General features: G+C 46.1%; 2 protein-coding genes across 2 annotated transcripts; both read left to right on the top strand.

Moving 5' to 3' along the window:
• The first annotated feature begins 317,494 nt into the window (after positions 1–317,494).
• On the top strand, positions 317,495–467,057 carry LOC138283558 (uncharacterized). Its single transcript, XM_069221499.1, has 7 exons — positions 317,495–317,726; positions 317,967–318,093; positions 321,359–321,570; positions 354,677–354,839; positions 387,575–387,657; positions 455,278–455,438; positions 466,722–467,057. Exons 1-7 carry the CDS (start codon positions 317,516–317,518, stop codon positions 467,055–467,057), a joined length of 1,293 nt encoding a protein of 430 aa, XP_069077600.1. The 5' UTR covers positions 317,495–317,515.
• On the top strand, positions 467,031–573,286 carry LOC138283324 (uncharacterized). The gene is made up of 6 exons (XM_069221329.1): positions 467,031–467,242; positions 486,014–486,077; positions 486,459–486,596; positions 490,029–490,421; positions 569,864–569,997; positions 572,815–573,286. Exons 1-6 carry the CDS (start codon positions 467,057–467,059, stop codon positions 572,860–572,862), a joined length of 963 nt encoding a protein of 320 aa, XP_069077430.1. The 5' UTR covers positions 467,031–467,056; the 3' UTR covers positions 572,863–573,286.
• The last annotated feature ends 3,430 nt before the right edge of the window (positions 573,287–576,716 follow it).

Below are 576,716 nucleotides of genomic sequence, written 5' to 3'. Positions count from 1 at the left end.
AAGAGGTCTTGGGAGGGAGGGATGAATGAGGTGTCCGTCCCAGAGTTTATGACCTCTTTGACAATGGTGAAGAGCTCTTTGCTGTTGTGAGTGCTGGTGCTGAGGTGTTCTTGAGTGGCAGCATTTTTGGTGGCTCTGATGTTCTGGTGGTGCGTGGTGACTGCATTCTTGTATGCTGTGTGTTCTTTGGTTGATTTGCTGTTTCTCTATTTCCGTTGCAGTCATCTGCAGGAGCGTTTGGATTCTTGTGGGTGTGCTGTAAACCATTTAGGTGTTTTGCTATGTTGGTTTCCTGCAGGTTTCCTTAGGGGGGCTAAGTTGTTGGCGCATTCTGATAGCCAGCAGTGTAGATTGCGTGAGGCTTCATTAGCGTCTGCTGCATCTGGTGGGGGGAGTGGTTGAGAGCGTTGGTGAGCTGTGCTTTTGTAACTTTGCCCCAGCATCTGCCGAGAGGGCAGGGGACATGGTAGCATGTAGAGTTGTTTGTGAAGGTAAAGTGAATGGATTCATGGTTGGTCCAATGGTATTCAGAGGTGTGAGAGATGGTGATGTTGTTCCCTGCTGAGAAAACAGGGTAGAGAATGTGTCCAGCTCTGTGGGTGGGAACGTTGACGAACACGTTACTTACCTTCGATAACACATTATCTGCTAGAGACTCTATCTAGCTGCAGATTCCTTACCTTAGAATTTCCTGGCTTCAGTTTGGAATCCAGAATTTTTGCTGAGCAGTACCCTGCGTGCACCATTGGTTGGCGTAGTTCAGGTCTGCGTGGCATTGTTGGAGCCGTCTGCGACGTCACGGTCGCCTATAAAGGCACCACCCTGGCACAGGTACGTCAGTTCTTTTACCCACTAACTACCACTCCAGAAGCGCAGAGCCATGGATAGAAGTTTATCTGTGCAAAAAACTAGGGCCCTGAAAGGGACAATCCCGGACCCTAATAGACATACCACAGAGCGTGGAGGCATGGGTGAGTGTAAAGAATCTGCAGCTAAATAGAGTCTCTACCAGATATTGCGTTACCAAAGGTAAGTAACTTGTTCATCTAATAGAGACTTCTAGCTGCAGATTCGTTACCTTAGAATAGATATCAAAGCCATAAGCTCCTGGCAGTGTGCTACAGATAAATCTTCTCACATTATAAAGTCCTGTAGGACCGAACGGTCAAAGTGTGCGTATCTCCGGACCTGATTGTCCGGACAGTAGTTTTTTGCAACTGTGTGCAAGGATGCCCACATTGCTTCCTGACAGATATCCAGGACTGGAACACCTCCTGCTAGCACAGTGGTAGCATCCTTGCACCTGGTTGAATGAACTCTCAGGAGGCTGCTTCTTGGCCAGTGAGTAGAAGATCTTAATGCAGGACCAGCATCAAATGGTTCATTTCTGCACTGCCCGACCAATCTTTGCTCCAACATACCCCACAAAGAGTTGGTCATCCACCCTGAATTCTTTTGTGCGGTCAAGGTAGAACGACAACACTCTTTTTGGGTCCAGTCGTGGAGTCGCTTCTCTTCCTTAGAGGGATGCAGTGGAGCGAAGAAGGTTGTCAGGGTGATATTCTGACCCAGATGAAATGGGGTCACCTCTTGGGTAGGAAAGAGGCACGTGTTCTGAGAACCACCTTGTCTGGAAACAAAGGCCTACATTACGACATTGGTGGTAAGTAACACCTACCGCCGCGGCGACGGCTGCCAAAAGACTGTTGGCGTGATTAAAAGCCGTCCGCCGAATAATGACCACAATTGGATTTCTGCCAAAAGAAGGGCGGAAATCCGGCTGTGGCCATGCTGGCAGATGGCATTAAGGTGGCACTGCTATCACCTGCAGCATCACGCCAGTAGACCCCCGCCAACAGTATTATGAAAAATAATACAAACACCATGAAAACCTTGGTGGTAGGCAGGGTCAAAGAGCCTGAGGTGGTACAATAGCAGCCGCCGGGCTGGAGATTCTTATCTCCATCCCGGTGGCTGCTACCGCCATGGCGGTCAGAGTGGTACATTGGCAGGTTTACTTCAGCCAACCCGCCAATGTCATAATGTGGCGGTATGTCCTGTTGGCGGTACCACTGCCACATTACCACCGACCGCCGGGGTAATAATGACCCCATAGTGAGGACAAGATTTAAGTCCCATTGAGGCATAACAAAGGGCGTAGGTGGAAACATATGTAGAAGCCCATTAAGAAATCTATGTACAATAGGATACTTGAAAAGTGAAGGCTGATCAGGCAGCCAAAGGACCGCCGATAAGGCGGAAAGATAGCCTTTGAGAGTACCCAAGGCAGAACCCTGAGAGGCAAGGGATAGTATGAAGGGAAGGATATCAGAAAGAGAAGCAGAAAGAGGATCAATAGATCTTTCTGCACAATAATATACAAAGCAGGCATATAACGTCTTAGTGGAAGGATGCCTCGCTGCAAAAATTACTTTCCAGACTTCGGAAGGAAGGTCAAAAGTCATCAACTGCTGCCACATAATCTCCATGCATGAATGTGCATAGTTGACTAGTTTGGGTGGAAAACCTTCCCCTGCTGCTGCGACAGAAGATCCTCCCGAAGGGGCAGCCTGATGAGAAGATCAATGCTTATTTTCAGAAGCTCGGGATACCAAACTCTCTGTGCCCAGTCTGGAGCTACTAGGATTACTTGGGCCTGATCATTCTTGATCTTCTTGAGAACTATGGGCAGCAGTTGTATGGGTGGAAAAGCATACAGGAGGCCTGAACTCCACCTGTGATGAAAAGCGTTGCTGAGCGATTGCCGCCTTTGGAAACTTCAATGTACAATACTGCTGACATTGCACGTTCTCTGCGGAGATGAACAGATCTAACCAAGGCTCTCCCCACTGCTGAAAGAGTCCTTGCGCCACCTCCGGTGGAGACACCATGCGTGAACCTCTAGGCATCGATGGCTGAGTTTGTCTGCCCTAGCATTCAGAGACCCTGCTAGGTGTTGAACCACCAGGGTTATGCCCTGCTGTTCCGGCCATGTCCAGAGACGCAGAGCCTCTTGACAAAGGGTCCATGACCCCTCACTGCCCTGCTTGTTGCAGTACCACATTGCAGTAGTGTTGTCCGTGAACACCTGCACTAACAGCAGGTCACAGCAGCAGGCAGTCATCTAAGACTCTTTCTCCAGGTCCAGTAGTAAACTGAAGGGTGGGTCTGAAAGCCCTATTTTTAAACCCTGGTACCCTGCTCCTAGAAGCTTGGAGAATTTTCCAGAGGGGTTCCCTGAAGTTCCAGGTGTTTCCTGCCTCCCTGCTCTGGCTCCTAGCTGCTGCACTGAAAATACAGGGCTTTAAACCTAGTATATGGTAACAGAGCCCAGCCTTTTCAATTGCAAATGGGGTTGTTAGTTCTGCATCCCATCAAGTCAGGTAATGGCCCATTCAGGCTCTGCTAATACCACTATTGTATGCCTGTCTGGGGTGAATTCACAAAGTCTCAACTGTCAGTTACACCCAGTCATGTGACCTAAGGCTGACTGCAGGCACAGAGGGCTAGGGAAGGAAAATGACACCTTTCTAAAAGTGGCATTTTCAAACTTGTAATTATAAATCTGACTTTACCATCAGGGGGGTTTATCATTATAAGTTCGTAGATACCAAAAACGACTTGTCTACCACCTCTGATTTAGGAATTACAACCTATTAATTTTAATAAGAAATCCCTGATGTTATCCTATGGAAGGGGTAGGACTCACTGTGGTAAAAAAGAAATTTGGGAGTTTTTTCACTGCTAGAACATGTAAAACTAAAAGGTACATGTCCTACCTTTTAATTTACACCGCACCCTGCTGTACGGGCTACCTAGAGCCTACCTTAAGGATGATTTATATGAAATAAAAGGGAAGTTTAAATGCCAACGAAGCATGGCATTAGGATACTGCCTTCAGGCTGCAATTGCAGCATATGGGATACATTTTAAAGTGCTACTTAAGTAGGTGGCACAATAAGTGCTGCAGGCCCACTGGTAGCATTTATTTTACGGTTCCTGGGCATATGGTATACCACTCTACAAGGGAATTATGTGTAAATTAAATATTCCAATCAGGCATATGCCAATCAAACCATATTTAGCAGAGTGAGGACATGCACTTTAGCAGTGGTTAGCAGTAGTAGAGTACACTGAGCCCTAAGCTCAACAAGCAAAAATCCAGCAAAAAGTAGTAGGAAGAAGGCAAAACGTTTGAGGAAGACCCTGTAGAGAGGGCCATTCCCAACAACTGCCATGGAGAACCATTAGTGTAGAGTTTACGAGGGGGTTTAGATTTTCAATCTTGATCACAGCCACCTTTATATTAACTTTTTTGGGATTGTCTTGTTTTATAGCACAAACTATCTGGCATTGTTAGAAAAGAATGTGCGCCTTTTACAAAGTTGTTGTCAGTTAATTTGTTTTTGTTGTTTTATGATATACTTTGGATCCTGTTCAAAATTAATGTCCCTGCCACTAAAGACTACTTTGGACAACAGCATGTAGCTACAGGTTTAAGGCCCAATTGACAAAGAGCCTCGCAGTCATGGCAGAGTCTATTCACTTGTGGCATAATCTCCAGAATGACAATTACAGTGTGGTGGTTCTGCCATGAGGGCGGGGCCTCTGCCACGGCTGCATAGGGTTGTGTGACTCTGGCCCTATGACTTTTCGCCCGTATACTGTGCACAGAAACCGTTTTCAGATACACTTTGTATGGCTTTGGCTGTCTGCAATGGGTTACAGGTGTAGGACTGATACTGCCCCAGCGCCCATTTTGCATGGCCTATGTCCATAAGCAGTGAACTCTTTGCACATGCTTTATCCTTCCCTTAAGCACAGTGCCCCTATGCTCAGTGATATTGCTTAGTATAACCTATAACTGCACTGAGAGAGCTCTGTGCACATTATGAGCTGGTTCCCACAGTCCCCAAAGCCCATATGACATGATCCAAGCTATACACAGCAGGTATTTTTACAGACGAGGTCACTGCCAGACCCCTTACCCCTTGGATGTCAGAGCTCCCATCTGGATAGTTTGTGGTCATGACCACTGTAATCTTACAACAGGTTGTGGTCTTTGTCATACCACGTTTTTAGTTCACAAGCTCACAGAACCAAGTGGGTAAGGGCTTTAACCATGCCGAGAGGACTGTGGGCAGAGGGCATGACCTTCAGCCATAGCCTATTTACCTTCCATTAGTATGTGCCGAGCATGGCTTTCACCCTCACCCTGTGCTTGGTGGGCTGCCCTAAATCCTGTTGAAATTACATGTACCTTTCTCACCAGGTTCTGGGGACAGGTTTTGGTCCTTGGCCACAATCCTCTCCCTTTGCCCTACCTGCATAACAACCCTGGTCACAGGGATTTGGTCACACCTTTCAAGCACTTTTCCTTCACGATTAATTGTTGGGCACTTGGCATCTTTAGTGTGGGTTTTCCCTAACTTTTTGCCTTCAGATGTTCTGCTGACTTTGTTTTTGCTGGCCTTAGGACTCTGCACACTGGGCCACTGCTAACCAGTGCTAAAGTGCTAATGCTCTTTCCCTACAACATGATAAAAGAGGCTTATATCCAATTGGCATCTTTAGTTTACTTGCAAGTTCCAAGTAAAGTGACACTACATGGCCTGGGGCCTGTAGCTTAAATGCTGCCAGTGGGCCTGTAGCACAGGTTGTGCCATCCAATTGAGTAGCACTTTAAATGTGCCTCCAGCCTGCCACAAAAGAGCCAATGTGTGCGGTTTAAACTGCCTTTTCAACTTGGCAAAGTAAACCTTTTGCCAGGCCCAAACTTTGCTTTTTAATACATATTTCACCCCTAGGGTTGGTCCTGGACATCCCAGAGGGCAGCGTTCAATATATTTAAAAAGTAGGACACTTACACTTACGATTTACATGCCCTGGTAGTAAATAACACTCTTAAATTCATTTTTCACTATTGCAAGAACTATTTCTTCCAATGGATAACATTGGACATGCCTTATTATATTTTATCATTGTAATTCCAAATGGAAATAGCCTTGCAGTTCATGTTTTGTGCCTCTGGGATTGGAATTTAAACCCCTAATTTATGGTGCAATCAGATTATTTTAAATTACAGCTTTGGAAATGCCACTTTTAGAAAGTTGGCATTTTCTTGTTTAGCTATTTGGTACCTGCAGCATGTCTCTGGCTCACATGACTGGGGGTAGCTGACAGTTTGGCTTTGTGTATTTCTCCCAGACAGCCACACAAAAGGTGGAGCTTAGGTGTGACTGGAGGAGCCATCACTGACAGAATGAGTAGGAGGAGCTGGACCCATCCCAATTTACATTGAACAGGTTGTCTCCTGTCTCCACACAAAGGGCTGCACCCACCCAGTAGTGATCCTGAAGCCAGAGCCAGGAAGGGAGAGCATCAGTGCACTTTAAAGGCATGCCTCTAGAGCTTTCTCACCACTTTAAAGGCATAAATGTATATAAATTCTGGACCTCATGCACCAACTCTTCAGTATACTTCTGCACCTGTGGATATTCTGCCAGGAAGAAGGACTACTGTGCTTCTACAAAGACTGCCACTCTGCTGGACCACTGCTCTTCCAGAATTGTTGCCCTGCTGTTCTGACCTGCTGGCTGTTGCCCTCCTGCCTGGGGAAGAACTGGACCTGCAACTTCATCTTGAACCCAGCTACCCAGAGTGACTCCAAGGGCTAGTCTGCTGACCTCCTGATCTGAGCCTCATGGGAAATAAAACTTCCCTACATCTTGCAGCAGCCCCTGGACCCAGCTGCAGTGAATTGCTGACTCCCAGGTGTCCCCTCTCAGGCCTGGACCCTTGGTGTGGCTCAAGGGAGCAGAAATCAGCCTTCTGGGCTCTTTACACCACGAACATGCCTGTTCACAGTGAGAACTCTTTACTTGCAACGCAAATGAGCGCAAATCTCCATCATCCCAACTCTTCTCACTGCAGCATTGACCACTTGCGGGGACCGCCAACACAAAGGTCCAGCAACTCCCATCTGTGATGTCAGCTAGCGCTCTGCACTTCACCAGCAGCCTCCTGTGGCCCTCTCCCTGCACCTTGCAGCCCTCTGCAATGAGAATGGGATGCTTGGCACGAACTTGAGAAGTTAAAGCTTCAGCTGGCCTAACCTGGTGACTGTACCCGAGCTGCGCTCCCTTGCGGTAGGCCTGAAAGTGTGACTGACTCAGTCGAGGGCAACCAGATGTCCCAAGTTGGCGCTTTGTGCTTTTTGGCACTACATACACTAAATTATTTACAAATTCAGATCTACAGTTGTACTAATTTAATTTTTATCATTTTGTTCTAATTTTATTTATTAAATCTTTCTCTATTTTTCTAAGTTGGTGTGGGATCTATTTTGTGTGTTATTTTTCAATGTTTTACTGTTTGATGCGTTGCACAAATACTATACACATTGCCTCTAAGTTTAGCCTGACTTCTATGTGCCAAACTAGCAGGGGATTAAGCACAGGTTAAAATTTGGGGTTTGTTTTTGCCTTACCCTGACAAGGTTTACAGTTGCTGCTTGACCAGGGATCACACTCCAGTCAACCAGCAACCTAATTTCTCACACACACTCTTTGGCCAGTCCCAGTTTGTAATGGACCATGGCGACCTTCAGAGATGACCTTCAGTCATACCTGTAATTCACCCTATTGGGTATTAAGCACATTGTATGTCCTCTGGCCATAACTGTTATTTTTGTCACAGAGTTGGGCCTTTGGAGGCACCAGCTATCCTTATCACAATGCTCACTGGAGAGCTTCTTCAACTGTGTACTGGAGTGTAGCTTTTAATCATTCACTGTGCCCAGTCTCCACAACTCTCACTGCCAAGAGCACTGGTCATTTGGTGTAGCTTTGAATAGCATCCTGCAGTTACTCCCCTCCTTAAATTACTGAGAAGGCATAGGCCATGGCGAACACTTTTTGAGTTCTTGCTTGTCAATAAATCAACGAAGAAATGTCAATGGAAGATGCCACTTAAGGGAGCCCCGAACCCCTTCTGAAATCTGCATACAACTTTACAATATCAAACTTGTGGATGTGTTTTGTTTGTTGGAATATTTTCAGTAGATTTGTTATACAACGCCCCTTGCAATAATGGTGTTGGACTTTTTTTGCTTATGCAGGGTCATCCCCAGTCTTTTTGCCTCCTATTTTTTGTGACCTGTTGCTGTTGGCTTTTGAACTCTGAGCACTTTACCACTGCTAACCAGTGCTAAAGTGCATATGCTCTCTGTGTAAATTGTATGCAATTGGTTTATCCATAATTGGCATATTTGATTTACTAGTAAGTCCCTAGTAAAGCGCACTAGAGGTGCCAGGGCCTGTAAATCAAATGCTACTAGTGAGCCTGCAGCACTGGTTGTGCCACCCACATAAGTAGCTCTGTAATCATGTCTCAGACCTGCCATTGCAGTGTCTGTGTGTGCAGTTTTAACTGTGAATTCGACTTGGAAAGTGTACCCACTTGCCAGGCCTAAACCTTCCCTTTTCTTACATGTAAGGCACCCCAAAGGTAGGCCCTAGGTAGCCCCAAGGGCAGGGTGCAGTGTATGGTTAAGGTAGGACATATAGTAATGTGTTTTATATGTCTTTACAGTGAAGTATTGCTAAATTCGTTTTTCACTGTTGCAAGGCCTGTCCTTCTCATAGGTTAACATGGGGGCTACCTTTAAATCTGATTAAAGTGTAGATTCCCTTTGGGAGCGGATGGACATGTGGAGTTTGGGGTCTCTGAGCTCACAATTTAAAAATACATCTTTAAGAGTAGGTGTGCTACATTAGTTATGAAGTAGCGAAGAAGAGCTAATAGCTATGTCCTGATGAAACACAGCTAGTTCCAGAGCTTTGTAGCCACGGCAGTAGACATCTTTCCTAACACATTTTAAAGTAAAAATGATGAACAAGAAGACACCATTGTGTAGGTAGGAGGAGGTGGTAGAACGTGCAGGCATTTGTGAATTAGTCAGAATCATTTTAATTTCACTGGTGAGTCCCCCATTTTGCGTAGCTGTAAACCACTAATTTCTGCAAACTGGAGGGCCTGTAATGACCTCTAAGACTCCATCCATTAGCTCTTCTGAAGGATGTAGCCTCATTTCAAACCAGTGGTGTAAAATCAGTGCACACTTCTTGGTATACCAACGTGTGATCACCACTGCTGTTGCCACCTCACTGCCACCACCTCCACATCACCTTTACCTCTTTCATTGAAACCACTCTAAGGAGGATTTGGATGCCCCCGTGGTGCCTTTTGTTGCTAGTGAGGACTAACCAGCAGGTCGATATTAGAAGGGCCTTTTCTTAAAGTCTACACTTGTGGCCATTGTCAACTCTCCTGTTATTCAACCAATCGGGAATACAGCTGGAGCCTGTGATCAGACGGCATGTCTGACGTGCAGTTGGTATGCCAGTGATACAAAATGATGTGGTTCACACTAACCCCCCGACAGTACTCATTATAACACTGTTTGACCTACTTTGCCACTTAGGTGGAAGCAACCCAGATTAAACTGAATTCGGACAAGGAGGAGTTGGTGATGGTAGGTGCAGTACCTAATCTTAAGTCTGGGCAGGGTTCTCCCATTAATGAATGGCTTTTGCCAACTCACTGTGAAAGCAGCCTTAGTATGAGACACAGATTACTAGGAAGGCAGCCTTTTATTATCCGTGATTACTCAAAGACTTAAGGCTACGTTTTTGGGTGGAGACCTGAAATTGTACATCCCACTTTCACAAGAAACTCTAAGAGAGGGCCCTGAAACTAGTGTGTGTCGCATCCCCAGAGGAAGTGCAAAGTTATTTAAAAGATATTCTTAGTACTGCTTGATCTTGGCCTTTTTTTTACCAAGAAACCTTTAAATCAACCAATTGTATTAGCACCAAAAATCAGAGTCAGCTTTTCTCAGGACCACAAGAGGTCCAGTTGGTCCTAAAGATATTGTTCTACCTTCTTAAGAGGATGTAAACAAATAAAACTTTTTTAACCTTGTTTGAGCAATTACCAGTTTTGGCAAAGGGATGGTGTGTGACGTGTTTTTTCGTTTCCCCACTTGGTTAAGCACTTGCCTCTCTAAACTATTTCGGTTCATTGAACATACTCCCTTGAAATGCCTTGATCTGAGTAATCTTTAGTCTTACTTTGCCGTGCCCAATTTTTGGGGACTTCCGACGTGCGGCTATAGTTATAGAGAGGTCAATAAAGAAAGTGCGCTGTGCATCCTGCGGGCTCCCGATTTTTTTTTGACACAACTGCTTATGTGATTGTTATCCTTTTTATTGGCAAAACTAAATTTACTGAGTAAGAGTTATTGATTGGGATTGATGCATTTGTATTAATATATTAATGTGAATTTTGTTGGAGGGATTTTAATTTCATTGTTAGATGTAATATGATCAATTGTACACATCGTATTTTAAATATGTCTTTAACAAATATGGTTTGGTATTATTTTAGTGTAAAGCTAAATAAACCGTGAACTGGACAGGGTAGAGTATTTATCTAAAGTGATTCCACTAGAAAACTGCTGAATATAAGCGTGTGAAAGAGGGTTGTTCAAATCACAGTCTATCCGCTCTTTCTTACTACCTGAAGTAAGCATAGTAAGATGAATTCACTACACATATTTTGTTAAATTAAAAAAATCACCCAAACAAGAAAGTTTAGCGTACCCCCATTTTAGGGTACTGCATACACTGGCATTCATGTATAGGTAAACCGACTTTAAATAGTAACTCATTATACCATTTGGTAACCATACATTGCTGCTTGTGGCCACTGTGGGTTGCTCTGCGCCCCTGCCTTTTAAGTCACCTGGCAAGTGTTCTCAAAGTAGGTGTGCTTAAAGTGATGCAAGTTTTAGTTTCTGGTTTTCATGCAAGTATAAATCACTTTTAATTACCATGTGACGAACTCGAATTCTCAGTCAAGATTCGAATGAAACATTGTGTGGTACAACTTCCTGGAATTTTACTGTGTCTTTATAAATAGGGTGAGATGTCACCATTGACCTTTATCAATATTTGGCTTTGTTTGTGCCACTCTATAACCAACGGGTAACCTCAGGATAGCCTAGTGGTTTTGATTACAAACGTAGTTCATTTGTGGCCCTATAAGTGAAAAGTGTTAGTGAACACCAGTATTCAAATGCTTTATAAAACCTAAAAAAAACATAATGCGTGACTTAATTGTTTACCTGATTTTATGAATTTGTTGTCGAAAAAATACATCCTCTTACTATATAATAAATAAAAATATCACGTAGTGCAAATACTACGATGTCTACAACCCAAATTTCACAGATATTATCATGTGATCGCATTTTCCGACGTATTGAGAGTCCCCTTCATCATTTCCTAACAAACTGACCAATTTAATGTGTCACTTCCTTTCGTAGGTTCAGCAGAAACGTGTTCGGCGAGTTTGCGGATATAGAATCTAAACTTCCATAATAAACTACTATAAATATTGCTGATTCGCATTTACAATCACCGCAGCACTTGGAGTAAACCTGCATGTTGCAGCAAATTCGCCTATGCGTTTCTCACTCTCGAGACCGACGTCATCATAGTGGGTGATTTCATTAGAACCAGATGGGGTACTGCTGCGTCGCTTGCGTTCTCTTGTCATTATGTCATCACAGCTGCCTTGGAAACTGCGATTGTGCAATTGCACAGTCAGTTCCTCTTCGGCACCCGCCTACGGAGGTCTTCCTGCCTGCTGACCCACTTTAGAATAAAGAATAATATTGTTCTGCGCCCTGCCCGCCTTCCGTCAGCCGCACAGTGTGGCAGTGGGGACAGGTGGGTTTTTGGACCCAAACACACCCTCGCTGTTCGATGTACTTAGAGTAATTGAATACCATTCACCCTTTTGAATTATACCGTCGCTGAGTCTAAGGGTCTCGAGGGCATTGTATGGGGCCGCTGTTGTACCTGTCTCTTTTTGTTGTCTGAAGCCAGTGCTTTGAGACAACCAGGACATTAGATAGCACTATTTTGATGCTCTACTCTGTGTGAGAGTCTTTCCAGATTTCTGTCCCGCTGGAGATAGAAGGTGCTGGAAACTTTGTTCTCTAGTCTGTTTTTAACTGTAGATCGGAGTACATACTCTTGTCTGTTGAAAGATAGAATTATTGAGTTCTGCACATCATCGTAATACCATACTAATCGAATCATTAATGCACCTTGAGTGCCAGGGTACCATATCGAAGGTTACTTCATGAGGGTAGACAGTTGCTCCCTGAGCAAATTATTTTCAGAGGTGGGGGTTCATTATAAGTAAGGGTCTTTTTTGTTTCTTTGCAGTAGGTATTAGGAAACTAGCCTGCATATATGCTGTTCGTGCCCACGATGCACCTGTGCATTCAATCAAAATAGTCGAATGTGCTTAATGGTTGAATGTGCTACACCATCTGAGGCCCTTAAGTAGTTTGCAAACGTAACCAGGTGTATCATATATTTATAAGTCCTCCCAAGAACTGATTTATTGTTCTACTGTTGTACCCACACCCATTGAAATATCTCCGCTGAAAAATCTGATTTTCTAATTTATTGAGGAAGGAAATTGAGACGATGTAAGAGTATTCTTACTTTGCTGAAAGGACGTACACACGTACCTCTGGTATGCAACAAACGTATAAACACACCTAATCTGTATTATTTCAGGGATGCACACAACACACATTGCAAATGTTTTGTACCAAGAGAAGATGTCTGCTGTCTTCGGGTCTTTCAGTGTCTGGTTCCTTCATAGTTGTGACATAGTTACGTAGAGTTGTACTTCTGCTCTTTTTAGGTGACCCTGTCCCTCATCCCTGTCCTCCTGGGCATTACTGCAGTGGATTAAATCACACTGAGCGCAACAGAGCAAGCGGGCCTCAATTGTGCCCTGTCCACACTTATCGAACCCTTCCCAGTGCAGAAGGACCTGGAGACTGTCAGCCGTGCCCTGCTGGCTACCACTGCCCAAAGCCAGGTGGGAAGATGTTCTTCTTCTCCCATCCTTTGCCTCCTCCTTATCCTGTCTTTCCATTTTACGTTTTTCGTTCTTGACTTTTTCTTGCTCCCTTTTTACTTCCCATTTCCTCATTCCATCCCTTGCATAGATTATTTTTTTAGTTTTGCTCCTTCAGCATATTTCCCCAACTCTTTCTTCTCAAACAGATATTGTAAACAGCAAAATAAGGTTTACACATCAGGTGTAGTAATCAATCTTACTATTTTTCTCTCTCCTCCTCTATCTCTCTTTCTGTCTCTCTCACACACACATGCACACACACCCAGGCGCACATTTGCAACAATAGTCCCAGTAGGTTAAACTGTTTGTTACAGAGGATTTAATCCTTACATGACTGACTCAGCCATTCATTTTTCCAAGGTCCATAAAGCACTTTTAGGTTTAGTTATATATGCAATGTCACATACACAGGCACCACTGCATCTTTTGTTCTTGTTGTCCATATTGTACACTCATTCATACTCTTCCCATCTCACTTTCATTCACACACACACCCTTCTCATTCATGCTTATTGCTACCGTCTCATACTGTTTCACATGACTCTTTCTCTTGGATGCCTCGACATAGCTTCAATTCTAATGCCAGAACTGCAAGTTTAAAGCCAGCTGTATATACCAGTTCCTTGGTTGACGTGTGACTCTTTCCTCCATTTCAGGTCTTGTTGCTCTTGAGGGCTATGCATGCCCTCCAGGTTACTGGTGTCCCGGAAGTGGTGCCCCTCTTTTGTGCCCAACAGGGACCTTCCGTGCTCAGCCTGGTGGTGCATCATGCAGTGATTGTGAACTTTGCCCACCAGGGTACTACTGTCCAGATCCATTGGTTACAGGAGAAGCCAATATCAACAATGTCCCTTGCAGACCAGGCTATGAGTGCCCACGTGGTGAGTTGACTCTTTGAGGATCAATAGGCTTCCTTATGATCTATATTAACAATATCTCCAACCTTGTTACTCACATTGTCTTTGAGTACTATGAGGTCCAGAACTTGGCCAGCACCCTGTGACCTATAATTAAGCATTTATATTTAATAATGGGACTTCTAGAGCTTCCAAAGCGCAACACTTATTTTATGGATCCTCAATGTGTGGCCAGCTTTCTCGTCTGTTTTCAGAATTAAAGCAGTGTGGTATCTCCCAGACACAGGGGCATATTTATACTCCGTTTGCGCCGAATTTGCGTCGTTTTTTTCAACGCAAATTAGATGCAAAACTAACTCCATATTTATACTTTGGCGTTAGACGCGTCTAGCGCCAAAGTTCATGGAGTTAGCGTCATTTTTTTGCGTGAACACCTTCCTTGCGTTAATGATATGCAAGGTAGGCGTTCCCTTCTTAAAAAATGACTGCGATGCATATGCGTCAAATTTATACTCCCGGGCAAAAATGACGCCCGGGAGTGGGCGGGACTAAAAAACCCGCATTTGCGGCGGATTTTAGCGCCTGGGTCAGGGCAGGCGTTAAGGGACCTGTGGGCTCAGAATGAGCCCAGAGGTGCCCTCCCAAGCCCCCAGGGACACCCCCTGCCACCCTTGCCCACCCCAGGAGGACACCCAAGGCTGGAGGGACCCATCCCAGGGAAGAAAAGGTAAGTTGTGGTAAGTTTTTTTTAAATTTTTTTTTGTGGCATAGGGGGGCCTGATTTGTGCCCCCCTACATGCCACTATGCCCAATGACCATGCCCAGGAGACAGAAGTCCCCTGGGCATGGCCATTGGGTAAGGGGGCATGACTCCTGTCTTTGCTAAGACAGGAGTCATGTTAATGGCGTCTGGGCGCCCAAAAAAAATGGCGCAAATCGGGTTAAGACGATTTTTTAGCCTCAGCCTGACTTGCCCCATATTTGGGCGCCCAAACGCCATTTTTCCCTACGCCGGCGCTGCCTGGTGTACGTGGTTTTTTTTCACGCACACCAGGCAGCGCCGGTCGGCTAACGCCGGCTAACGCCATTCAATAAATACGGCACCCGCATGGCGCTTCAGAATGGCGTTAGCCGGCGCTAATTTTTTGGGCGCAAAACTGCGTTAGCGCAGTTTTGCGTCAAAAAGTATAAATATGGCCCACAGTTCTCTCCAGTCAAGGCCTTTTGTGCTGTCAGTCTGTAAGGAGGTACCACTGTGGCTATAGACCAGCTAAATTCATGTCAGTATTGTAATGATGAAACACTGTGCACATTCTGGAAATATCACAGGAGCTCTTTACTGTATGACAAAACAAAATGAATTCTACTAGTGTAGTTCACCTTGAATCCCAAACATTTCATCAGCTGCAAATCAGTCACTTCTTTTTTACATAGCTTCTTCACCGAAATGTCCCATGGGATACTTTGCTAAAACAACAAGGTGATGGATAGAATGCTTGTTTTTCCCAAACTGAGGTGGCATGATAAGCAAAAGACCAATGGTTTGGCATGTTACCCCGAGTGATTGCCAGTGGTTAGACAAATTGAAAGCAGACGTCCATCACTTCCTGTATGTTTCATGGGATACACAGGAGGAAGGGAAGATAACTCCTGCCATGACTAAATTCTGCAGTGCCCTGAGCAGTGAGTTACACCTGGCCCATGGGTGAAACAGAGAGTGTGTAAATACACAGACTAGGACATGCTAGATTAGGAGTTATATTGTGAGAAAAGCCAATCCTTGCCAATCTTGTCTGGAATGCTACTGATGTTATCAAATATGCCACAATGGTTCCTTCCCTCATTACCATGCTTTCATCCCCCACCAGGTTCCATGAAGGAGACGGTTTGCAGGGCTGGATCTTACTGCCCACCACACACTGGGATACCACCACAGTGTCCTGGAGGGTATTTCTGTTCTGAAGGGTCATCTACGTACAACATCAGTGGGCAGCGGTGAGTGGGCCCTCCATGTTATATGTCTTCTAGGCAACCGTTAATATGGTTTCTGCATAAGGCTTCAGGGCAACTGTTAGATTGTTCTATTTTTTTATTATGTAGGCTTTAATTAATTATGTTTGTAATATTCTGTGTCCAGCCTGTGGCTCTACTTTATCTGAACAAAATCATGGCCATTGGTGCTCAAACATCAAATACTTTGCTTGTGCAGTGTCTAGTGAGTATGCATGATACAAGCAAGACTATAGGTAATGCTACAAGTAAAGGCAACACCTTGAGAAGACCACAAGCGATTTGAACTTTACGTTATCTTTTATGTATCATTAAACCGTTCTGTCCTTTGAAGCATTTTGTGGAAAATATTCCGGTTCCGACATTTGTAGGGGGCTATAGATTGATACGTTCCAACCCAAAACTGGCAGATTTATGTTCATTCTCTTTCTAAGCACAAGCGTAGAAGTATACTTTCTCAGATCACTGAAGGTACCACTGTGTGTGGTGCATGGGAACATACGTAAAGAGACAAGAGTCTATGAAGACAGCTGTGCCACTGTAGAAACATAAACGCTATTAAAAAACACCTGCGTGACCTTAAGCGGGTATTGTTTGGTGTTACACCAAAAGACCATTCCGAGTGTCTCGTATGTTTTCTGTGACTTCTGCGTGGCTCTCAGTGTGTTCTTTTGATGCTTCACAGCTGAACCCCTCGTATGCACTTTCTGTCTAATTATGGCAGCTCTTTGACTTTCATTCTACTAGTGGTGCAACACAAAATGATGGGGACCCCCTGCAGAATGTGTTGAAGGGCTCCCACGTTTCCCATATCTCACAGATATTCATTGACCTTGTCCTGAAGGGGGCCCCTTGAAGTGTCGGGGGTGCAGAGGCCTGCCTTAGTTACACCCTTGCATTTCACCCATTATTGTGCCTTACACAGATGAACCCATGTATGTTCCTGTGGCCTGCTCCATGGCGTTCCTGTGGTTCTCAGTGTGCCTCTATGGCAGAGGTCTCCAAACTTTTTAATGCCGCGCCCCCCCAGTTGAACAATAAAAGTCACTGGGCCCCCCTCAGAATTTTTCACAATTATTTTATAAACATGGCAATGTTTAAATAGGTCTAAACCTATTTAAACATTGCAGTTAAGTACTGTTACCTTTTTTAAACTGCAATAACATGCTTCTGCTTAAAACAAAGGCCTGTTATCTGTATAATATTTATTTTGGCCAGAGTCGGGGCCCCCCCTGGGATCACTTGAGGCCCCCCTACGGGGGCCCGCCCCCAGTTTGAAGACCTCTGCTCTATGGTGATGAGGCAGTGTAAATATAGGTGTGTACACCAAAACGGCGAGTTTATTTCCGAATAAAGGAGCCCACGTCCTGCACACATCCAGTAAAACTAACTCTCCAAACTCATCCAGTAAAGCTGCATCTTCAACCGCCACTGGCAATTGTTAGACCCTGACATTCCTGGGCGACCCAGAACATAGAATCCCACAAGAACCAAAACAGATTTAAGACACAGCTCCAAGGCACAACACAAAAAAATTGAAATACATCTTTTAAACACTTACAATACAGGCATCTGTACCCCCTGTAATTGTCTTTGATCTGCTCCACGGCTTCTCTGTGGGAATGTAGTGAGGATAATTCAAAGTTCTCTCTCAGTGTCATGAGAGCTGAACCTCCTTAGTGACTAAGGACGGCATTACAACTTCGGCGGTCTTGACCAAAGACCGCCAAAGCTGCGGGCGCCAGTATACCACCGAAGTGCTGGCGGTATATCTGGCTCCCTATTTAGACGTTTCCGCTGGGCCAGTGGATGGTAACAGTGTTACCGTCCGTGGCCCAGCGGAAAAGTCACATCAACATTGCAGCCGGCTCGTAATAGAGCCGGCGGCAATGCTGATGTGCAGAGAGTGCAGTAGCACCCGTCACACATTTCACTGCCTGGAAATGCGCGATGGGGCTTTGCCTGTGGGCCCCCTAAGTCCCCCTTACCACTAGCCATTCCATGGCGGTGTTTACTGCCGTGGACAGGCTGGCAGTTGGGGACTCATAATCCCTAGGTTAGCCTTGCTTGCATAGCTGCCCTGGGGATTATGACAGCCAGGCAGAAGCCTGGCGGTATAGTGGAGGGGCCGGCGGTATGGCCGTGGCTAATGCGCCACAGTCATAATAGCTGGCGGAACACCGAAAGCCTGTTGGCGGTGTTACGGCCAGTTTACCGCCGTCCACCAGGGTCGTAATGAGCCACTAAGTCTTCTTATGGCTTATCTGTAGCTTTAAGTAGCAGAGCCCCGTGAGCCTCAAATTTGTCACTGGGCCTCTCTGTGACATTCAGTACGTGCCCTGTGATGTATGTGACTATTAGTGCGCTCCCTCCTTTGCACCATAAGCCAGACTACTTTGAACAGATGTTGAAAAGTACCGCTACTGAAGCACTAGAGTGACTTCCTGACATGGTTTTAGTGCCTTTGAAATGTCATCACCGGGACAGTCAGTCACGTGTCAGATGGGTCCTTGTAGGTGACTTACTTTACCCAGCGCTGCTAGCCTATTAAAGGCTCCCTCAGGAAATCTCCTAACTCCTCTAAAAAGCCAGCCCACGTCGACTCTTTTGTTAGACTTCATACCAGTTATGGTATTGCTCTACTTTGTTATGTTATGCTCTAGAGGTGTGAGTGCTTCTTTCATCTGTTAACTTCTGCAAATACCCTTTTGAGTGCAGCATGTCTTCTCACTATTTGGTAATGAACAGTTTTTTCTTCTCTGTGCTCAGGTGCCTCTACCCGTATTACTGCCCTCCGGGTACTGCCCAGTGGTTGCCCTGTGATGGCGGCCACATGGCCGTGCACGTAGTTGGGTTACGGGACTCTTTTGAGAAGACGTGCCAGAGATGCGAAGCGGGCACCTACCGCCCTGGCGCCAGGGCAGATCTTCCATGTCAGCCCTGCCCTGCTGGGTACAGTTGTCCTGAGGGTAAGTGAACAGGGAAACAGGTGGGCCAAGCTGCTAAAAAATCAAATAATTTGCAGTGGCTAAGTGGAAATCCTGCAAAGAAGAGAACAGCCGAGGGTTGATTATTCACTTTTCATAATCTAGACACTCGCAGGGGAGAGGGGAAGAATGTGGTATGCGAGGGTCCTGTGGTCGGGGAAAAGGAAAATGAAACAACTGAACTATTCAGTGATTGAGACAAAAGAAGGCAACAGGGAAACTGGCGTCCGGGTGACCGGTCATTATATAAGAACAAGGCGGATACCAATGGCGGCAACTTTAAGGGGGCACCAAGTTCGAGTTAAAAAAATAAAATGAAAGGGAAAGAGTATTAATTGGCACATTAGTAAGTTGAATATAGGAATGTTGCGAGCAGTGCTTGAAATGGAAAAAAATAAAGTGCAGGTACTCTGTGCCAGAGTACCTGCTTGTTTCTGAGAAGTGCCGGTACTCTCCAATTAAAAGTATTACGTTTTTCTTGAGATGTGCCGGTAATCTCCCTCTCAAAATAAAAAAGTGCCGGTACTCAGTACCGGACAGTACCGGCCCATTTAAAGCACTGCGGGGATAAGAGTAAAACTTTTAAAGTATCCAGAGAGAACGGTTTGATGTGGTTATGTAAACAGAAATATATGGGTGTAAACGCGGTTTAAAAATATTTTGAAGGGAACTGTTGCTTTTCATTACTTAAGCCTCTCTTTCCGTCTCTTGTCTGTTTAATCGAATGCCTTTCTTGCTCCTATTACTGGCATATTGAACTTCGTGATTCACATATTCGGAACACGCAGATTAAAAAAGTATCACATTTCTAACCCCAACAGGTACAGACAGTTATTTTCAGTTTCCCTGCCCTGCTGGCTACTACTGTCCGCCCATGAGTGCAGCACCTTTGCCCTGTCCACTGGGCACCTACGGCAACAGAAGCCAGGCGCATCGTCCCGGGGAATGCGTCCCGTGCCCTGCTGGCACCTTCAACCACCTGGTTGCACAGATAGCCTGTTTTCCCTGTGGCGCTTCCTCCTCTTCCAAAACAGGTGAGTCAGAGCGTCGCGCACGGTGCCAGGGAACTGGCAGTCCCGTCTCAAGCTAGGCATAAAGCGTCGCCATGGACACAAGGAGAACATGCTCCGCGCCTGGGCTACAGGCCTGCTCCCATCTGTAGCATTTTGTCACCCATGAACTACTCTGTATTTAATGCAAGGATTACGTGCCCACACGTCATTCACTAGTGCACGCTTTAGATGCTACTGTGCGCGCTATTCATAGCCTCGCTGGTGTTTTTACTCTCAGGTGTCAGCTTATAAAGGAGCTCGTTTTTGTATTTTTCTCTAATTAGAGGTTGAAATTAGATCCACACTGGGATCTATAGACACATAATTTGAGCCAGTGATTGCCTGTGCTTATTTTTGGGGCACAGCACACAAAGGTGAAAGAACGCAGAATAGAAAGACGGAAAAACTGTCGTGAAGGGAGAAAGCAGGCACCTGCGAGAGTGAGACAAAGGAACACTGTTTGTCTGGTAGTGTAACAGAGAGGTACTGAATACGCAGCCTTCATGTTTGGCGCTCCAGCATTTAATAGCACCAGCCACAGGCTTCTGAGAAGAGCTTTGGGCACCAGCACTCATTGTTTTTACAATTTAAGTACTGGGAGCAATGTAAGGGCTCACAATGAGGATATATATATATATATATATATATATATATATATATATATATATATATTTCCAGAGAGTGAGAGTACACAATTTTACAATCCTGGTGTGCCATGACCCCTGTGTGCAGAATTTCTTCCATTCCCCTTCTTATACCAATGTTCTTACACTTTTAAGTCTGTTCCGCAGTAACATTTATGCCCCACCAGCTGACTTTGAGTTACATTTACACTGAGAAGATAACTATGGCTCACCAAAGTACCTGGCCTCCTCTCGTTCTGTTTCCCTCACTACTCATTCTTTTTCAGATCATCTGCAGGTCCTTACAGACCACAGGTTCCTTCATGTTGGGATAGGAATGTCCCCTGCATGGTGCAGTCGTGTACCCTATACTGTGTGCCTGAACTGCAAGTATCTCATCAGTTTTTTTTATTTTGACCCCAGCCTCACACTAGTCAAGTGTGTGCTTTGCTTAACTCTTTACTTATGAGAGGTTCTGAACTTGTCCTGGACCTGGGGGGATCAACCATGTGAACCCCTAATAGTGATATCTGGACTGCTTCCCCGTCACATGTTTTGCACATGTAGCACGGTTGTGACAGCATACCATGTTTTATAGTGGTTATAGTTTAGCCAGGCCTTTTTGCCATGGTTGTGTGAGTGGGAGCCTACTGGCCCACTTACCTAAAGTTCCACTGCTCATGGGGAACCAGGAATACCAGCATGAAGATCCTGTCCACTGAAGCATGTGCATGTATGCTAGTGAATTGGTGTACGTAAGAAATGGGGTCTATAGATGGCAGTGGTTTCCACCCTGTCCAAGTAGGGACCCTCACTCTAGTAAGGGTAAGCAATTTACACAGCTAAGATAACCCCTGCTCACCCCTTTGGTAGTTTGGCACGATCAGTCAGGCTTATCTCAGAGGCAATGTGTAAAGTATTTGTGCATCCACACAGTAACACAGTGAAAACGCCACAAAAGTACTCCACACCAGTTTAGAAAAATCACCAATATTTATCTGAGTCAAACAAGACAGAAACAACAAAAATCCAACATACACAAGTAAAGATACATTTAAAAAAAAGATTAAATGTGGTGTAATGCTTAGAGACACAATAGCTCCAACTGGTAATATCACAACGCCTTGACGGAATCACTTCCAATAATCCTGCACCATCTGTGAGGGAAACGCAGTTGGCCATGGAGTTGTTTAGACTCCGGTTACGGTACCTTGGAAAACAATGAGGAAACAAAGATGCTGCACGGAGTCGGGAAGGTGAAGCGTCGCTGGAGTTGGCGCGGTGTTGGTTCCTTACTGCCCCCTGGGAGGTGAGGTACTGGTTCCTTACTGCTATGCAGGGGGAGTGAGGTGTTGGTTCCTTACAAATGCAGAGGAGGTGTTGAAGTGTTGGCGACAAGGTGGCGTCTCCTTATGACAATGCGGGGTCGATGAATCAAGCAGGTCAAGATGCGAGGCGTCGACTTTGCGATGTCGTGATCACACTGCGGAGTCACAGATGCTGCAGCAAAGTCAGAGTTGGGTGTCACAGATGGTGGTGACATGCCACTCTGAACTCACGATGTGGAGGGACTTTGCAGGCACTGCAGCAGCATCGTGCCTGCATTGCAGGTCGCAATCGTTGCACTCATCGGGAACCACAGCTCCAATGCAGGCAGCGGCATGGGGTGAGATAGCAGTGCTGGTTCCACAGTCGTTCTGGAAATCAATGCACTAGTTTCTTTCTTATTGAACCAGAACTTACTCCCAAGGACCCAAGAACTGGATTTGGCACCACTTGGCAAGTCAGGATTCTCAGCAAGAGAGTGCAGGCACTGGCAGGGGAAATCTTTGATGCCCTTGACACTTTTTAACAGGAGGCAAGCTCAAACCAAACCCTTGGAGAACCTTTGGGAGCAGGATGTAGAAAGCCAAGTCCAGTCCATTCACTACCAGGACAGGAGCAGCAAGCAGAAGGCCAGCACAATAAAGCAACAGACAGGGTGGCAGTCCCTCTTACAGCATCAAGCACTTCTTCCTGGCAGATTCTCCTCAGTCCAGAAGGATTCTGACTATGTGGTGTCAGAGGGTCAGTACTTATACCCATTTCTGTCTTTGAATTAGGCACACTTCAAAGAGAAGTCTTTTTGGTACACAAGGCCCTGCTTTTCCATGCCCTGGCCCCAGACACACTCCAGGGGGTTGGAGACTGCTTTGTGTAAGGACAGGCACAGCCCTATCCAGGTACAAGTGTCTGCTCCTCCCACCACTCAAGCTCAGATGGACCAATCAGCCTGGTGATGGGCCATCAGGATATGCAGGGCACACCTCAGCTCCATTTGTGTGACCATCTAGAGTGAAAGCATAAACAGCCCAACTGTCATCCTGACCCAGACCTGTATTCAGCAGACAGGCAGAGGCACATAATGGTTAAGTAAGAAAATGCCCACTTTCTAAAAGTGACATTTTCAAACTTACAGTTCAAAAACCAACTTCACCAAAATATGTATTTTTAAATTGTGAGTTCAGAGGCCCCAAACTCCGTATCTCCATCTGCTCCCAATAGTAAGCTACACTTAAAAGATATTTCAAGGTAATTCCCATGTTACCCTATGGGAGAGATAGAACTTGCAATAGTGAAAAACGAAATTTGCAGTATTTCACTATGAGGACATGTAAAACACACCAGTACATGTCCTACCTTTTAAAGAGACTGCACCCAGCACACAGGCTACCATGGGCCTACCTTAGGGGTGACTTACATGTAATCAAAGGGAAGGTTTGGGTCAAGGCAAGTAGGTGCACTTGCCAGATCAACTTGGAAGTTTAAAACTGCACACACAAACACTGCAGTGGTAGGCCTGAGACATGTTTGCAGGGCTACTGCTGTGGGTGGCACAATCAGTGCTGCAGGCCCACTAGTAGCATTTGATTTACAGGCCCTGGGCACACCTGTTGCACTATACTAGGGACTTACTAGTAAACAAATTATGCCAATCATGGAGAAACCAATCACCAATACATTTTAGACAGAGAGCATATGCACTTTAGCATTGGTTAGCAGTAGTAAAGTGCACAGAGTCCTAACGCCAGCAAAAACAAGTCAGAAAAAATAGGAGGAAGAAGGCAAAAAGTATGCGGTTAACCCTTAAAAAAGGCCTAGGTCCAACACGTGTTCACTGACTTCACACTACAAACGGGTGAAGACTCGTTCAGTGTAACAATGATCATGGCTAAATTCACAGCAGACCTCCTCTGGCATACTGGGTTTACTGACTCTCTCCGCACACGGGTAACACCTCGCTAAGGGAATCCACTCATCAGGATTCCACACGGGATCTTGCTCCCTCCAATGCTCTCCTCTTCCTCGCAGAGCACACTGGTCTTAGTAAGCAGGCAGATGCTGGTGCTCCAAGCTCCAGGGCAAGTGGTCTTGGATTCCCTGAGTGATGTTGTCTCACCCAGCAGGAAAAGGAGCAGGCCATCACACCCAATCCTTGTCACAGGCAGAAGTCCTGCAAAGCATTGCATCTTTGCATTTTCTGAATGGCTGCTTGATAGTTTACAATTTTTGGGGTCTAAGGCTCTTCCTATAGACCATTTGCAGACACTAAATGTGATTTAGAGTCTGAGTTTTTAAAGTTTATATTGGGGGTTGGCATCCTTTTTTTAGAGACTACTCCTCTGTTCTCTCTTCCTCCAGAAGGTATTCCATTACAGGAGCAACTGCAAATCTGAAAGCCCCATAACATAGGCCATGGGAGTAACTAGAGGTTCAGCCACAGTGAAATGTGTATCACAAGGTTACCCAAGGATCTCTGCCCTAGTTTCTAGGCTTTTCTTGTCAGCCCCATCTCTTTCCTCATATGTGACCGGTCCCCTTCCTTGTGACTTCTCTCTGAATAAAAGAGTACCCTTTGAAGTGTACTGCAGAGCCTGGCTCTGCCTTACCTCATGAATGTCCGACCGAGCTGACGGAAATGCAAAAATATACAAATCTGTCTGGGGAGGTTCCTCTACTTCCTCTCCACATGTTTCTCCATCTAGCACTGGGTTTCCCAAAATGGCAAACATTCACTCAGCACATGCATATAGCATACACACACTGCACAGCACTGCATCCTTTATTTACTGTACTATTCACAGGCACACATGCACCCTACACATGCATAGAGTACACATGCACTGCAAAGCACTCCACAGTACATCTTTTATGTATTATACCACACATACACCCAGCACAAGCATGTTGGATACACACACTGCTCAGCACTGCATCCTTTATGTATTGCACCATTTACAGGCACACATACACCCAGCACATGCAGAAATTATACACACACTTCACAGTACTGCATTAACCCTGTATTCACCTTTCGCAGTCACACATACAGCCAGCAGATGGATACCACACATGCACTGTGCAGGGTCAGTGAGGCACACATCAGTGGAAGTTTAAACGAGTTCTCCAGTGACACAGGTAAAAAGGACCTAATTACTTCTTGCTTACCACTACATGACATTCTGCCACCACCACCCGCATACTGCTTAACTAATCTTGGCACCCACTCCTAGTCCAACAAGACTGCAGTCCATGAGACAGGTCTATGTCGTTTCACACACACATGATCCGTGTTTGCTCTGGCAAGAAAAATCTGTATTAGGGATCCAGACATCATTACATTTGGGCCACTCAGGCCAGGGCTGCATGACTATCACCATGCAAGTGACATTTCTATCCTAAAAGATCCCTCTCCCAGATCAGAGCACCCACAAGCCAACCCCAAACCTGGAGAGGTTGGATGGTCATATTGGTTAAACTGGCAGGAAAGTCTATCAGCATTCCAGAGGCTCAATCCTGCTCTGTGCTCCACTACAAAGTCTAACCCTTACAAAGAAATAGACTATCTCCACTACTTGAGATTCTCTCCTTTCATAGCCAGTACCCATTTCAGTGGATTATGATACATTAGCACTACAAGATATGAGCAGAACATGTGCACGGCTCACACTATGGCAAAGCACTCCTACTCAATAGCCACTCAGTTCTGTTCTCTGGGTAGTAACCTCTCACTCTTGAAGGCTATTGGATGCTCTCTTCCTTTGTCATCCATTTGAGCTAACAACGCTTCAACTCCCTTGTCAGAGGCATCCATCTGTACAATGAACGGCTGAGAGTAGTCAGGTGCTTTCAGTACCAATGCAGTGCAGACAGCCGTTTTCAGTTCCTCAAATGCTTTCTAACACTTCTCAGTCCATATCACTTTCCTGGGCTGCTTTTTAGTGGTCAAAGCAGTAAATCTGGCAACTATACTACAATAGTTTGCCATAAAGTTCCTGCAATACGAGGTGACTCCTAAAAAGGCCCTTAGTTCAGTCGGGCTAGTAGGCACTTCCTACTCTATCACAGACTGAAACTTGGTATCCAGAGGGCTAATCTTCCTGTTCCGTTCTTCATTCCCAAGGTAGACTACAAATGACTGTCCCATCTGACACTTGGTTGCCCTAATGGTCAGTTTCACCTCCTGCATCCTAGAAAAAACCTATCCTAGGTGTCTCATGTGGCCTTGCCATGAATTGCTGAATACTGCAATGTCATCCAGGTAGGCCACACAGAACTTTTCCAACTCTGTGAGAACATGATTCACCAGGTGCTAAAGTGTGATACTAGCATTCTTCAGCCCAAGGAGCATCACCTTAAATTGATATAACCCCTCTGACATATAAAATGCAATCCTTTCCTTGTCATTTGGTGCAAGACAATCTGCTACTATCCACTGATGAGATCCAAGGTGTTCAAGTACTTTGCAGCATCTAACTGATCTAAAAGCTCATCCACTCTTGGGATCCGCTGGGCATTTGTTTTAGTTACCTCACTGAGGGCTCAGTAGTCCACATAGAACAGCAAGTCTCTAGGCTTTTGCTTTGGTGCTAGCACCACAGGACTAGAAACCAAACTATGAAATGTCTCAGTGACCCCCCAGGTCCAACATTTTGGCAATCTCTGCCTTATAGCATCCATGAACATGGTCAGACTATCTGTATACCCTGCCCTTCACTGGCAGACTGTCTCCTGTGTCTATGTCATGCACACAGACAGGTATCAACCCTAGAGTCAGGGAGAAGATGTTGGCGAACCGCCCCAACACCTCTCTACATTTCCTCTGCTGCCCAGGCATTAACTTGGGTTTGCTGAACCTCTTACACAGATCCATCCTTCATGTCACTATGCATCAAGTCTACTTCTTGTACCATAGCCATGGCATTCACTGTGTTATCTCTCAGGAGATAAGGCTTCAGCTGTTCACATGGAACTACCTCTTGGGTTCCCTTGTGCCACCTGTGTCCACCAAGTAGATATCTGCAGCAAATTTCTGAACTGCCTTGTATAGCCCACACCATTTGCCCTCTCAAGCCCTAGGACAAATAGGTTTAGCACCAACACCTCCTGACCTTCTCCATACCCAGCCAGCGTTTGGCTGGTCCGAAGGTTTTCCTTTGCCTGACTCATGCATTGTGACATCAACATCCGGAGGCCAGTCATATAGACCATCACATCCTTTTGTGAAGTCTCTAAGGTCCCTTCCCACCGTTAAGTGACTAAGTTGAGTGGACCCCACACCGGGTGTCCATACAGAAGTTCAAAGGGACTGAACCCTTCCCTCTCCTGTGGAATCTCTTGGTAGGCAAACAAGAGACATGGGAAGAGAAGATCCTGCATCCTCCTAAGGTTATGTGGCAGTTCTACTCAAGTTGTTAAGTGTCTTTTTAAACTGCTCCACCAAACCATTGGTTTTAGGGTGTTAAGCCGTGGAGAAGTGGTATGTCACAGAAGTTTGCTCCCACATCCATCTCGTATAAATGGAATGGTCAGAAACTACCATCCTTGGAAATTTGACCTTAGAAAAGATCCTCAGAAGAGCTCTTGCCATCAGCCGTACAGTCATGTTTCTCAGATGTAGATTTGTATCTTTGTGGCATGAGTATCTGGTCCCTATCTCTGATAGCCATAGCTACTTGTCTGAGTGCAACCAGGTCCTCTTGGGTCCATTCACCCACATTTAAAATGCTTGCTATCATGGGTGTTATTGGGTAAATGTATTTCACCTGACAATCTCTGTCAAAATGTCCCACGTTGTGGCATTTGAAGCAAGAGGCCCCATGAAATTTAAAGTGCCTCCCTGCCTCCCTTCTCATGATGTTTTTTCACTCACACCAAATTACCATTCTTCCTGGGCCCAAGCTCATTCAGGCACACCCCATTACCATTCTTCCTGGGTTCTCCACAAGTCCAATGGGACGTACCCTATCTCTTGCCCTCCAGTTTAGACACAGTCTGTGGACAGTTCCTCTTTCCTTTTGGCTTAGAACTATGCTGTTCTAGCCTTTTGTGAACTATGTTAGCTAACCACTTGTCAGCCAACACTTCAGGTTTTTATGAATTCCTCACTGTGAGATCAGACAGGTATTACCTACGTGGGGTAGAACACTCCTCATTGAGTTGTTCTGTCACAATCAACTGGTTAATGGACTGACACTCTTTGGCCATCTTCCGTCTCACTCACTCATTCCAATCCTGCAGTACACCATTCCAATTCTGCAATACACCATGAGTCCAAGTCTCAAACAGAACACCATCTGCTCTCTTGCAGTTCAGGAATCTCTGAAGGTACTGATCTGGCTTCAGCCCAAACCGTATAATCAGAGCCTCCATCATTCAACCATAGACCATCTGGTTTGTTGCAGGCTTTCTCTCAGTGGTAGCTGTTTCAGTGGCATGCACATTATTTAAAGCCTGTGTCTTACAAACAACCTCCCAGCTCACGAACTATTCCAAGATGTCCTGACCTTTTACTTACATATGCACAAGATCTCCTCAAACCTTGGCCTCAACCAGGCCTGAAATAGATGTAGAGTACTTCTTCCAGAAGGAGTTGTCATAGTTTCCATTCTAAGTTTCTGACACTCAAGGGCTTTCCCTCCCCAGCTCTCTTTCCTTCTCCTTCTGTTTCTTGTCCCATTCTTTCTGTTTCTCCTTCCTTTCTCTGTATATCTCCTCTCTCTTTCGCACATTCTTTTCCTGTGCCTATTCCACTTGTCTCTCCCACCTCCCCTCCTCTTGTTCCCAGGGAGCTAGTCTTGGCTTCCCCCTCTAGAACACTCTGGCCTTTTCTTCTTCTTCAGCCTTAGCTTTCTGAATCCTAGACTGCAACATTAGGGTCTCTGCATGAACCCACCAATTAAAGGCATTTACTTCTGGAATTGGTGACAGTGGTACCCTAGAAAGTGTAGGTGTTGTACACACCTGGGGCATTCTAGAAACTAAATGTGGTAAGTGGCTTTGTGCAGCTCTGGAAAATGCATTAGGGGACACACTCTGTGTGTTTCTGGGATGGGTCTGTGCTAAAGAGATCTTAGAGCCTTACTCCACAGCACTCTCTTCCTGGGTCCCCATCATGGTTCCATCCCCAGAGTCGACTACAGTCTCACCCCTTTAGCCCAGTGCCTCAAACTGTCCCCTAATGAAATTAGCAAGAACCTTTCTGTCCCTGGTCACAGGTAGAAGTCTTTCATAGCTCTTCCTTGTCACACATCCTGACTGGCTGCTTGCTAGCTGAAAATCTGTGGGGTCTCATGCTCCCTTGTTATAGTCCATTCCCAGACACCAAATGTAATTTAGAGTCTGAGTGTTTGAAGTTTACGTTGGGTGTCTGCTTCCTTTTTCAGTGCCCTGTCCTCAGTCACTCTTCCACCAGGAAGCACAAAAGGGGCAACTCAAAATCTGATAGCTCCACACTACAGGCCACTGGAGTGGCTAGAGATTCACACTTGAATGCCAGACACAATGTTATGTCTAACAAATTCTTATTCCAGAGACTCCTCCCTACTCTCTATGATTTTCCTATCAGCCCATTTCCTCCCCTTCCTTGTGACCTCTCTCTGAAACAAAGAGCACCTTTTGAAGTGTGCTGGAGAGCCAAGTACTCCCTTCCTCAAGTGTGTCCCACCCAGCTTACAAGAATGCAGCAATGCGCACATTTGGCTAGGCAGATTCCTGTACCTCTTCTCCTCATGTTTCCCCATCCAGGCCTGGGTCTGCCAAAACTGAACCAAGAGTCTACCATATATTGTATCCTTCACAGGCATACACACACTCAGCACATGCATATAGCATACACACACTGCACAGCACTGCACCCTTCATGTACTGTGCCATTGGCGCACATATACACCCAGCACATCTATATAGTGTGCATGCATTGCACAGCACTAGATCCTTTATGTATTGTACCACTCACAGGCACAGATACACCCAGCACATGCATGTATATACCCACACTGCACAGCACTACATCCTTTATGTACTGTACCACTCACAGACACACATACCCCCAGCACATCAATACAGTATACACACACTGCACAGAGCTACATCCTTTATGTATTATACCATTCATTGGAACAGGTACACCCAGCACATCGATACCACACATGGACTGGGCAGCATAGCACACCAAACCGATACAGGGACATTGTGAGCTAAGCACACAGCAGTAGAGCTTTATATGAGTGAGCCTCTAGGCACAGGTGAAAAGGAGCTGTTCTCTCCTACCCATACACTACAAGTTATGCTGCCACCACCAGGCTCATGCTGCTTAGGTCCTGGTAAAGGCAGCACACCACTATGATAGCAGCGCTTTGGGCGCCCCTCCTGATCCATCAAGGCCAAAGTCCATGAGGCAGGCTTATGTCATACCTCAAAATCATGATCTGTTTGCTTATGACCAAAAAATCGGTATTAGGGATCCAGACTTCAGTACAGTTGGGGCACTCAGGGAAGGGATGGACGTCCATCACGGGGGAATTCTCTGTTCCAACACCATATTGTAATCCTTCAGATTGTCTGTGCAAATCTAAGGGGCAAATTTATAATCCATTTGCGCTGAATGTGCATCAAAAATTATGACTCACATTCGGTGCAGACCGTACACCATATTTATACTATGACGCCCGACCCAGTGGACGTCAAAATTCCTCAGTGTGCGTCAGTTTTTGGATGCGGGAAACCGCCTTGCGTTTATGACATGCAAGGTAGGCGTTCCCGCCCAAAAAATGACTTCAAGGCCTGTGCGCCTTATTTATACTCCAGCGTCATTTTGACGCACAGGAGGGGGTGGGCCTTAAAAAACGGCACACAGCTTGATGTGCGCTGTTTTTTAACGCCTGGGTCAGGGCAGGCGTTAAGGGACCTGTGGGCTCACATCCATGGTCTCTGACCATGGAAGCAGTCCAGAGGTGCCCTTCCCTGCCCCTAGGGACACCCCCTGACACCCTCGCCCACCCCTGGAGGACACCCATGGACGGAGGGACCCTTCCCAGGTAAGTACAGGTAAGTTGAGGTAAGTATTAAAGGTGGCATAGGAGGGCCTAATTTGCCCCCCCCACTTTCCATGCCCAGGGGACAGAGGTCCTCTGGGCATGGCCATTGGGCAAGGGGACATGACTCCTGTCTTTGCTAAGACAGAAGTAATTTCAATGGGGGTTGTGCGTCAAAAAATGGCGCAAGACCGGTTTGAGCCATGATTTTTGACTCAAACCTGACTTGCCCCATTTTTTGAAGCACAACCCCCATTTTCCCCTACTCCTGCGCTGCCGGGTTTGAGTCTTTTTTTTTTACTCTGACCAGCCCGCAGCGCCAGCTAACGTCAATCCTTAAATAAGGCGTCCGCATGGCGCATTGGAATGGCTTTAGCCGACGGTAAATGTTTTGACGCAAGCCAGCGCTGGTTTGCGTCAAAAAGTATAAATATGGGCCTAAGTGTTTTGTTTGGGTGCTAATATTTACTGCTTCCATTGCAATATTAACTCATAGGGCAAGTACAAGTATGAGTATTTAAACTATTGGCTACTTGAAGAAGGAGAAGCAATAAAACAAATAACATTTTTTGGAGGGGATCGATCTGTCTATCGTATTCTACCAAACAGAGGAGACATACAAACAAACCAATGTTCCAGCAACTCGCACTTGATAATTGGGGTGGCTAATGACGTTCATAAACGCATTTTTTCAGGCGGACTCTTTAGAGAACTTCATGGTCGGATTTGGAATGAAGGTAGCGCCTTGAAATAGCTGAGTAAAGACAAGCACTACGGTCTTGTAGAAAGGGCATTAATAAACAATGCACCACTAAGTACTTATGCTGATCCAGCATGTGGTGATTCTTTTTATGCGCTATTGGAGGAATGTTGCACATCCTTCTCCTAAACCATTCATGGAACTGACCTAAGTCCATTAGAGAATGGTGGGATTTTCAGAAAATCGTGTAAATATTCTGCACCTTGTTTTTGGGGAATGTGACCCATGCCTATTAACATTTTCTAAAACACGTAATTGTAAAGCCCCCTATGTTCTTTAGTCTGCTCCTTTCAGTACACCATGAAGATTGTTCGCTTTTCCACTGCTAGAGCAGGAATCAAATGTGTACTGTTCCTTAAAGGAAGCTTTAAACATTCATGCAGACTTATAGCATAACTCAGGCCTGTTTTAATTCACATCTGATTTCACACATAAGGAGTTTGCATTTGAATGAATAGATATTTGTGCCTATGTGAGAGAATCGCGCTACTTTTATAGCAAAAATACCTTTACAATGCTTGTATCTGTTTATATGAGTCAAATGGCTTGTTATCATCACTTCCTCAGCACCTGTATGCTCTTTGACTCCTGATCTTGAAAGGCTTTACTTAGGGACTAGATTCTGCCAAAGTATCCTGCACCTCCTCAGAATAGCTGCCAGAATAAAACCGTTGTTGGTTCGTACGTACAACGACCAAATCACAGAATAATCTATAAATGTCATTAAAGGCAGTTGCCCCTCAAAACTGCTGTCACTTATGTAGAAAAGAAGCCACAAATATTTTTAATTTCATGTTAAACTGATTACTGTAGCACATGTCCTGCGATTAATAGGACCTTGCTGTGCTAAAAGCGCTTTTACACATTCTAACCTTGGTTCTGGGGACTTCATGTTAGGTCGGCATCTAATTAGGCTTGTGAAACAGAATTACCAGTGCCACCTATAGGAGTCATTTACTGTTTACAGTAAACGTGTCTTTCTCATGGTCATGGCTGTCAGTTGCACCATGGTGCAAACATGGCTGCGTTGAGGGGTTTTATTGTTTATGTGTGGGATGGTGTCCTTTCCTACACACAAACAATCACCAATGGCGATTTGGCACTTCTGTGTGTGCTGCAGAATGCCACACCGTCATTTTGAAATTATTGTTTATGTGCAGGAAGGGGCCCCTTCCTGCACATAAACAATACTTTCTGGCATTTTGCTCTTTCTATGCGTTCTCCAGAATGCAGCACACATAGAAAAAGCAAAAAACGTCAGCAAGGTGCAAAGAGGAGAAATACTTTTGTTCCTCCTCTTTGCACCTTGCTGAAGCCACTCCTGGGCTGGTGTTAGATTTTGGTGCTGCCTTAGGTTTACGAAAATTCGTAAATCTGAAGCAGCGTCAAAATGCAATGGGTGTTGCTGTGGCACGCACACAGCAACACCCATTGCACGCCCCTTCCCTGCAAAGGGCTGCGTGTGAAGGGGTTGTGTTTACAAGATGGCATTAAGCCACAAAAAGTGGCTTAATGCCACCCTGTAAATACAGTGCAGGGCATAGCGCCACTGGGGCGTCATGAAAAGTGATGCTCCGGTGGCGCTAGGGCCTCTTAAATAAACCCTTAAGAATTACAGCCACTGTCACAGCCTGACTCTTTCTTCACAGTATGTCAGCAGCTCTAAGCTTCAGCATTGGCATCACAGAAAGTAAAGCAGTGTGAGTTTTTAATATTGTTAATAAGGGGAAAGAGAGTGTTGCACCTAACATCCAGTGTTGGGTTCCCCCAATGTTTTGCTTTCAATCCTCTTGTTTTTGCTGAATTTCTTTTTGCAGGTAGCAATCTTGAACCTTTACCACTGCTAATCAGTGCCAAAGTGCTTGTGCTTTGTTCTAAAACATGTTAACATTGGCTTACACCCAATTGGTACATTTCATTTATTTCTAAGACCCTAGTAGCGTGCCAACACGTGTTGAGCACCTGTAAATTTAATGCTACTCGTGGGCCTGCAGCTCTAATTGTGCCACCCACCTAAGTAGCTCTTTAAACATGCCTGAGGCCTGCCATTGCAACCTGTGTGTGCAGTTTTAAAATGCCATTTTGGCCTTGCTGAATACATCGTTTATCAGGCCTAAATCGTATTTTTTTTAACATAAAAGTCACACCTAGGATAGGCCCTAAACAGTCCATAGGGCAGGGTGCAATGTATTGAAAAAGTTGGCCATGTACGTTGTAGGAAACTAGCCTGGTGTGTGGTGGATACCTAAGGTACTTACGCCTTATACCCGGTCCAGGTATCCCCTATTAGTGTAGTGTAGGCAGTGTGTAGAAGCCAGGCTCTCTAGAGATAGCTGGGGATGAGCAGCCAAGGCTTATCCAAGAGACATGCAAAGTTCATGCAATACCACTGTAGTCACACAGCACTTACACACAGGAAAGAAAACACTCAGACCCTCATTACAACCCTGGCGGTAAACCGCCGTGCTGACGGCTGCCAACATACCATTAACCGCGGCGGTAATCCACCACTGGTATCATGACCCACACATAGAATACCACCACAATACAGACACCCACACAAGTCTGCCAGATCAAAGGTCAGTGATAAACTGGCGATAGTAAAACCCACACTGTTATGCCAACAGGAATACGCCCACAGTATCACAACCCACGAATCAACGCGGCGATCTTTCAACTGCGGTAAACCATTGGCGGTACACACCGCCGCGCTCAAAATACACACACACTTACAAAACTACACCACATTGGACAATTCAAACTACACACACCTGACACACATACACAAACCACACCCACACACTCGCACCACTATAAAACACACACTCACATTACCCACAACCCTTCCAACTAAAAAAAAGATTGCCAAAAGAGAGAGACATAAGCCAGGAGCATCCACTCAATCAGAGGCACAGAACACCATCACCCATACACCATCCACGCACTTCACAGCAAACACCCCAACACATCACCCCACACATCCTCACACATATGACTCACACCACTTCCATGGTACCCCAAAGACACCCCAGGTTTTCAGAGGAGAAACTAAGGTTCATGGTGGAGGAAATCATCCGGGTAGAGCCACAGCTATTCGGATCACAGGTGCAGCAGACATCCATTGCAAGGAAGATGGAGCCATGGCGTAGAATCGTGGACAGGGTCAACGCCGTGGGACAGCATCCAAGAACAAGGGATGACATCAGGAAGAGGTGGAACGACCTATGGGGGAAGGTGCGTTTCGTGGTCTCAAGATACCAGATTGCTGTACAGAGGACTGGTGGTGGACCCCCACCTCCTCCCCCACAACTAACAACATGGGAGTAGCAAGTCTTGGTAATCATGCATCCCGAGAGCCTCGCAGGAGTAGCAGGAGGACTGGATTCTGGTAAGGCAAATCTTCACTACTTCACCCCCCACCCTACCTGCATGCCATCACAAACTCCTTCCCAACCCCCATCACTCCACCAACTCACATATACCCCAGTAGCACAACCCACCCATCCCAATACCATGCCCTGCATGCACCCCCAATGCATGGACACCCATCACAGACCTGCATGGGCACCCATCACCCCAGCATGCCCAATAGAGAGACTCACCCAGCACACAAAATCACCACTCACACAAGGCCAAGCTGACAGGGAAATCACAATCATAGAGGGAAACACAGCCATGTACAAGATGGCACACGCAGATACATTGACAATGCATTTGCATCCAAACAGGACCCCTATCCAACGTCACCGGAGAGGAGGTGCCTGCTACATCCAGCCACCCCCTAGAAGAGGCCCACAGTGATGACAGCAGCTCTGCACGCCTGGATCTACAAGACCAACCTGGTCCATCAGGGACCTCTGGACAGTCGCTTCCCCTGCCACAGTCCCAACCCACCACAGAGCCTTCCCCCTCAAGAAACACCAGCATAGCACACACCCAGCGGGCCCACGCCACTGTCCCAGGACAGGTCAATCAGCAGTGTAACCACCACTACAGGGATCCCAGGCCACCCCACAAACACAGGACGATCAGAGACCTGCGTCAGTGGCAGTGGGCACAACGTTAAGGGGACAGAGGCACAGGACACCAGGGAAGCTGGGAGGACTGCTGTGCGACAGGGGGAGGACAGGCCAAGGGAAACGACCCTCCACAAGGCACTCTCAAACATCATGGGAGCATACCACCATTCCCAGGAGACCATGGGCCAGGTACTGGCCAAGTTACAGGAGACCCAGCGGCTGCAGGAGGGACAGTACCTGGGGATCAGGGAGGACCGAACAAAAATATACACCAACCTGGTCACCATTCCAGGGGTGCTAGAAGACATGGGCAAGACCATGAAGGAGGCAGTGGCACAACAAAGGGCGCCTAACACTAGCCAAACCAAGGAACAGCCTTCCACCTCTGCCGGCGCTAATGGACAGCAGGCCCCGCCACAGGACCAACAGGCCCCCAGCACCCCACCCCCTGCAGAAGGAGAACAACCCCACAAATGGTCCCTGCGATCCAGGCAGAAGACAGAGAACATTCCCAAGACCCACACCAGGAAATAAGACTCTCCTGATTGTCACCCTTCTGTCCCACTCTGTGTCACCCTGTCTACCTTCAACTGCCATTGCTCCACTTCCTATGTCCCCTTGGACAATGCACCTGTGATACCAATAGACTGGACTATAACTGGACATTCTTCCACCATCACCCCAGCCCCTTGAACATACCCCCATACTTGTTGGCACAAAAATAGACACCTTGAAACAAATACCATACTGGAGCCAGTGTAATGAATCGAAAAATTTATTAGTACAATGTTATCAAAGCATTGCAATGTATATGTTCAGTGAAATATACTACAGGATGACCTTTAGTGGGTAGTAGTACATATAGCAGGAGCCAGAATGGGGCACACAGATCTGAAAATAGAGAATCCAAAGGGTACAGTCAGTGTCCATAAACAGAGGGTAAGAGGCTGCCATGTACAATGTCCAAAAGATTACTGAAAAGTAAAGTTGAGTTGCAGTCTCTTACCTTTGTGTCACTGGAAGTACTGCTGTATAATGTTTGTTCTGTTGTCCACATCTTCTTCATCTGCCTCCTCTTCCTCACTGTCCACAGGCTCTACCGCTGCCACAAGACCATCTCCAGGCTCATCCTGCTGCAGAAAAAGCACCTGACGTCTCAAGGCCAGGTTGTGCAACATACAGCATGCCAAGATGATCTGGCACACCTTCTTGGGTGAGTAGTACAGGGATCCACCTGTCAGGTGGAGGCACCGGAACCTGGAGGCCGAAGTTTCTCTCAATAATCATCCTAGTAAGCCCATGTGCCTCATTGTAACATTCGTCTGCCCTTGTCCTGGCATTCCTCACTGCGGTCAGTAGCCATGAGAGGTTGGGGTAACCAGAGTCACCTGTAAATATTGAGGGACAACTGTTAGCCACACACTAACCCTTAGGGACAACCCCATACCTAAACACCTACTTATACTGTGTGGGGACCTTGGCCTCACCTATTAGCCACACCTGGTGCCTCTGGAGTTGGCCCATCACATAAGGATGCTGCTATTCCTCAAGATATAGGCGTCATGCACAGAGCCAGGATATTTGGCATTCACATGGGAGATGTACTGGTCCGCCAAACACACCATCTGCACATTCATCGAGTGATAGCTTTTTCTATTCCTGTAAATGTCCCAGGGCATAAAAGCAAAACAAAACAAGACCAAAACGACAAAAATCCACAATACACAAGTCAAGTTATCAATTAGAAAGTAAAAAGAGTCTCCGTGTAGTTTTAAACACACACTAACATTGTTAGCGTGAAAATGTACATCGGGTGCGTCAAAAATAACCCCGCACCGGCGACTGTGCATTAAAAAGGGCTTGCCATGCATCGATTTTACTTAGAAGCGAGACCTTGTGTCATTTCTCCTTTCGTCGGGTCAGATGCGTCATTTCTTCTCTCTGCAGGAGAGCAATGCGTCGATCCGGTCAGCACTCTCGGGTCCAGGCAGGTCTTGCGTTGTTTTTACATGCCCAGTGGTGTTTGCGTCAGAAATCCAGCCGCACGATGATCTGAAAACCACGCAGCACGGGTTGCGATCTCACCAGCCTCCGTCAGCGATGCTGCGTGTTGTTTCTCCAGCTCCATGCGTCGATTCTTCGGTCGCGTTGCAGGCATGTGCTGATTTTCAGCTGCGAAGCCTACGGCGCATCGATTTTTCAGCCGCAGATCGGAGTTGCATTGATCTTTTTCCCGCGCAGCATTCTGTGCATGGATTTCTTCCTCTTAGGCTGACAGCTTCTCCTTCCAGGGTCGCAGGAACTGGATGGGCACCACAGGGCAGAGTAGGAGTCTTTCCAGAGACTGCAGGTGCTGGCAGAGAGAAGTTGTTGCTTTCCCTGAGACTTCAAACAACAGGAGGCAAGCTCTAAATCAAGCCTTGGAGATCTTCACAAGATGGAAGGTACACAAAGTCCAGTCTTTGCCCTCTTACTCTGGCAGAAGCAGCAACTGTAGGATAGCTCCAAAAAGCACAGTCACAGGTGGGGCAGCTCTTCTTCCTCAGCTCTTCTCCAGGAAGAGGTTCCTCTTGGTTTCCAGAAGTGTTCTAAAGTATGTGGTTTTGGGTGCCCTTCTTGTACCCAATTTCTCCTTAGAAGTAAGCCTACTTCAAAGCAAAGTCTCTCCTGAATGTGAAATCCTGTCTTGCCCAGGCCAGGCCCCAGACACTCACCAGGGGGTTGGAGACTGCATTGGGTGAGGGCAGGCACAGCCCTTTCAGGTGTGTGACCACTCCTCCCCTCCCTCCTAGCACAGATGGCTCATCAGGAAATGCAGACTACACACCAGCTCCCTTTGTGTCACTGTCTAGTGTGAGGTGCAACCAGCCCAACTGTCAAACTGACCCAGACAGGGAATCCACAAACATAGCAGAGTCACAGAAATGGTATAAGCAAAAAAATGCTCACTTTCTAAAAGTGGCATTTTCAAACACACAATCTTAAAATCAACTTTACTAAAAGATGTATTTATTAATTGTGAGCTCAGATACCCCAAACTCCACATGTCCTTCAGCTCCCAAAGGGAATCTACACTTTAATCATATTTAAAGGTAGCCCCCATGTTAACCTATGAGAGGGATTAGGCCTTGCAACAGTGAAAAACGAATTTAGCAATATTTCACTGTTAGGACATACAAAAGACATTACTATGGCCCTCATTACAAACCTGGCGGTCGGTGTTAAAGTGGCTGTAATACCGCCAACAGGCCAGCGGTAAAAAAAATGGGATCACAACCATGGCGGAAACCGCCAACATAGACAGCCACTTTAACACTCTGACTGTCACGGCGGTAGAAACAAACACCGCGGCGGTAACCGACAATAGGCAGGCGGAAGACAAAGTACTGCCCACAGTATTTCAACATGCCTATCCGCCACCTTTTCCGGGGCAAAACCAATTATATCAAAAGCACGGCGGAAACAGAACACAGAAGGGAAACACTCACCTCTCGACACCCAAGGAAGAACCAGGATGCCATGGAGCCCGAACTACAGGTGTTACCTATGCTGCTCTTCCTCCTGCTCTATCTGGAGCAGGACAGACGCCGTCAACGACCACAGTGAGTACTGCACCTACAACACAGGGGAGGGGGGGAGGGAAAAGAGAGTGACACACACACGCAACACGCAATAGCCCCACCCCCACCCTTACCCACAACACCATACACACAAATACATACAGCAACATTACATATACACCCCTCACCCCCTGGAAGAACACAAGGACAAAAGGAAATTATTGTAACCAGTGTAATCATGAAAAATCTGATCAAAAATCAAAATTCAGTATATACAAATATGTACACCAACTACACAAGTACAGATAGTGTACCAAAATCAAAATTCAGTATATACAAATATGTACACCAACTACACAAGTACAGATAGTGTACCAATCATTGTCCGTGGACCACTGGTCCCAAAATGCATGGGCGAAGCCCACACTAGATACCTGACTGTAAACGGAGAGAACACTGCTGGGGCATCAGACCGAAAATATACAGGCACCTCAGGGGGAGGGGGAGGAGGGCACCTCAGACAGATGAACGCACGATGCCACTGCTGCACGAGGGGGCTCCATGCCCATTGCTGTATCCTGGGGAGCGCAAAGCCACAGTCTCTCAAGTCTCTTCAGTGGGTGGTTTGCCCACTGCATGATCCTGGGGAGTGCAAACCCACAGTCTCACAAGTCTCTCCAACTGTGTGGTTTGCCCACTGCTTTATCCTGGGGAGTGCAAAGCCACAGTCTCTCAAGTCTCTCGAGTGGGTGGTATGCCCACTGCTTCATCCTGGGGAGTGCAAAGCCACAGTCTCTCAAGTGGACTGAGGGAACCTGGTGCCCAGAGTGCTTCATACTGCCAAGGACTGAGGTAGTGGATGTATCTCTCCAATAGTTCTGGTGGGGGCCAGGTACCCAGAGTGCTTCATCCTGCCAAGGACTGAGGTAGTGGATGTATCTCTCCACTGGTTCTGGAGGAGGCATGGTGCCTAGAGTGCTTCATCCTGCCAAGGACTGAGGTAGTGGATGTATCTCTCCACTGGTTCTGGAGGGGGCATGGTGCCCAGAGTGCTCCACGTGCAGTGTGGCCGGTACAATTCCCTCACCTGGGTGAGTGTGCCACGAGATTGGCGAGGTACAGGTAGCATGATACGCCATTGAGGCAGAAACATACCCCACACAGCTGCGGCTTCGCCTTCCACCTGCAGGTGCAAACAGTGATGGAAGTCATGCCTCATGGAAGCTGCCCAGGGTCCAGGAACTCTCCTCCAGCCTCAGACGACTAACCACTGGGGATGGTAGCCACGTCAGCGGTGGTGCCACTGTCCGAGTATGTCGCAGGGCCGGTGCCGGTGTCTGTGGCGGTGGTGCTGGCGGCGGTGCATGGGTCAGCACCTGCTGAGGGACACAGCAGGATGTCTCCTGCAGCCTTGGATGGCTGCCCACTGGGGAAGAGGCTGGGGACTGTCGCTGAGGCAGTAGACGTGCCAGTGGCGGTGCAGGTGGCGGTTGTGGTTGCGGGGCAGCTAGCGGTGTTCCCCACTGTACAGGTTGGTGTGGTCGTGGACAGAAGGTGTGACACTGGTCCCTCAGTCGGTGCCACCATGCCCTCTCCTGACCTGCTCTTCTACTTTTGGCCCTTCCCCACCTTTGATGGTGCCGCAGTTGGCTTGCCACGGTCCCCTTTTGTTTTTGCTAAGCCGTTGGTGGCTGGTAGCTTCGGCTTCTCCCTCCGGGATGTGGGCACCTTTTTCACCTTGGCAGATGGCGGAATGTCCTTGCACTCGCTATGTGGCACACTGGCAGCCCTGATGGGTGGCGCACTCATTGAGCCTGTACTTGCTGGCACCACTGTGTCTGGGGATTTGGTGGCTGAGGTGCTGGGCTGGGACCGGGAAAGCCTGGCCCTAGGGGAAGGACTGGGGGGAGGTGATGGGAAGAGGTCAATGTTAGCCAGGAAAGGTTTTCTAGACACACTGGGACTGGAAGATGGAGGGGGTTTGGGAGTGATGGAAGAGGTAGTGGTTGTAGGAGGTGAATGTCTGCTGAATTTGGGTGAAGGTGCATGGGCCGGAGGTGGATGGCTGTTGGGTGGGTGTGTGCCTGCATTTGTGTACTTTGGGAGGAGGGCTCACAGACACACTGGGAGAGGACACAGGGGATGTGTGAATGGTAGTGGGGGTGGTGATTGCACATGACCGGTGTGTGGTGATGGGCGTGCTGGTGATGGAGGTAGTGGTTGAGGATGCAGTGCATGAAGGTGTGAGTGGAGAAGAGACAGGGAGGGAGGAGGAGGACGTAGAGGAGGGGGACACAGTGGAGGCAGTGGATGTTGCTGTGTCTGCATGGGTATGGTGCTTGTGTGAGTGCCTGTGGGATGTGTGGTGCTTATGTTTGCCATGTCCACTGTTGTGTGTTGATGTGTGTGCATGCTGGTCTGATGGTGTGCTTGGGATAGGCTGAGGTACAGGGGATTGGGTCTGGGTGGAGGAAGTTGGAGGGGGGACCCTGGACACAGGTACAATGGCTGCCATCAGTGCTGAGGCCAGAGCCTGAAATGCTCTCTGTTGGGCCGCCTGCCCAGAATGAATGCCCTCCAGGTATGCATTTGTTTGTTGCAAATGCCTCTCAACACCCTGTATGGCATTCAAAATGGTAGATTGCCCAACAGTGAGGGATGTCAGGAGGTTAATAGATTCCTCACTGAGGGCAGCTGGGCTGACTTGGGCAGGGCCTGAGGTGCCTGGGGTGAAGGAGATGCCCACCCTTCTGGGTGAGGGGGCACTGGACACACGCTGAGGGGCTGCTGGGAGGGCGGTGCTGGTAGGGGGGTGGCAGCTGTACCTGTTGATGCGGTGGGCACAGAGGTGCCCGCCACCGCAAGGGAGCTTCCATCAGAGGAGGAGTTGCTGTCACTGGTGTCACCCTCCGTCCCACAGGTGGCTTCAGACTCTGTTGCTTCACCCTCCAGGGCCAAGTGGGTTGCATCTCCCTCCTGCTCCAGTGCCAATGCTCCTCTGCCTGATGATGCTATTGCACACAAGAACAGGGAGACCATAAAAAGGGGGGGGGGAGACAGAAGAAAAACATGTTCAGTGTATGCAACACCGCTACCGCTGCCGTTGCCGGACACAACACACAGGGAGCAGCCGTCTGTACTACGTCATGCACTAACAGTTCCTAGAAAATTCACCTGACAATGGGGTACGAGGCCTAAGCCCAATTGCTGCACACCTGGAGGTCACAGGAGCCTGACTAGGTGTAGATGGCTCTTACCACTAGTGGGGTTGGGGTGCCACATAGCCTGCCTCACAAGGGACCTTGCCTACCAAGTTTGCCCTGGCCTAGGGGAACCCATTGCCCACCTCCCCCACCCAGACGCCTCGTATTGCATGCAGAGTCAGCTGAATGAGAGTGTACTCACACCCTTGTGGCTGCTGTGATGCCCTCAAGTGCCCATCCAACTCCGGATACGCCAGAGCCAGGTTCCAGGACATCAGGGGTGTCATGGTGCGACGGGCACCCCTTCCATATTGGGAGGCCATCTCCAGCTGGGCCTGCGCCAACTTCTTGCTCCAGCGGCGCAGGTCCTCCCATCTTTTACGGCAGTGGGTGCTCCGTCTGTGGTAGACCCGTAGGTCCGGACGTCCTTGGCGATGGCACACCAAATACCCTTCTTCTGGTGGGTGCTGACCTAGAGGAATGATGCAGGGGGAAAGGAAATTACTCACCCGTCCGGACCGTCATACTCTTTGCCCACCAGTTCCATGTATCTTCCATCCACACCACTCAAAGCAGGCATTACCCATGCAGCATGCTCACAGTGTACTCACCTGTTTGTCTGGAGGACCGTACAGTTGCGTGTACTGGGGGAGGACCCCATCCACTAGTTTTTCCATCTCCTCCGAAGTGAAGGCAGGGGCCCTTTCCCCAGACACTGTAGCCATCATCGCTTCCAGACACAGGTCACAGCAGCACTTGCAGTATAGGTCCTCTCCTGTTGAAGGTCAGGTATCAAGTGAGTGAACAGACAGAAAATGTCGGTCACGTCCACAGCAATGCGTACCGACACCGCCGGCGTACATAGTCATTGGTTCCTCGGACCCATAGGGCCCAATGTTAACCAATGCAGAATTGCGCCGTGATCTTCGACCGGCCACCGCAACGGTGTACAACGCCAGAACAGTTACCTCATATCCCCTTGTCCCACCTTACTGGTCAGGCAGCCGCCATTTCAGGGGGGCACATGGGATGGATAAAAACGGCGTCACACCTATCTAGGCCGGGAATACAGACAGATACCGGCACATTGCGGATTAATAACGTTTTAGCAAATAACACATTGTGATACCTCAATGTTGGATGACTCTCTGCTCGCTGTTCTACTTCATAGGGCACGTCTGCTGGGGCAGGTGATGAGATGGTGGTATCCTCCGGTGTACAGACCCCTGGTGGACCTGTCGACAATGGAAGAGAGACACATCGTAATCACATACAGACTTGATCGTGCAACAATCCTGGAACTGTGTGCCCAGTTGGAGCCTGACCTGATGTCAGCTATCCGCCAGCCCACAGGGATACCCCCTCTAGTGCAGGTCCTGTCTGTACTCCATTTCCTGGCCAGTGGGTCTTTTCAAACGACAGGGGCCATGGCATCAGGGATGCCCCAGCCAATTTCTCTAACGTGTTGGTCAGAGTGTTATCTGCCCTGATGAAACACATGCCCAGCTGCATCGTTTTCCCTCAGGTGGAGGATTTGCCCACAGTGAAAGGTGACTTCTATGCCCTGGGACATATCCCCAACATCATTGGTGCCATTGATGGTGCACATGCGGCATTTGTCCCCCCCGCAGGAATGAACAGGTGTACAGAAACCGGAAAAGCTACCATTCGATGAATGTGCAAATGGTGTGTTTGGCAGACCAGTACATCTCCCATGATAATGCCAAGTATCCTGGCTCTGTGCATGATGCTTACATTTTGAGCAGTAGCAGCATCCCTTATGTGATGGGGCAACTCCTGAGGCACCGTGTGTGGCTAATAGGTGACGCCAAGGTCCCAATACAGTTGAAATAGGTGTCTGGGTATGGGGTTGCCCCAAGGGTTAGTGTGTGTCTAACAGTTGTTGCTCGACATTTGCAGGTGACTCTGGTTACCCCAACCTGCCATGACTACTGACCCCAGTGAGGAATCCCAGGACAAGGGCAGAGGAACGCAACAATGAGGCACATGGGCGAACTAGGAGGATAATCGAGCGCACCTTCGGCCTCCTGAAGGCCAGATTCCGGTGCCTCCATCTGACTGGTGGTTCCCAATACTACTCACCGAAGAATGTGTGCCATATAATCGTGGCCTGCTGTATGCTGCACAACCTGGCTTTGCGATGCCAGGTGCCTTTTCTGCAGAAGGATGGGCCAGATGGTGGCCTTTTGGCAGCTGTGGAGCCTGTGGACAGTGAAGAAGAGGAGGCAGAAGAAGAAGATATCGACAACCAAAACAACATCATCATGCAGTACTTCCAGTGAGACACAGGTAAGAAGATGTCACTGCTTCCCACATCTCATACTATTGTTGGAGCTAGCATAAGTCTGTCATTTTCACTCAGTGTGTGGACCCTGACTTGTCACTTTTACTTTCCATTTCACAGATCTGGGTCCCACTTTGTGCCCTCTGCTTTGTTTACTCCTGGCCTACAGCTGTATTACAATGGTATGTGAACAAGTGAATTGACTTTGGTATATTCCATAGATATTGCAATTACACATTTGTGAAAGCACAGACTGACCCCAGATTGTTTTGTGATTGAAGTGTGTTTATTTCTGTGCAAATAAGTGGAGGGGGTTGTAAAATGTGCTGGGGTGATGGTGGAGGTATGTCCATGCAGAGTTCAGTCTATTTGATTTACAGGTGCATTGACCAAAGGGGCATAGGAAGTGGAGCAATGGCAGTTTAAGGATGGACAGGGTGACATAGTGGGACAGAAGGGTGACATTCAGGGGTTTTTTATTTCCTGGCAGGGGTCTTGGCTATGTTCTCTGTCTTGTTCCTGGATCTAAGGGACCGTTTGCGGGGTGGTTCTCCATCTGCAGGGGGTGGTGTGCTGGTGGCCTGTTGTTCCTATGGAGGTGCCTCCTGTCCACTAGCGCCGGCGGAGGTGGAGGGCTGTTCATCGTCCAGGCTAGTGTCAGGGGCCCGTTGGTGTGCCACTGTGTCCCTCATGGTGTTGAGAAGGTCTGCCAGCACCCCTGCAATGGTGACCAGGGTGGTGTTGATGAACTTCAAGTCCTCCCTGATCCCCAGGTAGTGTTCCTCCTGCAGCCACTGGGTCTCCTGAAACTTGGCCAGTACCGTGCCATGGTCTCCTGGGAATGGTGGTAAGCTCCCATGATGTTGGAAATGCCTCGTGGAGAGTGGGTTCCCTGGGCCTGTCCTCCCCCTGTCGCACAGCAGTCCTCCCAGCTTCCCTGTTATCCTGTGCCTCTGTCCCCTGAACCATGTGCCCACTGCCACTGCCCCCAGGTCCCTGATCGTCCTGTGTTAGTGGGTTTGCCTGAGTTCCCTGTAGTGGTGGACACACTGCTGATTGACGTGTCCTGGGGACAGAGGGATGGGCCAGCTGGGTGAGTGCTGTGGTGGTGTTTCCTGAGGGGGGAAGCTCTGTGGTGGGTTGGGACTGTGTCAGGGGAACCGACTGTCCCGAGGTCCCTGATGGGCCGGCCTGGCCATCTTGATCCAGGCATGCAGAGCTGCTGTCATCACTGTGGGTCTCTTCTGTGGGGGGACTGGATATGTCTGGCATCTCCTGTCCGGTGACGTTGGGTATGGGTCCTGTTGGGGTGTAAATGCATAGTTATTGTATGTATGTGTGCCATCTTGTGCAATGGGTGAGTGACCCTCTACTCCTGTGCTTGCATTATTGGCTTGGTCCTTGTGTGATTGGTGATTTTGGGGCATGAGTGCGTCTCTCTACTGGACATGCTTTGGTGATGGGTGTCCATGCTTTGTTGTTACATGCAGGGCTTGGTTTTGGGATGTGTGGGTTGTGTTAGTGGGGTATCTGTGGGTTGTTGGGGTGATGGGTGTGAGGGTAAGGGTGGCAGTATGTTTTGGCATGCAGGTGGGGTGTGGGGGATAAAGTAGTAAAGATTTGCCTTACCAGAGTCCAGTCCTCCTGCTACTCCTGCGAGGCCCTCAGGATGCAGTACTTGCCCCTCCCATGTTGTTAGTTGTGGGGGTCCACCACCAGTCCTCTGTACAGCAATCTAGTGTCTGCATACCACAGAACGTACCTTACCCCGTAGGTCGTTCCACCTCTTCCTGATGTCATCCCGTGTTCTTGGATGCTGTCCCTCTGCATTGAACCTGCCGAAAATTCTGCGCCATAGCTCCATCTTCCTTGCAATGGATGTCTGCTGAACCTGTGGTCCGAATAGCTGTGGCTCTACCCGGACGATTTCCTCCACCATGACCCTGAGCTCCTCCTCAGAGAACCTGGGGTGTCTTTGAGGTGCCATGATGTGGTGTGGGTGATGTGTGAGGTGGTGTCTGTTGTGATGTATGAGGGGATGTGTTGGTGTGTGTTTGAGGTGCGTGTAGGTGATAGTGTTGTGTGTCTGTGGTGCTGGTGTTGTTTTAGGTAGTCTCTCTCTCTGGCCTTCTTTCAAAATTTTGGTAGTAAGGGTTTGTGAGTGATGTGGGTGTGTGCTTTATATTGGATTGGGTGTGTGGGTGTGGTGTGTGTATGTGTATCAGGTATGTGTATTTCGATTTGTCCAATGTGGTTGTGTTTTGTAAGTGTGTGTGTATTTTGAGAGCAGCGGTGTATAACCGCCAATGGATTACCGCGGTTCAATGACCGCCGCGTTGATTCGTGGGTCATGATAGTGTGGGCATATTCCTGTTGGCGTGATGGTGTCGGTTTTGGTATCGTTAGTTTATCACTGACTTTTGGTGTGGCGGACTTGTGTGGGTGTCTGTATTGTGGTGGATTCTGAGCTGTGGGTCATAATAATTCCATGGCTGCAGCGGTATGTTGGCGGTCTTCTGCACGGCAGAAAGCGGGATTTACCGCCAGGGTTGTAATGAGGGCCTATATGTCCTACCTTAACCATACACTGCTCCCTGCCCTTGGGGCTACACATGTAAGAAAAGGGAAGGTTTAGGCCTGGCAAGTGGGTACACTTGCCAAGTCGAATTTACAGTTAAAACTGCACACACAGACACTGCAGTGGCAGGTCTGAGACATGATTATAGAGCTACCTATGTGGGTGGCACAACCAGTGCTGAAGGTCCACTAGTAGCATTTGATTTACAGGCCCTGGGCACCTCTAGTGAACTGTACTAGCGGCTTACTAATAAATCAAATATGCAAATCATGGATAACCCAATTACATGCACATTTTGTAAAGGACACTTGCACTTTAGCACTGGTTAGCAGCAAAATCAGAGCCCAGCACACATCAACAACATAGGAAACAGAGGCAAAAAGTTAAGGGAGACCACACCAAGGATCAAAAGTCCAACACCGCCAATCCCAATCTCCGTGTTACAGCTAGGACAGTCTGCGATGCTCTCCCTGCTCATCGCCCCCTCCACTTCAAATGTAACTCTTCGCACTGAACTTTATTAGATAACTCTTTCAATGGGACTAACCAGGTCCCTGTAACAGGCCCATGCTCCATCGTGGTCGGTCTGAACTTGTGACTTTCACCCAGTCTTGCACAATTAGATAACCATGAGTGGCACTTTGTGATTTTAGGTGCTATATTTGCCTTAAATCTTTGATATTGCATATCTCCTATTCTATCGATTGGATTTTTGTCATTTTGGTGTCAAATTATCTATTGAATGTTAATATAATTTTTGAAACGAGTGTAGTACTTTTCTTGTTTTTTGTGATCACTTTACTACTGTTTAAAGTGCTACATAAATGCTTCACACATTGCCTTTAAGTTAAGCCTGACTGGTTTTGAGCCACGCTAGGGTTGAGCATAGGTTAATTTTAGGGTTTGCTTGTGTCTTTCCCTCATGAAGATTGTGTTCACTGCTTGAATAGGGGTTCACCTCTCTCAATTAGTAACCCAGTTTCCTACAGAGAAATTCTGATTTTTTTGGGACAAAAAAAGTGAGGTTAACCCAGATACAATTTAGCAGCAACACAGAGGGATCCACGTTTCAAACCTAAAGTTGGTGCAAGGAACATGAATATTCACTTATGAGGTGTATTCAAAAACAATTTTTCAGGAATTCAATTCCTCAGTTCCTTAGAAAAGTATTTTTGAGGCTGTGCATGAAATTATGTACAGGGAACATAGTGAATTACTCAAATCTTCGGAATTTCTTTTGCGTGATCCACCTAGAACTGGTTCTCAAAGAAGCTGGTAAGTTACATGGTTCCAACAAGGGTTTTTGTAAGGTCCACCCAGAAGCAATTTATCAGAAACGTAGAACATTGCTCAGTTACTAGAGAGTAATTATTGAAAGGATGTAGACTTGACTACCTTGTAACTTGTTTAGAAGTTGAAATTAGTTACTCGTCCCTTCATGTGAGCTGGAGTCAATATCTTGAATATGGATAATCCAATGACTTCTTGCAGTGATGGGTGTGCTAAGACATTGAAGGAGCAGAGGTTGTGGCACTAGGTCTGTCCTGGTCCAAACAGTGAAATGCCTAAAGGACTTCCCTTTAATTTGTTTGCTCTTATTCTTAGAGCACTAATCAAAAGAATGCCCTGTGTGATTAGAAATAAAAGACTGCCCTGGTCATGGATATAAAGATGAAAGTCCCCGGACAACCTGGGCAGATAAACCAGCACTTCATTTTTTACTTTTCTGTGAAAGTTTCCCTGTCTTTTTCTTTTAGTCTTAAGTTTGGCAACAAGCTATTGGGCTCATTGCAAATTTATGTTCCTTGTACTCATCCCTTTGAAGTGCACTATATGGTAATTGGTCCATAAACCATGTAGTCTTAAGGGAGTAACACCTCTTGATGTCTGCACAGTTTCTTGCCGGGGACAGCAGGATTATTGTGTTTGGAATGTTCTTCCTACATCCCAGGATCATAGACCTTGTCATGCAAGTTAAACCCACAAACCTGTGGCAGATGAGCACTTGTGTTTATTTTTGTGTGTTTGTGACATTTTCAAGGAATGTGACTGTAGTGTTGAAAGAATCTTGGGGATGCACCAACTAGATCTTTGCTGCCTGGAAGAAGCCCTTTCTGCTTGAGGGATTGCAACATTCTCAAGGGTCAAACATTCATATACCCCTTCTTCATTAGTGAGGAGCTGCTGTTCCAGCAAATTTGGGCTTCTAGATAGCAAGATATTCCCACTTTTGGTGAAGACTAGCTCTAACCCCCGGAGGTGTGTCTGTCTCCTTGGGCACAAGAAAACATACTTTCCAAAGTGCAAGACAATGTAAAGTCAGGTTGATGGTTACCGAGTAAACTCTTCAATGTTTGCCATTCCTTAAGCATTGTTTGCATTGTTTCGCTGTTTCAGCCCTTATCCCCATTCAATGACACTCTCACAGATCACTTGAAGGTGGCTGTGTGGTTGAAACTATTTGCTTGTCAGCCTGTTAGTTGGCAAGCAGCCACAGGCCTCTGCCCAGTGATTTCCACCAAGCGCCCTACTGCTGAAAGTCTTTGACCAGTAAAGTTAATCCTAATTCATTTCTGACCATTCCCCCAGATACAGAATCCAAGGGGATGGATTAATTTGGCAGGTAAATGTTTTCTTCTGCCAGTTTCACACTGTGGTACACAATGCAGTTTATCTATTAGGCTGCTATACGCATGCCTTATGAGACATTGCCAGTGAAATCCAACTGGGAGTGTCAGAAGACCTTAGTGCCTCCTTGGGTGGGATGAACCATGATTGGAAAGATGCAGTGAAACATGTGATCCGCGCAGGTGTGAACACCACGGATTGCATTGCCAGAGCAGTTGGTACCATTGTCGCCCTACACCAACACACTTCGATGAGGTGGACCAGATTTTCTGGCAATGTGCAGGCATCATGGGTGAATATGCCTTTGAAAGGTCTCAACTCTTTGGGTGGAAGGAGGACTCTGCGCTGAAGCTGTTTAAAGATATTGGGGCCACAGAACATTCCTTGAGTCTTTTGACTCCTGCAAAACAATTCCTTCATCAGTTTCACAAATTTAGGAGCTACTCCATGGGTTTAGTCTAAGGCAATGACGACAGTCCTAGCCAGTAATGCAGCAAGTAGTTCAGTAATAGCAGGGCCACAATGCAGGCATTCCATAGATCAGCAGGTGCACCAGTCGCCAGCTCCTATTCCCTTGCTACAGCAGTTACCAAGCTACTTTAGTTTATCCTCAGCAGCTCATGCATGACCAGTGGGAGACAGACTTCAGTATTTCTTCCCAGATTGGGGATCCATCACGTCTGACAGACAGGTCTCACAGATTGTCCAAAGGGTCTATGTCCTTCCTTTCATTTCCTACATTCCTCCTGCACTAGGATGAACATCAGATGAGAATGTGTTTATACTGCTGCAGGAGGTACACCTACTCAATCAATCGATCAATCAATCAAAATCTTTTTATTGAGAGCGCTACTCACTCGTGATGGTCTGAAGGCGTTGGGGGGGAAGGAGGGTTACTGTTCGAACAGCCCTCCTCCCCCCCCTACTCTCCCATGCTGCCAATGAACTAGTACTGAAATTTGAAAGAGTTCACACTACTTCCTCATACCGTAAAAGGATGGGAGCCTCAGGCTTATTCTGGACCTTTGACCTCTGAATGTCTTGCTTTGCAAGGACAAATTCAAAATAAAACTTAAACTTAAACTTTACACTTGTATAGCGCACTACTCACCCGTTAGGGTCTAGGGTCTAAAATACACACATTGGCTTAGATCCTCTCTGCTCTGGACTGGGAGTCTGGAGAGTGTCTTGGACTTGCAGGATGTTCATTTTCATTTACCCATCTTCACCCATTTTGCAGTCTCACAAGCATTCTATGTGGTTCAAGGTCAGATAGGAACTCTTCCAACTTGCAGTGCTGCTCTTCGGCCTCATCTCGGCTGTTCGGGAGTTCACAAAACTTATGATGGTGGTCACTGGCCAACATTGGAGGTTCCATATTCTTGTACCTCAATGAATGACTGCTGAATTTTTGCTCACCATGGTTACTTGTGTGTGTCCCCTACTGGGTACCCTCTGGACTATGGAAGAACACCTAACATTGATGGTTTCATAATAAATGAGCCCAAGTCTCATCCAGCTCCCACATAGAGGTTTCCATTTATTGGGACAATACGGTGAGGTTCAGGGCTTTTCCACCCTTTCCTACCATAGGAGAGAATCTGAAACATTTGTGCTATAATCACGGTATTCCAGGTTTCATCCTGGTTCAGTAAGAATGTCTCAGAGGCTTCTTGAACTCTTACCCTCTTGCATTTTCCTTGTCAGCTTCACCAGGTGATACATGTCAGCCCTGCAATGCAATCCGTAACTCTAGTGATCCTATTATCAAGGCCTTCTTTTCAACCCCATCAAGGTCTTGAAGAAGGTGACCCTAGACCCCTTGTGCTGGATGACTGATCAAAATTCTTCCTCCAACATATTGCTCTCCCTACTCACAGCTGACAGTAGTGATTAATGCATTGCTACTGGGTTGGGTGGAGTCTTTTGTGGGGCGTGGAGATGAAAAGCCTCTGGTATTCATTGGAGAGACAGCTCCACATCACCCATGGGGGGTACTGGATATTGGTTTGAATCTGAAGTCTTTTTTGTTGCCCATCAAGGGGAAGCTGGTGCAGGTTCTCACATACAGCACCATCACCATGTGATAATGCAGCTAACAGGGTAGAGTGGGCCTAGGAGACTGTGTCAAGATGCTTTGTGTATCTGAAGATGGCTGGGGCACCAGAACATCTTTCTAGTTGCTTTCACATGGCAGGGGCCCTGAACGCCAAATCGGACAAATTAAGTAGACCATTCCTGGGCAGACCACAAGTGGCATCTGCATCCCAAGGTGGTACAGGGCCTAATAATTTCATTTTCAAATCTTTATGTTGGCCACAAGCCATAAAAGTACAAAACAAAGTATAAAAATGTTAAGCATTAAAATCAACTATCATAATAGATGGATCAACAAACTCTGTTAAATCAAACAAACCAATTAAAAATTGATAAAATCAATTACAGCCAAGACATTCCATGAACTCAATAAAATGGGTCACAACCAATGAACAAGTATAGTCTTCATCCACTAATTCTCAGAGTGCTAGTGCATGAGGGGAACAGGGGTCTCTAGAAAAACCCTATGCTTTAGTAATGTGCAGAGACAGCCTTGAATCACACGTCTCAAAGTGCTAGTGCACGATGGGGAACAGAGTGAACAGGTGCACCCTGTGCTTTTCTGGTATCTGAACCCACATTGGATTTAGACAATATGCGCTTAGTCCTCTCCATTATTGCCTATCATTTGACCAGAGCAGCGAGTCAAATAGTCCAACCGCACCTCCCCCTTGTCCCATGATATTTCATTGAGTCGTGCCCCAACCAAAGCACCTCCTACTCCTAAGGTGCAAACCAAAAAGGGTCCAAAGTTTATATGTTACAGTTGGCCAGGCACAGACAGAAAGTTTTTTTCATTAAGTTTAAGTCATCCAAACAAATCCTTCCAATAACACCTTTTTTGTCTTCAACACAGAAGGAGACAGCCAAACTGTTTCATTCACCATCTGTGAACTTCTTCAGGGCCGTAAAGAACAAGCATATATTTAATGTCCATAGTTTCTTTTTACAACATCATACACCATCAAAGGTTGACCCTCAACAGTAGAAAAAGACGAAACATACAATTGTAGACAAGGCACATTAATACACCTGAGGATAGTGTCAACATTAATCTATACAGGGTTACAGAAAGACATTAGGTCTATACCATTCCTTTTAGACATGTAAATCACTTGTAGAAATATGTCTCCACCTAAGACATAAGCCTAAGACTCTTTTCAACCTTGGATCCTTCTACACCACTTTTTTAGCAAACTTATTATATCAATTCTGCTAAATAACTAGAAGTTAGCTAAAATATATTTTAATATGGACTTAAATAATTAAACATATATCCCCCACATGTTACGCCTAATCTCTGTCGAACAGCATTTACCTAAAAGGGGCCCAAGGTCATAGAGAATTTCTTATTAAACATGTCAAGCATTCCTATAAGATCAGGCAGGGAAAAGGAGTGCGACCACATATTTATTTTTCTTTAAAGTTATCACAATAAGTTTTGCTCAGAAAGAGCCAGTCCTAAATAATCAAATGCATGCACACGCTCCAGCAGGGAGCATTTCAGCCTTGGATTGGGTCTGGTGCAACGGCAGGGATTAAAGACCATGTATGTTGTCTTTAAGACATTGATTTCCAAACTCCTTGTACTACAAAAAGTATCTAAGTTGTCTATAATCCTCTGCCACTCCATGGGTGATTTGAGTATTAATAGAGTATCGTCCACAAACATCAGGGCAGGAACCCTGATGCTTACAAGACTTAGAGAATCTCCTCACATCCATTCAAATGGTCAATCAGATCATTAACATAAAATGTAAAAATGGTAGGGGCTGAGAAACAGCCCTGTCTAACCCCTCTTGTGACGGAAAAACTGTCTGTCAGCTCGCATAGTTGACCACACTTCACTTGGGCCTAATTGTGCTCAGGAAGTCTTATGATGTTAGCCAATATATATTTAGGGACACCATCACCTGCCAGAGAGTTAGCCTTGGGACCAGGTCAAATGCAGAGCAGAGATCTACAAACAGTATATACAACCTTCTTCCTCCCAAAACCACTGTTTTCCAAAAAAGCACATGGTGGATGAAGACCTGCTGCAATGTGCTGGTGCTATTCCTATAGCCGGCCTGTAGGGGGGTGTGCACTTCCTCGGCTGCTAGCCATTCTTGTAACCTTCCTATCAGGATTCTGCTGGATAATTTCTGAGAGCAGCTGATAAGGCTTATTGGCCTGTAATTAGACAGAAGAGACGGACAGCCTTTTTTGTATGAGGAAACAATGTAAGCCCTGAGCCAAGTAGGCAGAATGGGAGCTCCCGTCAATATAGCATTAAAAAGAACTATAAAGTAAGGACCCCAGACATCCATCTCACTACGATAGAGGTCACCTGGGACTTTATCAGGGCCTGGAGCCTTGTTAGGGATGATATTAAAGATCTCAGATTTGACTTCTTGTAATGTAATGCTGGGAGGCTCCTCTCTATCGAACACGTATCTTAGGTCCACTAAGGTATCCCAACTGGTAGCTACTGAGGAGAGGCTAGCCTTTCTAATTACAGAGTATGGGCTCGAAAAGTGTGTGACCCATTCGGCAGCAAGGACATTGGTCTTCACAATGTAGAATCCCTCAGCATAACCTGTAGACACCAAGTTCCAAAAGGACTGCTGGTCTCCCTTTCGCACAGCATCCAAACTCCCTTTTGGCATGATGTTTGGCCCTCTTATAGTCAACCCTCCTAGTTTTGATCTCATTACTATCATGTTGCTTAATAGCTTGCATCAAAGAAGCCCTAACCCGCCTGCAGGAAAGATTGAACCACATTGGGGGGACTGTCTTCCTACAGCCTTTTGGTTTCAACAAAAAAAATCTACAAAGCTGTTAAAACATTCTGGTGTGTCCTTCGCAAATCTCCTGTTTATCACTAGAGTCTACCGACCCTGACAGGCATAGTAGGCCTTCTATGTATTCCGTTACAATTTTGTAGTCTATCCCCAACAACTCCTCTGAGTGAGCCATATGGCACCCTTTAACTCTACGCATATTGTTAGTTGGCCTCAGTCTTCTGTCAAAAGGATCAGGGAAGGTGGTTGCCATGTCACAAAGTGGGAGAGCTATGACGGTATAGAGAGTGCATTATGATCACTATCCTATCTTGAGAGGACAGCCATGTCGATATGATAAGGCCAAACTCATACGTCCACCAGAATCTAGTCAATGAGGCTGGTGCTAAGGGGACGGCTAAAAGTATGTTTACCATCCCTATCAGATATAATTCTGCCATGACAGGCTTGTAAGCCTGGATTCAATGTTAGGGCAGTGATTTGAAGGGCGAGTGAGGACCATTTATTAATTGGAGGGGTCACTAACTTGGGGATGGGCCATACCCTATCTTCCTCCTGAGTTGGGATCACTAGGTTGCCCTCTAGGAGTTCAAATTGACAGTTGAAATCTCCTCCTACCAGTTTTTAAACTCCAGCTGGGGCAGATGTCAGGTGTGTGCTTAGCAACTCTAAGGTCGAAAAAACACTTTTTTGAACTTCGGGTCTAAGGTACACATTATAACTGTACAAGACAAATTGCAGAAAGATCAGGGAGATGCACAAGATGAACAAGGAAGAAGTTATAAGTTCCTCCACCTTACAGGTGACTACTGACCGCACCCACGTAGTTAATCCCCTGTTAGACCTGACAACCTTAGGGTGGTCACCCCTAACTTTTTGCCTGCCTCCCTCCACTTTTCAGATACTGTTTTTGCTGGTTTTAAGACTCTGCGCACGTTACCACTGCTAATCAGTGCTTAAATGCATATGCTTTCTCCCTTTAAACATGGTAGTATTGAATCATACCCAATTGGACTATTTAATGTACTTATAAAACCGTAGTAGAGTGCACTATATGTGCCCAGGGCCTGTAGATTAAATGCTACCAGTGGGCCCGCAGCACTGATTGTGCCACCCATTTAAGTAGCCCCTTAACCTTGTCTCAGGCCTGCCATTGCAAGGCCTGTATGTGCAGTTTCACTGCCAATTCGACTTGACATTTAAAAGTACTTGCCAAGTCTAAAACTCCCCTTTTTTATATGTATAAGTCACCCCCAAGGTATGCCTTAGGTAACCAATAGGGCAGGGTGCTGTGTAAGCAAAAGGCAGGGCATGTACCTGTGTAGTTTACATGTCCTGGTAGTGTAAAACTCCTAAATTCATTTTTACACTGCTGTCAGCCCTGCTCCCTTCATAGGCTAACATTGGGGCTGCCCTCATACATTGTTTGAGTGGTAGCTGCTGACCTGAAAGGAGTAGGAAGGTCATATTTAGTATGGCCAGAATGGTGATACAAAATCCTGCTGACTGGTGAAGTTGGAATTAATATTACTTTTTTAGAAATGCCACTTTTAGAAAGTGAGCATTTCTCTGCACTTAAATGTTTCTGTGCCTTACAATCTACGTCTGGCTGGGTTTAGTTGACAGCTCCCTTGTGCATTTAGTCAGACACACTTCAAACACAGGATACTCAGCCTCACTTGCATACATCTGCATTTTGAATGGGTCTTCCCTGGCTGGGAGGGTGGAGGGCCTGACACTTACATTTCAAAGGACAGTAGCCTGCCCTCACACAGAGGACTGCCACTCCCACTACTGGGACCCTGGCAGACAGGATTGAACTGAAAGGGGACCTTGTGCACTTCTAAGCCACTCTTTGCAGTCTCCCCCACTTGAAAGGCACATATGGGTATTTAAACAGAGCCTCTGCCCCTACCAATTCAGACACTTCCTGGAGAAGAAACTTAAACCAGAATCTGCAGCCTGCCAAGAAGAACTGCCTGGCTGCCTAAAGGACTCATCTGTCTGCTTTCTGTGAAGGACTGCTGCCTTGCTGTTGCCCAGCTGCCTTGCTGCTCTCTGTCTGTGGTGAAGAAGTGCTCTCCAACGGCTTGGATGGAGCTTGCCTCCTGTTCCCTGAAGTCTAAGGACCAAAAAGACTTCACCTCTTCAAGAAGGACTCCTTGTGTGGTGAAATTTGACGCACAGCCTGCCAGAAACAATGCACAGCCTGCACTGCAGTGAAAATTTCACCGCATGCCGAACCGGAATGGCGCAGCCCGACTTCACACAGAGAAGATCAACGCAGCAGCAGCATAGCGACCGTAAATTCGATGCACGGCCCACCGGATCAACGCACAGCCGAGCCAGAACGACGCAGCCCGACTTCCAGAGAGGAATCGATGCAGTGCCTGCCATGTGGTCGAAAATGCGACGCAACGCCCACCGAATCACAGCACCTCATGTGACTTCGTCCTGCCAGCGCAGGAAAACCACGCAACGTCCCAGGGGCATCCGAAAACTCCACATCCCAATAGGATCCCTGACCGAGCGCCGTAAATTGATGCACATCCGTCCATGCGTGAAAAATAAATGACACATTTCCTTGTGCTGCCCGAGAAATCAACGCACACCCCTTTGTTTCCACGCATCTCCTCCTCTGTCGTTCTTTGCAGCGATTATGCACGCAAACGAGATACTTTGTGCTTGAAAGAGACTTTGGGGGTTATTCTAACTTTGGAGGAGTGTTAATCCGTCCCAAAAGTGACGGTAAAGTGACGGATATACCACCAGCCGTATTACGAGTTCCATAGGATATAATGGACTCGTAATACGGCTGGTGGTAAATCCGTCACTTTTCCGTCACTTTTGGGACGGATTAACACCTCCTCCAAAGTTAGAATAACCCCCTTTGTTTGCTTTTAAAAGACTTAAGACACTTTATATCACTTATACAGTGATATCTGAACATATACTTATTGCCTTTTCATCGTTTGACCTGCATCTTATCAGATAAGTATTATATATTTTTCCAAACACTGTGTGGTGTATTTTTGTTGTGCTATATGGTGTTATTGCATGATTTATTGCACAAATACTTTACACATTGGGGCTCATTCTGAGCCCGGCGGGCGGCGGGAGCCGCCCGCCTGGAGGGAGCCGCCAAATGACCGCACCGCGGTCAAAAGACCGCGGCGGCCATTCAGACATTTCCTCTGGGCCGGCGGGCGCTCTCCAAAAGAGCGCCCGCCGGCCCAGAGGAAATGCCCCTGCAACGAGGACGCCGGCTCAGAATTGAGCCGGCGTAGTTGCAGGGGTGTGACGGGTGCAGTTTGCACCCGTCGCGTATTTCAGTGTATACATTACAGACACTGAAATACACAGTGGGGCCCTCTTACGGGGGCCCCTGCAGTGCCCATGCCGAACCGCCAGGAACAGGATGGCGGTAGGGGGTGTCAGAATCCCCCATGGCGGCGCAGCAAGCTGCGCCGCCATGGGGGATTCCAAGGGCAGCGGAAAACCGGCGGGAGACCGCCGGTTTTCCTTGTCTGACCGCGGCCGAACCGCCGCGGTCAGAATGCCCTGCGGGGCACCGCCGGTCTGTCGGCGGTGCTCCCGCCGACCCTAGCCCCGGCGGTCTGAGACCGCCGGGGTCAGAATGAGCCCCATTGTCTTTTAAGTTAAGCCTGACTGCTCAGTGCCAAGCTACGAGAGGGTGGGCACAGGATAATTTGAATTGCGTGTGACTTGCCCTGACTAGAGTGAGAGTCCTTGCTTGGACAGGGGGTAACCTGACTGCCAACCAAAGACCCCATTTTAACATCCCCCTGATGGTCTCCCCTTGACTGTGGATAGAGCTGCCTTACTGAAGTTGACATATCCCATCCGATGCACCTCCTTGTGCACCAGGCCTCCTGGAATAGCCAGAGGTCATATGAGTCAATGAACTCAGCCCAGTCTGGACAATTCAGCTTGGAAGCGAGCCCATCAATGTTCTAGGAGAACACCTTAAAAGGGAGAGCAGAGCTTGAAGAGGCTGGTATATCTGCAGTTCTGAGCCCTTCCCTCCCAACTCTGTCAAAAGGAGGACTAGGATAGAGAAATGCACTAATAGAAGAGGCCAGCTTGCTGCTAACAGGATTGTACCTGGACTGAGGCAATGGCATATTTGCTATGGAAAGGGAACTATTTGGGTCCCCTATGGGTGTGGGTGACTTACTAATTATCTCTGACTTGGACAAAGCCCTCTGCCTATGGTTTCTTGTTGCCACAGGAGGTCCCATGGCTAGATAACACCCCAGTGCCACCAACCTATATCGCCCAATCCTAGTGGCATTGAGTGACCTGATCCCTTTTGCAAAAGACAACAGAACCCCTCAGTGTGTTCTCAATCCCCCAACTCTTTAAGTGCAGATCCTCAGTTGGAACATGTCTATGGAAGCCCACTGTGGGAGTTTGTCAGCCGACATCAGCAAGGACGTAGATGTGATTAGAAGTGGAGAAACCTTGTACACCTTGAGCACAAACAGGGTCGTTGGGTGCATGGACTAGTGCAGGAACAATCTGTGTGCATTTAAGCTGTTGGGCTACTGACCTATGGAAGTGATGGGTGTAGGAGGCTGGCCTGGACTGTAGGGGGTACCAAAGGTACTTACACCTTATACCATGTCCAGTTATCCCTTATTAGTGAAATGTAGTCAGTGTGTAGAAGCCAGGCTGTCAGGAGGTAGCTGTAGGCAGAGGAGCCAAGGCTGAACTAGAAGACATGCACAGCTCTTGCAACACCACTGTAGTCACACACTGCTCCCACACATGAAAGACAATACTCAGTGTTACCAAAAATAAAGGTACTTTATTTTAGTGACACAAAGGCAAAAATATCTTAGAGGCTATACTCCCTTAGGAGGTAAGTAAAGCACATAAAATGTACACTAGCAACCAAAATCAGGTAAGTACACAGTCACAAAATAGTGCAATTAGTGAAAATCACAATAGGCTAGAATGGGCAAAGGGGCAACACAAACCAAATACTAAAATAGTGGAATGTGAAAGTTGGTTCCCCTCTCCCAGGCAAGAGTAGTGTGTGGAGGGGTGCAGGGAGTGTAAGAAAACACCAAAGGTAAGTAAAGTACCCCACCCCAGAGCCCAGGAAAACAGGAGTAAAGTACAGCAAGTGTCCTCAGAACACACTAGGAGTCGTGGTAAAGGATTATGCAAAAACCAAGCAAGACTGCAAGACACCAGTGATGGATTCCTGGACCTGAAGACCTGTGGAGAGAGGAGACCAAGACCAAATCCAAGAACAGATGAAGTGTCCAGGAAGAACAAGAGCCCCTTCTAACCCAGATGAAGGTGCAAAAGTGGATTCTCCTGTTGGAAGGAAAAGTCAGAAATGCACCAAAGAAGAAAGCTGCGGGTTCCTGCTTGGTGGAAGATATGTTTACAATTGAGTTGTTGGATGCAGACTGGTTTTCGGCGTTGGATTCTGCCAACAAGCCTAGGCTCACGCAAATGTAGCAGTTGGTGGGAAAAGGCACTACCTGGGCCCAGGAGAGACCTGAGGGTCTCAACTCAGACTGAGGAGACAGAGGGGGCTCTCAGCACTTTAGAGAGCCCTCAGAAGACAAGGCAGAACCCACAGGGGTCCCAGGACATGGGGACAAAAGAGTTGAAAATCGCGGTTGTTGCAGCACTACACAAAGGAATCCCATGCCGCCGGAGAACAACTCAGGGAGCTGAGCGTCACAGGATAGAGTGCTGGTGACCTGGGCTAAGCTGTGCATGAAGGAGTTCTTGGTGAAGCGCACAGAAGCCCTAAGAGCTGCAAAACACGCAGTGCACAGGGGTACTGTCTGGCTCAGGGAGGAAAGCCCTTTCCTCCACCAAATTTGGACAGCTGGACCTTTGGACAGGCAGGATCACTTCAGTCCACCACCTGTGTTCCAGGGATCACGCTCGTCACCAGGAGAGGAGTCCCAGAGTACTGGTTGTCACTGCAGAGAGGTGCCTGCTGAAGCAGGGAAGTGACTCCCTCACTCCACTGCAGATTCTTTTGGTCCTTCTAGTGCAGGACGAAGAAAGGCAGTCCTCATAGGGTGCACAACCTAGAAACTGTTGCAGTTGCTGGCAGGAGCTGGAGTTACAGAGATGCAATGCCCTTCTAGGATACTTTGTTGCAGTTGTAGAGTTCCTGGAGCAGCTTTGCGGTTGATCCGATGGTAGAAGGTGAAGCAGAGGTTGCAGAGGAGTCCTGCTGGAATTTTGCAAAACAGAATCTGAGGAAACACCCACAGGAAAGACCTTAACCCCTTAGCTGCTGGGCCTTTTCCCCCCCCAGTGCTGAGCCCTTTTTTGGCTATTTGGGGTAGTTCGCGCTTAGGGCTTCATAACTTTTTGTCCACATAAGCTAACCACGCCAAATTTGCGTCCTTTTTTTCCAACATCCTAGGGATTCTAATGGTACCCAGAGTTTGTGGTTTACCCTGGAGGAGACCAAGAAAATAGCCAAAATACAGTGAAAATTTAGTTTTTTCCAAAAAAATGGGGAAAAAGGGCCGCCGAAGAAGGCTTGTGGTTTTTTCCCTGAAAATGCCATCAACAAAAGGTTTCTGGTGCTGAAATCACTATCTCCCCACCTTTCAGGAACGGGCAGACTTGAATCAGAAAACCACATTTTCCAACACAAATTTGGCATTTTACTGGGACATACCCCATTTTTACTATTTTTGGTGCTTTCAACCTCCTTCCAGTTAGTGACAGGAATGGGTGTGAAACCAATGCTGGATCCCGGAAAGCTAAACATTTCTGAAAACTAGACAAGATTCTGAATTCAGCAAGGGGTCATTTGTGTAGATCCTACAAGGTTTTCCTACAGAAAATAACAGCTGAAATAAAAAAATATTGAAATTGAGCTGAAAACAACAGCCATTTTTCTTTATGTTTTACTCTGTAACTTTTTCCTGCGATGTCAGATTTCTGAAAGCAATATACCGTTTTGTCTGCTGGACTCTTCTGGTTGCGGGGATATAAAGGGCTTATAGGTTCATCAAAAACCCTAGGTACCCAGAGCCAATAAATGAGGTGCACCCTGCAGTTGGTTTTCATTCTATACTGGGTATACAGCAATTCATTTGCTGAAATATGAGGAGTGAAAAAGAGGTATCAAGAAAACCTTTGCATTTCCAAAATGGGATCAAGATAAGGTTTTGAGGAGCAGTGGTTATTTGCACATCTTTGAATTCCGAGGTGCCCATACTAGCATGTGAATTGCAGGGCATTTCTCAAATAGACGTCTTTTTTACACACTCTCTTATATTTGGAAGGAAAAAATGTAGAGAAAGATAAGGGGCAATAACACTTGTTTTGCTATTCTATGTTCCCCCAAGTCTCCCGAAAAAAATGATACCTCACTTGTGTGGGTAGGCCTAGCGCCCGCGACAGGAAATGCCCCAAAACACAACGTGGACACATCCCATTTTTTCACAAAATACAGAGCTGTTTTTTTGCAAAGTGCCTACCTGTGGATTATGGCCTCTAGCTCAGCCGGCACATAGGGAAACCTACCAAACCTGTACATTTTTGAAAACTAGAGACCTAGGGGAATCCAAGATGGGGTGACTCGCGGGGCTCTGACCAGGTTCTGTTACCCAGAATCCTTTGCAAACCTCAAAAAGTGGCTAAAAAAACAAGTTTTCCTCACATTTCGGTGACAGAAAGTTCTGGAATCTGAGAGGAGCCTCAAATTTCCTTCCACCCAGCGTCCCCCCAAGTCTCCCGATAAAAATGATACCTCACTTGTGTGGGTAGGCCTAGCGCCCGCGACAGGAAATGCCCCAAAACACAACGTGGACACATCACAGAAAACAGAGCTGTTTTTTGCAAAGTGCCTACCTGTAGATTTTGGCCTCTAGCTCAGCCGGCACCTAGGGAAACCTACCAAACCTGTACATTTTTGAAAACTAGAGACCTAGGGGAATCCAAGATGGGGTGACTCGCGGGGCTCTGACCAGGTTCTGTTACCCAGAATCCTTTGCAAACCTCAAAAAGTGGCTAAAAAAACAAGTTTTCCTCACATTTCGGTGACAGAAAGTTCTGGAATCTGAGAGGAGCCTCAAATTTCCTTCCACCCAGCGTCCCCCCAAGTCTCCCGATAAAAATGATACCTCACTTGTGTGGGTAGGCCTAGCGCCCGCGACAGGAAATGCCCCAAAACACAACGTGGACACATCACAGAAAACAGAGCTGTTTTTTGCAAAGTGCCTACCTGTAGATTTTGGCCTCTAGCTCAGCCGGCACCTAGGGAAACCTACCACACCTGTACATTTTTGAAAACTAGAGACCTAGGGGAATCCAAGATGGGGTGACTCGCGGGGCTCTGACCAGGTTCTGTTACCCAGAATCCTTTGCAAACCTCAAAAAGTGGCTAAAAAAACAAGTTTTCCTCACATTTCGGTGACAGAAAGTTCTGGAATCGGAGAGGAGCCTCAAATTTCCTTCCACCCAGCGTCCCCCCAAGTCTCCCGATAAAAATGATACCTCACTTGTGTGGGTAGGCCTAGCGCCCGCAACAGGAAATGCCCCAAAACACAACGTGGACACATCACAGAAAACAGAGCTGTTTTTTGCAAAGTGCCTACCTGTAGATTTTGGCCTCTAGCTCAGCCGGCACCTAGGGAAACCTACCAAACCTGTACATTTTTGAAAACTAGAGACCTAGGGGAATCCAAGATAGGGTGACTCGCGGGGCTCTGACCAGGTTCTGTTACCCAGAATCCTTTGCAAACCTCAAAAAGTGGCTAAAAAAACAAGTTTTCCTCACATTTCGGTGACAGAAAGTTCTGGAATCGGAGAGGAGCCTCAAATTTCCTTCCACCCAGCGTCCCCCCAAGTCTCCCGATAAAAATGATACCTCACTTGTGTGGGTAGGCCTAGCGCCCGCGACAGGAAATGCCCCAAAACACAACGTGGACACATCACAGAAAACAGAGCTGTTTTTTGCAAAGTGCCTACCTGTAGATTTTGGCCTCTAGCTCAGCCGGCACCTAGGGAAACCTACCAAACCTGTACATTTTTGAAAACTAGAGACCTAGGGGAATCCAAGATGGGGTGACTCGCGGGGCTCTGACCAGGTTCTGTTACCCAGAATCCTTTGCAAACCTCAAAAAGTGGCTAAAAAAACAAGTTTTCCTCACATTTCGGTGACAGAAAGTTCTGGAATCGGAGAGGAGCCTCAAATTTCCTTCCACCCAGCGTCCCCCCAAGTCTCCCGATAAAAATGATACCTCACTTGTGTGGGTAGGCCTAGCGCCCGCGACAGGAAATGCCCCAAAACACAACGTGGACACATCACAGAAAACAGAGCTGTTTTTTGCAAAGTGCCTACCTGTAGATTTTGGCCTCTAGCTCAGCCGGCACCTAGGGAAACCTACCAAACCTGTGCATTTCTGAAAACTAGAGACCTAGGGGAATCCAAGGAGGGGTGACTTGCGGGGCTCGGACCAGGTTCTGTTACCCAGAATCCTTTGCAAACCTCAAAAAGTGGCTAAAAAAACAAGTTTTCCTCACATATCGGTGACAGAAAGTTCTGGAATCTGAGAGGAGCCACAAATTTCCTTCCACCCAGCGTTCCCCCAAGCCTCCCGATAAAAATGATACCTCACTTGTGTGGTTAGGCCTGGTGCCTGCGACAGGAATAGATCACACAATGGTCAATGTTGGTCCTTACGTGAGGCAGCTGTTGACCCTGGGGTGATCCATTCCTGACACAGACACTAGGTGTAGGCACTCAAGTGGGGTAGTGTTTTTATCAGGACAGGTGAGGAGTCACTGGGTGGTAGGAATATTGTGGATCCCAGCATATTCCTGTAGTTTGTGTGACAGAAATGCGAGAAACATTTAGTTTTTTTTCAACATTTCAGCTTTGCAGGGTATTCTGGGTAAGAAAACTTTGGGGAAGCCACACAAGTCACACCTCTGTGGACTCCCCCGAATGTCTAGTTTCCAGAAATGTTTGGGTTTAGTGTGTTTCTCTATATGGCCGCCGAATCCAGGACCAAAAACACAGGTGCCTGCCTTACAAAACCAGTTTGTTTTGCCATGGATAATTTTGATGTCTCCACAATATGATTTGGGTGGTGGAATTTGGGGCTGAACTAAATTGGGGAGCTCCCAAGAGAGCACTCTCTCTCTGCTTGCCGCCACATTCACCTGCTCTCTGGGTTGACCTAACCCACTATTACCCAGTTGCACAAAAAGCTTGCGAAGGGACAGCAGGACTGTCCTCATCACCTCCCTCATAATGTACTGGAAGAGGAGTTATCGAATGGGACTCCTCTGACTGAAAAATCACTCCCAGAGTCTGCGCCATTGTCCTATCCCTCAGATGCTGTCTCAGTATCTGATGTCTCAGTCTCTGATCCTATGTCAGAGCGGTCCTCTATAACCCGAGTGTAGGCAGCAGTCATCCATCAAGATGCCATCTCTGCTATTGGCTAAACTGTTGCTCTAAAACACTAGCCTACGTAGACAGTCACAAAATCGATGGTGTGTGAGATACGTGCAACAGTAGAGGCCACCTTACCTGCGCTTCTTCCCTCAATCAGCACGTACTTTCAAGACACTCAAAAAACACCTTGTCACATACCATTCGTCACAGTCTTTAGCACCTCCTGCGCCCAGTCCAACAATCATTATTGGTGCTCCCACTCCCTCCTCCTCGGATTCCCTCATTACCACCCAGCAAAAGTGCCCTTCATCTCTCCATAGACTTTGCTAATGTACTCAGCTATTTACATAAAATACAGATTTGCTCTTTGCAGTAGGCATATAAACCTTCTGCGCTTCTTTATGGCACTAAAACTGCCACTAGATAAGTCGGACCCTTTTCCCCCCAGGGAAACCACACACATATTGACAAAAGTGATATATATATGACAGCCAATCACCCGAAACTCAACTCAAGCAAAACCGAAATAATCCTCTTTGGCCCACACAAAAACACCTGGGACCCCTCATGGTGGCCCACCACGCTAGGCCCTGCACCCACCCCCGCCAACCACGCACGCAACCTCAGCATCATCCTAGACTCCTCCCTCTCGATGACCCAACAAATCAACGCTCTCACCTCCTCATGCTTCAACACACTCCGTATACTGAAAAACATTCAAATGGATCCCCACAGAGACCAGAAAAACTGTCACTCACGCACACAGCAGCAGGCTTGATTACGGAAACGCCCTCTACGCCGGCACCACTCTAAAACTCAAGCGCAAACTACACGCATCTAGAACTCAGCAGCACGACTCATCCTCGACCTCCGCCGACACGAACACATCTCTCCACACCTCAAATCCCTCCACTGGCTCCCCATTGACAAAAGGATCACCTTCAAGATCCTCATCCTCGCACACAAATCACTCCACAACACAGGCCCTGCCTACCTCAACGAGAGTCACCTTCCACACCCCCACACAAAACGTCCGCTCAGCTGACCTCTCTCTCGCCTCTGTCCCCCGCATCAAACACACCACCACCGGGGGCAGATCCTTCTCCTACCTTGCACCCAAAACCTGGAACGCCCTCACAACCCACCTTCGCAAGACCCAAAACCTACTTCTTTTCAGGAAGGGCCTCAAAACCTGGCTTTTCGAACAGTGAACCTCCCAGCCCCTTTCCCTCCCCCCGCCCCCCCCCAAGCGCCTTGAGACCCTCACAGGTGAGTAGCACACTTTATAAATCTCTTTGGTATATATAGATCTACCTCTATATATATATATATATCTATGTACATAGATATATCTATAGATATATCCATGTACATAGATATATCTATCTACATAGATATATAAATATAGATCTATATATAGATCTATTTTTTTTAGTTGTTGTATAGTTTCCTTGGGGGCCAAAATGGCCCCCAGGGAAACCCTACAACATCTAAAAAAAAAATTGCCCCCACAGGGGGTCACCCTGCCGACGGGCGACCCCCTGTCATTTTTTTTTTTTTTTTCATTATTTAAAAAAAAAAAAAAAACAATCCCCTGGGGGGAGGGGGGCGCCATCGCGCCCCCCAGGGGGCACCTACCTTTTTTTATTTTTATTAATTATGCCCCCGGGGGGGGGGCGGCCCGTTTTCCGAGGGGGCCGCCCCCCCAAAGTGAAATCCCTGGCGTCTAGTGGTGTTTCCTGGCCCCCGATCGCAGCTGTGCTGCGATCGGGGGCCAGGAAACACTTTGAGAAGGCCTCGTAAGAAAGGGGAGACTCTCCCCCTTTCTTACGAGGCCTTCTCAAACTGTTTCTGGCCCCCGATCGCAGCACAGCTGAGAAGGCCTCGTAAGAAAGGGGAGAGTCTCCCCTTTCTTACGAGGCCTTTTCAAAGTGTTTCCTGGCCCCCCGATCGCAGCACAGCTGCGATCGGGGGGCCAGGAAACCTGAAAGTGTTTCCTGGCCCCCGATCGCAGCACAGCTGCGACCGGGGGGCCAGGAAACACTTTCAGGAAGGCCTCGTAAGAAAGGGGAGTGTCTCCCCTTTCTTACGAGGCCTTCCTGAAAGTGTTTCCTGGCCCCCGATCGCAGCTGTGCTGCGATCGGGGGCCAGGAAACACTTTCAGGAAGGCCTCGTAAGAAAGGGGAGACACTCCCCTTTCTTACGAGGCCTTCCCGAACGTGAGAAAGGCCGTTTTCCCCATCAAAGCAGGAAGCGGCCGCAAGGCTGCTTCCTGCTTTGATGGGGAAAACACCTTTGCAACGTCAGCGCGCCGCGAGGCGCGCTGACGTCACAAAGGGGCGGGTGGGGGGGCGGGGGGAGACACGGAAGCTTCTGTGTCTCCCGGGGGGGGTTTAAAAAAAATAATAAATCCTCGGGTGCGACGCACCCGAGGATTTATTGATACCCTTCCTGGTGTCGGCCACTGGTCGTGACCCGCACCAGGGAGGGTGTGTGGGCGTCGGCCAGTGGCCGACGCCCGCACCTATCAGGTTAAATAGCCCTCAGAGGAGGATTAGTCACCTAACCAGGTATGGACCTCAGGAGGGGTCTCTAACATTAGCTGCTGGCACTGGCCACTCAGATGCTCCCAGAGTTCCCTGATCATCCTGAAAACAAGATGGCTCTGACATCACTTCTGGCAGTGGCCACTCAGATGCACCCAGAGTGCCCCACCACCTTGGAATCTAAGATGGCAAAATCTAGGAACACTCTGGAGGAGCTCTGGGCACCACCCCTAGGGAGGAGATGGACAGGGGAGTGGTCACTCCCCTTTCCTTTGTCTAGTTTCACGCCAGAGCACGGACTGGGGGTCCCTGAACCAGTATAGACTGGATTATGTAAGGAAGGCACCATTTGTGCCCTTCAAAGTACTTCCAGTGGCTCTGGTAGGAAACCCCTCCCATACCTGCAACACCTATGTCCAAAGGGAGAGAGAGTAACACCCCTCTCCTAAAAGAAATGCATTGTTCTGCCTTCCTGGGAATAAGTTGCTCAAGCTCCAAAGGGGGCATGAGCCTGTCTGTGAGGTGGCAGCAAGTGGGGGTGCAGTGAAAACCTTAGAAGACTGGTATGGCAGTACTGGCGGTTCAAGGTGGAGCCCCCAGGGTGCATGGAATTGGTCCCCCAATACCAGAATCGGATTGGGGGGTCAATTTCTCAATCCTAGACAGCTCACATGGCCATATTCGGAGTTACCACTGTGAAGCTACATATATGTGTTGACTTATATGTAATGCACACTTATAATGGTGTTCTCGCACTCACAAAGTCCTTGAAAATGGGCCTGGACGATGTGGGGCACCTCTGCTGGTGTTGGGGTGCCCTCACACACAGGTACTATGCACCTAGCCTTCAGGGTCTGAAGGTTAGATATATAGGTGACTTATAAGTGACCTGGTGCAGTGAAAATGGCTGCGAAATAGTACTTACACTATTTCAAAGTGTTTGTATGAGCTCCTTATGGGTGGCAAAAGAATTGCTGTAACCAATAAGGATCTCCTGGAACCCCAATGCCCTGGGTACCTAGGTACCACATACTAGGTCCAGTATGCCAATTTGGAGTGGAATACTGGGTTACCAGTATGTAAGAACAAATTTAGAATCAGAGAGAGCATAAGCACTGGAGTTCTGGTTAGCAGGACTCCAGTGACGCAGTCAAGCATACTGACAAAACAGTAAAACATACTGACATGTAGGCCACAAACTATGAGCACTGGGGTCCTGACTAGCAGGATCCCAGTGAGACAGTAAAAACACACTGACAAGCAGGCCAATAGTGGGGGTAACCATGCTAGAAAGCGGCTACTTTCTCACAATGGGGTTTGTAAAAATAACCCAACAGAAGCAAGTCAGTGCCTGAAGAACCCACCTGTCTACTAAGCTGACCCAATAATAAAAATTCCACTTAATGGGAAGACCTACGATTCATGACCACACAGTCAGCAGGGCGATCAGCCTTGCCAGGGCCCAGCTACCCCACAATAGGAGTTAGCAAAATGCTGTTACCTTGAGAGAGGGGAGAGTTCTGTTTCTCACCAGCCAATCCAAAACTTTGTTGATAAGCTCACCTGGGGCCACCCTCTGGCCATTGCACACTTGTGGAACTCCTACAAAAACCACAACATTGATGGCCCAAATTACCACCTTTGCTAGAGGGTGGTTTTGAAGCTGCATGCTGTGTACCATGTGTGGAAGAAGGGGCAGGTAAGGGGCTATACCCATCACATCAACTGACATGGCAGGAACCATAGGGGCTAAGGATGTTGACAGGTCAGACACAGGCCACTGGCTATTCCTAGGGGCGATGTTTAGGGCCAGGGAAACATGTGTGTTCTGACATAAGACCCCTAAGCACTTGTCCAATTGTCTGCAGTTGATCAAGAATGGGGGAGGGGTCAACAGCAAGTAAAACTTTAAACTCTGAGATACAATCCTCCCTTAATTGAGCTACCCAAAAGGGAACAGTGGCTGACCCATCAACTGCCAAATGTTTTTTAAATGCTTAGGGGTGGCCTTGAAAGCTAAAGTAGAAGAGGGTCCCTCCTATCAATCAATCAATCATTCACATTTATAAAGCGCACTACTCACCCATAAAGGGTCTCAAGGCGCTTGGGGGGGGGGGGGTGGGATCAGTGCTCGAAGAGCCAGGTCTTGAGCTGCCTTCTGAAGGTGAGGTGATCAGGTACGGCGCGAAGGTGGCTGGCCAGAGAGTTCCAGGTCTTCGCTGCCAGGAAGGAGAAGGATCTTCCTCCGGCGGTGGCTTTGCGGATGTGGGGTACGCCTGCCAGGGCCTGTCCGGTAGAGCGTAGAGTGCGCGGAGGAGTGTAGAAGGAGACGCGGTTGTTGATGAGTTTGGGTCCGAGGTTGTGGAGGGCTTTGTGTGCGTGGGTGAGGAGTCGGAAGGTGATCCTCTTGCTGACTGGGAGCCAATGAAGTTTCTTCAGGTGTCCGGAGATGTGGTGGTGGAGGGGTATGTCCAGGATGAGACGTGCGGCAGCGTTCTGGATCCGTTGAAGTTTCCTCTGCAGCTTGGTGGTGATGCCAGCGTACAGAGTGTTCCCGTAGTCCAATCGGCTGGTGACGAGGGCGTGGGTGACGGTCTTCCTGGTGTCGGTGGGGATCCTGCGGAAGATCTTGCGGAGCATGCGGAGGGTGTTGAAGCATGCCGAGGTCACCGAGTTAACCTGTCTGGTCATGGAGAGGGATGAGTCCAGGATGAAGCCGAGGTTGCATGCGTGGTCGTGGGTTGGGGAGTGCTGCCTAGGGCGGGTGGCCACCAGGAGTCGTCCCATGCGGTGGGAGTAGGGCCGAGGATGAGGACCTCCGTCTTATCTGTGTTCAGTTTCAGCCGGCTGTCTGTCATCCAGTTTGTTACTTCCTTCATTCCTTCATGTAGTCTGGTCCTAGCTGAGGTGGGGTTGTTGGTGAGGGATAAGATGAGCTGGGTGTCGTCGGCGTAGGATATGAGGTCGAGTCCGTATTTGCGTGCAATGTTCGCTAGGGGGGTCATGTAGACGTTGAAAAGAGTGGGGCTGAGGGAGGATCCTTGGGGTACGCCGCAGATGATCTCCGTGGCTGTGGATCTGAAGGGGGGTAGGCGGACTCTCTGGGTCCTTCCGGAGAGGAAGGAGACGAGCCATTCCAGGGCCTTGCCTCTGATGCCGGCGTTGCTGAGGCGGCGTATCAGGGTGCGGTGGCAGACCGTGTCGAAGGCTGCAGAGAGGTCCAGGAGTATGAGGGCCACGGTTTCTCCCTTGTCGGTCAGGGCTCGGATGTCGTCCGTGGCTGCGATGAGGGCGGTTTCGGTGCTGTGGTTGGCCCTGAAACCGAACTGTGTGGGGTCGAGGGAGTCGTTGGTTTCCAGGGCGGTGGTGAGTTGAGCGTTGACGATTTTCTCAATCACTTTGGCGGGGAACGGTAGGAGAGAGATGGGTCGGAAGTTTTTGAGTTCGGTGGGGTCTGCTGTGGGTTTCTTTAAGAGGGCGTTGAGCTCTGCGTGTTTCCAGCTCTCCGGGAAGGTGGCGGTGGTGAGGGAGGCGTTGATGACGTCTCGGAGGTGCGGTGCGATGATGTTGTCGGCCTTGTTGTAGATGTGGTGCGGGCAGGGGTCCGATGGGGATCCGGAGTGGATCGAGTTCATGATGCGGGTGGTCTCCTCGGTGGTGGTTGGGCTCCAGGTGAGGATGGTGGTGATGTCGGTGGCGGGTTCCGGGGGGGGGCTTCACGTTGGCAGTCGTGAAGTTGTTGTATATATCGTGATCTTGTGGTGGAAGAAGGTTGCGAGGGAGTCGCAGAGGTCCTGTGAGGGAGGGATGGAGTTGTTTCCTGCGTCCGGGTTGGAGAGCTCTTTGATGATGCCAAATAGTTCCTTGCTGTTGTGGGCGTTGTTGCCAAGTCTGTTCCGGTAGGCTGTTTTTCGTGCGGCGTGGATGTGTTGGTGGTGTTGGCGGGTGGCGTCCTTGAGAGCTGACATGTTCTCTTCGGTCTGGTTGAGGCGCCACGTCTTCTCGCGGGTGTGGCATTCTTTCTTGGAGTCCTTGAGGTCGGGGGTGAACCAGGAGTTTTTCTTGTGGTTGTTGGTGATAGCTTGAGTCTTCAGGAGGGCCAGGAGGTTGGCGCAGTCGGAGATCCAGCTTGTGAGGTTGTTGGCGGCTTCGTTGGGGTCGGTGGTGCTGGTGGGTTGGTTCTGGGAGAGGGTAGATGCGAGCTGTTCTGTGGTGATTCGATTCCAGTGTCTTCTTGGTGGTTGCTGGGTGTGGTGATGCACGGTGGTCTTCTTGAAGCTGAAGTGGACACAGCTGTGGTCCGACCAGGTGAGTTCGGTGGCGTGGTTGAAGGTGATGTGTTTGCTGGAGGAGAAGATGGGGTCGAGCGTGTGTCCGGCGAAGTGGGTGGGGGTGTTGACTAGCTGTTTCAGTCCCAGGTTGGCGAGGTTGTCCAGTAAGGCGGTGGTGTTGTTGTCGGTGAGGTTCTTCAGGTGAAAGTTGAGGTCTCCTAGGAGGATGTAGTCGGTGGACGAGAGTGCTCGAGGGTTGACGAAGTCTGCGATGTCTTCGCTGAACTTGGAGCGAGGTCCTGGTGGTCTGTACATGAGGGTGCCTCTGAGGGTGGTCTTGGGGTCGCTGTGGATCGTGAAGTGGAGATGTTCGGCGTCGGGGAGTGAGTCGTCGGTGTGGGTCGAGATGCGGATGGAGTTCTTGTGTGCGATGGCGATGCCTCCTCCGATGCGGTTGGTGCGGTCTTTCCGGATGATTTTGTAGCCGTCGGGGATGGCTATGGCGGTGTCGGGTGCCGAGGAGGGGTTCATCCAGGTCTCGGTGAGGAAGGCGATGTCCGGGTTTGTTGAGGTGATGAGGTTCCACAGTTCGATGGCGTGCCTGTGGACGGATCGGGTGTTGACCAGGATGCAGTGGAGATTGCTTCCGGGGGAGTTGTTCTTGGCGGGAGCGGTGGGGGTCCGAAGGCAGGTGAGGCGGCAGTTGCTGCAGGTGAAGGGTCCGTGGGTTCGATTCGGGATGGCGCGGTAGCAGGCTGGTGTGCGGCCGGGGTTGAGGTTGGCGAGGGTGGCGGAGTCGTAGGTAAGGCGGGAGGCGCGGGTGCCAGGGGTTCGGGCGCTGGGCGCGGTCCAGGCGCGGACGGGCGCAGACGGGCTTGCCTTAGGCGTGCCTTCGGCGCGCCAGCGGCGCTCCCGCTGCGCGGCCTCGCAGCGCCGCCATTTAAGGGTAGCCGGGGACAGCTGGGAGGCGGGAGGAGGGCGGGTAGGGGGAAAAAGAGCGGGAAAAAGCGGCGAATGGCCTCGGGAAGGCGAGGAGGCCCAGAAAAACGAAGAGTACCTAGAAGGGTACAAAAAGGCCAGAAAAACGAGTAAAAACGACAAAAAGCGGCGGAAGGACGGAGGGGGACGGCGGGGGCAAGAGGGACAGCAGGCACTCGGGATACACGGGAGAGAGAAGGGGAGCGCGAATACACGGGAAGCAGGCGCTGAGGGGTACAGAATGCAAGGGGGAGCGCGATCACACAACACTCAGACAACGGGGAAGCAGGCACTCAGGGGTACAGAATGCAAGGGGGAGCGCGATCGCACGACAATCAGACAATCAGACAGCACTCAGGGGGACAAGCAGCACAATAGAGAGGCCGGCACAGAGGATCTGGTGGCGCTGTGGAGGCAGGGGAGCGACCTACCCTGGGGTCAAGGGTCGCTACCACTGCCTCGCAGCGGCCGCCATTTAAGGGTAGCTGGGGAGGCGGGGACAGCTGGGAGGCGGGAGGAGGGCGGGTAGGGGGAAAAAGAGCGGGAAAAAGCGGTGATTGGCTTCGGGAAGGCGAGGAGGACCAGAAAAACGAAGAGTACCTAGAAGGGTACAAAAAGGCCAGAAAAACGAGTAAAAACGACAAAAAGCGGCGGAAGGACGGAGGGGGACGGCGGGGGCAAGAGGGACAGCAGGCACTCGGGATACACGGGAGAGAGAAGGGGAGCGCGAATACACGGGAAGCAGGCGCTCAGGGGTACAGAATGCAAGGGGGAGCGCGATCACACGACAATCAGACAATCAGACAGCACTCAGGGGGACAAGCAGCACAATAGAGAGGCCGGCACAGAGGATCTGGTGGCGCTGTGGAGGCAGGGGAGCGACCTACCCTATGTTGTTAGATGATAACTGGGGATTCTGAGCCTGCTGTCCAGGCCACTTAGCAGCCATCGTTGCATGAAGACCGACCTTTGGGACTTCTCAATAACACAGAATGCTTGATGTAAATTAGAAATGGAAGCCCCTTGTGAACATGATCCAAAGGTGCAGCCAGATGATCAGCTATGGGCATATTGCAAGAGGAAGGAGAAGATGAACTCACATCTGGCGCAAAAACTTGTGTGGGTCCAGATTTCAAGGACAATCTCCTCACAGTGAGTACTATTTCTGTGGTGATAACCGCATTGCTCTCTGGAACATACTGTCAAATAGATGTAGTCTTAGGAGAAGGAAGTGTTAGAGGAGCACCCCCACACACCCTGTGGCTTTCTTTTTGCCCATCGAATATATATTGTCCAATTTCAAAAGCAGGAAGAATGATGTACGACTCAGTATAAACCCAAGAGTACGACGATCATTCAAAGTACAACATGGTTCCAGAGGGTGCAGAATAAAAGTGCGCAATCGCTTAGTGCTGAAGCGCTGAAGAGCCCAAGAAGCTTAAAATAACAAGGGGGAGTTCAAACATCTGTACCAATGTGCAAAGGGATAAAAGTGATAGAACAATGCAGCAAGAGGGCAGTGTCCCCAATAAGAATATCCCCATTAAGAATGTTAATGAAAATACCTGGGCATTGTAATAGCAATAGCACTAATGACTAATCATGGGCCCAACAAATGGAAATGCCTGGGCATTGCAATAGCACCAATGACTAATCATGGGCCCAACAGAACTATAACCTGCATCAGGACCTAGTAAATTCTGCAGTGCAGTGCAGCACGGTACAGCAACAGCAGCAATAAATGGCCACTGACCACAACCACCATCCTCCTATCTCCTCCTCCTGGTCTTGCTGCCACTGCCTCCACGCACACAAGCCAGAACTTCACAGAATGGTGGCAATGGCAAGAATGGCAGGCAAAGGCAAAAGAAGGCAAAGAAAGCAAGGAGATGGCAAGTAATGGCAGGTAATGGCAGATGCAAGCCAGGTGTATTGATAATCAAGGGAGGTAAGAGAATGCAGCAGCAGACCGAAAAGCAGCTTCACCACTGCCTCGCCCCCTCAGAACTACAAAACTCCATCAGCTTTCTGTCAGTCAGCTCGCTTGATACAGTGGCTTGATACAGTTCCAACAACTGCTCCCAGAAAACATGATGGGGATGATAGCGGCAGCTCTCTCCCTCTCAAACTCTCCCTCTCCATGTGGCATGTGACTTATAATGTGTGGACGGGCACGAACATGGCCTGTAGGGGAGGGATCAATTTCAGGTACACAATCAGTGGGGGAAGCCCTCGCTGGATCTCTTCACCACTGTCAATTACGGACAGTGTCAATGGTTTTATGTGCTGTAGTTTCTACTAGAGCACTCACCAGGAGACACATTCTGAATGGATAGGAAAAGGGGACTCCTGTACGAGCTATGAAGGAAATCAAGAATGAAATAACTTTTAGTTGGCCCAGACTGGGTTAGGAGAGTGTGGTACCTCGTTCTCCTGATCATGTGCATCTATCCTCTGAACAGGTCACCACTTCAGGAGGACCTGCTGTCTCAACATCAGGGCATGGCCATTCACCCAAACCTCAGCAACTTACACCTCCATACGCTGTTGCAATTGAATGCATCTTACTTGCCATCTGAGGTGGTGGATGTCATCCTTACTGCCAGATGCCATCCCTGAAATTCATCTTTGATGGGGGCTCACAAAAATGTGTTACTTGGAGTGATGCCCAGGACGCTGATCCATTAAAACCAAAGCTGTCTGGCGTTCTTTTGTTTTCTCTGTCTTTAATCCAGCAAGGCCTTGCAACTGGAACTCCAGAAGATTATTTGTCTGTCCTTTCGGCCTTTCTGTTTCCTCCGGACCAAAAGTCCTTATTCAAATCAAGAGCTGTGGTATAGTTTATTGAAGGTTTAACACATGTTCCTTCTCAAACCGTTTGTGCTCCTCATTGGACCTTAATTTGGTCTTGACATTTTCTATGCATACACTCTTTGGACCTGTGCATAGTTGCTTCCTGTGTCTTTGACTCTTAAAAACTGTCTTCCTCATTGCAATTCTTCAAAGTTTCATGTGCATGACCGCAGGCACCTTCAGTACAACCATCCTATACCACCTTCTTCCCTGATAAGTTGATACAGAGAACGGCGGTGGACTTTTTACCCAAGATTGTGACTCCCTTTCACATTGGACAGTGGTTCTCTGGTCATTCTCACCCCTTGCAGGAGGAGGTGAGACTCTATTGACTGGACCCAAAAATGACTTAAAATGTTTTATATTGATCGTACCAAGACCTGTTGAGTGGACGGTCAGCTCTTTGTGGGGTGTTGTAGGAAGCTGGCATGGTGTGTGGTGGGTACCTGTGGTACTTAAATGTTATACCAGGTCCAGGTATCCCCTATTAGTGTAATGTAGACAGTGTCTCAGAGCCAGGCTCTCTAGAGGTAGCTGTGGATGAGCAGCCAAGGGTTATCCAGGAGACAGGCGAAGCTCATGCAACACCACTGTAGTCATACAGCACTTACACACATGAGAGAAAAACACTCAGGCCCGTATTTATACTTTTTTAGCACCTCATTTGCGTCGTTTTTTGATGCAAAAGCGGCACAAACTTGCAAAATACAATTGTATTTAAAGGTACTTTATTTTAGTGACACAATACCAAAAAGTACTAGGGAGGAAACCCTCCAATAGGAGGTAAGCAACACACTAAATATATACACTAGTTATCAGCAATATGCATAGAAAGTAATAGAAAACAGTGCAAATGCAATTAGACAATAGTGACCCTAAGGGGAGCCCAACCATATACTAAAACAATGGAATACCAACACAGGACCCCCACCTAGGTAAGTGGAATGTGTACAGGGAAGCTTGGGGTACTAGGAAACCCCAAAGGTAAGTACCACAGTGCCGCTGGCGACCAGGAGAAAAGGAGTAAGTTACTGTATTTTCCCCAAACCATCCAAAAGGAAGGAAAAGAAGAAAATGCAACACCCAGGTAAGACTACAAAAACCAGCAGTGGATTCCTGAAGAGGAAGACATGTTGAAGAAGTGGACCAAGTACAGAAGTCACAGAAGAGGCCAGGAGGAGTAGGAGCTACTACCCACCAACTGCGGATGCAGGAGTTGGTCTATGGTGATGTGAAGAAGGTCAGCACTGCAGCCCTGGAGTCGGTGAAGAGTTTGTGAGAGATGTAGATGATTTTCCATGCTGGAAGAAGAATTGCTGTCAGGCGTGGGTGCAGGAATTCCACCAAAAAGCCTTGGCAAAGAAAAAGGTTGTGACTGGTGAAAAGTGGAGCTGGTGGGGACCAGCAAGGCCCAGGAGTACTCAACCCAGGAGGGGGAACCAGAGGGGACCCTCAGCAACACAGAGAGCCCACAGAAGTAAAGGCAGCACCCACCCGAGTCCCACAGGATGGCGACACAGTAGTCACAGAAGAGCTCATGCAGAACGACTGAAGAAGGGTCCCACGTGGCAGAAGAACCATGCAGAGGGCTGTGCTTCGCAGAAAGGAGTGCTGAGGGCTGGAGCTACTGGTAGCCTGAAGATCCCTTGGAGGAGATGCAAACAAGCCTTGGCAGCTGCAAGAGATGCAGTGCACAGGGGTACTGGGCTGCATGGGAAGGCAAGGGCTTCCCTCCGCCAAAGTTGGAAAGCTGGCAGAGAGGACTAAAAGGACTACTCTAGACTACCACCCATCATGCAGGATCCACTCAGCTCAGGATGAGAGGAGATCCATGCAGCCGGTCGTCGTTGCAGTAGGTGCCTGCGAATGCAGAGGAGTGACTCCTTCACTCCAAGGGAAATTCCGTCTTCCTTCTCATGCAGGCTGAATACTTGCCACCCTCAGAGGATGCACAACTGGGGAAATGTTGTAGAAGCTGGAAGGAGCTGTGGAAACAATGTTGCAAGAAGAGTCTTCTTCGTGGATGTAGATTGTCGGTTCCTGGAGGGTCCAGTCGCGGTTCCAGTGGCTAGAAGTCAAGGTAAGTTTGCAGAGGATTCCTGCTGCAATCTGAGGACCCACCCAAGAGAGAGACACTAAATAATCCTGAAACGGGGATTGGTCATCTATCAGGAGGGGGCTCTGATGTCTCCTGCCTGGCCTGGCCACTCAGATGCTCCCAGAGGTCACTGTCGACCTTGGATTCAAGATGGCAGAACCCAGGGTCCCTCTGGAGGAGCTCTGACCACCACCCCTGGGTTGGTGATGGACAGGGGAGTGGTCACTTCCCTTTCCATTGTCCAGTTTCGCGCCAGAGCAGGACAGAGTAGTGACCTATGTCCAGTATACGCATAAAGTGGCATCCACGCACTCACAAAATCCAGGAAAATGTCACTGAAGTTTGTTGGGGCACCTCTGCTAGTGCAGGGGTGCCCTCACACACAGGTACTTGCACCCTGCCCTCTAGGCTAGGAGGGCCTGCCATAGGGGTGACTTATAGTGACCTGGTGCAGTGACCTATGGTGAAAAAAGGGGGCATGCACCCTTTCACGCAGGCTTCAATACCAGGCCTGCAAATACACTTTCCATGGGCTCCCCATGGGTGGCATAATACATGCTGCAGCCCATGGGAATCCCCTGGCTCCCCAGTGCCCCGGGTACCTGGGTACAATATACTAGGGACTTATTTAGGGGCACCAGTATGCCAAATGTGGAGTGTAAAAGGTACAAGTAAACAAGTTTAAAGGGAGAGAGCATAATCGCTGTGGTCCTGGTTAGCAGGACCCAGTGAACACAGTCAAACACACTGACAAACAGGCAACAATTGGGGGTAACCATGCTAAAAAGAGGCTACTTTCCTACAGGGGTTCTGGAGTGAAGAACTGGAATGCTGTGCAGAATAAAACTGCCTCAAGGTGGATACTTTATCTAACTGTAGATTTCTCTTCACATAATTTACCCAAGTGCCTGACTAGATACAGAGATTCTTTTCAGTAATGCTCCTGTGCACACTTGGGTGGTATGATACATGCCTACATCAGTTTCTTGCCTTTTCCCTTTCCACATCTTCAGAAACAGAACATAGTTCATTTGCTGTTGACATTGTGCTGATCTCTAACTTAGGGCCTTTTAGATGTTAAATAGAGGGCACTCCACAGACCGGAGAGGTTGAGGAAAATGAAGAATTTGAGGCTTGATATAGTATCCACCTGAAAGAGCATTACCAAATGTAAGTAACAAGTTCACCTGTAGAGAGTAAAGCATATTAGCCCTGAATACTGTTGACATTTATTACATAGATTTTAACTGTGGTCCAGCTCCCTGAAGACATAGAGTTTCATCAAAATGTAAATAGTGACACAGAGCTGTACTAAAGATTTATCATATAATATGAGCAAGACTAACAAAACAAAAGATGCCTTCTTATTTTAAGATATCAACACTCCAGATGAATGCAGTGCCAAGCTGTATGACCAAGCAGAGTAGTGATATCCAATGTCTCTTATCATATTCCCTCTTCCTTGTGCTTGCTTCAAACCATCAAATCATGTATGGTTGGTGGTGAATTCAGAGAGGTGAGGAAGCATACATCGCTCCTGTAAAATGTGAACTACAAGGTTTTGTGGCTTTAAAAATATTTGGCAGGGTATAGGGATGTCTCCTCTGTAGTCAACAGTATTCATACAATGTCAATTGGACCTTAGCTAGATGTGAGTTACAGAGATGCATGATGTCTGCCTGTTGTGCTTCATATCAAAAATGGCTTCAAGGCCTTTGACAAATGTTCCCCTATGCACCCTAGAGCCACCAGGAAGGGAAAGCTAAGCTATAAGTCACTAAGCACAAGAAGCAAAGACAATCCTAACTGAGTTCCCTGCACTATTGTTGACGCCACACCAAGTTGCTTCCTTCAAGGAAGCCATGCTGTATATTTTCAAATTCATACCAGCAACCTGTCCCTATACGCAGAAAGTGCCTCTATGTCAGTGTCTTGACTTCTGAGTAGAGGCCCACGGAGCCCATTTATTTGGTGGAAATTATGGCCCAGATTTAAGAGGGCCTTGCGCCATTCTAACTCCACATTACCATCATTTCTTTTACGCTAATGTGGCGTTAGAAGGCCAAAAACACCCCACCATATATAAAAAGTGGCCCAATGCATGCATTGCACCACTTTGTAACCCTTTGCGCCACATTATGCCAGTGCCAGGCATAATGTATAAAAGGGAGCATTCCCCCATTAGGGGAGCGCAAAAAAAAACATGTTTCCTGTCACTTTGACGCCTGCTTTGAGCAGGCGCCAAAAGGAGGCTTTGATTGGTTTCAATGGACCTCTGGGTGTGTTGCAGGATTAGCGTCAACATTTTTTATGCTAATCCCGCAAAGCACTGGACTAGCGTAAAAAATTATGATGTTAGTATCCCTGACTACTGTCATGGTGCGCCATATTTTAAATACAGAACACACATGGATGCTTTAGGGGGTGCTAAGGGGCACAGGAAAAGTGGTGCTGCACTAAGTGCAGCGCCACTTTTCACAAATCTGACCCTTAGTGACCAGATCAAGAGGTTGGAGGAATCTATAGTCTCACACTGTGGACCTCAAATGCACCCCACTCCTCCTTTGATGCTGGGCTTTGCCTTTATTTCTCTGGCACAAAGCTGTGACTCTGCTACTGTGCCATCTGATGCAGACCTCAGTAGTTTCTTTTTTCTTGGGGATACAAGTTCTAGATCCACTTTAAGCTCAGTTCCCCTCAAGGAGCTAGAGTGTGCCACATGTTATGTTATACCATGAGCAAAGGGCAAGCATATGTAGAGAATGACTTCCGCCTGGTTCCTCTGCCCCTACAGCAGCAGTTGTAAAGGATGGAGGCATTTTTTTTAATCAAAACGTACCTTCAGCCAGTCCAGCATGATAAGTATGTAAAAGAAGCAGACAATTTACTCCCCCATCATTAGACTGATGCTGATTTGCACTTTGACTTACAAAATGACAGTGACTTAGACACGTCCCATGAATTTTTCCTGACTCGCCTTTGTTGCCACCAATGGAAGAAAGCAGGTCATTTGTGTTTGTGGTGGTCTGGAGAGAAACAGAAGTTTTGGTGCTGCCACCCCCAACGGAATTGACAAAGACTAATATTATGATAGAGATTTAGCAATGTGGCCCTTTCACATCAAAACTTTTATTGCCATTCAATGGGGCTTTGGTTAATCTAATCATGATAGCATGGTCAAACCATTTTCTGCTTCAGCAGAGAATCACCTCATTGCAAGGCACCACAGATTAGCACCTGGTCACCCTTACTCGCTGATGCAGCACCCTTCTACATAGACCCCCACATATAAGGCCAATAATAGAGACCTGATTTAGAGTTTGCTGGATAGGTTACTCTGTTACAAATGTGATGGATATCCCGTCCGGCCTATTACAAGTGTCATAGGATAGAATGCACTTGTGATATGACGGATGGGATATCCTTCAAGTTTGTGATGGTGTAACCCATCCTTCGAATCCTAAATCAGGCCCTAAGACTTGTCCTTCCACTCAATTAGACAAAGATTAATAATAATTGACGCTCGTGTCAATGCCGTTTTTCCTTCAGTCAATCTTTCATTATGATCTTTGAATACATATGCCTTTTTGGGATACTACTGTCATTTACTGTGGGACATTGCGCATAAAGTTTTGCACATATTGCCTTACGATATGTATGTTGCTTTCAAACAAACGGCACAAGCCATGACACAGCCAATCAAATTCTTCACTTGGGCCTAGAATCTACTGAGTCCGTAGCTTGTGCTGTGGGAAACAGTGTCAGTATTAGACTCTATGCTGGTATGAGCTCCCCCAGGTGTTCCAAGGTTATCCTGATGTTGGTGATTGATATGCCATTTGACAAGGCCAACCAATTTGGGGATAAAGTGATATGGAGAACTTTGGAGAATGTGATATGGCCCACCAATTCCATCAGCAGTACAGCGAGTTCAGAGATTACTTTAGAGACTTCGCCTTTCATCAGCACAGCAGCAACCTTCTTAGCAAACTAATGCTGACTTTTTGTGTCAATAGGGGAAAAGGTGACGCCAAAGGGCAAGGACAACATCTGCATCATCAAACCACTGTTTCATTTTCTATATGCATTTTTTGAAATGTGTTTTACCAAAATATTGAACCACAAATATTGTGGGTCACAAATATTGTGGGCAGAATATTGTGATGTAAAAAATATTGTGGAACTTAATAAAGGAGGTAAGAATATTGTTGAAGTATTTAGTTTTTTTAAACTTAGTTGTATATAATGTCATTTTATTTAATGTTGTTATGGAAAATATTGTTTTTTTAATTCATTTGACAAACAATAGCTCTTTTAGTATTAAAAGTTACGAGAATCATATTATGTGTGTTCAGTTTGTTTAATATAGTTCCTAAATTTGTATATGAAGTGTAATTATAAATAAGTAATTTTATCAGTGAGTTGTTGAGTTACTAGTGGATCAGGGTGGGAAGCTTTAAAAAATGTATTGTTTAAAATGTATAATGGTATTTTATGTAATTTAAATGATTAATTGATGAACTATGTAAATTGATTAATTGATTAATATTGTATGAATGGTATAATTAATTGTATGTTGATCAGTTTGAGTATTACTTTGTTAACTAATTTTATATTTATTAACTGGTTTAATTGTAATTGTTTTATGTAATAAATAATTTAATATGTTCAGATTTTCATTTTTTCATTTTCATCATTTTTGTTTTTTTTATTAATTTTAATTGTTTGCTGGTGTTCATTTTTTAAGGTAGTTTGTCATAAAAAGTGTATGTTTTTAAAATGCAATTTCATTTGTTAAATTGTTTATGTAGTATTATTGGTTACATATGTAATACATACATTTATTATTTTTTATAGGTTTTGTTATTTTGGTCATAATTTAAATGTTTTATTTAAAAACATTAAGAATGAGAATGTTAAATCTGACCTCTTCAAGTTCTATTTCCCTACTTTTGCTTAGATCAAAGTGGGATTAGTAAATTTTACCCCACCAAAGTCTGTACTATTGTTCAGTTAATATTGATATTATTTATTTTAATTTGTTCTTGTTGTGAATATTTTTCAATGAATTTATAAAAGTAAAGAATTTGTTATTTTTATTTTATATTTTATATTTTGGATTATTTATTTGTAATATATATTGCTATTTACTTTTGTTAAACATGTTTATTCTGTCATATTGTAAATGTTTTTATGAGCTTTATTTTTTATTAATTATTTAAATATTTACATTTTTAATAATATATTTGTATTTTTTAATTTTATTTTATAGTACTTTTAGAAATAAAATTTTTAGTGATTTTAATCAAAATCCTATTTTATACTTTAATATCTAATTGAATTAATTATTAAGCTATATATCGCAACTACAATACATTTACTTGTTTTTCAACAATACCCTAGTTTCATAGTTATGCTACTACCCCTCCTGTGGTATAGGCCATCAACCAGGACTCTTCAGCCGCTTCTGTCCTGGACTTTGCTTTCACTTTGGCCCCAGGTGTGACCCATCTCCTTGCAGTCAGCCTCACTGCCTCAGCGGCAGGTGTTTCTTGGCCTTCCTCTTTTCCCTTCAGGGTTCTATGCAGGGCTTGCCTGGTTGTGTTTAATGCATGCTTGGAGAGGGTAAGGCCTATCCAGACCCAGCGTCTTTTCTTATTTTCTTCATGAGCAGGGAGTTGGAAAGTCTGCTGTTTAATGGTGTTTGGCCAACAGATTTTGAGGGTTTCCCTCAAGCAGGTGTTGATGAAGGTTTAGACTTTCTTGGTGGTGGTCACTGTTATCCTCCAAGTTTCTGCCCCATACAGAACAACTGATTTTACGTGGGTATTAAAAAGCCTGATCTTGGATTGCAGCATTATGTTCTCGGATCTCCGGATCTATAGCTGCACGAAGGCAGCCTTTGGTTTGCTAAGTCTTGCCTTTATGTCGGCATCTGTGCTGCCTAGCTTGTCTATGACACTGCCTAATAGGTGATTGCCTCGACCTCTTCCAGTGTATCGCCTACAAGAGTGATTGACCTTGTGCTGGCCGTTTTAGCTTTCAGGATCTTGGTTTTTCCCCTGTGAATATTGAGGCCAATTGTGCTGGTGTGGCTGCACCTTGCCAGTCTTCTCTAGCATGTGCAGATGGGTATGGGAGAGTAGGGCCAGGTAATCTGCAACTCTAGGTCATGAGCTAGTCTATGGGCAGCAGAAAGAGACAAGTTGAGAGCAAACAATCCCAGTGGACGCCGGTACTCACTTTGAAGGCTTCCTTGAGTTGTCCTCCGTGGATAATCTTACAGGTCATTCCCTCACAAGAGTTTCTGATGGTTCTTATTAGTTTATCAGGCACACCATAGTGGTGGAGGAGTTTCCCAAGGTCTCCTTTTCTATGCTGTTGGAATGACTTCTCATAGTTATTGAAGTTGACATAGATGGGGATGTCAATTCCGTTGACTGCTCAATAATGAAGCACAGCATCGCAGTCTGGTCTGTAAAGGATCTACCTTTGCTGAAGCCAACTTGCTGATCTCGCAACTGAGCATCGCCTTGTTTCTTCATTCTGTTTAGGGTGACTCTGTTGAACACTTTGCCTGGAGATCATAGAAGAGTTAATTCTCAGCAGTTTGTGCAGATACTCAGGTTGCCTTTCTTGGGGATCTTGATGAGATATTCCTACTTCCAGTCTGATGGCACTTTTTCCTCTTCCCAGATCTTTCCAAACATGAGGTCGAGCATGTCTACTGATGTTTCAATTTCTGCCTTCATTGCCTCTGCAGGAATGTTTTTGGGTCCTCCTGCCTTCGGATTTCTCAGATGTTTGATGGATTGCCATATTTCTTCCTTGATGGGTCTTCTGCAGTCAATTGGCAGGTCCGTGTCAGCTGGCTGTATGTCTTGTGGAGACTGCAACGTGGGCTGATCCAGCAGTTCTTCAAAGTGCTCCACCCATCTCCATTGTTGGCCTTCATTACTCATGATTATCGTCCCAGCTTTCTCTTTAACAAGTCCTTCTGGCTTGCCGTGTCTGCTGGGGAGTTTCTTTGTAATGCTTTTGAGTTCTTTCAAGTTTCCAGGGCTTGCTGCTTCTTGGGTTTCAGTGTCAAGACCATTGATGAATCTTGGCTTGTCTGCTTTTAAGGTTCTCTTTGCTTCCTTGTTGGTTTTGGTGTATTCACCTTGAGCTTTTGCTTTTTCTGCTCTTATTCGGCTGGTCTTGACTGCAGCTTTCTTTTCCTTTCTCACTTGAATTTTGCAGAGAGTCTCATTGGAGATTCATTTTTAGCTGCAGTTTCTTGAGGCCCAGTACCTCTTGGCAGGATGATGTCATTGTTTCTTTGATGTTCTCTCACTGACTTTCTACTGAGTCTCTGTCGTCCTCTAGTTCTCGCAGGACTTGAAATTTGTTACTAAGGGTGACTGAATACTCACTCTGTTTCTGTGCAACCTTGAGGAGAGTGGTGTTATATTTCTGACGTAGATTTTTCGGTTCCATCCATTCTTTCTTCCGCTTTAGCGTGGCCATGACAACCAGATGGTCCGTTGATACATATGCTTCTCTCATCACTCTCACATCTTGCATTGTGATTTGTAGATGCATAACAATGGATAACATTCATGTTGATCCTCTTTTTCTGTGTGTGGAATGTCGCTGTGATGATTCTGGGACAGTGGGCTTCCCACCCAATCAGGCTCTGCTGGCTGCTGGTGTTAGCATCACTGCTACTCCCTGAGTACGTGGGTCATTCTCTTTCTCTTGTTCAGAATTTAGCAGCATTCCTCCCAGAGCCAGTCTTTTCTGTCTGAACCGTGTCCATCAGGTTTCGCTGATGAAAAGCAGGGCAAGTTTGAATTCTGTCATCTCTGCTGCCACTTTGGCTGTCTTGCCTATCTTGTTCATTGTCCTCACATTCCATGTCCCAATGGTGACGGTCTTGGTCAAAAGCGGGTGGATCTACAGCTTTCACTACAAGACATCATAGCTCTCTGTGACAGAAAGGACTCCCCACTGTAAGATGTCTTTTTGGTGACATTTTTGTAGCTAGGATTTTTTTATATGGTGGGGTAGCTAGCCCCCCACATAACCCTCCTCCTTTCATAGTTGGGCTTGAGATCAGCCATGATATTATAAATTCAATGCATTTACCTGTATTTCAACAGCATCCTGGCCCACAATATTTGTTAAATATTTTGGTTCACAATATTTGTTTTTGCATATATTAAAGTTTCACAGTATTTTAGTTCCCTATATTTTGTCATATAACCATTTTCAAACCCTTTTAGTTCACCCTTAAACGGACATGTGGTTTTCATAGCAGACTGAATCTAATTTTGCCTTCCTACTGGTGCTTGATCTCTTTGGATTAAAGGGTCCTCCAGATTGTCCAAATTTTTCATGCACTTACCTTTTTTGACATCCCTCCTCACATTCTCCCTATTTTCAATTAGACATCTGTGGATCATGCTTGGGAGAGCAGGTAATGGATTGTTACAGTATTTCCAAGTCCTTTGAGATTGACCATAAACCTCATGTTGTTGAACTTGCTCCTCTAGAAAGAAAGGTTCAAGATGATGACCCTTGTATAGGTTCTGCTGACCTTCAAACACAAGGATTGGATGGTGACTTGGACCTGAAGGTTGTGAACTTTAATGTGCCAATCTCGAAGTCCTAAAGGAATTATTTCTACTTTGATTTGTGGTCAAACCACTTCCAGTTCATAGTTCAGACTTTTGGTCTTATATCGACCACTTGGATATTTATTAAGGTCATAGTGAGGGTTGCAACCTATCTTCCCAGTTTTATCCTACATCTATGACTGGATTAAAGAGAACCATATTGATGGACTAATGAGAAGCGTATTGATGTTCAACAGTTGGTTGGCTTTGTCAGTGCGAACAAATAAAGGATGGTCCATACAGAAATCCTACGAAAATACTCCTGTCCTCCTTAGGGCTCATTTCAACAGCTTCCACCCCATGGCTGCTGTTCTTGTTTTGGACATTTGTCAGTTAGCCACACGGACACCTGTCCATACTTTTACCAGATACCACTACACTGATTTTCACCTATGTCAGGAGAGTCATTTTGCATTCTCAGTCCTGCAGCACTTCCTGGTATTTGTCCACTCCCAGACTCAGCTCCTTTGAAGGGGCATTGCTTTGGTATTGATTCACAAGGTGAGGATTATGCAGGTAAAAGTATTCATCAGAAGAATAAGGTACTTACCATTGATAAAGCTCTGTCTAGTGGTGTCAGAAAAAAGTGCTGTGCTTTAAACATGTGATGTTACGTGGCCAGGCAGTCTCCCATCAGGCAGCTAAAGAGTGATTTTTGGTGATCTTGTGGAGAACAAGTGAAAAACGACTTGCTCTACAGACGATTGGCAAAAACATCTGCACCTAAAGCTACTGTCAACTACTGGCCCCAACCTAAATATGCCAGAACAAGTGCCAGAGAAATAAAATAACCCTGTATTAAAGTATGTGGGAGGTGAGTTTCAATGTATTTAGGAATTTTTTGCAGAAAGATATTTATATATGGTCAAAGTTTGGTGAGACCATGTTTTGGAGAATATGGTCCTTATTTAACATTTGGTGGGTTCTAATTGCCATATTTAGATATCACCACCAGGCAAGCTGAAATCCCAGATCCTTCTGCAACCCAACTACTGTGATGGCTACTCTGAAGGCAATAAAGCTATGATGTGTAGGTGCCATGTTCAATGCCCCTTCACATAGTTTTTTTTTTTTTTTAACTCCCAAAGCAGAAGCATGGTCTTGAAAAAAACAAAAAAAACAATGGCTGACCCAGAATAGGAGTTTGCTCCATTGCTTAATTTGTGAAAGAATAAGTGCCAGGGTCTAAAGTTTTGCTCAGAATGCCCCTGCCAGCGCAATTCAATGTCAGCCTGCTGAATACCAAGGTTTTAAAGTTTTGATTAAAGTCTGATGAGGAACAATGAGCAAAAATAAGAGCTGGTCTCCAAAAAATGAGTGCCCACCTGCAACAACCACCTCAAAATAAGCACTGACTTGCTCCAAGTGTGCTGTAGTCATTTATTTGTTTTCCAGTAAAAAGAAATTATGGCTGAAAGGCTGCTCTAAGTAGTATTGACTGTCCGAAGTACTTTGTCGGCTGCTGAACTGTAAGTCTGACGGAAGACCAGGGGTTTCTGCTTGCAAATATTCTACCTTCAGGAACAGTGCAGTTACACTCACTCTTAAGTAGAATGGGGACAAACATGCATTTGGCAGACAGTGGACTACACCACGTTTGTGGCAAAGTACCCTGTCCACCAAACTCTTAATAAAGCCCTATTGTTAGAAATGGGGTCTCTATTTGGCAGTGGGTTACACCCTGTCCGAATAAGGGATCATCACTCTAGTCAGGATAAGGGAGCCACACACATAACTACTGCTCACACACTTTGTAGCTTGGCTTATGCAGTCAGGCTTATCTCAGAGGCAATGTGTAAAGTATTCGTACACACACACACACACACACACACACACACACAGAAACAAAGTGAAAACACTACAAAGTTTAGAAACATTAGTAAAATGACCAAAACAAGAGAAATCCAACATACACAAGTCAAAATATTTCTTTTTAAAAGTTTAAGTAATTCTTAATCCATAGGAATCAATGGATGTATCTCTTTAGTACAAAGTACCTGGGATACATCAAAAAACATATGGGCCACATGGGAAGTGAGGCACCAGAAAAGCAAATTGATGCGTGGGTTCCTTAATGCTCAGGAGAGCTGTTGAATCAACTCTTTCCTTGCATGTGAGATGTTACGTTTGTTTCGTACTGGTTGGGGAGGTGATGTGTTGATTATTTCCTAGCAGGAAAGGTGATGCATTGATTTCCTGTCACATAGCCTCGGTTCCTTACTGCGGTGTGGGAACCATGAGACAGACGCAGCATAAATTCTTATGGTACATTGCTTTGATGTGTGGATTTTCTTCTTCAGATCACCAGCTTGCACTTCCAAGGGCCCGGAGACTAGAGTTGACACCACTTGGCAAATTAGGACTCTCAGCAGAAGAGCTCAGGCCCTGGCAGATGAAGTCTTTGATGTCCCGAAGACTTCTTAACCAGAGGCAAGCTCAGTCCAAGCCCTTGGAGAACCTTTGAAAGCAGGATGTAGAAAGCCAAGTATAGTCCATTCACTCCCAAGACAGAAGCAGCAAGCAGCAGGCAGAGTGACAGTCTCTCCTATAGTATCAAGCTCTTCTACCTGGCAGAATTTCCTGAGTCCAGAAGTATTCTATGTGGTGTCAGAGGTCCAGTACTTATACCCATTTCTGTCTTTAAAGTAGGCAAACTTCAAAGGGAAATCTTCATAGTGCACAAGGCCCTGCTTTTCCCTGCCCTGGCCCAAGGCATACTACAGGGGGTTGGAGACTGCTTTGTGTAAGAACCAGCACAGCCTTATTCAGGTGCAAGTGTCAGCTCCTCCCACCACTCTAGCTCAGGAAGACCCATCAGCCTGGTGATGGGCCATCAGGATATGAAGGGAACCCCTGAACTCCCTTTGTCTGACTGTCTAGAGTGAATGCACAAACAGCCCAACTGCCATCCTGACTCAGACGTGAGTTCCAGCAGACAGGCAGAGGCACAGAATGTGGCATTTTCAAACTCACAGTTTAGATACCAACTTCACCAAAAGATGTATTTTTAAACTGTGAGTTCAGAGACCCCAAACTCCATATTTCCATCTGCTCCCAATGAGACACTATGCTTAAAAGATATTTCAAGGTAATTCCTATGATGCCCTATGGGAGAGATAGTCTTGCTATAGTGAAAAACAAATGTATCAGTATTTCACTATCAGGACATGTAAAACACACCAGTATATGTTGTACCTTTTTAAATACACTGCACCCTGCCAATGGGGATGCCTTGGGCTTACTTAAGGGGTGACTTCCATGTAATAAAAGGGAAGGTTCGGGCATAGCTAGTGGCCAGGTCGAAATGGCAATTGCAACTGCACATACAGACACTGCAGTGGCAGGTCTGAGACATATTTACAGGGCTACTCATTTAGGTGGCAGAATCAGTGCTTCAGGTCCACTAGTAGCATTTGATTTACAGGCCTTGGCCATCCATACTGCACTTTCCTAAGGACCTACTTGTAAATCAAATATGCCAGTCGTGGATAAACCATTCACCACTACATTTCACACAGGGAGCACTTGCACTTTAGCACGGGTCAGCATGGTAAAGTGCCCAGAGTCTTAAAGCCAGCATACACTAAATGCAGCACACAGTCAAAAACAGGATGTCAGAGGCTGAAGGATTTGGGATAACCCTGCAAACCAGGGCCATTTCCAACACCTATGTTATAGTAAAAGTTGTTTTTTGCAGTTTATGTGAGTATAAACCTCCCATTCCCAGATGCACTACACTCTGGAGTTTTAAAAAACAAAATTTGTGTTTTTTATCCCTTTCCAAAAGGCGCAGCTAGCTGTCAATGCCATGCTCTAAATCGGGTCTTCCAGGAATCGGATGGCTCCTGTATCTGCCAAGCAGGCTTCATTTACTACGATGAGAGAGGAAAGATACTATCGGATAGCAATGGTGATCTCGACTGCCAACCACAGGTATCCACTTCACCTAAATATTGACTTAATAATTTTCTTGTTTGCATCTAATACAAAAGGCAATTTCAGAATGCGATTTCCAACATTTCTTGGGCTTAAGCGCTAAGCTGGTTTTGCTACCCAACTAAATACTAATTTTTGTCAATAGAAAAGAGGTGATTGTTAGTTTCATACTTGAATATGTCTCAGGAGTTTGTTTTCTTTAGCTGATAAATTTCTTTGGTTTCCATGCTTTACTAACCTTACTTTGTTTTTTTCGGATGTGTATTCTCTCTCCAATGTACAAAATGCTTACACAATTCTTTGCTTCTAAAATAAGTAGTCTACCTGATTCACCTGCTTCCGATAAGTGTTCACTACACTTTCTTAGACTCCTTGCAGCTTTCATTCTCCCTGTCTCACTTATCTACTGTTTTCATCTGGGCTCACTCTAGTCTCACTCACCCTACTGCAACTACTACAGATTTACTTCCTGCTTCTTTAATCACTACAGTATATCCACTCCTCCTTTCTCAACTCATTATATTCTGTAATCATGAACACGGGTCCTTTCTGAACTACATTTCAGCAATAGCCCTTCCTTGAGGCCTCCTCTCTCTACAACACCCATCCCAACACTTGTTCATCTCTTCAACCTACAGAAATGTCTCCTCTATTAATACATTTTAAGAAAAAGAAAAAAGACTTACCTTTTATCGCTGCTGCCATCCCCTCCTGCCGCCTCACACGTCCTTTCCTGTTCTGGGACACCAGAACAGGCCCCCCCAGCAAACCTGGCACTGCTTTCATACGCAGTCTAGCATGAAAGCAGCATCAGGATTGGTCTGAGCGGCTCGGACTGCCACTCAGACACAACCCTGGGGCCTGTGCAGTTTCTCCAGACCGGCTGTGTAGACAGCCGGGCTGGAGAAACCTAAGTACATTGAACGGCCATCTTAGGCCGTCCAAACACACTTATTACACTCAATTCCTAATTCCCCCGTCACCTCCCTTGGCCCAGCCCCGCTCAACCCTGCACCTGCTGGCTGAGCCAGCAACAGACAAATAAAATGTTATTCAAGTATAGTTTTTATTTTTCTGCTGCTGGCGTTGCAGAAGAGCCGTCCCTAGTTTTACCCTGTTTTTCTCCTCACTTACATTGTTGCTCTAGTGGGTATTTTTTCATTCTTTCATCTAAGGGTGTGCAGTTGTTTCATTACACTGGCATATCTGGGTGAAATCGTACAAGTTCTCCCTTCAGTAAAAAGGAAGAGATAAGGTTTTGCACATCCTTGTTGTGTATGCCATACAGCCCTACACCAGACTGAAGAGAATCTTTTTCACATTATTGTCATTTAGAACTAGTAGCCTTGAGTGACAGGAGAAAAGCACAGCGACTGTCATGCCATAGGATTCGTCCTTCCCCACCCCTGGAATGTTAGCTTTTGGACTTCCTGTTTCAATAAATAGGAAAAACGTGGATCATAGGACAGGATAATCTTGCACATGCAGAGTGCATGATAGCAGCGCTGCAAGCAGTAGAAATGTTCTCCTGCCCCGGCAAATGTGCATTTCTACTGTTTCTTAACCAAACTATGCCAGCTTTGTGCTTATTAAATCTGGCACACGTTTTGAGGAACACGTTTAACCCCTTCTCTGCCTGAACTTTTCCCCCTCAGATGCCAAGCAATTTTTTGGCTGTTTGGGACAGTTCGCACTTAGGTCCTCCTAACGTTTTGTGCATGGAAGCTACCCATGCCAAATTTGCGTCCTTTTTTCCAACATCCTAGGGATTCTAGAGGTACCCAGACTTTGTGGGTTCCCCTGAAGGAGACCAAGAAATTAGCCAAAATACAGTAAAAAGTTCATTTAAAAAAAAGAAAATGGGAAAAATGGCCGCAGAAGAGAGCTTGCGGTTTTTCCTTGAAAATGGCATCAACAAAGAGTTTGGGGTGCTACAATCACCATCTTCCCAGCTTTCAGGAACAGGCAGACTTGAATCAGAAAACCACATTTTTCAACACAATTTTGGAATTTTACTGCAACATACCTCATTTTTACTATTTTTTGTGCTTTCAGCCTCCTTCCAGTCAGTGACAGAAATGGGTCTCAAAACAATGCTGGATTCCAGGAAGCTAAACATTTCTGAAAAGTAGATAACATTCTGAATTCAGCAAGGGGTAATTTGTGTAAATCTTACAAGGGATTCCTACGGAAAATATCAGCTAAAATACAAACATATTGAAATTAAGGTGAAAAAAACAACCATTTTTCTCCATGTTTTACTCTGTAACTTTTTCCTGCGATGTCAGATTTTTAAAAGCAATATACCATTACATTTGCTGGACTCTTCCGGTTGTGGGGATTTATAGGGCTTGTAGGTTCACCAAGAACCCTAGGTACCCAGAGGCAATAAATGAGCTGCACCATGCAATGGGTTTTCATTCTATACCGGGAATACAGCAATTCATTTGCTGAAATATAAAGAGTGAAGAATAGGTATCAAGAAAACCTTTGTATTTCCAAAATGGGCACAAGATAAGGTGTTGAGAAGCAGTGGTTATTTGCACATCTCTGAATTCCGGGGTGCCCATACTAGCATGTGAATTACAAGGCATTTCGCAAATAGAAGTCTTTTTTCCACACTGTCTTACATTTGGAAGGACTTGTGGTTCTCTCACCAGGTTCTGTTACCCAGAATCCTTTATAAACCTCACAATTTGGCCACAAAAACACTTTTTTCCTCACATTTCAGTGACAGAAAGTTTTGGAATTTGAGAGGAGCCACAAATTTCCTTCCACCCAGCGTTCCTCCAAGTCTCCCGATAAAAGTGGTACCTCACTTGTGTGGGTAGGCGTAGTGCCCGCAACAGGAAATACCCCAAAATACAACATAGACACATCACATTTTCCCAAAGAAAACAGAGCTGTTTTTTGCAAAGTGCCCAGCTGTAGATTTTGGCTTCTAGCTCAGTCGGCACCTAGGGAAACCTACCAAACCTGCACATTTTTTAAACTAGACATCTAGGGGAATCCAAGATGGGGTGACTTGTGGGGCTCTCACCAGGTTCTGTTACCCAGAATCCTTTGCAAACCTCAAAATTTGGCCAAAAAAACACTTTTTCCTCACATTTCAGTGACAGAAAGTTCTGAAATCTGAGAGGAGCCACAAATTTCCTTCCACCCAGCGTTCCTCCAAGTCTCCAGATAAAAGTGGTACCTCACTTGTGTGGGTAGGCCTAGTGCCCGCGGCAGGAAATGCCCCAAAACACAACATGGACACATCACATTTTCCCAAAGAAAACAGAGCTGTTTTTTGCAAAGTGCCCAGCTGTGGAATTTGGCCTCTAGGTCAGCCGGCACCTAGGGAAACCTACCAAACCTGCACATTTTTAAAACTAGACACGTAGGGGACTCCAAGATGGGATGAGTTTTGGGGCTCTCACCAGGTTCTGTTACCCAGAATCCTTTACAAACCTCAAAATGTGGCCAAAAAAAAACGTTTTACTCACATTTCAGTGACAGAAAGTTCTGAAATCTGAGATGAGACACAATTTTCCTTTCACCCATCGTTCCCCCAAGTCTCCCGATAAAAATGGTATCTCACTTGTGTGGATAGGCCTAGCACCCGTGACAGGAAATGCCCCAAAACACAACATGGACACATCACATTTTCCCAAAGAAAACAGAGCTGTTTTTTGCAAAGTGCCTAGCTGTGGATTTTTGGCCTCTAGCTCAGCCGGCACCTAGGGAAACCAACCAAACCTGCACATTTTTGAAAACTAGACACCTAGGGGAATCTGAGATGGGGTGACTTGTGGGGCTCTCACAAGGTTCTGTTACCCAGAATCCTTTCAAACCTCAAAATTTGGCCATAAAAACACTTTTTCCTCACATTTCGGTGACAGAAAGTTCTAGATTCTGAGAGGAGCCACACATTTCCTTCCACCCAGCGTTCCCCCAAGTCTCCAGATAAAAATGGTACCTCACTTGTGTGGGTAGGCTTAGCACCCGCGACAGGAAATGCCCCAAAACACAACGTGGACACATCACATTTTCCCATAGAAAACAGAGCTGTTTTTTGCAAAGTGCCTAGCTGTGGATTTTGGCCTCTAGCTCAGCCGGCACCTAAGGAAACCTACCAAATCTGCACATTTGTGAAAACTAGACACCTAGGGGAATCCAAGATGGGGTGACTTGTGGGGCTCTCACCAGGTTCTGTTACCCACAATCCTTTGCAAACCTCAAAATTCTGCCAAAAAACACTTTTTCCTCACATTTCGGTGACAGAAAGTTCTAGAATTTGAGAGGCGCCACAAATTTCCTTCCACCCAGCATTCCCCTAAGTCTGCCGATAAAAATGGTACCTCACTTGTGTGGGTAGGCCCAGTGCTCGCGACATGAAATGCCAGAAACCACTATCTGGACACATCAAAATTATCAAATAAAAAACCACCTAGTTCTGTGGGGGGCACCTGCGTTTTTGGTCCTGGGCTCAGCAGCCATCTAGGGAAACATACCAAATCCTGACATTTCTGAAAACTAGACACCCGAGAGTCCAGGGAGGAGTGACTTGCGTGGATCCCCCATTTATTTTCTTTCCCAGAATCTTCAACAAACCTCAAATTTAGCTAAAAAATCAATTTTTGTCCCACATATCTGTGTGGGATCACCACACCAGGACAAATTTCCTACCACCCAATGTTCCCCTCAGTCTCCCGATAAAAATTATCCCTCACTTGTGTAGGTGGGCCAAGTGCCTGTGACAGGGAAGAGCCAAAAACATGTTGAAATTGAGGGGGAACCAAAGTGGGTCCAAAAGGGCAGTCTGAAAATAAACATTTTTAGGCTGACAAGTGCAGCAGAATTGTTATCGGTATGGATGAGACAATGTTGGGCAGTAGGAATTTTGTGGATTCCTGCAGATTCCGGAACGTTCCATCACAAAAATGTGGGGAAAATGTGTGATTTTCAGCAAAGCTGGAGGTTTGCAGGGCATTGTGGGTAAGAAATGGTGTGGGGGTGCATGTGAAGCACACCACCCTGGAGTCAACCAGATGTTTAGTTTTCAGATGTGTGTAGGTCTTGTGGATTTTTCTACATGGCAGCGTCCCAAAATCAAAAAAGTGCAGCCCTCACCATTCCAAGTGGGACGATTTTGAGAGTTACCAAGCTCTCATGGCCCAAATGTAAAACCAAAACCCAAAATAATTAAATGTTGTCTTGCTTGCCATGGGATAAGATGTTTTAGTGTGCGGGGGGAGAGCTGAAAGACTGTTACCCACTTCAGTTGGGGTGGGGACATAACCAGGCCCATACTTGTTGGTAGCCCACACCCCACATTTTTTTTTTTTAATTCCCTGACATCTAGTAGACTTTCTGCCCCCTGGGGTGTGGATCTGGGGTAATTGCCCAATCTGCCCACTTGTGGGCAGAACAACGTTGGCCCCTTGTATTTGGCGTGGGAGTTTGGCAATACCCACACCCTGTTATTTTGAAAAAAAAACTCTTTCCAGGTCTCTGGTGGGCTTTCTGCCCCCCTTGTGGGCAAATGGGCCTTCCAAACATAGGCTGATCTGCTCCCAAGGAGGGCAGATATGGCCAACAGTAATGTGCCCCCATGGGGAGCGACCCTTGCCCAAGGGGCTGCCCCCCAAACAAAACACACACACACACCAATCCCTGGTGTCTAGTGGTTTCTGCCCCTCTTGAGGGCAGACTGGCTTAACAAAAATAGGCCGATCTGCCCCCAAGGTGGTTAGAAATGGCCTAAATACAATTGCCCTCCAGGGGAGAGACCCCTGCCTAAGGGGTCGCTCCCCATACATAAAAACATAAAGTATATACAAAAATATACATACCCCTGGTGTCTAGAGGTTTCTTTCCCCCAACTATAGGAAGGGGCAGATCGGCCCAATTATAGCAGGCCGATCTGCCTCCAGTGGGGACAGAAAAGTGAGAAAACTCACCTTAGCGTAAGTAAAAAAAAGAAATCATTCCCTGGTGTCTAGTGTTTTCTGTCCCCGGTGGGGGGGGTGGGAGGGCAGAAATGGGCTAAAAATAATTTGGCCCCTCAAGGATCGACCCTTGCCTTGCCTGGTGTCTAGGGGGTTTTCTGCCCTCCCTGGGGGCAGATCAGCCTAATTACATTAGGCCGATCTGCCCCCACCGGGGGGGCATAAATGGCCTAAGAATATTTTGCCCCCCCAGGGAGCAGCCCTTGCCCAAGGGGCCGCTCCCCTTATGCGTAAGCATTAAAAAAGAAAACTTCCCTGGTGTCTTGTGGCTTCTGCCCCCCAGGGGGCAAAAATGGCCTACAATAATTTGGCCCCCCTGGGAGCGACCCTTGCCTAAGGGGTCGCTCCACACATCTACTTTTTTTTTTTTAAGTAAACCAAAAAAAGTATCCTTGGTGTCTAGGGTTTTTCTGCCCCCTCCCCCCGCGACAGATCGGCCTAATTATATTAGGCCGATCTGCCCCAAGGGGGGCCAGAAATGGCCTAAAAGCATTTTGCCCCCCGGGGAGCGGCCCTTGGCCAAGGGGCCGTCCTCCTTATGCGTAAGTATAAAAAAAAACTTGGTGTCTAGTGGTTTAGACCCCCCCGGGGGGGGGGGGGTAGAAATGGCCTAAAAATAACTTGCCCCCCCCCGGGTCGCTTCCCACATATAAAGAAACAAAAAATAAACAAACAAAAAAAATTAGCCCTGGTGTCTAAGGGTTTGCCTAAAAATAATTTGGTCCCCTGGGGAGCGGCCCTTGCCCAAGGGGCCACTCCCCTTATGTGTATGTAGAATAAAAGAAATCCCTGGTCTCTATTGGTTTGTGCTTACCCCTGTGGACAGATCGGCCTAATTGTATTAGGCCGATCAGCCCCCAGGGGAGGCAGAAATGGCCTAAAAAACATTTGGCCCCCCAGTGAGCAACTCTTGCCTAAGGGGTTGCTCCTGACACATTACATTTTTAAAAAAAAACAAAACAAAATGTATTCCTGGTGTCTAGGGGTTTTCCACCTGCCTGGGGGCAGATCGGCCTAATTATGTTAGGCCAATCTGCCCCGTGGGGGCAGAAAGGGACTAAAAATTAATTGGGCCCCTGGGCCCACTCCCCTCTTGGCAATTCCCTAAAAAAATTCCCTGGTGCCTAGGGGACATTTCTGCTGCCCATCGCATTGCGATCGGGTAGCCGAAATGCTAGCAGTGACATGAAAGGAAAGGAAAGGCCTTTCCTTTCATGCCTCTGTCGCTCCCTCCTTCCGAATGGAAGAGAAATGCTAAGCATTTCTCTTCCGCATCGGAGGTGACCTCTGATGAGGTCAGCACGCGATCGCTTGCTGATGTCATCAGACATTACTTGGGGGGTCGGGGTGGATGGGGAAGCCATTCCCCTTCCAGCCCTGACCTGGGGGGTGGAGGGGCGGCCCTTGGGGGGAGCGCTAGCACTTCCCCCGAGGGCCAGTAGCTGGACGTAATGGTTACGTCCGTGGCACCTCAGAGGGGCAGCCACGGACGTAACCATTGCGTCCATGGTGCCTAAAGGGTTAAAGTTGGCAACCATCAAGCTTTGCAACTTCGCACAGTTTTCTATCACCCTTGGTGCCATTTCTATACTGACAATAATGGGTCTGGTGACTGAAGCCACTAAAACTAAGTAGGACTATCTCACAGAGACAGGTAAAAAAAATTCTGTTTTTTTCGGATCCTGTTTTGGGGGAACGCTGTTCAGCATAGGATGACATTGAGTCCTAAGCACTTTAGAAGCAGTTTTGGATTGAATGGCTTTTAATGGATTGGGTCCTTCTCAAATCTTTATCTCTTTCTTGTCTTTCACTCAACTATTTATAGCACGTTCACTATCTAGAATGACTTTTGATTTACTCCAAATTTGTTCTTTGAACACATGAAGCATATGCAAAGTATAAATATTTGATGAACTTCATGGGGATGTGAAGTGCCAAAAAGGTAGGTGCTGTGAGAGAAAAGCACTCAAAATCTACTTTGTTCCAGGGTTTTCTTATACAAAATAATGTTTTCGCAGAAAACAAACACCCACACAAACTTTATTACCCTCAGGAACATTATGAAAGGGGACACAATTTGCAAAATCATGAAGTCACAAAGCTTATCAACTTTTCATAATGTTTCGAGTGACATTAAAATGTTGCATCCCCGTAACTAAACCGTCACCCCTGAAGGCTTCAACTTCGCCACGAAGCCCGCTCCGCTTTGATATCTTTTTCTATTTCTCACTCTGCATTTCCCCTTTTTCTATCATCATCTATGTAGATAGTGCCCTGAGCAAACAGAAGCCACAGGCGGATGCGCCCACAACTCCAGTTATTATCAGCGAGAATAAGCCCTTGTTATTCTAGCTCACCACAGACTTCACTGTGCCATCTTTTCTCTGCTTTAAACCCCTCTCCATTTTGTTTCATTCCCAGGCTTGTCAGTGTGACTTCTTTGTCAAAGCTGCCAGTGACTTCTCCCTTACATTCCTATATCTCCCATCTCGGGTGATACTGCCATGTTGCTTATCTGCTCCCAGAAACAAACCACTGAATCTCAGTGACTGTGAACAGTGCATCATCCACCTGGTTGTCTAGGTCAGGAATGTACCTTGCCTTAAAAGCAATATTCCATTGCAAATACCGTGATTGCTGCCACCCTCGTATGTATGTCTGTTGGCACATTAGGCTGCTTTGCCATCTCAGTTTTTTCCACTTTCTTTGCAACTTCTTTCTCTGTGTAAGTGTTTGAAGATATTAGTGTTCACATTGGCTCATATGTTTTCCTTTGTACTCAGAAGAAGGTTCCCTAAAGCATCCGTTACTTTCATATAATGTAACCTATTTACCATCTCTTTCCCTTTCTTCTCGGCCTGCTCCAGCTTCCACTGTACTGATATCCCTGTTGCTTTAACTTTGCTACCTCCTAACTCAAATTCCACCCTTGTCAACCCTTTGTCTCATTCCATCTTTGTCCTTTGGCTGACGCTGTCCTCTGTCTTCCCATCTTTTGACATACCACCTTTGTCGGCCTGTCCTTTCCACAACGTTCTTCTTGACTAGATCCTACTTTTCCCAGGACTCAAAAAGTGCCTTCTGAAACGTATTGAAACTTGCCCTACCTTCCCTCCCCCCATACCTCTCACATTCATTCATTCGCTTTCACACTCAGCCATGTCCCATGTCCGAATCAGTGACAGAATATCAGAAACAAAATATCCTGTGGGCACAATATCATGTCAAAAATATTGAAGGCCACAATATCGAGAAGGTAGGTGCAAATATGTAAGTGTAGATTTACTATTCTTAAGTACACATCTACGTAACATGAATATATATATATATATATATATATATATATATATATATATATATATATATATATATACATATATATATATATATATATATATATATATATATAAAATCAAGGTACATATATGTCGAGTTATATATCGTAAAACTTTGTTACCTAGAGAAACTTAGCTTCACGATATTTTGTCCACACAATATTTTTCTATGATATTTTATTTGAACATCCCATGCCCTCCACCAATGCTCTTCATTCCCAAGCTCCAGCCTTTCCACTTCCCATCTGTCTCCTCCATAACCACATCCCTGTCCATTGCCCAGCTTCGGTTCTTCCACTCCTAGACTCAACCTCACTATGTTCAGAAGAACTCTGGTTGTCTTCTCCCTCCCCCTTATCTATCTAGCCTTTTTCACCACATGCTACACATCCTTGTCCTGTGGTCTGCAAACTGTTGATCCTTTTCCTTCCCTTGCATGCCCTCCTCTGTGCTTCTGCATCACTATTACCACTCACCTCACTGTACTTCCGTGGGTAGCCGGTCATGCACATCCTAGTGACTTTCTCCCCACATTTACTGTTAATCCTCTCGAGGGGTTCCTTGTCTGCCTCTGTCCTCTCTGCGAGCTGCCAACCAGCCGCCCTAGGCCAGCCACCTTGGTCCTGCTTACCGGAGATGCTTGCATCGGAACCCCTGCTGCAGTGGAACGAAATCTGTAACTTTCTCCATTCCATACAGACCTTCCTGAGCCGTTACGCCCCACGAGATGGTCTTCTCTGCTCTTTCTTCCAGTTCTTCTGGAGCTGAACGTCTGAGGCCCCTTCGACCTCCCCTCCTTCTGTCTGTCTGTTGACACTCTGTCTTGGGGAATTCCTTCATGCTCTTTCCTTCGCCTGTGTAGACAGGCAGGCTTCCGTGGACTCTGCCCCTGTGCTTTACCACTTGCCCAGTGGTTTGATGTACATGATATGTAAATTTACTAAAATTCAGATTAACCTGACTGTACCAAATACATGTGGGTGGTTTGTAAAATATTTGTATTTTCCCTGTGGGGTTTTTGGTCAAATATCTCCCATCCAGTCTTGCTCCAGTATACCACAATTTATGTACATCTGTCTATATTCAAGGCCTTTCTCTGATCTACTGTCTGTGAAAATGTTGACTGAAGAAATTGACTACCATTGTTTTTATGAATTTGTATTTGCACTTGACATAATTTTATTTCTATGAGAGTCAAGGCTGCTATTGCAAATTAAGTTTTAATTCTGTTTCTGTGTCTGCTTTTCTGCAGGTGGAAGAACGATGTGGTAGCGATGAGGTACGCCTGGCCTCTACTCGGAAGTGTACCTCACTAAAGGAGTATGATTGCAACTCCTTTTGTGGCCCATTTGGTGGAGAGCTCAGTCCTGATCTAGGAATGTAAGTTGCCCCTGAATAACCCTTTTTTCTGCCCCCACTTGTGATTTCAGAGCCCCTTATGTCTGCATCCCACATGCATGACTTAATCTCCCTGTGTAACACCAACTCTCTGTGTGGCTTCATTTCTAATCTCCCAGTGTGGCTCGATCCCACATATGGGTCTGCATCTCTGCAGTATTTCAGCTTCTTGTATGAACCCTCTCCCTCTGCGAGGCTGCATATTTCTTTGGATCTGTATCTCTCTGATTTACCCCATCTCTATGCGACATTTCTCCCTTATGTGGCTCCATCAGCCTATTTACCTCAACCTTGATGTACCAGTCCATAAATTCATCTTCCTCAATGTGGGATTCTATCATCCATTGTTATTCCACTCCCAATGTGACTCATTCCTTCATGTGACTGATCTCCCTACGTGGCTCCTTATACCTTTTTAAATCTACCTCTGTGTGTGACTCCGTCTCCTTATAAGGTTTCAAGCCAATCTGAAACTCTTCCCCTATGCCTTTCTGTACCCCCTCTGTGACTCCAGCGCCCTGCCAGAAATATGACACCCTGTGCGGCTGCATCAACATGAGTGACTCTTACTCTATGTGTAACTCAATTACACTGTTTAATGCTGGGTTCTCACAGAGGGAACTGGCTCCTCTTCAAAATATAAGGCCCAGGTTGTCTAGTACTCAACACCTAAGACACCAAGTCCACTGCAGAAAATGGGCTTCACCTTATCCTGTCTTATTCTCTGTTTAGATGAGCCTTACCTCAAAGGATGTCTGTAGAGCAACTCAGTGAAGGTTCAGTGCAAAATATTCATAGCAGGTACAACACATTATGGCTGTCCAGCCAGAGCAAAGTAAAAGAATGGCATTTTAATAATATCTAGTTAATATATTAACTGTATTTACTACATAAACAGAAATCATACTAGAAGAAAAACACAAAACATAACTCGTACAAGATATGAGGTGAAACTAGCACATTAAATCATTAACGTGCAGTAAGAATCGTGATCAGGAGTAGAAAGCAGTAACCACACAGTGAAGATGACAGTAACACGGTAAATAATGCACGAGGCATCATAAACAGGGGTGTCAGGGAACTATCCTGCCACCAATAAGCCACCAAACAATGCCCAGGCCTCCACAGACATCAACAGTTCATTGACTGAGCATTGTGCATGAACATCTGATGTTTCTGTTTTCATGAGAACTGTCATGATGCAGGCCTGCCCTGTTATGCTCTTTAGACTCTACATCTAATGACATGAGAAGGAAGGGCCCTAAAGGGTCTGAATCACAAATCATCTTAATAAACACTGCACCTGTAGGTTTATGTGTGGACTGTCCATGTGTTACAGCATACTTTAGCCACACCCTCATGCAGGTACTATCCATATTGTTGAGCAGGTAAGCTGTGCACGTCTATGGCAGTGCATCATATCAGCTACAATGGGACTTTTGGAGTGCCAATCAGTGCATCCCAGTACCCAGTGAGATTCCACCAGAGCGGCAGGGCCTGGATCCCAATCCTTCCTCAGCTTCCGATACGTCTGCCCTATCAGAAGCTGGAACAGGCTTGAGGTGGGACTTGTCTCTTGAATCCTGCCCGTGCGACCATGTGTAGCTCCTCACACGTAGATCACGAATTCTGCCTCACTGGTTGAATGGCAGTGTTATCAGCAGAGAAAACAATGTAAGTAAAAAAAACGAATTTCACAGTTGCACTGAGTGTGTGTGTGCGTGAGTGAGACTGAGAGTGTGTGCAAGTGTGAGTGAGTGAATGAGAGTAGGTGGCAGTGTGTGCAAGTTAGTAGTTAAGAGTCAGGAAAAGTGAGTGTACATGTGAGCGACTAAGACTAAATTAGATTGAATGAGTATGAGTGGCAGATTGTGAAAGCAATTGAGTGCGAGTGACTAAGAATGAGTGAAAAGTGCACATAAGTCAGTGACAATGAGTGAGAATGTGTCTGCTTTTTGGTCAGGAGATCGCTCCCCCACGTCCGCAGCACCACCAAGCTGTGCCCTTGACCTTGACCCCGCACACGCTGGCGCTCGCACGTTCGAGGCCCTCCTCCACCTGCAGGCATCCGCCTGCTCCTCATCCCTGGTGTCTAGTGGGCTCTAGTAAGCGTCACTAGAGTTGTGCTTGTGCCGTGTTAAGTTATTGTGACTTGTTCTCTGTGCCTTGAATTATTGTGCCGTTCATGTTATTGTGACTCGTTTTCTGTGCCTTGAATTATTGTGCTGTTCATTCCTCAGTTTTCCTTCTGTGCCTTTTTTCTGTTTTTTCTGCCGCTTTCGCTCCTTGTGCGCTCCCAATGCTGGCTCTCTCTGAGCCATTTTCCCCGCCGCTGCCTACCTGCGGCCCACCCCCCTCGCACCCCCATACGCCACTCCCTCCCACCTCCCAGCTGCTCCCCCCTCCCTTCTTAATGGCGGTCGCTGCGCGTCGAGGGTGAGCGACCTCTGACCTGCTTTCGAACAGATCGCTCCCCCACGTCCGCAGAACCACCAAGCAGTGCCCTTGTCCTTGACCCCGCACACGCTGCCGCTCGCATGTTTGAGGCCCTCCTCCACCCGCAGGCATCTGCCTGCGTCTCATCCCTGGTGTCTAGTGGCCTCTGGTAAGCGTCACTAGACTTGTACTTGTGGCGTTTTAAGTTATTGTGACTTGCTCTCTGTGCCTTGAATTATTGTGCCGTTCATGTTATTGTGACTCGTTTTCTGTGCCTTGAATTATTGTGCCGTTCATGTTATTGTGACTTGTTTTCTGTGCCTTGAATTAGTGTGCCGTTCATTCCTCAATTTTCCTTCTGTGCCTTTTTTCCGTTTTTTTCTGCTGCTTTTGCCCCTTGTGCGCTCCCCTTGCCGGCTCTCTCTGAGCTGTTTTCCCCGCCGCTGCCTCCCTGCGGCCCTGCCCCCCACGTGCCCCCATTCGCCGCTCTCTCCCCCCTCCCAGCTGCTCCTCCCTCCCCCCTCCCTTCTTAATGGCGGTCGCTGCGCGTCGAGGGTGAGCGACCACTGACCTGCTTTTGGTCAGGAGATTGCTTCCCCACGTCCGCAGCACCACCAAGCTGTGCCCTTGTCCTTGACCCCGCACACGATGCGGCTCGCGTGTTCGAGGCCCTCCTCTTTCTGCAAGCATCCGCCTGCGCCTCATCCCTGGTGTCTAGTGGGCTCTGGTAAGCATCACTAGACTTGTGCTTTGTGCCGTTTTAAGTTATTGCGACTTGTTCTCTGTGTCTTGAATGATTGTGCCGTTCATGTTATTGTGAGTCGTTTTCTGTGCCTTAAATTATTGTGCCGTTCATTTCTCAGTTTTCCTTCTGTGCCTTTTTTCCGGTTTTTCTGCCGCTTTTGCCCCTTGTGCGCTCCCCTTGCCGGCTCTCTCTGAGCTGTTTCCCCGCCGCTGCCTCCCTGCGGCCCGCCCCCCTCGCGCCCCCATTCGCCACTCTCTCCCGCCTCCCAGCTGCTCCTCCCTTCTTAATGGCGGTCGCTGCGCGTCAAGGGTGAGCGACCTCTGACCTGCTTTCGGTCAGGAGATCGCTCCCCCACGTCCGCAGCACCACCAAGCTGTGCCCTTGTCCTTGACCCCGCACACGCTGCCGCTCGCGTGTTCGAGGCCCTCCTCTACCCGCAGGCATCCGCCTGCGCCTCATCCCTGGTGTCTAGTGGGCTCTGGTAAGCGTCACTAGACTTGTGCCGTTTTAAGTTATTGCGACTTGTTCTCTGCGTCTTGAATGATTGTGCCGTTCATGTTATTGTGACTCATTTTCTGTGCCTTGAATTATTGTGCCGTTCATTCCTCAGTTTCCTTCTGTGCCTTTTTTCCGGTTTTTCTGCCGCTTTTGCCCCTTATGCGCTCCCCTTGCCGGATCTCTCTGAGCCGTTTTCCCCGCCGCTGCCTCCCTGCGGCCCGCCCCCCTCGCGCCCCCATTCGCCGCTCCCTCCCAACTCCCATCTGCTCCTCCCTCCCCCCTCCCTTCTTAATGGCGGTCGCTGCGCGTCGAGGGTGAGCGACCTCTGACCTGCTTTTGGTCAGGAGATCGCTCCCCCACGTCCGCAGCACCACCAAGCTGTGCCCTTGTCCTTGACCCCGCACAAGCTGCTGCTCGTGTGTTCGAGGCACTCCTCCACCCGCAGGCATCCGCCTGCGCCTCATCCCTGATGTCTAGTGGACTCTGGTAAGTGTCACTAGACTTGTGCTTGTGTCGTTTTAAGATATTGTGACTTGTTTTCTGTGCCTTGAATTATTGTGCCGTTCATGTTATTGTGACTCGTTTTCTGTGCCTTGAATTATTGTGCCGTTCATGTTGTTGTGACTTGTTTTCTGTTCCTTGAATTAGTGTGCCGTTCATTCCTCAGTTTTCCTTCTGTGCCTTTTTTCTGGTTTTCTGCCGCTTTTGCCCCTTGTGCGCTCCCCTTGCCAGCTCTCTCTGAGGCATTTTCCCCACCGCTTCCTCCCTGCTGCCCCGCCCCCCTTGCGCCCCCATTCGCTGCTCCCTCCCACCTCCCAGTTGCTCCTCCCTCCCCCTCCCCCCTCCTTTCTTAATGGCGGTCGCTGCGCGTCTGCGCCACTGGTGTGCCAGAGGCGTGCCAGAGGCATGCCTGTCTGCGCCTGTCCACGCCTGGACCGCGCCCAGCGCCACACCCCCTGGTCCGCGAGACCCCTGCACATCCAGATGCTGCTACACGGCCGACCAACTCAACGCCCTCAATCCCGGCCGCATCACAGCATGCTCCCAGTCCTCACCAAGGAACACCAACGGACCCTTCTCATGCCGCACCTGCAGATTCACCTGTGACAGAACAACGAAACCAACAAAGACCGAAACTAACCACCTCCACTGCATACTCCTCAACCCCCGCTCCGCACGCAAGCACGCCATCGAGCTCTGGGACATGCGCGACTCCACTGCCCCAGACGTGGCCTTCCTGACCGAAACCTGGTGGAACTACTCCTCGGCGTCCGACATCGCAATAGCCATCCCGGACGGCTACAAGATCATCCGTAGGGACCACACCAACGGAATCGGAGGAGGAATAGCCATCGCCCACAAATCCACCCTCAAGTCGACACCCACACTGACGACTCCCTCAAGACCGCCGAACACCTACACTTCCGCATCCCCACCGACCCCAACACCACTCTCAGAGGAACGCTCATCTACAGACCCCCCGGACCATGAGCACCATTCAGCGAATCCCTCGCCGACCTCACCAGCACCCACGCACTCACCCCAACGGATTACATCCTCCTCGGGGACCTAAATTTCCACCTGGAGAACAACAACGACACCAACTCCACCACTCTGATCGACAACCTCACCAACCACGGCCTCAGACAACTCTTCAACACACCAACCCACATCGCCGGCCACACGCTTGATCCCATCTTCTCCTCTAGCGCCCAAGTCACCTTCAACCATACCACTGTACTCCACTGGACCGACCACCACTGCATCCACTTCACTTACAAGAAACATAGCGAGCACCATTGCACCCAACAACCACCCCGCCGATTCTGGAGCAAAGTTACGGAAGACCAGCTTACCAACACCCTCGCCCACAACCCACCCCCTGACCCCACCGACCCAGACACCGCCACCCACAACCTCACTCTGTGGATCAACGATTGCGCCAACACCCTCGCGCCACTCAAGAATTCCACAGACAACCAAACCAGAAGAAAAGCCACCTAGTTCACCAACGTGCTCCTAAACTCCAAACGCGACTGCCAGAAGCTAAAAAAGGAATGGCTCCTCAAACGAACACCTGACAGCCTCACAGCCCACAAGGACGCCACCCGCAAGCACCACCAACTCATCAGACAAGCCAAACGATCCCACTTCAAAGACCGCCTGGACAACAACGCACACAACAGCAAAGAGCTCTTCAGCATCGTGAAAGAACTCTCCAACCCCAGCGACAACTTCAACGACATCCCTCCATCCCAAGAACTCTTCAACGCACTGTCCACCTTTTTCCAACGGAAGGTCACCGACATCCACGACAGCTTCAACGCTACTCCCACGCCAGACCCCACCCCGTACACTCCACCTGCACAAACCGCCTGACCTCCTGGACCAACATCAACGACACAGAGGCACGCAAGATCATGAACTCCATCCACTCAGGATCTCCGTTAGACCCCTGCCCCCACCACGTATAAAACAAAGCCGGCTCCACCATCGCCCCCAAACTACCGAAGGTCATCAACATCTCCTTCGAAACAGCAACATTCCCAGAAAGATGGAAACACGCTGAAATCCGTGCCCTCCTCAAGAAGCCCAAAGCAGACCCCAAAGACCTCAAGAACTTCCGACCCATCTCCCTACTCCCTTTCCCAGCGAAGGTGATTGAAAAAATCGTCAACACACAACTAACCAGCCACCTTGAAGACAATGACATCCTGGACCCCTCCCAGTCCGGCATCAGACGAAACCGCAGCACTGAGACCGCCCTTCCCACCGCCACAGACAACATCAGACGCCAAATGGACAACGGCGAAACATCAGCCCTCATCCTCCTGGACCTATCTGCCGCCTTCGACACAGTCTGCCACCGCACCCTGAAATCACGCCTCCACGAAATCGTAATTCTTGGAAAAGCCCTCGACTGGATCATCTCATTCCTCTCCGGCAGAACCCAGAGAGTCCGCCTCCCCCCCTTCCGCTCCGAAGCCACCGACATCTTCTGCGGCGTCCCCCAAGGCTCATCCCTCAGCCCGACGCTGTTCAACATCTACATGGCCCCCCTCGCACAAGTGGCCCGACAACACAACCTCAACATTCTCACCTACGCAGACGACACCCAGCTCATCCTCTCACTCACCAAAGACCCGCGCAGCGCCAAAACCAACCTCCACGAGGGAATGAAATACATCGCCGAATGGATGAGAAGCAGCCGTCTGAAACTGAACTCGGACAAGACGGATGTCCTCATCCTCGGACCCACCCCCTCCGCCTGAGACGACTCCTGGTGGCCTACAGCACTAGGAACCCCACCGACACTGACCGAACACGCTCGCACCCTGGGCTTCATGCTCGACTCCTCCCTCACCTTGTCTAAACAGGTCAACGCAGTTTCCTCCTCCTGCTACAACACGCTCCACATGATCCGTAGAATCTACAAGTGGATCCCAACAGAAACAAGAAGAACGGTGACACAGGCCCTCGTCAGCACAAGGCTGGACTACGGCAACACACTCTACACAGGCATCCCAGCAAAAGACCTACTACGCCTCCAACGCATCCAAAACACCTCCGCCCGGCTAATCCTCAACGTACCCCGCCACAGCCACATCTCCCACCACCTGAGAAACCATACTGGCCCCCCGTGAACAAGAGGATCACTTTCAAGCTTCTTACCCACACTCACAAAGCGCTCCACGACACCGGACCAGCCTATCTGAACAACAGACTCAGCTTCTACACCCCCACCCGTCAGCTCCGCTCCACTAACCTCGCCCTCGCCGTCGTTCCCTGCATCCGAAGAAAGACCTCCGGCCGCAGATCCTTCTCATACCTCGCTGCCAAAACCTGGAACACCCTCCCCACCAAACTGCGACAGACCCAAGAACTACTCACCTTCAGAAGACTCCTCAAGGCCTGGCTCTTCGATCACCCTCCCCCTCCCCCTCACCCACCCCAGCGCCTTGAAACCCTCACGGGTACATAGAGCGCTTTATAAATCCATTGATTGATTGAGAGTGAGTGCCTGAGTGTAAATGACTCAGTGTGACTGTGAGTTAGTAAGCAAGAGGTTCTGAGCAAGACTGAAGGAGTGTGAGGGAGAATGAGTATGGGTAATTGAGTGCGGGAGAATGAGGGAGTGAGGTTGAGTACGAGAGTGAGTGAGAGACGGGGAGTGAGTGGATTAAAGAGTTTGAGTATGTCTGTTTGTTTGCGCACGTACAAGTATGTGTTACATTTGGACGTCTCCCATTCTCCCTGACCCACGGAAGTTAAATCTTGGCTTATGGAGGCACCCATGTCTACAAAGTGGTGCTGCTATAAAGGAGGTAATTCTCGGCATATGAGAGTGCAACCTTGGTAGACAGAAGTGGGACTAGCTGCCATGAGAAAAGGCTGTTCTGTAACGCAGAAAGAAATTTTTCACATATGGGAGACACTCATTGCAAATTTGAAAAAGGTGAGGCCTATTCCTGCGGAGTGTCAGGCTTCATCGGAAGACCATAAAATTAGCTGAATATTTCAAGAGTGCTATTTCAGAGTGTTTAAGAAAACTGTGCTTTCATATGCCTAGTACATGCTGTCACACATTTAGAAAAAGTTGCACTGCGCGTATTGTACATTACACTGCAGTCCATTTTCCTCACTAAGACACCAGAATGTGAAATGCATCTCTCGTGCAGTGATGGACTAGGTGTCCTCACATGCCTCATGTCAGCACTCACTCAAATCAAACTTTTGTATTGGCCACCACTGTCACCAACCCCTAGGTACACATTCCAAAATGTGTCTGTGTCAAACCATACCAAAAGAGATTGTAGCAACATGACTACCCTGTGGAAGGCTGTAAAAACTTTGCATTGTTGTCCATTATAGAAAAGCCTGCAATTTTAGAGTGTTATGTCACAGAACGTTAATGTCCGGTGAGTAGACGTGATGAGCATCTATGTACTTGAGTCGCCCCTTTCTTCTCTATAACTACTGTTATATCAGATAAGGGATATGGCGCAAACGTGTTGTGACATAGGTATATGTCACAATGACCAATAAAACTGAACATATTATCCCACCACTAGTCAGGTAAGACAGTTCATGGTAAAATGGCCTGTGTCCATTGCAGCTCTGCTTTCTGTCAGCACCATTGCTGAATCACACATTCCAGTCTATGCTTGTTCACAATACCAGTGACTTAATGTCTCCAGATCGTGTGCGGAAGCCCAGTGAAAGCAAGACATTTTGCTACAGTCGTTCATCGGTTAAGTGGAGCCTTAGCCCAAGGGTTCTAAAAAGACTGTGTCATTTCATACAGCAGAAAGCTATCTAGAAGCAACATTTAACACATTTGGGTCACATATATTCACTGGATAGGGCTTGGATAATAACATCATCTATTTCTCAGGCCACATGTCCCTACAATTCATTATGAAATGTCTGAATGTCTATTTCTGGGCCTCCTGATGTCCGTTGTCACTTGCATTTCGCTAACAGCTGCATTTTCTAGGCCTGCACCCAATACCCTGTGCCAGGACTGTGGAAGAGCTTCACACATCGCAGGGATCTTCCACACATAGACTGCCTGTGGCACTGACTGATAAGTCATGATAGATGTTAGGGATCACTGACCCAATATCATGATGAACAATATCACTGACAAAAATATTGTGTCAAAAGTATAGTAGCCACAATATCGTGCTCCTATATTTATAATGGTAATGGAAAAATTCTGAAAATAGACAAAAATATTGATATTTAGTATAAATCGAGTTTAACGTAGTGATATTTTAATATATACAGTTAGTATAATGTAAATTAAATATATTCCACTAATATGTAATACAATATATAAATAGATATGTATATAAAAACACACATATACCTGTGTTTGTATATATATATATATATATATATACTCACATCCGTACCACCGAGTAAACCACTCCAGGGGCCGGATTCACAGCACCGCAGACACCATCATCTATTTTGAAGGATTTTTATTCTTATTTTATTGCCAGTGCTTTATAAAGTGCAGTGCAAAAGAAAGTGGAAATTTGGGTCAACGTTTTATATATATATATACACATGTATATATATATATATATATATATATATATATATATATATATATATATATATATATATATATATATAGTGTAACATAATCAAAAAATATGTATTTTACATTATATTATTTTTTAAATATTTTAAATGTAATAATATGAATACATATGTGTATATATTTATACTAATACATTTAAAATGTTAATAAATGATGTAAAATACATATTTTATTATGGTACATTATATAGATATCTATGAATATATATATATATATATATATATATATATATATATATATATATTATATAAAACACATACGCAATAAAACACTAAACAATTGAAGAACAAAATTATAATAATTCACGTAGACAATAAATAAAATATCAAAAATTGAAAACTCCAAAAAGACATTTACAAAAAATACTGTCAATTTTAAAATGAATGTAAACATAAAAAGAAATAATAAAAAATATAAAAAATAAAACAATTAATACTATGAAATGTATTTAACAATATTATAAAAATCATTGGAGTCTAAGAATATTAAATATACTGTTCCCACTCTAGTTTATGCAACAGTAGGGAAAGTGCTGGATTTCAGAGGGGTTAGATTTAGTATTTCTACCCCAGTCACCACAATAATGGGGAAAGTGTTGGACTTTCCGAAGAGTTAGATTTAATATTCCTGCTCCAGTTAGAGCAAAAGTATAGAAAGCAATGGACTCTCGAGGGGTGAAATTTACCATTCCCACTCCAGTTAAAGCAGCAGTAGGGAAAGCGTTAGACTTCAGAGGTATGACATTTACTATTCCCACTCCAGTCTACACAACAGTAGGGAAAGTGTTGGACATTGGAGGGGTTACATTTACTAATATCACTCCAGACAATGCAACAGTAGGGAAAATGTTGGATTTCAGAGGGGTAAAACGTATTATTCCCGTTCCAGTCTGTGCAACTGTAGGGAAAGTGTTGGTCTTTGAAGGGGTAAAATGTACTATACCCACTACAGTCTGTGCAAGAGTAGGGAAACCGTTGGATTTCGAAGGACTGACATTTAATATCTTCTCTCCAAACAGGGTAACTGTAGGGAAAGCATTGGATTTCAGTGCAGGGAAATGTGCTATTCTCTCTCCAAACAAAGCAACAGTAGGGAAAATGTTGGCAGCCTTTGGAGGGGTAAAATTTACTATTCCCGTTCCAATCTGTGCAGCAGTAGGGAAAGTGTTGAACTGCGAAGAAGTTAACTTTACTATTTCTCCTGCAGTCTAAGCAAGAGTAGGGAAAATACTTCATTTCAAACACATTACCTATATGAGTAATGCTGTGAACTTACAGTTTAACATAAAATATTAATGTACATATATATATATATATATATTTATATATATATATATACATACATGTTTGTATAACACTATATTGATGTATAATTGTTATTCATATATTCATATGACTACTATTCAATAAACAATTGTTTATTATCAATTGATATATAATTGTTATTCATATATTCATTAACTTCCCACCCTTTTGCCCTACAAACCTATCAGTCCGTATCTAAAATAAAACTAAAAAAATAAATACCTATTGCATAACATACATGTATTAGATCAATTAAATAATGAATTAACAATTAATAGGAATAAATCAATCATTACTCAATTAATATCCTGTCCTAGAACCCCACCACAAACCTAGCATCCCACAACTAAAATTAAATTAAAAGAATGAAGTAGTCCACAATTTACATATTTAAAATGCAATTAAATGTTTAATTTACAAATAATAATTAATAGTTAATTATTTACTTGATTAACCTCCAACCCTATACCCTACAAACCTAGCATTCTGTAACTAAAATATAAGTAAAATAAATAACTAATCCGTAATTTAAATGTTAAAAAAAAACTATTAACTAATAAACAATTAATAATAAATTATTAAATAATTATTATGTAACTAACTTCCCACCCTACACCGCTGCAAAAGTAGCAGCCTACAACTGAAACATAAGTGAAATTAATAAGTGCTCCATAAATGATATAATTAACACTTAATGAAATAAGTAATAATATATTGTTAATTAATTATTAATTAACTACCACCCAATGCCCCTGTAAACCCACAAATAGCATATGAAAAAAATAAATCTGTATTAGACAAATTGAATAATACATTTCAGTTATATAATTGTACTGTCTAAACTGGAACAAGGAACAGGACTGCTTTTCATCAGAAATAAAATCACCAATTACATTCTACAAAGGAACCTCTGCTCAAGATTGGCACCTCAGCTCAAAACCCCACCATACAAGGAAAAGACAATAGGTGGTACAACTTTCTTTGTTCAAGCAGCCGAACTATGCAATTTATTAACACCAAATATAAGATCCACTGATAATTATCATATCTTCAGACAACTACTCAAGAGTTGGCTCTTTCCTACATAACTACCATACTCAAACACTAATGTACAGCATGTCCTTATCTATGTGAACATTTATAATTTGATTATATGTATATATCTAGATAAGTGTATTTCTTTGTACAAATATGTATAATACCTTTGGTTTTTAAAATATATAGGTACTCTAGGTCTGCTTAGCAAATGTATATATAACAAAAAATATATATATATATTATTTCATGCTTAACATGTATATAGATCATTGCATGGCTATTTTTAAATACGTTATTTGATTAGATGCTTTTGGGTCTCTGTTTTATTTATCTTTCACAATAAGTAAATACTATCATAACTATTTTTCTACAAGCACTTCGTTATTGAAATATTGAGGAAAAGATAAAATGAAATAAAGAATGAAAACATAACAAAAACATTGAGTTATAAAAATTCCCAAATAAACTACCTTCAAGTACTGCAGCACCGTTTATACAATACAACTTTAAATCTCATTATATTATCTTCCTCATACATATAAACCCTTTCTATGTAGTCATCTATCTTTATATTTATTACTTTAATCCTACTGTAGAAGAAAAAAAAAACACTCTCCCAATGCACTACCTCTCTCAGACTGTCCTCTATCTCAACTCTCTGACTCACCCCATGCCTCATTCTACTACTGTGATGTCCAAAATAACCCTTTCTATACTCTTCCCTCCTCTATCCCTCAAAGCTCAACCCAAACCTCACTTTACAACTATGATCTCCCAAACAACCTGTCGTGTAGGCTCTCATTATTCTAATGAGACTACTGTTTTTTGAGCAGCAGAATCGCACACATTGTGGGAGACTAAGTCTAACCCATTGCGGTGACACCTGTCGCTCCAATCTGGGTTTTGCTCCGGCTAACTAGTAGTGCCTCATCCCTACCTAAGGATAGGGATGACTGGGCAGCCGAGCGCATTACATACTTGGCTTCTCAGGGAAGTCGTGGTCACTCAGGTCTCATCCGGTTCTCTCATTAACAGTTCAGACTCATATATAAATGACAAACAGAGGCAGTATACGTTTCAATAATGAGTTTAATAAAACAACAGCATCTTAGATAGCAAAGCGTGAGCTGCAATAACCAGGATGACACAACATGACAGTACTAAAATTGTGACGAGAAGGGTGAAGCATAAAAACAACGCTATCATATTGTCACTATAATCGATGGACTAATTCCTACCAAGCCTCTGATAGAGCACAGCATGTTAAGCTCTAATTCTGCCCTTCAGGGTCCCCTGGGAAGACATCAACCCACATACCTGAGCAAAGGCATGCGGTCCGCGCTAGCATCTGGAGTGAAGCATTCAGCAATTAGCATACAGTTGTGGTCACTGGCTGGAATCTCCCTCTAACGTGTAAGGGACAAGGAAGTGTTTTAATAATAACACAGCTGATGTTCTGAGAAAATGTCCTTACGTAGATGTGTGTTTTCTATGAATGTTGGAGAGTAAACTTCTACCACGTTCACCGGCAATGTACCGTGCTGTAGCCTTGGAAGAAGCACAGAGTGATCAAGAATGTCTTGTTCAAGAACACAGTGCTGGCCTAGGCAAAAACAGTTAGATAAATGGAAAATACAACAAGACCATAAAAATGGTTATTGTAACAATAATAAGACAAAGCTGAATAAAATATATCTAGGTTAAAGTGCATAGTGGCCTAGTGTGTTAAAATAACATGCATGGAGCTATAACTAAAATGGCTACACAACAAACCCTTCTAAAATCTTCCCTCAGGTATCCCTCATTTTACTCATCCCAAACCTCACTTTACTATTATGATCTCCCTAATCCCTTTCTACAGACTCTCCCATCCTCCCTCTCTCCTTTGAATCATCCCAAGCCTCATCTTACTACAGTGTTCTCCCAGTTTACCTTTTTTTCAAATTCTTCCCTCTTCTATCCCTCCATTATTCAATTCAGTCCAACTAACAGACTCATGTCTGCTGCTCAAATTAACTCATAGTTCTCTATAATAATCTAACCCTAAACCTTTTGGGTTCCGGACTAGAGTGCTACTCACCAAAAACACTTTGATGCCTCATCAGGGGTAGTATGCACTATATAAAATACAATTACAATTATATTTACAATTACTGTTTCAATACAATTAAGTAAACTGTATGAAATAATTCTTAATTATTAACTAATTAACTTCCCACAGTATCTCCCCACTATAACACTATAAATTACTATTAAAAATTGGTGAACAATTCTAAATCACTTAAAATTAACAGTCTATATTTTAAAACAAATACATTTATATAAACAGTAGTAACTCATAAAATTGTTATATCAACTAAACCATATTCAAACAATTGAAAAACAATGTTTCGATAACTATATTAGTGAAAACGATATTAAAACATCAATATTACTTCGGTCAAAAATGATATTTTTTTGTTATTGTGCATCACAATATTTGTATGTCACAATATTTAATTTGTAATATTTCTGCCTCCTGATATTTTTAAATCCATATTGGTCTATACACCATGTGTTAGTCTCGCTAAGTCACACGATGTCTCATAGACATGATTTAAAATGTTGACATCCTCACTCTATATGGCCATGTACCAACAAGAGTGTTTATTTTATTTACAGCACATGTGAAAGAGGGGCCTGACAACACTGTTGCTCCAATAGGTGGTGGTCAATGCTCTATCCTGGAAGAGAACCACCTGCTCTTGCAGGCCACCATCTCTGCTCTCAGCTTCAAAAATGCGGTTGATGAGCTGTAGCTCTGATACAGAATGCCTCACCTACCTATGAGTCTGCATCCAAGGTTATGGATCTCCTTCGTCTGAGACTATTCTGTGTTTCAAGTCCATAGGTGCGTGGACTAAGACCACAGGTCCTTGTCTAGCTTCTCCCAGCATGCTCACAGTAGGCACCTCAGATGGGTCCCCACAATACAGCTACATTATTCAGCCTTGGAATACATGCACAGGACTGCTATGGAAATACATTTCCAATACCCAGGCCATATTCACTATGGTCACCATTTCTCCTCCTGTCCAACCAGCAGTGAGGTAGAGACACCCAACATGTTTGGAGGGCTTGGAGTGCTGACTTGGTGCATGCTAGCATCCTTGGATAAGGATTCAGGCTCTGATTTATACTTTTTGGTGCAAAACTGCACTAACGCAGTTTTGCACCAAAACGTTTAGCACCAGCTTGCACCATTTCTGTGCACCAGCCAGGCACCATATTTATGGAACGGTGCAAGCCGGTTCAAGCCGGTGCAAGGGGTAGGCTAGAGTAAATTAAAAATTGACGTTAGTCGAGTGGGGCTGGTGCTGTGGAAGAAGGGGGTTTTGCACCAAAAAATTATGTTACGCAGGTTAGAGTAAAAAAAATGACTATAACCTGTCTAGAGTAATTTTTGCAAAGCCATCCAGACCACATGACTCCTGTCTTAGAAAAGACAGGAGTCATGCCCACCACCCCAATGACCAGCACAGGAGACGAGTATCCCCTGGGCATGGCCATTGCACCCGGTGCCATGTATGGGGGGCCCATTTCAGGGCCCCCACTGGCACTTTAAAAACAAAAATACTTACCTGTACTTACCTATACTTACCTGGGATGGGTCCCCCATCCTCCGCTGTCCCTCTGGTCTGGGTGGGGGTGTCTCTGGGGCCTGGGGAGGGCTCCTGTGGGCTTATTCTATGTTGTTCTCCTATGGAAATAGGCCCACAGATACCCTATAACCTGCCCTGACCGAGGTGTTAAAAAATGGTGCAAAGAAAGCTTTGCACCATTTTTTGACCCCTCCTCCCCATGCGTGATTTGTGCACAGGAGGATAAATAAGGTGCTAGGGCCTTAGAGTAATTTTTTTGCCCAGGACTGCCTACCTTGCATCTCATTGACACAAGGTAGTTTTCCGCAGGCAAAAAATGACTTTAACTTCAATATTTTGGCGCTAGACATGTCTAGTGCCAAAATACAAATATGGAGTTAAGTTTGTGCCGGATTTGCTTAAAAACAATTATGCTAATCTGGTGCAAACAGAATATAAATATGTCCCACAGTGCTCTGCAAGATGACCTTCAACATAGTTTCCCAACATGGAGCAGTCCATGGCTAACCACCTGAAGACCTTCAGCTACACTCAGGAGCACAGTCAGTTCATGCTAAACCAGAACAAGCTCCCTCGAGACACTGGAAATAAACAGGGAACATCTACAAATGGCCTTGTCCTATCAGGTTCCGGGCACTTCCGTTATGTCCTAGTACATCTATTGCAGAAAAACAATCTGTGAGAATTGCCCAACAAACCCACCAACCCTGGACTTCTGGCCATGAGACGGATTCCAATCTCAGTTTAGGACCTGTACTGCATAGCCATGGATGTGAGCTAGAGCCCTGCCCTCTTGATCACAAGTCACAGGTTAATGCCAAGCACTATCTTCACATACGTGCCCTCTGCTTCCTTTCTGAGTATGTCACCAAAAAAGTATAAATTGACAGTTATCCACCTTCAGTGATTCCAGTGAGGAGTGTAGCACTTGAAGGCGGAGAGCTGTAGTGATCCAAATAAAACTTGAAGGAAAAATACATTTTTATAATTCAGCAAAAAAAATTACTTTTGAAATATCATCAGTGATGTCAATGACCATGTCACAGGTGATTTAGTATGTGAGGTCACAAGCAGTGCATTGAAGGGGTGTATGATCAGGTAACTGTAAGTGTTAAATTCCTATGGTTTTGTGTGTGTAAAATCTGAACCTTACTATAACAACATCCCTGTAACTTTAGTTTTTTCAGTGAATATAAATATATATATATATATATATATAAGCAAGACTGTGATGCCGAAACGTGTCAGAGGGGCTGGACGTCTTTATATAATGAATAAATTTTTGTAACAACGAGAACACTTGCTTTGCTTTTTTGGGAGATTCTACAAATATATAAATATATATATATATATATATATATATATATATATATATATATATATAAAAAAAAAATCTATATATATCTATATATAAATATATATATATATATATAGATAGATAGATAGATAGATAGATAGATAGATATGTACATCTACATATGTATATTTGATAAAAACGTTTTTACTTGCCTGTATCTTTAATGTCGATTTACGAATCCTCACGGAATTTTCCCCCCAAAAATTCCGCTTATGTGAGCAGCTGCCTGGAAAGTTTTGGGGTGAACCATCAATTGGGAGGCTGAGAAAAAGGGGGGGTCCCAAAATGCTTTTCCCCATTGATTTTTCTAAATGGATTTTGAACAGAGATAGCGCCTAAACCACTGGATGGAATTACTCCAAATTTGGCAGAAAGTTAGCTCTTGTCCAGAAAGCAACCTTTTTGTTCTTTGGTGTAAATCTGTTAAGCAGTTTTTAAGTAATTAAAGAGAAAACAAATTTGTATATATAGGGATGTGCATGAAGGTGGCGTGAACCTTCCTGATCTTGTGCTGAGATCTGATTGGCTACCAACACTTCAACAAGGAAGTGTTGGCAGCCATGTTAGGACTTGGCTTCAGCCAAGTCACAGAGAAAAAGATGAAAAAACAAAAGCGGTAGGGACACCCTGACCCCTTAGCTCTGGTGCTGGGGTCCCAGAGGGACCCCCTCAAAGCAAAAAATCATTAAAAAAAAAAAAATGCCGATTTAGCAGCTTCCTCTCAGTGACAGCAATGCCAGCCCCCATAGGAAGTGGGGAGCTGGCTGGAACCGCAGGGGCCTTGAGGCTTCCCCTGCAACCCCAACATTGTCACTGGCTGCCATGGGAGGCACCAAGCTCAAATGGCCAGGCCCCGGGGGATTGGGTCCCTGCGGCAGAGATAGGCCATGGTGGGCCATGTGGCTACCCGCCTCAATAAAAATATTGTTAGGCAGGGTCCTGTGGGGGTGTCACATGGCCACCCTCACTTACAAAAAGTGAAATATTTAGGCTGGGCCGGAGGGCCGAAATTGGCCTGAGGAGAGGGCCTGGGTCCCCCCGACCAAACGATAAGGCCGGCCCCTTGGGATTGTGGTCCCCGGGGCCAAATCAGCCAGGAGAGGGGGGCATGCAGACCTGCAGCCAACTACTGGTGTACATTGCCTATGGCTGTGCACACCATGGACCCCTGCTGTGCATGGCTGGGTGGTTATAGGGGTTGGCGTAGGACCTCCAGCCAACACCCGCTGCGCGTGGCCAACAGCCATGTTCAGGGCGGGATTTGGTGGATATAGGGGTTGGCTGCAGGCCCTGCAACCAACTGCCACCGTGGACGGCCAAAGGCCATGCGCGGTGGTGGTTGGATAAATGTATAGTAATGAAAATCACTTTACGTAAAAAAAACATAGAAACTCAATGAAATTAAACAAGCACCTGCAAACATTTCTATTGCGCCTATGTGCAATGAACTCAAAGACAGAGGCCCTCATTCTGACCCTGGCGGTCGGTGATAAAGCGGCGGCCAAGCCGCCAACAGGCCGGCGGTCTAAAATATGCAATTCTGACCCTGGCGGGAACCGCCAACACAGCCCGCCAACTTAACACTCCGACCGCCACAGCGGTACAAACAAACAGCGCGGCGGTTCCCGCCAACAGCCCGGCGGCAGACAAAGTACCGCCCACCCTATTACGACCCACCAATCTGCCACCTTTTCCGGGGCGGGAGCACCGCCGATAAGAACACGGCGGAAACAGACTACGAACGGGAAAACGCTCACCTCTACGCACTCCACGCGAGATTCCGGCAGTATGGAGCCAGAGTTACAGGTCATCCCCGCACTCCTATTCCTCCTCATATACCAGGAGCACGCCCGGCGGCGCGGAAGACATCGGTGAGTACTGCACCTACGACACAGGGGAGGGAAAAGATTACCGGCACACACCCACCCACCCACACCCACTACAACACACACATCAATGCATTCCCACAGATCACTGTCACAACCCACAAACCACCCCCCTCCGAAATAATGCAAAGACCAAAAGAAGAGATCATAAACGGGCAGATATATTGAAATATGTACGCCATTAATCCCAAAAAATAAATAAACTATGTACAAAATATATACAGCTACTAAATGTAGTCCAACCACTGTCCGTGGATCACAGGGGTCCTGTGCAAAGGGGCAAGGCCCAGTCCCACGACAAGAACTCCACGGAGAGAACACTGCAGGGGCATCAGAAAGAAAATAGGACAGGCACCTCAGGGGGAAGGGAAGGGGGGGCACCTCAGCCACTTGAGTACACGACGCCAGATCCACGAGGGGACTCCATGACCACTGGGCCATCCTGGGGAGAGCAAAGCCACAGTCCATACAGTCCATACAGTGGGTGGCCTGCCCACTGGGCCATCCTGGGGAGAGCAAAGCCACAGTCCATACAGTCCATACAGTGGGTGGCCTGCCCACTGGGCCATCCTGGGGAGAGCAAAGCCACAGTCCATACAGTCCATACAGTGGGTGGCCTGCCCACTGGGCCATCCTGGGGAGAGCAAAGCCACAGTCCATACAGTGGGTGGCCTGCCCACTGGGCCATCCTGGGGAGAGCAAAGCCACAGTCCAAACAGTCCATACAGTGGGTGGCCTGCCCACTGGGCCATCCTGGGGAGAGCAAAGCCACAGTCCATACAGTCCATACAGTGGGTGGCCTGCCCACTGGGCCATCCTGGGGAGAGCAAAGCCACAGTCCATACAGTCCATACAGTGGGTGGCCTGCCCACTGGGCCATCCTGGGGAGAGCAAAGCCACAGTCCAAACAGTCCATACAGTGGGTGGCCTGCCCACTGGGCCATCCTGGGGAGAGCAAAGCCACAGTCCATACAGTCCATACAGTGGGTGGCCTGCCCACTGGGCCATCCTGGGGAGAGCAAAGCCACAGTCCATACAGTCCATACAGTGGGTGGCCTGCCCACTGGGCCATCCTGGGGAGAGCAAAGCCACAGTCCATACAGTCCATAACAGACCCCACTGCCACTGGAGGAGGCAAGTTGGCCAGAGGACATCCTGCAGCCCTGCCCGAGATAGATCCTGCCCTGCCACGTCTGCCAAAGGGCCAGCGGTTCTTGCCCTGAAGGGCCCAGTTCAGCGGTTCTTGAGACGGCGGGGCCCAGTTCAGCGGTTCTTGAGACGGCGGGGCCCAGTTCAGCGGTTCTTGCCTTGAAGGGCCCAGTTCAGCGGTTCTTGAGACGGCGGGGCCCAGTTCAGCGGTTCTTGAGACGGCGGGGCCCAGTTCAGCGGTTCTTGCCTTGAAGGGCCCAGTTCAGCGGTTCTTGCCTTGAAGGGCCCAGTTCAGCGGTTCTTGCCTTGAAGGGCCCAGTTCAGCGGTTCTTGCCTTGAAGGGCCCAGTTCAGCGGTTCTTGCCTTGAAGGGCCCAGTTCAGCGGTTCTTGCCTTGAAGGGCCCAGTTCAGCGGTTCTTGAGACGGCGGACGGTCTATGGCCAACTGCTAAATGCCTGGTGGTGCCCTCCTGGGCAGCGGGGATGGTGCTCCTTCACTGCCCACCTGGGCTGTGGGTGGTGGGGCCCTCCTGGCCAGCTGGGCTGGGTCCTCCCTGGGCAGCGGCTATGGGGCTGGTGGGCTCTCCCGGGGCAGCTGTGCCGGTTCCTCCCGGGGCAGCGGCTATGGGGGTTGTGGGCTCCTCCTGGGCAGCAGGCCTGCTGCCTGACCTCTCCAACTTGCTGCCCTTGCCCTCCTTAGTCGTCGGCCTGTGGCCCTTTCCTCCCTTTGGAGCTGTGGCTGGTGACTGTCTCTGGGTGGTGTCCGGGGGGGATGTAGAAGGCGGGCTCCTGCGGCGCCCCTTCCGCCTTCTGCTCCTCTTCCCAGGGGGTGGGCTGGCTGTCCCCTTGCTGCTGGGCGAAGATCCAGACATGCGGGCTGGCGGGCTCCAATACCCCTGCACCCTTGTCAAGGGGGCTGCAGGGCTGGTGGTGGCTGAGGTGCTCTTCTTACCCCGACGAGAAGGAGGGGGGGGCTCAGGGTCAGGAAAGAAGTTAGTAGTGGCGAGGAAGAGCTTCTTGGGACAATGGAGAGTGGTAGGTACAGTGGGAATGGGAGTGGAGGGAGAGGATGTGGTTGTAGGTGAGTCACGTTTGCTGTCTTTGGGTGCAGGTGCAGGAGGGATAGGCTGTCGTGAGGTGGATGGCTGTTGGGTGGGTGGGTGGCTGCGTTTGTGTGGTGTGGAAGAGGGGGTGACAGACACAGTGGGAGAGGACACAGGGGACGTGTAAATTGCAGTGGGGGTGGTGACTGCACGTGTGCGGACTGGAGTGGAGGGTGTGCTGGTGATGGAAACACTGGCTGATGGTGAGGTGAATGGAGGTGTGAGTGTAGACGTCACAGGGAGGGAGGAGGGAGACGAGGAGGTGGGGGTCACAGAGGTGGTAGTGAATGTTGGCATGTCTGCATCGGAATGTTGCGTGTGTGAATGTCTGCGTGATCTGTGGTGCTTATGTTTGGATGAGCTTCTCTTGGGTGTTGAGGTGTGTGCAGGCTGGTCTGATGGTGTGGGTGGGACAGGCAGAGGAACAGGAGACTGGGAGGAGGGAGTTAGTAGAGGGAGGCAGGAGACAGGGACAATGGCTGCCGTCAGTGCTGAGGCCAGAGCCTGGAACGATCGCTGATGGGCAGCCTGACCCGAATGAATGCCCTCCAGGTACGCATTGCTGCGATGAACCTCCCTCTCCACCCCCTGGATGGCATTCAAAAGGGTAGTCTGCCCAACAATGAGCGTTCGGAGGAGGTCAATGACCTCCTCACTGAGGGCAGCGGGGGTAACAGGGGCAGGGCCTGAGGTGCCTGGGGCGAAGGAGATGCCCGGCTTCCTGGCAGAGCGGGCACGGGGCGAACGCTGAGGGGCTGCTGGGAGGGCGGAGATGGTGCGCTGGGTGGCGGCTGTACCTGTAATGGCGGGGGGCACGGATGGTGCCACCCCCGCAAGGGAGCCCCCTTCCGAGGACGTGTCCGTGTCGCTGCAGGCTCCAGTCGTCCCCGTCGTGGAGCTCCCCTCGCCCTCCGTCTCACTGGTCCAGTCTGACTCTGTGGCATGGCCCTCCTGGGCCATGTGAGATGCAGCTCCCTCCTGCCCCGATGCCACTTCTCCTCCGCCTGATGATGCTGATGCACACAAGCACAGAAAGACAAACAAAAAGGGGGGGGGGAGAGAAATAAAGGGATATTGATTACATGGATCTCCGGTACAGTTAGCGGACATGACAGACACAGATGCCCCCTGCACTAAGTTGCGCACTTGGGGTCCGCTACGCATTCCGTGGAACATGCCCTACACGCCTAGAGTTGACAACTGCACCCATGGATGACACGGCCCAGGGATGGCTGTACTGACAAACTACTGAGGGTGGTGGCTGGGGACACAGGGGCTTACGGGGGTGCCCAGCCTACAGATATCGCCCTGGCCTAGGGGGACCCACAGCCCTCCTCCCCCACCCAGACACCTCCACTGCGCGACAACAGAGTAGATAATGCTTGGACTCACCCCCTTGTGTCTGCTGTGCTGCCCTCACGCGCCCATCCAAATCAGGGTAGGCCACCGCCAGGATCCGGAACATCAGGGGGCTCAGTTGACGGCAGGCACCCCGCCTACGTTGGGAGGCCATCCCCAGCAGAGACTCGGCGGTCTTCTTGGTCCCGCGGCGGATGTCCTCCCACCTCTTGCGGCAGTGGGTGCCCCGTCGATGGTGGACCCCCAGGGCCCGGACTTCCATGGCGATGGCACGCCAAATCCCGATCTTCTCATGGGCGCGGACCTATGTGACACGTACAGGGAGGGAGAAATACCACGTTCAAGTTACTCAGCATTTTCCTTTCCAGTGGCCCAACGCCCCCCATCCCCGCCAGGCCCCCCGCCAGGCCCCCCGCCATGCCCAACATGCCCCCCATCCCCGCCAGGACCCCCGCCAGGCCCAACATGCCCCCCATCCCCGCCAGGCCCCCCGCCAGGCCCCCCGCCATGCCCAACATGCCCCCCATCCCCGCCAGGCCCCCCGCCAGGCCCAACATGCCCCCCATCCCCGCCAGGCCCCCCGCCAGGCCCCCCGCCAGGCCCAACATGCCCCCCATCCCCGCCAGGCCCCCCGCCAGGCCCCCCGCCATGCCCAACATGCCCCCCATCCCCGCCAGGCCCCCCGCCAGGCCCCCCGCCATGCCCAACATGCCCCCCATCCCCGCCAGGCCCCCCGCCAGGCCCAACATGCCCCCCATCCCCGCCAGGCCCCCCGCCAGCCCCAACATGCCCCCCATCCCCGCCAGGCCCCCAAGCCAGCCAGTGGCCCAAAATCCAGATTGAATTAAACTCACTTGTTGGTCTGGAGGACCGTAGAGTAGCGCATACTGGGGGAGGACCCCATCCACAAGTTTCTCCAACTCCTCTCCAGTGAAGGCAGGGGCCCTTTCCCCAGTCGCAGCAGCCATTGTCCCTTCCAGACCGAGGTCACAGCAACACTTGCAGTATAGGTCCTCTCCTGTGAAAGTTCAAGTCGCAAGTGGATAAGTAGATAGAAAATGGCGGTCACGTCCGCGGCGGTGCGTACCGCGGCGGTGCGTCCCGCCACCGCCGGCGCCCTTCGCCATTGGCTCCTGAAACCCATAGGCTTCAATGTTAACCAATGCGGCTTCGCGCCGCGGTCTTCGCCCGCCGCCCGCCGCGGTGTGCCACGCCAGCGCATTGACCTCACATCCCATTGTCACACTTCACAGGTCAGGCAGCCGCCATTTCCAGGGCCCACATGGCTCAATTTCAACTGCGTCACACAGGCCTAGGCCTTGCATAGCCACTCAGACACGCCATTCACTGCATAGAGAATCGTATACTGTGCTAGCTGTGAGTACGTACCTGTGGGTTGCCTGACTGTGTGCTCCATGTTGTCCTTCCTAGGCACCGTCCGCTGGGTTGGGCGAGGAGACGGATGAATCCTCCCGTGTACCGACCGCTGGTGGAACTGTCGACAATGGAAGAACGCCACATTATCCTGACCTACCGTCTTAACCGTGCCACTATCCATGAACTCTGTGCCCAGCTGGAGCCCGACCTGATGTCCCCCATCCGCCAACCCACAAGGATTCCCCCTCTGGTGCAGGTCATGTCAGTACTACATTTCTTGGCAAGTGGGTCATTTCAGACAACCGTGGGAATTGCTTCCGGGATGTCTCAGCCCATGTTTTCAAAGGTGTTATCCAGAGTGTTGTCTGCCCTGATGAAATCCGTGAGGAACTACATCATTTTCCCTGAGGTGGGCGAATTGGCTACAGTGAAGGGTGATTTCTACGCCCTTGGACATATTCCCAACGTAATTGGTGCCATTGATGGGACCCATGTGGCTTTGGTTCCCCCAAGAGACAGGGAGCAGGTGCACAGGAACAGAAAAAGTTACCATTCAATGAACATCCAGGTGGTGTGTTTGGCTGACCAGTACATCTCGCATGTAAATGCCAAATTCCCAGGGTCAGTGCATGACGCCTACATCCTAAGGAATAGCAGCATCCCTTACGTGATGGAACAGCTACAGAGACACCGTGTATGGCTAGTGGGGGACTCTGGGTACCCCAACCTGTCGTGGCTACTGACCCCAGTAAGGAATCCCCGGACCAGGGCAGAGGAACGGTACAATGAGGCCCATGGGCGTACTAGGAGGGTGATCGAACGCACCTTTGGCCTCCTAAAGGCCAGGTTTCGCTGCCTGCATATGACCGGTGGATCCCTAATGTACTCACCTAAGAAGGTGTGTCACATCATCGTGGCCTGCTGCATGCTTCACAACCTGGCTTTGCGCCGCCAGGTGCCTTTCCTGCAGGAGGATGGTCGAGACGGTGGTGTTGTGGCAGCGGTGGAACCTGAGGAGAGTGACGAGGAGGAAGACGACGGGGCTGAAACAGACAACAGGGACAGAATCATTGAACAGTACTTCCAATAGGACACAGGTAACATTTCAAAGATAATTTAGTAAATGTTAACTACTCTGCAGCATCTCTGCTGCCTGTCTATTTGCCCCAGTGTATGATGACTGAGTTTTGGCTTTTCCCTCCCTATTTCAGATCTGGGGTCCCCACTACGAGTCCTGTGCTTCGTTTCCCCATGGACTACAGCTTTGTGGCAGCTGTTTGTTGACTTCACCATGTACAAGGACATATTTGCACTGTCATGTCAATTACAATCTATTGAAATCACAGCCAGACTCCTGATATTTTGGTGCAAAATAGGTGTTTATTGAAGTGCTCAAAATGGGATGGGTGGTTTCAAGTGGGTGGGGGCTATGGTGAAGGAATGTCCATGGCAGAGTCCAGAGTAACAGTCACACAGGTGCATTGTCCAGAGGCCTGTGGAGAGATGGAGCATGGGCAGTTCGAGGATGGACAGGGTGACAATGTGGGACAGTGGGATTACATCAGGTGGTATCCATTGCTGGCGGGGGTCTTGACATCCTACTCTGTCTTGCGAGATCTCAGGGCCCTCTTGCGGGGTGGTTCTTCTCCTGCAGGAGGTGGGGGTCTGGTGGGCTGCTGCTGTGCGGGGGCCTCCTGTCCACTAGCGCCGGCGGAGGTGGATGGCTGTTCTTGGTCCAGGCTAGTGGCAGGGGCCCTTGGGTGTTGTTCAGTGTCCGCCCTGCTGTTTACGAGGTCCTGCAGCAGCCCTACCATGGTAACCAGGGTGGTGTTGATGGCTCTGATGTCCTCCCTGTACCCCCGATAGTGTTCCTCCTGCAGCACCTGGATCTCCTGGAACCGGGCCAGTACCGTCGCCATCGTCTCCTGGGAGCGGTTGTATGCTCCCATGATGGTGGTGAGGACCTCGTGGAGAGTGGGTTCCCTGGGCCTCTCCTCCCCCCCCTGTCGCACAGCTGCCCGCCGAGTTGCCCTGTTTCCCTGGGCCTCTGCCCCCTGGCCGGTGTGCCCACTACCACTGCCCCCAGGTCCCTGTTGTTGTTGGGGTGGTGGGTTATCCTGGGTGCCCTGTAGTGGTAGACACACCGCAGATTGACGCGCCCTGGAGACAGAGGCATGGGCCCGCTGGGTGGGAGCTGTGCTGGTGTTCCCAGAGGGGTTAGGGTCTATAGTGGCCTGTGCCTGTGTGAGGGGAACCGACTGTCCAGAGGTCCCCGATGGTCCGGGCTGGTCATCGGTGTCCAGATCGACAGAGCTGCTGTCATCGCTGACGGCCTCTTGGGTGGGGGGTGTGGATAATTCTGGCCCCTCCGCCGCGGTGTGTTGACGGTCGGGTCCTGCAGGGGTATAGAGGTATGGTTATAGTTTCAATGTGTGGCATATGGGTGTATCTGTGGGTTCCCGTGTCCCCAAGTGCTGGCATTCGTGTGTGGGGGCTTTGGTGAGGGTGGCTTGTGGGGGGGATGTGTATATGCATTGGGCATGCTTTGGTGATGGGTGTCCATGCTTAGTGGACGCATGCAGGCCTAGGTTTTGGGATGTGTGGGTTGTGATGGTGAGACATTGGCGGGGAATAGGTGTGCTGGGGGTGGGGGTGAGGATGGTGGTGGGGGTGAGGATGGTGGTTGGGGTGAGGATGGTGGTGGGGGTGAGGGTGGGGGTGAGGATGGGGGTGGGGGTGAGGGTGGGGTTCGAGGATGGGGGTGAGGGTTGGGGTCTGATTTGGCATGCAGGTGGGGGGGAAGCAGTATTGAAGCTTCAACTTACCAGTATCCATTCCTCCGCCGACTCCTGCGAGGCCGTCAGGATGCAGGATGTTCAAGACTTCCTCCTCCCATGATGTGAATTGTGGGGGTTGAGGTGGGGGTCCTCCGCCAGTCTTCTGCACGGCGATGTTGTGCCTGGATACCATGGAACGCACCTTCCCCCGTAGGTCGTTCCATCGCTTCCTGATGTCTTCCCGATTTCTGGGGTGCTGTCCCACTGCGTTCACCCTGTCGACAATCCTCTGCCATAGCTCCGTCCTCCGGGCAATGCTGGTGTATTGTATCTGTGTCCCGAACAGCTGGGGCTCTACACGAACGATTTCCTCCACCATAACCCTGAGTTCTTCGTCTGTGAAGCGGGGTTGTCTTTGGGGTGCCATGGGGTGGTGTGTATGATGTGTGGGGTGGAGTATGTGTATTTAAGTGAGTTGAGTGTGGTGGTGTGTGTTGTTTTGTGTGTGGATAGTGTGTGGGTGATGGTGTTGAGTGGCTGTGGCTGTTATGTTTTGGATGCTGGTGTCTCGCTCTTGTCTTCTTTACGAATTTTTAAGCGTAGGGGTTTGTGGGTGATGTGGGTGTGTGTTTTATATTGTATTGTGTGTGTGGGAGTGGTGTGTGTATGTGTATCAGGTGTGTGGGATTCAAATCGTCCAATGTGGGTGAGTTTTGTTCGTTTGTGTGTATTCTGACCGCGCCGGTGTGTCCCGCCAATGGAATACCGCGTTTGAATGACCGCCGCGTGGATTCGTGGGTCGTAATGGCATGGGCGTATTTCTGTTGGCGTGGCGGTGGAGGTTTGGTCACCTCCACCTCTCCGCCGACCGCTGGTCTGGCGGTCTGTTGTGGCGGTCTGATTTTCGGAGGTTTGCCTTCTGCGGGTCAGAATGACCGTGGCGGGTTTCCGCGACCGCGGCGGGATTATGGAGGATTTCTGACCGGCGGTAGGCGCCTTTTACCGCCGAGGTCAGAATGACCACCATAGTTGTTAATTTTGACAAGTGCCTAGAACTTGTGATTAAAAAGAACGAAGATGCTATCACCATGTTGGAGAAGGTGAAGGGTCACCGATGTTGAGTTTTTTTTTCATTTTAGTGTTTCAAAACACTAGTTTTTACAATATGCAACTGTTTTGCATATAGTTTTATTGTTTGCAGTTTTTGCATTCTTAAGTTTATTCCCAAAAAAAGAAAAATGCAAAAACAATTTTTAAACTTTGTTTGTAATTTTGTTTAAAAAAAAGGCTCTTATTAGAAGTGCCATATTTTCTACAAAGAGCTGTGTCTGCGTTTTTATTGTTGACTGGATTTAGCACTGTATGTGTCATTGTACGTGTTAGTGTATGAGTGAGTATCAGTGCCTCTATCAGTGCATGCCTGGCTATGTTAGTGTATGCATCAGTAGGTGCCTAGGTGTGTCAGTGTATATATGAGTGTGTCCCTGGGTGTGTCACTATATGCATCATTGATGCCTGGGTGTGTTAATGTATGAATTAGTGGGTTCCTTAGGTTTATCAGTGTATACGTCAGTGTGTGCCTGGGTGTCCCAGTGTGTTTATCAGTGTGTGCCCAGGTGGTAGTCTATGCATCAGTGTGTACCTGGCTGTGTTATTGTATGGATTAGTGTGTCTGCATGTGTCAGTGTATGGATCAGTGTGTGCCTAGATGTGTAAGTGTATACATCAGTGTGAGTCTACGTGTATATGTGTATGCATAAGTGTGTGCCTGAATGTGTCACTGTGTCAGTGTGTGCCTGGGTGTGTCAGTGTATGCATCAGTGTGTGCCTAGTTGTATCAGTGTATGCATCATTGTGTGCCTAGATGTATTAGTGTATGCCTCAGTGTGTGCATCCGTGTGTCACTGTCTGCATCAGTATGTGCCTGGGTGTGTCCGTCTATGCATCAGTATGTGTTTGCGGGTGTCAGTTTATGGATAAGTGTGTGGCTAGGTGTGTCAGTGTATGCATTAGTGTGTGCCTAGATGTATCAGTGTATGCATCAGTGTGTGCATCAGTGTGTGTGTGGGTGTGTTATTGTGTGCAGCGATGTGTGCCTGAGGTTGTTAGTCTATATATCAGTATTTCCCTAGGTGTGTCAGTGTATTCATCAGGGTGTGCCTGGGTGTGTCAGTGTATGCATCAGTGTGTGCTAAGGTGTATTAGTGCACTCATCAGTGTGTGCGTGGGTGTGTCACTGTGTGCATCAGTGTGTGCCTGGGTATGTCAGTGTACATATCAGTGTGTCCCTAGGTATGAAAGTGTATGCATCAGTGTGTGCTTGGGTGTGTCAGTGCATGGATCAGTGTCTGCCTGGATGTCTCAGTGTATGCATCAGTGTCTGATTGTGTGTGTCACTGTGTACATCAGTGTGAGCATGAGTGTGTGCTCAGGTGTCTCTATGTGTGTATCACTGTGTGCCTGGGTGTGTCAGTGTATGCATCAGTAGATACCTGGGTATTTTAGCTTATGGATCAGTATGTCCCTAGGTGTGTGAGTGTATGTACCAGTGTGTGCCAGGGTTTGTCACTGTGTCATTAATGTGTGCCTGGGTGTGTCAGTGTATGCATCAGTATGTGTGTGGGTGTGTCACTGTGTGCATGAGTGTGTGCCTAGATGTCTCAGTGTATGCCCCAGTGTCTTCTTGGGTGTGTCACTGTGTGCATCAGTGTGTGCCTAGATGTCTCAGTGTATGCCCCAGTGTCTTCTTGGGTGTGTCACTGTGTGCATCAGTGTGTGCTTGAGTATCTCAGTGTGTGAAAAGGCATGTCAGTGTGTGCATCACTGTATGTCTGGGTTTGTCAGTGTATGCGTCAGTGTGTGCCTGGGTGTGTCAGTGTACACATCAATGTGTACCTAGGTGTGTCAGTGAATGCATCAGTGTGCCTGAGTGTGTCAGTGTATGGATCAGTATGTGCCTGGATGTCTCAGTGTATGCCTCAGTGTCTTCTTCGGTGTGTCACTGTGTGCATCAGTGTGTGCCTGGGGGTGTCAGTGTATGCATCTGTGTGCTTGGGTGTCTTAGTGTGTGTATCAGTGTGTGCCTAGTTGTGTCAGTGTATGCATCAGTGTGTGCCTGGGTGTGTCAATGTATAGATCTGTTTGGGCCTGGATGTCTCAGTGTATGCATCAGTGTCTTTTTGGGTGTGTCACTGTGTGCATCACTGTGTGCCTGGGTGTGTCAGTGTATGCATCAGTGTGTGCCTGGGTGTCACTGTGTACATCAGTGTGTGTCTGGTTGTGTCAGTGTATATATCAGTGTGCCCCTAGGTGTGTCAGTGTATGTATCAGTTTGTGCCTGGGTGTGTCAGTGTATGCATAACTGTGTGCATTGGTGTGTCAGTTTGTGGATCAGTGTGCACCTGGTTGTGTCAGTGTATGGATCAGTGTGTGCCTTGGTGTATCAGTGTATGCATCAGTGTGTACTTAGGTGTGTCACTGTGTCATTAGTGTGTGCCTGAGTGTGCCAGTGAATGGATCAGTGAGTGCCTGGGTGTGTCAGTGTATGGATCAGTGTGTGCCTAGGTGTGTCTGTGTATGCATCAGTGTTTGCCTAGGTGTATCAGTGTATGCGTCATTGTATGCCTGGGCGTGTCACTGCGTCATTAGCGTATGCCTGGGTATGTCAATGTATGGACCAGTGTGTCCCTACTTGTGTCAGTGCATGCATTAGTGTATGTCAGGGTGTGTCACTGTGTCAGTTTCACTTTCTTTGCACTGGTGTTCCTGAGGCTATCTCAGCTCCCCGAACACTGATCCAATGGTACCTTTGCCAAGTGGATCCCTGCATTGGGTCACCCTTCCCCATTATTTTTAGGGTCCAATTCAGTCTTTATGCATCCCCCCTGGGGTGGGGACAGAAAGCCCACTATGATATCAGGCATTTTTTTATTTATTCAGTGTAGGGGTGGGGGTGACCCATGATGTTGCTATCAGTGCCCCCACTTCAGAAAAAATGACAACAGTCTTACAGTCTTTCTGCTCCACCTCCCCCCGGGGGCTGATGGGAGCAGTTGCCCCAGATCTACTCCCCACAGGGAGCATAAAGCTGGCTAACACACCAGGGAATATTTTTAGTGTAGGGGTGGGGGCTAGCCATAATGGCCCTGTCAAAGCCAGCCCTTGAGAAAAATGGGCACTGGCTTTCTGCCCCCCCTTTGGAAGCAAATGGGGGCAGTAGTCCTGATCTGCCCCTCTGGGGGGGATCAAAAAGCACTAGGACACCAGGAATTTTTAATTAGTGTAGGGGTGGGTCGGGGAATGATGGACTTGTCAATGCCCACCCTCAAAAAACATGGGCACAGTCTTTCTGTCCCCTTTGGGGCACCCAGGACTGTTAAGGGTGGGGGCTGCCAAGAATGGTCATGACAGTGGCCCCACCCCCCAAAATGGGTACAATCTTTCTGCCCCCTGCTGACTAAAGCATCTCATCCCAATGGCGAGGAAAAGGAGATTTTATTCTTTTGGGTGTTGATTTCACACATAGATCAGCAGAGGTTGGCTAACTCCCAATATCGTCCCACTTGCAATGGTGCTTTTTGGGCTTGGGTAGGCTGCTACCTGGAAAAACCTACCAGACCCAGTCACTTCTGAAAAGTAGACATCTGGGGAAGTCTAGAGTGGTGTGCTTCAAATGCACCCCAGACCGTTTTGCCACCTACAATGCCCTGCATAACTCCAACTTTGGCTGAAGTCACATATTTTCCCTATATTTCTATGATACCACTTGGTGTCTGGTTTTCCAAAATGTACAGGTTGGCTATGTGTAACTAGGTGCCAACTGAGCTAGAGCCCAAAATCCACAGCTAGGCACTTCGGGAAATAAAAAGTCCAATTTCAGTGTAAAAATGTGATGTGTCTACATTACCTTTTGGTGCGTTTCCTGTCGCGTGCACCAGGCCTACCCACACAAGTTAGGAACCATTTTTATCGGGAGACTGGGGAAATGCAAATACTAGGTGGAAGGACATTTGTTGCCCCCCTCAGATTCCACAACTTTGCATCACCGAAATGTGAGGAAAACGTGGTTTTCAGATAAAGTTTGAGGTTTGCACAGGATTCCGGGTGACAGAACCTGGTGAGAGTCCCACAAGTCACCCCACTCTATGTTTCCATAGGTGTTTACTTGTGAAAAATGTACAGGTTTGCTAGGTTTACCTAGGTGTTGGCTGAGCTGGAGCCCAAAATCACCAGCTAGGCACTTAGCAAGAAAAAAGTCTGTTTTCAGCAGAAAAATTTGATGTGTCCACATTGGGTTTTGGGACTTTTCCTGTCAACAGCAATAGGTCTACTTACACAAGTGAGGTACCACTGTCATTGGAAGACCTGAGGTAATACAGAATAGCAGAACAAGTACCAATTGTGTTTCTCTGCGCTTGTGCCTTCCAAATGTTAGACAGTGTGTAAGAAAGAAGTAATTTTGAGCGATGCCCTCTAATTCACACGCTAGTTTAAGTACCCACAAATACAGAGATGTACAAATAACCACTGATTCTAAACTCCATATCTTATGCCCTTTTCAGAAATACATAGGTTTCCTTGATACCTATTTTTCACTCAAGCTGGGAAGATGATGATTTAGTACAGCAAACCCTTTGTTGATGTCATTAGCAGGGAAAACTAGATGCTTTCTTCTGCAGCATTTTTTCCCATTTGTCCCCCCAAAAACAAATTTTAGCTTTTTTTGACTAGTGTCTTGGTCACCACCAGGGAAATGTACAAACCCTGGGTACCTTTAGAATCCCCAGGATATTGGAAAAAAAAGACACAACTTTGGCATGGATAGCTTATGTGGACAAACCGTTATGGGGGCCTAAGCGCAAACTAGCCAAAAAACAAAGGCTTAACACAGGAGAGGAAAAAGGCTAAGCAGTGAATCGGTTAACCTGTGTAGAAAAAGAGAAAACATAAATAAAAGTTTAAGTTTCATAATATTATTTTATATACTAAGGAGCATATTTATACTCCGTCTGCGCCGATTGTGCGTCAAAATTGTTGACGCACTATCAGCGCAAACGTTGCCCCGTATTTAAACTTTGACGCCCGAGCCCGCGGACGACAAAATTCCGCCTTGTGCGTCATTTTTTGGATGCGGCAACCCACCTTGTGTTAATTATATGCAAGGTAGGCGTTCCCGTCCAAAAAATGGCTTAAACGGCCGTGCATCGTATTTATGCTTTCAGGCAAAAATGACGTACGGGCGGGAGGCGGAGCCAGAAAATGACGCACAGCCCGATTTGCGTAAAAAATTAACGCCTGGGTCAGGGCAGGCGTTAAAATGGGGCAAACACACCTGTATTTAATCAGAACACACAGAACAAACAGCAGAGCAGCAGAGCAGCAACAGGGAGCCATGGAGGTGATACTAATTCAGCGTGCACGCAGACGCAGAGCCAAGCAGCAACAACAGCAGCTACAACAACACCAGCAGGGACCCCAAAGGCAGCGCAGAAGGCAGGAGAGGATATTCCGCCCAAGAACAACCCTTCAGGGCCTCAGGGAACACGACATCATACAGAGGTACCGGTTGAACTGGGAGGCCATTCAGCAGCTGCTGCGAAACATTGAACAGCAGTTGGCCCCTACTTTGGTGACACCCCGCACCATCCCAACAGAAACAAAGCTGCTTGCCGTACTTCATATGCTGGCAAGTGGGTCTTTTCAAACAACTGGTGCTCTGGTTGGCGGAATATCACAACCATCATTCTCCGCCTTTTTGCCCAAAGTACTGGACGCCATCATTCGACTGACACCCCTCCACATCTGCTTCCCTAACACACTGCAGAAGCAGCGGGAAACTAAACAGGGGTTCTACGCAATCAGTGGCTTCTCACACATCCTTGGTGCAATCAACTGCAGACATGTACGCCTTGTGCCATCTGCTGCAACTGAACACCTCTACCGCAACAGGAAGCACACACATTCCATCAACGTGCAGGCCATTGTCGATCACCAGGGATTGATCACCAACATTGTGGCTAAATATCCTGGGAGTGTACATGACTCATACATCTTCCGTCACTGCACCCTCAATGAACACTTCCAGGATGGACGGTATAGCAATGGACTACTTGTTGGTAAGTACAAAAACCTACATATATATATACACTGCACAGCAACCCTCTAGGACACTCAACACATTCACCACAACAGCAACATGTCGACAGGAACACACTGAGGTCATGACATCGCTAGCCATGTTTCTTAAGTCACCATTGAACCTGTCACACATCGGAATTTACTGTACAGCCTAATGTGAAGACGTCAATGAGTGTGGTTGCCGAAATGTCACCTTGCAAATTGTAAGTGTACCAATGACCTTTACATTAATACATTGCATAAGTCTAAAGGTATGGGATGTCCAGGGTACTTTGATATGAACGTGTTAACAACACTTTCAATTTTAACTGTGCATGGAACTATCATCTCACCCCCAGTGAAGACACACAGACACCTGTATCACAAGTCACAATGCTAGGGATGGCACACTGTACTGCAAATCCCAAAACATACTGCTGACAAACGGTTAGCAGACAAACACTCGTTCAGCCAAGGAAACAACACAATGCAGATGGTATAGCCTACAAGCATAGAATGTCACATTAGTAAACAAAAGAGTCACAGACAACACAAGACAACTACTGCCATTAACGGTCTTTTCAATAGTTCCATCTACATCAACATGATCCCATTCATTTTCTCTTGCAGCCGATCAGGGGTATGTCATCCAGCCATGGATTATGACACCATTTGGCAACCCGAGTACAGCTGCAGAGCGAGCATACAACGAAGCCCATAGGAGGACACGCAGCATTGTCGAGCGGACCTTCGGCATCCTCAAGTCAAGGTTCCGCTGCCTCGACATCACTGGTGGTAGCCTCCTATATTCCCCCGAGATGGTCTGTAGGATCATCCTCACATGTGCAATATTGCACAACATTTGCATCAGAAGAAACATTCCCCTCCTGGAACCAGAGCCACACATGCCTGAAGAGGAGGAAGAGGAGGATGCTGGCCTGCAACAGGAGGGGGAACTACAGAACACATCTGCTGGTATACGCAGGCGGCAACAGATTGTAAAAAAATTCTTCTGAATATGTTCACCTTCACCACTTTAGTTAACTAATTTAAATAGACACCTATTATAAGATAATCACAATATCATGGTCTGGCTATTCCTTTTTACACACCTTCATCTCTACTTATCAGAATAAGAGTGTTGCCTCATGGAGCATTGCTGAGATACTGAGTAGGACACGGAACATCCCAGAGCTTATGTGATGCCTAACATACAATGGTCACATACACACACACACTCTTAATGACATATATCATATACATATCTCCTTTGAAGGCCAATAGCAGAGGACCACAACTATTTCACATATACATGTTGAAAGCAAGGTCCAACGCAGCATATGGCACACAACTATGACACCATCACTCAATAAGGGGAAAACAAGCCTCATACATGAGGCAGTCAATGTGCTTTGGCATTACTAACAGGAATGTCTGACAAGACCCTTGGCAGCAGTTAGTCCAACTGCATCCAATATTTGCAAGGAATATCTGTGACTAGAGTTCCATAGAAGCAGAACATAGACAGCACAAGTGCCACACATATGACATGCATTGCGCACATGACATTCCATGCACATGTCAGCCCATTTCCTAACTCCTGACACACCCATGCACCTGGTCACAACCCACCTGTCGGAAGAGGTCCCTGGAATACTAAGATGTGTACCCTGATAATACCTCCTCTACACACACAGACCAACATTAGCAAACCAGTGTGCTACACCCTTTCCTAAGGTATGCCATTGTCATAAAACATCTCACTGCATGGACGTCAGGTCAATTTATACACTGACTTCTAGTTTCAAAGCCCTGTTAGCACGTGTAGATTGCTTCCCCTTGTGAAAATGTCTGTTGGCCCTTAGAATGCAAGTCTCACCTACAGGACTGGTGAGAAACAGATGCAGTCCACACCTGTGATCACCTCCATGCACACCACCCATTTCAAAAAGCACTGCTCCTGATGATGCCTGGAACAGCATAGGAGTCGCCATTATGTCAAATACACTGTCAACCATTGATACTAATTAAGCCGTGTAACACAGCCACTGGGTTCATTTGTCACCTTCAAAAACACAGGACGTATACAGATTGACATGTCAACTGTCTAGTTTGTCCTCCAAACAGTCTCAGTCAGACCACTGATTATGTAACTTGTCCAGTAGCGGGCTCCTGAATCATCCTGCATTCTGTCAGCCTGACTGGCAACTGTCTGTGCATCACACTAAAGTATCCCTGTGTCTACATATATACCAAACTTGCGTTGGCAAACCTGCCATTCATCAGGGGGCATTGGGCATGGGCTTCTTCCATGCATACACAAATACATTGTATAGCATCATCTGCCTTTTAACTGTACCATTTGAGTTACATCCTCTTGGAAATGCAAAATCCATGGCCCATCCCTTGTCTGGGTTGCATATATGCATGAATGACAAAGTGTGACAGTGTCCCAGGGTCATAGGCAGGGATTGGGTACGGGGCTTTCAGCACAACCAGCAATCTCTGATAATGTACATGACTAATACACAAATGTCAGAACCATGACAGTTCACACACAGCATCACAGTGCGCACAACATAGTGATGGTCCGTGTGTGGTGAATAGCTGTGAGAATAACCAGCACAGAGGCTATGATGTTCCCAGATGCAGTGGGAAGTGCAGAGGCCAACCTGTGTACAAATGTTGTAATGACACCTGCCGGAACATGACAATTGAGACATTATCTCACTCAGCACACCAAGGTTGCCCTGTTGACTGTCTCATTACACGTCTTTACTGACAGGGTAGGACCATCCACATGTTGGTTCACATGTCCACATCTACTTTACTCACATTGATCAATAAAGGATACTCAGTAGTTACAGGAATAGCTGCCACTGACTCATGATGAGTCCTGGTCCGAACTGTGACAAATTACACCCCAAACAATCTACAGGATCATCATTGGACCACACACATGAACAAGACACCTATGTGCAAATGATCACTGGAAATATGTGGACACGTGCTGTCTTGTATGCTGGTCCACCACAGCCAATTGATAGTTGGGCCTTACTTCTATGGCCTCAACTGTGGTGTCATCATACATATGAGATTGACCCTTGTCTGTCTGTGCAAACAACATGGTACCCCCTTCCTCAATGTATGTGTATGACTCACTGTGGGATTCATCAACTAGTGCCTAGGAAGCTCTTACCAATACTCTAGGACATAGGATGTAGAAATTGTGGACCTTTGACATGAACCTGCGTCTGCCATCCATCTGGTGCATGCTATGTTACATGTGGTGTCTACGTGACCCTAAAACTTGGAAGTATACTTTGCGGGTGTTGGTACATGTATGACTAACACAGGCCCTTGCTCATTCTAATTTTTACTTGCATCTTAGGGATGGACACATTGACGTCACACTCATACAACCAAATGTACAATAATGCTTCATGTGATGTACACACACACTTGGTCAACCAACAAATTAGTTGTCAAAGCACACACTTTGAGCCAAAGGCAATTAGGTATTGTACATATGTGCGTCACATTGCTATCCTCTCCTTATGGCAAACATGTGCAATTTGTGCCACACACATATATGTAGGGCACACTTATGACCATCTATGACGTCAGCCAACTGTGAACATACTGTGAAGGGTGTAGTGGATGATGTTCCGCTGCAGTATGATGTCACACCTGTGAACATACACCATCAACACCATACTGTCTTCAATTAGCCAATCTCTGATGTGTTCCAAATGTAAAATAACCAAAAAAGAAGTAAAAATGCCCCAAACCAGTTAATGCACTGTAATTTTGACGTCCCTAGCGGTGTGCGTCATTTTTTGTTTACCAAAACTGTATTTGCGTCATTTTTTTTGACGCACAGGAGTGAAATTTAGCCCGCATCCAGATATTTGTACAGTCCATGTATCATTATGTGGATGCGGGTTAATATTCATGTCTGTGCGTGAAAAAAAATGACGCAAATACAGTTTTGTGCAACAAAAAATTATGCATAACGCGAAAAAGGTGGGACTTTTCATACAAGAAGTAATGTAATAGGATATCCTGTTTACAGATCATGTACAGTGGGTGTACTTTCACTTTCACTTTGCAGTCTATGATCCTTCTAGACTGTGTGGCTGTGTAGAGAGTGTTGTCCAGAGATTTTGTGCTGTATTTGTCCTGTGTGCTATCTGTAAAGTCCTTTTGTGAAATAAATATTGTTTGTGTATACTGTAGTACTGTGTTTTGTCTACATTTGTCCATTTATCTTGTGTATTTCTTGTTTGTGGGAGTCTGTTGTGGGTAGTGTTAGTTTGGGGATAGTTGGGCTCTTTTAGTGTTTAGGTTTACTTTTTTCTGTCTTTTTACCCCTACTTTCACCCATTTCCCCTTTCTATTTCTTTTACCCCTATTCCTTCTCTTCAATTATAAGTATTTCTGGTAGGCCAAGTCTTGGCAGGATGGGGGAAGAGGGGTTGGGGGGCTTCATCTGGCTGGTGACACATTTCTTGCCACTCATGATCCAGTCAAGGGGCAGGGTCATACAGGGGTACCCAACTGAGGCGTGCAGAATCCCATGGGGAAAGGTGCTGCATCACTTGCAGCGTTTGTATGCCAGCCAGAGGAGTGTCCACCAGCTGAAGCACCGGTGGGCTGACCTCATCACCAGGGAGCAGGATCTCTTGGACCACCTGGGAATCATGATTGGTGGCACTGTTGGTGAGTACGACTATTGTTATTGTGCACGATTAAATGCTCTGTAGTGACATCAGTGGATTAGTGCAATGTCTGCCAGCTAACTTGATGACTGTGTGTAATTTTGGGGAAATATAAGGGGATCATTGATGCACTATGGCAAGGATCACAATTGCTAGCTGTCAGGTAGCACGTGCTCAGCAAACTTACAGGTAACTTTACCATGAAGGAAATTGGTGCGGCCTTTTTGTCAGCACAGCTAACAAAATAGGAGCCAATCATGTCTATATAGGGTATTATTGACAGAGAAGTACAGATGTACCAACATTTAGGCCAACAATGTTGACGCAATTGCTAGACTGACTTTAGAATCACTACATGATGCTGAAAATGAGTGCTGCCTTCATGTCAATTGATAATAGCAAAGTGGCTCAAACATTTGTCTCATGTTAGTCTGGTGAGTGTGGAAGGAAAGCGTTCACAGAAGTACTATGAATGTGTGGGATTGTTGTGTTTCTTGATCTTTTTGGATACATGTCAGTTAATGATTTGAAAACATCGTGAAAAGGTGTCCTAAGCTAACATCTTAAGATGTTTGTTGGAATCGGTTGAGCCACAATCCAAATATGGATGGCAGTCTAAGTGTATGCACATGGCTTCACATCTCCATGGTTGGTGCAAATCACCATAGCTGGGCCCCATCAATTGACTATACTGTAACAATAGGATGGCTTACAGGAGTCCCTGCCCCTCCCTCTGTACATTGGGCCTATGTGCACTAAATGTGTCATGGCCACAAGGCATGTTTGACTGGTAATGCAGTCCTCAAGTAACCAGGTGTTGGATGTTTCTCTTGGATGCACACGATGAGACGATTACACTCCATATTTTTTAGTGCTCACCAATTATGGGGCAAGTTTGCAACCACATGATAGTTAGGGCCAATGTATGTGTGCAGATATGTGTGTAACTGTCACAGGAGACCCATGCTATGTACAAGTTGGCCGTGAAATATCAGATGCAGTACCATCATGTCTGAATGGCTGCCATGTCCTTATGCAGCCTACACATTGTAAATGATACTGAAAATGTTGCACTGTGCACAGATTTTGAGCACATTTCTTCCTTCCATACCTTACAGGTGGACCGGCGCCCTACACTGTGGGAGAGGTGGCGACATTTGAGGACTCCGACCACTACAGAAAGTGTTGATATGTCTGTTATGTGTTGTGTTTGCTGGATATGGACTTGTGTGAGTTGGACGCATAGCAAGGTGTGATGCATTGGGCACGTTTTTCACTTGTTCCATGAGTGGGAATGCAGTTCTCACATGTTTTGAGTTAGCCAATGCGTATCCAATGGTATCATGTAGGGATTGTAGGACATCCCTGTAGGCCCCACTGTGAGTACAGGGGAAAGTCATGTCTCTGACACTTGTATCACCAAGAGTCGCAATGGAAGTCAGCCCCTATTTAGTCAGCCTGTCAGACCCACATTCTCTAAGATTGGTGGAGCTAATAGCTTCCCAATAGACATCTGCTTCACTATTTACCTACGTAAGTTTGAAACAGTAGGTAGAACCTCCTAGCAGCATGTACTTCCACATGTAGTGCATCAAGTCTGTGGAACCTGAGTGTAATGGCCTAGGTGTGCATGCAATTCATGATCATGGGTGTTCTAGCAACTCTGTGTCTGATGTAAGTCAGGCCTCACTGGAAGTATATGTTGTGTACTAAGTTCTGATTTTCCTGACATGTCTGACCCTATGAGTGCTCTAGGGTTTGCTGACTCCAAATTGTAGATAGACCTTACCTGTGGTGTGTCTGTAGAGACAAACATGTGTGGATTAGCCTATACACTCCTCGGTGTAGATGTTGTTGGCAAATTATTGTTGTGTATCCACCGCCCCCCCTCAAACACGGCCATGGGTTTGTGAATGGGGTACCTAGTATTGATGCTACCAGTATGTTACACATACCTGTGAATAAGTGACGGTTTGGTTGCATAGTAGTATACACACTCAGGTTTGGCACTTGGTACCATACTGGACAGTCCAGTTACAACTTGCAGACCATGTGGCTTTAGTTTTGCTTTCCGTACACTGACATTTGTAGCCCAGCTCTTGGTGGAGGATATGCAGCATGATTCTTAGATGTTAACTGTCAGAACTCAGATTGCAAGTCAAGGCCAGTTGTTACCTATCTTGTGGGTTATGGATGTGCTTTGTGTGATGTGACCTTTGTTGTCTGGCCTGCCATGTACTTCCTCAGGGACATTTGATGCTCTGTATTGTGATATGAGCTGTTAGAAGTACAGTAGATGTAATGTCTGATTAACTTGCTGTGCTGTTTCACACAATGCAGTTACTAATGTGGCATATCTGCATTTGTCTTCACAGCAGCTAACATGACTCCAGACCACGTCCGTGAATTTCAGCTTCGGGCCATGCGATACCAGCACATCCTGCTGGTGGAGTCGGAGTTCCGGAGGATGGCCCGGCGATATCGCCATGAACGTGCCTCCGGGGCATGGCGAGCCTTCCCATAGGGTGGGCCTACTGTGGCCACCACAGCCACCACAGAAACAACCACCAATCAGAGCCAGGTGGCCCCACCCACAGCTGCCTCTGTTGATTCTACATCTGCTGGACTTCCTGGCCCCAGCATTGCCACCAGTGCAGGACAGCCCACACAGACCTCCTCCACCGGTACCCAGACTGCCACTGCTCCAGCTGTTGACCCTGCAGCCTTCAATAGACTTGAACACAAGATGGACAAAGTGCTGCGCAAGGTGAGCCACCTGAGCCGGGACGTGCGGCACATTAAACGGCGGGTCAAGGATATAAAGAGGACCCTCCGGAGGGCCAACCTCTAGACAGTTGAATAGATGGACATTATACCCTCCCCTCCCTCCTCTTTCCTTGTTCTTATAGTTAGTGAGCTTAGGGGGCTTAGTGTTAGGTTAGTATAGGCTGTTAGTTTAGTCAGTTTTAGTTGGTGGGGGGGTAGGGGGTCCTGCTTGTTTCTTTTTTGACTTATTACATGTGTGGGTGGATGGGTGGGGGGCTATGTTGGGGTTCTTGTGTGTACAAAAAAATATATATTTGTTTAGGATAGTATAGTATGTGTTTAGGTTAGTATGTGTTGTCCTCAATGTGTCCCGTTTCATAAGGGGGGTGGGGGTTAGATGTTTAGAATGTTTCGTTACATGTGATAAGTAAGTGTAGCTTAGGTTAGTTAGGGACAGTTGTGGGTAATGAGTAGTTAGGGTAGATTAGGGTAGGTAAGATTTTTCCTTCAGTTTCCTCATCTATGGTTAGCTTTTAATAAATATTTGGTTACCCCTTAATAGTATGTGTTGAATGGTACTTGATCGTGGGCTTGAATTCCGTGTACATCTCTTTTGTACTATAACATCTGTGTCCAATGCTACAAACAAATCCCAACTGAGCTGTACGATTGTCAGCTAACCCAGAGCTACCTTGTAAAGTGTCTACCCTTTGTTGCAACCACCAATCACAGTTAATATGGTTCCCAATGTGTTTCTGTTGATAATTGTGTTTTCAAAGTCACTAACAGTGCTTCCAGACTTGATATTGGGGAAACAGTTTTAGGTCTGACTGCAGTGTGATGATCATGCACACCCTTATAAGATGAGTTCTCATTGGCAATCTTGTATTCTTGTCTTATGTTTATTGTGTTATTTCTGCATGTTGACAACATTTAGCGGGCACTATTTGATGACTTAGTTATCCCCTGAGGAAGCATTCTTCTGTCCTACACAGCATGGTGGTGTATGGTTTCTCACTTCATCAGATTATTCCCTCAGGATGGGCAGAGTATGATGCAATCATGGTCACTGTGCAGATTTCTCTAACTACATAATATCTGGACAGTTGTATTGACAAGCTACGTTAGTTGACAGTAGGGACATTTCAATTATCTACTGCGCAGTTGATATGTCACATTACCCAGAGACAGATTTGTTGTGTAAGTGCTATTTATTGAAAAGTGCTGTAGTGCTATATGTACATTGTCCATGATTGTGAGTCCATTATAGTGATATCTTCCATTGTGATCCAACACAAGGGTTTACCAAAAGGCTTTGGTCATGCTGGGGTTGCTGTTTCAGACAGTGCAGAGGGACAGACTTAGCCAATGAGTAGGAGAGAAACAATCACTGGGCTGGGTGACAAGATATACAGTGGTTAGCAGAACAGTGCTTGAGTACAGTTGTTGTAAGACTGTCATGTTTCAAAACGCAGGACTTTGGTAATAGTTGGTCATGTGGCAGGGACTAGTGCTTCCGGGTCATTTTCCTTGTGAATGTGATCTGTTCCATGTCTTCTTCTTCTGATGTGTGTGTTGCCTGCTTTGTCCTTGTTGTTGTTGGTTGTGAAGGGGCAACCCACACCTCAGTGTTAGAAGACGTGGAGTCAGACATCCCGGTCGCTGCTCCCTGTGAAGGTCTTAAGGGCAGTACTGCTGCAAGGAGGGCCTGCTGGTTCTTGAGAATAGCAGCCACATCACAATGGTAGGCAGCCAGGTCGGCCATGAGGGATTCAATGTTGCATTTGTGCAAGCGTTGACAGGATTGCTGTTGTAGGTGTTGGGTCAACTGTATTACAGCTGTGCTGATTTCCTTCTGGGTTTTCTGCAGTTCCTGCAAGATAGATGTTAGTGCTTGCATAGCTGCTGCCTGATCTGCAAATGACATCATGCACGAACGCATCCCCTCAAGGCTGGCTGCCATATTTTGCATCCCCACCTGCACCTTCTTGGCCAGCTCCCACTGTGCTCCAACTACAGTTCTCTCAAAACCTGGTGCCAGTGTCGTCTGAGTCCTCAGCTGTATTGGAGCTGGCAGGTCTTACAATTGGGGTGGTGGGTGGTTTACTCTGCGATGGCTGCTTGTTCTGTGCTCCTCCTTGTGACTGAAGGTGGGGTCTGGAGGGTTTCAAGGACCTTTTGGATAGTCTCCTGGGGAATGTTTATCGGCTCGTCATCCATGTCATCAGGGAAATCTGGGACAGGCATATCGGCAGGAGATCCATCTTCCTCTGCAATGAAACAGGGTACAATTAGTGTGTCTGTGTTTTGACAATTTTGACGTGACGTGCCTGCCTTTTGATGAATTCACTTTGTGATCTTGTTTTGTATTAATATCTGCAGTCCTTCAGATGGGCATTGTTTCAGGCCTATGGCCCACCTGTGTGTCACATGTATGTTATTGAGTTATCAGACTTGTCAGCCTCATCGCCTCTAGGTGTTGGTTTATGCCAAATAGATAATTGCGACCTTCTTGTCCTACTCGACCCTCCGTGTATATCCATTCTCATGTTGAGACCTTTCACTGGCTGTGGGTGTTCTGATGGACCTGGCTGCACACTTAACAATCTGGACCTGCCCCAATCCCTGATCGTTCACATCAACTTAAATGTAATTGACATGTTGCATATCCTATGCATGGCAATGTTATGATCTGATATGGATGTTGACATTGTTAATATGTCCTGCTGATGTTGGGTAATGTGTGTTACATTGGATTGCCCTGATAGTCGTATCAGTGTCCTATTTCCTCCTCTGACTGTGCAGGTGTATTTCAGTGACCAGTTACATGTGTCCCCTCCTCAATGCTGTTGTCTGAGCAGTATGACATTTGGGATGTTGCCTTGTTACCCAGGCACAGGATGGACCCTGACATATGCAGCATGGGTGTGTCCTTAGTGCTGTGTCGCTCCTATTGTTGTTTACTTTGGCTGATGTTTGGGACAACTATGGGCATTGACATTTGAGTGTACTGGGGCCTTTGTCTTGTTTCAGGGGATTGTTGCAGATGTCATCCTCACCCCCTAATTTAGGTGTGTATGTTCCATGGGGAGGTTACTGCCATTGGCTACTTGAGCTGCACACAGATCAGAGGTGGTAGTGGCAACTGTTGTCACAGTTACATTGCAGTTGTCGGTTTGGCTAGAGGATTGCTAATAGGGCCCTAGTTAATGTAGGAATTATGTTGGCTGACGAGTGCCAGGATGTAAGTTTGATGTAGTGGCCTTCCCTCCTGTCGTGGCTTTCCCTTTGCTCCATCGTTGGCATGACAGCATGCCCCCATGGGACTGTTGTTGGTGTTGTGTAATGGTGTGCCCCAGGTCTTCTCAGAACGGGCCATACTCCCATGCCGAGCCCCTTTACCCATGCCACTCCATGTATTAGATGACTTCTATGCATTTAGTGGTCGGTATCCCCCCATGCTCACAGTTGACATTATTGCATTATAATTCCCCATGCGACTTACCCTACATGTGCGTTGTCTCCTGGTAGTCTGCGCTGTCCTGTCCTTGAATCCCTGTGACGATCTCCTCAGGGCGGCTGCCATCATCTCCTCCATGTGGTCCAGGGCCTCCTGGTGTGCTGGACTCCCCCCTCCAGTCTGCAGTGCTGCCTTCCTGTTCCTGGCCATCTTTTCCTTGGTCCTGCGTTTGCAGTCATGCCAGCGTTTCTTGCACTCGATGACTGTTCTGCGTACTTCAGCCACACTGTTAATCTTGTCGACAATTTGTTGCCATATAGCCTCTCTCCTACTGTTTGGCAACTTTGATGTGACAAACAGTTGGTGCTGGTGTTCCGTCACCTCTTTAACCAGGAATTCCTGCTCCTCTGCACTAAAGTGACACTTTCTTTTCTTCTTAAAAGTGTCCTGGTTCTTGTGTGGGTCCTCTTGGCTGGTTCCTGGTCTGCTGTCATCTTCCTGGGGTCTGTAGTGGCATCTGGGATCCATTTTGGCTCTCCTCTGGTGAAATGGCTGTGTTTGCTGTGTTTTTTTATGCTATTGCATCCAAAAAAACGGCGCATATCCTGTTTGCGGTGTGGTAAATCGACCCACAGTCATTTCCGCCGCATTAACGTCGTTTTCCTTTACGACTTGACGCCGCGGTGTGCGTCAAAAATAATGACTCCCACCTGTTGTTTGCGCTGCCGTGCGTCAAATTATAAATCTGACGCCCGCACGGCACACCAAAATGGCGTTAGCTGGCGGTAATATTTTTGACCCAAAACTGCGCCGGCGCAGTTTTGCGTCAAAAAGTATAAATATGGCCCTGAATCTTCACAATCTGTAATAAAAAAGTTATTGTTAATAACAAAACACAACAAATTTATATAATTATAAAGCAATTATATGTCCCTTTTCCACTGTTCTCTGCTTCTATACTTTTGCACTATAGAAGAAGTGTGCACAGAAACTCATCACTGAACAGTGGGAAGGAAACAGTCATATGGACTATAAAAAAAAAACATAAGTACATAGCAGGTTATTTCAAATCAACATTACTGTTTATCACACTCGCTACAAATATTAACCAAACGGTCTTATCTCTACTTGTTAAATAATATAATTTATATTGTTTAATATAATTAATGTGTATGAATCAAAGTGGTAGGTGAAAATGCATATGCAAATATCACCCTTGGTAGTGCAACATGTTGCCATAAAATATGGTAATCCTTTCAAAAGGAGTAGCCTAGATTACTGATGTTAATATTTTTATAGTTTTCCAGGTGTTCTTGAACCAGACGTTGAGCAGTATTCCATTTTCTATTCAGTAGACCCTTGTTCTGGTTTATAGTTTGTGATCTGTGTTTCCTATTTAGTGCTATGTATATTGTTTACTTGTAAGAGTAAGTAGATTTGAAGATTCCAAATCAAATATTATAAAGGCATCACCCCTGGTAGGACTTATGATGTTTTAAATTGTTGTATTAGAAGTCCTAGAAGTGTAGCATTCCATTTTGTAAGTAGTAATCCTTGTTAGAACATTGGTTCAAGAAACAGAAACTAAGAATCTGTTTTTAGAGTAATAGCTACCTGATTATAAGGTTGCTATCACTAGACTCTGTCCATCCAGTTTTACTTTTTAAGTAGATGGTGCAGTGTCCAGATGTAACATTCAGTCCTTCATTAAAAAATAATGGCTTCACACAAACAGATCTGTCCAGCTTTAAAATTAGTATCTTGAGTTTCTAATTTAGTTCCATCTGCATTGCATCGCTGTAGCATTAGGATGATATACTTGCCAGTTCTTCTTATGTTCAAAGGTTTCCTGTTGAAGGTGGGGAATGAAGAGTTCTGATGTCCTAGGAGTGATTCACAAAAATCATGTCCAACTAGGCCTCCAAGTACATCACACGCTGATATTATTGCACAATAATTCCATGCACCAAGTCCCAGATTTATACTTTTTGACGCAAAACTGCACAAATACAGTTTTGCATCAAAAGGTTTTGCGCCAGCTTGTGCCTTTCTATAGCACCAGCCGGGTGCCATATTTAAGGAATGGCGCAAGCCGGCACCAAGCTTAGGCTAGCGTAAAAACAAAAACACTAGCCGGATGGGGGTGGCGGTATGGGAAAAGGAGATTTTGCGACAGAAAATGATGGCAGGCTGGATAGCGGCAAAAATAATGCCAGTGACCAGCCTACCATATTTTCCTGATGCACAGCCACCCAACTATGACTTCTGTTGTTGTAAAGACAGGAGTCATGGCCACCACCCCAGTGGCCAGCACAGGGGACCAGTGTCCCCTGGGCATGGCCATTACACACAGTGCCAGGCAAGGAGCCCCATGTAAGGGCCCCAATGGTACTTTAGAAAAATATTTAAAAATACTTACCTAACTCACCTCTGATGTGGGTTGGGGTGTTCCTGGGGCTTGGGGTGGGCACCTGTGGTGTTTGGCCATGGAAATAGGTCCACAGGTACCTTAACGCCTGGTCTGACCCAGGTGTTAAATAATGACGTATAAGCAAACTTAGCATCATTATTTGGGTCTGCCTCCCAGCGTGTCTAATTTTTGCACTGGGGGGATAAATATGGTGCTAACGATTTAGCGTTATTTTTTGGGTGGGAGTGCCTACCTTGTATCTCATTGATGCAAGGTGGGTTCCCGAATCCCAAAATTTTGCTAACTCCAATATTTTGATGCTAAACAGGTCTAGCATCAAAATATACATATGAAGTTAACTTTAGAATGTTTGAGCATCAAACTAAATGATGCTAAAACAGCGCAAAGCAATTATAAATATGCCATTAAATCTCCAAGCTGCCACATTGATCCTGATGGACCATAGGAGTCCCATACTCATTTGGTCATCACAATTTGATACCAACAATAGAATGTGGAGCTCTACCCCTCCTCATCTGCAAGGGGCTCTGTGTGAGGGTCATACCCTTCTGCGAATTGTTCTAGCAACAGTCCCCAGAATAAAATCTCAGTAGTTGAAAGTCTGCAGGCACGCGCAAAGTGCGTCGCACCTCATGCCTAAGCCCCCATTGCAGCTCCAACAGGAAGGGAGCATCCGTACACACTAACCGCATCTGCTGTTCCTCTGCCACCCCCCCACTCCATCAAATCTTTCAGCCAGTGTTCCAATTGGGGGCTCCTGGTTCCCGTCCAACAAATGGCTACTGTTCTCTTAGCCAGCAACAGGACCAGCTGGGCCAGTTTGTAAGGGATCTTCCACCCCTTGGGCCTGGGTATCACTCCCAGCAAGCACACCACTGGTGTCAGTGTAACATTCAGCGCTGTGGCGCTATTATTTTGGGGATAACCTCTTTCCAATAAGCCTGAACTTCGGTTCATTCCCACACCAGATGGAAGAACATAGCCTCTTCTTTTCCATATTATTGGCACCTGGCCACCCTGGCAGGGTCTATAATATTCAGCATATACGGTGTAACATAAGTATGATGTAGGTAGTTGAAATGTAGGAATTTAAAACTATTATTGCATGATACAGGGTGGACCAGTTCCAGAGCCTGTCCCCAGACTGTGTCAGAATGTGGCTCCTCTAATTCTCTCTCCCATGCGCCACATGCCGCGCAGGGAGTGTTCTGCCTATCACTGCTGAGAACTTTATAAAACAGGGAAATCAGGTGGTGCCCTTCCTCCCATCGTACAAGTCCTCCCATGACCTCTGATGCTCATGGTCCAGTCGGAAAATCACTCCAGACTTCTCGTGCTACACTCTCCAATTTGGCAATTTAGCATATTGTAGGAACTGACCTGGCCCTACTGTGAAGGACTCCTGTGCCTCCTGGAAGTTTACAAACTGTTCTTCCAGTAATTATCGCCTGCCAAAAAGCAGCCTCCACTTCTCCACTATTCCATCGACATGCAGCCATCAATGACACGGAAAGGGACCAAATCCCACAAAGGCAATTCACTCTCGAAAGGGGCTCTTCGAATAATCTTACGGACCACCTGCTCCCATAATTCAGCTGTGACATTCACCAGGTAAGATATTTAGTGCATGGATCTACCCCCCTTCATCAGGAGCTATGACAATATATCCTCACCCAGTAGCCCCTCGAACACTCTTTAATCCCACCTATCTGTGTTAGTCATCCATCTAGCGGGTGTTGTAAGTGAACTGCATAGTTATAAAGCCGTACATCAGGGGCAGCAAGACCTCCCTCCTTTAAATTTCTTTACAACATGGAGCTGGAATCCCTACTTTCATGACTAGCTTATATTAATGACCTCAATAATTCATCAAGCCTACAAAAGATTCGGGAATCAAGCGGAAACAAAGAGCTGTGGACTAAATACAGACTGCAGGACAGGAAACCCATTTTGGCAACCGCCGCCCTGCCCATAACAGAAAGAGGGAATCTTTTCCAGAAGGCAACAGAGTTTGCCAATCCTCCCCCCACCCTCTCCATGTTGAGATGATTATGTACCTCCGTTGTGTGTGACCCATATACCCAAATAGCGGAATCCCTCTAGGTCTCAGTGTATTCCCACCTCTGGCAATCAGTCAGCAAGCTTCCAAATCAGATTCCCAGGGGGAACAATAATGATTTCTGTACATTCATCTTGAGTTCAGAGAATTTTTTTAAGTAACCAACTCTTCTTGGGCTCTAAGCTAGACCAGGGTGTCCTCTGCATACAAGGAGATGATGTGAGTTTGCGTGCCAACCTGAATCCATAGCCATATCCCGTCACAACAATAGAGCTAGGGGCTCAATCGCCAGTGGGAATAGGAGCAGCAACAGAGGGCATCCCTCCCTGGTTCCCCTGCACACCTCTCATGCTTCGGAAAGCTGTCTTCCACTCTTATCCGTATAAAGGGCTCATTATAAAGGAGACATACTCAAGCACAGAAATTAGTGCAGAAGCCCATACTCTTAAGTACCTTCAAAGGTATCCCTAGTAAATAGGGTCAAAGGCCTTCTCCAGGTCTAAATATACCAGGGTCAGATCCTGTGCCATCCCAGTTGTCTCATGCAGAATGTGGGTGATTTGTATCAGGTTGAATGTAGAGCTGCGCAATGGTATAAATCCGCACTGGTCAGCGTGAACCAAGTTGCGGATCACCCCTCTCCGTCTAGATGCTAGGACCTTACGGAGGATTTTAACATCTGAATTTAACATGGTGAGAGATCTATAAGAGGAGGTATCGGCCCGGTCCCTATCCGGTTTCATCATGAGGCATATAATTCCTTCACACATTGTAGCTGCTAACATGCCCTTTTCCCATGCTTCCTGAAACACCTCCAATAATTTGGGGAGAAGTGAGGCCCTACATGTTCGATACAGCTCCAAGGAAAATCCAACCCTCCTGGGATTCTAGACCCCTTAAGTGCCTTTACGGCTTCTTTCAGCTCGTCTAGTGTAATTTTCCTCCTATAGTTCCTGCTGCTGTGTCACACCCAGGTTAAGTAGAGTCACATCTGCCAAATATGCCTCCAGCTCCCAATCCTGGTTGAGGGGAACCACTGCTTAAACAGTATGAAGGTACTCAACAAACACAGCTAGAATCCCACTGCTACTGGAGACCCCCTCTCCTCCTTTGTTCCTGAGATACAGGATAGGTAGAGACAGAACTTTGCGCCAGAGTATCCAAGCCAATAAATGTCGGGGCTTATCCCCCTCCCTGTGGACCCTCTATTGATACGACCACAAAGTCACCCTGTCACGCCTATCCCAGGGCTCACTGAAGTCCCTGTGAACCTGCAGAAGTTCCCCATGTACGTGGCTGAACATGTTTCTTCTCCTTGTAGGTTCGCCAACCTCCCTTCTAATGCTTTGAGTTCTGTTTCCATTTGGCACCGTACTCCACAAACAGTTCCTAGACATGTCCCCTCAGGACTGCACTTAGTGCCTCCCATTCCATTGTTTTGCACTGCATGGTCCCCCAATCCAGTTCTAAGTATTCCTGGAGACTTGTAGCCAGAGCCGCACGGCCCTCAGGATCAGAAAGAAAGTCTGGAGGCACGCGCAAAGTGCGTCGCACCTCATGCCTAAGCCCCCATTGCAGCTCCAACAGGAAGGGAGCATGATCCGATAAGAATGTGGCCAGATGTTTGACCACTGTCATTTGGGAGAGAGTAAACCCTCCCAGCAAAAACAATCAAGTGACTGTATATCCCATGTGTTTTTGAATGGCAAGTGTTTTCTTGCCTATCAAGATGGATGTCCCTCCAGCTTTCTATAAGCACCAAACAGTCCATTACCCTCTTGAGTAGCCTCACCATAAGCAGCTTGGTCCCATGCTTTGGCAGGAAGCAGTCTCTGTTGCCACCCAACACGCAGTTAAAATAGCTGGCCCAGAAAATGGGGGTTCCCACCGCCACCTCCAGTAGGTCCAGGATACTGTCATAGAATGTATGATCATCAGTGTTAAGAATTGCTATAGATTTCCCTTCCAGTGTGCCTTGTAGGAGTAAATAGTGTCCCTCCACATCTGCCTCACTGTATGTGTGCCTAAATGGGAACCCTGGAACTATCCATATGGCCACCCCCGCGCATAGGAAGAGTGTGTGGAGGTGAACAGCTGTCCCTGCAACTTTTTAGCCAGCTTTTGAGTTTCATCCTTCATCAGATGTGTCTCCTGGAGGAACGCAATTTGTGTTCTCTGCAGACACAGAAATTAATGTATTCTATAGCGCATGATGCACCGGCTGGACCCACTGACATTCCACGTAATTACCTTTAGTCGATCAACCATGTACTGATATAACTCTTCACTTGTAGAGGGTCTAACCTCCCAACTGTTCTACCTCCCCAAAAGGATGAAGTCCCTAGGGTACCCCCACCACCTCAGACCACCATGCACACCGTATTGGTGAACAACAATATGAAAACAACTGTTACAAAACCAATGCAACAAACCCCCCAAACTCCACACCCCAGATAACCAGTTGAACAATCAAAGAATCTGCTGCAAATTCATTACTAAATACGCTAGCAGGACACCCAGCCAAATCCAGTGACCCCAACTATTGCCTACTACAAATGTGGAAAGGCTCTCCCCTTCCAAAGTGTCTTACCATGTCAGACTTGGATCACCCTGGTATTGAAAATCATGTATTTCAGGTAATGTACAAATGTGCGCATCATGGAGCCCAACATCACTTTTCCAATGGCGGGGGTCTGCTCCTCCCCAACCGGAGGACTCCACCCCTCCTCCCACACATATCACCCTCCAGGAGACCCCAGTCGAAGTGGACCATCTACTGCTCCCTCAAAATACAGAGCTCCGAGTGGTCCCTGTGTCATGCAGTATGTCAACCCTCATCTGTTGTTGAAGCTTGAGAGGAGGAAGCAATCACCATTGTGACATCGTCCTGGATCACCACTCTGCTCGACACTTCATCTGCTATCAGGGGGGCCATCTCCCATTGCAACCTCATCTTGTGTCTCCTGTTGGATCCACATGTCCATGACGATGCACTGGGACTCGAAGCTGGTCACTTTATCCCACACCTCCAGCCAGCTCCAGACATCCTCCAGGGAGCAAGAGAAATGGGATTTACTCCTGGCGAAGACCCGAAGCCTGGCAGGTATCCTGCAAGCTTGTATCTGGGACCCATGGATCTCAGCTTGGTCTTGGCCTTGAGGAAGTCGTTCCACAAATTTTGTATCTTGGTGTAATTGGGATAAATTGATATCTTGTGGTTCTCGAAACGAGTTGCGTCCATCTCCCTGGCTGCCCGTAAGATGGAGTTTCTGTCCTTCTAGTTCAATATACAGGCAATGATGGCTCGAGGGGAGCCCCCAGGTCTAGAGGGCATCACCAGTGCCCTGTGATCCCTCTTGATGGCAAACATGTGTGACGAACTAGCTTGTTTTAGGGCGGTGCGAATCTAGTTCTCTAGAAAAATTCTCAGTAGGTGCCCCCTCAGCTCTTTCCGGGAAAGCCAGGAGTCTCACATTGTTGGGGGGGACTGTTCCTTCACATCCTCCACCTGTGCCTCCAATTCACAGTTCTTTGATGTGACTGCTCGTACCTGCTTTCAGAGTGTGGCCGCCTCTGTCTGCAACTCTGCGATGGACCCCTCTGTCACAAGTACTTGCATAGATATGTACACAAAAGGTTGACTTCAATAACTAATGTCTCAATTTGGCAGTGAGAAGCTCTGCTCTAGTAGGTTCCTTATCGTGCTCCTGCGTGGTCTTGCCTTGGGGTGCTTAACCATGCGCTGTGCAGGGGTTGCACAATGGTCCAAGGTGGTACTCTGGTGAGGTGCATGCCTTCCTTTGTCTGCCCATGTTTGGTCCCTCAGGTGCAGAGCTGGCTGATCCTCCCCAGTGCATAAAACCAAGCATGGGACAACACCACCAGAACCTACTGACGCTGGGGGAGGGGGAACGGACCCCAACAGATAAGGAGTGAACAGTCCGTCCACTTGTAGCACCTGGCATACCCTTGGGTAAATCATTGATCAACACTCGCCTTCAAGTGACTCCCTTGTATAAGGAGGAAACAGCTATGAGGAGAGGCCCCCACTAAGCAAAGGCGGTATTGGAGCCTTCCATATGTACTGTCAGGATCCCCCTCACTGCAGGCAAGTAGAAACCGCTGCAGCCTTACCCCACCCCCGAGGACTCATCGCTGAAAATGACCGTACTTTCTCCCCCAGTGCCTCTGAAGCACCACCACTGTGCGCTCACCTGCAATGCGCACTGTATGAGAAGTGGCGGGTCTGAGTATGTCAGGCAAAAATCGTGGCCAACCACGCCACTGCCTGGGGGACCTGGTGGCCAGACAATGCCCTTCAAATTTACAGCGCACTTCTGGCACTCACAGTCCAGTCCTCACAGGCCGCTGACCCCATGATCTACTCTGTTGGCCTGGCGGCCCCCCACAAGTCCAGGTGCCCCCCAGGCACAGGGACAGCATGGCCGCAGCAGTCTCTCTGTGTCAATGCTCACTGTTGAGCTTGTCAGTGACGCATGGCCCAAGACTCAGCCAACACCAGGCCACCACACTCTCATGATGTTGCCAAGGGGAGAGGGTGGACAGGATGACTCCCTGGGCCTCCATCTGGGTGCCCTGAGGTCCTCTGAACCAGTCACGTACGAGGGGCAGCCCCAGATCCTCTGGCACCTCAGGCCACGTGGCTCTCCTCACCAGGGACCCCGCCCGGGTCCAAGCTCCTACACCGCCCTCCCCAGAGAGCCACGGGCGTCGGATCCTGTACGTATCAAGAGGCAGGAGACACATGAGCAGGAATGCTTAAATGAAGTCCAACATGCAAAGGATTCTGCAGGATTTAGCGGGGTCGTGCAGGAGCCTCTTAGGAGTGCGTCCCGTTGGCCATCTTGGTGTAGCCACACCCCCTTATGTTCAAAGTTGATAGCAAATCTGACTTGCATTTTGTGCATGCATTATTCTGTGATGCATTTTTAAACAATGTGTCAAAACTGATAGTTTACAGGCTGACAGAGTTAAGTAGATAAATCTTTCTGAATCTATTTCTGTTTCTGAAGAAAATGAACAATACATTTCACAATCACAATCATTCTGGAATGAGTAACTTAGTCCAAATAGCCCATCAATAGTTACTTTCTCTTCTTCTGAGATACCAAGTAGGGCCATCAAGAATTCTTGTGCATCGTCTTGGATGTTTTGAATGAAGTGTACATATCCAGTGCACAGATCTGCATGATCTCTAATCGAGGGTGCAGAATATGTTTTTGTTCTATCACTGCACAATTGTTCTAACAGGGTAAGGATGGGAGAGCACAATCTTTTATCCTTTTTCTGTTTAATTGCATGAACAAAGCAGGTAAAAAAAATAGTGCATTGAGAATTACATTGGCATAGCAGTTGACTCCAGAGAGATTTGATAACTGGTAACCAAAATTTCACCACTATTTTTTAATATTCTTTTTCTCCAGTACATCTTCCTTTTGTTTTTGACTCCTTTTCTAAGGAAAGTCAGTATGATCTTTCAGAAAAAAAAAAAAGCATTCTGTAAGATTCAAGGCTTTTCATAAACTGAATTAGAAGCAGAGAGGCTTCTCAAATGGTTATACTCTATCACACAACTTAAATCAGTATTTACCTTACTGTCATCAAACTCTATCAGATACAAACCGGACAAAGTTCTAACCTGTGACAGTGCTACATATGACGTACTCTCCTTGAATACAATGCTACCAATGTTAATAAATATAGCATCTACACTTAAACATTGAGATTTATGTACTGTTACAGTGTTAGCAAGAAAAATTGGAAACTGCTGTCTGTGAACATACAATTCTTTTACAAGCAAGAAACGCATAACAGACTTTGCTATCTGTAATACATCTTCATGCTCATCAAATTTAATTGCTAGTTATTCAACCTTGTTTGTGTTTGGATACAAAATAAATCAGTTATTTTACCCATGGCTTCATTAACTAATTCTTTTTCAACATTTATATGTAGACGTTGTAGCAATTCTTAATTGAAAGAGGTATATTCTTGAAGAGTAGGCATTAGACACGCAATAGATTTTTGTTGTTGAATAAATTCAAACATTAGCTGTGCTGCATATTTTTTGGAAGAAAATATGTTCTTTCTAAGTCGGGTTTCCAAACAACGTTTTCCCTTCTTTTGACATTATTTCTACTCTAATATCCTTCAGAACAATTCCATATTGCATATCAGACGCATGTTTCTAACTAGTTTTTTGTATTGGAAATGCAACCAAATGTTTACATTTCCAATGCTTCCTAAAGAATTACTTGTTTCTTCATGTAAGAGTGTTCTAAACACAGGCTGCTCTTTTACAGGGGTAAGTTGCAAAAAATCTGCAAAAACAACTACATGCTTTTCTCCAAAAAGTACATCATACTCTGTGTTCAATACCCGTTGCATTCTCAAATGCACAAAGGTGAGTACTAAGGTCCTGATTTATACTTTTTGGGGCAAAACCGCACAAACTCAGTTTTGCACCAAAAGTTTTAGCACCGGCTTCCACCATTTCTGTGCACCAGCCGGGCACCATATTTAAAAATGGTGGAAGCCGGTTCAAAGGGTAGGCTAGTGTAAAAAAAAAAAGACATTAGTCGGGTGGGGCTGGTGGTATGGAAGAAGGGGGTTTTGCACCAAAAAATGACGTTAGGCAGGTTAGAGTAAAAAAAAATGACACTAACCTGCCTAAAGTCATTTTCTGATGCAAAACCATCCATACCACATGACTCCTGTCTTACAAAAGACAGGAGTCATGCCCACCACCCCAGTGGCCAGCACAGGGGACCAGGGTCCCCGGGCATGGCCATTAAACACTGTGCCATGTATGAGGACCCATCTCAGCGCCTCCTATGGCACTTTAAAAAATAAAATAAAATACTTACCTTTACTTACCTGTACTTACCTGGGATGGGTTCCCCCATTCTCCGCTGTCCCTATGGTCTGGGTGGGGGTGTACCTGAGGCCTGGGGAGAGCACCAGGTCCCCTAAAGCCTGCCCTGGCCCAGGTGTTAAAGATTTGGCAAAGCAAGCTATAAGACAATCCTGACAAGTTACTCTCAAATAACAGATTTAATATGAAAGGAATACATTGTTAAAATCTCTGGTACTCTGAATATAGGCTCTCATTATGACTTTGGCGGTCTCAAAGCGAGACCGCCAAAGCCACAGGTGCCAGAAGACCGCCCGTGCTGCGGTCTTCTGCCCGCTATAATATGGTTACTGCCGGATTTCCACCACATTTAAGGTGGATATCCCGCAGTAGCCATGCTGGCAGTCGAGGCACCTGAGCGGTGCTACCACCTGCACCGCCCCGCCGGTAGGACGCTGCCAGCTGTTTTTTGACAATACAGATGGCTTGGCGGTGTTCTGCTTGCATGACGCTGCTGGCGGTAGCAGCACCCCTTCCTGTTCCCTGCTGGATGACCTCCTCGCCGGACAAGGTAAAACAGGCCTCCGACAGTGGAGGGTGGTGTTGTTTGTGAGTTTGTGGTGTCTGCATGTGTCTACGAATGTGTGCATGTGTGTATGCGTCTGTGAGTGTTGTGGTGTATGCATGGTTGTATGCATGTGAGTGAATGCGTGTATGAATGTTACAGAGAGTGCGTGTCTGCATGTCAGTGTGTATGTGTGTGTGAGCATGTTAGTGTGGATGCGTGTGAGTATGTGTGAGTGTGTGCGTGTATGGAAGTGGAGGTGAATGGGTGTATGCGTGGTGCATGTGTGTGTGTGCATGATTGTGGGTGGTGGGGGCACTGTGACTCTAGGGGGTGGGGGACACTGTGACTCTAGGGGCATGGGGGCATTGTGACTCTAGGGGGCGATGTGACTCTAGGGGTGTGGGGAGCGCTGTAACTCTAGGGGGAGAGGGGTCAGGTGATTGATGTGGGTGTGGGGAGCTGTCTACCTGTGACAGGAAAGGAATTCCCTGTCACCAGTAGCCCTACCGCCATGGTTTCCATGGCAGTGTAACCGCCGCAGAAACCGTGGCAGTAGGCTGGCTCATTATACTGACAACAGTCTTGTGTGGACTGTCGAGTCAGAGATGCACATCTCTGGCACGGCGGTTCATACCGCTATGGTGGTATAAGTGGAGATGTGATGAGTTGGCAGCGGCCAACCCGCCACACTCACAATGTGGTCAAAATGAGGGCCATAGTCTTGTTGACTTGTATTCAGCTGCTGATATTTGTACAGCTTGGTCATTGTAGTGGCCACTTACTCCTGTGGGAAATAGCTGTGGAAAACAATGAGCCCCTAAATGTTTTTCCCACACACTCCTCGCAGCGCCTCTAGTCTGTTTCATTTGAAACAGATCAATAGCAGACTGAACAACTTCTTTTGAATGAAGTGGATAAATACTATAGTGCTCATATATTTCTCCTGATTTCTGCTTATCCACTTTTTCTATTTGTCCACTTGATTGTACTACTTCATCATCAATACAGCTTACTTCTCCAATAACGTCAACATTTTTGTAAAAACAATATTTTCTTATAAAATAATAATGAGCCTTTTTTCACTTAATTCACATCAGCTAACTCTTGGCAGATTTTTTTAAACTTTTCATAGGTTCTCCATTTACTAGAATAATAAGTGGTTATTCTACATCTTTCTGTACATTTTTTTATAATCTTATGGTAAATACACAACACTTCCTGTAAGTCATTTCTGTTGTTCTGTTGCTGGCAGTTTCCATTTCTTTGGCTCCATTCAAATGATTGCTTGAAATGGATGAACAGTTTGTATTAGAATTGTTTCATACACATTTAATTGGTCGAGTTCCTCAGGCATTGGTACCAATTCTGATCTATTATGAATTGCTCTAGGTAGCATTTCATTATTGTCTAATTTGTTATAACAATACTTACATATTGTTTCCTTTCTGTCTAAATTAAAACATTCTTCTACAAATAGATATGCACAAAATTCCTTCCACTCATCATTATCTTGATCACTTTTAGAAAAACAACTCCATTATGAGTTTGATTTTTGTAGTTAGTGCGGCGACAACAAATACAAACATACTTCGGTTTGTCAGCACTAATCTCTGTATCCACCTCATCTCTATCTCTTGTCTCTACTTTCTTATTTTCTGTATTTTCTTCATCAGGATAAAAAAAACAGAACTGAATGTTTCGGAAACTTTCTCAACTTCTGTCACCCTACCATATAACAGGGCTCTTTTCAAATCTCCTAAAAATAAAGCTGGATTTGTTACATTATTACGTCTTCCAAGAAACCTGTGCATTTTTTAATGACGCGCACTCAACATTCTAAAGTGATGAAATGTGCTTTTGCACACTTTCTTTGAAAGACAGGCCAGTGGATGGCCTTGTAAGTTAGTGTATTTTTTAACTTTGCATTTATCTAATTCTTGAAGCATTTTTATTTTCTCTTTGAGGCTTCTCCATGAAAAGTCTCTTAGGAAACTTTTTAATTTGTTGTTTGATTCTTGACGAATAGTACAAATACTGCTACACTTCCACTTGTAAACATGAACTTGTTTAGGCCTTCATTGTACTTCTTCAACTATCACTTGTTCTGCATTCCTAGGAGTTATCACTTTTTTTCTATGGAAGTACCATCCTTTACTTCATAGCAACAACCATTTGTAGCAACTGCATGCACTAACATGCGCTCTCGCAAGTAGCTCTCTTTATTAAAAAATGGTACTGTGCTAGTTGTGTGCATCCATTTACCTTTAAATACTTTGCAAAATGTACTTTTGTTACTAAGCCTCTTCCTTAATGTTCTTTTCTACATGCATAGTACTGTTTTGTCTAGTGTATTCATTCTGTTCAATATTAGTATAAATAGTTTTTGTTTTGAAACAAATGTTTTGTCTACTATACATTTCAATAAGTTTTTTCTGCTTAATTATAGTGCTTCTCCTCCTATATTTTTAATCTTTAGCAAATTTTGTATTACTCTTGTTAAAAACATCTTCTCTCTTGTCCCCTTAAACTGTTTTTGTCTCCAAGTCTAATTCTGTCTTTCCTTATTACAACCATTTAGTCCCTCCTCTTTATCATTTGATTTAGAACTCCTCTTTTTACTGGAGAAGTTGTTTTCAGTTTGCAATGTTTACCTACTTTTTTCAGGAAGTGCTTAGTGCTCTTACCAGTTGTTCTTTTTTTCTTGTCCACATTCTCCACCTTATGTGGCTTTTTACAGTCAGTGTAAATTAGGTAGTATTGTTTCCTCTGTTCCCTTCTTGTTTCTCTCTTATGAGACATTCTGAATCCTTTTTTCCAGTACAACTGAATATCTACAATCAAATGAAAAATACATTTAACTCTACAGAAAACAGTTTAAAATTACATACTAGAACCAATTAGCTCTGCCATTATGTTCACTACTAAATGCCTGAGTCTTAGTGACTATCCAATAGACTACTACATTATTTCTACTAAAAGTTGACTTTAAAACTTTACAAATGTATTTTTAGGGTCAACTCAAGGTAGGAGTAAAATTGCATTCTCATCCTCTGCAGTATTAGGGTAAAGTCATGTTTAAAGGAGTCTGTATGACTCCATATCTGAAAGAATGTATGAGCCCCCGATTAGTGTGCCATCAGATGTTTAAGTAAATAATAGAGCATATCACTGGCTGTTTTACTAACTCTGCAGGTCTGTAAATGTATCTCTAAGTGACTCTATGAATAGCTTACTCACTGTGTTGATAAGTACAATAGTATGTAACTCTGTGTACAATTTACTCTGATACTGCTGACTACCTACCTACTACCTAGGTATGTGCATGAATGTATAAGTCACCATCTCACTATCTGTCTAAAATCACTGTAAAGCTTTGTGTGTCGCTGTAAGAATGGATGTGAGACTGTGTGTGTGGGTGTGAGAATGGATGTCAGAATGTATGGATGTCAGAGTGGCTGTGAGTAAAATTTGGAGCGAGACGTTGTGACAGTCTCTGACTAGGTGTGAAACTGGGTGTGGCAGTGTCTGTCTGGGTGTGACATTGTCTGGGTGTTGGCGTGGGTGTGTGAGTGTCTGTTTTGGTATGAGAGTGGGTGTGAGAATGTCTATCTGGGTGAAAGAGTGGCTGAAAAGTATATGGGCGTGGTAGTGGCTGTGCGCGTGTTTGTTTTGGTGTGAGACTGTGTCAGTGTGGCTATCTGGGTGTGAGAATGGGTGTAAGACTGTCTGAATGTGAGAGTGGATGTGAAACTGGGTGCGTCTGGGTGTGAGACGGTGTGATAGTCTTTCTCTAGGTGAAACAATGGGTGTTTGATTGAGTGGATGTGAGAGTGGGTGTGAAAGTGTTTCTTTGGGTGTGAGAGTGGCTATGAGGTGGTATCTGGGTGTGACAGTGGGCGTGTCAATTGGATCTGCTCTTTTGTTATTAGCTATATCATTGCTACAATAGCCTGCACACTGCATTTGTAAGTAAGCATAGAATTCTGCAAGTGCATCTGTAAGTCTGTGAGACTTAGAAGGAAATGTATAATTTTTTAAATGGAAACCACCCTGCTGCATCATTTACTTACACAGTAGCTGAGTGCTCAGTTTTGTGTAGTAAAAGGATACTTTGAGGCTGAATTGCTGCAGACATAACTACTGCCTAACAATCTGCATGAATGTACGAGTGCCTCTCTGAGTCTGTGACTGCATGTCAGTGACTCTATTCTTTTGTAAATGTAAAGTTACTTACCTTCAGTAACAATATATCTGGTAGAGACATATTCTAGTTGAAGATTCCTTAGTTTAGAATTTTCCCCAGGCGTCACACTGGATCCGGAGATTTTTCTTCAAGCAGTACCCCTGCCTGCCATTATGTGGCGTCGGTTGACTCCACGGGCGTCATTGGCAACGTAATGACGTCGCGTCATATGTAGGCGCCACCCCAGCATGCTGAAGTCAGTTACTTTTCACGATTTTCCACTGCAGTACCACAGAGCCATGAAGAACACTGAGAATTGTGCGTCAAAACAAGGCCCCCTAAAGGTAAGTTACTGTCCCTTGCAATCTGCTTGCAGTGCGGTAAGGATAACGGGTTGGTAAGGAATCTGCAACTAGAATATGTCTCTACCAGATATCTTGTTACCGATGGTAAGTAACTTTTACATCTGATAGATACTTCTAGTTGTAGATTCCTTACCTTAGAATAGGTACCCTAGCAATACCAACCCCGATGGTGGCTGAAAACTAAGATCACACCAAAAAGTCCTGAAGGACAAAACAGCCGAAGTAGCTGTCTCTGCAGACCTGACTGTCCAAGCAGTAATGCTTGGTAAACATATGCAAAGATGCCCACATTGCCGCCTGACAGATATCCAGGACTGGAACTCCACATGCTAACGCTGTGGTAGCAGCAGTTGCTCTGGTAGAATGAGAGTGGAAACCCTCAAGGGGTTTCTTTTTTGCCAAAGCATAGCAAATTTCGATGCAGAGGACTACCCATCGAGAGATGGTCCTGTTCTGCACCACCCTTCCTTTCTTTGCACCCACATAACCCACAAAAAGTTGATCTTCCACCGGGAAATCTTTGGTATGCTTTAGGTAGAACGCCAACGCTCTTTTTGGATCCAGATGGTGGTGTCTCTCTTCCGCATGAGAGGGATGTGACGGTGCGTGAAAAGTAGGCAAGGTGATTGATTGGCCTATGTGAAAAGGTGTCACCACTTTGGGAAGGAAGCTCTAATACAAAGCACCACTTTGTCAGGAGGTACTGCTAGGAATGGTGGCTTCAAAGAGAGAGCCTGGAGATCACTCACTCTGCAAGCATAGGTGATGGCAATCAAGAAGGCAGTTTTAAGGGTCAAGAGCCGTAGAAGACAATTGTGGAGTGGCTCGAAAGGAACACACATGAGTTATGTGAGGACCAAGTTCAAATACCACTGGGGCATTCTGAAAGGGATAGGAGGAAACATATGTGACCTTCTTGAGAAACCTCCCAACAATGGGAGATTTGAAAATAGAAAATTGGTCTTGTAGCTTTAAAAGGGAGAGATGGCAGACAAATAGCCCTTGAGGGTACCCAGAGCAGAGCCCTGCTGGGCAAGAGAGAGAATAAAGAGGAGAACCTCTGAGAGAGGTGCAGAGAGGGGATCAACAGACTTGATACACCATGCCACAAATTTCTTCCAATGATAGGCGTATACCGTTTTGGTGGAGAGACACATGACTGCCAAGATAACATCACAGACTTTGGGCGGAAGGTCGAAGGTTGTCAACTTCCTCCGCTCAATCTCCACGCAAGGAGGTGGAGACTGGAGAGGTTCAGGGGAATGACCGGCCCCTGCTCCTGCGACAGAAGATCCTCCCGAAGGGGCAGTCTAATTGGAGGACCGATGGCCATGCTCAATAGCTTGGGATACCAGACTCTTCGTGCCCAGTACGAAGCCACCAGGATTACTTGGGGCCAGTCGTGGCTGATCTTCTTCAGAACTCTGGGCAGAAGTGGTATTGGCAGGACGGCATAGAGGAGGCGTGAGCCCCACTCGTGATGAAAAGCGTAGCTGAGCGAGTGCCGCCTTGGGAACTCCAACACACAAAACAGCTGACATTGCACTTTCTCTGTGGAGGTGAACAGATTTAACCAAGGCTCTCCCCACTGCTGAAAGAGAGCTTGCACCACCTCCAGATGGAGACGCCATTCGTGATCGACTATGCATCGACGGCTGAGTTTGTCTGCTCTGACATTCAGAGAGCCCACCAGTTGTTGAACCACCAGTGAAATGCCCTGGCTTTCCAGCCATGTCCAGAGGCAAAGAGCCTCTTGACAAAAGTTCCACGACCCCACTTCGCCCTGCTTGTTGCAGTACCACATGGCGGTGGTGTTGTCGGTGAATACCTGCACTTTCCCTTTGAAAGAGGGAAGGAATGCTTTCAATGCAAGTCGGAACGTCCGGAGCTCAAAAAGATTGATGTGGAGCCCGGGCTCTGATGGAGACCAGAGGCCTCTGATCTCCCCCTCTCCTATCTGTCTACCTCTTCCCAAGAGTGACGCATCTGTCACTACTGTGAGATCTGGATGGGGAAGGGAGAGTGATCTGCCGTTGACTCAATCTTGATTCGACAACCACCACTCCAGTTCTTTAACAGTTCCCTCTGTGATCTGGAGCATGTCGGAGAGATTCCTGTGATGCTGCGCACACTGGAACTTCAGGTCCCAGTGCAGATCCTGCATATGCCATCTGGCATGTTGGACCAGCAGGATGCAGGAGCCCATGAGGCCCAGCAGCCTCAGAGTCATTCTCACCAAAATCCAGGATAGAGGCTGAAACATCAGGATCATAGCCCGAATATCACGGACTCGCTTTGCGGGAAGATAAGCCCAAAATGTCACTGTGTCCAGTACAGCTCCCATGAAAGAAAGCATCTGAGACGGAGTCAGGTGCGACTTCGGCATGTTTATATTGAACCCCAGCAAACTCAGGAGGTTTGCCGTGGTCTGGAGGTGTGCGACAAATATCTGGCACGTGTCCACCTTCAACAGCCAGTCGTCGAGGTAGGGGAAGACTGAAACCACTACCATCACTTTTGTGAACACCGTAGGGGCGCTGATAAGGCCAAAGGGGAGAACAGTGAACTGACAGTGTTCGTGACCTACCACGAATCTCAAGTAAAGTCTGTGGGTCAGCAGGACGGCAATGTGAAAATAGACATCCTGCAAGTCTAATGCTACCATCCAGTCTCCAGTGTCCAGGACATAAAGGACCTGGGCTAGGGTTAGCATTTTGATCTTCTCCTTCTTGAGGAAGTGATTGAGGGACTGGAGGTCTAGGATAGGGCGAAAGCCCTTGTTCTTTATTGGCACCAGAAAGTAGTGGGAATAACTACCACGAACTACATCTGGTGCAGGGACCCTCTCTATGGCTCCCTTGGCCAAGAGAGCCATGATCTCCTTGCGGAGAAGTGCCAAATGATCCTCTAATAGATGATCGTATGATGGTGGCATGGCCGGAGGAGAAGTCTTGAAAGGGGAGGGTGTAGCCCCATCGGGCAATTTGTAGCACCCACCTGTCCTTGGTAATGGATTCCCAGTGGGGCAGGTGATGACGGATCCTGCAGCCAGCTGGTCTGGATGTTCTGATGGACTAGGAAGGCTTGGAGGCAGAGAAGGGGGTGGGAGTGGACTGGGTGGAACGCTGGCTCCCTGATCTACAAGCTCATGGGATACCGCGTCCATGGCCATACAGAGGCTGTACAGCATGCACTGGTCGGTTACAAAGGAACGAGGTTGGGTGCCCCTTCCGTAGCCACGAAAGGAGCAAAAAGCAGACTGTGGGGTGTCACGATTAGTCAAAATATGACTAGGGGTAGCTCTTCTCTAGATCTGTGTGTAGGCTGGCGTGGAAAGAAAAGAACTGACATCAGCGTGCCAGGGTGGTGCCTATATACGACCCCAACATCATCAAGGTGACCACAATGCCAACAACAACCATGGAGTGCACCAATGTCACCTAATGGCACACAGGGGTACTGCTTGAAGAAAAATCTAAAGATCCAGTCTGAATCCTGGGGGAAATTCTATGGCAAGGAACCTGCAACTAGAAGTCTCTATCAGATAGCTACATCAGTTGCAATATGGCCTGTATACTGCATGTAGGTGAATGTAAAAGTCTGCAAGTGCACATATAACTCAGTAAAACTGAGAAGACCATTTTAACCTTTTAATTCAAAGCAACTTGGTCTAGAGTCTACTTATAGCCTAGCTGAGTATTAAAATTTCATTAGTAAAACAACACTTAAAGGATTAGCAAGCAGCCTTTCTAATGGCATGTCAAGGTGACACTGAAACTGCACAACCCGTTTCTATAGTAGTAGCCCTGACCCATATTTAAACGAGTACTTGTCTGCATGTGAGAGTAGGTTAAGTCAGTAATTGCCTGAATATGTGAGTGAGTGCATTAGTACCTCTATGGGTTTCCCACCAAATGTCTAAGGGCCTGATTACGGAGGGGATTACTCTGTCACAAACGTGATGGATATCCTGTCCGCTGTATTACAAGTTCGATAGGACATAATGGAATTTGTAATATGGCGGGTGGGATATCTGTCATGTTTGTGATAGAATAATCCCCTCCGCCAAGGTCGTAATCAGGCCCTTAGGAAATATGGTGAGGACAGGGATATCTATCTATCTGTGCAACTGACTGCAATACCATGTGAAATATAACTGCTGTTTTAGTGTGTTTACGTATGCATAATAGACTTTCATTCTTTGACTGGATGTGTCAGCTCCTTTATAATTTTATCAATAGGTATCACTTGCAGTGTGGCCTGGAAACTCAATATATATTTGAGCATAACAGTCTGTAACTGCACGTCTAAGTCAGTGAAACTTAGATGGACATGTTTTTTACCTACAAATCCTGCTTTATGGTCTACTCACATCTTAGTTTAGCGTAGAGTGGCAATAATTTCTTTCACCTCATAATAACAAACCACTCTCCTCTACAGCTTACCTATAAGCTAGCTACGGGTTTATTCTTATGTGCCAGAAAGGAACTGTAATCTTTCTTTACTAATTGTTCTACATTTCATTATTGTTTTAACATAGCTCTTTTAGTTGGTATGGACATTCTATTCATACCCATTCATACTGACACATGAAAAATTAAAAGACATTCTACAACACATACCTGTTAAGGGACCTTTGGTGTTGTGTATATTTGTCTCTCAGTCTCAGTTAGAATTTCTTCTCATTGAAAGTATGCAAAAACCAAGCAAAAGAATGGTATACCAATTTTATGCCAAGGAAACCATCAATGACAACCTTTTCAACTTTGTTTACAAGGTTAGACAATGTTTGCTATACATCTTCTGATTGGATCTTACCCTTAATCCTTTCCAAAACATGACCAAATTCAATACCAGTTTTCTCCAGATGCATGGATTGTCTGCAGCACTCAATGCGGACCCCTGTATAAATCCGCAGGTGGATCCGTGGATTCGCACAGGAGTACTAACGTCATTGTCCCAATATATTGCAAAATACTACCTTATGCATTCCCCTTTTAAGAAAATAGTTTATTCACAATGATAGACTTTTTGTACCATTTTTTTCAATGCAACTGCAGCTACAAAGTCACAGTCTAGTCTTTTTTACCCCATCCCCATAGGTTCCTCTAGCTTTGCTACCATGGTTCCAACGTTCTGTTGCAGAAGTAGGTCACAATTTTGAAGCACCATAATCCCTTGACAAAAACAAGTCTACTTGAATTTATTTCTTCAAATTATTCACATAACTCAAACACCAACAGTTTTTCAACTTTCTCAAAACCCAATCTAATATCAATGTTCTTTTCTTAATCAAATACTACCTATCTTCATACAGAAATATATTTTTAAGAACCAGTCTCTGATGGGTGTGAGAGTGTGTGTGATAGTCTCTCTTGGTATGAGAGTGTCTGTGTGAGTGTCTGATTGTGAGGGTGGGTGTGACAGGGTGGGTCTGGGTGTGAGAGTGTCTGGGTGTGAGAGTGGATGTCAGAGTGTCTCTCTGGATACCAAAATGGATGCGATAGTGTGTCCGGGTGTGAGAATGGATGTGTCTGCCTGGGTGCGAGAGTGGGTGTAAGAGTGTCTAATTGTGAGAGTGGGTGCGAGAATATCCATCTGGATGTGAAAGTGGGTATGAGAGTGTCTCTCTGGGAGTGAAAATGCTTGTGAGAGTATGGCATTATGAGACTGAGTGTGAGAGTGTCTCTCTGTGTGTGAGAATGCTTGTGATAGTGTTTCAGTGTGAGAGTGTGTGAGAGTGTCTGGATGTGATGGTGGGTGTTAGAGTGTCTGTCTGGATGCCAGAGTGACTGTTAGAGTGTCTCTCTGGGTGTGAGAGTGGATGTGAGAGTGTCTGTCTGGATCGGATTTACACCAAATCACAAAAAGCATGCTTTCTGGACCAAGACTTAGCTTTCTGCCAAATTTGGTGTAATTCTGTCTAGCAGTTCGAGCTGTAGTCGTGTTCAAAAATTTGAAAAATCCGATTGACATAGAATGTGGAAAAAGTGTTTTAGGCCTCCCCTTTTTACTCAGCCCCTGTTGACAGATGACCCTAGAACTTTCAACACGCCAGCTGAACTGACTAAAGTACAGGTTTTGAACATTTCGCGAAGATTCATTAAGAGGCTCCAAAGTTGTTAGCAAAACAATTTTTTCCCAGATGCATGGATCCGGTGAAATAAAAAAATAAAAACGAAGTGTGGGCTCCCGGGCTTTGGTTTTTTTTAAGCTCCAGAGGCGGCCAAGTCCTGGGGGCATTTTTTTGGAGCACATTGGGCTCCTTCCACATCGCCGGGGACCATCACAACTATACTTTAATACGGTGTTGGGGGGCAGTGTACCCCCCCGCAGGCCCCAGGGGATCACCACCTCTCCAGGACTATATTAGAAATAATTTTAGGAGGTCTATTTTTGACACCTTAGCCCCTGGAATCACCTCCTCCCTGGGGCTTCTTCAAAGTTCGAGGGGGCCACAAGGACCCCCTCGAGGAGACACCCATAAGGGCCAGCTCCTGCTATGGCCCAGGGTGGCCACCCCTTGGACATAGCTGTTTGCTCTTGCTGGACTGCAGCTTTGACAGCTTCAGCCAAGTCACAGCAAAAACTCTGGTTTTTGACAGTGGGACCTGTAAATCTCTGTTTCCTGCATGTAGATATTTATCCTCGTTATGCCTCCCCTGGGGAGGCATGCAGTTCTGACTCATTCAAGGTTTACAGATCCTTGTAAATCCAGAAATGTGTCAAGCCCGTGGGTGTAGGGTGGAAAACCCACCACAATCCCCATGGAATGCCCTCGATGCAGTGTAAGGCAGCGCAATGAATTGTGCTGTGTTGAGTTATACTTTATCCATGAGGCCATGAAAAGCCATGCAAAGTAGCTTTCCGTGGCCTTGTAGATATGGGCCTGCCCTCTGCACTGCCGATCGATCATAAAAAGTGATGCACCGGTGGCACAAGGGGCTCGTAAATATGCCCCCATATCCATGAGGCCATGAAAAGCCATGTAAAGTGGCTTTATGGGCCTTGTTGATATGGATCTTCACTATGCGCTGCCGGTGGCTCACAAAAAGTGATGCACTGGCAGAGTATGGGGCTTGTAAACATGGCCCTCAGTGCAAGCAAGGTCTGCTCAAGGAACAGTGGTGATGCAGGAGGTTGTTTCCTTAGTACCTGGGAGGACCTCCTGAGTATACCCAAAGCCTTGAGCCTAGACCAGCATCAGAGGTTCTCTCAGTATTTGCTTACCTCTCAAGCTCTACTAGTGGCAACTCCCACTATGGGGCACTTCTTAGTAATGTCCTGCTGTATCACTACATGTCTCATTGCACAGCTGCAAGTGTGGCTCCCAATGATGCTGAAATAATTATGAAAGATAAAATTGGGGTATTTGTTCTTTCCTCCTAGCCATTTCAGGGAACCCATAACACGAAACCTGATCATGATGGATACGAATGCTATTTCTGGTTTATTGATGGTTCAGGATTGTACGATTGAACACTTCCACTTAATTCAAATCCAAGTAGATGTACAGAGGTGACAGAAAGGCAAAGTTAGACAACAGTCATAAATTGGTTCACAACTCACTAGGTGTAACCGAGCAACTTGCTATCCACACACTGTCTGTAACATCCAAGGAGAAACATGATTTGGGATATTACTTCTAGTAGATTTGGTCATATTTACAGTAGGTGTATTATTCTGCAAAACAACAATTTGTCAAGAATTATATATCACACTTTCCTTGGAGTGATTTCATAGAAATGTATTTTTATGCAGCCCTGAACATATTTCATCAGACTACATGTGATTGCCTTAGCTATGTCTGTTGTCACATCATGGTGAGGCTGCAGTGGTATTTCAGAATGGTGTATGTGAATGGAAGTGTGTTCCAAATTTCATCAGTGATTGAACATTGACTTAACACTTGCTAAAGTGAAATGTGAGGCTTTAGAATGCTTGCATGCAAGAAGACTTTGACCTCTGGCTAGGGCAGCTGGACAAGGGTGGAGTGCTAAATGTTGGTCAGTGAGAAGGGTCCCATGTAAGGTCATATTGTGTCAATACGCAACTGGAGTGAATGATTTGGCATACCACTACAAGGGAGTGCAGTTGCATCATCCCAATGAGATCTAGGCATCAGAAGTGTGGCTTGAGAATGCCAAATATGCACACTACAATGACTGGGTCTTTGTGTGTGCTCTGTTACCAGGGCTGGACAGGCCTTTTATTCCACCATCCTTTTCCCGATGACACAGGGGCCTTGGTGGCCAATTTTGAAAGCTTAGGACTGCTACTGGTGCCTCTGTCACTTCCACACCTCTCTGAGGTTAACTGCAGCAGGTGAGGTGAGGCTTCAAGAAAGAGAGGGGTAGGAAGAGAGAAGGAAGAGAGAAAGCAATTAGAGAGGGAGAGTGGAGAGATGAGAGGAGAGAGAGAGGGGGTGGTTAAAAAGAGAGAGAGGAGCAGGACTGGTTTGAGCATTTTTGCCAGGGCTGTTTATATTTCCTCAGTCCGACAATGTGTTTCATCTTTGTTGGGCCAAAGTGGTTGAGGTGAGAAGATGGTGTCAGAGAGTTGTTAGCACGTCAGGCCTTATTAAGTAAACTTACAAGGGAGAAGCGTATATGCTGATGGACTTTTTGACTGCTCCTCAAGTTGGTCCCACCATATAACACCGTACCAATACAAATCAAAAACAAATAGAAATCAATGACATCAATAATTAATGAGTCAGTAATTTCCAAACACCATAACCTTGCAGTCATGAATAACCACACCTCTATGTAAAAGATAAAATATTTCCCTATATTACCAATGCTAATGTCACGTAACTAAATCTGAAAATCAAATGATAAACATACAGAAACAAGACTGGTGACCAAAATGGCAAAAGAATTGCAATCTAATCAAAGCTTGAGGTACCACACATTCTAAGGTTACAGTACAAATTGAAAATAGGATTAGCTGTGCAAACAAAAAAACATACATTTAGATTCAACAAAGAAAAGACATCAACTATTAGTACATGTAGTGACCTTCATCAGTGAGAACCATAACTAACATCAAATTAGAATTGCATGTTTGGACTTCATGCAAAACAACTTAGGCACACAAATTTGGAAAAACATTTAACTATGGCTCAAAATAGTGGTTGGTACCTAGAGACAAAAGCAAATAGATATAACAATCAGTAACATCATCTTATACCTGTCCTCGATACGGTTCAGCAAGCTGTGATAGTCTTCGTCAATAGGACATCAGTTTGGTCAGGAAGACATCAGGATTCGGCATCAAAGTTCAGAAAAAGGGGAGAATGGCACGGAATTGCTTCTCGCCTCTTGGTGCAGTTCGGCTAAGTCAGAGTCCTTAAAACTATTTCCTACGTCCTTATTGGGCAAATATTCACATGTTTACTTTTAGTCCAATGAAAATAAAAGCCTAACTCTAAAGTCTTACTACTACTACACGGTTCACATGTCGATGATTGGCTCCTCTTCTCCTGTTCTCATCCTTCGGCTTGTCAGGTATCAACATTGTTGCAACTTATACTCCAGTCAGTGCATCCCTTGTCTTCTCCTGGGAAGGTCACTTTTACACATACTACAATATGCAATGTTTCCCTAGCTAGTACAGCATCTTCTAGCAAGTAGTTTCTCATGAGAACAAACTTCAGCTACGAGCACATGGTCAGAACAGTAGAAAATCAGAATGTAATTCTCTAAACAGCCATTTTATAGGTTGCCTAAGAAAATGCAGCTTGACATGAGGCTGAGCACTATGCAAGACCTTTGCTAAGTTAAGGCTTATGATTAATAAAACAAATACATAATGCATAACCCTTAATATGACATATTACTACATTAATTTAACATAGGCTCAACATTTTATTTTAATAAGCCAATATTAAATACACTTTGTGGACATTGGCGGCCACTCAAGTTGGCGCACCTTTAAATGCATGCATTCTTTTTCTCTAAGTTGATACATTTTCTGTTCAAATTCAACACTCAGAATACACAAATATTCATTAGTAAAATTCAGCGTTAACAATCCCTCCTCTGATGACTATGGCCCTCATTACAACCCTGGTGGTCAGTGATAAAGCGGCGGTAACACCGCCAACTGGACGTCGGTAAAAAAAATGGAATCATGACCACGGCGGAAACTGCCAACACAAACAGCCACTTTAACACACTGACCGTCACGGCAGTAGCAACAAACACCGTGGCGGCAACTGCCAACAGCCAGGCGGAAGACAATGTACCACACAGCATTACAACACGCCTATCCGCCAGCTTTTCTGGGGTGGTACCAACGCCATCAAAAGTACGGCGGAAACAGAACACTGAAGGGAAACGACTCACCTCTCAACACTCAAGGAAAAACCACTACGCCATGGAGCCCGAGCTGCCTTTTTTCCAATGCTCGTGTACCTTCTCATACACCAGGAACACGAACGCCAGTGAAGACGACCACAGTGAGTACTGCACCTAGCACACAAGGGAGGAGGGGAGGAAAAGAGAGTGACACATGCACTCAACACCCCCACCCCCATCCCCAACACCATACACAAATACAGATGCAACAACATTACATATACACCCCGTAACCCTCAGGAATAACACAAGGACAAAAGGAATTGATTAAATTGAGTGTAATATTATAAATTTAGAAAAATACATTCTTAAAGCAATAAACCGTATATACAATATGTACAAAAGGAGGGACAATGCCCACTCCAAAATGCCCATGGCCCACTGGGCCATAACACATAGGCCAAGGCCACACTTGACGCCTGCCTCAATATGGAGAGAACACTGCAGGGGCATCAGGTCGAAAATACACAGGCACCTCAGGGGGATGGGGAATGGGGGGGCACCTCAGCCAGAAGATGGTACAACGCCACTGCTCCTGGAGGGGGCTCCATGCCCACTGCTTGGTCCTGGGGAGTGCAAAGCCACAGACTCTCTAATTGGTAGGTTGCCCACTGCTTGGTCCTGTGGAGTGCAAAGCCACAGTCGCTCTAGTGGGTGGGTTGCCCACTGCTTGGTCCTGGGCAGTGCAAAGCCACAGTCTCTCTAGTGGGTGGGTTGCTCACTGCTTGGTCTGGTGAGAGCAAAGCCACAGCCTCTCAAGTGGATGCCTTCTTCCACCGGTTCTGGAGGGGGCTTTGTGCCCAGTGTGTTTCATCCTGGCAAGGAGGGGCTGAGTAGATGCCTTCTTCCACTGGTTCTGGAGGGGGCCTTGTGCCCAATGTGCTTCATCCTGGCAAGGAGGGGATGAGTGGATGCCTTCTTCCACTGGTTCTGGAGGGGGCCTTGTGCCCAGTGTGCTTCATCCTAGCAAGAAGTGGCTGAGTGGATGCCTTCTTCCACTGGTTCTGGAGGGGGGCTTGTGCCCAGTGTGCTTCATCCTAGATGGGGCAAGGTCACAGTCTCTCACCTGTGTGTCACACCGACAGGTGTTGCATGGGCCAATGCACTGCAGCCCATTTAGTCACCACTACACACTGCTCGCCGGCGGTAACGGCTGCTCAGTAGATGCCAGTTGCGCTGCAGGTGGCGGTGCTGGCAGTGGTGGTGGTAGCCTCCAGGCCTCCACCTGCAGCCTCAGATGGCTGCCAACTGGGGCTGCTGGCAGCGGTGCTGCTGGCGGCAGTGCATGTGGCGGTTCTGGAGGTGGAGCATGTGGCAGTGCTGGCCGCGGTGCAGGTGGAAGTGGTGCCATTGGTGGTGGTAGAATGCAGGCCTTCACCTGCAGCCTCGGACGGCTGAAGTGCCATGGCTGGTGTTGTGTGCCCCTTCCTGCCCTTGGAAGATGGTGGTGCCTCCTTGCTTCTGCCAGCTGGTGTCTTTTTCTTGCCCTTTCTGGCTGGTGGTGCCTTCTTCCCCTTGCTGGCTGGTGTCCCCTTCTTTCCGTTGCTAGGTGACGGACCCTTCTTGGCCTTGGCAGGTGGTGCTGGCACACTGGCTGGGCTGACGGGTGCCTCCTTGGAGTCTCTCATACCTGCAGTTGCTGCAGAAACCACAGTGGCCGTGGACTGGGTGGCTGAGGTGCTGGGCTGGGTTCTGGCCACCCTGACACGAGGTGAAGGACGGGGGGGAGTGGTAGGGAATAGGTCAATGTCGGGGAGGAAAAGCTTCTTAGGGACACTGGGGCGGGAAGAGGGTGAAGGTTTGGGTGTGGAGGAAGAGGGAGTGGTTGTGGGAGGTGTCAGTTTGTTGTGTTTGGGTGCAGGTGCATGGGCTGGATGCTGTTGTGAGGTGGATGGCTGTTGGGTGTCTGAGTGCTTGAGTTTGTGTAGTTTGGGAGTCGGGGTCACAGACACAGTGGGAGAGGACACAGGGGACGTGTGCATGGATGTGGGGGTGGTGACTGCCAGTAAGGGGCGTGTAGTGATAGGCGTGCTGGTGATGGAGGTAGTGGATGAGGATGCAGTGCATGCAGGTGTGAATGGAGATGCTACTGGGAGGGAGGTGGACAAGGAGGAGGAGGGGGACACAGTTGAGGCAGTGGATGTTGGTGTGTCTGCATGTGGATGGTGCTTGTTTGCGTGCCTGTGAGATGAAGTGTGGTGCTTGTGTTTGCCTGAGCCACTTCTGTGTGTTGATTTGGGTGATTGCTGGTCTAAAGGTGGGATTGGGATAGTCTGGGGTTTTCGGGGATTGGGACTGGGTAAAGGAAGTTGGAGGGGAGGCTGGACACATGGACAATGACTGCCATCAGTGCGTTGGCCAGAGCCTGTAATGCTCTCTGTTGGGTTGCCACGCCAGAGTGAATCCCTTCCAGGTATGAATTTGTTTGTTGCAAATGCCCTGCGACACCCTGGATGGCATTCAGTATGGTTGACTGCCCAACAGAGAGGGATCTCAGAAGGTCAATAGCCTCCTCACTAAGGCCAGCAGGGTTGACTGGGGCAGGGTGTGAGGTGCCTGGGGCGAAGGAGGTGCCCTCCCTCCTGAGTGAGCGGGCACGGGAAACACTCTGAGGGGCTGCTGGGAGGGCGGTGCTGGTAGGGACAGAGATGGCTGTACCTGTTGTTAGGGTGGGCACAGAGGTGTCCACCACCGTCATGAAACTTCCATCTGAGGAAGAGTCGCTGTCTGTGGTCTCCCCTCCTGTCCCTGTCGTGATGCTCCCCTCACCCTCCGTCCCACTGGTGCCCTCACCCTCGGTGTATTCGGCCTCCAGGCTCATGTGGGATGCAGCTCCCTCCGTCGCAGATGCCTCTGCTCCTCTGCCAGATGATGCTAATGCACACAAGGACAGGGTGACAAAACAAAAAGGGGGGGAGACAAAGGATATACTTGGTCAATGCCAGCAACAACACTACCGTTGGCATACAACACTCACTGGGAACAGCCTTATGTACTAGGCCATGCACTACCAGTTAAAATGCTAGCCACCAGCCCATGGGGCCCAATGCCTAACACCATTAGCTGCACACCTGAAACTCACAGGACCCTGCCCAGTTGTAGATGGCAACTAACATTATTGGGGTTGGAGTGCATCTGAGCTTGCCCATCATTGAACATACCCTGCCATGTTCGCCCTGGCCTAGGGGCCCCACAGCCCACCCCACCCACCCAGGTAATACCTTCACGTGCGCAAAGTCATTATTCTGAATCTGTACTCACCCCCTTGTGGCTGCTGTGATGCCTTCAAGCACCCATCCAACTCTGGATAGGCCACAGCCAGGATGCGGAACATCGGGGGGGTCAGGCTACGACAGCACCCCCTTCCTCATTGGGAGGCCAGCCCCAACAGGGCCTCCGCTGTCTTCCTTGCCCAGCAGCGCGGGTCCTCCCACCGTTTGCGGCAGTGGGTGCTCCGCCTGTCAAAGACCCTCAGGGTCTGCACCTCCTTGGCAATGGCACACCAAATACCCTTTTTCTGATGGGCGCTGACCTGCAGAAAAAATACAGCAGAAAAGGTATTAGTCATACCGTCCGGACTGTTATACCCATGGCCCAACATATCCCCCCATCCCCTTACGCACATACATGGACCACCATACATTCAGCACTCTGCCCAGGACCCCTCAGACCCCCCCACACGAGGCTTACACACACAGCAATCCATACATTCATGCCCCACACATCATGCTCACAGTGTACTCACCTGTTTGTCTGGAGGACCATGGAGTAAAGGGTACTGGGGTAGGACCCCATCCACCAGTCTCTCCATCTCCACCAAAGTGAAGGCAGGGGCCCTTTCCCCAGACACTCGAGCCATTGTCACTTCCAGACACAGGTCACAGCAGCATTTGCAGTGTAGTTCCTCTCCTGTTGAAGGTCAGGTAGCAAGTGAGTGAACAGATAGAAAATGACGGTCACGTCAGCGGAGGTGCGTACCGTCACCGCCGGCGTACTTCACTATTGGCTCCTGGAACCCATAGGCCCCACTGATAACCAATGCGGTGTTGCACGGCAGTCGTCGACCGCCGACAGCAATGGCACACAACGCCAGAGGAATTACCTCATTTCCACTTGTCCCTCCTCACAGGTCAGGCATCCTCCATTTCAAGTAAGCACAGGCCATGGCACCTAACTGTGTCACAGCAGACATTGGCACATTAACTCACTTAAGAGTTCACATACTGTTTCTGTAAAGCAAAAATTGCATGTTAATGTTGAAATATGTGTGAATATGACCTTCTGCTCACCGTTTTTCACTCTAGAGTTCAAACACTGAGGATGAATAGGAGATGGAGACATCCCCCGTGTACAGATCCCTGGTGGGCCTGGTGACAATGGAGGATAGGCACATTATCCTGACCTAAAGACTTGATAGGGACGCAATCCAAGAACTGTGTGCCCAATTGGAGCTAGACCTGATATCTGGTATTCGGCACCTCACTGTAATCCCCCCTCTAGTGCAGGTCCTGTCAGTGCTCCATTTCCTGGCAATTGGTTCCTTCCAAGTGACAGTGGCCATGGAATCATGGATGTCACAGCCTATGTTCTCAAACGTGCTGACCAGAGTGTTGTCTTTCCTGCTGAAACACATGCGCAGCTACATCGTATTCCCCCAGGTGGAGGATTTGGACACAGTGAAGGCTGATTTATATGCACTGGGACATATCCCCAACATCATTGGTGCATTGGTGCCATTGATGGTACACATATTGCATTTGTCCCCCCCGCCGGAGAAATGAACAAGTGTTCAGAAATAGAAAAAGCTTTCACTCTCTGAATGTGCAGATGGTGTGTTTGGCGGACCAGTACATCTCCCATGTCCATGCAAAGTATCCTGGCTCTGTGCATTATGCCTTTATCTTGAGGAATAGCAGCATCCCATATGTGATGTCTCAACTCCAGAGGCACCGGGTGTGGCTAATAGGTGAGCCCATGGTCCCCACCCAGTTGATGTAGGTACATGGATGTGGGTTTGGCCCTAAGGTTGAGTGTGTGGCTAACAGGTATCCTTCAATATTTACAGGTGACTCTGGTTACCCCAACCTCTTATGGCTACTGACCCCAGTGAGGAAAGCCAAGACAAGGGCAGAGGAACGTAAACAATGAGGCACATGGGCGAACCAGGAGGATCATTGAGCGAACCTTTGGCCTCCTGAAGGCCAGATTCCAGTGCCTCCATCTGACAGGTGGATCCCTGTACTACTCACCCAAGAAGGTGTGCCAGATCATCGTTGCATGTTGCTTGTTGCACAACATGGCCTTGAGACGCCAGGTTCCTTTTCTGCAGGAGGATGAGCCTGGGCATGGTTGTGTGGCAGCGGTGGAGCCTGTGGACAGTGACAAAGAGGAAGCATAGGAAGAAGATGTGGACAACAGAACTACACTAATTCAACAGTACTTCCAGTGACACACATGTAAGACACTGTAACTTCACCTTCCATTGCAGTTTTGTGTTTGACATTTAACATGGCAGCCTGATTTCCCTATTTCTATTGCCACTTAATGTACCCTTTGGCATCTCTATTTTCAGATCTCTGTGCCCGACTCTTGCTCCTGGTGTGTTTACTGCGGCCCACTACAGATCATACCTATGTAAATATTACAGTACATTTGAATTGCAATGTTTACAGTTTGTGAAACTAATACATATGTTAAACAATTGATAGACTCCATATTTGAATTTGTTCCAAGGGTGTTAATTTAGGTGCTAATAAGTGGAGGGCGTATTGCAATGGGCTGGGTTGCTGATGGAGGAAAGTCCAGGGTAGAGTCTATTTCTATCACAGGTGCATTGTCCAAGGGGACACAGGAAGTGGAGCAATGGCAGTTCAAGGTGGACAGGGTGACAGAGTGGGACACAAGGGTGACAATCAGGAGAGTCTTATTTCCTGGCGGGGTCTTGGCAATGTTCTCTGGCTTCTGCCTGGATCACAGGGACCGTTTGCATGGTGGTTCACCTTCTGCAGTGGGTGGGGTGCTAGTGGCCTGTTGTTTCTGTGGCGGGGCATCCTGTCCACTAGCGTCGGTGGAGGTGGAGGGCTGTTCTTCGGTGTGGCTAGTGTCAGGGGGCGCATTGGTGTGCCACTATTTCCCTCAAGGTGTTGGCCATGTCTGCTAGCACCCCTGCAATGGTGACCAGGGTGGTGTGGATGTCCCTCAGGTCCTCCCTGATTCTCCAGGTACTGTCCCCCCTGCAGTCTCTGGGTCTCCTGCAACTTGGCCAGTATCTTGCCCATGGTCTCTGGGAATGGTGGTATGCTTCCAGGATGTTGGTGAGTGTCTCGTGGAGAGTCGGCTCCCTGGGCCTGTCCTCCCCCTGTCGCACAGCAGTCCTCCCAGCTTCCCTGTTGTCCTGTGCCTCTGTCCCCTGAACCATGTGCCCACTGCCACTGACTCCAGGTCCATGATCGTCCTGTGTTTGTGGGGTTGCCTGGGGTCCCGGTAGTGGTGGACACACTGCTGATTGTCATGTCCTGGGGACAGAAGGATGGGCCCACTGGGTGGGTGCTGTGGTGGTGTTTCCTGAGGTGGGAGGCTCTGTGGTGTGTTGGGACTGTGCCTGGGTAACTGACTGTCCAGAGGAGCCTGATGGGCCTGGTTGGTCATCGTGATCCAGGCGTGCAGAGCTGATGTCATCACTGTGGGCCTCTTCTTGGAGGGACTGGATGTGACTGGCACCTCCTCTATGGTGACATTGAGTGGGGGTCCTGTGGAGATGTAAATGCAGTGTTATTGTTTCTGCGTGAGCCATCCTGTGCATGGGTATGTTTCCCTCTATGGTTGTTATTAGCAAGGCAGCTTTGGCTTATGTGAGTTGTGATTGGTTTGGCTAAGTGATTGTCACTAGTGTGCATGCTATGGTGATGGGTGTCTATGCAGGTCTGTGATGGGGGTCCATGCATTGGTGTTGCATGCAGGGCTTGGTATTGGGATGGGTGGGTTGTGATGGTGTGGTATTTGTGAGGTGGTGGGATGATGGGGGTGAGGATAGGGGGTTGTTGTTTGCAGGTAGAGTGGGGAATAAAGTAGTAAGGATTTGACTTACCAGAGTCCAGTCCTCCTGCTACTCCTGCGTGGCCCTCAGGATGCATGATCGCCAAGACTTGCTCCTCCCATGTTCTTAGTTGTGGGGGAGGAGATGGGGGTCCACCGCCAGTCCTCTGTACTGCTATCTGGTGTCTTGCAACCGCAGAACGTACCTTCCCCCGTAGGTCGTTCCACCTCTTCCTGATGTCATCCCTTGTTCTTGGGGGCTGTCCCATGGCGTTGACCCTGTCCACGACTCTAGATATCTGCTGCACCTATGATCCGAATAGCTGTGGCTCTACCCGGATGATTTCCTCCACCAAGACCCTTAGCTCCTCCTCTGAGAACCTGGGGTGTCTTTGTGGTGCCCTGGGTGTAGTGTGAGTGGTATGTGTGAGGGTGTGTAGGGTGATATGTTGGGGAGTTTGCTGTGAAGTGCGTGGATGGTGTACGGGTGATGGTGTTTTGTGGCTCAGATTCAGTGGGTGCTCCTGGCTTGTCTCTCTCTCACTTGCCCAAATCTTTGGGTCGTAAAGGGTTGTGGGTAGTGTGTGTGTTTTATAGTGGTGTGGGTGTGTGGGTGTACTGTGTGTATGTGTGTCAGGTGTGTGCAGTTTGAATTGTCCAATGTGTGTAGTTTTGTATGTGTGTGTGTAGTTTTAGTGCGGCGGTCTGTACCGCCAATGGTTTACCGCGGTTGAATGACCGCCGTGGTAGTTTGTGGGTCATGATGCTGTGGGCGTATTTCTATTGGCATAACGGTGTGGGTTTTTGTACCACTAGTTTATCACTGACCTTTGGGCTGGGCTAGCGGAGTTGTGTGTGTGTCTGTAGTGTGTCTGTATAGTGGCGAATTTCTATTTGTGGGTCATAATACGGGTAACGGTATACCACGTGGTCACAGTATGTTGGCAGCAATCAGCATGGCGGTAAGCGGCACTTATCGCCAATGTTGTAATGAGGGCCTAAATGTGTCATCACACTAAATCTTCCCACGCAAAATTATCCTTTGCTTCAGCTTAAAATGCAAATCACAATAATTAATATTCCTTGTATTATTTTCAATATTATCCCTTTCCCAATGTTGCTGAGCCAATTTCCCACTAAAAAAAAATCCTTTGCCAACATTTTCCTAAACACCTGGTTCTTTTAATTCTTTCAAATCAGCACTTTTATTAGTTAGAATAATAAGTAAGCTCTTAATTTCTTTACTATTATCAGGAATATGCAAGCAATAATGCCTCGAATAAAGCATTTTTTAAACTCCCCCATCATTTGCTAAAACAATGTCTAATGCAAGGCAGTTCTGAAGAGTCATAGCTCTCTCCGCGGCTAATTCCCTATCTATCATGATCATGGCTCCTGAAAATGTTTTCAACATGTTATCCACAGTGGCAGACAACTTCAGAATCTTTATAGAATTCAGAACAACTCATACTGAAGGAATCATTGCTCCAAATATATCTCCCACTATACCAGAAGGAGACTCTCTCCTTTCTCTACTGTGATATAATTCAGTCAATTTCGGTAATCTCTTCAAGTCATCAAGTTGAAATATCTTTGGGAAAACTATCCCCAAGTAGCATGTGCATACCATCCTCTTGGAAGACGGTAATAAGCATTAGGTCCACAAATGTAATATATACCAGGAATCTCTCGATCCTGTCCATTCAACATAAATGTTCATTTACTCTGATACAAAAGCACATGTCTACATTCACTAGTTCCCACAAACAAAGTGTCAGTGCTAGATTTAGACCTATATACAAAAAGCTTTCCTACCTGTTGCACATCTAAAGCTAATTTTCCTTTTGTCTTTATTTCACTAAAAACAATCATTTCTAAAAGTCCTTTTCTCTAAACCCTTTTCTAACTTCTCCTTCAATGTCTTTCTCCTGTCATCTGTCTGATCTAAGAAGCTCTTCTCTAACGGCATAAGCAAGCATGTCAGGTTGTTCTTGTGCGCATAGGCTGTCCCAAAAGTTAATGTAGGCTTGAGCAAACCCCTCACTAATACTATGTCATTGTCCTTAGCTACTTTACTCAGATACCTAATTATGGGGATAAGCGAAAACAGGACATCATGGTTTGAATAGAAATATTGGATTTACCCCTGGTTATAGAATCTTGTTAGCTACAGACTACAACATAGCTCATAAATACAAGGCGAACTATGTATATAGGTAACTCCTTCTTTGACTGATGAAGGAATCTGCGTACACACAAAACAATTCCTCGCATCCATCGTATCAACATACTCACTCAATAAGCGATAGAGGACATTAGAAGAAAGTTCCCCTTGTGCATTGCCTACGTGCAGATACTTCTCATCTCACCTAAACTTCTCTATCTCCGTTAATGCAGTAGTTGTCTCTAAAGCTAAAGTATGGTGGGCTTTACTCTTGCCAACAAAAGTCATCCCCACAATCGATATCACACACAATATCACACACACAATTGCCAAACCAATACTCATATATTTACAGCACCTGTTCTTCCTACCCTGCTGGCTAATGTTACTCATGATCTGTAAAGAATCAGAAAGTAGAAGAGAAACATTTAGCAATTAGAAAGCAAAATAAAAAACAAAAATCTTCAATCTTCTTTCAGCAGTTATTTACAGCTTTCAGTTTCACTTCCAGGATCCTTTGTCACAATTGGTTTAGCAGCTTGTCAAATCAGGTTATCTCATCAAATTAGGTTTTCAAAAAGTATTTTTCCAGTTATTTTCAACAGTATCTTTCTCTTTGTACTTTTTCTCAGTTTGTAATTTCCACAGTTCAGTTCAATGAGTTCCTTTAAGTGCCAAAATGTTGACCTGGAATGTCTCGATCAAAACAAAATGACAAAAGTTCTTTGCCATTCACTTGTAGTTGTATACGACCATTCAGGACCTGCATACCTTCGACTTGCTATTGTCTTTCTTTATAAATTTCGATTGCCATTCAATTCTCCTTCGCTTAGGTCTTCCTTTCTTGTCAAATCTATTTTTTCCTGGAGTGTTGTCACAACAACTTCTTACTTTCTCTTTGCTTGTGACTCTGGCCACTTATCTCCTTTCAGTGGACCCTCAGTCAATCCTCTTCTCAGTGTTGAACTCGAACCTTCTTCTTGCTCTGCAGGATTTTCTCTTGAAGAACCTGCAACTGGGTCAGGAGGAGTCAGACCACATTGGCTTTCATCTGCCTCAATTTCTTCCCCATAGGGTCTGGCGTTTGCTCTGTTTGTCTCTCAAAATCATCTACTTCTGGGAGAGCCCTCCTCTGACTAGACTCTCCTGCTGCCTCAATCGATATTGGCTCACTGTCACTCTCCTGGGGGTCTCTGAGGTTTGTCTGGTTGTTGTTGGTACTCTCAACAACTTTTCTTCACTGTCCAAAGGACATGCCACTTTTCTCATGTGGCTTGTGTGGATCCAATTTGGAACTCCAACACACTTCACAGCTGTGGTAGTGATCAAAACTACCTGGAAAGGGCCTTTCCAACGAGGTTCCAAACACGTCTTCCTCACATGTTTTTGGCCTACAACCCAGTCACCAGCTCTCAGGTTGTGTCCTTGATCTTGGGACGGTTGCAGTGTGGTGGCTTCCACCTGCTGAGAGAAAGAGCAAACCACATCAACTAGACCTTTGCAGTAGTCCAACACCAAATCATCTGTTCTGTTCACAAGAGCATTTGCTGAAACCACTGGCAACCTCGTTGCTCTGCCCATGAGGATCTTGTGTGGTGACAATAATGTCTTCCTGTTGGGTGTGTTTCTCACTGTCATCAGAACTAATGGCAGTGCATCGGGCCCTTTCAGACTCATGGACACACACATTTTCTCCATTCTTGATTTCAAGGTACCATTCATCTGTTCCACTAGTCCTGATGCTTAAGGGTGGTAACTACAATGCATCTTGTGCTCAATTTCAATGCTGCACACAGTAATTTAATTACTTTATTGTTGAAGTGACTTCCTCCAACTGATTCTAAAGAGATCGGAAACCCAAAACGTGGTATCAGTTCCCTAAGCAGTAGCTTCACTACTATGAGGCTGTCTTTTCTTCGTGTAGGGTACACTTCAATCCAATAACTAAAGATGCAAACAATCACCAACACATATCTCAAACCTCCATACACAAGCATCTCAATAAAATCAATTTGCATTTTGCTTAATGGGCCTCCTGCTCTTCCAATGTGGCACAAATTTACCACAGTCCCATTTCCTGCGTTCATTTGTTGACAAATGACGAAACAATGGCTACTGCTTCAGCAACTTGTCTAAACCTCGGATTGAACCAATTTTGTTTAAAAATGCGAATCATGGCATCCCTCCCAACATGTGCTTAACCATGATAATACCTAGCCATTTGAGACAACAGACTGTTCAACAAGAATAATTGACCCTCTTCTGAAATCCACAATTCATCCTGTCGCTGTACACATTTAGTTTTGCTCCATGATCGTTTCTCCTTCCTGTCAACATTATTCTGCTGTGTTCTCAATTCTTCCAACATATCTACTACATGCAATGTATAACTTGGACATGTTTCATCTTCTTCAGGTAACAATTCCCACTTATCTTTGAACAATATACAGTTCAAGGCCCAAAACCTTGCAACTTGATCCACATATCCATTTCCCATTGACACAAGATCCTGTGATTTCAGATGTGCACTGCATTTCACGACAGCAATCTTTTCAGGCATTTGGACAGCTTGAAACAAATCTCAAATACTTTCACCATTTCTCACTGGTGAACCAGAAGAGGGTTTGAAACCTCTCTGTGACTACAACTGGCCAAAGTCATGGACTATTTCAAATCCATACTGGCTATCTGTATAGATGGTAACTTTAAGCCGGGCAGAAACATGGCATGCTCTTGTAAGGGCTACCAGTTCCACTACTTGTGCAGAATACACTCCTCGAAGCCAGGATGCTTCCAGTATACCAGTAATTGTGCACACAACATATCCTGCTCCGATTACTCCTGTATTCTCTCTTAAACAGGAACCATCAACAAAGATAATTTGGCCATTCTCTTCCAATTGGGTGACTCAAATATCAGGTCTCAATTTGGTGCACAGATCAGTTACTTCATGTCTTCCAATTTTTCAATTTCAACATTTTCATTTGGAAGCAAGGTTGCCAGGTTAAGCACTGTACACCTTTTCAATGATACATTTGGCGACCCTAGAATACTCATCTCATATCTGGTCAATCTTGCACCTGTCAGGTACTGGGTATTGGTTCAGGTAAGTAAACCTTCAACTGAGTGAGGGACAATAATTGTTAGGTGATGTCCCATCACTATGCCTTCACACTGTTTGAGGCTCTGCCCAACCGCTGCAACTGCACGCAAACAGCCTGGTAAAGCTGCTGCAACTGGGTCACAAACAGCTGAAAAATATGCTACTGGGTGGTTCACACCTCCATGGACTTAAGTCAAGACAGACAAAGCACATGCATCAAGCTCATGACAAAACAACGTGATGGACTTAGGGCCATATTTATACTTTTTGCCGCACAACTGCGGCAACGCAGTTGTGTGTCAAAAATGTTACCGCCGGCTAACTCCATTCCAACGCGCCATGCGGGCGCCTTATTTATGGAATTACGTTAGCCGGCGCTGCGGACTGGTCTGAGTAAAAGACAATGACTCACACCAGGCAGCGCCGGCGTATGGGAAAATGGGGGTTGTGTGTCAAAAAATGGTGCACGTCAGGTCTGAGGCAAAAATCAGGCCTCAAACCGGACTTGCGCCATTTTTTTTTACGCCCAACCCCCATTGACATGACTCCTGTCTTAGCAAAGACAGGTGTCATGCACCCTGCCCAATGGCCATGCCCAGGGGACTTCTGTCCCCTGGGCATGGTCATTGGCCATAGTGGCATGTAGGGGGGCCCAAATCAGGCCCCCCTATGCCACTTAAAACAAACTGAAAAAAATACTTATCTGAACTTACCTTTACTTCCCTGGGATGGGTCTCTCCATCCTTGGGTGTCCTCCTGGGGGGGGTGGGCGAGGGTGGCAGGGTGTGTCCCTAGGGGCAGGGGAGGGCACCTCTGGGCTCCTTCCGAGCCCACAGATCCCTTAACGCCTGCCCTGACCCAGGCATTAAAAAACGGCGCACAACAGGCTGTGGCGTTTTTTAAGGCCCACCCCCTCCTAAAGTCATTTTTTGGAAGGGAACGCCTACCTTGCATATCATTAACGCAAGGCAGTTTCCCCCTTCCAAAAAATGACGCATATGGTGGAATTTTGACGTCCGCGGGGTCAGGCGTGTAGGAAAGTACCATCTTGCCTGGCATGTTACCCCCATTTTTCACTGTATATATGTTGTTTTAGTTGTATGTGTCACTGGGACCCTGCTAGTCAGGGCCCCAGTGCTCATAAGTGTGCCTGAATGTGTTACCTGTGTTATGACTAACTGTCTCACTGAGGCTCTGCTAATCAGAACCTCAGTGGTTATGCTCTCTCATTTCTTTCAAATTGTCACTAACAGGCTAGTGACCAATCTTACCAATTTACATTGGCTTACTGGAACACCCTTATAATTCCCTAGTATATGGTACTGAGGTACCCAGGGTATTGGGGTTCCAGGAGATCCCTATGGGCTGCAGCATTTCTTTTGCCACCCATAGGGAGCTCTGACAATTCTTATACAGGCCTGCCACTGCAGCCTGAGTGAAATAACGTCCACGTTATTTCACAGCCATTTTACACTGCACTTAAGTAACTTATAAGTCACCTATATGTCTAACCTTTACCTGGTACTAGCCAAGGTGCCCCCACATTGTTCAGGGCCAATTCCCCGGACTTTGTGAGTGCGGGGACACCATTACACGCGTGCACTACATATAGGTCACTACCTATATGTAGCTTCACAATGGTAACTCCGAATATGGCCATGTAATATGTCTATGATCATGGAATTGCCCCATCTATACCATCCTGGCATAGTTGGCACAATCCCATGATCCCAGTGGTCTGTAGCACAGACCCTGGTACTGCCAAACTGCCTTTCCCGGGGTTTAACTGCAGCTGCTGCTGCTGCCAACCCCTCAGACAGGCATCTGCCCTCCTGGGGTCCAGCCAGGCCTGGCCCAGGATGGCAGAACAAAGGACTTCCTCTGAGAGAGGGTGTTACACCCTCTCCCTTTGGAAAGTGGTGTGAAGGCAGGGGAGGAGTAGCCTCCCCCAGCCTCTGGAAATGCTTTCATGGGCACATTTGGTGCCCATTTCTGCATAAACCAGTCTACACCGGTTCAGGGACCCCTTAGCCCTGCTCTGGCGCAAAACTGGACAAAGGAAAGGGGAGTGACCACTCCCCTGACCTGTACCTCCCCTGGGAGGTGCCCAGAGCTCCTCCAGTGTGCTCCAGACCTCTTCCATCTTGGAAACAGAGGTGCTGCTGGCCCACTGGACTGCTCTGAGTGGCCAGTGCCATCAGGTGACGTCAGAGACTCCTCCTGATAGGCTCCTTCAGGTGTTGCTAGCCTATCCTCTCTCCTACGTAGCCAACCCCTCTTTTCTGGCTATTTAGGGTCTCTGTCTCTTGGGATTCCTTAGATAACGAATGCAAGAGCTCATCCGAGTTCCTCTGCATCTCTCTCTTCACCTTCTGCCAAGGAATCGACTGCTGACCGTGCTGGAAGCCTGCAAAACTGCAACATAGTAGCAAAGACGACTACTGCAACTCTGTAACGCTGATCCTGCCGCCTTCTCGACTGTTTTCCTGGTGGTGCATGCTGTGGGGGTAGTCTGCCTCCTCTCTGCACTAGAAGCTCGGAAGAAATCTCCCGTGGGTCGACGGAATCGTCCCCCTGCAACCGCAGGCACCAAAGAACTGCATCACCGGTACCTTGGGTCTCCTCTCAGCACGACGAGCGAGGTCCCTTGAATCCAGCAACTCTGTCCAAGTGACTCCCACAGTCCAGTGACTCTTCAGTCCAAGTTTGGTGGAGGTAAGTCCTTGCCTCCCCACGCCAGACTGCATTACTGGGAACCAAGACTTTTGCAGCTACTCCGGCCACCGTGCACTTCCGGCGGAAATCCTTTGTGCACAGTCCATCCTGGGTCCACGGCACTCTAACCTGCATTGCACGACCTCCTAAGTTGTTCTTCGGCGACGTGGGACTCCTTTGTGCGACTTCGGGTGAGCACCGTTTTCACGCATCCTCATAGTGCCTGTTTCTGGCACTTCTGCGGGTGCTGCCTGCTGCTGAGAGGGCTCCTTGTGTTCCTCACCGCCCCCTCTGTCCCCTGACGCAATTAGCGACATCCTGGTCCCTCCTGGGCTACAGCAGCACCTAAAAACACTAACCGCGTGATTTGCAGCTAGCAAGGCTCATTGGCAGTCTTTCGGCGGGAAAACACTTCTGCACAACTCTCCACGGCGTGAGGGATCCGTCCTCCAAAGGGGAATTCTCTAGCCCTTGTCGTTCTTGCAGAAACCTACGCTTCTACTGTCCAGTAGCAGCATCTTTGCACCCACAGCTGGCATTTCCTGGGCATCTGCCCATCTCCGACTTGCTTGTGACTTTTGGACTTGGTCCCCTTGTTCCACAGGTACCCTCGACTGGAAATCCATCGTTGTTGCATTATTGGTTTGTGTCTTTCCTGCAGAATTCCCCTATCACGACTTCTATGTCCTTTGGGGAACTTTAGTGCACTTTGCACTCACTTTTCAGGGTCTTGGGGTGGGCTATTTTTCTAACCCTTACTATTTTCTAATAGTCCCAGCGACCTTCTACAAGGTCACATAGGTTTGGGGTCCATTCGTGGTTCGCATTCCACTTTTGAAGTATATGGTTTGTGTTGCCCCTATCCCTATGTGTCTCCATTGCATCCGATTGGAACTATACATTGTTTGCACTGTTTTCTAATACTATTACTGCATATTTTGGTATTGTGTACATATATCTTGTGTATATTTGCTATCCTCATACTGAGGGTAATCACTGAGATACTTTTGGCATATTGTCATAAAAATAAAGTACCTTTATTTTTAGTATATCTGTGTATTGTGTTTTCTTATGATATTGTGCATATGACACTAAGTGGTACTGTAGGAGCTTCACTCGTCTCCTAGTTCAGCCTAAGCTGCTCTGCTAAGCTACCATTATCTAGCAGCCTATGCTGCTAGACACCCTATACACTAATAAGGGATAACTGGGCCTGGTGCAAGGTGCAAGTACCCCTAGGTACTCACTACAAGCCAGTCCAGCCTCCTACATTGGTTGTGCAGCGGTGGGATAAGTGCTTTGAGACTACTTACCACTCTTGTCATTGTACTTTTCATAAGAGAAAAATATACAAAACAAGTTCAGTGTATGTACACATAACTAAAAAGTTTTGCATTTCCTCTTTTCACTCTTTTCTAAAGTGCTGAAAAGTACTTCTAAACTTTCTAAAAGTTCTTAAAAGTTTTAAAAGTTTTTTTTTCTGTCTTTCTAAAAGCTCTAAAAACTTTTTATCACTTTTTCTGTCACTTAAACTCTTTCGAAAATGTCTGGCACAGGCCAAAATGTTGATCTGTCCAAACTTGCATATGGCCACCTTAGCTGGAAAGGAGCAAGGAGTCTCTGTGTAGAAAGAGGTTTGAGTGTAGGGAAGAATCCTTCCTTGGAATTATTGCTTAACATGCTTACAGAACAAGATAAGGCCACAAGGGCCCCATCTGTTGAAAAAGTAGCTAATGGTTCCCAATCTGATCCAGGGACTCCCCTAGAAAAAGATTCAGGAAAGAAACTTCCTAGCCTGCCCATTACTAGACAGTCTAGCATAGTTGGTACTGATGTTGAGTCACACCATACAGATAGTGTTGTCTCACATCATAGCAAGAGCATTCATTCTCACCACAGTAGAACTGATGTTTCTGTTAACCAAGCTGTTAGGATGCCTTCTGTAAGGGACAGGTCTCCCTCTGTCCATTCTCACCATACTTCTGTTTCAAGACATGTCCCTCCCACCCACCCTGATGACAGATTGTTAGAAAGGGAGCTCAATATATTGAGAGTGGAACAAACCAGACTGAAGCTCAAGAAGCAACAGCTGGATTTGGATACACAGTCCTTAGAAGTAGAGAAGGAGAGACAGAAACTGGGTTTAGAAACCCATGGTGGCAGCAGCAGTATTCCCAATAGTCATCCTGCAAAAGAGCATGATTCTAGGAATCTGCACAAGATAGTTCCCCCTTATAAGGAGGGGGATGACATTAACAAGTGGTTTGCTGCACTTGAAAGGGCCTGTGTTGTACAGGATGTCCCTCAAAGGCAGTGGGCTGCTATCCTATGGCTATCATTTAGTGGAAAGGGTAGGGATAGGCTCCTTACTGTGAAAGAAAGTGATGCCAATAATTTTACAGTTCTAAAGAATGCACTCCTGGATGGTTATGGCTTAACCACTGAACAATACAGGATAAAGTTCAGAGAGACCAAAAAGGAGTCTTCACAAGACTGGGTTGATTTCACTGACCATTCAGTGAAGGCCTTGGAGGGGTGGTTACATGGCAGTAAAGTTACTGATTATGACAGCCTGTATAACTTGATCCTGAGAGAGCATATTCTTAATAATTGTGTGTCTGATTTGTTGCACCAGTACTTGGTGGACTCTGATCTGACCTCTCCCCAAGAATTGGGAAAGAAGGCAGACAAATGGGTCAGAACAAGGGTGAACAGGAAAGTTCATACAGGGGGTGACAAAGATGGCAACAAGAAGAAGGATGGTAAGTCTTCTGACAAGGGTGGGGACAAATCTAAAAATGAGTCTTCATCAGGCCCACAAAAACACTCTGGTGGGGGTGGTGGGCCCAAATCCTCTTCTAATCAAAACAAAGAAAAGAAACCATGGTGCTATTTATGTAAAATAAAAGGCCATTGGACAACAGATCCCAGTTGTCCAAAGAAAAGCACCAAGCCTCCTACCACTACAACCCCTACTGCTACACCTAGTGTCCCTACTAATAGCAGTGGTGGTGGGAGCAAACCTACTAATAGCCAATCCAAGGGAGTAGCTGGGCTCACTTTTGGTAACTTAGTTGGGGTTGGTCTGATTAGGGAGACCACAGAGGCTGTGTTAGTCTCTGAGGGGGCTATTGATTTAGCCACCTTGGTTGCTTGTCCCCTTAACATAGATAAGTCAAGCAACTACCCCTAATAAATGGTGTTGAAGTTCAGGCCTACAGGGACACTGGAGCCAGTGTGACTATGGTCATAGAGAAACTGGTCCACCCTGAACAACACCTACTTGGTCACCAGTACCAAGTAACCGATGCTCACAACAACACACTTAGCCACCCCATGGCTGTTGTAAATCTCAACTGGGTGGGGGTTACTGGTCCAAAGAAAGTTGTGGTAGCTTCAGATTTACCTGTAGACTGTCTATTAGGGAATGATTTGGAGACATCAGCTTGGTCAGATGTGGAGTTGGAGGCCCATGCAGCAATATTGGGCATCCCAGGGCATATTTTTGCTTTAACAAGGGCTCAGGCCAAAAAGCAAAAAGGACAGGGTGACTTGGATCCTGGAACAATGGACCAAGTGCTCCCTAAAGCTAGGGCTAGTAGAAGTAAAACACTTCCTACTATCCCTCCCTCTACAGTGGATTCTACTTCTGAGGAAGAAGAATTTCCACCCTGTGCAGAACCTACACCAGAGGAGCTGGAAGCAGACACTGCTGAGCTTTTGGGTGAAGGGGGGCCTGCCAGGGAGGAGCTGAGTGTGGCACAGCATACCTGTCCCACACTAGAGGGTCTAAGACAGCAAGCTGTCAAACAGGCTAATGGGGATGTCAGTGACTCTCACAGAGTTTACTGGGAGGACAACCTCTTGTACACTGAAGCAAGGGATCCTAAACCTGGAACTGCCAGGAGGTTAGTGATTCCTCAGGAGTACAGAAAGTTCCTCCTAACTCTAGCCCACGACATTCCCCTAGCTGGACATCTGGGACAAATGAAAACTTGGGACAGGCGTGTTCCCTTGTTTCATTGGCCTAGAATGTCTGAGGACACAAAAGAGTTTTGTAAGTCCTGTGAAACTTGTCAAGCCAGTGGCAAGACAGGTGGCACCCCAAAGGCACCCCTTATTCCACTGCCTGTGGTTGAGGTTCCCTTTGAAAGGGTAGGGGTTGACATAGTTGGCCCCCTTGACCCTCCTACTGCTTCAGGCAATAGGTTTATCTTAGTGGTAGTGGACCATGCCACAAGATATCCTGAAGCAATTCCTTTAAGGACCACTACAGCACCTGCAGTGGCAAAGGCCCTCCTGGGAATATTTTCTAGGGTGGGCTTCCCAAAGGAAGTAGTATCAGACAGAGGAAGCAATTTCATGTCTGCTTACTTAAAGGCCATGTGGAAGGAGTGTGGTGTGACTTACAAGTTCACTACACCCTATCATCCACAAACAAATGGACTGGTGGAGAGATTTAACAAAACTCTCAAAGGCATGATTATGGGACTCCCTGAAAAACTCAGCAGGAGATGGGATATCCTTTTACCATGCCTCCTTTTTGCTCACAGGGAGGTACCCCAGAAAGGAGTGGGCTTCAGTCCCTTTGAACTTCTTTTTGGACACCCTGTGAGAGGTCCCCTAACACTTGTTAAGGAGGGTTGGGAACAACTTTTAAAAGCTCCAAAGCAAGACATAGTGGACTATGTACTTGGCCTCAGATCAAGGATGGCTGAGTACATGAAAAAGGCCAGTAAAAACCTTCAGGCCTGCCAAGAGCTTCAAAAGCAATGGCATGACCAGAAGGCTGTTTTGGTTCAATACCAACCAGGGCAGAAAGTGTGGGTCTTGGAGCCTGTGGCCCCAAGAGCACTCCAAGATAAATGGAGTGGACCCCACATAATTGTTGAAAAGAAGGGTGAAGTCACCTACTTAGTTGACTTAGGCACTGCCAGGAGTCCCCTTAGGGTGCTCCATGTCAATCGCCTGAAACCCTACTATGACAGGGCTGATCTCACCCTGCTCATGGCAACAGATGAGGGACAGGAAGAAGACAGTGATCCTCTACCTGATCTCTTCTCTTCCACAGAACAAGATGCTCTAGTGGAAGGTGTAGTTTTGGCTGATTGTCTTACTGCTGAGCAGAATGACCATTGCATAAATCTCCTGGGTCAGTTTTCTGAACTCTTCTCTACTGTGCCATGTACCACTTCTTGGTGTGAGCACACTATAGATACTGGAGACAGCTTGCCTGTCAAAAGTAAAATCTATAGGCAGCCTGACCATGTCAGGGACTGCATAAAGCAAGAGGTGCAGAAAATGTTAGAACTGGGAGTGGTTGAGCACTCTGAAAGTCCATGGGCTTCTCCTGTGGTACTTGTACCAAAACCTCATTCCAAGGATGGAAAGAAGGAAATGCAGTTTTGTGTAGATTATAAAGGTCTCAACCAGGTAACCAAAACAGATGCTCACCCTATACCCAGGGCAGATGAGCTCATAGATACACTGGCATCTGCCAAGTATCTAAGCACTTTTGATTTGACTGCAGGGTATTGGCAGATCAAATTATCAGAAGATGCTAAACCTAAAACTGCATTTTCAACCATTGGAGGCCATTACCAATTCACAGTAATGCCTTTTGGATTGAAAAATGCACCTGCCACTTTTCAGAGGTTGGTGAACACAGTCCTACAAGGGCTGGAAACTTTTAGTGCAGCATATTTGGACGATATAGCTGTCTTTAGCTCCAGTTGGGATGATCACCTGGTCCACCTATGGAAAGTTTTAGAGGCCCTGCAAAAGGCAGGCCTCACTATCAAGGCTTCAAATTGCCAGATAGGGCAGGGGAAGGTGGTTTATCTGGGACACCTTGTTGGTGGGGAACAGATTGCACCACTTCAGGGGAAAATCCAAACTATTGTTGATTGGGTTCCCCCTACTACTCAGACTCAGGTGAGAGACTTCCTAGGCATCACTGGGTATTACAGGAGGTTCATTAAGAACTATGGCTCCATTGCAGCCCCTCTTAATGACCTCACATCCAAAAAGATGCCTAAAAAGGTATTGTGGACAGCTAGCTGTCAGAAAGCTTTTGAGGAGCTGAAGCAGGCCATGTGCTCTGCACCTGTCCTGAAAAGCCCTTGTTACTCTAAAAAATTCTATGTCCTAACTGATGCATCTGAATTAGGAGTAGGGGCAGTCCTATCACAACTTAATTCTGAGGGCCAGGATCAACCTGTTGCTTTTATTAGTAGGAGGTTGACCCCTAGAGAAAAGCATTGGTCTGCCATTGAGAGGGAGGCCTTTGCTGTGGTCTGAGCACTGAAGAAGTTGAGGCCATACTTGTTTGGCACTCACTTCATTGTTCAGACAGACCACAATCCTCTACTTTGGCTAAAACAAATGAAAGGTGAAAATCCTAAATTGTTGAGGTGGTCCATATCCCTACAGGGAATGGACTATACAGTGGAACATAGACCTGGGAGTAGCCACTCCAATACAGATGAACTCTCCAGATATTTCCACTTAGACAATGAAGACTCATCAGGTCATGGCTAGTCTTATTGTCCTGCGTTTGGGGGGGGGTTGTGTAGGAAAGTACCATCTTGCCTGGTATGTTACCCCCATTTTTCACTGTATATATGTTGTTTTAGTTGTATGTGTCACTGGGACCCTGCTAGTCAGGGCCCCAGTGCTCATAAGTGTGCCTGAATGTATTACCTGTGTTAAGACTAATTGTCTCACTGAGGCTCTGCTAATCAGAACCTCAGTGGTTATGCTCTCTCATTTCTTTCAAATTGTCACTAACAGGCTAGTGACCAATTTTACCAATTTACATTGGCTTACTGGAACACCCTTATAATTCCCTAGTATATGGTACTGCGGTACCCAGGGTATTGGGGTTCCAGGAGATCCCTATGGGCTGCAGCATTTCTTTTGCGACCCATAGGGAGCTCTGACAATTCTTACACAGGCCTGCCACTGCAGCCTGAGTGAAATAACGTCCACGTTATTTCACAGCCATTTTACACTGCACTTAAGTAACTTATAAGTCACCTATATGTCTAACCTTTACCTGGTAAAGGTTGGGTGCTAAGTTACTTAGTGTGTGGGCACCCCGGCACTAGCCAAGGTGCCCCCACATTGTTCAGGGCCAATTCCCCGGACTTTGTGAGTGCGGGGACACCATTACACGCGTGCACTACATATAGGTCACTACCTATATGTAGCTTCACAATGGTAACTCCGAATATGGCCATGTAATATGTCTATGATCATGGAATTGCCCCATCTATACCATCCTGGCATAGTTGGCACAATCCCATGATCCCAGTGGTCTGTAGCACAGACCCTGGTACTGCCAAACTGCCTTTCCCGGGGTTTCACTGCAGCTGCTGCTGCTGCCAACCCCTCAGACAGGCATCTGCCCTCCCGGGGTCCAGCCAGGCCTGGCCCAGGATGGCAGAACAAAGGACTTCCTCTGAGAGAGGGTGTTACACCCTCTCCCTTTGGAAAATGGTGTGAAGGCAGGGGAGGAGTAGCCTCCCCCAGCCTCTGGAAATGCTTTCATGGGCACATTTGGTGCCCATGAAAGCATAAGCCAGTCTACACCGGTTCAGGGACCCCTTAGCCCTGCTCTGGCGCGAAACTGGACAAAGGAAAGGGGAGTGACCACTCCCCTGACCTGTACCTACCCTGGGAGGTGCCCAGAACTCCTCCAGTGTGCTCCAGACCTCTGCCATCTTGGAAACAGAGGTGCTGCTGGCACACTGGACTGCTCTGAGTGGCCAGTGCCATCAGGTGACGTCAGAGACTCCTCCTGATAGGCTCCTTTAGGTGTTTCTAGCCTATCCTCTCTCCTAGGTAGCCAACCCCTCTTTTCTGGCTATTTAGGGTCTCTGTCTCTTTTCCTGGTGGTGCATGCTGTGGGGGTAGTCTGCCTCCTCTCTGCACTAGAAGCTCCGAAGAAATCTCCCGTGGGTCGACGGAATCGTCCCCCTGCAACCGCAGGCACCAAAGAACTGCATCACTGGTACAATGGGTCTCCTCTCAGCACGACGAGCGAGGTCCCTTGAATCCAGCAACTCTGTCCAAGTGACTCCCCAAGTCCAGTGACTCTTCAGTCCAAGTTTGGTGGAGGTAAGTCCTTGCCTCCCCATGCCAGACTGCATTGCTGGGAACCGCGACTTTTGCAGCTGCTCCGGCCTCCGTGCACTTCCGGCGGAAATCCTTTGTGCACAGTCCAGCCTGGGTCCACGGCACTCTAACCTGCATTGCACGACCTCCTAAGTTGTTCTCCGGCGACGTGGGGCTCCTTTGTGCGACTTCGGGTGAGCACTGTTTCACGCATCCTCGTATTGCCTGTTTCTGGCACTTCTGCGGGTGCTGCCTGCTGCTGAGAGAGCTCCTTGTCTTGCTTAACGCCCTCTCTGTCCCCTGACGCAATTTGCGACATCCTGGTTCCTCCTGGGCCACAGCAGCACCCAAAAACACTAACTGCACGATTTGCAGCTAGCAAGGCTTGTTGGCAGTCTTTCGGCGGGAAAATACTTCTGCACGACTCTCCACGGCGTGAGGGATCCGTCCTCCAAAGGGGAAGTCTCTAGCCCTTGTCGTTCTTGCAGAAACCTATGCTTCTGCTGTCCAGTAGCAGCATCTTTGCACCCACAGCTGGCATTTCCTGGGCATCTGCCCATCTCCGACTTGCTTGTGACTTTTGGACTTGGTCCCCTTGTTCCACAGGTACCCTCGACTGGAAATCCATCGTTGTTGCATTATTGGTTTGTGTCTTTCCTGCAGAATTCCCCTATCACAACTTCTATGTCCTTTGGGGAACTTTAGTGCTCTTTGCACTCACTTTTCAGGGTCTTGGGGTGGGCTATTTTTCTAACCCTTACTATTTTCTAATAGTCCCAGCGACCCTCTACAAGGTCACATAGGTTTGGGGTCCATTCGTGGTTCGCATTCCACTTTTGGAGTATATGGTTTGTGTTGCCCCTATCCCTATGTGTCTCCATTGCATCCTATTGTAACTATACATTGTTTGCACTGTTTTCTAATACTATTACTGCATATTTTGGTATTGTGTACATATATCTTGTGTATATTTGCTATCCTCATACTGAGGGTACTCACTGAGATACTTTTGGCATATTGTCATAAAAATAAAGTACCTTTATTTTTAGTATATCTGTGTATTGTGTTTTCTTATGATATTGTGCATATGACACTAAGTGGTACTGTAGGAGCTTCACTCGTCTCCTAGTTCAGCCTAAGCTGCTCTGCTAAGCTACCATTATCTAGCAGCCTATGCTGCTAGACACCCTATACACTAATAAGGGATAACTGGGCCTGGTGCAAGGTGCAAGTACCCCTAGGTACTCACTACAAGCCAGTCCAGCCTCCTACAAGGCGTCAAAGTATAAATATCGGGCAGGGTTTGCGCCAAATGTGCGTCAAAGTTTTTGACGCACGTTCGGCGCAAAACAGCGTATAAATATGCCCCTTGGTGTAGTCAGGCATACCCAAAGCCGGTACTTTACAAAAACTCTCTCTCAATTCAGAAAACGCTTTCATGCAAGCCTGATCTAGTACTTGGAGATCAGTGACCTCCTTATGGGTCAGCTTCTGCAATGGTTTGTAAATGACTAAAAAATTGGGGGTCCATTGGCAGCAGTGGTCCTCTATCCCTAAAAACATCCTGACATCCCTCTGTGTGTCTGGGGGACTCATCTGCAGTAGGGTTGTGACCCTTTCTCTAGATATTTTCCTTTTTAACTTTCTCAATCTGGTGACCTAAGTATCTCACTTCTATTCAACAGTAGTATAATTTAAGTGGAGACATGTTATGACCATTCTTTCTTAAATGGTTCAGTAAGGCACTTGTTCTCTTCCTTCATTTTAGATAAATCAGCAGATTGTCAATGTACTGTACCGAAGTCGATTGGAAAGGAAATTCCAATGACTCCAAATTATTTTTAAAAATTTGAATGAATATGGAAGGTGACTCTGAAAATCCTTGAGGAATTCGACATCAATAGTAAAGTCAGTCAAAAAATTTGAAACAAGAGCGAAATTGGCTATCATTGTGAAGAGTCACAGAAAAGAAGGCTTGCAAAAAGTCTATGACTGTGACCATTCAGCATCACATGGAATCTGAAATAGAATCATAGCTGGATTTGGCACCATGGGGCAACATTTGATCACAATGTGATTTATTTTTCTCAGGTCCTGGAAAATTTGAACCTTCCCACAGGGCTTTTTCAATCCCATTAACGATGAATTACATGGGCTGCTCAACACCTCTTTCAAGATACCTTGTTTTACAAATCATGCAATTATGTGACGAACCTTCATAAGGATATCCTGTGGCATGTGATATTAGACAATCTGAGGGAAATTTCTGTTTGGCTTCACAGGAACTTTAACTGGCTCAACTCCCTTTATCAGACCTATCTCTTTCTCTGTCAAATCCCACACATTCTCTTTAACCGTTCCCTGTAAATCAGGAGGAAGCTCCTTCACAATGAACACTGGGAAGAAATTAATCAGGAGGTACTCCTCATTTATGGTCTCACACACAGTCTCTGGAACTAGGTCATCTTCATCATCACTATTCGCCTGTATCTCGATTCTGTCATTTGAACAAGTAATTGAGCAACTGGTTTTACACAGCAAGTCTCTCCCCAGTAGGGATACCGGACTTGAATCACAGACTACACATTTATGCAGTCCTTTAAGTGCCAATTTTATCCTGGACTGGTCCTGTGATTGGGTTGGTCAAATACTGATTCGCTACTAATACAATCTGAACTTTCTTTCCTGAAAGGGGCAAGTTTGGAACTTCTGCAGTTCTCACTGTAGAGCGTGTAGCTCTTGTGTCAACCAAGAATGAAACTTTGTGACTCATTACCTTTCTTTTCACATATGGGCCTTTCTGATCTACTTCTAAAGAAGCTGCAAGCACACATTCCTCTTCATCCGAAATCTCGCTCACCCAATCATCGTTAATTCCATCCTCACTGTGTAACGGGAATCGGTGTACTGTGTTATTACTTTGGCTAGACCTCTGACCTGTGACCTGTTGAGGAAGCATCACCTGCTGCTGTTCAGTTGGAGCTTGAGGTGTTTGAATTTGCTGTCTAGGTACCATCTGTTAGAAATGGGGTTTTTGGTTGGCAGTCAGGTTACCCCCTGTCCAAGCAAAAGCCCTCACTCTAGTTAGGGTAAGTCACACACAATCCAAGATTATCCTGTGCCCACCCTCTGGTAGCTTGGCACGAGCAGTCAGGCTTAACTTAGAAGGCAATGTGTAAAGTATTAGTGCAATAAATCATACAATACCACCATATAGCACCACAAAAATACACCACACAGTGTTTAGAAAAATATATAATATTTATCAGGATAATTATAGGTCAAAAAGAATAAAGTTGCAATGGAAAATTGTAGAGATATCACTGAAAAGTGATATAAAGGTGGTCATTCTGACCCTGGCGGTCTTTGACCGCCAGGGCGGAGGACCGCGGGAGCACCGCCGACAGGCCGGCGGTGCTCCAATGGGGATTCCGACCGCGGCGGTAAAGCCGCGGTCGGACCGGCACCACTGGCGGGGTCCCGCCAGTGTACCGCGGCCCCATTGAATCCTCCGCGGCGGCGCAGCTTGCTGCACCGCCGCGGGGATTCCGACCCCCCCTACCGCCATCCAGATCCCGGCGGTCGGACCGCCGAGATCCGGATGGCGGTAGGGGGGGTCGCGGGGCCCCTGGGGGCCCCTGCAGTGCCCATGCCACTGGCATGGGCATTGCAGGGGCCCCCGTAAGAGGGCCCCTACATGTATTTCACTGTCTGCTGCGCAGACAGTGAAATACGCGACGGGTGCAACTGCACCCGTCGCACAGCTTCCACTCCGCCGGCTCGATTCCGAGCCGGCTACATCGTGGAAGCCTCTTTCCAGCTGGACTGGCTGGCGGTCTGAAGGAGACCGCCCGCCAGCCCAGCGGGAAAGTCAGAATTACCGCCGCGGTCTTTCGACCGCGGAACAGTAACCTGACGGCGGGACTTTGGCGGGCGGCCTCCGCCGCCCGCCAAGGTCAGAATGAGGGCCAAAGTGTCTTAAGTCTTTAGAATATAAACAAAGTCTCTTTCAAGCACAAGTACCTGGTTTAGCATGGAAAAATCTCCTCAGAGGGCCACAAAAGAAAAGGTGCGTGGAAAAAGGGTGTGTGCGTCGATTTCTCCTCAGCACACAGGGACTTGCGTCGTTATTTTCCACGCGGGGAAGTCGTGCGTCGTTTTCCGGCGCGCGGACAGTCTCTTTCTGTGGATCGCGGGGATTACCAGATGTCCCGGGTCTGTGCGTGGATTTTCCTGCTTGTTTTCCGGCTGCGCGTTGTTCTGCAGGGCTGCGCGTTGAAATTACGATCTCACGGCAGGCGTCGCGTCGATTTCTCCTCTAGAGGTCAGGCGGCATTGTCCTTGCGAAGCCGTGCGTCGGATTTCCGGTCGTCCCCAGAGCGTCGCGTTGATCAGCGTCGGTGTGCGGCGTTTTTCTCGCCGCGGCACAAGCTGTGCGTTGAAATTTTCGGCGCACGGAGCGTCCAAGTGAAAAAGGGAAGTCTTTTTGGTCCTGAGACTTCAGGGAACAGGAGGCAAGCTCTATCCAAGCCCTTGGAGAGCACTTTCACAGCCAGACAAGAGTTCAGCAAGGCAGCAGCCCAACAGCAAGGCAGCAGTCCTTTGTAGAAAGCAGACAGGTGAGTCCTTTGAGCAGCCAGGCAGTTCTTCTTGGCAGGATGTAGTTTCTGGTTCAGGTTTCTTCTCCAGCAAGTGTCTGATGAGGTAGGGCAGAGGCCCTGTTTTATACCCAAATGTGCCTTTGAAGTGGGGGAGACTTCAAAGAGTGGCTAAGAAGTGCACCAGGTCCCCTTTCAGTTCAATCCTGTCTGCCAGGGTCCCAGTAGGGGGTGTGGCAGTCCTTTGTGTGAGAGCAGGCCCTCCACCCTCCCAGCCCAGGAAGACCCATTCAAAATGCAGATGTATGCAAGTGAGGCTGAGTACCCTGTGTTTGGGGTGTGTCTGAGTGAATGCACAAGGAGCTGTCAACCAAGCCCAGCCAGACGTGGATTGTAAGGCACAGAAGGATTTAAGTGCAAGGAAATGCTCACTTTCTAAAAGTGGCATTTCTAGAATAGTAATATTAAATCCGACTTCACCAGTCAGCAGGACTTTGTATTACCATTCTGGCCATACTAAATATGACCTTCCTGCTCCTTTCAGATCAGCAGCTGCCACTTCAACAGTGTATGAGGGCAGCCCCAATGTTAGCCTATGAAGGGAGCAGGCCTCACAGTAGTGTAACAACGAATTTAGGAGTTTTACACTACCAGGACATATAACTACACAGTTACATGTCCTGCCTTTTACCCACATAGCACCCTGCTCTAGGGGTTACCTAGGGCACACTTTAAGGGTGACTTATATGTAGAAAAAGGGGAGTTCTAGGCTTGGCAAGTACTTTTAAATGCCAAGTCGAGGTGGCAGTGAAACTGCACCCACAGGCCTTGCAATGGCAGGCCTGAGACAAGGAAAAGGGGCTACTTAAGTGGGTGGCACAACCAGTGCTGCTGGCCCACTAGTAGTATTTAATTTACCAGCCCTATGCACATAAAGTGCACCTTACTAGGGACTTATAAGTAAATTAATAGTCCAATCAGGTATGATTCAAGGTTACCATGTTTTAAGGGAGAGAGCATATGCACTTTAGCACTGGTTAGCAGTGGTAAAGTGCGCAGAGTCTAAAAACCAGCAAAAACAGTGTCCACAAAGTGGAGGGAGGCAGGCAAAACGTTAGGGGTGACTACCCTAAGGCTGTCAGGTCTAACATGTGTCCCCCCCAGCTGAAAGTGGGGAGAGCTACCCGACCTCCTGGGAGCTCTCATCGCTAAGGCGGAAGTACCTGGAGAGACCATCAGCATTGGCGTGGTCAACCCCTGGGCGATGTTCCACCGTAAAGTCCATCCCCTGTAGGGAAATGGACCACCTCAAGAGTTTTGGATTCTCACCCCTCATCTGCATGAGCCATCTGAGGGGCCTGTGGTCTGTCTGAACCCGGAAGTGAGTCCCAAACAGGTAGGGTCTTAGCTTCTTTAGTGCCCAGACCACAGCAAAAGCTTCTCTCTCAATAGCACTCCATGTCTGTTCCCGTGGTAATAGCCTTCTGCTAATAAAGACTACCGGTTGATCTCGGCCCTCCTCATTTAGCTGTGCTAGGACTGCCCCTATGCCATGCTCTGAAGCGTCTGTCTGCACAATAAATTCCTGGGAGTAGTCAGGGGCCATGAGCACGGGGGCCGTGCACATGGCTTCCTTCAGTGCGTCAAAGGCTTTCTGACAAGCCTCTGTCCAATTCACCAACCTAGGTTGTTTCTTGGAAGTGAGCTCTGTCAAGGGTAATACAATGGTACCATAGCCCTTGACAAATCTGCGGTAGTATCCTGTGAGGCCTAAAAAGGCTCTCACCTCAGTCTGCATTCGCGGTGGTTGCCAGGCCTTGATAGTTTCAATCTTGGCCTGGAGTGGCTGCACCTTGCCACCACCCACTAGGTGTCCCAAGTACACCACGGAACCCTGCCCAATCTGGCACTTACTAGCCTTGATGGTCAGGCCTGCCTGTTGCAGGGCCTGAAGCACCTCCTTGAGGTGAAGCAGGTGTTCTTCCCAGCTGGAACTGTAGACAGCTATGTCATCCAGGTATGCTGCACAGAAGGCATCCTTGCCAGCTAGGACCCCGTTAACCAACCGTTGGAAGGTAGCGGGGGCATTTTTCAATCCAAACGGCATCACCCGGAACTGGTAATGGCCATCAGGGGTTGAAAATGCGGATCTTTCCTTAGCCCCCTCAGTCAGGGCGATCTGCCAGTACCCCGAAGTAAGATCAAACGTACTCAGGAACTTGGCAGCGCCCAGCCTGTCAACGAGCTCATCAGCTCGGGGGATGAGGTGAGCATCAGTCCGTGTGACTGAGTTGAGACCCCGGTAGTCCACTCAGAACCGGAGTTCTGTCTTCGCACCTGGGGCAGTAGCCTTAGGGACCAACACCACTGGGCTGGCCCAGGGACTACTGGATTTCTCGATAACCCCTTGAGTCAACATCTTGGAGACCTCCTCCTTGATGCTGGCCTTCACCTTATCCAACAACCTGTAAATGTTGTTCTTCACAGGAAGACTGTCACCGGTGTCAATATCATGAACACAGAGGTGGGTCAGTCCAGGAGTAAGGGAGAACAGGGGGGAGAACTGCTCCAACAGCTCATAGCAGTCTCCTCTCTGGTTTAGAGTCAGGGAGTCAGAAAGAATGACCCCGCTTACTGACCCATCACCTTCTTGGGCAGAGAGGAGGTCGGGGAGAGGTTCACTCTCCTCTTCCATTCCTTCATCTGTGACCAGAAGCATGTTGATCTCCGACCTCTCACAGTGAGCCTTTAGTCGGTTCACATGGAGCACCCTTAGGGGATTCCTAGGGGTTTGGAGGTCCACTAGGTAAGTGGCCTCCCCTTTCCGCTCCTTGATTTCAAATGGGCCAGACCAGCGGTCCTGGAGAGCTCTAGGCTCTACTGGCTCCATTACCCACACTTTGGCCCTCATTCTGACCTTGGCGGGCGGCGGAGGCCGCCCGCCAAAGTCCCGCCCTCAGGTTACCGTTCCGCGGTCGAAAGACCGCGGCGGTAATTCTGACTTTCCCGCTGGGCTGGCGGGCGGTCGCCTTCAGACCGCCAGCCAGCCCAGCGGGAAAGAGGCTTCCACGATGAAACCGGCTCGGAATCGAGCCGGCGGAGTGGAAGCTGTGCGACGGGTGCAGTTGCACCCGTCGCGTATTTCACTGTCTGCGCAGCAGACAGTGAAATACATGTAGGGGCCCTCTTACGGGGGCCCCTGCAATGCCCATGCCAGTGGCATGGGCACTGCAGGGGCCCCCAGGGGCCCCGCGACCCCCCCTACCGCCATCCGGATCTCGGCGGTCCGACCGCCGGGATCTGGATGGCGGTAGGGGGGGTCGGAATCCCCGCGGCGGTGCAGCAAGCTGCGCCGCCGCGGAGGATTCAATGGGGCCGCGGTACACTGGCGGGACCCCGACAGTGGTGCCGGTACGACCGCGGCTTTACCGCCGCGGTCGGAATCCCCATTGGAGCACCGCCGGCCTGTCGGCGGTGCTCCCGCGGTCCTCCGCCCTGGCGGTCAATGACCGCCAGGGTCAGAATGACCACCTTTGTCTCCAGGTTGAAACTCTACCAGGGTGGCCTCCTGGTCATACCAGTGTTTCATTACCTCTTGACTGGCCTCAAGGTTACTTTGGGCCTCTTTCCAGAAGCGGGTCATCTGGTTGCGGAGGGCCAACATGTAGCTGACCACGTCCTGAGGAGGTGCCTTTGGAGCTTTCTCCAATCCCTCCTTGACAATGCTTAAGGGTCCCCTGACAGGGTACCCATAGAGAAGCTCAAAGGGACTGAACCCTACCCCCCTCTGGGGGACCTCTCTGTAAGCAAAGAGAAGGCATTGTAAGAGGACGTCCCACTTACGCCTCATGGCCTCAGGGAGGCCACCAATCATGCCTTTCAGGGTCTTGTTGAATCTCTCCACAAGACCATTAGACTGGGGGTGATAGGGTGTGGTGAACTTGTAGGTTACACCACACGCATCCCACAGAGACTTCATGTATGCAGACATGAAGTTAGTGCCTCTGTCAGACACTATCTCCTTGGGGAATCCCACACGGGTAAATATCCCCATCAGAGTCCTGATCACCACTGGTGCAGTTACGGTCCTCAGAGGGATTGCCTCTGGGTAACGGGTGGCATGGTCCACCAAAACCAGGATGAACCTGTTGCCTAAGGCAGTTTTGGGGTCCAAGGGACCAACAATGTCGATGCCCACCCTTTCAAAGGGGGTGCCAACGACAGGAAGTGGAATCAGGGGGCTTTTACCCCTTTTTCCTGCTTTACCACTGGCCTGGCAGGTAGGACAGGATCTGCAGAATTTATCTGAGTGTGTCCTCATTTTGGGCCAATAAAAGTGGGTGACAAGCCTGTTAAAGGTCTTGCCTTGCCCCAAATGTCCTGCCAGGGGAATGTCGTGAGCCAGACCCAGTAGGAAGGTTCGGTAACATTGGGGGACCACCAGCGTACGTGCTGCCCCAAAGGCTGGAACCTTACGCTCACTGTAGAGGAGATCATTCTCCCAATATAGGTGGTGATCGCCAGAGGTGTCACCTGCCGCCTGGTTTGAGGCTTGTTTCCTCAGACCTTCTAGAGTGGGACATTCTTTCTGCGCCTTGCAGAATTCCTCCCTGGTGGGTCCACCCTCAACTTGCCAGCCAGCAAGCTCAGGTAAGTCACCTAGGGTGTCAATGTCTTCCCCAGTTGGCTCGGGAGCCTCCTCCTCAGGAGCCTCGTCAGCCACTGCGGGAACTTCTGGGGCCGGTTTCCCCTGCCCCTGGTCCCTCCTCTTGGCAGCTCTCTGGGCCATCGTTCCAGGCTCCAGACGCCCTTGACTTCCCTCTCGGTCAGCCATGGACCGTGTGGTCATGCAGACCCACTCAGGTAACCCTAACATCTCCAGGTGAGACTTGAGTTCCACTTCTTTCCAAGCAGTATGCTCAAGATCATTGCCTAACAGACAATCTACAGGCATGGCAGGACTCACAGCTACTTTCAGAGTACCAGAGACCCCCCCACACTCAAAGGGAACCAGACCCACCGGTAGGTGACTCTCGCGATTGTCAGCGACTAAGACCTGGTGGAATGTATTAGGGACTATCTGCTCTGTTGACACCAGCTGACTCTTGATAGTAGTCATACTGGCTCCTGTGTCACGCAGAGCCTCCACCTTCTGCCCATCAATGGTGACCCACTGCCGGTACTTGGAAGTATTTTTGGGCATGTGGACCTTGGGCACCATTTCTCCTTCTCCCAGGGACACTAGGGAAATCTCTACCTGTTCCCCAAAGCTATCTGGGTCCATCTCCCCCCCGAGCGCTACACTAGTCAACTCAGGTGCCTGTCCGGTAGTGGACGGTGCCCTCTTGGGGCACTGGGGATCGCCTTTATAGTGACCATACTGTAACACTCCATGCATTTGGGGTTAGGTTTCCCTGACCTGTCATATGTCCCTGGCTTTTTCCCAAATTTGGAAAAGGAAGGGTTGCCACCCCGTCCCTGGGGATTCTTTTGGGGGCCTTTGGAGAGTTCCTTATCTGTAAGTTTATCTCCCCCCTCTTTCTTCTGTTGGGAACCCTGACCACCTTTGTGGGAGTCCCCCCCAGGTACCTTCTTGGACACTCTGGTGCTAACCCAGAGGTCCGCCTCCTCAGCAAGCTTCCTGGGATCAGTCAGCTTGCTATCCACTAAGTGCTGGCGCAACTCTGTATAAGTAGTATTAAGCATATGCTCTCTTAGAATCAAGTCATATAAACCTTTATAATCAGCTACTTTGTTGCCCCGCACCCATCCATTCAGTGCCTTACTGGAGAAGTCAAAGAAATCTACCCATGTTTGTGTGGTTTGTTTGGTGCTGTCCCTGAACCTCTGACGGTATCCCTCAGGGGTCAGCCCAAACTTGGCAAGCAAAAATGGCTTTCTGAAGTGGGTATGTGTTTTGATCAGGTTGATCCAATGTGAGGAGTGTATCCCTCCCCAATGGAGGTACATAACCCCACATAGCTACCCCCCATTGCCCTTCAGGAACCTCATGAGCCCTTAGTGCAACTTCATAAGCAGCTAACCATTTGTCTATGTCATCTCCCACCACAAAACTGGGCACCACATTTTTGGGTATACGAACCTTCTTTTCTCCAGCAGGTCCTGTCAGTATGCTGCCACCATTATTGCTGGATTCAGACTGTCTTGCCTTGATCTCCAGCTCCTTGAGACTCAGTTCATGAGCCAACAATAGTTTCTTTTCAGCCAAAGCTCTTTCAGCTTCCACTTGTTTGGCTGCTCTTTCAGCTTCCGCTTGTTTGGCTGCCCTTTCAGCTTCTGCTTGAATCTGTTTGGCTGTTCTTTCAGCTTCAGTTTGTTTGGCTTCTCTTTCTGCCCTTCTCTCCTCCTGTTGAGCCTCAATTTTCAGTTTTGCCATTTGCAATTGGAACTCCCTTTCTTCTCTCCTTTCCTCTGCGGTCAGGCTTTGCACAGAGACACTGCTCCCTGGTCTGGAAGGGTGCACAATTGCAGTGGTAACACCATCCACAGATAGTGAAAATTCCTCTGAGGGGCCATTTTCTGGCTCCTCTTCCTCATCATCCTCTAAATGGGCTTCTGCCCAGGCCCTCAGCGCCACTTGAAAGTCCTCCTTTCTGGAGGCCCCTTGGGTGGGTACCCTCAATGCCCTGCAGAATCCTCTTAGTTGTTTGACCGTATATGTATCCAACTGGACTAGGTCAAAGTCCCCTGTCTGAGACCCAGTCAGAGACATGTTGAGTGAGGATTTAGTTTTTGAAAATTGTTAGGAAAAAAAAACGGATTTGCAAAAAGAGATAAAAATCAAGTTGACCTTCAACTGTGGGTAGGTAGTGAAATACTTAGCTACTGTATGTCACTGCACAAATACAAGTCCTATCCTCACCGCTGATCCCCAATGTTAGAAATGGGGTTTTTGGTTGGCAGTCAGGTTACCCCCTGTCCAAGCAAAAGCCCTCACTCTAGTCAGGGTAAGTCACACACAATTCAAGATTATCCTGTGCCCACCCTCTGGTAGCTTGGCACGAGCAGTCAGGCTTAACTTAGAAGGCAATGTGTAAAGTATTTGTGCAATAAATCATACAATACCGCCATATAGCACCACAAAAATACACCACACAGTGTTTAGAAAAATATATAATATTTATCAGGATAATTGTAGGTCAAAAAGAATAAAGTTGCAATGGAAAATTGTAGAGATATCACTGAAAAGTGATATAAAGGGCCTGATTCTAACTTTGGAGGACGGTGTTAAACCGTCCCAAAAGTGGCGGATATACCACCGACCGTATTACGAGTCCATTATATCCTATGGAACTCGTAATACGGTAGGTGGTATATCCGCCACTTTTGGGACGGTTTAACACCGTCCTCCAAAGTTAGAATCAGGCCCAAAGTGTCTTAAGTCTTTAGAATATAAACAAAGTCTCTTTCAAGCACAAGTACCTGGTTTAGCGTGGAAAAATCTCCTCAGAGGGCCACAAAAGAAGAGGTACGTGGAAAAAGGGTGTGTGCGTCGATTTCTCCTCAGCACACACGGACTTGCGTCGTTATTTTCCATGCGGGAAAGTCGTGCGTCGTTTTCCGGCGCGCGGACAGTCTCTTTCTGTGGATCGCGGGGATTACCAGATGTCCCGGGTCTGTGCGTGGATTTTTCTGCTTGTTTTCCAGCTGCGCGTTGTTCTGCGGGGATGCGCGTTGAAATTACGATCTCACGGCAGGCGTCGCGTCGATTTCTCCTCTAGAGGTCGGGTGGCGTTGTCCTTGCGAAGCCGTGCGTCGGATTTCCGGTCGTCCCCAGAGCGTCGCGTTGATCAGCGTCGGTGTGCGGCGTTTTTCTTGCCGCGGCACAAGCGGTGCGTCGAACTTTTCGCCGCACGGAGCGTCCAAGTGAAAAAGGGAAGTCTTTTTGGTCCTGAGACTTCAGGGAACAGGAGGCAAGCTCTATCCAAGCCCTTGGAGAGCACTTTCACAGCCAGACAAAAGTTCAGCAAGGCAGCAGGCCAACAGCAAGGCAGCAGTCCTTTGTAGAAAGCAGACAGGTGAGTCCTTTGAGCAGCCAGGCAGTTCTTCTTGGCAGGATGTAGTTTCTGGTTCAGGTTTTTTCTCCAGCAAGTGTCTGATGAGGTAGAGCAGAGGCCCTGTTTTATACCCAAATGTGCCTTTGAAGTGGGGGAGACTTCAAAGAGTGGCTAAGAAGTGCACCAGGTCCCCTTTCAGTTCAATCCTGTCTGCCAGGGTCCCAGTAGGGGGTGTGGCAGTCCTTTGTGTGAGAGCAGGCCCTCCACCCTCCCAGCCCAGGAAGACCCATTCAAAATGCAGATGTATGCAAGTGAGGCTGAGTACCCTGTGTTTGGGGTGTGTCTGAGTGAATGCACAAGGAGCTGTCAACCAAGCCCAGCCAGACGTGGATTGTAAGGCACAGAAGGATTTAAGTGCAAGGAAATGCTCACTGTCTAAAAGTGGCATTTCTAGAATAGTAATATTAAATCCGACTTCACCAGTCAGCAGGACTTTGTATTACCATTCTGGCCATACTAAATATGACCTTCCTGCTCCTTTCAGATCAGCAGCTGCCACTTCAACAGTGTATGAGGGCAGCCCCAATGTTAGCCTATGAAGGGAGCAGGCCTCACAGTAGTGTAACAACGAATTTAGGAGTTTTACACTACCAGGACATATAACTACACAGTTACATGTCCTGCCTTTTACCCACATAGCACCCTGCTCTAGGGGTTACCTAGGGCACACTTTAAGGGTGACTTATATGTAGAAAAAGGGGAGTTCTAGGCTTGGCAAGTACTTTTAAATGCCAAGTCGAGGTGGCAGTGAAAATGCACCCACAGGCCTTGCAATGGCAGGCCTGAGACAAGGAAAAGGGGCTACTTAAGTGGGTGGCACAAGCAGTGCTGCTGGCCCACTAGTAGTATTTAATTTACCAGCCCTATGCACATAAAGTGCACCTTACTAGGGACTTATAAGTACATTAATAGTCCAATCAGGTATGATTCAAGGTTATCATGTTTTAAGGGAGAGAGCATATGCACTTTAGCACTGGTTAGCAGTGGTAAAGTGCGCAGAGTCTAAAAACCAGCAAAAACAGTGTCCACAAAGTGGAGGGAGGCAGGCAAAAAGTTAGGGGTGACTACCCTAAGGCTGTCAGGTCTAACACCATCTGAACCTGCTGTTGCATTGGCTGCAACTGTATCATTTGTACACATGGCATTTGCACCTGCTGCATGGGTTGAAAATTTTGTGTTTGATCCACATTATTATGAAAATTCAGATTATGACCTCTCATTCTTTGTCCTGTCATGTTTTGAAACAAATTGATCTAACTTGTTTGCTGAACAACACCTTCCTGGACCATCATTGGGCACTTCTGCTTCCAATGTCTGACAGCTCCGCAAGCGTGACAAGGCAACACTCTCTTTATTCCCTGCACATCATTCTGAACCACTAAAGTACTCAAATCGGGGCTACCGTTTCCATTACAAATTCCTCCGCGACCTCTACCTCTCATCTGATTTTGGAATAACACATTTCCCTGCTGCTGCTGTGGAAAATTTCCCTGCATCCCTGTTTGTGCTGCTTTAATCTGCATCACCATCGCCTTTTCCTTCAACTTTCTCTGCTTCAACTCAATCTCGTCGCTACAGTACTTTGCATACTGCAACACCTCATCAATCGGCTTTGCTTGCCAGCAAATCAAATGACCCTTAATCATCTGGCTAATTTCAGGTCTCAATCCATCCACAAATATGAACACAATATGAATCATGTCTTTTGGCTCTATTGTCTCCATACACTGTAATGCTTAAATGCCTGCAACAGTCTCTCATAATACCATGAATCGACTCCTTGGCTTCCTGAGCTGTCCTGTCTATTCTCTGACAGTCAATGTTTTGGGTTGAAATTCTCATCCTGAAAAAATCAATCACTGTGTAGTAGTATTTCATTTCTTCAGGAGATGGCGCACCTGTATTCAGATCCCTCTCTGGTTCTTTTGTCGACCAATCTATACTCCTCTTACACTCGATCCACAGATCAGCTGGAACTACTATCTCAAATAGAGTGTTCAAATCTTCCCACAGGGACTTTGCAGGTTTCACAAACCTGTCTGTCTGCTGGTGCCATTGTACTGGTTTCTCTCCCAACCTTGGATAATCATTTGTAAAAGACAGAGGGGGTCATTCTGACCCTGGTGGTAAAAGGCACTTACCGCCGGTCAGAAGACCGCCATAATCCCGCCGCGGTAAACCGCCACGGTCATTCTGACCCACAACTGCCAAACCGCCAAAAACCCGACATCCACTGAAGCCCGCCTCATCAGCGGTCAGCGATAAACTGGAGATGACCAAACCTCCATCGTCACGCCAACACAAACACGCCCATGCCATTACGACCCACGAATCCACGCGGCGGTCTTTCAACCGCGGTATTCCATTGGCGGTACACACCGCCGCGCTCAAAATACCCACACCTTTACAAAACACAGCCACATTGGACAATTCAAAATACACACACCTGATACACATACAAACACCACTCCCACACACCCATCACCATATAAAACACACACCCACATCACCCACAAACCCCCACAAAGCGAAATTCAGAGACAAGGCGCAATACACAGAGAGAGAGCACAGGGAACGCAAACCACAACACACACAGGAACCCAACATCATCACCCACACCACATCTACGCACAAAACACCACACACCACTACACTCATCACCACAAACACCACCACACACCTCATCCACACCACCCCATGGCACCCCAAAGACACCCCAGGTTCACGGACCAAGAACTCAGGGTAATGGTGGAGGAAATAATCAGGGTAGAGCCCCAGCTCTTCGGCACACAGGTGCAGCACACCACAATAGCCAGGAAGGCGGAGCTATGGCAAAGGATCGTCGACAGGGTCAACGCTGTGGGACAGCATCCCAGAAATCGGGAAGACATCCGAAAGTGCTAGAACGACCTACGGGGGAAGGTGCAGGCGATGGTGTCAAGATACAACATTGCTGTGCACAAGACTGGCGGCGGACCCCCACCCACTCCACCCGAAATCACAGCATGGGAGCAAGAGGTCTTGAACATCCTGCATCCTGAGGGCCTCGCTGGAGTAGGCGGAGGAATGGACTCTGGTAAGTCTAATCTCAACTACTTCACCCCCCCAACCACCAGCATGCCAACCCACACCCCCACCCTCACCCCTAACCCCCCAGCACACATACTCCCTGTTAATGTCTCACCAGCACAACCCACCCAACCCAACCCAAACCCCTGAATGCCAGCACAAACCATGGACACCCAGTACCTAAGCATGACCACTGCACATACCCATCCCCCCCACAAACCACCCTCACAACTCCTCCCACATGGGACTGCCAGCACTGGGGGACAAGGGCACACACAAATCGCACGCCACGGCACACACAAAATCAATAACCATATTCTTCTACCCCTGCAGGGCCCGAACGCCAACACACCGGCCAGGAGGGTCCAGATTTGTCCATCCCACCCCCAGAACAGTCCCCCAGTGATGACAGCAGCTCTGTCGACCTAGAACATGATGACCAGCCCGGACCATCGGGACCTCTGGACAGTCGGTTACCCTCAGGCAGCCCCAGGCCACAGCAGACCTACCCCCCTCAGGAAACACCAGCACAGCACCCACCCAGCGGGCCCATGCTTCTGTCTCCAGGACAGGTCAAGCAGCGGTGTGTCTACCAGTACAGGGCACCCAGGGTAACCCACAACCCCAACAACAACAGGGACCTGGGGGCACTGGTAGTGGGCACACCGTCCAGGGGACAGAGGCCCAGGAACAAAGAGGAACTGGGAGGGCTGCTGTGCAACAGAGGGAGGACAGGCCTAGGGAACCCACTGTCCAAGAGGCCCTCACCACCATCATGGGAGCGTACCACCACTCCCAAGAGACGATGGCGACGGTCCTGGCCAGATTCCAGGAGATCCAGGCCATGCAGGAGGGCCAGTACATGGGGTTCCGGGAAGAACTGCGCACCATCAGTTCCGCAATGGGTACAATCGTGGTGGCACTCAACCAGATTGTCACCACATTGCGGGACCATGTGGCCCCCCAAAGGGCCCCTGCCACTAGCATGGAGGAAGAACAGCCCACCACCTCTGCCGGCGCTAGTGGTCAGGAGGCCCCGACACAACAGCAACGGCCCTCCCGGACCCCACCCCCTGCAGAACAAGAACCACCCCGCAAGAAAGGCCTGAGATCGAGGAAGAAGACAGAGTAGGATGTCAAGACCCCCGCCATGCACGGAAACCCCCGGATGTCATCCCACTGTCCCACTTGTTTACCCTGTCCAACATTGAACTGCCCCTGCTCCACCTTCCACAGGCATATGGACAATGGACCTGTAGGAACGACAGTCTGGACACTGCCATGGACATGCCTCCACCATCACCCTGTTTGAACTATGCACCTATCTTAAAACTTCAATAAACACAATTATTGCACATTAACCAACTGGATTCTGCTATCTATTTATTTAAACCAAATGTATTCGATATAACCAACAAAACATTTCTAGTTACATTGTGATGACAACATACCAGTGTCACACAGCGGTAGCCCATGGGGAAAAAAAACAGAGGGCACTCCATGGGGATCAGATCACGGAAATAGGAAGTGATATACACAACTAAGTTACCATACATTGGGGTGAAAGGTCAGACAGTAGAGAGCCACTACAGTTACAGATATAATACAATGCTGGAGTAGATTATTACCTGTGTGTCACTGGAAATACTGCAGTATCACTCTGTCCCTGTTGTCTGTGTCGTCCTCTTCGTCTTCCTCCTCTTCACTCTCCGCAGGCTCCACAGCGGCCACAACACCACCATCTGGACCATCCTCCTGCAGGAAAGGCACCTGGCGTCGCAAAGCCAGGTTGTGAAGCATGCAGCAGGCCACGATGATATGACACACCTTCCTTGGTGAGTACATTAGGGATCCACCAGTCATATGCAGGCACCTAAACCTGGCCTTCAGGAGGCCGAAGGTCCGCTCAATCACCCTCCTAGTCCGCCCATGGGCCTCATTGTACCGTTCCTCTGCCCTGGTCCTGGGATTCCTCACTGGGGTCAATAGCCAAGGCAGGTTTGGGTAACCAGAGTCACCAATTAGCCACACACGGTGTCTCTGTAGCTGTTCCATCACATAAGGGATGCTGCTATTTCGCATGATGTACGCGTCATGCACTGACCCTGGGAACTTGGCATTTACATGGGAGATGTACTGGTCAGCCAAACAGACCACCTGGACATTCATCGAATGATAATGTTTACGGTTCCTGTACACCTGCTCATCGTCTTTTGGGGGAACCAAAGCCACATGGGTACCATCAATGGCACCAATGATATTGGGAATGTGTCCAAGGGCATAGAAATCACCCTTCACTGTAGGCAAGTCACCCACCTCAGGGAAAATGATGTAGCTCCGCATGTATTTCATCAGGGCAGACAACACTCTGGACAACACCTTTGAAAACATAGGCTGAGACATCCCAGATGAAATGGCCACGGTAGTTTGAAATGATCCACTTGCCAAAAAATGCAGTACTGACAGCACCTGCACTAGAGGCGGAATCCCTGTGGGTTGGCGGATGGGTGACATCAGGTCTGGCTCCAGCTGGGCACACAGTTCCTGTATAGTGGCACGGTTGAGTCTGTAGGTGAGTATGACGTGTCTTTCTTCCATTGTCGACAGGTCCACCAGCGGTCTGTACACGGGAAGATTCCTCTGTCTCCTCACAAGTCCCAGCGGACGATGCCTAGGAAGGACAACATGGAGCACAGAGTCAAGCAACCCACAAGTAAGTGCCCACAGCATGCCCAGTACACGTATCTCTCGGGATTGAATGGCTAGTATGATTGTCGGTGCAAGGCCTAGCCATGTGTTACGCAGTAGGAATTAAGCCATGGGTGCCCTTGAAATGGCGGCTGCCTGACCTGTGAAGAGTGACAATGTGAAGTGAGGTAATAGCGCAAGCGTGGCACACCGTGGCGGTAGGCGGTCGCAGTCCACAGCGCAAAGCCGTATTGGACAACATTGAACCCTATGGGTTTCAGGAGCCAATGGCGGTGAGCGCCAGCGGTCGCAGTACGCGCCGCCGCGGTACGCACCGCCGCGGCACGCACCGCCGCGGCCGTAACCGCCATTTTCTCTCTGCTTGATCACACAAGACCTGAGCATCCACAGGAGAGGACCTGTACTGCAAGTGCTGCTGTGACCTCGGTCTGGAAGTGACAATGGCTGCTGCGACTGGGGAAAGGGCCCCCGCCTTCAGTTCCGAGGAGTTGGAGAAGCTCGTGGACGGAGTCCTCCCCCAGTATGCGCTACTCTACGGGCCTCCAGACCAACAGGTGAGTACACGGGGGGCAATGCATAGTGCCCAATGCCTGGGCTGAGTGGGGAGGATGTACGATGGAGGGGAGGGCAGCGAATGACGAATGCATGGCACGACAGATGAGAGCATGTGCCACATGGCAAGGTTGGGGAGGGGCGGCCACTCACATCGAGCATGCAGAAAAGTGATGATGTTTCTCTTCCCCCCCTGTACATGTCACATAGGTCAGCGCCCATCAGAAGATTGACATTTGGCGTGCCATCGCCAAGGACGTCCGGGCCCTGGGGGTCCACACCAGAAGGGGCACCCACTGCCGCAAGAGGTGGGAGGCCATCCGCCGCGGGAGCAGGAAGACCGCGGAGGCTCTGCTGGGGATGGCCTCCCAACCTAGGAGGGGTGCCAGTCGTACCTTGACCCCCCTGATGTCCCGGATCCTGGCGGTGGCCTACCCCGATTTAGATGGGCGCTTGAGGACAGCACAGCAGACACAAGGGCGTGAGTACCAGCACATTCAGCTATTTCGCGGGCAGTGGAGGTGCCTGGGTGGGGGAGGAGGGCTGTGGGTATCCCTAGGCCAAGGCGATTTCTGTAGGATAGGCCCGTCCGTGAAGTATGGTCCTGTGCCCCCGCCCCCCACCTCTGTAGGGTGTCTAGTAACGCGATTCATGGACCAGTGTATACTGTGTGGGCAGTTGTCGCCCATAGGCTTGTAGGGCATGTCCCATTGAATGAGTAGTGTACCCCAAGTGCGCAGCAGGGGGCTTCTGTGTCTGTCCTCTCCGCCAACGGTGTCCCCAATGCATGCACTCAACTTATCTTTATGTTTTCCACCACCCCCCATTTTCTTTGTATTTCTGTGAATGTGTGCATTAGCATCATCAGGCGGAGGAGAAGTGGCATCGGCGCAAGAGGGAGCTGCATCTCACATGGCCCCGGAGGGCCATGCAACGGACTCCGACATGACCAGTGAGACGGAGGGCGAGGGGGGCTCCACCACGGGGACCCGTGGAGACGGCAGCGACACCGACACGTCCTCGGAAGGGAGCTCCCTTGCGGTGGCGGCAACATCCGTGCCCACCGCAGAAACAGGTACAGCCGCCACCCAGCGCACCAGCTCCGCCCTCCCAGCAGCCCCTCGGCCTTCGGCCCGTGCCCGCAAGGCCAGGAAGCCGGCCATCTTCTTCGCCCCAGGCACCTCAGGCCCTGCCCCAGTCACCCCTGCTGCCCTCAGTGAGGAGGTCATTGACCTCCTGAGGACCATCATTGTTGGGCAGTCTACCCTTTTGAATGCCATCCAGGGTGTGGAGAGGGAGGTGCATCAAAGCAATGCATACCTGGAGGGCCTTCATTCGGGTCAGGCTGCCCATCAACGATCGTTCAACGCTCTGGCCTCAGCACTGACGGCAGCGATTGTCCCTGTCTCCAGCCTCCCTCTTCTGACTCCCTCCACCCAGTCCCACTCCCCTGTTCCTCTGCCTATCCCATCCACACCTACAGACCAGCCTGCACACACCTCAACACCCAAGGGCAGGTCATCCAGACATAAGCACCACAGGACACACAAGCATTCACCCAAGCAACATCCAGATGCAGACATGCCAACAGCCACTACCTCCTCTGTATCCCCCACCTCCTCGTCTCCCTCCTCCCTCCCTGTGACGTCTCCACACACACACCTGCAAGCACACCACCATCAGCCATTGCACCCATCACCAGCACACCCTCCACACCAGTCCGCACACGTGCAGTCACCACCCCCACTGCCATGTACACGTCCCCTGTGTCCTCTCCCAGTGTGTCTGTCACCCCCGCTTCCCAACCACACAAACGCAGTCAGGCACCCAAACAACAGCCATCCACCTCACGTCAGCCTCCTGCCCAAGCACCTGCACCCAAAGACAGCACACTTGACTCTCCTACAGCCACATCCTCTTCCTCCACTCCCATACCCACTCCAGCCACCCTTCCCATGGCTCCAAAGAAAATTTTCCTCTCTAAAGTGGACCTCTTTTCCTCACCTGACCCACCCCCTCCATCCTGTAAGAGTTCCACAAACACCTCAGCCACCACCAGCCCAGCAACTCCAAAGAACGTCGTGCCTGGTTTTTGGAGTCCGCCCTTTCCTTGGGCTGGGACATCATCCAGCAGCAAAGGCACAGCCAGCCTCCCCCCCCCCTGGGAAGAGGACCAAAAAACTGAAGGGCAGGCGCGACAGGCCTGATACGCCTGCCCCCAAGGAGGGTAGCCTTGCACCGTCACCTGCCACATCGGCTAAGGGAGCCAAGGGCCACGGACAGTCTGCCAAGGAGGGCAAGGGCAGCAAGGAGCAAAAGGCAGGGAGCAGCCGACCTGGCCATGAGGGCCCCACCAGCCCCATTCCGGGGGTATCGAAGGAGAGCCAGGGCCCCAGGACTCCATCACAGGAGGGCCCCGCAACGGAAAGGTCCGATGCAGAGTGAGCGGCAAGTATTGGCCAGGTGTGGTTCACTGGAAACACAAGACAGGCACCGCTGAACAGGGCCCCGCCGTGAGGAGCACCGCTGAACAGGGCCCCGCCGTGAGGAGCACCGCTGAACAGGGCCCCGCCGTGAGGAGCACCGCTGAACGGGGCCCCGCCGTGAGGAGCACTGCTGAACGGGGCCCCGCCATGAGGAGCACCGCTGAACGGGGCCCCGCCGTGAGAAGCACCGCTGAACAGGGCCCCGCCGTGACCAGAACCGCTGAACAGGGCCCCGCCGTGAGGAGCACCGCTGAACAGGGCCCCGCCGTGACCAGAACCGCTGAACAGGGCCCCGCCGTGAGGAGCACCGCTGAACAGGGCCCCGCCGTGAGGAGCACCGCTGAACAGGGCCCCGCCGTGAGAAGCACCGCTGAACGGGACCCCGCCGTGACAAGAACCGCTGAACAGGGCCCCGCCGTGAGGAGCACCGCTGAACAGGGCCCCGCCGTGACCAGAACCGCTGAACAGGGCCCCACCGTGAGAAGCACCGCTGAACGGGGCCCTGCCGTGAGAAGCACCGCTGAACGGGGCCCCGCCGTGAGGAGCACCGCTGAACAGGGCCCCGCCGTGAGGAGCACCGCTGAACAGGGCCCCGCCGTGAGAAGCACCGCTGAACGGGGCCCCGCCGTGAGACGCACCGCTCTGCTGGGCCCTTCCTGTCAAGCACCGCTCCGCTGGGCCCTTCCTGTCAAGCACCGCTCCGCTGGGCCCTTCCTGTCAAGGACCGCTCCGCTGGGCCCTTCATCTCAAGCACCGCTCTGCTGGGCCCTTCCTGTCAAGCACCGCTCCGCTGGGCCCTTCCTGTCAAGCACCGCTCCGCTGGGCCCTTCATCTCAAGCACCGCTCCGCTAGGCCCTTCATCTCAAGCACCGCTCCGCTGGGCCCTTCCTGTCAAGCACCGCTCCGCTGGGCCCTTCCTGTCAAGCACCGCTCCGCTGGGCCCTTCATCTCAAGCACCGCTCCGCTGAGCCCTTCATCTCAAGCACCGCTCCGCTGGGCCCTTCCTGTCAGGCACCGCTCCGCTGGGCCCTTCCTGTCAAGCACCGCTCCGCTGGGCCCTTCATCTCAAGCACCGCTCCGCTGGGCCCTTCATCTCAAGCACCGCTCCGCTGGGCCCTTCATCTCAGGCACCGCTCCGCTGGGCCCTTCCTGTCAAGCACCGCTCCGCTGGGCCCTTCATCTCAAGCACCGCTTCGCTGGGCCAATCCTGTCAAGCACCGCTCCGCTGGGACCTTCATCTCAAGCACCGCTCCGCTGGGCCCTTCATCTCAAGCACCGCTCCGCTGGGCCCTTCATCTCAAGCACCGCTCCGCTGGGCCCTTCATCTCAGGCACCGCTCCGCTGGGCCCTTCCTGTCAAGCACCGCTCCGCTGGGCCCTTCATCTCAAGCACCGCTCCGCTGGGCCCTTCATCTCAAGCACCGCTCCGCTGGGCCCTTCTTCTCAAGCACCGCTGGCCCATTGGCAGTCCCGGTTCTGTGTCGGGCAGGCCTTCACGACGCACTCTGCCCACCATGCCTCCTCCATGACCAGTGGTCTCTGTAATCCACCTGATGGACTGTGGCTTTGCACTCCCCAGGATGGCACAGTGGGCAATCCACCCACTGTAGAGACTTGTGAGATTGTGGCTTTGCACTCCCCAGGATGGCACAGTGGGCAATCCACCCACTGTAGAGACTTGTGAGACTGTGGCTTTGCACTCCCCAGGATGGCACAGTGGGCATGGAGGCCCTTCGTGGATCTGGCGTCAAGGACTCATGTGGCTGAGGTGCCCCCCCTTCCCTTCCCCCTGAGGTGCCTGTCTTTTTAATTTAGTGATGCCCCAGCAGTGTTCTCTCCAATGGACTGGATCTCGTGTGTGGGCTTTGCCCATGTGTTGCTGCTCATTGGCCCACGGACCTTTGGACTTTGATTGACTGGGCCGGACTTTTGCTGCTTGTATGGATAGAGTTCTAGATGTGTATTCATTCTTCATATATTGCTAAGGTCGCTATACTTTATTGTTGCAATAATATGGTTCTACTTTTACATTCATTGGCTTTTGTCTTTGTTTTGGGGGGGGGTTGGGGGTGTCACTCTGACTTTTTTATCTGCATAGGTGTGTAGGTATTTCGGTGGGGGTGAGGGTGGGGGTGGGTTTGTGGCGTATGTGTGTGCCTGTAACCTTTCCTCCTCCCCCCTCCCCTGTGTCGTAGGTGCAGTACTCACCGTTGTCGTCTGCGGCGAGGTTCGTGATCCTGGAAGAAGAGCAGGAAGGCAATGGCTGGGAGGATGTGGAGTTCGGGTTCCATGCTGTTCCGATTCCGCGTGGAGTGTGTCGAGGTAAGCGTTTTCCATTGGAGATGTCTGTTTCCGCCGTGTTTTTATCGGCGGGGCTCCCGCCCCGGAAAAGGTGGCGGATTGGTGGGTCGTGATAGGGTGAGCGGTACATTGTCTGCCGCCTGCCTGTTGGCGGTGACCGCCGCGCTGTTTGTTTGTACCGCCGTGGCGGTCGGATTTATTCAAGCGGCGGCCTGTGTTGGCGGTTACCGCCAGTGTCAGAATTCATATTTTTTGCCCGCCAGCCTGATGGCGGGTTGGCCACCGCTCTAACACTGACCGCCAGGGTCAGAATGAGGGCCAGAATGTCACTTCTGTTTCAAGGGACATGAACAAACTTTCCTCCTGGAATCTCTCTCATTGGTAAGATTTTTATGGGATCCTTGCCATGCTGCACATTTGCAGTCAACTCTGCGGAATCCCTTTTTCCTTTATCTCTTTTCTTTGCCCACTTGCCTTCCCAGTTGTCTAATGCTCCCCATGTTTGGACACTTTGGAGTAAATTCCTAAGGTGTGCCTTCATTCCTGCAGATCTCATATGTTCAAAGTCTTTTGTGTCAAAATTCAACCTGTAACTCCTTTTCAAATTATTTTTCTTCTCTATTTCTATGCTGTACTTCTCTGCCAGGTCTGCTAACTTTTGATGCACGTTGCTCACTTCCCTCGTAATTTTCGGGCACAGATACCTTAGTTCGGCTTCTGTGTAGGACGCTAATCTGTTCACATCCATAGTCCCCTCAATGAGCTTACCCGCTTCCATTCCTAGCCTTGTATAGTTCAAGTAATCCTCTCTCTTAGGAACACTCTGCAGGGTACTCAGCTTATCTATCCATTCAGTAAATTATTGGGCAGTCAAACCCTGCAGTGGAATATTGTTAGCCTGGGCATGTGGTATCGGCTGCACAGCTGTATGCGGGGACTGCAATGTCAGTAATTTCAGGCTTTGACTAACATTCGGCCCTATGACAGTATCCGGAGGAAGTCCGAATGGGCTAAGGTCTAGCAATGATCTTGATCCATCTAAGGCCTGTCCCATAGGAGAGACTATTCGGATATTCTCATTAAGTACTCCCCTCATTGAATTCTGACTCAGGACTCCCTGTCCATTTACACAGTTTTTCTCTTGTGCAAACAAAGGTACAACTGGACCAATAGTAACAGGTACCGATACAGCATCTGGGCTTGGTCTAACATTCAGGTTCTGTGGGTGCATGGTTCCTGCATTCTGGCTCATCAATATGGACCTGCCTGACTGTGTTCCTATTATCCTCACTTATGTTGGCACTGCTTGTGACTGCACTTGAGGCAGTAAAAGTGTAGTTGGTTCTGTCTGAACCAACATCGGTTAAGGGAAAACATGTCCTGTTGACACTATTAGGTTTGTGGCAGTTTCCACTATAGGTACATCAGAGTAAATTCTCAGGATATTTGACTGTGGCACCTGATTTTGTGCTACTGGAGTAGTAGGTGAATTAAGACTGCTTTGTATTGTGTGATGTGTCATGCTAGGTTTAATCTGCACAGGACTCATTGTTACGTAAACCTGTGTCTGTGCTGAAGGATTTACCTTGGTACTTGGACCATTCTCTTGCTCTGCGTATGGTGGGGGACGATTTCTCAATAAATGCAAAATAAACTCATCATCGTCTGACTCTTCTTCAAATGATAAAGATCCTCCAGACTCCTTTGATCTCTGCTCCCTACTCTCGGAAGGGCTTCTGTTTGTTTTTCTGGTAGCTTTCCTTCCTTCTCCCTCGCTGTCTTTTGTAATCACTGGAAACAATTTAATCCCTTTAAAGTCTCGGCTCTCCACAATTTCTAATCACTGTCCCATCTAGCCTCCACTAGTATCTTTTCAGCTTTTCTCATTCTCCTCTCAAATTTCTGTTGCTGTTGCTGTCTAGCTACTACGTCCCAGATTGGTAATGCCTCAAACTGTGCTGGTCTAGGAGGGGGTGTCAGGTCATACAGCACTCTGCTCAGATTCTTTAAGCTCCTCAAATTAAATGTTCTGTGGGCAATAAATGCTAAATTCCCATCTTTCTCTGACACTTTGCTCCATTGTTTCAGCCATAGACACGGCACAACACCCTGTTCTTCAATTACAATGTAAGCTGGTGTACCTTCTGGCGATGCAATATCCCCTATACTTATTGTAATGTACGTATCTCCCCTTAAAGCACTCTTTAAAGCTTTGAAAATGTTTATTTTTGCAGCTTTTATGTTAATTTAATCAAATCAGGAATTGACTTTTAATCCCAGAATTCTATTCACCCACCTTCTCATCCAATTGCGCTTCACAGACAGCCGCCAATATGTGCGGTGCAGATTCACACTAAACTAATGCAAATTATTGCGAGCACCAAACAAAATCAAAACCCAATTTGTCTGTTTACTACAGGTAAGGTAACACAATTGGTTCAGAAACTTTACAGATTTTTCACTGATGGCGTTTCGCTCTAGCAGCTACTCCTGCTTTCTCAGTTTCCCTGATACGCAATCAAAATTCGACCTGCAAATTTCACTCTTAACTGATCAATGGGTCTGTCTTGGTGCACATCGGACTTGATAAATCTCAGTCGAAAATGTATTTCACTCACTTCGACTCAAATTCCGACGTGTTGACCATGCCCGATCAACCTACTGAACCAGACAAATTACAACAAAAACCAAGTGTCTCATATACTTTTCAATATACTCTGGAGTCTTCGACCATGCAGGGTCCGTATACCAACAACCATGTGAGCATTTTTTTTTTTTTTAGCACATAGCGCCAAACACATTTGAAGTTCAACAATATCCCTAATCTCCCACTTCGGAGTGCCCACACTGCTTCTACAACTTCATTTGGAGTATGCAAACTCCCTAAATCCTCACAAACATCACAATCCACTTGCGATTAGCATAAGCTGTGGAAGTGCAAAACCTACTTAATTCACACCGTCACTAGAATGCCGAGAACATACTCAAACAATCATTGGCAAGCACCAAGATTGTGTGGAAAGTCATTTTAGGTACTCAAGGATACATTTTCTTTCCACTTTGTATGATCAAATTCTAGAAAAATCCAAAATTTCTTCAAAATCTGCATATTATTTTGCTGTTTGTAGCATATTAACCCTTACCCTATTACCATCTCTGGGGACACCTGTTATTTCTCGCTTACATTCTCTGGGACCAAATACTCTGCTACCTATCTCTGGACTGTATGATGAGCTCTTAATGAGACAAACTGTGCCGGGCCTCTATGATGGGCTCTTAAGGAGACAAACCATCAATCTCTGCTACCACCTCTGTTAGCGCTTCAGGCCTTATTAAGTAAACTTACAAGGCTGAAGCGTATAGGGCGATGGACCTTTGTATTGCGCTTCAAGTTGGTCCCACCACATAACCCCGCACCAATACAAACTAATAACAAATAGCAATCAATGACATCAATAATTAATAGGAGTCAGTAATGTCCACACACCATGATCTTGCAGTCATGAACAACCACACCTCTATGTAAAAGTTAGAATGTTTATTTCCTTATATTAACAATGCTAATGTCACATAACTTGATCTAAAAATCAAATGATAACCATATAGAAACAATACTGGCTGACCAAAACGGCGAAAGAATCGTAATCTAATCAAAGCTTGAACTACCACACATCCTAAGTGTAAAGAAATGGCTCCCTGTTGCAGTTACCCCCCACTTTTTGCCTGATACTGATGCTAACTTGACTGAGAAGTGTGCTGGGACCCTGCTAACCAGGCCCCAGCACCAGTGTTCTTTCACCTAAAATGTACCATTGTTTCCACAATTGGCACAACCCTGGCACCTAGGTAAGTCCCTTGGAACTGGTACCCCTGGTACCAAGGGCCCTGATGCCAGGGAATGTCTCTAAGGGCTGCAGCATGTCTTATGCCACCCTAGGGACCCCTCACTCAGCACAGACACACTGCTTGCCAGCTTGTGTGTGCTGTGGGGAGAAAATGACTAAGTCGACATGGCACTCCCCTCAGGGTGCCATGCCAACCTCCCACTGCCTGTGGCATAGGTAAGTCACCCCTCTAGTAGGCCTTACAGCCCTAAGGCAGGGTGCACTATACCACAGGTGAGGGCATATGTGCATGAGCACTATGCCCCTACAGTGTCTAGGCAAAACCTTAGACATTGTAAGTGCAGGGTAGCCATAAGAGTATATGGGCTGGGAGTCTGTCAAAAACGAACTCCACAGCTCCATAATGGCTACACTGAATACTGGGAAGTTTAGTATCAAACTTCTCAGAATAATAAACCCACACTGATGCCAGTGTTGGATTTATTAAAAAATGCACACAGAGGGCATCTTAGAGATACCCCCTGTATTTTACCCAATTGTTCAGTGCAGGACTGACTGGTCTGTGCCAGCCTGCTGCTGAGAGACGAGTGTCTGACCTCATGCGGTGAGAGCCTTTGTGCTCTCTGAGGACAGAAACAAAGCCTGCTCTGGGTGGAGGTGCTTCACACCTCCCCCCTGCAGGAACTGTAACACCTAGCAGTGAGCTTCAAAGGCTCAAGCTTCGTGTTACAATGCCCCAGGGCACTCCAGCTAGTGGAGATGCCCGCCCCCTGGACACAGCCCCCACTTTTGGCGGCAAGTCCAGGAGAGATAATGAGAAAAACTAGGAGGAGTCACTGGCCAGTCAGGACAGCCCCTAAGGTGTCCTGAGCTGAGGTGACTCTGACTTTTAGAAATCCTCCATCTTGTAGAAGGAGGATTCCCCCAATAGGATTAGGGATGTGACCCCCTCCCCTTGGGAGGAGGCACAAAGAGGGTGTACTCACCCTCAGGGCTAGTAGCCATTGGCTACTAACCCCCCAGACCTAAACACGCCCTTAAATTTAGTATTTAAGGGCTCCCCTGAACCTAAGAATTTAGATTCCTGAAACTACTAGAAGAAGAAGACTGCCGAGCTGAAAAACCCCTGCAGAGGAAGAACAGAAGACACCAACTGCTTTGGCCCCAGTCCTACCGGCCTGTCTCCTGCCTTCCAAAGAACCCTGCTCCAGCGACGCTTTCCAAGGGACCAGTGACCTCTGAATCCTCTGAGGACTGCCCGACTTCAAGAAAGACAAGAAACTCCCGAGGACAGCGGCACTGCTCCAAAAGAACTGCAACTTTGTTTCAAGGAGCAGACTTAAAGACCCCTGCAACTCCCCGCAAGAAGCGTGAGACTTGCAACACTGCACCCGGCGACCCCGACTCGACTGGTGGAGAACCAACACCTCAGGGAGGACCCTCCAGCGACTCCGAGTCCGTGAGTAACCAAAGTTGTCCCCCCTGAGCCCCCACAGCGACGCCTGCAGAGGGAATCCCGAGGCTCCCCCTGACCGCGACTGTCTGAACTCCATTTCCCGACGTCTGGAAAAGACCCTGCACCCGCAGCCCCCAGCACCTGAAGGATCGGAACTTCTGTGCAGGAGTGACCCCCAGGAGGCCCTCTCCCTTGCCCAGGTGGTGGCTACCCCGAGGAGCCCCCCCCTTGCCTGCCTGCATCGCTGAAGAGACCCCTTGGTCTCCCATTGATTTACATTGAAAACCCGACGCTTGTTTCTACACTGCACCCGGCCGCCCCAGTGCCGCTGAGGGTGTACTTTTTGTGTGAACTTGTGTCCCCCCCGGTGCCCTACAAAACCCCCCTGGTCTGCCCTCCGAAGACGCGGGTACTTACCTGCTGGCAGACTGGAACCGGGGCACCCCCTTCTCTCCATTGAAGCCTATGCGTTTTGGGCACCACTTTGAACTCTGCACCTGACCGGCCCTGAGCTGCTGGTGTGGTAACTTTGGGGTTGCTCTGAACCCCCAACGGTGGGCTACCTTGGACCCAAACCCGAGACTTGTAAGTGATTTACTTACCTGACAAAACTAACAAAAACTTACCTCCCCCAGGAACTGTGAAAATTGCAGTGTCCACTTTTAAAACAGCTTATTGTGTTTTATGTGAAACGTATACATACTAATGTAATGATTCAAAGTTCCTAAAGTACTTACCTGCAATACCTTTCAAATGAGATATTGCATGTAGAATTTGAACCTGTGGTTCTTAAAATAAACTAAGAAAAGATATTTTTCTATAACAAAACCTATTGGCTGGATTTGTCTCTGAGTGTGTGTTCCTCATTTATTGCCTATGTGTATGTACAACAAATGCTTAACACTACTCCTTTGATAAGCCTACTGCTCGACCACACTACCACAAAATAGAGCATTAGTATTATCTCTTTTTGCCACTATCTTACCTCTAAGGGGAACCCTTGGACTCTGTGCATGCTATTCCTTACTTTGAAATAGCACATACAGAGCCAACTTCCTACACTAAGGTTACAGCACAAATCAAAAATACAAATAGCTGTGCAAACAAAATAACATACATTTAGATCCAGCAAAGAAAAGACATCAACTATTAACACATGTAGTGAACTTCATAAGTGAGAACCCTAACTAACCTCAAATTAGAATTGCATGTTTGGACTTCATGCAAAACAATTTAGACACACAAATGTGGAATAACATATAACTACGGCTCTGTCAAAATAGCAGTTGGTACACAGAGACAAAATCAAATAGATATAACAATCAGTAACATCGTCTTAGACCTGTCCTCAATATGGTTCAGCAAGCTGTGACAGTCTTCGTCAATAGGATATCAGTTCGTCAGCAAGACATCAGGATTCGGCATCAAAGTTCAGAAAAAGCAAAGTCTCTTCATGCAGTACAGAAAAGAATAATAACTTAATGTTCAAAAGAAGGGGAGAATGGCGCGGAATGGCTTTTCGCCTCTCGGTGCAGTTCGGCTAAGTTAGATTCCCTAAAACTATTTCCCATATCCTTATTGGTCAAATATTCACATGTTTACATTTAGTCCAATGAAAATAAAACCCTTAATCTAAAGTCTTACTACTACATGGTTCACATGTGGATGAGTGGCGCCTCTTCTCCTGTTCCCATCTTTTGGCTTGTCAGGTATCAATATTGTTGCAATTTATACTCCAGTCAGTGCATCCATTGTCTTCTCCTGGGAATTTCACTGTTACACATACTACGATATACAATGTTTCCCTAGCTAGTACAGCATCTTCCATCAAGCAGTTTCTCATGAGAACGAACTTCAGCTACGAGCACATGATCCGTAAAGTGGAAAATCACAATTTAATTCTCTAAACAGCCATTTTATAGGTCGCCTAAGAAAATGTAGCTTGACAAGAGGCCAAGCACTAGGCCAAGACCTCGCTAAGTTGAGGCTTACAATTAATAAAGCAAATACATAATGCATAACCCTTACTATGACATATCACTACATTAATCTAACATAAGCTCATCATTTTATTTTAATTAGTACACTTTGTGAACATTGGCGGCCACTCAAGTTGGCGCTACTTTAAATGTGTGCATTATTTTTCCTCTAAGTTAATACATTTTATATGCAAATTCAACACTCAGAATACATGAATATTCATTAGTAAAATTCAGCGTTAACAGAGTAATAGGCATAAACAGTTATCCCTGGGGGTAAGTATGCGTGAAGTTACAAATAGAAATTGTATACTTACCTTACAACGTTGTGGTAGGTTGAAGAAGTCAATATGATATTGTATGCAATATATTGCATGCAATTCAGTGGCCCATCGACTTATTAAATGATGTTCCCAGACACATAAATAGAACAATAGGAGAAAACTCAAGAGTAATAACAGTGTTACAGGTACCTGCAAGGCATTTTCACAGTGTCTTGAGGTTGTTAGTGTGCAAAGGCACTTATCGCTACATGTGAGCAGAAGTTGCTGAGTCACAGGTCTCAAGGTATATCGCAGAGGTCCCAGAACCTGGTTAGCCAACAAGGTGCTAGATTGCCATGCTCAGCAAGGTCAAGAAATTAGAATTAAATGGATAAAAACAGCAAAAGCTGGTGCAAGGAGGCGTATACTCACCAGATCGAGTTAACAATAAACTGGCTTGAAATTTTGTTCACTCTGGTGTAGTCTTGCATAATTTCCAGGATTTCATTGTAAAGTTGTTACGTGAAATGCACTAGATTACATCATCACTGTCAAGTGGACCACTATCTTGGCATTAAGGATACCCTATCTCCATCACGACGGAGTATCCTTACCGCCAATATATAAATCTGGCCCTTAGTTTGGATAAAAAGCATGTTGCAGGAGCACTGGAACAATGCAAATGAAATGAGCACTGGTGCCATCACACTTTTTTTAGAGCAGAATGCATATTCACATAGTTTTTTATACTTTTGTAGGATTTTGCGTGACCGCAAGTTAACTTACCCGAGTTTCGCCCAGGATTAGTAGCTACTATCTAATTGACACATGTAGGATTGATCTCTTTGGCAGCACTTCTTCCTCACTGGTGCAGAGTTTATTTTTAACTTTAGGAGGGTTGTTGTGGGAATCAGATGTGTTGAAACTGTATGTGACTGTGAGTATATGTGATAAATCACTTAAGTGAGTGTAGGTAGAGTCCTAGACCATCTGCTCATTTGGTGTGAATAGTTTTCATGCCACTGTTGTTATTTTGATATTGTGAAGTGCCTAGGCTTAAGGAAACTTAAATAGGTTATTCCTGTTACTTTAATAAGAAGATGCAGGGTCTGAGCGGCGCAGTGGATTTACAGTGGTACAGGTGGCTTAGGTTGTCACCATGCTCAATGTGTGTGCAGCCCTTCTTAGAATGCTGAGGTCTTATTTGCTCGAAAGGGGCAGCAGTGTAGAGAAAGCAAGCAGAGATTCAGCAAACCCTTGGTTTCATCTTAGCAGTGAGGAAGTGGGTGGCTTACCAGCTTCATGATCTGAATACAGTTCTGTAACAAAGGTCTTCTGTCCAGGTCCTGGAAAGTTCAGTGAGTTGCTGGGAAGCTGCATCTTGTTAACAAATGTTATCATACGTTCAGTGCCCAGTCATAGTAGATGTATTCCTGTAATGTGAAACAGCTAGTCACAGTGGGGACGTTGTTCCCTCCTCGGAGAGAATTTTGGGATACCAGGGGCTTCTGCCTATGTTCAATGAGAACAGTTGAACTCGTCAAATTGGAGAACCTGTTTAGATTTCCTCCGGATTTTATAAAACAAGTTCAGAAGGAGAAGTAGTGGATGGACATACCTCCTATGGGCATTCTACTCCTTACAGTGCTATTAAGGGTGTATCGTAGATGTTTACTACTCTTGTTGGAGAAAAATAAAAGCAAAGGGACAGGATAATGGTTTTACACCCTGTAATAATAACTGCTGCACACTATTCATTAGGTCAAAGCCCAAAACCCCCCTAAAGACCTGGTCTTAGCAGTATCCGTAACGCATGAATGGTTAGGGTCAGTGATAGGCCAATTAGCCACGGAGAAAAAGCACAGCAGCCGTAGGGCGACCCCATCTGAACCTTGGTTTTCCGATAAACTCAGGGCTCAAAAGCAACTTTGCCATAGGCAGGAGCGCAAATGGAGAAAGACAGTGAGAGATAACTTTCTAAACGAACAGGTAGGGTGTATGAGGATCTTTAAGACAGTGAAGCTACTTGCTAATGTCCCTGACAATAAAAACACAAATTTCAGTCAGTCTATTCGTAAAACACTAGCCTCGTCTTTCCAGGCTATAGTTGAGTATGTGTATAATAACTTTACAGCAAATATCACTCTGATTCCACATTCTCCTGACTAGGCCCTTTTCTCTTGCAAACCAGAAACATTAGCTTCTTTTTCACCGCTTTCTGCAGAACAGGTGCTTGGTTTGATAAATTCTATGAAGTCAGACTCCCCGATTGACCCATGCCCACCAGAAATGATCCATTTAGCACCAGAAACAATATCAGGACATCTGGCTGATGTCTTTGATAGAATGTTTTACTCCAGCTATTTTCCAAGGGCTTGGAAAAAAAGCATCTATATTGCCTTAGCATTCATCGGCCAATATCACAACTGCCTTTTCCGGCTAAGATAGTCGAAAAAGCTATGAAACAAAAACTTGCTACTTTCATAAATACGAAAAACTTAGTCGACTCCCCTTAGTTTGGGTTTAGGAGTGAGCATGGCTCTGAATTCACTCTGATTGTGGCTTTGGAAGAGATTAGATCTACCAATGCCAACGAAGGAAATGCTGCTGTAATCCTCTTGGCGGTATTTGACACAGCCAATCATGATCTCTTGATTGACCGTCTTTACTCCTTAGGAATTAGGGGAGTGGCTTTAGGTCTCCTAAAATACTTCTTTGTCAGAGCAAGACCAATTCGTCGCTCTGGGCTATTTCGAGTCTGATCCTTTTTTCCTCCCATGTAGAGTGCCTCAGGGTCTACTTTGAGACTTATTCTTTTTAATTTATACATCACTCCTCTGGCCAGGCTTCTAAAATATTTTGGGTTCTCAGTAATATCATATGCTGACGACACAAAAATTGCAATTCCAGTGTCCAGTAGTCCTGACCATACAGTAGCCAGATTCCATGACTGTATGCTTCACATAGGCAAGTGGATGAACAGCAACTTCTTAAAATAAACCCGGGAAAGACAGAGATGCTCCTGTTTGGAAGTAACACCTCCTTTCGGTCACCTAATTGGTGGCCTCAAGAAATGGGTACTCTGCCTATGCCGGTCGAGAAAGTTAGGAATTTAGGAGTACTTTTCGAAAATGGTTACATTTTGAAAGCTAAATCAGTGAAGTAACGTAATCTGCTTTTTATATTCTGAAGAGTCTCAGAAAAATACCCCAGTTTATCCCCAAGGAGTTGTGGAAGGCTGTAGTCACGGCCCTGATATTACCAAGATTTGATTATTGTAATGTCCCATTTTCCAATTTACAGCAAAGACTGTTAAATAAACTGAAGATCTTGCACAATGAGGCAGCTCCACACTTGCTGGGAATCCCCAAGCATAAATCAGTTTACATGACTGTGAAGGAGGTACATTGGTTGCCTATAAAGAAGCACATTGGGGCATATTTATACTCTGTTTGCACCAAATTAGTGTCATTTTTTTTTACTCTAATTCGGTGCAAAACTAACTCCATATTTATACTTTGGTGCTAGACCCCTCTAGCACCAAATTTATGGAGTTAAAGTCATTTTTTGAAAGTGGAGTCCTACTTTGCCTTAATGAGATGCAAGGTAGGCGTTCCCGTGCAAAAAATGACTCTATGGCCTTAATACCATATTTAGGGGCATATTTATACTCTGCGGCGTATTTATACTCTGTTTGCACCGAATTAGTGTCATTTTTTTTTACTCTAATTCGGTGCAAAACTAACTCCATATTTATACTTTGGTGCTAGACCCATCTAGCACCAAGGCCCTGATTTAAACTTTTTTTGCACCGCATTAACGTCATTTTATGACACAAAAGTGGCGCAAACTTACAAAATATTGGCCCTTATTTATACTTTGTGCTGCAAAACTCCACTAACTCAGTTTTGCACCAAAAAGTTGAGCACCGGCTTGCACCATTTCTGTGCACCAGCCGGGCACCATATTTATGGAATGGTGCAAGCCGGTGCAAAGGGTAGGCTAGAGTTTTAAAAAATGACTTTAGTCGGGTGGGGCTGGCAGTATAGAAGAAGAGGGTTTAGCACCAAAGAATGGCTTTAGGCAGGTTAGAGTAAAAATAAATGACTCTAACCAGATTAGCGTCATTTTATGGTGCTAAACCTACCATGCCACATGACTCCTGCTTTAGGAAAGGCAGGAGTCATGCCCACCACCCCAGTGGCCAGCACAGAGGACAGGGGTCCCCTGGGCATGGCCATTGCACCCGGTGCCATATATGGGGGCCCATTTCAGGGCCCCCTTTGGCACTTTCAAAAATAAAATGCACTTACCTGTACTTACCTGGGATGGGGTCCCCCATCCTCGCAGTCCCTCTAGTGTGGGTGGGGGTGCCCCTAGGGCCTAGGGAGGGCACCTCTGGGCTTATTCCATGGTGTTCCACCATGGAAATAGGGCCACAGGTCCCCTAAGACCTGCCCTGACCCAGGTCTTAAAAAATGGGGCAAAGCAAGCTTTGCCCCATTTTTTGACCCTTCCTCCCTCCCTTGCACCATTTTTACATGGGAGTATAAATATGGTGTTAAGGCCATAGAGTCATTTTTTTGCACGGGAACGCCTACCTTGCATCTCATTAAGGCAAGGTAGGTTTCCACTTCCAAAAAATGACTTTAACTCCATTAATTTGGTGCTAGACGGGTCTAGCACCAAAGTATAAATATGGAGTTAGTTTTGCACTGAATTAGAGTAAAAAAAAAATGACGCTAATTCATTGCAAACAGAGTATAAATACGCCACTTAGCGTCAAAAAATGATGCTAATCTGGTCAGAATCATTTATTTTGACTCAAAACTGCCTAACGTATTTTTTTTTTTAAGCTAGCCTACCCTTTGCACCGGCTTGCACCAATCCATAAATATGGTGCCCAGCTGGTGCTAAAAAATGGTGCAAGCCGGTGCAAAACGTTTTGGGGCAAAACTGCCTTAGTGCAGTTTTGCACCAAAAAGTATAAATAAGGCCCATTATCTTTAAGACATTTTGTATTACCTTTAAAGCACTTCACCAGTCAGGCCCTATCATCTAAAGTACACTTTTTCCTGGTACATCCTTCTAGATCCTAACGAACAGCTAAAGCCAAAATTGTAGTTGGACCCAGGTACAAGAAATCTCTTTGGGGAGCTAGAAGCTTCGTTATCAGCACCACCAAACACTTGAACAGCATTCCTCTTAAATTCAAGGAAATGATGGAGTTGCGCCAGTTCAAGAAAGGCCTAAAACGTAGTTGTTCTGTCAATAATTATTTTGTTTACTCCCCATCTTTATATCTTGAGGTAGTGGCAGCGCCAAGATTTCTCTGCGCAGTTGCACGTTTTATAAGTATAAATGTAATTTAATTTAATTTCTAATGTTGATGAAGATGATGGCTGCTCGTTATGTTTGTTAACATTATATTGGATAAAATATTTACATAAAGTGGCCGGTCTCCCGAACCTCTGGACTTCAGTGTATCTCAAAATACTACAAATAAGCTGACACCTACTAGGAATCAGCCTCAGTAAGCTTACGTAGACGACACTTTAAGGCTAGGAGCAGGGAAACCTATGGTTGTCTCCTTTCTACGTGCACACTCAAGGGGAGACCCTGAGGCACTGGTTCAGGACCGCAAGGAACTGAAATCTGTCAAAGGGACAAATGTTCTGGGTGCCAGCTGAGCAGCTTGTGGGGGTCTTTCGATCTTCGAATTTCACAGTCTTTCCCTTTTATTTTTGTTCTTAGTTGAACAGCCTCAGGTATGCTTTCTTCTTGTCGCTTTTATCTTATCTGGATGTGAAGCTCTGGAATATAGGGGTGTGAGAAAATAGAAAGTTGCTGCAGATGGTTTGTGATGGCGACATGATGACAATCGTGGCTTTTGCAACACCGTGCTGCAGGTGAAGAGTCCTTATGTGTTTTTTTTTAGCATTGAAAATCTTTCTTTTATATGACATTTATTTTTGTTTGCAGTGAACCTCGATGACTTTATCTCCACTTTCTACAGATGTCATTGTACACAGTACATCTCTGCTGAGGAGCTCTGCGACTCATTTTGTCTGAGGGGTTCTCCTCGCATCTCTATGCATCGTGGCACCAACAAAGAGTTTCTGCTTCGGGTGGAAGAAAGAGAACAGAGGCGCAGTACAGAAATGGTAAGTGTGTGACATGCCTGGTGAAGGGGTTCACTAGAAACATCTTTTAGATAGCTGTTTTGGAAAATGGTTGTGTTTAAATGACGAGGTGATACTGGACTGGTGGTATTGCAGGAGGGAATGTTCCATTATGAATTTGAGGAGGCTGTTGGCATTGTGAAGGAGGAGTGAAAGTTCGAGATCAATACAAGAGCTCCAAAACTGGGTACTTGTATTTCCTTTTTGCAACACCTTTCAGCTAACAACTGAAAGCTTTGCATCTGTGAACGAAAGTTCCCTTCATGAAGTGCACAAGGGACTCTTCTCTTCGAGCTGGTGAGGACCAATGCACCCTTTAACACAGCTGGACTCATACATAGTTCTTTATTTAGCAGGATGTCAGTGTGTTGGAGTCGCATGGTTGCATTTATGTCAGTGCCCTTACATAGAAACATCTACATTTTTTAGTATACTGGAGGCAGTTAAATTGAACAAAAGGTACGGCTTTACGTAGGGTACCAGCTTGAGCTGACAGGGACAGATGGTGAAGCTGGGCCAGATCTTATTTTCCAAACGCTGCCCATGCTTGGGACCTGATGTTAGCATGCTGGTGTGCTGATAAGACCCACTCTAGGTACTGCTGCCCTTTTAAAGAGGTGCACAGCCATTAAGCAGTCATTTTTTGACCAGCTAGCACACCAGCCACATGTGTGACACCCACAAACCACACCATCGAACAATGTTTTTCTCAAGTAATAGTGTTTTTGTGTTGGAACTCAGAAGAGCATAGAATGGTGTCCACTCAATTACATTGTAGCACCACTTTTCCTGTAAACAAGGTCTGCCTGGCAAAGGGTCTTGGAAAAGAAGACCCAGACAGCTTACCCAACTCGTATGGAGGGATGTTGGTGTGAAGGCCTATGCCAAGCCATACTGGTGACTCAACTTGGGGATTGCACCCGAAGTATTCGATTTAGGTCCGATTACGAGCTGCACCGTGCTGGCAGGGTGCAAACTCTGCACACATAGTTAACATTACTGTACAGTAACACTTCCCATTTGCCAATATTGTTCAATTATAAATAATCAGAAAAGTGAATACGTTTGTGGACACTGAAACTCCATGCAGGATTCCACACTGTAATCCCTTTTACAGGGGGTTTAATGCGCACATTTGCCATCTGCTTCAAGCAAGTGGTAAATGAACGCAGGGATTTTTTGTGAGTTTGGGTGGAGGGAGGATGGTAGGAAGGGAGAGTAGGAAAGAGAAGAATGAGATTTGCTCAGGTTGGGGGGAGCACTGAATGTTCTTCCCTTCTTAGAGTAAAAAGGCTGGCAGAGCCCGGGCGAGCCTTGGCTGCTGACGTGATTAATTCCTGCTGTGGTTTACTGGCTGGAATTGGCCGCTAGTAATGTCAGGTCTGGTTTTCCCACACCCAGCAAAACTAGGTTCAGGAACGCAGGACTAGTTGTCATCAAGTGGAGCAGTATCCCACCCTATGTCATCTGTAGGGTTTGGTGACTGGCTGTTGTAAGAATTGTTGACTAGTCCACCAACATCCGGTGGTCTGGCTAGCACTCAGACTGAGAACCCAAGAAGGATCTGCACTCAGCCATCTGGATCCTTCCAGTTGTGGCCTCCAGTAACTAAAGCCACATCCACAGCCTTTTGTACGATATAAAAACAAAACGCTTTAATTACTTGACTGAAGTTTTGTTGTCATTAGTGGCCTCTGGTACCATGATGTTTACTATAGACTATTTCTTACTCACTATTATATTTTTATTTTTTCTGTTTATTTTTCATCTCCTTACATGTTACTGTGCATCTAGATCATTGTATCTAACTGAAATGTTCGAAGAATGTTATGTTCCTAGAGATTTAGAATGATCCGTGTTCCAGAGGCATAACACAGGCCTGGGCAGCGCCTGCACTGCAGGAAGATCCCCAAAACCTTCAGGGGTCCATTTTAAGCTCAAAACCAATGAATATATGTGAGTTATGGGAGACTCAGGAGCCCCTGAACACATTTTGCAAGGGAGCTCCATCATTTTGCGAACCTCTCCTCCACTTACAAGTACGAATTGTACACTCCCTGAGTCATCCTATTTATAAATAAATAATTGAACACCTATGCAAGGGGCAGTAGCATGCCTGGTGTGCAGTTCATAACTGTGTATCGGAATGTTCTGTGCGCCCCACTGTTCAGTATTCTGTGTGACAATTGTCCATATTTTCAAAAGAAATCACAGGATTTCCGGGAGAGTACTTAGTATTTAGCAATAAAGCCTTTCAGTGAACCGCCCTAATTCACACAACTCTATACAGTTCAAGTGCGGCCTATTTACGTCATAAGTTCACATAAGAGCCTACTTCTTCTATTACAAAGCTCCCATATATAGTTACTACAAATAGCACAATAAATACATTTATACATAATATGTAAGGATTGTGTTACATGAATTCCACAAATAAAATGCACCTTGAATCTCATAATCAAAGCTTGAGTGAAATAGTGCAATTGGGTGGAAGCTTGTGGGTGCCAGTACCTGTGTGTGTACACAATAAATCTGTCAGTCAGACAATTATAACAGGTAAATAATGTTCATGAGTATTATCATTATCTCAAATTAGGTAGCTGTAGTATTGTTACATACATATTCACTTCATGTATAAGCCACAGTATTTGTTATGTGTTACAACAAATTCTTTGCGGATACTTTCTCCACACATGCTTCCATATTGGGTGACAAGTTACTCAGTGTAGTCTTCAAGGATATCTTATGTGTTCCATCGTAAAAATTGAGCGATGGTAGACCCTCATTATAATAGTTTACCGTATAGAAGTGGCTAATTACCTGGCTGCCGGCGAAATAGTACAACGTCTCAAGTACTTGCCCATAGGCCGGCAAAATAGTACATTATCTCAGGTATAGATCTCTACATTTGACCAGTTTGACCAGCGGCCGAATAGTGTGAAGGAAGTCCTTATTTAGCCAGCCATAAAGAAAAAATAGGACACCAAGCACGTATGAAGCATTTGAAAGTAATTGCATATACAGGGAGTGCAGAATTATTAGGCAAATGAGTATTTTGACCACATCATCCTCTTTATGCATGTTGTCTTACTCCAAGCTGTATAGGCTCGAAAGCCTACTACCAATTAAGCATATTAGGTGATGTGCATCTCTGTAATGAGAAGGGGTGTGGTCTAATGACATCAACACCCTATATCAGGTGTGCATAATTATTAGGCAACTTCCTTTCCTTTGGCAAAATGGGTCAAAAGAAGGACTTGACAGGCTCAGAAAAGTCAAAAATAGTGAGATATCTTGCAGAGGGATGCAGCACTCTTAAAATTGCAAAGCTTCTGAAGCGTGATCATCGAACAATCAAGCGTTTCATTCAAAATAGTCAACAGGGTCGCAAGAAGCGTGTGGAAAAACCAAGGCGCAAAATAACTGCCCATGAACTGAGAAAAGTCAAGCGTGCAGCTGCCACGATGCCACTTGCCACCAGTTTGGCCATATTTCAGAGCTGCAACATCACTGGAGTGCCCAAAAGCACAAGGTGTGCAATACTCAGAGACATGGCCAAGGTAAGAAAGGCTGAAAGACGACCACCACTGAACAAGACACACAAGCTGAAACGTCAAGACTGGGCCAAGAAATATCTTAAGACTGATTTTTCTAAGGTTTTATGGACTGATGAAATGAGAGTGAGTCTTGATGGGCCAGATGGATGGGCCCGTGGCTGGATTGGTAAAGGGCAGAGAGCTCCAGTCCGACTCAGACCCCAGCAAGGTGGAGGTGGAGTACTGGTTTGGGCTGGTATCATCAAAGATGAGCTTGTGGGGCCTTTTCGGGTTGAGGATGGAGTCAAGCTCAACTCCCAGTCCTACTGCCAGTTCCTGGAAGACACCTTCTTCAAGCAGTGGTACAGGAAGAAGTCTGCATCCTTCAAGAAAAACATGATTTTCATGCAGGACAATGCTCCATCACACGCGTCCAAGTACTCCACAGCGTGGCTGGCAAGAAAGGGTATAAAAGAAGGAAATCTAATGACATGGCCTCCTTGTTCACCTGATCTGAACCCCATTGAGAACCTGTGGTCCATCATCAAATGTGAGATTTACAAGGAGGGAAAACAGTACACCTCTCTGAACAGTGTCTGGGAGGCTGTGGTTGCTGCTGCACGCAATGTTGATGGTGAACAGATCAAAACACTGACAGAATCCATGGATGGCAGGCTTTTGAGTGTCATTGCAAAGAAAGGTGGCTATACTGGTCACTGATTTTTTTTTGTTTTGTTTTTGAATGTCAGAAATTTATATTTGTGAATGTTGAGATGTTATATTGGTTTCACTGGTAATAATAAATAATTGAAATGGGTATATATTTTTTTTTGTTGAGTTGCCTAATAATTATGCACAGTAATAGTCACCTGCACACACAGATATCCCCCTAACATAGCTAAAACTAAAAACAAACTAAAAACTACTTCCAAAAATATTCAGCTTTGATATTAATGAGTTTTTTGGGTTCATTGAGTACATGGTTGTTGTTCAATAATAAAAATAATCCTCAAAAATACAACTTGCCTAATAATTCTGCACTCCCTGTACAAATGTACAAACATTTGTAAAAAGCTACATGCTTCAATTAAACTAAGCTGTTTACAGATGAAGAAACAGTAAAATCATTTTTGAAAAATAAAATGTTATTTTAATATTCAAATAAGACATGTGATGATCAAACTGATGCTCCAGGATATGCCACTCAGATATTTAGTCTAGGAGTTTTGGGTTGTCTGCAAAGAATACTGAGTGTGATTTTAAAGCATGTTATAGAAGTGTTTTATTCACTCATGAGAATTCATAATTTTTTTTATGTTTATGGTGCGGCTTTTGATGATTTGTGAGAGCTGGGCTCTTTTGGGGCTTTTTATGGAAGGTGTTGTGCAAGCTTTAGGCTTCTGTTTAAGGGGGCTGTGCTTGCTTAGTATTTCGAATCTGGTAACACAGCAGCGGTCAAGCAGCAGCAAACAGGGTATACAGACATCTAGGTGGCATCTGGGCCAAAGAGGGAGGAACACATACAGTAAACAATTGTTGCTTGGAGGCACAGTGCTTTGGGGCACTGGCAGGAGGTAAATTAGTTCAGGAACTGTAATGGGGCTTCTGTGGATTGGGGAAGTGAAAGCAGAAGAGAGGTAAGTACTGCATCCGGGTAGTTCAAAGGAGGAGTTCACTCTGCTGCCTGTGAATAAACACATTTTTTCATACTATTCACCCAACAGAGTAGGTTTAGGGCTTTGATGCTTATCGGTCCCATGTCATGAGTGGCCCCTTCAGCCACACTGACTTTTGAGTCACCTCCATAGTGCATCTTGGAAAGGTAGTTTTGAATTTTAACACGTTAAGCAGTGATTTAAGTGGGCAAGGTCCTGTCTCTACTGTACTTGTACTTGACAGTGCTATCTCAGCAAAATAAATCTGTAAGCCAATAAATAACATTTGTGAGACAGGCTTTGGGGCTACAGGGGGGCTGGGGAAGGAAGCAGTCAGAGGAGGAGGATAACAAGTAGGAAAATAAGGGCCAGGAAATGGACCATCAGGAGGGCTAGGATGACCAAAACCATGAAGACCAGGACAAGAAGGACCAGACCCAGGAAGGCCTAATCTATGAAGACCAGGGCTACCAGTGCCAGTGCAAGAGGGGAACAGGAACAAATAGACGATGAAGAACAGGACAATGTAAACAGCACTAGGAGTACCGGTACAAGGGTGCAAAGGATCAGGAGAGCCAGGGGATGTGGAATAGGGAAATCGAACCAGGGGGACAAGGGCCCAAAGGAACAGAAGGACAAAAGGTAGAATGAAGAGAAGGCCCTGGACCATAAAGACAAGGAGGTTAATGAGGGCCTGTATGCAACAACCAGGCCAGAGGAACAAGGACAACCAGGGCCAGGAGTAGCAGACCCAAATAAACAGATCAAAGATGACCAGTATTAGGAGACCAATGGAAAGAAGGACCAGAGACAGGCGAGCCAAGACCACAGAGATCAGAACAAAGAGGACCAAGGGGCCAGACTCAAAAGGACCAGGATATGGAGGACCACAACCAGACAGAGCTAGCAGAACCCAAAGACACTAGATTAAAATGACCATGGATTATAAAGAAGGAGGAAGTCCAGGCCTAGAGGGACCACTATCAAAAGGTCCATGAGTGTCAGACTCAGTGGGTTCCTAAACCAGGGTGACCAGAACCACATGGACAAGCGTAACCCACAACATAGGAAGTAGGAGGACAAGTGCCACAGGAATGAGGAAGACCACAGCCAAGAGGACCATTGCTATGATAACCATGATAGCAGGGATCATGGTCAGTTGAAAAAGGGCAAGGTAGAAGGGGCAAACCAGGAAACCAGGAGGACTAGTAGGAATAGGACGGTCATGAGGACTGCCGAATAGGAGGGCTAAGGAAACGAAGGCCAGAGGATCTAGCAACAGAAAACCCAATACATGAGGACCACCTAAATTAGTAGCAGAACTAAGGCCATGACTACATGGACCAGGGGGATCTGGTTAAGAAGGATTAGGGACAGACAAACAAGGGGACTAGATAAACCAGGGGAGCAGGATCAGAAGGACTGATGGGTGAGAGATAGGGTGAGGAGTATGAAATGGTCCAGTACCGGGAGCCTGTGAAATAGGAGACCCAGGATCCTAAGGACAGAGCATGCAAAAAGAATAAAAAAGCTGATACTGCTACACTCTGACCTCTGAGTGTAGAAGACAGGGTCTGATGCTGACACAGTAGTCTGAGGGTGGATCTGAGGGCATAGGGACTGAAACTTGGCAGAAGAGTTTAACGCTGGAGGGATGAAAATGAGTGTGCTCATCTGTCAGGATGACACAAAGGGTTTGAGAAACTTGAAAAGCTAAAGTCATGAAGACAGCTCTGATGAGCAAAAGAGGAATGGAGGAGAATGATGGGTGATAGATTAACTCAGATGGCCTAAAAAGGGATTCTGTGTGACCCCCAGATCCATGTGCTTACATTCCATGTGAGGTGGGTATGTAGCAACTGTGTAGTAGTAAGACTGCTTGTGTGATGAAAGTTTAAGTGCATGGACCAGTGGGATGCATTTTACATGATGTGATGAAGAGTAGATACAGCTTACATACCCCGTGGATGTGTGGATGCATAGATGTTGGAAACCCAGAACTCAAGTGAGGGAGAATGGAGAAGAGTCTACTCCAACAAATCTGTGAGGTCCTTTTTTAGTAAACGGCAGCTGATTAGTTCTTCTTGAATGATGATATGATTAAGCAGTAGATCATAGGTTTCTCTTGTTAAAGTAATCAAAGTTTCTAAGCAGGGTTGCCCTTTTGGCTGTGCCTTAAGACTACTCAGAAAGGCTGATGAGAGCCAGGTGCTGAGATCTCATGCTTCATTTGTCCTTTGTTTGGACATTTCTGCTTGGGGCCAGCACTATTGCTACTACTGTGAGAGCTAGCACAAATGCTATGTCTGAGCGACAGCCAGAAAATTATATTTGAAAGAGAGACACCAAAATTCAGTTTGGAAACCTCAATAGCGGATTCACATTTCCTGTCTGGAAAATGAGGATTTAAGTGGAACTCTGAAATGATAGAGTGGTAGGTCACGAGAATGAAGATAACAAAATGTCTCTGTTTATTCAGTGTCTTATTTCTTAGATAGTTGTAATAAAGTAAATGAATAAACATCTCAGTGATTTCCTTTTCTTCTATGTTTGTGATGCTTATATGTGTTTCACTGATTTACTGGGAAAATTAATTCATATTCCAATGACATTTAATGAATCTTTCAAAGGTTCTAATCATCTTTATTGTTAATCACTCATATAGATAAAATCAAAAGAGTAGGAGCACTTGTGGAGCTCGAGGCAACTCTATGAAGGCCCTCCCAAGTCGCTATGTTTTGGCCCATGGAGGATGGAGTGGCATTCAATGCCATGTCTATCAGAATAACTTGGAAATATTTAAACATTTGGGATGTTTAGACCCATACTTTAGTGTCTTCATCTAAGCCAGTTGCAGCACTAAGGGCATCATGTTGCAAAATCGCAGGGTTTGTGACCACAAACATACATATAACTATGTACAGATTGCTTTTTATGTTTTGGAAATTTCTTTTGACTTCTAAAAGGACTTTTGTGATTGTTTCCTCATTGCATCTAGGAGGGTTCATGAAAGGGTTTTTCTCCCTCCTCTTTCCAATTTGGAAAGGAATTTATTGATAGTTTGTGACTGCAATTGCTGTCGCAAACAACTGATGAGGTAACAACCTCTGAGTTGTGGTGGTCACCAGTTTGCAAAGGAGAAGACGGTCCCCTTCGGACCATTTTTTCTACTGGAAACCATGTTGACAGCCTCAGAGGGGAGACATTTTCCAAAACTTCATTTCTTTTTTAAACCTGCACTGGTTTTCCCTTAACCAACATGCTTTGCTTTGGAAAAAGTTTTCCGTTTTGGAATGCAGTCGTAGAAGGTGGTCTGACTCTTGCATGCCACCATTCCTGTTATTGCAGCCAACCACGGAGGGCCACAAATTGTCAATTGACTAATGAATATTAATTAGGCAGGTCGTTCTGCAACCCACTGTGATTCAGATTTGTGTGAACTGAGCGAACAGTACGTAGGTCGGTTTGCAAAATACTTATCCATTTTCACATCATAATTGTGAAATTTTAGACCACTTTTTGAGAATAAAATAATAATACATCAGGACCCTAACTTTCATGAGGGGATGGATGCCAATTGTGTGCTCTTCTTGTTTTTAGTTTTACCTGGTGTGAATGCCTGTTGAAATCTGGAATGGTATAAAAACAGTATTTAAGCTCTATAAACAGCAGCTGGGTAAATAGTGAAGTTCCTCCAATATTTGCACAGCTATTGGCCATGTTGTGCAAAATGTCTACTATTTAGCCGGTAACCAGAAAAATAATGACGTTTCTTTAAAAGTTTTTTGAAGGTCACTAGCAGTACAGTACATCTGTGATATTTAGCCTGCTGCTGAGTAAATATTGAAATGTCTTTGCTACATGCCTGGCTACTGGTCAAATAATTCACAAATTCTTGCTATTTAACAAACACATAAATAAATATGTTTATTTGCTGTTTGCATGGCTGCTGGTCAAATTGTACATGTTTGCTGTTTTGCCAGTAGCTGGTCAATGAGTGTTTTTTATTTTTTATTAGCTTGACTCCTGGCAAATAGTACAAAACCTCTGCTATTTAGTTAGTGATCAGGTAAATAATGCAGTTTCATTATTATTTTCACAGTACAGAATCTCTAATATTTAGCCAGCGACCGGGTAAATAGAGACTTTTTCCAAACATATTTATGAAGCCATGCGCCTCGTATTTTAACAGGCTGACCCAACTGATGAGCCTTCAGGCCCTGTGGGGTCGGCAGGGTCCCCATCGGGTTCGATGCCGGTGGATTCCACCTCAGCACTGTTGGGGACCCATGATCAGTTATCGGATCCGTATTGATGCCGGTTTCACACAGTCGGCCTCCTCCAGCTTCAGTCCCGACATTGACGCTCCCCCCACCTCTGGCACCTACTGGTGGTGTGAGCCCCATCCTCAACCCGGATAATCTGGAGACGGAACTACATTGTGTGCTGCCGATTCTGATGGCAACGACACAACCCAAATCAGTGCCTGAGGCTTACTTCGAATAGCCAGGCACAGTTGAGGAATGGGAGGGGTCTAAAGACCCTTTACAATATGGATTGGAGAAGGACTGGTATGAGGATCTAGAGGAAGCCAGTGGATGTCCAGATACTGGCATGCTCTAGGCTATGGTGGTGCATAGAGCAGCCAAGGTATTGGACCTAGTGTTGCCTTCGGTGCTGGTCAGGACTAAAATCCTGACCGAGGTGTTTCAGCCAGGGGTTTCCACATTGGAACCGATGTTACCCTTCAATTAAGCCCTCACTGATGTACTGCTGGGGACATGGTCCAAACCCAGCACAGGAGCTCCTGTGAATAGGAGAATCGGCTGCAGCCATTGACCAGCTCCTACTGACTCTAGTTTCCTCACCCAACACCCCACACTGCAGAGTTTGGTGGTCCAGGCCTCCACTTCCAATGGTGCCTTCCCTGCCGCTCCCTCAGATAGGGAATCCAAGAGTTTGGATCAGCTTGGTAAGAAGATGTTTTCTTCCTCTAGCCTGGCATTGAGGTCCGTAAACACCTTATAACCATTGGGCTGTTTTTGCTATACTTTATGGGATACGGTGGTACAGGTGCTGCCTTAGGTCCTGGAGGGCGGGCGGGACACTCTCACTCAAGCCATCAAAGATGGGAGAGGCACAGCCAAGTTTACGATTCGGTGTGGTTTGGACATGACTGACTCGCTGGCAAGGGCAATTTCATCAACAGTGGCCCTTTGACCCCACGCCTGACTTCTTACTTCTGGCTTCTTCGGGGATGTCCAGACAAACCTCATGGACATGCCCTTCGAGGGCTCACGCCTTTTTGGAGAAAAGGAAGACTCGGCACTTGAGCAGTTCAAGGTCTCTTGGGCTGTGGCCAGATCCTTGGGCCTCTCGGCATCAGCTTGTCATCAGTCTGCCTTTCGCCCTGTTCAAGGCTTCGGAAGGGCTGGGGTACCACGCCATCCTCCAATCAGCCACCGTCCTCCATCATATCAGCATCCAATGTAAGGACGAAGTGGTGGTACCTTTGGACTAAGAGGGTCTAGCCAGAGGTCAGTAACCACCCAGCCCCCGTCCTCTGCAGCACCCACGTCCTCCTAGTGTGATTCTGCAAGACCACACGTGTTCAGTTGGAGGGAGGATTCTATTTAATCTCCCTCACTGGCCGTCCGTAACATCGAACAAATGGGTCTTGCAGATCATACAGAAGGGCTAGTCCCTCCCCTTCCAGTCTTTCCCTCCCTCTATGCCTCCATTAAAAGAACAGTTGATGAAGGATCACTTAATTTTGCTCCTCAAGGAAGTTATGGCTCTTATGGCAAAGGGAGCTATAGAAAGGGTCCTGATGTCAGAAGTAGGCAGTGGTTGTTATTCCTGCTACTTTCTGATGCCAAAAAAGAACAAGTGTCTTCACTCCATTCTGGATTTGTGGGACATCAATCTCTTCCTCAGAAAGGAGAAATTCATGATCCTCACTCTTGCTCAGGTCTTGTGTGCCCTAGACCAAGGAGACTGGATGGTAGCGTTGGACTTGCAGGATGCTTATTTTCACATCCCCATCCTGCCCGCCCACAAGAGTTACTTGCGGTTCAAGGTGCGCCATATGGTCTGTCAGTTTACCGTTCTCCCCTTCGGTCTCACCAGTGCCCCTCATTTGTTCTCGAAGGTGATGGCGGTTGTAGCAGCTCATTTGAGCAGGTTGGGGGTTTTAGTCTTCTCCTACCTCGACAACTGGCTTTTGAAGGCTTCTATGCCCCAGGCTCTTGTCACCCACCTTCAGACTACAGCGGACCTCCTGCATTCACTGGGATTCAATAAAAACGTGCTGAAGTCATTCCTGACTCCCTCTCAGAAGCTCCCTTTCATTGGAGCTGTTCTGGACACATTGCTATTTCATATCTATGCTCCAGAGCAGTGAGTCCAGGATATTCTGGTTATTACACCGATGTTTCGGCCTCTATCCTGGATTTCGGTGGGACTCATGGCCTGATGCATCCTGTTAGTCAAGCATGCCAGATGGCATATGAGGGCTCTGCAGTGGGACTTGAAGTTCCAGTGGGCCCAGCATCAGTGGAATCTTACCAACATGGTTCAGATCTCAGAGGGAACTGCAAAAGACCTGAAGTGGTGGTTAGTGAACTGCGATTGGGTCAGAGGCAGACTCCTCTCCCTTCCCCAACCAGAACTCACAACCTGAACTCACAATAGTGACTGATGCGTCACTTCTGGGATAGAGTGGTCATTTGGGAGAGGTGGAGATCAAAGGTCTCTGGTCTCCGGTGGAATCCAGACTCCATATCAACTTACTGGAGCTCTGAGTGATCCGGTTGGCATTGAAAGCATTTCTTCCTGTTGTAAAAGGGAAGATAGTGCAGTTGTTCACGGACAACACCACCGCAATGTGGTACTGCAATAAGCAGGGCGGTGTGGAGTTGTGGACCCTTTGTCAATAGGCCCTGCGTCTCTGGACATGGCTTGAACAGCAGGGCATAACCCTAGTGGCTCAACACCTGGCAGGTTCTCTGAATGCCAGGGTGTATGAACTCAGCCATCGGTGCATAGCAGATCACAAATGGTATCTCCACCCGGAGGTGGCACAAGGACTCTTTCAGCAGTGGGGAGAGCCTTGGTTGGATCTGTTCCCCTCTGCAGAGAACGCGCGATGTCAGCAGTATTGCGCGTTGGAGTTTCCAAAGCAGCAATTGCTCAGTGATGCTTTTCGTCGCAAGTGGAATTCAGGCCTCCTGTACGCTTTTCCACCCATACCACTTCTGCCCAGAGTTCTCAAGAAGATCAAGAACTACCAGGCCCAAGTAATCTTAATGGCACGGAGAGTTTGGTATCCCAAGCTTCTGAAATTGAGCATCTGATCAGGCTGCCCCTTCGGGAGGATCTTCTGTCGCAGCAGCAAGGGAAGGTTCTCCACCCTAACCTGTTAATTCTGCGCCTTCATGCATGGAGATTGAGCAGTGGCAGTTGATGGCTTTTGACTTTCCTCCTGAAGTCTGTAAAGGTATTTTGGGAGCCAGGTGACCTTCCACTCAAACAGTATACGCCTGCCGTTGGAAACACTTTGGGGGTCATTCCGACCCCGGCGGGCGGAAACTGCCCAAAGACCGCACCGCGGTCAAATAACCGCGGGGGTCATTTCAACTTTCCTGCTGGGCCGGCAGGCGATCTCCAAAAGATCGCCCGCCGGCCCAGCGGGAAAGCCCCTGCAAAGAGGAAGCCGGCTCCGAATGGAGCCAGCGGATTTGCAGGGGTGCGACGGGTGCAGTGGCACCCGTCGCGATTTTCACTGTCTGCTAAGCAGACAGTGAAAATCTTTGTGGGGCCCTGTTAGGGGGCCCCTGCACTGCCCATGCCAGTGGCATGGGCAGTGCAGGGGCCCCCAGGGGCCCCACGACACCCGTTCCCGCCAGCCTCTTCCTGGCGGTGTAAACTGCCAGGAACAGGCTGGCGGGAAGGGGGTCGGAATCCCCATGGCGGCACTGCAAGCAGCGCCGCCATGGAGGATTCCCTGGGCCAGGGGAAAACCGGCGGGAAACCGCCGGTTCCCCTTTTCTGACCACGGCTTTACCGCCGCGGTCAGATTGGCCCAGGAAGCACCGCCAGCCTGTTGGCGGTGCTTCCTCTGCCCTCCACCCTGGCGGTTTGAAACCGCCAGGGTCGGAATGAGGGCCTTTGTATATTATTGTACAGAAAGGTCTATTGATCCTCTTTCTGCTTCTCTTTCCGATATCTTCTCTTTATACTATCTCTTGCCCAGCAGGGTTCTGCCTTGGGTACTCTCAAGGGCTATCTTTCTGCCTTATAGGCATTCCTTCGACTGCGTGATCAGCCTTCACTTTTCAAATCTCCCATTGTATATAGATTCCTCAAAGGGCTTGTACTTATGTTTCCCGCTACGCCCTTTGTTATGCCCCAATGGGACTTAAATCTGGTCCTCACATTTCTTATGTGTGCTCCCTTCGAGCCTTTACACAACTGTCCCCTCCAGCTTCTCACCATCAAGACAGCCTTCTTAATGGCAATAACATCTGCCAGGAGAGTGAGTGAGATACAGGCTCTTTCATCCAGGCCTCCGTATCTCACCATATTTTCAAATAAGGTCGGTCTCAGAACTCATGCCTCTTTCCTCCCCAAGGTGGTGACCCCATTTCATCTGGGACAGAACATCTTTGCTCCACTTTATCCCTCTAAAGTAGAGGAGTGACTCCACCGGCTGGACCCAAAAAGAGTGTTGTTGTTCTACCTTGACAGCACAAAAGAGTTTCAGGTGGATGACCAACTCTTTGTGGGGTTGGGCAGTGCAAGAGTGAACCATTTCATGCTGGGTCGTTCTCTGCATTAAGATCTGCTACTCATTGGCCAGGAAGCAGCCTCCTGAGGGCTTGAGGGCTCATTCATCCATGGGCAAAGCTGCTACCACTGCACTAGCTCGGGGAGTACCAGTCCTGAATATCTGTCAGGCAGCAGCGTGGACATCCTTGCACACATTTGCAAAACATTACTGCCTGGGCAATCAGGTCCAGTAGGACGGACACTTTGCCCATTTGGTCCTACAGGATTTTATAGTGTAAAGGAGATTTATCTGCAGCCCACCACCAGGAGGTTATGGCTTGGTGTCTATTCAAAGGTAAGGAATCTGTAGCTGGAAGTCTCTATCAGATGAACAAGTTACTTACCTTAGGTAACGCATTATCTGGTAGAGAATCTATCTATCTGCAGATTCCTTACACCCACCCATGCTTCCCCTCTCCGCGGATATGTCTAGTAGGGTTAGGATTTATCCCTTTCAGGGCCCTAGTTTTGCAAAGACAAGCTGTTGGTTCTATCCATGACTCTGAGCTTCTGGTGTGGATGTTCATGGGTAAAAGAACTGATGTATAAGTGCCGGGTGGTGCCTTTATAGACGACTGTGATGTCACAGATGGCTTCAATGATGCTGATGACACCATGCAGAGCCGAACGTGGATCCAAACAATGTCACCAACGGTACATGCAGAGTATTGCTCAGCAAAAAATTCAGATTCAAAGTTGACACCAGGGAATTCAAAGGTAAGGAATCTACAGCTAGATAGAGTCTCTACCAGATAATGCATTACCGAAGGTACGTAACTTGTTCCTCATGACCGTTCACAGGTATCTCCAATGAAATATATTGACTGCTGTTAGCAAGTTGATTGAAAACACTACTATCTGAAGAGGTTTTGATGGGGGGTTCTTCAAGGATTCTAAATTGTCTTCTAATATTTAGGACGTATTATACTTAGGGATGGATCCATTTTCATCATCAAGTATTAAGATGTGTAGGTAGGGTTGTATGTGATTATCAAGCACACCCAGGGCATCTCTATGTGGATTGGGAACTGAAACAGTCAGAGCCTTCCCTATAGGAGGCTGACAGCACACCCTTCTCCAGTGCCGTCTAATACATTTTCCACCAGATGTGGTGCAAGCAGGGATGTGCATGTTTGATAGAATTCCACTAGCAGGACATATGTGCCTAGTGATTTACCTCTTGCAAGTTCATTATTCCTTTTTTACTCATTCTCCATTATAAGCCCTCCCAATGTTTCCCTAGCTTCGTTCAATATCTGTGTAGGGGTTGCCGTGTTCAGGAAGACCTAGATCATCCCCCAGGACTTATGCCAGCTCTCTGTAAAGTTCCCTGTAGTATTGTGAAAAACACTCATGCACGCCTTGTTCTGTGGATGTGGCCATGCCCTGCCCACTGTGTCCCTTATCTGAGTGATGGGGTTACCCCTCCTCTCAGGCTGCATCAGTCAGGCCAGGAGCCTCCAAAGCCATTTCTTTCATGTAGCTAGAGGTTAAGTGTTCTCTATACATGAGGGCATGCAGTGCTCCAGTGTGGTAGCATATTTCTTCTTTTCTTCTAGCAATCTGGGTCTTGCTAAGGTAATATCATGGAATTCTTCACAATTTATACCATTTACGTTGATCAACTCCTTCTCTAAAGCATTCCAGACCCTATTGCCAGGCCCAGACACTAACCGCGCACTACCACCTAAAAGGTTTCCCATTTGGTACTCACTTTTTTACGGGTGCGATGGTTTAATTGAAGAAAGTCTCTTCTGACATCTGCTAGCAGGTCTCGAAATGTAGGATCTAGTAAGTAGAAGACAAGGAGACTCTAATTTGGGATTAGGACTAGACCCTATCCTCACCTCAAACACATAAGAAGTGGATTGTGGTCTGTTAACGTATGAACGAGATACTGTGCTTGCAACAAGCTCACTGAGTCTGAGGAAAAACATTATATTCAGTTTAACGTGTAAATTGTGTACTGGAAAGTAAAAGGAGTACTTCCTGTGACCTCCATTTCTCAGTCACCAAACATCATCCATGGGGAGGGAGGAGGTGATGTGGAGTGGTCCAGATCAATCTGATAGATACTTCTAGCTGCAGATTCCTTATCTTCAAATTTCCCAAGCATCAAACTGACTAGATCTGGAAATCTTTGCATGAGCAGTACTGATGTGCACCGTTGGGTGGCTTTGTTCAATTCTGCTCAGCATTTCTGGCATCGCTGGTGCCGAAGTGATGTTGTAGTCAACTATTCAGGTGCCACCCAGGTGTGCTGATGTCAGTTATTTTCTTTCCATGCCAGTTAGCGCTGATCTGGAGAAGAGCTACCCCTCGGTCTCTTTTTTACAGGTTATTTTCAACATTTTGTTGAATATTTTTTTGTGAAGTGTGTTCTGCAGGAATGGCTCCTGTCACTACGCCATGTTGATAACAGGCCCGTACTTGGTGTGCTTGTGGTGTCTCAAGCGCAACCATGATTCAAAGTCGTGCTCGAACTGCTGGGCCATTGCACCAAAAGCTTTGAGGGAGCGGTCTCTAAAGCTGCTCACAGCCCAGCGGTTGATGCCAGCTAGCGAGACTCCTAGGAGGTCTCCATCCTAATCAAGAAGAAGATTGTGGGACCACTCCAGGAGCCCCAGATCCTCTTCTTTCCATTTGAGGTCCGCTGGACCCTCTGAAAAGAGGCGCAAGAAGAAGCTTAAGTGGACATCAACTTCGCGTCATCTGTCCGCCAAAGTGACGAGTGAGGAACATCAGTGCTCCAGGCACGCTTCTGAGGAACTGTTGCCAGGTCTGACTCCGATCCTCCACCTGTGTCCAGGAACTGAAGCAATGCCCATTTAGTTGATAGACTTCTATGAGGCCATGCACCTCATATTCTAGCCTGCAACCCCTCCCAAGCACCTTTGGCCGTGCAGGGTAGGAGGAGGCCCCATCAGGTTCCACGCTGATGGCTCCAGCCTCAGCTCTGATCGGGTCTTACAGATCTGATCTCAGATCCAGATCGGACCTGGTCGTGCCAACGCAACCTTCTGTGGCACCGATCTCGATGCCGATGCTTTGGGCACTGCCAGTGCCCACGCGTGGCACCAGCCCCATTCTCATCCCCAACAAATTGGAGTTAGAACAGCATTGATCAACTCCGATTCCGAGGCCGGCAGGGCACATTTGTCCTAGGTCATTGCCTGAGTGTTTTCTGGAGAAGCCAGGCATGGGAAAAGAGTGGGAGGGGTCACTTGGACCGTTTAGAATACCAGCTAGAGATGCCAACTCCTTTGAACTGGTATGAGGAACCAGGAGATACCAGTGGACTGGACACCTCCCCAGGTACTGGCATGCTTTTTCCACCTACCGTGGCTATGGAGGAGGGAGCATCTTATGCAATGGTGGTGAAGAGGGCAGGGGAAGTCCTTGACCTCGATCTTCCCTCTGTGGCAGTCAAGACTACCTTCTTGATGGAAGTGCTGTAGTCTTGGACTTCCTCATCTGAGCCCCTATTGCCCTTCAATGAAACACTGACTAACGTCCTTCTGGGAACTTGGTCTAAGCACAGACCAGGGGCTCCTGTAAACAGGACAATTGCCCACCCCCTTTGCCCTGCTCTCGGTGATCCTAGTTTTCTCATCCAACACTCTACCCCGACAAGGAATCTAAGAGGCTGGATAGCTTAGTCAAGAAAATGTTTTCTTCCGCCAGCCTAGCATTGCAGTTGGTGAACCCCACATGTCTTTTGGGCTGTGAGTCACATTCCTTGTGGGATTTGGTTGAACAAGCGCTGCTACAGGTCCTGGTGGAAGCCCGGGACATCTTCTCCCAAGCAGTGAAAGATAGGAAATATGCAGCAAAGTTCACCATCAGGTATGGATTGGACAAAGTGGTTTCTTTAAAAGTAGGCTTGAGGTGCCATACCTGGCTGAGAACATCTGGCTGTTTCAGGGGAATGTCCAGGCCAACCTCATGGACGTGCCCTTCGATGGGACTCATCTCTTCAGAGAGAAGGAAGACTCGGCGCTAAAGTGTTTCCATGGCTTGCGGGCTACTGCCAAGTTCTTAGGCCTCTCAGTGACACCTCGCCCCCAATCTGCCTTTCATCCCTTGTGTGGCAACAGAAGGGGTGTACCACAGCACTAGTCCTATGCCAACCATCATCCTGTACAAGTTCTCAAAGCTGTGTGAGGATGTTGGTGTGTTGCATTTAGACCTTGTGGGTCTGGTAGCCAGAAGTTGTCCACCACCCCCCACTGGCAGCTGCAGCCTCTAAGCCTTTCTAGTCTGGTTCTGCAAGACCATGTGTGCCCAGTTGGAGGTAAAATCCAACATCACCTCCTCCACTGACAGTCCATTACATTGGACAAATGGGTCTTGCATATCATTTGGAGGGGCTACTTCCTCCCCTTCCTATCTCTCTGTCCCCCATGCTGCCATCTCAAAAATGACTGATGGAGGATCATTTGGTCTTGCTACGAGAGGAAGTTACAGCTCTCCTGCCCAAGGGGGCTATAGAAAGGGTTTCAATATCAGAAGTAGGCACTGGTTGTGATTCCTGCTACTTTCTGGTACCCAAAAGGAACAAGGTTCTTTGCCCTATTCTAGACCTCCAAATTTTCAGTCTCTCCCTCAAAAATGAGAAATTCAAGATGCTCACTTTGGCTCAGGTCTTGTCTTCCATAGACCAAGGAGACTGGCTGGTAGCATCGGACTTGCAGAATGAGTATTTTCACATCCCCATCCTGCCTGCCCAACAGGCATTACCTGTGGTGCAAGGTAGGCCACAAGCGCTTTCAGTTCATGGTGCTACCCTTAGGCCTTACCAGTGACTGCCCCTCTGGTGTTCACCAAGGTGACAGCAGTGGTGGCAGCTCATCTGCGCAGATAATGAGGTTCAGTCTTCCCTTTCCTCGACGACTGGCTGCTGAAGGTGGCTTCACCCCAGACTGTTGTCTTCTGCCTTCAGACTACAGCAGACTTCCTGCATTCGCTGGGGTTCACTATAAATGTGCCAAAGTCAAACCTGACTTCTCAGATGCTCCCTTTCATGGGAGCTGTTCCAAATACAATGCATTTTCTGGCTTATCCTCCTAAGCAGCGAGTACATGATATACAGGTTATGACACCGATGTTTCAGCCTCTATCCTGGATTTTGGTGAGAATGACTATGAGGCTGCTGGGCCTCATGGCCTCCTGAATACTGCTGGTGAATCATGCCAGATGGCATATGAGGGCTCTGCAGTGGGATGAGACATTCCATTGGGCACAGGAGAATCTCTTTGACATGGTTCTTATATCATAAGGAACTACAAAGGACCTGCAGTGGTGGTTTATGGGTCAAGGGCAGACTCCTCTTCCTTTCCCAACCAGATTATACATAGTGACAGATGTGTCACTCCTGCCATGGGGTGGATTTTTGGTAGAGGTGGAGATCAAAGGACTCAGGTCTCCGGTGGAAGACAGACTCCACATCAACTTGCTGGAGCTCTGTGTGATCCGGCTAGCATTGAAAGCATTTCTTCTCTCTGTCAAGGGGAAGTTAGTGCAGATGTTTAATGGGAACACCATCACCATGTGGTACTGCAACAAGCAGGACAGGCTGGGGTGGTGGACACTTTGTCAAGAGGGCATGGCCAGAGCAGCATAACCTTGGTGGTTCAACACCTGACAGGTTGTCTGAACACCAGGGAGGACAAACTGAGCCGTCAATGCCTAGAGGATCATGAATGGCGTCTCCATTCAGAGGTAGCGCAGGGACTCTTTTAGCAGAGGGGAGAACCTTGATAAGATCTGTACGCCACTGAACATGCAATGTCAGCAGTTTTTTACATTGGAGTTGCCAAGGTGGCTATTGCTTCGAGACTCGTTTCATCTAGAATGAAGTTCAGGCCTCCTGTACACCTTTTCGCACATGCTGCTCCTGCCCAGAGTTCTCAAGAAGATCAGTATCGACTGAGCCCAAGTTATCCTTATCTTGTGGATCAGGACTGGGCACAGAGAGTCTTGCATCCTGAGCTTCTGAAAATGAGCATTGATCCTCCGATCAGGCAGCCCCTTCCGGAGGATATTCTGTTGCAGCAGCAGGGGAGGGTCCTCCACCCAAACCTGTCAACTCTCCGCCTCCTTGTGTGGAGATTGAGCAGCGACAGTTGATGGCTTTTGACCTTCCTCTTGAAGTCTGTAAAGTTATCTTGGCAGCCAGGCAGCTCTCCATCAAAATGGTATATATACTCCTGCTATTGGCAAACATCTGTAAAATATTGCACAGAAAAGTCTATTTACCCTATTTCTGCCGCTCTTTATGATATAGTCTCTTCATTCTTACCCTTGCTCAGCACGGCTCTGCTCTGGGCACTCTTATGGGTTAGGTCTCTGCTTTGTCCAACTTCCTGCGGCTGCCTGACCAACCCTCTTTATTTAAGTCCCCCTATTGTAAATAGGTTTCTGAAAGGGCTTGTACATATATTTCCCCTTTTGTCCTTTATCATTCTTCAGTGGGAACTGAACCTGGTTCTCACATACCTCATGTGTGTTCCTTTTGAGCCATTACATAATTTTCCCCTCCAGCTGCTTACCATCAAGATAGCCTTTCTAGTCGCAATAACATCTGCCCGGAGGGTGAGTGAGCTGCAGATGTTATCATCCAAGCCTCCCTATCCTACTGTGTTCCCTGACAATGTGGTGCTTGGCAACCGTGTCCCTTCTTCCCGAAAGTGGTGACCCCATTCCATTTGGGACAGACTGTCACCCTGTCCACCTTTTATCTTCTTCACGTCCCTCTAAAGAAAAGGAGTGACTCCACCATCTGGACCCAAAAAGAGCATTGATGTTCTACCTTCATCTCACCAAAGAGTTCTGGGTGGGCAACCAACTCCGTGTGGTCTTTGTAGCAGCTAAAAAAAGGTTGGGCAGTACATAAATAATCCATTTTGCACTGTGTCATTCTCTGTATCAAGATTCGTGATGCCCTGGCTAAAAGGCAGCCCCCTCAGGGCTTAAGAGCCATTCCAGCAAAGGAAAAAATGTGACCACAGCCTTAGCTCGTAGAGTCCCAGTATTGGACTTAAGCCAGGCAGCAACATAAACGTCCCTGCACATGTTTGTCGTGCACTTCTGCCTCAACTGTCAGGTCCATAGGGATGGGCATTTCGCCTGTTTGTTCCTACAGCACTTTCTAGTTTTGAAACTTTGTCCACAGCCCACTGCCAGGTGGTTATGGCATGGATATCTATTCAAGGGTAAGGGTTCTGCAACTAGAAAGCTCCATCAGATGAACAAGTTACTTACCTTCAGTAATGCATTATCTGGTAGAGACTATATCCAGCTGCAGATTCCTCACACCCACCCATGCCTCCCCGCTCTGAGGACTGATTTCTAGAGTTAGGGTTAATCCCTTTCAGGGCCCTGGTTTGGACAAACATTTGTCAGTTCACTTCATGGCTCAGCACTCCTGACGTGGAAAGTTGTAAAAAGTAACTGACCTCCACCCGCCTGGCTGGCACCTATGTAGGTGACTGCGATGGCACTTCTTGTGCCAACAAAGTCAACGGTGATGTGCGGTACAAAACACAGCCACCCGATGGCGCACAAGGGTATTGGTCCCGCAAAGTTTCCGGATCCAGTTGTCTCTTGTGAGATTCAAAGGTAAGGAATCTGCAGCAATAGTCTGTACCAGCTAATGCGCAACCGACAATAAGAAACTTCCTCATCTCTGCAACACAACTGTAATCTCCACTCAACAACAGTGGGACCTGCTCACTGAAGGTCAGGATAAGAGCTCAGTAGTCGAGGAACTGCACCTGTCCTGTGTTTGAGGCATACATACATGTTACCCAATGTCACATGGGCTCGATAAAGTCTCGCGAGCAGGATAATGTAGCTACCCTTCCCATCAATGTGAACATCAGTAGCCCCAAACGGTATTCCATATTTTATATAGATTAGTGAGCACCAAGCAGATGAGGAGAAACTATTGGTATTTATCTGGCTCCTCTATTTTCTCCTCAATCTAGTCATCTCCTTACTCACTAAGGGGCACATAGTCACTTTTTATGATGTTCCTGCGGCGCAGTTTGCAGACCCATATCTACGAGGCCACGCAAACTCACTTTGCGTTGCTTCGCATGGCTTCGTAGAAATGGGGTAAGGCAAAGCAGCGAAAGTCGCTGCATTGCATTACACTTCATCAGGGAAGCATTCCATGGGCATTGCGGTCAGTGTTCTCATGCAAAACCAGTGGCTTTTGACAAAAATGTACACTCCTCCAGGGCATATGCAACAAGGAGCAATATCTTTATTTCTCCTTATCGTTTCCTCTTTCTATATGTGCTACGGAAAGAGGAAAATGACTCTCTGGGTTGTTTTTGTGCAGGAAGGTGACACTGCATGCATAAAAACAATCCTGCCAACAATGCAGACACCCTGCGTTGGCACCAGGCAGCAAATTGTGCACCTGCATAGGGGGAAAGGACAGAAATTCACCCTATCTTAATACAATGCATATTTGCCCTTTTAAATTGGCGTCGGGCAGCGCAGCAAAAAGACTTGTGGCGCTGCCCTACGTTGATTCATTGAAAACATGCCCCTCAGTTTCTCTTGGAGGAAGATTATGTCTGCTCCCCTGTGCTTAAAATGTGCTAATATTTTGTATCTCTTGCCTACGGAGCCCATACACCTGATGTTAAAAGTAAGGAATGCATATTTTTGTATCCATTGTGTCACAGGCATGGATTAGTCTGTGATGCATGCTACTATTGCATTATTGCATGTGTTCATTTTGCCATAAAAGTTTTCAAATAGAAGATTAACACCGGGCATTCACAATACAATTAACCCCAACTCCCTTTCCCAAGGCCAGAGTGGCAATGGCCATCTGTCCAGTGAACTGTGATTCTAATTGGATGCCAGTTCATTTGCCCTAACAATAGCCAAGAGAGTTCTGAGGAGTAGTGGCTTATGGGTGCACATTTGACAACACCTGTGACCTCCATGCGCTCACTGCCTGGTCCCGTGGCAGAGGTAGGAAGCAATTTCACCACATTGCCAGAGGTGAATCAGGCCCCCCACAACTCACAGTTCATTTGGCCTATCTCTTGGGAAAGAGTCTCCATTTCATGCTCTGTACTAATTTAGCTACTGGTTCACTCCACATTTGTTATTAATGGCCCATGCGGGCACCCAGCCCAATCTGACCACAGTTATACCATCATCAAGACTCCGAGTATTGCTTCTCTCCTCATCCTTTATTTGAGGCCCAGCTTTCCGATTTGTGTTTTTTCATGGGTTGGTTGGTCCCTTATTCACTCAAGACCCCCAAATAGGCCTACAGGGTCCTCCACACCTGTATGAGATATCCTCTCTGTCTTTTATGCAGGGGCCCAGCTCCTAATTTTGCCAGGTCAGGGCTCTAATTTAAAACATTCAAGGGCTAGTGCCATCCGGGCAAAGCTGCCTCCCCTCCTTGATCGTCACTAATTGGCTGCAGACTCCGGAAGCAGCTCCACCTCAGTAGGCTTTGCTCTCCCTACAGCATCTTGGAGGATATATATATTATATATACATTATATATGTATATATATATATATAGATAGATAGATATCTTGGGTTATATATTGGGTAGTTATAGTTACAATGATGTTTCAAATTTTTGTGTTGCTACTACCATTAGGACCATTTGACGAAGCTCCATCAAAATTTCCCAAAAAATGGCTCTTTTTGACTACTTTGGTCATGCAAAGGTCATCCATCAACCGTGATCCGAAAATAAGGGGGGGTCCCAAACAATTTTTCCTCATTTATTTTTTCATAGGAACTGTAGACACTGCAACAGCCCAACCCACTGAACGGATTTAGACCAAATTTGTCAGAAAGCTAAATCTCGATCCAGAAAGAGTGTCTCTTGTGTTTCAGTGTACATTCATTCAGTAGTTTTGATAGTATGTTTCATGCCACCGAGGATTCGCAGAGCTGATAGACCTCAAAATGAGATCTGTTTGGCTGCCACCACATCAACCAGGAAGTGGTGGCAGCCATTTTAGAACTCTGGACTCAGTCCTGAGTCATAAAAAAAAAAAAAAAAAACAGACAAAAGGGGCAGGGTAAGGACCCCTGGCTCCCTGCGCCTGATGGTGGGTACTCAGAGGGACCTCACCCAGGATCAAAAACTTTTTTAAAAAAATTGCCACAAATTTGCAGAAGATCTGCAAATATACAGCAAAATAAAAAAAGACAAGCTCAGGCTCCCATGCTTATTTATTACAATCCCCTAAGGATGGGCATGGGCCCAGGGGGATCACACAGCTTTATTTTTTGGGATGAGGGAGGTACGCATGGACCCCTCCCAAGGACAACTTCAGACCCGATCCCCTGAGGCTCAATGTCATTTTTAAGGGAACGGGGGCATGCAGCCCCCCTCCCCGAGCTGCTTGTGGCCCCTGGGACTCCATTCCCTGGGGCTCAAGGTATCTTTTAGGGGAGGGAGTGCGCATCACCCCTCCCTAGACCATATTCAGCCCTGAGGACCCCATTCCCCAGAGTCCACTGTATTTTTAAAGAGGAGAGAGCCTCTGAAGGCCAAAGGATCCCTATTCCCCTGACCGACTAAACTAAGTAAAAGGGACCACGTGGCCCTACTTCCTGAGCCATTATTAGCCCCTGGGACTCTATCCCCTTGGGGCAGCTCAATAGCTATGTCCCGGGGTGCCCACATGTGTTTCTTTCCTCTTATCAGGAGCATTTTCAACACTCCTGCCAAGTGGGAGCAATCACAAAGTCTGCTCTGAGCCAGAGGGAGCATTGAAAAAGCTCCTGCCAGTAGACTTTTGATCTGTTTCCATGCCCACAGTGATGCAGGCAGGGAAACAAACTATAATATTTCTCCCACCTGGAGAGAACCAACTTAGTAACTGCTCCCTGTGCCCGCTCCTGCAGCATGTGGGGAGCGGGCTGGGGCTGCGGGGGCCTTGTGCTCCGCCCACAAATCCCAACAATGGAACAATTGTATGGTGGGTGCCCTGGGTGGGTACCACGACACCCATCTTTATGAAATGTGGGCCGCGGGGATGGGGTCTCCGGGGCCAATAATGGCTCTGGGAGGAGGGCCACATTCCCCCCCTTTATTTTCAGTAGTGGCCTTGGGGGAAGGTTCAGGAAGGAGGGCCACATTGACTCCTCCACTTTAAAATAAAAAAACAGCCCTGGGGGATGAGGTCCCCAGGGTATAATTAGGCTTGGGGTGGGGGACTATGCATCCCCATCTCCTTTATTTTAAGTAGTGGCATGAGACATGGGGCCTCCAGTGCCTAATAAGACAGAGGGAGTCCACATGGTCCCCTTCCCTTAATAAAAAAAGGCCCTGGGAGATGGGGTCTTTATGGCCTAATATGGCTTGGGGAGAGGGGCCCTGTGACCCTCATCTCCTTTAACATCAATAACGCCAAAGGGGATTGGGTCCCCAGGGCCATGATAGGTTCAGGGAGGGGGGCCACGTGGCTACCAGCCCTTTTAATAAAAAAGGAACAGGGGAATGGGGTCCCCTGTGCCAGGCCATGTGGCTAACCCACCAGTGTGCACAGCCTAAGGCCCTGCGCAGTATGGGGTTGGCTGCCTTTGTGGGGGGTTGGCCACAGGTCCTGGCTGCAAGCCAGCCTTGTGGCTAACCCCTCTCTGTGCACGGCCATAGGTCGTGTGTAGCATGTGGTTGGCTGCATGTGGTGGGGTGGGCTGAGGGCCTGGTGTCAGGAGTAGTGGATGGTCATTGGGTCGTTGCTGCTTAGAGCGAAGTGCAGATCTTGCATTACTGGCAATTGCTGTATAGCAAAGAGTCTGGTTCACTAGATCTTCCCATTAGCAGTCAGTGCAGGCAGCAAGAGCTCCCTGAAATAGCCCCCTTTCATGGTCAAGAAGAGCCCAACATTTCAGGACTTTCCTTTCTTCAGAGGAGTGCCCTCTGATGCAAAACAAGGGTCAATAATCTGGGGAGGCTCCTCTTGGAAATCAGAGGCTCACTCTTGCACAGGCCAGCAGGGCTCAGGCACGCCTAGTTGCAGCAGGTCAGCTGGGCAGTTGCAGGGAGGCCTCTGGAGCTTGTTATATCCCTGTAGCACTGAACAGGAGATCAGTCAGTGGATTCACGTCAGGTAGCCTGTGATGAAAGCAGCAGGTGCAGGCCTCAGGCAGCAAGGCTGTCCTTCTTCTCTAGAATCTACAGGTCCAGGAGCATACTCAAGAACTGGGCTGTGGGTCCAATATTTACACCTGGTACCAGCTTTAAAATGAAAGGAACTTCTAGACTCCCCCCAGCTCCCACATCTGGTTCTGGAATTTCATTTCTCCCTAGCCTGGTCCCTGGATGTCTGGAGTCACAAAAGGCTAGTGTGAAGTTCTTTGTGTGTATGCTGAGGCAGCTCCTTTGAAGTACAAGTGTGGTAGGTGACAGCTCTGCCCCTCCAATCAGAGCAGGATGGCCTATCCTGAAAACACCCACCTCCCTTTTTGATACTGCCCAGAAGGAATGCACAAAGGCCAACTGCCAACTATACCTAGTCATTTGACCCAGGATACAGGCTCCAGATAGTTAGGACAAGAAAGTGACAACTTTCTATAAGTGCCATTTTGAGAATTTAGGCCCTCACTATAACATTGGTGGCAAATTCTGCGATGGCCGCCAACATACCATCGCCGTGGCTACCAACCATCCACCAAAATCTGACCGTAGCCTGAATTCCGCCAGAAGGCTGGTAAAATTCCAGCTACGGTCATGGCAGCGGTCGGCGGTAAGGTGGCGCTGCTGCCAGCAGCAGCGTCACGCCAGTAGAACGCCCCCAACCACATCATGACCCATGATACGGCCTGGCGGTGTTCTGTTGGTGGCTGCTGCTGCTAGCAGCAGCGCCACGTCCTGTCTCCTGCTGGAGGACCCCCTGCAAGCAGGTAAGCCGGTTTCTCCAACAGGGGAGAGGGGTGGTGGGTGTTGGGTGTGTGTGTGTGTGGGGGGGGTGTATGTGACTGTGTTTGTATGCATGCATGCAGGAGTAAGGCATGTGTAATGCGTGTGTGCATGAATGGGTGTGGGTGTACGTGTATGTTGTGTCGTGTGATTGTGTGTGTGCTATTATGTATGTTACTGAGTGTTGCTGTGTGTGTGTATGAATGTATGTATGTGTGGGTGAATGTGGGTATGCCTGTGTACATGAGTGTGTATCTCTGTGCGTGTAGGTGTGTGTATGTCGGGGGTTGGGAGGCAGAGGGGGAGGGTGGGGGAGGACTCTGGGGAGGGGGAGAGTGGCAGGGAAGACCCCTATCAGTGCCAGGGAAGGAATTCCCTGGCAGTGATAGTGCCTACCACCATGGATTTTGTGGCAGTACAGAAGCCACGGAAACCATGGGGGTGGGCGGGGTCATAATGCCATGGGCAGCCTAGTGATGGCCGCCGGGCTGGAGACTGTAGTTTCCAACCCTGCGGTCGTTACAGCGTGGCGGTCGCCAGCCTGTTGGCGGTACTCCCGCCACTATTACACCGACCGCCGAGGTTGTAATGACCCCCTTAGACTTAAAATCTAATTTTACCTTTAAAAAGGTGTTTAAAAATTACAACTCATTAGAGACCAAACATGACATTTCCACCTGTTACCAAACAAAAACTATCACTTATTCAATGAAATAAGGTGACCCAATGTTTTCCTCTGGAAATGTAGGCCTTCCAGTAGAAAGAAAAAAAACTTTGGCATTTTTCACTACAGGAACATGTAAAACTTAAAAGTACATGTCCATTTTTTAACAACAATGCACCTCGCACTATGGGCTGTGTAGTTAATCCTAGAGGTAACTTATATGTATTAAAAAGGAAGGTTTAGACCTGGCAAAAGGTTTATGTTGCCATGTCAAAATGGAACTTTAAAACGGCAGACTTGCTGAAGTAGCATGCCTGAGACATGTTCTAGAAAGGCTTCGTAAGTTGGTGGCACAGTTAGGCCCTCATTATAACATTGGCGGCAAATGCCGCCTATCGCCACAGCAACGGCCGCCAACATACGGTCGCTGCGGCTACCAACCGTCCACCAAAATATGACTGTAGCCGGAATTCCAGCAGAAGGCAGGCAGAATTCCAAGTACGGTCATGGTGGCAGATGTTGGTCAGGTGCGCCACGCCAGTAGAACGCCGCCAACCATATCATGACCCATCATACGGCCTGGCAGGGTTCTGCTGGCAGACGCTGCTGCTGGCAGCAGCGCCGCTTCCCGTCTCCTGCCGGAGGACCCCCTGCAAGCAGGTAAGTTGGGTTCTCCAACAGGGGAGGAGGTGTGGGGTGTTGTGTGTGCGTGGGGGTCTGTGTGACTGTGTTTGTATGTGTGCATGTTGGTGTGAGGCGTTTGTAATGTGTTTGTGCATGAATGGGTGTGAGTGTACGTGTATGTTGTGTCATGTGATTGTGTGTGTGCTAGTATGTATGTTAGTAAGTGTTGCTGTGTGTGTATGAACGTATGCAAGCATGGGTGAATGGGGGTATGCTTGTGTGTATGAGTGTGTATGTCTGTGCGTGTAGGTGTGTGTATGTTGGCGGGGTCGGGAGGGGGAGGGTGAGGAGGACTCTGGGTAAGGGGGGCGGGGTTGACCCCTATCAGCACCAGGGAAGGAATTCCCTAGCACTGATAGTGCCTACCACCATGGATTTTGTGGCGGTACAGAAGCCACGGAAACCATGGCGGTGGGCAGGGTCATAATGCCATGGATGGCCTAGTGACGGCCGCCGGGCTGGAGATTGTAGTCTCCAGCCCGGCGGTCTTTACCGCTGTGGCGGTCAGTGTGTTACATTGGCGGTTTGGCTTTAGCCAAACTAGCAATGTGGCAATGTCATAATATGGCGGTATGTACTGCCAGCCTGTTGGCGGTACTACCTCCACTATTACACTGACCGCCGGGGTCGTAATGACCTCCTAAGTGTTGGAGGCCCACTTGCAGCATTTAATATCTAGGCCTTGGGCACAAGTAGGACCACTTTACTAGGTACTTATAAGTAAATTACTTGTCCCAGTTGCAGCTTAGGGTATCAAAAGTACAATACATGTTCCTATTCCCTGCAGCCTCAGGGTCTTCCATGCTTCTTTTTTTATACACATGAGGTGGCCTGGGAGTGGGTGATGGAGGACTGGCCCCTACAGTGTCACCTTCCCCCCACATTTTGTAAATCAAATCAGTGGGATGAAGGGACTGCCGGGATCCATACCCTACACTTCAATAAATAAAGTGGCTCCGCAGGAGTAGGGCATGCATTGGTGGATCCTCAGCCTCTTCTGCCTCGGACATGGACAGACCTGGCCACAGATACAGGTGCGAACCTGGTGGTATCCCAAGCACCACATGTCCTGCACCGGATGTCGGCTTCAGTGTCCCAGGAGTGGCTCCTGCCTAGAGCCCTTGATGAACAATGTGCCTCTTCGTCCATGAGAAAGTCCCAAAAGACTGCTTAACTAGTTCTTCCAGCAGCTCTATATCCTGATTTAGTAGCCTAGGTCAAAGAGGACGGCATGGACAGAATAGCCTCTGCTGTGGTATTTCACTGTGTGTTTTTGCTACAGTTGGGGTGACATATGCTTCGGGAGTGGAAGTGTAAGGAGGGCGTTGTGGGGGTTTAGTTGGCCCTGTTTTCTGCAGCTCAAACAGTATTGCAAGTGTGGGTAATGATACCTCTTTGTTTCACTCAAATGTGCAGATATAACAGAATAACCATCAAGGGGGTGTTGGAAATTGAGATATTAGGTGTGTGGCCAGCACAAGTAATAGTTCCTCAGTTTTTCCTCAGTGGTAACCAAAACACCCTGTTGTAGCACTTGACTCTCAAAGGGTAGCGAGGCGGAGCAGTCTAAGGCCTACTCAAGGGAGGTGGTGTGGGCTAATAATCACCAATCATTGGCACACAATAATGACACTCAATAAATGATATTCCAGTCAGTACTTTTTCTTTAGGAAAAGGAGAAGTACATTTATTATACACACTACTAAATACTATGCAGTAATTTACAAATATACATTGTCAGATGACACATACCATAGATGACATTGTGTAATAATTGGTGATCCCCTAAAAGGGTCACCCAAACATATCAAGTGAGTTTCAACAGTCATTGTAGAATAACTATATTAGCATCAATCATTGTCATAATTACGATAAGGATGTGTCAGTAAAACGTGTGCAATCATCATGACAACGTAACAAAACACTGATCAGGAATAAACGTATTGTCTGTGAATCATTTCATATACTTGGACATTAAACTGTAATGGTCAAAACAGCCCCTAGAGGGCATCTCATTAAAATGTAACCACAGGAACAGTGCATTATACATGTTTAGGCTTTCTAGGCCTTTTAACATGTTACCATAAACAAAGCCCCTAGAGCGCAAACTACTCCCAGCTGTAAAGCAAATATTTCAACCATAGAAAAGCTTGAACAATTGGAAAGGTGATGATTTTGCCCCCTCCCCAAACTTAGGGTGGGGACCTAGATTATGACCCGAGGAACAAGAGTGCATCGTGCTGAGCACTGGTCATGGGGTCAACTGAACAGAGTCATGGGTCCTGAGTGGGGGCCAAGGGGTTCCTCCTTCCAGTACTCCATGGCAGTCCCAGGATCCAGCAGCACAGTAGTTAGAAAATCCACAGGCAAGAGAGAGTCTTACCCTTGTACAAGAGTTTCTAAAGGGGAGAGGAAGGTTCCAGAAGACAGACAACCATAACCAATCCTGTGGTGCCACAACACGTCTCCACACCTGACCAAATCCTCCTACACAGCTTGTTGGGACAATCCAAAATGGCATCATCGAGGAGTCACTGGTCTCATCAGCTCCTGGGGTCTCAGCTCCACCCCTCGCTAACATCAGTGTCACGGACTTGCACACTAGAATTTCAAAGTGGGGCCCCCATTTATTTGACTCCAGTTGTCTGGGCACTCTCCTTTATTTAGTGGGCTTGACCAGGCCCTTCCCTGGTGCAGTGTGGCAGCTGGGTGATTGATGCAGATCATTCCATCCCACCCCTTTCCTCCCCAGGGCTGGTAGATGTAGTGCTAATTGCTCCTTTTGCATCGGGTGGCCTTTGTTCCTGCTGCTGGAGAAAAAGTCATTACTGGGCACAGCAGGGTGACAAAATGCCTGGGATATGCTCCTAAACTGAGCCAGGAAAACATGGAAACTGAATGACCCACAAGATGTACAGTTATCATTTTGGAAGTTCGTTTTTTCGCACAGGTTACACTCTAATTGAAAACGTCAATGGTCTCTGTAGGCTAAGAAGAAAGGACACAACACTCTAAGGCAGTTCCCTTCCTAAGTGTAAAATGGAGTGTAATTGTAGTTAAAACAGTAAAGTACACTGACTTCCCTAATACTGCACACAACCCTCATGAGGCCTATTACAGGTGAATACTCGCCCTGCAGAGACACCATTGTGCCAGGGTATCTGCGCGGTGTTACCGGGCAGTGCACTACTCAAAGCAGGCGCACTTGTGCGCACATGTGAACACATGTTCACATGTAACCAGCCAAGCGCCCCTTATTCTTACTGAGATGCAGTGGCTTTATCTTAAAAGGTGGAAAGTAATGGTCAACACACGCAGACTGTTTACCATGTGATTACCATGGATGAGACACCGGTAGTGAGGCTCACCCACAGTAAAAAGTATAAAATCCGGATGATCAGAAAAGCGAATAAATCCGGGCCTACTGCTGGGGCAGAACCCATTGCAACATGGGGGCTGCCAGGGGAATGCCCAAGGAGAGCCCAGCAGGTGGCTTCCACATTCCAACATTCAAGTTGCATCCTGCTATGGTCACCCTTAAGATCATGATATGGAATGTCAACCGCCTCAATGACCACATTAAACATGGGGCAGTATTGAGTTTTGCAAAGTGCTATGCGTCGGATATCTTATGGGTGTAGGAATTGCACTTACTGGGCTCCAGGTGCCTATCTCTGGCCAGACATAGTTACAATAAGGTATTTCATGCAGGATAGTGCAAGGGCTCTCAGGGGTGGCTATTTAACTTCATAAATGACTGCCAATCGTGATTTCCAATAGTATGTCTGACACACAGGGTAGGTATTTATTGTTGAAGGGTTGATCGCAGGGCAAACCCCTCCCAGTTGCCTGGGCCCAACCTTTATGCAGTCAGGTTCATGTTGTTGTGGCCCCCAGAAAATTACAGTAATGGGGGTAATTTTAATATGATGGTGTTCCAAAACAGGAACTGCTCAGGAGCGTCTGGGAATGCCCACACAGTGACTTTGAGACTGGCGGTGTGGGCCTTCAGTCATGGTCTCTGCGAGGTGTGTCATGTTTGGAAGCTTTGGGGGATGGAATTTACCTACCCCTCGCTTGCGCATAAAAGGATATCCCGCAATGATCTCTTTTTCATGTCCGCTAATGACCTGTTCCACATGACACATGCATATCCTTCCTAGAGGGTTTCTGACCACTCCCAGGGGAAGGTCCAGAACACCCGATTTGGAAGTACTTCACAAATAATGAGGTCACACACTTCCTGTTGCCGGAGTTGAGTGCATTTCTTGAACTGACAGAAGGCTCCTTGGCGTTGCAGGAGACCCTGTGGGTGGCCAGTGAGGTATATATGAGGGGCATTACACAGTCCCACTTCAAATCGAGGGACAGGCAGGCATAGTACCAGATAGCAGAGCTGCTGGGAGCCAGGGTCAGGGGAGGAGGAAACCAAGACCTGCCAGGTGGAGATCGACAGGGGATTGCTGAGGCAGTTGTGCCTTAGGCCCTCATTACGACCCTGGTGGTATAGAACCGCCAGGGCCGCGGCACGCGGGAGCACCGCCGACAGGCCGGCGGAGCCCCGCGGGGCATTCTGACTGCGGCGGCTTAGCCGCGGTCAGTAAAGGGAAACCGGCGGTCTCCCGCCGGTTTCCCGCTGCCCCCAGGAATCCTCCAAGCTGCACCGGCTTGGGGATTCCGACTCCCCCTCCCGCCATCCAGTTCCTGGCGGTTCTCCCGCCGGGAACCGGATGGCGGGAGGGGGAGTCGCGGGGCCCCTGGGGGCCCCTGCAGTGCCCATGCCAATGGCATGGGCACTGCAGGGGCCCCCGTAAGAGGGCCCCTACAAGTATTTCACTGTCTGCTTGGCAGACAGTGAAATACGCGACGGGTGCAAATGCACCCGTCGCACCTTCCCACTCCGCCGGCTCGATTACGAGCCGGCATCCTCGTGGGAAGGTCGTTTTCCCTTGGGCTGGCGGGCGGCCTTTTGGCGGCCGCCCGCCAGCCCAGGGGAAAACTTGAAATACCCGCCGCGGTCTTTTGACCGCGGCGCGGTATTTTGGAGGGCGGAATTCTGGTGGGCGGCCTCCGCCACCCGCCAGAATCAGAATCAGGGCCTTAATGAGGCACAATAAAGCTAGATTGCATCCCAGAGCATGGTTTATTAATTGTGAGACAAATCTAGCAAATTCCTTTACAGGTTGACAGCCTACAGTGCAGTGGAGAGGGTGACTCTGGGTGTCGTGGTCTCATCCCAGGGGAGAGTCACAAGTTCTTGGGAATTTGTTTCTACTTTTGCAGTGTATTACAGAGCCTTGTACACCAAATAAGTAAGGCCCTCAAGGGAGACGTCTGACCTCTGATAGTGGATTTACCACTGCCTACTTTGTCAATGTTGGACAGGTCAGAACTGGAATGAACTATTACACCTGAAGAATTAGAGGAAGCCCACACAGACATGAACTCAGGCATGACACAGGGACCTGATGGGTTATCAATCACATACTATCAGGAATTTCAGAGGTGACATTAGTCCCACCTATTGGCCATGACAATGAGGTCACAGATTAAGGGAACTTCCTGGGGGGCTGGACTTGCATAAGGGCAGATGTCTTCTTGAAGACTGCGCCTCCTATCCCCCAATCTCCCGTATTAATAGTGAACTTAAACTAAATGCCAAGATCTAGCCGACAGACTTCTCAAAGTCATACCTAAGCTGATCCACTTATATCAATGCAGCTTTATGTCCCGGTGTAAAACCAGGCACTGCATCCGCATGGTGCATGCAGCCCTGGCACATCAACATTAACTTGATGGTCCCTGCGCTTTCCTAATTATTGATTTTGATAATGCCTTTGATTCCCTTGTTTGGGAGTTTCTGTGGGATGTGCCAGTGTGCCTGGGTTTCAGATGCTGCTTCTTGTCTTATATAAGAGCATTGTATGCTGTAAGGAAACATGCTTTTTACAGGTTTATCCCAACATTTTGCCCCCATTTGGACTACTAGGTTCTGGTGTAATGGATCTGAAATGCCCATAGCCTGGTAAACAGGACTCAGTGTGCATGTGCTCTGGCCCTTAAAATGGTGTATGTTTAATTGGTTTGGTCCCGATTGGCATGGCCTAATTTACTTGTCCCTAGTATATTGTACCAGGGGTACAAAGGACCTGTAAGTTAGAGTGCCCCTCAGGGATTGCAGCACGTTTTGTGTAACCCTGAATAGGACAAGGTAAAACCTAGCTCCCAGTCTGCCATTGCATTGAAAGGGCAATTTCAAACTGCTACCTCAATATTGCCATTTAAAGAAGTGGCAAAGTCTAAACCTCCCTTTTTAATGTAGGTAAGTCACCCCTATGGCAGACCTAACAAACCCTAAGATAGGGTGCTGTATAATTAAAAGTGGAACATGTACTTTTACCTGTCCAAGCAGTAAAACCCCTAAATTCTTGTTTTTAGTGTGGAAAGGCTAATAACCCCATTGGCCAGTACAGAGTTACAGGCTTGCACCACAGCTCTTCTAACTTCTGAATGGGGCTACTGAGGAGGGAACTGTTTGATATCAAAAGAATAAGTGCATGAAATCTGGTTTAATGGTTAAATTTAATTTAATGTCATTGGTGGGCAAAGCGCAACTTTGGAAGTTGCCACTTTAGTTGCCCAAGGTTTCCAGTGCTTGTTTACTGATGTACAACGGGCTTGTCCTTCAGACAGTTTATTGCCCTCCTTGCGGAAGGTGCTAATGACTCCCAGGAAAGGATGCAAAAGGGTCCTCCATGGGAGAGAGGTGTTATCTCCCTCCTACAGGAACGGGTGTTAGCCCAAAAGTTGAGCTTCAGAGGAGATGCTGACTCTGAAGGGCAAATGGGTAACACTTTGGAGAGGGGCTGCTCTATTGTTCAGGCATACAGACTGACACTGTGGACAGGAGAAGAGATGCCACTTGTCAAGCCGTTTTTGTCCAGGAGCATGTAGCCCCTTGGTAGACACTTCTCTGGGGCTAGGAAGCTCTGAGTGTTGAGAGAGGTCTTGACATGTCATGAGTGAGCAGAATGGTGCATCCTGGGATAGCCAGATGCTACACTTCCCAGGAAGTGGTCATCAGGATGGAGGGAACCTGTTAGCCCATCAGCTACCACCTGTATCCTACCATAAGGTCATTTTCGTAAGATAAATAGTGCACGTATAGGCCCCAGAACTCAGACCTTGACCAACTTAGAAGAAGGATAGAAAGGACTGCCCTGATGCACCGAGGGACGAGCAAAGAGAGGCAGCACTGTCGAAGACTGCACACGCTGCACCTAGTGGCTAGCAAAGGAAGGGGCTGTGCCTGCCAAATTCAAGCAGAAGCTGTCCCAGACCCCAGTCAAGTCAAAATAACTACAAGGGCCAACTGACCTGGCCTTCTGTTTGCAGCACAGGGACACAACAGCTGAGGAAGCCTACTGGGGCAAGATGGTTGCCCAAGGTGTTCAAGCCACTACCACTGCTGCCCTGCAGCAAAGAGGACCAAAACCACATGAACAGAGTTGCACCAGAGTTCATTGATCCCAGGAGTGCTATTGGAAATTGCTGGGGCCTTCCGAAGGGAGGTTATCAACCCAGGAAGGATTGGCCTGTGACCTCGAAAACAAATGACTATAAGTCCAGTGGAGCATGGACTTCGGACAGACCAGAGAGAAATTTGTTGCATGTCCACCCTGCAAATAGGGCCCCCTCATCATCTTTGTGGCCCAAGGAATCCCTGCAGGAAGACCCCCATCAACTGTGTTGCATCCATGGCATCCTTAGGGCACCTTTAGCATACTTCATCCCTTGGATCAGGACCACTCTATAGGAATCCATTGCAACATGGATAAAGTACCTGGAAGTGCTTAAGGACTGCTTCTTCTGTGAAGGGGACATTGCTGGTCCCCTGACTAGCTACCTGCTGGAGTTGGTCACCCCAAACACTTCTAACTGACTGCAGTGACACTTACGTAGGTTTAAAATGGGAACGTTTTTAAGTGTCCAATTTGTTGACTTTGTCAAGGCTTGTTCGTGGTTGAGTGAAAATGCATTGGTTTATTATTGCTTGTAAAATCTATCACTCCAGTACCCTACAGAGCATATTTCTCGTTCTAATGTCTAAATTCTTACAAAAATACAGTCTATTTTTCTGAATTAGTGTCGGATTTCTTGAATGATGTTTGTGTTGTTTAAATGCTTGCCACTTGTTCCTCTGTGTAAGACTTGCTGCTCAGTGCCACAGCTAGCTGGGACTGAGCTGTGAGAAGAAACCCAAGGGTTCTACAGGGTTTGGTACATGTATTACACAGTGAGGTTGCACTACCACCTCATATAATACACCCCACGTCCTCACATATGCCAATCCCGAGACGCAGGTATGTGTCAATCAATCAATCAAAGACAAGCTTTATTCGGTCAATTAACAATCAAAGCATCACAATACATTAAAACTCAAGATTAAAAAATATATTTTTTTTCATAACCTATACAGTTATTAGATCAAACTAATAAATACATAAAATCTTAAACTGCTCATATCTGAAATCCCACCTAGTCATCAACATAAAATCATATTTACAAAACGGTTGCGTATATGCAATGCTGCCACAAAAAACGTACTAACTGCAAAAATTTATTTATTGGAACTATAACTTTTTAAAACCCTTATTGCTGTAAAAAAAAAATTCAAACCCATTTCTCGTCAAGTTTTGCAAATCCATTTTGACCGAGGAGAAAAATAAGCAGGACAGAAAAACATAAAATGTTCAACTGTTTCCGGGGCACCACCGCATACTGGGCATATATCAGAAATTGCAGTTGACCCCCAACTACTTGTTAGGGACATCAGTGGTAAGCTCCCAAAACGAAATTGAGCGTATAAAACTTTGCCCAGTAAGTCTGGTATAATATCTAAATAAGGTTCATACTGCGGGTACCACTTAAAATCAATAAAAAGATTAGTTAGTCGACCGTGAGATTTACAAAAAATATAGTCATTCCTTACATGGGACCAATATGCAGATTTCAGAAGAGTTTTATGGGATTTCACAAATTTATGAGGGTTCGCCCAAAAATCTCCCAAACCCAGAGTGCGGAACCAATTGGACACATGTCTAACCCAAGGGATAGTAACAGCATTTGGTCTCTTTAATAAATCAAGAAGTGAGGCCTTATATATATCCAATTCAGGGACAGTCCAGATCCTTATCCAATATAGCAAGGGTCTTAAGCCTCTTAGATCAGTTACTCGGTTTAGCCCCAAGTTAAGAAACATTGGGACCAGAGGTGTACTGCGAGGGCACACAATCAAGGCCCTAGCAAAATTATTTTCACAGGTATGTGTCAATGGGGTTCTGTTACGGGCTTTCCTGATACAGTGTGGCACTAGGAAGAGGTGCTTGTTATCCCCCTGCTCTCTGCCTTGGTGATAGAGCAGCTGGCAGTATGAGTTCAGAGTTTGATGCACAGGTGAGGGTGTTTCAATGGAAGATCGCATCGCTTTGCATGCAAATGATGGCTTGCTCTTTCGACCCAACACAAGAGCACATGACGGTAGGAGGATGGCCTGGTTTGTAGTGGGTACCTTGGGTACTTACGCCTTATACCAGGTTCAGTTATCCCTTATTAGTAATATGTAGTAGTGATCTAGCAGCTTAGGCTGATAGAGGTAGCTGCAGCAGAGCAGCTCAGGCTGAACTAGGAGACATGCAAAACTCCTGCAATACCACTATAGTTACACAGTACTTATGCACAAGTAAAGACAACACGCAGTGTTACCAAAAATAAAGGTAGTTTATTTTAGTGACACAAGACCAAAAATATCTTAGAGGCAATACTCCTTCTGGAGGTAAGTATTATACACAATATATACACTAGACACCAAAATAAGGTAAGTAAATAGTCATATGAAAATGCAAACAATAGGAAATGTTTTAGAATACAATAGGAGTAAATGGGTCTAGGGGCAACACAAACCATATACTAAGAAAGCGGAATGCGAATCACCAATTCCCCCCTAGACAAGTGTAGTGTGTAGAGAATCGCTGGGAGAGTAAGAAAACAACAAAGGTGAGTAAAATACCCCACCCCAGAGCCCAGGAAAGTAGGAGTAAAGTACTGCAAGTTTCCTTAGGACACACTACAAGTCGTGTATAAAGTTATGGCAAGAACCAAAAGACTTCAAGCAACAAATGGTGGATTCCTGGACCCGAAGACCTGTAAAGAAAGGAGATCAAGTCCAGAAGTCACAGAAGATTCCAGGAAGGACAGGAACCCTGCCAACCTAGAAGATGGTGCAAAAGAGGATTCTCCAGTTGGAAGAAATCTGCAGAAGAGCACCAAAGAAGATGGCTGCAGGCTCCTGCATGATGCAAAGGATGTCCCATATGGAGATGTTGGATGCAGGTGAGCTGCAGTGCTGGATTCGTCCAACAAGCCTTGGTTCAAGCAATGTCGCGGATTGCGTCAAAATGGCACTGCCTGGACCCAGGAGGGACCTGGGGGCCTCAACTTAGACTGAGGAGGCAGAAGGGGCTCCCAACACTGGAGGGAACCCACAGATGACCAGGCAGCACCCACTAAGGTCCCAGGACATGTGGACAAAGAAGGTGCAAATTGCAGTTGCTGAAGCACTACAAAAGAAGGTCCCACGCCGCCGGAGAACTACTCAGCGAGTTGAGCATCACAGGATAGAGTGCTGGGGAGCTGGGCCAGGCTGTGCATGTAGGATTCTTGCAAATAGTGCACAGAGGCCTCAGGAGGAGAAGATGACTCAATGCACAGGTGTACTGTCGAAAACAGGGAAGGCAAGCTCTTACCTCCTCCAAATTTGGACAGCAGGACCTTAGGACAGTCTGTGTCGAAGGGCCCACCACCGGTGTTCCGAGGAGCAGACTCGTTGCCAGGAGAGGAGTCCAAGAGAACTGGTCATCATCTTAGAAGGTGCCTGCTGGAGCAGGGTAGAGACTCCGTCACTCCGCAGGAGATTTCTTCAGTCCTTCTGGTGCAGGGTGAAGACAGGGAGTCCCCAGAGCATGCACACCGTGGAAACTGTTGCAGTTGCTGGCTGGAGCTGAAGTTACAGAGTCGAAGTAGCCCTTCTGTATACTTTGTTGCAGTTAAATAGCCAGGAGATGTGGATTGGCTACCTTATCAGGTATGGACCTATCAGCAGGGGTCTCTGACTTCACCTGCTGGCACTGGCCACTCAGAGGCCTCCAGAGTGTCTCCACACTTTGGAAAACAAAATGGCTGAAGTCTGGGGCACACTGGAGGAGTTCTGGGCACCACCAATGGGGTGGTGATGGACAGAAGAGTGGTCACTCCCCTTTCCTTTGTCCAGTTTCACACCAGAGCAGAGGCTGGGGGTCCCTGAACCAGTGTAGACTGGCTTATGAAAGGAGGGCACCATATGTGCCCTTCAAAGCATTTCCAGAGGAGGCTCTGGGAGGCTACCCCTCCCAAGCCTGTAACACCTATTTCTAGAGGGAGGGGGTGTAACACCCTCCTCCCAAAGGAAATGCTTTGTTCTGCCTTCCTGGGACTAAGCTGCTCAGACCCCATGAGGGCAGAACCCTGTCTGTGAGGTGGCAGCAGCTGTAGCTGCAGTGCAAGCCTCAGAGAGCTTGTTTGGCAGTACTTGGGGTCCATAGTGGAGGCCCCAGGATGCATGGAATTGGCTCCCCAATACCAGATTTGGAATGGAGGGACAATTCCATGATCTTAGACACCTTACATGGCCATATTCGGAGTTACCATTGTGAAGCTACATATATGGATTGACCTATATGTAGAGCACGCGTGTATTGGCATCCCCACACTCACAAAGTCTGGGAAATTGGCCCTGGACTGGTGGGGGCACATTTGCTAGTGCAAGGGTGCCCTTACACTTCGTAACTTTGCACCTAGCCTTCAGCAAATGAAAGTGACTTATAAGTTACTTAAGTGCAGTGAAAATGGCTGTGAAATAGTGTGTGCACAATTTCACGCAGGCTGCAATGGCAGTCATGTGAAAGGGTTTGTCTGAGCTCCTTATGGGTGGCAAAAGAAATGCTGCAGCCAATAAGGATCTCCTGGAACCCCAATGCCCTGGGTACCTAGGTGCCATATAGTAGGGACTTATAAGGGGGGTCCAGTGTGCCAATTGAAATTGGTAAATGAAGTCACTAGCCTATAGTGACAAATTTAGAAGCAGAGAGCGCATAAGCACTGAGGTTCTGGTTAGCAGAGCCTCAATGACACAGTTAAGCACTACTGACAACACAAATATTAGGCTACAAACTATGAGCACTGGGGTCCTGGCTAGCAGGATCCCAGTGAGACAGGCAAAACACACTGACAGATAGGGTTTTATCTATGAGCACTGGGTTCCTGGCTAGCAGGATCCCAGTGACACAGTAAAAACACACTGACACACACTCACAAACAGGCCAAAAGTGGGGGTAACTATCCCAGAAAGAGGCTACTTTTTTGCAATGACCAAGACTGCTCCGGATCATGGAACTATATGGGCAGATTTCTGGCCTGTTAGACAGCTGGTCCAAGTGCCTTCTGGTCTCACTGGCTGGGGATTTGGAGGGGATATCTTGGCAGGCCCAGTTCCCTCTATTTGGGCATATATATCTTGCTGCTCTTGGCATTCACCTGGTCCCTTGACCTCACTTCATTGGTCAGTAAGCTGCAGAAGGACTTTGAGAACTGGGCCTGGCTATCACTCAGCTTAGTGGCACTCTGGTCCTACCGTGCTCTTTGTATGTTCTATAAAATATTCCTTGCCAGATCCCTAAGCAATGGTACAGACCAGGGTGCGCTCCTTCCTCTGGGCTGGTTCGGTCTCACGTATTATCTTTGGGGGATGTGTTCAATGTGCCTTCGATGGGCGTGTGGCAGCAGTGAACACATGTCTGTATTATTGGCCATCTTAGTTTGTAGTTCTGAATGAGGTCCCAGCCATCAGCATATAGGTGGCATCCATGGGGTGGGACACCATTATGGCATCCATCCCCTGTTCCCACCTGGAACTTTCTCAAGTGGTGTTCTTGGTGAGGAGATAAGTGCTGTGCTGGACTAGATGAATGCAAAAAGAACAGTGAATGGACAGAATGCAGAACAAATCAAACATTCACCCCCAATCACAGATCTGGGTTTAATCCATCAGTTCTTTTGCTCACCATGCCATTCCAGTTTGGACCCACCCATATGCAAATCAGTCTTGACCCTGTTCCCCATGGGAACAGTACAGCCCGAACTGCCAGACCAGGTAATCCCTGGACCAGAAACAAGCATCCTAGGACTGGTTTCAGGTTATCACCCCTCTTCAGCCAGGCTAGCTTGAATCTGGTGGCATAGTGAGCACAGGACCCACATCTGGGCATACCCTTCTCACTTGGGGTGACAAATGAAAAAAGAACAGTTGATGGACAAAATGCAGAACAAATCAAACATTCACCCCGAGTCACAGATCTGGGTTTAATCCATCAGTTTTTTTTGCTCACCATGCCATTGCAGTTTGGACCCAACCACATGCAAATCAGTCTTGACCCTGTTCCCCATGGGAACAGTCCAGCCCGAACTGCCAGACCAGGTCCTCCCTGGACCAGAAACAAGCATCCTGGAACCAGTATTGGGGTATCACCTTTCTTCAGCCAAGCTAGCTTGAATCTGGTGGCATAATGAACACTGGACCCACGTCTGGGCATACCCTTCCCACTTGGAGTGACGAATGCAAAAAGAACAGTTGAAGGACAAAATGTAGAACAAATCAAACATTCACCCCCAGTTACAGATCTGGGTTTAACCCATCAGTTTTTTTGCTTACCATGCCATTCCAGTTTGGACCCAGCCATATGCAAATCAGCCTTGACACTGTTCCCCATGGGAACAGTCCAGCCTGAACTGCTAGACCAGGTCTTCCCTGGACCAGAAACAAGCACTCTGGGACCAGTTTCAGGATATCATCCCTCTTCACCTAGGCTAACTTGAATCTGGTGGCATAGTGAGCACGGGACCCACGTCTGGGCATACCCTTCCCACTTGGGGTGACAAATGCAAAAAGAGCAGTTGACGGACGGAATGCAAAACACATCAAACATTCACCCCCAGTTACAGATCTGGGTTTAATCCATCAGTTTTTTTGCTTATCATGCCATTCCAGTTTGGACCCAGCCATATGCAAATCAGTCTTGACCCTGTTCCCCATGGGAACAGTCCAGCCTGAACTGCTAGACCAGGTCTTCCCTGGACCAGAAACAAGCACCCTGGGACCAGTTTCAGAATATCACCCCTCTTCAGCCAGGCTAACTTGAATCTGGTGGCATAGTGAGTACGGGACCGACGTCTGGGCATACCCTTCCCACTTGGGGTGACAAATGCAAAAAGAACAGTTGATGGTCTGAATGCAAAACAAATCAAACATTCACCCCCGTTCACAGATCTGGGGTTAATCCATCAGTTTTTTTGCTCACCATGCCATTCCAGTTTAGACACAGCCATATGCAAATCAGTCTTTACCGTGTTTCCCATGGGAACAGTCCAGCCCAAACTACCAGACCAGGTCCTCCCTGGACAGAAACAAGCATTCTGGGACCGGTTTCAGGGTATCACCTCTCTTCAGCCAGGCTAGCTTAAATCCGGTGACATAGTGAGCACGGGACCCACGTCTGGGCATACCTTTCCCACTTGGGGTGACAAATGCAAAAAGAACAGATGAGAGACGGAATGCAGAACAAATCAAACATTCACCCCCATTCACAGATCTGGGTATAATCCATCATTTTTTTTGCTCACCATTCTATTCCAGTTTGGACCCAATCATATGCAAATCAGTCTTGACCCTGTTCCCAATAGGAGCAGTCATCCCTGGACCAAAAACAAGTGTCCTAGGACCAGTTTCAGGGTATCACCCCTCTTCAACCAGTCCAGCTTAAATCTGGGGGCATAGTGAGCACGGGACCCACGTCTGTGCATACCCTTCCCACTTGGGGTGACAAATGCAAAAAGAACAGTTGATGGACAAAATGCAGAACAAATCAAACATTCAGCCCCAGTCACAGATCTCGGTTTAATCCATCAGTTTCTTTGCTCACCATGCCATTCCAGATTGGACCCAACCATATGCAAATCAGTCTTGACCCTGTTCTCCATGGGAACAGTCCAGCCTGAACTGCCAGACCAGGTCCTCCCTTGACCAGAAACAAGCATCCTGGGACCGGTTTCAGGGTATCACCCCTCTTCAGCCAGGCTAGCTTGAATCTGGTGGCATAGTGAGCACGGGACCCACGTCTGGGCATACCCTTACCACTTGGGGTGACAAATGCAAAAAGAACAGTTGATGGACGGAATGCCGAACAAATCAAACATTCATCCCAAGTCACAGATCTGGGTTTAATCCATTATTTATTTTGCTCACCATGCCGTTCCAGTTTACTGGACTGAATGGGCTAGTAGGATGACTCTTCAGAACTCCCTCTGGAGATGCAGCTGACTGGTTCAGATAGCCAGCCTGGCAGGGCTTGGAAAATAAAACCTGATTGGCATCTCTAGGTTGAAGGATGTCTGGCAGGTGGTCATACATGTGGTCCTTTTAAGAGTTATAAATGGATTTTACCCTTCACCGTTCACAATTCTATATGTTTTCACAAATTCACCATGCCCTGATGTCCCTCCGAAATTCCATTGAGGAGGCACCTGATTTTAGCCCTCTGGAAGCTAGGTTACTTATTGGGCCCTTGGGCCATGGAGGCATTTCCTGACTTTAGAGATCCCACTTGACCAATTAGCCATAGTGCAGACTCAATGGGAATTACGTGTGGACCCTTCATTGACAGTGGAGGGAGGGAAGCCCTCATGGTTCCAAGAGAGTTGGCGATCTCTTTCAGGTTCCACCAGATTCAATTGAAGTTCCTACATATTACATACCTCGCGCTGCTGAGACTATAGAGGGCGTGCCGTCACCCATCATCTGCTTACTCCCACTGTGATGAAGAAGGGGGATGAATTCTTCCATCTAGTCTGGGCCTTCCCAGTGATTAAGAACTACTGGGCAGCTATTTTTCATGCTCCCTCTGTGTTCTGGAGCAGTTCATTGATTCGTCACCACGTATAGCCCTCTTTGTTCTCCTGGAAGATCTGGGGGAAGCAGGGGTGAATGCTTTGGTGGATCTGAGGACGTTGATCGCAAAAAGGGGACGTTAACCGGATGTGGAACTTGGTGAACCCACCTGTCATATCGGCATGGCATACGGCAATGGACTGGTGCGCAAAACTGGAGGAGCCCACTTATGTAGTACAAGGATATTCCACAAGAATATCTGAGGCTAACAGTGGGGCTACCATCAGTTGAATTGATCACCATGTTAAAATTGTGTATGGATTTCATACTAGAGCTGTTATGGGCAGATTGCACTGTATGATTTATGGGTTATATGACAAAATCAATAAAAAATGATTCATTGAAAAAATTTGCCAATTGGGTGTAAAGCAATTTTACCATGTTTAAAGGAGGGAGCACAAGCACATTAGCACTAATTAGCAGTGGTAAAGTGCCTAGAGTACTAAAAGCCAACAAAGACACGCTCAGAAACCTGGAAGGGTGAAGGCAAAAGGATTGGAAGTGACCCTGTGGAGAGGGCCAAGTCCAATGCCCACCCACTCCACTGTGTCCTTGGTATATTTACTTTTACATACTTACAGGTGCAGAGACTTTGTGGTGGAGAACTCCACATTTAAAAGTATATTTTGTTGTACTTCAAAAAGTATGTCAAAGTGCTGTTTTAGAATCAGGCCTGAAAGGTTAGGGCCTGATTTAAGAAATGTGGCTCTGCATCCAATGCAGCACCACCTGTCTTGCGCCCCTTAGCGCTTTTCTAACGCCACCATGTGTGCATTGTATTTAAGGTACGGCATACCATGGCGGTAGTTAGGGAACTAGCGTCCACATTTTTTTACGCCAGTTTGGCGCTTTGCAGGATTAGTGTAAAAAAGGTTGACACTAATCCTGCAAAGCACATAGAGGCCCATTATAAATAATGGTGTGCCTCTTTTTAACGCCTGCTCTGTGCATGCAATAAAAATGGTGCAAAAAATGGTGCAAATAAACTTTTAGATTTCTTTGCATTATTATATTTGCCCCCCCTAACAGAGGAACACCCCCCTTGCATACATGATGCCTGGCGCAGGCATAAAGTGATGAAAGTGGTTACAAAGTGGCGCAATGCATGCATTGCGCCACTTTGTAAATATGGCGTGGGGAAACGGCCACCTTAGTACCTCCTTAGCATTAAAAAATGACACTAAGGCGGTGCTAATGTGCGCGAGGGGCTCTTAAATGTGCCTCTTAGTGTTCTAGTTGTTTATTAGAATTCTGTTGTAACACTGCAGTTGATCATTTGGGGGCTAAATAACAGGCTGCTTTTGGTGTTGAAAGTGCATAATTCAGTCTGCATGTCAGAATATTTTACTGAAATGGCTGAGGAAGATATTTGTGAACTCATGGAAAATATGTCCTCATGTTACCTTTCTCAATGACAAAAAGAACCTCCCTTCATTTTGTTTGTTTCTTAAGGAATGGTTCATTCATGTCATGAGTGATGTAATACGTGAAGCCATAAGCATGGCTGAACTTAGAGTTTGCTCTCTGAACTATAATTATCAAATTTTTGTTTTTTTTAATTTATTTTTTAACTGTTGCATTTCTGTGAGTTTGTTACCTTACTATACTGTCACTTTAACCATTGTTTTTTCAGTGAATTTCACACTATATCTTACATATGTTAGACCTTTTTTACATACCTAACTAGAACATCACTATAATTGTTTGTTCTTTTCAGTTATGTGTTTTAACTTAAGGTCTTTTTCTTCAGGTAGACCAAGAGCACTTTCAGTTTTCTGTGCTCCCCTTTGGGTTCACCAGTGCCCCTCAGGTGTTCATAAATGTGATGGTGGTGGTTGCTGCCCATCAGAGGAGGTTGTGAATAGCAGTCTTCCCATAACTTATCGACTGGTTGATCAATGCAGACCTACCTCAAACAGCTGTGAAACAACTCCAGACAACAGCTGACCTGCTGACATCCATGGGCTTTCACACCAATGTGCTGAAGCCACACCTGAATCCTTCATAAAGTTCCTCCTTATGGTGCAGCCATCTTGGACGTAGTGTGATTTCAAGCCTCCCCTCTTTCTCATCAAGTCCAGGCTATGTGGGCTATAATCCCAATGTTTCAACCCTTCACCTTGGTATTTGTGGGAGCAGTTCCGAAGCTTCTTGGCTCCTTGTCCTCCTGCATCATGTTAGTGGACCACACGAGATGGTTCTTGCAGGCTCCAAGGTGGGATTTGAAGTCTCTGTAGGCTCAGCACAAGGGTGCCAGAGGAGACTGTGAAAAATCAGCAGTGGTGTTTAGTGGACCGCAATTGGACCAGCGACAGACCAGTATTCTTACCCTATCCAGAGCTAATGGTTCTGACTGATACATCATGTCTGTATTTAGTAGGTTATCTGGAAGATTTGGAGAACCGAGGAGTCTGATCTCTTGCAGAAATGTGCATCCACATTAACCTGTGTGACTTGTGGATGATTCTCTTGGCAATTAAGGGTTTCCTCCTGTGAATCAAAGGTAAATGGCTACAAGTTCTTACAGACAATGTCACTGTTATGTGGTAATGCAAAATGTAGGATGGGGTGGGGTAATGCGTCTCATGCCAGCAAGTTCTATGGTGCTGGAACTGGCCGAATCATCTCTATCGTGTCATGTATTGTGACTACACTCAGAGGGGGCCCAGAGCATATTCCATCAATAGGGACATCTATGTGTCAACCTTTTCGCCACCGCTGAGAATGCAGTGTCCATACTTTTGCAAGTCGGACTTCCCAAGGCAGTTCTCCCTCAGATATTCCTTTCAGTTAGAATGGCACTCAGAACTCCTGTACTGCTTCCCGACTCTACCTCCCCTGCCTCAGGTTCAGCAATGAAGGGGCTCAAGTAAGCCTAGTTGTTTCAAATTGGGAGAGGGGAGCATGGTACCCAGAGCCTCTGGCCTTTAGCATCTGTCCTCCAATCTGATTGCCTCTGTGGGAGGATTGTCTGTCCCAGCAGCAGGGCAGAGTCCTCCACCTGAGCTTGAACAGCTTACACCTTCATGCATGTAGATTGAGCTGCAACATTTGACTGTTTTGACCTTCCCCCTGAGATTGGAAATATAATTCTGGCAGCCAGGCATTCCTTCACTAAAACCATCAATGCAGGACCCGGAAGACGTTTGTTGTGTGGGGTTCTTCTAGGCATTTCCAGCTCCTACAAGCCCAGTTATCTGACATCCTTCTCTTTCCCTTTCATTAGCCCAACAAGGTCTTGCTGTGGCCACAATCAAGGTTTATTTTTCTGCATTATTCTAAGCCATTCCACAGACCCACCACCTTGGGGAGCTACTGCTTTAGTATTTATTCACAAAGTGAGGAAACCTTGATTAAAAGTGTTCATCTGAAGAACAAGTTACTTACCTTCTGTAACACGCGTTCTGATATCTACTCTCCTCACCAACACACACTCCTCCATGAAATAGATTTGCTTGGCCCTTGTTAAAAATATTTAATTTAGAGATCTGCACACTGGCACAGTTGATTATTGAAGACTCTGCGTCCCACAGCAAGGACAAATATCACAAATAAACTGACATAAACACACAGAGGTGGCTGTTATATTGTGAACCTGATGTCACTTCAACTTTGGGATGAACCTGACGTGGAGCTGCACAACTCTTACACTGACCAGTATCCAAGGAAATTGCTTAGAAAAAGCTCCAGATCCAGTCTTGCATCTGAAGACATGAACAAGGTGAAGAATCTGCAGTTTGATAAAGTATCCTCCTGAAAGAGCACTGCCAAAGGTAACTAACATGTTCTTTTCTTGATCTCTCTAGTGTATGTGTCCATCACTTTGCTGAAATCTCTCCTCTAGGTTTCATTTGAAAAGACCATCCAGTGACAGTCACTGCAGTATGTGGTCAAATTTTGCATTTTGCAGCCTTTCTCCTCTTGGTGGCATTTCAGTACAGCAGCAGGTGCACTTTGTACTTCTTGTTAACCTACTTAACATTCTGGGTGTTGATTTTCTTTTACCTGTGTGGAAGGGTGAAAAATCTCCACAAAACATACTTTTTCTCAGTCCTAGAGGATGGTGGTGCTGTGGATGTTGTAGGATCCACAATTATATCATCAACTTGTGATGATGTTGTTGATAGAGGCCCTGTGCTTGTAATGGTTATTGGATGGTTCTATCCAGTTTTCTCTAGATGCCGTGATGGATATGGATTTTACTTTTCTCTAGGTGTGCCTGTGACACAGCAGTGGCAAATGGTTTTCAGAAAATTTGTTACTGTTTATTTCTATAGACCGTGGAATTGTTTTAACTACTACTCACTTTTTGGCTAATAAAATACTTGCTTTCATTCTTTTTTTATCTCCCATAAGGTACCACAGCAATCCTGTGGGACCCATAGAGTCAACAACAGAGTGCTCTGTCACTTCAGTGGGGCTTTTACTTCTTTGTCTGGGTCCCTTAGTGGTGCACAGCAGGGGCCTGGCATCCAAGCAGGCTTTACATCCAACACGCCCACAATCTCCCCAGCCTGCAGATGCTCAACCTTCTATAGTACATAGCCTTTGGCTGCACTTATCTGTAGGTTGCCTGCATGACATGGCCTCCAGGTAGGCCCTGCACCCAACCCCCTGCAGGCAACCAAGACCATACCATGCGCTCCCTTTGGCCTCTCACACCCACCACACCATGCAGGTTGGCAGCAGAGCTTGCCTTCCTCCCTAGCCTTGCACCAAAGCCCTCCTACACCACCCACCACCCCTTTCACAGTATTATAAATGTTATTTCTATTAAAGTTTTTTTTGTAAAATATTTTGTGACTGCGGTACTTCCATGGAACCCACAAAATAGTATTTGCAAAATGCCTATTTCACACATAGATTCTAAGGTAGCTCGCTTGTAGGTCCCACAGAAGTGCAGCAGTGACAATTTTACTTTTATAAATAATTACTCCTCATCCTCCTAACTAAGGGTCAATTCCAGCTCTCAACAATGAGGCACCCAACCTACCCATACCCAAATCCCCTGCATGTAGGCAACCTCCTGTAGTACACGGTGTTCAGCTGTGCACAGCTGGGAGTTGACCAGAGTGCCAGACCTCAGGCCAGGCCCCGCACCCAACTCCCCTCCTCACCCCTCCAGCAGGTGGTAAGCCCCACTGTGCACATCCTCCAGCCGTGCATAACAAGAGTTAGTCACAGATCCTAGCTTCTGATAAAGCTGTGTGCTAACCCTCCTAGACCTACCCCTACTCACATATGACTAAACTCCACTCTGCATGGTCTTCCATCATAAGCAGTGGTGGGATGACCACAGGGCCTGGTCTGAACCCAGCCCCTTCACGCAAACCACTATGCTTACCCTCACTGTGCATGGTCTTTGGTTGTGCGCAGAAGGATTTTGATGCAGGGCCTGGCCTTCCACAATCACCCCAACCCACAGGAGTACAACACCTCTCTGAGCACTGCCTTAGGCTGTGTGTAGAAGGGGTTGGCCTCAGGACTTGGCCGATTAATCCCCTGTAGACACCTGCCCTTCTGCGGACTCCAAAACAACCACGAGTGCACAACCCAAATTTAAAGGGTTTTTTCTTTGAGTATGAAAAAACATTTCGAGTATTCCCCAGGGGCAGGTCCTGGGGGTATACTCATGTAAAACATGAAAGGAGGAGGCACTCAGGGCCATCTCCTAGGGCTCATAAGAGCCCCAGAGACCACCACCTCCTCAGGGCTTTATAGTTATTGTGGTGGGGGCTGTGCAGACCCCATCCATGGGCTCAAATGAGTCCTGAGGACCACAGCGTCGCGGGGGTTCATTCAAATAATGGCCGTGGGCCATTCAGACCCCCTCCTTATGCTGAAAGATGCACAGGGGACCCCCACCTCCATGAGGTGAAATAAATATTACTAGGTGGGGCTGCGTGGATGCCCCCAGTCCCTGGGGACCACCACCTCCCTGGGACCAAAGCCTTAGTTTGGGAAAGGGTTTGCGTTGGCCCCTTCCCTGGGCCAATTGTGACCCTGGAGATCCCATTCCCTGGGGCCAAGCCATGTCTTGCTGGGTGCCTTGGCCTCACCCAGAGCACCCTCCTTAGAAAAAATTCAAACCGTAGGGGAGCCTCAAGTATATATATATAAAACCTACAGGCAGTCGCCAGTAGGTAGTTATAGTTAGGACGTAGTTTCATTTTTGGACTTACCAAAGCTTTGGCACAATTTGACGAACCTTCACGAAATGTCCAAAACAAAAGTGCTCTTTTGGGTCATGTTGTGCATGGAAAGTTTCGTGATGATCCGTTGAGTGGGTGCCGATAAAAAAGTGGGAGGGGTAAAAAAAGTGTGTTTCCCATTTCAATTTTCATAGACTCTTTAGATATGGCTGTAGCACGAACAGCTGGATGGAATTACACCAGATTTAGCAGATAGGTAGCTTTTGGTCCACAGATGAGACTTTTTTCTATTGGTGTAAACCTGTTTAGTAGTTTAGGAGAAATTAAAGAAAATCCAAATTTGTATATATTGGGTTGTGACAAATTTGCGACTAATGCTGATCTTCTTCTGAAATTTGATTAGCTGCCAACATTTCAACCTGGAAGTGTTGGCAGCCATTTAGCTTCAGCTGAGTCTAAAACAAAATAGCAAAACAAAAGAGAAAACAGAGGAGGGTACCGCTACCCTAACTTCCTAGCCGTGGTCCAGGGTTTCCCCAGGGGTCCCCCCAGGGCAAAAAACATTTGTTTTTACTTCAAGGCTAAAATCACAAATATTCACAATTTTTGCTTTAATTTGTTTTTTAAAAAGGCTAGTGCGTCTCCCACGCTTGCTTTTATTTTTGTCCCCTGGTAGTCCAGGTATCAAGGGGTCCCCCTGCTAGGGCTTACTAAATCCCTTTGGACTGCCACCTCTCCAGGGCAAATTAGGTAAAGTATGCGGGGGGTCACATGGCCATCCCACGCCCCAGGGCCCACCATGGGACAAACTAGTACATAAATACATGAGGAGTCCAGTAGACCCCCACCCTGGGCTCAGGAGGCTGCCACCTGGGGCTATGTATGTGGCGGGTCACAGGCCCCCGTGCCTGGGGACCACCACCTCCCCAGAGCAAAGTAGTAAATAAATATACAGGTGGGGTCCTGCGGACCCCCTAGGGCCCCGGGGACTGCCACCTGCCTGGGGCAATGAATATAAATTATGCAGGAGGCACGCAGCTCCCCCACACCCTGGGGCCCACCATCTCCCCACGGCAAACTAGTAACTAAATACACAGGGGCCTCCACCTCCCCAGGGCTATGAATTTAAGGCATGCAGGTGGGATGCACAGCATCCCGTGCCCAGGGACCACCATCTCCCCAGGGCAAACTAGTAACTAAATATATAGGTTGGCCTGTGGACCTGCCAGGGTCCCACCACCTCCCTGGGGCAAACAAATGTAAGGGGGGTTCCTGTGGACCGTCCTGTACCCCAGGCAGCACCACGTCCCTGGGGCTATAGAATGAATTAGACAGGGGGTCTGTCACAGATGCCTGGCCCAGAGACCACCACCTCCCTGGGGCAAAATTAAAACATGGACGCCCCTCAGGGCTGGCTCCTGCTACCTCCTGAGGTGCCCATACTCATTAGGTAGCTGTGTGCTTTTGCTTTGAAGGAGCAGACAGCTCCAGCCAAGCAAAAGCACACATAACTCCACGTTCAACAAGTGGAGTTTTCATCTCTCTCCCTGCACGCTAACATGCGTGCAGGTAAAGAAATGAAAACGTTGCTGCCCCACACAGGGAGCTGCTGTTTAAAGTAGTTCCCTGCTTGTGGGAGCAATGTGGGCTCCTTCAGGAGATGGGAAGGGACCACAGGAGCCTTCCGGCTTACCTCTCGTCTACCATAAGAGACGAGGAACAAACCCATTGGCAAAGTTAGGACACACAAGGTCACTGAAATAATTTCCTTGATATACTTTACACAGCTGTGGTGTAGGAGATGCAATAAACATTTACCCAACGAGGTAGCACTTACTAATTAACCAGAAGAAACTATTCAAGTTAGGTAGAGGTTTTGCACAAAATGGTGACCTCTTCTTGGATAAATATGTATGGCAGAATTCATTCTGACACTATGCTCATTTTACAGTAATTAAACCTCAACAGGAAGCATTCACAGATATAAACAAAGCAGGTGCTCAAGTTGAAGCTCCACTTGGGTAAACTATTAATCACCCAAATTTCTAGTGCATGGTCAAGGCAAAACAAGTGTTTTCTTTGCATATTCACCTTGAAAGGTTATCTGTAAACCTTGATGGTTGTGTTTACATCCTTGCTTTTTTGAGTGCAATATCTCATGTAGTGACTGTTACAAGTGGTTTTTTTCTTGTGAACTGTTGCTGAGAGTCATCCCCCACATCGCATGGCCAAACCTAATGCGTGGCATGGGGTTGGATGGTTAGGCCCTATGGCCAATCTTCGCCAAGCACTGCTAAAGGCCGTTCACGGCAGTGGTTGGATTAACGTAAAGTAATTTAAATTACTTTATGTTAAAAAAATAGAATAAAAAAAACATAAAACTTCACTTAGAAACCTAAAGGCTAATGGGGACATTATAGTTAGGCTGACATTTTATATGTACAAAACCATTGAATGTTAGCAGATATAGTTAGTTATTTCAAGCAACTATAACTCATGCCCTAAGGTAACTATAACTCGCACCCTTGCCATGCACTGCTAATTTCCCCAGATGTTACATCACTGATAATATCTACCATAACATTGTTGATAATATTAATGTAACATTTGCAGTGAAATTATTCATGAGATGACTGTGCTTGGTGGGGGTGTGAGTTATAGTTACCTTAGGGCACGAGTTATAGTTACTTGAAATAACTCTAACTGCTGAAGTTCTATGGTATGTTTAAAATGTGAGCCTAGCTATGACATCCCTGTAACCTTTTGTTTTTTAGGTGAAATATAAATATATATATACCATACACACATATTATCCAGTGGCAGTGTCCACTGTGTAGTTATACTTAGGACCAGGTTTCCAGAGAAAAAGCTTTTTTTTGGTTTGCTAATAACTTTGACACCATTTGACAAATCCTCACTAAACTTTAAAAAAAAGTAAATGTTCATCCACCTCAGCTCCTACCTGGAGAGTTTTGGAGTAAAGGGGAGGGGTATCCAAAATATGTTTTCCCCATTCATTTTTCCATAGCAAAATTAGACACAGCTACAGCTGAACGGAATTACACCAAATTGGCAGAAAGCTAGATTTTGGGCTAGAAAGTGTGCTCTTTGTGATTTGGTGTAAATCTGTTCAGTAATTTTGGGAAATTTTGATTTAAAATGTATGTATATATACATCACACGCAGATGATCCGCGGAGCCAATAGATCTCTAGAGAAGATCTGATTGTTGGTCATAAAATCAAGAAAGATGTGTTGACAGCCAACTTAGAACTCGGGGAGTCAGTCCACTGTACCCATAAAAAGTTAAAAACAAACATAGGATGTCAGGGTAAAGATACCCTACCATCCCCAGGCCTGGTTGGGTGGGGATGGTCTCTGTGGCCAAACAGGGCAACTCTCTCTTTCCATAACCCCCTCCCCACTAGGTGGACCAGGTAGTGTTGATTCTTTTTTTTTTTAGGGAGGGGGTATGCACTCCCCTAGTACTTGAGCATTTGAGGCCCACGTGACCCCATCCCCAGGTCCGGTATTCATATAATGGGGAGGGGTCACACAGCCCCTCCCCATGTCTCGGCAATAGGCCCAGGAACCCCATCCCTGGGACTTTATTTTTATATAAAGTGTGGGGGGCCACACATCCCCACTCCGCAAGCCTTGGATAGGCCCTGGGAACCCCATCCTCTGGAGCTGATAATTTATATTAAGGAGAGGGTTCATACTGCTCCCCTACCTGAGCCTTGGACAGGATCCCAGGATCCCATCTTCCACCGGGCCCTATATCATTGTAATGTCCAAGAGACCCCTCCATTGGACCGCTTTAGTTCCCTGTCCGGGAGAGTGAGGGCATAATCTGCCCACACTCTCCTAGGCAAGGAACACAGCTATGCTCCTGCCTGGGAGGAAGCAATGAAGATTGTTGCTACCCTCTGGGTGGGAATAAAGTATTAGATCCGGCTCCCATCAACACTCAGTATGCTGCTGACTGGGGAACTGACAAGGACACAAGGGCCTTGGGCCTTCCCCCCCGAAGCCCTAAATGAGGAATACAGTGTAGGTGCCCCAAGTGAGCTCTAAGGCTCTTACCAATAATTGAGGCAGTTGACTGCTGCTAGGGGAGGAGGCACTGCTCCTGAACTAATATTATGTTCTGGGATTCTCGGTGGGCACCAGGGCACTCAGTGCTAAAAACAAAAATGCTGGCCTCGGCTGGCACCTACAATGGGTGCCGGGTGGGGAGCTGCAAGGGGCCACGGGTCCTTAGGGCCCCCTCTAAAGCTCACAACATAAAAACTGGGGTGGGTGCCCCAGGTAAGCAGCAGGCACTTAAAATAGAAAAAAATGATTAAAGAATGAATGCCAGGAGCTACTTGTTGTGCCCCCGAGACCTCGAGTCCCTGTGTCCTAAATAGTGGCTGCAAAATCTGTCAGAGCACGAGTTCCAGCAGGAGGTCATGGGAGCCTTTTGTTCCCATGGGAGTGAGGCAGCCAATGGAAAAAACCTTTTGGCCAATCTTATCACTTTATTATTTAAAATTCAGTGATCCCGAGAAACGGCAAGCCTCTTGCGAACCCAACTGTCCAGATATAGAAAGTTTTTTAACCTTTTTTCTCAAAAACTGCTGAACGGATTTACACCATATTATAAATAGATAAACAGCATGCTTCCTGGATCAAGATCTTCCTTTCTGCCAAATTTGGTGTAATTCTGTTCACCTGTTATAAGCTGCAGCTGTGTCTACTTTTCATGTGGAAAAATGAATGGGGAAAGTATCTTTTGGATCGCCCCTTTTTGTTAGCTGCCGCTTGACAGCTCACCCCGAACCTTTCCAAGAAGAATCTGAGGTAGATGAACTTTTTATAAGGAAGGTTTTGTGAAAATTTGTCAAACAGTATCAAAGTTATTAACAAACCAAAAAACACTCATCCTGTGGTAAATACGGTCATCACTATAACTACACATTGATAACCATATATATATATATATATATATATATATATATATATATATATACATACATATATATATATATATATTTAAACATCAAAAACTTCCGTAGTAACCGCACACTCAGGAAATCAAAAGTAGAATTTGTTTATTTTACACAACGCATTTCGGCTGACAAGCAGCCTTGATCACGTGTATAATTCGGCCAATACATACAACATTAAATACCCAGCAAGCATGGCCATAGAAACAGGACTGCATTTTTTGCAAAAAAAAATTTTTTTCTCTCACATATAAATACAGATATAAATATACATATAAATATAAACAAAAGGGTATAGGGCCGAATAAATTTGAAAATATCAAGCTAATATATATGTATCTATGTGTAAATATCCATCACTAGAATATCAAGGAACACTCATATATCAAAAAATAATGTCAATATGAATATATATAAATATGAGTATAAATATAGATATAAATATAAATATAAATATGGCTCATTTATACATCCAATCAACGATTTTCTTAAAGAAATTATTTTTCATAAATATAAATGAAGCCAGTATCACAATTCTAAATCTCATTCCCTTCTACTTGTGATACTAAAATTTGCATACCATATATATATTGTTTGAAATTTCTTCTTTAAACCAAAACCCCCCAATTGTTAAATAATACCAATGTTATTCTTTTTCTTGGAAAATTAAAATTCATTCTCCCTTTTAAATCATTACAAAATTTATAGAGAAAGGACTCATCACTATTTCTATATGGCCAATACCCATCACTATGTGAGGAAACAAGAACTGATCAATTCAGGAACCAGGAATCCAGAAGTAAATAACGAAATAAGAACTAATTAAAAAAACACTGCTAATCATGATACAAGTGCTATAAAGAGTAAGATGCAGTATCAACAGTTCCTTATATCAGAAAATTCATCATGTTGATCATCAAATAAGTGGGTATTCAGCTCTTCACCAATATTCAATCCCCTCGGTGTTATAGTTTCTAAATCCACAATATATCGGGATTCTTTTTTACGGAAAGTCAACTCTCTATTACCACCTCTATGATGTAGTGGCACATGTTCAATACCAAAATAAGATAACAAAGTGATATCAGAATTATGATTGTCCTGGAAATGTCTGGCTACAGGATAATGTGGATCCTTTGTTGTAATAGCACGCATATGTTCAAGAATACGTTTTTTCACTGCGTGTTTTGTGCTTCCCACATACCTGAGATGACAAGGACATTCCAATACATAAATAGTAAATGGAGTACTACATGACAAGAACTGCTTAATTTATCTATTCATTCCTGGTTTACTTGTAGGGTACTCTTTCCTTGCCACACTATTACGGCATGCTTTACAATGGCCACATGGAAAGAATCCCTGCAAGTTATGTTCCTTTACTTGAGAGGTAGACGTGACATCATTTGATCTCAACCTATCGTGAAGATTACGCCCTCTTCTATAGGTAATTAAGGGCCACCTCTGAATCTCTTTGCCAATGATAGGATCACATTTCAAAATATTCCAATGTTTAGAAATGATCTTTTAAATCTGTATAATATCCTCATTATAGGTTAAGACCAGTCTAGTATGTATATATATATATGTATATATATATTCAAAAGAAAAAGAAAAAACATTGTAAACAAACCTATTGTATGGCAGCTTATAAAAAGTCTAAATTATTTGAACTTCATTTTTTATTTAGTTCTTTTTAAATAATAACTTGGTTCTTAATATAAAAGCTACCAGAACCTTCTCAATGTTTTTGGTTAAACTTTACATATTGCAAGAATATTTCTACTGCACAATGAGATATTTTTCACTTTTGTGGAACTCTGCCTGGCTGAGAAATGTATGCACATTTTTTCTCTGTGAATGAAAAATTTCCTAGCTATCGTAACGGAAAGTTTCAATTCTATTAAGGACTCGGAGGCGAGGATTATGCCTTTCTTTCTTCACTTTATTAAATGAGCAGCCAAGAAATTAATACAAACTACAAGTCCCATGAACAGTTGGGAAAAATGAGTACAGTATTAACCAATGAACAGTAAGAATTTTGACCAATGAATAGAAGGCAGTCCATAATAAAGTCCCTTGTTTGTGTCCAGTCTTCCTCTTTCGAAGCGCGAGCCAGTCCAGAACGATCATGAAGCCTCTTGTTTTGTGGTATCAGATCCTATGAAAAATAAAACAGATTAAGGAAAAACGTACGTTCTGAAATAAATCAGGTTGTTATTTTAGTTAAATAAATACATTTTTTTTTTTATTTAATTTTTTTAAATGCAGTATAATAATAAGTATGAGAAAAAACGTGAAATATATAAGATAGAATTTACTTACTAAATACGGGGTGGGTTCACTTAAAAAATTGTAGTATTATAAAGGTGATCAGGGTGGGATAATCCTCGCCTCCGAGTCCTTAATAGAATTGAAACTTTCCGTTACGATAGCTAGGAAATTTTTCATTCTATGTCAGGACCGGAGGCGAGGATTATGCTAGTTTAAAGCTCATTGACAACCAACTGTGCTATGTTCAGAACTGGTTTGAAATAAAACCTTTTGAAGGTAGAATCTGATGACCAGTCTGCTGCATTAATGATGTCTTCCAGACGAGCACCTAAGTGGAATGCTTTAGAGGCCATAGCTCCACGAGCAGAATGTGCACCAAAAAGGGAAAGGTCAATGCCCGCTTCTTGCATGACCCAACGAACCCAGCGAGCAATAGTAGGAGAAGAAACAGCTCTATGAGGTTTACGTAATGAAATAAGGAGTTGATCTTCACCAGGAGGACGGAGTTCAGAGGACATGTCCTCGTATGCCTTTAGGCATTGTATCACGCATAGTTTTGGAACGTCAGGAAAAGATGGATAAGATATAACCCTGGTATTAGTTTTTGTGCGTCTCCCTACCGTAAACGAGACTCCTGAAGGAGAAAAGGACCTATGGGAAATGTCGAGAGCACGAACATCAGAAACCCTTCTACAAGAAACGAGACAAAGTAGCATGGCTAACTTAGCCGAAAGCTCCTTTCTGGAAAGATAGTGATTATGTTGCCAAGATAGGAAGAGGTTCAAAACTTGGTTAACATCCCAAAGGAAAGAATACCGGGGCTGTGGAGGCAAAGAAAGTCTTATACCCCGAAGAAGACGACACACCAGTTTATGTTCGCCGACAGGGAAACCATCAACCACCACGTGTCCAGCCGAAATCGCGGATCGATAAGTATTAATAGAACGATAAGCTAGACCTTTGGAAGCGAGGTCAGCAAGGAAGTTCAGGACATGAACTATGTGTGTTTCCACGGGATTAAAACCCCTTCGCAAACACCAACAGGACCATCTTCCCCACGCAGATCTGTAGCGCTTACAAGTGTTGGGGGCCCATGCTTTGGATAATAATTCCTCAGCCTGTTGCGAAAGTCCCGGCACCGACCAGCGTCCCCGGAAATCCGCCACGCCATCAAGGTTAGAGAACCCTCGAGGACCATCTGATGAGGGGTACCATTCGGACTAAGTAGAAGCGAGGGAAACAGGGGGAGTCGGATTGGAGAATCCCAAGAAAGTTCCAGAAGAACCGGAAACCACACTTGAGACCTCCAGATTGGAGTTATGATCACAATGGATGCCGATTGCCGACGCACCTGGGCGGATGTTCGAGTAATCATCGCAAAGGGGGGGAAAGCATAAGCTTTCTCCTGACTCCAATCCTGTAGAAATGCATCCGTAGCTGTTGCCAAAGGATCTGGCCTCCAACTGAAGAATCTGGGAATCTGATGATCCAACCTTGAAGCAAAGAGATCGATCGAAAATGGTCCCCAAAGTTGGGACAGAGAGGAGTAAACTTCCGGATGAAGTTTCCATAGACTGGAATCCTTGACGTGTCGAGAATGAAAGTCTGCAATCTGATTCTGGCTTCCCGGGAGATACTGTGCTGTCACAGAAACCTGATGGTCCAGGCAATACTGCCAAAAACTGGACGCCAGATTGGAAAGTGTTTCGGAACAAGAGCCACCTAGATGATTGATATATCGGACCGCCGAAATATTGTCCATCTTCAAGAGGACGTTCGACTTGATAGAATCCTTGGTCCAACATTTGACCGCAAATGAACCGGCTAATAATTCAAGACAGTTTATATTTAAGCTCTGTTCTTGTAGTGACCACGTCCCTCCAGTAGAGAAATTGCCACATCGAGCACCCCAGCCTACTCTGCTGGCGTCTGATTCTATAACCAAATCAGGAGCCGAGCCGAAAATAGCTCTGCCGTTCCAGGCTTCCATATGTGAAAGCCACCAACGGATTTCTTCTACCGCTTCTTGTGAAAGAATCACTTTTTGAGAATACGATAGGCGTTTGCGCAGATGGGTTGCCTTGAGCCTTTGAAGAGCTCGGTAATGCAATGGACCCGGGAAAATTGCCTGAATAGAGGAGGAAAGAAGTCCTATGAGGCGGGCAATCTGACGCAGAGAGACCTTGTGTTTGACCAAGGTACGACAAAGTTCGTGACGTATTTTCGTCATCTTGCGGGAAGGAAGGCTTAGAGTTGCGGATACCGAATCGATAGTGAAGCCTAGAAAAAACAATTTTTGAGAAGGGATTAAAAGAGACTTGGCCTCGTTTATGATGAACCCTAGGCTTTGCAGCAAATTGACGGTTGTCTGTAGATGCGTTGAAAATTGTTTGGGACACTGGGCCAGTAGTAAAATATCGTCGATGTAAACAATTAACCGAATTCCCTGAGCCCTGAGGTGTTCCACCACCGGTTTGAGAACCTTGGTGAAGCACCACGGGGCTGAGGAAAGACCGAATGGAAGGGTAGTGAATTCGAAAGTTTGATTGCCTCAGAAAAACTGAAGAAAACGTCTGTGGGGTGGATAGACAGGAATGGTGAGGTAGGCGTCTTTTAAATCGAGACGAGCCATCCAATCTAGAGGGCGCAAAACATCTCGAAGAAGGTGGCTACATTCCATTTTGAAGTGGCGATACACAAGCCACTCGTTGAACTCTTTTAGATTGATGACTGGTCGGTGACCGCCATCCGTTTTGTCCACTAGGAAGATGTTGCTTATGAAACCCCTCGGATGTAGGATTGTTGGACAAATGGCCTGTTTTTGTAACAAATCTGAAATTTCGGTGTCTACTAAAAGGGAGTCTTGCGAAGAGAACACTAGGGGTTTTGGAAGAGAGAACTGTGTGGGAGTTCCCACAAATTCTATATGGAAACCTTGAATTGTCTGTAAGACCCATGCATCTTGTGTGATTTGATTCCATTCGTGGATAAAACTCGCCAAACGACCCCCTACTTTTAGAAGGGAAGAAGGGAGATCACTTACCGTAAGAGGTTGCTGATGAAGATCCTCTACCACCACGTTGTCTGAAACGTCTGGCCCTTGTTGGGTAGAAGTTGGCAAAGCGGTTGTGATCTTGGAACTGAGTCTGCCTGGAGCCTTGCCCTCTGAAGGAGTTGGCTGATTGTGGGCGGCCGGACGAGCAGCCCCTTCCTCGACCGGCCCCATAGAAAATCCGAGAGGGAAAAACCTTTTTCATTGAAGAGTGTGCCTTGTCCAGGGATGTGAAAGTATTAACAAACTTCCCTATCTCCTTTATGAAGGGTTCACCAAACAAACCTCCTTGCGCTATCGGACCTGCTTCAGAATCAGCCAGATCCCCCAGTTTGGGGTCCACTTTAATTAATAAAGAATGTCGGCGTTCGGTGGAAAGGGCGCAGTTAGCATTTCCCAAAAAAATGATAGCGCGTTGCGCCCAACCTGAGAGAACCCCAGGAGAAATTGTAACATCAGAACACTTAGCATCCTCTGCCATGTCCAAAATCTTTGTCAAGGGTCCCAAGACATCAAGAAGTTTGTCTTGACATGCTCTCCAAGACCTATCAATTCCTTTCTTAGGGTCCTTTATAAATTTTTGAAGAAAGGTAGACATCTTGGGGTCTAATTCTGGAGTGAAGGCGACTACCTTGTCCGCCAAAGATGGTCGTGGGCACTCTGCTCGAAGGCAATTACCAGAATCTTTCTCCAGCGGTTTCCTTATACGTGCCGCAACATAAGCTTCCACCTTGTCAGATGGCGCCCATTCAGACGATCTAGGATGGATAATATCATCTGGATCCAACATGTCTGAGATTTGAGGAGCAGATTGTGATCCAGAAGGAAGCCAAGATCTGGAAGGACTGGCATCCGTTTCCTGATCTCCAGACGAATCACTGTGAGGGAGAGTTGGTGACAGAGGCCTTGAGGAGAGTAGAGGAAATGAAGAATCGAAAGGAGTGACCAGAGAATTCCTAACTCTATCAAAGAGGTCCACATCAATACCTAATTCACGAGGACGCTTAGTTGGAGGCGCGTCTGCAAAGGTATCATTGGAGGCAGGGGGAGCGGAAGGGATAACAGGAGGGGATGAAAATTTTGCGCATTCGCGCGCTATCTGTTGAGATAGTCTGTCCTCAAGGGGACCAATTGCCTCAGAGACGGCCCTATAAATGGACGCGTCCACTGCATCAAAGAATTCCTCCTCCTCATTAGGATCCATATCCATTTTAGAAAAAAAATGGGAACAATAAAGAATAATAATAAACAGTAAAAATAGTTTCAGAAGTTCCTTATTTCTTATGTTTTTGTTTTTTTGAATTAATATATATATATATATCTATATATATGTATACAACTGGGCGTCAGTTGATAGAGAAAGAGTGTTTTGCACTCAATTGCGAGAGGCTAAAGCCAGGGACAACTACACCCCAGTGCACAAAAAAATAATTAAAGGGGTTGCATGCCTGGGAGAATGTCCCAAAAGTCAGTATAAGAATAACCCAAAGGGTTAAATATAAAGAAAAACAATATATATATATTTAAAATACTGACCCCTGTGCAAGGGGCGTCAAAGCCTTTCTTCAAAAATAATTTTTTCAAGTAATTACAGACCCAGCAGGGCGTCGCTCTCCAGGCAGAGTAAATCCGTTTTAAACTGAATTGAAACGAACGAGCGCGTCGAGGAAAACAACTTGTTTGCGCTCTGAGGAGAAAGAAATACGCGCGTCTTGTTCAGCCCGTCTCCTCAGCCTGCGTTGTCAAGGTTACCTTCCCGACAAGCGCCCTCTGACGGTTGTCTGGAAGGTATGTGCACGAAAGGAAACGCTCGCGAAGGGGCGAAAAAACCCTCCCGCGAGTCAGAAAAAATGTAATAAATAAGAATATAATAAAACACAAGAATATAAGCATACACAGAAATATAACCATGAGAAACTCAAGAGTTCTAGAAAAAACGACTTATCTGGGCTGCGAGCAGCGAAGAAAGAGGAAGACTGGACACAAACAAGGGACTTTATTATGGACTGCCTTCTATTCATTGGTCAAAATTCTTACTGTTCATTGGTTAATACTGTACTCATTTTTCCCAACTGTTCATGGGACTTGTAGTTTGTATTAATTTCTTGGCTGCTCATTTAATAAAGTGAAGAAAGCAAGGCATAATCCTCGCCTCCAGTCCTGACATAAAATTTACCTTTTGCAGAGCTTTTCTATGCAAAAAACTATTCTGCAGGAAAGAGCTCTGTTTTCCACAAATTGTACCCTATGCGGAATCACTTTTCTTAGTGTTACACGACAAAACATTACAATATCTATCTATCTATCTATCTATCTATCTATCTATCTATCTATCTATCTATCTATCTATCTATCTATCTATCTATCCATCTATCTCTCTATCTCTTTATCTAACTATATTTTTTATATGTGACAAACATGGTCATAAATATCATGCTTTTTGTGCAGACACTGAAATCGAAATAAGAATCATGAAGATCACAAAAACAAAATTACACCAAGTGTTGGTAGTTGATATTAGGAGTGATTCTTGTCAGGTAGCCTGGGGAAACTATTAATTGGAGGACATAGTTTTGGTGAGTCATTAGTATTGGATGTCAACAAGAATAGGACTACGAGGGTTTAGAGTATCGGATTTATTCTGCTATGCTTAAGTGGTGTTGGGCAGATGATCATAGAAATGAGAGTTACTGCTGAAGGTATAAATGTTTAGTAGTGACTGAAGTCTCTACAGAAGCAGAAAATGGTACCATCAAGTCACAGACTGCTGATATTACACAAGAATTTATCAACTATTACACTAAGCTGTACAAATCAGAAGCGGCCCATAGTGTGGCTGACATTAACCAGTTACTGGACAAGATACATTGACCTGGATAGGGAGTCCTGAATGGGAGATCCTCTGTGCACCGCTCACACTCACTGATGTACGACAGGCTATCATAATTTTAAAGAATAACAAAACACCTCAAGGCAATGGCCTTACTTTGAATTTAATTATAAAGAACACATTAAGGAACCCACATCGGTCTTGCTGGTGGTTTATGAAGAGACACTAGCTTCTGGGTGCCAACTGCCAGTGGTGAGGGGAGCCGGTGTGACTACTTTTCTAAAACTGGGTAAACCGTCAGAAAAATGTGGACCATACCACCCACAATCATTATTAAATATTGACAATATATTACTAGTCAAAATAGGGGCAGCAAGACTGATGCCACTGCTGCATAGATTATTATTGCAGGGCCAATCGGGGTTTATCCCTCGTATAGTCCTGGCCCCTTAATATACCTCCATAACAAAATTGTTACCAGAGATGTTCATTTTTGATTTGTGCTTTTGTATCATTAGAGAAGCGATTTGGCTTAGGTAAACATTGCTAATCTGGGCTGTTTTTTCTGGATGCAATTTTTTTTAAATGGCTGATGTGTTACAGTGATGTTGCAATATGTCAGGAACCATGAGACCTATATAATTCATTTTGGTTTCAAAACATAGGTTTTGTGGATCAAGTAGTCTTATAGAGACATAAAATATCTCCTCAGATCAACCCTTTCACCATTTTCCAAAATGGTGGCTCTATAATGATGTGTGTTAGCCATCATATTGGCAATTTGTTTTAATATTGTTTTTGTGTCAGAATTTCCGTTGATTCAAATTTGTGAACATAAGTGAAGCAGGTGGTAGCAGAGGATCTTTACCTTCTGCTGGGGTGTTCCTATCTACAAAATCTGAGGACTTCTTCAACAAAGAAAAATAAAATGTATAATTTGCCAAACTAATCCAAAAGAAAAGCTAACATCAACTGTGTCTGAACGGAAGATAGTTTGAGATGCTGCATAAATGTGGCAAGATGAAGTTCACAAAAGATTGAAACTCATGGGTGAAGAGGATCAAATATTTTATCATTGTAACAACCAGTGCTACAAGTTGTATACAATGGAAAAAAGCCTGGAAAAAAATTGTAAACATAAGCAGTAACCAGCGAATCACAACAAGAATCAGAGTCCCCTGACAAAGCAACGACAACCAAACCTAATTCCCATCCACTTCAAAGACCCTTTGTCCAGCTCCAACAACTGATCAGAAAGCAGAGGATCTTCAATGTGTTATCTGTGGTTTAGCTAGAACAATGGCCAACGGGATTGATAAACAATCAAAGTGCAAATTATGTGAGCCTCAAAGGGCAAACATGTTTTTATCTGCAGCTAGTTTCTTCCAAGATGAAGTTTTCAGCCGAGTAACTGATCTAAACAGCACGATGAATGGATTTGAAGTGGATTTGTATGCCTCCCAAACTGCATGTGTGCATACATTCGATAACGTGAATGTACTTTGAGCTCCCAGCAGCAAAGTAACCGCCAGCCTTCAGTTAAGTTTGTACTCTTAGAAAAAAAGCAAATTACGTTTTAAAGCTTTAAAGCCTCTCTTGAGAGCTGGTTACCGGTTCACAACCAGTGAGATCAGACAAATAATGGTCAACAAGGATGAAACTATTGATCCATATTAATGAAATTAAGATTTGAATGGGGAGAATTCACAATGACCGAATTCGTTTTTGTCAGTCTAACAAAAAGAATGAGCCTCTTATTGTGTTCTCAGCTTATATGAGTCCTGAAGTTCTTGCTGCCAAAATAAGATAATAGGATGCAGTAAAATCAGCAGGAACCATTTCAAGATATGTCCTGAAAGATTGAAATTTTGGACTTAATGACAAATGTTGTGATGCCTCAGAGCTCCGCAAATCATGGGAGTCAATAAGAATGCCTGATGTTGTCTTAACATTTTTTACATAATTGTTTAATATCAGCAAAGCAAAGCTGTTACAAACTAAAGTTCTTGAGTTTGGAACAGAAGCTGAAAAACGTTGATGATAGATTTGAAGATATAAGCAAAGACATGGAAGACAATTTCAAGAACTGACAGGCTTATGCTGTGCAAATGTACAGTCTTTTCCAAATCATAGTTTCTGAATCATATCACGGCAAAGAGAAAACTCTGCTACCCATGATGACTGCCCGTGCAATCTGTGACCAGTGCAAAAGTAAAAAGCTAATCACTTCAATGAACAGGATTGTTGTATCAACAAGTAACAATGACATAGTATGGAGCAGGAACTGTTTGGCAGCTCATGCTGTAAAATCCTGAGAATTCAACAGCACACCACTTCCAAGTCACTTTACCAGTAAAGGATTTACAATTGCTGTTCTTGATAATTTTGATTTTGAAGACAGCTCCTCTTTGTCTGGAACATCCAGCACACATAATACACTCATGAAGCCTTTTCAAGACTGTAATCTAGCTGCCGGAAAACAAGCTGTGTCAGCTGTAAATATAAACAAATGAAGCTGCAAACTTATAACCCAACTGCCTTGCCAGTGTGTCCAAAATCACTACAAACCATCAACACGTCCCAGTTTACCAGAACATTTCAAAGTGGCTGAGGACATGGATATTTTTCTACCTGATGCTGCGGTCCACAAAGCTGATTTAACTGAATTTATCATATCGCTTATTCAGTGCGGACTTAAGGAAGAAGTTTCTCAGTGGGCTGGAATTCATGCTCTGATCTCCCAGAATACTGTCCCACTCAAGAAGGTTGTGTTTTTACCAGTGATACTATCTCCAGCCACAAACCATGCAACAGTATACACAGCTCTAAAAAATGTCCAAAATGTGCATGCTCAACTTGAAGACCAGTCTATACTGCCAGTTGTCTTTGATGAAGGTGTTTTCCTTATTGTAGCTGGCATTTTTATTAACAATCCAGTAGAATGTAATGATCTTTATCCAATGATTGGCGTTTTCCACATGACAAAAGTTGTGTTGTAGTGTACAGGAAGTTATCTCAGTAGACATGGCATGGACAATGCACGTATTGAGGCCAAAATCTTTGGAAGCAAAACTGTCCAGTGAGTATTGAGAGGAACTCATTGTGTTCATTTGTCACAAGGAATGCTCATCATATCTGAGGCTATAGAAACATTGTGTTACAATGCTTTCTGGATTAGGTATGACAAATTACGTTTTGCATATCTTATCACAGAAGTGAACAAGGCACAGCGAGCACTTAATTCAAAAGACATAATGCAAAGCCAGGCAATATTCAATACACTCAGTTCAAAATCAATCAACCTGAAAACCAAGCTCGTAGAGTTTGTCAAAGAATGTGAAGGAAAATCAGAACTTTGCAAATACTGTGCAAAAGTTTTACAAATGATAGCTCTAGTGAAAAACTTGGTACATGCTGATTGGGAAGTTGATTGGGAGCTGCATGTGGAGACTGTGGAGTCACTAATTACGGTATTTTGCGAGTTTGATTGACTAAGCTGCCTGAGATATGGGTCCTGGTATTTGAAAAGAGTGAAGAAGCTAGAGGTGGAAAAACCACCAAAGACAGTTCCTCTTTGTCTGGAACATCCAGCACACATAATACTGTCATGATGCTTTTTCAAGACTGTACCAATGAAGTAGCTGCTGGAAAACAAGCTGTGTCAGCTGTAAGTATAAACAAATGAAGCTGCAAACTTATAACCCAACTGCCTTGCCAATGTGTCCAAAATCAGTAGTAGCCATCAACACATCCCAGTCTACCAGAAAATTTCAAAGTGGCTGAGGACATGGATCTTTTTCTACCTGATGCTGCGGTCCACAAAGCTCATTTAACTGAATTTATCATATCGCTTATTCAGTGCGGAGTGAAGGAAGAAGTTTCTCCGTGGGCTGGAATTCATGCTCTGATCTCCTAGAATACTGTCCCACTGAAGAAGGTTGTGTTTTTACCAGTTATACTATCTCCAGCCACAAACTATGCAACAGTATACAGCTCTAAAATATGTCCAAAATGTGCATGCTCAACTTGAAGACCAGCCTATACTGCCAGTTGTCTTTGATGAAGGTGTTTTCCGTATCGTAGCTGGCATTTTTATTAGCAATCCAGTAGAATTTAATGATCTTTATCCAATGATTGGCATTTTCCACATGAAAAAAGTTGTGTTGTAGTGTACAGGAAGTTATCTCAGTAGACATGGCATGGACAACGCACGTATTGAGGCCGAAATCTTTGAAAGCAAAACTGTCCAGTAAGTATTGAGAGGAACTCATTGTGTTCATTTGTCACAAGGCATGCTAATCATATCTGAGGCTATAGAAACATTGTGTTAGAATGCTTTCTGGTTTAAGAATGACAAATTATGTTTTGCATATCTTATCTCAGAAGTGAACAAGGCACAGCGAGCACTTCATTCAAAAGACATAATGCAAAGCCAGACAATATTCAATACACTCAGTTCAAAATCAATCAACCTGAAAACCAAGCTCGTAGAGTTTGTCAAAGAATGTGAAGGAAAATCAGAACTTTGCAAATACTGTGCAAATGTTTTAAAATGATAGCTCTAGTGAAAAACTTGGTACATGCTGATTGGGAAGGTGATTGGGAGCTGCATGTGGAGACTGTGGAGTCACTGATTACTGTGTTTTGCAAATTTGATTGAATAAGCTGCCTGAGATATGGGTCCTGGTATTTGAAAAGAGTGAAGAAGCTAGAGGTGGAAAAACCATACCTCTACAGAAAATTCATCCAAATACATTTTGTGATGAAAGAGAGAGAGGGAAGGTTCAATGCTGTGGCCCCAGATGTGAAACCAGAACAGACAATCCAGAGATCACAGGAAAGCTTCAAAGGAATTGTTGGCCAGGCACACAAAAGTAAAGATTGCTCAATAGCAGCTAGTTTACCATAAAGTCCTTTCTATTAGCAATGTTCTTAGAGAGAAGAGAAATTCAAAATTAATGGACCACTGTGAAACTGTTGCTCACCACGGACTTGTGGGAAAGAGAGGGGAATGTTTTAATAAACATGTTGACAGCCTTCTTTATTTTATGCAGCAGCAAGGAAACCCCTTTGAAATAACTGACCCTGTGCGAATACACAACTTTCTGATCGAACAATATGTGAATAATGATTAAAAAAACACGTCTACTAGATGTCCTGGAACTCGGATCAAAACTATACCCAGAACTAAAGCAGGAAAGACTTGCGTTGAAAGAGAAAAAGCAGATCGACATAAAGCTATAAAGCTAAATGTCCACATTTTAATTGGCATGGTAAGATTTGCGTCTAACCAGCCACTACCAAACAGATTACAAAATAAAACTTTTGCAAACACGTTGAGGGATGGATATAGCAAAAATAAGAGGTGAATTTATCAAGGACATTCTGTTGCATGATCTTCTTCCAACAAACACATTATTTGATGGAGCTGAGGCAGTCAAACCAGTGAAGCACAAACTTGTACAAGAACTGAAAAAATAAAACCTTTGACATGAAGAATTTCAATTCGAAAAGGTGTCCTCATTGAAAACTGCGATTGTTGTGGACCATATGTCACAATTGTAAATGGTCAAGATTTTATCCATGCAAAACTTCGGAGAGGTGGTTCAGACTGTCCTTCAGATATCAAAGTCATGGTGCACCTTGTAAGAATGGCACCTTGCCACAGGGGCATCTCCAGTCTCCTCCTCCTGCAGAAAAGGTGCATGTAGTCTGAAGGCCAGGTTGTGCAACATGCAGCATGCCGCTACTATCTGGCAGACCTTCTTGGGTGAGTAGCACAGGGATCCACCTGTTAAATGGAGGCATCGGAACCTGGCATTCAGGAGGCTAAAGGTTCTCTCTATTATCCTTCTGGTTCGCCTATGTGCCTCATTATAACATTCTTCTGCCCTTGTCCTGGCATCCCTCACAGGGGTCAGCAGCCATGATAGGTTTGGGTAACCAGAGTCACCTGCAAATATTGAGGGACAACATTTAGCCACAAACCATCCTATATGGCCAACACCATACCCATACACCAACATATACTGGGTGGGAACCATGGCTCACCTATTAGCCACACCCTGTGCCTCTGTAGTTGGGCCATCACATTTGGGATGCTGCTATTCCTTAGGTCAAAGGCATCATGCACCGACCGAGGATACTTAGCATTGACCTGGGAGATATACTGGTCCACCGAGCACACCATCTTCACATTCATGGAGTGTACACTCTTATGATTCCTGAACCTGTTCATTCTGGCGGGGGGAACAAATGCAACATGTGTTCCATCAATCGCCCCAATTATATTGGCGATATGTCCCATTGCATAAAACTCGGCTTTCACTGTGGCCAAATCCTCAACTTGGGGGAAACCAATATAACTGCACATGTGTTTCATCAGGGCAGACAAAACTCTTGTCAGCACTATTGAGAACATTGGCTGTGACATTCCTGCTGTCAAGCCCACTGTCACTTGGAAAGAACCAGTTGCCAGGAAATTGAGTACAGATAGCACTTGCACAAGAGCCGGGATCCCAGTGAGCTGACGGGTAGCAGATATCAGGGCAGGTTCCAATTGATCACACAGCTCTGTGATTGTGGCCCTGCCCAGTCTATCGGTGAGGATAATGTGCCTGTCCTCCAATGTAGCCAAGTCTACCAGGGGTCTGTACACTGAGATATGTCTCCATCTCCTATTCATCCGCAGCAGTAGGAATCTATGGGACAAAAGAGTCAGGAGCCTGACACAAACTGAAGAATGGTGCCACAACAGTAGTTTGAATTCTGTAAACATGTTATGTGTCAGTGTGATTTGTCCATTATGTGCCTATTTCTCCTGTGACGCAGCAATATTCCATAGGGCTGACACCCCCCCCCCTGAAATGGCATCCGCCTATCCTGTGTGGAGGGACAGGTGGAAGTAAGGTAATTCTGCTGACGTTGTGCCCCCTGGCGGGCGGCAGTCAGGAACCGCAGTGCAATTCCTCATTGTTTAATATTGGGCCTTATGGGGTACAGTGGCCAATGATGATCTACTCTGGTGGTGACGGTATGCACCGATGCGGACGTGACCACCATTTTCTATCTGATTCCTCACTTCTTACTTGACCTTCCATGGGAGAGGACCTACACTGCATATGCTGCTGTGACCTGTGTCTGGAACCTACCATGGCCTGTGTGACCAGGGAAAGGGCCCCAGCCTTCACTTTAGAGGAATTGGAGAGACTGGTGGATGGGGTTCTACCCCATCACGGACTGCTGTATGTACCTCCAGACCAACAGGTGAGTACACTGTGGGCACGATGCATGTGGCATGCATGTATGAAGGTGTGTGTGACAGCTCAGTGGAAGGGGGAGGGATGTCCTCTTGGCTGGGTACACATTGAGCGCTGCGCTATGTGTGTTCCAGTACTGCTATAAACGGGTATCGTGGGCCATATGTGTAACTTGCTGGACTGTTTGTCTAATGGTGTTTTCTGTGTGTGTTGCCTCTGTAGGTCAGCACCCATCACACTAAGGGTATATGGCGTGCCATCACCAAGGAGGAGTGGACCCTGGCTGTCTATGGCAGGCAGAGCACCCTCTATTGCAAACGGTGGAAGGACCTGAGATGCTGGGCATGGGAGACGCCGGAGGCCCAGATGGGGTTGGCCTCCCAATGAAGAAGGGGTGCCCGTATAAGCCTGATCCCCCTGATGGCCCGCATACTGGCGGTGGCCCATCCACAGCTGGATGGGCGCTTGAGGGCATCACAGCAGCCACAAGGGAGTGAGTACAGTGGCTGACGCCTGTTGGGGTGGTATCCAGGTGGTGGTTGTATGTCCTTGTGTGCCCCTAGGCCAGGCCAGACATAGCAGCGTAGGTCCTCTGGTGGCTAGGGGTCTGAAGGGGAAATACTGCCTACCTAGCTTGTTAGCATCCACAACTGGCCACGGCTGCGTGGGTACCAGGTGTGCAGCAGTTGATGGTGTGTGGCCCTCCTCATGCCTTGATGGCTAGCAATATCAGTGGTGGTGCAATGCATAGTGCGTAGGCCTGTCCCCTGTGTGTGAGGGTGCTGTGTACGCCAACGGTGGTGTTGGTGCAGTCAATGACCAGTGTATCCTTTGTCTCTCTCCCTCCCTTTCTTGTTTTTTCATCCTGTCCTTATGTGCATTAGCATCATCTGGTGGAGGAGCAGAGGCACCGGTGATGGAGGGCGCTGCATCCCACAGGACCCATGAGGCAGAGTCCACCGATGCTGAGGGCACCAGTGGGACGGAGGGCAAGGCGAGCACCACGGCAGAGACTGGAGGGGACAATACAGACTACGGGAAACTCGATGAGGGGCTGCTCGGTACAGCCCCTGTACTAGTACCGTCCTCCGAGCAGCCCCTCATCGAGTTTCCCGTGCCTGCTCACCCAGGAGGGTGGGCATCTCCTTCGCCCCAGGCACCTCAGGCCCTGCCCCAGTGAGCCCTGCTGCCCTGAGTAAGGAGGCTATTGACCTCCTGAGATCCATCTATGTAGGGCAGTCAACCATTGTGAATGTCATCCAGGGGTTGGCAGCCCAGATGCATTAATCTAATGCATTCCTGGAGGGCATTCACAGTAGATTGGCAGCCCAAGAGAGATCGATCTAGGCTCAGGCCTCCTCTCTGATGGAAGCCATTGTCCCTGTTTCTACCGTTCCCCCTCCAACTTCCAACTCCCAGTCCCATTCACCTCAACCCCAACTAATCCCAAGCACACAGCCAGACGGGCATGCACAAAGGACAGCACCCAAGAGTGTCACAGACAAACACAAGCACCACACTTCATCCCACAGGCACTCACACAAACACCATCCAGGTGCTGACACAACAACATCCACTATTTCCATTGTCTCCCCTCTTCATCCTTCTCCTCCTCCCACCTAGTTATGTCCAGACTCACACCTGCATGCACTACATCATCATCCACTACCTGCATTATTACCACACCAAGCACAACACACACCTCACTGGCAGACACCTCCACAACATCCATGCACATGTCCGCTGTGTCCTCTCCCACTGTGTCTGCCCCCCCCCCAAAGTACACAAACGCAAGCACTCAGACACCCAACAGCCATCCACCTCACAACAGCATACAGCCCATGCACCTGCACTCAAATCCAGCAGACAGACACCTCCAACAACCACTCCCTCATCCTTCACTCCCATTACTTCTCCCTCTCCCTCCCCAATGTCCCTAAAAAGCTTTTCCTTTCCACCATTGACCTCTTCTCTACCACTCCCCCCGTTCTGCACGTATGAATAGGGTACCAAGAACCCAGCCAAGCACCTCAGACACACTGTCTATGGGCCCAGCTCCACCCGCGCCTACTCGTGGTGGAAAGGATTCCAGGCCACAAATACTGAAGGGGAAGGAGCCTGCACCTGCCAGCCAAAAGGGAAAGGACCCTGCACCAGCAGGCAAAAAGGGGAAGGAGCCTGCACCAACAGCTGTCACAGAGCCCCCACCACCAACCGTGGTTATGCAGACATCGCAGGGTGCAGGGGCTGAGCAGGAGCCTCCCACTACCACCAACACCACAGTGCAGCCATCGGAGGGTGCAGGGGCTGTGCAGGAGCCTCCCACTACCACAACCACCACCACAGTGCAGCCATCAGAGGGTGCAGGGGCTGTGCAGGAGCCTCCCACTACCACTACCACAGTGCAGCTATCAGAGGGTGCAGGGGCTGTGCAGGAGCCTCCCAACACCACCACAGTGCAGCCATCGGAGGGTGCAGGGTCTGTGCAGGAATCTCCCACCACCACCACAGTGCAGCCATCGGAGGGTACAGGGGCTGTACAGGAGCCTCCCAATACCACCACCACAGTGCAGCCATCACCGCTCGCGGATGCAATGTGATCCTGCCTCCACATGGGCTGCTGTGCGGCCTATCCCCTCCAGAACCAGTGGGCAAGTCACCCACTCGAGAGACTGTGGCCTATTACTCCCCAAGACCAAGCACAGGGCATGTTGCCCCCTCCAGAACGAGTGGGGAAGACACCCACTCGTGTGACTGTGGCCTGTCATTCCCCAGGACCAAGCACAGGGCATGTTGCCCCCTCCAGAACCAGTGGGCAAGCCACCCACTCAAGAGACTGTGGCTTATTACTCCCCAGGACCAAGCACAGGGCCTGTTGCCCCCTCCAGAACCAGTGGGCAAGTCACCCACTCCTGAGACTGTGGCCTATCACTCTCCAGGACCAAGCACAGGGCATGTTGCCCCCTCCAGAACCAATGGCCTTGTTTCCGCATCTGGCTGAGGTGCCCCCCCCTTCCCCTAACGTGCCTGCCTATTTGCCAACTGATGCCCCTTGGCGTTCTCTCCGTATTGATGCAGGTAACAAGTAAGGCCTTGGACTTTGCCCTGTGGCCATGTGGCCCATGCGAACTGAGGACTGGGCTGTGTCCCTTTTTTGTACATTTGTACATATCTGTTGCATTGGCAGAATTATTATTTATACTGTATTGATCTTATTACAATCACTTTACTAAATTTGTGTTGTCCTTGCATTATTCAGCCTATTTACGGGGATTGACTTGTTTTCTTGGGCAGGTGGTTGTGTGTATGGTGTGTGTGTCTGTGGTGTGTATGGTGCATGTGTGTGGCACTCTCATTTTCCTCCCTCCTTGTGTGGTAGGCGGCTGTACTCACTGTCGTCGTCTTCTCCGGCGTTGGTGTCCGTGGTGAAGCAGGACGTAGGATGTCATTGTGAGCACTTGCAGTTCTGATTCCATGGCGGCGTGGTTCTTCCCTGTGTCTCCAATGGTGAGTCCTTTCACTTCTGTGCAGTGTTTCTGCCAGGCTTTTGATGTCGTTGGTACCGCCCCGGAAAAGGTGGTGGATTGTCTTGTCATTACATAGTTGGTGGAATTTTGACTTTCGCCTTGCTGTAGGCGGCTACCGCCGTGGTGCCTGTTGTTTCCTCCCTGGCGGTCAGTGTGGTACATTGACTGTCTTTTAGTGATAACACCGGCATGGTCATAATTTGGCGGACGTTACCGCCGGACTGTTGGCGGTATTACGCCACTTTATCACCGACCGCCAGGGTCGTAATGAGGGCCTTAATTTCCATTTATTATAAGTGGAATGATTGTCATTTAGAAGTTGGTGCCTGCATAGATATATTCAAAAAGTACAGCCCATATTATTCAAGAACTTAACAGCAAAATGGAAGAAGCTGACCTTTGTGTTGTGCCACATGTTGAGTGGGCTCTTCAGAATGGTTCCAATCGAGACATTGTATTGTCCACTGACACTGGTATTATTATTGTGCTTCTTAGATTTGTTGCAATGTTTATAAGTCAAGGATTGTCAGAGCTATGGACATGTTATGGAACAGGAGAGAAAAGACACTTAGGGGCTTATTACGAGCCTGGCGGTCACCAGACCGCCAGACTTGCCGTGGCTGTCAGATCGCCGTGGCTGTGGTGGTCCAACATTACGAGGTAGGTGGGCAGACCCGCCAACCTCCCGCCTTCACCACCAGGATCAGTGATCCCGACGGGCTGATGGCAGTGCAGGATAGAATCAGCCAGGTAGGCATTGAACTCAGCGCTGCCCTGCTGATTACAACCTTTTTCTCCGCCAGCCTATTCATGGCAGTTCAACTGCCATAAAAAGGCTGGCGGAGAACAAGTGCAGGGAACCCCTTGCCCAGCACCCTCGAAATATGCACTGTCTGCTGTCCAGGCAGTGCGCATATCAAGGGTGCTGGCTACCACCTGTGTGCGGCACTTTTTCACTGGGCTGACTGGTGGAAACCAGTGGGAAAGTAGGTATGGGGCCAGCAGGGAGCTTGCCAACATGGTTGCGACCACCCCATCAGGAATTTGGCAGGCCGGTGTTATGTTCTGCCAAACTCATAGTTGGCCCCTTAATCCCGCTTCATATTCAGTACAAGAAACTTGACCCAGAGCTGCCTAGTGTTCTTATCAAGGCACATATTCTTACTGGTGATGACATTATGAGTAAAACTGGAGCAAAGTTTGGAGCTTTAACTGCTAAACCAATGAAGTTTCTAAAGGGTTTGCTGAGACAGAAGAAGAATGGGACTTTAAGGATGTATAAAAATACCTTGTGCCTATGTGGAAAATGAGTTCTGACTGTCACAAGTTTGATGATCTTTGGTTCAGTGACTTCAAGAGATCAGTCCCGCTAAGTGACCTTTCAGTGATGTCATATTCTGTACGTGGACCCATTAATAGAGCATTCTAATTGATCAGAAGATGTGTAAAGGTTTTGCATCATGCATATGTAGAGAACGATCTGTGTGAATTTGGTTGAAAAGATATTGATGGGGTGCTAAAACAGATGAAATTTCTAAAGCCTCTACCCACAGAACTTAGACGTTCATGTACTTGCAAAACCTGCCCTACAAAAAGATGTACCTCTCGATATGCTCTTCTCAAATGTTCAACATTCTGCAAATGTATCACAAGCGATTGCCGAAACAAAGAACTTTGAAGTGAACTAAAATGAATAATGAAAATGTGTCTAAAACAGGAGAGATAAACATTATTTTTTTCATATTCAGATCATAAGTATTGTTTGGTGTATACATAAATGGATTCAAAACCATTAATATTTGTTTCATTTCTATTCATGTATTTTTCTTCCTCTATTATAACCACCATTTTAGAAAATGGTGGAAGGGTGCCCAAAACCTATGTTCTGACACCAAAATGAAGTATATAGGTCTCAGGGTTCTTGAAATATTACATCATCACTGTGACACATCTGCCATTTTTAAAAATGTTGTCCAGAAAAAATCGACACAGATCAGCAATTTCTACCCAAGCTAAATTACTTCCCTAATGATCCACAAACAAAATCAAAAATGAAAATCCCAGGACATCAATTTGTTTATGGAGGTATATCAGTAGGCCAGGATTGGTGAGCCAACGACGGACAACTTGAGAACCCTCTTCACAATCACACACCAAATAAACCCAGACAGTGGTGTTCTTTGAATGGCTCTTCCTTTTCACCACGCTGGAAAGGATGGCATTAGGACAAGACCTAGTACAATGGGTGAGAGTACTATATAAACAGCCAACAGCTACGATAAAAGTGAATGGGGCACTATCTGAAGCAATCCCCATACAGCATGGGACTTGACAAAGCTGTCCTCTATCCCCGATATTATTAACATTAGTGTTGGAACCCCTAGAGAGTATCCTGCAAGACTATCATAGTGACGGAGGCATTGAGGTTGGCAGGCGTAGAATACTCTTCCCCCTCTGCCGATGATATCCTGTTATTGGTCAAGAACCTGACAGACACCTGAACCCAGTCATACCAGAAATAATACAATACGGGAGGTCGCTGGCGCTAACAATTAACCGGAACTAGTCTTTGATGGTCCCGTTGACTGTGTCCACTAATGCTCTGATGTTAGAATAGCCCTTAATATGGAGTGAAGAACCAACTAGATGTCTGGGCATACAATACCATTGAGATATAGACACAACACCATGCCAACTATAGGGTATGTGTAGATAGACGGACTGCAAACGTAGATAGGTGGATCAAACTACCAATATTTATGGCTGAGAGGATAGGTATAATGAAAATGATAATTCTTCCACAGTTGCTCTAACTTTTTCAGAGTATACCTCTGCCACTGAACTGTCAGTTCTTCCACACATTGAACTCATTAAAAGTGAAGCTAGTTTGGGCTGAGAAGATGGCCAGGGTTAACCGGAAGACTATGCAACTGCCATATGCTTCGGGGGGAGTGGGGGGGTTGCTGCACCAGACTTGGAAATCTATTATTTATTGGCCAAGTGCAACACGCATATCATTGGATACATAACATACTACAAGCACCACACTATGAGATGGACAGAGGGTTACCGTATCCCATACCTCTTAATACAGCGTTTATCAAGCCCACTGGAGAAATAAATACTATGGAGTGTACAGTTTGTTAGCCTGTTCGCGACTGGCAGCGCTAATAGGGGTGGAGTAGGTATACTCCCCAATCTTGCCACTAAAAGATAATTCTTTCCTCCAGGTGACATAGGAGCCAGCTGCTAGGAAGCTTTTGATTAATAGACAACTCCAAACTGTGGGAAATATGTCCAAGGACGAGGTCTTTCTCACATTACAGAATTATAAGGAAAAGGAACATATACCACATCAGAGATATACCTATATCTCTGACTATGCCGCTCAGTACAAGAGCAATATGGGGGACACCGAGCAGAACTAAACAACTGGAAGTTGCTGACACTCCTGTAGTCAAACGTATTCCCTACTAGATTGATTTTATCAATCATGTATGCCATAGTAATACATGAAATATCTAGACCTGAAGCCACATAAGGGTAAAACGCGACTGGGCTAAGGACTTAGACCCAAGACAAGTGGATGACCAAGGCCACTAGAATTATGTGGCAAGGGAGGGTCCAATTATGCAGTAGGGTGGAGTAAATTACATAGCTAAAAAAGGCAAAATATGTGGCCTAATATGGCACATTTTTTATTGTAATACTTCGTTTTTTTAAAAACATTTTCACACTTGTTAACATTGTCTAAGTGTTGGTTGTATCTCATTTGTACAGGTTTAATACCCAAATATAGCAATAACCAAAAGAAAGATGACAGTCAACCATTGTCATGGACCTTCCACTGAGCAGCGACACGTGTTGCTGCATTTTCAGCACCTTTTGAACGGTTTGAGCTAGAAACAATTATTTTAGCTATAATCTTCAGATTATGTAGCCGGTGATGGATTAAGTGACAAATGTGGCAAATATGTAATTATGCAAAAAATGATGCGGCCACACAATCGCATAATTCCATCAGCCCTACAGATGACATATGGAACTACTGCTGCTCCCAGACAGAAAGCGTGTTGGCAAATTGTAGATATCGACTAGTACATTTGAAATTCTCATATATGATGAATCACACCCCACTGAGCATGGAGAGCTAGGGCCTCACAACTGATATGCGGTGTCACTGGTGTAACACACCAGAGGAGGGGTTTCTCCATTTAACATGGGAGTGTCCCGGTATAAATAGATACTGGCAAGAAATCTTTGATAAACTGATCATTATGATAGGAGGCAACCTGGCCCCATCACCATTGCTAGTATTGCTGGGATGGTTACGGAATATTCCTAAAAAGCATAGAAAGTTCAAAGACTAGCACTGCTACTGGTGAAGTGGTGAGTGGCAATGTGCTGGCCCATGGGCAGGACACCTAAAAGTGAAGACTAGTGAAGGACCTGTGTGGTGTAACTAACTAGCAGTCAGAGATATATGGTGAGCTGCTGCCACGACAGTCCAGACCCAGAGACATCTAGGGCCTCCTGAGACAATACTTAATGACAGAGGCAAGTGAATCGGGCACGAATGGTGATGCACTGCCAGAATAGATGCGATTTACACGAAGACATCCGCACTTCCATGTGTCTTCCTAGGGTTGTGTCGGTGAATGGTCTCTGGACGTGATAATATGTGATGAATCAATGATAGACTGTCTTGCTTGCAATGAGGAACAAGCAGTTGTAAATGATTGCAAGTGACCTTGTATTGAGGGGTATTGTTTTCATACTACGTTTCTAATCCAAATTAAAAATAAATAAATTAAAAAGATAAATAAATAAATGTTTAATGATCAGCATCATGTTTCTTCTTTTTATTTAAGGAAAAGTTGAAAGGATTTCAAGAGTGATCTTCATTTTCTTATGATTTCAGGAAATTGTGAATATTCTGGGACCAGAGGAACGCTTGTGGAGCAGTGAGCAGGTGCACCTGGTTCTCTTTGGCCCTAAAGGGATATTTGGAATTATTCTCTCTAGCACACAGGTGCTTGAAGCATTGATAACAGGTAAGCTGGACGGAGGTACTATATTTGTATGTTCTTTGGGACAAAGGGAGTGATCTACTAAGACTTGATGCACACTAGATTTAGAAATGTAAATTCCTAAAGCATACCACTGTTGTAATATGAACCATGCAAAATATGTGGTAGCACTTAGTCCTTGGGGGGGAGGTGTCTGAAGCACCTTGATGGTGTAAAATCCATGATACAGTGTGGAACTTTTATAATGATGCTGTCATTGATTATTTATGTAAATTGTATCTTCAAATACAGCAGAACTTGAACTCTGAAAAGCCCAAGGTCACTACTCTCAAACCTATACCTTTTAACAGTACTGATGCGTTTACCTCTAAGAGACTCACTAAACTTAGGCCCATATTTATACTTTTTGACGCACAACTGCGGCAACGCAGTTGTGCGTCAAAAATTTTACCGCTGGCTAATGCCATTCCAAAGCGCCATGCGGGCGCCTTATTTATTGAATGACGTTAGCCGGCGCTGCGGACTGGTGTGCGTCAAAAAAAATGACTCACACCAGGCAGCGCCGGCGTAGGGGAAAATGGAGGTTGGGAGTCAAAAAATGGGGCAAGTCAGGTCTGAGTCAAAATTCAGGCCTCAACCCGATTTGCGCCATTTTTTTTTACGCCCAACCTCCATTGAAATGACTCCTGTCTTAGCAAAGACAGGAGTCATGCCCCCTTGCCCAATGGCCATGCCCAGGGGACTTATGTCCCCTGGGCATGGTCATTGGGCATAGTGGCATGTAGGGGGGCCCAAATCAGGCCCCCCTATGCCACAAAAAAAAACGAAAAAAAATACTTACCCCAACTTACCTCAACTTCCCTGGGATGGGTCCCTCCATCCTTGGGTGTCCTCCTGGGGTGGGCAAGGGTGGCAGGGGGTGTCCCTGGGGGCATGGGAGGGCACCTCTGGGCTCCTTCTGAGCCCACAGGTCCCTTAATGCCTGCCCTGACCGAGGCGTTAAAAAATGGCGCCCATCAGGCTGGATGCCGTTTTTTAAGGCCTGCACCCTCCTGTGCGTCAAAATGACATCAGAGTATAAATATGGGGCACAGGCCTTAAAGTCATTTTTTGGAAGGGAACGCCTACCTTGCATATAATTAACGTAAGGCTGGTTCCCCCTTCCAAAAAATGACGCACATGGTGGAACTTTGACGCCCGCGGGGTCGGACGTCAAAGTATAAATATGGGGCAGGGTTTGCGCCGATTGTGCGTCAAAAATTTTGATGCACATTTGGCGCAAACAGAGTATAAATATGCCCCTTAGACTGTTGTAACCTATAGTTCTCTTACGAGAAAAAATGGTTTCCCATGGCTCCTGGGTGACATTGGTGGAAGCACTTTCTCCAAAAAGATCTCCACTGATACCTTAGGAATCTCTATATATGATGTATGTACTCTTTGAGCTCCTCCATGGGGTAGCAGACTGCCCACTGTGACCTAGATGTGGTTAATGGTCCAGCAATTTGGCCTGGACTTCTCTTATTGGGGTACTGACAACATTTCTTTGCCTTTGGTTGGTCCCCTTCTGCAAAGACAGAGTTGTGCTAAAACATGTTGCACTCTAACTTCAAGAATTAAAGTAAATTAATTTCCAACTCTTATGAATGTCCATCAGTTACTCCTTTTCTGTTGAATTGTCTCCTCAGACATAAGTCCAGTCTTCTAATGGAACTAGAAGCAGAGTGGCACCTAACCATTCATTCCTCCAAAGACAAAAAGACACCCGATGTTACCTGTGTTTCGTTATTTAAATCAGGTCATCTAGTTGTCTGGGTTGGATTTCTCCCTTTTGGGTATGGCTAAACCTGAGTTGGTCATGAATGGTTCAGTTTTATGATGCCACACTAACCTATAAATAATAGAATGCAATGTAGTTCAATATAATTTCCAGTTGCTAAGATACATGAATGAATTCCCATCTGTTATTCTTTTGCTGCCCACTGAATGTCGTTCACACATAGACCACAGATATGAGAGCCTTTGTGAACCACCCCTCCAACATGAAGCACTAAAGAATGTCTATCCAGGCATTATGTAGCAAAGGATGGATTTAAGGGGTACCCAGGGTTCATATGGTGACCAGTGTACACAAACAGGCAAAGTCTAAGCCTGTATTGTATTTACTTCTCTGAAAGTATATGGTTATTATTTATTAGTTTATGCTTACTGTAGTATTATTTTTAGATCCACATCCTCTGACTTAATTGGGATTCCCAACAGACCACTGCCTACTCTTAAAAAATGAAAAGAAAACTTTTCATTTATCTTATTTAAAGGCATCCTGTTTCCCTTTAATGAAAATGGGCTGCAGTTAAAAAAAAAGATTGCTTTACACATGGTTGTCTGCTGAGCCCAGCAGGACACCATCCCTGTGACTTTAACTTTCCTAATGGGTCTCAAATTGTGACCTACCTCATGAATATTAATGAGGTAGTTCGATTTACGAGCCATTGGGAAACGCTAAATGAAACTCATGGCAAAAAATTGTAATTAGGTAATCGCTATTCAAAATAATGAAACATCTGCCCTTGGTTTTCCTTTAAGGAAAATGAAATGCATTAAAAAATGCTTTATTTAAAAGCAATAACAGACAGCATGGTCTGCTGACTCCAGCAGGCCACCATCCTGTAACTGCTGTGGTTCCTAGTGGGTCACAATTTGTGACCTGCCTTATTATATTCATGAGGTAGGTTGAATTTCGACCCACTTGGAATCAGTAACTTTGCAAACTGACCTATTAGTACATAGGCCTGTTCACAAATTACCACATTGGTCACAAAAATGCTGGTCGTAAATTGCAACCAGCATTTTGCAACCAACAATCAGTGCTAGATCCATTTTACCCATTGTGATGATCCCTCAAGTCAAGTGTTTGCCTTTTGCATTTTCCAACTTATAAACTTAAGGAGATGTTTGCTGTCTATCCCAACAATGTTAGAGCCCTAGTCATTAAATCAGTCACCACCTTCTGTTTGAATTAAGCCAATGCTTATTACCTATAATTCCTGGCCAGGTCGTTCGGAAAACTGCGGTTGAAATAGACTCATGCGGTTAGCTTAGTTCTTAACTTCTACAGATCAGATCACATATCAGCGACGTATGGAATTTTCACAGGCGTCCTGTAGAAAGTTGCATACACCTTAAAGCATTTTGTTGCTGTTACAAAGCATATCACAGGAAAGCTTAAGTAATTGCGTCCGAGTAATTAATGTTTGGATCGTGCAGGTTGCCCCTTTTAGTGACTCATCGGATTGTCACGGTGAAAACAGGCGTTGGGCATTTCTCGGTTACTGCACCCAACTTGTAGAATTCCATTCCTATTTCAACTTGATTGCAGGAAAGTTGGCAATCTTTTAGGGAAGTTTTTAAATCGTATTAATACTTTTTCGCCATTCATTGGGCATAAAGATCATTGTTACCTTTTATCATAGCATGGCAGAGAGGCACGTCATGCCAGTGACGCTGTTGTCAAGGTTTAAAGAGATTGAGATCTCACATGCTCTACTGCTATGGTTTTGGTGACATATCAATTCTGGAAAATGCCTTCACCCTCCCATCTCTTCTCCTTCAAGAGTTTCCTTTAAGGTGCACTATCTGAACTGTGTGGTGGACGACAAGTGGCATAACCTTGCTGGGGGGCTATTAACATATATTTCACTCACATCACTAAATTGCCAGAGTGCATCTGGTAAAGAGGACTCCTGCAAGGCCTTTCTGAGCCTTCAAGCAGTGGCGTGTACACTGAATTGCCACACAGTGTCACTGTCTCATTGATCCTTCCCGTATACCTATGTATGCATGTGAGAGACTGCGCTGAGCAGTTGCCTACTATCTGTCACGGTTCCTGTGGCTTCAGGAGGAATGTGTTTGTACGTGGTGGTGGATGCGTTGCACAACAACAGCCATTGGCACCGAGCACTGTCCTCTAAGTTACCTCTTTGAATTGAATGTCTTCGGCCCTTTGGCACATTCCTGGAAGAACGTTTTACAAGCTTGTCATTTCAGACTTTTGACCCTTAGAACTCCTGCACACCCGTTCAAATAGTTTTCATTGTCTCCTTAGCAACAGTGTCTTCATCAAGGCTGCATATCTGGAATAGCAGAGTTCATGCAATGGGAAACGCTTTGTCGTGGCTACTTTGGTGAAATTCTTTCAGTGCCTTAAGTCAATATGTGTCGATGGGTTCTGCTTGCGGTTCATTGGCTGTGGGTATAGCTACTCTCTATCGGTGAGTAGGGAATGCTGTTTGTGTTGGATGGGAGTCTCTATAGGGAAACCCGGGTGACTGGCAATGTAGGAATTTCACTCGGCATCTCATGAACCTAATCCGATACTCTGATATGCTTTCAACATTGTACCCTCATTCCGCAGGAGAACCATGGTTGCACCTGTTACCCAGAAAATGGCGCAGTGAGAAGAATGTACTTCCCTTCTCCGAACCAAAGTATTTTCCGCTCATCCCAAACCCGGTTGTGTGCATAAAAGAGGGAGACATCATTCTTTTCAGACTCAGCCTTTTCCCTAATGGTGAGTATCTTGTTATTGCCTGTGGACAGCCTGCCTTTCTTCTGGCCCTGTTTGACTGTTCGGTCTGACTTTACACTACACATCTGCTTGGCATGGATCACATATGCATGCAAAAGTCAGCTCCCCTACCTTCTCTTCCCTTCGAAATTCAGCTAGTCTGACACTGGCACGTCTCAACATGATTAAAGTGGGTGAACTGCAAGTATGCAGTGGCGCAAATGACTCCTGTTTCTTTTACAGACCGTTCTTCCAGTCATTATCCTGTATACCAGAAACAGCATTTGTTTAACAGCAACCCCACATGGGACTTCGGTGCCTTCCGAAGACTGGATCATCTGATTCGAGAGACTCAACTAAACATCTCCTGGTAAAATGCTGGCGTTGAAACTATGACCTATTCCAGAAGGGTGGCAGTATTTTGTCATACCACTGGGACTTGCTGGCGCATCATTTCATTAGCCGATGGGCAACTGATTGGGTTGGTATTTTGTAGTAGGCTCTGGGTGCAGGGCATGGCATCTGACCATGCCCTATGCTCTGGCCTTGCCGACAGAATGTGCTGTGCAGGCAGGAAGGTTTTAAGGCAGGAATTCTACTTACCCTTTCATAGGAGGTCTCGCCCATCGATGACTAGAAATCCTTGGTGGTACCTTGTGTGCAAGATGTGCATGGAAAATAATTAAGATTGGGGCCTTCATCCATGTCAAACAAACCAGGAGGATGTCTTTATTGAACTTGATTTGTGTGTACAAGATGGAAATGTTCAGGATTAAAACAAAATGGTGGCTCTTTACCCGTCTTCTCCTACAACATACAATGCCTCCTTTGAGGTTTTATGAGCGAGGTGAAACCGTTGAATACGGAATTGGAACGAAGGCTTGCACCTTCCTTCTTTTTTGCCTTGGATTTTTATTCACTTTATTGCTTATTTATTTATTTAATAGCCAATTTGTACAGTACATTCTTAGTCACAAGAACAGCAGTGCGTGTTGCATAAAATCAACAATGTACGATAACAAAAGTTAATACTTAACATCGGTAAGACCATACTAGTCTGCAACAGATATGTTAGTTAGGACAGGTGCACTGGGAAAATGTGAAAGGTTTTTTTCTTTTTTTTAAAGGAAACAAACTTAACCTTAAACAGATTTCATTGGAGGGACTGTCCCACGTTCTGGGGGTGCAGAAAGTGAAGCCTTGTTGTAAGGGTTTGTATTTCTTGATTCAAAGGGCTTGTGAGATATGTTGTGGTTTGCAGTATGTGGATCTGGAACAACCAATAACTGTGAGCATGTTCTTGAAGTGGGGTATAGGAGTTAAGTTACTGGCCTGAAAGATTAGGCAGAAGTCCTTGAACGTAATATGTGCCTCAGGAGGAGCCAATGGAGTTTGTAGGAGTGGTGTACATGACGGGATGTAGTGGCTCATGTCATGATACATTTTAAAATGGAGAATCATTTTAAGTTGACCCAAAAATAACGCCATTGGCTCGTCCTGAATGTTGTAGACTACAATAGTATGTGACCTACAAACACTGGATTCTGAATCAAATTCTCTTGTGGAATGATGAGCTGCACCTTCCTGAGTAAATTAAGTTTAGAAATTGAAGCTTCTGGGATTTCAACAATATAGTAGTTTATCATTTGCATCTTTTATTAACATTTTCAGAGAAATAATGTAAAAATAAGCATAGAAATACATACTTTCGGGTAAACCACTACTTATCACCAGGTTAATCCCTTGCCCTCATAAACTCCATTTAACTGTCCCTACACTACTCACTGGATATGAAGTGAAAATAAGATCAGAATATATAAGCAATAGGAAACAAACAGCAGTATCCATCATAAAGCATGTATAGTCTTCTGCTCTCACACCAATCTCTTCTCAGTTCAGCTGAAAATGTGTTCTTCTATGAATGTCTGCTTACTCTTTGTCCTGCATATGGACCAAGTTGAAAGAACATAAAGTGCCTGCTATTTTAAGGCTACCTTTCTTGAGGAGACTGCCTCTCCAGCAGGTCACACTTCGATCACCTCTTTTAGTGTTTTCCATTGTTTAAAAAGGACCTTGTCACCAGCGTTTGATTTAGCAGCAGCCCAAAATCTTATCCCTTGGGAATATGGCCCAAGACAGCTGTGCCACTAACAGAGTTCTGGGAATTACTGCTATCCCACATGGCCACGCCCCACAATATGTATGTTACAAATAGTTGAACGCTGGCTTTAAAGTGTAGTGATGGAGAAAGATTAGTTACCAAGTGAATACTCAGGAGGAGAAGTCAACAGTCATGGGGAGAAACATCTTAATTTTGGTGGATGCAAGTGGAACAAGTAACCCATTTTACCAGCGCAAGTGGGCCTAGGAGTGAAATGCCACCAGAGAACGTGCACTGCCAGTAGGCCTGAGTGTCATCTGCATATTGATAAATAGTGATATTGCTGTAAGATACAACAGATATGGGGACGTGGTTGGCAAAGTGGATTGCTGAAGTATTGGAGTAACACATTTGGGGCATGGGGTGGAGTGTAACCACCGAGTCTATTATCACAAGCTGAGATTGTGCTAAAAATATTTCAGGACCTGCCTCCTGCCTATGTCCAAGTCGAGATAATAGAGAGCAATACCTCAGAACCACAGAACAGGTCTAATTTAATCGAAAAGGCAAGCATTTCTATTGTCCAAGACTCACAGAACATTAACGAGCTGCACCTAAATTGGAAAGAAAGTCAATTATTATATCTGTGGTCCCAGGATAGATTTTTTTAAGAGAGATGAAATGAGAGAGGTCTGGTCTTTCGTCAGAATCAGATTGATGTCACGAAGATTTGAACGAGAGAAGAGATCCATAGCTGAGAAAGGTGTTTATGATAATACAGACTCAAAGAGCAGATGCAGGTGTATTATGTTTAACAGAGAACAACGCATGCCTTTACAGCGCATGCCGTTATTTCGCATTTTAGACAATGAATGTGTCTCAACCACGCATTACTTTAACACTCATATCGTTTCTACGACATGCCTTTGGCATGGACTTTAGAGCAGTATAATTTACTATTCCAACCCCAGTCTTCCCTACAGTAGGGAAAGTGTTCGACTTCAAAGTGCAACGCTGCTTTCCCTAAGGCATGTCATTGTAACGACATGCGTGGTGAAGTCACATGCATTGTAACGTTCTAACTGCAGTGCTTGGTTCGTCCGGCGTGCTAAAGGCTGTTCCCCCATTCATGTACGTAGCTGGAAACTAGATGCATGAGGATATTACAAATAAACACTTATTGAATTATGATGGTAGATTCGATCATGGTGTTTTGCTGTCTTTTAAAAACTCCCTCACTTCTTGCACTCTTCTATTACTTGGTCCACATTTTTCCCAGTACTGACCTTCTCTTTCGTCCCTTTTCTGGGATATTCTTTTGTCTTTTCTTATTTTGACCTTCTGTGTCCTCTCGCCTATGACTGACTCTTCCTACCCCTCTCGCCTCAGATTCACTCTCCTGCCTTGCCTCACCTACTTTGTTGTCCGCTGCCTCTGCTCATGCTTACTCCTGTTTTTCGTGTCCTTTGGTTTGGCTCTTTGTCTGTATTCTTACCCCTTATCAGTTCTCGAATGTGTTTGTCTCTCTTTTCAGGTTTGCGCATGCTTTTCAGAGCCCTGGCAGATATGTATTTCTAGACCACGGAGGAGAGGATCGAACATTAATTGTGGTTGTAAACGAGAGGGAGATTGCTTGTGACCCATCTGCTGTTGCTGTGCAGCCCTCTGCCCCTTACCAGCTAGCCAAGCACGGCATTCTGAAACAACACAAGCTCAACCTGGCCCCTAACTGGGTTGCTATTACAGGTATTTCAATTCATATACTTATACCAAGTGCTTTGAAACCGCAATCAGGACATATAACCCATCACAGGGCTTTTATAATCGGTATCCGGAACACACAATGCTGGTGTATAAGCTCTGCTACATAAGTTTCTTTCTCTTTTCTAAATGTTCACAGCTTGGGTATCAACACATATATCTTCACTGTTATAAACAGCTCAAGTTGTATCTGGGAATATATCTTGGTCTTTAATCGCATTTAATGAACCTCAGTTTAGTTATTTCAAACCCCGTTAACTCAGAAGTTGTGTCCAGTCAGATTATCTCAGTGTGGATGTCATAGGGCATGAATCAGAGGGCACTGATCTCAGAAATAGACTTTTAAAGAGGTGATCTAATTTATAACACACTGCTAAGCATAAGTCCAAGGTTTTAGCAGCTAGTTTTGCTTGTCTCATTGTCAAGCAAATTCTGTCTTTGCTGAGCAAACCAGGGCTACTGGGCCTCAGGCATGACAGCTGGGATACCTTGGAACTGATGTCCATCCTACTGTGGCTCTGCAAACTGGACCATGTACAACTCCTTCAACACTTTAAATAGTTGTGATGACTGTCCCTCACAGGCTTTCCAGGAGGGTAGCATGGGGATTGATCAATCTCTGAACTCAACAAGCATCCAATACCGCAATAATGGGTTGCCCAACCCAGTGCATGTCTTTGTTAATATAAAGTACTTTAATACACGCAGAAAATTCAGCACTACACACTACAGGTAATAGGTATGGACACTTCACTTAGTTACCCATATTAGTCCCAAATGCCATTATCTCTTCACTACAGAGTTTTTTCTGTTCTTTAACCAGTGCAAGGACCCGCAGTACACGTCTGACTCTCCTTCCCTCTTCCAGAAGGAGACTCACTGATTGCCAGTGCTCCAACACCCAGGTCAAGTCTGAGTAAGGTAGCGTTGAAAGCCACCATCCGACTCTCTGCAGGCTCCAGCGTCATTGCAGGTTTCTGGCTAGTCCCCTGTCCTCAAGCCTATGGAGGCCAACCTTTTATTTCAAGGTGTCGAAAAAACTCTTCAATACTTACTTTTGAAACCCTCGCATGTCTTTAAGTTGGTTTGACCTCAAAAGGATTGCCAGAAACCACCCAGTTTTAAAATCGTGAGATAACAGATTTAAATTTATGTTGTGAGAAAACATCGCATGCGTTTTTTTTTACCAATTAGCAGGCCAGAGAAAGTCTTCACCAGAATGTAAACCTGGGAAAAGTAGTAAACCCTGTGAACTACGGGTAAGCAAGTAATTTCCACTCATACAACAAAAACTTCCCTACTGAATACTTACCGAGGTGCAGAGCTAGCACTGTTCTCATTGGAGATTGAATGATGCATTAGAACACAACAAAAAATGCAAGGTTTGCATTACAACAAAGAAGACTCAGTAAGACCCTCACAGACAGGTGTGAGGAAAAGCAATCTACCACTATTCCAACATCAATTCTTTTCCTTTTTAAAGTGACATAGCCACCTCTCTGTGACGTTTTGTAGCATTGCTCCCTGGGGTGACAGGACATTAAAATTAATTTGTGCAGTTTATCAAGCGAATATCGGTGGCAGTGAATAATGGCTAGGTGAAAATGAAATGCAACGCTTGGAACTAACGAGGTCCCTTCTTAATGGTGTCACACAAATTCAGAATATGTATGTCCAATGTCTGCACCACAAAACTAAGTAGAAGATCAAACAATGAGAAAGCAAACAAACTCTGTCATTTGTTAGTGGATTTATACAATGCAAATTAAGCGCTTTACAGAGGGACGAGTTAACTGCTCAACCAAATAAACTCAGGGCCTGATTCACAAACTGCACTTTGTAGTATGTCATGTAGTACTACAAAACAGACTATAAATTGCTCTTCACAAACTATGTAAGGAATTTTATGCCTCCGCAGTACCTATACTTATGTGTGCCCAGTGGCGGTTGCCGCAAACCTCAAGGGGAGGGGCGTGGACAGGACAGAAATAAAAAAATAATTAAAAGAAAAAACCTTACCTCTTCTGGTCGCCGCGGACTGCTGCCGCCTCGCTCGTCTTTCTTCTTCTTCCGGTGTCCCAGCATGCACTGGGACACCAGCACAGACTTTCCAGCAATACTGGTGCTGCTTTCACGCTAAACCTACGGGAAAGCAGAGTCAGGATTTGTCTGAGCGGCTTGGATTGCCACTCAGACATAACCCTGGTGTCTGTGCAGTTTCTCCAGTCCAGCTGCTCAACACAGCCGGGCTGGAGAAATCTAAGTGAGCATGTGTATTTGGCCAGCCTGAGACGGCTGGCCGAACACACATGCGCACTTAGGTGCACTCTCTCCTCATCCCCTCTCCCACCTCCCGTGGCCCTGCCCGCCCCTCCATGAACATGCTGCTGGCTGAGCCAGCAGCTGAAAGATAAAACAATAATTAAATATTGTTTTATGTTTCAGCTTCTGGCTTAGCCAAGGGGGGCGACGCTACTTTGCCATTGCAAAAGAGCCGCCCCTGTGTGTGCAAAGTTCTCTGTACTGACTGCGGAGTCTCTGCACATATACATATAAGTTTCAATAAACATGGGAGGGACACAGGGGAATGGCTTAAAGAAGGGGCAGAGTCACTACAAAAGAGATAGGGATTAGGGAGCAATAGGAGGGGTACTCAGGGGGTAGAGACATTTTTGTTTCACTTGAGTTTACACTCAGAGTTTATAAATATCGAAAGTAGTAATCTTGCTCCATACATGCCAATACACCTGATGGTGGTAGACTCACAATTTTTTTTCCCCCAGAGTGGCTTAATTTCAGTATTCTGGCATCTAAAATACCCTCAGCTTCAATATAAGACAATTGGGAAAAAATGTTCCCTGATTTTGTTTTTAAAATATCCATCTTCTGTCTCTTCGAAATCTTGCCTCTTCTGTATCATAGCTACTAGCCAGCCTTCTTCATACTTTGGTGCTTTGTTATTTACATTTCAGATGGTCGCTTCTAACTGCAGATTCTTCACTGTTAGAATGTCCCCACATGCTACACTGAATCCAGAAGATTTAAACAGAATTGCTCCTGCGCACAAGTAGGTGGTGCCATGTGGCTCCACATTAATTGTGTTCTGCCAGTAAGTGAAGATGACACAGATTATAATCGCCACTCCTTTGAGTCAACGTTTGTTTCTTTCTTCCAGCCTTAATTAACAGGCCTGGAGCTTATGCACAGCTTTTTTCCTTGTCAGTTGCTGAGTTTTTTCTTTTAAATCTATTTTTTCCAGTGTACATGGGAACTATGTCCTCTCCTAAGACCACAGGGTTGAAGCCTTGTAAGGACCGTTGCAAACAAATGCCTGTGACAAATCCCCACCAGGTGGGCCGCTAATGTTTGGGTGTGAACATCAAGTCCTGCGATGAGTGTGCCTTTATGAACCCGAAAGCTATCTCTGAATGTGAAGCAAGGCTGTGGGTCACCAAACACTGACAAAAGTCTAAGAAGTCTTGCTCCCACTGGAAGTTGAGAACATGGACTTGTTCCCACTTTCAGGGCCATTCCTATGACAGGTCCTCATTGCAGTCCACATTTTCTAGTAAGTCAAAGTTGAAGCAGAAGCATAAAATTGCAAAGCTAGATTCGTCCCAGTTCCACCACTCTCAGCCTTAGAAATCCCAAAGATGTCGGGCGCTTTGTGTTCTCATTCCCAGTTCCCCACAAAGGAGCCAATCCAACAGCTGATCCCGATACATCTCGAGTTTTCATGAACATCGACGACAACCCAACAAGTTGAGGTTTTCAAAAGGCCATTTTGGGTGTCTGGCACACTTCCAGCTCCCTTTGCAACTCCTTTGGGTGTCAAGGGTCACAGGAGGACCCCGTTGGGCTACCACCAGAGGATCTGTCCTTGGCTTCTCCTCTGCCTCCTGAACCCGCCTTAGGTTCAGCACTGATGGAGACGACTTACGTTCTGGCACCAAAATGTATTCCAGTCCCTTTGACGTATCTACCAGCACTGGAAGATGACTCAGTTTCTATAGTCCTCACTAACTCTCAGCAAAATCCATCTGAGTCCCAACCAAAGTCACTTCCAGAAGCCATACCAATGAATGCAACCTTAGTCTAATCTGACTGAAACAGAACCATGTCCTTGCCTTGAAGCTGCGCTGCAGTGCTCCAACAACGTTTCAATTCAGACTCTAATAAGAGCCAACTAGACATTGGACATTGTAATGTTGATGTGGGGGATAATTTTCCATAACTTCATGATGGGCACAATTTATATATGGATTTGTTGAACTTGAAAGACTCCAGCGAGTTGGACATTGGGTTGTATTCTTCTCTTGGACCACCAACAAAAGAAAGTGCTTACTTCACCATTGTAATATTACGCAAAGCAGAAGTACTGGATTCACAGTTGCCAACTATGGAAATTAAAACCAAAGTACTAACAGAAGTTTCGCAACCAGGACAAACTTCATCAAAACCATTAATTACATTTAATGACATCCTGACTAGCACTATTATGGCTACCTGGTCATTTCCACCAGTGAACAGCCCGAATGCCAGACGCCACAGGCTGGTGCCAAGCAACCCTGATTTCTTGACACAGCACCCCACACCAGAACGTTTTGTGGTTGAAGCTTCCACCAGTAGGGTTAATCCCATATTTCTTCCATGAATCCTCATGACAGAACTCATTGAGGCATTTGGAAGATGTTTTACTTGGCCAGTCTGACTCTCTGGTCTGTTACTGCCAGCTGCTTGTTAGAGAGATATACTCATGCTTTTTGAGACATGGTTGCTGAGGTCTTGCTTACAGTTATCAAGACATGTCAGAAGAATTTGGCTCAAACCATCTAGGATGATCAAGATTTTGCAAAGTACATTATCCCGTCAGGACTTGACACCACTGACTACTTGGGCAGCGCAGTTGGCACAAGTGTGGTACTTTGATGATATGCTTGGATTAGATCCACAGGTTTCACTGGGGACATGCAGGCATCTTTAATGGATGATAGGAAGGCTTTTGTGCATTCAATGGATATAGCTGGTGGGGGTGTGTGTCCAAGATGGCGGCCGAGACGGACGTGTAGAACACAGCTCCGTTTCAGGCCTCAGAAATAATCCTGCCAGGCATCGCCATCGCCTCAGCCACCCGCTATTGCAAGTGACGGGGGCACTTGGAGAAGGGCCCTGTGTTGTCTGAGGCTGGAATTTGGCACCAGGAGCAGCCAGACGGGTGGAGGCACAACCTGTGGAGCCACGGGGCCCTCGCTTTTCGGCTCGTGGCCCAACAAGGAGAGAGACACGTGAGCGGCTCCCTGACTGTGCTGTGCGCCGCTGGAGTTCTGGATGTCTTCGGGCAAGACACGAAAGGGGGCCCGAGGTGAGCGCCACAGCGATGCCGGTCCATGCAAGCGTACACTGGAGCGCATGGCTGGCAAATAGAGACTACTGGTAGACACGTCGCAGGAGCGGCGTTTCATGGCGTGAGGTGCCACGGAGCCGTGGCTCCACTGCTGGAATAAACTTATTTACACGCCGCACTCTGGCCTCCTGCACTGCAGCCTGTAGTGGTGGTATGCCCCTGCCTACTCGGGATGCCGCTGCCTGATAAAGGTGCCATAGTGACGGGCTAGCCTGGGAACTGAAAATCGTGGCCCTGCACATAAATGGTTGTGTCGCCGCATGATGCATCATCTTCACTGGGGATTTTGAGAGGTCACTGGGTCCTGCTAATGTCTTGTGGTGTGACTGCGGCCCTATTGCCTCCCCCTCCTTGTGCGAGGATCTGGGTCCTACTGTGTGGATTTAGGTGAGCCACTGGAGGCTGCAGGACCATCGCGGCTTGGGAGTGTGAACTTGGGCTGCTATATGGAGGGGCTCCCCCTCCTTGCCCCTTTTTTGAACCCTGCCTGCATGACAAGTCATCCAAAATCCGCATTGAATGAAGACACAGTAAGTGGCATAACCTGGGAGAAGCGAACTACCCCGAGCAATTGGCTTGCACAAATAGAATGATGGGGAAAACAAAAGTTGCCAAATCACTGTTGCAGTGCGAGACAATGGCTCCTTCTGAAGCATCACTGGGAGCGTTCAATCTGCAAACCTTGGAGTCTACCCTCCAAGCGCATTCGGGACAATTTGAGAGGGCATTGCAGGCCATCATGGACACTAAGCAGTCACTTGAGACCAGAATTGACACTGTCTCTCAGGATCTTAATTTGCTCAGAGCAGATCACCGCAGGCTGGCAGACAGGGTGACGGAGACCCTGCTGTACTGGATCTGCAAAAACACGTGCAAAAACTGGATCTGGAAGTGAAAGTGCTCCAGCAGCCCACGGAGGATGCTGAGGGTAGATCCTGCCGCAATAATGTAAAGTTCATAGGATTCCCGGAAAACGTAGAGGGCCATAGCGCAGAACTATTTTTGGAGCATTGGCTCATAACAGAGGTGCTGAAAGGGGCAATACTGAAGTTTTCTCTGTGGAGCGGGTGCACCTGATACCAGGCACGTCACCGGCTCCTGGGATGCTACCTCGCCCACTCATAGCGCGCTTTCTTAACTACAGGGACCGAGACATGGTCCTACAACACTTCCGGAACAATGGCCCAGAACGCCTCGAAGGTGCCTCAATAACGGCCTACCCAGACTTTACGGCGGAGGTGCAGCGCCAATGATACTCCTATGTGAAGATCAAACAATGCGTCAGAGAGCACAACATTAAATATGCCATGATATTTCCGGCCAAACTTCGGGTGATCATGGACGACCGCACTCATATCTTCTCCACACCTGCTGATGCCTGGACATGGGTGCATGCATGCCGTACGGTGGAGAAGGACGGTGAGGCTGGGGAGTGGCTCACATTGGCTGCTCGTCGGAAGCCTCGGAGGAGGCTGAAGGCACAACCCACGAGAACGCAGGAGGCTGCAGAATGAGTGAAAGTGCTGAAAGACACATCGATTCACACACAGAACTTCTTTACGCTGCTCCAAATTAACACGATGATGCACATGGACTTGGACTCGGGCAGTACTGATTCGACGGTCACAGACGTGTTTAGGGGCCCGGATGTCAACCCACAGACAGCAAATGACCTCTAGGGCACAGGTGTATACCTCCCAGGTGCATGGGAATCTGGGATAGCGCATCTACTACTTCTGCTGTGGTCAGGGGTATACCATGGATAATGCAGTACTAGGGAGCTGCAAGGCACCGGCGGACAGTGAGGCCCTTTGGTCGAGACCTGCAAGAAATGACTTAATGCTTAGTTCAGCCTTAAATAGAGTGTTTCTTATGTCACAATAATAACTGTTTTCTATCACACATGTGACTGTGGATGGCGTTGTTATGGCTACCAGTCATCCTTTTTGCTTTAGGGGCTGCTTTATAGTTTCCCCATGATAGCTACCACGTCCCAATGGTTGGTTTCCACATGGACAGCCCTTACGTGTGATTGTTCTATATATGTGCTCACAGGTGCGTCTCTTGGCCACCAGATTAAGGGGTTTATGATTATGAAGAGGGGGTGGGGGGGATGTTTTCAGCATGTTTCAATGGGTCACACTGCATTTCAGTGTAATGGTCAAGCAGATATATTCCCTGACTTAGCAGGCACTCATTCCTTGTTGGGGCTGGGCACACGACATGGCGCACAACTCTGTACTACTTTTTGCATCATGGGTTCTCGTAAATCGCAAGCTTTCCAAGATTCTAACATTCTAACATGGAACGTTTATGGGATAGCTATGCCTGCCAAACGACATCGCATTTACACTTTCCTTAAACGACCGAGAATACACTTTGCAATATTACAAGAAGCTCACCTACTGGATAATGACACACAGTCACTAAAAAAACCATGGACGGGTCAGATATACGGCACGTCTTCATCTGCGTATGAATCAGGGGTTTTGATATGGGTGGCGCCTGGGGTGCCTTTTGTACACCGTGGACAGAGAGCGGACACGGGGGGTCGACATGTTGTGTTGGAAGGTCAGCTGCATGGTAAATCGGTCACTATAGTGGGGGTGTACGCTCCCAGCTGCGCACAGGGAGACTTCTTCCAGACACTCACCCCTGCACATTTGTCAGATCCCATGGCGCCGTCTATCTGGGGAGGGGATTTTAATTGTGTCCCCAATGTGTTACTGGACCGCTCGTCCCTGCCCACAGAGGGAGCAAACAGCAGGCGGAATTCCAATCTCTTGGCGGAATGGGCCAGCGATAATGGGATACACGATGTGTGATGTAATGTTCATCCGCAGCATAGAGAGGTCTCATTCTATTCCCCGGTGCATGACATACATACCAGGATAGAGTTGATTTGGGGAACCCCCCCAGTGAGCGCTATGATAACTTTTTCAAATTATCTTGCAAGGACGATCTCTGATCACACTCCACTGCTGCTAACCATCAGATGGGGACGAATGCGTTTCACTATACTCACTTGGCACCAACAGAGCGAGGCGTTACTGGACACCCCATTCAGAGAGGAACTGGCTACTTGTATTAAACAGTACTGGGAACTGAACACTGAGTCCACTACATGAAGGGTTTTAGAATGGGATGCACACAAAGTCGTGGTGAGGGGTCACTGTCTCTCGGCCTCATTGGGAGCACGGTGCTCGCTGCATCTGGCAGTAGTCATCCTAGAAAAGGATGTATGCACGCTGGAAATAGCAATCGTGCAACGCAGGGCACCCTTTGCACTCCTCTGCGATAAGCTACAGTCATATGGAGAAGCGGATCAACGACTCCGCCGACATGATTATAATTATCACCTAATGCGATTGCACGTGGAGGGTGACCATTCGGGGCGGCTTTTGTCGTGGTTGCTCCAAGAGGAGTGGCATCATACCCCGCTTGGCGAATGGGACAACGGTTTCCACACAGGAGGCCATTAACAACGCCTTCAGGGATTATTACACAGAAATGTATCGGGGTGGGAGATATCTGACAATCAGAAGCTAAAACTCTTTTTATCCGAGACACCGCTTGCAAAGTTATCGGCTGGTAATGAGGCGGCACTTGATGACCCCTTAAGGCTGGAGGAACTCAATGTGGCTATAGCACAAATAGCCCACAGCAAAAGCCCAGGCACAGACGGTCTGCTGATAGAATATTATGCTACTTACTCGCAACATTTATCCCGCCCCTTGCTGTATGTGTTTGAGGAGGCAAGGACTCGTGGCATGCTCCTGGTATCTCTAGGGGAGGAGCTGATTGTGGTACTTCCCAAACCTGACCGGGATCCCACAGGTGTACGGTTTTATAGGCCATTGTCCCTTCTCAATTTAGATTGTAAGATTTTAGGTAAAGTGCTGGCAAATAGACTCGTCCTTGTTGTACACACCCTAATACATGAAGATCAAAATGGCTTTATACCCACCCGTAACACATTCTTGAATATACGTGGGCTGCTCAGCATCATTAGCGATACTCCAGCCGATGCTCATGATAATGTGGCCGTCTCTTTAGATATAGAGAAGGCATTTGATACCCTACGCTGGGACTTCTTGATTGCCATGCTGCAATGTATGGGTTTTGGCTGGGGTTTTGTGGGGTGGGTGCAGACTCTTTACGCTAATCCTACTGCTAGGGTGAAGACGGGAGGAGTGATATCTGATAGCGTCCCCATTGGGAGAGGGACTAGGCAGGGATGCCCATTGTCACCCCTGTTGTTTGCCATTGCAATGGAACCTCTAGCCATCCTGCTACGATTGAGGGCTGAGCAGTGGGGGCTATACAGGATGGGGAGACATCACGTCATCTCGCTTTATGCGGATGATGCTCTGATTTATTTGGCGAGCGTGGGGACCACCTTGCCTGCAGTGATGGCCTTATTGGATGTATATGGAGAGCCATCAGGCTTACAGGTTAACTGGTCCAAATCCTGCTTGTTTCCTTTGGTTGAACTTCCCACGGAGGTGAGGGAGGCGCTTCCTTTGAGTAGACTGAAATGGTGCTTCAACACATTTAAGTTCCTGGGCATACAAATATACCGCAGGATGGACGGCCTGAGAGACGGTAACCTGGCCCGCACGCTCCGATCCATGAGAAGCTCACTCCCATTTTGGTGTCCGCTGCCTCTTTCCCCATTGGGCAGGGTGGCTATAGCGAACATGTTAATCCTGACAAGGCTCCTATACTATTTTGCAGCCTTGCCCATAGCAGTCCCCAGGAGCTTCTTCTGCAAACTTAATAGTATGTTACTAGAACTCATCTGGGGGCAGGACAGGCACTGGGTTACACTCACCACCCTGCAGCATCCGTTTTGATTTGGGGGGGCTGGGAGCCCCGAATTTCGAATATTATTATGCAGCAGCACAACTGCAATGGCCACTGTGCTGGTTGAGGGGGCATGACTCACTTGAAGCCATATGGGTACATACACAGATAGGTGATGCTCCCCTTTATACATGGTTATCTGAGCATGCACCACTACATGTCTGCGACATCCCACTGTTGACAGCAGCATACCCTAGCTGGCGTAGATATATACAGGATGGAAAATCTGGCCCTCCTAACTCACCCTTTTTCCCATTGGGTCAAATACCAGGAGGCACAATGTTATTCTGCACTCACTCCACAGCCTTATGGGTGGAGGCAGGGATGGACACGGTAGGGGACTGTTTGATAACGGCACACTGATGTCTTTTGGGGCAATTATGGGTCTTACCTCGCTGGGACCGGGACACTTTCTTACATACCATGTTATCTGTCACTTGATTAAGACAGCTTGGGCTCACGGAGATCGGGAGCCTCTGACCTCCCCTGCCCTACATGCTCTGCTCTCAGATAGTGGTTCAAAAAAGGTCGTCACTAATTTATACAGAGCACTGACTAGCGTGACCATTATACAGCATGAGGTAGCGGTCAATAGATGGAATCTGGTTCTACCGGTTCCCTTACCTGTTATGAAGTGGACTGAGGCCCTCCAACGGGTGCAGAGAGTGTCCCGAAACCCTAGATTTCGATATACACAATTCAACTATGTCCATCAAACATACCTGTCTCCATATCGTATCCAACGAATGTACCCTATGGCGACTCCAGCATGTCCCAGTTGTGGGCTTCACACAGCTAGCTTTAATCACATGGTGTGGGAGTGTGCCTCATTGCAGAGGGTCTGGCTGAACATTCTAGCAGACATCACAGATAAAACTGGGCATGCATTTGCACCCACTCCGGAGTCTTGTCTTTTGGGTATACGTCCTAGAGCTCAGCAAAATAAACACATTCATAAATTTGCTGGTCTAGCGTTTATTATGTATAAACAAATGATTGCAATGCGGTGGAAGGCCTCTCGACCACCGGAAATGGCTAGCTGGTGTGCCATGACATTGAAATGGGCACGTGTGGAAACGCGCATCCTGTGGGCTCTGCAGGATAGGGGGCAGGCATTTACAGGTTATGACACCTGGGAAGCCTTGGTGGCCACAATGGAAGCCAAGAATGATGAGCGCCCGCCGTGATTCCTTAAGGAGTAAACAGAGGATTCGTGAAGGTATTAGCCTTTCTATGTTCGCTGAATCGAACTGATGACAAATAGTTTCCTAATAGATACACATTACTAGTGGAGTAACGCAGGTAATGGAATGCCATAATGAGCAGACTATCACCCAACAGTATGCTCATGGAATATCACAAGCAATAGTAACTCATTGGGCCATTCCGGGTCTAGAATGGAGGGCAAGGTTACACACGTGTGGGATGCTGTGCTTTTTTGCTGGATTTGCATTGTACTATTGGACGCAATGATGGGAAACTGGAGAATGTGTAATGCAGGCATTGTAATAGAGTTTCCATTGTATGGCATGGTAGTGGGAACAAGATGTTATTCTATGTCAGTGTTGCTCAGAATCAAATGATAGCTCTAATGATTGCCTAAGAGACCAAGGGCCTGATTACAACTTTGGAGGACAATGTTAATCCGTACCAAATGTGACGGATATACCACCTACCGTATTACGAGTCCATTATATCCTATGGAACTCGTAATACGGTGGGCAGGATATCCGTCACATTTGGGACGGATTAACACCGTCCTCCAAATTTGTAATCAGGCCCCAAATTTTCTGGGATGTGGTGTGACTTATCCAGTTATGTGATTGTGACCGGTAATATATGTTGAAATTTATAAAACAGATTTTTTTTAAATGAATATCACTGGTTTGGTGAGAAGTCCAATTACACTTTGGGACATTTTAAAGGAAGCTGGGAAATGGTGCATTTCCTAGGTTCATCTACAGTATTCTCAACAGTTTTGCTTCTTTCAAGGCTACTCTAGGGGGCTGTTGTATTGCCAACAGTAAAGCCTATTGCTTCCACAAGAGGCACCCCAGTCCTTCTATTTCTGTGATAGGGATCAAACAGGTAACATCCAGACCACCAGGGGCAATGAACTTCCCAGTTACCCGCTCCTACGTCAGCAGACTCCAAGCCACTTTACTTTGCCTTCAATGGCACACAACCACCCTGTGAGGATCACATATTTACTCCAATGGTGGCAAAATATAGCATTTAACAGGTGGCTCCTCTAGATTGTCCAACATGGCTGAGCCCTGTCATTTCTTTTCAACACACCTCATCTTCCATCCACCTCATATCATCTTTCAAAGGAGCACTTGTCCATCTTGCTAAAAAAAGAGCAGGCTCTTTGGGCCAAAGAAGTCACATAGAGGGACCCAGCCCGGGAAATAGGGACTTGCTGTTACTCCCGCTATTTCCTTGTCCCAAAGAAAGACTATTTTAGACCTCTGCCCTCTGAACACCTCTTAGCTTTCCATCATGGTAGATGAATGAAGCCTGATCTTGTGGCCTGCGGTCATAAACTTTGGAATCACTGATATCATGAAGAACATTCACTGGGGGACTCCATTTGACCCTTGCCCCCAGCACATCTTCAGCAAAGCACTCCTACCGATCAGTGAAACACTAAAACCTATCCTGAACATCTCCATCAACTCAGCTGCATTTCCTGATACCTAGAAACATGCCAGTGTCATGCCCCTGCTCAAGAAACCCTCCTCTGACCCTACCATGCTTTCCAACTACAGACCATCTCCTTCTTTCCATGCCCAGCAATGTTTATGTAGAAACTAATCAGCCAATGCCTCAATGACCATCTAGCCACCACTATCTCCTCCGTTCCACACAGCCCAGATTTAGCTACAACCACAGCACATACACAGCACTCATTGTGCCCACAGACAACATTCACATGAAACCTGACAGAGGAGACACAACAGTTCTCAATTCTTGGAGTTCTCTGCAGCATTTGACACAGGCTCACACCCCATCCTCATTAAGTGTCTGCCTGAGCTTAATCAGTCCAATGGCTGACTCTTTGCTGGCTCTTCTCCTTCCTAATGGGCAGAACATAAGCTGTCAGCCTGGCACCTTACTCTTCAGAAACCTGCAAACTCTTCTGCAGAGAGCCTAAAGGTTCATTGCTTAGTCCCACCTTCTTCAGCACACACATATTCTCTCTGGCCAACTTCATCTGCACACACAACATCAATACCCTCCCCTATGCAGATGACAAACAACTCATACTCTCACTCTCTGACAAAACTAGAGACAAGAAACAAGTTCACTGCCTGCATTACCTAAGTTGCTATTTGGTTGAAAGCCAACTGTCTCCAGCTCAATTCTCACAGGATGCAAGTATTGATTTTCTGCAAGAACACCTCACCATGGGACTTCAATTGGTGGCAAAACTCAGACCCACTTCCAGAACCCATACCAGGAAGCTAAGAATAATCATTGACAGAAATGTAGACATGACCACACAAGTCAACACAGTCACTTCATCCTACTTCCATACCCTGAAGATAGTGAGGATGATCTTCAAAGAGTTTCCAAGAAATGCCAGAAAAGCTGTCACTCATGCCTTTGTCACCAGTATGTTGGGCTTTGGGAACACCGTCAACACCGGGATCACCATGTGTAGGAAAGTAGCCTCTTTTTAGCATGGTTACCCCCACTTCTTGCCTGTTTGTCAGTGTGTTTGACTGTGTTCAATGGGATCCTGCTAACCAGGACCCCATTGATTATGCTCACTTCTAACGTGGTAACTTGTACCATTTACACCCCACATTTGCAACACTGGCGCCCCCATTTAAGTCCCTAGAATATGGTACCTAGGTATTCAGGGCATTGGGGTGCCAGGGGATCCCCATGGGCTGCAGCATGTATTATTCCACCCATAGGGAGCCCATACAAACCTTTCTGCAGGCCTGCCACTGCAGCTTGCGTGAAAGGGTACATGCACCCTTTTTACTACAGGTCACTGCACCAGGTCACTGTAAGTCACCCCTATAGCAGGCCCCCCTAGCCCAGAGGGCAGGGTGGAAGTACCTATGTGTGAGGGCACCGATGCACTAGTAGAGATGCCCTCACAAACTCCAGTGCCATTTTCATGGACTTTGTGAGTGAGGGGCGCCATTTTATGCGTGCACTGGACATAGATCACTACCTATGTCGAGCTACATAATGGTAACTCCGAACATAGGCATGTTTGGTATCAAACATGTTGGAATCACTGGACTCCTTAGAGGACCCCCAACATTGCTCCTATCAGTCTTCTAGGATTTTCCAGGCAGCCCAAGCCTCTGCCACCCCTCAGACAGGTTTCTGCCCTCCTGCTGCTTGAACAGCTGAAGCCCAGGAAGGCAGAACAAAAAGGATTTCCTTTAGGTGAGGGGGTAACACCCTCTCCCTTTGGAAATAGGTGTTACATGTCTTGGGAGGGGTAGCCTCCCCAAGCCACTGGTATGCTTTTAAGGGCACATTTTGTTCCCTCCGTGCATAAACCAGTATAAACCGGTTCAGTGACCTCAAGTCTTTGCTCTGGCACAAACTGGACAATGGAAAGGAGAGTGACCATTCCCCTGTCCATCACCACCCCTGGGGTGGTGCTTAGAGCTCCTCCAGAGGGTCCCTGGGTTCTGCTATCTTGAATTGAATGTTGACAGGGACCTCTGGGAGTGCCTGAGTGGCCAGGCTAGTCAGGTGACGTCAGGGCCCCCTCCTGACAGGTGCTCACATGGCTAGGTGACCAATCCCCCTTTCAGGGCTATTAGGGTCTCTCTTTTGGGTGGGTCCTCAGATTCAACTTGCAAGATTCCAGCAGGACTCATCTGCAACCTTATTTCAACTTCTAGCCACTGGAACCGCGACTGGACCCTCCAGGAACCGACAATCTGCATCCACAAAGAAGACTCTTCTTGCAACATTGTTTCCATGGCTCCTTCCAGCTTCTGCAACATTTCCCCTGCTGTGCATCCTCTGAGGTTGGCAAGTCCTCAGTCTGCATGAGAAGGAAGAAGGAATCTCCCTTGGAGTGAAAGAGTCACTCCCCTGCATATGCAGGCACCTACTGCAATGATGGCCAGCTGCGTGGATCTCCTCTCACCCTGAACTGCGTGGATCCTGCGTCACGGGTGGTGGTCCGGAGTAGTCCTCTTGGTCCTCTCTGCCAGCTGTCCAACTTTGGTGGAGGTAAGCCCTTGCCTTTCCATGCAGAACAGTACCCCAGTGCACCCTGTCTCTTGCAGCTGCATATATATATATATATATATATATATATATATATATATATATATATATATATATATATATATATATATATATATATATATATATGTTACTTACCTCCTATAGGAGGGTTGCCTCTCTAGTACTTTTTGGTATTGTGTCACTAAAATAAAGTACCTTTATTATTGTAACACTGAGTGTTTTCTTTCATGTGTGTAAGTGCTGTGTGACTACAGTGGTATTGCATTAGCTTTGCATATCTCCTAGATAAGCCTTAGCTGCTCATCCACAGCTACCTCTAGAGAGCCTGACTTCTAGACACTGCCTACACCACACTAATAGGGGATGTCTGACCTGATATAAGGTGTAAATGGTACTTAGGTACCTACCACACATAAGGCCAGCTTCCTACACCATGTAACTCACTAGAAGAAAACAAACCATCCAGAACAGCAGCCTCATCTTCTCTTACAGATCACACATCACACCACATCTCAGGAAACTGCACTGGCTGCCAATACACAAACCCGCTCAATTCAAACTCCTTGCACACAGATTCAAAGCACTACACAACTCAGGCCGCACCAACCTAAACTGTCACATCTCTTTTCACCAACCATCCATCCAACTCCACGCCGAAGGACTCCTCCTCGTACAGATCCAACCCATACACAGAACCAGATCAGCATGACAAGTGCTCTCTGAAACTTGCTTCTACAGCATGGAACAACCTAACACTCAACATCAGAGCCTTCTCATCTTGACTTGAATTCTGCAAGAAACAGCAGATCTGGCTTTTTGGTTAATTACTTTACCAGAGGCAGGGCTAACCCCACACCTGCTCAGTGCTAGAATAGCCTTGCGAGTGATAGTGCATTAGATATAGATACATAATGTAACATAACATCAGTCTAGGTGGAGTGGTTATCAGTGGACTCTGGTCTCTGCCGGGGACTTGTTTCTACATCAACCTGCTGGAGTAGTAAGCCATTTGCCTGGCACTGAAAGCCTTTCTACAATCCATCAAAGTGAATCTGATTCAGGTTCTCACTGACAACATGCCGATCATCTGGTACTGCGGCAAATGAGGTGGGGTCCTAAATCCTGTGCCAGGAAGCACTTAATCTCTGGAGCTTCTGAAGCGCCAGGGCAGAATCTTTGAAAGCGAGGGTGAACAAGCTCAGTGAGTGTGCCTAGCAGATCACGAATGGCGTCATATGAAGCAACGTGGGGAACCCTGGCTAGATCTTTTAGCCACCACTGAGAATTCACAAGGTCATAAGTTCCTGATAGCCGGAATTTCCAAGAAGGCTCCCTCTTGGTGACATATTGCAGGAAGAGTAGAGCATGGGACTCCTGTAGGCCTTTCAGTCGCTGCCTCTTCTGCTCAGAGTTCTGAAGAAGATCAGGAATGAGCAGGCTGAAGCTATCCTAGTGGCTTTGCATTGGGCAAGGAGAGTGTAGTACCTGGAAAATCTGGTCATAAGCATATGTAGGATCTCCCGACACAGCAGTATGTCAAGGTACTGCATCTGAGCCTGCACAATCTGCACCTCCTTGTGTGGAGGTTGTGCAGCTGCAGTTGACTGTGTTTGATCTTCCTCCTGAGGTTGCGGATGTCATCCTTGTTGCATGGCGCCCTGCCAGAAAGTCTGATTAAGCCAAACATGCAATAAGTATTTAGCCTGGTGTGACACTCGAAAACAGACCGTTACAGGCCTTGCTGTCACAGTTCTTGTTATTTGTTCTATCCCTTCTACAAAAATAAAGAGAAATTAAATTTGTAATTACAAATGTTGTACTATTCTTTATTTCCATATGTCTCCTGATACAAACGGCAGACAAACTTGTGTAGCTAGGCCTTTTGCCTGTGACAAAACACCACAAAATGTGAACTTACGGAATTAAATTTCACAAAGCAAAGTCAACACTTTTTGACAATGTGGATAGCTGCAGAATTTGTCCCTAGCTTATCCGCCATCCAGAGAAACCTGCTAAACCTAGATGTTTCTGAAAATTAGTCACCTATGGAAGTCTAGAGTGATGTGACTAGCATTGATCCCACAAGATTTCCTTACACATAATGCCCGGCAAACCTCAAACTTTGGCTAAAATCATGCGTTTTCTTCAAAAAAAATTATGGAAACATCCAGAATCTGAAAGGATACACAAAATGCCTTACACCTGGGTTCTTTAACCTTTTAAATGCAGAGGTCAATCTGTTGATGTCCTCCCTGATCAAGGAGTCTTTCTGAAAAGGGGGTACAGAGATTTATCCGGTGCTGTGTGACGCACTGTACAGCACGCATACAAAGTGAGAAAAATATTAAAGTATATATTTTGAAATGGAAGGCTTTTCTTTCCAGTACAAAATATATGCTTGGTAGAATGCAGTTAGCCTTGCTTTATGGTGCAACAGTGTGTGGATTGGCCTGTGCAGTTCTAAAGTGCACAAGCGCTGGGAGAAAGTAAAAACGCACCATATCTTAGTAGACATGGCTCTCTCTTTCAGTTTCCTTTTATTAGAACACAGTACAACAACCTTGGATACTCTGCTGCATTAGCTCACATTTTTGTACATTTCACCGTTAATCTCTCTGCACAATTTGCAGCTGTGTGTAACTGTGTGTAATATAATTTCCAAATAAAGACTTGATGGTGCTTGTGGCACTATAAAAAAAAAACATCATTATTCCCGAGTAAACCAATCAGGAATCTGTTCTGTCATTGTCTAGTTACACCCAAAGGCAGCTCTAGTGACTGTATTAGCCAACTGATCTTTCATAACATAAAACAATGAATTCAGTACTGATTTCTTTTTATGCATTTACCTGAAGGTGAAAGGCCAACAAAATATTTGAATTGTATTTTCTCCTTATTAGCCACGTCTCTGATCCTGACCCCAAACCACCAGAACAAACCTACGCTTCACAGAATGCAGCATATCCTTTTACTATGCAGCAAGGTTGGGTATGTTGACGCCTGGAAGGCTAAAGTGTTTCCATTGCTGTGGGAGAGAAAAACTGCGCGGTATCTTGGCAGATATGGTGCTGTTTTTCACTCTCATAGACGCAAAAAAGGCCCAGAAACTTTGATTGCTGAGCAGTCTTGAGTCACATTTTATTTAGTACATTTCCCCTCTGTATTTCATGCAGTGGGGGTGGGCTGACTGTCATAGCCCAAGTTGCTTTATAAGAGGATGACTGCAGTGTCAGTCATCCGGTTAAAAACAGTGCAGCTCTAGCGAACACGAAGACTCAGTGACAGGAGGTTGAGGTGAAGCAGTGACTGCTAGCCAAGATTACTGGTAGCAGGTCATTTTAGGCACATTTGTGCACAGGTTGGTGGCATGGACAGAGCTTTAAATGAGAGCAGCCCAGCCACTGAGCAGCACCTGCAGTAAGTAAAAACTAAGTTTGAAAGGGCTCTTTGTATTCATCTTTAAAGGCGAAAACACCAATCTATTTCCCGAAAATGAGTTTAAAAACCCCTAAAGAGGTAATCCCTTCCTTATGATGCAATTCCTGTTTCTAATGTTTCACTTCATTTTTCATTCCCTAAGAGTTTTTGCTTTTTCTAAATGTTCATTTCTGCAGTTTATTGTCCGTCCAACAACCACCCTTCAATAGTGTGCACTTCATCACTTGATTATTGAGGTACCATTAGGTGCCTGAGTCAGTGGTTATTTTGTAAATAAAAATGTCCCGGTGCGCAAAGTTTTCCTCCGAAACTCGTGGATACTGCATTTGAATGTGCGCGCACAGAATACTGAGGCAGCGTAATCCTAACACCATCTTGGGTCTATTTAGTCTAGCCACTCGCTGCCCCTTCAGCTCACTCTTCCAGCTTTCTGCTTTCTCCCTTTGTGACGCTTTTCCCTCTTTCTTTGCCCCGTCTTTCACATATGTGTCTTTTGCTCACAGTAATTAACCGATGCAGAAAAAAAAGTGCCGGCCCACAAAGATAAGTGCCAGTGGCCCCCACCGGCAAACACTGGCTCTGAGTGGATTCAGCTTGTGGACGGATGTTCCTTACAAGGCACAATAGAGAGCACTTGCGTGAAGGCTGAATGTGGTGCAAATGTGTGACAATACCAGCCAGTGAACCATAAAGTGGTAGGAATATACGGATCCAATCTTTGACCTCTCTGTGGAGCGCTCATAACAATGGTCATGGATGTAGCAGCTGCACTCAACATTCTAAGGGAAAGTGAGTAGAGGGGGATTGCATGGCTGTAGGAATGTTGAAAGTGTCAAAATAAAATAAAGTGTGTGTCAGGGGTCCATTTTCCTTTCTTGAACCAGGGCCCATGGTGACCTTGCTACACCACTGAATGATCCTCCGACACTCAGTGACGGATACATTTGCCAAGCCGTGTTGCATTATAGCCTTAGAACCCGCCGTAGCGGGCTCTACCGGCTATTAAAGGCCCGCTCCCCGCGTTAAATGCCCGAGCCGAAGGTAAGTTCTAAGGCTATTAGAACATTCTGCCACTCAGGGTAGAATGTTCTATTAAAAAAAATTTTTTACGGAGCCCGAGGGGATTAAAATCCCCTCGGGCTCCGTGAGGCTTTGTTCACAGCTGTTGCTGTGAACAAAGCGAACATTGGAATGTTGGCGCTGCAGGCTTTTACCGGCCAGTAAAAGCACGCAGCACTCCATTGTTTTCAATGGAGCCCCCAGCATTCCAATGTTCTAATATTCCCTTGGTTAACCAGCTCTGCCTAATACTACCTCCAAAGGGCATACTGATGCGGTATTCACTCGAAAGGTGGAAGATTCTATCAGAATGTGTATCCATCGGAAAAAAGTTACTTCAGTAACAATTTTTTTGTTGGATGCATAACGATCCCACAGATTTTTCACAGCCCTCACCTAGTGTGAAGAGCTAGTGCTGTGATTAATAAGATTCCAGCCTATATAGGCAAATATTGTTTGTGCTGTATTTGTTACTGCCTTAGCTCTTTTGGTTCCTTTTTCGGAGTGCAGAATGAACATGCGAAACTGACACTAGTATGCCGATTAGCTCCTACTATACTGGTGGTTTAATGTCCGGAGGCAGGGTGTCTGCTGGAATTGCATGGCCCCACTTGGAAGCGATACAGTCATTGCTGGGTAAAAGGTTTTCTGAACCAAACTGAAGCCAGGAAGGGGTATTCATTTGGTAGAGAGTCTGCAGGAAGTTTATGTATCCACCAGAAAAATGTAATTACTGAAAGGAAGAAACACCTTTTGTTTGGTTGTTAAATGTTTGCACAGATTAAGAACCCCTGCTCCCTCCCACATTACTGAATATTATGATGAAAAAATAATAGCTTTCATCCAAGGAGTGTGCTACTGTCAGTGTGTGCAGATTCCTTACCTTAGAATTTTCTGGCGTCAGCTTGGTATCTGGAATTTTTTGCTGAGAAGTATCCTGCGTGTGCCGTCGGGTGGCGTTGTTTGGATCTGCGTGCGTTTTACCCGCATGGCATCGTCGGCATCGTTGGAGCCGTCTGTGACGTCGCTGTCGTCTATAAAGGCACCACCCTGGCGAGCGTACGTCAGTTCTTTTACCCATGAACTTCCATGCCAGAAGTGCAGTCATGGATAGAACCAACAGTTCATCTGTGTCAAACTAGGGCCCTGAAAGGGATAAACCCTAAACCTATTAGACAAATCCGCAGAGCGGAGAGGCACGGGTGGGTGTAAGGAATATGCAGCTAGATAGAGTCTCTACCAGATAATGCATTACCGAAGCTAAGTAACTTGTTCATCTGATTGAGACTTCTAGCTGCAGATTCTTCTTACCTTAGAAAAGATACCCAAGCCAAGCGGTGGGTTACGGATACCTCCAATCACACTAAAAAGTCCTGTAGGACCGAACAGGCAAAGAATACATTTCTTCGTACCTGATTATCCAGGCAGTAATGTTTTGCAAACGAATGCAAGGATGCCCACGTTGCTGCCTGACATATATCCAGGACTGGAATGCCCGGCGCTAGTGCAGTGGTAGCAGATTTGCCCTTGGTAGAATGAGCCCTCAAGCCCCCAGGAGGCTGCTTCCTGGACAATGCATAGCAGATCTTGATGCAGACAACGACCCAGCATGAAATGGTTCTCTTTTGCACTGCCCGACCCTTCTTTGCTCCCATGTACCCCACAAAAAGTTGGTCATCCGCCCGGAACACTTTTGTGCAGTCAAGGTAGAAAAATAATGCTCTTTTTGGGTCCAGCCAATGGAGATGCCCCTCTTCTTTGGAGGGATGCGGTGAAGCAAAGAAGGTAGGCAGGGTGATGTTCTGACCCAGATGAAATGGGGTCATCACCTTGGGGAGGAAGGAGGCATGAGTTCTGAGAACCACCTTGTCTGAAAGAATGGTGAGATACGGTGGCTTGGATGAAAGAGCCTGCATCTCACTCACCCTCCTGGCAGATGTTATTGCCATTTAGAAGGCTGTCTTGATGGCGTGCAGCCAGTGGGGACAGTTGTGTAAGGGCTCGAAGGGAGCACACATAAGAAATGTGAGGACCAGATTTAAGTCCCACTGGGGCATAACAAAGGGTGTAGGGGGAAACATATGTAATAGCCCTTTGAGGAATCTATGTACAATAGGAGATTTGAAAATTGAAGGCTGATCAGGCAGCCAAAGGAATACCAATAAGGCAGAAAGATAGCCCTTAAGAGTACCCAAGGCAGAATCCTGCTGGGCAAGGATAGTATATAGAGAAGGATGTCAGAAAGAGAAGCAGAAAGAGGATCAATAGATCTTTCGGTAGAATAATATACAAAGCGTTCCCAATGGCAGGTGTATACCGTTTTATTGGAGGGACGCCTGGCTGCCAAAATAACTTTACAGACAGACTTCAGGGGGAAGGTCAAAAGCCATCAACTGTTGACACTCAATCACCACACCTGCAGATGCAGAGTTGACAGGTTTGGCTAGAGAATCTTCCCTTGCTGCTGCAACAGAAGATCCTCCTGAAGGGGTAACCTGATTGGAGGATTGATGCTCAATTTCAGAAGCTCGGGATACTAAACTCTCCTAGCCCAATCATGAGCCACTAGGATTACTTGGGCCCGGTCGTTCTTGATCTTCTTGAGAACTCTGGGCAGAAGTGGTATGGGCAGAAAGGCGTACAGGAGGCCTGAATTCCACTAGTGATGAAAAGCGTCGCCGAGCGACTGTTGTTGTGGAAACTCCAAATCACAATACTGCTGACATTGAGTGTTCTCTGCAGAGGCAAAAGGATCTAACCAAGGCTCTCCCCACTACTGAAATAGTCCTTACACTACCTCCGGGTGGGGATACCATTTGTGATCCGCTAGGCACCAACAGCTGAGTTTGTCTGCCCTGGCGTTCAGAGAACCTGCCAGGTGCTGTACCACCAGGGTTATGCCCTGCTGTTCCAGCCATGTCCAGAGATGCAGAGCCCCTTGACAAAGGGTCCACGACCCCTCACCACCCTGCTTGTTGCAGTACCACATTGCGGTGGTGTTGTCCATAAACACCTGCATTATCTTCCCTTTTATAACAGGAAGAAATGCTTCCAATGCCAATCGGATCACCCAGAGCTCCAGTAAATTGATATGGAGTCCAGATTCCACTGGAGACGAAAGAACTCTGATCTCCGCCTCTCCCAGATGGCAGCCCCATCCCAGAAGTGACGCATCTGTCACTAGTGTGAGATCTGGCTGGGGAAGGGAGAGGAGTCTGCCTCTGACACAGATGCAGTTCACTAACCACCACTGCAGGTCTTTTGCAGTTCCCTCTGAGATCTGAACAGTGTTGTTAAGATTCCCCTGATGCTGCGCCCACTGGAACTTCAAGACCCCTGCAGAACCCTCATATGCCATCTGGCATGCTTGACTAATGGGATGCAGGAAGCCATGAATCCCAACAGCCTCAGAGTCTCTCTCACTGAAATGCAGGATAGAGGGTGAAACATAAGTATCATAACCTGAATATCCTGGACTCGCTGCTCAGGAGGATAAACCTGAAGCTGCACTGTTTCCAGAACGGCTCCAATGAAATGTTATGTCTGAGAAGGGGTCAGATGTGACTTTGGCATGTTTATAGTGAACCCCAGCAAATGCAGGAGGTTCGCCATCGTCTGAAGGTGGTTGACGAGAGCCTGGGACATAGGAGCCTTCAACATCCAGTTGTCAAGGTAGGAGAGGACTGAAATCCCTAACCCATTGCCATCACTTTTGTGAACACCCAAGGGGCACTGGTGAGACCAAAGGAGAGCACGGTAAACTGGAAGTGCTCGTGGCCCACATTGAACCGCAAGTAGCGCCTGTAGGCAGGCAGGATGGGGATGGGTAATTCCGCATTCTGCAAGTCCAACGTACCATCCAATCTCCTTGGTCTAGGGCAGACAAGACCTGCGCAAGAGTGAGCATCTTCAATTTCTCCTTTTTGAGGAAGAGATTGATGTCCCTTAAATCCAATATAGGGCAAAGACCCTTGATCTTTTTTGGAATCAGAAAGGAGCGGGGATAAGAACCACCACCTACTTCTGACATTGATACCCTTTCTATGGTTCCCTTGGCCAAGACAGCCGTAATTTCCTCATGGAGAAAGATTACGTGATCTCCATCAGACATTCTTTTAATGGAGGCATAGAGGGAGGGAAAGACTGGAAGGGGAGGTAATAACCCTTCTGTATGATCTGCAAGACACATTTGTCTGATGTAGTGGACTACCAGTGAGGGAGATGAAATTGAATCCTCCCTCCAACTGGCCGCAAGTGGTCTTGCAGAATCATACTAGGAGGACTTGGGCGCTGTGGAAGAGGAGGTCTGGGTGGTGGCTGACTTCTGGCTAGACCTCTGGGTCTGAGGGTACCACTACCTCGTCCTCACTCTGGATGTTCAGTTGATGGAGGACGGTGGCTGATTTGTGGATGCCGTGGTACCACGCCCCTTCCGAAGCCTTGGAAGGGGTGAAAAGCAGACTACTGGCGAGCAGGCGCAGAGAGGCCCAAGGATCTACCGCTGAGTCTGCCTTTTCTCCAAATAGACGCAAGCCATTGAAGGGCTTGTCCATAAGGTTTGCCTCGACATCCCATGAAAAGCCAGATGTATGGAGCCAGGCATGGCAACGAAGGGCCACTGATGATGAAATTGCCCTACGCAGCGAGTCGGTCGTGTCCAAACCATAACGTATTGTAATCTTCACTACATCTCTCCCATCTTTTACAGCTTGTGTTAGACTGTCCCACACACCCAGCACCTGTGCCACCCTATCCCATAAAGTATGGGAAATCCGCCCAAATAGGCATGCGTGTTTACATATCTCAATGCCAGGCAGGAGGAAGAAAACATTTTCTTTCCAGCTGATCCAGCCTCTTGGATTATCTATCTAGGGGAGCCGAAGAGAAAGTACCATGGGAAGTGGAGGCCTGGACCACCAAGCTCTCTGGGGTGGGGTGTTAGGTGAGATAACTCGGATCATTAGGAATTGGTCAATGGCTGTGTCCGATTGTCCTATTACCAGGAGCCCCTGTGCTGAGTTTGGGCCTTGTCCCAGTAGGACATCAGTGAGGGCCTCATTGAAGGGTAACAATGGTTCCGATGTAGAAACCCCCGGCTGAAGCACCTCAGTCAGGAGGTTAGTCCTGACCGGCACCGTAGGCAAATCTAGGTCCAAGACGACAGCAGCCCTACGCACCACCACCATAGCATATGAAGCACCCTCCTCCATAGCCACGGTGGGAGGTGAGAGCATGCCAGTCTCTTGTGAGGTATCCAGTGTGCTGGCTTTCCCTAGTTCCTAATACCAGTCCATATGCTCCAAACCAAATTCTAAAGGGTCCTGAGAACCATCCCATTCACCTCCCTTGGCTGACTGATCGCAGTGAGCCTCAGACATTGATCTGGCCCCTGTCGGAGCAACCAAAGTCGGAATGAGTTTTGTATGACGCCGTTCCGGCTCCGGATCATCAGGGATGAGGATGGGGCTCCCTCCACCATTGGGCGCCGGTGGAGCAGGGCACATCAATGTCACCAACTGTGTGTACTCGGCATCGCTCCAGATCCGGTATCGGATCCTGAAGTCCCCAATGGTGCTGAGGCTGAATCCGCCAGTGTCGAATCTGATGGGGTCCCTGCTGACCCTGCGGGGCCCAAAGGTGCACCAGTGTGGGCATCTCGCTCAAATACGAGGCGCATGGTTTCGTAAAACTCTTTGAGCTAAGCAGGGGTCATGCATCTTCCCGGAAAGCGGGGGAGAAGCGAAGTCGGCCCAGGCATCAGTTTTGCTGAACCGTTCCTAGAACATCAGTGTTCCCAAGATGCCTCGTCAGCCAACGGGCATGGCAAGCTCGAAATCTGCTTGGACTTCTTCTTCTTTTTGTGCCTCTTCCTGAGAGCCCGGAGGGCCTCGAGTGCGAAGAAGAGAACTTAGGGCTCCTGGAGCAGTTCGGGGACGTCCTACTCGATCAGGACTGTGACCTCTTAGCCATCGCGCCAACCAAGTCGACTGCAGGGCCACCATAAGCTTCAGAACTCACTCCCAAGGTCCCAGGGACTGGATTTAGCATCACTTGGCGAGTCGGAACTCTCAGTCAGAGAGCCCCAGTGCTGACAGATGAAGTCTTTGATGTCTCTGAAACTTCTTAACAGGAGACAAGTTCAGTACAGGCCCGTGGAGAACCTTGGCTTCCAGGATGTACAAACAAGGACTAGTGCCTTCTCTCCCAGGACTGAAACAGCAAGAAGTAGGCCAGCACAGTAAAGCAACAGGCAGAGTGGCAATCCCTCATACAGCACCCAGCTCTTCTTCCTGGCAGAATGTCCTCAGTCCAGAAGTTGTGGTCTCAGAGGCGAAATATGTACACTCATTTCTGCCTTTGAATTAGGCAAAAGTCAAAGGAAAGTCTTGCACAAGACCATGCCTTTCCTGTTCCGGCCCCAGATACACCCCAGGGGGGTGGAGACAGCTTTGTGTAAAGACAGGCACAGACCTATTCAGGTGCAATTATCAGCTCCTCCCTCCAATCTAGCCGAGGATGACCCATCAGAATATGCAGGGCACACCTCAGCTTCCTTTGTGTAACCGTCTAGAGGGAATTCACAACCAGTCCAATTGTCATCCTGATCCAGATGTGTATTCCACAGCCAGGCAGAGGTACAGGATGGTTAAGCTAGAAAATCCCACTTTCTAAAAATGGAATTTTCAAACTTACAATTTAAAAACCAACTTCACCAAAAAGATGTATTTTTCAATTGTGATTTTAGAGACCCCAAACTCCAGATGCTCTCAATGGGAAATTGCACTTCAAAGATATTCCAAGGCAATCCCCATGTTAACCTATGGGAGAGATTGGTCTTGCAATAGTAAAAACTGAATTTAGCAGTCTTTCACTATTATGACATGTAAAATGCACCATTTAAGAATGAACCATCTACCATTTTAATTTAGACAGAGAGCACTTGCACTTTAGCAGTGGAAAAGTGCCCAGAGTCCTAAAGCCAGCAACAATGAAAATCAGTACAGTATCAAAACAGTAGGTCAGAAGCCATAAAGACAGGGGAACCCACACCAAGAGCTAACTGGTCTAACAGTGATGATTAAAGTGTTACTTTTCTTATGTAAAGAGTTGACTGGGTATTGCCCGAAATTATTAACTGTTAAATGTTAAATTCTGAGTGCTTGAGTCTTTTCCAGATCCCTAAGTCACCCATGGCTTCTGATAGAGACTTCTTCCTGTAGATTCCTTGTCTTGTCAATTTCTCCAGGCTCCAGACTGGATCTGAAGCATAACATGTTGAAGTATGGGTCTCTGTCATCCCACCACTCACACCTAGTGGCGTGATGACCTGGGTACCTTCAGACTGCAAAGCATTTCTGCAGAACAGACACTAGCAGGGGTCTTCCTCCACACTTCCTCTCAAGTGGGCTATGACAGTGAATGAACTACGCGAGCTCAGGGAGGCTGCTTGGTACCTGACCAGATCCAGCTGGAGATCCTTTGGACCTCAAGGATCTCAGGTGACTGACTGTTAGAACCACCTCCTCTGATCCATTCCTGATGCCAACTGTACCACTCCACCTTCATCTGAAGTCGGCCCCTTCCTCGAGCATGGTGCTGCTGCCTCCAGCCTCAGCACAATGCCTGATGCTGACAGTCTCAACACCGGTGCCCACATTACCAACACTGGACACAGAGCCACTTTTTTTGTTGAATTCTGAAACTCTCCCCCCTACCCTCTGGAACACTACAGTATGCTCATTCAAACCCAGAATTATCTCACCAATATGATGACGCTGATGGTGGTTATGAGAACAACATGTATGAGAAGGGAAACATATGTGAGGAACTTTAGGATGCTAGTGGACTAGACAACTTACCCGACATTGGGTTATTTCCCCAAACTCAATCATGGCTACAGAAGACTTCACTTCCTGCTCCTCTGTGATCACGAGAGCAGCAGAAGTCAAAGACCTCAATCTACCCATGCAAGAAGTAAAAATAAATCTCCTGATGTTTTGACCCAGATTTTCTCCTACAGCACTCCACTTCAGAGTGCTCAGTGATACAGGTGACCACCCAATGCCTTCTTTTAAACCTGACAATCTTGGTGTGTTCTTTATCTCCAATCTTTTTCGCTTCACCCCTGTTTTCTGAATTACTTTTTTTGGCTTTAGGACTCTGCACAGTTTACCACAGCTCACCAGTGCTTGAGTGATTGTGCTCTCTCCTTTACACATGGTGATATTGGCTTTCACCCAATTGGCACATTTAATTTACTTTGAAGTCCCTAGTAAAGTGGTACTACATGTAACCATGGCCTATAAATTAAAACTACTATTGGGCAGTCAGCACCCCTTGTGCCACCCACTGAAGTAGCATGTTAAAACATGTTCAAGGCCTGCCATTGCAGCGTGCAGTGCAGTTTTAAACCCCCAATTTGGCCTGGCAAATTAAACCTTTGCTAGGCGTAAACCTTCAATTCGCCCATAAGTTAGGCCCTAAATAGATCACAGGGAATGGTGCATTGTTTTCAAAATGTAGAACATGGGTTTGTTTAAAGATTTACCTGTCCTGTTAGAGAATAACTTCTAATTGTGTTTTTCACTTTTCACTTTGAATCCTCACATTCTGATAGGCTTACACAGAGTTACCTTATTGCATTTAATAGATGTTAACTTTTGATGGGGAAGAAGTACAAAGATCATGTTTGGACTCCAATGAATTTTAGTTTAAAATCCTACTTAATGATAAAAGATTTTAAGTCACAATCCTGTAGATGCCTTTTTTAGAATGTTTACATTTTCTTATCCTAACCATTTGGTGCCTGCTGCTAGTGTCCTGAGTCACAGGACCTTGCTGCTAGGCTTTGCATGCTCCTCCCAGACAGTAAGACAATAAGGAATACGTTTGCCAGAATTGGCAGTCCTGACAGGATAGGTGGGGTGCAGCTGTTATCTGCCCCACTTCATCTTCAGAAAGGCTTGCCTCCACCTACAACAAAGAAACCTAACACTGCTTTTTTCACCTTAGACTTCTTGAAGCCTTGGTGGGGGAAGGAATGAACTTCCCGAACCACATGTGGGGGTAGCTTAAAATAATAACCCACTCCAAAGGCTGGCAGAAGGAATAAACTTCAGAAGGACTGCCTTGGACCCCCAGAGGACTGCCCTTCTGCTTGAGGCCTGCCTTGCTGCTTAATCCCTGGGGATAACAAGCTCCATAGTCCTTGATCCTTGCACCTGGCCTCTGCTCGAGTGAGTCCTAACCCCTCCACGAGGTGCCCCTCCAGTCATGGACCTTTGGAAGTTGTGTTAGAGGTGCTACCCAACCCCTAAAAGTTGGGACTTAAAATTGTTTCACCAGAAAGTGCCAGAAGAACCAACAGACTTTGTGGTAGTTTCGGCTATGTCCTTCTCCAAAGTAGTAACAGTAAATCCTGTTCAGCTGGACCTCTGAGGGATGGCGTTCAACCTTGTGGTGTCCGCTTTGGCTACAGCTTTGTCCCACTGGAGGTTTTCAAATTCCAAAGTATGTGTCTAAGTCCAAGGCAAAAATCTTCACCAGGCTTAATGGTGACAGGCTCCCCATCGACGATGACCTCCTTGTCTTGAAAATCTGGCTTACTCTGCTCTAAGCTTTTTCCCACCATCATTAATGGCTTCACTGAGAACTTGTTAAGCACACCTTGGTGACTATGACTCCTCCACGGACACATCCTGCTGCCTTTCCCACTGAACTCTACCTTCTTCTGGACTTTTTTCTGCTGATTTTTTTCTAAGTGTCCAGGTGAGCTGAGACTGGGCCTAATCCTGCTCATGTATCCGAATCGCGCTCCATCACAGTCCGCCTTAACGTTCCACAAGAATGAAGTCTGCTACCACCGTGCTTACATGCAGTGCTCCAGTTCTGAACATTTGCCAAGCTGTGATGTGGGTGTCTCTCAATATGTTCACAAAGGACTACTTCCTGGATAGCCAGGTCAGACAAGATGGGTACTTCCCACCTATCTGTGCTGTAGGATTTCCTGCTCTGAGCCATTCTACAGACCCACCACCAGAACAGATGGACTGCTTTGATATCTGTTCACAAGGTGATGAATCATCAGTTATAAGTCCCTATCAGAAGAACAAACTATTTACTTTTGTTTACACCTTTTCTGGTAGGGACTCTCTCTGAATGCAGATTCCTCACAGGCACTCTCTTCTCCACATTCTGTGGCATGGACTCCTAAAGTCCATTAATAAGATGCGAAATCTAAAAATCTGCACACCACATCTTATTTCCTTAGCTCTGTGTCAAAGGTGTGGACAGAACTCAAGAAAGGAACTAACATAGCGCATAAATGTGACACATGTATGAGGGCCCCACCATCATATTTGGAGTGGACAGTTACAATGCGGAGCCGCATGGCACCACTATTGACACAAAGGAATTGCTGAAAAGGTTCCAAATGCAGTCTGGTGCTGGAGAAATCACAAGTTGAGGAAATTGAAGTTAGAGTCTCTAATAGAAAAGGCATTACCAAAGGTAAGTAACTGGTTCTTCTCAACCTCACTACCATGTGAGAGTGCTAACGATGAGAGGAATAGCATCGTGGCTCCAGGGGGGCAGTAGCAAAGTACATCTATTGTTACGATAAACTTTGCACTTGTATAGCGCAATACTCACCCATTAGGGTCTCAAGGAACTGTACACATACCACTGTGGAACCCCTCCTGGCTTTTCCCTGTGAAGCACCCACTGCTGGATAGCCCCAGGGTGAAGCCAGGCATCCAAGCGCTGTGAGGGCCGTTGTGGAGATTAAGCAAGCTATTGCCCAGAGTTACAGAGTGGGACCCATTAACTAGATTAGGCACCGAAGCAAGAATTATCTGGTCCAAGGAAATTGAGCCCAAGACCCCCAAGGTGGGGAATTGAACCCTGGTCCTGGGCCAGATCTCTGCAACGGGGTCTGCCGCTCCAACCATTGTGCCACACTCATCCACTGTTGCTATTGATGCACAGTAACCTTTAACTGACGTGAGACCCCAAGAAAAGACCTCACATTTAGCTCCTCACTCAATATCCACCCATTTGATTTTGGCCACTGTCTAAGTGCAGCCTACCCATGGTTTTAGGACACAACAGCAGCATCTAAGGTTTTCACTACAGAATCATGAGCAGGAGAAGCTACCATTGGCTGTGTGGCCATCATATAAGTTATATTACCAGGGATGGCTGTCAGAAATAATAGATAGGCACATGGAAGCTTTTCAGTCATGTGAGAGTCTGAGCACCAGCCATAAGTCTCACCCTACGTTTTGGTAGATTACAATGATGTTAGCAGATAATGTTGTTGTATAGCTATTTTAGCCATGTTTTTAGACAGGGTATTTTAGCAACTAGGCCTGCTGTTTGTGCACTTTAGGCCACTAACATTTTATTCATCTTCATTTTATTATTTTAGCACAGGCCGCATTTGTGGTTCTGTTTTATTTTTATTATCTAGTTGTTCTTTCACCTCGCAAAGCATTGCATTTTTAGCAAGACATTCTTTTCACTTTGTGCTTTCCTAAGGCTGCAGCCAGATAGAGTTGCCGGCAATGTGGTACGCTGTGTCTCCAACATTCACAGAAACGTACACATCCTTACGTGGGGTAATTTTCTCAAAACATCAGTTATTTTATTTTTAAAACACTTCTCTGTCCCATACACATTAGAGGGAAATTCCAACAAGATGATCACAACTGAATGCTGATTGCTGATTGCCTTCGCTACAGCTGCTTGCTTAGACTATCAGAACTCTGGCTTATATGGGGTTGGTGTCTTTCTAGACAACAGGCTTCATTGCTCGGGTATGGGGGATGATGTCCTCCCAGGAGGGAAACCTGAAGATCGGATTAGGGCTTATCATGCTGTCCTCTAACATAGTTTAGGTAGAAAACACATATATTACTAGTAACAGTATGGTAGGACTTTGTGTGTGTTTCACTCTTTTTTCCATCATTTTGCTTCTTGCATGTTTTATCATCCTAGTTATTGCAATTCATGCCATTTTATTTAAGATGCAGCTAATTCAGTAAACCTTATTGAACCATTCTCTGCCACTGTTTGTCATTGCATATGTGAGATTAATGTAACAAAGAGAAAAGGATGAGATCTAATCGACCACTATTTCCCTGCAGAGTCATTTCTGTCATACGCCAGGTTGCCACAGTCATCCCTGCTCTTGGGCAGAGATGAGGTGCTCCTACTAGCCGAAAAAACGGATTAGGCTGACAGTTGTCACATGGTGTGGGATTGGATTCAGTTCCCCACAATTCAGGTGATTCTGCAATCCAAATCCATCAGATTCATTAGGATAATGAGAGCATATGCAACAATGTGTCTCCTGGGTGTAGTGATCTTCCTCTCTTTTGAAATAGATTAATTACTTGACAACAGACTCCAGCTGCCAATTTAAGGAGATTTTCTGTGCAAAGTAATCAAAATGAGAATGTAACAATTGTAGTTATTCTTATAATGTGCTGGACTTATTCTCGGGATGTCAGTGTGATGTGGCTTGGCGATTTCCATGACACCACTCCTACTGGCTTTTGTGTTTGCGTTGTGAATAAGATGTTTTTAGTCTGCTTTTTATAAACCCATAAGGCATATGAGGTGATTGGGCCCCTGCCAAATACCTCAATGCAAATCCTCCGAATTATTGGTTAACAGTACTTTACATTAAATACTTGGTAATGGAGTTATAAATGGTGTACTATGCACATTCTATACATTTACTGTTTTTGATTTCCTCCTATCAACAGTGTGCACAACTACCTGTGATTTGACTGCTCTTTACTATACACATTCACCAAACAGAACTTAGGGAAATGTGATCCTTGGATCAGTCCCTAAACTGAACATATACTTTTCTTGAAATGAAACTCTCAGTGGTGCCCTCTGCTAAATTTGTTAAAACGTCACATGAGAATGCTGACGTGAAAATGCACAACTGGAAGCCGCTGGAGGGTTGTGTCTCTCTGCACCACCTCATGTGCTTTTGTCATGCTTGAAGATTTGCACAATGACACACATGAATCTGTGCATGTTTTGTTTACCCTCCTATTTTTTTCTTCTTTCCAGTGGTGCTACTTTTCCTCAGTCTTCTGCTGTTTCTTCTGCTCGTGGTGGCTGTTGTGCTGAAGCCGTCTACTTCCGAGCCCAACCCCCTAAAAAATTGGAAGCCCAGATGGAGGAGCCTTGGAGAACCCCATCTTCCTCCTGAATACGTCCTCACAAAAGACAGGTCGGCTTTCCTTTTAGATGAAAAACATTGTTCCATTTTACAGCAAAGTTGTCATTGCAGGTACGTCTAGACGCGGCTCCACTTTTCCTGACCAGAGGTGAACCAATACCATAATTGACAGCAGTGGAACACGAACACCGGGTCGAAACCTGACTTACTCTTATTTGCTAAATGGTGTGATCCTGAAGATATCAATGTAACTTCCTGTCTCTCAGGTCCCATAAATGCCAACATGCAGTGCCGGCATTTAGATCACTTAAAAACAAGTTACTTTTATTAATAAATGGTTCATGTAATACCTGGTACTTAAGTCTAGTCACACTGAAAGCTCAAATGTCACCACCTTCAGTACTTATGCGATGTCTCATACTGAAGAGATTTGCAGTTCACAATGTATTTCATAGAGTAACCATGTGTGTAACAATTATGTAAAATGGAACAACCTCTCACTGGACACCCCCAAACCAGGGGCGCCCAACCAATCTTCACGAGAACTGGATCCATTCTATATTGTTAGAATAACCATGGATTTTCTACATGAATTTCACTTCTCTTTGTTTCATGTAAATTTGTTTTAATTAGGTATCCTGAAAATGTGGTGTGGATTACACATTGACCACTCCTCTCAATTGATGGATGTTTCCCTTCATTAAACTCAGGAGAAATCATTCTCCTCTTCAATGGGCTCCTGGTCACGATCCAAAATCTAACCAAATCTTTCAATGTGGTAATTTGTGTTTATGAAGAAACTGACGGCTTAGTTCATATTGTTGTTTGCTGTTGTGGGTCAGTATGCATTATTCACTCATTTTCACAGTATACATTGTTGATCTGAATATCTGTGAAGTGCAAGTAATACCCATATAATTCAGGCATTAGAATGATAACACTGGAAAATTATGGTGATGACTAAGGGTCATTTTTCACAGTATTTAGTCGGGTTAGGGAGACTGAAAAATTGAGGCAGTGAGAGTGGATAATTTAATTGGTATATTCAAGGTGTGTGGATACCTAGGTGGAATGCTGCACAAAGGGATTTTCAGGCTGAAAGTCAAAGCCTCATATAAACTAAGATTGTGATGTTGAATGCCAATTGCAGGGCTGAAGTTGGTTAAAGGAGTTCTCTGGAGGATGGACCATGTTGTAGTTTGGGTTGGTTAAGTTATGCTTTTGACATCTGTTTTCTATGCTGTACTTCTTAAAAGGAGGTAGAGGTTATATATTTTTGACTGGCGATGGGCTTCCAAGTTTGGGATATAGAAAATAGAGAACAGTTGTTAGATTACCTACTCTGACATGATGAATTAGGCTAGCTGAGCTCGCAGTGTAGAGTTAGATTGCTGAAGTTGTTTGAAAATATTTATATTCATATGTTGCATTCCTAAAGTTGGAGGCGGTGGTGTAGGATGGATGTTAGCCCTAAATTACTCTTAATACCTCAAGCTGGAATAATTGTGTAATTTTAGTAATTTTGCATCAAAAGAGTAATGCACAGTTATTGAAATTACTCCAATTACTTTGGTGTAATTAAAATTTCGCCCAGGCTTAATTATAAAATATGCAATCTTGAAATCCCTGCATAAAAACCTTTCCATAATGTCCTTATTACAGGAGCTTGTGACACACCTAATCACCCATATTAAACAAATGACGCAGCTGTCTAACATATTACTGTTGAGTTCTGGGGTCACAACACCTGCTGCCAGAGCCTGCAGTCAAGGTGAAAGGCAGTACAAGGAGCATAATTTAAGCTACAGTTTAAAAAAGCATTGGCAAAGCCAATAAGCCATGTGTATAACAGCTATTGGCTTTGTCAATGTGTTGTAGCTATGTTATACAGCAGCATGGCTAGAAGAAATTTCAAAAAGTGCTATGATGTAGCCACGTCATAGCACTTTTTATTGTAACAGGGAGGGAGGGAGAGCAGGAGGCAACACAAAGGGAAGGAGGGCTGGAGACAAGGGTGAGGGTTGGGGAGTTTTAGAAATGGGGTTACTGGTTATCTAGGGTATGTACCTCAGCCAGGTAGAACCTCCCACTCTAGTCAGGGCAAGTACGTTACACACTAAAATAATCTGTTCTCACCCCCTGGTAGTCTGGCAAAGAGCAGTCAGTCTTATCCTCAGAGGTCATGTGTAAAGTGTTTGCGCAACACACTTACACAATAAGTACCCCTCAAAAGAGACCGCGCAATATTGCATAAAAGTGTAAAGTATATTATACATACAACTTTAAACCAATACAAAATGAAGCAGTGTCTACTTTGCCACTAGGCAACTGTCATAAACATAATAATGGGTGCAACCTGAAAACTACTGCCAATCATCATCAGATGAAACATTCTTGTGTATATTGTACCAAAAGGAGCATTACTCAGGATCCTGGTTATGAAAGAACACCTTTGCTACCACAGCTCATCAACCCAGTAATACTGTTCACAATGTGTAAACAGTGAGGTAATACTCGTTGTCCTGATCAAAACAAGATTAAAATGGGAATAATACCATGAGTGGGTCAGGAGGTATCAATATCCATGAATAGTCAACCAGTAGTGCTCTTTCAGGCTAGGTACTTTGCACACACTAAGATCATGACATTAGAAATGCAGCTATCTCTTTTAAAAATAAACACTACTTGAACATGGGGCACAGAATTGGCTGCACTCCTTTTAAATACTATTTGGTAACTTTTGGGTAGGTTCCATTAGAAATCACCAGCTGGGTAGAGTGCAAAAGTACCGGCGCTCCATTCAGAAAGAATGTGGTACTTTACAGTTGTTCCTTAATGATGATCCCTCTTGAGGGACCCTCCTGTGGGCTACCCGATAAAGCCAAGAACCAACGTGTACCCTTCACCAAGTAAGTCTAGCCATGGGAGGGGAAGGCGCACATAAGTGAGTCCGGTGGGGAGACCTCACTGAGTTCCCCTCCCAGCGATGTGCACGGCAGCTGCTGGTGACCACGCAGTAAGTGGTACACCCACCCTGAGATTACAGCACTCCAGGGCCTCTCGGACTAAAAGTGCTAAAAGTGACACCAAAACAAATAAAATCCAAAAAGAGAGAACGGACACATGCATTTTCTTAATTTTGTGGCAGAACACATCATCAAAAAGTAATGGTCCAATCAGAAATCACTGTTGGTTGATGGCACAATATCAGGCATACCTTGATGGAGTGCAGATTGGATAAACAACGGGGGTCATCCTGATCAAAGTTGTGACTGTCTAACAAAGTCCCTTTGAATCCAGTTAGCTTCTGAGGCCATTGGTTTTGGCAGGAAAAACTCATAGCAGGAAAATTCATTTTTCTCAGCTACTGAAGCCCTCTTGTCAGGTGAATATGTTTTGCCCATTTGACTGGCCAAGATTTCTTTCTATCTTTGGATTTCGTCTCTGTTTTGGAACAATTCCAGTGAGACAAGCCTGAAGCTGTATCTGACAAAGTCCTTCCAGAATCAAACACCTTTGCTGAGAGGTCCCGCTGAATCTATGAAGATCTTGGAAGTCCCAACTTTTCAGACTTACTGGGATAGTTCCTTTTAGCACTTCCAAGACTCACAGGGCATCAGGAACAGAGCGTAAGGGCCAGGACACACTCCAGCTGAGACCATCTTAATGCTAAGTCCATTTCCAGGTATAACTGGTCCACTGATCACTCCAGGGAAAAAGGGCTCTTACAGCCTATTATATCTCTTTAGCTACACAGGAGCTCGAGTTCTCTTTGGTTCTGCCATTGGTCCAGAATGTGTTTTGAGGATTGGGGGATAAGGTGCTACTTTTGTTCAGTTCACGTGCAAGTGAGTGGGTGTATCTGCTCTCCACTCCCTGGCGAATAGGTGAAATGTTTCCAAGGGCAACCTTTCCCACTTTTGAAGCACATCATGCTTGTCTCATTGCAAACTATCCCATAGTGCATCATTCTTAGTAAAAACTAAAATGGCAAAGTCTGTCTGCCTCCAGAGGGAGCTTGTGGCACACTTGGGGTGGTGGAGGGACGGGTGTTTAAGTCTCCATTGACTCAACCACTTTACACTGGTTCAAGGGCCAGTTCCCTCCTCTACTGAAAACAAAGCCAGGAGTCTAAAGAATGTTTTGGGAACAAAGGATGTCTTTCCTCCAGGCTTCTCTTATCACTAAACTATATAAGTAAAGGTCTCCTGCTGGTGCCTTTTAAGTTAAGGAGATTTCTGGACACTGTTAACCTGTCTTGTTTAGATTAAGTTGTGTCACATTTGTCCCCTCGACTATCCTGTTGGATGCAAGTCATTGTGTCTGCTCTGAGAGCAGTATTTCACACCTCATCAAGGCACACTTACAGGCCAGCTACCCTAGTTAGACCGCAGCGGTGTCAGACATGAAGAATAAAACTTTTTGAAAGTTACTTTTGCTGTATATTTATTATTTATCATTAATTGTATCATTATCAGAAGAATGGAGTCCTACATAGATTCATACTTATGGCATACATGTGACATGTAGACAATAGTAGAAGGAGCATCACCTACTACATTGTTTCTCAGGATCAGAACCCATGACATGCAGGTTTCTGAGGATCTCTACAATAGCTGCATGAACCACATGATCTGCTTCCATAGGATCTGAACCTGTGGCTTACAAGTTAAGTGCACTGCTCTGCAGGCGGAACATTAACGATGCTGCTAAACTGCTGGAGTGTGTTAAAACGCCGCATGCAAAAAAACACATTCTCACCTGTGTTCACTGAAGCGTGAGGGCAGGTGTATGGAGAATTGGGAAGATGGGGGGCTGAGGGCAAACTGACATGGAGGCACATGCACCGTGAGGGATGAGAGATTTCCATAATATACTGCACTGGTATACCACAACTGAAACAAATCTGAGTTTTTACAGAACATATCTATTGCCAATTGCAGTGTCTAATCCGAAAAATCTTTGAAAGAAAACCTATGCCTTTTGATTATTTTGTATCAAATTGCACTGGTAAACACACCTTTCACCCTGTTATTTAGATATTTTTTTCAGTGGCACAATCTTATCCAACCCCTATTTGGGAGGGTTCATCTTGCTCACTTCATTCACTGTTGGGACCCACAAACTAACAAAAACATTGCAAATTTTCCCTTCCCCCTCTTAAAAAGATTGGACACCCCGGTACAGAGAGACATCTGCTAATTCATTGAATGACCATATAAATTTAAGATTTCCTACTCATGCCACACACTTGCTATGACAACACTAATCTTACTTATTAGCTGCGAGACCAGTATAACCACAATCTGTTACAAAATTAGACATGGTTATATGTTCTAATGCAATTACTTCCACAATACTATTTGTGGGGATATTTATTTTTCAAAGTAAAACATTTGAAACAATTATATATTCAACATATTATTGCAACATTGCCAACACAGCAGTTGGTGTTAATAAGAATTGTGTTTGTGGCTAGTTGCCTGCTGATTTTTTCTACTTGTAAGAGCACAGAAATAGAAATCCTTTTAAACAATTGCTCACAATTGCGAACATAATTTTCACACACTTGCCAGATAGTTACTAAGTTATATACACATAGAGCACTAATCACAAAACTAAGGGCCTGATTTCGATTTCGGCGGATGGGTTAGTCTGTCAGAACGGTGACGGATATCTCGCCTGCCAAAATCTAAATCCCATTGGAAATAATGAGATTTAAATTTCAGCGGACGGGATATCCCTCACCGTTCTGACAGACTAACCCGTCTGCCAAATTCTAAATCAGACCCTAATTTCAAAATTCAAAAGTAGTAGTATTTAACATACTCAAAAAAATGCGACTTACAAACCGCTGGTCAGTGATCTCCACCTCTGCTCTCTTTAATGCATGGAGATGTCCTCACTGGTGGAGGAGATCTCTGCACACAGAGCTATACGTTTTAGTAGTATATTTGTCAGAGAAAAAGAAGGGTGGTGGGAAGAAGCAGAATTCTTACTGCAAACTTTGCGCAATTTAGGGAAATTAACAGAGTGGTTTATGGAGGGACAGGTTAAACAAGAACACATTTACAAATTAGTAAAGCAGTTTACATTTACAAAATATGCACCTACATCTACTTCTGTAGTAATACTGACAAATCAGACTTTGGTGTATTTCAGCCTATTTTTGGATTAAACCAAGAATTTCACTTGGCCGACCACTGGTACTGCAACAAACATTTTCACAGAAAACAATAGAGACCTGACCAAAACAGCAGAGGGAATACTATAAAATAATTTTAAATTAAATGAAAATGTATATTACATTTATTTTTAAATATGCTAAATGTTAGATTACTTTTCTCAATTAAAATATCTGTAATATAATTCAAATTATTTTAAATTACATTGCATTTCAACTAATTTAAATTGTATATTAGATGATTTTAAATTAATATTAATGTAAAGCATAACTCACAACCAAGCTTTTAATACATAAACCTCACATAATGCAGTAAGGGAGAGGTATTAATGTCATAACTCATTTAATTTATGAAAAGTAATTGAGATATATAACATCAATTTAAATTATAATTGAATAATATGTCCTTTTTTGAGCTGGTGTGTTGTGCCTTGTTAATATGGTAGTCCTAGGTGAAGAGAAATGGGGAAGGCTGTTTTTTATATTTTTAACTTAATTATATATTTCATTTTTACAATTTTTAATTAGCTCTAAAAAACTTTTGATTACTGGAGATATCTGCCCCTATTAAAGAGATCTACCCAAACAGCGGAAAGTTACTAACAGCAATTGTATGGTCATACATTTGGTCAGGACTCTCCACACCTTCACTTGAGAGGGCATATATTCACAAGCCTAGATCTAGGTGGAAATCTCAGCAAAGAAGGAGATTTCAGAATAGAAGGTGAGATACCTTTGTTCAGAGATCTCTGCATGTAAGCTTTCCTTTCTGGATAGGGCCCATAGCATGTAATTTTTTTTTTTTTACCACTCACATCCTCTCTATATACACTCTTTACAGCGAAGGGTTAAGAGTCATAATTGTCAATTTTGTGGGATTGGAATGTTAATCATTTTCCCTCATCCTTCAATTTTCTATTACATTTTGACCAATCCTCAAACAGCTATACATTCCAATGTGATCTGGGCATTATATTCCAATTTATAATATCATTGACCTTCCATCACATATGTCAAACAACTATCTTTCTGTTGGTTGCTTCTACCTTCAGATTCCTTACCTTTAGGATCTTTCTCAGATACCATACTGGATCCAGAAAAGTTGAAGATGTTATCCTTGGCCAGCCAGAATGCCAGAGCACCAGTGACTTCCCCGATGTGATCTCATAGAGTTGTGTTTGATGCCAACATGCTTTGATGGCAGTTTTTTTATATGTCTTTTTTTCACATATATTTGGAGTTGTTCTCCTCTAGCATTCTTTGGTTTACAGTGCTCTGGAGAAAAATCCCCAACAAAGAGGTTAGGATGTTATATATGCCAATTCTGTCACTCCCAAAGATTTGTTTTATGTCCCACTATATCTGCTTTTGCAATTTGGATACTGCACACAACTCCTGACTGACTTCTGGTTCACATTTTTGATTATTGTTGAAGACTGAGAGCAATTTCTTTCACATCTGGAAGCCATGATGGACCATGGAGACATTGGGGCATATGTATACTTCTTTTGCACCAAATTTGCGTCATTTTTTTACGCAAATTCGGTGCAAAACTAACTCCATATTTATACTTTGGCGCTAGACCTGTCTAGCACCAAATTCATGGAGTTAAAGTCATTTTTTGGATGTGGAAACCTACTTTGCGTCAATGAGATGCAAAGTAGGCGTTCCCGTGCAAAAAATGACTCTATGGCCTTAGTGCCATATTTATCCCCCGTGCTAAAATTATGCTCAGGAGGGAGGAAGGGTCAAAAAATGGTGCAAAGCTTGCTTTGCACCATTTTTCACGCCTGGGTCAGGGCCGACATTAGGGGACCTGTTGGCCTATTTCTATGGTGGACCACCATAAAATAAGCCCACAGGTAACCTCCCCAGGCTCCAGGGACACCCACACCCACACCAGAGGGACAGCGGAGGATGAGGGACCCCATCCCAGGTAAGTATAGGTAAGTACAGGTGAGTATATATATATTTTTTTAAGTGCCATTGGAGGCCCTGAAATCGGTCGCTCTACATGGCACTGGGCGCACTGGCTATGCCCAGGGGACCCTGTTCCCCTGTGCTGGTCAATGGGGTGGTGGGCATAACTTCTGTCTTTTCTAAGACAGTAGTCATGTGGTATGGATGGTTTTGCATCAGAAAATGACTCAAGGCAAGTTAGAGTCATTTTATTTTTACTCTAACCTGCCTAGTGTAATTTTTTGGTGCAAAACCCCCTTCTTCCATACCGCCAGCCCCACCCGACTAATGTAATTTTTTTTACGCTAGCCTATCCTTTGTACCGGCTTGCACCATTCCAATAATATGGTGCCCGGCTGGTGTACAGAAATGGTGCAAGCTGGTGCTAAACTTTTTGGTGCAAAACTGCGTTAGTGCAGTTTTGCACCAAAACGTATAAAACAGGCCCATTGTCTCTTAGGGTCCCTTCCTCGGTACAGGTATGGAAGGGTGAGTTTGTTTTGTCTCTGAGGAAGTCTCGCTGTACCAGATTTAGGATGTGTAGAATGAAGGGCTGTTCTTTGTCTTCTTCATGCTAAACTGGTTTGCTTGTCAAGCGTGACCATGACTTTATGTCAACCTCAATATAATTTTCAGAACTGTGCCCTGTTCTGGTGAACTTGGTCTTGGTGTCCAGCTCAATTTCAGCTCCATGTCCAGTGTTTCTGGATTTGCTTCGGAATCTTTGGCCCCTGGCGCTGACCCAGTCATTTGCTGACTTTCTATCAAGGCTTTGATGGATATGTTTTATCCTTCTTCAGCTACCTTTGATACATGCTCGAACCATAAGACACCTGGGGGACCTTCAACCATTCTTCCTGCAGCAGCAGTGTCAGCCTACCCCACTGATGCCTATCTGACTTCAGAAGCCTAATTTTTTCCATGGAAGGGCTTGCCTATTGTTTCTGCATTGGCACCAATACCAAAGTCATTTACAATGATGGTTCCATCTGCTTTTTCAAGGTTGTATATAGAGTGATTTTGGACACAATGGAATGAACAGGGAAGGCCACAAAATAGGTTTCCTAAAGGGCCTTGTTGAGACTTTAATTAAAAGCTTTTATGTCCAGAAGTTCAGTAGTGAGGTAAATTTATTTCGTTCTTGCTCAGACTCTAGCAAAGTCCCTTTTTGTGTCTCCAGCAGCCAAATTACATCATTACTTCTTCCATGGTTGTCTATGATTGCCTTTGAGAGAACTTTCTTTCGTTCAAAGCGGTCAAAGAAAAAGTAGCTCAGGTTGAAGAATTCCCTTTGCCAACTTCAGAGGGTAAGCCAGTAATTTTGACTGAAATATTCTAGTGAGATTCTTGTTGGTTGAAACCAACCCCTGTCTCTATCGGCTAGTAGGGCTTTGACCTGTACAAGGGAGCTTGTCTTTGTTTTTGGGACTCTGTTTGCTGATTGATACTTATTGTTAATCTGCTGGCAGGTAGAGCTGCCATGCAAGGTCCTGCAGCTTCTAGTGACTAATTTAATGTTGAGCTCCCCAACAAAGGTTTTTGCCCTGTAGTTGGGTTTACCAGGCTGCCCTATTTATTATACCCTTGCTTCTTCAGTCTTGCAATACAAATAGGTGAAAGGTGAGTTCTTCTGTACATTTCATACTACAGTTTTGCCATCAAACATGAGTTCAGTATTTCATATCTTGTAGTTCGTGCTGATGTGGGTGTTACATTTTTTGTGGTGGAGGGATATGAATTTTCCATGCAAATAGCTTGGATTCTGGCATTGGACCAGCTAAATGATTATCCCAACCATGATCCTTTTTTGTATCATTGGTGGAATTCCTGCACCGACACCCATCTGCAATCTTCACTGCAGCATGGGGCAACTTCTGCACCCATCAGGAATTCTTCTCCAGCTCAAGGGCTGCAATGCTGACTTGTTCTTCCTCACAGTCGACCAACTCCTGCAAGTACAGCTGGGTGGGTAGTAGCTCCGACTCCTCCTGGACTCCACTGACACTTTTTGACTTGGTCCCCTCTCTCCACAGGTCTTCTTCTCCAGAAATCCACAGCTGGCTTCTTGCTGTCTTGTCTGGGTGTCTTCTTTTCTTCTTTTTCTTCCTTTTGGGTGGTTTGGGGAAATTCCAGTGATTTACTCCTGCTTTCCTGGTTGCTGGGGGGCATTGTGTTACTTACCTCTGTGGTTTTCTAGTACCCCCTGCTCCCCTCTACACATTCCACATACCTAGGTGGGGGTCCTGTATTCACATTCCATTTTTTAGTCTATGGTTTGGGCTACCCCTAGGGTTACTATTGTTTATCTACATTTGCACTGTTTTCTAACCTTTTCTATGCCTATTTCTGATTATTAGTGTACATATTTAGAGGGTTATTCTAACTTTGGAGGAGGTGTTAATCCGTCCCAAAAGTGACGGAAAAGTGACGGATTTACCACCAGCCGTATTACGAGTCCATTATATCCTATGGAACTCGTAATACGGCTGGTGGTATATCCGTCACTTTACCGTCACTTTTGGGACGGATTAACACTCCTCCAAAGTTAGAATAACCCCCTTAGTGTGTTTACTTACCTCCTAAGGGAGTATTGCCTTTTTTGTAATTTTGGTTTTGTCTTTCTAAAATAAAGTACCTTTATTTTTGTAACACTGTGTGGTTTCTTTCTTGTGTGTAATTTCTGTGTGACTACAGTGGTATTGCATGAGCTTTGCATGTCTTCTAGACAAGCCTTGTCTGATCATCCACAGGTAGCTCTAGAGAGCCTGGCATCTAGACACTGCCTACACTTCACTAAGAGGGGATACATGGACCTGGTAAAAGGTGTAAGTGCCTTAGTTACCCACCACACACCAGGCCAGCTCCCTACACACAGTTTCTCCTTGGTTGGTTGAGTAGGGCTCAGATGTTGTTCATAGCCAATAAGGGCTATCTTGGTGCTGTGAATGCTGCACAATCTGTATTGGGAGGAGTCGGGTAGGAGGTTCTGTTCCAGATGTGAGAAGAGTTGTTGGTTGATGGCTTTTTCTAATACTTTGGCCAGGAGCAGGGAGATTGGTCAGTAGTTGTTGAGTTCGCTGAGGTCTTCCAATGTTTTCGTTAGTCAGGTGTTGACTTCTGCGTATTTCCAGTCTTCAGGAAAGGGGGTCGTGGCAATTGATGTGTTAAACAAGGAGGTGAGTAAGTGGCTGATTCTGGCTTCCCCTAGGTTGAAGATGAAATGAGGGCATATATCAGTTGGGGCCTCTGAGTGGACCAAGATCATGATGGAGGCGGTGTTTTGTGGGATGAGCTGGTTCCATTCAGTTAGGTGGCTGTCTGTGGTGGTAGTGGAATAATTGTGTTGCTTGAAGAAGTCGTGGCCTTGGACTGGGGTTTGATGTTTCTGTAGATGTTGGTGATCTTGTCATGGAAGAAGTTTATAAGGTTGTCACAGAGCTCCTGCAAGGGGGTAATGTTGTTTGTTGCAGCTGAGTGGTTGGAGAATTCTTTGACGATGTTGAAGAGTTCTTTGCTGTTACTGGAGCTTGATTCTATGCATGAGACTAAGGCCTTTTTCCTTGATTCTCTAAACTGTCTGTGGTAGAGGTTAAGGGCTGTCTTGAAGGTAGTCTTGTTGTTCGTGTCCTTGCTGGTGCCCCATCACCCTTCCAGTTGTCTACAGTGTCATTTAGGGGTTCTGAGGTCTTCAGTGTACCAGCTAACCTGCTTGGTGGAGCGTCAGTGGGTGTTGTTGCTAATAGGAGTGACACTATCAGAGTAGTTAGTGATCCAATTGTTGAATTTCTGATGTTCTGGTCTAAGTTTTTGAAGGAGATAGGGTGGGTAGAATTGAGGGCATTGATCCATGTGTCCTTTGAGGCTTTGCTCCAGCTGCGGTGGGGGGCATTGGGCAGCCTTCGGGTGGAGGTCTGGGAGCTGGTGATGTTGAGGGGAACTACGGAGTGGGCGTTACTGGTGAGTTCTATGGTGTGGCTGTACCTGATGCGACTGCTGGAGATGAAGCTAGTGTCTAGCATGTGGCCTGTGGTGTGCGTGGAGTTGGGAAAGAGTTGGGTGGGTCTGATGTTGTTCATGCTGATGAGGAGGTTGGTAGTGTTAATGTCATTTGGACATTGAGACAGAGGTTGAGGCTGCCGGGAAAAATGTAGTTGTTAGAGTCTATGGCGAGGGGGATGATAAAGTTGGCAATGAAATTGCAGAAGGCTGGATATGGTCCTTGTTAGAAATAGGGTCTCTAGTTGGCAGTCGGGTTACACCCTGTCTAAGTAGGGACCCTCACTCTAGTCAGGGCAAGGGAGATATCCAGCTCAGATAACCCTGCTCACCCCCTTGGTAGCTTGGCACGAGCAGTAAAGCTTTTCTCAGAAGCAATGTGTAAAGCATTTGCACATAAAACACAGTAAGACAGTCAAAACACTGCAAAAGGACACCACACCCATTTTAGAAAAATAGCCAATATTTATCTGCGTAAAAGAAGACCAAACAAGAAAAATCCAACATACAGTAATAAATATATGAATTTTGCAAGAATTAACTGAAAAATACAGTTCATTGAAGTTTACAGCTCCTTCTGGGGCTATCTGATAGAGACTTGTTGCAGATTCCTTACCTTAGAATTTCCCCTAGCCATCAGAGTGGATCTGGAGATTTTTCTTCGAGCAGTACCCCTGGGTGCCGTCAGGTGGTGTCGGTCGACTCCGCGGGTGTCATTGGTGTCGTGGTCGCCGTGATGATGCCACTGTCATTTATAGGCACCACCCCGGTGCACTGACATCAGTTCTTTTTTTTCTGCACCAGCCTACGCGCAGATCTGGAGAAGAGCTGCCTCTAGTCATTTTTGGACTAACTGCAACACTTTTGTTGATTCTTTTTGATGAGTTTTGGATGCGTTGAGGGATGTCCCGAAAGACCAGAGTCAAGCCCTGCGACTCCTGCCACCAAATGATGTCAGTAACGGATCCGCGACTCGTCTGTCTCTGGTGTCTGGAGCGCGACCGCAACCCGAAGTCGTACTCCGAGTGTCAGGCCATGTACCCGAAGGCTTTGAAGGACCAGTGCCTGAAGCTCTTGGCGTCCGACACTTGACTCCGTGCTGCTCCGGTTCGAGAGGAAGGTCAGGAGACCGGTCACGGAGTCATCCCCACTCCTCCTCGTCCAAGTCATCTGGACGGTCGGGTCAAAAGAAGAAGACGTTGAAGAAGACCAAACATTCTTCGACTTCACCCCATCGCTCTGATGCCACACCACAGGAGGAGCATTGATGCTCTAGGCCTCCCTCTTCGGAGCCTCCGTCTGGGTCGGATCTACGTCTTTCTGACTTTCCAGGATTCGTTGCCACCCCTACCCAACTCAATGAATTTTATGAGGCCATGTGCCTTATCTTTTGGCAGATCGACCTAGCATTGGCGTCTTCGGACCCAGGAGAGTCGGTGAGAACCCCTCAGGCTCCAAGTTGTCAGCTTTGGCCTGACTCCTGAGGGCACCTTCAGATCCATTCTGGGATCCGTCCCGGCACCGGTAATGCCAATGCGACCTTCCACAGTGTCGGGACAGAGGTTGACGCACCCAATGTCAATTGGGCCCACAATCGACATTAATCCTATATTGATCCCCCATGACCCAGAGCCAGAACCACATTGCTCTACGCCAATTCAGTTTTCCGTGGGGTCTCCTGGGCCCAAGGCGGATCCTGACCCCTATGTCTATGGGTATGGATATGGGGACAGTGTAGAGGGGTCGCTGGACCCTTTAGAATACCAGCTTGACCCTGACATGGACTAGGTTCACGATTTGGGCAAAGCCAGTAGGTTAGACACCTCCCCTGATGCTGGCTTGCTTTCTCCCCCAACCATGGCTACAGAAGAGGGAGTGTCATATTCTATGGTGGTGAGAAGGGCTGCTGAGGTTTTGGACTTCTAGCTTCCTTCTGTGGAGGTCAGGACTAACCTCCTGACCGAGGTGCTTCATCCTGGGGTCTCCAATTTGGAGCCCCTCTTTCCCTTCAATGAAGCCCTTAGAGATGTCCTTCTGGGTACCTGTTCCAAACCCAGCACAGGGGCTTCTGTGAATAGGACGGTTGCCCACTGCCATTGGCCTGTGCCGACTGACCCCAAATTCCTGACCCAACACCCTATGCCTGAGACACTTGCCATCCAGACTTTGTCATCCTCGGGCGCATTCTTACTGCTCCCCAGGACAGGGAATCAAAAAGGCTTGATATCTTGGGGAAGAAAATGTTTTCTTCCACCAGTCTTGTGCTGCCGTCCATGAACTCTGCATGCCTTTAGGGGCGATAATCTCTGGGATACGGTCACACACATGCTGCTTCATTCCAGAGGAGGCCAGGACCATTCTCTCCCAAGCCGTTATGGACGGGAGAGATGGAGCAAAGTTCATGATTCAATGTGGACTGGATACGACCGGCTCACTGGGCAGATCAGTTGCATCGATGGTGGCCTCTAGGGTCCACGCCTGGTTAAGGATGCCTGGCTTTTCAGGGGATGACCAGCAATCCGTGATCAACATGCCTTCAATGGCACCTGTCTCTTCGGAGAAAAAGTGGACTCAGCGATCAAGCACTTTAAGGATTCACGGACAACGGCTGGATCCCTTGGCCTTGTACCTGCTCCTCACCTGCCAAAGTCCACTTTTTGCTCCTTTCCTGGCTACGGAAGGGGCGCCCAACTGCGTTTCTTTCCACCCGGCCACCGACCCGTGCATGCTATACAGCCTCTGCTCGACTGCGAACGCAGGACCCCACAAGCTCCTGGATCAGGCAGCCAGCGGTCCACCCAGTCCACCCCGCCCCCTCTTCTGCCTTCAAGCCTTCCTAGTCCATCGGAACATCCGGAACCAGTTAGCGGAAGGATCCGCCATCACCTGCCCCCTGAGAATCCATTACCATGGAAAGGTGGGTGTTACAAATTGTCCAAAGTGGCTACTCCCTCCCCGTCGAGACTTCTCTGACCATGCCACCATCATACAATCATCTGTCGGAGGATCATTTGGCACTTCTGCGCAAGGAGCTCAATGCTCTCTTGGCCAAGGGAGCCATAGAGAGGGTCCCTGCGCCAGAAGTAGGTTGTGGTTGCTATTCCCGCTTCTTTCTAGTGCACAAAAAAGACAAGGGCCTTCGCCCTATCCTTGATCACCGGTCCCTCAATCTCTTCCTCAAGAAGGGGAAGTTCAAAATGCTAACATTAGCTCAGGTCCGTTCTGCCCTGGGCCTTCCAGACTTGATGGTAGCATTGGACTTGCAGGATGTGTATTTTCACATTCCTGTTCTGCCAGCACACAGATATTACTTGTGATATGTGGTAGGTCACGAGCACTTTCAGTTCACCGTGCTCCCCTTTGGCCTTACCAGTGCCCCTTGGGTGCTAACGAAAATGATGGTAGTGGTTGCAGCTCATCTGCATAGGTTAGAGGTTTCAGGCTTTACTTACTTTGATGACTGGCTGTTGAAAGCGGACACACCCCAGAAAGTCATCTCCTACCTCCATACTAAAGCGAACCTCCTGCATTCTCTGGGGTTCACTATAAACATGCCGAAGTCACACCTGCCTCCCTCTCAGATGTTCCCATTAATCTGAGCTGTTCTGGACACAGGGCAGGTTCGGGCTTATCCTCACGAAAAGCGAGTCCAGGATGCAGCCTCTATCCTGGAAATCGATGAGAATGACTCTGAGGCTGCTGCGCCTCATGGCCTCCTGCATCCTGCTGGTCCAATATGCCAGATGGCATATGCGGGCTCTGCAGTGCGAACTGGAGTTCCAGTGGATACAGTGTCAGAGGAATCTCTCTGACATGGTCCAGATCTCAGAGGGAACTGCGAAAGAACTGAAATGGTGGTTGTCGAATCAAGATTGGGTCAACAGCAGATCTCTCTCCGTTCCCCAACCAGATATCATACTAGTGACAGATGTGCCACTCCTGGGATAGGTCGGCCACACAGAAGAGGCAGAGATCAGAAGCGTCTGGTCTCCAGGGGAGTCCCGGCTCCACATCAACCTTTTGGAGCTCCGGGTGATCTGACTTGCATTAAAAGCATTCCTTTCCTCTCTCTCAAAGGGAAAGTGGTGCAGGTATTCACCGACAGAACCACAGCCATGTGGTACTGCAACAAGCAGGGCAGAGTGGGGTCGTGCACCCTTTGTCAAGAGCATTTCACTGGAAGTTCGACATCTGGCGGGCTATCCGAACATCAGACCAGACTAACTCAGCGGTCGATACATAGTCGATCACAAATGGCATCTACATCCCGAGGTGGCGCAAAGCCTTGTTCAGTAGTGGGGAGAGCCTTGGTAAGATCTGTTCGCCTCCGCAGAGAATATGCAATGTCAGCTGTTTTGTGATCTGGAGTTTCCAAGGTGGCACTCGCTCGGTAATGCTTTTAGTCACAAGTGGAGCTCAGGCCTCCTGTACCCCTTCCTGCCAATGCCATTTCTGCCCAGAGTTCTGAAGAAGATCAGGCATGATCGGGCCCAAGTAATCCTGATGGCTCCGGACTAGGCACAAAGAGTCTGGTAACATGAGCTATTGAGCATGGCCATCGATCCTCCGATCAGACTTCCCCTTCGGGAGGATCTTCTGTCGCAGCATCAGGGGACGGTCATTCACCCAAACCTTTCCAGGATCCGCCTCCTTGCGTGGAGATTGAGAGGCGGCATTTGACATCTTTTAAACTTTCGCCCGAAGTCTATGATGTTATCTTGGCAGCCAGACATCCCTCCACCAAAACGGTATACGCCTGTCGTTGGAAGACATTTGTGGCAAGGTGTATTAACAAGCTGTTGATCCCCTCTCTGCACCTCTCTCAGAGCTTGTCCTCTTTATTCTCTCTCTTGGCCAGCAGGTCTCTGCTATGGGCACCCTCAAGGGCTATTTGTCTGCTATCTCTGCCTTTTTAAGGCTACCAGACCAACCTTCTCTGTTCAAATCTCCATGGGAGGTTTCTCAAAGGACTTACACATATGTTTCCTCCTATCCCTTTCATAATGCCCAGTGGGATTTGAACTCCATCCTCACATGCCTCATGTGTGCTCCTTTCAAGCTGCTCCACAACTGTCCTCTACGGCTCTTAACCCTTAAAACTGCCTTCTTGATTGGCATCATCTCTGCTTGCAGAAGAAGTGAGCTCCAGGCTCTCTCTTCAAAGACACCATTCCTAGCAGTACATCCTGACAAGGTGGTGCTTTGTACCCGGGCTTCCTTCCTTCCCAAATTGGTGACACCTTTTCACGTAGGCCAATCAATCACCTTGCCTACTTTTTATGCACCCCTACATCCCTCTCATGAGGAGGAGAGACTCCACTGCCTGGATACAAAAAGAGCGTTGGCGTTCTACCCAATTGTACCAAAGATTTCCGGGAAGATAATCAACTCTTTGTGGGTTGTGTGGATATGAAGAAAGGAAGGGCGGTGCAGAAGAGGACCATCTCTCGATGGGTTGTCGTCTGCATCAAAATGTGATACGCTTTGGTGAAAAAGCAACCCCCTGAGGGTTTGAGCGCTCATTCTACCAGAGCAACTGCTGCTACCGCAATGTTAGCACGTTGAATTAGAGTCCTGAATATCTACGGCAATATGGGCATCTTTAAATATGTTCACTAATCATTATTTCCTGGACAGTTAAGTCTGCAGAGATGGCTACTTTGGCCGTTCGGTCCTGCTCAACTTTTTGGTGTGATCTTAGCTTGCAGCCCACCACCGGAGATGGTATTGCTCAGGTATCTATTCTAAGGTAGGGAATCTGCAGCTAGAATTCTCTATCAGATGTACAAGTTACTTACCTTCTGTAATGATATATCTGGTAGAGACATATTCTAGTGGCAGATTCCTTATTAACCCGCCCATCCTCCCCACACTGCGATCTGATTTCTAGGTACAGGAACTTCCCTTTAAGGGACCTAGTTTTGGCACACCACTCTAAGTGTTCTTCATGGCTCCCCACTACTGGTGTGGAAAGTCTTGAAAATAAACTGCTGTCAGCGTGCTGGAGTGGTGCCTAAATACGACTGTGATGTCATCACAGTGACAACGACGCCAACGATGCCCGCAGAGTCGACCAACACCACCTGACGGCACGCAGGGGTACTGCTCGAAGAAAAATCTCCGGATCCAGTCTGACGTGTGGGGGAAATTCTAAGGTAAGGAATCTGCAACTGGACTATGTCTCTACCAGATATATAGTTACCAAAGGTAAGTAACTTGTACATCACAGCGTCGTGAACAACAAATCTAACAGTTCAGGACAGCTGCGGCTTCGCGTGCCAGCTACTGTGTTGGGAAGACCCGCAAACAGTACCTTAGAAATGCAGGACGTCAAGATCCTCGCGATGAGATACAGACTGCGGCATCGCTGGTGTCACAGGCGTCGGTTCTGGAGGTCAGTGCGGGGGTCGTTAGGCCCTCGAAATCACACACGTAGGAGATCGAACTCCAGGCTGAGGACCAAATCAGGAATACTAGTGTTGATGGCGTCAGGGCTGCGGTGCGAAGCGGGGCGGTACAATGTGCGGTGCCCACAGGTCACAGTGCAGGCAGCGGCTCAGTGATGGCATCCTGTGGCTTCGGTGAAACCAGGGTGGCAGTGTAAAGCGGGGCGTTGAGGCATGTGGTGTCTCCAGGACACAGTGCTGGCAGCGTTGCTGAAGTGCTGTTGTCGGTAGGCCCAAGGTGGCGGTGCAGCACAGAGGGGACTCTGTGCGGCACCCACGGGTCGCAGTGCAGACAGAGGCATCCGTTGATGATGCTGGAGTACATGGCACTGGCGTTGGTGGACGGGGGCTGAGGTGTAGGATGGGACGATGCTTTGTATACCTCACGAGCGGTGTTCTCATACCACGGTGCAGGCAGCGGTGCCGGTGTTAGCGTGGAAAGTCATTGTCGGGGATGCTACGGCTGCACTGTGAGCAAGGCAATTCGGAGTGTGGGGCCCACGGATCACCGTGCAAGCAGAGGCTCGGTGACGGCATCCACTGGTGACATAGATGAAACCTGGGTTGCAGTATGAAGCGGGGCACAGCTCTATGTGTCATCGTCAGATCACGGTGTAGTCAGCACAGTGTAGTCAGCAGTGTCACAGTGGTGTTTCTTCTATTCCAGCACAAAACGCACAGTACCCAGTGCTGTAGGCAGAGGAAGCAGAAGCCTGTGATATCTCTGAGACTTCCAACAGGAGGCAAACTGTACTCCAATCCCTTGGAGAAACTTCACAAGCAGCATACACAGCTAAGTCCAGTCTTTGCCCCCTTTAAGGCAGAAGCAGCAACTACAGGCCAACCCAGCAAAGCACACACAGCAAAGGGGAAGTACTCCTCCTCCAGCTCTTCTCCTTGGCAGAGGTTCCTCTTGATTCCGAAGTGTTCTAGAAGTCTGTGCTTTTGGGTCTACTACTCATATTCATTTCTGCCTTTGAAGTAGGCAAACTTCAAAGGAAAGTCTCTGTTGTTCATAAGATCCTGCATTGCCCAGGCCTTGCACCAGACATGCTCCAGGGGTTTGGAGACTGCATTGTATTAGGACAGGCACAGCCCTTTCAGGTACAGTTGTCAGCTCCTCCCTTCCCACTCTAGCCCAGGAAGACTCATCAGGATATGCAGGACACACAACAGCTCCCTTTGTGTCACTGTCTAGAGGGAATTCACAAACAACCCAACTGTCTGTCCGACTTAGATGTGGATTCCACAGGCATGCAGAGGAACAGAATAGTTAAGCAAAACAATGCCCACTTTCTAAGTGGCATTTTAAAACAGACAATCTAAAAAACAACTGTACCAAAATATGTATTTTTAAATGGTGAGTTCAGAGACCCCAAACTCCAGAACTCTATCTGCTCCTAATGGGAACCTGCACTTAAAAGATATTTAAAGGCAGCCCCATGTTAACCTATGGGAGAGATAGGCCTTGCAATAGTAAAAACCAAATGTGGCAGTATTTCTCTATCAGGACTTGTAAAACACAGAAGTACATATCCTGCCTTTTAAATACACTGTACCTTACCAATGGGGCTACCTAGGGTATACCTTAGGGGTGACCTATATGTAGTAAAAGGGAAGGTTTGGGCCTGGTAAGTGGGTATACTTGCCAGGTCGAATTGGCAGTGTAAAACTGCACACACAGACAACGCAATGGCAGGTCTGAGACATGTTTACAGGGCTACTTATGTGGGTGGCACATTCAGTGCTGCAGGTCCATTGGTAGCATTTGATTTACATGCCCTGGGCACACATGGTGCACCATACTAGGGACTTACTATTAAATAAAATATGCCAATTACGGATAAACCAAACACCATTACAATTTACACAGGGAGCACTTGCACCTTACCACTGATCTGCAATGGTACAGTGCGCAGAGTCCCAAAACCAGCAAAAACAGATCAGAAATAATGGGAGGAAGAACGCAAACAGTTTGGGGATAACCCTGCCAAAAGGGCCCTTTCCAACAGTCCTGGACAGTAGGCATTATCGCCCGATGGTGGTTTTACTGTTTGCTTGGAGTCAGAAGTTGAGATGTTCCTTGGCTGTTGTCATTGGTGGTGGTGCTTCGAATGGAATTCCTTATGTATGATGACAATCCCTCTGCCACGCTTGTTGATGCTGTCATGGTGGGTGATATTGTACCGTTTGGGTATTGTGGTAGCAGTGTTGGAGTGGAAGTAGGGTTGAGCCAGGTTTCAGTAAGGAAAAGGACGTCAGGTGTGAGGGTGGAGATGAAGTCCCAAATCTCTGTGGTGTGTTTGTATAGTGAGCATGTGCTGAGAAGGGTATATGCGAGTTGGTGTTTTTTTTTAGGTGGTGTCGGTGGTGTGTTCAGGGTGGGGGTGGTTGGTGGGCTAGCGTATGTGCTGTGGCAGGTTAGGTGGCAGTGGGCGCAGGTGAAAGATTCTACAATGGAGCGTTGGTCAGCGATGTGGCCGTATTTGTTGCTGCATCCAGGGTTGAGGCATCGGTATGCACATCCTGAGTATTGTAGTACCTATAACAAGAATCCATTTGATACTTCCTCTGCAACCAGCTAGTTTGAATAATAGGAGACAATTCATCAGTCTGCACTGGAAACTGGGACCCTGGCAAATGGAATTTTCAGGCACCATAATTCGGCATTATGTGGTCAGACTACAAGCCAACTGTAGATTACACAGCATCTGTTAAGATGCAAGGTTCAAAAATATATTTATAACAAGGAAGCTAATGGCTCCCAATTATAAGAAATGTACAAGCCAGTATAAACTTTTAGAGGGCCAAAATTACTCATAATTTAAACTACAAAAAGAATAATTTGTATGAATAAATGGAAAATCATATTATGCATCACATAACAGTAGAACCAACTCTGTGCTGATAACATTGTCTATGTTTGAGTCCATTCATCTGAGTTTAAAAATTACGACTCACTGATCCTTATCCTCACTCTTACAGATGCACCCATCTGACTCCCTATTGCCAATTGCCTTCTGTACTCTGCTACTTCTATCCACTCTCCCACCCAGTGTCCCCCAAGCCAATTTCAGTTTCCTTTCATTCTCATCTACTGTATCTATCAAACCTCATCCTTCCATCTACTCCCAGTCTCAATCAGTTCTTTCACCTCATCTCACATTTCCACACTCATCCACTTTCAACCCTTGCATATTCACCACATCCATCATGACTCCCTTCATGTCTGTTAGCACCCCGATAAATCCACCCCATCAACTTTCTATGCATGTTAATATGTACTTATTCAAGTATGCACATTAGTATGTTTATGGTGTTTGTTAGCACTGACCTAGCTGCAATTCAGTGCAGCACTGAAAATGGTCAAATGCAAAAATACAGTCGTTGAGTGATTTGAGGGGTCGCTGGGTACCGAATGTGGATGTTTATTATATCTTGGATTGTTTCTCTTTGCATCAATACTTGCCCTATCCACTCTCCTCAACACTCACTATATCATCTGGCTCTGCTTTATCACTCTCACCCATCCTCACTCTTGCTCATAGAAAACAACTTATGGACCACATCTTATTATCAACCTCTATCCAGTCTCACACACAGCAACTCCCAATCCTGTGTATTCACACCTCAACTACTTTCACACTACCCTCACTTTCATCTTTTCTGTCTCCATCTCCTTTGTCACATTCATCTACTCATATCATCAATATTCTCCCCTTTCAGTTCCCTCAAACTTAATCCAGTTAGTTTCCCTGCCCAATGACTCTCACTCCACCCACTCTTGCTCTGCTCAATGCCTTACAGCAGCAACTCTCCTACACAATTTCTCTTCCACTTTTTTTTACCTCAGCCACTGTGTTATGCCTCCCAGCCCCTACCATATCCATTTTTCCCAGCACACTCTCCCTGACACTCACTCTTTCACATCCACCCCCTCTAAGGTGCCATTCAGTCCCTCACTTCCAGGATCTCTCTCTCTTAATAGGAATGAGGATTTGTCATTTATTACTGAAATTAAAGTAGAATATGAAAGAGTCAACACCTGATAGAACTGGCAAATGTGCTTACATTTACCTTTTTGTCGCTTTTTAAAATGAATTCAACATATTCCACTCAATGAGCAGTAATAATTTGACCCTCCTAGTAAGAGGAATGCCCTTGCTTTGTGCCTTTTAGACTAGTTGTGTTTCTTTTTTGTTTTTTTTTAAATCTTTATTGTAAATCAGGAGTCCTTACAGAAGAGGGCCAATTTGCCTATGCGCAACATAGCAATTACAACTTTGAGGTTAACATGTAAAGGCCTATTGCTATCCAAAGCAATTTCTAATAAGTCGAGCTAAGTGGAAAACAAAGGAGGATAGGTAATAGAGATGAAAAAAAGAGAGAAAAGAGAAAGGGGAGGGGAGAGAGAGAGAGATGGAGGGAAAGGGGGAGGGGAAAAGTAGGATTTTGGAGGATGAGATGGGCGAGAGGGAACATTGGTGATATTCTTGACAGGTTTTAAGATGTCCACGGCGGTCGCGGTAGGCCGAGCAGGCAATAGGAGCAGAGTATTCACAGTCAATCGAGTGTTCGGAAGGGTCCAAAATAGTAATCACATAAGAGTGTGTATCATGGGATGTTGAGAGTATGGATCTCCTTAGTGTGAGAGTTGCGCCCTGGCCCGCTCCGTTACTACCCGTCATGATCATTAGGGGATAATCAGGTGGGATAGTTACGCTGTGAGTCAATAGAATATGGAATGCAATATGTTCGTATTACCTGCTATCGGCGACACCTAAGCTCTAAATCCTGGCCCCATCAGCTAAGGGGAGGAGGAGTTGGATAGATACTGGACTGGTCTCACCATGAGAGCTTTCCCCCTTTAAAACAAGGTCAGTAGTCCTGCGCTGGTCGGACGGAAAATGCTGAGAAAAGGAGAGGGAATAGTTAGGAGGGAAGGAAGAAAGGAGAGAATGGAGGGAGAAGGAAGAACAATGGGGAGAGGAGCCTGACCAGTGGTTGGCTGAGAGCCGAGGCAATAAATGAAGGGGATCATAACCTGAAGAGTGTAAAGCGAGATCAGGCCATAGAGAAAGGGTATAGGACTATAGAATTCCGCAGAGGATAAATGGTCTAAGAGCAGGGAGAGAAGAAAGGATGTGAGGGCACATAAAAGGAACATGTTGGGCGAAAAAACAAAACAAAAGATGTAGGCGGGGGGTCAAGAGAAGGGGAGAAGAGGGGGAGGAGAGGGCTACGGCGCCGACAGCCCACCGGCAGATGGAGGGGAAGTGGGGGGGAGGGGAAACGGGTTCCAGACTTTAGTGAAAGGGGCCGTCTGGCCCTGTAGCTTGTAAATTACCCATTCATGCGCGGCAGTTCGGATCATAGCAGTCATCCATTTTGCCAGGGTTGGAGCAGTGCTGGATTTCCAGTGTCTAAGGATGCACATTTTAGCTGTAGCGAGTCCCATGTTGAGTAATTTCTGTTGCGGTCGCGATAGAAGAGGAGGTGATCGTGTGTCGTGGATGAGGATGAGCGATGGTGAGACTGGGTGTTGTAGCGGTAGGGAGTCCGCCAGGGTGTGGTGCACCGCATCCCATAGGGGTTGCAGCGATGGACAGTGGCATAAGATGTGTAGTAGGTCGCAGTGAGGTTCTGCGCAACACCAGCAGTTCGCATGTGGCAGGAGACCCGCCCCGTGGAGTTTCAACGGGGTCCAGTACCAGTCATGAAGCACTTTAAAAAGACAGAACTTCAGTCGGGCTTCCTGAGTGCCTCTATCAAGGGCATCCAGGATATCGGACCAGTCCGCCTCAGTGTAGGTGATCCCTAATCGGGTTTGCCAATTGTGTCGTAGCTTTCCAAGGAGGGGATGCGAGTAAAGATGGCTCACTAACACCTCATAGAGGCCTGCCATTACGCCTCTGTGTCGGCCCCACATTTGCAAACAAGCAATGCTTGGTGAGGCCTTGATCACCCATGGGAGGGATCCCAGCACTCTATGCAGGCAGTGCTTAAGTTGAAGATAGCGCCATTCTTGGCTGCAATGGATACCAAACTCCTCTCCTAGTTCATCAAACGACTTTAGCTGACCCCTTCCATGATCTGGGCTATACAGTCAATGCCGGTCATGCTCCATTGAGGCCATCTCAGAGCAGTTCCCCCTATTTTGATGCTGTCATTACCCTCTATGGGGGCTTTGGCATGCAAGGAGGTATGCACTCCTAGTAGGCGGTGAGCCCTTCGCCATGCCGCACGCGTTGCCATTAGTATCGGGTTGCTGGATTGGGCTGCAAGGAACCCAGGCTATACAGACCTCCTAGTGCTTCGTGGCGGGCCAGCAAAAGTTTATCTGTGGACACCCACTGCGGAGGGTCCGGTGTTCCAGATAGCATATAGGCCAGTTGGGACAGCTGTAGGGCAAGGGAATAGTGTTCCACTGAGGGGAGTCCTAGACATCCGCAGGATCGACGAGCAAGTATTTTTGCCGGCATCAGTCGTGGGTGCGTAGAGCCCCACACAAAGGCTCTTGTGAGGGGCCCCACACAGTGCCCCTCTCCTAACCGTGGAGAGGGGCACTGGCAGGGGAAGAATGCCCAAGATCTATGTAAAGCGCGGGAGTGTGACCATTCTAATCAACTGCACTCTGCCCCACATGGAAAGACCCAAAAGTGACCACTTTGCGAAGTCCTGCTTCATACGAGACACAAGAGGATCCAGGTTGTCCCCGATCATGTGCTCCAGACCCTGATTAACAAGGATTTCCAGGTAGTTGAGGCGGGTCGGAGTCCAACGGAATGGGAGGCCATGGATTGCAGCCCTTGTTGTTAACCTTGAGAGGGGCAGCGCTTCACACTTATCCCAGTTCACCCGGTAACCAGACAAGATTTCCAAGCCGTCTATGGTTGTCAGTAACAATGGTAGAGATCTCTCCAGGTCGGTCAGGGTTAGTAAAATGTTGTCGGCATAGAGATACATTTTTGAGATGTCACCTATGAGGGGGATACCTGCTGGGAGTGTCGGATGTTGGCCGCCAGAGGTTCCATTGCCAGTAGGAACAAGAGCGGCATCAGGGGGCAACCCTGCCTCATGCCATTTCTGACAGGGAACGGATTAGATAGAAAGCCCCCACAGTTTAAGAGACTATGCATGTGGTTTCTAGAGGTATGACCCGGGACAAACCCCACCTGGGTATTGTGGCTCAGAGACGGAATGACTTTGTGTAAGGGCGCCGCCAAGACACTTGCCAAGAGCTTGATGTCTCCATTTAAGACAGATATAGGTCAGTAACTGCTGCAGAGTAGAGGATCCCTGCCCGTTTTAGGTATGACAGCTATTGTAGCCTTGTTGGACATTGCTCCCAGAGAACCCTCCCGGTACGCCTCTGCAAGTGCCTTGTGGACAGCGACGACCGCCTCCTCCACAGCCTATTTGTACAATTCTGCTGGGAAACTGTCCTCGCCCGGATATTTGTGGTAGGGGAGAGCTGAGATAGCTTGGGCTATTTCTGCCCTGCTTATTTCCCCATCCAGGAGGGCTTGGCCCGTGAACGAAAGGCAAGTCAGGTTGGCTGCGGTGAGGAAGGTCTCGATTTGAGCGATGCTTGCCGCTGTTTCCGGAGTGTAAAGATGTTGGTAAAAGGTCCGCAAATTAATTTACAATGTCTTGTGGGCACGTTAGTATCTCTCCTGTGGAGGATGTAATGGCCGGGATAGCAGAGGCAGCTTCCCTCTGGCGGAGCTGTACCGTGAACAGCCATCCACCCTTTTTGCCTTGTTGTAGTGGCGGCCGTGGAGGCGTTGCAGCGCATACTTGGCCTGCGAAGTGTAGAGCTCGTTGAGTGCCATACGGGCTTGTTCTAGAGAACGAAGTATCGCAAGAGATGGCTGTGCAGTATTTTGCCTGGTGAGGCTCTGGATGTCATCCTTGAGGGTCCTCTGGCGGGCCGCCCTGTTTCTGTTGGCCAGTGCGGCATCATGTGGCCCCTCAAGGTCGCCTTCACAGCCGCCCAGAAGACCCGCATTGAGGCCATGGAGCCGGTGTTGTTGGCCATGTATGTGGACATGTGGGTTCGCAATTGCTCCTTCCCTTGGGGGGAGCTGTAACAATGCACTGCAAAACGCCATGGTTTATGACCAGGAGATTTGAGACCCGTTTGGAGCGACAGCTGGATAGGGGAATGGTCGGCGAGCCCTCTATCTAATCTACGGGCGTCTTGAAGTTGGGCAACTACGGTGTGTGACACCATAAAGTAGTTCAAGCGAGATTGAGTGCCTTGGACAGGTGAGAGGAAGGTGTATTCTTTGTTTGTTGGATGGGTTATCTCCAGTATATCAACTAAACCCATGTCAGTCATCATGTCTGCTAGCAGCGCCCTGTCATGGTTGTTACCCGCATCAATGGGGCCTGTCCTATCTAGTATCGCACCCGAGCCAGATTCCAGTCCCCCCCTATGATGTAGCGGGTCGTCACGATTTTGGTCAGGAGGCGATTTAGTTGCAAGAAAAAAAGGCTGCTTGGTGCCAGTCAGCGCATACACAGAGCCCACGCAGAAAGACATGTCCCCCACTTTCAATTTAGCAAATACATATCTCCCCTTTGGGTCATCCCACTTTTGGGCGATCGTGACTGGTAGGGTTCTGCGTAGTGGTAGCACTACTCCACATTTGCGAGGGGTGCCACCGCCAGCCTCATGTGGTGCTGGGCAACAACTAAAAACCACCCTTCCCACCCATTCCCAGCGTAGTTTGCTGGTATCCGCGCTATCAAGATGGGTCTCCTGAATTAAAGCTATGTCCGCCCTTTTCGATTGAAGGTAGGACAGCACTTTCTTTCATTTAACATAGTTCGTCAAGCCATGCACGTTCCAGGAGAGGATCCGTAGTGGATGTGTCAATTGGGGAGTGGTTCCTGACATGCTGATTATTGGAGTGGGTATGAGGAAAAGGGGGAGGAGAAAATGACCATGGAGACAAGGACTGAGCAGATTGGGAGGAAGGGGAGAAGGTGTCCCTCACTGTGTAAAGCAGGGGCAGTATCGAAGTCAGTATGAAGGGTGAGGGAAGGGAGAGCTGGTGGACGTTGAGCGGAACCTTATGAGGGGGTAGAGGTGAGGAAGAGTAAAAGAAAAAGGGGTAGCGGGGTGGATAGAGAAGAAAGTAGGGTGAGGGGAGTAGTGATAAATGGGGAAGGAAAGAGGGAAGAAAGGAGGAATGAGAAAAATAAGAAGAAAGTGTAAAGGAGAGGAGGATAACTAAGCGTAGGTTAGGTGAGTTAGGGAACAAAGTCGCCTAGGGTCAGGTCTGTAGACTGCAGGTCCTAACCTATGGGAACCCCATGCACAGCCGGTCGGGCCCCAGTCGGGGAAGCAAGGGGCGCCCCCAACCGCCGCTTCTTGAGAAGCACATATATAGGCTGCTGGCTTCCGTGGGAGGGGTACCGTAGAGGAATAGAGGGGATGATGGTGGGGGAGGGTCAATCCATCTTGTGTAAGAGAGTTGAGCAAGAAAGAGAAAGAGAGGGGTGGGCTGCCTGCACGGCCCAGGCTGTTTAGGGGACCACGAGAATAGTAAGAATAGTGTAGTGAAATGGAATGCTGCAGAGAGTGCCACCTACAGCTCGCTGGGGGGTGGCATCTCAGGGCTTTGGCGATCTATTGGCGGTATCATATCATATTATTATGACGGAGAGTAAGCTGCTGCTCGCAGGGGTTGCTACCCAGCAGGCTGGAGATGACACACCCCCTGTAATACAGCGGGTATTACTATGGAGGTAGAGAAGGTCCTGATCTGTATCCTGGACTGTAGTGATATGTGATTCCAGGGTCCCCATGCGATGCTCCAGTCCCGTCACTCTAGATTGGAAACCTGCTATTTCCGAGTGCATGGATTTGGTCTCCAGAGTCAAGGAGGATACGGCGGCGTCCATCCCTCCATTCCTACGGCTGACACCGGTGATCTCCTGAAGTATCCGGTCCATGGTCGTGGGCTGTTCCTTATCAGACCTGGTGGGAGGCTGGACAGGTGATGAGGATAGGTGGGGGTCCCACAGAGGGGGAGACAGGTCGCTTGTATTGGAGGGCCTCGGATACTAGCAGCTGTTGCGCCGGTCTGCCTGTAGATTTATCCGTAGCTTTGCCACCGGGCATCTCAGGACCAGCTTGTAGAAGTAGCCCTGTGGAGTCTAGGTGTGAGCGGAAGAAGGATGGGTGTGGGGACGCCACTACCGCCAGGTCACCCTCCCCTCTCAATAGCCACTGGGGTTAGTTATGTAGAGGCCGGTCTGCGATCAGTCTTCCTAGCCTTATCCAATGCGGAGCTGGCGCTGTCAGCAGCACCCTGAGGCCCTCTAGCAGCACCAGCTGGGGGAGCTGCATTGGGGAGGTAAGGAGGGATGGCTTTACGATCGTGGGCCCAGGAGGACGAGGAGAACTGTGTAGTGAGGCAATGTCAGATGACTAAAGCGCCCCGGTGTCAGGCTTGAGATGAGGGGGAGGGCAGGTCCCACTTGTCAGCATTGAGCAGCTGTAGAGGAAAGGCCTGAGGATGTAGGGCCTCAAGGAATGAAGGCCGCGGGCGGAGTCCCCTTACACCGCAGGCCTATTATTGCTGGACTCCCGGTCATTGTGGGAGGGGCAGAGGTCTGCGTATCAGTGCCACGCTCCCCGTCGCTGTAGCTGGTCTACCAGGGCCTAGTATGACTCCTCCAGAGGACCCTCTTCTCAGCTTGGGACCATGCGTGCCCCTGCGCACTTATGGTTGCTCCAACAGTAGAGCAGGGAAAAACCAGGTAATATAGGCCAGTGTCGTCGCTCCACTTTCCTTCACTTCAGTGGGTGTTGGCCGCCCCCCCTTGGAGATGCAGGCAACGTGTGTGCAGGACAGGTATAGCGGAAGGGGGGGAGGTGGAGGGAGGCAGATAGGGGAGTGAGGCAACACTGTAAGTCCCCTGTTGGCGCTGCAGTACGTCGCTCCAATTGCGCTTTATCTCGCAACTGCAGGACGTGGTTCTGCCCCGTTCTCAAGGCCCTCACCAAAGGAATGTGAAGCGGTCTGCACCCTGCCCTCAACTCGTTCATCCCCGGTATGGGCGGGTGCCCGATAATAAATAAGAGCCTCCCAGGCTCATGAAGAAAAGTTTGCAGCAGCTGCGGCGCCCCTGCCAAAGCCCACAGCTACGCAGAGCTCCCGATCTAGGTGGCTATCTTCCGCCATGGTCTGACCATGCCCCCAGGCTAGTTGTGTTTCATTACATGTATAGCTTCTCTCTGGCCCGCTGACTACATTGGAGAATCTTGAGAAGATATTGAGAGGAATGCAGTAGACACGTTCACATTCACTTTTTTTGGAATATAAAAACTATAATACAGTGGAAGGTCGCCCTCTATGGAAATCTATGAATTTCCCAAAAGGTTGGTCCATTTCAATCCCTGGGCCTCTGCAGCATCCATTGGTGTGCTTTAGTACAGTGATTCCCAACCTGTGGCCCGGGGACCCCTGGGGGTCCGCAAAGCCTCCGCAGGGGGTCCGCAACTGCTTAGAATTTTTTTTATAATATTAATAGATTAGGTTCCAGCAGTCAGTGGAGGGGGTCCCAGGATTCTTATAATGATTCAGTGGGGGTCCCTGGATTCCAGTAATGATAAAGTGGGGGTCCACAGAAGTCAAAAGGTTGGGACCCCCTGCTTTAGTACACTAGGGGCCAGATTTACCAACGTGTCATGTAACGAAGTGCAGCTGCCAAGAATACGGCACTGCATTGAGTGACATGGAGGAAGCAGGAAAGCGCCATATCTACAGTGATATGCTGCTCTCCTTAATCCTCCCCCTATCGATGGGCAGACTTTTGCTGCGGAGGGCGACGCACACACCTTTGCACCATAGTGCAAGGGTATTTTAGTGAGTCTAGCATAGCTTTTGTACTGGAAGGTTTCCCTTCCAGTACAAAATATTACGCTTAGACTTCAATTAAAGCGTTTCTACATTGAATGTGCAGTTTGCAGTGCAGCACACATGCAAATTCGGGAAAAAAGTGGAAATTAAAACATAATGCCTGATTTCAAATGGTGTTATTTTTCTACGCAAATTAATGTCTCAAAGTTTTGCATCAGAAAACCATGAGTGGTTGCATGGGGACGCCCACGTACCACCCATGGAACGCCTCTTTGTTGGTAAGTAAAGCAAACCAGCACTAGATGCTGATTTCATTACTTTTAGGCAACTTTCCAGAGCAAAACACGTTTTGTACTGGAAAGTAAATAGCAAAAACAATGAGCGGTTTTGCATCACTTGTGACACAAACACAGCACAAAATATTGTTCTATCTGCCCCTTTGTGTACCTATATCAGCAATAGCACTAACGTTCTATGGTGGTGAACACGACCTCAAACTAAGTCATATTATCCCCAGCTAGACCCGGTCAACTCGTGCATGACTTCGGACACGTTGCAGGATTTCTCTTCAAATGTTGATGGTAATTTTGTGGGCATTGGAATTGAATCCTGCACGAAGCCCAGTTCACTCATCATGGAGTTTAATCGCAGCTAAAAAAAAAGTGCCAAAACACTCTTGGATTCTTATTTGTAGGGGTGTTGGTAACTCCATAGCATCTTGAATTGCCATGGGAGATACTAAGCCATGGTGGAAGAAAAATGGTTAGTGTGTTTATTAGTTTGCGCAAACAAACACATTTAGCGAAAAAAACAACCCATTAACAAAGGCTAATTCGGTTATCAAAGAACTAGGAAGGTGGCAAATGTATGAGGGTACAAATGGGGTTTATCAACTTAGACTATCTTTGACAACTTAGTGAAGGAACAGTGAAACAAGATGACAGACCCAAAGATGCAAGAAGCAATGTTGACCAACCCAGACATATCGAGTGTGTGGCCACATTGCCTACTATAAGAGGGTACTAATAGAAGCACCACATATTAAAGGGGCCACCTGGTGAATGATGTCACAGTGGATTTCAAAACCAAAGCTGATATAATGGAATAAACGTGCATTATAGAATATCTATTGGTGATTGTTAGAGATTCAGGGCGGGGCGAAGAGCATTGGCTTGTCTTGACATAGGATGGCTTCGTTAACAAAGACAAACTTTTAAGTACCTCATACTAGTTTGTAATTTTCCCCTACCATACACTTCATGAAACATACTAGACGTAAGCTTGTCACGCAATGGACTATGGCCCATTCTGCGATAAACCTCTCTGCCTTTCACTAAATTCTTGAAAGATCACATTTTTAAACCACAAAAGTGAACTTTTGCTATCGATACATGCATTTATTAGTTCCACGCTGATATGCAAGATTATCTTTATTATATCAAACTTTTGAAATTGTCACTCCAAGCAAATATCGCAAGCACAATCCACACTGCTCACTTAGAAATAACAGTTTCTTCTTTTTTTCATAAAAATCTAGTAGTTCATTGAAATGCCTTACTGATCAATTCTTAAGCGGGCCAAAAGTCAACGAAAACTGTGCCTTACTAGCAAGAGAGTTTAAGATTGAAAGGTCAATTTATAATGACACCTGAATTAAAAAGTAAATTGCAAAGAATTTTGCTGAGTCACTTATGCTCCTTAAATTTGTTACAACCTGGAGCTCCATATCACGTTTTAGTAATCTGAGATCATATATATTAACTGTGTGAGTCCGAAATTAGCCCCTATACCTCTCTACAAAGGTAAGACACTTGGCAAAACCATTTTTCCCGGCATCTCATCGTGAAATCATGCTGAATGGCAAGTATTCTCTTCACTATTACACACAGTGAGTGATGTGGTATGGCTCTCTTCTCTGACACGCACTGGTGAAATGTGAATTTTCCATACATTTTAATATTTGATTCTATGATGTACACCCTCAGCTCCTTCATACCCATGGTTTATATGGAGGTCCACGATGTTCAGCTATCACATTTTGTTTAGAGAGGGTTGCTACAAGAGGACTTCCAATGACTCTATGAAGATTTCAACATTAAAATAACAACACTAAGCCACAAAGCTTCTGCCTAGAGCAATGCCAGGTTCCGTCAACAATCACAAGATAGGCCCCAATACTTTATTGAAATGAACTAGCTCTCCCTCGTGTGTTTATCAGATGGGTAATCTCTGAAATGTCTCCATGTCTATCTATTTTAATTCTTGTTTGCTTATGATCTGGGTGATTCCGTCTTCAGGTCACTACATGTTCTCTCTCTTCAGCCTCCAGTTCCATGAAACGCTGGGCTTCATAGCATCAGGAGAAGGAACAGATGGAGAGAAGAATGAAACAACCGCTGGTTCAGGTAACTAGCATCAAACATGAAGAATGTATGCTCAGATCCTTTATAGTTCTACCTCATACACAGCATTTATTCAAATCATTTTCTATTAACTTTAATGTTTTATCACTTTCTATACTTCTCCTAAATATAAACAAACCCTCAGCTATGTGTGAATTATAACCCAAAGCACAAGTCCAGCTTTAAGGATAGAATTATTTATCTACGAACTGCTTTAGCACATACCTTACCTCAGGTTACCTAAAATATGTGGTTTATTATGATTGCTTGAGTCCAAGCGTTGAAAATTCATAGCGGAAAGAGGAATCAGATTATACAATGATTGCACGTCAATGCCATTGAAAGTAAATGATGCACCATCCTAATTAAGAATTAGAAAATCATAAATATATTGCAGATAGTTAGACGTGAAGTTCCGGTAAAACAAATCACGATTTGCAAAGGAATCAAAACTGTTAAAAAGGCCAGCAAAAATTAATAATTCTCAGGTTTTAGTTGACAAAACTTTACGACTAATATAGTGTGAAGTTCAGAAGCACATACAACCTTGTCAGCGAACGTTCTTTATAGTCCATCTTACACTTTAGTGCAAGAGTTTTCGGTCTGACTGGGTGAGAGAAGAAGGTGCAAGCCCCCTATAAATTTGGACCTTATGTCTGATGTAAAATATTTCCAAAATAATTCCAAAGGAAGAAGACTAAAGCACAGGTTTATTTTGCTGAACGTACTTTCGGATCGAATACGTCGATTGATGGTTTTTTTGAGCATATGCTCTGCTGATTTGCTCGACATCTTTATTAATCGGAGCTTCAAGATCATTAGGTCTGTCTTGAAAGCAATCAACATAAAAAGAGCTCTCAGGAGTAAGTACTACAAGACAAAGGCGTCAGCTCCCCTCACATGTTGTTTCCCTTGTATATAGCATTTGATTGGGGAGAAGTTGTTCACTTGCACTGAAAAATAATGTTTTCTTAGCAGTTTTTGGCCTGTGGGTAGATTTATGCTCATACAGCAGGATCATGTTGGTTATGGTGGCAAGTCATTGATCAAAGCTCAAGGCCTAATCTGTTTATTATGAAAAGTTACAATAAAAGCAGAAGGCCTGATTTATCTATAGTAAAAAAACAACTGTAAAAGTCAGTAGGCATTTTGAAGTAGACTGTTATTACATTGTATAAAAGCTGAAGAGAGGAATTTTGTATAGACATTTTATTACATGAAAACTCACAGATTAGCACAGTAGTAGAAGTTTTGTGGTTGGTCCCCACCTCTGAAGACAGATGATCCAAGATTTTCACTGTGATAATCTGTCGGGCGTTTTTTGAGGGAGAATGTAGATTGTTTTTCCATCTGTAAATTTGTAACCGTATGCTTGATGGTTGCCAGCTTTTGCACACTTTAGTAGACCTGTGCTGGTTATGGTATCAAGTCATTGGTAAAAGTTACAGTCATGTTTAATTCATGGGGAAAAATATGTCTGATTCCATAAGTTTGCTGTGTTTAATATGAAAAGGAATACCAAAGCCAGTAGGGTTGAATTATTGTGAAAAGCATGTGTTAAAGGCAATAGCTTTTTAAGAGTGGATTATCATTATACTAAATTAAAAATTGAAGGCAGGCTACAAGGAATCTCAGTTATTACCATAATAGACCAGGCATGTGTTGTTGGTAACCCCCGGTGACAAATTCTGTGGTTTGAAATATGGTTTGGGAAACCTTATTACACCCTTTTATTAGATGTTGTATATTGTTTTACTAGCTGTACTGTTATACAGATATTAGTAACTGTATGGCTGTATATTAATGGTTGCTTTGTGGCAAAGCTTTTGCTCAGCATGGTAGCCTGAGATTGTTCTTACAACATGCTAGTGACAATGGCTGTATGCCTGATCAGGTACACAAAGGCAGAATGCCTGATTTCTACATCATGTCCTGCATTTGTTAATGACAACAGGCCTTTAAGAGTGTTTTTAAGGCATTATGTTAATGCCTGCAGACTTGTATCTTGTTATGTTAAATCTCACAGGTTATCTTTGTAGGCGATGACTTTGTTGTTGACTGTGCCCTTTGGCAAACTCTACAGGTAACTGAAATCATGCTGGTTAGAAACCTTCGAAAGACGACAGGCTTAGATGTCTGCCGACTTCTTATAATAAAACATGAAAATACATACATGCATGCAGATACATGAGGAGGCCTGGGATCAAACTTTCTCTCCCATTGGTCTATATGAGTTTCATATGCACTCTGCTTCCACCCATAACAGCATACAGCATGAGGATATGGTTCATCTAACATAAGCCAGTAGTTCTCTTGCCCTGTGAAAGATCTGTTTGATCACATGTGCACACCACCTGAACATGACTGTTTCACTGCCAAGGCTGGTAGGGCAGACCTTTAGTTTAGGAAAGTACCTTCTTTCTTGGCATGGTTACACCCATTTTCTGCCTGTTGTCAGTGTGTCTGACTGTGTTCACTGGGATTTTGTTAACCAGGACCCCAGTGATTATGCTCTCTCCTTTTAAACTTGGTTACTTGAACCACATACACTCCATATTTGGCATACAGGTGCCCCCATGTAAGTCCCTAGTATATGGTACCCAGGTACCCAGGGTATTGGGGTACCACACGATCCCCATGGGTTGCAGCATGTATTATGCCACTCATGGAGAGCCCATGCAAAATGTAACTACAGGTCTGCCATTGCAGCCTGCATGAAAATGTGCATGCACCTTTTCACTACTGCACCAGGTCACTAGAAGTCACCCCTGTGGTAGGCCCTCCTAACCCAGAGAGCAGGGTGCAAGTACCTGTGTATGAGGGCACCCCTGCACTAGCAGAGGTGCCCACACGAACTCCAGGTCCATTTTCCCAGACTTCGTGAGTGCGGGATGCCATTTTATGCGTGTACTGGTCATAGGTCACTACCTATGTTCAGCTACATAATGGTGAATCCGAACCTGTCCATGTTTGGTATCAAACATGTCAGAATCATACCCCAATACTGTTTCCAGTATTGGAAGTATGATTCTATGCACTCTGGGGGCTTCTTATAGGACCTCCAACATTGCTCCTGCCAGCTTTCTGGAGTTTTCCGGGGGGTAACACTCTCTCCCTTTGGAAATAGGTGTTACATGGCTTAGGAGGGGTAGCCTCCCCTAGCCACTAGTATGCTTTGAAGGGCCCATTTGGTGCCCTCCATGCATAAACTAGTCTACACCAATTCAGGGACCCCCAGTCCCTGCTCTGGCGTGAAACTGAACTATGGAAAGGGGAGTAACCACTCCCCTGTCCATCACCACCCCAGGGGTGATGACCGGAGCTCCTCCAGAGGGTCCTTGGATTCTGCCATCTTGAATCCAAGGTTAGCAGAGGCCTCTGGGAGAATCCGAGTGGCCAGTTCAGTAGGTGACGTCAGAGCCCTCTCCTGATAGGTGGTCACCTGGCTAGGTGACCAATCCCCCATTCAGGGTTAACTAGAGTCTCCTCTGAGGTGGGTCCACAGATTCGGCTTGCAGGATTCCAGCAGGACTCCTCTGCTACCTCTACTTCGACTTCTGACCACTGGAGCTGTGACTGGACCCTCCAGGATCTAACAATCTGCATCCATAACAAAGACCCTGCTTGCAACATTGTTTCCACAGCTCATTCCAGCTTCTGCAACATTTCTTCTTTTTCATCCTTTTGTGCGTTTTGGAGAAAATCCAGTAACTTACTTCTTTCTTCCTGGTCGCTGGGGGGCACTGTGGTACTTACCTTTGGGCTTTGCTAGTTCCTTCAGCTCCCCTCTACCCATCTCACTTACCTAGGTGGGGTTCTGCATTCGCATTACAATTGTTTAGTATATGGTTTGGGCTCCCCCTAAGGTCACTACTGTCTATATGCTATTGCACTGTTTTCTATCACTTTCTATGCCTATTTCTGATTACTAGTGTACATATCTATTGTGTTACTTACCTCCTATGGGAGGGTTGCCTCTCTAGTACTTTTTGGTAATTGTGCCACTAAAATAAAGTATTTTATTTTAGCTAACACTGAGTGGTTTCTTTCATGTGTGTATGTGCTGTGTGACTACAGTGGTAATGCATGAGCTCTGCATGTCTCCCAGATAAGCCTTGGCTGATCATCCATATCTACCTCTAGAGAGCATGGCTTCTAGACACTGCCTACATTTCACTAATAGGGGAACTGTGGACCTGGTATAATGTGTAAGTACCATAGGTACCCACCACACACCAGGCCAGATTCCTAACTTTAGATTTCCATTTGTCTTCCTATAGGTCCCCTTTAAATCCTTTCCTCCTTCTCTTTTGTATTTCATTTTTGGAGCATGCTACGATCACATTGGTAGTGCTAACAGGCTGCTTGCTCCCTGTCACTTTTTCTGCAGCCGCTGCTTCAAAACCATTATTTCATGGTATTGTTCATAGTGTATCATTGGTTTACTCTTCCAAGATGTCCAATGTACTCTTTTAAATATGGTGCCATACTGGAATTTTCAAACAACAAAAGACTTTGTACAATACTATTGCAGTATGGTAATTTTATTTCTTCTTGTAAGCATATGCCCACCAGGTTTAGGTAGTCTTTTTCTACTTTTGTTCTTTAAACGAATCTTACATATTTTTAGAGGTTGCGAGTGTTTTATTGTCTTTGTGTAAGAGAGTGAGTGCAAGAGTGAGTCAGTGGATAAGGAATGGGTACATGAGTGCAAGGATGAGTAACTAAGTACATGTTGAGTTTTTTCAACTGTCCAGTCTCACCACTTCTGCGCTAACTACTGCTTCTGCTGGCCAAAGCTAGTGTTTATATGAATTAAAATGTTTTGAAACTCTACCGGAGTTCTTCTTATAACTGTCCTGGATGTGGTTTGTCTCTTCCATGGAACCCTTTGAGGAGATTTCCAATATCACTGAGAGTGCTTCTAGTAATTTTTCTTCAGGCTCAGCTAGAAAGGAGAACTGACAATGACATGCAAAGCTCAACTTAAATGGGATTCACTGAAGAAAAACACCTATCCCGGGGGAAACATAAGAAATAACATCAAACTTTCCTAGGGTTTTGACTTCAAGTGCGCTGTTCATAATGCTCCTCTGCCTATCTGAGCATTCTACAGTAACCCTACAACGACATGCAGTGCTTTACAAATGATCACAATAACTAAATAAATTATTCATCTGACACCATTAAACTGGTGATTTGCTCAACAGAGGGAAACTCAAAGTGGTGCCTAGCTTGGTGGTCCCACACAAAGGTGGTTCTGTCCTACTTTGTAATGCCCACACAAGCCAGTCTTGTTACTTTAATAGTCCCTGAGCCCCATTCATTCATGATGATCAGTAGAAGGCAGTACTTCCAGTCGCATCACTTAATGATAGACCGGTTCACAAGATCAAACACATATACAGGGAAAATAAATTTGCTTGGGGGCCGGCGTTACAGTCAAATAGTAATCACAGCTGCTGCTACTTTCTGCAACTCTCTAGACAGCCCCAATTATTGAACACAGGAGAAAACCTCAAACATGTTCCTTTGTGTGGAAGGAGTCTTGTAAGTAGGAATTCTAAACCGATCCCAGAATAACTGTGCTTTAAAGGAGATGATTGGGGTGCTCTTGCATCTGTTGGCTTGTGGGGGTATGAATGCTCTGTAGAATTACAGGGAAAGAAAGCTCAGATCAATTTAGAGAGGGCAATGATTTCACAGGCCCGCTATCCATTCAGCAGCACCCTGGTGGCTGGATCACTGCTAACCTGATATTGGTATTAGGAGAGAAGAAGAATTTCCCTTAGGGAGCACCCTATGCTGATGAGGTCTTCTTGGAAGCAGACAACCCTTTGGGAAAAAAGGGTTGGATTATCTGCCTCATAAGATCTAGTGTGACCGTTGATCTGAAAATTGTCCAGAGACATCTGGAAATCAGCCATCCTCATAAGGCACAAAACACAGAGGAAGGTCAGAGGAACTTGAATGCAAATACTTCTGAGCAAGCAGAAAGTGGACAATGTTTTGCAGTCACTGCCTAATTTGAGCTGACCGTTGCAGATTTAACCCGCCGGCACTTAGCTCTGGGTACCAGCACTTATTTTTCTTGATCAGGCTTTGACCCAGAATAAGAAAGAGAAAAACACCAACGGGGGAAAATTAGGAGGAGAAAGATGGAAAAACAGTGATCAAGAAAGAATGGAAGGATGAAAAAAAAGCCTGAACACCGAAACAAAGGGACAGGAAGTGTCTAGTGGTGGACTAAAGAGGCATGAGGTGGAATCAAAACTACTTAGCCTTGTTATTCAGTAACCAAACATTTAATAGTGCAAGTCACTGCTGCCTGAGCACACCTTCGGTCCCCGGCACTTAGGGTTAGATTTAAGAAAAGTGGAGCTGCACCCAGTGCAGTGTCACTTTTCTTGTGCCCCTTTGTGCCCCCCTAGTGCCACCATGTGTGCACCGTATCTAAGCTATGGCACACCTTAGCAGTAATTAGGGAACTGGCCTCAGAATTCTTCACACTAGTTCAGGGCTTTGTTGACGCTAATCCTGTAAAGCCCACTGAGGCCCATTGTAAACAATAGTGTGCCTGCTTTTAACACCTGCTCTGAGCAGGCGTTAGAAGTACTGAAAAAAATGATGCAAATAAATCTCTTAGATTTCTTTGCACCATTTTTTGCAACCCCTAACAGAGGAACGCCCCCTTTGAATACATTATGCCTGGCGCAGGTATAATGTAGCGCAAAGGGTTACAAAGTGGTGCAATGTATGCATTGTGCCACTTTGAAAATGTGGCATGGCAATTTTGGCCTCGTTGGACCACATTCGTATAAAAGAAATGATGCTAATGTGGTGCAGGAAGGTGCTAGGGACTCTGAAATCTGTCGCTAACTGTTTTACAAATTAAGCACTGGGAGGGCACCACAGATAAAGCAAAACATGTATAGATGATGCAGCTGTCCTGGGTCTGGTTGGGTGGGTGGGAGTTTCCCAGTGCTTAATCTGTAGAATGAAGTAGTGTCAGAGCCCAAGCCTCTGCTGAGAAGTACATGACCATAGCTATTGAACCTCAGTAAGACAGCAGCAGAGCAAGGCTGCGTAGTCTACAAGCCATGTCATGCCTCCATAATCCACTACCGACCAACCTTTCTCTTTATCTTGGTCTTGCAGGTTCCTTTTTTCTCTCTTTGGCACGGTTTACCATCCTTCTCTTCCTCCTTTTCCCCTTTGTATGTTTTTCTCTACCTTGCTCTCAGAAATATCCAATTAGGAAAAATAAGAGCCAGTCCCCAAAAATGAGTACCGGTGGGCCCTACTCGCAACACTACTGGCTCAACTTAAGCACTAGGGTTTCCAAGTGGTGGCCTTCAAAAAGGACAGGGTATGTTTCTTGCTGAGAATTTGAAGCATAACCTAACATAAGGTAATTGTCCAGGGCACTGAAAGTCAAACCATAAATAAAGATGCCTTAAAATTCTGTACTTATCTTATGTCACATTTGCTGTGCTTCAAAGACAGAGGTCAAATGTCAGGCTATGTCTTCTGACAAATTGCTGGTTATTTTTCAAAATTGAGATTGATGTTTGTGAACACCTCTAAATTTGCAGTCAGAGAAAGAAAAGTATATTGAATTATATGACAATCTTGCTGGTGTGCAGGGTGTCTGAAAGGAAGGTTTGTTGGATGCAATATTTTTGTAAGACAAGAAAATGTAAATATCTGTAAATGTACATTGAACAGTTAGTTAAGCAACAATTAAGCACATTTTTTATAATTCTGAAGTGTGATGGCAACAAAGATTTTAATAGTATCAAAACAAATCAAGATACTTGGTGATGCACGAATTACAAATATGCAATGAAACCAGATTTCCACGTTATAATTTGTGTGCAATATAGTTTTATCGTAGTAAAACTGTATGTCTGTGCAAATGTGGTGACCATTTCAATGTGCAGTCTGTAATTGACAGTGCGCTAAAACACAATGCATTAGTTATATTAAAAAACACCATTCTCATGTTCATTAAAGCTAGGTGGGTCACAAACGTTTGTTTTAAAAATTGGGTCATGGTTCTAAAAAAGTTGGGAAGCACTGGTCTAGGGGAATTAGGATACGTGGGCCTCACAACAAATTATAGATGTTGTGTCACCTCTGGGCTGACTGTCTGCCATCTAGAGCATGTATAGAAATCTTGTATGAAAACTTCAGGGAGGGTGAATGTGCCCTTGTCCTTTAGCAGGTAAGAACAACAGTAACAATAGCTTGAGTGAAAGGGAGCCATATGGGTTTTATGCCTGACATTCATTGTGTGTGTTCCCTCAATGACGCAGAGGCATATGTATTGAAGGCTGCATTATTGTATATAGTTGACCTGATTACACTCTGCTCTGGCATAGTCATAGATTGGATGAAAATAAACGTTGGAACTCGGCAACCAGCAAAGCTTACATAAAGCTAATATTGGACCTCTCACGTTATCATGAGTATACTGGGTCCCTGAACCATGTTAACGAAGTTCAATCATGGGGTAAAATATATTGTATTGACCAAGGATTATAATCGCACAAATAGTTCTGCTTTCTCCATAATGGAGCAGCTCTTGAGCCAGCTCCTTTAACATAAGCACCATTGTAAAGAAGCTGCTTCATGGAGTGGATGATTTACAAAGTGGCGGAATGCATGCATTGCGCCACTTTGTAACCCGTTGCGCCACAACATGCCTGTGCCAGACATAATGAATGCAAGGGGGACATTCCCCCATTAGGGGGGCCAAAAAATGGTGCAAAGAAATCTAAAAGATTTTTTTGTGCCATTTATTTTGGCACATTCAACGCCTGCTCAGAACAGGTGTTAAAAGGGGGCACACCACTGGTTACAATGTGCCCCTATGTACTGTTCAGGGTTAGCGCCAACATTTTGCCACTAACCCTGAACTGTACATCAAAAGTGACAACATTTTTTGCGCTACTGCCCCTTCCCTGCACCATAGTGCAGGGCACACATGGTGGTGGTAGGGGGCTGCTAAGGGGCGGAAGAAAAGTCGGGCTGCAATGGGTGCAAGACCACTTTTCTTAAATCTGCCCCTTGGACCTTTAAACCAGTCGCCCTGTCTGTGTTTTTTTAGTTTATTCTTCCATTCTATATCTTCATGTTTAAACCCATAGCAGTCACTACCAGGGGTAAACAATTTGAAAAAAAATCTGAACTTGCAAATGGTCCAGCTTCCACAATGTTTTTGGCTTCCTCTTTTTATAGAAAGCATTTCAAATGAACTGTGCTTAAAATCCACTCTCTAGTTAAACACTGTATTGAGGACGGGGAGTTGATCAGAAGAAGACAAATACAGAAGAGAAGAGAAGGGAAAAAGAGAGGAAGGGAAGCAAAGCTAAATCAGAGAGTGGGCCAGTGGTAGAAAGGTAGAAAGGGGGGATTGAAAGATTTATGATAGACACAAATATTATTGATAAGTGGAAAGTGGCTGAGAAAGGATGATGTGGGAAGAAAAGAAGGGGGTTGGGGGGGGTTAAGTTGGTGTAGTGGGAGGGGGGAAGGAGGGTTGGTTGTGAAGACCGCCCTTTAAACCTCCGCGCGAACCCCCACACATCGGTGACTCCCACAGCACAGATAAGATCTGGATATTTTCGTAATTGGTTGTGTGTTTGTCCCCTTTGGGTTATATAGCTGGATGTCGCTGGCCTGAGAATGTTCATGATTTATGACCTCATGATGTTTACATTAATTCTGTGATATGTGTGCTTGAGTCTTGAATTTACTGGTTTACGGCTCTTACATTACCCTCTTGGGCATCAGTTATGTAATATACCTCAGCCCCCACGCGGCCCTCCTATCATAGGGCATCTATGGCTACCATTTAGTGGATCAGTTCCTGCCTCCATAATGCTTACAGGTTGTGTCCTGTTCTGCTTTGCCTCACTTTCATACTTTAGTGTGTGACTATAAGGGGATACTCCCCCTCCTTTTGACCTGGGGCCAGCAGCCCTTCAGGTTTAGGGTAAGAAAACTATTTTTTCGCTTGGACACGTGTTACTCACGCTTACATTGTATGACTTTTTTCTTGCTGTGTCACTTCTTCGTGTGCTGTGCAGTGTTGTGTATCACGGATATGTATAAAGTGTTTCCCTTTTTGTTTCCTTTAGGCCTCCATAAGGCATCTCCCCACAGGTAGGCCCCCTTATCTTTATAATATCTGCACTCTTCCTAGCGGAGTAGTCCATCATTTGTAATGCATGAAAATGAGGGATCCTAGGCCCTGAAGAATGCCCCCAGACCTCCCTTGGCTCTTAGTAGCGGGCAGAAACATGTTGTCCAGTAATTATTAGATAGGTGACCCAGTGAGTCTTTATTCTCACATAGGTGTCCCATCCTCTGTTCTTAACCTCACCAGCAGTCACCACGAATAAAGGTGTACTATTACACAGGTGACTGACTAGGGCCCGTATTTATACTTTTTTAGCGCCGCATTTGCGTCACGTTTTGACGCAAAAGCGACGCAAACTTGCAAAACACAATTGTATTTTGTAAGTTTGCACCGTTTTTGCATCAAAAAGCAGCGCAAACGCGGCGCTAAAAAAGTGTAAATATAGGCCTAGGTGTTTTTACATCTTCCCTAGCATAGCTGGATCCCATAGACTTCCAGACAAACTGAATTTCCGCACTCCCTCCTGTTCTTTTAACAGTGAGGTTGTGTCCGCCCAGGTGGCACTGTCTTACCTGGGTGGGGCTAGGTGGTCATATGATGAAGCAAGACACTATATAGTGTGTGAGACCACCTAGTCCATAAAGGAAACTTCCCTCACCACATAATCTTCCACAGCACCCAACACGGAAACTCATTGTGTGAGTCTGAGGAGCTCTAGGCTAATCCCTTGTCAACAGTTCCATCTTATAAGTGAACCTGCATGAAACCAAAACACATTTTCTGCAAAATGTCTGTAATATACTCACACACTACTCACATTAAAAATAAATTAAAGGAAAACGATATTTAAAACAATGTGTTTAAGAATTATTCAAGGTCACCAGCGCCTCCAACGTCTCTACATTAAACTTCTTTATTTCTTTGGTTTACTGAGGAGCTAGTGAAGCCAAACGGCAATGCAAAGAGTTTGAAATCAAATAGAGTAGCAATTGTAATTGGATGGAGCTTGCTTGCAGTAAACTGTAATTGTATTGCTACCAAAAATTAATAAAATGGTCAGAGCTAATTACTTTCATGATTGTTTTCTTCAGTCGAAAAAACTGTTGCATGAGCTATTTGCCCTCTATCGCAGTATGGCATGTCCTAAAGGGGACGTCTCCTCTATTGAACCAACACCAGGGCTTTTCATTGATTTATCTGATTTTCCTATCAAAAGATTCTTACTAGGAGCCTAAAACTGTTGGCCCAGGCCCACCTGCCTTAATAGACACTAATTGCTCTTTCACCTCTCAATTCAATTCATAAAGCTTTATTCGGCACATATAAATGACCATAAAAGCATGAACAAAGAAGAGAGAAAAAAAAGACAACAGTACATATTTACAAAGACATTGCAATTAAAACTTACAGTTATTAATTATAGTTAATGGCTCATTGAGTAATACATATGGTCATTCATAAATATATAAAAAGAATAATAAAATACATTAAAAACTCATACTTTTCCTGGAATTGATGCACTGATTTAAAAAGGTGGCAGTATAAAAACAAATATCTGCCGATTGCAGATTAAAAATTAAACCCATGGCATGTTTAACTGTACGTGTTCCGTATTTAACAAACAGAGGTTTCAAAAATACTATACGAAAACATGTATACAGTTTACAGAACAGCAGAAGGTGCACAGTGCTCTGTGTAGATACATTATCGCACCTACATGGCCCAATCGGGTGTTTCTTAATGTTTGGATGGGCTACTAAACAATGTGCCATCCCAAATCTTAGTCTGGTTAGCACGAATTTATGTGAATTCCTAGTCACCATAGTTAGGTAAGATGGAAAACCCTCCATTAGATTGTATCTATTATAAAAAATGACGGAGGACAATGATCCGGCTATAGTTGCTTGTTTCCTTTCTGCATAAGTTAGAAATATACTTTTCATTTCTGATTTGGAGATCGTGGTTGCTGCACTAGGATTATTTAAAATATTCAGATTAAAAATGTCTGAAAAACAGACAACAACATATTTAACCCAGGGAATATCTCAATATTTATCCAAACGTAGGCAATCCTCAACAATAGTTCTGTTAAATAGCTTCTCATCGCCAAGCCAAAAAGACCGCCAGACCATCAATGGTTTAAGTGATATCAGATCAGTTAAATAATTAATGGCTAATTTGCGATGGCTTAATTCAGTTGAGGCAGAGATGGGCAAAAACAGGAGCTTTTTTAAAAACATATTTTCCTCCAACTGTAAGTTGTAGGTACAGCTATAACCCCATACTCCTGCCCCATACAGAGTAATAGTCACACATCTAGCTTGGTAAATCTTGAGCATATCCCTGGTTCGACGATCCCCAACTTTTGCAGCAAATCTATAAATACCATAAGCATTTTTTGCCATTTTATTCCGGATGTTATTAAATTCATTGTTCCATTTCCTGTCGTTAGAGAAGGTAATACCTAGGTAACAAAATTTATCCACCTGTTGCACCTTTTCGCCGTCTATAAAGAAGGCATTTAACGTTTTGGCTTTAGCTCCGCAGGTCATGGTATGCGTTTTTCCCTTATTAATTACTAGTTTTCTATCTTTAATAAAGGAGGAAAAACTATCCATTAGTCGTTGTAATCCGACAGGTGTTCGAGAGAGTAAAACAGCGTCGTCGGCATATAGTAACACCGGCACCGGAACACCGTTGATCTGAGGAGCATCAGCATTAACCTTTTTTAAAATATCATCAATTCCATTAATAAATAAAATAAATAAGAGAGGTGCCAAAACACAACCCTGTCTAATTCCTCGTGTAACACAGATTTTTGGAGTACATTCTCCTCTGGTTCCAAAACGTACGTTGGTTTTCAATTTATCGTATAACCTAGCGAGGAAAAAGATTATGCCTTCTGGGGCTCCTAAATTTAACAGAGTTGGCCATAAAATGGAATGATCTACCATATCGAATGCGCTGCTCAGGTCAGCAAAACAAAGATACAGGGAACCGGGTTTCGCTTCAGTATACTTCCCGATCAGTAGATCAAGATTGATGCACTGGTCGAGCGTACCTCGTCCCTTCCTAAAACCATACTGGCTATCAGCCAGTATGCTATCCTGCTCAGCCCATTCCTCTAATCTTACTAACATCACTCTACTCATAACCTTGACTGAAGAGTCAAGGAGAGAGATCGGGCGGTAATTCTTAGCATCAGATCTACTTCCCTTTTTATGAATTGGCACAATGATTGATTCACCCCAAGTTACAGGGGCCTCGGCACACACGGCAACATTAAAAACAATGGTTAAAAGGGGGCCCCAGACATCTGGCGCAGCTTTATAAACGTCTATAGGTACCCCGTCCGGGCCCTGAGCTTTCCCTCCTTTGCTAGCCCGTATACCATATTTGACCTCACTAACGGATATATCCAAAGGCAGAGTAGGCCACTTATTGGGACTAGGATCATTGTCTTTATCAGAGTCAAAAATGCTGGAGAAATGTGCAATCCAACCCTCGCTAGAAACATTAGAAGTCAACTGTGGTGTTTTTTCATCCCTAAGAAAAGGCGAGTTGACCGTGGCCCAAAATAATGTACAATTTGATAATTCAGCAGCTTGGTTGAGGGAATCCCAAGCCTGTTGCTGCAGTTCACCCTTCCTCTGTTTGAGCGCACATTTATATTCCATTCTTAATTTATTTACCAGTTTTTTGTCCCTGGGCCTCGCTGCTAAAGCCTGCTTGAGGCCAGTTAGTGCGGAAGTGCAAAGGTGATTAAACCATCTCGGTCCGTTCCTACTTTGCCTACTATTGCGACTGGTAAACTTGGCATCAATAGCTTTATTAATTTGGTTAAAACAATATAAAACCCTCTCAGAGTCAGAACTATTTTTAAAAATAGAAGCAATGTCCAGCAGGCTCTCATTAATTATGGAGCTAGTTAAATCATCGGCTCTTTCACCAATCCATCTTAGCCTTACACCGTTAGTCCTATGTGGTTCTACATTAGAAATAATAATTCCCACATCCACCGAACTACCGGCCCAAAGGGTAGTGTCCAGAATAATACGGTTGTGGTCACTTAGGGTAGTTACTTCAATTCTTGGTGGATCACAGTAAGAACTAATATTAGAAGATGTGATCACATGGTCAATGACCGAGCTGGTGTGCCAATTTTTAAAAGTGGGAATGGGTAAACCATTAACATCTTTACAGCACTCCACTATTTCCAGGTCATAGCAGCCCATGAACTTATGCAGTGCTTCCCCATAACTATTATGTCCAAAATGCGGGACATCCCAGCCGGCACTGTTAGTAACCCCACAAACCCTTTGTGTAGACAAATCGCACAAAGTAGTATTGAAGTCCCCTAACCAGATGAAGTCAAATACAACATTCTGTTCCAGACATAGATTTTCGACAGCGCCGGCTAAGTCTGTTACTACTTTGACCCGGGTAACATCAAAAATGTTATTATAATAGTTAATCAATAAAACATTATGGTCTTTTTCATCCACAAGCCAGAGGATCTGCACAAGGTCCCCTACAGGTATATACTTTTTAACCACAATAGGACGACTGATCGTTACAAGTATAAGGAGACCGCCTTTCACTCTACCTATACCACCTCCCAACGCCGGTAAATTGTAAGAAACGAATCCCTCATAGTTAACTTCATCTTTACACCATGTTTCTTGAAGACATAAAATGTCATGGGCATTAACAAACGTTAACCATCCCGGATCCCTCTCCTTCGATTTCAGCCCTGCCACATTCCAACAAACAATAGTAATAGTATCCTTACCCCTAACACAATTACTATCAGGCACCATACCATTGTTTCGTCCCCAATTTGCATTCTGGTTTGAATTGCTTATGTCCCCACAGTCGGGCGGTGCCCTTATATCCACCGCCAATTCAATTTCTGTGTTGTTGGGCATCTCTTGGGCCATGGTATTGTCTATACCGATATCCACACAGGGAATAATAATCACCTGGGTAAGAACTGCCCTCCCTCATTAAGTCAATCATTTGCATCCAGAGAACTTAGGGGTTGAAACCGGTTTTGCATTGAAATATCAGGGTATAGCCTGTGTGTAGCAGGGCATAATCTACTTCCTCTACTCCCATAAGGGGCATTATTATGATGGCTGTAAAAGAAAGCAAGCGAGCGGGCACACACATTATTATCAGTAATTGGTAATAAGGCAGCTCTTAATAATACAGTGGCAGCATGTTGAGGGTGTTTACAGTTTATAATGACAGTCACCACTAAAACTTTTCTAAAGAGCTCCCTATCCAATTTACCCTTCTGGTAGTCAGAACTTGATCTGAAAGTTCAGTTGGGAATCCACAATACCTGTGCATCCAGGAAACGTTTTTATTTTTTAAAGACTCGTGAGTTTCCTGATGATTCCCCTTTGCAACAGGGGGAACATTAGCTAAAACTACCACATATGGTGCGCAGTCAGGAGGGAGATTAATGGCGCGCCTTCGCCTTACCTCAGTCCAATCCTCTTTTCTATCAGGTATTAAGACAACCTGGCTATCATTACAGGCTAAGGACTGTGCTGTCGGGTAGTTCTGTACAACACTCCTACTAATATCTAAACCTGTAACATCACCGGGAGGAGCAACCTGAGTATCATGATTGCTTATTGTTATTGGGGCTGACACACTATCTGCTTCCACCAGTGTTTTTTTGAGGAGATCGCCTAATCTATTAACCTCCGCGGTTAGCTGATCAATTTTTACCATAAGAGGTTTGACAATACCCTTAATCTTTAAGTCAATAATACTTACTAAGTTTTTTGTTTTTTCTACATCTAGTTTAACATCGTCGATATTTGCCGTATTATCCTCATCCTTATCTGGATTCTTGAGGGGGCTAACTAATTTTTTTTTTTTTGCGGGCCGAGCACCCCCACGTTTAGTCTGGGTCTTTCTACATGCTCTAACCACTCTAGGTAGTGGGGTGGGTGGATGTTGCACTATGGGATCAGTAGAAACCTCTAGATCGGCTAAGGTAGAAGTATTCTGCATAATCATTTCCCTATCAGGAACACCGGAATTAGTGCAGACACTACTACTGTCATCCAGAGCCAATGGAGCAGGTGAAAGTTGCACACTAGATAATGGGGGGGGGCTGCTAAGCCCTAGGGATTGTCTCCTCTCGCAGTTAATTTTACTAACAATCTTCACTAAATAATTATCCAATGTCTGGGGTATAGAGGGGACTTTTTGCTTTGACATGCTTAACAGTCACAAATTATCACTTTAAAATCGAATAAGGCTTTTCCAAATTACACACGAATAATAAGATAATAAGGGCTGCTTGAAAACAAAATGTGATATACACAACCTACATACAGTCCCAAAAAAAAAACACTTAATGAACTCTCACAGTGTACAGGTATACAGGTCACAAAAGTCAGCAGCCTGTATAAACCAGAACCTCGTCACAAACTGTCCGCCCTTTATCCGGGCTTCGTCCTGGGCGCAGCTGTAGGCTACCTGCAATATAGGGAGTCAACAACCAATGGGCAGATGGACGTACACGGCTGAGACTCCCCATGCGCTCCCCATGCGCTCCTGGGAGCTGTAGTCCCGTGTAGCGCTTCACCAGCTCCTTCCCAGCAGTCACCAACAATCGCACCCCCTCTAGGGACTACAGCGACACAGGTATCGAGATGCCTCCAAAGCGCTCTGTCCTTTGCCGCCCACCTCGGCTGCTTCCTCACTCTATGCGGCTGTCTCGACGGTACACAGACACCGACAGAGCCCGCCGCACAGACACCGAAAGAGCCTGGTCTCGGCAGTATACAAACACTGACAGAGCCCCTTGCTCTGCTCCGTCTTTGCTCCGTCTTTGCCTCCACACCTCGTCACTGTCTCGCTTCCCCTGCTCGGAGCCCGCGATCCTCGCAGCCGGCGTCGTCACTTCCTGAGGCGTCTCAGCCTATCAAATGTCATCTCTGCTTAACTCTAATTAAGGTGCAAAATGAGAATCATTAAACTCTTGGTTTTCTCGGATTGAGATTGCCAAAGGCTTTAGCTGGCTTGCCTATGTGGGGTGGACCTGCGATTGAGATGCAGTCGGAGGTCCCTTGGTGAGCTCTAGAGGTATCGCCAGTGTGCAGTAGGACGACCGGTTTGCTTTTTAAGTTTATTATTAGGTTATTGCCAAGTTGTTAGTGTTTAGTTTATTTTCCCAAGGTTATTCCCAAATTGCCTCCTGGTTCCCTCTTGATTCCTTGCTGATTTCTTTCTGGATGTTTTCAGGACGTGTTTTCACATAGTTTTTTTCTTTTTGTCGCTTCCGCTCCTTCCCTTTACTGTACGATTCTTGCTTGCATCAACGGGGTAGGGGCACGAGCACACACTGATGCACTAGTGTTTTTCAGTGGGCCTTCTGGCCTCACGTGCGGTCTGGGTGCCAGGGGTCCTAGTCTTGGGACGATGACGGCACCTGGCGAGTGGTTGTGGAGCCGCCCGTGCTGCCTTCCCCTCCAGCAGGCCGGATATGACAGGGGGTAGGGTGGCAGCTGACGGAGGGCAGTGGAACCAGAAAGCCGCAGGGCAACAGGTGGCCAAGCAGGCGAGGCGCGCGGCCTAAGGGAAGAAAGTAGAAAAGGCGGGGTGAAGCCGCACTTGCACCGGGGTGGATTCCTGGCAGTGGCCGACCTCGCCGGCACTCCTCGCTCCCAGCCCTGTCCACTCACTGCCCCGGCGCAGCTCCAGACGCGGGGCCGGACTCCACACTACGGGCAGACGTGGCCTCTCACCCAATCTCTTGGAGCTCCGTGCTCTAGACCTCAGGTTAACACGGCTGTGCTCGCAGTCCCACCACAATCGCGCTAAGTTCTCCGGCTTCTCTCACCCCTGCTCCCAGTTCCTGGCTCCGGTCCACCTCTCCTAATTGTGTTTGGTCGGTTTTTGAGATAGTGAATGTTGTTCAATAGACCCATGTTCCGTATACATATTAAAGAAAATGACTACTTTAGTTCCCCTTGTATTGACCATACTGTGCAATTCTTCTCTTTTGTCTGGGAATGTTCTTTCTGCTTGAAAATCAGCCCTGATTGCTCCACATCTGAAAAAATGTATGGCTGAACCCTCTACATTGTTTAATTACAAGGCCATCTGATAACTTCCAGGGTCCAAAAGTCACTGACACATTGTTAACCATCAGCTCACTCACATGGTTTCTCATTCCAACCTATTTAGAAAGCTGATGTATATCCATGTGAGAAGCAAAGCCTGTGCGTTGTTTTCTAAATGGGCACAACCAGGCAGTTTCTTTGGGTAACTTTCAGTCTTCTGCAAGACAGCCCACCCAGAGGTACTCCACGGTTCGACCTTTAGCGCAACCCTCTTCAATCTGTCTCTGCCCCTCCGTTTAGACCTGATTGAATCAGTTGGATTGAGGTTTTTCTCTTATGTGTATAATATACAAATTATTCTTAGACTGAATAGTGAAATGTGTCAATTACAGCATAATTTCAAGTGCTGCATCAAACAAGTGACCTTTTGATTGAAATGCAAGTCCCTGATTGTGAATACTGAAAAAAACGGAGTCCTTATTGTTAACCCCCCCAACTGATTTCTGACTGGTGGTCCGAAACTGCAGGATCCCTTCCTATCGCTGCCCAAAGGCAAGAAAGCTCAGGGTCATATTTTGTTTCTCAGACCGGCCTTCTAGAATCACATAAACCCCTGCATGTCTACATGTTTCCATCAGCTTAGCATCATTCTGAAAATTATTACGTACCTGCTGCTCTGTTCGAGAAAATGATTGGCGCCGGCTGTGATTATATCCAGACTGGACTACAGGGAGAACAGAACGCAGCAACATGTTTGGTCTTTGGACTAAACAGCCACTTCTGGATTTCTATGCATCTATAACAACTACAATGGCATACAGTTCCTGAAGTAATCTATTAAGGCTTTCTGTTTCTTCCACAAACCCATGTATATCCCTTTAAAAGGACGCTATGTCTGCAGTCATCTCATGGTACCCTCCACCATTTATCGCTTGTTCTAGTTTCCTTCACTATGTGGCAGTTCAGAAATTTAAAAAGAAGACACTCAGAGGATGTGCTCTATTAGTGGCCACAGCTAAACTCTGCAAGACAAGTTGTGGGCTGAGAAACACTTACAATTATACATACAGCTGAAAAAACTCTGTTTTGTAACAATGGTGTAGACCTCTGGATAGTTTGGGGTTACTTGAGAGTGTCAGATGCCCTTCTCTGGTGTAATCATGCACTATACAAAATCGGAAATCAAAATCACTCTGCTAAATTATTTATCCAAGATTAAACAATTTTGCCAAGCTGGACCAATATTGTAATTAATGACTGATTGTTCCATAGTTCACTGTATCACATTTTTTAGAATAGACTGTGAGACCGAGAGTACTTTGGAGTGCTAGATTCCATACAATTTTTTCATCTGCACACTTAGCTTGACTGTAAACACTCCCACTCTTGACATAACTACTGAAGCAGCATAAAGAAGTGCAAAGGGCTGCTTAGGAGCATGCACTTTGTTCTGTTATGGATGCCAAGACTAAAACCCATGTTCCCTGCTTCAGCAGATCCCTACCTACCCACTAGAGCACATCGGGAGTAGTGGTGATTCTAATAGTAATGCTCATGGACTACCATCATCTGGGAAATGCTCCTGTGTTGAAGGCTCATTCCAGAATTGTAATACAGTGTTTATATGATCTGTTTTGGGGAAAAATAATGAAGCTGAAACTAATGTAAAGACACTTAGGGGGTCATTATGACCCTGGTGGTTGCGGTTCATATGGCAATAGTACCGCCAACAGGATGGCTGTACATACCGCCATATTAAGAGATTGGCGAGTTGGCTGCATCCAACCCGCCACTTCGCCACCCATACCGCCATGGCGGTATGAGCTGCCAGGCTGGAGATGTCTATCTCCAGCCCGGCGGGCCCTCAGAATACCGCCCATGGCATTATGAGCTGGCCTACCGCCTTGATTTCCGTGGCTTAAAGAACGCCATAAAAACCATGGCAATAGGCCTTACTGGTAACAGGGAAGTCCTTCACTGTGACTGGTAGGCGGCTCCCACCCAACACTCACTTATTGCCCCTCTCCATCCAAACTCACCCTCCCACCCAGTCCCCAAACACATGCTAACCCCCACCCCGATACACTGACACCTCAACACACCTCTGATCCACAAACACCCCCCACCTCATACACACACACACACACCCACAGACACGCACTTATCACCCCCACCCACCACTCCCAGTAATCACAGCACCCTTCACCCCACACCCCCTCCCCACATTCACACATACAGACACACACACACACATGCATACACCCATTCACTAACACTGCCATACACACATTCATACACACACTGCATACACGCATTCATACATGCATACTTACAGACACACTGACACACATCCTTACACAATCACACTGACATGCAGACACACACTCACTTCACCATTCTTTCACGCATACAACCATGCAAACTACACAACACACACAGACGCATTCACACATGCACTCACACACTCAGACACACACATACAACACCCCCACTCTCCCACCCCCCTCCCCCGTCAGATGCCCGACTTACATTGTCTGGCGAGGAGGTTGTCTGGCAGGGAAGGGGCACGGCTACCGCCAGCAGCGCCGCCAGCAGAACTCCGCCAGGCTGTATGAATTGTCATAATACGGCTGGTGGCGTTCAACTGGCATGGCGGTACTAGTGGTAGCAGTGCCAGCTTACCACCATCCTCCAGCATCATCACTGCCGGATTTCTGCCCTTCTTGTTGCGGAAGTCCAGCAGTGATCATAATATGGAGGACGGAAAGTAGCTGTGGTGATGGTATTTTGGCAGCCGTCACCTCGGCGGTAGGCGGCTTTTACCGCCAATGGCAAAATGACCACCTTAGTTACCTGGTTAAAACATGCCCTCTGGACCATATCTAAAGGTGGATTGGTGGTCGTGTCTGGCCACATCTTGTGGTCTCTGCACACCATAGTGAATTCCCTGGCTTGCTGAGTGTCCCAGTAAGGTGCTTTCTATTTATGAATAGCATTCACTACTTAAACTGAATTGAATTAAGCCTGCTTCTAAGTGTTCCCAGTGTCTGTAGATAAGAGCATAAAGGTAGCAGATGATACTGCAAAGCATCTTCTCTTGCCCAAGTGTAGTCACTGTTTACTGTGGTAGCTTCTGTGATTTGCCATTGATGTCCAAGGACCTAAAATATAGCTTGAGTCCATATGGATTACTAATTCTGTTTCTACTTCTGACTCTCTAAGGGTAATGATAGCGTACAATCTTGCCGTACTCCAACAAAAGGAAGGCAATTCGGATCTCAGTTAAAATGTGACACAAATAACCATTTACAATTTATTCAGTGGTCAGAAAAAGAGCTATCCCGCAAAGAGATAGGGGATCTTGTTTAGAGAAAGAGATAATGCATGACATCCGAAAAATGTGCTTTTAGACTCACAGTACCCACAAATAAAGGTGTTTAGTGGGTTCCACATCTACCAATTGTCTTGTTAAGCCATAATGTAAGGCTGGTCAAAGAGGTGCAGTTGAGAAAGGGCACAGAGGAAAGTCGATTAATATTTGGGGTGAATAAGTGTCCACCTTCGAGGATAAGGCTACCATCTGCTTGATGTCTCACAAATTAAATTAAATGAGCGTGAGCTCAAACCCTGGTAATTTGAAACAAAGCAATCACTCTTAAATCAAAGGGAGTGTGTGAAGTATTTAAGCAGTGCGTCAACAGTAGAAAACGTCATACAAAATGTAATAAAAGTCCCAAACCAACTTTAAAATAAAGGGAAAACTTTTATGAGTAAAATGAGACCCAAAGGACAAAAATCCAGGAAGGGGATCCAAGACATATGAATTTCCAAATATTTAAGTGAAAAGATCACCAAAAAAGCACAAAGCGCTAATAATAGTCAATCGAAGTGCTTGATTTGAAGCCGACTGTGATGGAGGACTGGTCGGATACAACATTTGGAATGGTCCCGTCTTCTATGTTGATCACCCGAGGTGATCTCGCGCTCCCTGAAATGTATTTAATCTCCGGTGAGGCGAGGCGCGCTTGTGCGTACTCGCAACATGGCGTTTTCCTAGCGTTTAAACACCGTATTTGGATCGATTGCAGTTTACTAGGTAAGGACGTAGAGGACAATGTTTTTAAACTGTTTTTGCCTTGGAAGTTAGAGTAATGGTTAACATGAATTACAGACTCGACATTTCTATTTGCTTATAGCTTTGAATTAAACGGCTTTTCAAATACTGAGCATACAACAATCGAGGAACTTGATGTAAGATATATAATTTCAATTTATTGGTGTGTAATCGGATTTGGGATCATTCGTTATATATATTAGTTGAATGTTGTGCTCTTCTTTGTTTAACTAGGTGATTTGTTTTGCACTGAGCAGTCATTTTAGGAACAATACCTACCTTTTGAAGTAACTTAAAATTATTTGGAATTGGGAGTTTATAAGGTATGATCAGGAGACAATGCATCTTTAGCACGGATTATGTGTGGTTTTTCACTAATATTTCACTTGATTTAATGTTTGGTGAGTGTTTATTGGGGGTTTTGATATTAGCACAGAATACTTTTATTGGTGAACGAAGGAGTGGGCCACATTGACTTATGTGATTGTAATTACTTGTGAACATGTAATTTATCTGGTGATTGGTAGCACTTTTTACTATCTTTATGTGGTGACTTGGTGGATCATTGGTGTAGGTTTGCTTTTTTGAATCATACAATTTGGGGTTTTCATAACTAACAGGATCACTTTTCCTCTCGCGCAACTTGGGGATCTGTTTTCTTTTAACATAAAGGGGACCTTTTTATATATTATACTTTTGCATTATACAGTTTGAGCATTTTGGTTTCTAATATTAGTTATTTACTTATAATATAGAGCCCTGAAGAAGTCGTTGGGGACTAGAGGACTTCCCCATGACGAAACACGTGTTGGCTCGGAGTGTATTTCCATGGATGATGCTGTAAATTTGAAGATGTGATCTAATAAACTTCTGGACTGGATTGGACTTTATATTGATTGACGTGATTTTTTTTTTAGATTGCATTCCTTTGAATTTTACTCACTTGGATTTTGACTTACTTGATGTGAACTTTACTCACTTGATTTTTGACTTACTTAATTTGTAAATAGAAAACATTTTTTTTGGGCGAGGGAGGCCTCACGTGTTGTTAATTAATGGTCCCGGTAAAAGACCTGAGGTCAAATTGTTTCACAGAATTTCCAAATCTCACTTCAGAAAGTGACTTTGATACTTTTTTTAGGAAAAACATTGAAATTTCTTCTCAGTCTCAGCGCAGAAAGGGGCTTCCTTAGAATAAAAATCCACTCTAAGAGGGCCACCTCTCAAAATGTGGCTGCCGCAGTGGAACCAAAAGCTAGCTACTTGAAGCAGGTTGATCGTTCCAGAGCTTCAGAGGTTTCTTGCTGAAAATATTCTAAGTCCCAAAGCAGAATGGGACTTTGGGCCTGATTTAAATATTGGCGGAGGGCTTACTCTGTCACAATGGTGACGGACATCACGTCTGGCAAAATCTAAATCCTATTATATGTAATGGGATTTAGATTTCCACAGATGGGATATCTCTCACCGTTGTGATGGAGTAATCCCTCTGCCAATATCCAATTCAGACTCTTAGTCATTTTTGGAGGCTCTGGGAGCCTAGAGCAGGACAAAGATAAACTTCACTCCAGCATCAAGTAATGTCCAGTTGGATACTTTTTCCCACAGGACCCCAGAATTTTTAGAATAAAAGCTTTTAGATGTTTCCAAACGTTATACTGGTGTCCAAGCAGAGGCCGAGAACACAGTCCAGTTCAGGTCCAGTTGCAATTGGTTGGCTGAGTACTTCAGGGAAAAGTCTTCTTGCCTCAGTGTGTCACTGTAGCCACACAGGAAGTAAGCCAACTGGCCTTTGCAGTCCACTTCTTTGTCCTGGGCACAAAGGGAGCACATCCAGTCCTTCAGGGCTTCTTTCAGGTCACAGACTGCAGGTTGAGTCTTTTTCAGATCCTCTGCAAGTCCAGTTCTAAGAAGGGTGCTATGCAGTGCCATATTTATTCTTGGCAGAAACCAGTGGGTTGGTATGCCACTGGGCACTTGTTAGCACATGGGGGTAAAAGTTCCCTGGGGGAACTTACCCACTGATTCAGCAGTTCCTGTTTGCCCTGTTGTAAACAATCTCACAGTGCCCTTCACTTTCAAAATCCAAGTGGGGGAAACACTTCTCTCCTTTGCAGAGCCTGTGTGCCATCCCAGGGTAATGACTAGTAGTTGGCTCCTTTGTGGTTACTCAAAAGCAGTTCTGGGAGTAGCTTTCCTTCCATTTGGTTTAGTGACAGCCTGACCATGCTAACAAAGACTGGCACTTTCTAAGTGCCATCTAACAGTTGATTGCCAGAGGGCAGGCCCCTTTGAAGGTAATTGGCTTTGTGGGCCCATCCCACATTGTCTTTCTGCCACTGGAAGTAAACACCTCTACACTCCCAGCCCATTGCCTCTGCTCTAGGAGATGTTTTCATGCCTCTTTCAAACATAATATAGGCCGAGTACAACTGGGGAGCTAATACTGATTAGACTCCAGCAGCCTCAGGGAGGATAAAGATAACATTTTTAAAATATAAATCCTCCTTCACCATTAAATTAGATTTTGAAGTATGAAAATAAGGCCCGTATTTATACTCCGTTTGCGCCGAATTAGCGTCGTTTTTTCGACGCAAATTCGGCGCAAAACTAACGCCATATTTATACTTTGGCGTTAGACGCGTCTAGCGCCAAAGTATGGGCAAATAGCGTCATTTTTTTGCGTGAACGCCTTCCTTGCGTTAATGAGATGCAAGGAAGGCGTTCCCGTCTAAAAAAATGACGGCGACGCAAATGCGTCGTATTTATACTCCCGGGCAAAAATCACGCCCGGGAGTGGTCGGGTCAAAAAAACCAGAATTTGCGCCACTTTTTAAACGCCTGGGTCAGGGTAGGCGTTAAGGGGCCTGTGGGCTCAAAATGAGCCCACAGGTGCCCTCCCATGCCCCCAGGCACCCCCCCTGCCACCCTTGCCCACCCCAGGAGGACACCCAAGGATGGAGGGACCCATCCCAGGGACATTCAGGTAAGTTCAGGTAAGTATAATTTTTTATTTATTTTTATTTTTTTTGGTGGCATAGGGGGGCCTTATTTGTGCCCCCCTACATGCCACTATGCCCAATGACCATGCCCAGGGGACATAAGTCCCCTGGGCATGGCCATTGGGCAAGGGGGCATGACTCCTGTCTTTACTAAGACAGGAGTCATTTAAATGGCGTCTGGGCGTCGAAAAAAATGGCGCAAATCGGGTTGAGGCGATTTTTTTGCCTAAACCTGACTTGCCCCATTTTAAGACGCCCTAACGCCATTTTCCCCCTACGTGGCGCTGCCTGGTCTACGTGGTTTTTTTCCACGCACACCAGGCAGCGCCGGTCTGCTAGCGCCGGCTAACGCCATTCCATAAATACGGCGCCCGCATGGCGCTTCAGAATGGCGTTAGACGGCGCTAAATATTTTGACGCTAAACTGCGTTAGCGCAGTTTAGCGTCAAAAAGTATAAATATGGGCCTAAGTGTTTGAATGGAGTCTATACCTGGAACAGGTCAAAAGTTATAGATTTAAGTATATTATCTATACTTTGATTTTTTCTTCGGTACAGGTTGCAGCCTGACCGTTGACAATGCCTTTCTAGGCCTGGACAATAGGAGAACATGCTATTCTAATGTGAAACATGTTCCATGCCAAAATGCTAGGCATCCTACCTTGTGGACAGTAAGGTGTTTAAAGTGATTTATTAAATGTTTAAAATTAGTAGGATTACTACTAATCAAAAGGGTGATTTTGACATAACAGGGCAGTAGGGTTCAAGCTGTTGCTGTCACATTTCACAGGGCAGGCCTGAAGACGTTTCACTGTCACTGTAGTGATTGCACAATAAGTGGTGCAGTCCACAAGTGGTATGTACCTTTCCATGCCATTTCTGAATGTCTGCCCACTTTACTATGACCTTAGAGGAAAGTTAAATGTGCCAATCGGGTTTTAAGGCAAATTAGACATGTTGTAGCGCTCAGAGCACACACAATGGGCACTGATTAGCAGTGTACCTCTGGTAAAGTTCAAGACTACCAGCAATAAAGACCAACAACAGAAAATCGTAGAGTGACTCCTCAAAATAGTTCACTTTGCAAAAGGAGAGCAATAAATCATGATCCAGGTTTGTGTGCAATCCAGGCATCAACTCAGCCTCTGGAACAAAAAAGGGTCGGAGAAGAAAGTAATTTATCTGAAGAGTGAAATTAGAGATAAGACTGAGTGGAAATAATGAATGTTGAATACCTGAGAGGAAAATACTGGTAGAAACACTGAAGGTGTGAAAAGGAGAGAATGCTGAACGGAAAATAAGAAGGGAGTACAAGGAAAGAGGAAAAGAAACGAGAAGAACAAACAGAAGTAAATATTCAAAACAGGCTGGATGCGAGAAAAGAGAAAGGTAGGAAGGTGGCAAAAACAGGGAGAAGGCTAAGAGTAAGTAGTAAGTGGTGAAGGCATGAGTGAAAGAAAAAAGTTATCGGTCTAGATGGAAGGGGAGAAAGACTTGAGGAGAACAAAAAAGAAGTTGGTGGACTGAAGGAGTAGAAAAGAGGAGAGAAGAGGCCAGATAATCGAAGAAATGCAAAAAAGTTGAGGGAGAAATAGGACAGAGGAGATGACCACAGGACTGTTGGTAGGAAATGAATGGAGACAATGTGAGTGAAAACACAGGGAGATGGACTGAGAAAATGTAAAGGAGGTATGAATAATGGGAGAAAGAAGAGGATCTGAATGGAGAAGAAGCTGGGTAAGGGGAAGGTATGAGGGAAGGTGAGGGAAACAAGGGGACTGAGAGGAGAGGTTGAAAGAAGGGCTGAAGAAACAATGGTTCCTTTACAACATATTTTCCTGGTACGACCAAACAATGGTTCATAAAAGGTCAACATCCACAAATGTGTGAAGCTGATCTTAGGCTGCCTAGAGCGGTTTGTAGTCAAAGGCCGAGCTTGGGCAGTTCTATTGAGCAAAAATTGAAAATCATATCAATACAGGCACAATCCATTTCTTCCTCGATGTACGTAGACATCCATTTGCGATTTCCTAATTGCAAATCTTTGCGCTTTCCAATTCGGAAATCACAAACTGCGATGTACAACAGTGTCTTAGACACTGTGTGAAAATTGCAAATGGGTCACAGGGGACCTGCCTCATTGATATTCAAGAGGCAGGTCGCAATTTGAGACTAATTTGGGAATGTTCACAATCATAGGGAAGGTGGCAGGCTGGGGCCAGCAGACCTCCACGTCTGTAATTGCTTTTTCAATAAAGCAATTCTTTTCTTTTGGCATGCAGTCTGTTTTCCTTAAAGGAAAATCGGATACATTACAAAAACAAAAACAAAAAGTTTTCTTTTCATTTCTTAAGAGAAGGCAGTGGTCCCTGGGACCACTTCCTGCTCCCTTGGGGACCTCTTTACAAATGGGTTACCGCCTCCTCTACAGAGTGGTTAAAATATGAACGTTTTGCGACTACATTCCCATCGCAAAACATTCATACATACCAGTGCTATTGGGAGTCGGTGTAACCCCACCCTAGTTGCTGGCCCTATTCAAAATTTGGAGGGCCGCCGCTTAACGTGGTTTTCTCGTGTTTGTGTTTGTGACATTTCTCCCACTACCTTTCATACTTGCCCTATTTTCTCTCTCTGATTTCCCCTTTGCCGCACCTTTCTGTAGGTAAATGGCAAACCACAGAAGCTACCACATCGATCATGTTGTCATTTCAGGGTTTCTGCGCGCTCAGCATTGACAGAAGAATTGTGTCCTTCTAGTCGAACTAGTTTGCCTTCTTGTTAGAGGCTGACGGCCCTCAGGCACGATTTCAAAGATCAGAAGGAATTACAGTAGTTAATAATAAAAAAAGGCGCTTATAGAACGAGTTAATAACTTTAACTGCGACATAAACGGCAATCACCAGTCACCACCAATAGGAGGCAGCAGCATATTGCACATGTTGCGATAGCATTGAGTTGTTCACTTGAGTACGCGAGGAAGTTAAAATGTCGCCTGGAACACATGCATTTATTCGTGTATTTCTGCATTCCAGTGTTGCCTCGAAGCGCAGAGTAAGCAGAACCATTAGTAATCAGTTGGGGTTGGGGTGGGTTGCTGGTATTTAAGTCTTTTCTCAAGGAGAGACACGTAGGGTGTTGAGCTGATATAGAGATGGATATGTATGATAATGTATGTAGTCACCTTTCGCCTCAGTCAAGAACTCGCCGTTCGGCAGAATGAACTTCCCTCCTCCGGACCTTCCCTCCTAAGCGTGGGGAGCGCGACATTTCAATGCTATGCGATCGTACTCCTTACTTCAATTCCGCATTTCTCGTCCCAGTACTTACTAAGTGAAGTGCGAAGTCGCAGCGCCCTGATGACCACCCTTAAAAACCCGTCCTTTTTAACTTTAAGCACTCCTGAATAACCCACTCCCATCCTCGCCCCAATCCTTACTAAGTGCAGATATTCCCAAGCATAAATGTCTTCTTTGCACCTGATCACAAATAGACATAATCCAGTTGGTGACTTGCTAAATAAAAAAAATAAAAAAACTCATAATCATGTTCCTGAGGAAACAACTACAAATTTTAAGGTTCCTTATTTGCCTCAAACGTTCGTACCCCAAATCCAATTTCTCGTTTCAAGTCATGTTCAACATATATGGATTAACAAATGTTGCCCCATTTGTAGCAACACGAATGTCCAAAAATATAGGTGCTACTCCATTTTGTATATGAGGCTGCCATTCCTCTTGTGAAGGGAGTCTCTACTGAGAGATTGCCCTAGTAACAAAACTCAAACCTTTTGTCAAAACCAATCTACCATCAAACGGTCGTCCAAACAGAGGACATCCTTTTAATCCCTGTAACAAAACCTGCGGGCCCCTGCACAGTAAATAGAGGCCTTCACACGGCAAAAATTCTAAAAGTAATAAATAACCAATACGCAAGTGTCTGGACATTTTACAATAAACATCTGGAGTTCAGTTTACCAGGGTTGTCAGGCTACTTTATAACTGTTGCCTGGCTCCAATATACATTTTTACTCCCTGTAGTATCCAAAGCTTTCTTGCTTTTTCCAGCACGTTGTTTAGCTTCCATCCACTGTTCAATGTCTTAACATTTTCAATCACCCTTTCACTTCCACAAATCTCTTATCAACTTTTTATCATTCCAGCATCTTTTCCCACCGTTGATTTAATCTGGCATCATGATTTTACGTACTGTCTTGGTTTAGTGGTCTGTATAGAGCAGATATTTCCAGAACAGCACCTTCTAAAATATGAACTTTACTCTCTAAGATGTCCATGAAGATTTGTCTAGTATTTTGTTATGCCTTGGATTGGATAATTCTACCATGGTTCATAGTCACAAGATTGCCCCGGATATCAATAGCAAATATCCAAGGAGAAAATGGCTTGGATTGTTATTTGTAATTATTGACCAATTCACAAATTGCATACTAGTACGAAAAGTAATAATATTGTAGTAGTGCTTACTACAAAATGCAATTCACAAACCTACTGGTTGAATTCTCCACCTCTGTTTCTCCCATCTTTTTTATGTGAAATTCTCGGCATCTGTAAATTTACTACTTAGAAGTAAATGAGAGAGGGATCGGGGGAGTGTTGGGAAATGGGGACCATCTACTGCTAATTGAGAGGGGTTTAGGGAAATTTAAGCAGGGGTTTAGGGAGCGACATGGTAATACAATAACACCTCCTATACTTCATAGGAACTGATGTTGAAGTGATTAAATTATTTTGACATTTATTATTGCTATCTATCTATCTATCTATCTATCTATCTATCTATCTATCTATCTATCTATCTATATATATATATAAATATATATATAAATATATATATTTATATATATATATATTCACTTGAAAAAAGGTTACAGGGAATTTATAAAAGAAATTCACCTGTTATAGTTAGTGTTATCTCAAGTAACTATAACTCGTGCCCTAAGGTAACTAAAATTCGCGCCTCCGCCATGCACAGTTTTTCAACAAATATTTTACTGCTAATAGTACATTTATATTATCAAGGATGTCAAAGATGTTATGAGTGCCTTAATTTGTGGGGTAATTAGCAGTGTATGGCGAAGGCGCGAGTTATAGTTACCTTAGGGCACGAGTTTTAGTTACTTGAGATAATTCTAACTATAGCAGGTGAATTTATGTGGTTTTGTACATTTAAAATGTGAGACTAACTATAACATCCCTGTAACCTTTGTTTTTTAGGTGAATTTCTATGTTTTAACAAAATTCTATTTATGAACTATAACATCCCTTTAACATTTGCTTTTTTCAATGAATTTGAATGGTTCTTTTAATGTAAAGTAATTTTTATTACTATACATTAATCCAACCACTGCAAAGCAGTGCCTTCAGCTGTGATCGGCGGGGCTGGCCGCAGGGCCTGGCCGCGTGGGCAGGGGTTGGTGTGAGAGGGTGTATCTGGGTGTGAGAGTATTTGTCAGGTGGTAAGGTGGGTGACTGTCTTAGTCAGTCTGTGAGTCGGTGCATCAGTGTCTGTGTGGGTCTGTGAGTGGGTGGGTGAGGGTTTCAGTGGCTCTCTAAGTGGGTGTGTGAGAGTCTGAGTGGGTCTGTGACTAGGTGAGTGAGTGTCTAAGTAGGGCTGTGAGTGAGTGCATGAGGGTCTGAGAATGTCTGTGAGTGGGTGCATGAGTGTCTGAGTGGGTCCTTGCATGGGTGCAAAGGGTCTGAGTGGGTCTGTGATTTGGTGCGTAAGAATCTGAGTGGGTGTGTGAGTGTGAGAAAGAGATTGGAAGACAGAAATTGAGAGAGAAGGAGAGAAAGAGTGAGAGTGTGAGAGATAGAGAGTTTTTAGGCTTTGATGAATGATATACTTAGAATGAGATATGTCTGGACAAATTGAAAAGAAAAATTTATTTGTCAATTAAAAAGAGTGAGATCACCATTAAGTATGAACCTTAAACTTCTGAATTTTTTAAGAATTAAAGAAGGAAAATGATCACAGACACGCCTAGAGTAAAACTCTCAACTTTCAGTGTGAGGATCTCTGCCTTTTACCATTAGTACATAGGTGACTCATTACTTTGATGCTTCTAGACATACCTATGACAGACAACCCATGCATGTGATTACAAAGAAACGTGAGAGTTCCATCACTAGGAATGTTTAAAAGTCGAAACACTAGTAAATAAACAATCACACTGCCACGCAATACTAGGATTTGAACCCCCAGCCTACTGAGTGACAGCACAAGAAATTAACCATAAGGCCAGAAGTGAGTCTGTTCTGCTCTGCATCTAAACATAGCTATAACATTCATATCAAAAATCTTGCTAGTTTGATTCTTTGAAGTCATTGTATGGAGAGACCATTGCAATGACAATCTCTCTCTCTCACTTCCATCCCTTTATTGGATGTAAGAGAGAGAGAAAGTGACAGGACCACGGGGAACCCTGAAGGCCCCCGCGGTCCTAGCCATTTTCGCCATGTCCTGCGGGAGTGGGCATTGCTCCCACAAGCAAGGAGCTGCTTTAAATAGCAGCTCCCTGCTTGTCAGAGCAATGTTTTAATGTTTGCATGCACGTATATTTGCAGGCAGGGAAGCAGATTAAAACTTTACTTTCTGCAAGTAAGAGCTGTTTAACAGCTCTTACTTGCAGAAAGTGAAGTGTTTGCTCTGACTTGGCGGGAGCTGTCAAAGCTCCTGTCAAGTCAGAGCAAACAGCTATGTCCTTGGGTGGGCACCTCAGGAGATACCTGGAGCTGGCCCTGTGGGGTGGTGGTCCCCAGGGCCATCACTGGCCCCTTTAGGGTGGTCCTGCGTCCCCCACCCAATGTGTACAGCCCCCGGGGGGTGGTGATCCTTGGGCTGCATTTTTTGCTTTAAACTGACAAAGGGCTGTGTATCCTGGGAAGATTTTGGTTGTTTGGAAACTTAATTAATTATCTTTAAATGGGGAAAACAAAGGCTGTAGAGGTTGGCATGGGCCTAGTTAAAAAGAAAACTAGAAAGCAGTTGAAGCATGCAGGAGACAACTGTGTGATGGATAGAATTGATAATATTTTAGTAGAGTGTGAGGAACTGCTTGCATTGCCCGGCCCCACCCCTATTCTTTCCCCAGAAACCTCTAGTAACCCCAGAAAGGAAGTTAATAAGTCCATAAAGATTCTAAGAATATTTAATACATAGAAGAAGCCATGGCTGGAACCACTGGGGGGTGACAGTGTAGCTTTTCTTCCCATGCAAGACCCACTTGCCTCTGTGAATACAATGCAGATGGTCCATGGGCACACCAACCTAGTCTGTAGTAATCACTATGCTCTCCTAAGCAATATATCAGGAGGATCAGGCCCACTCCACCACACAGTGCACTTCCCTCAATTTAGAGCTGAGAGCGAAGGTGAGAGAATTGAAATGTATGGAAGTGTCTCTGATCTCTACACTGAACCAGTTGATGGCTGGCAAGGGGGAGAAGCCAAAAAACGTGGTGCTGGTCATAGCTGATTGCTCCAATCAAAATGCCCAACCTTTTACTGAATCCTTGCTGCTAGTTCTAAATAACCTTTCCCCTGCTTCCTCTAGTCATTCAGTAATTTTTGAACCTTCACCTCTCATTGTTGGCTGGAACAATCCTTAAAAAGTGGGGTTAAACCATCAGGAGCTGAATGGCCTGGACCCTAATTCTGTGCAGTTTCCAAGAAGCCAGCTAGCAGTAGAGGGGAGTGTCCCACCTAGGCCTAGTAGTGAGAGTTCAATAAATCATCTTGATCATCTAACTACTAATGGCAACATTATTCAAACATTGTATGGCTAGTTATAGTGCCCACGTGTACTGTTTTGCGAAGTGTTGAGGTTGAAGAGCCCATTAGGAACAAACCAACACATTGGATTCAGCACGTTAGAGGCTGTTATTCTGTAATTCGTGATGACATAGTTTGGGTCCGCAGGCTATCCGATCCTCAGCTACTGCATGATACAATAGAGCTGACACTAAGGGAGAGGGGCATGGTGGATAAGATGGTAGCCCTTGATATTAGATCATGCCCCCGCTTCAAACTCGTGCATTTAGTTCAAGTATCCAAAACCTTTGCACAGGCCTGAGTGGCTGACCAACTACAGTACTGCCACTCGCCTGGCACGATTAAGTGATATTGATTGACATAAGGGGACAGATAAGGTTGCTTCGAGTCTGTTTTCTGTTTCTCTACCACTTCTGTTCCCCTGGTTCCTGTAAGTAGAGAGGATAGGGTTGGGCCACTCACTGGGTGTCTATAAGAAGCTTCAAGAGGCCAGGTTCAAAGACCATCTCTAGGTGTCCCTCCCATTGTAGTGGTGTTGCTGCCTTGAATGGTTTGTTGGCGGATGACAATTTAAATGTTGAAGAGGTCCAGCTTAGTTCTTCATCTATGATAACACAGGGACTAGGTCATGATGTATCATTTCTTGTTTCATGTAATGTAGCAGGGTTGAAGTCTAAAGTTGTTTTACCCCTTTGCATGGAATTTTGGGATATATACAATATCTGTCTCATTAAAGAGACATGGGCTTTGGAATCCATGTACAGAACAGGATTCTTTAACTTCTCAACCCCAGCATTAACCAGCAAGAGGGGTAGGGCATCAGGTGGTTTAGGTATATGGGTGAAAACTAAGTTGAAATGTCGCAACCAGCAGCTACTAGTGGACTCATCAGACATCCTGGCTATTCAATTGAATTTTGGCCCTGACTTTAGATTGATTATAATGAATGTGTATGCAGGAGGTGTTAGGGGAGGTGTGACATCTCCTACCTTCTCCATTCTGGAGGATTTTCTTAGGCAGTGCACCCATCATTATTATTTTGTGGTAACGGGGGATTTCAATGTTACTTTTGAGCCCCTAGACTTTGAAGATTCTAAATCCACTTGTCAAGAGGACTCGGTATGGTCAGTCCTTGCCCTGGATCTCCCACCAATTGGTAGATGGTCACAAATGGCCACCCAATTAAAAGCTTTAACCGTGGAATTTGGGTTGCGGGCTCTTAACTGGAGGACAAAGTCTGATCTGGAGGGCTGTCACACGTATAATAGAGAAATCGTACAAGAAGAATAGACTACTGCCTTGATGATTTAAGATTATGGTTGGTTGTCATTGATATGAAGGTAGTGAAACGTATGGAGAATCACCATAATCCTTTGTCGATGTAATTCCAATTATTGGGCTGCATGATTTTTGAGAATTTAGTTGCTGCTATGATTGCTAGAGATGTATCTTTGACTAATGACAAATGCCATTTGAAGTGGCAGCAGATGGCTGCACACCCAGGAATACTAAGCTCTGTGAATGCTATCTTTCAGGCCATCTTTATGTACATTAAGGAGGACTTTACTGATAAATACACTTCTGAGCAATTGATTAAGATTCATGTTGACTTCTTTGAGATAGTGGCGGGCTTTTCTCTGCTCCTGCCAAAATGTGAGGTAATAGTAGTGGGAATCACTCTTGGTTTAATAAAGAATTGTCCAATTTGAAAGTCCTTATTGATGAAAGCGAATAAATCCAAGAACGTGTCCGTAATTGCTACACTGAGGAAGACATACCCGGCTGCTATTTTGAAAGCAAAGCAAAGCTGGGATGACCAGTGGTGGGGAGCATTGAATGACGCAGCCCTGGCTAAGGTCTCCTTTAAATTCTGGTCTATAGTTGCTAGAGAACCAGATTTGAGCGCCCTGGAGGTTTCTACAAACATTGCTCTGGCTGACTGGGTTGAGCATATCAGTGCTTTATATTTTAGTGACCTGAGTGATGAAGAGCAAGGACAGATCTTTGCTTCCTCAAGCTCATCAGAATATTGTGATATCCAAATGTTTGTGTTATCTGACGTTGTGCTAGCACTTGGTCCAAGTGTGCCAGGCTTGGGTCTTGATGGGGTACCGGCGGATCTTTTCTTGCTGGGTAAGGAGGAATGGTCTAGATATATTCTTGTTATAGCCATGCAATTGCCGCGGGCCCCTATCCCCGAAACTTGGACGGGTGCATTGTGGTACCAGTATACGAAAAAGGGGACCGGTCCATGCCAATCAACGATAGGTCAATTAGTCTATTAGACTGTCTGAAGAAATTGTTTTGCAGGTGCGTTCTGGGGAAGATCCAGGAATGGATAATTGGTCATTCTTAGCCCATTCCAGGCTGGCTTTAAGAAAAATGTTTCTACCATTGATCAAGTCTTTCAGTTTTTATTGTTGTATTGGAAAATGGTGACGATCGCTAAGAGTATTTTAATATGTAGCATTTGTTGACTTATAGTCAGCATTCAACTCATTCCCTCTTTTGGCCTACGTAAGATATTATCTGACATGACGATGCCTACTCATATTCTTTCATTATTAGTTTGTCTACATGAGTTTAATTATGTGCGGGTCAGATGGGGTGATCAAGGCCAGCTGACAGACAAGATAGTAGTACCCAAGATGGGGGGTGAGTCTAGGGTGTGTCCTGGCACCCACCATATGCGCACTATTTATTAAAAATGTTGTACTGTTTTTGACCCAGCTTGAGGCACATGCTCCTATTCTGGAGAAAACAAAAATTCCAATACTTCTTTTGGATGAAGACACATTATTGATTTCTAAAACAACAAGTGTCCTCCAGAAATTGTTTTCACGTTTTAGTGATTTTTGTTCTAATTGTGGTTTGGAGATCAATACATCTAAAACGAAATTAATGGTGTTCAATTCTCACAATGCTTGCAGGTCTTTTAGGGGTTGTATTTCTTTGGGTGGAACCATCCTTGAATTTGTTGACTCTTTCACATATTTAGGTATAATGTTAGCAAATTGCATTAAATAGAAGAGGCACATTTCCCAGTCCGTAATTAAGCAGAAGCAGATTACTGACGTCCTACTCAAGGAACATTCAGTTTTGTATACAAAACCCTTACGACCAGCCCTACAGATCTATTAGGCTAAAGCTGTTGCTTCAGCCCTTTACGGAGCCAAGCTGTGGGGCTTTTCTAACATTGATGAGCTAGCAAGAATAGAGAACAATTTTGTGAGGAGTTTAGTAGCTTTACCAGCAAGAACTCCACTGTTTCCTCTGTTTAAAAATCTGGGATCAGGAGGTTGTAAAGGATAGCTAGATTGCAGCCCCTTCTTTTTTGGAGGTGTCTATGGACTACACCTGAACTAGTTCATAAGTACTAATATCGGCAAAATAAGAAAGAACACATTTTGTGATGGCTGCTGTGGGAGAATAACACAGAATAGTCCATTGTCAACATCTAAATATGGATTGACCAATGGGAGTGACTTTCATCATTTTTAAATTGTCAACATGTGACTCTGAGGGTAATACCCTCATTGAAAAAGGAAGTTGATGCCGAAACGTGTCTGTGATATGGTATTCAAATCAGATTTTTACCTTACTCCGCAGAGAGCTCCGCTGTTTTTTGGATAGAACATTTGTTGGAATTATGATTGCTTGCAGCCTCAGGCATGACAGAAGCACCCATTTAAGGTGTTCGGCAATTCCATAGTGGTAATTGGGATTGGTGTTATGTGAAAATTGCCAGAACCGCCGTGGCCGGAAAGTGAGTAAATGCCTGCCAAGATGAGACATTACTGAAATGTCTAGGTGTTGGCTACTGTAACTGGCATCTTCAGACTTCATCATTGTATACGGCAATTATGGCAATGAGGGGCACAGAATGTCAACATTGCTGCAAGTAAGGTCACCCTTTAGATATAACTCATGATATGAGAGACTATGCCACCTAATAGAAATGAATTGTGCTGTGCGTCTGAAACTCAATGTGATAATAGTGCTAGTGATGTTAAAGCGCTCGCGCAGGCACCAATACCGATATAGGCAAAATAAGAATGAACACTTTTTGTGATGGCTGCTGTGGGAGAATAACACAGACTAGTCTGTTGTCAACATATAAAAATGGATTGACCAATGGTAGGGACTTTCATCCTTTTTAAATTGTCAACACTTGATTCTGAGTGTAATACCCACATTGAAGGCGGCAGCTGATGCTGAAACACGTTTGTGATATGGTATTAAAATTGGATTATTTCCTTGCTCCGCAGAGTGCTCCACTGTTTCTTGGATGTAAAATTTGTTTGAAAAAAATATATATATATACATATATATATATATTTACATTTTAAAAAAAAATTTTTTTTTTGCTATAACATTGTTTGTTCCAACAACCACAGATGAGTTGCTCCAATTTTGGCAATTTCAGCAAAACAATGCCCAACACATTTCGGTCCATCCTTGATTATGGGTAACTCCAACAGTCCAATTCTCCTGTTGAAAAACCCTTCATCACCCATTACATTATGTACTTCCATTTCTTTGCTTCTGGGATCAGAGAAAGAAACAATCTCATAGAAACCGTGTGCCACATGTCAATTTTTGCTCCTTTTCAGTTGAGCACATGTGACACATTTGAATATCCAGCTCATTGCATTGTGGTTAGTGTGGTTTCTCACTACCTAGACCAGCATGCATTGTTGTTTGAGAAATCTTATGTCCAGCAATTCTTGGAGTAGAAAACCAACAATCTCAATGTTTCCTTGTGATCGCATTCATTTTTTAATGCAAATATCAATTTTCTGACATAAGTGTGCCACGATCTCAAATATATTTATTGCAATTTAGACAGTATGTGCATGACTGCGATACTGGCAGAAGCTTTCACACAAAGAAATTAACAAATGGTGGGAAGTGTCAAGTCTTAAAAAGTATCTTGAAGTTCAAAGAGTGCATCATGGGTTGAGAATGTCCATAATACTGAGTCACACAGATATGAGCAGTGAGCTGCTACAGGAATGGGAAGCATACATATTGAAATCGTCTTCCCCCCTCCCTTCTCCCCTCTCCCCCCTCTCTTTGGACCCCCCTCTTGTCCCCCTCTCCCCCTCTCTTTCTTTCTTTCCCTTCCCTCCATTCCCCAGGCTGCCTGCCTTGGAAAGCGCCCTCCACCCCAGACAGTTTAAACACGTACTCAATAACTTTCACCCTCCCCTCCTACCCGACCTGTGCCTGACCATCTAGTGCAGACAGGGAGGACTCGCCCCTAAAACATTAAAACCTATATTTACTCAGATACCCCCCTGATCACCCCCCCCCTGCATTACCCCTCTCTACGCACCGGAACCTATACCTCATATTAAAATGACCTAGGCACTCATACCATATTACACAACTCTACACGACAATCCACACCAGACAGGGAATAATCCAAATATTCACTTAATAGCCTTGACATATTGATCCTAAGACTTTCCACCCCTCCCCTCACCCCTCACCCCTCCCAATCTCCCTCTTTCCCCTTTTCCACCCTATCTCCCTCTCCCCTACCCCCTCCCCATGACTAAGTTTCTCTCTCATCTCCCACCCTCTCTTCCTATCCCCCCATTCACCCATAATCCCATAACCTATTACCCAGAATATTCATTAGATTACACACACAGATATACCTACTGTGAAATTATCTGTTGTAATGTAATGCTCTGAAGATATGTTCATGTATACTCTGTACCACCCTATATTCTCTAATAAAAATAAATAAATAAATAAATCGTCCTTAGGCCTAATAGAGATCTTGATTAAACATACAGAAATAGTCCTACAAATGATACAATTACAATTAAGAGAACTCAAAAAGGAACTAGAACAAATGGAACTCACAGAGGAGCAAAAGAAATTCAAGGTGAAATTAAGTGAAAAAATGCAAAATCATGAGGATGAATTAAAACAAAGGAAGCAATTAAATTTTTCCGCAGACAAGGAGGATTTTGAGGAGGGTAGGATTTTTACATTTGCTAGGAGATATGATAACCTAAGACAAAAGGAACAATAGGACATGGTGAAAATGGCCACGTCAAGTACTGATGCACTTACTGTTACAGACTTAAGTGACGGAGAAAGGAGCTCCAATGCCCCCCTAAAAGGTAAAGAATCAACTCTTTTAGATGAGATTCGCGTCACACCCCAACAGCAGCAAAAAGGAAGAAACAGAAGAGCCCTGAGAGGAAGGGGAGAGGTTCGGGTCAAGGCAGAAGAGGAGAACAACAAGAAGGGAGAAGAGAGGTAAAAGAAACTGACAAACCAGGGGCACGAACACTGTAAGCCCAGAATTCAATGTTATCAATCCCTCCGAAAGAACAATGTCTGATTTAGAGATTTCAATATTAGAAAAAGGTTTGAACTTCTGTCAGACAGCACATATTGGCTTGACTCAATCAAGAATTGACTTATGTATGTACATTAGGAAGATCAAATTGGCAAAAATATTTGCAGAATCTAAAAATAATACTCCAATGCTGCCCCCATGGAATGGCCCACAATAGATCTCACGGTAGGAGACAAACCAGGATTAATCACACTAATAAACCTGTAGGAGCATGGAAATGAACAAGATACAGGAACAGTTGATGACCTGAGCAATCCATTGGGAGCAGGAACAAGTGGTAAGTCATTTGCTTATCTAACCTTGCCACCAGACAACAAGATCAACCTCTATCATGGAGCTGTTTTTGCAGACCTTTATAAAATAAAGATGAGAAGGATAAAAGACAACCTTTCTGGACAAAAGAAGAAAGCCTTGAAATCATTGCAAGCTGACACAATAATTGAAATAAAACCCACAGATAAGGGTGGAAACATTATGATTTTAAATAAAAGTGAGTACATCAGAGAAGCAAACCTTCAGTTATCAGAGAAAACATGCTATGTGCGGTTGACAAGTAATACAAATATACAACACAAACAGAAGCTGCAGTAGAAACTAGGCGAATGGGTGGAATTTTATCTTATTGATCTAAATGAAAAAAAGTAGATGATTAAGGAGAATCCAATCATACCTACGATATACTTTCTCACAAAAATTCTAAAAAATCAAGAGGTTCCGCCTGGAAGGTCAATAATTTCGACTAAAAGCTCAACTTTTGAACCAGTTACTAACTACATGGATCACTTTCTAGTCCCTCTTGTTAGAAATTTTGCTCCTACTTGAAAGATACAGTAGACCTCCTGCGACATCTACTGGAAACACTATGGCAAACTACCAATAAGCAAGTAACCATGGATGTAACATCGTTTTCCACAAATATTGACAACAGTATTGGCAAAATGGCTTGTGAATATTTCCCAAAAAAGAGGAATATTCTTTTTTTATCAACATAATCTCATGTTATGGGACATGCTCACAATGTGTCTAACTAGGAACACTTTTATGTTTAATAAGGAGAAGTACTAGCAAATCAGAGGAACTGCAATGGGTTTCTCCACCTCCCCCAGCTAGGCAAATTTAACAATGGGATGGTGGGAGAAATGTTTTGTGTAGGCTTCTGAGAATGATGAAAATGTGTGTAAATTTATAATGTGGTTAAGGTTTATAGATGCTTTATTTATAAATTGGGATGGGACTGCAAAGGAGTTAGAAAAAGGTTATACCATCCTAAACAACATCAATGGAAATCTGAAGTTTATGTATGAACTGAGCAATTCAAATTGATCTTCCTAGATACAGACATTTACATCAGTGTGGGGATAATACAAACATCCCTACACAGAAAGGTCACAGCCACTAATGTGGTTCTACATGCAGAATGCTTCCTTCAGCCGTGCCTGAAGTAGAGCATCCCTCATGGGCAATTCCTTCAGATTAAGAGAAATTGTTCAGAGGAAAATGAATGAGAAAAACACAGTGTGATGACAAAACAACGGTTTCAAAGAAGAGGTTACCCCAGACGAGCAATTGAGGGAGGCTTGGAACAAGTGAAAACAGTGGAGAGGACACAAATCCTAAAGGAAAAAGAAAAAAACAGGAACCAATACCGCTAGATGAATTACCACCTTCTCTGCAAAGTCAAAGATTCTAAAAAATATCTTAAGGAAACAATTGGGTCTATTAAAATTGGATCCAACAATTTCCAATCTTGTTGGGAATCATCCCGAAGTAACGTTCTGGAGATTAAGCAACTTAAAGGACAAACTAGTCCACAGTCACTTTGTGAAAAATAAAGGTAACTGAATGATCCGCTCTGGATTTTGGAAGTGTAAACAGTGTAAGACTTGCAAGATTGCACAAAATACACAAGACTTCATGACAGCAACAGGGAAGAAGTGGACGATCAGACAGAATATCACATTTAGAAGTAAATTTGTGATCTACATAATTGAGTGTCCTTGCGACTTTAAACATATTGAGAACACAATTTGTGACGGGAGGAAGCACATTTTGGAACATGTGAAAACAACAACCAATAAGGATAGGAACAGCCCTGTCATGAAACATATTGAGCAATTCCACTAAATTGATTGGGAACAGTTGAGAGTTTATGTCATTGATCAAGTGGAGAAAACTGAACGTGGTGGCAACAGAGAGAGCAAATTACAATAGAAGGAGTCACTCTACACTTTCTGCTACTTTGGACACTCAACCCAAAGGTTTGAATCAAGATGAAGAATTGCATGTCCACTTACAAAGAAGAAATGGGGAGGCCCAGAAATCCATCAAACACCCGTCAACCCCAATGTTAGGGATCAGATTGCAAAAGGAATGACAACTGATAAGAAGGATCAATTTGAAGTGTGGAATGAACCCAGTGATTTTATGTGAACAAAAAATGTTTTAAGATGAAAAAATCTATGTCTGTGATCTGAAGGGGAAGTTAATTTAATTGACTGCAATGAAGTTCTATAATAATAATGATTACTACGGTGGAAAAACGAGATTACATATTGCCCAATACGGATGTAATAACAGGCAAGTTATGATCCTCTGGGTGCAAACTCTTCTTATAATGGACTTATGAGTGGACCCATTAATTTAGGAAATATTTCTCAAACCCCACCATAGGGATTAGGATGGGACCAAAATCCATAATAGACACAAATGAGACATTAGGCCAGCCTCACAAACTGAACAGTACATTGAAAACAACAAGGCATGCCAGTGAGTGATTAAAAGAGGATGACTCAATGTTGAATGATTGGGCAATTGAATAGCAGTAATCAATAGGAGTGTTAATTGGAAGTTGTAAACCATCATGAACCTATTGAAATTATAGAAAGTTTAAAGAATGAGTTACCTTATTTAAACGGTCAAATGTGCAAAAGGATACAGACATGAAACATCAATGATCAAACAGCGCGCCGAAGGAGATGGAGTGCACTGTTTCCTTTCACTGCAAAATGAATGAAGCCACACTCTTGACATTATGTGCAACTGGTAAGGGCAACTCGGAGCTTAGACTGTGATGTATATGATAAACATGCACATACCATTTGAATTGCAATGCATAAATTTGAGAATGCTGCCCACATGTCAGAAAATTGATGTTTGCAGTAAATCTGCATGCGATCCTGAGGAAACATTGAGATTGTTGGACTTGTGCTTGGGGCATTGTGAGACATAGGATTTATCAAAGTAAACATTCAATGCTGGTCTAGGTTGTGGGAAACAACACTAAGCACAGTGCACTGGGATGGATAGTCAAATGCATCATGTGCTCAAAAAAGAATGAGCAAACATTGGCACATGACACATGGCCTCTTTCTTTTGCACTTGTTTCTCTCTCCGTTTAAAATTTCTTTTTCTTTTAATTCCAACACTCTCACTTTTTACATGATTACTTGGGAATGAGCACTTTCTACGCACAATAAGCATACACATGAATAAACTACAGATCCCAGAAGCAGAAAATCTGAAATACATAATGTAAAAGGTGATGAAGAGTGTTTAAACAGGAAAATAGGACTGTAACTACCCATAATCAAGGTCCAGAAAGGACCGAAATGCATTGGGTGTTGTTTTGTTGTTGTCGGTGCATCTCTTGATGCATTCAAGATTTTGAATCATTGACCCCAAAACTGGTTTGACTCATCTGTGGGTGTGTGACAAACAACATTATGGAAAATATTGGAGCGGTGTGGTTCTGCCACATGAATATTGCACCTTGAACGTCTAAGAGTGCCGCCTGCAGCATCCATTGAGAAGGACCGAGAGGTAAGTTTAAAAAAAAAAATATGTTTCCAGAAAATTCACAATGGGGTCGCGAATCCACAGAAACATTAAAAAAAAAAACACAAAGTGCGGACTCCCGTGCTTCTCAATACCTAAGCCCCCTGGTGGGGCAAGTCCTAGGGGCATTGTTAATTTTCATGCAGGAGGGCCACCTGGCTTCCCCCCTCCACAGCCCCACCACCTCCCCATGGCTGCAGCCCTGGGGACCACCTCCTCCCTGGGGCTTTACACTGATTTGATGTGGGGGGGCGTGCCCTCCCCCCCGGCAGTTCTGGGGAACGCTACCTCCCTGGGGCAAGAAATAATTGTTACGAGGGCCATCTGGTCACCCTGCAGTCTCGGGCTATAAAGTAATATGCGGGGGCACAGCCCCCTGCAGCACCGGGGGCCACCACCTCCCCAGAGTTATCAACTTATACAGTGCGGGTGGCTGTGCAGCCCCCCCCCCCACAGCCCTGGTGACTGCGAACCGCTGAGGTGACAACAAAAAAGTGAGTGAGCCAGTTTTGGATCCCCAGGGACCACAACCTCCGAGGGGTAATGCTTGTTGGAGGGGAATCGCTTGTCCCCCCTTGAGGAGCCACAGATGGCCCTGGGGACTGCACCTCCTTGGGCCGGCTCCTGCTATGTCCATGCCACAGCAAACACTCTGCTTGCAGCGAAGGAGAGCTTTTAAACAGCTCTCCTTCGCTGCAAGCAGAGGTTTTCCTCTGTCTCCTTGCCTGCAAAGATGCAGGCTTGGAGACAGAGGAAACTGTTCTCAGTTAGGGAGTTTTAGCAGCTCCCTCTCAGTGACAGCAATGCTGCCTCTCACAGGAAGCAGGGAGCCAGTAGGGACAGTGGGGGTCTTCAGGCACTCCCCACTGTCCCCAATCACCGTCCCCAACATTGTGACTGGGTGCCCTGGGTGGCATCCAGCTGTCCGGGCCCCGAGGAATGCAGTCCCTGCAGTCAAGATTGGCCTGGGGAGGGGGCTGCGAGGCCCCCCTCCCTAAAAAAAAAATATTTTTAGGCTGGCCCCCGTGGGATGGGATCCTCGGGCTGAGATTGGCCTGGTGAGGCCACACACAGACTCCCTCCCCTCAAAAATTAAATATTTAGTCTGGACCCCAGGGGGTGATTGGCCTGGGGAGAGGGAGCGTGCCGGATTGGGTTGTTAAATAAATAAAAGATGTCATAACTGCTGTAATGTTTGGGGTATTTAGCAGTGCATGGCAAGGACACTAGTTATAGTTACTTGAAATTACTCTAACTATAACTAGTGAATTTCTAAAGTTTTGTACGAGTAAATTCAGAACCTAACTATAACTTCCCTGTAACCTTTGTTTTTCTGAATTAATTTCTATGTTTAAAAAAAATCTATTTCCTAATTTTCATTACTAAACGTTAATCAAACCACTTTTGCATACTTCATCGGCCACGCGCAGCGGTTGGCCGAGGGACCTGGACGGGAGCCAGACTTTGTAGCCAACGCCCCATCCACCTAACCCCACTTAGCGCACAGCCCTTTGGCTGGGATGCCTGTGGGGATGTAAATGATGTAGTATGCTTCAAGTGTATGACATTTGTACTTCCCTAGCTTGCCCTCTATGGTTGGTGTTACCCTGCCAGCTTTTGGTTGTGTTTGGTGATGTATTGTGGGATTATTAGTCTCCCTATGTTGTGCATGCTTTAGTGAGGGTGTCCATACAGGGTTGGGAGGGGTGTCCATGCATTGGTATGGCATGCAGGGCTTGGCATTGGGGTTAGTGAGATGTGTAGGTGCAGTGTGTGGGATGGAGTGGAGTGATGGGAGTGAGGGTGTGGTGTGAGATGGCATGCAGGTATTGGAGGGGGTGATAGGTAGTAAATATTGACTTACCAGTGTCCAGTCCTCCGGCTACTCCAGCAAATCCCTCAGGATCCAGTATTGCCAGTACTTGCTCCTTCTATGCTGTGAGCTGTGAGGGAGGAAGTGGGGGTCCACCGTGAGTCCTCTGTATGGCAAGCTGGTGTCTTGCTGCTATGGAACGTACCTTCCTCCGTAGGTCATTCCACCTCTTCTTGATGTCATCTCTTGTTCTTGGGTGCTGTCCCACGGCGTTGACCCTGTCCATGATTCTCCGCCATAGTTCCATCTTCCTTGCAATGGATATCTGCTGTACCTGTTCTCCGGACAGTTGTGGCACTACCCTGACAATTTCATCCACCATGACCCTTAACTCCTCCTCAGTGAAACGGGGGTGCCTTTGTGGTTCCATGGGTGTTGTGTGATGTGTGTTAGTGAGGGTGTGTCGGTTAATGTGGTGGGGTGTGTGATGTGGAGTGCAGGAGGGGTGTATGGGTGTAAGTGGTGTGTGTCTAGTTGTCTCTGTGCTCTTTTTCTCAGTCTCATGGTGGCAATTGTTGTTTGTAAGAGGTTGCGGGTACTGTGAGTGTGTGTTTTATAGTGGTGTTGGTGTGTGGATGTGGTGTGTGTATGGGTGTCAGGTGTGTGTTTTTAGTATTGGCCAATGTGGTGTTGTTTTGTGTGTGGGTGTTCATTCTGAGTGCGACAGTATGTACCGCCAATGGTTTACCGTTGTTGAATGTCCGCTGTGGTGATTCGTGGGTCACAATGTAGTGGGCATTGTTTTGTTGGTGTAACGGTATCGTTTTTGGGACCGCCACTTTTGCACTGACTTTTGGTCTGCTGGATTTGTGTATGTGGCTGAATTCTGTCGTATTGGTGTGTGTGTCATAATATGGGGAACGTATATCCACCACCGCAGTGGTAAGTTGGCAGCAGTCAGCGTGGCGGTAAGCGGAATTTGTCACCAATGTCATAATGAGGGCCTAAATGTATATGCTGGGCTCTGTGGTCCCTTGAGTGAGATTGGCCTGGGAAGGGGGGCCCGCAAGACCCCCTCTCCATGAAACAAATTAAATGGTTAGGCCAAGCCCTGGGGATGGTATCCCAGGGGCAGAGATTGGCCTTGGGAGGCCACGCAGCCTCCATGGCAAATAAAATTTAATATTTACGCTGGGCCCTGGGGTTCCCAGGGCTGATATCGACCTGAGGAGGGGGGCCATGTGGGGTTGGGTTGTTATAGAGATTGGCCGCAGGGCTTGGTCAGCCCCTGCGGCCAACCCCCGCTGGCCACAGCCGAAGGCCATGCAAAGCACGTGGTTGGATGGCTATAGGGGTTGGCCACAGGGACTGGTCGCAGGCTAGAACTGCGGACAACACCCACAGTGGGGATTGGGTGGTTGGTGGCCAAAAGCTGTGCGTTGTGGTGGTTGGATTAATTTGTAGTGATGAAAATTACTATGTGTTAAAAAAAACATAGAAATTCACTTAAAAACCCAGGTTTCAGGAATGTTATAGTTATGAATAACATTTAAAAACTATAGAAATTCACTTAAAAAAAACCAAAGGTTACAGGGACGTTATAATTAGACTCACTTTTTAAACTTACCAAACCATAGAAATTCAGCAGTTATAGTGAGAGGTATCTCAAGTAACTACAACTTGAGCCCTAAGGTAACTATAACTCATGGCCTCGCCATGCACTGCTAATTACCTCACAAATTACTTCACTCATGATAGGTTTGATAACATCATTGATAATATTAATGTAATAATTCCATTTGTAATATAAGCGCTTGAGCGCTGGCTCCTCCGCTTGCTTTAACTGCAGCATCTGGGTGGGCCAGGTCCCGGGGCATTCATATTTTGAATGTGGGGCTTCACCTAAAACCATTGTGGGGGGCCGCCTGGCCCCTCCACAGTGTGAATTGTTGTATGGATGTGTGAGTGGCTGTGCAGATGGGTCTATGGGTGAGTGAGTTCTTGAGTTAGTTTCTGTTTGTGACAGTGAGTGTATCTTTAAGTAGCTATATAGGTGAACAAATTGGTTTATGACTGGGTGTATTAGGTGAATGACTGGGTGTGTGAGTGGCTCGACAGGTGAGTGGGTGTGTGCGTCTGTTTGTATTGTTCAGTGTCTGCATGTGCTTCAGACTGTATCAGTGAGTAAGTGGGTCAGTTAGTGTTTGGGAGTCTGAGTGGATGTATCAATGGCTGTCTGCATACATGTGCAGATGTATCAGTGACTGTAAGGGAGAGTGTATAGATGTGTGAGTAGTTCTATCACTGAGTGAATGAGTATGTGAGTGCCTGCATTAGTGAATCACTGGGTGTGTGAGTGACTCCATGGGTGAGCATGTGGATGTGTCAGTGGTGTCTGAGTGAGTGGCTGGTTATTTTAGTGACTGTATCACTGATTAAGTGTGTGAGGCGAGTAAGTGGGCTATTGAGTAGTTGTATTTTTTAAGTATGTTCATGTGTTGGAGATGGTATGGGTGAGTAAGTGGTTATGTGAGTAGTTGTATCATCATCATCATTAGCTTTATTTCGGTAAATATAAATACCATAAAAGCACATCACATAAAAAAGGAACGGCAAGCTACATGATAAACAATTTAAGTCATAAAAGATTAAAAAAGGAGAGAAAAAAGAAGAGAGAAATATTTACACATAAGCAGTTCCCTACTGGAAAATCGCACCTTATAGTTATACGTAAAAACACATTGTGGGTAAAAGAATAAAATACAAGCCTGGCAAACCATATCAGATAAAAAGGACGTTTCTATTTAAAAAGTATTTAAGAACAAAACGAGATAAAAACAACAGGTAGGGAATACGTCTGAACCAATAAAAGTAATATGTGCATACAATGATAAGTCCATCAATTGTTGCTTGCCACATTCATTGTTAAATTTCCCTCTGCTTTTTTAAGCGTGTTCAGTCTGATACGCCAGATTGAATCTAAATATTTTGACAAACAACAAACCACTAAAACCGATGAATCAGATTTAAAAATTCTCAAAGCTAGCGAGCAGTTTTTAAAACCCTTACTTCTGCACAGAGGAATAATCCAACGGGCTCTTTGTTTGGAGTATGCGGGGCATTGGAAGAGAATATGAGTTACTGATTCTTCTCTGGCACAGCCCATCGGACACATCTTAGAAGAACAACTAAAATTAGACCATTTATATGTGAGGGAACGCAAAGGAAGGGAGCCCACCCTGAATCTGATGTATAATGAACGAGCAAACGGAGAAGATACTATATCCATATATTGGGCAAATTCATAATGGCATTTAAAATATAGAAAGTTTCCCGTCATGGATGATGGCGAGACAACGGACAATTGGGAAAGTTGAGCGTGGAGCCAGAAAGCATCCTTTAGTGTCTGGGTTGCGTTCTTAGGGATAGATAATGGTTCCTTCCAATAGGACCCCAAACCAAGAAGCGAGAGGGTCCTTTCTACATATGCACACCACTTGATTTTGGAGCTAGTGTTGTTGGCCATCAAGTTAACTAGCGCACATCTATAATGGACGAGAGAATCTGTTGACCATAAGCGAATCCAGTACAACAGGGGCTTGAGTGCAACAATCTGGCTGATAGAAGGGAGATTTAGGTCCATGCGTATTGGGAGCAGTGGGGTACTGGAAGGAACTCTTAGCAGTGACCTTAAAAAAGAGTTCTCCACTTTTATCAAATCATCTAGGCAACAGTGGCCCCACAGTACAGCTCCATAAATTGCTCCCCCTCTTGCTTGTAGTTTATAAATTTCTACTGCGGGCATCATGGCAAAGCTAGGAGATCTAGCTGCAAATCTTGCAATGCCACTCGCTCGCTGTTGCAATCGTAAAGTTGCCTTCTGGATGTGGCGCTGCCACTTGTGCGAGTCTTCTAATTTCAGGCCTAAATAATCAAAGTCGCTGACTCTTTCCAGCGCGGCACCCTCTAAATAAATAGGTCATCTCATTCTGCCTTTCCTATCGCCAAACACCATGCACTTGGTTTTTAATCGGTTAATTTCAAGCCCATAATCATTGCAATAGTCAATGAATCTTGAAAGCAGGGTTGAAAGGCCTGTGGCTGTTTGAGATACCAGCAGGGTGTCATCGGCAAAAAGAAGGCAGGGGATCTTCTGCCCTCCTATTTTAGGCGAGTCGTTAGAGCACTCCATAAGATAAGGGATGCATGCGTTTATGAAGAGAAGGAATAAGGTAGGGGCAAGAACACAACCTTGTCTTACACCTCGGGCAGTAAGGAATTTTTCTGTTAATTCACCTTGTGGGCCCTATCTAATTCTACCATAGTTGCCAGTGTAAAGATCCCTGATAATATTTAAAATAGAGCACAGGACTCCTATTTTAGACAGAACTTCCCACAGTTTGTGGCGGGGTACTAGATCAAAGGCCGATTTTAGGTCTACAAATGCTACATATAGGTGGCCTAAGTCAACATCGACAACTTTCCATTTAATAGAAGTAAAACGAAATATCTGATCTAATGTGCAAATTTTTTCTCTGAAGCCCGCTTGTAGATGATTTAAGATTTGATTTTCAACTAGCCACTTGTTCAGCCTGCTCAACAACTGATAACAGAAATTTTTTTGAAGGTTGTCGAGGAGGCTGATAGGTCTATAATTACCCGGGTTGTTCCTCTCTCCTTTCTTATGGATGGGCACTATGATCACCTCTTTCCATGAGTCAGGATAAATTCTGCTAATCAAGATGGCATTAGAAAGTCTGTTAATATATGGGCCCCAGGTATTCTGGTCCACTTTAAACATATCAGAGGGGATCCCGTCCATCCCAGGGGCTTTTGCTGCTTTCTGGGCTGCAATGGCCGACACAGTTTCGTTCAGTGTAAAAGGGGGCAAGAAAGACATGGGCTCGTCAAAAGTTGTTAGCTCCTCCGAAATTATGTCAGGAATATGACTTGCCAGCAATGGTCCATACAATTCCTTAAAGTAGGAGAGCCAGATGTCAGGAGGGATATAAGACTCCAGGTGAGATGCGCGGTTCTGATCACCACAGGAAACTAGGAGCCAGAACCGTTTGGAATCATGGACGGTAGCTGCCTCAAGTAAATTGCTCCATAGCCCCTCTTCGTACTCGAGTTTACTTTTATTGCAAGTAGAAGCATAATGGCGTCTAGCATTGATGAGTAGTTGTATCAGTGAATGATTGGGTGAATGAGTGATGTATAGGTGAGTAAGTGGGTGTGTGAATTCGTTTACGGGTGAATGAGTGGGTGTGTGAGTAGTTTTATGGGTGTATGAGTGATTATGTCAGTGGCTGAATTGGTTTGTGAGTATATTTGTAAGTAACTGAGTATGTGAATAGCTGAGTTACTAAATGTTAGAAATGGGGTTTTTGGTTGGCAGTCAAGTTACCCCCTGTCCAAGCAAAAGCCCTCACTCTAGTCAGGGTAAGTCACACACAATCCAAGATTATCGTGTGCCCACCCTCTGGTAACTTGGCACGAGCAGTCAGGCTTAACTTAGAAGGCAATGTGTAAGTATTTGTGCAATAAATCATACAACACCCCCATATAGCACCAAAAAAATACACCACACAGTGTTTAGAAAAATATAGAATATTTATCAGGATAATTGTAGGTCAAAAGAATAAAGTTGCAATGGAAAATTGTAGAGATATCACTGAAAAGTGATATAAAGGCCCTCATTCTGACCTTGGCGGGCGGCGGAGGCCGCCCGCCAAAGTCCCGCCGTCAGGTTACCGTTCCGCGGTCGAAAGACCGCGGCGGTAATTCTGACTTTCCCGCTGGGCTGGCGGGCGGTCGCCTTCAGACCGCCAGCCAGCCCAGCGGGAAAGAGGCTTCCACGATGAAGCCGGCTCGGAATCGAGCCGGCGGAGTGGAAGCTGTGCGACGGGTGCAGTTGCACCCGTCGCGTATTTCACTGTCTGCGCAGCAGACAGTGAAATACATGTAGGGGCCCTCTTACGGGGGCCCCTGCAATGCCCATGCCAGTGGCATGGGCACTGCAGGGGCCCCCAGGGGCCCCGCGACCCCCCCTACCGCCATCCGGATCTCGGCGGTCCGACCGCCGGGATCTGGATGGCGGTAGGGGGGGTCGGAATCCCCGCGGCGGTGCAGCAAGCTGCGCCGCCGCGGAGGATTCAATGGGGCCGCGGTACACTGGCGGGACCCCGCCAGTGGTGCCGGTCCGACCGCGGCTTTACCGCCGCGGTCGGAATCCCCATTGGAGCACCGCCGGCCTGTCGGCGGTGCTCCCGCGGTCCTCCGCCCTGGCGGTCAAAGACCGCCAGGGTCAGAATGACCACCAAAGTGTCTTAAGTCTTTAGAATATAAACAAAGTCTCTTTCAGGCACAAGGACCTGGTTTGGAGTGGAAAAGTCTCTTCAGAGGGCCACCAAGGAAGAGGTGCGTGGAAAAAGGGTGTGTGCGTCGATTTCTCCCCAGCACACACGGACTTGCGTCGTTATTTTCCACGCGGGGAAGTCGTGCGTCGTTTTCCGGCGTGCGGACAGTCTCTTTCTGTGGGTCGCGGGGATTACCAGATGTCCCAGGTCTGTGCGTGGATTTTCCTGCTTGTTTTCCGGCTGCGGGTCGTTCTGCGGGGCTGCGCGTCGAAATTACGATCTCACGGCAGGCGTCGCGTCGATTTCTCCTCTAGAGGTCGGGCGGCGTTGTCCTGGATAACCCGTGCGTCGGATTTCCGGTCGTCCCAAGAGCGTCGCGTCGATCAGCGTCGGTGTGTGGCGTTTTTCTTGCCGCGGTACAAGCTGTGCGTCGAAATTTTTGGTGCACGGAGCGTCCAAGTGAAAAAGAGAAGTCTTTTTGGTCCTGAGACTTCAGGGAACAGGAGGCAAGCTCTATCCAAGCCCTTGGAGAGCACTTTCACAGCCAGACAAGAGTTCAGCAAGGCAGCAGGCCAACAGCAAGGCAGCAGTCCTTTGTAGAAAGCAGACAGGTGAGTCCTTTGAGCAGCCAGGCAGTTCTTCTTGGCAGGATGTAGTTTCTGGTTCAGGTTTCTTCTCCAGCAAGTGTCTGATGAGGTAGGGCAGAGGCCCTGTTTTATACCCAAATGTGCCTTTGAAGTGGGGGAGACTTCAAAGAGTGGCTAAGAAGTGCACCAGGTCCCCTTTCAGTTCAATTCTGTCTGCCAGGGTCCCAGTAGGGGGTGTGGCAGTCCTTTGTGTGAGAGCAGGCCCTCCACCCTCCCAGCCCAGGAAGACCCATTCAAAATGCAGATGTATGCAAGTGAGGCTGAGTACCCTGTGTTTGGGGTGTGTCTGAGTGAATGCACAAGGAGCTGTCAACCAAGCCCAGCCAGACTTGGATTGTAAGCCACAGAAAGATTTAAGTGCAAAGAAATGCTCACTTTCTAAAAGTGGCATTTCTAGAATAGTAATATTAAATCCAACTTCACCAGTCAGCAGGATTTTATATTACCATTCTGGCCATACTAAATATGACCGTCCTACTCCTTTCAGATCAGCAGCTACCACTTCAATACTGTATGAGGGCAGCCCCAATGTTAACCTATGAAGGGAGCAGGCCTCACAGTAGTGCAAAAACGAATTTAGGAGTTTTACACTACCAGGACATGTAAACTACACAGGTACATGTCCTGCCTTTCACCCACACAGCACCCTGCTCTAGGGGTTACCTAGGGCACACATTAGAGGTGACTTATATGTGGAGAAAGGGGAGTTTTAGGCTTGGCAAGTACTTTTAAATACCAAGTCGAGGTGACAGTGGAACTGTACACACAGGCCTTGCAATGGCAGGCCTAAGACAAGGAAAAAAGGGGCTATTTAAGTGGGTGGCACAACTAGTGCTGCAGGCCCACTAGTAGCATTTAATCTACCGGCCCTATGCACATAGAGTGCACATTACTAGGGACTTATAAGTAAATTAATAGTCCAATCAGGTATGATTCAAGGTTACCATGTTTTAAGGGAGAGAGCATATGCACTTTAGCACTGGTTAGCAGTGGTAAAGTGCGCAGAGTCTAAAAGCCAGCAAAAACAGTGTCCAAAAAGTGGAGGGAGGCAGGCAAAAAGTTAGGGGTGACTACCCTAAGGCTGTCAGGTCTAACATGTGTCCCCCCCAGCTGAAAGTGAGGAGAGCTACCCGACCTCCTGGGAGCTCTCATCGCTAAGGCGGAAGTATCTGGAGAGACCATCAGCATTGGTGTGGTCAACCCCTGGGCGATGTTCCACCGTAAAGTCCATCCCCTGTAGGGAAATGGACCACCTCAAGAGTTTTGGATTCTCACCCCTCATCTGCATGAGCCATCTGAGGGGCCTGTGGTCTGTCTGAACCCGGAAGTGAGTCCCAAACAGGTAGGGTCTTAGCTTCTTCAGTGCCCAGACCACAGCAAAAGCTTCTCTCTCAATAGCACTCCACCTCTGTTCCCGTGGTAATAGCCTTCTGCTAATAAAGACTACCGGTTGGTCTAGGCCCTCCTCATTTAGCTGTGCTAGAACTGCCCCTATGCCATGCTCTGAAGCGTCTGTCTGCACGATAAATTCCTGGGAGTAGTCAGGGGCCTTGAGCACGGGGGCCGTGCACATGGCTTCCTTTAGGGCGTCAAAGGCTTTCTGACAAGCCTCTGTCCAATTCACCAAACTAGGTTGTTTCTTGGAAGTGAGTTCTGTCAAGGGTGACACAATGGTACCATAGCCCTTGACAAATCTGCGGTAGTATCCTGTGAGGCCTAAAAAGGCTCTCACCTCAGTCTGCGTTCAAGGTGGTTGCCAGGCCTTGATAGTTTCAATCTTGGCCTGGAGTGGCTGCACCTTGCCACCACCCAGTAGGTGTCCCAAGTACACCACGGAACCCTGCCCAATCTGGCACTTACTAGCCTTGATGGTCAGGCCTGCCTGTTGCAGGGCCTGAAGCACCTCCTTGAGGTGAAGCAGGTATTCCTCCCAGCTGGAACTGTAGACAGCTATGTCATCCAGGTAGGCTGCACAGAAGGCATCCTTGCCAGCTAGGACCCCGTTAACCAACCATTGGAAGGTAGCGGGGGCATTTTTCAATCCAAACGGCATCACCCGGAACTGGTAATCGCCATCAGGGGTTGAAAATGCAGATCTTTCCTTAGCCCCCTCAGTCAGGGCGATCTGCCAGTACCCTGAAGTAAGATCAAACGTACTCAGGAACTTGGCAGCGCCCAGCCTGTCAACGAGCTCATCCGCTCGGGATGGGGTGAGCATCAGTCCGTGTGACTGAGTTGAGACCCCGGTAGTCCACACAGAACCGGAGTTCTGGCTTCGCACCTGGGGCAGTAGCCTTAGGGACCAACACCACTGGGCTGGCCCAGGGACTACTGGATTTCTCGATGACCCCTAGAGTCAACATCTTGGAGACCTCCTCCTTGATGCTGGCCTTCACCTTATCCGACAACCTGTAAATTTTGTTCTTCACAGGGAGACTGTCACCGGTGTCAATATCATGAACACAGAGGTGGGTCAGTCCAGGAGTAAGGGAGAACAGGGGGGAGAACTGCTCCAACAGCTCATAGCAGTCTCCTTTCTGGTTTAGAGTCAGGGACTCAGAAAGAATGACCCCGCTTACTGACCCATCACCTTCTTGGGCAGAGAGGAGGTCGGGGAGAGGTTCACTCTCCTCTTCCATTCCTTCATCTGTGACCAGAAGCATGTTGATCTCCGACCTCTCAAAATGAGCCTTTAGTCGGTTCACATGGAGCACTCTTAGGGGATTCCTAGGGGTTTGGAGGTCCACTAGGTAAGTGGCCTCCCTTTTCTGCTCCTTTATTTCAAATGGGCCAGGCCAGCGGTCCTGGAGAGCTCTGGGCTCTACTGGCTCCATTACCCATACTTTGTCTCCAGGTTGAAACTCTACCAGGGTGGCCTTCTGGTCATACCAGTGTTTCATTACCTCTTGACTGGCCTCAAGGTTACTTTGGGCCTCTTTCCAGAAGCGGGTCATCTGGTTGCGGAGGGCCAACATGTAGCTGACCACGTCCTGAGGGGGTGCCTTTGGAGATTTCTCCAATCCCTCCTTGACAATGCTTAAGGGTCCCCTGACAGGGAACCCATAGAGAAGCTCAAAGGGACTGAACCCTACCCCCCTCTGGGGGACCTCTCTGTAAGCAAAGAGAAGGCATGGTAAGAGGACGTCCCACTTACGCCTCATGGCCTCAGGGAGGCCACCAATCATGCCTTTCAGAGTCTTGTTGAATCTCTCCACAAGACCATTAGACTGGGGGTGATAGGGTGTGGTGAACTTGTAGGTTACACCACACGCATCCCACAGAGACTTCATGTATGCAGACATGAAGTTAGTGCCTCTGTCAGACACTATCTCCTTGGGGAATCCCACACGGGTAAATATCCCCATCAGAGTTCTGGTCACCACCGGTGCAGTTACGGTCCTTAGAGGGATTGCCTCTGGGTAACGGGTGGCATGGTCCACCAAAACCAGGATGAACCTGTTACCTAAGGCAGTTTTGGGATCCAAGGGACCAACAATGTCGATGCCCACCCTCTCAAAGGGAATGCCAACGACAGGAAGTGGAATCAGGGGGTTTTAACCCTTTTTCCTGCTTTACCACTGGCATTGCAGGTAGGACAAGATCTGCAGAACTTATCTGAGTGTGTCCTCATTTTGGGCCAATAAAAGTGGGTGACAAGCCTGTTAAAGGTCTTGCCTTGCCCCAAATGTCCTGCCAGGGGAATGTCGTGAGCCAGACCCAGTAGGAAGGTTAGGTAACATTGGGGGACCACCAGCGTACGTGCTGCCCCAAACGCCGGAACCTTAGGCTCACTGTAGAGGAGATCATTCTCCCAATATAGGTGGTGATCGCCAGAGGCGTCACCCGCTGCCTGGTTTGAGGCTTGTTTCCTCAGACCTTCCAGAGTGGGACATTCTTTCTGCGCCTTGGAGAATTCCTCCCTGGTGGGTCCACCCTCAACTTGCCAGCCAGCAAGCTCAGGTAAGTCACCTAGGGTGGCAATGTCTTCCCCAGTTGGCTCGAGAGCCTCCTCCTCAGGAGCCCCGTCAGCCACTGCAGGAACTTCTGGGGCCGGTTTCCCGCGCCCCTTGTCCCTCCTCTTGGCAGCTCTCTGGGCCATCGTTCCAGGCGCCCTTGACTTCCCTCTCGGTCAGCCATGGACCGTGTGGTCATGGAGACCCACTCAGGTAACCCTAACATCTCCAGGTGAGACTTGAGCTCCACTTCTTTCCAAGCAGTATGCTCAAGATCATTGCCTAACAGACAATCTACAGGCATGGCAGGACTCACAGCTACTTTCAGAGTACCAGAGACCCCCCCACTCAAAGGGAAATAGAGCCACCGGTAGGTGACTCTCGCGATTGTCAGCGACTATGACCTGGTGGAATGTATTAGGGACTATCTGCTCTGTTGACACCAGCTGACTCTTGATAGTAGTCATACTGGCTCCTGTGTCACGCAGAGCCTCCACCTTCTGCCCATCAATGGTGACCCACTGCCGGTACTTGGAAGTATTTTTGGGCATGTGAGCCTTGGGCACCATTTCTCCTTCTCCCAGGGACACTAGGGAAATCTCTACCTGTTCCCCAAAGCTATCTGGGTCCATCTCCCCCCGAGCGCTACACTAATCAACCCAGGTGCCTGTCCGGTAGTGGACGGTGCCCTCTTGGGGCACTGGGGATCGCCTTTATAGTGACCATACTGGTAACACTCCATGCACTTGGGGTTAGATTTCCCTGACTTGTCATATGTCCCTGGCTTTTTCCCAAATCTGGAAAAGGAAGGGTTGCCACCCCCTCCCTGGGAATTCTTTTGGGGGCCTTTGGAGAGTTCCTTATCTGCAAGTTTATCTCCCCCCACTTTCTTCTGTTGGGAACCCTGACCACCTTTGTGGGAGTCCCCCCCAGGTACCTTCTTGGACACTCTGGTGCTAACCCAGAGGTCTGCCTCCTCAGCAAGCTTCCTGGGATCAGTCAGCTTACTATCCACTAAGTGCTGGCGCAACTCTGTATAAGTAGTATTAAGCATATGCTCTCTCAGAATCAAGTCATATAAACCTTTATAATCAGCTACTTTGTTGCCCCGCACCCATCCATTCAGTGCCTCACTGGAGAAGTCAAAGAAATCTACCCATGTTTGTGTGGTTTGTTTGGTTCTGTCCCTGAACCTCTGACGGTATCCCTCAGGGGTCAGCCCAAACTTGGCAAGTAAAGTGGCTTTCTGAAAAGGGTATGTGTTTTGATCAGGTTGATCCAATGTGAGGAGTGTATCCCTCCCCAATGGCGGTACATAAACCCACATAGCTACCCCCCATTGCCCTTCAGGAACCTCATGGGCCCTTAGTGCAACTTCATAAGCAGCTAACCATTTATCTATGTCATCTCCCACCACAAAACTGGGCACCACATTTTTGGGTATACGAACCTTCTTTTCTCCAGCAGGTCCTGTCAGTATGCTGCCACCATTATTGCTGGATTCAGACTGTCTCGCCTTGATCTCCAGCTCCTTGAGACTCAGTTCATGAGCCAACAATAGTTTCTTTTCAGCCAAAGCTCTCTCAGCCTCCACCTGTTTGGTTGCTCTTTCAGCTTCAGCTTGTTTGGCTTCTCTTTCAGCTTCAATTTGTTTGGCTGCTCTTTCAGCCTCAGCTTGCTTGGCTTCTCTTTCTGCCCTTCTCTCCTCCTGTTGAGCCTCAATTTTCAGTTTTGCCATTTGCAATTGGAACTCCCTTTCTTCTCTCCTTTCCTCTGTGGTCAGGCTTTGCACAGAGACACTGCTCCCTGGTCTGGAAGGGGGCACAATTGCAGTGGTAACACCATCCACAGATAGTGAAAATTCCTCTGAGGGGCCATTTTCTGGCTCCTCTTCCTCATCATCCTCTAAATGGGCTTCTACCCAGGCCCTCAGCGCCACTTGAAAGTCCTCCTTTCTGGAGGCCCCTTGGGTGGGTACCCTCATTGCCCTGCAGAATCCTCTTAGTTGTTTGACCGTATATGTATCCATCTGGACTAGGTCAAAGTCCCCTGTCTGAGACCCAGTCAGAGACATGTTGAGTGAGGATTTAGTTTTTGAAAATTGTCAGGAAAAAAAACGGATTTGCAAAAAGAGATAAAAAACAAGTTGACCTTCAGCTGTGGGTAGGTAGTGAAATACTTAGCTACTGTATGTCACTGCACAAATACAAGTCCTATCCTCACCGCTGATCACCAATGTTAGAAATGGGGTTTTTGGTTGGCAGTCAGGTTACCCCCTGTCCAAGCAAAAGCCCTCACTCTAGTCAGGGTAAGTCACACACAATCCAAGATTATCCTGTGCCCACCCTCTGGTAGCTTGGCACGAGCAGTCAGGCTTAACTTAGAAGGCAATGTGTAAAGTATTTGTGCAATAAATCATACAATACCCCCATATAGCACCACAAAAATACACCACACAGTGTTTAGAAAAATATAGAATATTTATCAGGATAATTGTAGGTCAAAAGAATAAAGTTGCAATGGAAAATTGTAGAGATATCACTGAAAAGTGATATAAAGTGTCTTAAGTCTTTATAATATAAACAAAGTCTCTTTCAAGCACAAGTACCTGGTTTGGAGTGGAAAAATCTCCTCAGAGGGCCACAAAGGAAGAGGTGCGTGGAAAAAGGGTGTGTGCGTCGATTTCTCCCCAGCACACACGGACTTGCGTCATTATTTTCCACGCGGGGAAGTCGTGAGTCGTTTTCCGGCGCGCGGACAGTCTCTTTCTGTGGGTCGCCGGATTACCAGATGTCCCGGGTCTGTGCGTTGATTTTCCCTGCTTGTTTTCCGGATGCGCGTCGTTCTGCTGGGCTGCGCGTCGAAATTACGATCTCACGGCAGGCGTTGCGTCGATTTCTCCTCTAGAGGTCGGGCGGCGTTGTCCTGGCGAAGCCGTGCGTCGGATTTCCGGTCGTCCCAAGAGCGTCGCGTCGATCAGCGTCGGTGTGCGGCGTTTTTCTCACCGCGGTACAAGCTGTGCGTCAAAATTTTCGGCGCACGGAGCGTCCAAGTGAAAAAGATAAGTCTTTTTGGTCCTGAGACTTTAGGGAACAGGAGGCAAGCTCTATCCAAGCCCTTGGAGAGCACTTTCACAGCCAGACAAGAGTTCAGCAAGGCAGCAGGCCAACAGCAAGGCAGCAGTCCTTTGTAGAAAGCAGACAGGTGAGTCCTTTGAGCAGCCAGGCAGTTCTTCTTGGCAGGATGTAGTTTCTGGTTCAGGTTTCTTCTCCAGCAAGTGTCTGATGAGGTAGGGTAGAGGCCCTGTTTTATACCCAAATGTGCCTTTGAAGTGGGGGAGACTTCAAAGAGTGGCTAAGAAGTGCACCAGGTCCCCTTTCAGTTCAATCCTGTCTGCCAGGGTCCCAGTAGGGGGTGTGGCAGTCCTTTGTGTGAGAGCAGGCCCTCGCCCCTCCCAGCCCAGGAAGACCCATTCAAAATGCAGATGTATGCAAGTGAGGCTGAGTACCCTGTGTTTGGGGTGTGTCTGAGTGAATGCACAAGGAGCTGTCAACCAAGCCCAGCCAGACTTGGATTGTAAGCCACAGAAAGATTTAAGTGCAAAGAAATGCTCACTTTCTAAAAGTGGCATTTCTAGAATAGTAATATTAAATCCAACTTCACCAGTCAGCAGGATTTTATATTACCATTCTGGCCATACTAAATATGACCGTCCTACTCCTTTCAGATCAGCAGCTACCACTTCAATACTGTATGAGGGCAGCCCCAATGTTAACCTATGAAGGGAGCAGGCCTCACAGTAGTGCAAAAACGAATTTAGGAGTTTTACACTACCAGGACATGTAAACTACACAGGTACATGTCCTGCCTTTCACCCACACAGCACCCTGCTCTAGGGGTTACCTAGGGCACACATTAGAGGTGACTTATATGTGGAGAAAGGGGAGTTTTAGGCTTGGCAAGTACTTTTAAATACCAAGTCGAGGTGACAGTGGAACTGTACACACAGGCCTTGCAATGGCAGGCCTAAGACAAGGAAAAAAGGGGCTATTTAAGTGGGTGGCACAACTAGTGCTGCAGGCCCACTAGTAGCATTTAATCTACCGGCCCTATGCACATAGAGTGCACATTACTAGGGACTTATAAGTAAATTAATAGTCCAATCAGGTATGATTCAAGGTTACCATGTTTTAAGGGAGAGAGCATATGCACTTTAGCACTGGTTAGCAGTGGTAAAGTGCGCAGAGTCTAAAAGCCAGCAAAAACAGTGTCCAAAAAGTGGAGGGAGGCAGGCAAAAAGTTAGGGGTGACTACCCTAAGGCTTTCAGGTCTAACACTAAAGTATTAGTGAGTGAGTTGTGTCAGTGTCTGTGTAAGTGTGTCAGTAGTTTTATGAGGCTGTAAATGCTATCTGAGTAGTTGATTGCGTGTGTGTGGATGTACGAAAGTTGTATGAGGGTTTAAGTGGATATGTGAGTTGTTCTGTGGATTATGTCATCAGTGATGTCACTGATCATGTCATCAGTGATGTAATATGTGAGGTCATAAGCAGTAAATCATGGGGGCGCAAGTTGTTGTTAACTCAGATAACTGTAACTGCTGAATTTCTATGATTTTGTATGTATGAAATGTCAGCCTAACTATAACGTCCCTGTTAACTTTGTTTTACAGTGCATTTTTAAGGTTTTAAAAAAAATTCTATTTCCTAACTAAAATGTTGCTGCAACCTTTGTTTTTTTCAGGAAGTACCTGTAACCTAATGAAGTTGTTAAGCAGATGCATCAGTATTGAGGCTATAAACAAAACACGATAGAGGGGGGCCATGGTGCCAGAACGAAAGAAGTTGTTAAATAGACGCATCAGTATTGAGGCAAAAAAAAGCTGCCAAGCGAATATCTAGGCCAGGAGCTATCCTCTTTTAGCAATTGTGCTTGCTCAGATGTTAGGCCTGGTTGTGGAACCTCTCCCCCCAGGTACTTGTTGGCATCAGAGGGGAGCAGAGAGTCAGCCATGTAGAGACCCACATAAAAATTGTGCAACATGTATGCTATATCAGTAGTATCTCCCCAGTTTGTGTGGTCAACAGCTCAATTGGTACTGTCCTGTCTTTTGGCTCTGAGTTTCCAAGCCAGCAATCAACCTGCATTATTTCCCCCTGTATAGTATCTTTGTTTAAGCCTAAAAAGTGCCTATTCCACTTTATCAACATCCAGGGCTTTGAGTTGTTTGAGGTGTCTGACGTTTCATTGCTCCTGAGGAAAATGCTAGGTTATGTTTAACCTTATTGGTCACCCTGTTGTGTTTCAGTAGGTTACTACTAAGCCTTAATTACCATGTGAGTGTGTTTGTATGGGGCATTTGCTGCTCTGATGTGATTACTGAGTGATCAGAAAGGGCTGATGTTTCAATGTTGGTGCATAGCACACAACATGTAGTCCAGCCTAGTATACCTCTGCTGGGAGGCGAAATAAAAGATGTAGCCATGTTGTGTGGGGTAAAAGTCCCACCATATATCTGCCAGACCCATATCCTTCAACAATTTGTGGTTCCCCTTCGTTAGTGCTCCAGTCTGTCCCACCATGTGTGTGGATCTGACTAGGTCAGTGTCCATAACTATGTAAAGGACCCTTCCAGTCAGTAGGTCCCAATACGCGGATGCCAGAACTTGTGTGGCAGCAGACTTAAGAAATGTCTCCTGATTCCTGTTTGTAGCATATAAGGTGCCCAGTGTAAGGGTGTTGGACCTGATCAGGACACAAATAGTCTTCCTAGTATGTCCAGCAGAAGGTCTATAAGTTTTCCCTTGAATTTGTTAGCCAGTAAGATTGCTACCCCCCTGACTTTGTAGGCCTCGAGGAGAAAAACTGCCTGGAGATCCAGCAAGATCACAGTCTTAGGTAGTCTCGTTTGATAAGATGTGTTTTCTCAAACAAACATATGTCACAATCCATTTCACACAAAAAGGAGAGCAAGGCCATGTTCTTGGCAAAAGCATTGAAGCCTCTCACATTAAAGCTTAGGATTTTCACCCCTGCAAGATTAGATATGTATGTTGGTGTTCCCTGACTGACCTAGGGTACAATATGTTCGCATGTGCAGGTGTGGGTGTGAAAATGGTACCTCATGTTGATAGTCGTGGACCAACAGCCCCCACAACAGCAATACAACAGTAATAAACTTCATTCGCTCCTTCTTCCATGGAGCCTCCGGACCCTCAAGATGACCCACTAAAAGAGCTCAAAGTGTTTACCTCCAAGCTCATTCTGACCCTCACCCAGATGCCCCCCTTTCCACCCACAGACCTCTGCAGTCATCTTGTCAATGTGCATACCACACCCCTTCAAGCCCCCGTTCATTACCATTATATCTTGCCTGGTGTATCACGGTTCCAATGTAGCATATGATAGAAAATAGTATCTATCACTTCACTTCGATCTCCATTTGCATTTTTGGTCTGTAGTGTACTTAGGACTGCCTGTCTCTCTTGGTGAATGGCTTTGTCACTACTCTGTGTTATCGTCTCCTTTTCTGTTGTTCTGATGCTCCCCTCCGTCAGTTGGGACCATCGGATGGGGACATTCAGACTTGTCGGTCCAGGACTAAGTGCGCCTCAGCCAGTGTATGTCATGCCCCAGATGATGACTGAGAACCTGAATGGGAATACACAGTGGTACTCACACCTTTCTCCATGAGGTACACCATCACCGAGCGAAGCTGTCACCTACTCTGAAGGGTGTTGAGAGATATGTCTTGATAGAGGTGTATCATGGCCCCCTCAAAGGAGACTTTTCCAACTACCCGGGCCACTACCATAATAATTTCTTTCTGCTTCAAATGATGGAAGAACATCTAGCGGGGTCCTCCTGGAGTCTGATTGCCTGCCAAACCTATGCATATGATTGAGCTGTATGTCCTCCTGGTTAAGTCTGGGAAGGACGTGATGGAAAAGTGTCTTCACATAGTCATCAAGTGCACCTGTTTCTATCTTACTGGGAATGCCTCGTATACGGACATTGGATCTGTAGGACCTGTTTTCCAGATCATCCAGATGATATTGGAGATCAATATTCTGATCACAGAGTTTGAGGATCTTTTGTCTGAACATCACAATCCTCTTCCCGGGAGTCCCCCAAGGTTTCCTACGTACAGACTTGTTGCTCTAAGTCCCCAGTTGAGGTTTCAATTCCTATAGTTCTATGGATAAGTTCTCTTGTAGAGGAGCTATGACATTAGGCAATTTGCCAGAGAGTTCCTCCATAAAGGGGCGCCTCCCTGCGACTTGTGGCAGTCTATTAGGTGAGTGTTCCCAACTCCTGTCCCTGTCACCCTTGATATTTCAACCTTCCTCTGCTTTTTTTTGCTGCCACTTTAGTGAGTATGTCCTTCAAATTTGCATTCTTCTTGTGTTTGGAGGAGGCCATCTCTTTGTTAGATAACTGTTGTGTCGGGGGGTCCTGTCCAGCTCACTGTAATGCTCCCACTGATAGTGCTGTCTTCAGGTGAAACATAGCCAGACTCAGTGACTCCTCTGGCCCTCATGAGTACCCCACCTCACAGCTCTCTTACCTGAAGAGTGGTCCAAGAATATGGCAAAGTGGGCAGCAGACCAATCAGCTGTTATTGTTTGTGTATGTCCCGTTGAAGTCTGTGAATCTGTTTGCCAATGGGTGGCACCCTGTAATTGCCCAGAAAGGGGAATCACCCCGATCCACTGATAGGGATAGCCCCCTCGGGTGTTAGGATCAAGTCAATATGGGTGGGCCAGTCAAGCAGAAATGCAGGGTCAAAACCCTCCGGTCCTCCTCAGGCCCAGGACTCGGCCCAACACCTTGCTGAATTCAGCCAGTTCCAGGCCAGCAACCCTGCCGTGGGCTGCTGATGGTGTTGTATGCTGCAGAAACCCCCCACTTCACTCGCAGGACCCCTGGGTAGCCACTGGTGGGTGTGTGCAGGGCAAACCGTGGCCCAATCCCTCAGCGGGTCAGGCTCCAGCTAGGCCTCACCAGTGTTAGTCGGTCCCTAATTTGTGGGCTTTGTTCCCCGCTGGCCTCAGATCCAGCCTCCTTTCTCTGCGGTCACTCAGGGCTGCAATGTCAGCCCTCCTCATCATACTGCCTTGTCTTCAGCCACATTTCTGGGTTCGGCCTGTCTACTGCCACCATTCACTGAATCCTCTTCCTCCCTCTCAGCACCCACTGATGTGGCCCGTGGTTATGCCAATCTCCGTGCACCAACCTCACTCCCCGGGCATCATTGGGGGCCATCAGGACTACTTCGAGAGTCCGGGCATTGGGCAATTTTCTCAGACTCAGCAAGGAGCAAGTAGGAGAAGCTCCTGTGCCTTTAAAGGAAGCTCCCATGCCGTTGGCATCTTGGACATGACCCTCAAAATATTTTATTAGTTCTATATTAATAGCACAGTTTAAAAATGATTTTACATTTATATTATTCTACAATATTTTGTGTATTTTATCAAAGAATAGAAACTTTAATAATTTGCCCTGTATTTTCTAAATAGAGAGATCTCTATCTTGGTGGTGGAGAGCTCTACCTATATATATGAAAAGTAACTATTATCCCCTGACTTTATGGGGCAGTCATGTAGGAAGACACGTTGGTGTAAACCTACAATCAAAAACAGTGAATACCAAAACAGTGTGCATTTATATCTAGGTGGAGAAGTAGATATACATGTGATTAAATCTATAAGTGTAAATTTAACTTTGTAATTAAGGCCCAGATGTAGGATACTGTTTGCGACTCGCAAACGGCAAAATTTGCTGTTTGCGAGTCGCAAAACGCAGTTTCCCATGCAGAAATGCATTTTGCGAGTCGGAACCGACTCGCAAAATGCATTTCCGACTCGCAAATAGGAAGGGGTGTTCCCTTCCTATTTGCGACTCGCAGTGGGATGCAATACCATTTGCGACCGCATACGCGGTCGCAAATGGCATCGCAGTTACCATCCACTTCAAGTGGATGGTAACCCACTCGCAAATTGGAAGGGGTCCCCATGGGACCCCTTCCAGTTTGTGACTGGACCCAAAAATATTTTTTCAGGGCAGGGAGTGGTCCAAGGGACCACTCCCTGCCCTGAAAAAATACCGAAGCTAAAGGTTTCGTTTTTTTTTTAAGTGCAGCTCGTTTTCCTGTAAGGAAAATGGGCTACACTTAAAAAAAAAAAAAACTGCTTTATTTAAAAGCAGTCACGAACATGGAGGTCTGCTGACGACAGCAGGCCTCCATGTTTGCGAGTGCCTATACTCGCTATGGGGCCGCAATTTGCGACCCACCTCATGAATATTCATGAGGTGGGTCATTGCGACCCCATAGCGAGTCGCAGTCGGTGTCTGAGACACCGTACTGCATACCAAATTGCGAGTTGCAATTTGCGAGTCGGATGGACTCGCAAATTGCAACTCGCAATTTGGTTTGTTGCTACATCTGGCCCCACGTTCTTATGGTTCTACTCAGAAAATAAATGATTTTTTAGAACTTTTTATACCAACATAAGACTTTTCAAGAAATCTACACAAAATATTCAATTTAAAACCTTGCAAAGTGCGCTGAAAATAAATATGTGTTTTTGTACATAATTTTAAATAAGGCCTGTTAGCATTTTAAAACGATGGAATTGTTGCCTATAGAGAGGTCTACATAAACCACCCATTAATGTTGTTCAGTTACTCCAGCACTTACTCTAAAATGTGCACATTAAATACCAATAAAATGCGTAATAAGGAAAAGGATGTTACAAGAATTGTGCAATAAATCCCACATGTAACAAAATAAATATGATTGAACAAGGAAACGTTTTGCTTTTTTCAGGCTATGGTCCATGGATCCTTGAAGCTGTTTGTGTGTGCGTCCTAGCTTCAGGTTGTGCGCAGCATGTGATTGTTGTGCAAGTGAATGGAAATGTGAAGTATATATAAATGGAACTTAGGGCCATATTTATACTTTTTGACGCAAAACTGCGCTAACGGAGTTTTGCGTAAAAAAAATTAGCGCCAGCTAACGCCATTCTGAAGCGCCATGCGGGCGCCATATTTATTCAATGTTAGCGTTAGCCGCCGGCGCTGCCTGGTGTGCGTGAAAAAAAACGACGTACACCGGGCAGCGCCGGCGTAGGGGGATATGGAGTTTGGGCGTCAAAAAATGGGGCAAGTCAGGCTGAGGCAAATTTTTCGCCTCAACCCGATTTGCGCCATTATTTTCGACTCCCAACCCCCATAGAAATGACTCCTGTCTTAGCAAAGACAGGAGTCATGCCCCCTTGCCCAATGGCCATGCCCAGGGGACTTCTGTCCCCTGGGCATGGTCATTGGGCATAGTGGCATGTACGGGGGCACAAATCAGGCCCCCCTATGCCACAAAGAAAAAAAAAAGTACTTACCTGAACTTACCTTAATGTCCCTGGGATGGGTCCCTCCAGCCTTGGGTGTCCTCCTGGGGTGGGCAAGGGTGACAGGGGGGGTCCCTGGGGGCATGGGAGGGCACCTCTGGGCTCCTTCCGAGCCCACAGGTCCCTTAACGCCTGCCTTGTCCAGGCGCTAAAAAACGGCGCAAAAGCGGCTGTACGTCATTTTTTTTTACCCGCCCACTCCCGGGCATGAATTTGGCCCGGGTGTGTAAATACGGCGCACATGCCGCGGAGTCAATTTTTTAGACGGGAACCCCTACCTTGCATCTCATTAACGCAAAGTAGGTGTCCACGCTAAAAAATGACGCAAACTCCATGGACTTTGGCGCTAGACGCGTCTAACGCCAAAGTATAAATATGGAGTTAGTTTTGCGTCGGAATTGCGTAAAAAAAAAACGACGCAATTCCGGCGCAAACAGAGTATAAATATGCCCCTTAATATGTAGTATATCACTAAAAAGATATTCTCTGAAAAATCATGAGATGCAGGTTACAGTTTCTTCTGAGACAGACATTTGTTTGAAACACCTCTGATATTTTCTGAAAGAAAATATAATTAAATTACTTTATGATTATGATTATGAAATAACAGCTAAGCTTTCCTTAGTTAAGCAAGCCACAACTCGCTCACAAATGCAATTGTTTATCACCTCAGATGTGCCTAAATTAATTTTCTCTCAGGGAGCAGTACTGATGTTGTGTTACTTATGGTTAATGATGAGATTCAGCCTGTTCCTGATGTTGGTAATACGATAGTAGTGTAACTTTCACATAACTATGTTACCTATGATACTATTGACAACAGGGTGTTAATTCAGCATCTTGCTGAGATTAGCAGTCTTTGAGTTATTCTGCTGCCACAAAAAAAAAATTGCCTGGCTCAGACCAGGTGTTACATTCGTGTAAATATCAATGGAAGAAAAGAGAATAGAAGATGATGGTTCTATAGAAGCATAACGAGATGAAGACATTTGCCATGTCGTTATCAAAGTTCAAGCCAGCAAAGAAACCAGTAACATGATCTACCAATGGCTTAACACTATCCTAACTTTTCTTTTGCTCTATTTCAGGGGGGACTTCCTCACTGTGGCTCCTAGAGGAGTTTAATGTTCGGACATTGTATGATAAACTAGAGGATCAGAGCCTGCATCTGGCATCTCAACTCGGACGACATCGGAGTGATACCCTGTCCTTCTACAGGGGAGTCAGTCAGCGCATTCAAGTCTTCAAAGTGAGTCTAGGTGTGCTCTGGCATTCAGAAGAATTTTGCTCTCTTACTGATGTCTAAAAAGCAGTCTATATGTGGTAATAGTGTCACTAATAGTCCTCTAGAGCTTACCTTTTAGGATGGCTGCTTAAAAAGAGGCTTTTCATAGGCTAATATTTTTGTGGTTTGTCAGGTGTCATTGTCACAAAGAAAGTGCTAAATGGCTTGCTGCTATTGTAGATACTCTTATCAAGCTGGTAGTACAAGGAGAAACCCACAAGCCAAGCGGGCTTTTTCAGGCAATTGATTACAATTTGTATGTAGATAATTGCTCTGTAGTATTCCTGACCGTGTAGATCTACCCCCTCATTTCAGTTTCACCAGAGGACACACATGGCAGCTGCACCCCGTGGATCCCCTTGCAAGGTTTATCACATTAGGTATAGCTCATCTGTGTTTTTAATATAATTTCTGCAGATATATATTTTTAAAGTGAAAGTTCCATTTTGATTTTTTTTGTGCCTACTTGGAGGTCCGCTTGACCATTTGCAGGATGTACCTCAGTAGTCAGAGGGTGGCACTTTTGCACAAACAGAGGGGCCTCTGTGGCTGCCTTCCAGGACAATCGATGAAAACACATGCACACATGCATACACACACACACAAATGCAGACAAACACACACACACAACTCTCCTCCCTCTATATAGTACTTGGCCCACCTGTTCATCTAACATACACCTCCCAAGTGTAGAACAGCAAAAGGATAAGCTAATACTGGGTGGTGTAGTTTCTGGCACTGCAGGCAACATTATTGTCACCAGAGACACCAGAGGCTAGAAGGACGCTCCAACTTCACAAAATGCAGGATTGAATTTGGGGCCATCCTTCTTCATTCAAGACCCAGATCATTTGCACACCCCTTATGATAAAACCTCCTTATGCAAATTACTTCTGATTCTGCCTATTGAATAGATAAAGTCACTTCAGCCCAAGACTATGGCCCTCATTACAACCCTGGCCGTCGGTGATAAAGTGGTGTTAATACCGCCAACATGCCGGTGGTAATACATGCAGAATTATGACTAAAGCGGAAACAGCTCATACAGACAGCCACTTTAACACACCGACCGCCAGGGTGGAATCAACAGGCACCATGGCGGTACCTGCCAACAGCCAGGCGGAAGACAGTGTTCCACCCACTGTTAAATGACATACCAATCCGCCACTTTTTTCTGGGGCAGTACCAACGACATCAAAAGCCTGGCACAAACACTGCACAGCAGGGAAACGATTCACCGCTTGAGACTCAGGGAACAACCACGCAGCCATGGAGCCAAGTTGCATGTCTTCCCCATGTTGCTTTATGTCCTGCTCCACTATGAACACCAACGACAGCTAAGACGACCACGGTGAGTACTGCTGCATAGCACACAGGGTAGGGGGAGGAAAAAGAGAGTGACACACACACGCAACACCCCCACCCCCAACACCATAAACATAAGCAGATGCAGCAACATAACACATTCACTTCATACCCCTCAGAAATAATGCAAGGACAACTACATTAGAGTCACAAGAGTGTAATAAGATAAAGTAGCAGCAAGTCATGCATCCAAATCAAAAAGTATATACATATTTACAATTCCAGGGACACTGCCCAGTCCTCAATGTTTGTGAGCCACAGGGCCACATCACTAAGTCCAAGGCCCCACCTCACTCCTGAAACAACACAGTGACAACACTGCAGGGGCATCAGGTCGCCAATAGCCAGACACCTCAGGGGGACGGGGAAGGGGAGGCACCTTAGCCGGAAGATGGTACAATGCCTCTGGAGGGGGCAACATGCCCTCTGCTTGGTCCTGGGGAGTGCAAGACCACAGTCTCTCAAGTGGGTGACTTGCCCACTGGCTCTGGAGGGGACAACATGCCCTGTGCCTGGTCCTGGGGAGTTCAAGGCCATAGTCTCTCAAGTGGGTGACTTGACCACTGGCTTTGGAGGGTGCACCATGACCTGTGCCTGGTCCTCGGGAGTAAAAGGCCACAGTCTGCTGGTAGTGGTGGGGGGAGGCACCAGCCCATCCCCTGCAGCCTCGGATGGCTGCCTACTGGGGCTGCTGCTGCTGGTGGCGGTGCTGGTAGCGGTGCTGCTGGTGGTGATGTGGGGGAGGCAGCCTCAGACGGCCGCACCACTATGGTTGGTGATGTGGGCTCCGACTGAGTCCCAGCACCAGGCTTCTTGTCCTTTCTGCCTGCTGGTGCAGGCTCCTTGCCATACCTTTCAGTAGCTGGGGGTGGCATATTTCCCCTCCGTTCAGCAGCTGGGGGTGGCACCTTTCCCTTCCTTGCAGCAGCTGGGGGTGGCGTCTTTCCCTTCCATTCAGCAGCTGGGGGTGGCACCTTTCCCTTCCTTGCAGCAGCTGGGGGTGGCTCCTTGCCCTTCCTTGCAGCAGCTGGGGTGGCTCCTTGCCCTTCCTGGCAGCACTTGGGGCAGACACCCTTTCCGTGTGGCTGTCTGGTGCCCGGGATCCTTTCCCACCTGGATTTGCTGTGGACACTACTGGGCCCGTGGACTGGGTGGCTGAGGTGCTTGCCTGGGTTTTACCCACCCTGGCCTGACATGAAGGACGGGGGAGGAGGGATAGGGGAGAGGTCAATGGTGGAAAGGAAAAGCTTTTTAGGGACATTGGGGAGGAAAGATGGAGAAGGTTTGGTAGTGGAGGAAGAGGGAGTGGTGTAGGAGGTGTCTGTCTGCTGTGTTTGGGTGCAGGTGCATGGGCTGGATGCTTTAATGAGCTGGATGGCTGTTGGGTGTCTGAGGGCTTGCGTTTGTGTACTTTGGGAGGAGGGGCCACAGAAACAGTGGGGAGGACAAGGGGGCTTGTACATGGATGTGGGGGTGGTGACTGCCAGTGATGTGCTTGCTCTGATAGGTGTGCTGGTGATAGTATCAGTGGATGAGAATGTAGTGCATGCAGGTGTGAATGGAGAAGCTACTTGGAGAGAGATGGAGGACAAAGAGGAGGGAAACACAGTGGAGGCAGCGGATGTTGGTATGTCTGCATCTGGATGGTGTTTGTGTGAGTGCCTGTGGGATGAAGTGTGGTGCTTGTGTTTGCGTTGCCACTCTTGTGTGGTGTCCTGGGTGCCTGCTCGTCTGCCTGTGTGTTTGGGATAGGTTGGGGTTGAGGGCAATGGGATTGGGTGGAGGAAGTTGGAGGGGGAGGTGGAAGGAGGGACAATGGCTGCCTTCAGAGAGGAGGCCAAAGCCTGGATTGATCTCTGTTGGGCCGCCAAGTGTGAATAGGGTCAATAGCCTCCTCACTCAGGGCAGCAGGGCTAACTGGGGCAGGGCCTGGGGTGCCTAGGGTGAAGGAGATGCCCACCCTCCTTGGTGAGTGGGCACGGGAAACTCACTGAGGGGCTGCTGGGAGGGCAGTGCTGGTATAGGGGGTAGCTGGGGTGGTCACAGAGGTGTCCGCCGCCACCAGGGAGCTTCCATCGGAGGAGGTATCCATGTCCGAACTGTCCCCTCCTGTCTCCGCCGTGGTGCTCCCCTCATCTTCTGTCCCACTAGTGCCCTCACCGTAGGTGGATTCGGCCTCCTGGGTCCTGTGGAATGCAACTCCCTCCGTCACAGGTGCCTCTGCTTCTCCACCAGATGATGGTAATGCACAGAAGGACAGGGTGACTAAACAAAAAGGGGGGGAGACAAAGGATACACTTGGTCACTGGCAACACCAACACCACAGTTGGCATACACAACACACTCACACACAGGGAACAGCCCTACACATTAGTAAATGCACTACCAGTCACAATGCTAGTCACTAGTCCATGGATAGGGACACCAAACGCAAATTGCAGCATACCTGAGACCCACAGACCCCTGCCCAGTAGTGGATACCTACTAGCTTGGTTGGAGGACTTTCACATAAGAACCCTGCCCAACATGGCACCCACAAGGCCTACACCCCCCACCCCGATACCACCTCACCAGGCATAAGTTGTAATGAAGGGTACTGTACTCACCCCCTTGGTGCTGCTGTGATGCCCCCAAGTGCCCATCCAGCTCCGGATAGGCCCCCGCCAGTATGCGGGCCATCAGGGGGGTCAGGGTTCGATGGGCACCCCTTCCTTGTTTGGAGGCCATCCCAAGCTGGGCCTCCGTCGTCTTCCATGGCCAACGTCTCAGGTCCTCCCACTGTTTCCGGCAATGGGTGCTCCGCCTGCCCCCAGGGTCCGCAGGTCCTTGGCGATGGCATGCCATATTCCCATTCTTTTGATGGGCGCTTACATGCAGGGAAATACACACAGGGAAAGGTATTAGTCTTGTCACACTTCTGGCCCACCATGCCCCATCCCATCCCCATTAGCACAGACATGGCCCAGCATACATGCTGCACGCTTCCCAGGGTCCATCCACCCCCCACTTACACAAGGCCTTCACACATTGCACTCCATGCATTCATGCCCCATAAATCGTACTCACAGTGTACTCACCTGTTGGTGTGGAGGCCCATACAGCAGTCTGTACTGGGGTAGGACCCCATGCACCAGTCGCTCCAACTCCGCCGAGGTGAAGGCAGGGGCCCTTTCCCCAGTCACACAAGCCATGTTCAGTTCCAGACACAGGCCACAGCAGCACATGCAGTGTAGGTCCTCTTCTGTTAAAGATCAGGTAGCAAGTGAGTGAACAGATAGTAAATAGCGGTCATGTCAGCAGTGTGCATACCGTCACCGCCAGCGTACATCACCATTGGCCACTGTACCCCATAGGGCCCAATGATAACCAATGAGGAGTTGCACGGCGGATCGCGACCGCAACCCGCAACGGCACACAGCGTCAGCGGAATTACCTTATTTCCACCTGTCCCTCCATACAGGACAGGTGGACGCCATTTCAGGGGGGGGCAGGCCATGGATCCTAACTGCGTCACAGTACACAAAATCACATTATGGACATATCCCACCATAATATTGTAACAATCACAATATGCATTGCACTGTAGTGGTTAGAATGTACAGATGATGGCCAGCTGCTCACTCCTTTTCCCCAAAGATTGCAACCACTGCAGAAGAATAGGAGATGGAGACATCACCCCGTGTACAGACCCCTGGTGGACTTGGCAACAATGGAGGACAGGCACATTATCCTCACCTATAGACTTGACAGGGCCACAATTACTTAGCTGTGTGCCCAATTGGAGCCTGACCTTTTATCTGCTATCTGTCACCCCACCGGGATCCCCCCTCTTGTGCAAGTGCTATCTGTGCTCCATTTCCTGGCAACTGGTTCTTTCCAAGTGACAGTGGGCTTGGCAGCAGGAATGCCACAGCCAATGTTCCCAATAGTGCTGACCAGAGTGTTGGCTGCCCTGATTAAACACATGTGCAGCTACATAGTTTTCCCCCAGGTTGAGGATTTGGCCATGGTGAAAGCTGACTTCTATGCAATGGGACATATCCCCAACATCATTGGGGCAACTGATGGAACACATATTGCCTTTGTTCTCCCCCGCGAAATGAACAGGTGTTCAGAAAGCGAAAGAGTGTCCAGATGGTGTACCAGTACATCTCCCACGACAATGCTAAGTATCCTGGGTCTGTGCATGATGCCTTTATCCTGAGGAACTGCAGCATCCCAAATGTGATGGCAAAACTCCAGAGGCACCGGGTGTGGCTAATAGGTGAGCCCTGGTTCCCACCAAGTAGATGTTGGTGTATGGGTATGGTGTGTGGCTAACAGTTGTCCCATGATATTTGTAGGTGACTCAGGTTACCCCAACCTCTCATGGCTACTGACCCCTGTGAGGAATGCCAGGACAAGGGCTGAGGAACGTTACAATGAGGCACATGGGTGAACAAGAAGGATTATAGAAAGGACCTTCGGCCTCCTGAAGGCCAGGTATTGGTGCCTCCATCTAACTGGTGGATCCCTGTGCTACTCACCCAAGAAGGTCTGCCAGATCATCGTGGCATGATGCATGTTCCAAACCCTTGCCTTGTGCCGCCATGTGCCTTTTCTGCAGGAGGAGGCTGCAGACGGCCGTGTGGCAGCAATGGACCCTGTGGACAGTGAAGATGAGGAGGCAGAGGATGAGGATGAGGACAACAGAAGTGCTGTCATTCATCAATACTTCCAATGAGACACAGGTAAGACAGTGTTGTTTAGCATATCATAGACAGTTTGTTGTTTGACATTGTCACTGGCAGGCTGTGGATTCCTACTTCTATGCCCACTCACTGTACCCTTTGGCATCTCTTTTTGCAGATGTTGGTGCCCCACTATTGCTCCTGGTGTGTTCTGTGCAGCCAACTACAAGTCTTTCCTATGTAAACATTACTGTACACTTGAATTGCAATGTTTGAACCTTGTTAAACAAATATATTTTTAAATCATTTGACATACACCATACTTATATTTTAGTAAAGGGTGTTTATTGAAGTGTTCTGAAGAATAGGGGTAGTACAATGGGATGGGGTGATGATGGAGGAAAGTCCAAGTTAGAGTCCAGTCTATTTGTAAAACAGGTGCAGTGTCCAAGGGGATATAGGAAGGGGAGCAATGGCAGTTCAAGGTGGACAGGGTGACAGAGTAGGACAAAAGGGTGACATTCAGGAGAGTCTAATTTCCTGGCGGGGGTCTTGGCAATAGTCTCTGGCTTCTGCCTGGATCACAGCTAATGTTTCTCCTTCTGCAGGGGAGGGGTGCTGGTGGCCTGTTGTTCCTGTGGCAGAGCATCCTGTCCACTAGCCGCAGTGGAGGTGGAGGGCTGTTCATTGGTTTGGCTAGTGGTAGGGGCCCGGTGATGTGCCACTGCCTTCCCTCATACTGTTGGCCATGTCAGCCAGCACCCCTGCAATGGAGACCAGAGTGGTATTAATTGCCTTCAAGATGTCGGTGGTACCTCCTCGCCAGTGACATTGCCTGGGTTACCTGTGGGGATGTAAATGCAGTGTTATTGTTTCTGCGTGTGACATCTTGTGCATGGGTGGGTTGCACTCTATGGTTGTTATTGCCCTGGCAGCTTTGCCTTGTGTGAGTTGTTATTTGGTGGGCTAGCTGTTTCCCTCTAGTGTGCATGCTTAGGTGACAGGTGTCCATGCAGGTCTCTGAGTGCTGTTCATGCACTGGTGGTGCATGCAGGGCTTGGCATTGGGATGAGTGATATGTGATGGTGGGGTGTGCGGGAGGTGGTGGAGTGATGGAAGTGAGGGTAAGGGTGGGGGTATGTGATGGCATGCAGGTAGAGGGCTGAAAGTAGTAAAGCGTTGACTTACCAGAGTCCAGTCCTCCCCCTACTCCTGCCAGGCCCTCAGGATGCATGATTGCAATCCTTGCTCCTCCCATGTTGTTACTTGTGGGGGAGGAGGTGGGGATCCACCGTCACTCCTCTGTACAGCGAGTTGGTGTCTTGCTGCAATGGAGCGCACCTTCCCCGGTAGGTCGCTCCACCTCTTGCTGATGTCATCCCTTGTCCTGGGGTGCTGTCCCACGGCGTTGACCCTGTCCACGATCCTCCGCCATAGCTCCATCTTCCTAGCAATGGATATCTGCTGCACCTGTGATCCAAATAGCTGTGGCTATACCCGGATGATTTCCTCCATGACCCTTAGCTCCTCCATGAGTGTAGTGTGAGTGGTATCGGAGAGGGTGTGTATTGTGATGTATTGGGGTGTGTGATGTGGGATGCGTGGGTGGTGTACAGGTGATGGTGGTGTGTGGCTGTGGTCTTGTCTGTGGTCGTGGTGTCAGTCTCGTGCCAATTGTTTGTAGTCTTAAGGGGTTGTGGGTAATGTGGGTGTGTGTTTTATAGTGGTGTGGGTCTGTGTGTGTGGTGTGTGTGTGTCAGGTGTGTGTAGTTTGAATTGTCCAATGCAGTGTTGTTTTGTTTGAGTGTGTGCATTTTGAGCGCAACGGTATGTACCGCCAATGGTTTACGGCCACTGAATGTCCGCCATGGTGATTAGTGGTCAAGAAGAGGGAAGTATATGCCTTGACTTCCACAGCAAAATTAATATATCAAGCAAAAGATCCCCTTTTACTCAATACGGTATCCTTAAGTAAGTTCATATTTTATTTCTTTGCTAGGTGCTCCTAAAGAAAAAACACAGTGAAGGTGAATATTGTGGTGCATAAAGTGCAAGTGTTATATACGATATATACAAAAATGTGGTTAAGAAACAAGCAGTGAACTTCCAAATGACTCCTTCAATCCAGGAGTCTTGAAGTCACTATATTATTTTTACATCAATCCACATTGAATTTTTTTGTCGACCTTTCGACCCTGTTTACAGATATAAATCAACAACGGGTCATCTTCAGGACTGGAAATTTCTCTATATTGGTAGCACCTATTTGTTCCAATATTATCTACATTAATCCTTACAACTATGTCATGGTAGCAGTTGCCAATATTATTGATCATTTTCCTAATAGAAAAAATTTGTGAAAAGACTTTATCAATGTCTCATTGCCTAATTTTGTCAAGCTATCTACAGTGAAATAATAATCGATCAGAGTAACAAAATAGACTATCACCTAGTTTATATATTCCTGGAACATTACTGGTAAATGCTCTTTTTTTTAAATAGTCTCATCAAATTTCATCTTAGACACTACTTACGGCGGTACGTGCCATCAATCAACTTGTCTTAAAAATGCAGCCTTGTAAGCGAAATGAAGCGCTTTAACTTTAACATCTCCACCATAGGCCAGAGACTGCCCGTCAACCCAGCAATCTGTCTGCCTTTAAATTACAGCATACCTAGTGATACAGAACGCCACGGACCTGTCATCCTCAACCCTGAAAGAACATACAGGGCAAGGTTCATCAAATCCATTCGTAAGGTAATGAATTAGGACATGTTCGAAGCAAGTCATAAAATCCCTTTCTGACTTACTTCATCGGTAATCGTAGGACGCGTTGGAAGACGCTGAATTGCAAATCTCTGTGTGCCAAAGCCGGCCTTTTAAGTAGATTGCGATCATACGTAATGTCTACGGCAAGCAGTGCCCTCTCTGGTCCGCCCGAGAGTTAGAACAAGAGGGCTGTTTCTCTGTTCACGTGAGAAGCAAACGTAATAGTAATTAAGTCCTTATACACGTAGGCCCATATTTATACTTTTTGACGCAAAACTGCGCTAACGCAGTTTTGCGTCAAAAAAATTAGCGCCGGCTAACGCCATTCTGAAGCGCCATGCGGGCGCCGTATTTAAGCAATGACGTTAGCCGGCGTTAGCCGCCGGCGCTGCCTGGTGTGCGTTGAAAAAAACAACGTACACCAGGCAGCGCCGGCGTAGGGGGATATGGAGCTTGGGCGTGAAAAAATGGGGCAAGTCAGGCTGAGGCAAAATTTTTGCCTCAACCCGATTTGCGCCATTTTTTTCCACTCCCAACCCCCATAGAAATGACTCCTGTCTTAGCAAAGACAGGAGTCATGCCCCCTTGCCCAATGGCCATGCCCAGGGGACTTCTGTCCCCTGGGCATGGTCATTGGGCATAGTGGCATGTAGGGGGGGCACGAATCAGGCGCCCCATGCCACAAAAAAAATTAAACAAAAAATACTTACCAGAACTTACCTTATTGTCCCTGGGATGGGTCCCTCCAGCCTTGGGTGTCCTCCTGGGGTGGGCAAGGGTGACAGGGGGTGTCCCTGGGGGCATGGGAGGGCACCTCTGTGCTCCTTCCGAGCCCACAGGTCCCTTAACGCCTGCCTTTTCCAGGCACTAAAAAACGGCGCAAAAGCGGCCGTACGTCATTTTTTTTTGACCCGCCCACTCCCGGGCGTGAATTTTGCCCGGGAGTGTAAATACGGCGCACATGCTGCGGAGTCACTTTTTTAGACGGGAACGCCTACCTTGCATATAATTAACGCAAAGTAGGTGTCCACGCTAAAAAAGGACGCAAACTCCATGGACTTTGGTGCTAGACGCGTCTAACGCCACAGTATAAATATGGCGTTACTTTTGCGTCGGAATTGCGTAAAAAAAAACGACGCAATTCCGGCGCAAACGGAGTATAAATATGCCCCGTAGCGTCTTCATCTAAAGGTGCAGTCTCTGGTCCGACCGAGTTTAAAGCCCGGGGGGAGCTGAGTCTATTTCTCCATTCTCGCAGGGCGCAGATCGCGTTAAACCTAGCTATAGTTATTCCCTCGTTTTGAATGTAATATTCTGTGTTAGAATATTACATGCTGAATGTGAAAGGGTTATTCTCAAAGTTCCAAAGCTCAACAACAAATTGACATATTTTATTTGTAGTCGCCAGCTAGGGTATTTGATGAATATTTTTATCTATTTAGCCACAAATCCTTTATATATTTTTTACTAATATAATTCAACAATGCCAGAGATTGTTTTCAGCTAACTGTGACACATATATAGATGTTGTAATCATAGTGATCAAATAATGTAGTGTATGAGTTAATTGCTTATGTTATCTAAGGATCTTATATTTCTTAATCCTGAGAATCTGATTTAAAAAGTCATAAACATATATATATATACACACATATATATATATAAATCAAAACAAGGCCCTTTCAGGGTGTGAGTGTCGCATGAATTATGCAAAAAAACTAAGGAGAACTCTGGGAAGTAACCAATTTTAGGGGGAGAACAGCTCTAGTAAGGAGCACCCTGCAACACCAGCAACACTCTAAATTAGCGGTATGTTGGCGGCAGTCGGCATTGCGGTAAGTGGGCTTTACCGTCAATGTCATAATGAGGGCCTATGTATTGACAATTTAGCACAGGTTGAGTGTTGATTCATGTCCCACCGCATATCAAATGAGGGAGTGATAATGCTAAACATTAATTGTCAACTTCGTCATTAAATTGTCCATATGGAACTACTTTTTTATGTATTTATAAATAGGCCTTTTCCTATGTGTAGTCATTTCGAGCATGCCTTCCTTCACATGCTTCCCTTTAGGTTTGGGATGCTCATCTTCATCTTAGGCAAGAAGTTAATTGCATTCTGGTTGCAGAAGAAGAGGAATCTGCATATACACTTTCAGGATTTGAGGGTAATCTGGCTGGCAAATCTTGGGAAACACCAAAGGTATCTCTGACAGACCTATTATTAGTAGTTTAAGATGTCTCATGGAAAGAAGGGCTTAAAAATATGTCTAAAACAAATAAATACAGTGAAAACCCAGGAAAAAGAGAAAATGACTGGGATGATATAGGTGATTGGATGGTTAGGAATTTTAGTCTTTAAAATGGGTAGCAATTCATTTTTAACAAGATATTTGTTGGTTAGAGTTGAAAATGTAATCTGTCGTTTTTTTTCTCCATCAGGATCTACTTCATGGCCTAGATCTCCATCAGGGTATCCACCTTGATCAAAACCATGTTTCTATGATGGGAGTACAGAGAAGCAAACAAACCTCCGTGTCATCAGCGACGAGTGATGAATCAGCCAGCGAAATCTATTCAAATGTTCCTGAACAAAATCAAAAAGGCTCAGGTATGATGTTTGAGTTCCCTTCACATGAGAGATCAATGGAGTTTTTAAAACTCATCATGGACTTACCCAGGCAATCGATGGAAGCAAGTAACTCTTTTAGATATTTCAAATATCAGTCTCTTTTTTTTCCTACACAGGTGCTTTCTGGCAGGAAGCCACAACACTGATGAAAGTTCTTAATAGTCTGTTGTTAAAAATGTCGTCAAAGCCCATTACCTCAAAAAGGGAAAAAACTCGGTATGCACCAGATGGAATGGAAGAAGTCTGTACAAGCAGAGAGAAGGAAATAAAAGAAAATCACAGATATGTACAAATGGACAAGCAAAAGGGTGCAAAAGATGAGCACAGAGGGGTAAGTCTATTTGTGTTATGAGGTAAAACTACTTTTAACAGATACCAATGGGCAAGTGGAGCGGGGCGCTGCAATCCTAGATATATAAAAAATAATCTAAGTTACATTGCCTAAAGGCCAGTCTGGCAAGGCAAGGGAAATTAATGCAGAGTGCTGCAGGGTCAGTGTCAAACAGAAGAGGAGGTACTACGTAGTACTGCAAAGTGAATTTAGCAAGGAGAGTACATTTAATAATGTTGTTAGTTATGTTTAATAAACTATGGGGCATATTTAAGAGCCCCTAGCGCATTCCCACACCACATTAGCATAATTATTTGACACTGATCTGGCTTTAGAAGGCCGAAAATGCACCACCATATTTACAAAGTGGCGCAATGCATACATTGCGCCACTTTCGAACCCCTTGTGCTACATTATGCCTGTGCCAGGCATAATGTATGAAAAGGGTTCGTTACCCCATTAGGGGGGGCAAACAAATGCCTGCTGTGTCTAAGCTGCATTTTCTGCTTGAGAGCCGTATGTAGATTCCTTCCTTTACTGACCTGCAAACAAAGAAATCTGGTACTGAAAGGCTTTTTACATTCATGGATTGATTTCTTTAATACTGTTTATTTGGGTTTAGCTATTCTTGGCAAAATCTAGCCCAGCCACAACTTAACTAGAATGAAGCAGTTTATTGTTGTTTGTAAGGGAAATCAGGGCTTTGCCTCAGTAGACGAGTCAAATGTACTGGTTGCCTGTTAGGAATAGGTTTCAGTTTGAATCAACATGTATTATGCTAGTGTCTATTCGCTATGCTTCTAGGCCAGAAGTCTTCAAGCTTCTTAATCATCATCAGGGCCCCTTCAGGATTTTTCACAATGATTCTATTAAATTGGCCGTGTCTGCGTCTAGACTTATTTAAACATTACAGTTAAGTTCTGTTACTGTTTTAAAATGCAATCAAATACATGATGCCAAAAATACTATTCTGGTAAGGCAAGCCTTACCAAAGCCTAAATGTATCCACAGTGTGATTATTAGAAGAGGGGGTGGGGATTTTGAAGAGTGTTTGGAGTTCCTTTCTTTTTGACACATATTCCCAGCTTCGATATACATATGACCCATCACAAAGCGGTTACTGTAGCTCATTTGTTCAGCTTAAAACAACGCCCTCTTATCAGCATAATGCTTCTTTGGCTGGAATCTTGCTGCCCTCCCCCCCCATTTTTTTTTAGGTCCACGTCCCTATCCCAGGGACAGCTTAAGGATTTGGTGGGCCTCAGGCACAGAGGATTTTTGGGGCCCCTGTTCATAACAGGTTTGAATTTATGATCTAATTTCAACTCTTTCTTGCCCTCTCTGGCCAGGTCACTGACAGTGCACAGGTGCAATCATCCAGATTCTACTCAGGGATGGTGACTTGTGTTTTCACTATTAACACAGCAGCAGCTCACTGATATTACTGCAAATAATTCCTTTGACTCCCTCCCATTTCTCATGTTAGGACCTGTTTTAATTTAAAATAAACCTTTTTATGGCTGTTGCATGAAACATAAATACAACATTTCTCTGCAGAATGTCTATAAACCTCTCTCACACACCACCCACATAAAAATTAAATGCAAGGAAAACGGTATTTAAAATAATTGTTTAAGAAATATTAAAGGTCATCAATCAGGGCATTAGACTCAGTAGAACAGAGCAGCTGGATCTATAAGGAAACTCCCTGAAAGGCCTGGGCCCTGGGCCAGAGCTCACTTTGTCCATGCCTTAAAATGTTTCTACCGACCCTCAGTTTGAAGACCCTTGCTCTGGAGAACTCATCCTCCAGCCCCTTTAAGGCAGACAGCGTCTTTAGAAACTTTAAAAACCCAGCTTCTGGGCTGAGCAGCATGGTTGCTGGTTTTTATGACTGCCTTTTGTCCTTGGATGATGCATAGTGAGAATATAATCTGTGGGTAAATGTTCTGCTTTACAAAATGCCCCACTAGGTAGATAGATGCTTAGACCATAATCAGGTTCAGTGGAATAACGGAATTTGAAGCCCCCCCTGCAAAGTACATGGAGGGGCCCCCCTCCGAACTCACTCAGGAGTTCTCAGGGCAGGGTACTGTGCTGAGGGGGCACCCTGGAGCTCGAGGGCCTCATGCACCGCAGGGGCTGCGGGGGTTTTTGTTATGCACTGATCTGGATAACCCACTATATATCACATCCTAAGCGCTGAAAAGACTACCTCTATCACATACCTACAGATAGCAACACTGAACCGTGTAAGCCGAGCTCCTCTTGCTGAAATTACATATCACAAATATCTCAGACATCTGGAAACTACTGGGTGCACAGTAGCCTTCTTGGGATCAAGGATTCAATAAATAAGCTACACTCCTCATACTAGGTTTAGAATTGTACAAGATATGCTAAAGTACCACACCTCCTAATTAGAACAAGAAAAAGCACTAAAGGACAAATGGCCACATGTACAAAAGATTTTAGTGACCGCAAATTAAGAATCAGGCCGTTTGTGATGGCTAAATAGCCTTTTGACATGTACTAACCCTATTTTGCGATTCGGTAGTAGGATACTGAATAGGTTTGCGAGTTTGTATTCGTAAGGGGCATGTTATGGGTGTCCCTTCTTAATATCGATTCGCAGGGGGATGCATGAATGTTTTGCAACCAGAATGTGTCGGAAAACATTTACAGTTATGCACCAGCTTCAAGTTGGTGGTATCCAATTTGCAAAGGGAACGGGGCCCCCAAGGGACCCCTTACCATTTGTGAATGCGAGTGCAAACATCTTTTAAGAGCAGTCAATGGACCACTGCCTGCTCTTAAAAAATAAGAAGGAAAATTTTCATCTTTGTTTTTGAAATGCATCCTGTTTTTCTTTAACGAAAACGGGTTGCATTACACACAAAAATTGCTTTATTGAAAAATCAGTCACAGATATGGTGGTCTGCTGACCCCAGCAGGCCACAATCCATGTAATTTTGGCCATTTCCAATGGGTCGCAAATTGCAACCTGCCTCCTGAATATTGATGAGGCAGGTCCATTTGTGACCCAGTGGAAATTGATATATGTGTCTAAGACACACTGTTGCATCGCATTTTACAACTTCTTAATTGTGAGTCGCAAAATGTCAGAATTAGGAAGTCCCAAAATATGGCGATCGTACATGTGGCCCTTAAAGAACGAGCTACGAATATCCCTTACAGTATGCAGTGAGTCTGTCAAAATGTAAACATTGCATGGAGGCATTCCCCTACAATAAGTAGGAAAATGGGCCAGCAGCATGAGCACAAGAGAGCATATACGATTACAGGAGATTCCCTCTGCTCTCTTTCCTAAGCATTACATTATTCCCTCCCAATATTAGGGAATACAATAAGGAAATCACTCAGTGTGTATAATGTTTCATGAAACATTACTAGTATTTTCATATAGAGGTGTCTTAACAAAGTTTCACTTTGCTCACATGAACTTTTCTCAAGTCAGGCCTTAACCCCTTCGCTGCCAGGCCTTTCCCCTCCTGTGCCGAGCCTTTTTTTGGCTATTTGGGGCAGTTTGCGCTTAGGCCCTCATAACTTTCTACCCATAGGCTACCCATGCCAAATTTGCGTCCTTTTTTCCCAACATCCTAGGGATTCTAGAGGTACCCAGACTTTGTGGGTTCCCCTGAAGGAGACGAAGAAAGTAGCCGAAATACAGCAAAAATTTAGTTTTTTTCAACAAAATGGGAAAAAGGTGTGCAGAAGAAGGCTTGTGATTTTTTCTCTGATAATGGCATCAACAAGGGTTTTTGGTGCTAAAATCACCATCTTCCGAGCTTTCAGGAACAGGCAGATTTGAATCAGAAAACCCCATATTTCAACACAATTTTGGCATTTTACTGGGACATACCCCATTTTTACTATTGTTTGGGCCTCCTTCCAGTTAGTGACAGAAATGGGTGTGAAACCAATGCTGTGTCCCAGAAAGCTAAACATTTCTGAAAAGTAGACAAAATTCTGAATTCTGCAAGGGGTAATTTATGTAGATCCTACAAGTCTTTCCTACAGAAAATAACAGCTGAAATAAAAAAATATTGAAATTTAACCAGCCATTTTTCTCCTCGTTTTACTCTGTAACTTTTTCCTGCGATGTCAGATTTTTTAAAGCAAAATACCGTTACATCTACTGCACTCTTCTGGTTGCCGAGATATATAGGGCTTGTAGGTTCCTCAAGAACCCTAGGTACCCAGAGACAATAAATGGGCTGCACATTGCATTGGGTTTTAATTCTCTACCGGGTATACAGCAATTCATTTGCAGAAATATAAAAAGTGAAAAATAGGTATCAAGAAAAACCTTTGCATTTCCAAAATAGGCACCAGATAAGGTGTTGAGAAGCAGTGGTTATTTTCACATCTCTGAATTCCGGGGTGCCCATACTAGCATGTGAATTATGGGGCATTTCTCAAATAGACGTTTTCTTTACACACTGTCTTACATTTGGAAGGAAAAAATGTAAAGAAAGACAAGGGGCAATAACACTTGTTTTGCTATTCTGTGTTCCCCCAAGTCTCCCTATAAAAAATGGTACTGCACTTGCGTGGGTAGGCCTAATGCTTGCGAGAGGAAACACAACATGGACACATCACATTTTTACATTGAAATCTGACATGTTTTTTGCAAAGTGCCTAGCTGTAGATTTTGGCCTCAAGCTCAGCTGGCACCTAGGGGAACCTACCAAACCTGTGCATTTTTTAAAACAAGACACCTAGGAGAATCCAAGAATCCTTTGCAAACCTCCAAATTTGGCCAAAAAACACTTTTTCCTCTCATTTCGGTGACAGAAAGTTCTGGAATCTCAGAGGAGTCACAAATTTTCTTCACATTTTTGAAAACTAGACACCTAGTGGAATACACGATGGAGTGACTTGTGGGGCTCTGACCAGGTTCTGTTACCCAGAATCCTTTGCAAACCTCAAAATGTGGCCAAAATAACACTTTTTCTTCACATTTCGGTGACAGAAAGTTCTGGAATCTGAGAGGAGCCATACATTTCCTTCCAATCAGTGTTTCCCCAAGTCTCCCGATAAGAATGGTACCTCACTTGTGTGGGTAGGCCTAGCGCCCGCAACAGGAATTACACCAAAACACAATGTGGACACATCACATTTTCCCAAAGAAAATAGAGCTGTTTTTTGCAAAGTGCCCAGCTGCAGATTTTGGCCTCTAGCTCAGCCGGCACCTAGGGAAACCTAGCAAACCTGTACATTTTTTAAAACTAGACACCTAGGGGAATCCAATATGGGGTGACTTGTGGGGCTCCGACCAGGATCTGTTACCCAGAATCCTTTGCAAACCTCAATATTTGTCCAAAAAAACACTTTTTCCTCACATTTCGGTGACAGCAAGTTCCGGAATCTGAGAGGAGCCACATATTTCCTTCCATCCAGCGTTACCCCAAGTCTCCCAGTAAAAATGATACCTCACTTGTGTGGGTGGCTCAGGTGCCTGCAACAGAAAAATGCCAAAAACCTATAGAGATTGAAGGGATATCAAAGCAAGTTGATAAGCACATATTTTTCTTTAATACATCTTTTAGGCTGACTCTGCTTTAGGGACACACACAAGTGAGGTATCATTTTACTTGGGAGACTGAGGGGAATGCTGGGTGATCCTACAAAGAAAAGTGAGGAAAATATGTTTTTTTAAGCAAATTTTGAGGTTTGCAGAGGAGTCTGGGAAAGAAAATTGTGGGGGATCCAGGCAAGCCCCACCTCCTTGGACACGTTGGGGTGTCTATTTTTAAAACATGTCTGGGTTTGGTAGGTTTCCCTAGATGAAGGCCACACCCGGGACCAAAAACGTAGGTGCCCACTCCCCCCCCCCAAACACAGGTAGTTTTGCAATAGATCATTTTCATTTGTCCACTTACTTATGTGATGTTCCAAACATTACAATTGTGTAAAGAAATGCATTTAGGTTATGTTAAAAAAAAAAGACCCCTCACCCACCAACCAAGTTGTTGAAATGCTTCATCATCGGGGTCCCACCCGAGACACCTAGTGTGTCACTGGTGTGCTGGGATGCCTGATTACAGCGGAGCAGGTTTTTTCATTTTTACAACACATACTGGTTGGATTTGGCATGAGGGTGAGTGATGGTTCAGTAGATGACATTTTATTAACAAGAGATTTCACAAAAATGAAATGCACTGTTAATAACTGAAAGGCCAAAAAACTGATCCAATGACTCACAGCTCGTGAGCTGTAAAGCCACGACAAGGCACCAACCGCTTTACAGTCCATTCACACACCTTTCATACATGACATGCACAAGACCATTCACGCCACTAGCCACGGGCCCAGCACATTACAACACTTGCATCAACAGACAGCGCCACTCAAGGGCCCATCACTTACATGCGCCCACATGCCTGATACAGCAATCACACCAGCTGATGGGAGTGAGTGGACTGGCGTTTGGCTGGCAGTGTGTAGCAGTAGGCAACAGCAAGTCAATATTTATATCGCCAGCCAAGCGCCACTCCACACACAATGGCATCACTTTTTTTTTTTATTACAAAGAAACCACTAACAAATTAGAAATAATTACAAAACTACAAACACAAAAGCTCCAACTAAGTACATGACAAAAATGCCAACCATGAAACTGAACACATGAAAATATAAAACAGCCAGTTTACACTCATGGTAGTTCCCAGTATTTCTTCTGGGTGTGGTAATTCCTGAAACAGCCACCCACACACAGCCCAGGCTTTGAAGGACAATTTGGGCAGTACATTTGAGTCTCCCTCCGGAAACCTCTTTGAGCACAGACTCTACATTTCTTAGCTGGAAATTCTTATTTGAGCGTGGGAGGAATGTGCTCAACAAAGTGGCGATCTTTCAATTTAGCCACATACTCCACCACTGCTTCTCTAGGAACTCTTGCCTGTTCCACCACAATAAGGCTCTCTATCACTGACTCCTGATATTTCACAAATGTCATCTTTGACTCTGGAGACCTATACTTGAACACAATAAAAGCATTAAAATTTGCCAAGTGGAACAGGTGAATTGCTGACTTCTTATACCAAACGTAAGACTTACGAATAGCAGTATAAGGTTCCAACCTCTGAACAACTCTATCTACACCTCCCATGTGCTTATTATAATCTAAATTGCACACAGGTTTGCGCACTTCAGCAACCTGGCCCCAAACAGTCACGGGGGAAGTACTCTCATCCTGGATGGTACTTAGCATGTAGACATCCCTCCTGTCTGAAAATTTCAAAGCTAGCAGCTCATCATTCCGCAAGGCACTGCACTGTCCCCTCTCAAGTTTTTTACAGACAAACTCCCTTGGATAGCCTTTCCGGTTACCACGAATTGTGCCTCAAGCAAAAGTGTCCACTCAAAACAATTCCTTGAACAACTGCACTCCAGTGTAGAAGTTATCTACATACAAATGGTGACCTTTGTTAAACAGTCATCTACCAAGTTCCCACACAATTTTCTCAGTAACTCCAAAAGTGGAAGGACAAACAGTGGGGTCAATACTGGAATCCCTACCAGTGTAGACCCAGACATTATACACTTATCCTGTACTACTTTCAGACAGCATATACAATTTAATTCCATATCATGCCCTCTTGGTAGGAATGTACTGCCTAAAAACCAAACGACCCTTGAAGTGGACCAAAGACTCGGCCACAGCTACTTCTTTGCCTGGAACATAGACCTCTGAAAAACGATCTACAAAATGATCAAGGACAGGCTTAATCTTAAAAAGACAGTCAGAATCAGGGTGATCTCAGGCAAAGGCTAAGGCATTGTCAACAAAATGCAGCATCCTAAGAAGAAGCAAATACCAATTACGGATTATGGTTGCAGGAAATATAGCCGTTGCCATCAAGGGACTAGTAGACCAAAAAGAAGCCAGTGACGGCTTCCTTATCAACCCCATCAAAAGAGTCAAACCCAAAAACCTTTTCATCTCTTCCAAATTTGTGGGAATCTGCTGGGTAGCTCTAGAGTTAATGACATGCAAGGTAGGCGTTCCTGTCCAAAAAATGACTTTAAGGCCTGTGCGCCTTATTTATACTCATGCGTCATTTTAACGCACAGGAGGGGGCGGGCCTTAAAAAACGGCCTGATGTGCGCCGTTTTTTAACACCTGGGTGAGAGCAGGCGTTAAGGGACCTGTGGGCTCACTTCCATGGTCTCAGACCATGGAAGCAGTTCAGAGGTGCCCTTCCCTGCCCCCAGGGATACCCCCTGCCACCCTCGCCCACCCCAGGAGGACACCCATGGATGGGGGGGACCCATCCCAGGTAAGTACAGGTAAGTTGAGGTAAGTATTATTTTTTTATTTTTTAAAGTGGCATGGGGGGGCCTAATTTGGGCCCCCCTACATGCCACTGTGCCCAATGGCCATGTCCAGGTGACAGAAGTTCCCTGGGCATGACCATTGGGAAAGGGGGCGTGACTCCTGTCTTTGCTAAGACAGGATTTATTTCAATGGGGGTTGAGTGTCAAAAAATGGCGCAAGTCCGTTTTGAGCCATGATTTTTGACTCAAACCTGACTTGCACCTTTTTTTGATGCACAACCCCCATTTTTCCCTACGTCGGCTAACGTTAATCCGTAAATAAGGCGCCCACATGGCGCATAGGAATGGCGTTAGCCGGAGGTAAATCTTTTGACGCAAACCAGCGCCTGCGCTGGTTTGCGTCAAAAAATATAAATATGGGCCTAAGTCTGCCAGCGTTGTCCCTCAAATACTGCTCTGCATACAAATTAGATTGCTCAACAATCTCTTCCAAAAACACATCATCCATAAATAACTCAAAGAAATTGACAAGCAAAAAGTACTCCATATTGACTCTACTCCCCGGGAGACCTGTAAAGGAAGGCAACTCTTGCTGCTCCATGTTTGGGGCAACTCAGAGTTCAGGTCTTCCAACGGGAAACCTTTCAGCCCCAGGTTGCTGCACTATTGGCACATCATCTGCACTGAGAGTGGCTTCCTCATCAGAAGATTCCTCTCCAACAGAAACTTCACTGCCAGAATCTCTCAATTTTCCCTCTGCCTCAGATGCAGAGTCAGTCTCATAATCGTGATCAGACAATGACTCAAAAAGTATACCAACAACCTGCTGAGCGGTCATCCTGCAGCTAGCCATGATCCTTCCTACGAAACGTAACTGGACAAATGCACCACCAATAACCAGCACTGTGTAAAATAAGTAATAAACAAACTGTAGCTTTATACAAAGAGTTATGTACTGAAAAATGCTACCGCTCACTTGCCGGAAAAACCTACTCACCAGCAATTACTCTGCACAGACAAAGCAATCACCAATGATATCCCACTAAAAATAAATAAAGAAAAGCAAATTAGAAATAAGACAACACAAATATCATTGTGCACAAATCCAAGGACACTTTCACACACAATCCTGCATTTAGTACACCACCTACAAACATGTCATTCATGCAAGGCAACAATACTCCTTTGGAGTAAATTGTTTTTACTTACCTAAAGCTAGCTCTCCCTCCGAGCTCATGTGCCAGGACATAATGGTTACGTCCTCAGCACAGGAGCACTGTGCCGGTGGACGTAACCATTACGTCCCCGGTACAGAACTGGTTAAATGAACAGACTAAAACAAAATCATACCAGTGTTGAAATACTGCAGAGCTATCTGCCTAACAGTCTTCTTAAATAATAGACTAAAATAAACAAATACCATAAAATATCTGACATCAGCAAACTGCGCTTCATCATCATCATATATGAAACAGATCTTTCACTGACCACAGAATTAATACTTTCTACTCATAGTCTGCATGAACCTCAACCCATGAATGCAACAACAATGAATGAAAAAAAAATATTCAAAGCATATGCTAACCCCCAAACTGGTGTCCAAACCTTTCACTACTGAGCTGTCAAGTTTTGAAAACTCTTAGGAGTGACAACTAACCAGATATCACAGGGAGTGATGTAATATAAACTTTGACATCAGTGACAACGTAGGAATTGCTTCTGCAGCTAACATAGTCCTGTCAACACAAAGCAGACATCTTAACAGGAGTGCGTTTAGTGATCAGGTTCCAGGTCTTCCCAGCTGGTCTAACATTTACTCTACTGTAATACCTGAACCCAATGTTTTACTGATTCAAAACCTAGGTACATACTTTGCCTGGGGTGTTCAGCATGATTTCTTGGGTTATACAGCACTGCTCAGTTCTCACTCCCAGAAGGAATTACTTTGAGACTTACTCACTCATAAGGTGAGGAATCTGCTGGAAGATGTATCCATCAGAATAAAACATTACTTCCTTTCTGTATCGATATATTTGTGGCATATTTAGATGTTGAGGCACATGCTCTGCATACTTCTGCCATCCAGTGTTGGGCTCAAACATGACCAACTTGTTTGTCTTCAAAGATGTCTTTTGAGTCACCAGGTATAGTGACTCCTCCTTTGGCTGATAATGTGCATGGGCATTGACTCCATTGTTAGATTGTTTTCTTCCACCGTTTGGTTAAGATGTGCTTTGACAGGGCTCTGAGTCTATGCCACGTGATGCTCTTCGTCGGGGTTTCTCAAGTCTTCCATTTCTGATAGCTTTGGATAGTCCTTTGTTGCATTACTCTTCATTGCCTCTGTTGTTGTTCTTTCCTGTTGTTGGACTTTTGCTTATGCAGGGCCATCCCCAGTCTTTTTGCCTCCTGCCTCCCATTTTTTTCTGACATGTTGCTGTTGGCTTTTCAACTCTGAGCACTTTACCACTGCTAACCAGTGCTAAAGTGCATATGCTCTCCGTGTAAATTGTATATAATTGGTTTATCCATGATTGGCATATTTGATTTACTAGTAAGTCCCTAGTAAGGTGCACTAGAGGTGCCAGGGCCTGTAAATCAAATGTTACTAGTGGGCCTGCCACACTGGTTGTGCCACCCACACAAGTAACCCTGTAATCATGTCTCAGACCTGCCACTGCAGTGTCTGTAAGTGTATTTTTTTACACTGTAAATTCGACTTGGCAAGTGTACCCACTTGCCAGGCCTAAACCTTCCCTTTTCTTACATGTAAGGCACCCCTAAGGTAGGCCTTAGGTAGACCCAAGGGCAGGGTGCAGTGTGCAAGGTAGGACATATAGTAATGTGGTTTATATGTCCTGACAGTGAAATACTGCCAACTTCGTTTTTCACTGTTGCAAGGCCTGTCTCTCTCATAGGATAACATGGGGGCTACCTTTAAATATGATTAAAGTGTAGATTCCCCTAGAGAGTAGATGAACATGTGGAGTTTGGGGTCCCTGAACTCACAATTTAAAAATACATCTTTTAGTAAAGTTGATTTTAAGATTGTGCGTTTGAAAATGCCACTTTTAGAAAGTGAGCATTTTCTTGCTTAAACCATTCTGTGGCTCTGCCTTGCTTGTGGATTCCCTGTCTGGGTCAGTTTGACAGTTGGGTTGTTTTTCACCTCGCACTAGGCAGTGACACAAAGGGGGCTGGGGTGTAACCTGCATTTCCTGATTAGCCATCTCTGCTAGGAGGGAGGGGTGGAGTGGTCACTCTCATCTGAAAGGACTGTGCCTGCCTCTGACAATGCCGGATACAACCCCCTGGTGTGTGTCTGAGGCCTTGCCTGGGCAAGGCAGGATTTCACAAGTAGGTGTGAGTCCCCTTTGAAGAAAGGTGACTTCAAAGACTAAAATGGGTATAAGAAGGGCACCCAAATCTATAGACTTTAGAAACACTTCTGGAACCAAGAGGAACCTCTGCCTGGAGAAGAGCTGATAGCTGAGGAAGAAGTGCTGCCCTGCCTGTGACTGTGCCTTGTGGAGCTTTCCTGCAGTGCTGCTTCTGCCAGAGTAAGAGGGCAAAGACTGGACTTTGTGTGCCTTCCATCTTGTGAAGAAATCTCCAAGGGCTTGAGTTAGAGCTTGCCTCCTGTTGTTTGAAGTCTCAGGGACAGCAAAGACTTCTCTCTGCCAGCAACTGGAGTCTCTAGAGAGACTCCTGCTCTGACAAGTGGTGCCCTATCCAGTCCCTGGGCCCTTGAAAGGAAAGCTGGTGGAAATCCAAGGAAATCGACTTCGGACGACTCCGGACCAACACCGCTGCTGAATCCGGTGACGCCGCCTGCACCCGACGCGGTGACCTTTGCTGGAACGCGACGCTCTTCGCTGGCCCGACGCCGTAGCAGCCCCGCTGAAGTCCGTGACTCTGGGGAATATGCCACACCACGTCGTTCCGCAGCTCGAAGTGCACGGATTCAACGTTTCACACAGATGCCGCGATCCCAGACTTTGCTCATCGGCTTGTTTTCACTCTTCACCAAAGGTACTGTACTTGGGGGTCTACACGACTCCGTGTCCGGCGCCGCTGGTGTCGGCTTGTTGGGAACGACTCCGTCATGACGCCGTGTTAACATCTCATCGCAGCATTTAAAGCATTTTTGCTTCTAAGCGCTATTTTTGAGTTTAATCTTAAAAAATTCATAACTTGACTTATGTATGTTGGATTTTTATCGTTTTGGTCTTGTTTTGTTTAGATAAATATTTCCTATTTTTCTAAACTGGTGTTGTGTCATTTTGTAGTGTTTTCAGTAAGTTACTGTGTGTGTTGGCACAAATACTTTACACCTAGCACTCTGAAGTTAAGCCTACTGCTCTGCCAAGCTACCAAGGGGGTAAGCAGGGGTTAGCTGAGGGTCATTCTCTTTTACCCTGACTAGAGTGAGGGTCCTTGCTTGAACAGGGGGTAACCTGACTATCAACCAAAGACCCCATTTCTAACACCTGTGATATCTGTTTTCGGTTTCATTGACACGCCACTTCGGCCTATACCATCAAGTCCAGTGCTAGACAATGTGAGCACCATGATGGAAAACAATTGCCCTTTTGTTACTGGCCACAGTGCCATTACAAGTATTTGTGGGCATATCAACATGCAGGTTGTAACTCCTGCATGCTTCCAGTGCATAACGAGGCCTCCTGCTCTACCTGCCTCTCCTTCCGCTCGAAAACATATCTGGAGCCATCATGGTAGTTGGTTTGCTGGACCCACCATGGAAGAACACTGAGATGATGATACCTTCAACATCTTAGGGGAAGACGTTGAAGAAGAAGAAGCAAAAGGAGAGGTAGAACAAGTCATGGCCTTCAGCCCAGAACCTGATCCGTGGTATTCAAGGAGACAGACCTGAATTCCACGCCGGGCCAATGTCAGAAGATGGCAACAGTGAGCACCACGTCTCACAATCAAGTCAATCATCGCCCTTTGGGGTGGGGGTCCGGCGTTGAGCCCACAATCGGGGACACTGCCTTCCAAGCTGCCACTTCATCCCAGCTATGGCCAGCACCTACCTAAGACAAAGGCCATACCAAAGGTGCAGGAGACCCTCTTATTTTTCATGAACTGGTAGCATTGGAACCCCACCACCTCCCAAGCTGTCAAAGCATCATAACAGGTGCTCAAGTTCTCTGCCCTCTCAACCTGATCCTTCTTCTCCACCACCATCTCACCCTCTCCCATCTCAACCAGCACAGGGAACTCTGCCTCCTTCCCCAGAGGGCTCTACAAATTATTCCTATTGGGAGGGGTGTTCGCAGCACATAGACCCTTACAATGCTGTCTATGACCTGGAACGCCAGGATGATGCATGGGACAATTATGGGGTTGTCCCAACACGTGAAATCAGCCCAACCTCTACCCTGCCAAGCTGTCTCTTCCCAATGTTAAAACCTCCACCATGAGATCATTCACATGGTGGCCACCTTTCACAAGACACACCAACACACAATTGCAAAGGAGAATGACCTGGCGGAAAAGCTGTCACACACTTTGTGTTCCACACAGTTTATGCCGATTCTTGAGGGGATTCTTAATCCTACACAGGATGTTTTGAAAGACCCAATCAAGGCTACAATACTCACCCCATGGGTTGACAAAAACTAAAAGCCCCCGACCCACTCTACAGCAGTGGTCAGCTCCCACCAGACTTGTTGGGAGTGAACACCACAATCATTAACGGGACAATGCACAGAGTGCTGAGGATGCCCTGCCTCCAGAAAAACAGGAAATTGATGTCACAGGGAATATGGTTGCCACACGATCTGCAACTTATTGACAGATCAACAACTCCATGCAGTGTTGTCCAGATATGACCATGTCCAATGGGACAACATGGGAGCCCTGATCCACATCTCTAAGATCAATACATACAATGGGCACAGAAGATGTAAGAAGAAGGGCAAACCATGATACGGAGTGCTCTCGGTGTGGATGACACTGTCACCAGAGTCTTTAACTCAAGTGTCTTGATCCGCAGGCATACTTGGCTCCATGTCTCTGGCTTCAAGCCAGAAGTCCAGCAGCATCTGATCAACATGCTCTTTGATGGGGAAGGTCTCTTTGGGGTTCAAGTTAATCAGATGCTCCAAAAAATTAAAAAAAGACATGGACACAGCCAAAGCAATAGGAGCTCTCCAGTCTCCATCGCCTGTGCCACTTTTCGTTGCTCACAATTCCATGGCAGCACTGAAGCCACCTCGCTGGAGGCCTCCACCTCCTACCGGAGGCAACAGCACCAACTACAAGCATCCCTAGCTTATTCTAGGGATGACTATAGGGGAAACAATCACAAGGGCAGGGTTAGTGGTGGTGCTACTAAGGCAGCTGCCTTTTCCAAGCAGTGACTTCCTCTTCCTTCCCACTAATCACATAATACCTGTTGAGGTATGCTTGCAGGGGTTTCTACCGCAGTGACAAAGCATCGCCCCAGACCAATGGGTTCTGTTGCTTGTAGAGCAGGGTTACTGGCTATAACTCACTGGTCACCACCAAACATCTCCTCTTCCGCAAACCCTCCCTCTCACCAGAACACCATCTCATCTTCCAGGAAGAAGTAAGTGCATCTCTTACTCAAGGGAGCCATAGAGCCTGTGCCATTCCAACGAAGTGACAAAGGAGTGTGCTCCCTGTACTTTGTAATTCCCAAGAAAGACGGGTCCCTCAGGCCCACACTAGAACTCAAGCCCCTCAAAAAGTACATCCTGTTGGATTATTTCCATATGGTCATGTTCCATGAGGGCATCACACTATTGCAGAAAAGTGGCTTCATGACCACCCTCGACTTGAAGGACTCTTGTTTTCATATCCTGGTCCACCCTGCACATTGCTGCTACCTTTGGCGTAGCCCTTCGGGGTAGACACCCTCTCCAGAGTCTTCACCAAATGCCTTTCAGTGGTAGCCGCTCAGGTCCGGAAGAGATATGTCCACATCTTTCCATATCTAGATAACTGGATGATAAAGAGTGCAAGAAAACAGTAATGTTTGGGTCACACACAGGTCACCTTAGATCTTCCCTGCAATCTAGGTTTTACCATCAACCCATGCAAATCCCACTTCCAACCCCTCCAAATACAGCCCTTTCTTGGAGTAATTCTGAACTCAGTCACCGGCAAAGCTTAACCCAGCATTGCATAGGTCAAAGCCTTCCAGCTCCTGCTGCTTCTCTATAGCCATATCTTCAGCTAACAGTAAGAATTTTAATGCACCTCTTCGGCAAGTTGGCCTCCATTATTGTCATTTTTCCCCACGCTGCTTTACACATGATTAAGCAAATCAATTGGCATTGGGTGATCCACCACAGAGTACATCCATTAGTGCAGTACCTTCTGGGAGTGGATAATGACTTTACAGACCTTATCAGCAGGCAGGTCAACAAGCCATTAGAGTGGGATAGCCACTTTCAAGACTTGCTTATGTACTTTCCAACATAGGAGTTTTCCTGACAAAGATCTGTTTGCAGCCCCACAAATGACAAATGCCCAAGCATGGCCTCCAGGTTTCCACACCCACAGTCCATGGGCAATGCACTATGGCTGAACTGTTCAAGGACGTTTGCCAACATTTTCTACCTTTCCTACTCCTTTCATACATGACTTGGAAGCTTTGACAGACCTTCATCACCCTTGTCCTGGTGGCTCCCACGTGAGCCAGACAGTTGTGGTTCAGAACCGTCCTCAAGTTACCTGTAGTACCCAACTAGAAGTTCCCCAACAGAATGGACCGTTTCACTCAACACCTGGGCACAGTTTAGCATCCCAGTCCAAGGCACCTCAACCTGGTGATCTGGCAACTGAGTTTGATTACCTCAGTTTGCCTCCTGAATGTATAGCCATCCTCAAAGAGGCTCACCTTCTATCCCAGCCTGCTATGCAGCAAAGTGGAAGAAGTTTGTCCAATGCTGCCTTCCCAAACACATTGATCCACTAAAGCCAACAGTGCAGGACAATGTCTGTTACCTGTTTTACTTGCAACACTCAGGCTTGGCTTACAGATATGTTTGTTTACAATTGGCTGCAGTGGCAGCATACATACAAAACAGGGAACAATCTTCACTATTCAGAGTTCCTATTACTAAGGCCTTTATGGGAGGATTTAAGACAGTTATCCCTCTCAGGTTATCCCATTCCCATCATGGAATCTCAATGTAGTCCTCACTAAGGTCATTGAACCCCCTGTTGAGCCCCTTTATTCTTGCCTTCTCCAATTTTTCTCTTGAAAAGTAGAGTTTACAGTTATGATCACATCCCTCAGGTGTATGAGTGAGATCCAAGCTCTTATACTGGAACAGCCCTTTTTGAAGGTTCACATTGACAGGGTACTCCTTAGAACTAATCCAAAGTTTATACCCAAGTTGATCTCTCCTTTCTATCTCAACCAGACAATTGAACTCCTGATGTTTTTCCCAGACTCAGTAGCAGAGAGAGCCCTTCACACATTAGGTTATTTGTAACCCACACTAAACCACGCAAAGGCTGTGCCATTTCAAAAGCAGCAATAGCTCACTGGCTAGTCAAGTGCATCCAAACCTGCTATGCCAAAAGGAAGCTCCGAAAGTGATGAATGGAATGCTTAAATTAATCTTAACTGCTGGTGATTGCCCATGACCGCATCCCAATCCTTTGTTTTTCACTCAGCTTGGACTCAGACATATCCAATTCAGCCTTGACCCTGCTCCAGTGGGAAAATTCCAGCCTGAACTGCCAGGATAGGTCCTTCTTGAATCGAACGTAATGAGCAGTCCCCTCGTCTGTGGTCACTTTTCAACAGTGAGTTTGTAGTTCTCAAGAAATAGAACAGTAAGGCCCTCATTATAACCTTGGCCGTAAAAACCACCTACCGCCGCGGTGACGGCTGCCAAAAGACCGTTGCCGCACCTACCAGCAGTCCTTCGTATTATGAACACAGACGGATTTCCACCAGAGGGATGGTGGAAATCCGGCTGTGGCCATGCTGGCGGATAGCGGTAAGTTGGTACTGCTGCCAGCAGCAGCGCCACACCAGTAGACTGCCGCTGGCCGTATTAATATGGCTTGGCGGGGTTCTGCTGGTGGATGCTGCTGCTGGCAGCAGTGCCCGTCCCGTCTCCTGCCGGAGGACCCCTGATTACAGGTAAGTCAAGTCTCCGACAGGGGAAGGGGGTGGAGGTGTTGTGTGAGTGTGTGGGGGGATGTGTGCATTTCAGTGTGTGCGTGTATGCGGGTGTGTGTGTAAATGGATGTATGCATGCATAGATGTCTTTTGGTATTGGTGTGTGTATGCCTGTGTGTGCGTGTGTGAAGGGAGGGGCATGTAGGGGGTCTGGAACGGAAGGGGGTTGAGAGGGAAACTAGGGGATGGGGAGGGGGGTGGGGAAGACCCCATCAGTGACAGGGAAGGGATTCCCTGTCACTGATAGTGCCTACCATCATGGTTTTCATGGCAGTAAGGATGTCACAAAAACCATGGCAGTAGGTGGGGTCGTAATCCTGCAGGTGGGCAAGTGAATGCCGTCGGGCTGGAGAGTGAAGTCTCCAGCCTGGTGGTCATTACCACCATGGCAGTCAGTGTGGTACATTGGCAGTTTGGCTTTAGCCAAACCGCCAATGTCATAATATGGAGAAAAGTACCACCAGCCTGTTGACAGTACTTTCCTCCATATTTACGTGGTGCCAGGGTCATAATGACCCCCAAAGTGTACTGTTTGTCACGTTTTCCAGGTGGATGGTGTGTTTTCCTGATTGTTCAATAGTAAAAGGACACATTTCTGCCGTTTTGGGTTCCTTAAGGGCAAGCTAGTGAACTGTTGTCACCATTCCCAAGCAAGGGATATCATCGATTTATCACAATTTCATGTAGAATTGGTGCATGCTTTTCCTGGTGTTCAAACAAGAGATTGGTTTGTAATAAATCACAGCAACATTCATTGTTCTGTAGAGAAGGGTGTTCAGTGCTGAGCCGTTCATGAATTCATAGAGCACTAAATAAGCTGAGGCTTATTAATTAACCCTCGTGTGCAGTAGAATGAACAGTGCCTGCACTAACATGAGTCTGGCAGCGTAGATATGTCCATTTTCTTACTATGAAGAGGAAGCATGTGTAGCTCACTAATGTGCTTAATTATAGAGAGTGGAGTATCAGTGAAGCCATTTTGTGGCTTCAGATGGACTATTCATAGTTTTGTAGGTTTGTTGTGAGAGAGAACGAGAGAACAGTTTAAAACCTTAACTTGATTCAACAGATTTAAAACGTCAGCTTTGTCATATGCAGCTCAGAATAGGCATTAAAGTTTGAGCTTGTGCAGTCAAAAATTCTCCAGGAGAGAGAATTGTACAGGACGCCCTAATGAGCTGTCACTCATTTCACGGCCTGTTACTGACCTCCTGCCTCCTGACCTCTGATCACGGCCTGTTACTGAACTCGTGCTTTATTTTTTTGTACTACAGAGCTCCAGGCTTTTTCAGCAGGTTGACTTTTCTGGAGGAGAGTACCCGCCTGCAGCATATGCGCGTAAGTAGCCATAACTGTAATCATCAAAGCACTTGCGAACAGGTAAACCTAGTCAGTGAAGGAAAGCATCATCATGTTAGAGATGGATAAATATTTTATTATGGCAAATGGTTAATACGATTATGCTCATCTTTATTAAAGTAACTTATAGTGTAGGAGAGAGACCAGAGTAAGAAGAATAGCATTGGGCAAAGGTCCACCATTTTTCAACGTGCTTTTTTTCAGAAATGCTATTTTTTTAATCAGCTAGCCTACTCTCCTTTGAGTCTAACATAGATGGTGGATTAACTAGTGAATAACATATTAAGAACTTCTAAAATCAGGCCTGGTAATGTAATTGAGAATGTAAATGTGTGAATGTGGGCTTTCTCTGCTTGCCAGGTCGTAACCTTCAGGCACCATGCGCCATGATGACCCTTGCTACAGAGGCTGAGCTTGAGAGGTGGATAGCTTGTAGTCATTTATCGAGAACTCTAATGGATATAAAACAAGCACTGGACGCCCTACCAAATGATCCAGGTAAGGACCCTAGGAAATGGAATAATACTGCACCTTTATTATTACAGCTAGACGTGCCTCTAAAGCAACGTTTCTATCGCACAATCTGGCCACCCTGAAGAATGATGTATAAGTAGTGGGAGTGTTTAGTAATTAGATTACCACACATTTCTCCTGTTTCAGGAAATGTTCATGCATCACAGAAGTAGCAGCCAGCAAGAGAATGTGGCACCCAAATGCAAAATAGGGCATCAGGTACAGTAGATGTTCAGATTATACCACACGTTTAACCACATTATTTTGTGTGGGTTCACTAAACGTAAGGTAATACTAAACTTCCTACACGGAGTAACAGGATTCCTATATCAAATTATTACCCCAAGATTTAGTAGCCAACTCAAATTTTTGAATGACATTTCTGAAATTGTTGTTAATATAATCCCAAAATGCATTTCTACTATTGCAATAAAACAAAGTAACATCAATGAAACATTGTAATAGAGATAAAGGACCTGGTTTAAAGATTGACAGACGTGGAACATCGCCAAAAAACAACAGATGTCACGTCCACCCTATGCCTATTCTTGTCTGTGGTCTCAAAATGGGGCAAACAGGACATATGTTGCTTTTTAGAGGATGTCCTACTCCCCCCCGCCCCCAACTCCAAATCAAGCTCAAACTACGAAGATACTTTTTTGATACTAGACACTCAAACCTGATGATATGCAAACAATGTGGCAAGACGAACAAAAGTCAAAGGTAGCATATTATGCCAAACAATGTGATTGAAGGCAAAATGGGCAGCAGATTCATACTAGACATAATTGTCAAGTTGATTCCCAAATGACAGCGAAACATTAACTCATAGGCTTATGGCTAGCGTTGGAGTACATTTAAACGTTTGAAACTCACAAAGAATTTTGTGATTACTCCTTGGTGACTGCCAAAATCACAGCTTTCCTGGTGTACTAAAATGCACAAATGCAACGTGTACATTTATGCATGCATCAAAACCTTTGAACTTTTAAACTTACAGAAAGACAATATTTCCCCATGGATAAGGCCATCCAATAACCCCCTTCTATTTTGGGGTTGTTCTTGCACAACTCCCATTTGGATATAGATATAATCCTGAACTCCACAGAAATAAATCTCCAACTGTATGTTAGATGATAATATGTGTTTTTTAATACCAACTATGGTCTTGTAATCGTAATTGAAGGCAGGCATGTATCTAAGGGCCAGATGTATGTAGGTTTGGCTTTACAATTTCCTAATAACGAATCTTAGCGATTCACTATTAGGAAATCGCAAACTGGGTTTAACACTGTTTGCGATTTCCAATGGGGATGCAGATTACCTACGTCGTCAGTATACATGAGGTTGGTCGCAATTTGCGACTTCACTGGGAATAGTCACACTCACAGGATTGGTGGCCTGCTGAGGACAGCAGACCACCATGTCTGTGACTGCTTTTTAAATAAAGCAGTTTAAAAAAAAAATGCAGCCCGTTTTCCATAAAGGAAAGCGCAATGCATTTCAAACAAAAAAATGTAAAGTTTTATTTTCACCTTTTCAGAGTAGGAACCTGCTCTGAAAAAATATTTTTGCTTCCATTCACAAAGGGGAAGGGCTCCCATGGGGACACACTTTCCATTTGCAAATGGGTTACCACCAACGACGATTGTTTTGCGACTGCATTTACGGTCACAAAACAATCCTACATTTCCCTACAATTCGCTATGAGGCCCTTGGCAAGCAAACAAGAAAAGCCTTTCATACATTTGGCCCCTTGTACTTTGGTGAGGAAATTGTTTGAGAATCAGACTGTTTGACATTTTTCTTCACATAGTGATAGAAGTGGAGTCAATTCTTCAGAATAGATAGTGCTTTCTAAGGAATTAATTTTACGCATTCAGTAGGATCACTTAGAAATTTTATTTAAGCATTATTATTCAAGGAAAAGGGCACTCCTGGGCAGTTATTGGCCAGAGTGAAGTCAGAGGGCCCAAGATAAAGTTAAGGGCCACACTATACCCCTGTCAATAACTACCTGTGCGTGACATCTTTATTGGATAGTATTGTCCAATAATGAATGGCCTTCATTGCCTAAAACCACAAGTACACTACTTTATTTTTAATTTACTTATTAAATGTGTGTGCACATTTAGGGGCATATTTAAGAGCCCCCAGAGCCACTGAAGCATCACTTTTTGTGACGCTCCGAAGTCGCTATGCCCTGCGTCGTATTTACAAGGTGCCGTTAAGCACCTTTTTGTGGCTTAACACCACATTGTAAATACAGCCCCCTTACATGCAGCACTTTGCATTGAAGGGGCGTGCAATGGGTGTGGCTGTGGGCGTGCCACAGTAACACCTATAGGCAGCGCCAAATTCTAACGCCACCCAAAGGGTGGATTTAGAGTCCCACAACGAAGAGAAATGTTTTCATTTCTCCTCATTTTTGCTCTTTCTATGTGTGCTGCATTTTGCAGCACACAAAGAAAGAGAAACTCGCCATTTATGATTGTGTTTGTGCAGGAAGGTGTTCCTTCCTGCACAAGAACAATCTCTCCTCAACACAGCCATCCTTGCACTACGGTGCAAGGGTAGCTGCATTGAAGCACGGCAGCAAATTTAGCGCCGGCGCAAGGGGAAAGAGAGGGGTGCGCCGTATTCTAGTTAATAGGGCACCTCCCTACGTTTTGAAAATGACGGTGCATGACGCTGCCAAATTTGGCACAGCACCGTGCACCATCATTTTCCCTTAAATCGTAAACCTCAGACGTTGCATTCACAGGACACAAACCTTGCAGGCGCATTCTTAGTTTACTATCATGTGTTGTTTTCTCTTGGCGCTCAATTGTGGGTGTATTCTGTGTTCCCACTGTACTGAGGTTTGTTACACGTCTTTTGGACCCAGAAGCAGTCCTATAAAACAGCACTCGAAAGTTTCTCATTTTTAAGCACTTGAAGATTTAACAAACGTGTTGCTTTTAAAACAGATGCACAATGTTTGGAACTATTCTAAATTCTCTCCACTCTTTTTAAAAAATTCCTAAACAAGCGGCGTCTTCGGTACCAACAGGAAAGTATTTCCCTCATAAATGAATCCGATATTGTATACATAAGAGATCTGGACTGTTTTGGAGAAAAATTCTCACCTGTTCAGTACATTAAAATACAAATGCAGCTGACTTCTGGAAAGTATCAGGCACTGCATTACATTTCATTAGGGTGTACTGTTCTAATTCACTATTATACAGTTTGAGCTCGAGACACATTTATTTTGAAATCTGCAAAATATGCAGAAGGTAGTAGATTATGTGGTAAATACTAGAAATTCGTCATTAGGCAAAGCACGGCATACACATAAACCTAGTGTTTCTGAGTGAAGGGAAGGGCCTATAAGAAATAATTCAGTGCAGTTCATGATAATTTATTTTTTTCTAGTGGAACCTGTGAATGGAAGAGCCGATCCAGTGGGCAATGCCTGTATTTCAGAATTTGAAATAGATACACAGATCTCAGAGCCTTGGTGGAGAGATGAAAATGTTACCTCCCTGGAGTCAGATGATCTAAGCCCAGTGGATCTCGACACGCTCACTCCCTATGAGTTTGTAGTCTACCGATTTGGCTGTGAAATCATCCGCATCCTATGCAGGTCATACTGCCAGAGTCCCCCTGTGCTCTTGCTACCTGAAAGGATTCCTTATGAGAACATGAATGTTGCAGATTCCTATTATGATACCAACAACAGATACCTTTATATACAACGAAAACATCTGGAGAATGTTGGTAAATTTGTGCTGATCATCGTGCATTCTTTGGCAAGAATACAAGTAGGTAAGAAGCCATCTCTCTATGTTTTTGGGGAATGCTGTCTTCTCTCTTGTTTAAAGAACTTTCCTCCAGGGTATATCTGTCTTTCACCCTTTACCACATGTGGGCCTGTATAAGTCTCCCGTGTCTGAAGCAATAATCAGTGCATTTGATGAGATTAGACACGGAAGTGATTAGAATTTGTTGTATGCGATAGCTATAGCCAGGTCTGACTTTTTGCTGAATTACTTGCAAATATTTGTGCTTGCTGCACCAAACCCCACGTGTCCCAGTAAATACCGGACCTTTACCTCTTGTTCATTCATGAGGGTGTGGCGAGCTAAAATGTAAATGTAATGTATGTAAAAATGTTATCAGTTGACATTTCCTCGGTGGTAAAGACATTTAAAAACAAAAAGTGGTATGAAGGTTAGTTTGCTTGGAGAAATGATCTCAAGGACACAGTGGTAATTGCCTACTGTTAGAACTGGCATCATTTTCTTGGTTTCCCCTGAGTTTTTGCCTTGAGATCTTTTGTTTTGCTGACCTCGTTTTTGCTGGCTTTAGGATTCTGGGCACTTTACTACTGCTAACAAGTGCTAAAGTGGATGTGCTCTCTGATTAAAACATGGTAACTGTGGCTTATCTACAATTAGCATACTTAATGTACTTATAAGTCCCCAGCACAGTACACTACCTGTGCCCAGGGCCTGTAAATGTGATGCTGCTAGTGGGCCTGCAGCACTGATTGTGCCACCCACTTCAGTAGTACTTCAAACTTAGGCCTGCTATTGCAGAGCATTTGTGCACAGTTTTAAACTGCCATGTCGACCTGGCAAGTTAACTCTCTTGCCAGGCCCTGACCTTCTTAATCTTTAATACATATAATTCAGCCCTAAGGCCATGGGCAGCCCACAGACAGGATGCAGTGTATTTAAATAGTAGTTTTACATGTCCCAATAGTGAAACACTCTTCGATTTGTTTTGCTCTACTGCAAGGCCTATTTCTGCCATAGGATAACATTGGGATTGTCTCATTACACGTTAAAACTGTAATGTCCAGTTTGGTAGAGATGGGACCCCAAAGTTTTATGTCTCTGGAATCAAAATTTAAAATCATAACTTATAGTGAAGTTGGATTTTAAATTGCAATTGTGAAAATGGCACTTTTAAAAAGTTGCAAAAAGAACAAGTGTTGGAGTGAATGCTGAACAATGGCAAACATTCACCCCAGTACAGAGATCTGGGCCTAAATCCATCTTTGTTTTTGCTATCCATGCCATTCCCGTTTGGACCCAGCCAAATGCAAATCAGTCTTGACACTGTTCACAGTCCAGCCCCAACTGCCAGGTTAGGTACTCCCTGTTGTTTGACATTGTTCAGCATTACGTCCATCACTTGTTCTTTTTGCAATTCTAGCCCTACGTGGGATGGGTATGCCCAGATGTGGGTCCCATTCTCGCTGTGCCACTGGATTCAAGCTAGCCAGGGTGGTAAAGGGTGGTACCCAGAAACTGGTCCCAAAATGTTTGTTTCTAGTCCAGGGAAAACCTGGCCTGGCAGTTCGGGCTGGACCGTTCCCATGGGGAACAGGGTCACCCTGATTTGCATATGGCTGTGTCCAAACAGGAAACAGCCGTAACAACACGGCTCGAGTCACGTTGTGCCTTTACAACACGGCCTGAGCCACAAATGCATCTTTACAACGCATTTCTTTACCACTCATGTCATTACAACGACTTAGGGAAAGTGTTGTTGAACTGATGTTGGACTTTAGGTCCAACACTTTCCCTACTGTGGCACTGACTGGCGTTGGCATTGTAAACTATACTATTCCAAAGTCCAGCACTTTCCCCAAGGCAAGTCGTTGTAATGACTTGCGAGGTAAAAGAGTGCGTTGCAGAGACGCATTTGTGGTTTCGCTCGCGTTCTTAAGGCAGGCGTGATAAAGACCTGCGTTGTTCCGACACACAACCGTCCAAACTGGGGTGGAATGGTGAGCAAAAGAAGCAAAAGAACGATCTATTAAACCCAGATTTGTGACTTGGGGTGAGTGTTTCAAAAGTTTCTGCACTCTGTCCATCATCCTTTTATGTCACTTTTAGAAAGTTGGCCTTTTCTTACTTAAGCCATTTGGTGCCTCCTCTCTGTCTCTGAATACACCTCTAGGCTGGGTGACAGCAGGGCTTTGTGCATTCCCACTAGTCAGCCACTCACAAAGGCAGCTTAGTTGTGACTAATTGGTCATCCACACCCTGATGGGCCATCCCGGGCAGGATGGGAGACAGGAGCTGGCACTTACATCTGAATAGGCTGCGCCCTGTCCCACACAAAGGGCTGCATACCCGCCTGTATTGAGTCTGGAGCCAAGACAGGAAGAGCAGGGATTCTGTGCACTTCAAAAGCATTTCTTTGAAGTCTCCCCCCTTTCAAAGGTATAACTGGGTAAGAGTACTGCGCCCCAGACACCACCAACTCAGTGCACTTCTGGAATTGTGGATACCCTGCCAGGAAGGAGGACTGCTGTACTGAAAGGACTGTCACTCTGCTGGACTGCTGCTTGGCTGGGCTCCTGCTCTGCTGTGCTGACCTGCTGTCCTGCTTGCCTGGGAGTGAGAAGGACTGGACCTGCATCTATTGAACCCAGAACTAAAATGACTCCAAGGCTTGCCTCCTATTTTCTGAAATCTCAGGGACACCAAAGACTTTCAACTCACCTGCTACAGCACCTGGACTCTACCATCTATAAGACTTTTCCTGCCAAGCGGTGCCAATTTAGTCCTTCCCCCATGGAAGTGGGAATAAGTGCTTCTCCAGTCAAATCAGTGCATCTCTGGGACTGCACAGATCAGAACCTGCGCATCCCCCCTATTGCGTGGATTGGACCCAGTGAATCAGCCCCCATTGCGTGGATGAAAGATGACACATCGTCTCTCTAGAGCTGATCGATTTCATTGCATTACCTTCACAACTGGTGCATCTTGTACCCTACGCATCGCTGCTGTGTGGAAAAAAATGACACATCTTCGCTGCTGTGTGGGAAAGGCTGATGCATCACCTTCACTGAGGGGATCAACACAGATGAATCTTCAGCCTGCTCCCGCATCTTCACCATCCACAAAACCAGGATTAAAGTACTTTTGTTCAATGGGGTCACTGTAGCCATTCCATGCTCTATCACGGTCGGCCTGAAACCTTTGACTTTGTCCTGGTCTGGCACAACCAGATATCCTTGTTGGCTCTTCTTGTTTTTAAACACCATTTTACAGTTTATTCTTTAAAAATACATATCTCAAGTTCTACTTACTGGATTTTTGTAGTCATTTTGATCTTGTTTTATTTATTGTTTTTGTGTAGTGTTTTCACTGTGTCACTGTTAGAAGTGTTGAACAAATACTTAACACATAGGCCCATATTTAAACTTTCTTTGCGTCGCATTTGCGTCACTTTTTGACACAAAAGTGGTGCAAATTTACAAAATACAATTATATTTTGTACGTTTGCGTCGCTTTGGTGTCAAAAAGTGACGCAAATGCAACGCAAAAAAGTATAAATATGGGCCATTGTCTCTTAAGATAACCCAAACTGCTTTGTGCCAAGCTACCAGAGGATGAGCACAGGTCAACCTCGGGTGTGTTTGTGACTTACCCTGAATAGGGTTGTGGCTTCTACTTTGGCAGGGTGCATACCTCTGTTAACCAGAAACCCAATTTCTAACACCTACTAATTACTATTCCCCTCCTTAAAAGCATATAAATAGTGAATAGTGTTCAGCCCACATCTGCACATTCCGTACCGAATTACGGCAAGACTTTAGTTCAGGTACTATTATCAAAGGGCTATGCGCTACCATAGCTTGCTAAAGTCCCTGGCTTTCCTCTCTTCAGTTTCCACGTTGATATTCCTAGAGGAGAGATCTCTTTAATTTATTCCTGTCATCGATTCTAGTGCTCGAAGAAGGTAGGCTAACCTATACTTTCACATGATATCCTCACATTATTAAGCCGGGGACTTTTTCAATGCATCTTCCAAGGCCAAACAGCCACCTACTATCGTCCTGTTCAATGAAGCAGCCTCTTTGTCCTTATTGCTCTCCACAATAAGAGGGGGCAACATAAATTGTATCTTCTGAGAGTAGTACACTGAGGTCTGCGTGACAGATATTAGTGGATCAACAAGACGGGACTGTGAGCATTTTTTTCAGGCACCTATTTTCAACTTTCTAACTCATATCAGCATTAAAGTACTCACAGATGCCTGCCCCATAGATTGCCCCATCTGCACATTTACTTTTATATATAGTAATCATTCCTCATAGAGACTTAGGGGGTCATTCCGACCCTGGCGGTCCATGACCGCCAGGGCGGAGGGCAGCGGAAGCACTGCCAACAGGCTGGCGGTGCTTCCTGGGCTATTCTGACCGCGGCGGTAAAGCCGCGGTCAGAAAAGGGGAACCGGCAGTTTCCCGCCAGTTTTCCCCTGGCCCAGGGAATCCTCCATGGCGGCGCTGCTTGCAGCGCCGCCACGGGGATTCCGACCCCCTTCCCGCCAGCCTGTTTCTGGCGGTTGTCACCGCCAGAACCAGGATGGCGGGAACGGGTGTCGTGGGGCCCCTGGGGGCCCCTGCACTGCCCATGCCACTGGCATGGGCAGTGCAGGGGCCCCATCACAGGGCCCCATACAGATTTTCACTGTCTGCTTAGCAGACAGTGAAAATAGCGACGGGTGCCACTGCACCCATCACACCCCTGCAACTCCGCCGGCTCCATTCGGAGCCGGCTTCCTCGCTGCAGGGGCTTTCCCGCTGGGCCGGCGGGCGGTCTTTTGGCGGGCGCCCGCCGGCCCAGCGGGAAAGTTGGAATGGCCGCCGCGGTCTTTTGACCGCGGGGCGGTCATTCGGCAGTAACCGCATGGCGGGCGGCGACCGCCGTCCGCCGCGGTCAGAATGACCGCCTTAGTGCCTAATCTTGTTGCAAAGCTGAATACTGCAGAAATAGCTCACCAAACTACAGTCTTCTATTCTCCAACGGAGGTTTCCAGGAGTTTTCAGAACTAAAAAACAGGCCTAGGTAAAAAAACGTGTTTGTAGGTGGCATCTTGTTACCCTTCAAGAAATGAGCACCTGCCTTCTTTCCTGGTTCGATGCACATTGAAAACGATTTTCCACAATTCACTGTCATACCCAAATTATGCATAAAAGGATAAAAAAACGATTAAACACCAGAGGGCATTTCCTATCGATGCCTTTAGGACAGCATCATCTGCATACAGCTTTATCGGTAGTGGGTGTAATTCTACTTGTGGCATATCCTGTGCTCTTTGAAATAAAAATCTTTCGAAATTGTTGATACACAATGCAAACAAAAATGGTGCTAAATTACACCCTTTCTTTCCTCCTCTACTTACGTCAAACAGATCCGCACATTCTCCGTGCCTACCATAACGTACTCTGGCCTTGGTGTCACCATACAATTGTTGTAAAAATTAAATTAGATGCCCACCTACATCCATATCTGGCACGAGTCGCCACAAAATTGAGCAGCTGACGGAATTAAAGGTGGGAGACAGGTCCACAAAAGGCGATGTTGAGACCCTTTTTAACTAAGCTACATTTATTCACAAACAGGAATAAGATCAAACATTGCTCCACCGTGCCTGGTGCTTTACGGACACAGTACTGTACGTCGCTAATAATATAATTAAACTCTGCTCATTCTTCCAACCTGGCCAAAGCAATCCTTCCAACAACCTTCAGGGTTGAATCCAGCAATGAAATAGACCTGTAACAACGTCTATAACATGTTATTCCCCTTGTAAAGACTGACATTATAATAGACAACAACCATGTTTGGAGGGGGTCACATACAGTTACTACTCTAAGAACATGTATCATAAATGAGGCCCAATGTTTCTGATGAAAGCATCCAATGGAATTCCTTCCAGTCCTGGGGCTTTCCTTTTTCTACTGACCCTTATCACACCTTTCACTTCACATAAGCTGAACTCATTAGTAAATACCTGAGAGTCAATCATACTCTTCCCCTTTTCCTCTTCTTCCATGGAAGAAATTGAATAAAAGTGCCTAACCCAGTCCTCAGGCGTAATTACAGTATCCATGGTTGTGTAGCTGCAGTGGTCACCTTCCAAAAAGATGGCAGAGTTGACACTTGCTCCCTTAAGAGCTTCCCAAGCATTCTCTTTAATTGTATTTTCCTCCTGCCCAGCATAAGTTTGTATTCAGTCCTACATTTCTTAACAAGCGCTCTGGCCCTAGGCCTACTCCTCAAAGCCTGTTTTAAGGCTTTATGAGCTTTATTGCAAGTTGCTTTAAACGATCCTTTAATTTTTGACTGATGTTTGCCTGTGAGTCCTATTATTGCATTTTGAATATAATTGGCTTGCTTTCCAAATGCAGTTAAAGCATCCTTCCCTTCTGCTGTTTCATCCAGGCAAAGAGCTACTGAACTAGCGTGTGTCCTAATTAAACAGAGAACAGCCTTTTGGTATCCACACCAGATCAATAGTTCTGGTCTTTTAGCACCCACTTGAAATCTTTTCAAACTTACAGTAAGAGAATTATGCTCACCTAAGCATGATAAAAGAATTTGAAAATTATCAACATAGTGGATAAGATTCACAAAGATTAAAATGTGGTCAGTAGTCCTGCAATGGCCATTGATAGTGCCGTAACTGGTAAGCAGGGGACTTGAATAATAAAAGTTAGATTTTCTTTCAAGAAGAGCCCGTTCAATGCCTCCCTATCAGCACTGTGAAAAAAGTGCTTCAGTCACCCCCCCTTCATTTCTGGTCATATCTCAATCCTTGTTAGCATCTAAAATATATGTATTGATTTGAAGTGTCTCATCCAAATTATAAAAATCTCTTTATGCCTTATCCCAAGGAATCTTTCTCAAGCATCAAACTGACACTTGCACTGGCCGAGGAATTGTTTTATCATAATTGACACGAGAACTTTGCCATCCCCATTAAAATCATATCTAAGCAGTAAAGTATACGGAGTATCAAATACATTCTTAAAAACATTCCCTGAAAGAGTAATATTAGAAATGGGCTCTCTGGTTGGCAGTCAGTTTCCACTCTGTCCAAGCAGGGACCCTCATTCTAGTCAGGGCAATGAAGTTACACACTCAGGATAACCCCTACTCACCCCCTTGGTAGCTTGGCACAAGCAGCCAGGCTTATCTCAAAGGCAATGTGTAAAGTATTTGTACCAACACACACAGTAATACAGTTAAAACACTGCAAAATGGGCACCACACTGGTTTAAAAAAATAGGTAACGTTTATCTAAATCAAACAGGACCAAAACGACAAAAATCCAACATACACAAGTCAAAATATGAATTTTCAAAAGAATAAGAGTCTTACTCTATAGAAAAGAATTAAAATGTTGATTTCACATAAAGTACCTGGTTTGCGTCAAAAATAAAGCTGCATGAGCAAGCCTGCATCTGAAAAGTCAGCAATGCATCAATTCCTTACTCATAATGTGAGGTGGTGCGTCATTTCTTCTATGGTCAGGTTTGCGATGCGTAATTTCTCTTCCTCGCAAGAGAGCAATGTGTTGATTACTGGACAGGGCACCTCGGATCTGCGCAGGTTCACAATGACTTTGACGCCCAGGGAGGATGAATGAGAAATCCGGTTGCACTGTGTTAGAAAAACACACTGCATGGGGTTTGCGTCGATATCAGCAGCCACAAGCAGGTGTTGCATCGTTTCTCCAGCCACGATGCATCGATCGCCCAGTCGCGATGCAGGTGGAGTGGCGATTTCAGCCGCGTTGCAGATGGTGAATCGAAGATTTCCCCGCACAGTGTTCGGTGCGTGAATTTCAGCTCTTGTTCTGCCAACTTCACCTTTCAAGGGCCTAGGGACTGGATAGGGCAGCAGAGAGTCCAGGTGCTGGCAGAGGAAGTCTTTGATGGTCTGAGACATCAAAACAGGAGGTAAGCTCAGTTCAAGCCCTTGGAGAGCCTTCTTCAAGCAGGAATGCAAAGTCCAGTGTTTGCCCTCTTTCACAGGCAGAAGCAGCAACTGCAGGATAGCACAACAAAGCACAGTCACATGCAGGGGCAGCACTTCTCCTCAGCTCTTCAGCTCTTCTCCTTGGCAGATGTTCCTCTTGCTTCCAGAAGTGATCTAAAGTCTGGGGCTTTGGGTCCACTACTTGTACCCCTTTCTGCCTTTGAAGTAGGCAAACTTCAAAGGAAAGTCTCTGTTTTTCACAAGATCCTGCCTTGCCCAGGCCAGGACCAAGACACACACCAGGGGGTTGGAGACTGTATTGTGTGAGGGCAGGCACAGCCCATTCAGGTGTAAGTGACCACTCCTCCCTCCACTCTAGCTCTGATGGCTCATCACAATATGCAGGCTATACCCCAGTTCCCTTTGTGCCACTGTCTAGAGGAGGCTCACAAACAGCCCAACTGTCAGTAATACCCAGACAGGGAACACACAAACAGGCAGAGTCACAGAATGGTTAAAGCAAGAAAATGCCTACTTTCTAAAAGTAGCATTTTCAAACTAACAGTTTAAAAAACAACTTTACCAAAATATGTATTTTTAAATTGTGAGTTCAGAGACACCAAACCCCACATTTCTCTCTGCTCTGTAAGGTAATCTAAACTTAAAAAATATTTAAAGGCAGCCTCCATGTTAACCTATGAGAGGGATAGGCCTTGCAACAGTGAAAACCGAATTCAACAGTATTTCCCTGTTAGGACATGTAAAACACATCAGTACACGTCCCTCCTTTAACATACACTGCACCCTGCCCATAGCGCTACCCAGGGCCTACCTTAGGGGTGCCTTACATGTATAAAAAGGAAGGTTTAGGCCTGGCAAGTGGGTACAATTACCAAGTCAAATTGGCAGGTTAAAACTGCAGACACTGTAATGGCAGGTCTGAGCCATGTTTACAGGGCTACTAATATGGGTGACTCAACCAGTGCTGCAGGCCCACTAGTAGCATTTGATTTACAGGCCCTGGGCACCTCTAGTGCACTTTACTTAGGACTTACTAGTAAATAAAATATGCCAGTCATGGAAAAGCCAATTACACATATGCTTTGCACAGGAGCACTTGCACTTTAGCACTGGTCAGCAGTGGTAAAGTGCACAGAGTACCAAAAACAGCAAAATCAGAGCCCAGCACACAGTCAAAACATGGGAAGCAGAGGCAAAATAGACAGGGGAGACCACACCAAGGATGCCAGGTCTAAAAAGTAACTGCAATTAAAATTGCCCATCCTCTGCTAACTCTTCAGTGTAGAGCGATGTAGAATGCTTCATACTAGTTTTATATCTTGCCTCCTCATGCAATTTGCATTTAAGAAATCTGCTTCCTGGGCCCCTCTAGTTCTCAATGTCCATCAATTCTAGTCCTGCAGGATGCTCAAAGGGGTAAACCAATTCCGAGTGCTCACAGCAAAACTTTAGGGGCACTATTTGCCAAGTGAGCTTCATGCTGCACCTGTCCGTTCTCCATACCCTTGGCGTCCTGTCAATTCAAGTGTTTCAACTCTCACACTTTTAGGGCAAGAACAGTAGCCTAGGGGAAGCACCACACTTCCCTTAGTATGTGGCGACTGAGGCCAAAATGACAGGTCTTGTTCTGCATAGGAGCCTGACTGGAAATTAACAACCACATAGTCTTCAGGATAAGACTTGGGTCTCCTCCCTATCCAGGGAGCATGCCTCAACATGTTGATGCCCTCCACCAGGTGTTGATATCTTACCACTCTCAGACTCAGCCAATGTCACATTTTGTTAAGTATCGCATGCCAACCCTCATTCTGACCTAGCTGGTGAGATGATCAACAGAGGAGTTGATTGAAGAGGCAGATGAAGGAACAATCTCCCATTACCTAGGTTAGCTAGCCTTCTGTTTCTTCTGATATTTCCATTGGCTTGTAGAACTTCTGACAAATGTTTGTTCGAAACAGTTGGTCATTGTCCATCCTCTGGAGAAGAGAGTGTACCTAATTCTGCTGTGACTAGCTGTGTCACCTTGCCCAGATTTGGAGTCTCACAGACGGCATTGTTCTGTGTTCCTATGTTCAAGATTCCCTGAGGCAGGCCCTCTCCTCTCAGAATTAAATTATTCACAAGGGATTGTCTGACCAAATTGTCATTGACGTTGATTGACGCCTTCAGAGACTCGATCCTTCTTCATACTTCTTCAAATGAGGCTTGATAAAAAGTTCCATTGCCCTGAACAAGCCCCCATGAACTCCTGCAACTGTTTTTGAAGCTGCAAAATCCTCCTCATTTAGTCTAAAACAAGTTGATACATTGTTAAACATCTGCGCCTCCCTCAGCTATAACATTATCTTTCCCTCCAGTGATCTGTGCAGCCCCTTTGAGTTTCTTAGCCAGAGTCAGACAATTTGCATCTGACGGGGACACAGGATTTACCTCCCCTTTAGAGTCAGTACAGGGGATGATGCCTCTACAAGGCCATCACAAAAAGTGTGTAAACCTCATGTTGAGTACTCACTAGACTTTCCTCTACGTTGCATATTTCCTCGTTAACCACCCCCATTGCATTGGTTAGAAAGGTAACAAAACGATTTGCTGTGGGTTCCTTACCAGACAATTGTGTAGATCATTTTCCTTTCCCTATAATCATGAACTATTTTACCAGGAGGAGATGGACCTAGGGGGATTGATGGAGAGAACAACCACTAAAGAGATTGGACCCAGCCCGGTCTCTTATGATCTCTGACCAGTGCAGATGTGCCCACTCTTGGCCCAATCTTCACTTTGGGCATGTGCTCGCTCAGGCGCATCCTCTAGCTGTCCTGTGCTGCAGGAACCACTTGCAGACTTATGCACCGACCGCCACTGCCATGGAAGTCCCTCATCATCCTGGTGGTATGCTGGTTTCTGGGTGAGTGTGTCCGCAAAAGGTTTAATTGTGTCCTGCACTGAGGGAGCCGCTTGCAGCCTTATGCATCACCCAGGGCAGCCATGGGAGTTTCCACCCTTCCTAAGAGTATGCTTGTTTCTGTGTAAGTGAGTTCACAAAAGGCTTAATGGCATCCTGTGCTGTGGGAGCCACTTGCAGCCTTATGCACCATTTGGCACTGCTGTGGAAGTCCCCCTGCCTCCTGGCTGTATGCTGGTTTCTGGGTGAGTGATTCCACAATTTCTACTCCTCTGAGAATTTATTTTCTCCCAGTACTGCTTCATCCTTTCTGAAGAACATTCTCTTATTGCAGAATTATTCTCTCTGATGTATGCTCTTAATTTACCCACTTTTACATTCTACTTTTAACAATATTCACTCATTTGATTTCTTCATTTGGGAAATATGCCAGTTTGACTTCAAAGTTCTCTTCCTCTGGAATTCTTCTATTGCCAGGTCTTTTCCTCTCCTAATATTGTGACTTCACTGAGTGTTTCCTCACTTTAGAGCACTTACACACATGAAGGAAACACTCAGTTGTACAAAAATAAAGGTACTTTATTTTTGGTCACACAAAACCACAAAATACTAGAGAGGCAACCCTCCAATAGGAAGTAAGTAATACACTAAGGCCCTCATTATGAACTTGGCACTTCAGACCGCCATTGCGGCGACTACGGAAAAGACTGCCACAGGCATTGCAGTCTGAACCGCCATATAATCAACAGTGGGAGGGCCGCCTGTGGTGGCCCTCCGACACCACCAGGTTACCGCCGACAGGCAGCCTGACGATTGCGGATTACATTATCCGACATGGCAGCGCTGCAAGCAGCGCTGCCCTCCGGATAATGTACCCTGATTTCCCCAGCCTTTCCCTGGCGGGTTCCACCACCAGGAAAAGGCTGGTGGAAGGGGTGCTCTGGGGCTCCTGTGTGACCCCTGCACTTCCCATGCACTTGGCATGGGGGGCAGGGGCCCGTGCAGTGCCCTGTCACAAAGGTCACTGCCCGATTTACGGGCAGTGACCTGCATGACAACGACATTGACAGCGGCTCCATGTGGAGCTGTCGGCAATGTCCCAGCCCAGCAGCATGTTCTTTATGCGTCCGGCAGGGTTCCAGGGGGGCTGGCAATCTATGGAAAGACCAACAGCATGAACATGGCGGTGTTTACCGCTGTGTTCAAAATGACCCCCTAATTATATACACTAGTAAACAGCAATAGGCATAGAAAAGGTTAGAAAACAGTGCAAATGCTGTTAGACAATATTGACTCTAGGGGCAGCCCAAACCATACACTAAAAATTGGAATGCGAACACAGGACCCCCATCTAGGAAAAGGAAAGAAGAAAAGAAGACACCCAGACAAGACTGCAAGAAACCAGCAGTGGATTCCTGGAGAGAAAGACCTGTGGAGAGAGCAGACCAACAGTTACAGTGGAGTCCAGGAGGAGTAGGAACTACTACCCACCCAGCTGTGCTTGCAGGCGTTGGTCAACAGTGTTGAAGATCAGGTCAGCACTGCAGCCCTGGAGCCGGAGAAGAGTTCCTGAGGGATGCAGAAGATGCCCCACACTGAAATGAAGATTTCAGATGGGTGTCGGTGCAGGAATTCCACCAACGAGCCTTGTCAAACGCAATTTCGTGGTTAGTGGAAAAGTGGTGCTGCCAGGGACCAGCAAGGTCCAAGAGGACTCAGCCCAGCAGGCGGTGTCAGAGGGAACCCTCAGCAACATAAAGAGCCAACAGGAGCGAAGGCAGCACCCACAGGAGTCAAGCTCAGTTCAAGTGGGGAGTGCTGAGGGCTGGAGCTGCCCATAGCCTGAAGTTCCCTTGGAGGAAATGCAAACAAGCCTTGCCTGCTGCAAGAGATGCGGTGCACGGGGGTACTGTCCTGCGTGGGAAGGCAAAGGCTTACCTCACCCAAAGTTGGACAGCTGGCAGAGAGGACCAGGAGGACTACTCCGGACCAACACCCGTGATGCAGGATCCATGCAAATCGGGATGAGAGGAGATCCAGGCAGCTGGTCGTCGTTGGGTTAGGAGCTTGCAACGTTGGGTTGGGTTGGGGAGATTCCTTCTTCCTTCTCGTGCAGGCTGAACACGTGCTGCCCTCAGAGGATGCACAGTCAGGGAAATGTTGCAGAAGCTGGAAGGAGTCATGGAAACAATGTTGCAAGAAGAGTCTTCTTCGTGGATGGAGGGTCCAGTCATGGTTCCAGTGGCTAGAAGTTGAAATGGAGTTGCAGAGGAGTCCGGCTGGAATCTTGCAAGCTGAATCTGACGACCCAACCAAGAGATACCCTAAATAGCCCTGAAAGGGGGATTGGTCACCTAGCCTGGTGACCACCTAGTGGGGGGACTCTGAAGGCACCTGCCTGGTCTGGCTACTCAGATGCTCCCAGAGATCCCTGCCAACCTTGGATTTAAGATGGCAGAACCCAGGGACCCTCTGGAGGAGCTCTGAGCAGCACCCCTGGGGTGGTGATGGACAGGGGAGTGGTCACCCCACTTCCCATTGTCTAGTTTCACACCAGAGCAAGGACTGGAGGTCCCTGAACCAGTGTAGACTGGTTTATGCATGGAGGGCACACATGTGCCCTTCAAAGCATAGCAGTGGCTTGGGGGGGCTACCCCTCCCAAGTCATGTAACATCTATTTCCAAAGAGAGAGGGCCTTACCCTACTCTCCCTGAGGAAATCCTTTGTTATGCCTTACTGGGCTTGAGCTGTTCAAGAAGCAGAAGGGCAGAAACCAGCTTGGGCTGCCTGGAAAACCCTGGAAGACTGGTAGGAGCAATGATGAGGGTCCTCTAAGGAGGCCCCAGAGTGCATGGAATCATACTTCCAATACTGGCAACAGTATTGTGGTATGATTCCAACATGTTTGATACCAATCAGGCCTAGGTTCGGAGTTACCATTATGTTGCTGGACATAGGTGGTGACCTATGTATAGTACACGCGTAAAATGGCATCCCCACACTCACAAAGTCCATGAAATTGGCACTGGAGCTTGTGGGGGCACCTCTGCTGGTTCAGGGGTGCCCTCACACACCGGTACTTGCACCCTGCCCTCTGGGCTAGGGGGGCTTGCCATAGGGGTGACTTGTAGTGACCTGGTGCAGTGACCCATGGTGAAAAAGGGTGTATGCACACTTTCACGCAGGCTGCAATGGCAGGCCTTTAGAACACCTTGCGTGGGCTCCCCATGGGTGGCATAATACATGCTGCAGCCCATGGGGATCCCCTGGTGCCCCAATGCCCTGGGTACCTGTGTACCATATACTAGAAACTTACATGGGGGCACCAGTATGCCAAATGTGGGGTGAAAATAGGACAAGTTACGAAGTTAGAAGGGAGAAAGCATAATCACTTGTGTTCTGGTTAGCAGGATCCCAGTGAACAGTCAAACACACTGACAACAGGCAGAAAATAGGAGTAACCATGCCAAGAAAGAGGGCACTTTCCTACAATCAACACCTAAATCTCATAGGATATAATGGGATTTAGATATTGGCAGATGGGACGTCCGTCACAGTTGTGACCGATTAACTGGTCCACCAATATCTAAATCAGGCCCATAGTCTGTCTTTGAGAATGCCTACCATTGATGCATCATTATCTGTTCCTGAAGAATGTTCACCCATTATTGAATTTTTACTTCTATGTAAAGAATGCCCAGCCAAATGCCCTACATCTACCAAAGAAAGTGTGTTCAGATTCCTTGGAATCTACATCACTAGAGAATAGCAACTCTTTTTTTACAACAACTTGACAGACTTCTTGAGGCGTACAAGCATGACGTGGGTCACTGTGATAGGCTACCTCTCTCATTAATGGGCCGCAAGGCCCTACCTAAGTTCTTGTATGCTCTCCAGAACTCCCTTTTGGAGATCCCTGAGTGATTTTCTCCTAGCTACACTCCTGTTATGGAACGGGGATGCTCCACAATTAGCACTGGCAAGGCGGACCAGCAAAACCTTTGACAGGGTAATACCTGTACTGAACGTTAGCCTCTTCTACTGGGCGATCCACTCAGTGGTAATAAATGATTGGTCATTTGTGGAACAGAGGTAGCTCTCGCTAGTGGCAGAAAAATAAGTCATGGACCCACTAAGGTATGTCAGGCAGGTATAAGGCAAGGGAAAATTGTCTTCACTGCCATTTCCTACAGCAATGGTAATTAGGGGGAGGAGGAGGAAGCGGCTTCCGGTTCTTGGCTCCATGGCCCCTGGCCCTACCAGACAGAGGCCCTTTGATTCTGCATTTCTACTGGGTCAGCAAAGCTTTGGCCAGTGTGAGACAGAACAGAACAGTGTTCCATTCTGGCTGTGGCTCCTTGCTGGCTCTTTCCCAGCTGCCAGTTGCTCTGTGGCCTTTTAGCTTGCCACCCTGTTGCTGCTGTCACCGTTCTATCTAACGCAGCTATCCCCTACAGGCGGGTAAAGTCCCAGGCTCATCATACCATACGACTTCACACATTGGCCATACGACTGGACCAGGACCAGACATTTAGATACAGTGAGCAATGCCTCTATCCACTCCACAGCAGCAGCCACCCAAGCTGAGGTTGGTGCCTGAAGCCCTAGGTCGCAGGCATAACCCCCCACAGTGCGGAAGTGGCTGAGTTTAGGCCGGCTCAGCCTGCACTTGGCAAGTTGGCTGGCGCCAACACCCCCCTGCACATGTTTTTACCTTACGATTCTGCAGTGGCTACTCCTCAGGTGGCCACGCATTGGGTAGCAGTCCTTAGCAAGCAGTAGCCAGGTGGGTGCCCACAACGCTCACTCCCTAAAGCACCGGCACGCATCTTCCGCCCACTTCTGACAAGACACCCTATGCCCTCTATTCAGCATGCTGGTGCACCTGCCCTGTAGCCCTGTTGAAGGCCACCACACAGGAGAGGTGAGGCAGAGCCAGTAGAGGTTCTTCTAGCTTCAGAGGATCCTCCAGGTATCCAGGCATGAAGAAGTGAGATCAGGAAGAACTATGAAGGAGCCTCTAACCACCCCAGGGTACAGGAAGAATAATTTGGGCTTTGTGAACAGGGAGCTCACCTTCAGTCCCAGAGCTCAGTCAACAGTGTTCTCCACCCCCTACACTTGCTCTGGCACTTGTACTGAACCCTGCTCTAACTAACATCACATGCCCTGAACCAACCACCACTTTCCTTGTCCTCCAGGAACATCATCGGCCTCTTGCAGAAATTATATTTCCTCAATTCAATATGTTTTTTGAATGGCTTTGATATTATCACCCTGCAGGAAACGTAGGCCTAGCAGAGTTGTCCAATGATGGGCTTCATTGAGCACAGTAAGCCTGCCCCCAGAGAGCACAAGTATGGTAAATCAAAGGGTGGCCTGTCCTTATACACTTCAGTAAAATTTGGAGGTAACATAATTCCGATAACATTTCAAGAGAGCTGGCTGCAAGGAATTAAAATCAGCAACAGGAGATTACAGGGCATGCTCCTGCTGATTAACATCTATGTCTGTCCTAGGACACCTTACTGCTGCCAGGGGGCCTCTAAGCCCCAGACGACATCGAGGAGGCCAGGGGACGGGGCCAGGCACCTTCCCGCTACATAGCGCTGTCGGCTTCCCCGCGCCCGGGCAAAGCCCGGGCCAAGGGCAGGCCCATCCTTCGCCCGTCAGCGACTGGAAGAGGCTGGGCTGGGCCACCCCGCTGAGAATTGCCTACCGGAGGGATGAGAGGTAAGCTGTTCAATTGGAACAGGCCCTTATGCTCAAGGCTACAACGAGTAACATGAATCATTTGTCCAGCACTTGTGAGGCCTTCTCTGTTCTATCTTTTTTCCCTTAGGGAAGGGGCTAATTGCCCAGTTCTATATAGGGCTCCCATTGTGTGAGAATTATCATTTACAATGGGCAAAAGGAAAATAAATATACAAAAGGGGGAGGGTGCCCAGGGGCCTTCAACCCAACCTACAATCACCAGTTGCCTATCATCCGTTATTGGGGCTATTAAATCTGAAATAATGCAGGTTGAAGAGAAAATTGGGGCTGTCCATAAACTCACACAGAGACCACCCCTGAGCCTTCTGTTTTTTTCAAATCCAATCATGGCGAGCAGGGACCTTTGTCTGTCTACAACTCTGATATATCTCAGCTCGGAATGGGCTCTCCCCCCATGCAAACTTCAGGTGAACATAAAGAACGTATTGCGGATTGTTCCTCTGTGGTCTCCCCGTCATTGAAAAAGAGAAAAGCGGGAGGCCGTTCTAAAAAGACAAAACTAATCCGAGGTGCTAAGAAGAAACTTTACACACAGGTGGAACTCCCTGCGCATCAATCATTAGCACCAGAAATCCCATCTGATAACTATAATCCTGATAACAGAGAGAAGGGAGCTTTGCGGGATGATTCCACACATACAATTGATTCTATACTTAAATCATTCTGTGTAGCCCTGGAGGAGTAACTTGTAACCTTGATAACTAAAAATCTGGACCAATTCCATACTAACATGATTAGGATGGTTACTCAAACAGCTATCAGTTCATCTAATTCAGGTAACCTCCACATGCAGGAGGTAGCGCCTGACATCGGAGAAGTTCTGCAAAACCCTTCATTAACTGAAAGTGGTTCATCCCTGACCCAACCCTTAGCTAGAAATGGAATTTATTTTCAGAGCCCAAGCCCTCTTGGAAAACAGAAAGGGAGCCCAGTTAGGATGTTCACGCACCCTTCATACTAATTCTATCAATGACCGAGAAGAGCCATTGCAACTTCCGCCTGATTGTATGCCGTAGGTTCTGGTTTTAGCAAATGTGCCTCCTCGAGATCCTTGCCATAAGGAAGATACCCAGACACTAATGAGGAAATAGGCTTATTGGTTAAGGTCTAAATCTAGTTACCAGGAAGATTGAAAATAACAAGATTCTTATGGCACTCAGAGTGAATTTGGTTGGTTTCTCAAAGAAAGTATATGAAGCTGATTGTTTTGTGATTAACCTCGCCAATCCTTGGTTAGTTAAATGTTTGTCGGCTGACTTGTTTTATCGTACCAAGAAAGAAGAAGGGATCCAAATTTATCCATTATGTTTTTTTTATGATCCATCTGTTTTATCTGCTCGCCCTATAGTAGCTCAACCTTATTTTAATGCAGGGTCGGCTACTACACAAGCCTGGCCAAATACTTCTGCTTTTAGACACCGTCAGGACTTGACTCCTCTAGATGAGAATGATTGACATGTGGGTAAGGATAGGTATTCAAGTTGTGTCCTGATGGGGCCAGCAGTGGGTAATGGGCATGATATTTTTCATCACAGAAAGGGCTTGATGACATAGATACTTCCCCATATGCCTTGGCAGATGCTACTATTGGTGAGGGGATAGCGGTTGGGCCAGGTCTCAAACCTTTAACATTAATCAGCTGGAACATTGCGGGGCTTCGGTCAAAGGCCAAAAACCCAGAGTGGCTGGAATTTATATCTACATATGATGTTATTTGTCTGCAGGAGACCTGGTCAAGGGACCCTTTTCATTTGGATGGTTACTATTCTGCATACCAACCAGCAATTCCCTCCCTAGCGGGCAGGGCAAGTGGGGGTCTTCTGGTTCTTGTTTCACTACAACTCCCTAAAATGGAGGCACCTTTGATCTGATCTTCAACATACTTTATGGTTTTCTTATTATTGATTGAGGGGAGTAAGGTCTTACTGTTAATGCATTTTTATAATAATATCCTGTGTGATCTTTTGAAGGGAAGTTTTGAGGAGTTAACAGATTTCCTTGACTCTTTTGAAAAGTTTCAGGACAATGAGTTAGTTATTATATGGGCAGGAGATTTTAATGTGCCATTATATAACCAGGAAGCATCACATGTGTGTAGTGACTCCATAGAGGGTAGAGAGAGATTCACTAATTTTACTCACACAAATCAAGGCAAAGTTTTAAATACTTTTATTTATAAATGTGAACTTGTATTCGCAAGGGAGAAGGCTCCTGCATATGTTAAAAAAATACCTACATTCATGGGGAATTCTAAAGGGAGCATTATTATTCAAATCAGTTCCTCTGATTACCACTTAATTCTGGGTTTTAAGATAATACCACATTGTGCCAGTGATCATAACCCTCTATGTATTAATTTAGCTTTTAACAGCAATTTGGTTCCAACTAATAGAGAACGCAGAGGTAAAGTTGCCTTCAAGAAAAACTCCGGCGTAAGCATGAAATGGAAAAGGGTAGATCCAAAGATATTTAATCAGAATATTATTGAACAAAATTTGTATTCCATTAATTTATGCCTGTCGCAACAACCAACCCATGATTGTTTAGTATCAGAATTTGAACAATTAAGTTATGCTATTTCTGAGGCATTGGTGAGTGACAGGACTCTCCAATGCAAACGGTCTGCCAGTGGTTCAACTCTACATGTACAGCTGCCCACAAAGAACTAAAAACAGCTCTTAAATCTATTCCCTTTTCCCGTGATTTATTTAGATCGGCAAGGGGCCAATATAAGGCAGAGAGGAAAACTGAAATCAGAACTACAGCATGGGAAGAGCTTTTAACAGCTGCAGAACTGAAGGATATTACACAATTTTGGAAGGTGATTAATCACCCTTACTTTATGGAACACAATAACAAAGATGATGATTGTCTGATACCTGAAGTGGTCTGAGTGAATCATTTCAAGAGGGTTTTTCAGCCCAGAAGTGATTTCCAATCTGAAAGGGAGGATAGCTGTAATCTGAGAACCGTAGAATCCAACCTGAACATAATTGATTTATCCTTTGAGTTACATGAGGTAACTTCACCCAATAATCGACTGAGACCAGGGAAAGCACCTGGCCCGGACAGGGTCCCTGTCAATCTTTTTAAATCTATGCCAGATCTCTGGGGCCCGCTAGTCACAAATGCATTAAGAAGTGTAGTGAAAAGTAATATTCCCGCCTCATGGAAAAAGGCCATAATTGTCTCTATTTTTAAAAAGGGCACCAGACAAGATCCAACTTGTTATAGGCCAATCCCTCTCATAGATTCTACTGCTAATATATTGGGGAGCGTTATCTTGACTCAGCTGGAGGAATGGGTGAGGGAGGCAAATATCCTTTCCCCAATCCAATACGGCTTTAGACCTGGTTTAGGTACAGTTGATGAAGCACTAAACCTGCACCTCATTCTTAGCAAATATGTTACGGCCAGGAGAGAATCTATGCATCTGGCTTTTATCGATCTATCAAGTGCCTTTGATCTGGTGAACAGAGGGAAGCTCTGGCAAATCATGGAATCTTTGGGGGGTTGACCGGAATCTGCTGGAGTTAATTAAACGTCTATATACTGATCTTACGGTTTCAGTTCAGTATGATTTGCATGGCGAGATGTCTTCCCCATTTTCATCCATGCGAGTAGTCAGACAGGGCTGTATTTTAGCACCGTTTTGATTCTTGTTATATATTAATGCACTTTATGGATTTTTTGTAAAAAACTGAAAGGATTTCCCCAAGATGGGATTAAGACAACTACTGGTACTTCTGTATGCTGATGACGCAGTTTTAATTTCCCGTACAGCTAATGGTCTCCAAAGATTGATGGATCTCTTTTTCACCTTTATGCAGGATTTATATTTGAAAGTTAATTTTACCAAGACGTATGTTATGACCTGTGGCCCCCAAAACACAAGAACTGAACGTTTTACTATGGGTGGAAACATTATACACAAAGTAAAAGCCTTTAGCTATTTAGGCTTGCAAATAAGTTCTTCCATGTTATGAAATTTCCACCTCACTACTAAGACCCAACAAATGGTGAGAAACCTGGAAGCGATTTTTCATTTCACACATAAATTAGGCCACAGACCAGCCCACCAGATTGTTATGCTTTATAATTCGAATTGTGTATCAGCAGGCACTTATGGGGCGGGTTTGTGGGGTCACTCCAAAGCAGACTCCCTACAACGTGTCGAGAACAAATTCCTACACAGACTATTGCTGGCACCAAAAAATGTAGCAAATATCATCTGCCATGAGGAGCTGGGATTACGGCATATTGAGGATCTGACTGGTGTCGCCCCACTTCTGCTGTAGCTGAAATCCTGGTCAAATCCTGTGGCTAGTTTGGTACAAGATTGTTTGACTGTCTAATTCTAATAGAATTCTGTGGCTTACATTCCTGCGAACGTCCTTCTAGAATTTAGGTCTGGAGGTTATGTTTACTCATCCAGAGTCCCTACCCATCAATGCAAAGGAACTGGTTAAAAACCGTTATATAGAGTACAGCTCGAAGCTTAGATTACAGGGGGCCTTGAACCTGAAAGCATTTGATCCCTATGTCCAGATTTCAACTACGATCTTAATGGAACCTGGTTCCCGAGCTTTTCATCATATTCCCTTCCTGTTTTATTTAGATTAAACCTGATACACTTTAGAGTGGCCTTCCCGAAGCAATGTACCTGGCAAAAAGTGCTCCCGAATTGCCCCTGCAATACTTTTTCTAAGCAAAGCACATGTCACTTTTTCTTACTTTGTTCCCTTTATTCTGCTCCTAGACATGCTTTTATATTGCCCCTTTTACACGAATTACAAACTATTCCTTATAAGGCAGCATTGATCAGTGTCCAAAAATTGTCATCATTACAAATGTGTTATTCTGTTTTAAATTTGATCAGAGCTACTATCGCCATTAGGAAACAATATGAACTGGTGGATGCAGTTGTATATTAATGCAAGTTGGAACAGTATATATTCCTAGATTTGACTTTGTGATATTTGTTATATGTAAGTTATTGTATTTGCTGTTTATTTATGATGGTTTTATATATTATTTTGGTTTTGCTACTGTTTTTAGGTATTATTATGGAAGCATTGACATAAGTAATTGTAATTAGATTTGTATTTTGCTACGTGAAAATGTTTTGCTATTTTATCCCAGAATACCTGCATTGCATTTTAATTATTTAAATTTTTATGCACAATGTATCTGTACTTTTATGGCATTCTGCTGAATAAAGAAATTTTGACTGACTGACTGACTGTCCTAGTACAAGGGAGAAGAGGTTAAAACTCAACCATTTAGTACTGTATCTGTGCGATCTAGTCAGGGATTAGCCTTCAGCAGACTGTAACTGGGGACTTCAATACAAACCTCTTCCAAAATCATCATGAGGATTTTGATGAATCTCCTCTGAGGGGCCCTCAGAACATTGCTACACAATCCAGGCCGAGGGACTGCACACGAAGTCCGTTAGGGGAATTCCTTGTCCTGCAACTGAACAGTGTGGGCCTTAAAGTACTGGATAGCCAACTCCTACAGGATTCTCCACCAAACTTGTCAAGAACTGATGGAAAAACATGCTCCTACCTTGATTACACCATATGTAATGCAGAAATGTTATCCTTAGGAGAAAGCTACTGTATGGTTCCACGCACTGAGAGCGTCCATCGTTCTCAGACGATTAGAATAAATTCCAACTTTGCCTACTATGCTCCAGCTGGTATTACATTCATACACACTGATAACCTTAAGCGCCTCAAATGGAGTGACACCATCAGCAGTAACATCAAGGCTGAATGCATAAAATCTACAGCCGAAGCACCCCTAGGCAATGTGTCACCAATCACTGAGTGGTCAAACTTCATCACTCAACTCCTTTCTAAATTTCCACTATCAGCCCAGTCATGCAGTCTCACTCAGCCAGTTATCACTTCAACAATTATTTAGGTGGTCATTATGACCTTGGTGGTCAGGTTACCGCCACGCCGGCGATGGCGGTGGTACTGTCGCCAGGCAGGCGGTTATGACCGCCAAATAATGACCATGGCGGTGATCCCTCCCATAGACAGCCAATGTACCACACCTACCGCCAGAGGGGTACGACCACTGTACACTGAGGTAGCCACCTACAGGGAGGTAGAAGACAGGGATCCGCACACCAGATTATGACATAGCACACCGCCAGGATTTCCGGGTCGGTAGAAACAACACCAAAAGCCTGGCGGAAACATATCATTTAAAAGGAGACACACCTCCAGGGACACAGAGGAGCCTGCGACCGCCATGGAACCAGAACTGCAAGTCTTCCCGATGCTGTACCACGCCATGGCCGTCCAGGAGCACCAATGCAGACGAAGACGACGACAGTGAGTACAGCCGCCTAGCATAAAAAGGAGGGAGAGTGGGAGGAGAAAATGACACACAGACGCACAACACACACCATACACACACACCACACACACAGAACCAGCTGCAAAATAAATGCAAGTAAATCAACTGTAACAGGACCCAGGAGCAAAGAAAACCAGGACACATATCTCTGTTCCAACCACTACAATCCAGTAGGATGAAAACTCAATTTAAAAAAACATACATTACTGCATATCTACATGCAGGCCCAAAGGCCAATTTAAAGTCTCTAATGCCCACAGGGCAAAGTCCAAGCCCCAACTTGACTCCTGGCAACATCGGGACTCCACTGTTCAGAGGTATCATGTTGGAAATGGGGAGACACCTCGGGGGGATGCTTCTCATTGGAAAGGGGCTCTTGGCCCACTGGTTCTGGAGTAGGCTCCTATCCCACTGGTTCTGGAGGGGGCTCCTTGCCCACTGGTTACTGAGGGGGCTCCTTGCCCACTGGTTCTGGAGGGGACCCTTGCACACTGGTTCCTGAGGGGGCTCCATGCCCACTGGTTACTGAGGGTCTCCTTGCCCACTGGTTCTGGAATGGGGGGTCCTTGCCCACTGGCTACTGATGGGGCTCCTTGCCCACTGGTTCTAGAGGGGACCCTTGCACAATGGTTACTGAAAGGGTTCCTTTCCCACTGGTGATGGAGGGGGCTCCTTGCCCACTGGTGATGGAGGGCTCCTTGCCCTCTGGTGATGGGGGGGCTCGTTGCCCACTGGTTCTGGAGGGGGGTTCCTGCCCTCGGATGATGGAGGGGGTTCCTTGCCCTCTGGTGATGAAGGGGACTCCTTTCCCACTGGTTCTGGAAAGGGTTCCTTGCCCTCTGGTGATGGAGGAGGCTCCTTGCTCTCTGGTTCTGGGGTGGGGTCTCCTGCCCTCTGGTGATTGATGGGGCTCCTTGCCCACTGGTTCTGGAAGGGGGTCCTTGGCCACTGGTTTTGTAGGGGCCTCCTTGGGCTTAGTTTTTGTAGGCACCACCTTGGGCTTAGTTTTGTAGGGGCCTCCTTGGCCTTGGGAGGGTTCTCCTAGGCCTTTGTCTTAGGAGTGGTGTCCTTGGCCTTAGGATTTTGAGGTGGCTCCATGGTCTTGGTTGTCTGTTTGGGAGGGGGTGGCACTTTAGCCCTCCGTTTTGGGGACAGAGGAGTGTCCTTGGGGTGGGGGGCCGGCATCGCACTCATGTGCCCCTTTGTGGCAACTGGAGACTGTGTGGGTGGTACAGTGTCAGACTGGGTGCTTGAGGTACTGGCCTGGGGGGGGGTGGGACCTTTCTCTTACGGGCAGGACGAGGGGGAGGGAAGGGAAGAGGTCAAGGCAGGAACGGAAAAGCTTCTTAGGGCTGATGGAGCAGGATGTGGTAGGAGGGACGGGAGTGGAGGTAGAGGGAGTGGTTGTAGGAGGAGGAGGTGTGCTGGACTTGGGTACAAGTGCATGGACAGTGTGCGTGTGTGAGGTGGATGGCTGTTGGGGGTCTGAGTGCAAGCGCTTGTGTGTCTTTGGAGAGGGGCAGACAGGGTGGGGAGGACAAAGAGGATGTGTGGATGGATGTGTGTGGTGGTGTCTGCAAGTGAGGTGGGTGTGATGCATGATGTGGTGATAGTGGGGATGGTGACTGTGCATTTGGTGCGTGGGGTGGATGTCTGCGGGTCTGCTGTTGTGGTGGCTGCGGGCAAGGCTGTGTAGGTGGCAGGTTCAGAGACTGTTGATGCACTGCATGCAGGTGTGAGTGTGGATGTGACTGTGAGGGAGGAGGAGGATGGGGAGACAGTGGAGGCAGTGGATGATGTTGTGTGTGCATTTGTGTGTTGACTGTGTAAGTGCTTGTGGACTTAAGTGTGCTGCCTGCGTTTGTCCATGCGAGTCTTGTGTGATGTTTTGTGTGGATGCTTGTCTGAATGTGTGCGTGGGATCGGTTGGGGTGAGGAGACTGGCACGGGGAAGTGGTAGTTGGAGGGGGACTGAAGAAATAGGGACACTGGCTACTGTCAGTGAAGAGACCAGAGCCTGAAAGGATCTTTGTAGGGCCGCCAAGCCACTGTGAATACCCTCCAGGAAGGCACTGCTTTACTGCATTTGGGATGCCAGCCCCTGGATGGCATTCACCATGGTTGACTGCCCTACTGAGATGGGTCTCAGGAGGTCAATAGCCTCCTCAGTGAGGGCAGCAGGGCTGACTGGGCAGGGCCTGAGGTGCCTGGGGTGAAGGAGATGCCCACCCTCCTGGGTGAGCGGGCACGGCCAACTCAGTGGGGGGCTATTGGGAGGGCAGTGCTGGTACGGGGGTGGTGGTAGAAACTGTAGCTGGGATGGTCCCAGAGGAGCCTGCCACCACCAGGGAGCTCCCATCGGAAGAGGAATCAGAGTCAGTGGTATCAGCTCCTGTCCCCGCCATGGTGCTCCCGACACCCTCTAGACCACTGGTCCCCTCAGCATCGGAGGATTCTGCCTCCAGTGTCCTGTGGGCTGCAGCTCCCTCACTCGCCAGTGCCCCTGCTCCTTCATCAGATAATGCTAATGCACACATTGACAGGATGAAAAAAGGAAAGAGAGGGGGAGAAAGAAAGGGAGCACAGGGTCAATCCCATCGCCAACAGCACAGATGGCATACACATCACTGTTACACAGTGAGACTGAGAATGGGCAGTATGGACCACACTGGCATGCCATTGGCTAATTACCACAGCAGGTAGGAGCCAAACACTGCCAGCTACACTCCAAATGGGACCAACTAAGCCCTGTCTGCCATGGAAAGCCAGTTACGTAGCCATCAAAAACATACATTCCACCCTATTAACCTAAGCTAGACCATGCAGCAATGTCTAAACTGAATAACAGCCTGCACCCAAATCCCATGCCAGGCAACAGAGATGGTTGTCAAACACACTGTATTCACCCCCTTGTGGCTGCTGTGATGACCTCAAGCGCCCATCCAGCTCTGGGTAGGCCACCGCCAGTATGCGGGCCATCAGGAAGGTCAAGTTCCGATATGTACCCCTCCCTCCTTGGGAGGCCGTCCCCAGCTGGGCCTCTGCAGTCCTCCGGGCCCAGGGTCTCAGGTCTTCCCACCATTTCCTGCAGTTGGTGCTCCACCTGCTATAAACCCCCAGGGTCCACACGTCCTTGGCGATGGCATGCTACAACCCCTACTTCTGATGGACGCTGACCTGCAGAGGAAAGACAAACAGTGGGACACCATGAACCAGACAATCCAGCCTGTCACACATATGGCCTACAAACTGCATTAGCTCCTCATCAGGCACAAACATGACCTGTACCCCTGCATTCACACTCCCACCAGGCATATCCCCCAAATGACACACTGCTAGCACACTCATACATCTACATGCAGCCATGTCACATGCAACGTACCCATGATGTACTCATCTGTTGGTCTGGAGGCCCATACAACTGCCCATACAGGGGTAGCACCCCATCCACAAGCTTCTCCAACTCCTCTGACGTGAAGGCTGGGACTCTTTCTTCTGTTGCACGTGCGTGCTGTTAATTGTTGTGGTGCACTGTGTGGGATAGAGTGAGGTGATGGGTGTCAGGGTAAAGGGTGGTGGTGGAATTCAGGTATGGGAAGCTGATAGGTAGTAAATGTTGACTCACCAGTGTCCAGTCCTCTAGCTACTCCAGTCCTGTGGTGATTCGCGGGTCCATATTTGGAGGGCGTAGTATTGGTGGTGTAAAGGTATAGGTGGTAGTACCGACAGCTTATCACGTTCAGTGGGTCTGGCGGATTCGTGGTTGTGGCTGTTTTCTGTCAGTTTTGCGTGTATGTGTCATAATCTGGCAGATGGATTTTCACCTCCGGGCGGTGTGTTGGCGGCAGTCACCACAGCGGTATTCAGAATTTACCACCAATGTCATAATGACGGCCTCAGTCTCTAAAGAAAGTCCGTAATAAGAAGCTACTTGTTGCCTTTTAGTTGGTGCAGGAAAACTATAGGCAGGCAGTTTAGGCAGAGAAGTTAAGATGCCAACACCACTTCTCTGCCATCCTCCTATGCAAGAGTAAGAAAGCTAACTCTAGGAACTTTTGGGCCAAAATCACTGAGCCGAAATAGGCATCTTTCCTTTCCAGGATTTATTGTTGAGTGGGGATGCATGCTGTACATCAGACGGGGGGACTCCTAGCTCAAATGCAACAGGCATCCTAGCCTCATCCCAAGATCAAGACAGTTTGTCCTCCCTGCCATGGATTCGCCACTCCTGATGAGCTGACTGGAACATGTAATGTCGAAGGCCAGGAAGGGCGGGCCCCTGAGCCTAATGACCTCCCCCAGGCATCTTCAAACAGAACATTTCCTTCTGGGCTTCTGGGCTTGTAGGCTATCTTAACTCTTTGACTATTGCTTGAGGAGTTCTACAATAGCTGAATCATGATGCATCCAATCTATGAAGTGGGCTCTAGATCAGATCCGAGCAACTATAGATTAATTGCGCTTCTTGATAATGAAGTCAAATTCTATGCCAGTTTATGCCAGTTTATTCCTACAGCTGGGGGTAGAATTGAAGGGGTTCATTCCAAAGAAACCAACAGGCTTAATGGCAAAATCTGTCACAATATCCAACCTCTTATCAAACATTATTAAACATACTCCATTGAAAAAACAAAGGAGTAAAATTATTATCAATATACTTTGCCAATACAATTTCATTTCAATACAGAAAATGAAATAGTTACAACTTTCCAAGACTAAACGTATCTAGGGACATTTTGAAGAAAAGTGGCGCTGCACCATGGCGCAGGGTAGGGCACAATAGTGTAATTTTTTATGATGCTATTGATGTAGTCTGTAGGTGTAGTGCCAAAATGTTGGCACTACTCCTGCAGAGTACATTGGGGCCCATTGTAAACAATGGTGTGCCCCCTTTTAACGCTTGCTCTGAGCAGGTGTTAAAAGTGCCTAAAATGACAGAAGGAAATCTGTTAGATTTCTTTCTGTCATTTTTTCGCCACCCTCACGGGGGAACGCCCCCTTTGCATACATTATGCCTTGCGTAGGCATAATGTAGCGCAAAGGATTACAAAGTGGCGCAATGCATGCATTGCTCCATTTTTATATATGGTCCAGGGATTTTGGCCTCGTTGGGCCACATTAGCATAAAAAAATGACAGCAATGTGGCACAAGGAGGCGCTAGGGCCTCTTAGATACGCCCCTCAATTCCAAATTACATCAGCATTGTAAGGTTACCCTCCGACGCATAGCACTTTGTATAAAACATGTTAACTGTGGAACACTGACTGGGTGACTAGAGAGATTACAAATACACCACTGCAGTCCACCATTGTCTCAAATTAGCTTGTCTTAGAACTGGCAATATATAAAACGTACTCAGTGCCGAATAAAATTTACAAAAAAACATGAAGCACAACGTGCTTTATGCAGAGTAACAATCACATAAATAGACCTGCAAATTCCTAAAGTAACTGCCATGTACTGGGAAAGCCACCAGAAAATGTGCAGTGATCAGCCTCAGCCTTATCAGTAAAAACCTATGGTTCTTATTTGTGGCCGAAATAAGATATGGTTCAATGCCTAGGGCAGTGCAAATCATGTTATAGTCTGATACTGTCGATTTCCCAGAAAGATTATGCAGTCTTAGAGCAATAAATTAGACACATGAATCTCCTTCAAAGATTTAGATTAACTAGAAGAAAACAACTCCGGCTTATCAAAAAGATTCAGTACATTCGAACTGTGGAAAATATTATTAATATACAACAGCCATGGGATCTTTGAAACCTTGTTCAGTTTAAGGCAATCAGCTAACAGTAATCAATTTAAGTAAGACTCCTTTGTACTCCATATCTTAAGCCACTATAGCAGCGGTTATGACGTAATCAAATCATTTAGTCTAGCCCTACTTCAGCATGACATATAATGGGTATCAGTAGTTGTCTGAACAGACAAGTCTTTTTTATAAAGCCACTCTTGGCTCTCTGTAGAAGTGGGTAATCCCTTATGCCACACAAGCCGCCCCCATAGGTAGCAATAGAACAGCGTTGAACATTATATACTGTCAGAAGCTCTCTGGCTGGTGTACTACCAAGTCTGCAGCGAAAACTAAAAACAGCCTTAGTGCTTCTGGCTAAGACTGCAGCTTTAGCCATACATATTGGGCCCCAATTAAGCGGATCATCAAATAAAAATCCAAGGTACTGGAACAAAGGGAACACACCCATTTTCTTGATGTTAACAATGGATGAAGTAACTGCCTGTTTTTGTGAGGCGTAGATCATGATGAGTGTCTTGCCCTGGTTAACCGTTAGGTCTAAATTCTCCCTGAATACACAAAACTTGTCTAACAAATGCTGGAGGCTCTGTTGCGGTCCTGGCAAGAAGGACCGCATTGTCAGCGTATTGTCAGCGTACGTCGACTCCAGTACAGAATGGTTTCCTGCCTGTGGGAAATCAGTGTTATAACTAAGCAAGTATGTATCCAAGCCGTTGATGTATAGAGAAAAATGAAAAAGTGCCAGGACACAGCCCTGGTGCACATCTCTTAATAATATAAATACATGACAGTTACATCAGAATGAAGTTCCCTCCGAAAGCTTACATTATTTGGTTCCATCCCAAACTCAGCCATGCTGTTCCAATATTTAAATCAATCAACTGCCAAACTGAGGTCCACAAAGGCTAAGTATAACTTCCCTTCTTTAGCCACTGTATATTTATTTATCAAGAGAGAGATATTGAGGCACTGCTCAATTGTCTTAAGGCAAGGACAGAAACCAAATTACAGATCAGAGAGAGTATTGTTATACTGGGCCCAGATGTCTGGACTCTCTAATAAAATCGTGCCCGTTATTTTTGCTGTAGAATTAATTAATGATATCTAACAATAACATTTGGGGTCCCCTTTATATCCCTTCTCAAAGATAGTTGCGATAATCGCACATGAACATGCTTTGGAATGGTCAGTGCTTGCAGTGACCTTAACAACGTTATAGAGGGGCCAACATAGACATATTTTCTTTTAAAAGAGCCACGGGAATTATGTCTGACCTTGCAGATTTTCCACTAGGGCATCTATTTATTTGTCCCACAACATCTTGTAGCCCTAGTTCAAGGTCACAAGGGACGCTCAAGAGTGAAGAGTCGCTAAATTACAACCGACTACAGGGAGTCTCCTCAGATTGGACTGGCCTTGAATATACCTTAGTAAAATGCACAGTGCAATTGCAGAATTAATGACGCTGGTTAACAACCTGCCAAAACTGTAATTTTTAAGAATTCTTGCCATGATAAAAGTTTGATAAGCTACTTCACAAATAACTCATTCTGGAGCAGTAAAACTCTCTTGTACTCTTTCCTGCAGCCTCAAACCAGATCAGGGCATCTGGGAACGATTTTAGAGCTCTTACTAAATAAGTGTGGGCCATGGAACAGTTTGAATCAAACCACCTAGCATATTTCTTCTCGTATGTCACAGACGGGATTCTAGCTCTATTACAGATTATGCCAAAGCTGGCAATTATAGCCACAGTATCACCATTCTCATCTGGGCATATTAGGAAGTCAAAGCAGCTAGCACCAAGCAGGTCAGAAAGACATTTATCCTTGTCAATTTTACCCCAACACGCTAGCATACCCCTATTACGGCAGTGGATGCTTTCCAACATGTACCTTATCAAACAATGACCTATATGTAGAGTTTGCTAGTTATTTATGGTAACTGTGAAAATTTTCTTTGACTATATAATCTTTCATCCAGCTCTGAAGATCATATCATATGCAGCCCACATAGAAACAGGAGAAAGCCTCTCAGGACTGTTTTTGTGCAGGAAGGTGACCTTTCCCACACAAAAACTATCCTGCATGCAATGCAAGCAACACACCATGGTGCAAGTGTGCTTGAATTGCTGCTAGAAAGGCAAAAGGGTGCCTGCGCAGGGGGAAAGCACAAGAATGGATAAATACAGTGCATTCCTACCCTTTCCATGTGATCAAGGTCATTGCAGCCCAATGCTTTGCTGCACTGTCCTGCACCACCACACTCATAAATATGCCCCAGAGATTTTAAACAATAGTACTGCACAACATGCATAACTTCATGCACTGGTACATGTGTTACAGAAGGCTGACCCTCATGCTTCCACACTGGTTGTGTCTGATTCATCCTTCTGTGCGCAAGGGTACATTGTTGACTTTCAACACTGGTGCTTGAATGGGTTCAAAGGAAAAACCTATTAAGAATAAACATCTCTGGGAAGAGGTAGCTGTGTTAGAAGATAAGCTTCCATTGGTCAATGTCAGTCACAAATGGAGCCATCACAATGGTGGGTTTCATGTCAAAGGGAACTGTGCAGTTCAGACTGTCAGAGTAGCAGTCCTACTTACATCTCAGATGAAGATCGACGCAGATATCTTAATAGACATATATTCAACCAAACCATGTTTAAAGTCTCTTGGAGGATTTTTTGGGGATAATTATTTTATTATTAGTAAACATTTGAAGGCTTACAGGTCCACAGTTCACCACTATCAGTGCGTCACAAAAGAATAAAGCAGCATAATACCATTATCACTATAAACCTTTCCTGAACACCCCCTGCCCTCGCTGCTCTTACCATCATATCTTTCCTGTCCCTAATGTAGAGGCCATACCATGCACAATACCCAGGTCGAGACCAGCCCCGGTAAGAGAGTTGAATGCATAGGTGTCATTGTCCAACCAGTGGCTATATCAAGTTTTGTTACTATGCCTCTCCAGTACAGTTTTTAGGCTGGGCATTGCCAGACAATTTGCGCAAACTCTGCTTCTGGGCCTTTGTTATGAGGGCAATTACCTGATCTAGTGGGATAGATGTGATGTAAGGTTGCTGGGGACAAGTATACTTGGTGTGTGAAATTATATTGTATACATTTAAAATGCACACTAGGGCTCACCATTTTGTCCCCTCATGAATTTTCTCCCATTCCTGTGAAGTCAGCATGTCTTCCAGTGTGTCTTTCCATTTTGTCCTTGCCTTTGGTATAAGCTTGAGAAGATCCTATCGTACTGCCCTATAAATATGTGATATCAGTCTGTGTTCCCCGCGTCATATCGAACAACCTAGTCAGGGTGTGCAACACTGGTGGTTCCTCTGGGAAGCAAGGTCACAGTACCCAGATCGATGCCTTTTAGATTAGTTTACGTCTGGACTAGTGACCCACCGGACCCCAGGCAGTCAGGGAGCTGCTTACTCATATACACCTAACACTTCCGGGTACATGTATGTGTAACCTGTCTACCCTCCCAGCTACTCCTATCTCTTCATGCTAGCACTGTATTAGAGTTGTCAGCAGACATCCAGCATGGCATATCATGTCCTTTCATCCCTCATTCCCCGTTCCCTCTGGTGCTTTTTTAGATCGAGTGAATGCCGGCTGTTTTACACCAGTTGTGAGACTGGTATAACGTATTTGTTTTTACAGGGACATTATTTTATTTTGACATATCCTGTAGTTCTTAGCTTTTGTAACACACATTTTAAAAACTTTTATCGGGAAGGTCAGGGCCTGTTAGAGCCACCTCCATTAGTTATTAGATCTTGGGGTTAGCAGTCTAGCTGCCTCATGTCTCGTGAGCCTGTGCTCCCCTGACCCGGCGCTTATTTATTCGACCCTAATGAGACCGCGCCAAAGGTACACCTAAGGCAAGCCCATCTGCGCCTGTCTGCGCCCATCCGTGCCCATCTGTGCCCGACCAGGTCCGGGGGCCGGTGATTATGCCCCTCATCAGTCAATTCCTGATCGAGTTACTTACTCTTCCCAAACCCTACACGCATTAGCAGGCAGTTCATGTCTGCATAAGATGACACTAGATGTCTCCACAGAATGGAGCTGCAAGCAGTGTAACTGGGCGCTTCAGAGTCCAAATGAGGTGAGGGCTTTTGGTACGTGTCTACCTTTGGTAGCAAAAAAACAAACTAAGGGCGGGTCTTCTACCAGACACACACTAGTTTGTGCTCTAATAAATGCCTGCTCTTTAATTAAGCATAAAATGGAAATTGCAGATTTAATTGGGCAGCACAAACTTGATTGCCTTTTTATTACAGAAACCTGGGCAAAAATGACTCTAATCCAGACTTTATAGAAGCCACATCAGGGGAATATGTACACTACAGAGTAGATAGAGCTGTGGGTAGGGGAGGAGGCTTAGCTGCCATTTGTAGGTGACATCGTATATGTCAATGGAATGAATTATCCCTCTATCCAAGACATGTGAAGGAATGTATTTTAAAATATGGCAAAAGAGATCTTTACTATTTGAAGGACTTTTGGTTTATTGGTCACCTGGCCCCTGTGTTAATTGTTTACAGCATTGGCCAAATTTACTAGAACCCCTAACCATGTCATCTAAAGCTATTATATTAGGGGATTTTAATCTTCATTTTGATGACATTCAGAATCCCCATATTGAAGAGCTGCTAAGTTTTATGGCAGCGTTAAACTGGGAAATGAAAGTCACATCAGCTACCCATGTAGCTGGCCATTTACTGGATGGGATTTTTACTCGCTCTGGAGATCAGTTACAATTGACTAATACCCCGCTTAGCTGGACAGATCATTTTCTTCTTACCTTTAGTTTTACTGAGGTTCAACTATGCCAGCAACCTTGTTTTAAGGGAAAATTGGTCAGACACTGGAACAGCATTAAGAAGGAACAGTTAGGACCTGCTTTGAAGGCAGGCTGGGCCGCTATTAAAAATCTATCTCTGTCAGATATAGATAGTTTTAACCAGGGAATTGGTATTGCCATGGATCAACTGGCCCCACTTAAGTCCTCTGCTTCACGTGCAATGAAAAAACAAAGTCATCCCTGATTCACTAAGGATTTTAAGATGCTTCAAAGGAAATACCGCCAACAAGAATGGCAATGGAAGCTAAATCCCAACCTGGCTGAGGATAATCTTAGAGACGTTCTTAAAACTTATAAAGAGGCGAGTACTAAAGCCAAATCTGAATATTTCAGTCAGAAAATTAAAGAGGCATATAATGCCCCCAGAGCACTTTTCAAGGTAGTTAGTACCCTGACAACACCCACTCCTCCTTTGGAGCTAGAAAACTCTCAAGAGTTTTGTAACAAGGTGGCAGCTTTTTTCGAAAATAAAATTCTACAAATATACTCCAGTTTTAAGTCTTCTGAAGAGATGGATGGTCTATTTGATGCTGTTGATAACAGCTTAGATACAGGCCGTCCCCTGCTAACAAACTTTCAACCCATACCTCCTGAGAAAATTAAAAAACTTATGTTAGAAATCAAATCAGGCTCCTCTAGTGATCCTTGTCCTTCCCATGTCTTACAACTGGTCCCGGATTTGGTTTCAATAGCTTTAGCCCCACTTTTTCATGAGGTCTACCCTCCTGCTTGGAAGTTCGCAACGGTGATTCCATTAAAAAAGAAACCGGATGGAGCAAGACAAGAGCTGAGTAATTTACAATCCATTTCTTTACTCCCATTTCAGGCCAAGATCTTTGAGAAACATATTAAGAAGGAGCTAGCCAATTTCCTAATTGCCTCAGGAGGATTAGATCCCTCCCAACATGGCTTTAGGCAGACACACAGAGCTGAATCAGTGCTCATCACCACTTCTGACAGGATTCGCAGAATGGTGAATGAGGGACATGGAGCCATATTAGTCCTGCTGGACCTATCTGCGGCTTTTGATACTATCTCGCCTCAGATTATGCAGGGACGTTGCTTTAAGAACTTTTAAATCTTTACTGAAAGACAGATCGATCATGGTGAGCTGTGGGGACTTTAAATCCTCAGCATTTCACTTACCATGTGGTGTACTCCAGAGCTCCTCACTCAGCCCCACGCTTTTTAATTTGTATGTCGCACCCTTAGCTAGACTAATTCGTACCTTTGGCTTTATGCCTACTTCCTATGCGGATGATACACAATTGATTAACCCAGTTTCTAAGATCTGGGAGGAAGTGGCAGACCGCTTTAATAACTGTATGGGAGAAGTCAACAGGTGGAAGGGCTTAAACTGGCTTAAATTAAATAGCGATAAGACTTAAATCCTGTGTTTTGCATCTGCTAAAGAATTGTGGAACCCATGCTGGTGGCCGATAGAGTGAGGAGTTCCTCCACCTCCTATTGTCGCCACTAGAAATCTGGGTGTCATTTTTGACAATAGTCTGTCTTTTAAGCTGCATGTTAATCATGTTGTTAATAATAGTTTTTGGCTCCTGAAAATGCTGAAAAAGACTCTCCCTTATTTACAAAGGGAACGGAAAGTTACAGTCATTCTAGCACTGGTTATGTCAAAATTGGACTATTGTAATGCCTTAATGCTTAAACTGGACAAGGCATCACTTAAGAAGCTTCAGTTAATTCAGAACACAGCTGCCCGTTTCATATTTAATCTTCTGTGTTCGGCTTCTACCAGTGGCAGCCAGAAACAATTGCTTTGGCTTCTGGTGGCAAAAAAAATTAGGTTTAAAACCCTATGTTTGACCTATAAGGCCATACAGGGAAGTGGATCTGAATACTTATCTTCTAGGCTATGCTGGTATAGGCCTAACCGGCAACTTAGATCCACAGGAGCCTTTCTGATTCAGGTCACTCGTACCCACAAAGCAAGATCGGGTGACAAGGCATTTACAGTGGAAGCCAGCCAAATGCTGGAATTCACTCCCTCTGTGTATAAGGAAGGAACAAAAGTCCATGGCCTTCAGGAGGCTAGGTAAAACTTGGCTTTTCCCGGGTTAATTCTGCTGTCACTTGCTCCTCCCTTCTGAGCGATTCGATGCTTCGGCCGGAATGCACTTTATAAATCCCAAATACAAATACAAATACAGATTGTGCTGTTGCTAATATTTTAGCATACTGTAGAAATTGTTCCAAGCCCAGCCCAAATGAGCCAATGATGTCATCCTGGCTGATAAACTGCCCATCCAAATACAAGTATCACAAAAAGTTTGCAGCCACAGTCTTTCTATTTTTTATAGACATTGATTCTGCAATCCTGGTGAATTGTGTTTAAATCCCACAGTGGCATTGCTCTCAGGCCTTTCTTAAGGCATAGGCTACCGTCCACGTTCATACCCCGCATATACGCCGCACCAAAAAAGGCGCATCTTCCTGCCACTGTGTGTCACCCATGAGCAGCGCAAATAGCAACTGTTCTCCATAAGTGCCTCTTAGAAGTTTTTTCTCCCAGTTATCTTCACCATCCAGCCAATGAACCGCATGTTGTAAGTGCGACACCAGATAGTAAAGTTCCAGATTGGAATCCCACCCACTCTCACATCTGTTTAAGCATAGCAAGGCTTGCTTTCTCTTATTGGGCCAGAGAGTCTCCAATATCAGTCCGTCCAGTTGTATGAAATATCATCTGGGATATTATAGAATGCATTTTGTAGCCCATACAGACATCTAGGAAGCACCACCATTCTAACAATAGCAGTCCTACCCTATAACGATTGGGGAAGCTCTTTCCAGAATCGGATGGATGCCTTAAACCCCTCTAGCACTCTTCCCATATTAAGTTCATAAAACCTGCTTTCTGTGTGGGTCAGTCTTATCCCCAAATACCTAATTCCCTTCGTACCCCAGGAAACCCAACCTCTGAAAAGGAGTCCACTTGCTTCTCAACCAGGGAGCCCAGTGGAACCAGATGTAACTTCAGAGGATTCACCCTCAACCCTGATCCTTCCCCAGAAAGCTGCACAGCATTCAAAAGAATAAGAACTGAGTATTCAGGGCTATGCACAAATATCATGGAGTTGTCTGCCTAGAGGGGAACCACATGTGTGGTGTCCTCCACCTGGATCCATCAGGGTGCTAGTACCCGGTGCAGTAGCACCGCCATGGGCTCTATGGCGATGGCAAATAATAGAGGCAACAGGGGGCTCCCCTGTCACGACCATCTAGGCAGCTGGATTCTATCTCACACTAGGGTGATCGTGTGCACTTGGGCGATTGGGTCCCTATACAATAACTTGACCCACTCAATGCATTGTGGTCAAAGTCCCAACATCTTCATTGTAAGCCATAAGTATTCCTATTGCACCATGTCAAAGGCCTGCTCAGTGGCAAGCAGGGCTAGGGCATGAGGGTCCTGCGCTTGGCGCGAAGCGTGATGAACATGGACCGGCCGGTGCAAATTATACACAGTACTGCGGTGCTGTATAAAGCCACACTGGTTGGTGTGAACGAGCTCTAATATGTGTGGCAACAATCAGGCTGCCAATACACCACCCAGTATTTTTGCGTCTACATTTATAAGTGAGAGTGGCCTATAGGACGAGGTGTCAAGTGGATCCTTGTCTAGTTTTGGTACTAGCACTATTAGCACCACCCACATCGAAGCAGACAGGCAACTTCCCTTTCACACCTACAGATAGACCTCCAGCAGCCTGTCTGCGAGGATGGCTGCATACTTTTGATAAAAGTCTGCTGGTATTTCATCACTCCTGGCATTTTTGTGGTTGTTATGCAATGTCTGCTGCCAATTATTTCCTCCTAGGTTATGAGCTATCCCAGCAAAGCATGCACCTTGTCCCCCAACCTGGCAAGTTCTAGATCTGCCAAAAGAGCTGCTCCATAGTCACTCGTCACTTCATAACAGTTTGCATAGAATCTGCTTAGGTGTGTCTTGAACATCTTGATAGTTACTTATGTGTGGGCTTTTTTCCCCATGGCGTCTTTCTGTAAAGTAACCGGTTCGCTGAGAAGCCTAGCTAACATGGCTCCAGTGGTGTCAACTTCTACATAGAGTCTCTGGCAGTATACTGTGTATACATGTTTTTCCAGTCCATGCCAGTCATCTAAAAGTTCTCTAATGGCTTGTTGTCTTTCCACCATTTTTTGTGGTTCTGGAGGAGTAGTCTCTTCTAAGGTGCTCAGTTTCTCCTCCTGACAACTAATATCTCGCTCTAGCTGTGTCCCGACCCTATCTGTAGTTGTAATGCAGGCTCCTTGCACCACTACCTTCATTGCCTCCCAGTCAAAAGCCCTCGCACTAGAGCTTCCCCGTTTTTTATCAAAATAATGTTAAAGTTCATTCCTGAGCACTGCCTCGAAGGGAGGGTCAGTCAAGGCCTCCCTTCTGAGATGCAACAATGGGACTGCCAGGCATCTACACCCCTTTTCCAAGGCCATGAGTACAGGGGAATGGTCTGATATATATCTAGCCAGGTAGGAACATCTGTCTTGCAGGTTTTGCTCATAGATATTCTTAAATCCTTAATTCAGATAAAATTCACCCGTAGTCACTCTACCAGGAGTAGAAGACAGGATAATTCCTAACAAGCTATCCAAACTAGATTTCATCAGGGAAGCACGTGAGGGTTTGGTATCTGCCTATACAGGATTAATGCAACTTTAGCAAAGCTACAGCAATACTACTGGTTGCCTTGTTTGTATTAACACACTAGAGACTATGTTAGAAAAAGTTACATTTGTCAACAGGTCAAACCATTTACTTTTAAGAGACCCTTGCACGCTTTGAGCGATGTATTTGGAGAATAACAGCCTAATAAATTCTGTAAACCAATATAAGTATATTAGAAGCTAATGATTTATGTTCTCAATTTTTATGGGTTGCGCCTCAGAGAAAGGCATGTGCTTCAACAGTCATAAAGGATTTGAAGTGTCTGGTAGTGATGGAAACAGTACATTCAATTTATGAAGGTAATAGTCTTGTGTTTTCCTCCAAAGTTTACATGGATACTCTGACTGCTCTGGGAGTTTGTATGTAATTCAGCAATCCGTTTTATGCTGAGTCTATTTGATTAGTTGAGTGTGCTAACAATCAGATTAAATAAGCCTTAACTGCCAGGGTACTGAAAAATTATGTCTTAACCGGTACCATAATCTGTATGTGTTCCTATGTAAACACCTGGCCTAGATAATTTTGGATTGGTGGTGGATGAAGAAACATTTGACCTGGAATAAATGTTTGAATGTCTTACAGTGTATTCTGGCGGGCAGAGACAAGCTGTCTAATGTGAACTATTCTGAATCCGCCACCGGTGAAGAGAAGGTTGTAATTGCTGCTGATCTCTAAAGTAGGGGACCTAGTTTGTGAAAAGATCCAAGACAAGCAAGCTTTAACCATCTTACAGACCCCCCATTACAGTCCTTGGGGTAAAAGGTAAACAAACTGCCATCCTGCCTCCTTTGTCTAGTTCAAGAAGGAACAGACAGATGTTCATCAACCACATGAAGAAGGAGTATGTGACTGATTATCTACATCCGACCATCACAGACACCAAGATGAAATCAGAGTAGAACCTCCCAGCCTCTCTCTACTCTTAATGAAACTCCCCTTGAAGAGAGCTGTAACATCACCATCTTGAGTTCTCAACAGGGATATTTGAGCATACTGCATCTCCAACTTTATACATAGTAATTAATTTTACAGATGAATCAGGTGCTGCTATCACTACAGTTGCAAATGATACACACAACTCCATGATTTATTATGAGATTCCACCTGAGTCAACATCAATTCAAATGATGTATTTTTGAGAAACAACTATTCATGAGACTAGGTTGTGTTTTATCAGTGACTCTCACCACATCCATCCCCATGCACCATGAACTACTGTACAATGGTTCTTATTCAATATTCACCAATGTTACTTTTTGCAGGTTGAAACATGGCCAACTCTTCAATTTCTAAAGTAATACAGTGCTGTGGAAGAACCTCGTATCCACTCCTCGACAAGTAATCAGATAGGTCCCTTGACCTAGTAACCATATGATGGGCATGCGTTTTGATGAAATTGCCATATTGGTTGCTGTGTTACTACAATAGGATGTCCCTTTGACTTCTGCAGCAGAAATATATAACTTGCAGACAGTCAGAACTGCTTTGGAAATTCAGAGGCTGTTACAAATGCAATACCCGACTCACAATGCTGATTTGTACATACAACCCTTAATTCCTCCACAACAGCTGGTATTGTGCATCTTTTTAAGAACAATGGATCTTGTCCGGTGACTGGATTTAATATCATTTTCTCACTGATACCGATATTTTTTCATTCTTTTTTCTCCAGTCTATTTAGAGGACTGGCGACCATTCTACTGCTCATTGGCTATGGTATTTTCATTGAAATCATTGACTTGGAATACACATATCCAGCTGAACAGAAATGCAGATAGGCTCTAGCACATTTTCTGGGACATGCATGACTTTCCAACTTAACGAAGACTGGATGCTGTCTTTTCATAACTTAGATGCTACAGAAGAGGAACCTGTGTTCTAGTGCATAAACTGTTCTGGTGAAATCATTTTGAATCTACATCTAGACCAACCCCCAGTGGCTTTCCTAGATGTGGAAATTCTTCTGTAACTGTTGCAATCACACCAGAGACAATGCCAAGCAATGCATCTGATCTGCTCTGTCCCTATTTCAAGATGCTTCTTATGAAGGATCAATTTCACCAACATCACTCTTTGACAAGTTGCCGAATGGTTGGCATGAGTCACTGATGGTATTTGAGCCTCCAAATGAAGTTCTTTTGCTATCACTGAGTTATTTTGAATACCAACCCTTTGCTAGTCCATCTAATGTGTGAGATAACAGCAACAAGTACACATTGACTGGTTTTCTCCACAACATACATATGCTGCATGTAAAAGTGATAACATTGACATGTTGTTAGAAATTGGGTCTTTGGTTGGCAGTCAGGCTACCTCCTGTCCAAGCAAGGACCTTCACTCTAGACAGGGTAAGTCACTCACAATACAAATTATCCTGTGCCCACCCTCTGGTAGCTTGGCACTGAGCAGTCAGGCTTAACTCAGAAGGCAATGTGCAAAGTTTTGTGCAATAAATCATGCAAAAACACAGTATCACCCCACAAAAATACACCTCATAGTGTTTAGAAAAAAATATAATATTTATATGGTTAAATGCAGGTCAAAACAATTAAGATTTGTACACATTGAGATATCACTTTAAAAAAAAGATGAAAAGAGTCTTTAGTTTTTAAAAAGCAACAAGTGTCTCTTGCAAGCACAAAGTACCTGGTCTGTGTTAAAATTCTCCGCAAGTGACCGCAACGGAGGAGATGTGTGGAAAATGGGGAGGTGTGCGTTGGTTTCTCCAGGAGCACAGATACGATGCGTCAATAATTTTCCATGCAGGGAAGGCTTTGCATCGATTTCTGGTGTGCTGACTTGGATCCTCTTTAGGTAGCGGGGTATTCTGATGCCCCGGGGACGATGCGGAGCAATCCTGGGCGAGCAGGATGAAGTCACAGGAGCTGCGTCAATACTGTGGATGATGCGTAGAAATTTCTGTCTGATTCTTCTCACAGGAAGTCAGGCTGCATCGTTCCAGCCCGGCTATGCATCGATCCAGTGGGCCATGCGTCAAAGTTCCGGTTACAACGCTGGTGCTGCGTTGATCTCCTCTCTGAGAGCCAGGCTGCATTATTCCGGTTCGGCGTGATTTTCTCACCGCAATGCAAGATGTGCATCATTTCTGACAGGCTCTGCGTTGAATTTTCACCCCACAAGGAGTTCTTTGCAGGATGGAGTCTTTTTGGTCCTGAGACTTCAAGGAACAGAAGGCACGCTCTATCCAAGCCCTTGGAGAGCACTTCTCAGCAGAGCCAGAGGGCGCAAGGCAGCAGGGCTACAGCAGGGCAGCAGTCTTTTGCAAAAAAGCAGTCAGGTGATTCCTTTGGGCAGGCAGGCAGTTCCTCTTGGCAGGTTCCAGGTTCTGGTTCAGAGTTTCTTCACCAGTGGTATATTGTCCAGAAGTGTCTGAGTTGGTAGGGTCTGAGGCCATGTTTAAATACCCAAACGTGCCTTTGAAGTGGGGGAGACTTCAAGGAGTGGCTTAGAAGTGCACAAGGTCCCCATTCAGTTCCATCCTGTCTGCCAGGTTCCCAGGAGGTGGTTTGGCAGTCCATTGTGTGAGGGTAGGCCACTGTCCTTTCAAATGTAAGTGTGAGACCCTCCACCCTCCCAGCCCAGGAAGACCCATTCACTACGTAGATGTGTGCAGGTGTGACTGAGCATCCTGTGTTTGGGGATTTCTGACTGAAATGTACAAGGGAGCTGTCAACTAACCTAGACAGACATGGATTGTGAGGCACAGAAGGATTTAAGTGCAGAGAAATGCTCACTTTCTAAAAGTGGCATTTCTAAAATAGTAATTTTAAATCCAACTTCACCAGTCACTAGGATTTTGTATTACCATTCTGACCATACTACATATGACCTTGTTACTCCTTTCAGATCAGAATCTACCACTCAAACTGTATATGAGGGTAGCCCTAATGTTAGGCTATGAAAGGAGCAGGCCTCACAGCAGTGTGAAAGAAATTTAGGAGTTCTACACTACCAGGACATACAAACTACACAGGTATTTGTCCTGCTTTTTATCTATATAGCATCCTGCCCTAAGGGTTACCTAGGGACTACATTAGGGGTGACTTATATGTAGAAAATGGGGAGTTTAAGACTTAGTAAGCATTTTTAAATGCCAAGTCGAAGTGGCAGTGAAACTGCACACACAGGCCTTGGAATGGAGGCCTGAGGCATGGTTAAAGGGCTACTGATGTGGGTGGCACAATCAGTGCTTCAGGCCCGCTAGTAGCATTTAATCTACAGGCCCTAGGCACATGTAGTGCACTTTACTGGGGATTGACAAGTAGATTAAATAAGCCAATTGGGTATGGACCAACATCACCATGTTTTAAGGGAGAGAGCATATGCACATTAGCACTGGTTAGCAGTGGTAAAGTGTGCAGAGACCTAAAACCAGCAACAACAGTGTCCAAAAAGTACAGGGAGGCAGGTAAAAACTTAAGGACGACCACTGTAAGGCTGTCAGTCCTAACACAACCTCCGACGAGGACTGACATAACTTGTGATTAAACCAGAAACATGCAGAGGATTGTAAATTCACCACAGAGACTGTCCTGAAGGAGAAACATTTTAAATGATTTTTAAAATGTTTTGCTTTTTCCCTTTAAAGCCACATTATTTTTAATTGGCATATTCAGTATCATGCCTGATCTGTTCAATAGCCAACACATTCATTCCTCTTAACAAACATAAGACTTTTATGATAATGCCTTTTATAGTACCTTTCATATTTTATAAAATGTATTGTTTTCTTTGCTTGAAGCATGCAAGGCTTAAGAAAATATTCATTCATATCTCATAGCATTATTTCTTGCAATTTTATATAGTTATATATATATTACGCAGGCTACCTCTACATATATTTATTTTATGGTAGGAAGCAATTTTATGAAATCATATTAGATGTAGAATTATATATCTTACTATAAGAAACTGGGTTACTGGCTGAGGGGGGTGAAACCGTACTCAACCAGCAACCCCAGTCCTTGTCAGGGTGAGGCACAAGCAAACCCCAAATTAGCCTGTGCTCAACCCTCTGGCACCTTGACACAGAGCAATCAGTCTTAACTTAGAGACAATGTGTTCAGTATTTTTGCAGTCCTTCAAATAGCGATGAAGTAAAAAAAAAGCAATTTAGAAAAAGAAAGTAAATTGTAATACATCAAGACCAAAAAACAACAACAATCCAATCCGTAGAACTAGGGATGTGCAACTGTAAAGATTTAAGTGAAAATCACACCAAAAAGCCCAAAGCGCCAAGTGTGAACAAGTTCAGGCCGACCATGATGGAGCCCTGGAAAGCAGGACCCATTTAGGTCCACTGAAGAAGAGTACCTTAAATCCTGGTTGCAGAGAGGTGTTTGGTCCCTCATCGAGGATGCGTAGCACAGCTGAGCTGATACATCTGTTCCAAAGATCTGTGAAGCGAGGTCCTGCATCATCAGCAAGAATCAGCAAGAATCCCATAGATGATGGCTTGCAGTGCGCAATCCCACATCGAAGATCCATTGCACAGTCGAGGCAATGTGTCAGTTCCAAAGTTCTGCAGTGTTGCGGTGCAAGGTCCTATGTCGTTGCCAAGGATCCTGTGGATGAGGGCTTTCAATGCAAAGTCCAGCATCAAGGATGTGCCATGCAGCCAAGGCGATGTGTCAGTTCCAAAGAGCTGCAAGGCTGCTACGTGAAGCCCACGCAGCAAAGGCGATGCATCCGTTCTGCTTGGAGTTTTGCCACGCAGCACAAGGGGTGTGTTGGTTATGCTGAATCTACAGATGGGTCAGCAGAGCACCTCCAGGCCCACTCCTAAGGGTCTAAGACTTGGTACTGTAGGGCTCACAGATAGCAGAGTCCGGGTGCTTGGTTTGAGGTTTTTGGAGCCTTCTGTCCCTGGGGCTCTAGTCAGGAGGCCAGCAGTCTTGAGCGATTGCCAGTGGCTGAGATTAATTTAAGCAATTCATCCATCACCTTGTTGTTTTTGTATATGGTCTCAAAGGAGGCTCAAGCCATGCTGTCTGAAGCTATTGCTGATTGGAGAGATGCAGCTATGTTTGCCAGATGCTGTGTGCCAGATATGACTGACTCGCTTGGTGGGGACATCTGGCTTTTCTGGGGACATCCAGGCCTCAATCATGGACATGCCCTTTGATTGGTCCCAATTCTTCAGAGACAAGGCATACTCAGCGTTGGAGCATTTCAAGGACAGCAGGGCTACTGCCAGATCCTTGGGCCCTTTTCTCACCAACCAGTGTCTGCCTTTGACTTCTCTTGTGTCTATGGAAGGGGTTTCCAGTTGCTTCTCTAACTTCCCAGCCACCATGGCCAACAGACTTATAGGTTTTTGTGTGGCTTAGGATGTGACACCCACAGGCCTTGTGGGTCAGATAGCCAGTTGTTGGGCCAGCTCACAACCCGCCAATAGCCATAGCCGGCAAGCTCCTTTAGTTCGCCCTCCGACCATCATGGGCACCAAGTGGGAAGCAAGATATGTCATTCCCTACACCACTGGATGTCAAGAAAAATCGACTGCTTGGTTTTCCACATTGTCCAAAGGGGCTATTCTCTCCCGTTTGTAGCTACCCCTCCACCAATGCCATCTACTTGCGACAAGCTGACAGAGGACCACTTATTATTCCAACTAGAAGTGCATGCTGTCTTGGCCAAGAGAGCCATAGAGAGGATGCCAGCATCAGAAGTAGGTCGTGGTTGTCAGTCCCACTACTTTCTGGTGCCTAAAAAGGACAGAGGCTCTTGACCTATCTTAGACTTGTGTCCTCTCAAATTCTTCCTGAAAAATGAGACTTCTACATTCCAACCCTGCCTGCCCACAGATGTTACCTGCATTACATGGTGGGCTACAAGCACTTTCAGCTTGCTGTGCTCTCTTTTGGCCCTGCCAGCACCCCTCAGGTGTTCACCAAGGTGATGGTGGCAGTGGCAGTTCATCTGCGGAGATAAGGGGGTCCTGTTTTCCCTTATCTCAACAACTAGTTGTTGAAGGCAGGCTCACCCTAGGCAGTCAATTTCCACCTCCAGACTATGGTGTACCTTCTGCACTTGCTGGGGTTCACTATCATTGTGCCAAAATCACCTTAGATCCCTTCTCAGACACTCCCCTTCATCAAAGCTGTTCTGGACACTTTACAGTTTTGGACTTATCTTCCTTAGCAGCCAGCCTAGAATATTCAGGATGTTATACCAATTTTTCAGCCTCTATTCTGGATTCTGGTGAGACTAACTCTGAGGCTCCTAGGCCACATGGCCTCCTGCATCCTGTTTGTGACACTTGCCTGTTGGCATATGTGGGCTCTGCAGTGTAACCTGAAGTTCCAGAGGTCGCAGCTTCAAGGGAACCTCTCAGACATACTCCAGATATTGGATGGCACTGCAAGAGATCTGCAGTGGCGGCTGAGGAATTGCGATTGGTTTAGCGCCAGGCCCTCTCCCTTTCCCATCCACTGCTAACAGTAGTGACAGACGCCTAACTCTTGGGCTGCGGTGGTCATCTGGGAGAGGTGGAGATCAGAGGACTCAAGTCTCTGATGGAATCTGGACTCCACATCAACTTTTTGGAGTTCCAAGCAATCCGGTTGGCATTGAAAGCCTTTCTAACCCCCCCCTAAAGGGAAGGTTTGTGCAGTTTTTCATTGACAACACCACTGACATGTGGTAGTGCAACAAACAGGGTGGAGTGGGGTCGTAGTCCCTCTGTCAAGAAGCCCTGAGCCTTTGGGCATGGCTGTTCCCTGGTTGTTCAACACCTAATGGGCTCTCTGTATGCCAGAGTGGATGAACTCAGCTGAAGACGCTTAGTGGATCACAAGTGGCACCTCCAACGAAAGGTGGTGCAGGCTCTTTTTCAGTAGTGGGAAGAGCCTTGGTTAGATGTGTTTGCCACTGCTGGGAATGGACAATGTCAGCAGTTCTGTGCTTTGGAGTTTTCAAGGTGACTCTCACTCAAAGATGCTTTTCAACTCTAGTTGAGCTCTGGCATCCTGTACCTTCTCACCAATACCACTCTTGCCCAGAGTTTTCAAGAAGATCAGCAACGACTGGGCCCAATTCAACCTTGTGGCTCCAGACTGGGCTCAGATCCTCAGATACCAAGTTGTTGATCATGTCTTTCTGTCCTCTGATCAGGCTACCCCTTCAGGAAGATCTCCTGTTGCAGAAACAGGTAAGGGGTCTCCACCCGAACCTGACAAACTCGGCCTTCATGCATGGCAAGTGAGTGGTGACAATTAACAGCTTTTGACCTTCCATCTGAAGTCTGCAATGTTATTTGGCAGCTTGGCATCCTTCCACCAAGACAGTGTACACCAGCTGTTGGAGCCATGCTAGGGCATGGAATACAGACAAGATCCTTTATATGTACCACCTTTCCGAGTTTTTTGTTTATCCTTATCCTGGTCCAGCAGGGACTCTGCATTAGGCATGTTGAAGGTTTCTTGTTCTGCTGTCTCCACTTTTCTGCAGCTGTCAGTTAAGCCTTCTCTTTTCAAGGCCCCTATTGTAAATAGGTTCCTTAAACGTCTTCTGCACATGTTTTCTCCAGCTCCCTTTGTTATGTCTCAATGGGACCTCAATTTAGTTCTTGCTTTTCTGATGTGTGCTCTGAAATTAAATCTGCCCAGAGGGTTAGTAAACTGCAGGCGCTATCATCTCCGCCTACGTACATTACTTTTTAGCCAGACAAACTGGTCCTTCGGACTCAAGCATTTTGCTGAAGGTAGTCGCACCATTCCAATTAGGCCAGTCCATCACCTTGCTTACTGTTTATACTTGCCCTCATCTCTGTAAGGAAGAGGAGCAACTCCACAAGCTGGACCTAAAAAGAGTGTTATAATTCTTCCTTGACCACACACAACCGTTCTGGGTGCACAATCAACTGTTCTTGGCATTTTACAGAGCCCAGAAAGGGAAGGCGGTGCAGAAATTAACCATCTCCTGATGGATTATGCTCTGCATTAAGATCTGCTACGCATGGGCCAAGAAGCAGCCTCCAGAGCGCTTGCGTGTTTTTTACACCAGAGCAAAGGCTGCATTGCCATGCAGAGTTCCTGTCCTGGACATCTGTGAGGCAGCAATATGGGCGTCATTGCACACATTCACAAAAGAACAAACTGCATGGACAGTGAGGTCCATCGGGATGGTAATTTTGTCTGTGTGCTCCTGCACAACTTTCTACTTTAAGTTAGGCTTGCAGACCCATCTCCGGGGAGGTGTTGCTTTAATATCTATTCTCATGTAAGGAATCTGTGGCTAGAAGTCTCAATCAAATGACCAGGTTACTTACTTTCGGTAACGCCTTAATTGTTATAGACTCTATCTAGCTTCAGATTCTTTACCGACCTAGCTATCCTCTCCACTCTGTGAAGGGATTTTCAGGTACAGGGCTATTCCTTTTTCAGGGCCCTATTTTCACACACCTGTGATCAGTGTGGAAAGTCGTGGAAAGTCGCAAAAATAAACTGACGTCAGTGCGCTGGTGTGACACCTATTGTAGGCACCATGGATGTTGACGCTGATGATGCCACACAGAACCAAGTGATGTCACCTACCAGAGCACAGGAGTACTGCTCACAACAAATGTTCCAAATCCAGTCTGAAGTGTGGGGATTATTCTAAGATAAGGAATCTGCAGCTAGATGGAGATTCTACAAGATAAGATGTGACCAAAGTTAAGTAACTTGTTCTTTTGTTAGTTCAGTTTGTATGTATGGTATAGGTTTGTTTCCAATCACCACAGCATCTCTGGATCCCTATTTAGGGACTATTACTAGTCTAAAAGCATTTACTCCAATTCAACTATGTATTGGGTGGAGAACTTGGGGGGCTACAGTAACCTGCCATTTATCTTTAAGAGTTGGTGCATTGAACTAAGTTCACCAGTATCATCCTTATGCTGAAGTGTGAAAACAAACTGGTTGGCCTAAGTCTTAGTTTACACAATACACCTTCAAATTCTTGTGTTAATGATATATGCTGTACAAAAACCTTTCATGTTTGCTTTAATAGACAATGATGTTGTTCCATCTAGAGGAAGAATCTAGATCACATACAGTGTAAGAATGATAACCGACTTACCTCTTACTTCCTTAATGGCATTGTTGTCAAAGTGGGGAGGGCATGAGTATTGTATTTTTAAGTATGTTTAAAAGCTGTTGTTTTTAATAAATGTCTCTGACAGCAGTGTTACAATCTGATGTACTAAGGTTAAATTATTCTTCATGTTGAAATGTATGTGCTATTTTTGAATTCTGAAGAGACTTTCTCCTATTTTTACATGATGTTTATTGCACAATTTACAATCCAAACATTTTCATGTCTTGGCTTGTGCAGTGACTCCTACAGCCATGCCAGACCCTTAGCTCCTGATAAGATATACCGAGGGCTCCTGATGACTTATACACAACCCAGTGCTCCCTTTACCTGCCCCTTTTCGAAAAAAGTAAGGGACATATTTATACTTGTTTTGCGCCAAATTTGGGTCATTTTTTAATGCAAGCCCCACCCGACTAGCGTAATTTTGTTTACACTAGCCTACACTTTGCACCGGCTTGCACCATTCCATAAATATGGTGCCCGGCTGGGGCTCAGAAATGGGGCAAGCTGATGCTAAACTTTTTGGTGCAAAACTGCGCTAGTGCAGTTTCGCACCAAAAAGTATAAATAAGGGCCCAGTTCCAGATATTCCACAGGTTTGTTGGAATAGTGTTGATTTTTTTTGGAGCAATACTATGCATCAGTAATAAGGAATGTTTCTTCTGTGCGAGCAAATGATGTATGACTCATTTTCACATTTACACGTTTTGCTGGAATTTGTGGATGTTTGCCAGAGTAAGTGAAGCCCCACATGCTTCATACGACCAGATAACAATAGGGCAATCTCGCCTGTGGGAAACGTCAAAATCAGAATTCGGGTATTCATAAAAGGCATTCAGCCATTACTCAAGAACGAGTTCCCCTTACTCTGAACACATTTTTCAGTTTCTTTCCATTCTGAATGCATGGTGTTCTGGTTTGACTAGTTTTAAAGGTCAGTAATTAGTTTTCTTGTGTTTTTAAGATGCCAAGTCTGTACTGTATTTTAGAGGTTCTCAAATACGTGTTGCGAGAGTAAGCATAATATGTTGAAAGAATTGAGGTAAGGCTAAAAACAGCTGCACGGAGGTATATAAAAGAAGAAAATCAAAGGAAATGACAAATAACTACTAATAAATATTTCTTTTGTTAAAGACTGTTGTAGAAATTACCCTTAAAGATGTGTAACATAGCAGTAGAGCAGGAGATTCTTCTGTGTCATCGCTATAAATCAAATCCAATACAGTAAGTCATTAGTAAACAGACAAGACTTAATCTGATGTTTTAAGATTACTATCTTTGAATAGGTTAAAAGTTTGAAGGTGTTCAGTAACAACATTGGCGCATTGCCAGCATAATGAAGTGCATCACATGTAGCTGAACACATAATAATTACAGCTTTCTGATTTCAGGTCACTATTTACAGGGATGTGTGATTCACAAGTCTTTTTTCTCAGTCTCTCTGGATTCGAGGGTGGAACTTTCAGTAGGGTCGACAGTGGGCTAATACCGGAGTGCTGCTGCAAGTTTTTTTACAAGGGATGGACTCGCAGCCAGTCGCAGCTCGTAGGTGTTAAAGGTGGCGGGGTGGGGCGGTGAGCAGGGAGACCTGAGTGGGGGTGGGGGAATATTAATAAAATGTAAAAAAAAAAATACACTTACCTGAACGCACCCCACCCCGCTCCTCTGCTGGCTGCAGGCAGGCACAGGCTCCCAGCCTGCCCTGCGGCCAATCCTAACACTGCTCTGAGCAGCGTCAGGATTGGCTGGGAGCATCCAGCCAGGACGCTCCTAGGCAGACTGGGAGCTTTGCAGGCTCTGCTGGGGTGGAAAGAGCCTTGTGCGCACGTGTGTTTGGCCGGCCCGAGACAGCCTCGTGGCCCCGCCCTGTTCAAAGAAACGGATAAAAACTACGCTTCTCTGCCCTCATGGAGAAGCCGCCCCTGCTCGCAGACATAAATAGTTAGGGCATCTTTTTAGACTTTACTAGTGACCTAGCATTGCAGAGATTTGTGGCATCCCCTTCCCAACCCTAAAAGATTATCACTGTAGTCATAAGGCGGACAGGCTAGGTCTGACTCCTCTGCCAACAGGTATATACCAGCAGACTGGCCCAAGATGAAAAATGTGGGCTGTTTTGTGTTTCAAAAGGTACTGACTTTAAGGCGAGATGGGCTGGTTCCTTCAAGGTTTGTTCATTACTACTATAATGTACTGTAGTGGAGAAGGCACCTAATTGTCGAGGCTGCTGTGCTAGGGACACACACACCATAAATCTACCCAAAAGTGAATAGTGCTGCAAAAAGAGTGTATTGAGATAAGTCTTGAATCACTGTTCATAAAAGTGCAACAATTTTCTGTTTTTTGCCGAAACCCATTTTGCCTCACAGTCCAACCCTGGAAACGGGTAAGAAAAGAATCACGTTTGTAAATGAGTTAAGAAGGAGAGATAGGGTAGATGAAAATATTCTAAAGCCAGAGATATTAGAAGGCTCAAAGCTCAGGTTCAAAATGTTACTTCTGGTAAAAGGTTTGAAGGAATGTGCATTTTGTAGAACGTATTTCTCCAAGGCTGAATGCCATATAACAGTTTCTAGTGCTTAGGATCCAGGATGCTATTAAAGTGTTTGTCAAAGTCATTGGAGCTGCTACTATATTTTGTGGAGTTTAATTTGATCATGGTTTTGGCAGAGTGCAATGGTATAAGATGGAGGGTAAGGGACCTAGGGCCATATGTACGAACACTTTTTCCCATAGACATAGAATGGGTAAAAACCTTTGCTACATCTGGCCCCTACTATCTTACTTATTTGGCCAAGCTGATTAGAGTGGACTCCTTTCTGCAACATGACATTAGTGGACTATTAGCAATCTCATAATTCTGAATCCAGCCCTGGAATTTGATTGTGTCATGTAGACTACCAATTATACGGTTGTTTCAGAAGCTCTGCAAACGTTTTTAATTAAGTTATGTCCAGCTCCCTCCAATTAAAATTCTTTACCTGAGATCAGGAGGCAAAGGGATCTGTATCATCAGTTTGAACATCATCTAGAAGTCCTGTTGAGATGAAAGATCCAACCTTTATACTAACACATAGGCAACTTACTAAGAGTGGTGGTCCCCATTGACACCTGCATTGGACTACAGTGTCGATAGTCAGAAGATTTTCACTGGCTTCACCCCTTAACTACCAGCTGTTTGGGCTACAGATGCCCAGCAGGAGGGTTTGATTCTTGACACTCTCCCTTGCCTCAGAAGAGAAACTTGACAACACCACAACCACTTCTGCATCTGGTACTGCATCATCTGAATCCCACAGGCAGGCCAGCAGTGAGACATGGGTGAGCCTGGCACAAGCATAAAGCCTAGTATACTACAAGGGTTTATTAGGAAAATAATACATTTACCCACAGTCACAGAGGAGGGAGGAATTGACCTCTCATCAGACATATTCACAAGGCCACACAGATCTAATGTCTAAACCAAGACAATACACGGCTGTAGATGTGACTGCTCCTCGCCCACAGAGAATTGTGCAAACAATGAAAGTGACAGTCAGCAAACCATGAATGCACTTGTATCTGAGCATCATGTTGACTTATCCTTGCATATGTTAAAGCCCACATGAGCATATGTGTATGGTGGATTGGTAAGCAAACTAGCTCATGTATCTTGGTGGCGCTCTGTTTTGCTAAACACAACTGAAGATATTTAGACCTAGCCTGTGACTGGCACATTTTAGACCGGTTAGCATGGGCATGTGTAAATCATTTACAGAAACATTCACATTTGGAACTCAGAAATACACATTCGGAGACAGTGTTATCTTCTCAGTAGGAACTACACTAATAATTTCTGTGGACAGTACATTATGTTTTTAACACCTTTGACACTCCTTTTCTGTTGCCCAGACTGGCAGTCATATTCCAAATCCAGGAAGTGCTAATGGAAGTGCTTTGCCTCAAATAAATTCGGGTGAAAATTCAGGTTCATGAAGCACTCTCCAATGAATCTTTAGTTCCAACTGTGGCTAAACATCAAATTTCAATAATGTAACGCACATTAGACTCCACAGGGAAGACAGAGAGTGGTTAAGTTGCAAAACCATAAAGGTTTAATAATAGACTGGGAAATCATCAAATTAGTTTTCAATCAATAATCAATGCATAAATGCAGTAGTCGGTGTACATGTTCACTGCAATCCAAAGTCACACAGTAAAGGCACTCTATTAAAAAGTTGTCTTATAGGAAAGGTTAAGTAAAACCAGTTCTCTCACAAAGAGAATAGCCTTCTCTACTAAGTCGGGAAATATTCTGCTGATTGGTCAGGGAAAAGTGATTTTTTGTGAAGAGTCAGGCAAAAAAGCATTTTACGAATCTTCCAGAGAATCTGAAATTCTTGTCTAGATTGCACTAGCCTAAATCACAAAATTCTAACATCTTGATGCGCCTACACATAGTTTCCATATCAGTTTGATACATAAGCAGAAAACTAGGCTCATTATTTTTGTCAAGCTTCTAAACAATGAGGCTGCTCAGAATGTCCTTAAAACGAACCGTTATCTGCAACATAACATGTTACCTTGTGCCAGGCTGTACTCTGTGGCTACATCACAGCAGCTTGTTAAAACATTCTACAAGGATTGTATAAATGAAAACATTCCAAATGACAACAAAAAAGGCAGGGACACATCAAAATAAAAACATTCAGAGTTAGCTTCATCTGGAAGGAAAACACATGTTAAGAAACTAAGATGGGAACCAGACGTTAATCATTTTAAAAAACAGGCCTACATTAGCTATCGCCAATCTAAATGTGATAAATAAACACTCAGTGTACTCGCATGTTACATGGTAATGTTGATTTATCTGTAAAACATTTACATTTGAAAAATCATTGCCAATAGCATTTATTCAACATTCATAACTGCACAGCATTTTGCACATGCACTGCGGAAGTTGTCTGCGACCACTCTGGTTGTGAGAATAGGTGTGAGACTCTGTACCTGGGGTTAAGAGTGGCTGTCAGAGTGTCTGTCTTGGTGTGAGAGTTCACACATCAGTGTTTTAGTGGGTGCATTGGTATGTGCGTGGGTGCATCAGGGTGTCAGTGGGTCTATGAGTGGGCGTGTGATGGTCTGAGTGGGTGCGTAACTGTCTGAGTGGGTCTGAGTGGGTGCATGAGGGTCTGATTGGGGCTGTGAGTGAGTGCATAAGGGTCTGAGTGGGTTTGTGAGTGGGTGCGTGAGTGCCTGAGTTGGTCTGTGAATGGGGGCATGAGTGTCTGAGTAGGACTGTGAGTGGGTGCGTAAGTGTCTGAGTGGGTGTGTGAGTGGGAGAATTGATTGAGAGAGAGACAGAGAGCAAAAGAAAGTGAGAGAGATAGAGTTTTTTTAGTCTTTGATGTCTGATACACTTAGAAAGTGTTATTTGTTTCCAATTTAAAATCAAAAATGCATTTTTTTAAATATAATATTTTTTTTTATAAAAAAAAAAATTAAATGAGTCCAGCTGGACTCAAATCCCTAAAGCTCAGTGTGAAGGTCTGCGACCTGAACCCTGAGCACGGTGTTTTTTTTAGCCCTTTTTGGATTATCTGGGCCCTTAAAGGCTCCCCCACAGCCCCTCCTAATTTATTTATTTATTTCTAAATTTGGAATGAAAATGCCTTTTACAGGATATCTGGGACCACGAGGGAGCCCTTAAGGTTCCTCCATGGTCCCCCCTTATATATATATATTTTGTTTGTTAATGTTTTAAAAAAATGCCTTTTACGAGCTACCTGACACTGCAGGGGAAGCCTTAAGGCAGTGCCAATGCTTCCTCAAGCACGGAGCTTTGACAGCAGCTCCATGCTTGCTGAAGCATTTAATCTATGTCCCCTGCAAGCTCTGCTGTTTGACAGCGGGACCTCCTTTAAGTTTCTGCTTTCAAACAGCAGAGTGCGTGCTATGGCTTGGCTGCAGCAAACAGCTATGTCCCGGGGGTGGGCACCCTGGCACATAGCAAGGGGTGGTGGTCCCCAAGGCAATCAGAGGCTCCAAGAGGGGGGCCATGAGCCCCCCCCTCTAACAAGGACCTAGCCCCAGGGAGTTGGTGGTCCCTGGGGCACAGGGGTCCCATAGGGACCCACTTTCTTTTTTTGCAACTTTGCCCTTGAAGGTGGTGTTCCCCGGGGCAGCAGGGGGGCCGAGCGGGCCTCCTGAGAAGAATACAGTGTTTGCCCTGAGGGGCAGTGGTCCCCTGGGCAGTGGGGCAACCGCGCTCCCCCCCAATAAAATATATTTTGCCCCAGGGGGAGGTGGCAGTCCCTGGGGGAGTGGGAGGGAGCCAGGAGACCCCCTCACACATAGTAAAGCAGCCCTGGGGAGGTTGCGGTCTGCAGATTGGGGGGGGCACAGGCCCCCCATATGAGAATAATAAGCCCTGGGGAGATGGCAGTCTCCAGGACATTAGGATGGGGCCTGGTATTCCCCCCCCTTTAAAAACATATAAAGCCCCCAGGACTTGGACCACCTGGGGGAACATTATAACAAAGCGCAGCTCCCTCTCTGTGACAGCAATGCCAGCTCCCAGAGAAGCTGTGACTGGGAGGGCCTTCAGGCTCACCTCGCAGTTCCCAAAATTGTGACTAGGTGCCTTGGGGGGCACCCAGGTCTCGTGGCCAGGCTCTGGGGGATGAGGTCCCCGGGGCCAAGATCAGCCCTGGAGAGGAAGGGCCACATGGACCCCCTCCCCCCAAAAATAATAATCAGAGCGGGCCCAGGTGATGCGGTCCCCTGGGGTTGAAATCAACCCTGTGGAGGGGACCCACGCACCCCCCCCCCAAAAAAAAATAATAATAATAATTGGGCCAAGCCTCATATGTGGGGGTCCCCAGGGACAGAATTGTCTGAGAGAGGGGGGCATACAGACCTGCTGTCAATTAGCAGTGCAGAGAGCCACAATGGATGGTTAAAGCGGTTGGCTGCAAAGGTTACGGGGACGTTATACTTAGGAAATAGAATTTTCTAAAAACAGAGAAATTCACTTAAAAAATGAGGCTACATGCACGTTGTAGTTAGGCTCACATTTAAACATAGCCAAACCATAGAAATGCATGTTATAGTTAGAGTTATCTCAAGTAACCATAATTTGTGCCCTCAGGTAACTATAAATCACGCCCTTGCAATGCACTGCTAATTAATCCACAAATTATGCTATTCAGGACATCTTTAAAAACTTCATTGATAATATCAATGTAATATTTGCAGTAACATTTTTGACCAAAAAACTGCATGGCGGGGGCATGAGCACCTTATTTGTATTTCAATCTGTCATATTCATTTCAAAATATGTCATATTCCTCTTGGCACATACCAGCATATGGCAGTCATTTCAAGAGATGTCTCATTCTTTTTGATGAATATTGTATTAGTTTCAGTAATTGCTATATTGTTTACAGTGAGGGCCAAATTTATTTTAGTATGATTCATATATATTCAGTATGTCTCTTATTCAATTCGAAGTGTGTGTTCACATTAATCACTAAGTAGCATATCCACTCTTCCAGGTTTCATATTTGTTTTGGTTCAAGTTAGATTCCCTCTGCCAGGTATCATATTTATTTTGACACATATTACTTTCATTCTGGTGTGTGCCAGATTCATTTTGCAGCCCATTATGCCCCAGGCGAAGTTCTGTATGGGGAGCTGTCACTGTGACATGAAGGGCTTCCCATACATCTGGGAACCAACTTGCAGCAACCATTTAAAATAAATATTGCATGTTCAATCTATTTGTTAAGTGTGCACTTTGCTCTGACACCCAACGAATGTGAGAACTAAAAGAGGCCAATGCCACCTCCTAGAATTTGAGTAGTAATTAATATTAAGGATGCAAAGCCTCAAGTGTGTTTACAGTGCCAGTGCCAGTAAGACAACCCAGAGGTTAAATCCATGAACAAAGATCAATGTGTAATCCACAGGTTAAAGGCTGAAATACTATGGGGATTGATGTGAGCCATCCTATCGTTCTTCCAATGCAGGTATAACAAGTACCATTCTGTTTAAATGCAAAATTGGTTCATGTTTTCAGCCCTGGCTGCAGTAATGTGGGTTTGACTAACAGGTTATACACTCAAATGTATGTAGGGCCTGCTCAGCATGCCTATCCACATCCTCAGATTTGTAAAAGACGTGCAGACAATACAGGTGGTTTTCTGGGTAGAAGTCGTACTCCTCTTTTGAATTTTTTAAGAGAAGTTGGGTACAGCTCACATTCTCAGCCTGGCCCCTCTGCATGGTAGTTCCACCAACATTTTAGGACGTTATATAGTCATGCTAGAGCTGTGCAGTCCCGCAGTGGCAGCCATTTCAGCCCATGCAAATGCCACAGTGAATGTAACCCATCCTATTAAGGCAGGAGTGATCTAGCAGTCGTCAACACCAACAATAGCACCAGATCCAGTTTCTATCATCCTCTACAGACTCTTCCACCTCCAGATCTCTCTGATTCCCCCTTATATCTTTATCCTCTTTTGGGGGAGGGTTCCCATTCTATGACTCAGTGGTAGGTGATCACAGCAGACTGCTACATGCTTCTGCTCTTCCACTGAGGCTATGTCCCACCACTTTCATCCCCCCAACAAATTACCCACTTCCTTCAGACCATACTTATATGCTTATACCTCGATCATACCAGGTGGAAATCCGTAGCTTGCTGGAAAAAGGAGCCATAGAAGTAGTGATGCTGGAATAGAGGGACAGAGGGTTTTCACTTCTTGGTCTCGATGAAGAATGGAGGTCTGAGCCCTATGATAGATTTATGTCTTCAACTGTTCAAAAGGCTGTCCTTGACCCAAATGCTCTTGACCTTGACCTTGGAAGATTGGTTGGTATCCTTAGACCTCTAGGTCATCTATTCTATCTTCAGATTCTATCCACTAAAAGGCACCATTTGAGATTCACATTGAGATCTCAACACTGTTGGTTTTCAGTCCTTCTATTGGGACTGACAGTAGCACCTCAGGTACAGATGTCCGGGTGGTCATGGCATATTCGCTCTGGAGGTCAGGAATCTATATATTTCCATATTTGGATGATGGACTAGTAAAGGTGAAATCACCCGCACTGGTTCAGGGACCTCCAATATGCAATAGCTCTCCTTCAAGACCTGAATGTTACCATCAACGTCCAAATGTCTCAACTAACTCCCATACTGAAGCTGAATTTTATTGGCCTGTCCTCTACATAACATTTAGAAAGGCTTCACACCTCCTCCGAGAATTATGAATGTTTGGGGCTCAATCCTGGTCTTGCATGTTTTGGGCCTTTTGGGCCTCATGCATCCTATGGTGTCTCACACCAGATGGCATAGAAGAGCCTCCAGTAGTGTCAAAGGAAGCAAAGGCTGCAAAAACAAGTACGTCTCTCGGCTCATGTGGAGATGTTCCAGCTGGTACATCAGGTTCTGCACTGGTGGATGAACCTCTCCTACCTTTAAAGGAGTTCTCCCATTCAGCTATTTTAAGCTTTGGCCACTGTTGTCTTAAATGCCTTGTTACTGGCCTGTGGCACTCATATGGGCAACATGATGGCGCAGGCCTTTGATTTGTGTCATAAATGTTCTTGAGTTTCAGATAGTCCAACTTGCCCTGTAAGCATTTCTCCCTTCCATCTCAGAGAGCAATGTCCAGAACTATCAGACAACACCAGCAACACCCATTGTATCAGCAAGTAAGACAGTTTAGGGTTGTGAACGTTACGTTGGTAAGAAGCTTGCCTTTGGATATGTATGGGGAACCTTCCTGCTATTGACTCACCTTGCAGGCTTCCACAGTGTGCAGGAGGATACTCTCAGTCACCTCTTACAGGTGGCAGCAAAATCCTGAAGTAGCAGAAGTAAGATTCTCCAGATTTGGGTTTCCATATGGATGTGTTCACAACAAGTCAGAATCAGAAGTGTCCTCGATTCAGTGACATTCACTTTCCTCTGAATGTTTTTTCCCTGTTTGATGCCTTAATGCTCAGCTTGCCTATGTCGTAGTTGGGCTCTTGCTGTAGGCAAGATTGCTGGTTTAAAGATGACAGTACTTATGTTTGTAGGTGACTATGCCAGTCCTAAAACAAGTCGCAACTGTGGTCCAAACCTCCTGGCTCACAAGCAGCACCTCACCAGAAACCAAAACAGTAAAAGGTGATTTGTAGCAGCCTTTATGCATTGACTCAAAAGTATGTAATCTCAGGGAGTGTTGTGGTTAAACGGAAATTACCCCTTTCTCACATTAACAACATGTCTCAATCACACACAGGCAATGAAGAAGATGCAGTAAAGTATCAATAGGTTTTATTTAGCAAAACTGCATTTTGCGATAAGTTGCATAGGCTGCAATAAGTACGATAACAAACAGTGCAAGAAACAGAATGATGAAGACAAGAATCATTAATACAAAGACCCTCACCATCTTGCAATAACATGAAATGATATGAAGTGTGTAATATGTCCTAACACCCTAGCATGATAGGCCTAACCTCTAACCTAAAGGAAGGAGCTAGGTATGTTAAACCTAATCGGCCAATGCCATGTCCATGAGAAGAGCCCCCAGCCCTTGTTACCTTAGAATGAGGTCTCTATCTCAGACTCCGTAGGGACATGAAGACTGGGTCAGCATCAAGGCGACGTGCAGCATTGATAGCAGCGATGGCATGTGGTCGGAATCCCTCTGACTATCTGTTTAAGTGAGGAGTATTTATATGGATCTACTTGGACCCCTGGCGTAGGTTTGGTCCCAAACAATAGATAACAAGGCGTGCTTTAGACGGTAATTAATATAAACAATTCCCTCGAAAGCATGAAGAGGGAAAGTACCTAAAGTGAACACCTACAGCTTGTTTATCTTTGTCACTTGATGTTGATGCCTTAGCGCGGTGACACTGATAACGCAAACTAAAGCATGGGCCTAACTCAAAACAAGGCAGCCATCTTAAAAGATTTAAATAAATAAATGTGCTGAAACAGAGCAAGTTAAGTAGGGTAAAAGTCCCTAGTTGACAGGGGCACGAGTCTTCAAGCCACAGGCTAAGCTAATTCATGTATCCCATTAAAACAAACTAGTATTCACGACACCTACAAGACTGCAATGTGCTTTTTCATTGACCCTGCTTCTGTCAAAAGCCCCGCAGAAGGTGCAGGAGGGTCAAGTATGGCTGATTCTGATCAGTTAACACTATGTGAGAATAATCTAGTACACTATTCTTTTTGCACACAGCATATTGTTTTCCTCTGCATCTCCACGGAGTGAACTTACTCTCATAGAAGGATGGTCAGAGCCTCCACCCGAAGCCCCAAACACTGAGGCTACATGCTAGGAAATGGAGCAGTGCTAGTTAGTTATTTTGCTTTTCTGATGAGGTGACAGGTGTGATCTTGGCAGACAGTTATTCTGCTTCTTATCCTTGTAAAATGACTGCTGGGCTATGTTAGCTCAGTAGTGTGTGTTAGAAAGCATCTATCACTTTTAGTCCTGTCTTTGTGCCATCTTACCATTTGTGTCACTCACTTATCAGGGCATGGTTGTGGCTAAAGTCAAGGGCTATCTGGCAGCCCTGTCTGCATTCATGGGACTGACTAATGAACTTTCCCTCCTTAGATCACGACCAGTGGCCTGTTTTCTGAAAGGGTTGTTTCACTTGTTCTATTGCTACTCATTGGAATTCAGTGACACTTCTAGAGGAAGGGGAGGATTGGGCCCTTGCTACTGCTCTGTTTATTCCGGGCCCCACAACTTCAGCTTTTGACTGTGCCAACAGGCAACATAGGAAAAAAACAGACCATACACCTTGGCACACATTTGTTTTACATCCACCTTTACTACAAAGCAATGATTAAGGAAATGCACAAGCCTACATGTTTACCTAAAATGTTTCAATCTATTTCTATTACTTTCTTTGTATGTTTACATACATATAGATAAAGATACGTACACACATTCAGGCAAAGTCAGATTGAAATATTTTAAGCAAACATGCATACACATACTCACTCTCTCTCTCTCTCGCTCTCTCTCTCTCTCTCTCTCTCACTCTCTCTCTCTCTCTCTCTCTCTCTCTTTACAATTGCACTTTGCAGGTTGTCCTGCAATCTTTGTCTGTGACCCAGTGTGTGCCCCCTTAAAATCACTTCTAGAGATGCCACTAGTGGATTTGGAAGCTTATTTTGATTTTCTTGATTACGTCTAATTTCCGCCAAATGTAAATTTGCCCATTTCAACACTTTACTCTGAAAACTGTTTTATTGGTTGTGAATACTTATGCTCACATGCTTGGAAATCTTCAGCACATTACATTATGCCCACCTTTTACAGTTTTAGGGTCAGATTTATTGAAAAGTGGGGCAATGCGGTGCTGCGCCATGATTGACAGCACCGCACTGCGTCACTTTAGAAACGTAGGGATGCGATGTATTTCACTGAATTAGGCGCACCCCTGCAATGGCGCTAAATTTATCTGCCAGCACCAACGCAGGCATCCTTGCACCATCATGCAAGGATGTCTGCATTGAGGGGTGGATTGTTTATGTGCGGGAAGGTGGTCCTTCCCGCACATGAACAATCATAATGGAATTTTGCTCTTTCTATGCGTTCGGCAGAATGCAGCACGCATAGAAAAAGCAAATAACTTTTATTCCTCCTCGTTGTGCCCTGCTAATGCCCCCCCCTGGAGGTGGTGTTAGATTTTGGTGCTTCCTTGGGTTTAATACATTTCATACATCTGAGGTAGCATCAAAATGCAATGGGTGTTGCTGTGGCACACCCAGAGCAACACCCATTGCACGCCCCTTCAACGCACAGTGCTGCGGGGAAGGGGCCATATTTACAAGGTGGCATTAAGCCACAAAAAGTGGCCTAACGCCACCTTGTAAATACGGCGCAGTGCTTAGCGCCAAAGGAGCGTCACAAAAAGTGACGCTCCTGTGGCGCTAGGAGCCTATAAATACGACCCGTAGTTTGTTATTCACACCTGTTCATCCTTCTTATGCAAAATGGTTTCTGCATTCCATATGGTACAGGCTGCCACCCTTACATCTTTCTCAGTCCTCCACATCCAATCAAGAAAACAGAACATCTGCATAGGTTGGATCCCAGGTCTGTTGTATCATATTCCATCAACTGCACATAACACAGTAAAGCTAATGACCCACTTTCTGTAGGGATCGCAGAAGTTAAAAAAGGGAAAATGTGATGGTAAATGAACTGCTCCACGCTGGGTCATCATTTGTATTAAGGTTAGCTATGCCCTGGCCAGGAAAGATCCAACAAGGGACAATTATGCTCATTCCACTGGGTGCATTGGTGCTTTCAGGGCCTTCTCTTGTGGGGTACATGTTGCTTACATCTGCCTACGTTTGCAAAGGCTTACTCCCTCACATTTCAGGAATTCAGTGATGAGTACTTTGCCTAAGCTGTGTGGCACAATCTAGATGGTTTACTGCCAATACATGGGCCCATATTTATACTTTTTGACGCAAACCACCACAAAATTTTACTGCCGGCTAACACCATTCCTACGTGCCATGCGGGTGCCATATTTAAGGATTGACGTTAGCCGGCGCTGCGGGCTGGTCAGAGTGAAAAAAAATTACTCAAACCAGGCAGCACCGGCGTAGGGGAAAATGGGGGTTGTGCATCAAAAAATGGTGCAAGTCAGGTTTGAGTCAAAAATCATGTCTCAAACCGGACTTGCGCCATTGTTTGGTGCACAACCCCCATTGAAATGACTCCTGTCTTAGCAAAGACAGGAGTCATGCTGCCTTGCCCAATGGCCATGCCCAGGGGACTTCTGTCCCCCGGGCATGGCCATTGGGCACAGTGGCATGTAGGGGGGCCCAAATTAGGTCCCCCTATGCCACTTTAAAAAAAAATACTTACCTGAGCTTACCTGTACTTACCTAGGATGGGTCCCCCCCATCCATGGGTGTCCTCCAGGGGTGGGCGAGGGTGGCAGGGGGTGTCCCTGGGGGAGGGAACGACACCTGTAGACTGCTACCATGGTCAGAGACCACGGAAGTGAGCCCACAGGTCCCTTAGTGCCTGCCCTCACCCAGGCATTAAAAAACGGCGCACATCAGGCTGGGCGCCGTTTTTTAAGGCCCGCCTCCTCCTGTGCGTCAAAATGACGCAGGAGTATAGAAGGCGGTGTCCTGCATCCAAACAATTACGCACACGGAGGAATTTTTACATCTGCGGGGTCAGGCGTCAATGTATAAATAAGGGGCAAGGTTTGCGCTGAATGTGCGTCAAACTTTTTGACGCACATTCAGCACAAACAGAGTATAAATATGCCCCATAGTGTGCCTATTCTGTCACTGTTGTGGCTCTTAGCACCAGCTAGGCACACTGGACGGTCATTGAAGGGAAAGAGTTTACCAGTGCAATCTGAATCTTGGAAGCAGTTATCTTAAGACGAGGAATCTACCTGAAGATTATGCATCCAACAGAAATGTAATTATCAATGATAAGTAACTTTTTTATTTTTTCATGCCTTGGGGTTTTTAGGTTTATCACTGTACCTAGTATGATCTATCAGCCAGCAACATCACAGCAAAGAATAACATTGTTATTTTTTATGTGGTGATTTTATTAGGGAATGTATTGTGAACTTTGATTGAATGTTACCAGCCTACTCGAGGGCTGTTAGCCCATCTCGAAGAGCTGTTGTTAGGTGAGAAGGAAAATATATATTATGCTTGGTAAAAATCAATTTGTCTGGAAGGTCTGCATGGACTGACCATTAGACAAAAAGGGGGCTAGCCTCATGAGGTGATATAGCTGATAGTGTTAGAGACCAGGGCAGAATGACCAAATTATAGCCTTAGTGTGTTGCAAGGTTAGTTTTTTTAATCAATTGGGACATTTGAGCAACGTTTGCGACCTCAGACCTGTTGTATTATTAATATTGTTTTCACATTTAGAAGTCAAATATTAAAGATTGCTAGAGTGGTGGTGAGTGGTGGAGAGATGGGAATTAAATTGCACTCTGTCTGTCTCACCCACTGGAGCAGAACATCAAATAATTAAAAGGCATATAAGGTATCAGCAGAAGGTATGTTTTTGAAAAATTGTCTCTTCTTAGAAAGAAAGGAAAACAATGCTTAAAGTTTAATTCAGAAGAATTGTTGTTTCTGAGTGAAAGAGACAATGGGCTAGTGCCTGGAACTAGTTACACAACTGTGCTGGAGATAGTTACTCTTCTGGTTGTGATTTATATATATTTTCAAGACTCAATGTACTAAGAGTACGAGGAAATACAGTTGCAACATTACCTTGGTATGCATGGCACAACAAGTGTTCAGTGTTTTTTTAACCTTGTCTTTTTAGACATATTTTTTAAATACAGGAACCTGTAAAAAGGCAGACGTATGTCAGTAGAGAATAAAAGAAAAACAAACAAAAGAGAAAAAAGTTAAAGTTTCAAAAAAAGAGGAAGGGCTTTGTACTTTGCAACATTTGTAAACACACAGCCAGTATCCTTAGTGGTATTAGAATAAAGTCACAACCACTCCACGAACTTTTGATCTTTATTTACATCCTTAGCTACATAAAAATCTGTCAACAACAGGAGTCTTAATACAGTAATGTGGAATGTATAGCCGTTAGGTTAGATCAGGGGACTCCAACTTCTCCAAAACTCTTTAAAAATGTTGTCACTTTAAAATAGTAATGCTTCCATTTGTCAACCCTGGTTAAGGCTCAAGATACTGTTGCCATTCTTCCTTCATAGTCAATTCTTTACACACATGGTGTGACTGATAGGGCTCGGCATACAACATAGCCAGTCTCCTTGTGCTTTAGTCAGATTAAGAGTGGATACAGGTGGTCATGTGGCATATCCCATAGACAACACAGTATGTGTTTAAGTGTTTTCATGAGGCCCTGCCTTGCCATTTGTTTGGCTGCCTATCATTCTAAGGGTCTTGTGTTGAGCGGTGCTGTCTTCTTTTATATTAATAGGCTCTCATAATGAGGTTTCACCTCTGAAAGCTACTTTGTGGGTGCTGATGAGCTACCAGTGTCTTTTTGTTGGAGACACCTGGCTTAGATGCAGAAACTCTAGCTGGCCAGTTTTTCTGGCTCATGAGCATGTTCCTTAGGTATGGACCCATTAATACTTGAGCTACAGCCTACATGGTCTCAAATAATGAGATAACAAAACAGTGTTTCTCATGGTATATGAAGAATCATATCTGCAACTTCCTCCATTTTTCACTATTCAACTGATATGTTGTTTGATTTCCTAGTAGTGGGCTAAATTTAAATTTCAAAATATGAAGTTTACAAACTTCTCGCTTTGTAAAGTTTTCTAACCTTTGGAAAAATTTGCCTACACAAGTTTTCTTAAAAAACACAGTTTTCGGAAGAATTGTTTAGAAAATGTTACCATCAAAATTGGTTGTTGTACAGATTCCTTTTAGGAAAACTTTATCTTGTGGGCTATTCTTTAGTTGAAATGTACACGTTTGTAACCTTGTAAAATTGCAAAGCTTGCAGAGTTTTGAAAACTGTCACAAAGGTTACCGAAGATCTTTTTACACCCATTGATTCACTTTGTGTGTTCACCATTCAGGAATGAAATGCTATGTGGAAGCTGTATAAAACCATTAATATGGACACCACCACCCTTAGCAGCTACTATTGCACCTAGATATTAGAATCCTAAATATGGAATCAGAAATGTTGACCATATAACCTCTTTGGGATACACATCAGAAGATTTAGATTTATTTTAACCAATCTACCTATTTTTTCCAACTAGCACGAAAAAAATGATTTCTAGCAAAATTATGATGACGTTTGCAAGGTTCAGAAAGGTTGCATAGCTGTATAAATTTTGCAAAACGAACAACACTTGCAGGTGAATATTTGTACAAAAAGAAGTTCTGCTAAACAATTCTCTCACCAAAGCTATTTTGTTTGAAAATTCTCCTGCTAAAAATGAATTGCCTCATTTTTTACTTGCAGTTTAGCCTTCACAACCCGGGCCCTCCTCCGTGTAGAAATTTTTTAATAGATGAGCGAGGACCCGGTCAAGATTAAAAACACATGTAGAGTGAAAGGGAAGCAATGGTCCCACACTTTACATAATCACAGGCAAAACCACAATGACTTTGACCACTGCAAAACGTCAACATGTTTCGCACCTAAAATCATCCAAAAGGATCCACTGGTGCTTCATCAGGACTCAAACAAAAACTTTCTCTAGAACATCAGGTGTGTAAATACACTTTATTCATTCAGTGACGAGTATGTACAAAGAAAAAGGAGTAAAACTTTACTCACAAACGTTCTGTGTATACTAGCACAAAACTACAGGGAACCAGCCATAATCAAGGGAAGAGCTCCCAAAGAAGACATATGTCAAGAATCATTCGGAGTATATCAGCACCCGAGGAAGTACAGAAACGCGGCCCAGATGAAGATTGTGCTGACAGGATTCGGGAGTACTACCGGAGGGTAGGTCCTACAGCGTGGACCTGTTGCCAGATCTCGGCAACAGTCCTAGGTGTGTTTCTTCCCAAGGAGCCTCATTCCAGAATTGGGGATGTGCGACTATCTTCTTTTTTTATTTTGACCGGACGCACAGTATGCTTAAATGTAAGTGACTGTTCCCTACTACATTGACTAGTGAGCCTTATTGGTGTCTAAATTTATGATAATTTTTTTGATTTAGGAGAAGTTATTTTTTGGTCCTGATGAAGCATCATTGGATCCGGCTGGACAACCCGACGCAAAACATGTTGACCCATGGTTAGAGGTTCTGTGATAAATTCTGTCCTCTTACATATTCAGAGAGTGACTGAGCATGATTTCCCAACCATCACTCTCACTTAGTTTGTAACCTTGGCCTACACCTTATATTAGCTAAATAAAATTGGTGATGTTCTTTGAGGTTTAGAGCCAATTTTAGTATTCCCTCTCCTGTTGAATTAGTGTCTGCATGTAGGCATTGTCCATGAGTATATTCTACTACGGCAGTCACTACTGAAGATCTCCGGCAAAGAGCCCCCTTTTGGGGAGCCCGTCAGACATTGCAGCGCCGGTCTGATGAGGAGCATCCCTGATGATGAAGCATGACATCCGATTGGATGTGTGAGGGTTCTCGCTCCTAAAGATTTGGGTTTCCCTGCTTCTAACTTTTGGAACAGTGTACTCAATGTTTTTGTGATTGATCTGACAAGGTACAATTTTCTAGCACAATGACAGAAGAAATAGGCAATACAATAGCTATGTCCTATAAAGTTAGAAAGGCAAAATCAAGTTATGTGATTGGCTGTACAAAAGATAATTTTTAAAGTGCAATGCTCCATTTATAGAGTTTACTCCTTCCTTGTTACAATATGCAGTTTTCATTGTTGACGCAGGTTGGAACAAATCCCATTTGGAAAAAATGCATTGAAACATGCAAGATGTATGCAAGATCCTGTGCATTTAAATTTCAGTGTAAGAAACGTAGGCCTGATTTAACCCCTCCGCTGCCAGGCCTTTTCCCCCTCAGGTGGCAACCGTTTTTTTGGCTACTTGGGGCAGTTCGCGCTTAAGCCCTCAGAACTTTTTGTCCACATAAGCTACACACGCCAAATTTGCGTCCTTTTTTTCCAACATCCTAGAAATTCTAGAGGTACCCAGAGTTTGTGGGTGCCCCTGAACGATACCAAGAAATTAGCCAAAATACAGAGAAATTTTGGTTTTATTTTATTTTTTTTAAAAGGGAAAAAAAGGCTGGGGAAGAAGGCTTGTGTTTTTCCCCTGAAAATGGCATCAACAAAGGGTTTGAGGTGCTAAAATTACCATCTTCCCAGCTTTCAGGAACAGGCAGACTTGAGTCAGAAAACCCAATTTTTCAACCCATTTTAGGCATTTTACTGGGACATACCCTATTTTTACTATTTTTTGTGCTTTCTGCCTCCTTCCAGTTAGTGACAGAAATGGGTATGAAACCAATGCTGGATCCTGGACAGCTAAACATTGATGAAAAGTAGATACAATTCTGAATTCACCAAGGGGTAATTTGTGTAGATCCTACAATGGTTTCCTACAGAAAATAACAGCAGAAATGAAAAAATAATGAAATTTTTCTACACGTTTTACTCTGTAACTTTTTCCTGCCATGTCAGATTTTTAAAAGCAAATATACTGTTACGTCTACTGGCCTCTTCTGGTTTTGGGGATATATAGGGCTTGTAGGTTCATCAAGAACCCTAGGTACACAGAGTCAATAAATGAGCTGCTCCCTGCAATGGGTTTTCATTCTATACCGGATCTACAGCAAATTATTTGCTGAAATATAAAAAATGAAAAATAGGTATCAAGAAAACCTTTGTATTTCCAAAATGGGCACCAGATAAGGTGTTGAGAAGCAGTGGTTATTTGCATATCTCTGAATTCCGGGGTGCCCATACTAGCATGTGAATTACAGAGCATTTCTCAAATGGACGTCTTTTTTACAGACTGTCTTACATTTGGAAGGAAAACATGTAGAGAAAGACAAGGGACAATAACACTTGTCTTGCTATTTAATATTCCCCAAAGTCTCCCGATAAAAATGGTACCTCGCTTGCGTGGGTAGGCCTAATGCTCGCGACAGGAAACACAACATCGACACATCACATTTTTACATTGAAATCTGATGTGTTTTTTTAAAAGTGCCTAGCTGTAGATTGTGGCCTCTAGCTCAGCCAGAATCTAGGGAAACCTACCAAACCTGTGCATGTTTTAAAACTAGACACCTAGGGGAATCCAAGATGGGGTGACTTGTGGGGCTCTCACCATGTTCTGTTACGCAGAATCCTTTGCAAATGTCAAAATTTGGCAAAAAAACACCTCTTCCTCATATTTCGGTGACAAAAAGTTCAGGAACCTGAGAGGATCCACACATTTCCTTCCACCTAGCGTTCCCCCAAGTCTCCTGATAAAAATGGTACCTCACTTGTGTGGGTTGTGGCATGAAACACAACGTGGACACATCACATTTTCCCAAAGAAAACAGAGCTGTTTTTTGCAAAGTGCCTAGCTGTGGATTTTGGCCTCTAGCTCAGCCGGCACCTAGGGAAACCTACCAAACCTGCACATTTTCGCAAACTAGACACCTAGGGGGAATCCAAGATGGGATGAATTGTAGGGCTCTCACCAGGCTCTGTTACCCAGAATCCTTTCCAAACCTCAAAATGTGGCAAAAAAAAAACTTTTTCCTCTCACTTCAGTGACAGAAAGTTCTGGAATCTGAGAGGAGCCACAAATTTACTTCCACCCAGCATTCCCCCAAGTCTCCCAATAATACTGGTACCTCACTTGTGTGGGTAGGCCTAGCGCCCACGACAGAAAATGCCCCAAAACACAATGTGGACACATCACATTTTCCCAAAGAAAACAGAGCTGTGTTTTGCAAAGTGCCTAGCTGTGAATTTTGGCCTCTAGCTCAGCCTGCACCTAGGGAAACCTACCAAACCTGCACATTTTCGCAAACTAGACACCTAGGGGAACACAGGATGGGGCGACTTGAGGTGCTCTCACCAGGTTCGGTTAACCATAACCCTTTGCATACCTCAAAATTTGGCAAACAAACACTTTTCCCTCTCATTTCAGTGACAGAAAGTTCTGGAATCTGAGAGGAGCCACACATTTCCCTCACCCAGCATTCCACCAGGTTTCCTGATGTAAATGGTACCTCACTTGGGTGGGTAGGTCTGGTGCCCACAACACGAAATACCCCAAAACAAAACTTGGACACATCACATTTTCCCAAAGAAAACAGTGCTGTTTCTTGCAAAGTGCCTAGCTATGGATTTTAGCATCTAGCTCAGCCGGCACCTAGGAAAACCTACCAAATCTGTGCATTTTTTAAAACTAGACAACTAATCTAAGATGGGGTGACTTGTGGGGGTCTCACCAGGTTTTGCTACCCAGAATCCTTTGCAAACCTCAGAATTTGGCAAAAAAAACACTTGTTCCTCTCATTTCGGTGACAGAAAGTTCTGGAATCTGAGAGGAGCCACAAATTTCCTTCCACCCAGCACTCCCCCAAGTCTCCCGATAAAAATGGTACCTCACTTGTGTGGGTAGGCCAGGTGCCCACAACAAGAAATACCCAAAACACAACTGGGACACATCACTTTTTCCGAAAGAAAACAGAGCTGTTTTTTGCAAAGTGCCTAGCTGTGGATTTTGGCCTCTAGCTCAGCCGGCACCTAGGGAAACCTAACAAACCTGCACATTTTTGCAAACTAGACACCTAGGGGAACCCAGGATGGGATGACTTGGGGGGCTCTCACCAGGCTCTCTTACCCAGAATCCTTTGCAAACCTCACAATTCTGCAAAAAAAGCACTTTTTCCTCTCATTTCAGTGACAGAAAGTTCTGGAATCTGAGAGGAGCCACAAATTTCCTTCCACCCAGCACTCCCCCAAGTCTCCCAATAACACTGGTACCTCACTTGTGTGGGTAGGCCAGGCGCCCACAACAAGAAATACCCCAAAACACAACGTGGACACATCACTTTTTCCCAAAGAAAACAGAGCTGTGGTTTGCAAAGTGCCTAGATGTGGATTTTGGCCTCTAACTCAGCTGGCACCAAAGGAAACCTAGCAAACCTGCGTTTTTTTAAAAACTAGACACCTAGGGAAACCAAGATGGGGTGACTTGTGGGGCTCTCACCAGGTTCTGTAACCCAGAATCCTTTGCAAACCTCAAAATCTGGCCAAAATAACACTTTTTCCTCATATTTCGGTGACAGAAAGTTCTGGAATCTGAGAGGAGCCACAAATTTCCTACTAACCAGAGTTCCTCCAAGTCTCTTGATAAAAATGGTACCTCACTTGTGTGGGTAGGCCTAGCCACCGTGACAGGAAATGCTCCAAAACACAACTTGGACACATCACATTTTTCCAAAGAAAACAGAGCTGTGTTTTGCACAGTGCCTACCTGTGAATGTTGGCCTCTAGCTCAGCCGGCACCTATAGAAAACTAGCAAACAAGCACACTTTCGAAAACTAGACTCCTAGGGGAATCCAAGATGGAGTGACTTGCGGGGCTCTCACCAGGTTCTGTTACCCAGAATCCTTTGGAAACCTCAAAATTGGCAAAAAAAAACACTTTTTCCTCTCATTTCGATGACAGAAATTTCTGGAATCTGAGAGGAGCCACAAATTTCTTTCCACCCAGCGTTCCACCAGGTCTCCCGATAAAAATGGTACTTTACTTGTGTGGATAGGCCTAGCGCTGCAACAGGAAATGCCCCAAAACACAACTTGGACACATCACATTTTCCAAAGAAAACAGAGCTGGTTTTTGCAATGTGCCTAGCTGTGGATTTTAGCATCTAGCTCAGCCAGCACCTAGGGAAACCTACCAAACCTGCGCATTTTTAAAAACTAGACAACTAATCTAAGACGGGGTGACTTGTGGGGCTCTCACCAGGTTCTGTTACCCAGAATCCTTTGCAAACCCCAAAATTTGGCAAAAAAAACACTTTTTCCTCTCATTTGAGTGACAGAAAGGTCTGGAATCTGAGAAGAGCTACGCATTTCATTCAACCCAGTGTTCCCCCAAGTCTCCTGATAACAATGGTATCTCACTTGTGCGGGTAGCCCTAGTGCTTGCGACAGGAAATGCCCTAAAACACTTTCTGGACACATCAAAATTATCAAATACAAAACTTCCAGTTTTTGTGGGGGAAGGGGCAGCTGCGTTTTTGGTCCTGGGCTCAGCAGCCATCTAGTGAAACCTACCAAACCCAGACATTTCTGAAAACTAGACACCCGAGGGACTCCTAGGCGGCGTGACTTGCGTGGATCTCACAGCGTTTTCTTACCCAGAATACTCAGCAAACCTCAAATTTAGCAAACAAATCAAATTTTCCCTCATTTCTGTGTGGGATCACAGCACCGGGACAAAATTCCTATAACCCAACATTCCCCGCAGTCTCCCGATAAAAATGATACCTCACTTGTGTAGGTGGGCCAAGTGCCTGTGACAGGGAAGAGACAAAAACATGAAATTGAGGGGGAACCAAAGAGTGTCCAAAAAGGCAGTTTGAAAAAAAACATTCTTCAGCTGACAAGTGCAGCAGAATTTTTTAGGTATAGATGAGACAATGTTGGGTGGTAGGAATTTTGTAGATTTCTGCAGATTCCGGAAGGTTTCATCACAAAAATGTCCGAAAAATGTGTTATTTCCAGCAAAGTTGGTGGTTTGCAGGGCACTGTGGGTAAGAAAATGGTGTGGGTGCATGCGAAGCACACCACTCTGGAATCTACCAGATGTTTAGTTTTCAGATGTGTGTAGATCTTGAGGATTTTTGTACATGGCAGCGTCACAAAGTCAAAAAAGTGAAGCCCTCACCATTCCTAGTGGGACCATTTTGAGAGTTACCAAGCTCTCATGTCCCAAATGTAAAACCAAAAGCTAAAATAATCAAATGTCTTCTTGCTTGCCGTGGGATAAGATGTTTTAGTGTGCGGGGGAGAGCTGAAAGACTTTTAACCCCTTCAGTTGGGGTGGGGGCATAACCAGGCCCATACTGGTTGGTAGCCACCACCCCACCATTTTTTTTTCAAATTCCCTGGCATCTAGCAGACTTTCTGCCCCCGGGGTGTGGATCAGGGGTAATTGCCCAATCTTCCCTGGTCTCTGGTGGGCTTTCTGCTCTCCTTGGGGACAGATGGGCCTTCCAAAACTAGGCCGATCTGCCCCCAAGGGGGGCAGATATGGCCAACAGTAGTGTGCCCCCTTGGGGAGCAAACCTTGCCCAAGGGGCTACCCCCCATACAAAACACACACATACACACACACCAATCCCCAGTGTCTAGTGGTTTCGGCAGATTGGCCTTACAAAAATAGGCTGATCTGCCCCCAAGGGGAGCAGAAATGGCCTAAATGCAATTTGCCCCCCAGGGGAGCGACCTTTGCCTAAGGGGTTGCTCCCCATACGTAAATACATAAGGAAAATAAAAAAATAAATATGTATCCCTGGTGCCTAGAGGTTTCTGCTCCCCCTGGGGGTGGTTCGGCCTAATTATATTAGGCCGATCTGCCTCCAGGGGAGGGCAGAAAAGACCAAAAAATATTTTGCCCCCCCTGGGAGCAACCCTTGCCCAAGAAGCCGCTCCCCTTATGTGTAAGCATGAAAAAAAGTCCCTGTTGTCTAGTGGTTTCTGCCCCTCTGGGGGGCAGATCGGCCTAATTATATTAGGACAATCTGCCTCCGGGGGGGGGCAGAAATGGCTTAAAAATTATTTGGCCCCCCTGAGTGCGACTCTTGCCTAAGGGGTCGCTCCCCACATATAAAAAAAATAAAAAATGCATAACTTGTGTCTAGGGGTTTTCTACCTCCCCGGGGGCAGATCGGACAGCTGATCTGCCCCCCAGAGAGGCAGAAATGGCCTAAAAATATTTTGCCTCTCCTGTGGAGCGGCCTTTGCCCAAGGGGCCACTCCCCTTATGCATAAAATAAATACAAATTTACTGGTGTTCTGTGGTTTCCGCTCCCCCCGAGGGCAGAAATGGCCTAAAAATAATTTCTCCCCCGGGGAGTGACCCTTGCCTATGGGTTCGCTCCCCTCTAAGGAATGCAAATAGAGGGGATCTAAGGATCTACTCTGAACCACCAAGAAGAGCCCATGGGCAATGATACCTGATACGGGGACTTGGTTGATGCCAGTGGTCGAGACACCTCACCAGACAGTGGCTATGGAGGAAGGGGCTTCTTTTGCAATGGTTGTCCTGAGGGTGTCTGAGGTAATGAACCTGCAGCTGCCCACTGACGAGGTCAAGACCAACAACTTGATGGAGGTGCTTCAGCCCAGGGTATCCTCATCAGAATAGTTGATCTCCTTTAATGAAGCCCTCACAGATGTCCTGCTGATGGTCTGGCCCAAGGCCAGCAGAGGATCATTGCTCGCCACCATCACCCTTCTTCCTGTAACCCTGTCTCCCTTGTCCAGCAGCCCACCCCTGAGAGACTGGCGGTCCAGGCCTCAACCTCCTGTATAAATCTTAGTGCATTCCCTACCACACCACAGATAGGGAATACAAGAGGCTGGAAACCTTCAATAAGATAATTTTCTGTTCTACCAGCCTAGCAGTACAGTCTCTGAACACTGCATGATTTTTGGGCTGTTATTCCAACACAGTGTGGGATACAGTTGTGCAAGTGCTGCGTGTGATCACGGATGAGACCCAGGCCAGCCATTGCTGATGGAGGAGATGCAGCTGAGTTCACAATAAGATGCAAATTGGTTATGAGTGGCTCACTTAGCAGAGCCATTGCCAATGGTGGCACTTCAACACCACACCTAAGGGAGTAATACTGGGTTTTCGGGGCATATCCAGGCTTCCAGAAGTCTTTTTGGGACTCACTTTTCCTGGTGACATGAAGGATTCATGTCTGGAAAAAATTTAAGAAAGTAGGGCCACTGCTAAGTCGTGGCTCACCACGGCCCCATGCCAGCTGTTCCTCACCTTCCACCCCTCCCATAGTTATGTTAAGGGCTACCAACCTCATCCATTTACCCCTAGCCTCCATGGCCAGCAGAGATTACTGTCCTTCCGTGGCCATGGGCGTGGATCCGACAGATCTCGTGGGAACCAGAGCCAGAGGTCAACCCAACCCATCCCCACCATGGCAACTGCAACTCAGAAACCTTTTAAGTTTGCCTTGTTCCACATTTGACACCTGTTGGTGGCAAAATGTGGTACTACCTGCACCAATGATGGGGAATAAGTTCAGACAAATGAGTGCTTTAAAACATCTAGCAGGGCTATGCCCTCCCATTCCAACAGCCCAAGCTGCCTTTGCCACCGGCTTCTGATCAGCAGAAGGAGAACCACTTCTCACTTTTGTGACACCAAGTATTGTCTCTTCTGGCCAAATGAGCCATTGAGAGGCTACCGGCATCAGAAGTAGTTGTTATTCCCACTGCTTTCTGGTGTTGAAAAAGGATGGACACCTTCATCTCATATTAGACCTATGCCTCCTCCACTACTATCTGAAGAAGGAAAAAAATCAAGAAGGTCATCCTGGCTCAGGTATTATCTGCCCTCCACCCTGGAGACTGAATGGCATTGTTTGACTTGCAGGATGCCTGTGGGCATCCTGCCTGTCCACAGATGGTACCTGTAGTTCACTGTGGGTCGCTACACTTTCAATTCACTGTTCTCCCCTTGGGCCTCTCCAGCACCCTTTGGGTGTTCACCAAAGGGATGGAGGTGGTTGCAGCAAATCTGCGGAGGTTAAGGCTTCTAGTCTTGCTCTATATCAATGACTGGCCGTTGAAAGTGGGATTGCTCCAGGCAGTCGTCTCCCAACTACAGACCACCGCAAACATCCTGCACTCACTGGGGTTACCTATAAATTTGCCAAAGGCCCACCTGATTCCCTCTCAGATGCTGCCTTTTGTAGGAGCTGTTCTGTGTACAGTGCAGGTTTGGGCTTTTCCACCAGAACGAGTCCAGGATGTTTGGGCTATGATTCTGATGTTTCAACTTCTAGCCTGGCTTTTGGTGAGACTGACTTTGAGGCTGCTGGGACTCATTTCTTTCTGCATCCTCTCGGTAAAACATGCCTGTTGGCATATGTGGGCTCTATCATGGGATCTGAATATCTAGTTGGCACTGCATCAGGAGACTTAAAAGTTCTGCAGTGGTGGCTCACCAACCGTCATTGAGTCAGTGGTAGGCCCCTCTCCTTTCCCCACCTGAAGCTCACAGATACATCACCTCTAGGTTAGGGCAGCAATTTGGGAGGAGCAGAGATCAGACAATTCTGGTCTCCTGGGGAGTCTCAACTCCAGATCAACCTGTTGGAACTGTGAGCGATCCAGTTGGAACTGAAAGCCTTTCTTCCTTCCATCAAGAGAAGACCATTTCAGGTGTTCACAGACAACACCAACCCCCATGTGGTATTACAATAAGCAGGGCAGGGTGCGGTCATGGACTCATTGTCAGTAGACCCTGTGTTCCTGAACATAGCTGCAATGTCAGACCTTTTTTTCTATTGGTTCACCATCTGGTGGGTTCTCTGAATGTCACAGCAGACAAACTCATCCATTGACCTCTCATGGGTTTTGAATGGTGTCTCCATCCAGGGGTAGTACAAGGCTCTTCAGAGTCTGGGGAGAACATTGCTTATAACTATTCGCTACGTCCAAGAGCACCCAGTGTCAGCACTTCTGCGCCATGGAGATTCCAAGGCAGCTCTCGCTCTGAGACACATTTAGGGGGTTATTCTAACTTTGGAGGAGTGTTAATCCGTCCCAAAAGTGATGGTAAAGTGACTGATATACCACCAGCCGTATTACGAGTTCCATAGGATATAATGGACTCGTAATACGGCTGGTGGTAAATCCGTCACTTTTCCGTCACTTTTGGGACGGATTAACACCTCCTCCAAAGTTAGAATAACCCCCTTAACCTTGGGTGGAGCTCAGGATTCCTGTGTGCATTTCCTCTTCATATGCAGAGTTCTCAAGAAGATCAAGAACAACTGGACCCAAATTATCTTAGTGGCCCCATACTGGGCAAGAAGAGTCTGGTATACTTAAGTTTCGGACATGACCATCTGTCATCAAATCAGGCTGACACTTCAGGAGGATCTCCTGTAGCAGCAGCAGGGATGGGTCTGCACTTGAACTTGTCCACCCTTCACCTACATGCATGGAGATTGAGTGGTAACAGATGAAATTGTTCAACCTCCCTCCTAAAGCACATGATGACATCTTGGAAGCCAGGCATTCCTCTATGGAAACAATTTATGCTTGACAATGGGACAATTGTGCAGCTTGGTGTGTAACCAAATCTGTTGATCCTTTGAACCTTTGTCTGAAGTTCTGTTGTTTCTCCTATCCTTAGCCCAGTAAGGCTTTGTTTTGGGCACAGTTAAGAGGTATCTTTTTGCCATTTCCAACTTTCTGCAGTTGACGGACCACTCTCCCTGTTCAAGTCACCTGTAGTTACTTGTTTCCCTAAAGATTTCCAACACGTTTCCTCCCACGCTCCTCATAATGCCCCAGTGGGACCTGAATTTAGTCCTCACCTTTTACATGTGCTCACCATTTGAACCAATGCACATCTGTCCTCTAAGACTGCTGACCTTCAAAACTGCTTTCCTTGTAACAATCACATCTGCCAGGATAGTTAGTGAATTGCAGGTACTTTCCATTAATCCCCCCATACACTTCCTTCTTCCTACACATGCTGGTTCTTAGGACCCGAGGATACTTTTTGCCAAAAGTTGTTATTCCTTTTCTCCCAGCGAAGAGGAGAGAGTCCACTGTCTGAACCCGAAAAATACACTGTTCTTTTACACTGATCGCAACCAAAGACTTCTGGGTGGATGATCAACTTTCTGTTGGCTTTATGGACACGAAGAAAGGCAAAGCAGTTCACAAAAGGACTACCCCCGATGGATTGTCCACTATATTAAAATATGTTACACAATGGCTAAAAAGCAGCCACCTTGGGGCTTTAGAGCTTATTCTACCAGAGCTAAAGCTGCGACTACTGAGATGGCGAGAGGGGTCCTAGTTCTGGATATCTGTCAGGCAGCCACGTGGGTATCGCTGAACATATTTACCAAACACTGCTGCCTTTAGACAGTCAGATCCTGTGTGATGGGCATATTACCCATTTAGTCCCTCAGGACTTATTTGTGTAACACTGTCCGCAGACCCATCTCTGATAATAACTTACTTTGGTATCTACTTTAACGTAAGGAATCTGCTGCTAGAAGTCTGCATCAAATAAACAGGTTACTTACGTTGGGTAACTCCTTGTCTGGTACAGACTCTATGTAGCCTCAAATTCCTTACTGACCCTGCCATTGTCCTCATTATGGAAACTGCCTGCATTTCACAGTTGCAGAGATCCTTGATGAACCTCACCTGGCACACTAGTCACCACCCCTCCTCTTGGCATATAAGTGACACCTTGCATGCCAGATGTCAGTTCCTTTTTTCTGCGCCTGCTGATGCGGCTCCAGAGCTCTGTTCCCAATTTTACTTGTCTTCCGGCTACCTCTAAATTGAATTCCAGTGTGCTAGGAAATGATGTCCCATTAAAAAACGTCAGTATTCAAACCATCAAGTGACTGAAGAAAACAAATATCAGTAATAGACCCACATGAGGTGTTTTTCTGGTGTCTGGGCCCAGGCCATGATTTGAAGTTGTGCAGTCAGTGTGCTCTCAAGCAACCAAACTCCATACAGGGCCAAGAGGTGAAATTGCACATTACTGAATAAAAGAGGAAGCTGCAGCCTTTGCGCAAGTCCATCTCCATCATCAAATTGCAGAGTGGTCCTACTCCTTGGGCTGTTCCCATGAGTGATCTACTTCACGCTCAAAGTCCGCTCAAAGTCTTCCTGTAAGTCCAAGTTGAAATTCTAGTTCAAACATACAGAAGCAAAGGGGACTTGATTCCATCCACCCATTATGAACCTAAAGAGTAATGCTTAGGGGTGGCGGAATTTTTAGTTATTCTTGTAGAATTGGAGGAATTTAGTAATACTGCATTACCTTTGTGGCGCAGAAATACTAATAAATTCTGCCACTCCACTGGCGGAATTAATCTGCACTGTATGGTGTTTAAATGGGGCTGGAAGAAGGAGGAGTCCCTCTATGTTTATAAATCACTGCATATTAAACTTTAATCTGCAGTGATTTTCAAACATAGAGATGCAGCTCCCTCTTCTGGCCTTGCTTAAAAACCACTGACTGCAGTGCTGTGCCGCCAAGGGGTATGCACATCAGGGCATTTGTCTTTGCACCCTTACATACTCTACAGTAATCACAGTAGAATATGACTTGGTATCCTACATACTCTGCAGTAAACACTGCAGAGTATGTAAGGGCACCCAGGAATATGCACAGCAGAGCCAGATACCAAATGCACTTAATTGTGGTTACCCCTCGGCTCCATTAGATACTCAGCAGTAAACACAATTAGCTAGTGCAAAGTGCATCCTTGCATCCATTTTTAAATGCAAGGATGCATTTTGCACTAAAAATATAGCTCCAAATGCCCACTCTGCCCTGCCATGGAATCCCACGTAATCTCTCTGAATTTTAATGTAATTCTGCAGAATTCCATGGAATCAAATTCCGCCAGTTCCTTCTATCCTTAGTATTGATGTGAGTCATTCACTCTTGAGGTTATGAAGCCAATTGCTCAGCTGACCCTGGTGCATCCCGAGTTCCCAGTGCATCATCTGCAATGCAACCAATTGAAGCATTTAAGGAGGCCACGCTGCAGATTTTTGGTGTGCTTCCGGTGCCCTATTTCATGCTGGTGACTGAACCAAATTTGACTCAGTTTTGACTGATGTCACGCTGCAAGATTATAAAAGCTGTCCTCGCACATCCTGGTTTTAACCCAGTGCCTCTACCAAGGAAGATGCACTAGAGATAATGGAACTAGAGGTTCCATTATCTTTTTGGCTCTGGCTCTGACCAAGGGGCATCACAGAATGGGGATGATAATGGTGGAGAATGCTGCGCACATAGAAAGAGGAAAAAACGTGGAAAAATAAAAATATTTACCCCTGTTGCCTCATTTTTACACCACCCCTGAGGTGGCGTAGGAATCTGATGCATTCCCTAACTTGTAAATCTGGGAATGCGTCAGATTCCTTCCAGTTCCGTGGGTGTTGCATGGGAACACCCCAAGCAACACCTATGGAATGCCCCTTTCACGCAGTGTTACGCCTGAAAGGCGTTCACATTTACAAGGCCATGAAAAGCCACACAAGGTGGCTTTGCATGGCCTCGTAAATACGGGGTGGCACACTGCACCGTCAGAGTGTCAAAAAAATGACACTCTGGTGGCGCATTGTGCTGCTAGGGCCTCGTAAATGAGACCCTCTATATTTTAATTCAGACTGCAATAACTGAATTCACTTGTGCTTTATATCTCATAACAGCATTATCCATTCTTCCTTTAGAACTGAGTGGAACTTCTGACCACCCTGACTTCATAAAGAAGCTCAATGAGGCTATCCGGATGCTGGCACTTCAACTGTTCCAATCCTCCAACAGATCGGCGGAGGGTCTTGGAGCAGAAAATGAGGCAGATATGGTAATCCTAGAATTTCTTCAGTGTGGTATTTTTACATACATTTGCCTCAGTTGCATTGTCCAACATAGCATCTTCACCATCCATGCTTCCCTTGTGTTCTACATGTCCTCCATTAATTGTCAGGAATATCTCTACTCCATACCATTTGATTTTTTGCAGTCTATTCCACTGTAGAGAGAACACTAAAGAGATGTCTCAGTCTTTATGTGGTTGATGCTGTATGTCTCTTCGATCAAATCTCCTTCATGCCATCATACCAGAAGACCTCATTTTCCAACTAGCATTCGACCTCCTAGTCACGCAAACATTTGGTCACCAAACACCTTAGTAAAATAATTTGTGCTTTTCAAAAAACGTCCTTTTCCCAACTGGTCAAACTCTTCAAAAACATAACAGCATGTCTCTTGCTATCACATCTGCCTTTACACGTGATATGGCCACCTTACTCACTATGATATCCAGGAGGGGTTCCGTTTTCTCATTTGTAATTGCTCCAATTGATTTCTACTGCCACAATTCTCGGCTGTGATGTATTCAATTATGCCATTGTTCTAATTTGTAAGATGTATGTGAATTATTTTAAATCCAGTACTACATTGTGTATATCAATATATGAGTACATAAGCAGAAAAGGCAAGCCTCCGTCACTGGGGTCCAGAGAGTGTATGTATTTACTTCCCAATAGCTCTATGCTACTTTTCTTTCAATTCGTTTATTTGTTTATCTGGCACAGATACTGTATAGATTCCACAGGCCTTCTTCAAGTGAGCTTTGATTTCCCCGTTAGGGCAATAGCATACCAATGGTGAGAAAGACTCGTCTTTGTGATTAGATTTACTTTCCACTTCACTTGAACTGAAAGATGTATTTTCTGGAAGTCTGATTTTATACATATGTGTCTTGTAAGCTATCCCAGTTGGAAACAGGGATTCCTTTTTCACACAGCTTTGTGTGGCCTACTTACTTTCAGCATTCACTGGGGCATACGGTCCCTGTGTCAGTCTAAACAATCTGCATGCTTTGAACCGTGTCATACTTGAAGTATAGCTTCTTCAATGAAAATGCCTACTTCATGTCCATGCATCAGGATCATTTTTACAAAGACTATAACTGCTAAATTTGCGCCTAATTTTGTAGCTGGTGATTACGTTCATGCAAAGCTGTCCATCTAAACTTTTTACACCAATGCACAAGTGCACATATCAAGACTTGACAGTTATGAAGATTGATGTGATTACACCAATGCACACGTTGAATTACTTGTAGCTCAGCTGATTACTTTCATGTACAACTAAAGCAGTTGAAGGATTACATGAGCTTACAAATGTACATCCCAAGTGATCACGCTCAAGCACAGTTGCAGTGATTAATAACACACTATTGCAGTGATTACATTCATACTTTATTTTGCAAGTCTAGTGACTGCACTCAAGCAGAATTGTAGATCTCAAGTGATTACCTTCATACACAACTATACATTTATTTCTAATGCCAAGTTTTAAAACCCAGCTCTAGAGCAATACTGGGGGGGTGAGGGTTGGGGGTGGCGAGGGGAATCCTCACATCATCATTTCACCTGGCTTCATAATGGGCTGGCACACTGTGAAAAACAAATTGAACACATCACCTTGGCAACATCCTAACAGACATCAGTCATTTTTAATTTGATGAGAATGCCACACTTGACAAAACAATAAAGGAATGAGCACTAGCCACATGATACCTCATCCTAAAACATCAGTGCTTTCCAGTCTCAAGGAGTGTTGCCCTCACAACTTGTCCCAGCCTTCATACCACTAAAAAATGCTACTTCGGTTTTAAGAGTTTTCAGGTTTGTGGCCTGTAACTGCCTACGTCGCCATCGACCTTCATTTCTGATACCGCAGTCCTGCAGATTCTTGATAATACTCTGTAAATTCTTGACTGTAGGAATGGATCATTTCTGGTGCTGTGGGACATCTGCATGACATTTGATACTGTAAATCGTGTAACCTTTCTGCACACATTGGTTTTGTGCATACATATGGGTGCATCTAATATGGAATGGATTTGATCTGGTCCCAGCATAGCCAGTTATATGTGGAGACTCTCAATGATCATGACTGCCTCCCTCAATCTTCAAACTTTCTAAGAAACCACATTGTACAATTCTGTCAGGAAAATTCAAGCGATCTAAAGTTCAGTATGTGTTTGAAACCCAGGTATACCTCAGCTTTCATCTTGAAATTACATTGCAAAACGTTCTATCTCACAAACTGTGAATGATGTATAACTTCTGTTTCTTGAAACAGAACCTCAGTAAAGTATAATTATTTCTTCTATACTTGGAGGGGGGGGGGGTTACATAGAAGTCCATTCTCAAATATTCCAGTATGGCTGGATGATTTTAATACCTTAGTCTTCTTTACCTGGGGCATATTATTCAGCATTGATGCCAACCTAATTATGCAAGAAATGTAGCTCGATATTAGATCCGATTAGAGGGGCCATGTTGCAGTGGCACATTCTAGGCAAAAACAAAATCAGCAGTCTCAAGTGCTGACTTCGACCACATCATCCAAAATCGATTCCACTCATTTATAAATAAGGGCTGTCTAAAATCACTGACGTCTCCTATAAAGGAATCTTTCACTCAATTGCTTGGTAATTAGAATAAAAAAGTTTGACTGCGTCTCACGATGAAAATGTAACCGTAACTACCTATTCAAGTACAGGTCAGAAATAAAGCTATTTCTGCCTAGCACTACTTTTTATTTAGTTAGACTATGGTTTAACATTTCTGTGCAAACTAACTAAGTGTATTTTACTTTGTGGCAGAAACCAGGAGCTCTCTCTGAGGAAAGATCCATGAAGTTGAAGCAGTAGCTGGAAGGCTGAACCAAGAGGCAAATCAAAGGTCTTCATACAGAGACACCGAAGAGCTTAAAGAATGGCAAACACCAGACTTGAACTTTTCACCAACTACAAATCCAAAAACTAGACTCATTCAATGCTGTGAAATCTGGGAGCTCTGACAATGACTATTCTTCCCATCTGTGAGGTTGAAGAGTGCAGCTTCTGAAACTAAACACCCTGCAGTGCTCAAGCTTCAACCAATCAAGCCTGCTTTAACTGAAGACTCTCATATTATCTTACCTGATACTCATGGATCATAGCATCATACTTTTTGAGTATCCTAGATCACCTTCAGTTTAGTAATAAATAACTACCTTGCCTCCTACCCTTTTAACTAGCACCCAATCCATGTATTATCTTGGCACCAGAGTTTTAGGTCATGTCATATACATTTTCTTCCCATGTAAAATACAGAAATATGCAACTTTCAAGTTGATTGAACAATGTGTCAATAAAAGTAAATAATCAATTAATAGTTATTTTGTATGGTTCTGTGCAAAGCCCCAGCACATGCTGTGCGCACGTCTTGCACATTAGCTTAATATAATAAGATCTATCACAAATATACAAGAATCATCCTCCACTCAACAAAGGCACAGATAGGACAACATGTCAACCAATAAATAAGTGGCATTGTAACCCATACCAACTCCAAAACACAAATTGTATGTTCCAGTAAGCGCATAAATATGCTATGTTTGAAGTAAATGGCTACCACAGTCTCCAGGTATCTGGGGTTAATATTATTGATTGACAGTCAAATAATTTGAATCAGGGTAGAAGAGAGGAGGCTGTAACACTGGTTTAAGCAGTAACACCAAGAACAAATGAGTGTTGAAAACTAGAACAAGGTATGGCTCAGTCATAGACGTTGTTTCTATGACCATGGAGCAATGGAGAACAATTCACAAATAGGACATCAGATGCCTCCTATAAATGGAAAGTGACTAGCTATCCTATCCACTGTACAGTTTTCCAAGGATTAAGGGCCAGATGTTGGTAGGTAAAAAATAGCGCCTCGCAAATTGCGAGTATTTGCGACTCGCAATTTCCGACTCGCTAACTGCAATGCAGGTAGAAAGTGCGAGGACAATTTGCGACTCGCACACGGAGTCGCACCGCACATAGGGAGTCCACTGTTTGCGAGGTCGCTTTTTGCGACCGCGCAAAAAACGGACTCGCAATTTGCGAGTGGGTGTCGCAAATAGCGACTGTGCTGAAAATTGAATGCAGGTGCTGCAGAACACTCTGGAAAACACTTCATAACACTCAGGAAAACACTTCCTGGCACATGATGATGACATAACAGCCAGGAAGTTTACAAATACACCTGGGAGGAGGGAGGACCACACCCATTTCAACTTCAGCACAGCTCACAAACAGAGCTCCTGCAACCATGGCTGACAATCCTAGGAAAAGGAAGCTAAAGTTTGCTGAAAAGGAGTTGGAGGTGCTGACTGATGAGTGTTGTCAGCACCATGACGAGCTGTTTGGCAGGGCAGCCCTCACCGTGCGAGACACAGAGAAGGAAAGAATTTGGCAGGAGATCCAGGAAAGGTCAACTCCCTGGGGGTCAGCCACCGGAGTGTGGAAGAATTGAAGAAAAGGTGGTATGACCTGCGCTCCCGGACCAAGGAGAGGGTGGCAAAGCGGCTCCGGGAGATGAGAGGCACAGGAGGGGGACCATCGACGGTACCACCACCCACACCCCTGGAGGAAAGGGTAGAAGAGACCCTAGAGCCTGAGGCTGTAAGCGGGATGGGAGATCTGGACACCTCTGAGCCAGGACCATCAACCGGTGAATACCATGTGACATGCATGTACCCTCATCAATGCCATACCCCCACCCACCTTGTACACAGGGGCATGCACAACCAAGATAGCTCCATTTCAGAGTAGCAAAGACCAGAACAATGCTTTATGGGCAATGTAGTCAAGTAGGCAGTTCATAGGCAATAGTTTATTATGAAGTTGATAACAGATAGTAGACACTGACAGTGTGTTCCCTATGTCCCACAGATCTCCCACAAGACACCCCCACCAGCCCAAGCAGCCAGGGGCCAATGGTCAGCCAGCACACACCGGAGACAACAGGACCAGCCACCACTGCTACCTGCACCACCAACACCATGCCCTCTCAGGAAACACCTGTTGCAGTAGTGGTGTGTGAGCCTGCACCAGGTACGAGCCAGAGTGCCACGGCAGACAATACAGGGCCTCCACCGCTTTGCAGGAGACGTGGAATATCAACAGCAGAGCGGCAGGCAGAGTCAGGGCATGCCTCCACATCACCAACCGAGGCCCAACTTCTACGGGGTCAGCGCCTGCAAAACCAACAATTAAGGAGGATTAGTGGGGTATTGCGGCGCATTGAACGCAATCATGCCATCAGTATGCAGCAGGTACATTCGGAGTTGCAGGTGATCGGTACCAACACGGGTGACCTTGCACTGTCTATGCGCCAGCTAGTGGCAGGACTGCTAACGCAGAGTGACAGTGCACGGCGCAGGGACCGCCAGCTGCTGCAACGCCTGGACAGGATGTCCTCCTCTATAGTTAGGCTGGCTGTCAACACAACAGGGCTGTCTAGTCGCACAGTCAGCCTCCAGGTGGACATGGGCCACTTTGCTGGTGATGTGGCACGGGGACTGGGCCGTCTCAGCCATGCAATGGACCTCATGGAGGCACGGCAGGTGGCCAGGGGCACAGGCGACACGCCACAGGACAGTGAGGAGGGCTCCACTGTCAGCAGTGTCTCTGCCGGTGACACCAGGGTTCTTCGTAGTGGAAGCACAAGGCAGAGCACTGCTGACCCCCCTAGTACCAGCCAGGCTGGCCGAGCCCGCCATAGGGTGTGAGCTCCACACTGTCCTTGGGGTTGGGGCACATAATGTCAATGTGTCCCATGCCAGGTGGACTATTGAAGCCCCTGAACTGCTCCTATTGTACATAGTTTTGTTATTTGCACTTATTAAATCACTTGTTCTTTCCACTTAACACATGGACTCTTGGTGTGTTACATTGGTGAGTATGGTAAAAGTTGGCACGTACCTTCCAAAGTATTGGTTTGTAATGTGTTCCCGTCTCAGTCTGCCTTGATTTGCGATGCTCCTATCCCCATGATGGCGATGTGGTTGCTCTTGCTCTTCATCCTCAGAATCTGGGTCTTCAGGGGTGAGAGGTAGCCACGTCTGGTGGCAATGTTGTGCAGTATAGCGCATGCAACAACTATTTTGAAAGCTGTTATTGGGGTATACTGGGGGCACCTCCACTTCGGTGGAGGCATCTGAACCTTGCTTTCAGCAGTCCAAAGGTACGTTCGATGATGTTCCTGGTCCTCTTATGTGCACTGTTGTATCGCCTCTCGCAATCATTGCTGGGTGTTAAGTACGGAGTTAGTATCCATGGACGTAGTGCATAAGCACTGTCACCTGTTTGTCACAAAACGTACAATGTTAGCAAGGCATGGGTGGTTTGCACATTGACCTGTGTGCATGTCTTCAAGGTGTATTCAGCTCTACCTAGGAGGTATCCGTCTCCAAACTCCCCACGTTCCAGGCGCTGGTGTATCCCACTGTGCCTAAAAATGTAGGAGTCATGAGCACTGCCTGGAAATTTGGCAACCATGTCAGTGATGACATAATGGGCGTCACATACCACCTGAATATTGAGTGAGTGGGTACACTTCCTATTGCGGAACAGATATTCCAGGTTTGCAGGAGGGCATATTTGTATATGTGTCCCGTCTACACACCCTATGACATGGGGGAAGTTGGCAATCCTGTAAAATTCCAACTTGGTGCTGTTGATTTCTGCCTCATTCC

The sequence above is a fragment of the Pleurodeles waltl genome, chromosome 3_1 (genome assembly GCF_031143425.1).
Source record: "Pleurodeles waltl isolate 20211129_DDA chromosome 3_1, aPleWal1.hap1.20221129, whole genome shotgun sequence".
NCBI classification, from domain to species: Eukaryota; Metazoa; Chordata; class Amphibia; order Caudata; family Salamandridae; genus Pleurodeles; species Pleurodeles waltl.
This window is presented reverse-complemented; position numbering and strand designations above follow the sequence as displayed.

What these genes read in the sequence shown, in the direction of transcription:
- LOC138283558 (XM_069221499.1), top strand. Translation starts at nt 317,516, where the DNA reads ATGAACCTAATCCGATACTCTGATATGCTTTCAACATTGTACCCTCAT. An exon ending in ACTCAACTAAACATCTCCTG is followed by an intron (nt 318,094 to 321,358) that starts GTAAAATGCTGG and finishes CTCTCTTTTCAG; the next exon opens with GTTTGCGCATGCTTTTCAGA. An exon ending in AGCGCATTCAAGTCTTCAAA is followed by an intron (nt 455,439 to 466,721) that starts GTGAGTCTAGGT and finishes TTTCTCCATCAG; the next exon opens with GATCTACTTCATGGCCTAGA.
- LOC138283324 (XM_069221329.1), top strand. Translation starts at nt 467,057, where the DNA reads ATGAAAGTTCTTAATAGTCTGTTGTTAAAAATGTCGTCAAAGCCCATT. An exon ending in CAAAAGATGAGCACAGAGGG is followed by an intron (nt 467,243 to 486,013) that starts GTAAGTCTATTT and finishes TTTGTACTACAG; the next exon opens with AGCTCCAGGCTTTTTCAGCA. An exon ending in CCCGCCTGCAGCATATGCGC is followed by an intron (nt 486,078 to 486,458) that starts GTAAGTAGCCAT and finishes TCTGCTTGCCAG; the next exon opens with GTCGTAACCTTCAGGCACCA.